General features: G+C 42.2%; 1 protein-coding gene and 1 long non-coding RNA gene across 2 annotated transcripts; one reads left to right on the top strand and one right to left on the bottom strand.

The window, feature by feature from the left end:
• Nucleotides 1-63,404: 63,404 nt before the first annotated feature.
• On the top strand, nucleotides 63,405-467,647 carry LOC142830287 (uncharacterized). The gene is made up of 3 exons (XR_012905437.2): nucleotides 63,405-63,462; nucleotides 230,296-230,678; nucleotides 467,166-467,647. It is a non-coding gene; the product is annotated as an uncharacterized LOC142830287 (long non-coding RNA).
• LOC149524037 (uncharacterized) lies at nucleotides 409,196-411,719 on the bottom strand. The gene has a single exon (XM_089779706.1). It carries the CDS (start codon nucleotides 410,765-410,767, stop codon nucleotides 409,442-409,444), a length of 1,326 nt encoding a protein of 441 aa, XP_089635832.1. The 5' UTR covers nucleotides 410,768-411,719; the 3' UTR covers nucleotides 409,196-409,441.
• Nucleotides 467,648-486,400: the final 18,753 nt, after the last annotated feature.

Raw genomic sequence — 486,400 nt, 5'->3', positions numbered from 1 at the left:
GTGCCAGGGATATGTCAAGGCCAGGGAGGAGTGCTCCCGTTCTGAGGCAGTCTCCCACTACTGCCCTTATTACTCTGAGCTGGCCCAGATCCTTGGTGGTGGGGAAGCACGCACACCGCTGTCTCCTCTAATCTGGCTTGGGGGACCCTGTGGTGGACGTGCCAGTGCAGGACATAGAACAGTCCAGGGAGTCTGGAGACGGGGAGATGGTGCCGGAGGGGGAGGACAGCAAGGAGATGGTGACCCTCACTCTGGAGCTGGTGACCCAGACCCCAGAGGCCTCCCAGGCATTATCTGATGCCAGAGATGAAGCAGCAGGTGAGTGCAATGAGGTTGTGTAACACACAGGGTGGGGGAGGTGGGTGCACAGTGGGTGATGCACAAGGGAAACCTATAATGCTCACCCTGGACATAATGCAGCTGGCTGTGCATGTGCCAACATGTCACACTCTACGCTGAACACATGGGGGTGCGCCATGTGGTGGCATAAACCATGTCTGGAGCACACCCAGGTGGGTTGTCAGTGCGAGGTCCCATTGGCACTTCGGGACCCCTGTGATGCTCAGGCTGATGCCCAGGTCACACATGGTATTACCTTCAGAGCATCTGAGCTCCCTGTCTGAAGGAGAGGGCATGCCCTTTTGGACAGCTGTTGCGCACACATGACTAATTGTGTCTTCCTCTTTTCCTCCGCAGCCGGACCAGCCGTGCAAGAGGGCTGCAGCACCCCAGCCCCACCTCCGTCCCAGGGGCATGGGAGCTGCAGACACAGATGTGTCTATGCAGACATCTTGAGGCAGCATGTGGCGGCCCTGAAGGAGCTCAACACCATCCTGCAAGAGGAAGGAGGCAGAGGCTCTGTGGCATGATGGGTTGATGGAGGAGCTTGTCCAGCAGCGCACGTCCCTGTGTGCCACTCTCAGGGAGGTCTGTGGCTTGCCTGCTCCTGTGCCTGGTCCTGCTCCTCCAGCACACCATGACCCTGCCCCACCAAACCCCCCTTCCACAGCACCATCCGCTTCCCCCCTTGTACCTCCCTCTCCCCCAGTCCTCCAGCACCCCTCTTCCCCAGGCCTCCCAGACCGAAGTGCACCTACCCTCTCTTGTCCAGCCAACGCTCAAATCGCTCCACCAAATCCCAAGGCCATGGTGGACCCTGAACGCGAGGCACCAGGAGCCTGCGGGCAGGCAAGCACGGTTCAACCTGATCCCCTTCCCCCCTCCAGGTGTTTAAGCACTCCAGTTAAACACAATGTTGGGTATTTAAGAAAATGTTTATTTTTGATGCAGAAAGTATACTTTGAGAAAAAACTATGTACAATAAACAAAAGATTTCATGTTTGCAATATTTCTACATTCTTTCAGTTATTGATATTTACTACAATAAAACAGAAGTTATTCTTTTCAGACAAAACCTGGTGTTTGTTATTTCTACAAACAAGGTCAGGGTGAGGATTCAGGAGGGAAGGTTGTATTGCCAAGCCCCCAGACAGGAGGCCCTCAGGAGAGTCAGTGGCCTCCATTAGAGAATCGCTCCCGTAGGGCCTCCCGGATGCGAACACCAGACTGGTGAGCATGGCAGATGGCAGCTCTCTGGGGCTGGTCAAAGTGCCTCTCTTGACCATCAGTACCTGTACCCTACCCTGGTAGGAAGGCCTCCCCTTTCCTCTCCACCAGGTTATGTAGAACGCAATACGCGGCCACCACCTCAGAGATGTTACATTCCCCCATTTCTAGTCATGTGAGCAAGCACCGGAATCTCCCTTTTAAACGTCCGAATGCATATTCCACCTGGTTGCGAGCCTGGTTAAGATGAGCATTAAACTGCATCTTGCTTGCATCCAGGTGTCCGGTGTAGGGCTTGCAGCCACGGCATTCGGGGTAGGTAGCATCAGCCACTGCACGCTGGCATGTGCACGTCCCCAACCGCAAAGTCATGATGTGGAAAAAATGTTCCTGCCTGCAGCCTCCAGTAGACATGAGTTCCTGAAGATGAGGGCATCATGTGCCCGCCCCCACCACCCAACACAAATGTCAGTAAATGACCACAATGGTTGACTGGGGCCTGGAGGACGGTTGAAAAGTAGCCCTTCCTGTTAATGAATTGGGCTGATCGATGGGGCAGTGCACGGATTGGGATGTGTGTGTCATTGAGCACTCCTCCACAATTCCAAGGGCAGCAAAGCTGGCCACGACGCTGTCCAGGTCTGTAGGATGGATGAGCCAGTTCAGCAGCTCGGAATTGATGGCCCTCACCACCTGCAGAAAGACAAATAGACCGACGACAAAATTTTAGAAGGGGTGCCTGATCTCTTGGGAGGGGAACCCACCACCCACCTTCCCCCTCAACACCTTGCGAATCCCCTCCTCAGAACTCTCCCCCCTCCGCCCTTCCCGGCAGCTCAGGGTGAGTGGAGGAGCTCCCTCCCACTCCCACTCCTTCCCCCACTCTGCCTTGCCCTTTCCTGACAGTCTTCTTTTTTTTACCCTACCCCGAACTGTGACACTCCCCCTACAATGACTTACCTCCATCAGGATGGACCCAACAGTAGACCTGCCCACTCCAAACTGGTGTCCCACAGAGCTGTTGCTGTTGGGGGTGGCCAGCTTCCAGAGGGCAGTAGCGACCCTCTTTTTCAGGGGTATGGTGGGCCACAGGTGAGTGTCCTGCCGTTGCAGAGCTGGGGCGAGCTAGGTACACAGCTCCTGGAAAGTGGCCTTCCTCATCCAGAAGTTGCAGAGCCACTGCTGGTGGTCCCACAGCTCCATAACGAGCCTATCCCACCAGTCGGAGCTGGTGTCAAGCCTCCAGAAATGCCTCTCCACAAAGAAGTTTGGAGGCAAAGGCAGTTGGGCTGCATGATGGGAGAACCTTTCATATATCTGGTCTGGGCCCAGATGGGGAAGTAGCCTCATAACTGTCACATGCAGATGCAGCAAAACTTGCAGTATGATGGCATAGGGCCATCCCCTGCCCAGGGTCAGCTCTGACTCCATGCCAAAAAACAGGGATCCAAATCAGGAAAACCTCCAAACAAAAAAACCTGCTGTGCTGTCCCAGGAAGCTGGGCACTCAAAACAAGCACTGCAATACCTTGCTTACTTCCTAGAGGGACAGCAAAGGCAGCTGCAGGAGCAGAGCAACGGGTGTTCCGGGGGGAGGGGGGGAGGTAGATGTGTCCCTTTAACCACGCATCTCTGCAAAGGGTAGGCAGCAGCACCCGGAAGGAAATGCTGCCCCCGTGTCTTGGCAGAAGCGGTTCTGGGTGGCTTTTTCTTTCGAAAGAGCATCCAGCAGTCAGGACGTTCTTTTTCGAAAAAGTGGATCGATTTTCCGATCCGCATAATATAATCTAGATGCTCTTTTTCGAAAAACACTTTTTCGAAGTCTAGTCGTACCCATGTGTATTGCTCAAACTAAAGTGAAATGCTTGGAACTGAAATATGTGGAGCTTCATCTAAATTACTCGGTCTATACACCTCAGTAGAGTAAACTTCCGATAATCTGGCACCTTTAGGGCCCAGGGGGTGCCAGATTATCAGATATGCCGGACTATCTGAAGGGGGGGGCTATGAAGGGTCTGGGGTGGAGTGGGAGGCCTGCACCTCTTGGTGCTGCGGTACCAACCCGGCAGCATCCCAGCTGCTCTGCCCCAGACTTCCCCAAGTCAGCCGCTGCTGAAACTGACCAGCGGCTGACTCCGGGAAGCCCGGGGGCAGAGCAGCTCCAATTGTCCGGCTGCCCGGAGCACTTCCAGGTTCCAAATGGTGCCAGACTGTTGGATGCCAGCTGTCACGTTACTGAATTTGAGGGAAGCAGCCAGATCACTGCTGCACCCATAGGTGGGGGTGTTGGCCCCAAAAATGGTATAAAAGGGGGCCATGTGGGGTGTTGAATAGAAACTTACTGTCTGCTAATCCTATGTACGCTAATCATGTGATTGTATAATGTCTGTGTGTGTGTAGTTGGGAATCTGTAATCTGTGTAGATACTGAATATTTCTCTGCATATTGTTGAGCATTGGGCAGAGCCCGGCCTATGGACATGCTAATTAGCGAGGCCCTGTGGGACAGTGGCACTCAATGGGCCAAGGACATACCTAAAGAATGAGGGCTGACACCTGAGGGCTGCCAGCAGGGAACACAGGGATAGGCCGCTGGCTAGATGACCTGCTGCAGCCAAGAAGAGACCAGGAAGGATGTGTAAAGAGGCCATGTGGTAGACTCCATCTTGGTACTCAGCTCAGCACTTCATCCCAGAGACAGCAATGCAGGGATTGCAGAGCCAGGAAGAACTGTGGACCCATCCTGGTCCTAGGATGCGCAACAAGGACTTTTAAACCAGCATCTGTAGCATTTCTGCTAGAGCCTGCATCGAGAACTGGGAGATTCGATGCATGTAATGTACTATCCTTTAACAACCTTACTCTCATGCTTTTCTTCATTGTAGTAATAAACCTTTAGATGTTAGATGCTAAAGGATTGGCTCAGCGTGATTTGTGGGTAAGATCCAGAGGGTAAATTGACCAGGGATCTGTGGCTGGTTTCTTGGAACCAGATAGAACTTGTTTGGGGTAGGTGGGATTGGGTTCGAAGACCCCCGACCGGTGTATGAGGCCCGGGGCCATCTGGGGCACGGATATTGCTGAGGTGTCGGAGTGGTTTTGTTTGTGAGGCTTCAGGCAGGCTGCTAAGTGCTCCGTGGGATTGGTTTGTGGCCTGTTTGGAGAGGTCACCAGTCTGGGGACTGTAAGGAGCCCCGAAGTTGAGCAATTTGCCCTGAGTGGATGCCCTCAGCTGTGCCCAGACCCGGCCCGGTCCGTCACACCCGCCCACTGGAGTTTTATTGTATTTGGTTTTATTCATTTCCACAGCTGATTGCTAATTTCAGTTCCTGTGGTGTATGCAGCAGACAGTGTTGCCTTTTTTCAATGTCATAGCTTACGTGCAAAGGTAGACTTCATAAAAAAAAAAAGTGAAGCTCAAGTTTTTCTGACAGTTTCTAGAAAAAAGTTGGATGTGTTTAATGTGACTCTCTAATATTTTGTTAATGTTTGAACACAAAAATTCAGGGAAGTCTTTCTAAAGAATTTGCAGCAGGAGGATTTTCTGCTGGAGACTCAAATTTATATAAGCCTATTTACACAGAAGACCACAAGAGGGAGATGTTTCATTTGATTTGTTTTTCCCCTAAAATGAAAAATAGAGGAAAGAGATGAACTTTCAGATATACCTTTCAATCACTTGAAAGAGAGAAGAGAACCTGCCGAATGAGACCATTCTTTCCAGAAAACGAGAGAAATATGAAAATTCATTTTTACAACTATTAGTAAAATATTTTGTGCAGCAACTAAGTTTAAACAGATCCTTGAAACAAAATAAAAAAATGTTAGTTGTGATTTTAAACATATTAAGATATTCTAGGTATAATGTCCATTCTCTCTTGATAAGAGCTACAATTTCTACATGCTTTGTTTGTTGGCTAATGACATCAAAGCCAAAAACATTCCACTTAGATTCAAAGGTTGACTTAGTGGCCTGACCATAGTACTTGGAGATGGAAGATTGAGTTCTATTCCTAGCTCTGGCATTAATTCAGAGTTTGTCCTGGGGATAGTGGCAAACAGAGAAGTTAAGTAAATCTATAAAATTATGGATTATACTTGTTTTATTTATATATATATATATATATATATATATATATAGTAAGTTAATGTTCTACAGCAGTTTGAAGAAGTGCCATATGAGTGACAAGTGTTCTAGAATTTGCACTTTTTAGTCGGTCTAGTCTTGTACTGTAGCCTTTAAGGCTTTATTTTACTGTATTTTGCAGACAAGAATGATAGATTTTCCCCTGCCCCCTGCTTTAGCCTGCAACCCATCCAGCCAATGGCAGCATAGCAGTGAGGATGAATATGCTGCCTGAATTGGTTTCAGGAAATAATGAACAGTTGCTTAAATTAATATTTATTACTGAACACATCTCTCCTCCAACTGAGAGAAGGAAGAGATTAACCAATGGTGTAATGTAGGGGTGACGAGCCTGTGGCTTGCAGGCCCTACATGGGCCACCAAAGCATTTCATAAAGCCTGTAGCTTGCTTCAGCACAGTAAACTAATGGCTGATTCATTAGTGTTTTGTTGTCATGTTTGTTCAATTTTGGCTTACACAAGACGGTAAATAGACAATATTGTCCATTGGTTGGTTCTATCAAAATTAGAGGTGGGGAACCTGGTGCACACAACATCTACTAGCCTGGGCCCCCCTAGGATCCGGCGTGAGAGGGGAATGTTGGGAGTTTTTCTGCTTCTCCATCAGGGGCCATGTCAGTGGGGGTTTGATTGGATTTTTTTGCTTCTCACTTGTGTGAGAAGCCCTGACTGATGTTTTTCTGTAGGCCAGAAGCCCCTGACCCAAAAATGGTTCCCCACCCCGATCTAAAAAATAAGTAACAAGCTAAATTTAAAATATAAATTGGTACAGGTAAATTTCTACATTTTCTAATAACATGTAATCTGCTCACACAAGGTTCTGTTTGGGTTTATGTGACCCTCCTTTTTAATAAGGCTCATTGCTCTAACAACACTCCAGTCATCTGAAGAAGTGGGCTATGCCCATGAAAGCTCATGATACAATCTACGTGTTTTGTTAGCATTTAAAGTGCTACCATACTATTCATTTTTTTTTAAGTTTATCTGTCTAATGTGTTCATCAACAAGTATCTTAGACACTGGCTAATACGTAGAGTAGTACAGAGTGAGTGAGTGTAAAATCTAAAATTACTTTTAAGGTAGAATATGTAATGCAAAACACACATTAAGTAACAGAACTCCATTTTGTGGTGATCTTCCCCACACTATCACTGACACAACTGACTTAAGAGTATGGCCTGCACTTCAATAGAAGACCCATGGCTGTCCTGAGTCAGATGATTCAGGTTCATGGGGCGCTGGGGTTGTAAAACTGCAGTGTAAATTCTTGGGCTGGAGCCCAGATGCCTGTGCGAACCCCAAATGTCTGCCCTTTTCTTTCTATCCCTGCTGACCCAAGCTCTGAGACTCTGTTCCACGAGTTTTTTATTGCAGTGTGTAGACATGCCTTCAGGATGAGTGAGTGAATGAAAGATGGACCCAGATGATTTGTATCTTTCCCTCTCCATTGTTATCTACCTATATCCTCTTGGGGACATTTAATTTGGTCCAGTGTTGTGTTAAAAAGCTCATGCCATATAACCAATAACTTGGGATTGATCCTCTTCAGGCTAACCCCAGGACGCAGCTCAATTCTGAATCTTCTTCTGTGCCTCCTCAGTCAGATGACCGAGGAAGCCAATGGGAAACCCTCATGGTCTAAAGGTTCCCCAGCAATATTTCAGGTCTCATTTATTGCTGGGAGTGGCCCTCTTAACCTACTTCTGTGTTGGATACCAGCCACAGACTGAAAGAGTGGGGAGTGACTATTTCTTCTTATTTGATAAGCAGCTTCTAAGAGTATCTTGCTGTCACATTCATTTGGAAGGAAGAGGAATACAGAAATCAATTTCAGAATCAAACTCAGATTAGCATTCTGTAGATATAAATTGGAAAAATACAGCTTTTAAATAAAGTTCTCAATTTTTGGCAGAAAGATCTGAAACAAGACTAAAGAATGAAACTAATGCTGTTCTTAAATTCATGCCTTCACTTGTTCATACTATCTTGTGATAATTGAATGTTTTGAATGTTTTTCTTTGTAAATGATGTGACAAGTTTTATCTTCGTATGCTTACAGTATTTTATATGCAAGTTACTACTTAAAGCATAAGAATAGTCTGGAAGTGATTATCCCACACTGATCTTCTCTGTGCAGTAGATAAACCTAATGTATCTTCTGATCTGTAACGAAAATATTTCTATGAATCCAGCACTGATTTTTACCTATGATTCACTAAATCATTTCCTGTAAAGACAACTATTAATGCCATGGTACAAGGCACTGGTGAGACTGGATTTATAATACTGTGCATGATTCTGGTTATTCATGTTCAGGAAAGAGAAATTTAAACATCAGCAGGTAGGTGCATAGAAGAACCTCTAAGAAAATCATGGGAGTGGCAGGCCTGTCTTATAGGAGGACACTAGAAGAGCTCGACTTAGTTAAAAAGAAGGCTGGGACAGGATAAAATTGTCTTATAGAGGTACATTGGTAGTAGACAAGGAAGGGTGAAGAGCTAAACTAAAGTCAATGCTAGCACAAGAACGAATTATATCAACTGGACCATGAACAAATACAGGCTGGAAATTAGGTTTCCAACCATTAGAGAGTTGAGGCTTCAGCACAGGTTTTCCAATAGGGGTTGTAGGAGCTTTGAAATGCTGTGGAGGCCAGCATCAGGCTCCTCCCAGGGCTTCAAAGTGGCAGCGCTGTGTGGAGCCCGGGGTCAGAGGGGAGTCATCAGCTGACCCCAGGCTCCAGGTGGCGCTTTCGCCTTTAAAGTGTAGCAACAGCCCTAAGGCTGTTGCTACACTTCAAAGACGGAGATGCCCTATCGACTAGTCGAATAATAGATTAATCAATTACCTGTAATTTAATATCCCTAATTCACTTAGCTTTTTGAAATTAAGCCAGTTCGGAAAGAAAAAGGTTGGAGTGATAAAAGGATGCAAACTTTCAGTCTGAAAACCAATTGCAACCAAAAGTCTGAATTTCCAGGCATTTTTTTTAAATGTAGTAATTTAAAAATGCTGGTTTTCTTCTCTACAGGATACAGATATTCGTAAAAAAATCATGTACTTGTTTGAGTAGTCCTCTGAATTAGAAGCAAGCTATACCTTTATTTATTTTTATTTCGGTTATTCGTGTGATCACATAATTTCAGAAATGACCAACAATTTCCATAAGTTCATAAATGATGATCCTCAAGTCAATAGGTGAAATTCATTTACTGAAGAGAAGTCATGTTTGACGCTGCAGCAATCAATAATAAGGTTAGTTGGTCCAAGTCTCCTAAGTAACTTGTCTCAGACCTTGATGACAAACTCCAAAAGTCAATGAAGTAACTGAATGTTCACTACAAACACTGCACAATAATCCGTAATTCTATTGTTTGTAAAAATTATTTCAGATAAACACTTGTGGGCAATTTGTGACACAGGTTGAGTGTGTGTCAAATTACTCATAGTTAAAACTGCTGTTGTTGCCAGTGGGTGATGTAAACAGTGTTTTAAATGCACATAGTGTTAACTCTAATGCCTAATTTCTAGAATGTATGACAGTTACACTACAATTTGCACTTTATGGGCAGTATGTCAGGTTTCTGTCTTAAACTGGATACGTTTGGTGAAAGGCACTGCACACATTTTCCTAGCTGCCTTATTCTGTTAGCAAACAAATGTTTCATATCTCTGCTGTCCTAATTTTGAGCTAGGCTTGAGCAGATAGTGCCAATTTGTAATGGCTGTGTATGTAGACTGTATCACTGGTTAGAGATGACCACTCAGTCTCTCATTCACTTGAGCCATAGTTCAACATGTTTCTGGAGCTAGGTTTTAGTCTTAGTCTTGAACTGGAATGACCCAGACTCATTTAATTCTACAGTTTTATGCTGTGCTCTAGCTTCCTCTTACGTTTTTCTCTAGATTTCTCGGTGTAGCTACCTCAATCTGAGAGCATAAGATTCTGCTTCAGCAACACATTTAACTTCCTTGAATATAGGGAATGGCTCATGTTTCTAAGAGGGCTGTTTTAATATATTCTCTGGGCAATGCTTTTTAATGCTTTACTAAAGAATGCCTGATTATTTTGGAAAATATTTTCTATTGTTCCTTAGTGCAAAGGCTGAACCACAGATTAAAGTAAGTGGCTAATCACTCAGGGCCTGAAATTGTCCATGGGTAAGGGTAATTTTTTGCATCGGCAGAAGCCAGCATTAGAGATAATCTTTAGTGTGGAGACTGGCATTAAAGGAGATGTTATTGTTGAATGATGTAATTCTGTTCCTGTCTTGCACTATGAATTAATTTAGCCAACAAGTCTTGGTGGGGGAAAATCAGTTGTAATGCCTGGCCCTGAAGGACATCCGATGGAAAAACTCACTATTTTTCTTTAATACAAGCAAGTCCTTCAACTTAATTCAGAAGTTTATAATAATGGAAGGAAATGTTAACTTATTAAACTGAAGCTTTGTTGCATTTTTTAGTATCTTTAAGGCACTTCTACTCTTTACTGAGCTAAACTGCAGTCTGCATCAATATTTAAACACACTGAGTCTAATACTCTGGTTATGCTGATCTCAGTTGGGAATTACTCCATTGAAGAAAATGGAATTACAATGGTAAAACCTCACTGTAAAGTCGGTCAGAATTTGGCCTGCCACTTCTAACAATATAACCCCAACTTTCTGTAGCTTGCAAATAAGTAATCCATAGAATTATGTAAAACAAAATAATTACTGTAAAACTGCAGTAAAATCAAGTGTGGTGTAAAACCTCTGCTTTTACGTGAGCTCTGACATGCCTTCTATTGCTCTCTGGTTAGAAAGATTGATGAAAGCACATCTGAAGTTAATTGCAAAGTCAAATTTTTAAAAAATAAAGTAAAAACCAAATTATATTTGTCAGCTTTTGAGATTTATTGCAAGCAAACTTTGTAGGGAGAACTACAAAGTGCATAAAACTACTTTTAGATGGCTTATTAGGTGATGAGCGGTCGTGGGCTTCCTCAGATAAAATTGTGGAAGAAAATTGGCATGACCTTATATACCAAAGGGATATAATCAAAAAAAGTGAACACACATAAAAAGGACAAATCAAATTTCAGAACGGGGCGGGGGGGGGGGAGGGGGAGGATGGAGATGGGGGGGAAGGTTAATGTCTGTGAGCTAATCATATTAGAGGTGATAATTGGGGAAGCTATCTGACTTGCCCTTTGTGAATCCATGCTGACTATTCCTAATCACTTTCCTCTCTTCCAAGTGCCTCAAAATGGATTCCTTAAGGATCCCTTCCGTGATTTTTCCAGGAACCAAGGTAAAACTGACCGGCCTATAGTTCCCTGGATTGTCCTTCTCTTTTTTGAAGATGGGCACTACATTTGCCTTTTTCCAGTCATCTGGGATCTCTCCCGATCTCCACGACTTTTTAAAGATAATGGTCAAAGGCTCCTCAATGACATTCATGCTTAAATTTGATCTTTTTTGTTGCCCTATTTCTGATCTTTTTCCAAAGCTGAGATCTTTTTTGAAATGATGAGAAACATCTGTGCACAGTATTAAAGATGTGAGTATACCTGTTTGTTTTTTTTGACTGCTGCTGCACACTGAGTGGATATTTTCAGAGAACGAACGACGACTCCAAGATCTTTCTTGAGTAGAAACAGCTAATTTAGTCCCCGTCATTTTATACGTATAGGCAGGGCTCGACAAACCGCTGTTTCTACTTGCCCAGGGTGAGTAGATTTCAGCCAGTCGCTCCATGCGCCCCATTCACCAGTGCTGCGTGCATGTGCAGTGCTGGTCTGGCACATGTGTGGTGCAGGGCTGGTGAGTAGCTCTCGCCACAGTCTGTCGAGCCCTGTGTATAGGTAAGAGTACGTTGTCCAATATGCATTACTTTGCATTTGTTAACATTAAAAGTCCCAGTTTTAGGTTCCACTGTGATTTACTATACTCACATTGAGCCCTGTAGGCACCTAAATTTCTGCTCCTGGGCAGGTATGCTCTGGTGATCTGCCTCCTGCCTATGCCCCAGACTGGACCAGGGGAAGGTACACATTTTCCTTGTCCCCACCTCTCCTCCCCCCCCCCCCACCCGCCCACCCCCCAAAATCACATCTCTGTGGCTGCCTCCCAGAATGGGTCTCATTTGAAATCTGGATGGAGGCAGTGGTGATAACTTTTTGCCCAGAGAGTTACCAAGGAGAGGTGACAAGAGGGTTGTAAGCTAAGCCCTACCCGGTTCATGGAGACAGGCGCCAAAATCCAGGCCACATGGAGGCACCAAGCTCTGCTTTGTAATCTTTGTGAACAGGAGTCTGTCTCACGGAGTCAGGTATCTTAGCCCCCCAGGCAGAAGTAGGCAAATACCTGTAGAGATGCAGGTAAATATAGTGGTAGCGGCCCCCGTGGGTTAATCCTGGTGAACTGCTGCCAGTTTATTGCCCATCCTACCCTAAGGCATTTCCTGTGAGAATAAGTTAAGTGCCTGCTTCTCTCCACACAAAGGAACTGTTGGTGGTCGTGCCACTGCCAACTTTATGCACGTTATCCCAGTGGTTAGAGTTCTCACCTGGGATGTGGGAGATGCAGATTCAATTCCATTCTCTGCTGAATTGAGGCTTTTGAAAAGGGATCTCCCACCGCTTAGGAGAGGGCTCTAACCACTGACCAACCTCCATGAACAGAAGTTGTTCAACTGTGGATACATACCGACAGTTATCAGGTCAGAAAAAAGAGTAAATGTAAAAATAACTGTATAGGACCTTAGTTAGTGCCCCCGCCTGGGAGGTGACAGAGCATCCGGTCCCCTCCTACTGCTACCACTCTTTCATTTATCCACAGTGGGACAGCGCCAACAGGAGAGATTAAGGGACCTTTCCCCTCCCCCCCCGGTATCATAATACGTCAGTCAGAGCACTGCCCTGAGAGGCAGGAGACCCCTGTTGAAAACTTTTCTTCCCATCAGGCATAGAGGGGAATCTAATTTGAGTCTCCCACATTACAGGAAAGCCCTGTACGCCCTGGGAGAAAAGTTACCAGCTGGTCAGAAGTGGCATGCCCTCTTCCTTCTCTAGCAGTTTTCTGAAAAGCAAGACAGGCATTTAAATTGTTCCCATAAGAATATACTTAGATGCCTGTGCTTCTGACACCAGGAAACAGGTCCCCCTATGTGGGTTGCTAAGTAGAGACAGATGCCACCCTGCAGCCTGGATTAAGGCACCTATCTCCATGAGACAAGCAGGAGGCTGACAGTTTTTTCTTTTGTGGCTCTAATTCTTGTGGGTTTATGAATGCAAAATGTATTGGAGATGCCAGGCTGAGTTGACATTGAGAGGTTAAATTAAATGTGGCACTTAAGAAAACTTGATTACAGCTGAAGTTACAGTAATTGACGTCATTGCTGAAAGATCACCACTAAGCCTTAAGTCCTCAGTTTAGACTTTGTGAAATCAATGGATTTTTTTAGGAAAAAAAAATCAAGTGACATCCACTTTTGTTTAAGCTGAAATGTCCCTTTGCAGGGATTGCATGTTGCAGCATTGTCGAGTGAGTGAGCAAGCCAAAAAATGATTTTGTGAGTAAATAATCAACAATGGTAGGGAAAAGTGCTGTGGATTTTAGTGTTAATTTAGTTTAATTTCAAGTGTTAATGATACAATGATTTTAAAAACTTGCTTTCATTGTAACAATAGCTTTCCTTTACAGGGCTAGAGGTTGGCCTTGCGATGACTGAGTATAATTATTTAAGCAATAAGGAACCACTGCCTGTGAATTGCTGGGGGATTAATATATGCCTCGGGTCATCTAATTAAAAGCACAGGTGCACAAAGTCTGATTGGCTTTCACCACTTAGAAGTATAATAATCCGTTAGTGATTCCACTGCCTCCTGTTTCTTGTTTTTAAATTCTATTTCAGAAGACCAATGAAAGGAAGGGCAGACCTCAGGCATTTGCTGGGCTTGTTGAGTAACTAACACCAGCTCATCAGAAAGTTCCTGACATTTTTAAAGCCATTTCTTTACTTGAGATGTGTCTACACTACTACTGCAGTTATATGAATAACATGACTGGAGATGGCATAGTGTAGGTTGAATTCCCATCATATCTGCATCAATGGGAGATACTTGCCCATCAATTTACCTAACTCTTCTCAGAGCCGCAGATGATGTCAGTCAACCAGAGAGTGCTCTGCTATTGATTTTAGCTGGTCTTCACTAGATCCACTATATCTACACCCACTGCATCGATTGCAGCAGCACTGATCTACCAGTGTCGACCAACCATTCAACATGAAAAATATCCCTCCAACCATATAATCAGCAATAAAATGAATAAAAACACATTTTGATTAGTGTTTTCACTTCCTGACAAACAAAAGGTAGAACAGAGTCTGCAAGATCTAGACTTCATTGGGCCTTTCACAGCAAAAATGGAAGAAGTGTTAGGCAGTTCTGACCAGAAAACTGGTTTCATTCTAATCTAGTAAGCATTCACCCTGGTTTCCGTAATGAAGGTGCGGCAGGTACAACTTAAAACAGAGCTGCTTCTTTGGGTAGTGTCCCCGTGGGTGCTTCACTGTGGGTGTCGGGCTCGTCCTGGCGCAGCAGATCAGAGATCTTTTAGCTGTTGTCTTCCGGACCACGCATGTGCGGCAGCCATCTTGCGGATTGTCGCGCTGTTTCTAGTCCCGCGGTCAGGCTCCCGCCAGTTCCTCCTAACCATCTTAGGGCGCAAACAGAGAAACAGCTCCCTCTCCTGTCGTTGCTCAAACTTGAGATGAGAGAGTAAATTTAGTTGTAAATAGTTATTCTGTCGTTATCTAGCTAGTGTTAATACGTTTACAAAATTTTTTTTTCATAGTACTTAGTCTTAGGTAGTTATATCATAATGCCTGGCTCTGCAGGCTTCAAGAAGTGTGCAGTATGCAAAGACTCCATGCCCACTTCAGGCGTGCATTCATCCTGCATAAAATGTCTCAGTGAGGGGCACATTCCACAGAAGTGCCTCCACTGTTCAAAGCTGACTGCCAGGGCATGTATAGACCACGAAATGTGTCTCAAAATATTACTTTTCAACAAGGCCCTCAGACCACAGTAAGACCCTTCCCCGGAGGTGCCTCACCACGATTCAGCCAAGATGGCTCACAAGAGGTAGCCTCCTTCCCTGTCTCGCTCTTTGCCTCCGAGAGTAAGTATGGGTGATGAGCCGAGCACCTCAGGATTGATGGTGACCCGTAGGTTGGAGAAAGAGAAGCACATGTGCAGCATGTCGGGACCTAGCCCAGCAGAATGTACAGCACATCGCCCAAAGTTGGCTTCAGCACCCACGGCACCATCTCCCTCAGTGCCGACTTGGTCAGCAACTGTAACCTCACCGCCGGATGTTTCGGCACCGAGAGCCTTGGCATTCATCACCATGGCACCGACTCTGCTATCGACACCAACTCCATCGCCGGTACTGACTTTGCGTCTGGTGCCAGACACCTTGCCACAGGCTCTGATTCAGACCACGGCACCAAGTGCCTTGATCGCTATTTGGGCGGCACTGACACACGTGAAACAGACCTCTTCTCAGATGTTATCATCTCCTAAATCAACACTATCTTCATCACCAGCACCGCAGGATACGGCACTAAGTAGAGTGAGGAAGATTAGTCCTGAGTGTGACGGACCGGGCCGTGTCTGGGCACAGCTGAGGGCGTCCGCTCAGGGCGAACTGCTCGAATCCGGGGCTACTTACAGCCCCCGACTGGTGACCTCTCCACACAGGCCACAAACCAGTCCCACAGAGCGCTTCAGCAACCTGCCTGAAGCCTCACGAGCAAAACCCCTCCGACACCCCAGCAATATCCGTGCCCCAGATGGCCCCGGGCCTCATACACAGGTGGGGGGTCCTAGCACCCAATCCCACCTACCCCAAACAAGTTCTGTCCGGTTCCAAGAAACCAGCCACAGATCCCTGGTCAATTTACCCTCTGGACCTTACCCACAAATCACGCTGGGCCAATCCTTTAGAATCTATATCTAAAGGTTTATTATTACAGGAAAGAAAAGCATGAGAGTAAGGTTATTAAAGAACTATACGTTACATGCACCAAATCTCCCAGTTCTCGATGCAGGCTCTAGCAGAGATGTTACAGCTGCTGGTTTAAAAGTTCTTATTGCACATCCTACGATCAGGATGGGTTCACAGGTCTTCCGGGCTCTTCAATCCCTGCAGTGCTGCCTCTGGGATGAAGTGCTGAGCTGAGAACAAAATGGCATCGACCACATGGCCTCTTTATACCCCCTTCCTGGCCTCTTCTGGTATGCAGCAGGTCACCTGGTCCTCAGCCTCTCTCTGCTGGCCGCTCTTAGGTGTCCGCCCTCATGCTTTAGGTGTGTCTTTGGGCCATCAAGTGCCATTGTTCCACAGGGCTTCACTACTCAGCCTGTCCATAGCAATGCTTAACCACATTCAGAGAAATATTCAGCTTCCACACAGATTACAGATCTACACTCACAGACATTATATACTCACATAAACAGTGTACACAGGATCAGAAAACAACAAGTTCCCATTCAATACCCCACATGGCTCCCTTTCATACCAATTTCTGGGGCCAACACCCCCACCTAGGGGTGCAGCAGCGATCTGGCTGCTTCCCTCCAATTCGGTAATGTGACACTGAGCCAGAAGCCTTCCCTCCTGAACCACCATCTCCACCAGTGCATTCACCTTGTGCAGTCCGTCATTCCTTTCCCTCAAGATATCGTGCACCCAGCATCTCACCTCATCAGGGACATCACTACTACTACTGCTATTATTCTCCATCACCTTCATAACCTTGATTATGCTCCAGGTCTCTGAGATCGCCTTCATATCATAGGACCTCTCACTACATGCACTATTACTCGTGTGACTACGTTTATTCACCTTACCATGACGACCGCTGGTGTAGACACTACCCTTCTATGGACTGCTCATTGAGCTCACCTGCCCACTCGAGCCATATCACTGTCACCAGCTCCTTCGTCTACTACACTAGCTAAGAATAGATCTGCCTCTCCACGGATAGACAGACCACCCACACCTTCTGGCAACCAACCAGTGATGATCAAGAGCATTCCTCCAGACACTGCCTATCCCTTGGATACAGAGGACTCTCACCACCAGTCACCTGCAGATGTGGCTTCATCTTCCCCAGACGATGCCATATTCCAGGGGGACACCTCACCAATGGATGACCTAAAGGACTTCCAAGAGCTTTTTAAAAGGGTCGCTGAGAGCCAAAAGGTCCAGTTGGGTGAGGTTCAGCACAAGCAACGCCACCTGCCGAGGAACCTGCACCCATCCCATTCCTCAAAAATTGCACTCCCACTAGATGAGGCGATATTGGAGATAGCCGACGGTATTTGCAAACTCCAGCCTCAGTTCCACGCACCAATAAGGAGGACAAAAAGTATTTTGTTCTGGCCAATGGTATGGCGTTCCTGTTTAACCACCTGCAACCGAACTCCCTTGTGCTGGATGCGGCCCAGCAAAGAGCCAACGCACCTCAATATAAGAACTCCGCCAGGGACAAGGATATTAAGAGGCTCAAGTTGTTTGGCAGAAAAGTTTATTCGTCTGCCACATTGTCACTCCATATGGTGAACTATTCGGCCTTGCTGGCAAGCCATGGTTTCGATAATTATGCCAAACTTGTCCCTCTCCTCGAACACCTCCCGGAGGCCAAACACCAAATACTAAAGGCGGCCATACAGGAAGGTTTCGCATCTTCCAGCTCGGTGCTCTACATTGTATTAGATGCAGCCGATATAGCAGCCCGGACCACAGCAACATCTGTAGTCATGCGGAGGGCATCATGGCTCCATATGGTGGCAGCTCCCAAGGAGCTTCAGAACAAAGTTGAGGATTTGCCATTCGATAGACAAAACTTATTTGAAGACAAGACAGACCAGGTTCTACATTCTGGAAAGGGTACCCGTACCACACTAAGGACATTAGGGATGTATGCGCCACCTTTCAGGGGGAGACGTTACACACCCTACCAAAGGCAGAGGCCACTCCCGTATGTGTCACCCCAGGGGAGATAATATGACCCTCAAAGAGGAAGACAACGTCCCCAGAGGCATAGTCCACAACCACCTAGACAAGCTCATCAACAGTCAAGCAAGCAGCAAATTTGATGGGAACATCGAGGGATTGCAAACCATTCAGTTGCTACCTACCTGCAATGTCACCAAAGTGCTTTTCCATTATCACTTGTGGCCCTTTCAAGACTGTTGGGCTGCAATAACATCAGACTGATGGGTCATGCAGCTCATAAAATCCGGCTACATGATCCCATTTCTGTACCTCCCCCCTCCATCCCTCCTCCTCCCTCCCTCTTCAGGGACCCATCTCATGAATCTCTTCTCACTCAAGAGGTATCCCACCTACTTGACATAGGAGTGATAGAGATGGTTCCGGAGGCATTTCAGGGCAGGGGTTTTTATTCCCATTATTTTCTGATAGAGTGGAGTAAATTTCAGGGGGGGTGGAGGTCCATACACGACCTTCGACGACCCAGTCATTACCTCTGCAAGCAGCGCTTCAAGATGGTGACATTAGCAATGATCATTCCGGCATTGAAACAGGATGACTGGTTTGCATCCCTCGATTTACAGGATGCCTACTTCCATATTGCCGTTCATCTGGCCCACAGGAGATTTCTCTGCTTCCTAGTAGGCAAGGCCCATTACCAATACAAAGTTCTTCCATTCGGACTATCCTCAGCGTCAACAGTTTTCTCCAAAATGCTCGCAGTAGTGGCGGCCTTTCATCGTCGCTTAGGAATCATCATTTTTCCGTACCTAGACGATTGCCTCCTCAGAGCACGTTCGTTCGAGGAAGCCTCATGAGCTGTCACCATCACGAGGCATTTGTTCGATGTATTGGGGCTCATAGTCAACATTCAAAAATTCTCTCTTATGCCACAGCAGTCCATAGCATTCATAAGAGCCTGCCTTGATTCCACCATGGCGCTCACCTATCTACCTGCTGCCAGGTTCCATACCATTCAAGATCTGGTACAAGTCATCACCATGAGCCCTAATGTAGCCGTCCTCACATGTCTCCAACTTTTAGGACACATGGCAGCAACGACATACATTGTGCCCAACGCAAGACTCCACCTCCTCTGCCTTCAGCACTGGGTGTCCAAAATATACGCCTCTGGCAGACAGGACATACACAGGATGGTAGTAGTCCCCATCATGGTCAAGCGATCCCTTACCTGGTGGACTGCGCCTCACAATATGATGACAGGTATGACTTTTCACAATCCGCAGCCCACCGTTCAGCTCACAACAGATGCCTCTCTGCTTGGATGGGGAGCACACACACAAGGCAGCCAAGTCCAAGGCCGCTGGTTCCCCAAGGAGTCCCTTCTCCATATAAACCAGTTGGAGCTACGAGCGGTCTCCAATGCCTGCAGACACTTCCTTCCCCACATCCGCAACCAGGTTGTGAGGATACTGATGGATAACATCACAACCGTTTATTATATAAACAGACAGGGAGGAGCTCGCTCTCATTCCCTTTGCATGGAGGCAGTCCGACTGGAATTTTTGTAACCAGCACAATGTGACTCTTGCAGCTGCTTACCTACCAGGGCAGGACAATACCATAGCAGATGCACTCAGCAGGTGATTCGCTCAACAACATGAATGGGAGATACCCACTCTCAAATAATACTGTGTGCACTTTGTGTTGTATTGTGTGGCAAATAAGTCGATTGATGGGTGACCCCACTTGTTGAAAATGGTACGCAGAACATGTGGGTGTATCGGCCTAGCATCCATAAGAGATGCCTTCCTCTATACCTGGGGCCACGAGCTAATGTATGTATTCCCTCCCATTCCGTTAATATCGAGGGTCCTGGAGAAGATGGTTATGGACAAGGCAATGGTGATTTTTATAGCATCATTGTGGCCCCGCCAGACGTGGTTTCCTTACCTGTATCGAATGTCTCCTCATCGTCCATTCCATCTTCCATATTGTCCAGATCTTCTCATACGGGATCACGGCCATATACTACACCAGCAACCACATCTCCTAGCTCTTACTGCGTGGTTCCTAGTTGGTTCAAGCAAACAGAGATGAGCTGCTCCCAGGAAGTTAAAAATGTTCTCTTGCACAGCAGAAAATCCTCCACACGCACTACTTACCTGCAGAAATGGCAGCGATTCCAACAGTGGTGCTCAACTCATAATCTAGTCTCTACCACTAGCCCATTGCAATCGATGCTGGACTCGTTCTTTCATCATTCAAAGTACACTTAGTGGCGATTATGGCCTTTCACCAGCCAATAGAAGGGTTCACCCCCTTTTCTCACCCAACTACAAAGAGATTCCGCAGGGGTCTTACCAATCTCTTTCCCGAACACAGGCAACCTCCGGACTCCTGGAACTTAGAATTAGTCCTAGATATGCTAATACGTCCATCATTCGAGCCCTTGGCTACATGTGACTTCAATATATGTGAGTTGGCTACATGTGACTTCTTCTCAAAATATGGGTAGGGACCCTCAAGTCAGTCCTGCCTCCCTTTTAATGGGGTTGCCAGGGCTAGCATTAGGCTTGCTAGGGCCCAGGGCCAAAGCCCAAGTCCCACTAATGGACCAGAGACCAAGGGCTTCAGCCCAGGTGAGAGGGCGCAGGCTTCAGTATCAACACAGGGTTACAGGCTTCTGTGCAGCAGGGCTCAGGCTTTGCCCCTCCTCCCTCCAGGGTCATGTGGCGATTTTTCTTGTCAGAAGAAGGTCACAGTGCCATGAGATTGGATGCGCCCTGTCTGAGAACATTAAGATCTAGCATCCCTAGCAGATGCCTGCAATATTCATGAAAAATAAAATGGTCTTTTTGAAAAATCTTGACTGTTCGTAATCAACAGAAAGGAGCAAATTGCTTGATGACTGCAGTAAGGATTCCTTTTCTGCATCAAACGCCGTACAGTACATGTGATGGGACACTGCTTCACTATGAATTCTGTCTCACTGGAACCCTGGTGAGACCGAGATCAGTAGTAATAGGAATGTTATACCACAGCACAAACTGTACTTGGCTAGAAAAAGCTACTTCAGAGCCTGGAACTATCTTGCCTTTCCTTTCCATTTAAATCCCTATGGGAAATTAATTTCTTGTGCAATGCCATCACTGCTCTCATACTGTACACTCACACAGCCATCTTCTGGGGATACCCGTGTGCTCCTAGCTGAGGTTCAGAAAGCATTGTCATTTGATTCTTTTACAGAGCTAAGCACAAGTGGTCAGAGTTTGATCTTGCGGATAATACTTCAGACTGTGACTTGGGTTCGGTTCCTGCTTTCCCTTCCTCTGTGACATTGGGGAGAAAAAGTTACTTAATCTGCCCCATGCCTTAGTCACCAGTCTGTTAAATAGCTATAATAATCCTTCCCTGCCTCCTAGCCTTTGAGAGGCTAAAATTCATTAACTACTAGGAGGTGCTCAGATATTATGGCGATGAAGACCATATAAGAGAGATCATCCGTGTGTGGGTGTAAAATAAGTAACAATAGTATTCTTCAACAACTGAAGAGTTAGGACATGTAATGTTTTTGGTCTCAAGAACTAATGAAAGTATTTAGAAAACACAAATGATAAATCTGTCCTGAAATAATGTTAGAGAGAGAAAGTGGGTGAGAGAATCTTTTACTGGATGATTTCTGTTAAAAAAAAAAAAGAGACAAAATTTAGAGATTACACAGAGATCTTCAGATGAAGTGGTGTCACCCCAGAAGAGAATTTTCAGTGCAGCTGTCTGTTCTATACCTGGTTATGTGTGAAAAGCAGTGATGTTATTGATCAAAGAGTCAGAAGCTAACAGTTTTTAGGCTTAACAGAGAAGTGATGAAAAAAGATATAGATTTAATCTTTTTTTCAAATATTTGGAGGCTGTAAAGGGGTATTATTTTATTCAGACATCTGGGAAAACCATTTAAAAGAAGTTATCAACTTAAAAAAGGTGTGTGGTAAAATGATATCTAAGATAATGTCTCAGGATGCAGACTTCTGCCATATTAATCTCAGACCCTGCTGATGAAAGACAGAATGGCATCAGTGCTTCCTAATACCCAGTTAGAGAGAGGTGAATGACTCCAAGGAATTCCTGTGTGTATTACAAGGAAACCGGATAGAAATAATTCTGTGTCAGGATACTATTGAATCAGTGCTTTTAATTTTTGTTGCCAATGGTTAATGGTTCATAGAGATGCTATGCAACAACCTTTTCAATCTACTGGATTTATCCGAGTATGTCAGCTAAACAGCATAAAAAGGAGCACCAAAAGATACAATTTATTCAGACTTTTAAAAAAGCCTTTAGAAAAGTCCCCCAGAAAAAGGCTAGTAATCAGTCATGAAGTGGCAGGCAAAAATGACTGTCCTGGATCAGATACTAAGAGACTGAAAATCTTGAGCTGGAACACATGTTCAGATTTTATCATAGCAAAGGTTATGGACCAAGATTCCATAGTGGAGGTAGGATTACAGGTTGTACCTCCCTTAACTGGGACTCGCTGGTCTGGCAACACCATGGGTGTTCCTGAACCACAGAGCCTAGGAAGAGGGAGCTCTGGTGGTGGGGCAGGAGCACAATAAGGGGCACTCAGCCAGGAGCTCAGAGTGTGGGTGTTGGGAGGGCATGGTGGGGAGTTCTGGTCCCAGTGGAGCTCCCTGACTCCATGAGTGCCATTTGGGGGGACTAGAGAGGCAGCAGCCCCCCTTGATTCTGTACGGTAGCAGGATACTGTCTCCTGCCTCCCTTCTCTAGCCAGGACAGAGTGAGAGGAACACAGGTAGTTTTCTTTGCTCCTCTCCAGTGTTCCCTGTAAGCTGTGTGGCTGTTTTCTGGGCCCAGCGTTTCAAGACTCCCGACCAGGCAGGAAACTCATCTGATGGGCGGCAGTGGGGGGTGGGGAGAGTGTCTGGCTAAGCAGGTTGCACGCTTGAACTGAGAAACTGGCAAGGTAAGCAGAGGGAGATATTTATAAGGCAGAAATAAGTGGTTGCGGGAGGAAGGAGGGAGTAATTGGCCTGGGGGGGGGGGGAGCCTCAGAGGGTAGGGGAAAGGAGTTTAGAAAGTCCCCTCTGTGCCAGGAGAGAGGGGCAGAAACAGAAACCTAGCACACTCAAGCCTCCTGAGATGGGAAGGGGGAGGTCAGGGGATGACTGCATGGGTTAGGTAAGAGGGGGTGGGTGCTGGCACTGGGCTGAGGTGGAAGTGGACAGTGCTGTGCTGTGTCCTGGAGTGAGGTGTGGGTGGGGTGGGGTGGAGAGTTCGTGCTTCTGTGTTCTGTAACTCCCAGCTAGGCTGCTGGCACCTGCAAGTCTGAGGAGGATTTTATCCCAGGGAGCAGATTGCACTGGGCAGGTGGTGGGGGTGAGGGAATGGGTGGGTGCTGGCATCTGTGCAGTATGGTGGAGGCGGGGTGGAGTTTGTCTGGGGTGTCCTAACTCACTCACTGCATCCAGATGGCGGTCCTCTCTGCTGGGGGGTGAGGATGGAGGGAAGAAGACTGCATGGGGGAGGTGCTAGGAGGACATTTGCATGATTACATTGCATAGGGTTGCCAGGTGTCCTGTTTTCAACCGGACAATCCGGTATTTGAGCTTTCTGTCCGGGAAATAAATTGAGAAAATACTGGACATATAAATGTCCGGTATTTTTGAATTAAGTAAATTTTATTATTATCACGAGTATCAGTACGTAGTTGCATACTGCCTGGCTGGTAGACATGTTCACACTGTGTGAGCGTGTCTACCAGCCAGGCAGTACGCAACTATGCAGTAGAGAGGAAGGGGCCAGGGCCGGGGCCAGAGCGGGATGGAATCCTCAGGGCTGGATTTGCCCATGCGCCCCGCCTGGACCGTGTGCGGGATGGGCAGTACCCCGGGATCTGCATGCACCTGGGCCAACCCTGCTCCCCGCTGGCCGGTTCCCCCCCAGCCAGTCCTGCTCCCCCCAAGCCCCTTGGGCCAGCCTTGCTTCCCACTGGCTGGTTCCTTCCCCCAATCTGCCCGGGCCAGCCCCCCGACCTGGACAGCCCCACTCCCCCCAACCTCCTATCGGCCGCTCCCCCTCCGCCCCATCTGAGATCAAGTGTGTCCGGTATTTTTTTGAAATCATCTGGCAACCCTAACATTGCAAATAAAGTTTACAGTAACATAGGTGTTAATGACTTAAGCCTTAAGGTAAGAAAGAAAAAGATTCTTTTAACAGAATTTTTGGGAGTGTTGCAGCCCTAGCCTAGTGGCAGCATGGGACCTTCCCTGGTCTGGCAAATCCCCTCATCCAGGACCAGTCAGGTCCTGAGGGTGCCAGACCAGTGAGGTCCAACCTGTACTTCTTAAATTCATTAGTGATCTTACCACTTCTGTCCAACAAGGAGGGTGGCAGTGAAGAGACCTAATTTATGGCTGACACACAATCATACATGCACAAGTCACAAATGGAATTCACTGTCAGAAGACATCAAGTCCAAGAGCTGAACAGGAGTGGAGACAGGATAAGCTATTTATATGGATAATGACCATCTGTGGATGGTCTCAAATAAGATAAAATATATCAGGAATATAAATGAAGGAATTGCTATACTGGATCAAACCCAAGCCATCTAATCCAGTATCCTGCCTCAAAGCACGGTGCAAGAAATCCTGCCGTGGGCAGATGTCAGATAATCTCTTTCCCCAGGCACACATTAATTGCCAGAAATTCACAGGCTGTGATTCTTTACTGCTTAAGTAATTACATTCAGTCATTCTAATTCAACCCTCTAGCCGTTTAAAGGAACCCTGTCATTTTAAAATGATTTTTAAAAATTTTCTTACTTTGTGCCATTAACACTTCATTATTAAAACTAAATTAACATTAAATGACAGCAACACTTTCCACCATTATTATAGTTTATCCGCTTTCAACATTTCAGATAGTTTGTCCTATAACACAGTGGCTTGGACAACATGGAGACATGAAGAACAGACTCTTCTGAGCTGCTGTGTCTCTTTCATTTCTCATTTTATATACACTTCATCTGTGCCCTATTGTTTGTCCTCTTTCTAAAGTATCCCAGTCTTTTCATATAAAAGGGTTTTTCTATGTCACTAATCATTCTCATTATCCATTACTATGATCTGCCACTAGTTCCACAATGTTATTTTAAGATGGTTGGCCCAGTACTAAAGGCTGCCCCATTAATTTATATATTGGCATTAATTTGTATTATTCTCCATTCCTTTTGCATTCTAACAGTTATTTGACAGCAATGGCATGTTATGTTCTATGTTCAGACATTCTATTGATGGTTGTGGTGTATGATCTCCTTCCACTAGCGCACTAAGAACATAAGAATGGCCAATACCGGGACAGACCAAAGATCCATCCAGACCAGTATCCTGTCTGCCAACAGTAGTCAATACCAGGTATCCCAGAGGGAGTGAACCAAACACGTAATGATCAAGGTATATCTCTCCTGCCATCCAACTCCACCCTCTGACAAGCAGAGTCTAGGGACACCATTCCTTACCCATCCTGGCTAATAGCCATTAATGCATTAAGCGAAGTAACAAACATCTTTCATGTGGCTTGCTCTTTCGCTGATTCTCGCTTGGGTGGGTGGGGAAATTGTGTATGCAATGCACTGTTTTTGTAGGGTTATTTTAATCTAACTTCATTTTTTAATATGTAGACATCTCTACATCTTTTCATTAGAAAAGGCATTAAGCCGAGGTCTTCATTGAAATCTAATAAAATATTTGTAAAGCAAATTTTAAACTAAGGGCCTGTTGACTAACACAGTAAATTCAGAAACTGACAGTGTATACTGGGAGTTGGCAAATCCATCTTCATCAAAAAATGAGGAACCCTGTTCATACAGGAATTTGCTGTACTGGACGAGCAGGTGACATTATTCAGCCTTCTGAAGTTCCTCTGTTCCCCTTAGGGAGCATTAGGGTAACTCCTAGTTCAATGGCACATGTGTATCTAGGAGAAAATAGGCTGCCTTTGTTTGCACCTATCCAGATATGAAATCATAGTTTCAGCTATTTTATATGAGTGAAATAAATATGTAATTAAACTGTAGCTATGTGATAAGAATCCAACAATTACTGTGGTGCTCATTAGTTTGTTTGGTGCTTCAAACTCTCCAGAAGAATGGCGCTACTCTACAAACTTCCTCTTTTACTTTCCAACACACTCACCTGCTCTCTAAAGTCTGTCTGAGCTTCCCTTGTTTTCGTTGCACTCCTGACTACAAGTCACCTTTTATGCCAGCCCTTATGTTGGGACAGGTTTCCAGATACTGTATATGAGGCTCCCTTACTTTCCTCTTTCAATCGCTGCTGAAAAGCCAATGGTTCTGGAGATCCTGCCAGAGTTAAAACACATAGGACCCTTTGGATTGTGAGTTGCCTGGGGCAAGTATTTTGCGGTTGGTATAGTACCTTTTGCCTGTTATCATATGCCAAATACCCTTTAATAATAACCTACACTACAAGTTTATTAGTATTATCTGTTTAAGAAGTTCCCTACTGGTTGCTTTACACTAATCTAATTTCCATGGGATTTCCCCCCAATGGTGGTTGGTGCTGTGTGGCAGTGCAAAGGAATAAAAATAATTTAATGTAAAGGCTGCTCCAGAAAATGTAGCAGTTTAAAATGACTACAGTATGACCTTAAAATGTTATCTTTCTTGAAAATGATATGTGTTACTGAATGACTCATCAGCACTCACAGGAGTACGATAGGTGTTCAAGAAAATAAGTTAACATAAGCACAGACATAAAAATGGCCAATGATACTTTTTATTTATTTATTTATTTATTTTCAGAATACCTGGAATGTATTGTCAGACTTTCCGTGGTGAGGTTTCTGTTTACACCCAGTACGTTTCAGAGCACTGATCTCAGTGGTAAGGAAAAACCAGGAAGAGAAAGTTTGAACTCCTTAGCGAAAGAGTAAATATCAATGACCTCAATTAAAAATTGATGAGTGATTAGGCCATATCAATTTTGGGTGCCCAATTTGACGTGCTTTAAAGGAGGCTGATTTTCTTAAAGCCTGCCATTTGAAAATCAAGCACTTTTGAAATGGCTCAAAGTGGGAAGCCAGATCTAAATATCCACCACTGAGAATGTAATGACCCAACATCTTGTTGATTAAACACATAAACCATAAGCTAAAACATGACAAAATCAGAACGCTGTGCTGTGGTGTCACATGGAAGGCGAAGCAGTCTCTAAGGATACATCTGCACAGCAGCGTTATTTCAGAATAACGTTAATTATTCCAAAATAACATAGTGTGCATCTATTTCAAAATAGCGGGCTTCTTACTCTGGCTTCTGTAAACCTTATTGTATGCAGGGAAAGGGAAGTCAAAGGAAGAGTGCTCTATTTCGAAATAAATGCTGTGCAGACCTGCCCAAATTTGAAATAAGCTATTTCGACTTAAGCTACGCCATTAGCATAGCTCAAGTTATGTAGCTTATTTTGAGTTTAGCCCTGCTGTGAAGACATACCCTAAGCTGGCTAGAATCTAGGGCTTTATACGTCAAAACCAACATCTTTAAATCCACTCTGAAATAAAAAGAGAAGCTAGTTCTGGTCACAGAATGTCAGTGCAAGGATGCAGTGGGCTTTTCTGTAAGAAGTGCCATTTAATAAAAGGAAGGTTACATGCTGTATGGGAGAAGAAGTGTATGTGAAACAATTGGTATCCACTTTAATCTACCAGGTTTCAGATCTGTCGGTCTTTAGGACTTCTTGCCCAAGCGATTAATTACAGTGTCCCCCAACAGTGTCTCGAGAGCAGAATTCTCTGTAAGTGCCCAAGGCCCATGCTTAGACCCACCAAAGATTTCATAAATTGGGGTCAGGCTCCTAACATCTTAGCAGATTCCCACTAAGCATGCTCAGAAAAGATTTTTCAGTCTATCTACAAGTGTTTTCTTATCATAAGAAAAGTGAAGGCACTAGTTAGTGAAAAACATGTGCCAGTCAAGTTTCCTGCTTCATACTCCAGTTGCTTGTGATGCAGCTGAATCTAAAGAGAAGTGTGATTGGAATTTAACATTGACAGGAGTTTGAGAGTTGGTTTTGTGGTTTGTTTTTTGTCTGGGTATTTTGGACTCATCATATTAACAAAGGAGAATGGCAATAATGGGAGTAATGAAATAAACATCTTAGAAATATTAAAGGCTACATGTTAAATTATGATGAAATCTGGAATATACTACAGCCAAAAAAACTGGCTTATGGCAGTTAAAATGAATCACAATTGAAATCAGGATGGTAAAAATAAACTAGAAAAAGACCATCATATGGCTTAACTGAGCATATGGGGAATTTCAGAGAATCCTACATGGCTGTCTGCATTTCATTCTGTGGTTTTCAGATCTGGAACATGAGCAATTTTCCAATTGGCCACTAGATGGTGATATCCTACCAGAAATTAAGTATCAGTTCACTGACTCTCCTCCCCAGACTAACACGGCTACATTTCTATCACTCTCCTAAAAACCATTTTCAACTCTGCAGCCACATCCTTTCCCTAACACAATTCATCTGAAAGGAAGATGCTAATAGAGAGAGCACAGATAGAAAATAACTCTCTCTCACATGCCTGGTGCCCTTTTTAAATCCTAAGTAACTGAGAGAAGACTTTAGTGGTGTTCTTTGATTTCTAGCCAACAAATAGGGATCTTCTGGTAGGTCTGTGAAATCTCACACAAGTAAGATGCAACATCTGAGAGAAACCTTGTGATGTTACCTAAGAGAACTTATGGTCAGGTCAAATCTCTGTTATGTGATTTTAATGCAGATGACCCACAAGGCATGGCTGAAGTTTTCCCACAAATCATTTACAGGAAAATGTTAAAAAAAAAAAATCCCAAACCACAACCCTCCCCCAACAACCCCCCGCCCACAAACAAAACAAACAGATTCTCTCATTAGAATTCCATTTCCACTCCTGCTTTGTTGCTGAGAGAGATCAGGTATTTCTAGTTCCTTTCCTGTTGTGTGTAGACTTTTATACCTTGCTCCTCATAGTCTCTGAGGGTCTTTCACTAGTGCATTAAGCAATGTGACTACACTTCTATTATGTAGTATTTGTTCTCTCATACTCTCAGCAGAGGAAGAACCATGTGAACCTAGCTCAGTTAGGGGCTGACCAGCAAAGAGGCAGGAGCTGGTTCTGCCATCTGCAAAACCTGAGCCAGAGCTATCTGCTGGGTCGGCCTCAGGAAGATGCAAGCCTCCAACCCCTCACTTTGCCACAAAGGGAGAGAACCAGAAGGAAACCTCCACCGAGGAGGGAGAAATTGGACTCTAACACCAGGACCTAACCACTAGGCCACCCTGCTGCCTGGGAGACCCGGCCACACTATGTATTTATATAAGAGAAGGCAAATCAAAGAACTGTAGCTTGTGCTTGGAACGGAAGATGGCAGGGATTGTGGTGGGTCTTGGTTCCCAAGGGAATTGATTCCACAGTCTTAGACCAATCTCCACAGAAAGTTCTGTCTCCCACACAGACAATCATTGTGTCAGAGGAGCATCGTTATCAAGCAAGTCTTCGTCCCTGCGTCTTAGACAATCTCTTAGGTCTTCTGGGCCCAGGACATGGAGCACTTTGAAGATTAGAATTAAAATCTTCCACTTGATTTGAGATTCTATGGGAAGCCAGCACAGAATGTGAATGGCAGGTTTGTTGTGTTCATGGCGTCCTGTGTTGTCAAGGAGAGGTGCTGCGACACTGAACTAGTTGGAGTTGGCTAAGTGTTGAAAGTTTAATCCCCAACTCTATTACATTGCTGTAATGCAGCCAAGGACTGAAGGCATGACTGAAGCCATGTCTTCCTTTGCCAGGATGGGACGGTGTTTCTAGCCAAGTGGAGATGGTAGGAAAGCATTGCTGGAAAACATGGGAGCTCGGTGTCAATGAGGTCTGAGGCATTCCCCTAGACAAGTGGTGTTTAAATATTTTAGGTTGTGAACCCATTAGGCTGTGAATCCTTTTCCAATTAATGTAGCCTACCACGTATTGCCATTTGAGATACAGTCATAATACACCTATGAACGCAGAACAGTACACGGACAAGAAAACTAAGCCTAGAATTGTCAATGTTGGGAATAAATGGGAGCTGGACTAAGAGAGATAGAAGCATTTCTTTTCATCAGCCAGGCTCCTTGTTTGTGTTGCTTGATTTTTTTTCTCTCCAGCTGGAATAGTTCCGAGTTGATCTGACACTGAGGGCCTCGTGCTGGCTCAAGATTGTGATGTGGGGGCAGCAAATGCTGCAAGGAAAGCATTAAATCAAAACTCAGAACTATATACATGCAAATGAAAATAATAATAGCAATAATAACGAGAACATGGTCACAGCAGGGCTTGTAATACCCTTTCTGCTTCTGTAGCACATCACAAAATTTGAGGGCAAGCAGCTTATCTTTCATGATGGTATCTCTGTCTAAGTCAAGGTTTCTCAATGTGGAGGTTCATTACCATGTTGTACTTTCCAGAGGGGTGTCTCGGAATGGGGGGGGAGGGGTAGAAACATTTTCTGTAAGTCATGGAGTGCTGCCCCAATAGCCTGCGACAGCTCCATGCTTAGGCAATAATATGCACTGGGAGTTAGTGCAGTGCCTGCAGTCCACGGACAGTCCCTCCCTACCCTCGGCAGCAGGATGCCTTTGCTAGAGGAAACAAATAGCAGAAAAGGGCTTTGGATTTGGACTCCAGTTCCCAGCAGGGGCTTCCAGTAGGTTCTAAGGCATGGTTGGGCAATCATTTTTTTGCCCGGGGCCACTTCGCACAGGAAGGGGTGGGGCATCGAGCCGAAGGGGCGGAGCATTAAGCAGAAGGGGCAGGGCCAAGGTATTTCCAGGTTCTCCACCCCCAGACAATGATTGGTCTGGGGGTGAGGGAGTGCCTTTTCCCTTAGCCCACATTCCCCCAAAGTACTTGTGTCTCTGGCATGGGAGGAGACTTCCCTTGCTCCCCCACCTCTAGGTCAATTAAGGCCTGGGAGCGGGGGAGCATGCGAAGCCTCCTCCACTCTCCTACCACCACCTGCGAGCAGCGCATGGGTCTTCAATGTGCCACGTGTTCCTGGCAGGGTGGGAGGAGGCTTTGCATGCTCCCCCACTCCCAGGCCAATTAGGGGGTGTGGGAGCAGCAGGGCCTCCGTGGGCTGGATCCACCTGCTTGGCGGGCTGGATCCTGCCCACGGAGGCCCTTTTGCCCACCTCTGTTCTAAGGGATCAAAGTAACATGAATTCCCCCCCCCCCCTTCTGCTACGTAACAAATTCCCCTACACCAGCTATTCTTCCTCCATCTTTGTCTTGAGTGCAGGTCTCCTGCCACTGGGGAATGCTGTGAGCAGAATGGCCTAGCAGGGCGGGCAATAGGCAAGCACAGGGCAAGGAGAGGTGGAAAAGCTCGATGAGGTCATCTAATAAAATGCTTTGTTCACCACGACAAGGTTTTTCTTGTGTCTCCCTTCACGAGAGCTCACGTCCCCCTAGGAGGATGCATAGTGCAGCTTGAATACCTCTGTCTAGACTGTGGACTGAATATACCAATGTGTGTGTATATTCAACCGAAGGAGGCTGCACCAAAGTTGCAAGTGCCGCAAAATACTTTCCTCTGCCCATCTGCACCACTTTCGTCTTGTCATGTTCAGCTTGCACCAGGCATTCTTTATCCATCCCGCCACTGAGCCCTCTTGGTGGAAGTGCCGTGGCTGTATGTGGTGAAGGAGTGTTGAGTGGTATTTTATCATCATCATGGGACATGGTATGTGACCTGCTCATCTGGAGGCTGCATATCGATACTGAGAAGGACCGGAGAGAGAGGATTGATCCTTGTGGGACTCCACAAGTGAGGGGACTCGGGTAGAGGTGTGGTATCTCATCACTCCTCACTGGACTCAGATCATTATAGCGTGTTACCTGTGACCCCAGCTATCTCTCTCGGAGGACACAACAGAATCTCAGAGTCAACAGTGTCGAATGTTGCTGAGAGGGCCAACAGGTTGAGAGTGGATGTCTGCCATCAATCCACAGACAGAAGGAAACCATTCCTCAGTGTCACTACTGAGGCTTCAGTTCCATATGCTGGCCCATGCAGCCTGCAGTATGGACTGCGGAGGGATGAATTGCAGCATGTGTCAAAGGGCCATGCGGAAACGCCCCAAGTAGACACTGTTGGTGCAATCTAAAAGGTGCCTCATTCATGTGAATTTGTTTCAGTAGCATCTGCATGGGGAAGTTACAGTGTAGCACTTTGTTGCACACTGTGGTCCACACCCATGCCGGCCATCTACGCTGCAGCACAACGTAGTCATAGTCCCAGACTGTGCTGCCTAGTGATGTGATCTAATCTGGGCTGCTAATAATTCATGAGTGGCTCCTCTTGTGTGTAATGGAGCAGGATGCCTGTACAGGTCAAGAACAGTAATCGAGGTATCTGTTACAGACGTACTGATGCTAATAGTTAATAAGGAAGGTTCCAGTAGATGGCACTTAAGAATATGGAGTGTAGTTCCTGGATTTGGAAAAATCAATAGAAAACCTCATGCACTGCAAATAGCTTCCTCTGGCAGCTCTTTACATCAGCTCCTAATAGAGCCGTTATGAAGTTGCCACAGCCAGAACAACATTCATTTTCCGCATTCAGGTTCTCCATTTCACACCCCATTCAAAAGAATGTTCTGTAATGGAGCCCGTTTAAATAAATACCTTACGATAAATCCTCCTCAAAGCCAGCCTATCGTGCCCCAATCCAACCATATTTAGAAATACCATGCAGCCCTTTTTGATGTTTAATAAAGAAACCACATCAGAGTATTTTTCAATGCACTGGAAGGTTAAGTACAGTGTGAGATGGACAGAAACAGCTGAATAAAAATATACTTTGAGAGCTTCAGTGCTCTCTGAATGGAATGTACTTGGGCTGGTTGTAGCAAAACATATGGATCAGACGGGCTGAAGTTGGGAAGGTCTTTACAGACCGCTCTGCACCTCTTAATACTGACATTGCCTATTTGCAGAGGCAACACAGAGTGAATTATTGGTCCAGCAGGGAAGTCACTGTGTCCATAATGGATCGAAAATCTCACATACACTAGAGGCTGCATTCACAATAATTTTGTTCACTTTTCCCCTTAAAAATTGAAAAAAATTAACATTTAAATGGAACTACTCTTATATGTATGCATACACCTTTAGGAGGACTCCTTAGGCTGCAAAAGTAGAGCTGTAAACCAAGACCCAAGCATTTTCCTATGCAGGGATCAGAAGAATAAGAGGAAAACGCTTCTCAGGAAAGCCAAGATATTGCTTATTCCCTGTATGATGCTGGTAAATTACATGTCAGCTCAGGTCAGAACCCCAAGCCAAATCACTTGTGTGTTAGGCCTTGTCCACACTGGCCTGTTTTGTCACTAAAAACTGCCTTATGGTGACAAAACAGTGAGAGAGTTTATACTGCAGTGCAATATTTGTTGGGAAAAAACACCCAGTTTTGGTGACAAAAACCGTCCCACCCCATGAGAGACTTTTGGTGAATTTTTATTGTCAACCATGAGTTAGTGTGGACCTTGCCTTTTGTTTTGTTGAAAGAACGGTCTTCTGCCAGCATCCCACAATGCCTGCCCTGATGGCTATGCTCCAAGGGCGCCATTTCAGGAGGGTTGGGGGGAAGCAGCCGTGCATTCCGGTATGCAACTTGCTTTTCATCCTGGTCCCTGGACTATCAGGGAGTGACGAGAAAGTGCTCGTATTCCATGCATGCCTCTCACACCTGGCTGGTGAGCTCCTTTCAGCAGCCAAGTGAGACATAGGCATGGAATGCGAGCACTTTCCCCTTACTCCCTGATAGTCCAGGGAACAGGATAAAAAGCAAGCCGCTTCCCAGAGCGCATGGCTGCTGCCCCCCCTCTCAAAATGGTGCCCTTGGTGTGCTCAGTGTTTTTGTGATCTCTGCTGCTCTGCAGGCATGCACCCCTCCCATTTCAAAGCTCCAGGAATTATCTGACAGCTGAGTGAGCTGCTCCATTTGGGGAACAATGAAGAATCATTAGCGTGCTTCTGTCTTTCCCTGTATTAGGAACACAGCATCAGGTAGACTTCTGCTGCAGGGGGAGGAGTGAAGAGACTGCTGTGCTGCTTTGATTCCTCAGCACGGAGAGCTCACAGAGCTATGAGGGAATTCCAAGAAGTGCAGGGATCAGCTCTGCCTTCCCACAACACTGCATTGTGGGCTGCTTACCCACATTGCTTTGCTCTATTTGTCAACAGGGTGCTATCAATGTGGCCATGAAATGTCGACAAAGGGAAGCAGAAAAACTAGTTGGACTGGTTTTCACTTTTATCAACTTTTGCATGTCAAAAATACTTTTATCGCCAAACCTTCCCAGTGTAGTCATAGCCTTAGTGTAGATCCAAGTGTTCAATGTGTACATGTGTATTCAGATGTTTAAACTTCATTCCGCTACTTTTCATGTTACTTGTATTGTTTTCACTTATTGGTTTGTGTAACAATGTAACAGCAAGCATTTACATTGTGCATACCTGGTAACCAAATAACCCATCGAAGAAATCTTGTGGAATGCTTGGAAATCTAGAATTTGCAGGGAGTGCTGATTGAAACTTAGCAAAACTTTGAGAAGATGCAGAGGGAGCACATAGCTCTCTCAGTCATTGTTGTGTGCAGTCAGCACATACCTCAATTCATGTGCTCCTGCTTTACATGCATGTCACACTAGTAATCCTGGGGGTGCGGTGGGGGAACTATGCAGATGGAAACCACCAGAATCTGGCAACCCTGTGTATGGGCAATGGTAAACAAAATATTTTGTGGGCTACACACACAATCCCAATGGGTCGCATGCAGCCCTCGGGCCATAGGTTGACCACCGCCAGTCTAAAGGGAATGTCTGTGACTCCAGGGTAAGTCTGGGATAGTTATCCAGGAGTTCACATTTGGTACTACCTTGGTGAAATCTAATGAGAGAACACACTCTCACCTTGGAGAGTTTACCCTGTTTTCTGACAGCCTTCCTTGAGGTAATCACTCATGGCTGTGAGTGGCTCCAGGCAGAGTGACACGAGACGAACAGTGCCTGTCTGACATGTTAGGAATATTGTTTGTTTTGTTTTTCCTCTCCGTTTTTAATTACAAGGTGGTTTAAACTGCTCTTTGATAATTTTACACAAATCATCCCAAAGGGATAAAACAATTTTTAACTCTTAAGAGGAGGTAGTGAATAAAAGGGTCTGCAATCTATCCCATCTGGGATCCTTGGTCAAAAAGTTCTCCAAGACAATCCTCACAGTCTCAAAGATGACAGGTCATTGTTGGGGCTGTTGGGGGAGAAAAATGGGTAATGCTTTAAGGATCCCACAATCTCAGGCACTGCAGCATGTGAGTAGCCAGGAGGAAGAGAAGGTATCCCCAGAACAGGTCGTCTGGCTGGTGGCATTCAGGTAAGTTATGGGCCCTACATACTTATGGGCAAATATATAAATTGTTCTTCCAATCTGTGCCTCTTCTCATGTCTAGATTTGCATCTTGTCTTTCTCCCTATGTGTCTGGGACAAATACATTCAGGCTGCTGAGGAGAACTGAATGTGAATGATGTAAGTACTTCTAAATAGGCCATTCAGTCTAACCTGTGCAAACCAAGACGTTAAAAAAGCTGCCTGTATGGTTTTCCTTGTTCTTTAAAAAGTCTCTTGATCTCCTGTCAACTCTTCAGTACCTAACCCCCATAGCATGTATTGTGTTTTTCTTCCCATTCCGAGGCAGTAAGATTATAAACGAAAGCGTCTGTATTTTATCAGTGGAATGGTCCTTGACACTTCATTTTGTGAATAAAGAGGAAAGAGAGTATAAAGAGACAACTAGAAAGATATATATATAAAAAAACTAAATTAAGTTTTTATATAGCACTTGGATTCATCTCAATAATAACTTTGAATTGCCTGTGAAATAGCATATCCACTTAAGTGAGCATATAAAATGTACTTGTTAAGTAGGTAAACAAAACAGACTTTTTAATATTGGTTTTTATAGTCATGTAAAAACTAAATTTTATATAAAGGCGACAGTGAAGTGAAAGGATATTTTGTTTGCTCATGACTGGATCTCAGAGCATGAAACTACATGCTGTCTATACCTGGCCTCCGATAACAGTGATTCTTTCTGATAACCATATACCCATCCATTTAAATTAAAGCACTAAATGTGCGATGGAAATGACCATTAAATGCCACTCTTTACATGATGAACATATTTTTTTCCCCAGCTTTGCTGTTTGTTTATATCATGCCTAGTCACCACTGGTGCTTTAGGTGCTATGTGACAAATAAAATCAGTTCAGCCACAAAGAGGATGCTTTAAAAAAAAGTGTGTGTGTGTGTGTGTGTTTGGGCCTCCTGCTCGCTATGCTCGCCAACCCCCTCTCATGAGGGGTAGGCAAGCCCAGCTCTCCCCACACCAGCCTAGGCCCCATCTCCCTTTCCCCACCCCCACTGAACAGCACCAGTCCAGGCTCCTTCTCCCCTCCTCCACCTGTCCTCCTGCCATGGCCTAACCCTAACACCTCCTCCCCACTCATTGTCGAGTCCTCGCCAGGCCTTGGCCCTCTCCTCTCAACCTCCTGGGGGGAAGAGGGCTGGGCAAGGCCACACATGGCTGGGCTCGACCCTCTTCCCCTGATCTCCGAGCATGGGGGAGGAGGGAGACCACATTGCTCATGGCCTCCCCGGCACAGGGAAGGATGGAGGGAGGGACCACTCTGTCATCCTGCAGGAAAAGTTTTTTTTATATGTATAGAAAGAGAAAAGTAAAAGAAAAGAAAACGAGGCATGAAACAGGCTTTGACTCCTTTTGATATATACAGATGCCTTGGCGCTTTTGGTAAGAATGGAGCTGCTAACTTTGATGCCAGGCGGGACTGCAATTTGAATCATTATAATCCACCTATTTGATGTCTCCTGCAGTTTGAGCTGGATTATTTTCTATTTTCCATTGCCTGTTCTGAATTGTTGTGTTCTATCCCAGAATGGTTGGATTTCAGTGATAGGGGAATTGATATACAGGTAGTCCCCCGACGTGAGTCAGATCCGCAGTTACGAACGGGGATTTTCTCGCCCCGGAGGACTCGAGCGGCGGGATGCCTGGTCCCGCCGCCCGCCTCCTCTGGGGCGAGAAAAGCTGCTCCCCGTCTCCCTGGTCTGCTGCGGGAGCCAGCAGACCAGGGAGACGGGGAACAAAGCGGCGCAGGACCCGGGGCCGGACCCACGGCCGCTTCCAGATCAGCTGGAAGCGCCGCGGGTCGGGCCAGATCCTGCGCCGCTTTGCTCAGCGTCTCCCTGGTCTGTAGACCAGGGAGACGCTGAGCAAAGCGGCGCAGGACCCGGCCCGACCCGCGGCGCTTCCAGCTGATCTGGAAGCGGCCGTGGGTCCGGCCCCAGGGTCCAGATCAGCTGGAAGCGCCGCGGGTCCGGCCCCGGGTCCTCCACCGCTTTGCTCAGCGTCTCCCTGGTCTGCAGACCAGGGAGATGCTGAGCAAAGCTGCGGAGGACCCGGGCCGGACCGCGGCGCTGATCTGGAAGCACCACGGTCCGGCCCGGGTCCTCCGCCGCTTTGCTCCGCATCTCCCTGGTCTGCTGGGGGGGACGCAGCTAGTGCCCCCCTCAACAGACCAGGGACATGTGGAGCAAAGCCCGGGGCCTGTGGGGCGCTGCCGGTTGGGGCTGGTGGGTGGGGCGCTGGCAGGTCGGGCGCTGCCGGTTGGTCCTGCAGCACCGCTCCTTGGCGCTACTGGACCAACCCCGCAGCACCCCAGCTGCTCAGTCCCAGGAGTCCTGATTCAGCCGCTGCTGATCAGTTTCAGCAGTGGCTGAATCAGGGCGCCTGGGGCAGAGCAGCTGGGGTGCTGCTGGGTTGGTCCAGTAGCGCCGAGGAGCGGCCGCGCTACTGGACCAATCCAGCAGCACCCAAGCTGCTCTACCCCAGGCGTCCCCAAGTTAGCCGCTGCTGAAACTGACCAGCGGCTGACTACAGGAAGCCCGAGGCAGAGTTGCTCTGCCCCACGCTTCCTGGAATCAGCTGCTGATCAGTTTCAGCAGCAGCTGACTTGGGGACGCCTGGGGTTCTTAAGTTGAATCTGTATGTAAGTCAGAACTGGTGTCCAGATTCAGTGGCTGAATCTGGACGCCAGTTCCGACTTACATACAGATTCAACTTAAGAACAAACCTACAGTCCCTATTTTGTACGTAACCCGGGGACTGCCTGTATCTCTGGGCCTGATTTTTCCACTGCCTTTCATCTAACATAATCATCTAGATTTGGGAAGGATGGATGTAAATTGTCACTTTTTACCCAGTTGTAAATGACTAAGCAAGGTGCAAACTGGTGGAGAATCAGTGTAGCTTATAAGTATCTAACTTATAAGACTGGAAAGCACTTTGGGATCATTAGGACAATGTGGTTCTTATATAATAATACATCTTCAGATGCTATTAGTAATCCTGTTTCATTATAGTAACTAATTTAAAGTTGACTATTAAATTATTGCTCTTGGAAAGATTCTTACAAAACATGATTGTTTTTATTATTTTACTTCACAATTTTACAATTTTTTTTTAGCAGTGGTGGTTTATTGGGAAGAATGTGCACATGTTCTAAACCTGGTCATTTGCTTCAGAAAAGTCAGTTTTTCTGCATCAAAACATGTTTTTCTTAAGTGTATTTTAGTGACATTCATCCGGAGTGCAACACAGTCCAGTCTCAACAGCATCTTTTACACTGTGTCTAAGAGGCCTGGGAGTATTGTACTATGAACAGCTTTGGGGAATATGTCCCAATAGAAGAAATAATTTCCATTAGCACTTCTATGTGTCATTATATTCACATTATAATGTTCTTAGCTATATTTCTCTGTGCTAGTTATAAATGAGAGATATTTTTAGACACTCATTGCTTCATTCTTAGTTATGTGCCTGTATGAGAGGCACTATTTGATAACATAGACCAATGCACCAAACATTCCAGAATTGTCACGGCTCTCTTCAATATGAGAGATGCCTTTGGATGTAGAGAGAACTGTTATGTACTTAAGTCACTAAGCCAGTAAATATATTAATTAATAGATGATCAAGGGTTGCCATATGACTCTTGCGCAAAGAACCTAATACTTTATGAATGCAGAGTCCTGAGAATGTTGGTTTTTATTCCTGTAAAATATCAGGCTTTGTCTACACAACACAGCTTTTAGCAGCATGGCGGTGTCACTAAAAGTCAGGCAGCAGAAACACTGTCTGCACTTTTGCCAACAAAAAACTTCTACTAGTGGTGTTTGCTTTGTTGTCAGGAGAGCACTCCTGCCCACAAAGCACTGTTTACACTAGCACTTGCTGCGGCAAAGCTTTTGTCATGCGTTTTTTTAAGTGCCTGAGAACGACAAAAGCTTTGTTGCTCAATTGCCAGTGCAGACAAAGCCTCAGCTGATATCTCTCGCAGTGAGCTACATCCTTACCTTTATAGGTCCACAGACTTTTATCTGCTATGCTAGATATGGATTGTAAACCATGCTTGTGTCTGTTATCTCATAGGTCATTTGAAGCAGCCATTTTGTGACATAGTTTTTAGGAAGACTCACACAGCTTTCTCTAAGGTTATGCCCTGGTCAAACTCCCTGCACACTTCAGGGTGCATGAGCGAAATTCACTCCAGGTCGAACTCTAGTAAGCCAGGGATGAATTCAGCTAGAGAGTTATTGCCAGTTTTAAAGAGAAGGAAAATGACAAAGGGTAACCATGTTAGTCTGTATCTGCAAAAACAGCCATCTGACAAAGTTTTTTGTACCCATGAAAGCTTATGCCCAAATAAATCTGTTGGTCTTTAAGATGCCCAGGATTCCTCATTGTTTTTATAAAAGATAGTGCAGCTCTTCTGACTAGATGAATACAGGCAGTCCCCGACTTACGCGGATCCGACCTATGTCGGATCCGCAGTTACGAACGGGGCTGCCCCAGAGTACTTGGACTGCGGGACCTCGCGGTCCTGCCGCCCGTGTACTCTGGGGCTTTCTCTCAGACCAGGAAGACGCAGAGCAAAGCTGCGGAGGGGCTCGGGCAGCGGGGCAGCCCCGCTGCCCGAGACCCCCCCCCGCGCGGCTTTGCAAAGCCACAGGGAAGATGGCAGCAGAGCAGTCCAGGCGCGCCTGGGCTGCCTCGCTGCCTGAGCCCCCCCCCCCCCGCGGCTTTGCAAAGCCGCGGGGGAGGGGCTCGGGCAGTGAGGCAGCCCAGGCGCGCCTGCACTGCTCCGCTGCCGGCTTCCCCGCGGCTTTGCAAAGGGGCGGGGGGACTCGGGCGCGCCTGGACTGCTCTGCTGCTGGCTTCCCCGCGGCTTTGCAAAGCGGCGGGGGAAGCCGGCAGCGGGACAGCCCAGATGCCCCGCGGCTGTCCCGCTGCCGGCGTCCTCAGAGGCTTTGCTCCCTGTCTCCCTGGTCTGCTGGTCTCCAGCAGACCAGGGAGACGGGGAGCAAAGCCGCGGAGGACCCAGGCGGCGGGACCGCGGTGCGTCTCGGTCCGCCGCCCGTGTCTTCCTGGTCTGCTGGGGTGGGGGGGTGCAGCTAGTACGCCCCCTCCCCAGCAGACTAGGCTTTTCTCCGGACGCCTGGGGCAGAGCAGCTGGGGTGCTGCCGGTTGGTCCCGCAGCGCCGCTCTGGGCGCTACTGGTCCAAACCAGCAGCACCCCAGCTGCTCTGCCCCAGGTGTCCTGATTTAGCCGCTGCTGAAACTGACCAGCGCTGACTACAGGAAGCCCGAGGCAGAGTTGCTCTGCCCCGGGCTTCCTGGAATCAGCTGCTGATCAGTTTCAGCAGCAGCTGACTTGGGGACGCTTGGGGTTCTTAAGTTGATTCTGTATGTAAGTCAGAACTGGCGGTCAGTTTCAGCAGCGGCTGAATCTGGACGCCAGTTCCGACTTAAACAGATTCAACTTAAGAACAAACCTACAGTCCCTATCTTGTACATAACCCGGGGACTGCCTGTACTACGGAAAGTTTCATAGAACAGTTATTAAAATTTGAAGTGACAATGTTGTATACGGCCTGGAATAATAATAATAGGCAAGCTTGCCTAATGCCTGAGCAAGGAGAGACATTATGAGCTTCTGAAACAAGAGTTCCTGCAGAGTGCATGTATGTCCACTTGGAAACATAAAACCCTCAGGCCATGTCTTCACTAGGCAGGAGATTGATGCTGGCATGATCCGTCTTCCAGAGTTCAATTTAGCGAGTCTAATTAAGGCTAACACTAGCTCTGCAGTTTCTGTGCCCTAGGTAAACCACCTCAACAAGAGGCATAGAGCTTGCTATGCAATGGCTACAGTGCTGGGGAGCCATTGTGGAACCCTTGGTGTACTACATCACTGTGACAGGCACCTGGTATCTGTCCCACAATGCTTGTCCTTGCCTCTCCGGTCATTGGTTTGAAATCTATTTCCCTCCCTCAGGTGACTAACCCTTAAACTGCCCTTTACATTCGTTAGGAATTTTGAAAGTCCTCGTCCTGTGTGTGGCGTGCTCTCAGCACATCTTTCCAGGTGACCATGAGATCCCCTGATTAGAGCCATGGACCTCATCAACATTTGGGGAATGGAGCCTGCCCAGCCCCAGCTGTGCTCCAGCTGTATGACTTACAGTACCTACGGGCAGATATCGAAGGGCATGACTGAGAGGGGCCATGACTGGGATGCCCTGTAGTGCAGGGCAGGACCAAAGTGAAGAAGCTGCGAAATGCCTACTACAAGGTGCAGGAGGCAAACTGCCACTCCAGTTGCTGTGCCCATGACTTGCCAGTTCTCCCAAGGGCTGGATGACATACTTGGAGGTGATACTTTGATGCCTAAAGGGCCATGCCAGAGTGGACAAAAGTCATGAGGAGGAAATCCTGGATGAAGGTGCTGAGGAGGAGGTTTCTTCCCCGTGGTGGCCCATGGTGGCAGGGACCATGCACCCTGCCCGTTGGCTTCTCCCTGGGGTGGGTGGATGGAGATATGCACCCTCCAGCTGGCTTGTCCCCAGGAGGCGGGTGGCAGGGGCACACACTTTTCTTGCCAGTTTGTCCTCCAGAGCTGGGCCAGAGATCGGGACCCAGAGCAGGGAGGCCAGTGGGGGCTTTCTCCCTCCTCCTCCCATGGTCTAGGGTTGAAGGGGAGGTGGAAAAGGCTTTCTCTCAACCCCGTCCCTTTCTCGGAGTAGGGGGCCAGTGAGGGTTTTCTCCCTGCCTCCTCCCCCCATCCCTCTCACGGGGTGAGGAAGTCAGCAAGGCTTTCTCCCTCCCTTCTCCTGGTTTGGCAGTGGCCAGCGGGGTCATTTCTCTCCCCACTTCTTCTTCCTGGTCTGGTGAGGGCCAGCTGGGGCCGATGGGGGCTTTCTCCTTCCTTCCTGCTCTGGCACTATTGCCAAGAGTGAGGGGGAGGGGCCTGGGACAGAGGGAAAACTTACTCTGTCCAGTCTCTAGTCATCTGCAGCCCCAATCCCAGCTGGCACCTCTCTTAGTGGCGTAGCTGTCTCCAGTGGTCACATCGGTTCAGCCCCCTCCATTTCCATGTTATGGAAAACAGTCCCAGGGTATGTCTACACTCCAAAGTTTTTTTTGGAAAAACAGACATTTTCCTGAAGAAACTTCAATTATGTCCACACTGCAATCACATTTTTTCAAAAGAACAGAGGGATTTTTCTGACATTGGTAAACTTCTTTCTACAAGGAAGAAGCCTTTTTCTGAAAGAGTTCTTTTGTAAAAAGGCTTGTGTGGACAGGGAAAAGGGAGTTCTTTCCCAAGAAGAGGAAAGAGGAAAAAGCACAGATCCATAGTAATCACAGCTTAAATGCGAGATAGCGTCCATTCAGTGTGGACGCTATCTTTCCAAAAGAGAAAAAAAAAAAAAAAGATCGTTTTTTCGATGTGCTTTTGCTGTGTAGATTCTCTCTTTCGGAAGAAGTTTTTTCAGAAGATTTCTTCCGGAAAAACTTCTGAAAGACACCTGCAATCTAGACATAGCCCCATTCCAAGCAGATCCTGTTTTCCTGGCACAATGAAACCTTCACCTTTCTATAAATTAGGAGATGAGGAAACTGCATACCAAATTTGGTCATCCTAGCTCAGGGGTGAGTGGAATTTAAATGGAAAATTATAATACATCAATATATTTACACCAGGCAAAATTTCTTTCAGACAGGGCAATCTTTGAAGATGTTTGGATGTTCATTTGTACTGAACTCGATTCTTTTCAGTAACTGCAAGGGCAGGAGAAGATGCTTTACCTTGACAAATTGGATTTAGTAGCCTTGAAGACACACAGGTCATGTACAACAGCTCTTTTAAAAGATGGGTTATCAATATGCCCATATCTGTAATTATTTAGGTATCTAACTTAAAATAAGTATCTAGTTCAGATGCCACTCCAATAGGAAGTAATACATCCCTGGAGGTTTTAAATAAATTACCCTGTAATCTGACAGGAGGTCATATACTTCAATTCCTGTAATAAAATGGGAATGGTGTGATGTGGGTGTGAAATGGGAAATGAAGAGGCGAACATAATCATTAAACAAGGAGGGGCTCTGATCAAATCCATTAATCAAGATGCTTGCAACAGCTAAGGATTTGATTAAAAGGCTATAACAGAATGAAAATGGAAGGAATGCTGCCTAGTACTTATCTGCTACCACATAGAAGAATAGAATAACCATGTGCAGTGCTTACCAGTTCTAAAAGTGAAAACTGTCTTAAGTGACCACATCAGGGACTAGCAAAAATTAACACCATAATAAAGGGGTTACTTGAAAGTCACGTATAATTATACTTGGAAGCTGTGTTTTAATTCAGTCATTTAACACAAGGTTGCCTGCTGAAGATGTTTTTTAGTGGAGGTTTTAATACCAATAATACTTGGCACTTCTAACAGTGATTTTTATCTGAGGGGATCAAAGCACTTTATACCCACCAAATAATTTCCTTACCCTGTGTGATAGGAAAGTTTTATTATCCCTATTTCGATAGTGGTTAAATGGAGGCACAGAGAAACTGAGGGTCTCTCTACGCTATGGTGATTATTGTAGAATAGCTAGGTCGGCGTAGCCCTGAGTGTAGAAAACCCCTGAGAAGGACGTTTTCTGTCAGTGTAGGAACACAAACGAAGTTAGCTTTGTTGATGGAAATCTTCTGTCAGGGTGTGTGGTCTTTCCTATCCCGACTGACCTAGTTATGCCAGGATAACTTTTCAGTGTAGGCTAGGACTGTGTCACATAAGGAGAGCTATATGGCAGTTTGGCTTGGAAATCAGGTGTCCTAATGATCAGACCAATGTTCTAACCATTAGGCAACTCTTCAGCCTTAGGCCATAGATCCTCTGGAGTTTACAGCAGCATAGCTGCACCAGTGCTGCTGGAATGCTGTGAGATAATGGAATGGAACTTTCCTATTGACTTAATTAATTCATCTCCAGGAGCAGCAGAAGGTATGACACTGGGAAAAGCTCTCCTGCTGATGTAGTGCTGCTGCTGTGCTGGCTCATAGGTCAGTGTAAGTTATGTTACTTGGAAGGGTTGGGCTTATTTATACCCCTCAGCAATATAAAGTTATCCTGACACAGGCTAAGAAGGAGACACATCCATCGGAAACAATCACAACAGTTTTGGTTATCTAGTGAAATAGTGGCTTATTGATGGCTATCTATGTTTTCTGTGAACTGTCTTTTGTAAGCAAATCACATGTAGTTCCGATGATCTGCACTGCAAACATACTTCAGATCTATTTTTCTTGAAATCTTCATGTCAATGCTGAAAAAAAATTAAATCTCTGCCAAGACCCAAATAATATAACCCCCCCCCCCACTTTTAAAATTATACCTAGAGATAGTCATCGAAAAATGTCATGAAAAATTTGAAAGATTTTTAAATTTTGTTGGAAATTTTTTAAAATGTTTATGGCTGTCCAAAAATATGTTCAAAACTAGTTTTTATTTTATTTCGCTGGAAAAAAATATTTTCTCTTATTTCAACCCCAATATTTATTCTACTGGATAAAGTAGAAAAGGGAATTGATAGAAGGTAAGAGAAATCTGACAATTTGAAAATGAACATTTTCATTTAAAAATATTCAAATTTTTCATTTTGATTAAAACTCAAAAACTGGAAGAAGAATGAAAATGTCTAGCAGAAAACACTATCACAAATAGTTTTTACAAATCGTTTACCAATTTATAAGTCATCTAGTGTCTTCTGGGACTTCAGGGGTATTTCTCTCTCTAATATTGGGGTATTTCTGGAGACCCTTGCATTTCACAGAATCACTATCCAGAGTTCTGTGTATTTGTGGGGGGTCTCCTGTCCTGGCCTGTGGGGGGCGGAGAGGGGAAGCAGGGTTCAGGAGCTATAGGGAACTCAACACAGCTCTGTGGGAAGTTTGGGAGCTATGGGGAGTCCACCATGGGGCTGAGAGCCATAGTTCCCAGTATTTATGAATTTCATCATTTGCGGTGGTACCGGGAACGCATCCACTGTGAATGGTAAGAGTTTCCTGTATAAGTATTATTGTGGAATAGTTTCGGAAAACTATTCCGCAAGCTAATTAATTTCACTGGCAAGAATTTTTTTATGATTATTTGGACTGAGCTGATTCCATCCACATTATGCTATTTTGAAAACTGTTTCCTCTTCACTTTTACTCTGCTTAATAGTCCTTCCCTTCCTTGCTGTTTGCAGTCTTCAAACACGTATAGATGACATAGTCTTCTTTGCCATCACCTCCTCTAGGCTCTAATCACTGTTGTAGTTCTCTTCAGAACTCCATTCAATATATCAACATCTTTCTGGTAATGAGGAGCCCAAGTACACTGCATGTTACTTCTCTGTCCTCACTGGTGTCCTCAACTCCTGAATTAACATCATCTATGAATTTCATTATGTCTGTTTACTTGGTTAGCTAGATCAATCATTAGTGAAAATAGTATGGACCTGAAAGAACCCTTCAGCACTCTACTAAAGACTTATTTAGTGTTGTGGCATTAAATAAAAGGCAGTAAATTACTCAGAGCCATCTAATCCTACATAGGAGTCAAAGTGTAAGAGTCTAGAAATTCAGAGGCTTTGTCAGTGGAAAGTTTCCTTCCCCTCATTGCTTCAAAGGTGTGGGGGCTTGGGAGGTGAGACGTTTAGCTCTCCGAATACACAGTTCTTGGAGGATCCATCAGAAGATACAGGCACCGGCCTCTGCATGGAGGCTCATTCTTTCTGTACTATCTTTCAACTTTCTCACAGCCCTGGGGGAGTGTAGCTCTGTTGGATTCATGCTCCTGTAATTTCCCTCATTTGCTACTGCACCCAGGAACTACCTCAAGGAGTGGATGTCGGAACATGGGGGTTTGACATGCAGAGTTGGCTCAAGTTTCTAGTGACTCACTCATCACTAAGTTAGGTGTGGAGTCAGGACATCACTGCAGTGAGTTGCTCTGCACCTGGCTCTGACTCATCACCACCCCCCATCACCACCCTCAAATCCCAGAGCAAATTACTGTGCATGTCATCAGTTTGAGAGAGCTGATCTAGGTTAGTGTATCCCATCTGGTGGGCTGCATTTCCCAGGGGAAAGTCCCAAAAATCAGTCGTGTGTGTGAGTGAAATGTTGAAAACAGTATTACAATCTGAGCAAAGAAAAAGCTTGCTCTTTTCAATTCCCTCACACCCACACAATCCTTTTTCTGTCACCCTCTGGAGCCGACATGCAAATACAGAGAGCCCTTCAAATCTGCAGTTATCTGCAGCTCATTTTTTGTGGCTATGGATGCGAATGTGGACACAGCTTTTGTATCCACGCACGGCTCTACAAATACATACCAGTGTAACACTGGAGTTTGACATGCTGATGCAATTTTTACTATTACCTTTATAGTAAAAGTAATGGGGCCATGAACATTTTTGAGGTTACAGAGGTTGCACACCTAAAAAGGCTGAGAAACACTGGTCTAAAAAGACAGTGTTCTGTGTGAGCTCGTTCCTGATGGTTTTGAAGTGCAGCAGCTTCAGTCCTATAATTTCATATAATGATCCTGTAAAGAAATTCTCCAGATAGATCATTTCTTTATATGCATCTTTCATCCAGGTAGCTATTCCCTGTTCTTTGCCCATTTTGAAAGGCTAATGGTTTGTTCCAACAAGAAGCAACAGAAACATCTGCAGAATCATTAATTTTCCCCCAAAGGAAAAGACTGAATCTGTCCTGCTGGAGAAAATGAAGGCCAGCATTAGATTAGAGCATTAAGATAAAATGGAGGACTGGCTGCTTATGTCCCGGTGTAGTAATTGATTTAATTTCACATGCAGAAACCTTGGAATGTAAAAATAAAAAAGAACCCAGCAAGTACAAATCATGAGGATGTGAGTAAAATGTAAAGACTTTTGATAAATAGGCTGCAGTGCCTCCCTGCGTCATGGAGAATTATACAAATCTATGAAGCTTTAGCACCCGCAAAGATGGAGCATAGGCTTCAGGGTTTCCTGTCCATCTTGAGATCAATAGTGACGGTCAGTAAAAATTACCTGCTAATAAAGAGCACAGAATTAGTTATTGCAATGCCACTCTGAAATGTGAATTCCAGAATAAAAAAAGCCCAGGCCAGCAGTTTGCAAACTTCTTGGTGTTGCATCTCACCTGACAATTTGTCATAACTATTTCAATCCAGTCACTGACTGCCCCTCCTCCAGTGAAAGATGCAGAAGGAGAAAGGGGAACGGTGGTTTGTTTTCTTTTTTTTTTTTGAATCTTTAGGGTGCACTGGGTTCATGTTTTCAAACTTTTCTTGCTATTGTAAAATGACCTTGACAAATTGGAGAATGGGTCTGAAATCAACGGGATGACATTCATATGCAAGTACCACAGCTAAGAAGGAAAAATCCAATGCACAATTACAAAGTGGGGAATTGCTGACATTATTGCTGAAAAGGGGATGTCATAAATGCAACGAGTCCAAAATGTGGTGCAGATGTGAAAAAAGGTGAATATCTTTCTGGGGCCTATAGGCAAGAATGTTGCATGTAAGACAAAAGAGGCTATCGCCGCTCGCTGTTATAGCACTGGTGAGGCCTAAACTAGACTACTGTATCCAGTTTGAGCAACACACTTTAGGAAGTATGTGGATACCCCGGAAAGTCCACAGAAAAGGAAGGGATAAAAGGTTTAGAAAACCTGAACTATGAGGAAAACTGGGCTTGTTTAATCTTGAGAAAAGACTGAGGGGCAGCTGATACCACATTTGAACAATGTTAAGTGCGTCTATAAAAAGGATGGGGATAAATTATCTCCACTAAAGGTAGATCAAGAAGTAATGGGTTTAATAATTTGAAGCCTTGCCTTATAGATAAGACTATGGTTTTTTTTAAACCTATAAGGTTAGTTAAACTGAAAAATGCTTTCAGGGGAAGTTGTGGAATCTCTATCACTGAAGGATTTTAAGAGCAGGTTGGACAAAACCTGCCAGGGATGGTTTGATTTTGATGGCCTCTCAAGATCCCTTCCAGCACTACATTTGTAGGAGTCTATGATTCTATAACCATGTGGGCTGGAAATATATTTTCACAGGATTGCTTCAATTCTGATGAGGTAACAGGAGTCCAGGAACTGAGGCTTTAAGAAAACTCCAATATGCCATAAATCATTGGTTTGCGACTGACCTGGGCAGTTTCCACCTCTGTCACAGATTTTTTGCATGACCTTTGGCAAATCAGTTAACCTCTCTGTCTCTCAGTATCCCACTTGTAGAAACAGTATTGTCAAACTTACTTTCTCAAACCCTTTATCTGTCTTCAGAGCAGGGACTTATTATATCTCATAAAATATCTAGCATGATGGGTTCACAACTCCAACTGAATTCCCTTGGTGAGAGCTGCATCTTGTTAGAGCTGCTTTTGGTGTTTCATCCCAGCATATTCTAGGAAGTTTCAACTCTTCTTAATGAATAGTTTATATATTTCTCCATTCTAGCCTTTATGTTGCCTTTTTTCATAGAAAGCAGTATAGATAAATAATAAGCATTTACATACCACACTAATAGAAATATGAAAACCACAGATTGGTAACTTGGCACAATGAGTTGAAATCCTGGTCCCACTGTTTTGTCATTGACTTCACCCAGTATCTTTTGTCATGGTGACTCTATTATGTTTTCCCTTTTAAAGTTTAAGTGAAAATGTAATAAACTTCAAGATAATGAACTCACAACTCTACCCAAAAACATGCACCCTGGGGGAAAAAAATAAAGCAAACATTCCAGTAAGGGAATCCAGAATCTATCACCTTGTGTTTGGGTCAACAAGGAGAATTGTTTTTGATTGTTCTTTAGTAATGTTTAACTCTAGTTCAAGATTATGTATAAAATCTATAGTCATGCAATTGATAATCTGTTGACCTCTCTGAAGTGATTTATTTGTTAGCATGCTAGATCAGAAGGAAGGCTCCTTGTACCCCAGGAAGTTCTACTGAGACATTGCTCTGGAAATAGAAATACACAGTTTTGGTTACAAGGACTTTGTTGCTGTGTAACTGAAATATGACCATGTATATAATTGGTATTGCCACTGTTAGACAATTGCAACACATTTTGTACAGTGTGTGTAATATAAGGTATCAATGGAAAAGTTATGATGTGCTAAGTATGATTATTTTGTTTCTATACATGTATCATGTTTGTATCGAAGTTATAAATACTGACTGGAGGGAGAGGAATACGGGCATGCTGTGTGCTTTCCTCTTGCCCCAAGTCTGCCACATTTTTCAGCAATTTGCTCTGAAACTGGCAGCCTCCGCTGGCACCCAATGAGGCACAGTGGTAACGACAACGAGTGTTTGTTTCTGATTCTGAGGCTTTTGAATGTCCATTTTATCCTTAAACAATTCAGGGTTTACAGAGTGATGGTCCTGTTTTCCGTCTTGTTTTGGAACTAGTGTTAGGCCTGTCATCGCTCTAAGGACAAAACTGCATTACTACATTAACTGCAGTTCATGTAGGTTCATCTAAGAACTGCTCCAGTTCAGATCCAAAAGAGGCTTAATGTGAATGAAACAAATGGTGCCAGGAGTTCTGTGTAGTTAATGGCCAAATTCACAAAAAAATGACCATGGCCATTGCCATCCATTAAGAGAGAGGCCCTGTCCATTGCCAACAGGATAAAGTATTGTCCTTTATGCTGCAAGCAAGATAAAATATTGTTGTGATTTATTGAAAAGTATCCTCATGAGCCTTATGCTCATTACTACTGCTGGGTGAACGACCACAATGAACAATTCATTGAGTTACTTCAGTCATTTTTCTTCTTGTACAAACTGTGTTTTTTATTAATTCATTCACTCCCTGAAACTTTTTGACAAAATTGTTTTGTGCACAAGAGTTTCACCTTGTATGTTTCGCACAAACTGTTTGCTCATTTTCCTTGGAGTAGCTGTTTTTTTTTGGTGGTTTGATATTTTAGCTGAATGATTGGCCATCGAACTGGCAAGGCGCTGTTTCTGTTCTCTAAATGGATGACTTACCCTTTGTAAACTGCTCCTGGCTAAAAGCAGTTTTGTTTTGGCATTCGATAAATCTCAGCTATGAAGCTCTATTTTCTGCCAATACCCGGACCTCTGCCTCCTCTTGCAAGGGACTCATATAAGAGCCTGGATCTGGCCATCCCTCCTTTTAGTAGCGGAACCTTTTAGTAGCTGTATCTTCAGACAGAGGAGTGAGTGGGCCCCTTCAGGCACAGTCCCTACAGAGGCATGGTGTGAAGTAGCAGCTAGGGCTCCAGGGTGGTTTCCATATGGGCTCTTCAGTTCTGGTTCCCAAACTTTTTACTAAGGCATTTCACCGCCTGCATTTTGTCTCTTTCTGAGACCCACCCAGGTCCAAGGTTGTATTAAGTGGGGGAGGAGAAATTTCAGGCCAACGTCCTTCCCCTCCTTGATGCAACAAGGAGGCACCACCTTGTAGTAGCACCCTCCACCCTGGAACTGCAACCTTAACCTCAGCCAGAAGGGGAGGGGAGGGGAGGACCTGGGGGTGAGAAGTTGGAGATTGAGCCTGCTCCACACTCATCCTGCAGATGGAGCTTCTGTCTTGTAGGACTAGAGCTGGTTCCCCTCAGGTATGGCCTGCCTCCCTCCCCCAAGCTAAAACATTGAGTGTGTATGTTGTATCTTCTTACAGCTCCACTGATGTCAGTGTTTTTTTAATAAATAAAAAATGACCCACCTCACTAGCAACTGAATGGAATTTCTATAATCATGCAAGCCAAGGTATGAAAAGAGATATATATGGTCAGTTCATTGTAACACACAGCAACCTCTTCCATGTGGCCAGAGCAACTCTACAGCACCCTGCTTTGATTTCCCCCTCTCTTAGTCCCCTAAGAATTGATTAACACCCTCCCAGCACTGCACTGTGACCCTGTGTTGCAATGTCACTGACTCACACTTGGCCTGCTTGCTCCTCTGTCTTGATGGAGGGAGCTAACTATGAGTGGCACTCCAACTCCAGGCAGGCGAGTGGGGCCTCATGGGATGGGAGAAGCCACTGTGGACTAAGGGGGTGGGAGTGGGGCAAGATCACCCTCCAACACACTGAGGCTATGTCTACACTATGGGTTTCTTTCAGGATACCTGGAAAAACTCTGCCGTGTCCAGGGAACGCGTCTGCTCTTCCACTTTTTTTTTTTTTTGCGGAAGAACAGACACGCTCTTTCAGAAGCCCTGTCTTCCTCCTACCATGAGGAAGAAGGACTCTTCCCAAAGAGGAGGCTTTTCCGAAATTTGGGCCAGTGTAGACAGGAAAAAGGCACACACACTGTGGGGCGCAATGTGTGTACCTTTTTCCATTACATCAGTGTAGTGTAGACCTAGCCTGATTCCTCCCTTCTACAACAGGCTCATGATCAACCTGGAACCTTTCCATGGTCCAAGAGATGTTCTACAGCCTACCATTTAGGAAAAACTGTCTTAGAGCACTGAGTTTACTAACTATGTAAATGAATAGGGCAGTTTAATCCCTCTCAAAGTCACTGCTTCTGGCTGTTTGCTCAAGAAAATCTCTCTCCATTGGTCACAGTGTTTCTAAGATTTTCTTCTCAGTCGCCAGGGTTACAAACATATTTTTTTAAAAGTGAAAGCTCAAATGCTGAAGGGAGCCAAGACTCTAGTCTCATGGCTGTACTCTATATATCTTACATCTGCCCTATGTTTTTCCTGGGGCTTGTTTTTGAATGCAACTGGCTTGCTCACAAGATCGGACATTTGCTAATATTATGTAGTAGATTGCTGTTCCTACACAATAGTCACATCTGGATATTAGCAACTGAAAATCACAAATCCAGTCCAAAGACTGAAAATGGTAACCATCTGATGTCTTTTTGGTTGCCCTATTTCTATGCCATGTCTACAGAGGTGCACCCTGAGCATATGTAAGGACTGCAAAATTTTCTGTACAACCTGCTTCTATCTGAAAATAACAGTAAAAACCCTAACAGTTAATCTGTGTAGCTCAGTATAAAAATAAATAAAATAAAAACATCTAGAGACATCTAGAAAGATAAAGGAAAAATCCATCATGTAATTTAATATTAAGTATTCTGTTTAGTTTTATTTTCTAATGAATGAGTAAAATGCTCAGGAAGGACTAGGGCCATATTTTGAAAAATGTTTGTGAGCCTAAAGTTGCTGATAGGCACCTATCTGTACCCCCTAAATACTTATAAAAATGTCACTAATTGAGAGATGAAGTGGGTGAGGTAATATATTTTATTGGACCAACTTCTGGCTTTCCCAAACCTTAAGGAGAGCTCTGTGTAAGTTCAAAATCTTCTCCTCCTTCTTCTCAACATAAGTTGGTCCAGTAAACATATTAGAAAGACAAGGAGAGTGCGATAATATCCTGGGACCAACATGGCCACAATTCTTCATACAAAAATGGAACTGACTAAGTAATAGAAATGTTAAATATCTTAAAATCAAGAAAGAAACAAATGGGAGAGTGCTCAGGCTTATTATAATAGCAACATGTTCACAGTCAACATATGTTGTTTTATTCTAAGTCAGTGGTTCTCAAACTTTTTGGCCCATAGACTACCCCACTCAAGGCAGACCTTTCCATTGACCACCAGCCTACCAATCATGATGACAAAATGGGTGCAGGAAGGGGTAGGGAAGTGGGGTCTGGCTGGGAGGTAGGGTGCAGGAGTGGGATTGGGCTGGGGGTCTGTCTGGGAAGTTGGTTACAGGAGTGAGCTAAGGATGGGGGATTTGGGAGGGAGGATGAAGGAGGCGGGTGGGGGTTTCAGCAGGAGGGAGGTGCATGAAGGAGATGGAGGTTGCTTACCTGGCTCTGTGCCCCCTGCCACTCCCAGACACTTCTCTCTGCTGCTCCTATTGGCAGTGATTCCAGCCAATGGGAAGTGTGGGGAAAGCCCCCAGGTGACCAGGTGAGTGTTCCTGTGCTGTTGTTTCTTCAGCTGGGGAAAGAGAGAGCGGGGGAATGTGGAACCACCTCCTTCCCCTGCAAATTTGATCCAGCCCATGAGGCTAACCCCCTTCAGTGGGAAGCAAGCCTCAAGCTTGCAGGGGGCAGGGCTGGATTGCCAGTGCAGGCTCCCCACTGCAGGTGGAGAGGGCGAGCCCTGAGCCTAAGGCTCACCTGAAAGATGGTTGCAGACCACTAGTGGTATGTGGAGCACACTTTGAGAACCACCATTTGTTGTCGGCAAGAGTAAGTCTCAGGTCCGACACTGGGTTCTCAAAGTACAAAGGATGCTACACAGGTATCTGTCAAACACAAGTAGTTTATTTCCTGACAGCTAACAGCTGTGCCCTATAACTGGAAGAACAATATAACAAAGAAGTGGAATAGCTTACGTTCCTTCCTGCAAGCCTGGAACCCTGAGGCACCGGTACCCAAAGCCCATTGGTGAGGTCCAAATTGCTGTGCGTTGGTGCAGCCTTAAATACAGTTCTCTTGCCTTGTTTTGCAGTTTGGAAATTTCTAGGGGTTACTCATTATGTGCTGATGTAGGGCTCAGCTGTTAGTTATCGATCTGGTTCTTATCTAGTTCTACTTGTTCTTTGGCCTTGTTTATGTGATCAGTATGTTAGGGTAAACAGAATTGTTTATGTGTTCTTGCCCTTTACCATTATCTTATACTTGTTCTTGCTATACTGGCAATAATGCTTATCTTAAATGGCGTATGTTCCCACAGACTTGCTTCTGCTCATCAGATATAGGGAAAAGGGAGGAAAGAATGCAGGCCTCACCACCCCTAAACTTGCACGTACAAAGTTCTTCCGCAATTAACCCCACACCATTCTAGGTTGATAGTTCATATTCATAAACATTCAATGCCTCGGAATGTTGTTTTGGAAACACCACATTTGCATGCGTTTCACATTCTATAACATAAAATACTGACACACATTTTAAAGCATGATGTTATTAAGTGGCTACAGGCAGATTCTGTGCTTTTTGGTCAGTCTGTATGAGCTCTTCTTTTCTGCTGTGACAGCTGTAGACATTGCAGCTTTGGTAGTAGACTTAAAACACACACACACACACACACACACACACACACACAAAACAGGAGGTAGTTATCTTTAGATCTCCTTTGTGTCTTAAGATAATTTCCAATGAATGTTTAAAAAGTTAACTGGAATATAATGAAAGTGAAAAAAAAATCAGTTTTACACCCTTGCAATTTAGAAAAATGCAGCAAATATTTTGCTTTGAGGACCGCTGAGTAACGTAGACAACATGGCTTGGATTTTAAACTCTAGCATTTTTTCTCTTAGATAAATGAATCTGATGAAGACTACAGCCAGCAGAATGATATGGTACTTTTGACACTTAAACCTTACCTGCAAAAGAAATAGATAAAAATGTTGAAATGTATGAAGAAAGTACAAAGTGAAATGTAATGGGCGAGATGATCATACGTTTGAGACAGGAAGATAATGTGAACCGAAGGGGCTGACAGAGATAACACCTGGCTGGGTGGTACAAAACAAACCTGCAGGAAAATTGTTTCTCTCAGAGAAAATAGTGGAATAATACTATGATTGTAGAGATGTAGGAGAATAAAACATGATGATAGATTAACTGATAAACTTAAGGGGAATATGTAGGCTAATGTAAAAAGGTTAGTGGGAAAGGGGCTGGGAGAAGATTTAAAGAGAGATTAGTGTTGGATTCAAGCAGTAAATACCCTGGGCTATCTTGTGGTGATGGAGAGATCACAGAGGGCAATTTGGATAATTGCTTCTAACTCAAGATTTCGGTCACCCAGTTCCATCTCTTCTGTTCAGATGCAACTGTTGGGAGTGTTAACTAGGAAGTATGGGCTGAATTGTTTGCAGTATGCTGATGGCTTCCCACTCTACCTTACCATTTCCTCCAACATAGAGCATGGATCTGAAGAAGCTAGTTGAGAATCAATCCACAGAACAAAGAATCTATGATAGTAGTTTGGAGGAAGTAACCACAGGAGATTATAAGGGGCATTTTGATTCACAGTTCCTATCCATGGTTTGTCATTGGTGGTCACAGATGGAGGGAGGGGGGAGAGAGAGGAGGTTATTAGATATTCAGGTTTTGTTACATGAACTGAATAGCTTTTTTGCTGTGTAAATTGCATATTTTGATTTTTTTTCCTTCTACCTCTTCTTTACAAGTTAGTCTGTTTTGGATCACACGTTATGGCTATTTCCAGCTGTGCAAACCTGCTATATAATTTGTTACAAAGAGAGGACTGTGCTGAGCAGGGGCCCATCACCTGTCTATAGGCCTGAGGCCCTGTTCCACAATATCTCAGTTGAGAACCTTCCCCAGTGCCATTTTGCACCGTACTTGTCTCATGGCAGCTGCTATTAGTTTCTCTCCACCTTCATTAATATTAAGCACATCCTCAAACATTTTTTACTTAGGCCACATCTCCAACTGCTGCTCTGGAGATTGATCTTCTGGCATTCAAATTAATTAGTTTAGTTAAGACCTGCTAAATCAAATACTGAGGGTGTCTCTGATCAGTGCCAGTGTACCTTGCAGTCTCAAGGAGTAAGGGAGGCTGTTCTTACTCTCACTTTCAGATCTAGTGTAGACCTGGCCTTAAATAAGAAGTTTGTTGGAACACATTATGAAGAGGTTGCTTATAGCTGGCACAAGTAAATCTATTATACATCAGTATTCCATTCAAATCCATTCTAACCTAACAAACATCAGTAAAGTTACCAATAAAGCATATTTGGAGAGTAATGTAAATATCTGAAAACAATCCCTTTTCCTTAAATAATTGCAGGGAGGATGCCAGTGAATAGAAACCATTCAACAAGTAAAATACATGAAAGACTCTATTTAAAAGAGCATATCTGTAAAACCATTTAAAAGTCCAACATGGCAATAAAACTAAATTACCTTTCAGTTCTTGCTGTTTCCCACTCTAGAAGGAGCACACTGCCATCAATGTTTCAGAAAAAATGAAATAGTTAAGCTTCTAAATAGATGTCTTCAATTCCCAGGCATTTACAGTGCGGCTTGTATCATGAGATAATGGTTCAACTTAGAAAAAGCCTTAAGGAAAGACCACTCAGCTGTTCACCCCATTGTTGAAATTTAAAGCACATGGTTCCTGGTAGTGATAAGATCATTAAGACCTTAACTGGCCAAGCTAAACAGTTCTGTAGCATTTTTAGTCCTCCCGCACCCCCAGCAATGTCATGTTTGATAGAAATGTCGTATTTCAGAAATGACAAACTTCAGAAATATGCTGGATGTGCTGTTTGTACTAAGATGTCTCTGCGTTGGCATTCACATACAAAATGTTGGCAACAGTACTTTAGGCAAAACTCAGGCACACGCACACATCTAAATTAGAACCCACTGTGGTGGAACAGTGCAATTTGGACCCTAGTCATCTGTGCTTGAATGCTGCCGCTTTTTAAATTGACAGGTCAGCTTTTCTGTGCCAGTGTTCTCTTTTGCCAAGTAGTCTGTTTCATCTATTCACTTTACAAAGCAGAGCTGTAGAAGCAACGGTTGAACAATACTGTAGGTTGAACTGTGCTTTCTAACTCCTTCCTACACTGTCTTAGATTGAAAATACAAAATGCAGTGGGGTCCTTCTAGGCTGAATCTGGACACTAAGGCCTGGTCTATACTAAGAGTTTAGGTCAAACTTAGCCGCATTAGGTCAGTTTTCTAAACAATGAGTCTACGTACCACCAAGCCCATTTCCTCAACTTTTAGGGTGGCTAATGTTGAATTTGGTACTCCTACTTTTTATGAGGAGTAATGTTAAATTTGACCTTGCATGGTCAACTTTAGGGTAGTGCAGATGCAGTGCTGGGAAAGTCAACATTCTTGGCCTGTGGGAGGTGTCCCACTGTGCCCCACTGTGACTTTTCTGGCTAGGACTTTCAACTCTGCTGCTCTCCAGGTGCACAGGAGAAGCACTGGGAAAATCTGAATTTCATTTCCTGTGTGGCCAGAAGGGTGAGCAGATCTCAGAGTAGGCTGGAAGCACACCTCAGCAGCACACCTGACCATGAATGCCCAGGGTCACAAATGAGCAGCAGCATGGAGTGTGCAGGTGATTCTGGACCTCATTGCTGTGTGAATGAAAATAATGCATGAAAATAATGGAACTCAGGCAGGCGAACCAGAAGATAAAGGAGGCAAATGGATATTCTGGGTCCTTGCCACAAACATGTTGCTTTTATGAGTAGCTGCATGGGATTGTAGGGGGTGACCTGACCAGTTTCCCAAGCCAGTTCATGGATTCCTTCTAAGACCCCCTTCTCAGGCAGCCTTGGACAGCAGCAGTGTAGAGGACGGTGTGGATGAGAGAGAGGAGAATGGTCAGCAGGTGAGCAGAGTGACCAATGTCACCAAAAGCCAGGACCTTTTTGTAACTTTGGAGACTTCCCTCTCCTCTCAGGATGTCTTGCTGCCAGGCTCTGTTGGTGGGGAGGGCACTTTCTGGAGAGTTCACATTTTTGATTATGCTACACGTAGGTTAAGGCAATTGGGTGTGATCTGTGGTGGCACTGTGCTTACACAGCAGGGGCTCCCCAGAACAGCTTGTTAACCTTTCTGGAGATGGAGTGGGAATCCTCCATCCATAGAGGAACTCTTTCATCCTCCTCACAAGGTTTCTGGGAAGGCCGGACTTATTCCATCCTCCATGGTAGGACGCCTTTCCATGCCACGCCAGCAGGAAGTGGTCTGGCACCATTGCAGCACAAAGCATTGCAGCATAAGGACCAGGTTTCTGGACACATTCTGTCAGCGTCCGCTCCTTATCATTCAATGTGATTCAGAGAAGACTGATAACACACCTGGCAATGTGGATGAAGCAGGAGAAGCTGTCATTGACGGCAGCAGCACACCTCCCTTTGCTCATCCCCAACAAAGTATTGTCTGAGACTCTGCCCTGCCACCACGCCCGATCCCCTCCTTCTCCTGCCCACAGGCCCTTCCATGTCTGTATGAAGCACTGCCCTACTGCCATTCCTGGACCCCTCTCCCTTCCTGCCTGCAGGCTCTTCAATGTGCACATGAGGTCCTGCTCTGCCACCATCATCATCCCATAGCTGCATAATTATGTGGTCCTGCCAGGTGGTGCTTATCTCAAGGCACCAGAATAGGCATTCCACTGTGTCAATAGGATCAAATGCTGCCAGCATCTGCTGATGGCTTATCGCAAGTGTTTTACAGAAGAGTATGTCCATGGCTTCCCGAGATTATTCCTTGTTCCAGTGGGCCCTGCATGCACTCTGGACGTATTGCAGCATAAGATGCAAAATGATTAATATGATTGCCATGCGTACCTTGCTGTGGTGTCTACGCAGAGAACCAGGGAGTCCCTTTAGCACTGCGTTATCTTTACCACATTCCTGCTGAGCTGAATGGAGCTATGCATTTGTTAAAAATTAAACACTTGCATATATCTTTGCAAGTCCAGAGCCCTATGTCTAGTAGCTTTATTGGATTTTGCTATATTAATTGCAAACAACTTGTCCTAATATGGCTCCATAACAGAGGGATCTTCAACAAGCTTTCAGCTACCCCTTGAATCAGTGCCACATTTGGGTTTTCTATTGTTTAAAATGTGTCCTTTTACAGGTGCCCCTGTTGGGAACAATAGAGAGCTAAATTCTATTGATGCACAATGAAAAATATTACAAACTTCAGAAGGCAGGAACATAATGACTGGACCTCTCCAACTGATGAGATGGCCTAGAAGTGGAGTAATTTGAATTGAAAATCAATTCCACTAAGCACCAGAAGGAGGCAGGCTCCTCATGTAGAAAAAAAAACATGAAAAAGCTTCAGAAGTTTCTAAACTGTCAAAAGTAAGTCTCATTGGTAGTGGAAAGAATATAAATGTTCAGGACTTTAGTGTAGGGTGATAAGGAAAAGGAATACATATTGCCTGTCAGCACTAATGTTACTAGGGCGTATGTCAAGTTCACTAAACGGCCTTACAGGGAAAATGACCTGAGATTCAGATGCTCTCCTGTGCTGTTTCCCAGAGTCAGCAGTTTGGGGGAACTACGCTTTATAGAGCATTAAAGTGATGGTCCTGGATCTCTCTGACTCCATTATCAAATAAAAGAGTAAAAATATTACAGAAGGGGGGACAAGAAGGAAATGATTTAAAATACATAAATGCTGCACAATATTTCAGGCCCTGCGGTCTAAAGCTACACACAGCTCCAAGGCATATTTACATAGCGGTGTGTGTATGTCTTTGGTTATGGGTAAGTACTTTACTGTCTCTGGGGGGGAAATCCTGCCCACCCTGGTACTCCATATGCCCCCTGGAAAACACAATCATTTGCTGTGAGTTGATACAGCCCTAAATATTAGGCTGATTCAATTTAGGATGGGGCCAGAGCAACCTGAGAATGAGGGGGTTGTGAACAGTTCCCTGCTGACTCTTCTTCTTGTGTAGCACTTGGTGCTGGAAAGCATTATTTTTTCCCTGGTGGTCTCCAAAGTGTCTCAGTCATTGCCATCTACAGCAGGCAGCCTCTCCTCAGAACTGAATATGTGTCTTGCTGGGTCTTTGGGGACTCATAACAATATATTTTATTTGATTTCTAACTTATGCACCCTATCTGCAGATATAACTAGCATTACAAATGTTCAGGATAGAATGGGCCTGGGCAGAATATGGCCCACTGGCTGGATTCATCCTGCTAAGCCACTAGATCTACTCTGCAGACAGTGCGGGGAATCTCAGGCAGGCTCCCTGCTTGCCTCGCCCCACCCACTCAGAAAAGCAGCTGCTGGGCCATCTTGCTTTAAAACTGTGAGCCCAGAGGGAAGGGGAAAAGGCTTCATGCACAGCTCCCGCCCCCATTACAATCTCATTGGCCGGTTTCTGGCCAGAAACTGGCTAATGGGAGCTGCTTGTTTGAATAACATGCAGCCACAAAGCACTATGCCCCTCTCCTCCAGGTCATAGTTACTCACATATGCACATGGGCCCTGCAGCCTGTGTGGGAGTGGGGCAGGCTGGCTGGCTGCCTGAGAAACGTGCTGGCTGCTGGTCAGGATTGAGTCAGGTAAGTCTTCTGGCTAGAGCCTGCCCCTGCCACATCAGTCCCTTTCCCAACCCTCTGCCCCCTTACTCCACATACCCAAACCCTCTGCCCCCCTCCTGTATGCATATATGCAAGAGCTATCAGTGGTTAGAAACCTGTAGCCCCTTATTTGTTCTCTTAGCTACTTCTCTGAATTTAAGTCTCTTGAAATCATCTACTACGTGTGCCTCAGGTCACAACTGCCTCCTTCACCCAAACTCCCTCCCAGATCGCACTCTCCCTCCTGCACTCCAATCCCTTACCTCAAGCTTCCTTCTGCACCCAACCTCCATCCCAGGCCCTGCAATTCCTCCATTAATATCATGTAAGAGTGTGACCCTAGACCACTTTCCAAAATCTTGGAGTGACCCTCCCCCCCCAGAAGGTCCAAGCCAGATGGCTCATTTCAGCCTCAAAGAAATAGTCCATAAAGGCGTATCTCTTGTACTAGGGAAATAACAGGCATTTATAGGATACTCCCAAAATATAAACAGATCATTCATTATGATCTCATCTTGCCTAATAGCCATTTACCCCTTAGAGAATCCACCCCTTTCTATAGTGAATATTAATTATCTAAATTATGATCATTGACAAAGGCCCCACTCAGGGTAAATGTGTCATTGTCCTGTATGGTTTTCATTTACCTTTCTCTTTAAATATATCATACCATGGTACATTTGCTGAATGTAGAATTAACCATCCTAGTCACTGGAGCTGTAGAAACTGCTGTTACAGATGTTTGCATGAAAGGTTTTTGACAGCAATGAGGGATATGCCAGGCAATATTGTAATACAGCAGAAAACAGTACATTTGACTGTCACTAACTATGCTATACTTACTCTTCATTTTCCATTGCTGTCAATTCTCCCTGAGAAGTGCTCAGAGAGGGTTTCAGTGAGACTGTAAATATCCACTACAGCTTGTATGTTTTTGTTCTGTTTAATTTTTAATTAAAAGAATGGGACATTTTGAAATTAAAGGCATTGTGAGAGTGATTACCTAGCTGTAGAAAAAGTCTGATTAAAAGCAATGACAGATATGGCAGCATTTGAGAAATCAAGATTTAAAACACTAGCCAGCTGACATGGGTTTAAGAATACATGCGAGCACTTCTTAGAGGAGATAAAATAGGATCAAAGAGATACAATCAGAGTTCAAATTGTTAAATATTAACATTAGGGGGGAAACAGCCTTGCATGCCTTTTGAGTTGTACAATATGCTTGTTTTGCATATAGAAAATGCATTCAAAATACAGATATGTAAGATTTAATGAACTATGGTATATATATCTACAGACATATTATGAATGGTTATAGTTGCAGCATGGAATCAGTAAATCAGCCTCCGGTGAAGGCAGATCTCCTGGTGGAGGAGAGAGAGGTGAAAAATGGATTTTTTGGTTCATAGGCAGTTTTTTAGAAAATAGAAAAAATCGTTTCAAATTGAACAGGCTCCAAAACATGTTTGTTTCAATCCCAAGTGAATGCTTTTTGGTTCTTTTTAAAGGGCTAAATTCACTATTCAAGCTGGAGGGAGAGAGCTAGTAGATTACTTTATTGGCTAGTGATTATGATATTCACTAGGGAGGTAGGTGACTCAATTTCAGATTCTGACTCTACTTGAGCTGGAAGAGGGTTATGAATCTGTCTCCTTCGTTGTGAGAGTGTGCCAAAGTCACTGGGCTGTGGGATAGTCTGAGGTGGTGCACTCTCATTCTTACCTGTTCCACTTTGTATATATACTCAAATAGTCATTGAGGCCAGGAGTTGAACTTGTTCTTTCTACATCCTAGGTGATTATCTTAATCACTAGGATATAGATGCTTCCTTGCTCTTTCTATGGCCCAATGTCTATTCATAGTCATAGTCATTCATAATAGCTATTCATTATTTTCCCTCTCTGTGAAGTGCCCCTATGAATGACAATGAATAATAGAGAAAATACCAAGTACTAAAAAGCTCTTTAATCTTGAGGAGAAAGTCATAATAAGAACCAGTGGCTAGAAGCTAAAGATAGATGAAAATTCGTGCCAGACTTCTTACATGAAGTTACCAGAGAGCATGATTAACTATTTGAATAAATTACAAAAGGAAGTGATAGATTCCCCCTCACTGAGAGCTAGGCTTTAGCTGAACACAAATTCTGTTTTAGTCAAACACAAGTTAATGGGTCTCATTTCAGGGCTAACTGTGTGATCATCATTACATGATGTAATGGTCACTTTTGACCTTAAACTATGAATCTGAACAGAACAACAAAAAGAAATCCAGAGTCCGCTGACTTTTAGAAATCCCAAATTTTAAATTAAAATGCCATGAGAGGTAAAGTAATATATTGTCATTTAGCATGTACATTACCGTAATACCTAGGAACCAAGACTATCACCCAGGCTCCACTGTGCTAGGTTCTGTACAAACATCCGATAAATGTTAATTCCTGTGTCAAAGATTTTTTTTTTCTGAGAAAAGTCACAATTCTTAACTGGTTGTTGAGGTAAATAAATAGACATGGATTGAATGAGGAAGGGAAATGGAATACAATTCAACCTATAAAGTTCCAGTAACAAAATCACATGCTGTTGCCATTACTCCTTAAAGCCCAGTTTTAGGTGTAAAAACTCTTCTACTAGAAATCCAACCTAAACTGAGGACAAATGATTCTTATAGTGCCTGTTGAGTAGCTTTACTTTGCTTCACTTACTCAGCCCTTTCCACAATCTTTTCACCCCATCTTTAAATGCATGTTTTTAAAATGTTGTCACCATTTTCCACTTTAGTTTTCTCTGACCACAAGTAAATAAATAGGGCTCCATCATGCAAACCAGAACAACCTGAAATTAAAATAAACATCAACCTAATAGTATCTGCCTGTATCCCTGCTTCTCAATGTTAAGCTGCAGTACTGCACCAGGTGGTGCTGTGTAAGGCTATAAATGACAGCAATCCCCTTCTCCTGATTGAAAGTGGAGTCTATTAGCAATGGTCTGGGGTTCACCTGGTCCTTGAGACAACTCAGTACAGACAGAGACACTCCGGCAAGGTAAGAGTAGAGATAAAGAAGAAACCAGATTTGTAGCTGAGCTTCCCTTGCTTATGTTGTTTTTTAATTAAATAAAGGAACTTTTTGTATTAACATTGTACTATTCTTTTCCCATTGGTAGCCTGCCCTGTGTGGCATCTTTCTCAGACAGCTAAGTGTTTTCTTTCTGGTTACTGGTCCATAAAGTATTTAGGCTCAATAGCCCTGAAAATCAAGTCCAAACCATTAGAAGTATCAGCTCAGGTGTTTTCAGAATGTAGGGGAAAACTGACAACCACCAATATGTATCAGTTGTGGCTATTGGAAAATGTTTATTTTTATGGCAAACACTGTATTTGTACTGGTCCAACAAAGATTTTTGCAATTCTGGTAGGCCTATTGGCATTAGGAAAAAAAACTTCCTAACTGTCAGGGTGGTTGAATATTGGAATAAATTGCCAAGAGAGCTTGTGGAATTTCGATCAGTGGAGATATTTAAGAGCAGGTTGGATAGACATCTATCAAGGAAGATCTAGATGGGGTGTGTGGGGGACTGGACTTGATGACCTCTCAAGGTCCTTTCTAGTTCTAGTATTCTATGATTAAATCTAGGACTGGAAAGCATGGTTATTCCTCTGCTTTATCTCTGGTCCAGTAAAGCACTTAGGCTGAGATTTCTTTTAAAGGCATTAGATATTGCTGAGCTTAGAATTGCAATACTTAACTGATTTAGGAGCCTAACTATCATTTTCAAAAGGGATTAAACTCACTGGTGAGTAACTAAAATAAGCAGCACACCATGTACAGAAAGATTTTTAGAGATGAGGGTGATTCTGCCTCTTTTCTGATCCCTGGCAAATCTCTGGGTATTATACTTTGGAAAAGCCTTTTTGTTCTGGAGCATTGATTCAATGAATAAACAGCTAAATTAAGCCAGAGAGAAAAATACACTGACGGGCACAGAAGCCAACAATGAACTCTCTGGAAAAGACTGCATTTTTTGGCTCAGTTGTCTTGTTGGATTAATATTCAAGAAGAATTTTCAGATTTTCTACAGCATGTTCGGGCCAGCTTTCAGGTACTACTGGATACTATGGTGCCCATGATCTGTGGCTTTATGGCTCTGTTGCTTGAGAATTCTTCCTTTTACATCAACTATAGTGGAGAGAGCTTCAGCTCATTAAAAAGAGCAGTCTTAAGAATATTTAAATATCCTTTTTTTAAGTGGGTGTGTTCAGTGTTCCTGGTAACATATTGTCACTGGAAAATACTGTGTTTTAGGTAAACAGCAATATGTTTGCTTTAATAAGCAACTGTGTTTAAATAATTTGTACTTGAATAGTGTCTTGTTTTTCAATGTAGTAATAACTTCTGCTTTTTATACAAAAGCTTCCCACACAACTCTGCTAGTCATGTGATTTCAATATTGACAGAAAATGTCTGATGTGGTTTTAACTAAGTAAATACACAGGAAGAGAGTCATGAAATGAATAAAAAACTGACCACTTGATTTTTAGAGCACTACAATGGGAACAAGCAATGCATTAATTTCAATGGGATTTGTCATTACATTTCGGTTTGTAGATCCGTATTTGATAACATGCTTTAGGGAAAGTCTGTGTTTAATAACATCTTGTATTTATCTTCCCTTTCCTCTGGATGCCCCTTGCAGACTACTGGTAGGGAAAGCTGTGCCTATCATGGCAGTACAACTGCCTCTGTAGTGAAACACAGCAGCTGTTGAGCAGTATACAGCAACAGCTGTGTGAGGCAATGGTTTAGAGAAGGAAATGGAAAAGAATCTCAACCAACTGAAATTAAGGGACCACTCGGGAAGAAGTAAATTAGTTGAACTGGAATTTGCTCTAGAAGAAAGGGTTAATGCTTCAGCTTGTAGTAATAAAATAATTTTAAAAGGCCAGAGAACGAATAATGGTAAGTGGTCAGGATTTATGCCTGACATTTCATGATTGCAGAAACAGCTTATTGAATAGCACAGTGCTACTTACCAATGAAATGGGATACTGAATTGGAGGAAAGACTGCCTTTTGCTGAAACACCAATACCTATGTATTCTTCAGAGGTCTGTTGGTCAAGAACTGATCTGGTTTGACCCTGCTCAGTTTGATACGTACATAATGTGTCATGACAGTAGATCTATGGGTTAACTTGGTATACTGTATTTTAAAGGCTGATGGCCTGATAATTCTTAGTAATGTTTCTCTAGTGGTGGCAAAGATATACACGCAGGAGAAATGAAATTGGCAAGTAATCCAGCTAACGGGATTTCTGTAATAAGACCTGCACAGTTTCTTGGTGTCAAGAAAGCAGGATTTTATCAGGCTGGAACAAATGCATTACACGCCGCCTTTTTACTCCATAAACCTTTTTCATCTGATAATTTCAAGTTGTTGTCTCTTACAATTTTTTGGGTTTTTTTTTTTTTGCTTTTTCTTCAAAACATCACCTGTGCTATATATAGCTCAGATATTTTACAAATTGTGCTGTGCAAGACAGCATGTGAATTTGTAGGGGAATTACTATGATTAAGGGATAAGAGGGGAAAAATGAGTTTACTAATAGCTTTAACAGAAGCTGAACTGAAATAAAGTCAGAATTGTAGGGCTAGAAGGGCACCTCAACACTACAGAGTTAAACTCAAAATAAGCTGCGCAACCTAAGCTAAGCATAGCTTATACTGAAATAGCTTATTTTGACTTTTGGTGTTGTCTACACAGCAGTTATTTCAAAATAGAGCGCTCTTCCCCGACTTCACACAATGAGGCTTACAGAAGTCAGAGTAAGAAACCCGTTATTTTGTATTAACGGGCTTGCAGTGTAGATGCATGCTACATTATTTCAGAATAAGTGATGTTGTTCTGAAATAATGCTGCTGTGTAGCTGAAGGGACCTCAAAAGGTCATCTAATCCAGTTCCCTACACTCATGGCAGGACTAAGTATTGTCTTATTTTGAAATAAGTGGAGCGTCCACACTACCAAGCTGGTTATTTCAAAATCTATACTCCTGCTTTCCTCTGGGAATAACACTTATTTCAAAATAGTTATTTTGAAATAGCGTTAGTGTGTGGATGATCCGGTGCTGCTATTTTGAAATAAATACTCCTCAGAGGAATTCAAAGTAATTTCCCCCCAGTGCTTCCTGGGGCTCTAAGTCAAGGTAGCACAACCACAATTTAAAGAGCTGGCCTCAGCCTAATTTCGAGTTTCCCCCATAGTGGGGATATGATATTTCAGCTTTGTTACTTCAGGAATTATTTCAAATTTAGTTATTTCAAAATAATTTCCTATTGTAGACATGCTCTACAAGGCTTACAAGTTTGAAACTGATTTTCTGTTAGCAACCTATGATTGAGCTGTCCATGTCAAAATTTCCTTTTCCTTTGTTTCCTCAAAACTAAGTACAGATAGTCTATGCAGCTGTGATCATAAAGGCTTTCTGCTGCAAGGTTTTTCTTTGCTAAAATGAAAGGGGTGTTTGTGCCATAAAATAACCTAGCAAAAACAAGGCTTGAGACAGAGACTCATTGATGTACTGTCAAAGACTGGTAACAAATGCAGCTGTAAACACTTTTATAACTTTATTTTGGATGAAAATTATGACCTGAGTAACTATTGTTTGATACCCTCTGTAACTGTACCTTGCTGATGAAGTAGCCAGCATTTAATTTGCAGGGTAAGTAGTTCTACTTACAATTAGCCATTTCATCTTGTAGCAGAAAAATGATACATTATTTATACCTGTTGGTAGTGCCTTTGTGAAGAATTTAAAAGGGGGAATATTTTAATATGGCAGAGCCAAAGTGAAGATTTATAGATGTTCATTGAAACAGTCAGGACCTTAAGAAACAAATGTGTGTATGTGAGAGAGGAGTCAAATGCGTGTGTACATTGTCAGCTATGCCTTTTGTATGGGGAAAAACTTACTGAGATTACTATGAAATCTACAGGTTTCAATCTATGCCCATCTACAGGTTTTTCAATATATGTGATAGGTGGTTGCATGGAACAACTGCTGTCACGAATGTTCTATCCTTTACTTTCTCCTCCTGGCATTTCTCAGCCTTGCAAGCAAAAACACACTGAGGTTTGACATATGATGTGATGTCTTTGCAGTCTGTTGTCAAGCAGATTTTCCCAATTCATGGGATTGGTGAATCCCCCCCTTTAAAAATATATCTCTCACACTTCTGGAGTCCCTAAGCTTAGTCATAGGTGGAGCTGAGTCAACTGAAGGAAAGGGGGTGGTTCTCCCCCATTCTTAATGAAAACTCAAAGAAAAATATTCCTGTGTGGTAGCTTGGAACTACTTCTGGTAAGGGCCAGATTGTAATCAGGATGTGCAGGTTGCAGATATTGACAAATTCAGTATCTGTACTGCTTTCTATAGCGCACACATAGAAAGCTGAGCTGTCCAGTGAGGTGTTTGGTCTCTCTGGGGTTAGAAACCAGATCTTAATGGCGCAGTAGCAGAGTAACCCCGAATTTACGTTTTTCTGACACACGCTGCTGGTTCTGATGTTGGGATCAGGGTGCTTGTAAAACAGGGAAAACATTTATTTCCTCTTTCAATTAGCTATGCGCCTTTTGAAAGCCTATTTAAAAAGGAAAGTTTAAAGCTTCACCCTTCTTTGCAGCTGGGCTCTTTAGTCTCCCAACTGATTTCTTCACTGAACAGATGCTGGCCAGTGCTATATGCAATGACATAATCGTTTTTGTTTTTTAAAGTCAGTTAGCCATCCTATCATTTTATTAGATTTGGTGATCACAGATAACTCCTATATCTTTAGCAAAGGCTTTTGCTGAGGGATCCGTGCTGTTTCCCATAATTCTCTGTGGCCAACAGAAACTGCAAGCAGCCATGCCTGCAGAAGTGCAAGTAAATAAAGCACCAGCAGCCCACCAGGGGCTAACCCTGGTGAACCACAACTGGCCTTTCGGCTGCTTATTGCGCACCCTGCTCTAACAGGTAAGCTGTTAATTTTCATGCATAATAGGACTTGTGAATGTTTTCAAGTGATAAGTTTGACAAGATCCCTCACTGATAGTAACTTTTCCAAGCAACCTGGAAGCCCTGCTTTACTGGAGAATCTCCTTGCTGTGCATTAGTTTCTGATGAGGAGCCATGCACTTCACATCAGTGCAATGAAAACATGAAGCAAATGAGAGCCTAATCCTTTCTGCTAGGCAGCAAAATCCTTTCTAGGCTTCTTGCTCTGTTATTCTTTTGCAAAGGATTACATGGGTTGCATGAGTAGCACAAGAAGATGAGGCAGTCTTACAAGTCAATACTGTATATAGGAGCTGATGTGGTTTAAAGTGAGATGGGAGGGAGGGGAGAAAAGGAGGGTGAAATGTAAAAGCACTTGGTCTTCTAATTGCCTTGGAACAGGAGAAAAATAGAAGTGTGTTCTTTATTGCCAGTGAAATCCATAGCAATAAGCCAGAAGTAACACTAATGTCTTTATTATAAACCACAGTCTTGCTTATCAGATAACTGCTTCATTTTGGTGAAAAATTATAATGCCGATTACCTTGTGTGTTGTGTAGGTGTTTCATTTAAAAAAAGCAGCAACAACTTGTTACAGTAGTTTTAATGGGTGAGTGGAAACTGAAGGAAAGTTTTATGCATGTCCCCAAGATTAATGCATCATTCAAAGGGGAATCCCAAGAAATCTTGATGAGGATCAGTTGCACAACAGCTACATTTTTTTTGCATTAATTTTACAGTTCTGTTAAGACCTTTTAAAATAAGGAAGAAGTAAGATGGGTGGTTTTTTGCCAAGGTTATATTCATACGAGGGTATGTACTTAATGTGTATTGGCCATGACAAATCCTACTTGCCCTCGTATAAGTTACTTTTGACAGAAGTATGTATTGATTATGTGAACTGTGGCTGCTAGAGTTTTGTACCAAGGCTGATACACTTGTGTGAGAATTTTTGTAGATTTGTGATTGGGTATCTACAGTATGCACAGTTCTATCTGCAACTCTCATGAAGACATTGGCCCAGATGCTCAGCTAATGTAAATAGGGGGAGCTTCACTGAACTCAGTAGTTAATTGAACTCTGTTGACATGTGTTGATGTCCTTACCTCAACATAAGGAGCCATTTGGATAACACAATTAAAAGTTATAAAGTTATCCTTCAATAACTAATCATATTGGATTTTTTTTGGTTCTTTCTCGTGCATATACAGTAAGCATTCCCCCTGTAGTGAAAGTGGATATGCACCAGATCTGAGATGCACCAGATCTGTAGACAGGGTGATGCTACTAGAACTCTTAAAGTTTTATTATTACATGCTTGTGGCATCAGTCACTTGAAAGATGAGGCCACTGTGAAAGCAGTTTTCAGAAATTCACACATTATCTTTTTTTTCATGGATAAGTGATTTGGCCACCCCCAATTTCTTCCATTTCCTTAGCACAAAGGTGAAAAGCAACTAACATGTAAAACTAAATATCAATGAAATTTGAGTAAAAAATGACCAAAGCAAAACACTGCCAAAGTTTGTTGTTTCTCATTTCCTCATTAAGCATTATTTGCAACTTTTATGGTTATCCATTGGTATGGGGCTATAACTGGAATTGTAGGGTGCTGAAATTGTGATACATGGAGGTTGAGAATAATTGCTCATTGTCCCCCTGCTGTTCCCAAAATGACTTGCCTAATGAAAAGTACTTTTCAAATTAATAATTTTTCCTAGCAAGTAGAGAGGAAACATTTTAATTAATTGGAGTCAGAGCATTATAATCCCAATTACAGAATTTGTAGTGTAAACAGGAATGGATACTAAAGGAAAGCAGTGCCAATCAGCTTTGTTATAATAAATGAAATGCATGTCTATCAAGAATGTGCCTATTACACATGACTGGAAAGTCTGTAAAAGTTGAAACATGCAATAAGGGTTTAATATAAGCTAATAAGATTTGTGTTAATGCTTCCTTCTGACCTCAGTTATGGCACGTTGACTGTGATATACCTAAGGGTTTGTGTACATTACCAAGTTTTGTCACCAAAAACGCCAAGAGCCAATATATTCAATGTGACTTTTGTCACAAAATATGCCCAGTTTCAGTGACAAACTTTCTCCACCATGAGAAACTTTTCTTTTTCTCTCCCTTCATTGTTGGCAAACATGTAGCATAAACACCATGTGGGTCTCTTTGCTTTCATTGCCCTCCAGGAAGTTTCCCATAAGCCCCATACAGCCACTCTAGTCAGCGCTAAGAACTCCGCTGCCCTGCAACCCCTCACCCTTGCAAATCCCAGGAATGTTAAATTCCATTTTCTGTTGGCTGTCTCAGCCAGCCATGGCCATCTAGGAAGATGCCATCAGGCCATTGCACACTATGGCAACAAACACTCTTCTGCTTGGACCACCGCAGGCTGTTAGTCCAGATCAGTGTGTCAGGTGAGGAGTCAGTGCAGGCCCAGCTGTGAGTCATCCATCGAAACTGGGACACACGTAGGCAAATTTCTCAGCGCTTCTGCGGGTGATGAGTGGGATATGCTGCAATGCAGAGTGGAGATAAAAGAGCTGAGGCAGGTGGACCATAAGGGGAAGGAGGCAAACTGTTGCTCTGGTGCTGCACCTAAGACCTGACATTTTTATAAGGAGCTGGCTGCTGTCCTTTGTAGTGACCCCATTTCCACTGCCAAGAGCCGTGTGGATACTTGGGAGGCAGCAGAAAGAGGGACCCACCCTGGTGTATGAAATAATAGATGAGTTGAGGGCGTGGGGTTCCAAGCAGGGTCACCCGGTGGGCCAGCCAGGCACTAGTCTCCATTCATGACGGATATAGCCAGCCACAGGGTGAGGGGTAAGTGACTGCTCCAACCTGAGTGGCCTTTATGGGCTGAAACCCCCCTGATATTCCTGCCACGACATTGCCTTTCTTCCCCCTTCCCTGCGTGCTTTCCGCTTGCTCCTCAGGGAGCATGGGGAAAGCATGCAGTGTGCCTACATCCCTCTCCCTCTTGGCTGGTGAGGGTGGGAGGCAGAGAAGTGAGTGAGCTTTCCTCTTGCTCCCTGACATTGATGGGCAAGAGGAAGAACAAGCAGCCACCTGGTACAAATTTGGTGGGGCGGTGGGAGGAAAGGGAGATTCATTCCCCCTGCCATTCCTAAAGGGTATCCTCCTCTACCCTGACTCCTGCAGCTCCTCCCACACTCCAATCTTGACTCCTGCACCTTTCTCTGCATCCCCAGCTCCCTGCTATGAACCCCTCCCCTCTGTGGGGTGTGTGTGAAACAATGGTACCTGCAAGAAATTTAAGTTGTGTTCATCCCTGCTCCAGACAGATGCTCTTGGAAAGTTTTCTTGAAGTACTTGTTAATCCTCTGCCACAACCAAGTTGTGTTCCTTTTCCCATTGTAGGACTCTGCCCTGGGCTATACTGTAATCAGTCATTCAGCAGCCAAAGCTGCACATAGTCGGGCTGCATAGGGAGCAGGATGAAACCAGCAAACATCCAGTAGATGAGCTTTGGTTTCCCTCTTTACCCTCAGTAGTGAGATGTCTGCTAGAATGATACCGTCCTATGGAGAAGTATAGGATTATTAGAATGATTTCTTTGCAAAGCTGCTCTACAAGTCTCAGCTGTGTTTTCTTTTGTCCATATGCACACCCTACCAATCCGCACACTCACCTTGCTTCTGGTGCTTGCACAAATGTCTGTACCTTTCCAGGATTGGGGAGGAAGAGATTGGATTGCTTGCAAAAGGGGCTTATAATCACGCTACAGAGTGAGCAGATCCAGGCTTGATCTCCCCTAAAGCACATACGGAGGGTGTCACCAGGTACTGTGGGTATGTGTCCCACAGTGCATTGCTCACACTGTTGATGAGGGATCATGTCCACATTGCTACCTTAACAGAGGGCGCAAGCATCAACATGCCTTGCCAACTTGTCTTTTGTCTCTCTCTGTGCTGATATTAGTTTTGACAATCATGTTGTAGTGCAGATTTATACTTCAGACAGAAGGCTGTAGCTTGGTGGTTGGAATAATTGGTTGCTGGGTGTTGAAGGAAATGGGTGGAGTTGTGAACAGTGATGGTTGTTTGCTTTCTAGATAAGGCGGGGGGCATGTGACAACACGGTTGTACGTAAAGCTGGCTCTGGTATTTTTAGTGTTCACACTGGTGAATTAACCAGATGGTGGTTTCTCCTAGTTGTAGTTAGAGTATGAAAGCTGCAGAATCACTCTGCAAAAGAGTGAGTGATTGTTTGGCTATTAACAAACTTCAGTCCAGTTTGGCTATTAAACTTTGAGCTCCATGAATTTAGCTGACTCAGCATGCCTAAAAATGAAGGGAACATGTGATGTGAGTGGACTAAAATAATTTTAAAATAGTGTTCATAAAGAAAAGAGTAGACCTTGTTGGATTCTTCAAGAACAGATCTACCACAGAAATGGATTCTTCAAGTGGCTTTTAAAATCTACCATTATGGAAAAAATATCATAGTGATTATAATTTAAATTCCTTTCCCAGACCTTCCTGTACTTATGCCTTGTGCAATGAGGTTTACAGGATTGGTCGGAAAAGGCTTTCCTTGTCGACCGATCCCCATCTAGACTGCCCCTTTTTGCTGGCAAATTGCCGCGTCGGCAAAAAGCGGTGGCCATTTTTATTCTAATGAAGTGCGGGATATTTAAATCCCTGCTTCATTAGCAATTTCAGTATGTCTAATTTACACCCTCTGGTGACAGAGGGATGTAGTCTAGACATACCCTGTTTGATATGGCACCTAGTAAATAAAGACTATTATTAACATGGCATTGAAATGAGTCAGATTTGGTCTCACAATAAAAACATCAGTTTTTTCAAATTGAATTTAGTTGAATATCACTTAGGTTTGTGTCTTGCTTTCAGAGCTTTAGAAGTTCAGTAATGTGTCAAATTTAATATATGGATAATTATTTGACCACTTTCTTCCAAAGAAACACACAAAGACATAGAATACATCCTCATTGATATTCCAATGGCCCTTACACTGAACAATTATCCAGCTTAACTCAGGAAAAAACATAATGGGCTCTGAAGACATGATGTTAATTACATCAGATACATATTTCTAGCACACTTTCAATTTCCAGATATTAAAATTCAGTCCTTTGTGAAAATGTTAAGTAATAGCGCATCTCTACAAAAAAAGGGCAAGAGCCTGCAAAATAGATGAATTTCAAATGGTAATGGACAGAAGTTGATTTAGATGTCACTCTAAAATTATTTGACTCATAATAATAAAAAACCTACTGGAGTAGGAATGAAGTCTTATTTTAATTTTTTAAATTTTAAGCTATACAACATGAACTTTGTTAGGTTGTATGAAATTCCATTTTTCTATTTTTTTCAGAAGTATTTTTTTAACTTGCATATAACAGGCCTCTTGGGGCGGAGGGGGAGAAAAGTCAGGCTCACCCCCATTTTAGCTTTCAAAGCATACTGTGCTAGTGTGACAAGAAACAAATGATGAAAACGATAAATTAGAATTGATGCATTACCTCTTGAGATGAAGGGGCTAGATTCATGTATCTAAAAGGGTGTCATAAGAAGGAAGGAGAAAAATTGTTCTCCTTAGCCGCCGAGGCTAGGACAAGAAGCAATAGGCTTAAACTGCAGAAGGGAGGTTTAGGTTGGACATTAGGAAAAACTTCCTAACTGTAACGGTAGTTAAACACTAGAATAAATTGCCTGGGGAGGTTGTAGAATCTCCATTACTGGAGCTATTTAAGAGCAGGTTAGATAGACATCTATCATGGATGGTCTAGACAGTACTGGGTCCTACCATAAGGGAAGGGGACTGGACTTGATGACCTCTCGAGGTCCCTTACAGTTCTAGTGTTCTATGATTGTGGCTGGCCCTTGTGGTGTGAATTTACAAATTTTCAAAATGTAAGAAGCACCCATAACTTTGGTACTTGCATTTGTGAGTCTCCTGTCTGATAGCACCTGAGAAGGGTGCAAACTGGCAAGTACAAGCTGAACCTTAAGAATGGACATGATCTCTCGGTTCTTGTTGGAACTCTCCGTGCAGAGTTCCATGACAGCACTGTTCCAGTGTAGGCTTTTGTTTTAATGTCACAGTTCAATCTAAATCAGTGGTGGACAGCCCATGGCCTGAGGACGGCATGCAGCTTGTTGGGGTTCTGTGTGGGGCCCTGTCATAATCATGAGGGTTAGCCAGCAGCCTGGGAACTAAGGGGTTAACCTTACCTAAGCCGGGTGGAGTGGCCAATAGGAACGTAGGTAAGAATTTCAAAAGAGGAATTTTTGTTTTTTTCCCCCTCCTTTGTCCTGGGCAGTTCCTCTCCAGCTACTGAGAGAGACAGACATGTCTCTCTCTCTCCCCCCAAGAAACCATTCTTCACTTTCTGTAAGTAGGGTAAAGTTTAGCTAAATCTGTAAGGTTTTATGGTTTGGGAAATGGGATCTGATGACCATGCACTTTTTAAAAAATGTTTTGACTTTCCTTTGTAACTAAATTCTAGGCCCATGGTGGAGTTTCTCCATGAGGATATTATTTTGTTACTTTCCCATCTAGTCATTATGCTTGCAACAGGAATATTGTGGTGATAATAAAAGTTAGAACATAAGAATGGCCGTACTGGGTCAGACCAAAGGTCCATCTAGCCCAGTATCCTGTCTGCTGACAGTGGCCAGCACCAGGTGCCCCAGAGAGGGTGGACCGAAGACAACGATCAAGAGATTTTGTCTCCTGCCATCCCTCTCCTGCCTCTGACAAACAGAGGCCAATGACACCATTTTATCCCCTGGCTAATAGCCTTTTATGGACCTAACCACCATGAAATTATCTAGCTTCTCTTTAAATTCTATTATAGTCCTAGCCTTCACAGCCTCCTCTGGCAAGGAGTTGCACAGGTTGACTACATGCTGTGTGAAGAACTTTTTTTTATTAGTTTTAAACCTGCTACCCTTTAACTTCATTTGGTGTCCTCTAGTTCTTCTATTTAGGGAACTAATAAATAACTTTTCTTTATCCGCCCTCTTCACAACAGTCATGATTTTATAAACCTCTATCATATCCCCCCTCAGTCTCCTCTTTTCTAAACTGAAAAGTCTCAGTCGCTTTAACCTGTCCTCATATGGGACCCGTTCCAAACCCCTAATCATTTTAGTTGCCCTTTTCTGAACCCTTTCCAAGGCCAAAATATCTTTTTTGAGGTGAGGAGACCACATCTGTACACAGTATTCAAGATGTGAGCGTACCATAGTTTTACACAGGGGCAGTAATATATTCTGTGTCTTATTTTCGATCCCTTTCTTAATAATTCCTAGCATCCTATTTGCCTTTTTTGACTGCCGCTGCACACTGTGTGGAAGTTTTCAGAGAACTGTCCACGATAACTCCAAGATCTTTCCTGATTTGTCATAGCCAAATTAGCCCCCATCATACTGTACATATAGTTGGGGTTCTTTCTCTTTTATTTTTATTAACCTGATATTGGTTAATTTTTGTGTCCTGGTTTGTAATTTAGGGGTGAGATTTCCCAAGTGGTCTCTCCCCTGATTTTTGTATCAATACTTGGGTGGTGGCAGTGGAGTTTTTTTATCCCCAAAATCTAGGTTAAGATTTTGGGGGGAAGTTTTAAACCAAAGCCTGGTAGATAAGGTTTTGGGGTACTTTTGCTGGCCCCCACTTCTGCATTTATCATGCCAGAGTGGGGAAGGAGCTATGACAGGTCCACAAGACATTTTGTTTAACATGACCAGAGTCTGCTGGTTCTCTTACAGTTTTTTTTTCCTATCAGAACTTTTGTAATACTGAAACGCATGTAAGGCAAAGGCACGTGAAGTGAGGTGCATGCACGCTGTACATAACATTGGCTGTGAGAGCGGTGCACTCCCTCTGTATCCAATCAAAGTGCTGCTATAGTTCATTTGGCACAGCCTGTAAATTTTAGACATGCAAGAGCAGTGAGCAATACTACCCTACCCCAGGAGTCTCTTGGTTACAACAGTCTTGAAGCCCGCTGGCATGAAGGAGGACCACTCATGCAGCCACTCACTAGCTTTGGTTGCCCTAAGCTTTTTTTATTTGCAGTGATTACAAATCTTGTTGTTGTTTACCAATGGCTATGTCTAGACTGCGATTTCCAAAAAAGTGGATGCATTCTTTCATGCATTGTATGAGGAAGGAGAGATGTGTTGAAAAGAGGAAGTTCTTCCAAAATTTGGCCTTGTGTAGACAGGCCAAATTTCGGAAAAGCCTCTTCTGACAGAAAAGGGAAAAAAGATACGCAAATTGCAGCTTACAATTTGCATATCATCTTTCCAACTTTTCTTTGCAGTCTTGACACAGCCATTTAATCTCTTTTAACATGTGGTTCTCCAAGAGTAAATCCAGGGTGACTTGACACTAATGTGTGTAAAACTTACTTTTTCATTAGAATTTTTTCCTCTCTCTCCTCCATCCCATGTGCTCCCTCTCCTGCAAAAATTCTTTCCCAGTTTGAGTGGGAATATTCAGGTGACTTTGAAATTGGGCAGTAAGAGATCTGTTATCCCAAACTGCAGCCCTTCTGGATTGAAGGCCTATGTATTACACTAACCATGGATGAAGCTTAAATTCTATAAAAGCAGCATGAAAAAACCTGAGTCACTCAGAACAGCTAAAGTCTCTAAAGAGTAATGCTTTTACAGCATTTCTAAGGAGCCTAAGCAGTGCTTAATTTGTGCTTAGCCCCTCTAATCTTTGCAATTCGTAGCCCCAGCACCTGTGAGCTTGCTACATCAGCTATTAATGTAAAAAAACAGTGTTTTAACTGCAGCACCTCTGTCATTATAAATTAAGCACTGAGCTTAAGGGAGTTAGAGACCCAGGTCCTCTTGAATCCACGTAGAAATTGGGTTTCTTTTCCCTGAGCTGCTGCTGAAATTCCCAGTGATGATGCTTATGTGTGTGTGATGGCAAGTAAGTAAAGATGAGTGAAACCACTGTTTTTTCCACCTCTCTCTAAAAACAAAACAAACAAAAACCCAATCCCAAAAACCTACTATGTAGTGCCAGATTATAGCCCAGCATTGAAGGCTAGGCTCATGGCATGGACAATGCATGGTCTTTAGTTTGCTGTGATATTGGGTCTGAGGGTATGTTCACACAGCAACTGGGTGGTGTAATTGTTAATTTTTGTAGAGAGATGCACACTAACTCTACTCAGTTGATTCCTTCAATGTAGAATGACACCTATATCCTCTGCTGAAATGTTCCTAATTAAATTGTCACTTCGAGTGTTCTTAGCAATGGAAAAGAGTATCAGGCCTGATTTTGTTGTTTACACCAATTTTTATTATGACTTTTGATTTACACCAGTGTTAAGTGAGAGGAGATTCAGGGCCACTGCATTTTAATATTGATTATGCAAACTAAATAAGAGTTAAGGTAGATAAGGAAAGGAAATGTTCTTTCAAGCAAAAACTGTATGAAATAGTGATCTCAAGACACAAATTACTACAGTTGTGAAATAGAATTATGAAGCTACTATCTCCAAATGCCAGTGATTTTATTCCCCTTTTACTCTATTACATGCTTTAGAACTTTTCCAGAAGTGTTTTTCTTCAGGGGTTTTTACATATTTTTTAGAATTTTATAGAAAACTATAACCCTATTATGGAACTGCATAGGAAGGCAAATTATGAGTCACCTACTCTCAACAGCAATTTCCATTTCATATCCATATGTTAAAATAATTTGCGGTAATACATTTTTCTGTATTTACAATTTTATTTATGTAGTGTGGTAATTTGCATTTTCAAGATGACAGGTCAGGAAATCTGATTGAATGACTTCTGTTTGAAACTTCAGATCCTTTACTGTAGAGATGTAAATTCTCTTAAATCCCTGCCTCTTTTCTGAGATGTAAAATTTAATATACAACTCCCATTAGTTTTGAGAAATACCATCTCCAGAATGCCTCATTCTTGTGCTGGACTTGGGAATAGGCTGTAGACCTTAAGAGGTTTTTTCAAATTAGCAGGTTACACTGTGACTGTAACTACATTGTACTTAAAAAGTCCACCTGAAATTCAGTTTTTTTTTCTGACCAAAATGGAAGACACTAAACTGTTAAAAATACCATTCTGCTGTTGAACAGCCAGTATGTTTCATCTTCCAGGGTGGCTGTGTTGCTGACATGGGTAAAATGATTCTTACATAAGGCATGTAGAGTGTAAAGTGGTGTAGGATGGTTTGGAGAAAAAATGCTTCTATAGAAGTGCAATATACTTGGCTGAAATCCCATTTATTCAGGCAAGCAAAGTGGGATTTGGCTCTGTCCTGACTGAATCTTCAGTTGGAAGAGCTGAAAGTTCTGGATCTAAAATAAATAAAGGAATTTCAGAAATAATACTGGCAAACATCTTAGCTAGAACATACAACACCACCTAAATGCCATACAGAATTTATTCTTCTTTCACTATGATATATATTGATCACTCTATGTATGGAATAGATCTTGTGTAAATCTGCAGTCTACAGAGTTTCATTTTCTCAGATACTTGCATACAAAAGATGGAAGGTTTTAGCATTTAAAAATGTAGTCTAGCTCTGCAAGGATGTTAAATGTTCAAGTAGTACCACATCTTACTGGTTTTCTTTTATTTTAATCTTATAGTATGACAAATGAATGCAGTAATTTCAGTTCAGTGAACTTTATATAGTGAATGAACATTTGAGATTAAAGTAAGTGGCTAATCACTCAGGGCCTGAAATTGTCCATGGGTAAGGGTAATTTTTTTGCATCGGCAGAAGCCAGCATTAGAGATAATCTTTAGTGTGGAGACGGGCATTAAAGGAGATGTTATTGTTGAATGATGTAATTCTGTTCCTGTCTTGCACTATGAATTAATTTAGCCAACAAGTCTTGGTGGGGGAAAATCAGTTGTAATACCTGGCCCTGAAGGACATCCGATGGAAAAACTCACTATTTTTCTTTAATACAAGCAAATCTCCACTCTTAGGCTATGTCTAGACTGCAAGCCTCTTTCGAAAGAGGCTTTTTCGAAAGTATCTTTCGAAAAAGCCTCTTTCGAAAGAGCGCGTCTAGACTACAATACACGGATCGGAAAATCGATCCGCTTTTTTGAAAAAGAGCATCCTGACTGCTGGACGCTCTTTCGAAATTAAAAGCCACCCGGAACCGCTTCTGCCAGGGCAGCATTTCCTTCCGGGTGCTGCTGCCTGCCCTTTGCAGAGACGCGTGGTTAAAGGGACGCCCCTGAACACCCGTTGCTCTGCTTCTGCAGCAGCCTTTGCTGTCCCTCTAGGAGGTAAGCAAGGCATTGCAGTGCTGGTTTGGAGTGCTCAGCTTCCTGGGACACCCCAGCAGGTTTTTTTTGTGTGGAGGTTTTTCTGTTTTAGACCCATTTTTTTTGGCATGGAGCCAGAGCTGCCCCTGGGCAGGCGATGGCCCCACGCCATCATACTGCAAGTGTTGCTGCATCTGCATGACACAGTCATGAGGCTACTTCCCCATCTGGACCCAGACCAGAGGTACGAAGGGATCGTCCGTCATGCAGCCGCACTGTCCTTGCCTCCAAACTTCTTTGTGGACTGGCGTTTTTGGAGGCTTGACACCAGCTCTGACTGGTGGGACTGGCTCGTTATGCAGGTCTGGGATGACCAAGAGTGGCTACGCAACTTCCGGATGCGAAAGACCACTTTCCAGGAGCTGTGTACCTGGCTCGCCCCTGCTCTGCAATGGCAAGACACCCACCTGCGGCCCGCTATCCTCCTGGAAAAGAGGGTCGCCATTGCCCTCTGGAAGCTGGCAACCCCCGACAGCTACCGCTCCATGGGACACCAATTTGGAGTGGGCAGGTTTACTGTTGGATACATCCTGATGCAGGTAAGTCATTGTCTGGGGACAATCACAGTTTGAGGTGGGGGGGAAGGGAGACTGTCAGGAAGGGCAAAGTGGAATGTGAGTGGGAGGGAGCTCCTCCACTCACCCTGAATAGTTGGGGGGGGGGGGGTTCTGAGGAGGGGATTCCCGGGGTGTTTGAGAGGGAAGGTGGGTGGTGGATTCTCCTCCTAAGAGATAAGGCACCCCTTCTAACATTTTGTTGTCTGTCTCGTTCTGCAGGTGGTGAGGGCCATCAATTCGGAGCTGCTCAACAGGCTCGTCTGTCTACCAGATCGGGACAGCGTCATGGCCGGCTTTGCTGCCCTTGGCTTCCCGAATTGTGGAGGAGCGCTCGATGGGACACACATCCCAATCCGTGCACCGCCCCATCGAGCAGCCCAATTCATTAACAGAAATGGCTACTCTTCTATGGTCCTCCAGGCCCTGGTTGACCATTGTGGTCAGTTTTCTGACATTTGTGTTGGGTGGTCAGGGCGGGCACATGATGCCCGCATCTTCAGGAACTCGTACCTCTACCGGAGGCTTCAGGCAGGAACATTTTTCCCGCATCACAACTTTGCAGTTGGGGATGTGCACATGCCAGTGTGCATAGTGGCTGATGCCGCCTAACCCCTGATGCCGTGGCTGATGAAGCCCTACACCGGCCACCTGGATGCGAGCAAGGAGCAGTTTAATGCTCACCTTAACCGGGCTCGCAACCAGGTGGAATGTGCGTTTGGACGTTTAAAAGGCAGATTCCGGTGCTTGCTCACACGCCTAGACATGGGGGAGAGCAACATCCCTGAGGTGGTGGCCGCGTGTTGCGTTCTCCATAACCTGGTGGAGAGGAAAGGGGAGGCCTTCCTACCAGGGTGGGGTACTGGTGCTGATGGTCAGGAGAGGCACTTTGCCCAGCCCCGGACAGCTGCCATCCGCCAGGCTCACTGGTCTGCTGTTTGCATACGGGAGGCCTTACGGGAGAAATTCTCAATTGGAGGCCACTGACTCTACTGAGGGGCTTCTGCCTGGGGACTGGGCCCTGGCCCAAAAGAAGCTTCCCTCCGCAACCCATCTCCTGACCCTGTTTGGAGAAATAATAAACACCAGGGTTTGTCTCAAAATAATAAGTTCTGTTTTATTTTTTTAAATATCACTCACTGGAAAATAGTATAACTGTTGCAAACATAAAAAAGCTTTTGTCCATTTTTGATGTAGAAAATATAGTTTCATGCCAAACTATGTACAATAAACATTTTGTTGAACACTTTCCTTGTCATTTAACTGGGGTGATGGGGGTGCTTGAAACCTGGAGGGGGGAAGGGGACTTGAAACCTGGAGGGGGGAAGGGGATCAGGTTGCACGGTGCTTGCCTGATCTCAGTCTCCTTCTTGGGCCTCGTGTTCGGGGTCCACCATGGCCACGGGATCGGGTGGTGCACCTGTCGGTTGGCTGGATAACAGCGGGTAGGTGCTCTTGGGACGGGGAGGCCTGGGGGAGAGGAGGGCCAGGGGGAGAGAGGGGCTGGGGAACTGGGGGGTTTGGGGGAGAGGGAGGTCCAAGGGGGGAAAGGGATGCTGTTGTGGAAGGGGGGTTTGGTGGGGCGGGGCCATGGGGTGCTGGAGGAGCAGGACCAGGCACAGGAGCAGGCAAGCCGCAGACCTCCCTGAGAGTGGCACACAGGGATGTGCGCTGCTGGACCAGCTCCTCCATCAGCCGGTCATGCCACCGATCCTCTGCCTCCGCCCTCTCTCGCAGGATGGTGTTGAGCTCCTGCACGGCCTCCACATGCTGCCTCAGGATGTCCGCATACACACGCCTGTGTCTGCGGCTCCCATGTCCCCGAGATGGAGATGGAGGTGGGGCTGGGGTGCTGTGGCCCTCTTGCACTGCTGGTCCAGCTGTGGAGGAAAAGAGGAAGACACAACCAGTCCTAAAAAACTGGACTCGGTAGCACTTAAAATACTAACAGGATGGTTTATTAGGGGATGAGCTTTCGTGGGCCAGACCCACTTCCTCAGATCAGAGTAACACGGCTACATTTCTATCAATCAGTCATGTGTGCAACAGCTGTCCAAAAGGGTATGCCCTCTAATTGAGACAGGGGAATCAGACATTCTGAAGGTAACACTGTGTGTGACCTGGACATCAGCCTGAGCATGACAGGTTTCCCTTGTGCATCACCCACTGTGAACCCACCTCCCCCCCCCTCCCCCGGGTGTTACACAACCTCACTGCACTCACCTGCTGCTTCATCTCTTGCGTCAGATGACACCTGGGAGGCCTCTGGGGTCTTGGTGACGGGCTCCAGGGTGAGGGTCGCTGTCTCCTCACTGTCCTCCTCTGGCACCATGTCCTCGTCTCCTGACTGCTCTGGGTCCTGCTCTGGCGCGTCCACCACAGGGTCCGCCAAGCCTGACTGCACGAGACGCCGTGGTGTGCGTGCTTCACCACCACCACCCAGGATCTGGTCCAGCTCACTATAGTAAGGGCAGGAGTGGAGGGCTGCCCCAGAACGGGAGCTATGCTCCCTGGCCTTCACATACCCTTGGCGCAGCTCCTTCACTTTGGAGCGCACCTGGTCCTGGGTGCGGGGGTAGTGTCCTTTCTGGGCCAGGGCCTCTGCCATGCGGCCATAAATGTCTACATTTTGCTGCCTGCTTTTTAGGGCTTGTAAGGCCTCCTCCTCTCCCCAGAGCTCGAGAAGGGTCTTGAGCTCTGGCCCAGACCATGACAGTGCCCGGCGTTTGGAGCCCCTGGTTGGGTCCCCAGAAGGCTCTCTAGAAGGGCCAGGAGGCTCTTGGGGCTGGGACATGCTGCACTTCACCAGCCGTGTGCTCTGGCTGCTTTGCTGCCACAAGTGGCTGTGAGGGTGCCTGTCCCTTTAAGAAATGGCTGCAGACAGGAACCAGAGACATGCAAGCCATGCCCCAGATTGTCCACCAGGGCTTCTTCCTGGAGGCCATTAGTTTCGAAAAAATGGCCTCCCCACGTCCACACTCACTTATTTTTGACGGATCTCCATTGAAAAAGGCGTTCTTCCTCGTGCAATGAGGTTTACCGCCGTCGAAAGAAAAGCCGCGTTCTTTCGATTTAATTTCGAAAGAACGCGGCTGCAGTCTAGACGCAGGTGAAGTTTTTTCGAAAAAAGGCTACTTTTTTCGAAAACCCCCTGAGTCTGGACACAGCCTTAGAGAGAGGTTAGTAGATGGCTTAAACTTGTCTTGATCTAAGTTTTATAGTAGTTGAACATAGACAATTTGCCGTAGGATGTTTTCTGTTACAACACTTTCTCTGATATATGACCACTCCACTTTGGCTCCTAGTTATTAAACATTCTCACTTTAAAGACTATCCTTATGTGCTCAAAAAAGTATTTCCTGGGGAGGATATTTGGAAGAGGGTAAATAGTAAGGTCATAATTTTAAAACAATGACCCCAGGCTAACAAAAAAGCGTACACATTAATTATATAAAAAGGGTGTTATAGTGAAGTTTTCTTTTTCTAAATCAGATGTCTTCAACAGAAATATGCAGGATAGGTCAGTATATTGTTGGTTTCTTCTTGTGTTACAACTTTTTGTTGCTTATGACAATTTTGGGAGTGGTGGACTCTGTTGGCCAACATGCTTCTAGTTCCCCATTACCATGTTAAGTTCTAAATGGCTGATGTTACCTGTGAAAAATAGAACAAATCATTAGCAAGGCAGATGCCCTTTAATTATACCAGTGCCATGGAGCATGGATTTACCAGAATGAAAACTGCTTCAGTATTTATTTTTTCATCTGTAGAAAATAGCAGAAACTTGGGTAGGTTTTCATTTAAATGGCAAACACTTTCAGCACTGCTGACCAAACATGCTCCAGAAACAATTAACGTTTGAGTATTTATCATACATAATAATGGTACTGAAGCAAATGAAAAGATGCTCAGCAGTTTTAAGCCAAACATTAATCGAATGAAAGGGTGAGGCATGAGAAGAATGAAATGTATTTCTAGCAGGGCTCTTAGAGTTGAGAAAAATTTGTACTGAGTCATTCTCTACCAAGCTACTTGGCACCTCTTTATTCTGGGTCAGGTTCTGTACCCTATAAAATCATCTTACCTTGATAGAAATCTATTTTCCTCTCTTATGTGCTGCCTCTCTGCCGAGTGATGTCAGATACCAGGGGCAGAGGGAGACCTTCTAGCTTGATTTTTTTTTTCCATTTGAAGACCAGAGAGGTAGAGTCTGGGTATATTTTTAATACAAATTTTGGTTGACACATACTAGTCCCTGATCAGAAGTAGTTACAAACAGTTACACAGGGAAAAGCCTCTTACATTCCTCAACCCAAATATCAGTGTCTAGTTCCCATGCAGTAACTCTGTGTTCCTAGAAATGGAACACTAGAAAGTGTTTGCAGGCTAGGAAGCCACCAAAAATTGTGTAATGATAAACTGTACACTAGATTCTGAGAGTTACTTTCCAGTTGAGTAACTGAACGATGAAAAATGGATCTGTGATCCATGTGGACCAATGCAGTACAACATGACTCTGCCTATGGAGGAAAATCTTTGCTGCTCAAATTGTCTTACAATGATATTCTATTGAGATAAGTATACTGGAACAAGTTTTTTTGCCATGTCATGCAGCCCTGCAAGTAAATAACTTGCACTTGCTAGCCAAGCTATTAGTTATTTTGCCATTCACTGTGCCATATTTGTGAGGAACAGAATTTTCACTGAGTCAACTGCAAAATAAAAGCAGAAACGGGGATGTTGAGTATGACCTTAGAACGGCACTGGTTTACACCAAACTTTGCAAAACTCTTCAAATGAGACTAGTAACCTGATGTTTCTCATTAAGTGGAACCTAGACTTTATACAAAAATACTTTAGTGCGGTGCTATGTTGAGATTTACTTCATTTAATATTTAAGTTAATGTGCATGTTACTCATGGGGTGTAACAAATATTTAGTATGCCAGACTCTCTTTGCACTACAGCTATTTATTTGGCTTCAGTAGGTTAAATGGGTCCTTAGTCTAAGAAGATTGAGAACCACTGTATAGACAGTATCTGTTACAGAACAAGTTGGCCCTTTAAGTTCAGGGCCTATTCTTGGCACTCCTGTTACTGTCTGTCTAGGGCTTTGTGGGGTTTTGCTGAAGGGGTGTGGATATGGTGGGCTGAAAACAAGACCTTTTGAGAAGGGGATGGGAGAATGAGGATATAAAAAAGTAGCCAATATCCTATTGTGTGTGAGAGAGAGTGAGCAATAACCTCTGTTAGGGCACTGTAATGACTGACACTTGAGCAAAAATGGTGGTGGGTCTCTCAGCAGAGATTGTACATAAATATGTGGAAGGACCTGGAAGAAGGTCTAGGACAGACTGTGAAAAAGCAGGCTGGGAAGCCGCTTAGGTGGGAGAGCGAAGTGAAAATGCGTGAAACTCAACAGACAACTGCTTTGCTAATTAAGTTCTCTGATCTAGACTCAGGTGGAGAAGAGGGACTTGGGATCCTCTGTGCCTCACTAATGTCAGTCTGGCGGTGGCATCCAGATGTGTTCCTGACAGGTCCTCTACTCTGCCAATGGTGATATATTTTTGGCTGTGTGCGTGCGTGAGCTCCCCAGTCTAATGTATTTACCATGCACAATAAGTCAACATGACAGACTCAGAGAGAGCTGCCAGGGACCACAAATCAGATAAGGATCAAAAGCACCTGAGTAGGTTTATTGCCAAGCGAGGTCCAATAATAGTTGTCTGCGAACAGACTCGCTGCACCACTATACATATGTGCTCTGTGACAATGGATGAACACACAAGTAAATGCTCTGGATTTTAACGTTAACCCTCGGTCAGCCGATGACCACCCTTTAGAGTTCACTTTTATGCACAGGTACAAACAAGTTACATATCAATCCTGATTGCCACCCTCTGTTAGCTAGTTACCATCCCTTACCTCCCAGCAGCGGGGTTTCCATTGCTATCCATCATGCTGCCAGTTTAGACCCAGTCTTGAACCTGGGTTGGTATGAATGTTGTTTGTGGGGAGGTGGTTGGTACCAAGGTGTTCTGTTATGACCCCTCTGCAATGTGTTTTATGGTCTGTGCCCGGAACCTTTTGGTGTTTTTTTATGCTTGGCCCTGCTTATGCTATTTCTCATTAGCCAAGACTCTTTCCTGCATTCAGTTGAGCCAAAGTCTTGCTTGCTAGACTTCAGACCACCTGATTTTATGTTACAGACACTCGTCTTACTACTGTGCTGATATCCATATGTAAAGATGGATCCGTTCCCTGGGTTACAAAAAGGCTTTGTAAACCTTGCAGCCAAAGAGTGCAGGGTTAATTGATCACCTAAGTTCCCACAGACTGAAGGGAGTGTTGTAGGGAGCTCTGCAATGGAATTGCTTGCAGGCTTTTTGCTCAAATTTCTGCTTCATTTGGACTTGCATCAGCCTTGCAGTGGGTGGAATCTGATCTGATGGAAGAACTCAATTACTTCCTCCACTGAGTGAAGAAAGTTAAGGCACTGCTGGAAGGAGAAACTAAGTCAGTAAATGCACCCAATGAGGAGAAGGAAAGACAAACTATGTTGTCATTGTGCCAACTGCTCTATCTTTGTGATGTGAGGTGATCTCAGAGTTGGTGGCTCATTTTCAGCTAGCAGCTCATCACTTATGTGAGGCTCTTGGGCTCTTTTGGGAATGGAATCTTTGCTAATTGCGGGTCTCCTACATGGGTCTGGGGTGCATTATTGATGACTTGTGCTAAGCCAGCCTAGTCATTAATTTTCTGATTAAGAATAATTCTTACAAAAGACTGTAAAGTGTGTATTACTCCAAACATAAATCTATTTCAGTGGCACTAAATTGAGTTAAAACTAGAGAAACAACTCAAATTAAGGTGTTGTGGTGTTAACAGGCTAGTTAGATAGATACGCCATAATTTTTGAACTGCCCGGAACAAATGTGTAACATTTATACTTACCAAAATGCCCATATTATCTAATGCTTAATCAGTAATTGTGTAAGAAATCATTGTGTGATTATCAGAGCATACAGAACAGCTTTACTGTTTCCATTAAGAAGTAACACTATGCTATAGCAGCTAACTATTTTCACAAAATCATTTGTATTGCGTATATATTCATCAGTTTTCACATAGATTATGCAATTATCACAATTTAATTTCAGTGGTTCATAAAAGGAAATCAGATATGACATTTGGCAATACAAACAGTGCATTTGACTTCACGTCTTAGCAGTGAATGTTCAAAGGCCTTGGGTTGGCAGGATTCTTATACCAGCTTTTGACAATTGCTACTCTTTCAGGTTCTCAAAATTCATGTTGTATCTATAGCACATAGAAGAGCAGTTTGTCACTTGTTGGGTCAGTTTCATGATGTGTCATGAATTACTAGGCAGACATAATGCAAAGTGTTTTGTGTCAGGTCTGGAAATGTATTGTCCATCAAATTTCTGGGCAGAAAAATACAAGAGAAAACAATAAAAGCCAAAAGACTGTTAATCTTTTAAAATTTTAAGATGTCTTCCAGAGAAGATGGGTCTTTTAAAATCAAGATTCAGAAATTGGGGGTGGGGGGTGGAAAGAGAGTGCCACTGAAGAATATTAAGAGTGTTTTGAGGACCAGCTAACAGCATAATATGGCTTTGTACTCCTTTTGAGTTCCCCATGTCAATGCATTATGGATTTATCTAGTAAATATGGCATATCTAAAGACCCAGTGGGACCTGAGGTTGCTTAGGAAAGGTCCTCTTAAGGTGGTGAAGCTTTACCATATGGAAAATCTTTGTAACTACTTGCAACAAAATCACGTTCAACACTCTGTGTTTCAGAAATTGGACTGAAACTCCAGTGAATCAATCTCATAGCAACCAAGCTAGCCTATCAGACAACAATAGAACGTCACTGATAGGAAATGCTCCAGTTAACATCTGTAAGAGAGGGCCAATATGCACAGGGTGTGCGATACCTCTGACCTTCACACAGTCCTTGTGGAGTATAACTTTTTGAGTGATGGGCCCCAGGACTCCATTTTATTAAAGTGACCCAGCTGTTGTGAGGTGGGGTCCCTGGCTTCCACACTTTTGGTTCTCACTCTGACTTCCTTTAGCTGGTCCAAGGACTTCATCTGTGGAGAGCAATGCAACCAGCACGTGGGTGCAGTGACACAGGGCAGCCTTTTCTACAAAAAACATTATTTATTAGTCATCTGAAATACAGTATTTGAGGATGCTGGATTAAAATGGTAAAACAAAGACTAAATGCACATCTCTCCTTGCTAAGTTAGGCGAGTCCTTCTTTACCTGTTAGGCAGACTGCAGGGTTACAGCAACTCCCCTGCTCTTGCCCAACTATTCCATGTGGAATTGCAAAGCCTATGAAAAGCGGGATACACATCTGTCTCTCAGTTCTTTCTCTCATCTCCCAGTAACGCTATTTTCCTCCCCCGAGTGGAGGGTTGTGAAGAGACTGATTTACCCACATAATCCAGAAAATTCCCTTGGCTAGCAATCTTTAAAATTTAATAGTTTTATTTTTGGATTTGGAGCTTCGTTCCACTCAGTCCCTTTGTATAGGGTGCCTATAGGAACGTTGAGTTGAAAAGGGACCTTGGTGGCTCTGGTCAGCACTGCTGAGCAGGCTGTTTAAAGTTTGGCTGGCGGTGCAGCAGGGCTAAGGCAGGCAGACTCCCTGGCTTCATGAAGCTCCTGGAAGTGGCCAGCATGTGCAGGCAGCCCTAGAGTCTCTTTGTGATTGTCCCCCCCCCCCCCCCCGCCCCGGGTGTTCTGCTGCTCCCATTGGCTAGAAACCACGGACAGTGGCAGCTGTGGGGGTGGGGCCTATGGGTGCCAAGAGCTCCCTGGCCACGCCTCCACCTAGTGGCTGGAGAGACATGCCTGTTGCTCCTGGAGCTGTCTAAAGTAAACACTGCCTTGAGCCTGCACAGAGCACAATCTCTTCTACCCCAACACCTCATTCCTGACTCTACCCTAAAGCAGTGTTTTTCAAAGTGGAGAAACTTGCTAACTGGCCGCTCCCATTTGTTTGTTTACTGGCTCGCCACAACCTGTGGCTCCCCTTGGCTGCAAACAGTGAAACGGAACCCATAGGAGACACAAGACTTCGTGGCTGCAGAGCCAGTAACTAAACAAATGGGAACAGCCAGTTAGCAGGTTTCTCAGTATGGATCCATGGACCACTTTGAGAAACACTGCCCTAGAGCTTCCACCCCTAGCCAGAGCCCTCACCCCTTCCTGCATACCAGCCCCGAGCCTTCTCCCATACCCGTACTCTCCTAGAATCTGCACCTCTCCTCCCATACCCTAGCTCCCTGCCACAGCCTGAAAATTGCACATCTCTGGCCTCACCCCTTCACCCACACCCTCAAATGGAGTCCTCACCCCAGTCCTCAGTCCAGAGCCTCCTCCCACATTCTGAACCTCTCATATCTGTCTATGCCTCAGACCCTGCGTGCTGAGCCAAACCCCTCAACTCCTACACCTCAACCCTCTGCCCCAGGCCAGTGACAATGAACAAGTAAGCAAGAGTCAGAGAAAGTGAGGGAGGAAGGGGAGATGCTATTGAGTGGGGGCAAGGCCTTAGAAGGGCTTGTGGCAAGGCTGGGGCCTTGGAAGGGGTGGGGCAAGCATGTTTTTTCTGCGCTCAAAGTTGGCAGCCTTACATTCATACTACCTGTTACAGACGGATCTACAGACAGATCTCAGTTTCTCAGTTGGTTCTGGTTGAAGCACAAGTAAGAGAGATGCTGAGAGTTCACTTTCAAGTAGGCTGATAATGTCATTGTTGCGTGTCAGGAAAAATTTTTTATATAAATATAGAGAGAAATATATAATTTGTCATTACAATTATTAAATTTCCCACATTCCTCATAGAGGGGAAAAACCTGTCTGTATCTGTAGGCTGGGGAAAGGAGCTTGTAAATAATCTGGCCACAAGATTTCTGGCCTGGCCACTGCCATCCCAGCCACTGGCTAGCCATAAATACAGGTAATTAGCTGGGAACTGCAGTCTCAGTTACAGAACATCCATGAATGAGAGTGCTGGCTATGGACCAATTATAAGGATAGCAGAAGAGTCAGAGAGAGAAACTCAAGAACCACTTCTTTTTCACAGGGTGGTAATTAATATTACTTTGCACAGCCATATAACCCATGTTCTTGATTAGCATGGAGGTAGTGTTGGTTCTTGATGGAGACTGGGGATTCCTGGGTTCTGTTCCTCATAATTTCACTAACCTCCTGAGTGGTGATGGTCAAGTTGCTTAACTTCCCTGTAACTACATTTCCAAGTTTGTAAAATGTCATAGTATTGCCCACCTCATGTGCTGGCGGGCTGTATAAATACTGAAGTGCATTGAGCTTGTTGTATGAAAGCTGCTGCATAAGTGGAATGTCCTATTACTCCAAAGTGTAGGTATTTGTGATGATAGTTTAAGACTAGAAAGCATTGTCTATAACATGCAAGTCACATAACTGTGTGTGCACATCCACACAATTTCTGAACACTCATTTAGAAATGGTAAGCTTGTGTACAACATTTCTGAATCTTCCAAATGACACTGTGGTGATAAACTTGAAAGTGAGCGAGCCTTGTTCAAAAGGGAGTCGGAAATGCATCATGTCAATACAGCATCACAGGAAACCAAAAGAAGGAAATAACACAGCAGTTCTGGAAAGCACAAACTGTTTATTTTCCTCCTTCAAGATCCCTACACCATGGTAAGATGGGAATCCATCACGTTTTGTGAAAGAAGCTGGCTGCATCATAATGGGAGCTCTGGGTACCATAGTGACATCCACCGCTTAAGTATGTTGGCAACGGTACATTACTGGTGCAATTTTCTTACTTTCACTGAAATGGACATCATGGCTGACTCTGCTGCTGAGACTTTCGTTTGCTGATTGTTTCTCCAAGGCAATTATTTTTCCTCCTTTCACTACTAATTAGAAGAAAATCCATTATCTTCACAAGTAACAAGTGGGCTTCCTTTGAGATAGAAGGAACTTCTGGAGGTTAGCAAATAGGATTGATTATAGCAATGACACATGGACGAAATCCTTGCTTTGAAATGTAGATGGCGGTACTGCCAAACTCTGTCTAATTCGAACAAAGGCCTTTTGAGAAATGTACAATATATCCCACAGAAACGACAACCTGCATTGTTAACACATCATACCAATCTCTTCTTTGAAAAGCATTGTGTTTGGAAAATTGTGTAGTATTTGTCTTTTTAATAAACAGAAATTTCATATTAAATTGTTACAGGCATATCAAAATCAAGTAACAAAAAGCAATTGTGTAGCTGGACTTTGCACTGGGCAGTATCGAATTTTAAATCTCCCAATTATCGTCCTTAGCAGTTCTTATGATTCTGTGAGTGAATGAAGATAACCAGTCTCTGACATTAGCTTTGAATATTTAAAGCTAAAGAGAGATTGTGTGTGTTCTGGGCATGCTATGAATGTAATTATAATATTTTACACTCCCACGGTACCTCTCATCTTGGAGGATCCCAAAGTGTTTAACAGTCAGCGTGAGATTCTGTGATCTGAGGCGCAGCACAGAATTTTCAGCTCTGGGAAAAGGGGATTAAGGTGGCTTTAAACTCCCCATTCACCCTCCTGATTCTGGACTGATGTGGTGGAGTGCAGTTTGAACACTCACACAGAGCTAAGTTATGGCAGCCTGGCCCCACCTATCTTTGGACAGCAGTGCCACCCAGAATCCCTGCTGTAGTGTGCTTTGGCTCTGCTCCTGTCATAGACTTCTTGCCCTCAGTTATGCATCTGGCACCCCTTCCTGCACCAAGGATTACAAGGAGGTTCTCAGTGGACAGCCTGTGACTGTTTCTACAATGCCTGTACTGGGGGAATTGAGACCTTTCATGCCTCTTGGATCTTTTTTTACCTGCCATACGAGTGCAAATGAAGCGCTAATTAGCATTTTCTCATGATCTTCTCCGGGATCATAAGGATCTTGTGCAAAATGGATATGTCCACACTGTATGTTTTTGCACAAAACCCTTGTGACGGCGCGTTGGGGGTCCCCCATCTCCTGCACCCCAAAATGGCACAAACAGACTGCACCAGCTGGTGGAATAGAGGAAGTTTATTGCCTCTCCAGGATACAGCACAGCACAGATGGAATCTGGTCACAGAGCTGGGCTAGGATGCCTCAGGCCCCCTTGAGATGGGGGACACTGGGCCCCTAAACTCCAGCCCCTTTCCCTAGGCTGTCTCCTCCATGCTCCCAGCCCGCAACTAAAACTCACTCTCTTCCAGCCCTGCCCCCCAGCCAGGGCAGCCTCCACCTTCCTTTGTTCCTCTCCATGGGGGGTAGCTGGTTCAACCAGTTTGGCATCACCTTTGCATAGTGAGGTTTTCCCTGCTGGGTCTTGCTCCAGACAGCAGAGGTCACCACAGCCCAGCAAGTACCCCCACTACGTCACAACCCTCTTGCACAAAAACGGATCGGATAGATTATGCAAATGAAGCACGAGAAAATGCCAATCAGCACTTCGTTTGCATTGCCTCCTCCGACAAAACACATAGTGTAGACATAGCCCAGCCTAGAGTAAGGTGCAAATCTATCTCATACATGTCGATCGTGTAACTCCTGGCACAATAACTGTCAATGGGCATGGAGGAAATATTGGAGGGCACAATAGCAGAGGTTGGAGGAAACATTGACAAATGACAGGGGCAAATCCTTCATCCTGGAATGCACTATTTTTTTTTCTCTGTGCTTGTAGGTAGATAGGACCTATAGCAAAAATAAACTACTAATAAAAAAAATTGAAGTTCATTTGAAGCTGAGAACCTGGATTTGACCCATGGTTTGCCTATTTATTACACCTGCCTCATGCCTTCAAGAGAACTTTGATAAATCTTGAAAGATCACTTTGGTAGAAATACTGTTGGGGATAGCTGAAATTTATTATAGAAGTATGTATTTTGACTCTGTTTATATCCGCTTCCCCAGTTCCCTTACATAAAGCCAGCTATGCCTCAAAGAATTTACTATTTAAACAGAGTAAATGGAATGCATCTCTTGATAGCATCTAACACATTATGGTATTGCCAGAAAACAAACAAATGTAATTTGGAAGGATTGTTAAAGTTTTGGGTCAGGGCGCGCGCGCATGTGTGTGTCTGTGTGTTTTAATACAAACCAGTTTGCTGATCCCTTCTAAAAGATTTCACCCTCATCTATTCTAAACTCCTTTTCATTGCTGCTTTCATTTTGTAGAAACTATGAAAGATGCTTTTTGGGAAAACTCTAAGTTCAAAGGGAAGGGGTGAACACTAGAGGGCATTTGCAATTAGAAAAGAAGGAACACACTATCTGGACAGCAGAGGAGGCCCTAGAGAAAGGGAATTCTTCTTCTGGACTCTAATGGTGAAATTTATCTGTATACCTGCATGCAGCCTATGCATCTCTTCAGCACTGTGTTGAAGTAATGTGAAGGAAAGTGCTGGAGAGGAGTCCCAATTACAATCTGTCTCTGAACTTAAGGAAGGAGGAGGATAATTTTCCTCCCTCAGAGGAAGCTGATTGGTTGTGTGGACACAGCTAGAAAATCCTTGCCAGAGATGGCTTTGTCCCAGGGGGCTTGTAGAACTACTACTAAAGAACAAATGTTTTGCCTGCAGAATGGAATAGAATGCATCTGTTGACAGAGATTTTCAAACTTTTTCCCCAAGAGAAAGTATCATTGACTTCCTTTAAGATGGTTGTCATCATGCCCCCACCATCTTTTTTCACATACGTGCTTATTTACTATCCATATCCTTAGCATATACTTTTTAGGAATGAAGCATAACCATTTCCAGCAAATATATTCGTAGTTTAATTCTGTTTGTCCAGTAGCGTAGCCTCCCTCCTTGGGTTATAGTTATGAAGAAGAGTTTTTGTGTACAAAAATCGATTCCCCAACTCCTCACCTCTCTCCAGATTGAGCACATTAAACCCTAATAATTGTGGTTTATCAGAGACCATTTCTCCATTCTTAAGGATATTTGAGGCCTTTTAAAGGGTCACTGCCCCAGGAAAAATTTGTACAACATAAAATGATCTGCAGAATGAATTTTTGTCTGGCTTTTGTAATAGTAGCTAGAACCTATATAATCTGTCTTTAAAAAAAAAAAGCTGAAATTTATGGAAATAAGAGAGTAATATACACACATATTGGTATAAATGTATCCACACTAAGGGCATGTCTACACTAGGGAATTATTTTGAAATAACTACATTCGAAATAACTCCTGAAATAAGAGAATCAAAATAGTGTGGTCACACTACAGGTAAGCCTCAGAATTAGTCTGAGGCAGGCTCCATTAATGTGGATACCCTACCTAGACTTAGAGCCCCAGGAAGAATAGGGGACTAATTACTTTGAATTAGTTGGGGGGAGAGGGATGTAGTTACTTTGAAATAGCAGCAGCGGTGCATGCACACTACTACTATTTCAAAATAAGTGTTGTTCCTCAAGGAAAGTAGGAGTTATTTTGAAATAACCAGCCCCTTATTGGACGCTCGCTTGTTATTTCAGAATAAGGGGAGTTATTTCAAAATAACTCCCTAGGGCTAAAGGACAGAAATGATTTTAAATGGTTCTATTTCTGAAGTGTGAAAGAGTTTTATGTAGCCAATCCCTGTGTTTAATGGAAAAACACTTCTGACTGAGCAGCAAAAGTCTAGGGGAGGAAAAAAATATATTTTGGAGAAATTGGAGTTTTAAAGATGTGTAAAAGAAACTGATAAAAGTTCTTTTCTCCTCATGGAGTCCAGGAAAGAGCGTTTAAACACTGATGAGCTCTGTTTGTATTTCTAAATTTCACAGAGCAAACAGATTGAAGATGATGGGGCTTGGCTTAACATGTCTTCAAGTCTGACTTGAGTCCCCCCTTGCAAAGTGCAAGAGCTCTGCAGTAGCATCGTCTTGATAACCCTTCACAGCAGATGGTTAAAATTTGTCTGTTCCTAGGGGAAAATATAAATTAGGTCCTTCAAGAAATCAAAGTAAATAGCAGCGACTCACATTTATGGATCTGATGGAAAACCTAGGAGGAAGTCCATCCCTTTGGCAAATACTGTAATGAAATGTCCAATTACTAGAGTTGGGTGAAGAATGCCAAACAAATTCTATAAAACATTCATCTACATTTTAAATGAAAGTGTTTTGTCCCTTTTTGCTTGACTTTGGAGTTTGTTTTCCATTACAAGTGCGAGAGTTGAGTTTTAATGCCAAAATGGTCTGAGGAACACATTTCCAAGTTGTAACAGATCATGACTGGGGTATAGGCAGTCTGACTTAGTGGTCAGAGCAGCGCTCAGGTCAGATCAGATACCAGGAGTCCAGGGGAAGCCAGAGGGAGGGTCAGTTTATCAGGAAATGGGGAGCAGGCATTGCAACAGAAGCAGTCCTAAGCAGGGAGACAACTTCCTGCTCCTATGCTGGGTTTGTAGAGAAGTCATGAACTAATCAGGATTCTGCAATCAGATTCCAGGGCTGGAGTCCTTTGCCCTGGTTTAGCTCATATTTTTGGGAATTGACAGTCCCTTGGTGGATGGCAGGTTAGAACCTACTAGCTTCTAAGATCCCCCGTTGATAAGCTCAAAATCTGCAGTTGACAATGTTGGCAGAAACTGATTTCATATTGACACATACCAGTGTCCACACTAAAGATCTAGTGTATTCATCCAAACCGGAGCAATCAGATGTAACATAATCTGACAGGAGGCTGCTAAGCAACACAATTCAAATTAGGCATATTTGTCACTACTCCAAAGAATACAAAACTTATGTTGGGAGAATAAATTTGAATAGCAAATGCATTAAAAAAGAAACTGAGATTTAATTTAGCTGATTGATATAAATTATTTGTTGCTCGCTAATGGTTTATGCTGCTATTCTTTCTCCATAATAGCAGTTACTAAAGTGCCACTGTAAAAGCCTTGTTGCTGTCAACTTATTGAATTAAGCTGTATTTCTGCAAATAGGCACCATAATATTACTTGATTCTAGTTGGTGGCTGCTCACACTCGTGCTTGGGAACCTTGATACTTAATATTTTATGACTGTCATCTCTTTTGGGGTCTATAAACATCAGTGGCGCTGAGTATCTGATGTCACATCCCATCACTCAGTTCAATAATACATGAATATCAAACTGTATAAAAATCCGCTTTGTGTGAGTGACAATTTGTTGGCCCCATAACAAAGCTGTTAACTTGGCTTATCTGTTCAAACACAGTTTTGTGATTTTTTTTTTTAACTGTCTGTGCTGCGGAATGTCTAGTTTCTGAAAATCTGTTTTGGCTGCTTTTTTTGAACTTGGTGAGTTTTGACAGAACTATGATGAATACAAGCTAGGCATTAGGGGTCAGGTGTTTAAAGGTATTTAGTTATATCAAGATGGAGACTATATCTACACTGCAGAGCTTTTCTGGAATACCTCTGGAATGCATCTGCTTTTCCAATAAAAATTTCAGAAAAGCAGACATCTTTTTGGCATCCCTGTAAACCTCATTCTGTGAGGAAGAAGGGATGTTCCAAAAGAGGTTTTTTTCCCCAACATTTGGCCCCATGTAGATGGGTCAAATGTCGGAAAAGCTTTTTTCAGAAGAAAAGCTGAAAAAGATATGCAGATTGCGGTTCACAATTTGCGTATCTTTTTCCGACTTTTCCCTGCAGTGCTTCAGTTAAACAGATTTTTCAAAAGCACCTAAACATGTCTCAGAAACCAATGAGAGTTGCACACTTAGGGCATATCTACACTAGGGAGTTATTTCAAAATAAGTTATAATTCCCACAATAACAATTTTAGAATAGCAATCTTCCTCTTCATAAGCAGTAGTTACTTCAAAACTATAAGTCCCCCATTTTGAAATAGTGGGCTTGGTAATGTAGACGCTCTGCTTATTATTTCGAAATAACTCCCTAGAGTAGACATGCCCTGAGGCACTTTTGAAAACCTCTCAAGTGCTTTATGAACATCTCTGATTTTCTGAGTTGTGGTAATAGACTGCTGGAGGAACATCCTTTTGTCTACATTCCTTAACTTAAGGAGAGGGTGGGATTTTTATCATTTTGTAAGGGGACTCAACTCATGTAACAATGAAAAGAATACAGGATGATAAATGACAGCACCATGTACCCTTTACTCCTGCAGTGAAACCTGCTGGTTATAGATTTAGGAAAAACAGTCTTTGTATCTGTGTCTTAATCCTTGTTGTGAAAATGATTCCATCCAATTAAACTCTGTGTTGACTTTATTATGTGATGGTGGATTATGCTCCATGCTCTACAATGTTAGAAAATAGGTGTGCTCAGAGTGTGATGATGCTTCCTTCAAATGAATGATGCCTGCAAAACTGCTTTCCCCTTGTGTGTCTAGACTGGCAAAAACTTGCCAGCTGTCTACACTGGCCACTTGAATTTGCGCAAGAGCACTGACTTTGTAATGTACAAAATCAGTGCTTCTTGAGCAAATACTTTCACACTCCCGCTCGGGGACAAAAAGCCCTCTTGCGCAAGAATACTTGCGCAAGAGGGCCAGTGTAGACAGGGAAGAACTGTTTTGCACAAAGAAGTCCCAATGGCTAAAATGGCGATCGGGGCTTTCTTGCACAAAAGCGCGTCTAGATTGGCACGGATGCTTTTGCACAAAATCTAGACGCGCTTTTGCGGAAATACTTTTAACGGAAAATCTTTTCCATTAAAAGTATTTCTGCAAAATCATGCCAGTCTAGATGCAGACCTTGTGTGTACTATTGTTGGGATCTCCGAAAGTTCTTGGCACAGTTGACCTAACTGCTGCTATTGGAGACGCTAGATATTTTATCAGTGATCGCAATGAGAGCAAAGTTTTTGCCAGGCATTTAATCTTTCTCTGTTTCAGTCCCTTATCTTTAAAATAAGCACAATAACGCTTTCTTCAACTCTCATTATCTTGTCTCTTTAGTGTGTGAACACTTCAAAATATCTACTGTCTCATACAGTATATTTGTACAGGGCTTTTTCCAATGGAACCTGGTTTTGTTGAGGCCTGAGGTGCTGCCATAATTTTAAAATGACTATTTTAATAAATTTAACGTATTTTATTTCTTCAGACTTCTATAATACAACTACCAAAACTCATCCTATAAATTGACAAAGGGATTGTTGATAAATGTATCAACTTCATCCCATCCCTTCCTCACCAGATGTGAACTAAGAAATGCTTGTGATTTCCCATTTAATCATTGGTAAAATGTTCCTGGTATTACGACAATTTGTTCTTCTGTAAAACTTTCCTGAAGTGGATATCCGTGGAGTTGCAGCAGGGATGAATTTTGCTACTTTCACCTTCCTCAGTAGGATAGGGAAATGGAATAGGACTGCTACAGAAATCAATTTGAAGTTACTTTTGAAGTTGGTTTTTAAAATCTGGTTTAATTTGAATCTGTGAAATTTGCTTTAAAGTCCTATACTATCTTGGTAAAACTGAAATACTTTATCGTAATTCTCTGCAATACTCAATGTGATTATGTTTCATAATCTTTTGCACACTCTTTTAGAATTACTTGCAATTCTGCTAATGGTGCGGCATATATGTTCCACATTTATTGGATTGGTATTTGGTATTGGAAGATAACTAGCTCTGAAATTATTCTTTTGAAGATATTTTTCTTTTTCTCCTTCCTTACTAATCAATACATGGGGTTCTGCTCAGATAAGAAAGGAAAAAAACTACAGAAGTTCAAAAGGAATAATTTGGATCCATGAAAGGAAGTAGACTTCATGCTTACAAATGCCATTGATGATGTTTGTGGTGGAATGATTATATATTGGCCTTAGAATCTGTGTCCTATGTAATGCAGGCAAACATTTATCAAACTGAGGCAAACATAAGCTATAACTAGTGCTGTGGATGGCCTTTTTTTGATATTTTTTTAAACATTACTATTACTTATGTAACCTCAAACATTTCTGTCAAGATGTTTTGAAAGTTGCAAATGTAAATTCTGTATGTCAAGGTGTACTGTTTGATATTGGGGCTGGCTGCTTTGAGGAGGTGTTTGGACTAAATGACCTCATGAATCTTCTTTCAACTCTTCTCTGAGTCTGTTGGCTGATGTGTTGTATCATTTGCCCTCTGCCAAGTAGAAGGCATACTTGATTAAACCATTGTCACCATTTTAACCTCTGTTGGCTATCCCAAAAACTATAGACAAGCATAATAACAAGCGCCAGTAGCTGATGGCTACTGGTGCTTGCAGTAAGCATCATGATGTAAGCACGTGTACTGAAGTCCTTAGGGTGCTTGTGTGTGACCAAGAATGGTACCTGGAGAAGCTATAAAAATGGAAAAGGTGATAATTAGGGGAGTTCTATCTTTATATCCCTTTGTTAGATCATTTACCAAAAAGTAACCCAGGCTGGGCTTTTCAGAAGAGTGTGAAGGAGGTAGGCACCCAACTCCAATTGGTTATTTTTTTTATATCCTGTATTTACCTTAGTCTGATGAAGGGTACTTTACATTAGATAGGAAAAACCTGAATTCTAAGACCAATGTGAAGGCAGGTACTCTAACTGAAATTCATGAGGAGTTGGATCTCTTTGAATATCTGAATTGGTTTTAGATTAGTGCCATTCATTTAGTAAAAAAAAAAGTAGATACTTTCATATCGAACTACATGATGTTGGTTAAACTAATACCACGAGCAATATTTAATCTTTGAAATGTTAAATGAAGGTGGTGAGGCATTACTTATTCATGGTTTTTTGTCTTCAAGATATGTTCAGTAACATCTCTCATTTTTGTGTTAATCTAATCACTTGCACCGCATTGTAAATCATGGTGTTCTTTCCTGTAAAGCTCCATAGCAGGCAAGGATGAACACTCTCTGCTAACTGTGCTAACAGATGCAGAAATTATGAAGTAGTTCTTCACATTTTGCATGGATTCTAATGAAATATGCCATCCTTCTTCCAGGTCATTAGTTTAAAAGATCCGTAAGTTAGGATAACAATGTTAGCTAAAAGAAGGCTGTATTAAGCAACTTGAAAATTGAATTTATTTTCAATTTTATGAAGACTGCTTCAAGAGTGACACAGAGGAAACGTTACCATGAATTCTGAACTTTCTGCTTCTGCTTTCATAGGGAAATCATAAGGCCTGAATATTTCATGGAAACAGACAAGCTAGCATTCATATTTTACCTTCATTTCCATTCCTCGCAAAGAACACACAACCCCTAGTTTGTTGTAAGCTAATGTCAAAGAAAGAGTCACTGAAATGATACAGTGACTAGTGTCATCTTTCATTTTACTGATGGAAGAAGTTAAAAAGCTAAGCAAATTGAAAGACTAAGTGTTTGCAGAAAGTCAAGTTGATCATCATTTTCATAATTAAAAAAAATATCAGGGAAGATTCTAGAGATAGAATCAGCCCTCCTTTATGCAGGCTTCTCCCTTTGTTTGGAGCACTGATGTTGAAATGCTCAACACAGGGGAAAGTTGCAGATCCAGTGCATTCCTTAGCAATCTCTGCCCATACGGCTTCTGTGGACCTCCTTCAATTGAAACTATACTGCTGTAGCAGAAAAGAGAGATTTTTGGTTTTTGTTCAATGTTGGGAGGAATGTGGCTTGGATGAACTCTCTCTACAGTACAAAAGGGCCTTGGTGACTTCAGCGAAGGATGTGTGTGTGTGTGTGAGAGAGTATAAGATGTACCAAATGTGCCTCTAAAACGGCAATATAACAAGACACACAATAGGCAGAACTCATGCCACAATATTGATAAATACTCATAAAATTAGTAATACATGGAATGTTTTTGTTACATTATAGGCCCTTAAAAGCATTGAATTTCAGAAGTTTTCATGTTTTGATAGTCCAAAACCACACTGGATTTGTTTGTTCCCTTTCATCACTATTGCTTTGTGTGACTCTTCATTGCTTGTGGAGTTCGCTGGTCTGATCTACATATACAAGGATGTAGTGGTGCAGCTGTATTATTGCAGCACATCTGTAGAAGATGTTCTATTCTGATGGAGGAGAGCTTTCCCCATGGTGTAATAAACCACCTCTGCATACGGTGGGGGAGCTCAACGCAATAGAGTAGAATGTGCTCTTAATAACACTAATATGAGAATTATTTGAATAGTATTTACAGGACTAATACAATGCAGTATTTTACAGTAACATTACTATCACTCATGCAACCTAAAACATTTTTGTCCTAAGCCTTTTGAATTAAGAGCTTTGAATAAGGTTGTGGAAGTTTTCATGTAATTTGGAAAGTAGTGAAAATGGGATTTTTCTTGGCCTCAGAATAAAGCAAAACTCTCTTCCTTTCATTGGGTGCAGCACCAGATTCTTCTTATCAGACACAGGATGCCTGATTCACCAGGAGAATGCATAATAAATTTCAAACAAATCCAATATGAGACTCAAGCTATTTTTAATATGTACATAGAATGTTCTGAAACTCTTCTGGTTCAGAATGGGTAGAATCCCTGAAGTCTCTTCTCAGTTTGCTTAGTTCAGAGTAGAAGTACCAATGTGAGGAAGAGGAAAGAGGAAAAAGACAAATGAAGGTGGCTTGAAAAAATGAAAAACTACAGTTCAAAATATAGCCATGATAATATTTGTTACAGACTTTATAGCTGGTGCCTATAATTCTGGAATAGTAGCGCTAGTGCTTGTAGCAAAGCGAGAGTTGTTCCTCAAAATAACCACCTTTTATTAGCCAACTTAATGATGTTTCTTAGTTTACATATTGCATTTTCTGGGGGAGGGCATGAACCTGTTCCACTACATGTACTAAAATGATTAGGTTAAATCCTCTCCTTTCAAAAACATTACTGCTTTGGAGTGGACACTTAGAGCAAAGGAACTATTCAAAGAAATATTTGACACTTGTTTTTTCCCCCCAAGTCAATGTCATCATATGTGTCCATTGCTTACTGATTCAGCTATTGTGTTGAAGTAGAGTTTGCTGATCTGCTATTAAATTACCTCCGAAAGATTTGCTGTCTGACTTTCCTCTTCAGGACTAGCCTGTACCTGTCAGGGATCTGGAGGTGGGGGTGGGAAGGCATTGGAAAATGCTGATAAATTTGCATGTGAAATTGCTTAAATTTAAACAATGGCAATTTCTAAAGGCAGGTGTAATGTGAACTTTAAAGACCTGATCTAGTAGAATATTCAAGTGAAGGACCAACTAACCATCTCTCAGGTAAACTTTGCATTGAAGGGATAAAAAAGCTGCTGGGGAGAGGTGAAAAACTTAATAGTTCATTTGTATACTTCATCCAGGCATGAAGGGCTGCAAATGACCTTTCTCTTGAACCCACACCAACTGACATTTTCTCATTATGGCTGCTGGTGGATTTAACCTTTCATTTCACAGACTTGTTCAGCTAGCTCCCAAGGCAACAAGGTGATTTTTCCCTGACCAAGGGTAGCTGGGTCATGAATGTCATGACTCTAATTCACATGGAAGAGAATGATCTAGCAAATAGAGGTGCAACAACTGGGTTTCTGTCTAATGCTAGTTGTATACTAAATTACCGTGATTTGAGGGAAATGCATTATTTTGTAATTGTTTCAAGAAGATATCAGTCCCTGTTGGAGTTCAACTGTTGTATTTGAGCAGCTATAGTACCATTGTAGAATTCCAACAGGACGAATATGTGCACATCTACATTAGCAGATGGTAGTTCTCCTTGTGGCCAGGGATATCAACAATTTCCATGTTATATTTTAGCCATAGAACTTGTGACCTCAGGTGAACATAATTTCTCCAAATTGGAGGTGTCCTATCCAATGACTGCGAAATGGAAGAAATGTAATGTAACTTTTTGTAAATTGTTAGACTGACCTTTATGATACAAATGTCAAATGCCCGCTTTTCTATAATCATCAATGCATAATTAACAAATGCACCTCATTTCAAGACTGTTACTGGAAAGGATACCTGAAGTGTTGAAAATCTGATTTCTAATGGAAAAGTAAAAGGTCAATGTTTGATTGTAGGAGATCTACTGTTCTGTATTCATTGGCTCATTGAAAAAATGTTCCAAATTTCAAGATTGTAGAAGAACATAGGACAAGTTGGCATTTTCCCCCTTGTGTTTATGCAGCGATGGGATGAAATACATCACAAGAAATGGACTCCAATCTCTTATCATGGCGTGGAAATGTTGAAATAAGTATGCGCTTCCGTCTTAACGCTTCCAACCCGAGTTTTGCCAAGTTATTGCACTCCTGTCTTTCACGACAGCCAGGAACATCAGTATATGTGGAGACTAGTTGTTTGCATGATATTCCCAGCTGAGAAAAGGAAATGGAAATGCTAGAAATCTTCTGAAAAGCTTGAGAGCAGAAGCCTTTCCTAGAACTTTTGAGTCTCAAGAAACTTGGATGATCTGGAGAAATGTGAACGTGCAAATTAATTCAGAGCTCTAGAGTCCTGCCCATTCTTGGTGCTAAGTGGAGAATACAGATGACAAATGGGTGCTTACTGCTGCAAATAGGTGGTTTAATGGCAGATCTCCACTTTAAATGTTGTAGTAGCCTGGCTGCACCATTGTATCACTATAGTGATAATGCTACTAGGAGGACAAGTGAGGTTCCCCCATCAGCATAGTTAATCTAGATCTATGAGAGATGGCAGGTATGCTGAGAGAAGACACTCTCCTGTTTGACATAGCACTGTCTAAACCAGGGATTAGGCTAGTATAACTGTAGTGCTCAAGAGTGTGGATTTTTTCCACCCAGAGTGACATAGTTACACTGATGTGAGTTTACAATCTAGACCAGGCCTGAATTTCAGATGTTGTTTATAGTTAATACAAGAGAATTGCAACAAAACATAGAAACGTAATATAGGGTTTTTTTATGTATTTTTGGTAATGCTGCTAGAATTGTCTGTGTTCTTTCATGAGTTTCTCAGTCTGTTCATGAAATAGAAATCATCAAGAATTGAAACAGCCTTGAAATGTTTTCTCTTCCATCAAGAAACGCATGTCCTTTCAAAGCTTAATTGAGCTGCACAAAGCTAATTAGCTGTCCGAAGACATGCCATTTAATTCACAACGCAGCATTAATTTGTTCTACAGAATGAGCTTATCTTCTGTATAAATGTCTTTGCTCTATGCCTTTCCGAGCAACTGCAATATATAAGAAAGACCGATAATGCTGTCACTTAAATGTTGCTTGTTTCCTCCTCTTGTGCATAAAATACTGAACTGCATGTCAGTTTTAACTAGAAAGTAAAGCTTAAGTTGTTACAAAGGAAAAAAAATCTGGTTTTATAGTTCTGTTGCATTTTTATTCTTCTGTATCTAGGAATAATGCTATCACTTGGGTGTGCAAAAGAAATAACATTTGAAGTTTTGAACTAGAATATCATTTGCAGCCTGTTAATGTATTGTGTAATTTTGATAGTATGTTCAGTAAATTGTTTCAAAGCTTTTCATGGATAGAAACTAATTTGCCTTGTGCTTTTTTTATTGTACAAATTTCAAGTATATTTGTAAAGCCATTCTAAGACCGGAGACTCTTTATAGCTAATGTGAAAGAAGCTTTATATTGATACTCTTTGAAGCATAAAGTATCATTTTCAGAAACTGCTTAATGAATTATCTTCCTCCCCTGTCTTTAGTAAGAAAGTAACGATTTTCTGAGAATATGTAATGAAAGTGTTTGTGAGGTATGAAGTCTCATGCCTAAATATTAAAACCTATAACACTACATGCTCTTTTTCTGAACTCATTGTTCTAGCCAATCTTTGTAAGGAATTCAGTTTTTCTCTTGATATATGAAAACTATTCATAATACACCATTGAAAGAAGGACAGATTCATTTGAAAGGATGTCTGGAGTCATCCTGCTGCTTCAGGGGGGAGCCGAGTTAGTCTGCTACAGGAAAAAAATAACAAATGGTCTGGTAGCACTTTATAGACTAACGAAACATGTAGATGGTATCATGAGCGGGCTGTGCCCATGAAAGCTCATGATGCCATCCACATGTTTCGTTAGTCTATAAAGTGCTACCAGACCATTTGTTGTTTTTTGGAGTCCTCCCATCTTTTACTTATCCTAAATTACATGTTAGAGGTTTTTCATTGTAAATTATCACCCCCTCAAAATTCTTAAGCTGAGCAAATTGAATCAGCCAGGTGGCCTCCCAAATGCACAGCTTGTAGGAAACATTGGTACCAGTACGAATGATGGGTGTGTACCAGCTGGTACTGAGCACTACCCTGAGCATGAAAGTCTGTTCAGTGAGCATCAGGGCTCCTTCTGGTCATCAAGGGAGGAGGCATTGAGCTAGTCTCTAGACTGAGTGCTGTGATCAAGTCCTCAGTTTGGCCTGGCCTTGGACTGTGCTGCTCTGCGTGGGTCATTCATTACTGCATATCTCTGCACTGGCTTCCTTGTGCCTCCTGTATCAAGGTGAGAGTTCTTGCTGGCAAGGTCTGCTTCTCTCTGACCTACTTCTCATCCTCCTTCCTCTCCTGTGCCCTCCCTTCCACCCATCCGTCTTCACCACTCCTTTGTATTGCTCTACCCATCGTCTTCATGCCACCCACTGAGCCTCCTTCTTTGATGCACATCTCATCTGCTTCCATCAGTGGAAAACAGGCTGATCTAGTTTCAACAGTTTCTGCCCTGTTGAACATTCTCTGACATTTTGGAATTGAATAGATGTGGTCTTCAAGTTACTGCTTTACAGGCAAACAGAATGTCGATAGCACATAGTTGTCTGCAAAAAAGTAAGTGGCTGGTACTGATGCAAAAATACTCCACTATAGTTAGCTTACTGATTTTGCTTCTTGAGCCATTGTGTGAAAAAAAAGTTCCCCAAAGCAACAAAAGAAGCAAAAATAAAGCAAGGAGGCCTGACTCTTTGTCCTTTTCATTATCTGCTTGTAACTGCGTACATCCTTATTTAATATAGCATCTCTTTCAAACTATAGTTTCAGAAAGGCTGGAAGGTAGCTTGGGAGAAGCATTTTTATGAGAAGCTCATTCATAAGGGCTGTGTCTAGACTGGCATGATTTTCGCTTTTGCGCAAAATCTTGCCACCTGTCTACACTGGCCGCGAGTATTTGCGCAAGAACACTGATGTTCTACTGTATGAAATCAGTGCTTCTTGCACAAATACTCTGACGCTCCCACTCAGGGATAAGTCCTCTTGCGCAAGTGTTCTTGCACAAGAGGTCAGTGTGGACAGGTAACATCAATTTCTTGTGCAAGAGAGCCCGATGGCTAAAATGGCCATCAGAGCTTTCTTGCGCATGAGCGTGTCTACGCTGGCACGGATGCTTTTGCGCAAAAGCAAATCTTTCTTGCACAAATACTTTTAACAGAAAAACTAGACGCAGCCTAGATATTAAATACCTCATATTTTGTAATATCTGTTGCGGTTAAACGAAACCCAGGATTCTTTATTGCTTTTAACAAGTACTTAAATTTCATGTTCAAAATTCTAGGAGGTTCTTTAAACTTGTAGCTGTCTATAGAGGTAAAATTGATGTGAAAGTTTTGAGGGGCAATTCCTTCCATCACTGTGCAACACTGTGCCCCATGAAACATACCTGCTAAGATGGCAGAGGACAGGTGGTACAACATAACGTGTTTGGTTTTTTAATTAAATCGAAGGCATTACTGCCTGAATCACTCATGGAATATCAGATCTGATGGTCTTCCTAAATTACTAGAGTTGTACAGACTCCTGTCTCAAGTTTGCTACCCAAGTCTGCTTGGCATGTTGAAAAAAAGCTTTGAATTAATTTGATTATTCTCATTGTATAAATTAGTATTCCAGATTAGACTAATGGACTGTCAGTCATTTATAAGGACTATGAACTCACGACTGAGGTAATAATGGGGAAGATACTTCTCACTTTTTAAACTTTAAACAAAAGGCATTTTTGTTCATTTTATTTCTAAAATCATAATGAATCTGGCAATAATTAATATTATTGATATTTAGAAAAGACAATTGGATTTCAGTATTTATAGGATACAGCATTATAAAATTATGGGCACGATAACCATTAGCATGGTGCACATTGGCAAGCCTTCACAGTCTCTCTGGAGTGCCAGTGTTTGGACTACTGCTAGGACTAGCTGGGTGCTGAACAGGAGCTCTCATGGATCTACACTGTGTTGCTTCAGTCTTTATTAAGATTTGTGCTCAGCCTACAATTGCAAAGTTTCTGCACTGTCCGTTTCACTAGTGATAGTGAACTGGTAAAAGAAAAGTGCTGGTTTGTGTACTCCCCTACTTTCACATGTATCTGAGAGCATTCACATTTGTCCATAAGAACGGTATCCTGAGAGCAGCTAACCAACAGTGCAGAACTCTCCATTTTGACGATAGGGCTTGTGTGTGCACGGGTGTGTGTGTCTGATTGTGAGGCATCTTGCCTCTCTGCACAACCCCCCTCCCCCCTCCAAACAATGCTAAGATCCAGTAGCTCAGCATTGCTGCACGCAGGGGATTGTTTTCTCCATAGAACACTCATTGTCACTTGGCCAGATAAGCGACCACTTGCCAAGAAAAGAAGGGTAGTTTCAAAGTTCTCGGAGTTTTACAGGGGGAGAGTGGATGTGTGTTTTACCTGATGCCAGAGCAGAAAAGGCTCTGGCTAGAGTGGCCACTCCACCCAAGGCACTGTGGGATATTCTGTGGAGGCTAAAAGCTGTAAAACAGCAAGAACATGTCTTCACTTGCACATCACCACAAAAGCATCACCGGTAACTGCTGTCCACCTCTTGTGGAGGTGGTTTTCTTTTTGTGGTGTGAAAAAACAGAATCTGGACACTGTATGTGAAGCAAGCAGGAGAGTTTATTACACACACAGTGCTGCATGGAGTGTCACTCGCTAAGCCCAGTGAACACTGCCAAACAATAGCTTACAACTAGGTATATAGGATGCTCAATGGGCAGATCAAAGTGATGGGAGGGGGGAAAGATCCCTGACCCCCTGGATAGATGCTAATAGTAAGGCAAGATAAGAGCAATAATATAAAGTTACATAGTGTTTCCAGTAAAACAAGTATTTAAACAAAGCAGACATCAATTATCAGTTAAGGGGTGATATGTCTGTCAGCTTCAAGAAGGTATCTCTGCAGGATGTGGTTCATCTGGGGATTAAAGCAGAGACATTAGGAGTACTTAACAATGGCACAGTTGTGCCTAGCAGCATTGAATGTGTCATGTCCTGTCTCCCACCCTGAGCTACGTGTATGTGTGGGAGGGAACCATCATGTACTGTACTGTGTTTGTGTGCCAGTCCAGACTCCAAATGTACAATAGGGGGTTCTTAACAGAATATCATAGCCTGCCTCAGAAATTTTCATCCTACAGGTGAAACTTCTCAGTTTCCCTGCAAGTCATTGACAAGTGTAGACATTCCCTTTGATTTTTTTGCACAAAAAAGGGACTTTTTCTACTTTAAATGGCAAGTATTGACATGCCCTCAGGGATTGAGCTACGTACAAACTGCTGTTTGGATCACCTGTTCTTGTCCATACCATGGAGGGAAGGGGAGAAGATACATAATGGCTTTCCTAGTCCTACAGAATGGATGGGGAAAGTCCAAGGGACTCACAGTTCTCTAGAGTTGGGGCCAAATAATTATTTCTGCAGCTCCCATGAGTTCCCAGGTGTGAGGATAGAGGATAAAGGAACTTTCAACCAGGACTGTGGGTGGAATTTTTCATCTATTGGCCCAAGCACTTATGGGAAAAAGGGACCCCTGTCTGATGTGCCTTGCTTGATGCAGCCAGTTTGCTGAGTCCTACTTTGTCCACCATCACTTGAATTACAGTGGATATGAATGCTGAAGTGTGGGGGAGAATAGATGGGGGAAAGGTGCATTTTACATAATCCTTTGTGAGGAGTTTTTGGATCAGCTTTAAAACCCATATAGTTTATTACTACTACTTTTTAAATGGCAAAAGGGATAATATGAGAACTTCAGAATTCAATATTTATGGAGCACTGATGTACGAATACAAAAATGTGATTATTCCTTAGAAAGTTTAAGAACATTCTGATAACTTAAGAGTGGTTAAATAATGCATTTAAGCTTCCTACCCTGTTCTCAACTATGGTGGAGCTCAGGGGCCATATACACCAGGAGGGAGAACTTGAAATACGCAGCATGATTTTAGTGAAAGATATTCCTTCTGGTGAGTGCCTTTTGTCTTTCAATAAACTTAGTGCTGATTAGTCATTGAAACGGGACATGTACATTTATCCCAGATTCATCCTTAGCCATACAATTTACAAAACTAAATAACAGTTGTTATCCTCAGGCTCATGAATACTCTAATAGCTCTTGCTGAGCACTTTGAAAACTTGATGCTAAAGTCTTTGTTCAGATTTTTAAGCTCTTTACAGCAATAACCTGCCTTTTCTGGTGTGTATGTAGAAAGTGATTAGCGCAATTGGGTTCTGCGCCTGAGGCCTGTAGGGGCTCTCAGAAACAAACACATTGGTTGGAAAATAAAAAGTGTCTTCAAGGCTGACTTAAAAATCAACATATGGCAACAGAATAGAAAAATGGAGCTTGGCCATAATCTGGTCTGGGCTAACCTAAAGGGAAATAAAATGGGTAATGATTCACTGGAGATGGCAAGGTGGTCAGTACTGTTCTCATAGACATGGCATACAAAGAATTAAAAATTAGTTTAGTTTTTGAGTCTTATAGAATTTTTTTCTCCATTCTTACAATTTGGAGAATTGGAAAGACTTAGAAGAAGGCCAGCTGAGAATATTGCAATGGTTTCTTTTTCTTCAGAGAAATGATGTGGAATATCTGTTTTATTACATCTAAATTAGGTCTATTTTTTGCTGCTATGTTGTGTTATCTACACAAATAACCTTACTGTGTACACTGACTTGTAGCAATCCTTCATTTTGTCACCAACTTTAATATATATTTTGCTTAGTTTTATCTATTATGCCCCTTGTTGGGTTAAAGAGAGCTTATTTTTTTATTAAATGGCAATAGTTATTGCTGATGGATGATAATATACAACTCTGCTACCAGTAAATAAGAAATAAACCTTTTGTTTTATAATGTTCTCAGAACTGATTACTGGTGTAAATGAAATAGAACAACTCATACATCCAGGAAAACTTATTGCATTATCAGGCAATACACCTGCCCAACTGATGAATAGGACTCAGTAGCACAGTTAATAAAAGGCTGAAGTTACTTGAAGTCGAAATATAGCAGAATAAAACAGCCCGAATGTGGTGCTCATGATTTTACCATCTTAAGAGGAAATTTTGAAGTTTTAGCAGTGATTTGAGGAAAACGTCTTCTGTTTTAAGACCACTAGGGTGTGGACATTTTGCTTTTCAGAGCCAACTTCCTTTTTGGTTTCTAAGTAAAGAGGATGAGTTTGAAAATGTGGTTTGATGGAGTGATGAAAGAGTTAATGTGGGATTGGGGCCTTTCCATTTACCTGACTGGTGGGCCAGCCCTAACTAAAGATAAAGCCCGGGTGCGTGATTGCAGAAGGCAGAAAGTCTGGAACGGAAGGCACTGCGGGGGAGGGGAGAGATTAAAGCGCTGCAGCTCTTCTCTGATAGTAAGGAGTGGAGAGTCTTGTTAGTCTCTGGAAAGGTCTTTCAAGGTGAGCAGAAGGAATGGCTGGGTATGATACCTCAAATAGAGTCTGGAGCAAATTCCTGTGGTGGACTCTGACACAAGGGTAGGTAAGAACCAGACCTCTGGGGAGAAGAACTGGGTGATCATCTTCATTACAAGAAGCTCAGAAAAAGTCTGAGAGAGGGCCAAGGTAGGAAATAGTCCAAGGAGACAACGGCACTGTGTCTCATATTGCAGACTGCTTTCATTAGGGTCCTTGGGCTGGAACTCCGTGTAGAGAGTGGGCCTGCATTTCCCTAATAATCACTACACATGAAACACCCTGACATACTGAGGCATAAGGACAATTAAGATTGTAGAGAGAGAAACACAGCACCCAGCACTGAGGGGTGAAGACACTTGGCGAGGTGATACAGTGTTAGCCATACCCCAAGTGATGATATCTGTCCCACTCCACTGAAAGGCCTGTACTCTCAGCCTCATCAGCTGTAGGAAATAGATTTCTCTTACCATGTTCCCTGAAAATCAGCATGTCTGGCTCTTACAGGTGAACATATCAAGGGACCATTACACACAAATCTTTGCCTAATCTCTATTTCTTTTATAGCTCAAGTTTCCTTGTGGTGGTGGTTTATTGATGGGTCAAATCTTGAGGACCCTGCTCAGTTTTCTCTTCTGTTACTTTCAGAGGACACTAAGTCACTTTAGACTTCCATACCATGGACACCTGGAGTATGGACTCTGGCAGGTGAAGGTAGAAGCAGCTCTGTGTTCTGCTGCTCCCCCTCATGCCCAGCTACACTCTCTGCCAGAGGCTTTTCCCCACTACACCTATAGTGGCAGGGGACAGTGTCTGGAAGTTGCAGGGGGATGCGGAGTGCCAGGAAAGTGCCCTATCCCGCCCCCATTTCCCTTACTCCTTCCCTGACCTGGCAAAATCTTTAATCTGGCAAACCTTTTCCCAGGGTTGCCAGATTAGAGAGATTCTGGTGTATTAGGTGCAGTGGGGAAATTAGGAAATGAAAGCTTTTGCTCATTATCAGTGTCATAGAGGTGAATGATACTCAAACCCACTGAGAAGGAGGTACAAAAAAATCCATAAAGGGACTGAAGAATACAGTCTAGCATTTAAATGCAGAGAGGAATCATCGTTGTGCAAAAGTTTGATGGGGAGCTGTGCTAGTCTATAACTGAAAAAAACTTAAATGATTAGTCCTGCAGAACCCTGGAGACTAACAAAAAATGTGGCTGGTATCGTGAGCTTTCATGAGTACCATCCACTTCTTCAGACTAATGGAGTTTAAGGGGTCCCGATTCTAAATAAATAGCAGAGAAAAGAAGGGTGGGAGGGAAAACAAAGGAGAAAAAAATGGGAAAAGAATAGTCAGTTGGAATGTCCATGCTAAATGAAGCTGATAGAGTAGGTTCTAAGTACTCTACCTGGGTTTTGGTTTTTTGGTATGTGGAATGTAGTGGGTAATCCACTTAAGGTCTCTGTTTAAACCTCTGTTGTAGATATCAAATTTGTAAATTAAATTAAGCTCTGCACCTTCCCTTTCAAGCAGGTTTTTGTGATTAGTTTGTGATATATGGTAACTTTAAGATCCATTAATGAGTGCCTGGGCAACTTAAAATGTTCCCCAACAGGTTTCTGTGTTACCTTTTTGAATATCTGATTTGTGTCCATTAATCATTTGTTGTAGAGACTGTCCAGTTTGGCCAACACACAAGGCAGAAGGGCATTGCTGGCACAGATTTCATTGGTGGATGGGCAGTTACATGAACCTCTGATGTGGTGGTTTATGTGGTTAGGTCCTGTAGTGATGTGGCTTGTGTAGATGTGTGGGCTGAGTTGGCACTGGGGCTGATTGCAGTGGTGGTTTCCTGGATGATTATGATGGAGGTGTGCTGCGTGGTTACTGGAAAGAATTTGTTTGAGGTTAGGGGTGGCCTTTCTCCGAAGGCCTGTGAGAGGGAGGGGTCATTTTCCAGGATAGGTTGTAGATGGCTGACAATGCATTGGAGGGGTTTAAGCTGGCGGCTGCAGGTATCCTGGTGTCCTGTTTGTAGGGCCTATCTTGAAGAAGCTGATGTCTGGGTACTCATCTAGTTCTGTCAATCTGTTTTTTTTTTTCCCACTTCTCTGGGTGGTCATTTCAGTTTTAGGAGTGCTCTGCAGAGATTCTGTAGGTGTTTGTCTCTGTCTGTGGGATTGGAGCAAATCCGGTTTTGTTTTAGGGCCTTGCTGTAAACAATTGGTTTTAAATGTGTCTTGGATGGAAGCTCGAGGCATGCAGGTGAGTTTAATGGTTGTCAGGTTTCTGGTACAAGATGGTGAAAATGGGGCCGTTGTGTAATTGTCCTGTGGTGTCAAGGAAGTAGTTGTCTTGTGTGGGCTGGTCTAGTGAAGGTTGATGGAGTTGTCTTGTGCAGTAAGAGTGAGGTTAAGAGGGTATGCAAACAGAAGGCAAGCATGCTGGTTCCCTGGGGGAGTGTAAATGGTGAGCACACTTTTCCTTTTGTCTAAGCCCAATTTATGCTCACAGCTGGGTCCCATAGGTATGATTTAGTTATTTAAACCTATAAAAATGAGCCTTTTGAGAACTCCAGGCTATGAACAAACAATTCATAATCATAGAATCATAGAATAATAGGACTGGAAGGGACCTCGAGAGGTCATTGAGTCCAGCCCCCCGCCCTCAAGGCAGGACCAATGGTAAATTCAAAATCAGATTGTCCCAATATCCATATGGTAGTCAAGGAAAGCCAAGATTAGTAGATGAGCTTTCTAACAAAGGCCACAAATGTGCATCATAGGTGCACTGGTGGGAGACAGCGGGAAGTATCAAAAGCTCAAGGCTGTAATTACAAACTAAACTGACCAAGTGAGCTTTATTTGAAGTGCCTACTTTAATAATGTTTATATTTAGAAGATGGGAAGCATTCTTTACTTAAGCAAAGGTATTGTTGTTTTTTCTGTCTCTAAAACATGGACTCAAATTGACTTAACTGAGCTTTGATCAGGCCCTTGTAGCTTGATCAGCATCTTTTATTTTGTAACAAACTTCAACATTCACTTCTCTCCTGGGCCCCCAATGAGGTAAGTGGGGCTTCAAATCTGTAAATGAGAGGAGAACTTAGCTCACAAAATACAAGCTAAGATGATTTTCAGTGTTGTGCTTGGTTCCAAGTATGATGATAGAACAGATGTTACATTTTTATATACAGTAATTCCTCCTTTAACACTATAGATATGTTTCAGAAAATGATTGTGTTACGTGAAAACGTGTTATGCGGGGTCAATTTTCCCATTGAAAATAATGGAAAAGGTGGGAATTGTGTTTCAAGCAGTGGTGTTTGTTGGGACCGGGACATAAAGTTGGGGGAGAAAGGGGACTGGGTTACAGAAGGAAGGGGAGGTGTTTGGTTCTGGGGAAGGGAAGGGAAAGGGAGGAGAGGGGGATTGGGTTGGCAGTATGCCCCTGTGACAGGTCTGCCGGGACCCACACTGCGTCCGGTGAGGGGGTGTCGCTGGGGAACAGCGTGGCCAGCAGCGAATCCTCCGCCACTTTGCAGGGAGGTAGGGGAAGCCCCGTGCAGCTGCCGGTGATGGGCCAGCTGGGAATACCCAGCCTCCGGTCTGCAAGCAGGGGCAGAGGAGAAGGGGCAAGGCATCAGGTGAGGGGGAGTCAGCGGGAAACGGCGTGGCGTGCAGCGAACCCTCCACCGCTTTGCAGGGAGGTGGGGGAAGCCCTGTGCAGCTGCCGGCAACGGGCTGGCTGAGGAAATCGTGTTATTCCAGGGACGGTCGTGTAATTCAAAAACCATTCCCTCAAAAAAAATCATGCTATTGTGAAAACGTGTTAAGTGGGCATGTGTTAAATGAGGAATTACTGTACATACACTGTCCTACTAGGGATGATAGGTCTTTTTGTGATGCAAGTTTTCACATTCTTAATTAAAATTCTCAGGTCTTGATCCTCCTAATAGTTCCAATTAGGTTTGAAGAGAGGGCTAAAATTACTATTTTTAGTGAGGAAAACTGTGAAAAGCATTTTTACCCTGCAAGGACATCTTCCTTGCTTGATCTCACAAAAGAGATATAGATGTGTGAGTTTATATGTTCAGTAAGAGTCTCTCTCTGACTCTCACAGACTTAATCACACACAAATGACTTTTAAACAGTTGTGAAGTCCTCAGGGCTTCCCTCCTCAGTTATCTCCATTTGCTTCTTTGGCATATAAAACTTTTTAAATAGATCGATTTTCCTGTTGGAAGCTTTACTTCCATTTTATTTCACTAGGATTTATATTACTGAATTCTCTCAGCTGTCATGAAAACAGGCTTTCTAATTACTTCAAAAATGACATTGTTTCAATGGAAAAATATGGATGGAAAGAAATTTTGTAAATTATATCTTCCGCAGAGTCAGTTGAGTGTCATGAGCCTGAACAACTAAAATGACTGGCTTGAAGAGTATTTAGCATGGCCAGGTGTGATGTAGACTCCCATCACAGAGGTTTTGCCAGGAGTATCTTGTTTCTCTTTGCAGTACCAAACCTATGCTGCTTTTTAAAAGTCCCATCATAATGACCTGTCCGCAAAACAATGCATATCTCTTTCCAGATGATGCTGGAGAAGGTGCTGTAAACACCACACTAGCATTTTAACTTGGCCCTTGTAGAGTAGAGATCAGATGACCTGGAGACCTCCCTGTGGATGAAGGTTTGGCAGAACTGTAAAAGTTGGATTTGGCCACATGTGACGGCTTGAAAGGCCTGCCAAGTTTTAGTGTTTTCTCCATTAAACAACTGCTCAAGGAGAGAGCCACCAATTCTCTAGTGGGAACTCTCAAAATCTTCCCACTGAAAAAGTTAAAAAAGGTAGTGAAGCAAATTAGAGACTATTGGGGAGCTAGTTCTTTCTATTTGCATGCAAAATTCCCATTGACATGAAGTGAGCCCTCTGTATGGGAAGACAAGTGCACAGAGCTAACTAAAATGCCAGTCTCACAGTAGCATTTTTATGGAAGCATTCACAGACAAGGTTACACATCTCTTCAACAATTTTCTCTCAGCTTAAATTGTGTATGGTTCAGTACACTGGAGAAGTGTCTGTCCTTTCAGCCTTACCATGAATAGTCAACTTTCCAATGGAAGCATGACCCTGTTGGCACTTTCCATCGGATTTCTAGGCCAGCAGAAAGAACTGAAGCAAGTGCACACCTCTCTCCAAAAGCCACGCATCCCTTAATCGAAAATGGACCACGTAAGTTCAATGTGTATCAGACGTATCCTGTTGGAAGTCTTCAGTCAAGCTCTGAAGTGCTGATGAGTTCATATATTCTTTGTAAAATAGCTGACATTTAGTTTTGGTGATCTAAGAGTTGGGGTCCTTTAAGTTTTCCTGTCTGTCATCTATCAAACAGCATCAATAAAGCAACAGGGCAAGCTGTCTGCTGACATTCCGTCTATAAAGCACTTCCCTTTAAAGCCCTTTTTAGTTGTTTCAAGAAAGACTGTCAACAACATGCAGTACAATGAAAACCATGAAGAAACATCCTCCAAAGAGAGGCTTTTAGATTCTGAGAGCCGGCTTCAAAGAAAACACCAACTTCTGATGCAGCTCAAGCAATCAAACAAAACAGTAGCACACAGTTCGAATTGGCTTTACAGTGTCATCTTCTTGATGAAACTAAAGCAGATGAGTTTACCACTACATTCATAAACAGGTTTATATAGTTTGCAGGGTTTTTTCCTTTTGATCAAAATAAAGCATCTTATAAAAGAGAAGCCTTCTCTAGGAGACAGCATATCCTGTCCCTTTTCAAATAAGCCTCTGTTTTGTACAATGTTGCATGCAATGACCTCTTCCCTTCAACTAGCATAACTGTGTGAAAACCTGAATAGTAGCTATGATGAAACGAACACATAAAGAGCAAATTAGAACTGAACTAATATGCATAAGAAATGTGATTTATATAAACAGGGCACTGAATTTTATAACTGGTAGCACATTGGTGCCAGAAAGGCCACAGACTTAACTTATTTAATCAGCTTAAGGAGATAAATATAGCTTTCAGAGGTCCCCGACTGGACTTATCCTTCTTAAATCTGTTTGCAGTGCTTGAATAAAACACTTAAGAGCAGCCCTGAAATAAGCAACTCACAAACAAGGAATTTTTATAGGATATGAAAACAGACTTCAGCTACAAGCTTCCAAGGTGACATAAGGTGAAGAAAAACCCACTTTTTTTTTTGTAAATTAGGAAATGCTGATAAAGAAAAGTTATTTATTAGTTCCCATAATAGAAGAACTAGAGGACACCAAATGAAATTAATGGGTAGCAGGTTTAAAACTAATAAAAGAAAGTTCTTCTTCACACAGCGTGTAGTCAACCTGTGGAACTCCTTGCCAGAGGAGGCTGTGAAGGCTAGGACTATAATAGAGTTTAAAGAGAAGCTAGATAATTTAATGGAGGTTAGGTCCATAAAAGGCTATTAGCCAGGGAATAAAATGGTGTCCTTGGCCTCTGTTTGACAGAGGCAGGAGAGGGATGGTAGGAGACAAATCGCTTGATCATTGTCTTCGGTCCACCCTCTCTGGGGCACCTGGTGCTGGCCACTGTCGGTAGACAGGATACTGGGCTAGATGGACCTTTGGTCTGACCCAGTATGGCCGTTCTTATGAAATGTATAGTACCTTGACAGAATCCTTTAAAACTGTGGGAGAAAAACAGCAGATTAAATGTTTCCAGGGAGTACTCCTAAAACAATTTTTAAAAAGTTTCTTTTTTTCTTAGTTCACTAGGCATTATCAAGCAAACTTTATTGCTATAGTTTTTATGTCCATAAGTCTGTTCAAGTAATAAAAATAAGTTATGTAGCCATTAGTTCCTAAGTACAGTAAGAGAGAGAACAAAAGTTCCCTCCTTTGTTTCCCATCCATCAGCTTCAGCTCTGCTGATGGGGCTGAGTGAAGTCCTTTCCACCATTTTGACTTATACTGGGTCCATGGCTTTGCTCATTTTTTAAATGTTTTTTGTTTTGTATCATTCTTCACCAAATCTCTCCAATGTACTCTGTCTTCCTCGATTTCTAGTTCTCTGCATGCTGGTATATATTCCCCTCAAGTTCACTTTTGCAATGAATATCTTTTGGTCAATGGCTTTCCTCATACTCCAGTATTTCTGGCTACAACAATATCTTCCCATCTAAAATAAAAATCAACACACATTAGACAATCAAAATATCTGTAGCAGATCTTGCAGAGTTTTCAGAATATAATTGTTGTCAGTCAATCCTTCTTTTTATGTCATCTTCACAATTCCCACCCTTTGACACCAGTCCTCCCTATGGTACTCTTATTCTATATCTTTCTCAGAGTTTGAGCTTCCATCTCTATTTTGTTGTCAAATTGCCATAATTTTTATCTTCATTCTAATTTTCAAGCCAAATGTTCTGCCCTTCCCACTCTTCTGAAGGTGGGAGATGTACCAGGTGAGTTTGCAGGACATAAAAAGGGTGATTTTTTTTTCTTACAATTAATCCTGACAACTTGATTCTGGAGGTGAGCTCTTCCTAAAAGACTAGCAACGCCAGATTAACTTTCATAATATCCTTAATTAATTATCAGTTTTAAATAAAGTTCTGTCTTTGGGGGGATAATATTTTTCACATTATTTGTATAACATTGGAAGTGTGCATATAATTTTACAGGTATTCAATAAGGGGGGAGAGGAGAACTTACTTCTATGAATTCATAATAAAATTGTACATAGAAAATAGCAAATGAGTACATTGGGGGAAGGAGAGTGTCAATGTAGTGAGAAAACAAGAATAGAAAAACGCAAACCTACAAATGGGCAAATAACAGTTTTTTTGGGGGGGGGTCAGTGACAATTTTGGGGGAAATAATATTGGGTGAAAATAATTTTGGGTGAAAGTGTTTTGGGTTGTGTGTGTCATCCCCCCACTGCAAAATGTTGAGTCCCATTGAAACCAAACATTTCAATTTCTGTCAAAGGAGAAGTAGACTTACAAAATGACAGGAGGGAGGAAGAGGTACCTGCCTCTCTCACAACTTTCAACCTATGCCCTAGTGGTTTGGACTGTGGCATAGCTAGGAGGGGCAGGGGGTGGGGGGAATACCCTAGCTACTGGACTATTCTGGTGTTGGCCTTTCTCAGTTTCTCTCTGAAGCTGTTCGACATTGTATACCTAGTCTAGCAGCACCTTAAAGGCTAACAAAACATGTATCATGAGCTTTCATGGGCACAACCCACTTCTTTAGATGACTGGAGTATTAAAGATTCAGTTCCAAATTAAATAGTTGGGGGGAGAGAGCCAATTAGAGTGTTCATGTTACATGAAGAGAAGGTGCAAATTGTTCTTAAGTACCCATTGTTTGGCTTTTTAAGTCATTAGGGTGTCGAAGGTAGTGTGCTAGCCAGGTAATGTCTTTATTCATACCTTTGTGATGGGTCCTAAGCCTGTAAATGAAGTTAACTTCCAAGGCTTCCCTGGGATATCTGACTTCTGGAATTGGCCTGAAACAACATGGTGACTTTGAGATGCATTAATGAGTTCCTAGGCTGGTTAAAGTGTTCTCCAACAGGTTTCTGTGTGTTGTGTTTTCAGATAACTGATTTGTATCTACTAATTCTTTCCCATAGAGACTGTCCAGTTGGGGCAATACACGTGGCAGAGGAGCATTGCCGGTGTTTTATGGCATAGATCATGTAAGTGGATGTGCAGTTAAATGAGCCCCTGATGTGGTGGCTGATGATGTTGGGTCCGGTGATGAAATCGTTTGTATAGATGTGTGTACAGAGTTGGCACCAGAGCTGATGGCAGGGGTAAGCTCCTAGATGATTATGATAGAGGTGTGCTGCATGGTTACTGGCAAGAACTTGTTCGAGGTTAGGGGATTGTCTCTAGGCAAAGATTGGCTTTTCCCCCAAGGCCTGTGAGAGTGAGGGTCATTTTCCAGGGTAGGTAGTCGATTGTTGATAACGGGTACTTAGAGTGCAAACTGTTCTTATCAGCTTCATGTAACATGAACACTGTAATGGACTTTTTTCCCCTTCCTTCTCTCCCCCCGCATCTCCTACTATTTATATTGGAACTGGACCTTTAATACTCCATTTATCTGAAGAAGTGGATAAAATCACAAAAGCTCATGATATCATCTACATGCTTTGTTAGCCTTTAAAGTGCTGCTAGACTATTCATTGTTTAAATTTTTCCAGTTACAGACGAACTCTGCTACCCTTCTGAAGTGTATACATAATTAGTCATTGGATCAGTAACTGGAGTTTTGGTCTCTGATACCCTAGGTGTGGGTATCCAGATTATAGAGTCCTCCTAAGTCTCTTTTCCTTATTCAATATCTTCATTCATAATAAGTTGCAGGCATGTGTTTAGGATGAGGATGCTCACCCGGAATGTAGGAGACCAAAGTTCCAATTCCTGCTCCAATGAGTATTTATACACAATGGAAGAACTGAACCTTTGCTTTGACTGAGACAGCCTCACAATAATAATATATGCTTCTCTGAATAGCAGGGCTCATAAAATAGGACTCAAAATGGAGTCACTCTCTTTATTTGTAATTGCCTGTGAAAGAGGCTTTCAGTAATGCTCTTCATTACTTAGAGCAGGGGTCTCAAACTCCAGGTCTGCAGGCCAGTGCCATCAGGAATGATAGCACAATGTGTCCTAAGACTCCTGGAGGCCTGTTTGTTGCTGGTCTCTAAGCCCTGCCCCTTCCTGCCATCACCCCACCGTTGCCCCTCCCATGACACTTTGTCCTCCAAGCACATGGCTTTAGGGATGTCTGTGAGAGGGCGAAGGGCTGGCAATGCATAGTGGCAACATTTGTGCCCCCTCACGTTCCCCATGAGGGTAGGATCCATGTGGAGTATGGGGAGCTGCAAACACTGCTGCCACATGTGCCAAGCCCTACTGGTGATCCTCAAAGGCATGTGATTGCGGGAGAGGGGTATGTGGTGCCATGGGAAGAAAAAGCAGGATTTGGGAGCCAGTAACAGACAGGGCTTCTCTGGCCTGCTGGGAGTCCTGTGCTGGATTCTGTAATTACTCCAACTGGGATAGACCTGCAGACTGGGAGTCTGAAACCCTGACTTATAGCTTGTACAAAATGCAGCAGTACACACCTGCTCATTGGACTGAATGCTGCTAATAGGACTCTTCTGGATTACTTACACTTGATGGCCATAACATATCTACAATATTAGCTGTTTGACATATTAGGAGAGGTAATGGGACTCCCCGTATGCATAAAAGAAAGCATGTGCTTAAATGCTTTGCTGAGCTAGGGCTCCTCAGTACTGAACAATGTTTTTAATATTAATATATATGAAAACACATTTTGTTGCAATGGCTCCTGGAGTGCAGAACTAGTTCTCTCTTTAGCAGCAAATTCAGCTCATCGTTCCAAACTTCTTCCCTCCCCCTCCCCCCTCTCCAACAAGCCTTAATTTTTTTTGTTTAGGAGGGTATTCGGTCTACTCACTATCAAGACTATTGTTTAAAAGCTTCAGAGGGGTAGCCAAGTTAGTCTGTAACTGGAAGAACTTAAAGAACAATGAACCGTCTGCAGTACCTTAAAGACTAACAAAACATGTAGATGGTATCATGAACTTTCCTGGGCACAACCCACTTCTTCAGATGAACACCATTGTTTGACGCTTCTCTCTTTTATAGTGATGTGACTTTGCTTGGCTCTTTTATATTTTCTCATTTGTATATTTCATGCTATTTTAAAATATGTGTAAAATATTCAAAAGCCTTTGGGAGCCTATGTATAGAAGGGCATCACTCTATAGCAAAAAACAAACAAAACCACTCTGTCAGTGACTTTAGAGCCTGAGTCAACTTGCTGTGGACTCATGGGGCTCCCATGGTGTCAACGTCCAGGCATGGGCTGGAGCCTGGGCTTGGAGACACCCTCCTTCTCCCCCCTTGCTGAGTTTCAGAGCACAGGGTTTCAATCCAAGCATGAAAGCTTACACTGCTTTTTTTTTTTTAAGTCCTCCCCCCCTCCCGTCCCCTCGCATGAGTGCTGTGAGAATGAGTAAATTGTCTCAAGTTCTCAGACACACTTCTGCAGGTCTCCTCCAACCCCCCTTTTTCATCTGGCATACCCAAAGCCATTTTGGAAAACAGGACTTAAACGCCTAATCCATTAAAGTGCTTTTGAAAATTGGATTCTATATTCTGTTGATAAGTCTGCTTACCTAACCATACTTTAACAGATCTGCAGGTGGCTGTCTTGTCACAGGCCAGCTCCACAAGCCAAATACATAGGGAAGGACTGAAGCACTTCATCCACAAATTCAATTCACATGCTAATGGACTCAATTGAGATATGGGCTGGCTAGGACACTACCTACTTCATAACCATTGAAAGTGCTAACAGCTCTGAGTGGTATCCTTTCCTTAGCATCTATCTATTTACTTTGATCTGCTTAGGCTTAAGTACCCATTCTCCAGATACTTAATGATGCTCTGTCTCACACCCCCTCTCCCTTTTTCCTTTTATTTTCTTTTTCTCTCCCCTCTCCTATGTATTTTGAGTTTTCATATCCCCTACTCATAACTCCGGTCATCTGAAGAAGTGGGCTGTGCCCACGAAAGCTCATGATACCATCTATGTGTTTTGTTAGTCTATAAAGTGCTACTAGACCATTTTTTTGGTAACAGACTAACTAGCTATCCCCTGAAGCTCCTGAAATATTCAGAGCATTGGAATTCCTTTTGGTTATATTAAAAGCAATTTTGTAGATACTAAATGTTTGAATGGTATTTGAAAAAGCTCTCTCTGAGAGAGTATTTTCAAATATCTAACTCTAGCTATAAAACCCTGTTCTTGTTTCCATATTAAATGCTTGAAAAACTTATTATGCTTTGGTGGAGCTTGGCATCTTATTTATAGTGTACAGTGGTAGCGGAAGATTCATGTGTAAATAAAGCAAGACAAGTGCTCTACAGAATATAAACAAAACAGAAAAATGTTCCCAGACAATGCATACTACTTGATATCTAGTTACACATACATTTGGATTTGCAAATGAAGAGCTAACTGACTAATAGTGAAGTAAGTGTAAAATAATGAATTCTGATAATGAATTCTTGCTTCTTCATATGCATTTGAGCAAGTGTATGTTATACAGATGTTCTCTATATTAAGCCGATTCTTTTGTACAACTTTGGTTGGAAAGATTGAAGTAAAAAAAACCAAACAGTTAAGGGCTTCTGAGGGAATTCTGCATATAAAAATTCTGTGTCAAAAATAAAAATTCTGTCCACTACATTGTAAAACTCTGCAAATGTTCTTTGTCAATAAACAAATATGGAGGCTGCAGCAGGGCAGTGGGGAGCAAAGGCCATTGGCTGCACAGAGGTGGGAGATCCCCCTGCAGACCCTGACCCCCTGCCCTGGTGAGGCTGCACCTGGCCTGTCTAGAAAACCCCCATAGAGCCCTGCCTCTCCACTCTAGGTACCCCAACATAGGGCAGGCAGGTTCAACCTGCTGGACTCCAGCTTAGGGGGGCTTAGTGTGAGGAGGATCCAAGTGAGGGGCAAAAAGGTTCTCTAAGAGGCTGGATGCACAGGACAGGTTCCAAATGCAGGGCCACTGGGACTCTGCAGGGGATCTTAGTGAATATGGTTGGGGCTCAGAGGGAAAGACAGAGCTTGGAGTGGTACTCTGAGTGTGTGGGGTTTGGCTGAGAGAGCAGGATTCTGTCAGGTGCAGTTGGTTGGGAGCCTGGGGCCACGGGCATGGGGCTTACCAATGTGGGGTTTGATGGGCCTACTTAACAGGGGAGCCCCAGCTTCTCTCAAGGGAGTGCTGGGTTTCATTGTACAGAGAACAAGGCATGCAGCACACACAAATGGAGAAAATAAGCACTAGAACTCAGGAGGTAGAATCCAGTTGTGGAGTCAGGAGGACCTTCCAGGAAACTTTACACTTATAGAAATGATGGGGGACAGTGGCATGTGATTCCATAAGCCCCCCCAACTGACCTTTTCTGTGGGGGGGTCAAAACACCCATTTGCTTCCCCAGCCCCACCTTCTGCAGTGATTTATCTCTCTGATGGCTGCTACAGGCACCAAAAATGAGGTACCTGCTTGGGAGGGGCACATGACTAGTCTTGTAGCTTCCTATTGCTTCCATGCCACTTTCTGTGGGGAAGCAAAGAAGACTGCAGTGGGACATGAGTTCTGTGCACATGCAGTGGTGCAGAATTCCACCAGGATTCTGAGATACTCTAGCTCAATCAGAAGTTGTGTTCGATGCCAAAATCACTTGGTGAAATTTGATAGTGGGTGTTGTGCAAGAGGTCAGGCGTGTGATCATAATGGGCCCCTCTGCTTGAAAAATATTTTATTCTATGAGGGTTTGTCTAGATGCCTTTGTCCCAAACCTTTGTGTAACATTGTTATTAATAATCCCATTTTACAGAAGAGGAAACTCACACACAAAGAAGTTAAGGAGCAAGAGGACTGTGGGAATTGTACACAGAATGTGTGAGTCCCAGTCCCATTTCCATCCATCTGGCTAATGTCCCTTTCTACCTCATGGGAATGGGGTGAATGTCAGTGAAATGTATTCTATCTTCTCCTCCATGGCTGATAGGATGATAACCACAGAGCAAGATGTGTTAAAGGGGGAAGAAAATACTGTAATAGGTAGGGATGTTAGTTGAAGAAATCTTTGTTTCATTATGTAGTATACAGGGCTTGACCCAGACATTCCGGCACCCCGGGCAGACAGTTTAATTGCACCCCGGGTTGGGGGAGGGTGCATGCGTGGCCGTGACCCCTCCCCTGCACCAGCGCGTGGGGGAGGGCGTATGCACGGTCCCACCCCCGTACTAGCACGTGGGGGAGAGCACGCGAAGCTGACGGAGACAGGACGCATGTGCCCGGTCCGGCCCAGCCCGGCTACTGCTGCTGGCGCACAGCCCAGGGTGGGCCGAGCCTGGCTGAGCAGGGCCCCACAGCCGCAGGAGGAAAGGCGCTGCTGGCCGGCGCTGCAGGAGTTAACACGGCCCCCGCCCCAGGCGGCCACTGCAGGGTGGCCGCTAGGAGTTGCTGCAGCCCGCGATCTGGGAGCCAAGTGTGTGGTGCCTAATGGCAGCTGCCCGGCTAGCCGATGCCTTAATCCGGCCCTGGTAGTATACGCATGCACGCACACACTTTGACATGCTTCATCAGGATTGCAATGTTCTTTCCTTTGGCTTGGGTTGGGGGAGTTGAAATGGTTTCTTACGGCCCATTTGCACTGGTCTCCAGTGGCACTCCTTAGGAAGCTCTGTTGAGTGAGACATGAATATTGCTCACTTGATCCAAGACATGCTAGTTTTCAGTTGCTAGCTACATTGCAAATCATGCTTATAGAGTTGTTCTGAAGCAGTCATGTCCCACTGGCTGTCTGGAACCAATCTCTGCTCTTCAGCTCTCAAAAACATAAATCCCAGAGGCCCATACAACCGAAGGGGGCAGGGGGAAGAACTAGTTTTGTGGAAAAGTCTTGGAGCATGCACACTGAACACTTCATATGCTGACATGAAGACAAGCACACGATGGTAGCCTGTGAGGCATTTGGAACCTGTGCATCCAGATCCTCCCTGTACCCAGCTTAACCCACGCAGAACCTTTTTGCCCCACGCCTGGACTCCTCTTCTGTCCCCACCCTCCCACACTTAGGAAGATTAAGCAGAGACATTGCAGAACCTTAGGGTATCTATCTTTCATGGCTGTACACATGCAGTATCTCCCCTATCAAGACAACTGTTCTTTGCAGTTCAGTGGCCCAATGCTGAACCCTTTCTGCTGCAGTGAGAGGCAGTGGAAGGCAGGCTGGAAGGCAGGCAGACAGGCAGGCAGCTCTCCACTGCTATATCCTTTCCCTGCTGTGTCACCCTGACAGAATTTTTCAGTCCTGTACATCACTACTGCAGTGTTGGTGTAGTCTCTAGCTCAGGGGTGGGCAATAATTTTCATGGAGGGGGGGAGCATGTAATGAATTTTGGTACATAGTCTTGGGCTGGCTCCATCCCCCCACACCCAAGGAAGGGGCTGGACCTAGGATGGAATGGGCAGTACAGGGATGAGTCTCCCTCTTCCCACCTGCCCCCGAGTTGTCTGGGACCAGAAGCTTTGAGTTAAAAACATAGCAAAGGGCTCCTGGCATCTGGCCCTGCCTCTACTATGTTACCTCTTGGTTGCATAGCCACAGCAATCCCAGGTGCCTGCCAGGCAATGTGATAGCAACAGGGCTGCGACCCCCATGCCTCTTACATTGTTGCTATTTAAAGGGCTTGCAGCTCCTGGCCCCACTGCTACCATGTTGCCTGGCAGCTTCCTGGGGTTGCTGCACCTATTTAAAGATTTCACAGCTCCTGTCCTTGCATAGCCAGGAGCCATTTAAATAGAATCCTGATGCTTAGCCACTGCCTGGCTGTTTGGTGGCACAAGCAGCAGGATATAAATAGAAAGTGGCCAGATGCAGTCAGAGGGCTGGATCAGACTGTTAGAGGTCCAGATCCAGCCCCAGGCCACATCTTGCCCAGCCCTGCTCTAGTTGCAGGTACCCTACACACAGTTGCCTGTGGTGTGTGGCTTAGACATATCCTGAGAGAACACAACGAATTCTCAGTCTTCTAGACCTGCTCAGATGTATCTCCAGCTTTAATATTGATAAAATTGTATCTGCATAGCCACCTCTTTAATGTTGATAGTAAATATATTTGAATACGACACATGTATACCCTGTCAGTTTGGAGTGAGGTGAATACACGTTCTGAAGCCAAGAGGTTAGGATATGCTAGTACAAAAGAAAACCACACTGACGTATTTTACCAGGAAAAATGTGATTGTTAGTATGTGAAAGATCTTAGTGGAATTCTTACCTTTTAATTGGGCTCCAACTGCGTATAACTCCTAAGGCTGGAGGCTTGAGAGAAAAACAGAATTCTTAGAGCTACTACACTATGAATCATTGTTTCCCAGAAACTTCATTGTACAACTTCATTGTCTCGTAGGTGTCAGTCCCCGTAATACACGAGGTTCGAAGGGATGCCGGAAAGGATGAGACCACAACTGGGGGTTTCAAAAAGCACAAACTGATTTTATTTTGATGGCGCCAGACAATCATCAGAACAAAAATTAAACAGATTGCCAGACAACACAAAACAATTCCCTGAGGCTTTTCTAAATCACAATAATTTCCAATAACTGCCCAGGGGTTAGGAACAGTTGAATTAACACTGGTATTATCCATAGGGCTGATTATTTACACAACTTTATACAAGGAAACAGTAAAAAACCTAAACCACAACTATTTATAAACTAACTTAGTAACTTTTTAGCCACTGTCACTTGGCAAGCAATAAGGACAACTAAAAAATCAATTAGGATAGGGATGATGGTGGTGTGTGTGTGTGGGGGGGTGTTATACCAGTTCTGGAGACAGCAGGAACACAAGTACCGGTCACACGCTCATAAACTGTCTCCACTCGGGTCGACCAACTCGGAGTACGCTCAGTAAGACTCAAGAGCTGGGGGTGCAAGGCGTCTGGGTGATCAGGCCAGGCGTTCACTCAATGCGAATCCCCAGTGAGAGAGGGGCTGCCTGCCTGTTTTATTGCCTGTGAACTTATCACCCCATAGGTTGGTTTTTGCTGCAGTGGGTGGAGTAGCAGGCCTGAGCACCAGTCAGCCCATTAGCTGATCTGTTACTGCAATGGGGGGAGTGAGCAGGGGAAGATTATTAATTTACATGCCCTTATATGGAAAACACTCCACCTCACAGACAGAGCCCCCTATACCAGCTTCAGAGGTATTACAAGCTATGGCTCCCTGCGACGGGCAGCCATTTCTGATGTTCTGCCTCTGACAGTAGGATTTTGGGTACATGTGTTTAGATGTTCTAAAAAAAGTGTAAACTGTCTAATGCACCTGTATTTACAGAAGATTGGGCCTTAGATTGTGATGGGGTTAGTGTAGCTTAGTTCCAGAATATCTGCAGAAGTGATGCCCGAGATTTTTTTCTTGCCCAACACCTTAAAAATATTACAATAAAATCTGAAATTTCTCAAAACTAGAAGCAAGTTCTCTATTAGTATAAGTCCTGAATCCAAATAGGCTTGTGAGGAAATGACTTTCAAGGGAAGCTTTGTTTGGAAGCCTTAAAGGGTATGTCTACACAGCAAAGTTATTTCGAAATAACAGCCATCTACACAGCCATTCCATTATTTCAAAATTAAATTGAAATAGTGGAAGGCTTATTTCAAAGTTGGTAAACTTCATTCCATGAGGAATAATGCCAATTTCAAAACTGCTATTTTGAAATAAGTGCTGTGTAGATACTTATTTTGAAATAGGGGGCCTCCAGCCTTCCGGGGTGATTTGGTGGCCACTCTGGCTCAAACAAGAACACTCCTCTCCCTCACCCCTCCCCAGAGCCCTTAAAGGGGTAGACTCTGGCCACAGTGCCTGTGCCAGCTCCAAGCCTGCCAGCCCAGAGCCAGCACTCACTGCCCCTGACCCAGTGGCCCCAAAACATGAGCCAGCAAGCCACTGGCAGCCAGTTCTCCATTGCTCCCCAGGAGCAGTCTGCCAGTTCCCAGGAGCCTGCCAGGGCCCGGAGAAGGCAGGCGCCTTCCTGGTCCAGGGTGAAGATCATGGACCTTATTCAGGTTTGGGGAAGGGATGCCCCCAACATCCATGATCTCTGCTCTAGATGGAGGAACGCGGCCATCTATGGCAGGATAGCTGCCAGCCTGGCCACCAAAGACCACATGTGAACCCAGGAGCAGGTTTGCATGAAAATCGAGTTGGTCTGGCGAGACCCCCCAACCCTGATCTCTGAGCTTCCCCCTCCCCTTCCTCCCCTTGCTTCCCCCTTCCAACTCCCTCCTCCCAGGTTTCTCCCTCCCCTCTCCCACCCTCTCTCTTCAGCTCTCCTGCCTCCATTCCCCAGTCTCATCAGAGTTTCATTCCTTCCGCCCCAGTTTTGTTAAATAAAGAGAATTTATGTTCATGAAAATACATGTATTTTATTTGACATCAGGAAGGGGGGTTAGGGAGGGGTCAGTGGAAAGACTTCAGGGAGGAATGAAGCACAAGCCCCCACGCAGACCAGGGAGGCTCTTAGTGCTCCTCAGGGTAGAAGCTGTCCTGCAGGGCCTCCTGGATACTGACAGCCCCACGATGGACCTCCCGGATGGCAGCCTGCAGAAAGTGCAGCTAGGCTCACAGCAACACATCCAAGAGAAGCACCAGAGTGCCCAGAGGCTGCTCAGGCTTCATGTTGCAGAGTGCTGTGGTGTCCCAAGTGAGGGCAACCAGAGCATGCAGAGACACAATGCTTTGCTGTCCCTCATCGAGGTAGGCAGTCAAGCAGGGAAAGCAGAGAACCGGCTGTCCAGGGGGGATCCCTTTAAGCACAGGCCTCGGGAAGCAGCCACACAAAGTAACTCCTGACCTGATGCCCTGCAGGACCTGGTTCCTGCCGGCCTTGAATGTGATTCAGCAACCACTCAGTGTAGACATGCTATTTCAAAGTAGCAAAAAACTATTTTGAAATGCATTTTGTGTGTAGATGCGTTATTTCGAAATAACTATTTCAAAATTAGATATTTCAAAATAACGCTGTAGAATAGACATACCCAAAGATAGCTGGGAAAAGCAATTGTGGAGATCTAAGGTCTTAATAATTTCTTGTGCTGGATCTTTGCACTGGGTCTTAATCATCCTTGCCCACTCCTTGCATTTCGAAATTTAAAAACTGTAATGGTATAGAAGGCCTGTGCTTCCTCCTAGTCAGCATCCACATGAAATTTTACATCTGAATGTTCTCTTTCAGCTGTTTTTTCCCAAATATTTTCACATCTTGTCCAAATATGTAATCCCTAGTAGGGTTGTCAAACAATTAAAAATGAATCACATGATTAATCACACTGTTAAAACAATAATCACACTGTTAAAACAATAATAGAAAACTTGAATTTTTTTTGGATGTCTTCTACATTTTCAAATATTTGTATTTCAATTACCACATAGCAGTGTGCACTTCATATTCCCACTTTATATTTATTTTTACAAATATTTATATTGGAAAAAACACAGGAAATAGCATTTTTCAATTCCTCAGACAAGTACTGAAATGTAATAACTTAGTCATAAAATGAACTTACAAAAGTAGAATTACATAGAAAAAACAGCATTCAAAAATAAAACAATGTAAAACTTAGAACCTAAAAGTCCACTCAGTCCTGTTTCTTATACAAGCAACTACTCAGGCAAATAAGTTTGTTCACATTTATGGGAGACAATGCTGCCCTCTTCTTGTGTACAATGTCAGCTGAAAGTGAGGACAGGCAGTTGCATGGTACTGTTGTAGCCCGAGTCCCAAGATATTTATTGGCCAGATGTAGTAACGATTCACATGTGCCTTTATGCCTCAATCATCATTCCAGATAACATGCATTTATGCAGCCGATGGGTTCTGCTCAATAACAATCCAAAGCAGTGCTATTGATGCATTTTCATCATTTGAGTCGGATGTCGTCAGCAGAAGGTTGATTTTTTTTCTCTCTCCTTTTTGTGGTTTGGGGTTTTGTAATTTCTTCATCAGAGTGTTGTGCTTTTGAGACTTCTGGAAGCATGCTCCACATTTTGTCCCTCTCAGATTTTGAAAGAAAAATGTCTGTGAGCTAATGGTATTAGAGGTGATAATTGGGGAAGCTATCTTTGTAATGGGTAAGATAGTTAGGGTCTTTGTTGAGACCAACGTGTAGAGTGTTGAATTTTAGCATGAATGACAGTTCAGAGGATTCCCTTTCAAGTGCAGATTTAAAAGGCTTCTGAAGCAGGATGCAGGTAATTAAGTTGTTGAGACAGTGTCCTTTCTGGTTGAAATGGCAAGAAACTGTTTTTTCTTTGTGATCCTGTCTAATGTCTGTTTTGTGGGCATTGATCCTTTGGCGAAGTGTCTGAGACATTTGTCCAATGTACAAAGCAGACGGACACTTTCGGCATGTGATAGCATAAATTATATTTCTGGATGCGCAGGAATCCTGATCTTGATCTTATAACTCACTTGGTTAGGTCCAATAATGGTATCAGCAGAGTGAATATGTGGACAAAGCTGGCAACGGGGTTTGTTGCAAGGGAAGGTACCAGGGTTGGTATTAGTGTGGTATGTCCTGTGGTTGTTGGTAAGAATCATCTTGAGGTTAGGTGGTTGTCTATAGGAGACTATGGGTCTGTCTCCCAGAGCCTCTTGGAGTTTAGTATCCTGTTCCAGTATAGGCTGTAGTTTATTGATAATGTGTTGGACAGGTTTAAGTTGGGGGCTGTTTTGTTTCACATTAGTACCTTCTTTGTATTTTGTCAAATCTACTAAGTCAATGTTCTTAAAATGAACCACATGGTGATAACATGAAATATATTTCAGAATGTGGGTAAAACAGCAGAGCACATACACTTCTGCTCCAAGGAGTTCAGACACAAATTTAAGTAATGCATTATTTTTTAATGAGCATCATCAGTATGTAAGCATGTCCTCTGGAATGATGGCCATATGATGAAGAGGCATACAAATGTCTTGTATATCTGGCATTAAATACCTTGCAAAGCTAGTTACAAAAGTGCCATGTGAACACCTGCTGTCACTTTCAGGTGACATTGTAATTAAGAAGCAGGCAGCATTATTTCCCATAAATATAAACAAACTTATTTCTCTCAGGTCACGTCTACGCAGCAGGGCTAAAGCAGTTGCGTAGCTAAAGTTGAAATAGCTTATTTCGGCTTTCGGTGCTGTCTACACAGCAGGAAGTCCAAGTTAGAGCACTCTTCCTCTGACTAAAATGAGGGTTACAGGAGTTGGAGTAAGAAGTCCTCCAAATCACTGTTATTTCAACATTATGTCAAAAGGACTGCTTGCTGTGTAGATGTGGACTTTGTTGTTTTTATTCCAAAATAATCCTGCTGTGTAGACATATCCTTAGTGATTGGCTGAACAAGAAGTAGGATTACGTGGACCTGCAGGGTCTAAAGTTTTACATTTGGTTGGGGTTTTTTTGAGTGCAGGTTTGTAGCAAATAAATCTGCATTTATAAGTTGCTCTTTCATGATAAGAAGATTGCACTTTAGTACTTGGATGAGGTGAACTGAAAAAATGTTTATCATTTCTACATGACAAATATTTGTAATAACAATGTAAAATGAGGACTGTACACTTTGTATTCTGTGTTGTAATTGAAATCAGTATATTTAAAAATGTAGAAAAACATTCAACATATTTTAATAGAATATCAATTGAAATTTAACAGTGTGATTAAAACTGATTAATCATAATTCAAATTTTTAAGTGATTAATTTTTTACTTAATCACAGGTGAATTGTGATTAAACAACCCTAATCCTTAGTAAAGAGGATTAAATTATTTTTGTAATCCTTTGAGTTTAATTTTTAAAAATATATTAATTGTTTGTAATTTTATAAGCACAAATCCCAGCCTGTGCAGTCAAATAATTCACTTCTGACCTTTTAAACAAGAGACTAATGCAGCTGGTAAAGCTATTGACAACTTAAGCCCCTTGTTGAGGGCTTGTCCACATTACTGATCCATGCAGACTATCAAGATATGATTTCTAAAGCACATTAACCTGTGTTGCTCATTAGTTGGTCTATATAGACTTTGCTGATGCAAACTAAAAGTTCCCCAATATGTTTTAATGTACTTTAATGTAGCAAACAGCAACAAGTTCACTTTAGAAATCATGTCTGCATTTTTTTGCTCCATGTAGACAAGCCCTGTGTATCATCAATTCTTTCCAGTGGAGGGAGGGAGGGAGAGAGAGAAATTTGTCTCTGGTTGAGTTCAGTCTCTATTTACATAGTTCTTTAAGGGGTTTAAATGGGACCATTTGCACCACTTTGGAACTGACTGACAGGATCCACCAGAAGATATGTGAAGTGCCCCCCAAAAAAGGTATCTTCCCCGCTGTAGTTGAACTGATCATGAGTGTAGGAGAATTATAGAAAAGTTAGCACAGACTGTTAGCTTTTCAGCACACTGACTGCTGTTGGAAGTTGTGATAACATATGTTTTCCTCCTACGCTTCCCTAGACCTGGGGGATGAGGGGACTGGGGTGTGGTACAGGGTCTGGAGAGCACCCTGTGTGGGTGGTAGGTCCACAGTGCCCTCGGTAGCTTTTCATTGTCCCCTCTTAGCAGGTGGTTTAAAAAAAAATCTCAACAGAGCATGGCAAACCTTGTGCCCATGTAATACTTTTCATTGACTGACAAATTATTAACACAACAATATTTTTCTTTAATGACAAGTATGATGATTTATAACCACCTTTACCAGGAACTCTTTCACCGGGACACCAGTTCTAATTTTTTGATAGTACCCCAGCATGCAGATGAAACAAATTGAAAGTGTTCATCCCTTTTGGTGGTTACAGGATTAATGCTTTTTTCCCCTCCTCAGATTATTTTGTGCCAGCCCTGGGAATGGAGTAGTAGATTATCTCTTTATCACTTGTTCAGGTTATGTCATAAAATGTGATTGCAGTTCTTAACTTCTGACTTTAACAGTGCTTCCAAAACAGTAAACAGGAGAAAGCGCTTGTTATCCTCAAATAACCTAAACCCCTGTTGGCCTCCTTCCAAAATAACCCACACAGATTTTCAACAGTGAGTTGGACTGAGAACATTATGACTTTGATGCCAGGTGACTCTTTGGAACTTTGTGCTGCTTTGCCATGCAAAGTGCCCTTACACCAAACTGAGCTAACTCCCACAGGACCTCTCCAGTATAGGAGGACCCTGTATTGGCACAGAAACCACATAACAGCTTCTACACTACTCACCAGCTGCTATTTCAGAGAATATATTTGAAGTTCCTTTAAAATCCTGCTCTTCTCTAGCTTCTGAAACAGGCCTTTTTGGGTACAGCTTGCTCCGATCTGTATCAGGAAGTCCAGCCTGATAAATTCATTTACTCTTCTTTTTCCGGTCCCTTTCACAAACCAGAGTTTAGGATCATCTGCATGGCTGTCTAAATATAGGATCTCAAGTGTGCATTCCTTTCCTCTTTTTAGAAGCAACTCAGAAATAAATGTGAAGTCCTTTATTTTTCCTCCATGCAGATACATGCACTCCGACTCTACGGTCCTTCTGCAGCAAGTCCGTGGAGGGAGATTTGAGGGAATCCCTTGTTTGTCTTGGAACTGAATCACTGATACATCATGGAAAATATTAAAACGCTTGGGAGCATTAATTCTTTAAAATGACCAGCAATTACTTGTCAGTGTCCTCTTACAGAGTCTTTGGTGTTGAAAGGCTAAGAGTGACCAAAAGACCAACAAGCAGCAATGCTAATAGTAAAATTGATCATATTTGCACAGGACTTAATTGGCTAATGTCAGACGGAGTGTCTGAAGTTCAGAAATGTTCCTTTGGTCTGCGAGCTGAGACTCCACACTGACAAAAGACCATGTATCAGGGCTGGCCTTACCATGAGGCGAACTGAGGCGGCCGCCTCAGGTGCCAGACCGGGGGGGAGGGGCGGGTTCCACTAGGACCCAGAGTGTAGAAAATTGTGTCTGCTGCTGGTGCATATGGATTATCTCTGCAGTACCATGAGAGGAGTAGAACAGGAAGAAGGCAGAATTGAGACCTTTCAAAGTTTTGGCCCAAGCGAGGGGGCATGGGGCCGTCATTTGAGCTCCTCGCCTCAGGTTCCAAAATGTTGTGGGCCGGCCCTTCCATGTATCAACTTAGAGATTTCTAGCAAAAAGAAGAAAGAGGAAAGGGGAATAGAACACAGAGCACTGTATTGAAATGAGAGAGGGGAGAGTCCACAGACAAATTATAATATTAATCACAAGACTTTGACTTAGAAACCTTGAAAAGGAGATGTTTGGGCTCAGATGAATGTCCTAATGCATATGCTGAGGCTAAAATCAAGCTTTTCATTGGTAATACTGCGCTAACCCAAGACACCTTGAAATATATATTGTCAGCTAGACACTTAGCCCTGGTCTACACTAGGGAGTTATTTCGAAATAATAAGCAAAGAGTCCACACGAACAAGCCTGTTGTTTCAAAATAACAGGTTGGTTATTTTGAAATCTGTACTCCTGCTTTCCTTGGGGAATAATACTTATTTTGAAATAGTTATTTCAAAATAGTATTAGTCTGGATGCTCCGCTGATGCTATTTCAAAATAATTACTTCCCAGAGAAATACTAAGTAATTATTCCCCAGTGCTTCCTGGGGCTCTAAGTTGAGGTAGCTCGTCCACAATAATAGAGCCTACCTATGACTACTTTTGAGGCTATTTCAATTTTGTTATTTCGTAATAATTTCCTAGTATAGACATGGCCTTTAGGATGGATTGCTCCTCTGTTTTAGCTGTCAAGATGAGAGCAATTGCTTATATTGCAGTACTTTTTTTTTTACTAGCTCCCAAAGTTAATTGTAAGCATACCTCTTTTATACAAATACACTAATTAACACTTACGTTTTAAGAACTGCTTTATGGAGACTGTAATTGAAGCATTCCAAACTTGAAAGGCAAATTATCCTTGCTATTACATTCTAGTTTGGAACGTCTGTAGTATTCATTGAGAATAAGGGTTTGGAGCTCTTTACAATCCTGAAAAGCGTACACTCAATGTATCATTTAGGCTTATAGAAAATTATTTCTTACATATATATTACAAAATAAAAATTTGATCAAATAAATAAAAAAATTCATTTTCTTCCCAGAATTTCTTTCTATTTCATGTTGATTTGTTATTGTAGAGTTGCTTCTGAGTGAATGGCTGTAGCCGCTGATTTTTTTTCTTAAAGAACACTGAAGCTGTTTGTTTTAAAAATTATGTGGGCACTATACTGCTCTTACAAAAACAAGTTGATAAAGCTTTATATCAAGAACTTTGATCACTTTCTTCTTAATTTTTTCTTGTATTTGTAACACCCAAATAGATACGTTAATTTCATACCATTAGCTTTCTGCAATCTACTCTTTAAGGCTAGTTAGCTACAACTTATTCCACTTACAGAGGTTCTTGCCACCTTCTGCACACAAGTGGGACTTGTGGTGGTCAGCAATTCTGAAAATCAAGCCAACTAGTTTTTAACTTTTTGATTTCTCCCTTTAGAGTTCTTACTTTCTTGCAAATTAGTATTTTAACAATGAATATTTTCAGCATAATCCCCATGTATCTTGCCTCAGATCCCTTTTCCATCCCGGGGGGTGGTTGGGGGAATTGGAGGCAGCTTCTAACTAATTTCTCTGCCTCTTCTCGGTAGCCTATTTCATTGGAGCAGAATAAATTAACATCACAGAACATAGGGAGCCTAGCAGTGGAATTTGGTCCTTTGTTTTCTGGCTCTCAATAGGTTTCCATTTCTCTGGCTCTCAATCAGTTTCCATTTCTCTCTTTCTCTCTGTTTGGTCCCTTCTTAATCATCCTCCTATTTAAACTCTTCCCCAACAGCTCAAGAATATGGAAGGGGAATCCTTGGGGAAATTTTTAATGCAGTATTTACAGTACAGTGAGTAATGCAGAACACCACTTTATTCCAATGGTGCAGTTAGACCTTTTCCTTGACTTCTGTAGCTCAATAAATTACTGTAAACTATTTAAGCTAAGGCTGTAGGAAGCATAAAGAGTTAAGAATGCAAAATTCAATTGTGTAAGTGCATGATTCGTCCTAGGAAAGTACGGTAAGAAGAGACTGAGAGGAAGAGGATATTTTAGTGTCTGTGCATATTCATCTCAAGGTTTAAATTAGTAAAAGCTGCACAAAAGCTGCACAATGTGCTAACACTTTGCTAGATATAAAGTGGTTCAGGGATATAGAAAATGTTTTGGGGAGCATGTGAGGAAGTGTCCTGTGTGTTAGTTTTTTCTTCTGAGAATGTCTGGAAGTGCTTAAAGGTTGAGTTGCTCCTCTTGCTATCCAAAGATGACCCATAGACATTATTTGTGAGAAACTGATAAATCTGAGCCAACCATAAATGGTTTTCAGAAATGTATGACCTAGGAACAGATTTTTAGGTGTCTAAAGATGCAGATAGGTACATCTTGTAGTAAGATGAAGACCTAAAACAAAAGCCCATGTAGCTCAGGCCTGGTTTGAGGCCTGAGGCCTTGGTAACAATGGACAAAACTTGGCTAACATAAAGCATAGAGAAACTGTGAGCAAGAGGCAGGCCCCCTGCTCACAGAACTTGGCACAAACAGGGCTGAGAGTATAAAACGCTAATTGGTAATGGGTCCAGGTGCAGAACAGTAATTGGTGCTTTCAACTTATGACCAGGATGTTCCAAAAGAATGGTACCACCAGCTTGTTAAAAAAGAACTTGGTACCCACATTCCCCACAGATAAACCCAGGTTCCGGAAAGGGTCTAAAATGACAGCATGATGGACAGAGATGATTTAATCAGACCATAAGATACAGGGTGATGGGTGATATCTAAGTAGTGTCGGAGGGTGGTAACCTGACATCGGAGGGTGGTAACCTCCTGATAATGTCAGGATTGATGTGTAACTCATTTGTACCTGTAAACAAAGAGGTGTCTTGGAGGGGCAGTCTTTGTCCAGTAGGGGGCAGTGGGGCCTTCTACTGACTGCACTAAGTCCATTGTTATGGTATACATTATGTGTAGTGGTTTGATAAACTCTACTGACTGCTATTTCTGTACTTTGCTTAACAATAAATCTGGCTGGGAGCCTTCAATCCTTCTGATCTGTAATCTTTGAGAGCTCTCTTGGGGTCTGCTGTGTCAACTAATTGTGCAGGTCAACATGGCACACATGACTGAGCGTGCACACACACAGCCTTCTGGTTGTCATCATTGACTAAGCAGAAGGACATCACACTGGTAAATCCTGACCTACTCTATTGGTGACCCTACTACACTTAGTGAGATTTTGAAAAGCTTGCCTTTATGCAGTTTTAGGCACCTGAAAACCTGGCCCTTAGAGTCTCTATCTGTCAAACAAACTATTGACATACATCGAAGGAATGCTAATGTAACCCACACACCTAGTGTGGTCACTGAGCAATGCAAGCGGTACTGAGACCACACCAACAGTTAAGATCAAGAGATTTCTACAGCATAGGCTTTTAGCTCAGAGGGTAGAAGCTCCTGTACTCAGCTCCAGAAGTCCCAGGTTCAAAATCTACCTTGTGGTGGTTACACTAAATTCTCTAGTCCTTGGAATAATGTGGCTGTGCAGAAAAAGGTTCAGGGATTTTATGTTCCTTGACTGACCACTGTTTCCTGCTTTGTCTTTGCATAGCAAAAGGTGAGCTTGCTTATTTGCCAGATTTATTATCTTACAGAGAAAAAGTTAACACTCAAACCAAACTTCTCCTTTTTTTGCTTTATCATTTAGGGTGTGTCTAGACTACAGAGTTTTGTTGACAAAAGTGGACTTTTGTTGACAAAACTATACTGCATCTACCCTACCACTGAGTTCTGTCGACATAACATCAACAGAACTCAGCAGTTTTGTCGACTCTGGTAAACCTCATTTTACGAGGCATAACGTCTTTGTCGACAGAATTCTGTTGACAGAAAGGGCAGTCTGGATACGGGGGTTTCTTTTGTCGACAGAAGGAGACCTCCAGGCAAGCCCCCTTCTGGACAGTCCTTCTTCAGGAAAAACCTCTTCTTGGTCCTGTCTGTAGCCATGTTTTAAAGGCACAGACATCCCTGGCAGGCATTGTGGCAGGAAGCTGGCCACAGTCAGAGCCTGTCAGCCCAGAGCTCTCCCAGTGTCACCTGCACGTGGCCATGTGTGCAGATCCAGTGCCACGAGGCCCCCAAGAACCTTTGAGGGAGCCAGCCCTGGTGTCCACAGGCGACAAAAGGAGAGCCCCAGCCTGGTCAGGGACAGAGGTCCTGACCCTGCTTGAACTGGGGGGAGGAGGAAGCAGTTCAGGCCCTGCACACCCGGCGCAGGAACGCCAGCATCTATGGCCACATGGCTCAGAGGCTGGCCGATAAAGGGCACCACCCCAGTACACTCCAACAGGTCCGGGTCAAAGTGAATGAACTTCGCCAGGGATACATGAAGGCCCGAGAGCAGAGCTCGGCTTCAGGTGCAGCCCCAGTGCACTGCAGCTACTATCAGGAACTGGACAGCATCCTGGGAGGCCAGGAACCTATGTCTGCACCATGCTTGTGCAGACAGGGTTGCACACAGCAGTGCAGCAGAGCCGGCAGGAGGTCCCCAGGGAAGATGTGGAGGAGGAGGAGGAGCAGACGGAGGACACCCTGATTCTGCAGCCTGTCCTAGAGACACAGGCACCCTCTGATGCAGGAGAAGGAACATCAAGTGAGTGCAGGCAGGGTCACAGACACAGCACAGGGGAGGTGGGAGAAGAGAGGATGCAGAGCAGTGTTCACATCTTGGTCCTCCCTCCTGGACAGCTTGCATCTCTCTGTGCATGTACAAGCAGGCGGGCAGATGGTGGGTATGTGGGTGGGGGGCATGGGAGACCCAAGGTGCAGCAGGTCCCTGTCCTACTGTGGCTGCACACTGATCTGGCCTGGGTGGCCACAGTGAAGGGCAGGAGGATCTAGGGGGTGGAGGTGGACATTGTCCTAGCCACAACGGGTCCCCTGTGCAGCCGAGGCGGCTGGCAAGGCCAGACGTGGCCTACCAATAACAACATTCCCATCCCTTGTTGTATGGACTTGTGTGTGAATTGCTAACACTGATCGGTTCTCCCTCTTCTTCTCCACAGCTGGACCTGCTGCTGCTGTCTGCCGAGCAACTCCTGTGCCACCACCCACCCGGTCCCACAGCACCCGCAGGCATTGGAGGACCTATAATGACCTCTTAAAGCAGCATGTGGAGGCCATGGAGAAAATGGAGTGCACCATGGCCAAAATGCAAGAGACCATGGCTGAAAGAGCGAGGGAGGAGGCTCGGTGGCATACTCGCCTGCTGCAGGACTTCCTCCCAGAGTGGAGCAGAATGTGTGCCACCTTCTGGGATTCCCTGGCTGTGCCAGGCCCTCTCCCCCTGGGGACTCCTCCTGCCCATCCAGCTCCAGCCCCCTCTGACCCCCCGTCCTCCCCCTCAGCCTCCTCTGACCCCCCTTCTTCTCCCTCAGCCCCTGCCATCCCCACCCCCCACTAGAGCAAAGTCATTGTCAGCCCCCACTCGAGCCCGAGGACGGCTGGGTCCATGGACCCTGGGTGGCAGAGCCTTGCGGCCCAGGCGAGGCCGCCATTGCCCTTAAGTTGTCTGCCCTCCCTCCCTCCCTGCCTCACTCCATGCTGGAAATCCCTCCTCCCTCCCTCCCTCCCTTCCTCCAGGTTGAAATCCCCCCTCCTACTACAGTTATAAACACAGGTTATTAGTTAAAAAAAGAACTTTATTTTTCACAGTTGTTGAACAATTCTATTTTGTATAACAGATCTAATTTCTTACATTACTCCTTGATAAACATATTTTTACTGTTTAACATGGTGTGCGCGCCTTAACTGTTCAGATGCAGGGATGGATTGTGGGAGGGAAAGTTTTGGGATGCGGGGGGAAGGCCCACAGACCCCATTGGGGATACCTTGGGGAGTCATAGGCCTCCAGCTGAGAAGCGCTCATGCAGAGCCTCCCGGATGCGAACCCCCGCCTGATGGGCTTGGAGCACGGCAGCTGTCCGAGGCTGCGCAAACCGCCTGCCCTCCACTTCAGCCATTGGCCCCCATCCTGGGAGGAAGGCCTCCCATTTGCTCTCTACCAGGTTGTGGAGGATGCAACATGCTGCCACCACCTCTTGGATATTGTGTTCCCCCATGTCAAGGCGAGTTAGCAGGCACCTAAACCTTCCCTTCAACCGGCCAAATGCGCATTCTACCTGTAAACGGGCGCGTGTCAGGTGTGCATTAAACACTTCCTTGCTTGGGGTCAGATGCCCTGTGTATCACTTCATAAGCCAGGGCATGAGGGGGTACGCCGCATCGGCCACAATGCAGACCGGCATCTCTGTCACCGATAGCAGAGGTTCGCTGGGGGAAGAAGGTTCCTGTCTGCAGCCTTTCGTACAGGTGTGAATTGCGGAAGATCCGAGCATCATGTGCCCGGCCCGACCACCCCACACACAGGTCCATAAATAGTCCACGGTGGTCCACCAGGGCCTGCAGCACAATGGAAAAGTACCCTTTCCTGTTGATATACCAGGCGGCTTGAGAGGGTGGTGCACGGATGGGAATGTGCGTGCCATCGAGCGCTCCTCTGCAGTTTGGGAATCCCAGCCCTGCAAAACCAGCCATGATCATGTCTAGGTCTCCGAGGCGGACAATCCGATTCAGCAGCTGTGAGTTGATGGCCCTCACCACCTGCAAAAATAGACACATACAAACAAACACAGATTATGAAGTCAGAGGGGTTGCCCAAGTCCTTTGGCGACCATCCGCCCCACCAAGAACCCAGCCCCCCCCCCCAGTGATTGCTCCCAGTAGTAATATGGTGTAAGACACAGGAGCCCTCCACCACCTCCCCTCCATTAACCCCCACCCACCCTTTTTCGGTTACAGTCCCCTTATGGACTGCCCTCCCCCCCGTCCCGAAGGGACTTACCTCCATCAACACAGCACCTACAGTAGATCTCCCCACACCAAACTGCTGTCCCACTGACCGGTAGCTATCAGGAGTGGCCAGCTTCCAGAGGGCAATAGCTACCCTCTTCTCCAGCGGGATGGCAGGGCTCAGGTGGGTGTCCTGTCATTGCAGGGTGGGAGCAAGCCAGTTGCAAAGCTCCAGGAAGATGGACTTCCGCATTCTGAAGTTTTGGAGCCAAGCCTGATCATCCCACTCCTCCATTACGAGCCGGTCCCACCAGTCCGTACTTGTTTCCATCCTCCAACATCACCTGTCTGGGAAAAAGTTCGGAGGCAGGAACAGTGCTGCTGCATCCTGAAGGAGGGGCTCCAATCTGGGCTCAGGTTCCGGACCAGGCATTAACAACATGATAGTCTCATGCAGTTGCAGCAGCATTTGAAGCACCGTGGAGTGGGGCCAGCGCCTGGCCAGGGGAAGCTCTCGCTCCATGGTAAAGAAAGGTTTGGAAAAAATCTTAAAAAAAAAAAAAAAAACCCACACTGCTGTGCTGTGCCAGGAAGCAGAGCACTCCAAACAGGCACTGCAGAACCCTCTAGGCAGCTGCAGCAGCAGAGCAATGGCTAGTCGGGGGGGTGGGAGGGGGGTGTCCCTTTTAGCATGCATCTCTGCAAAGTGCAGGCAGCAGCAACAGGAAGTACATGCTGCCCCTGTGACCTGGCAAAGCAGTTCCGGGTACTTTCTTCTGTCGACAGAGCGCCCTGCCGTCTGGACGCTCTCTGTTGACAAAGCAAATAGTTTTGTCTATGGCTTGAGGTAGTCTGGACGCACTTTGTCGACAATCTGTCGACAAAACTTCTGTCGACAAAACCCTGTAGTCTAGACGTACCCTTACAGCGGTTTTGTCCTTTCCAGTAACAATATCACAGAGAAGTTAAAGGTAAAAATCACCTTTTCATCTGCTCCTTGAAATTTGTCAGCTACAAAAGTAGGCCTTGGGTTTCGAAGTATATCTTTAAATTATTAATTGGTCTTGCAATAAATCTTACCAGCATTTGCACACATCTTCAGAAAAGGAGCCTTTGCATTGTAATATTCCTTAATAACAGTTGTTCTCAACTTAAAAACAAATAAAAACCTTTGGTGTACTGTTAAAACTTTCTACTTGCCTTTGGATGGCAACATTTTTGGGGATTATTTTTACAGACTTTCACAATCAGGAGTCACTTCACTGAAATCAGTTGAGTTAGAGCAGTATTTAATTGGTATAAGTGAGAGAAAATTCAGGTGCTTACAGTTCTTGATTTTTCCCATTGTTGTATATTTGTATATGTAATCATCATAGGTGCAGATATTTCTAATAGATTAATATTTTTGGACTGGCATGTTCATACCCCTGCGGTAATTTATCCTCTGCCAGCTGCTCTGAGGCCTGGCCTATACTAGACCAGACAGGTTGGTTTAAGGTAAGCAAAATACATAACTGGAGTCGGCTTACCTTAAACTGAGCTGTGATGGCATCCACATAGGAGGAGGAGGAGGAGGAGGAAGATGGGAGCACGTGCTGCCATTCCCTTATTCCTCGTGAATGAGGAGTACTGGGCGCCTGTGGGGCTGCCCTCAGTGCTTGATTTATGGGTCTACATTAGAATTGCAAAATCAAATGCTAGAAGATCGACCTCTGGAGAGTCGATCTCTTTAGTGGAGACATGCCCTGAGTGCCTGAAATGATGAACCTGTACTGCTAGACAGTGGTGCATAACTCTTCCTTATTCACTTTTCCCAGACCAGTTCTGATTTGATAGACCTCTATAATATCCCCCCTTGGCTCCTCTTTTCTCAGCGGAAAGTTTCACTCTTTTAAATCTCTCTTCATATGGGACCCATTCCAAACCCCTAATCATTGTTGTTGCCCTTTCCTGAACCTTTTACAATACCAATGTATCTTTTTTGAGATGAGGTGACCGCATCTGTACACAGTATTCAAGTTAAGGTTCACTTTACAGCACAAGAGAAGTTACATCTCAGCAGGTATTTGACATTCCTGTGTTCTTCACATTTAATCTGAAAACATATCACTTCTCTTTTGCTTGTGTTGCTTCATTCTCTCTCATTTTTATTTTATGAGTTATTTAATCTTGTAATTGTACCATTTAACATTGTAAAGTGCTTTGGGACACATCTTTAATGAAAGATGTTAAAGGTGGGGGGAAGGGGAGAGAGTTTTCTTCTTTAGTAAAAGTAACAATCTCCATCAATTGAATTTAGTGTTCTAGATAATCTCTTTGCTATTTTCAGCCTAGAATATTGAAAGTCACATGTGCTTCTACTCCGTTGGATACTAGGTTCATCACAGGCACTGGAAATTATGGGAGGCATTTGTAATTAATTGATCTGAGAAGAAATTCCATAGTGACAATAGATTTGAGGCCTCTCACAAAGGGGACAGATCCAGATCTCAGTAGTTCATGCTCAGTCCAGGTTGTCATGGCAACAGGAAGCTGTCAGAGAACCCACAATTCAGTAGGATACTGGAAACCTTTTGGCAGCTACCTTATCCGACTAGTAAAAACAAAGTACATTCTCCAAAGTGTCATAAGAACAGCCATACTGGATCAGACCAAAGGCCCATCCAGCCCAATATCCTGTCTGCTGACAGTGGCCAATGCTAGGTGTCCCAGAGGAGCGAATAGGTAATGATCAAGCCATCTGTCTTCTGCCATCCATCTCCAGCCTCTGACAAACAGAGGCTAGGGACACCATTCGTCATCCATCCTGTCTAATATGGACTTAACCTCCATGAATTTATCTAGTTCTCTTTTAAACCCTGTTATAGTTCTAGCCTTCACAACCTCCTCAGGCAAGCAGTTCCACAGGTTGACTACTGCTGTTCAAAGAAGAACTTCTTTTTATTTGTTTTAAACCTGCTGCCCATTAACTTCATTTGGTGGCCCCTCGTTCTTATATTATGGGAACAAGTAAATAACTTTTTCTTATTCACTTTCTCCATACCATTCATGATTTTATAGACCTCTATCGTATCCCCCCTTTGTCTCCTCTTTTCCAAGCTGAAAAGTCCTAGTCTCTTTAATCTCTCTTCATATAGGACCCTGTGACGCCCCCACGCCGCCCCGCGGCGTTTGCCCAGAGGGCTCGCTATGGTCCTTGAGTCTCGAGCTCCCTCGGCTAGTCTTTTCCGTGCTTTCGTCTTCGGTTTCCCCCCGCAACAACGCAGGAGGGGAAGGGGGGCCCGGGCCCGCCCACTCTCACGAGCCCCAGCCCAGGGCCCTAAGGGTTCTGGTCCAAGTGACCCGAACCCGGCTGACGGGGTTCGACCCCTTAACTCGCCAGCCCACCAGTCATCCCTGACTCTGCCCTGGGCTGCTTCCTTCCCCTCGTGCTCCCGAGCTCACCAGTTCGCCGCCGTCAGGGGTACCCGCGAGCCTGGGGGTAGTCCGCTGTCGCGGCGTAGCTTCCCTGTCCGGTGTGGGGCTGTGCGGCGGGGTGCGGAGCCGCGCTGCGCTGCTCTGCGCCGCTCTCCACGGCGCTGTCCTCCGCCCGCGGTCGGCGGCCCTCCCTCCCCTTGGGGCCGCGGTCCCATTTTAAAGTTGGCGCCGGGGGCGCGGCCCCGGCGTCCTGCGCCGCCCCCGCCCTCCGCGCCGGGGCGTCTGTCCGTTGCCAGGGCAACGGGGTCTAGGCTCCGGCGCGCCCGGATGACGTCCTCCGGTGCGTCGGAGGCCAACGCGTTCCTCGCCGCCGCCGAACACCGCGGGCAGCGGCGGGGGGCGCTCCGCCTCCCGCTGTACAGGGCGGCCGGTGCGGGGCTCTCCGCCGAGGGCGGGGCTGCCCCGTCACACACCTCCCCCTTTAACTGCCCTCCCTCTTCTTCCGAGTCTGCCTCGTACCTTCTCGAAAAGAAGTCCGCATTTTGATGCTGCGCGCCAGGTCGGTGGGCCACGTCAAAGGCGTATGGCTGGAGGGCCAGGTACCACCGCATCAGGCGCGGGTTCGCGTCCTTCATAGTTTGTATCCACCGGAGTGGGGCGTGGTCCGTGACCACCTTGAACCGTCCCCCTAAAAGATAGTATCTTAACATGTCTAAGGCCCACTTTACCGCAAGGGCCTCCTTCTCAATGGTCGAGTAGCGACGCTCCCGTGGGAAGAGCTTGCGACTGATGTACACCACCGGGTGTTCTTCCTCTCCTTCACCCTGCGAGAGGACCGCCCCGATCCCCGTCTCGGAGGCGTCTGTTAGGACCGTAAAGGGGAGGTTAAAGTCAGGTTGGGCCAATACGGGGTCGCGACTTAAACTTTCCTTTAACCTCTGAAAGGCTACCTCGCACTCGGTCGACCAGCCCACCTTCTGGGGCATCGCGGCCCGAGTTAAGTCCGTTAGCGGCGCTGCTATCGTTGCGAAGTTTGGGATAAAACGCCGATAGTATCCGGCTAACCCGAGAAACTGGCGCACCTGTTTCTTTGTTTTGGGTGGGGGGTAGCTCTTCAAGGCTTCAACCTTTTCTACCACGGGACGTATTTGACCCCTTCCCACTACATACCCCAGATAGACTACCTCCTTTTCCCCGAAGCGGCACTTTCGTGGGTTCGCCGTCAGGCCGGCTTCCCGCAGAGCCTGTAGCACGGCCCCTACGTGTTGGAGGTGTTCGCCCCATGTCTGGCTGTACACGACGATGTCGTCGATGTAGGCGGCCGCCCATCTTCCCTGTTCTCTCAGTACCCGGTCCATAAGGCGCTGAAACGTCGCGGCGGCGCCATGTAGCCCGAAGGGCATTCGTGTAAAATGGTAAAGCCCAAATGGGGTCGAGAAGGCCGTCTTCTCTCGGGAGGTCGGCGTCAGGGGAATCTGCCAGTATCCTCGGGTCAAATCCAAAGTGGACAGGTACCGGGCGCCTCCGAGCCGGTCTAGCAGTTCGTCGACCCGTGGCATGGGGTAGGCATCGAAGCGCGACTGCGCATTGACTTTACGGAAGTCGATGCAGAATCGTAGTGATCCGTCGGGCTTCGGGACGAGCACTATAGGGCTGCGCCATTCGCTGAAGGATTCCTCCACGACTCCCCACTGGAGCATCTTCTGCACCTCCCCTCGCACCGTCTCCCACATCCGCCGGGGCACGGGCCGTACTCGTTCACACACCGTCTTCCGGGGTTCCGTCTCTATGTGGTGGTGGATGAGGGTGGTTTGCCCCGGCTCGGCCGTCAGGACATCCCCGAAGGTCCGTAGCAGCTCCTCCAGGTCATTCCTCTGGGCCTCAGTTAGGTCGGTTCCTGTGGGGAAGGCCTGGGGCGGGGTTGCCCCGTCGAGGTCCCCGGGTCCTAACTCCGGGTCGGGGGGCACTGGGTTGATCCAGAAGGCCTCCCGTTGCTTCCAGGCTTTCAAGAGATTAATATGGTAAATGCGTGTGTCATTCTTCCTCCCTGACACTTTAACCTCATAATCGATGTCCCCTACACGCCTCAGGATCTCGAAGGGCCCTTGCCACTTGGCCAACAACTTCGAGCCGGGGGTCGGCAACAGCACCAGGACCCGTTGGCCCGGGTCGAACACCCGCAACTGAGCTCCCTGGTTATAGTACCGGGCTTGCTTGGCTTGGGCTTGCTCCAGGTTCTCTTTCGCGAACTCCCCTAGCCTGTGCAGCTTTTCCCGGAGGTTCAGGACATACTGTACCGACCCCTGCACTCGGGTCCCCTGTTCCTCCCAATTCTCCCGAATAATGTCTAGTATCCCCCGCGGGTGTCGGCCGAACAATAGTTCAAACGGGGAAAATCCTGTAGAGGATTGGGGCACCTCCCGTATCGCGAACAGAAGCGCTGGCAACAACGCGTCCCAATCCCGGGGCTCCTGCCCTACAAACTTCCTTAGCATCTCCTTTAGCGTTCGATTAAAACGTTCTACTAACCCGTCTGTTTGGGGGTGGTAGATGGCCGTTTTCAGCCGCTCGATCCGCAACAACTTACACAACTCGTTCATCAGTCTCGAGGTGAAGTTAGTCCCTTGGTCGGTTAGAATCTGCTCCGGCAGCCCCACTCGGGCAAAAATCTTCACGAGTTCCGCGGCAAGGGTGCTGGCGTGCACGTTTCTAAGCGGGATGGCCTCCGGATATCGTGTTGCATAGTCTAATAGCACCAAAATATACTGGTGCCCGGTTTTGGATTTATCCAGCGGGCCGACTATATCCATGGCGACCCTCGCGAAGGGCACTCCCACCACGGGCAACGGCACCAGGGGGGCTTTGGGTACCCCCTTCGGCCTAACCTTTTGGCACTCGGGGCAGGAGCCACAAAAGTCCTGTACTTCGCGGAAGATGCCCGGCCAATAGAACCGCCGAATGATACGCTGCACAGTCTTTTCTGCCCCCAGGTGCCCGGCCCAGGGGTTAGCGTGGGCTAGCTCCATGAGGCGTTGTCGGTACCTTTTTGGCACCAGCAACTGCTCGGCCCCTGAATCGCCCCCCTGCCCTCCGTCCACCCGGTACAACCGATCGTGTCGTACCTCAAAGTAGGGGCTGGTCGGCCTGTCGGCCTGGGGAGCGTCCTCGTCCTGCGGATCCCGGGCGGCACTCCATGCATGTCGGAGTGACGGATCTTCCCGCTGTTCCTGTATAAAGTCACCATCCACTAGCTCCAGTATTCGCGGTCCTTCTGTCTCGCCCTCTCGTGGGCTGGGGCGGGGGTCCCCAATCATACCCTCCTCTCTCTGGGGAGGCCCTCGTTCCCACCATGCGTTCAGGGCCCGGCGGAAACCCCGCCAATCCCGTCCTAGGAGCGCGGGGTACACTAGCCTAGGGGCGACCACCACGTAGCACCACTCTTGGCGGTCCCCATCCGATATCTGGGCCCACGCAGTAGCGTATTGGTGGGAATCGCCGTGTACGCACTGCACCCAGACCGGCGGGCCCCGTGGTCCTCCCTCCGGGAGTAGATCGGCTCTTATAATCGTCTGGCTGCAGCCAGAGTCCACAAGGGCTACCACCGTCTTACCCCCTATCCCTACGGTCCTTAATATCCTACCTTGCCCGTCGCTGGCCTCAGGTTCGGCCCCCGCCAAGGCCTGGGCGTAGGAGCAGTCCATATAGGGGCAGTCCCGGATGAAGTGCCCCTCTTGGCCACAGCGGAAGCAGGTCCCGCGGGCCGGAGGTGGGGTGCCCGGCCTCTGACGCCGGGGGGGTTCAGGCCGGGGTTGCGGTGCCTCCCGTGGCCCCTCCTCGCCCCGCGCTGGCCTCGCTGCGGCGGCCCATCTCCGCGGCCCGTCCCTCTCTGGGCTCCTTCTCCTTTGGACTCCTCGTCTGATGTCGAGACGCGGTGAGGGGGTGGCTTTCCGCCCGCGGTCGCGCCCGTCGGCCCGTTCGGCGGCCTCATAGTCTGTCATCAACTCCACGGCTTCCTGGAGGGTGGAGGGATGGTGTCTGCGGACCCATCGCTGTCCGCCGGCGGGGAGGATGTTGACGAATTGTTCCAGGACGACTTGTTCTGCCACCTGGGGCCCCGTGTGCTGCTCAGGCTCCAGCCAGCGCCATGCGGCCTCTCTTAGCTTCTGGGCCATGGCCCGGGGGCGAACCTCGGCGCTGTAGGGTTCACCCCGGAACTTCTGGCGGTGCGTCTCAGGCGTGATCCCCATTTGGTCGAGTATGGCCTCCTTCAATCGGTAGTAATGTAGGGCCTCGCGGTCACTTAAACCCCTATATGCTAACTGAGCCGGGCCCGTTAGGTATGGGGCCAGTATTGTAGCCCAGTGGGATTCTGGCCACCGGGCTACCGTCGCCACCCTCTCAAAGGTGGCGAGGTATGCCTCAGGATCGTCAGCCGGCCCCATCTTAGTTAGCCGTATGGGCAGGCGTACCACCTCCCCCTCTCCGGCTGGCCCCTCCTCTTCGGGGCACGCTGGACTCAGGGGGGTCACCATTGCCGGTGGATATCGTCTCATCCACTCTTCCTGTTGCGCCTTCATTTGCTCGGCTACCTCCCGGATCAGTTGTTTTTGCTGCTCTTGTTGCTGGGTGGTGAGCTGCTGGATTAAGGCTGACTGCTGCTGTTGGCTTTGCCTTTGGGTCTCCTTGACCCACTCCATGAATTGCGCCGGATCCATGGCGTGTCCCGGTGCAGTTCTCACTCCCCTTTTTCCGAAAAACACCACAAAACACCCCCCTGTTAGTGCTCCCTAAGCCTTCTCACACCCCCTTTCCCTTCCTGGGGGGGGGGCTGGGTTCGTGAGTAGGTGTTTTTTTTTTTTTTTTTTTTTTTTTTTTTTTTTTTTATAATCACCCCTTACATCCGGGGTAGGATCCCCACTATGCCCACATTCTCCACCATCTGTGACGCCCCCACGCCGCCCCGCGGCGTTTGCCCAGAGGGCTCGCTATGGTCCTTGAGTCTCGAGCTCCCTCGGCTAGTCTTTTCCGTGCTTTCGTCTTCGGTTTCCCCCCCGCAACAACGCAGGAGGGGAAGGGGGGCCCGGGCCCGCCCACTCTCACGAGCCCCAGCCCAGGGCCCTAAGGGTTCTGGTCCAAGTGACCCGAACCCGGCTGACGGGGTTCGACCCCTTAACTCGCCAGCCCACCAGTCATCCCTGACTCTGCCCTGGGCTGCTTCCTTCCCCTCGTGCTCCCGAGCTCACCAGTTCGCCGCCGTCAGGGGTACCCGCGAGCCTGGGGGTAGTCCGCTGTCGCGGCGTAGCTTCCCTGTCCGGTGTGGGGCTGTGCGGCGGGGTGCGGAGCCGCGCTGCGCTGCTCTGCGCCGCTCTCCACGGCGCTGTCCTCCGCCCGCGGTCGGCGGCCCTCCCTCCCCTTGGGGCCGCGGTCCCATTTTAAAGTTGGCGCCGGGGGCGCGGCCCCGGCGTCCTGCGCCGCCCCCGCCCTCCGCGCCGGGGCGTCTGTCCGTTGCCAGGGCAACGGGGTCTAGGCTCCGGCGCGCCCGGATGACGTCCTCCGGTGCGTCGGAGGCCAACGCGTTCCTCGCCGCCGCCGAACACCGCGGGCAGCGGCGGGGGGCGCTCCGCCTCCCGCTGTACAGGGCGGCCGGTGCGGGGCTCTCCGCCGAGGGCGGGGCTGCCCCGTCACAGACCCATTCCAAACCCCTAATCATTTTAGTTTCCCTTCTCTGAACTTGAGATACATTCCATGCCACTAACATGTGTTTGTGTAACTTTGTGTGTAATGGATGGTGAAAATGTTCAGCGTTTGGGGTTGCAGTTATAGATATGGGAATAGAGAGATGGTGTTGAGGGAGATCTGCAGAAATGCAGGAAAAAAGAAGAGAAGCAATAGGAAGGAAAGGACATGTGGAATGAGATGTAAAAGAGGAGAGACCAGAAACATTAAAGATTGAAGGGGGGGGGGGGGGAAGATCAAGTGAAAAATGCTGTAGGACAGGGGAGAGAAGAAATTGGGAATAAAAGTAGTGAAGAGAGGGTGGAAATAATATTTTATAGCGGTGCTATCAAAGGAGCCATAGACTAGTACATTATAAAAGTAAAATAAAACACAAAATCTACTTGACCACTGCTGGGTAAAAAGGATTACTGTGGCTGAGATTAGAAAACACTCTTTTAAATGGCCCCTCTGGGTTCCATCACTACCATACAAAAAGGATTTATTTGGCCTATGGAAGCAAATAAAAAAGGTGGCTATGTGGGATGTTATAACAGAGTTGGAGCTTCTAATGCTTTTTTCTACTGTGATGATTGTTAAATAGAGTGCTAGTATTTAAGTAATTTTAGAAATCAAATGAAAAGAGCTTTCATTCAATGGTGGAATTTGCAAAAGTGCCATTGCTTTTTTTTTTTTAAATAGAGGATTGAAAGGGACCTCAAGATGTTATGAAGTCCAGTCCTTGACCAGTGTTAAGACCATCTTTGACCAGTGTTTGTCTAACATGTTCTTAAAAATCACCAATGATGGAGATTCTATATCCTCCATAGGGAATTTATTCCAGTGGTTAAGCATTCTGACAGGAGTTTCCCAGCCTAAATTTGTCTTTATCAGAGGTTAAGGAGAATATTTTTTTCTCTCTCCTCCCTGTAACAATCTTGTAGGTACTTGAAAACAGTTATGTCCCCCTCTGTCTTCTCTTTTCCAGACTAAACAAACAAAATTATTTAATCTTCCCTCACAGATCAAATTTGTTTTCTAGACCTCTATTCATTTTTGTTGCTTTTCTCTGGATCTTCTTCCATTTGTCCACATCTTTCCTGAAATGTGGTGCCCAGAATACTCCCACTGAAGTCTCATCAAATGCACAGGAGCATGCAAGAACTACTTCTTGTTTCTTACTTATAACACTCAGCTAATAAATCTCAAAGTGTTTGATCTTTTTCTGTAAGTGTTACACTGTTGACTCCTATTGAACTCTTGGTCCACTATGACCCCCAGATCCTTTTCTGCTGTGCTGCTTCTGTAGCCCTTCTGCCGGGTAGGCCTGGCAGGAACCAGGGCTGGGTTCAATATCTTGGGGTCAATCTCACAAAGAACCGGCTCGAGCCCCCACCCAGTGATCTGGGAAATTCACGCACCCCTGGGCGCCTCTGAGAGGCAATGCTTCCCCACTCGCAAGCACTGAGTCTGAGTGTAGGAAAAGAACATTTAATGAAACAGAGGAAGAATTCATACGGCATTAGCTTGGGGAAAACACCACAAACAGAGTTCATAACCCAAACATGAGCCCCCACCCCGGCCAAGATTCGCCCGAAGTCCACCGACTCCCCAAAAGTCTCTGTCCCCACAAGTCTCTGTGCCACCCAGAGTCCCAAAGTTCACCCGCAGGGTTTCACCTCCCAACCTGGGTAGAAATGGGGATGGGGAGATAGATAGGGGGCACCTTATACGAAAACTCCGCTACGCTTCACCAGCTGTCTCGTCCCACACCTCTGGACGCTCCGCTGGGCACCTGTCGCCACTTCTCGCCTGCTGCCGCTCCACGCCACGCCACTGGTCACCGCTCCTCGCCTGCCACCGCTCCATGCCACGCCGCTAATGGCCGCTCCTCGCCTGCCGCCGCTCCACGCCACGCCACTGATGGCTGCTCTTCGCCTGCCGCCGCGCCACGCCACGCCGCTAGTCGCCGCTCCTCGCCTGCTGCCACTCTACTGGTTGCAGTAGGTCTGGCTCTCAGCCAAACCAGTGATTTCAGCTTAGTGATTTCAACTCTCAGCCAAACCAGTGATTTCAGCTCTCAAATGAATCCAGCTTTCACTGGACTAGCAAACAAAAAGACTCCTCAGGGAGTCTGCTTTAGGTCTGTCCTTAAAACAAAGGGGGAAAGGTGCAGGCTGGGCCAGTCTTATAGCTCACACCTGGTAGGTGTGAAGCAGGCTGACACAAGTCCTTTAACCCTTTCCCCCAGCTCTGTCCACTCAACTCTGGAAGGGGGGAGGCTTGTTCTTCCGAGACCTCTTACCATGATGGTGGTGTCTCTCCTGCAAGCACTGGTGGCATGTTTTACAGTTCCCACATTTAGGGGTAGCATGATTAGTGACCCCCACAACAGTCCCAAATTATATACAATTCTCCACATTCCATTCCAACACTGACCCTCCATCAGCCCTGGCTGAATGGGATTTACATAGCCACACCTTGGATTCTCTCCTGAGCAGTATTTACATGTCAACAGTTAACAGTTAATTACCTTGTAGAGCTAAACAACTGTAGTGGGCACACCCACCCCTCCTTTCAGCTGGCTGACAGCAAGCAGCAGTTCAGCCCCTGCTTACACTTCCTAGGCAGTCATTTCCCATTGGTTCCCCTTGGCTGCAAATGAAGAACCAGAGCCAAAGGGAACCATGAAGCTCTATGGCTGTGACTCTGGTAAATAAACACTCTAGAGTGGCCAGTTAGCAGGTTTCTCAAAGTTAGCAGGTTTCTCAAAGACCACTTTGGGAGACACTGTCTCAGAATCATGAACTCTACCATTTTATGATCTATTTCACCCAAGCTACATTCAGGTTTCAAATTCTCAACCAGTTCCTCCCTATTAATCAAAATCAAATCTAGAACAGCCTCAGCCCTAGTCATTGTCTCTGCCTTCTGAAATTAAAAATTGTCCCCAATACATTCCTAGAACTTTGTTAGATAATTTGTACCCTGCTGTGTTATTTTCTTGACAAATGTCTGGGTTAAGTTCGCCATCACCACCATCATATCCTGTACTTTGGATGATTTTGTTTAGTTGTTTAAAGAGAGCCTCATCTATCTGTTCTTCCTGGTTAGGTGGACTGTATGGATGAATAGCATGGGGTAGAAGTCACAGGATTGGCTGATACTTGATAATCTCTCTGTAATGCCTCGGATATGGACCCTCAGGAGGCAGCATACCCCTCAGGATGCCATGTCAGGGTGACAGATGGGTGCTTCCATCCCTTTCAGAAGAAAGTCTGTCTCCTCTTGGGAATTATGACTGCAGACCTCCCAGACTCAGGGGTACATGGCTTCTCTACCGTAGGAGGTGATTCCTCATTTCTTGCTGCTAGAGCAGCATAACCATTCCCCATCACCATGGTAAGTAGGTTGGGAGCAGGTGTGGAGCACTGCCTACCACCAGAAGTAAACAGCTGCCAATTCCTCCCCTTGTCAGAGCTATCTCTGTCCCCCTCCCCGAGCAGTCCACTCTACCTGGATAGCTTCCTCTGCCTTGTATGTCTTCATATGACTACTCTTGAGGAATTCCTCAGCCTAGCAACCACCTCCTGTAGCTCTCCCATCTGCTTTCTGGGATTGCACCAGGAGGCACTTTTCACAATGGATCCTTTCCCTTAGCCTGGATTTCTCCTAGTGGGAAATGCAGGTCACAGTCTCTGCAAACCCACACCAGGATCTGGGTAGAGGCATCCATGGTTAGGCTGTGATCAGCCATAGGTGGAGGAGATCAAGTACAGGTGATGTGGCCTTTTCTACCCATTGCAATTATCAGGGGCAATTGGTGAAGAAAGATGCAGGGGGACACTAGCCGAGGAGGGGGTGACTCGCCCTTGCACCACCCAGGGGAGGGTTGAACAACACTACCCCTCCACCTTGGGCCCCACCCCTGCCCTGCCTCTTCCCACCTAGCCTATGATCCGCCCCCACCTCTTCATTTCCTCACCTCTTGTCCAAGCCCTCTCCCCGAGCAATGCAGACTGGGAGACTAGCTGGGGTCTGGCATTGTGTGTGTGTATGGGGGTTGGGGGAGAAGTGGAGTGACATGACTCTGCACTCTGGCTACCAGCTGCATTGCTTCACTTCCTGCAAGTGATGAGCAGGCAGCCAAGGAGTAGAGCTGCATCACTCTGATTTCTCCCACGGCAGCTGGTGAGTGCAGATGGCTCTGACCCCTAGGGGTGTGTGTGCCAGACCACCCTTTCTCTGCAGTTTCCTTTTGCATTTCAGGTTTCACTATGTTCCAAAACACAAAGCAAAACTCAGTTAAAACTGCCAAATATCATCTAATTTTTGTCAAAAGCCTAACTTCTCTCGGGTTTCTTTTGAAAATGAAACCAGAATCATGTGGAAGATTCACCTATTTGACTTGCCTTTGGACTCTGTAACAAAACCCAAGATGGTTTTAGTTTGCTCTTTGCTATTTGTTATATTCAGCATGCATAAGAGTCAGCTTGGAAAGATCTTTGGCATGGTAGTGCCGAAGGAGTTAAGTTACTTAGAAATCACAAAGCTTGTCAGAATAATTAATGCTTCCAATAAACATGCTAATTAGTTAACATGGAGAAAAGTCTTCTTGGGTACATGTTGGACTTTTACATATTATCCTGAATGAAAACACCACCTTATCATATCCTTACCTTTGAACACTACCTCTACATCATTTCCTGAGTTTAGACACTTGTTATTGACTATTCAAAGAGCAGCAAAAAGACTTAATAAAATCTGACAGCAAGAAGCTTACCCTGCTTGCAAAGATTAAGTGTGCAGCACTGTGCATTTCAATTACCTAAAACTAACAGAATAAATATTTTACATTTTAGCTCCTTATTTGGCCAGTTGCTTAGAGGAAAAATATTTTTTATCTAGAAGTGTGTTCTGCTTTTAAAATGCTTGAAAATGAGTTTAATCTATTGGCTGCAATTTATAATAGCAAGTTTTTAACTAAGCAGAAATAATACATTTTATTAAATAGTCTTGTGAATTTTCTTCACAAATGGCCACTGTTAAAATTTTAGGTCTCTCAGGGATTTCACACACATATTTTAAAACTGCCAATTTTAAAATGTTTCTAATAACTTGTCACTAGTTTCATAAGTTTTCCAGATAGGCTTTTTCCTTGTTCAAGGTTGTTGTGTTTGTATGATCACTGCAACTGATTTGACTTAGTGTTGGTCTGGTTATCTGTTCTGTGTTATTTCAACTCATGGTGGTTCTCATGTAGAAAGCTGATTATTGACAACTACATGCACAAGGTCTGGTCTACATTAGACAAGGCAGGTTGGGTTAAGGTATGTCATCCAGCTACACAAAATGCATAGCTGGATTTGACTTATCTTAAGCCGAGTTGTGGTAGCATCTATACTGCAGGAGGTCAATGGGAACACATGCTCCTGTGGGCTTCCCTTACTCCTCGAGTAGTACCAGAAGCTTCCAGAAGGTGGATATTCTCTGTAGTATAGACATGCCCCCGTGATTTGAGACAGATCTCAGCTGAATACTGTCTCTCAGTAAATTACATCAAAATAATACTTTTTATATTCCATTTCTGTTATAAAAAGTGTAAAGAAACTACTGATTTACACATTATGTTGGGGAAGAGCATGCTAATTTCAACATTTGAACTGTATTTCCCCTGCAGGGAGGCATAGTTTATACTCTTCTTAATAAAGGTGGTAATGTGATCAGAATATGCCTGATAGAACATATGACTTGAAATTATGTATGAGGTAAAGAGTTATTTTAAGGATACTGAGCTTGATACTGCTGAATCTTCGGTTGACGCTAATGTGAGTTTTGTCTGAGAGAGGTTGTCATTTCAGCCTGAGCAAAATATTAGGTCCAAAATATTAGTTTGCTGCTTTATTTCCATTGGGAGGAAGAAATGGATGATTTGAGTCAGATATGTTCTGTGGCATAAAGTCCTGTCTCCCTCAACACCGTAAGAATAAACAGCCAGACGTTTCCAACCCTGCCTTTCCAGCAATTCCTGAGCCCACAGGAACTATGTTCCTCTGCTTCCTCTCAGGACATGCTCATGACTGCGAACTTTCTCCTTTTGCCTCTTGAGCACACAGCCTTGCACCTGCAGTCAATCCCTCAGTCTAGGCTTTTGAAGTCAATCCCAAGGAACCTTCTGTCCTGTCTGTACCACTTGGCTTTGCTACGTAGCCCGTTGCTTTGGATGTTGTTTCCAGCTGTAACTACATACATTGGCATTTAATTGCTCCTTCCAGTCATCCAGAAAGAAGAGTAATTAGCATATCCATCATCTTTAACCAGATCTGTGATTGTCAATAGTAGAAAGACCCGTGTGATAGCAGCCATTAATCATTTCCATTTCTATAACAGTGAGGATTGAAGGTTGAGGTTTAACACTAACTACAAAAAATGTCATGATTATGTCCTTTGAGGCTGAACTGTGTAGCTTAGGGTATGTCTACACTATACAGCCATTTTGCAAAAAGTCAGGCCGTGTAAACGCTGTTAGTTGGATTGATTGCTGACCCTCCACCCTTCCATTTGCTTTGTTGCCTGGAGTGCTGTCCTGCCCATACAGCACTGTTTATACTAGTACTTGTCATGGCAAAGCATTATTTGGTGGAGTGCAGGGAAAGGGATAAGCACCTGTGAATGACTAAAGCTTTATCACTCAATTGCTGCTGTAGAAAGAAGACTAGGGCTTTGAATTATTGTATAAGAGACAAAAGTTATTACATCATATGTGCACCCAGCAAAGCACTGATCTCTCCTCTCCCCCCTCCGCCCCCCCAAAGTTACAGGCACTGTCCTTGACCAGGTGGGAGTTGTGACCGAACTTCCTGCTAAGTCTACTGTATATATCGCGGTCAGCAGTCTTTCAGAAGTGGCGTGCCAAGATTTAACTTATTCACTTCTATTTATGGATCTCCATGCTGCGAGGGAGGAAGGGGTAGGGGCAAGCTGGGAATGGTGACCACATTTTCTGAACCAGCTACAGCTAGGGAGAATGGTTTAATTTAAATTATTAAACAGATTAAGCATTGTGACTTTCTCATGTTTATTTAAAATGAAGTTGATAAACTAAATATTTATGTCTAACTCAAAAGGTTTCAATGTTTTCTTTATTTCTGGCATGGGGGGGGGGACCCTTTATGGGGCTAGGAGCTAATCCCACTGTGGCTCTGCAGTTTTCCCTCTTATCAACTAGTCCAGAAATTCCATCGACGAGTGGATTAAACACAATTTAACATTCCTAGAGCAGTAAGGGGAGATGTTGCGAGGTCTGGGTGGGAGGTGGTCTGCAGAAGCAGTCTGGGAGTGAGATGTCTGGCCAGGTGGAGGGAGCAGGAGCAAGGGAGGATGCAGTGTGTGACCAGGAGGGAGGGTGCAGGAGTGGGGGGGAGGGAGGGGTGGGTGAAGGAACATGATTGAGGTGCGGGGTCTTGGCAGGGGGAGAGGAGTGAGGGGGATTGGGGCGTGGGGGTCTGGGCCTGAGGTGGGATGCTTACCTGGCTTCGCAGCCCCTTGCAGCAGGAAAGCTTCAGGATAGCATGCTGTCATTCCCACAGCAGGGTGGGGAAGGGGAGGGAGCTCAGCCTCCCCCTCCCCCATGCAGTGGGGAGCCCACACAGCCAGGAGGCTGCAGCACCAGCTCTGGCTTCCAATCAGAGGGCAGGGTGGGGGGGAAAAGGTGACAAAATCCCTGATCTTCCCCGCCATACTTGGCTCACAGCGGAGGGAGAGTGGCTCTTTCCACTGCTGCTCCCCCAGTGAAGTGTGGAGCGGTGGGGGGGGGGGGGGGGAGGGGGGAGAGAAAACAGCCTTGCCTTGCAGCACCCCACTGGGTTTTTCCTCTGATCCACCACCTGCTCCACCCCCCTTCCCCCAAGTCCAGTAGCGGCGACCATTGTAACAACAAGCGGTCACTTGAAGATGGAGGAGGAGGAGGAGACCAGGGCTGCGCACAGCAGAGGCAGTCCTGCGGAGGGAGGGGGACACATGATGGTGGGACAGTCACGGTGGGTGGCATGGGCTCACTGGAACTAGAAGAATGCTCCAGACTCTGGAAACCATGCACTATAGGAAACATTTAATACATTTAAAAGGCAGAGCCACAACAGGGTTAGCTTCCGGCCAGCAAAGCACAGTGGGCGCTGCCTGTGTTCTCTGTGTGAGTGGAGGGGAGAATGGAGGCCGTTGCTGTTGCACTGCACTAGTGTGAGGTGGAAGGGAAATGACAATGGACAGAGCTAGGGTGGGGGACTAGTGTGCCCTGCATGCTGGATCCAGCGGGGAAGCTCTGGGCTTTCTCTCCCCTCCTCCCCGCTTTCGTTATATATGTCACTGAGAATCATCTTGTGTGCCACTTATGGCATGTGTGCTGTAGGTTGCCGACCCCTGGTGTACATGTTGTGGAGCTGCATATTCCCACACTTGTTCTGCAACAGATACTGTATCATGTCCTTGGAAGGATAACTGTTCTGTCTGCACTCCATGGGAATTGAGGCCTGAGTTGGTAACTTGAGCAATGTTTAAGTTGACTGCTTGGGTGTAGGACAAGCTAATGTCAGGTTAACATGCACTAAAATTCATGAAAAACACTCATTTCATTAGCTGTGATCAACTGCAAGTTTTCATTCAGTTCCTTAGAAGACGCTTGCAACGAAAAGCGATTAGTATGATACCTAAATCTGAGAGGTACTGGCGCTTGCAACTCCCACTGAGATTGGCAAAGGTGGAAAGGAACTAGATTTTCACTTTTTTTATGGAAAGTCTCAGATTTTTTTTTTCTTTTCCAAAAAGGAATGCAAAAATTCCCACAATTTATTTTTTAGAATTTAGTTTTGGGTTGATCAACACATTTGCTCAGATTTTGATGTATTAAAATGTTAATGTTTAGTTTTATTTTATATTATACATTTATTGAGCTTACTGGAATACTTTTTTGCTCTGAAATGAAATGTTGTCAAAGTTGACATGTCTTTTTTTTCAACAGGAAAAACCTCGTTAGAGGATTTCTGACCATCTCTAGAAATTGAGACATTTAGCACCTCATGGATTTGGCCCTTAATTGCAAATAGTTTCATACTTTGCAGACTTCTGAATGTAGGCAAGGGTAAAAGATATCAGCTATATTTATATAGACGTGAAATAAAAGCATTAGTATTGTAACATAGGGTCTACAAGCCTTGTACATGTAAGATATTTAACGTAGCCAAACAGGATCGTAGTTTAAAGGAAGACTTGCCAGAGTAATACCCATTCATGGTGGTGCTGCTGTGGCTGTTGAAGTTCACGAGGCGTTGAGTGATGCTAGTCACAGGGTTAAACCCATTGCACTTGCTATGTGCTCTTACATTTCAGTGTTTGTGGAATTGTTTATCTGCTTAGTGGATCTGTTAATAAATGGACTTGTGATAAATTGCTCTTGTTTCTCGCGTGCTCCCCAATGTCTCACTCTAATAACATTGGTAATAATCTTCCTGGTACTGTGGCTGTTTAGGAGGCTGAACCCTTATTGACCACTTGTGGTCTGAGAAATTCAATCGATACACCCATCCATCAAATAAGCTATGGCAATACAAACTGTAGATTGTTTTTCAAAAAATATATTGGTACAAAGAAATTATTTCAACTCCTTTCTATTTAACAGTGAAATGAAATCAGTGTGGCCATTAATCAATGTGATTTTTCTATCCATGCTTCAAATGACTCTTCCTATTTCATTTTGATTTCCCACTTGTATTTTATGCATATTGTGTAAACACATCCTTCCACATTTGTTTCCCCAAAGCTTTTACTATGAAATTGCTTCTGCATATTGACCAATGGCAGGTTAGGCCTGAGGTGATAGTTTCAACCTCCAGACAGCTCTTTGTTTCATTACCTGTGCTCATGTACCGCCTTTCATATTGTAGCATCCCAAAACACCAGCTAAGACACTTAACCTGGGAGTCTTGCTGAAAGGCAGCTGCCACTGGAATGGCGCACAACAGCCATTCCTGCAAGCAGCAGTATACACAAAGTTTTAAAGGAGGGGAAACGAAGTACAACTTCTCCAACTGAGACTTGTGGAAGGGGTATTTTGGGCATTAGAATTTTTTTTACTGAGTTGGAATTTAATCAAAATAACTATACTAAGTGACCCCTTAACCAGAAGTGGTCAGAACCTCAGGTTCACCTCTCATTCAGGTGACACCAGGTGTACCTACACATTGTTGTCTTGTTAATAACAACACTACAGGTTGACTTGTCTCTCCTCAGGCTCCCTTGGGATCTGACTGGTGCAAGTCACAGAATTTGCTGAACCTCAGGAGGTCAATATTGTCTAGCAGGATTACCAACACTTTCACTGCTTACTGGGCTCTTACAAGACATTTTTAAGTTAGAGCTAAATACAGCACAGAACATTGACAGCAAAGACTGGTGGCTGTTAACAAACTTTATGGGAAACTTGGCTACACCCAAGTGATAAGTGGACATCAATTTGTAATTATATAATTATTAATATGCAGGTCAGCTTAATGTTTATTCTAAGGGTATTCTACTGTACAATCAACCCACTTCTTTTAGCACCTAGAAGCATCCCGAAGTCTCCTCCAAAGCATTAATTAGGTATGATCCTGTTTTGCCTGCAAGATTTCAGTCCATCACAGAAAATGAATCACTGTTTATCTGAAGGTATCAAAAGTGACTAGTCTAACAAACGATATAAAAATGGCAGATGTAACTTTATTTAAAAAATAGGAAAAATTCAAAGTCTCTTACAAAGTTTTTATTCAATTTTTATTGTGGCAAACCCAGTTGGCGTTTGCTTGAATAAGGCATCAGTGGGGATTGAGTGAGGCCCTCAGAAGTTTGCTTGGTGTGTTTACACTTTTGTGACAAATGTACACAAGTAATATTTCTGTAGCTAAGAAGAAAACTGAAACAAGAAAAGCTAAAATAAAGCTGTTGCATCATGTTCCACTTCTTAGAGTGAATTGAAAAGACCCTTGCTTTGAGTCACCTTTATATGTAGCTGTGGATGCTCAAGTTAGTAATAAACCATTTTAAAATAACATTCCATGTCTCCATATTGCTTTACTCATGAACAAGTGGATTGCTTCTAAAAGTCGTGATAAACGAATTGCACATAGGAATCTAGAAATTGTCTTAGTGGATCAGACCAGTGGCCTGTCAGGCCTCAAGCTTATTACATTACAGGTCACCAAATAGCCATTAACTATTGAAGTAGACCTGATGAATAAATCCATTCCCAATTTCCTGGCATATCAAGCCCTTTGCCAATATAAGATTTGAGTAATTTGCACAATGTGGGGGGATCGAATTCTGATTGTGCAAATAAATAACAGTAGCTATACTGAGAGTTGATCCATCCCATAGACACTATATTTATTCTTTCTCAGTTTTAAATAATTGAATCTTTTCAACAGTTCATCACTAATGGGAGCTTAATCCAAGCAAGGACCACAGGCTACAGTATTTACTATGTGCTCTTTTACAGCTATGGCCAGAGGAGATACTGAAAAAATTATGAAAAGCAATTTTGTTAGTGTGAAGCTTTCAATTTTGAGGATTTGCACTTGGACCTCGAATTACAAATGGGGCTATAACTCACTCAGAAGCCCCTTTAAAGTGGTATATGTGAAAAAGTAGAGTTAAAAAGTTTTATCAAGCTTGCCAGCAGACTCTGTTTCTATGTACCCCACTCCCAGTAGTCTCCTTTGAAATTAGGTCTGCTCAAAATCTGTGCCCATTTTTGTCGTAAGGATTTTGATGAGAAGGTAAAGAAATTTAATTAACCCCTCTATGGGTATGTCATTCTTCAATGGAAACAGTTTGTCACATGCAAATTTGTTAGGTGATGGTTGATATGGATTTCCCACTTGCTCCAAAGTAATTACTTCAGAACCTGCATAATAATCAATAGTTAGTAGTCTGCATCATGGAAAGGATGACAGAGGGATTCAGAATTGCCACATTTGACAGGGTTGCTTTCTCTTATCATATCTTTTTAATATCTCTGCTGAGATAGCAATGGTAATGGGGAATGAGGAGCTATATGGGCAGAATAACAATTGGCAGAGGGTTGACTAATACTCTGTAGTAACTAATAAAATGTTCTTGTTGCCAATAAAAAGAATGGGCAATAGAATATTGTGGAAGTGAGTTATAGCAGCTAGCATCTAACTCTGAAAATTACTTGTCATGGCAACAGGGAAGTATCAATGCTGAGACCACAGCCCTGGAGCAAATGGATTGTTTCAATTATCTAATTTGCCCAATGAATGAGACCTGTTTATAGGAAATCCATAGGTGGTTGGCAATGGCAAATGGTAATTGAGAGGGAGGTTAGTGCAGAGCTGGTGAATATGCAACTAGTTCCCAAAGGTGAAGCCAGAATGTTATTTCTTCAGTTTGGGGAGCAGGAGAAGTGTGAGGGGAGCTGGAGAAGAATAGACAAGACACCCCCATTTCTTGCTTTTAAATTTAGCCCTGGTATTTTATTTAATTTGTGGTAGCACCTAGACCTCTTGATCTGGGAGCAGGGCTCTAGTATGACACTGCATAAATGAAGACGATCATTCCTTCCATGGAGGACTCTCAGTGAAGGATTGTGACAAGATGCCACATTTGGAGAAATAGCTGGAAAAGTGGGGGAGGAGAGTCGAGATAGAAGTGGCACTCTCCCATTCTGAGCTTCACCTTGCAGAACTGGCACAAGCCTCTTGGTGTCACCCTTCCTGCCCCTGAATACTGCTATGCAGCCACAATTTGAAAACTCTGGTATAAATTATCTGGAAGCTGCCCATGTCTAGGTAGTTAGAATAGTCTACTTAAAAGGTGCCAACATCCAATTCCCGAGATATACACAAGCAGTGGTTCCCTTACGCACCCCTTGATGTCCGTGATTTATCAGCCTCACTTTCTTTCGTCCAGTGACTGATATAACAAGATGTCTGTGTTGTGAGAGACAGTACTATAATGACTATCCCTGTAAAGCATGCTAGGGTGCAATTTTGATGGGTGATGTCCCCAGATATGATTGACTATACCATGGTATATTGCAGTCGCACCTGCTCATGTCAGAGCATGCACATTCCCAGAGGGCTGTGGTGTGAGTCTGCCCCATTTGCATGGGGAAAGATGGAACTGCCATGGTCTCTGCAGCTGAGAATAGAGCAAAGCTTTTGACCCTGGTGCTGAGCACTAAGTGATTCATATTGTGGATGAGAGAGAGGCTCAAGAACATGAATCTTCTCCTCATTTACAAGTACTGGCTTTGTGTTGTGCAACTCGAACCATTGAGTCATACTCAGTGATTTCCTTTACCTTGGGTAGCTAGGTGGGCTGCTGCCCTGCACCTTTACTGCCTGAGCTGGCTGTCATTGTCAGGGCTCTCACGGGACCTGTCCGCCTCACACAGTGCTTATTGAAACAAAATACAGGACTATGTAGCACTTTAAAGACTAACAAGATGGTTTATTAGATGAGCTTTCGTGGGCCAGACCCACTTCCTCAGATCAAATAGTGGAAGAAAATAGTCACAACCATATATACCAAAGGATACAATTTAAAAAAAAGAACACCTATGAAAAGGACAAATCAAATTTCAGAATAGAAGGGGGGGGGAGGTAAATGTCTGTGAGCTAATGGTATTAGAGGTGATAATTGGGGAAGCTATCTTTGTAATGGGTAAGATAACTGAGGTCTTTGTTGAGACCCACGTGTAGAGTGTCGAATTTTAGCATGAATGACAGTTCAGAGGATTCCCTTTCAAGTGCAGATTTAAAAGGCTTCTGAAGCAGGATGCAGGTAATTAAGTTGTTGAGACAGTGTCCTTTCTGGTTGAAATGGCAAGAAACTGTTTTTTCTTTGTGATCCTGTCTAATATCTGTTTTGTGGGCAATGCCAGCTATACCAGACTAACATGGCTACATTTCTATCACAGTGCTTATTATGTGGGATGCAGCTATTGTAAGTAAGATTAATACATGCAGCATCCTACAAGCATTCTGTAAAGTCTAGACACTTTCCTACCATGTTAATACTATTTACTCTATACTAACACCTATATTAGCAAGACTGATTTCCAGTTTTGCATCTCTGTTATCAGTAAACCCTGGGCCAGGGCTGGGCAATAACACAGTGGAGGTTCACCAGGGTTAGCCCCTGGCAGGCCGCTGCATTTACCTGCACAGCTGCAGGTGATACACGGCTATTCCTGGCCAATGGAAGTGGTGGGAAGGCGTGTGGACTGGGACACCACTTCTCTCCGCTCCCAGTGGCTGGGAATGATGATCCACAGTCAACAGGAGCTGCAATCACTGGTACCTGCAGCTGTGCAGGTAAATAGATCAGTGGGGGCTCACCAGGAGCTAACCGCGACAGACCAGATCTGGCTGATGGGCTGGTATTTACCCACCCCTCGTCTGGCGCCTTAACATGAGCAGATACCTGGTCTGTCAGCCACAGTAGCAAACCACTGAGAGTTTGTGACAGGCTCGGTCAGAGAGATCCACTTGAGACTGTCATTTGATGTACTGAAATACCACTGAGCCTACCTACCTGCCCTTTGGAGTGCCCCACCACCCTGTCCTGCTGACCCAGATCCTCTCATTTCCTCCACTATTGGCACAGAGCTGGGGGTCACAACCCACAGCAAAGATCAGCTCAGTGGAAGGCTCAGTCAAATAGACTTGCCTCCGCATCCAGCTGCACCACTCCAATGGGAGCAAATCCCCCCAGATAGATTTATCTTACTCTGTCTAAAGTTTTATATAGAGCAAGCTCAGAAAATGCCCATCCCTTTATCTACGAAAGAAAGAAACATAGCGATTTGTCCCCATAACAATTATTAACACTGGCTTTATTAATAAAAATGATTTTATTAATTGGTCATAAGAAATATCAGTTCAATGTAGGACAAAGTACGACAGAGCAAATAAAGTAAGTTTAATCCACTAACAGGACTTGTTACAAATCATAGTTTCTCACCCTAGTCCTTACTTCAGGCCAGACTTGTCCTTTCGCTCTTGTCATTAGAGGCCATTTGTTTCCAGCTGTTTTGATGTGCCCTCTTGGAGTGGGGAGGCAGTTTCTACAGCCTGTTGAACACAATCACTGTTTACTTCCTTTGCCTTCATAGAATTTCCCTAGGGCAGGAAGTCTTTGTTCAGTTCCCCCCAGCCTCTGTAGAAAAGAACAAAATTTAAGACAAGAGTCCAGTAACAGGTGACCTGGTCACAAGGCTACATGAGTCCATAGCAGTATATCAGGTCTGCAGGAAGACAGTTCTCTGCCACTCAATTGTCTCTTGTGATTAGGCTATTAGCTCTGTGTCTGCTTGCTTCATTGTTGTTCCTGATGGGTTGGTAATAGCCTTTTCCCACCATGCACACATTGATATTAAATCTGCAGTCAATATTTCTAATTTCAGATACAGAAATGGTACATACACGCAAACAGAACATGCACATTCAATAGATTACCCGCATTCTAAGGTTTCTCTACAATGATTATTTCACAGAAAACATTTTCCATTTATGTATATTGTGGCAGGGTACAGTCCTGCCCCAGTTTGACCCTGGGGTCGAAACCTCCCCCCACAGGCCTTGAGGCCTAGTCCTTTATAAACAGGCCCTGAGGCCTCGTCTCTCACTGAATCCGCTCCTAGTCCAGGATCTGGGAGGAAGGGGTAGGGGGGTTCGGGCCCACCCTCTTCACCGGGCCCCAATGCAGGGCCCTATGAGAGATGGGAGGTTCCCACCACTGGCTCGGCGAGGGCTTTTCCTGATTCCCGCCCTGAGTTGCTTCCTACCCGAGCCCCCTAGCCGGTGGCAGTCCCACCTGTAGATGAGGGTCTGGTGGTCATAACGGTATTGGCCGGCCCAGCGTCGGGTGCAGCAGTGGCTGGAGCAGTGACAGTATCTGGGGGGGCTGCATGGTGCAGCCGGCATTGCGATCGAGCTTGGCCCGGGGATGGTAGAGACGTGGTCTGCTGGTCCAGTGTCTCTTGCTCTGGCTGCGGCAGCTGTGGTTCAGGTGATTGGGTAGTAGCTCCTTCTCCTCTGGAGGTCAGCCCTAACTGAGCTGCTCTGCAGGCTTTTATACCTGAGCTGCACTGGGAGCATGCCCAGTAGGGCTGTGGAGAAAGGGGCATATTCTACCCAATAGGCGTGCTCTGCTCCCCCTTGTTCAGTGCAGAGTTAGCAGACCCCGTCACACACATTCATAAACATGGGTAAGGCCCTATCATGGAGTTATCTCACTGAGAATATCCATTGAGAAGATCCCAGTGTCAGGCATGCTTTGTTGAATAGATGTGTTAGAGTGTGCTCACAAACTCTTGTACTTACAACTGTATCCAGGACCTACGACTAACATACTGTAAATGAGCATTGGACATTTTGAAGATGAGATGAATGCCATATTTTCTGCTCTGCTCTTTTTGTGTGTCATCTGTTTTCTTGGAAATTAGACATGTTTATAGAAAACACGGATGAGCCTTTTTGTGTTTTTTTTTTTTTTGCCATCACTATTTTTACTTGGTTTCATGTACTGAGCTCTCGTTGATATTTAAAAGAGCTTCACACAGGGATCAGAAATGAAACTAGATCGAGATTTCAGAGATGAAACCAGATTCAGACCGAAATGTTTAGATATGTTTTCTTTTGTTAATGAATTGATGGCAGAAAGAGATTAGAAATGCTATGGTAATTTATCTTTGCTGATCACTAAAACATGACATTAGAAGGCACATGGCATTTTCAGTGTCAATTTAATGTTCTGTGTATGACTTTGCTGGAATTTCAATATTTTTGAGCAGAAAACTGATTTTCTTTTAGACAGAAAATGTTGTTTGCTACAGAATGCAGAGGGTGCTTTGTGTCTGCCTAATGTCGATCATATTCTCCTTGAACCTTCTCATATTGTGAATTGCAAGTGTTTTTTTTTATCTTAGGGGAGAAATAATAAGATTTCTTCATTACAGGACGGACAAATGCTACATTCTTATTAAGCATAGTAAAGTTTCTTATCAGAACTTTCTGCTAAATTACACACAATCAGCCTTTCCTTCAGTGAATTGTAATTCTAATGACTCAATAAACATTTCTCTGTAAATCTCAAATGCAAAAAAAGGTTTAAATTTTTGCTTCTATTGCATTTAAAGGTAGAAAATGTCATCCAAATAATGATGGGCTTATATTTGTGTAGCTTTTACCTTAAAAATAAAGGTATTTGCTTAGAACAAACTTTGCAGTAACTTGTAACTACTATCAATACACTACACTGTTCATAGCCGTCAGAGGTGAAGGGAGTGGGAGAAGGTGGGGGAAAAGGAAGGGAAAGAGAAAACAAAGTGAAAAAGCAAAGCAAAAGGCACTGGCATTTAGGCAGATCGATTTACTGCAGCTATTACAGTACAGGCAGTCCCCGAGTTACGTGGAACCGACTTATGTCGGATCCGCAGTTACGAACGGTGTTTTTCTTGCCCCGGAGGATGGGAGAGGCGGGACGCCCAGATGCGCCGTGGTCCCACTGCCCGCGTCCTATGGGGCGAGAAAAGCTGCTCCACGTCTCCCTGGTCTGCTGGGGGGGGGCGCAGCTAGTGCACCCCTCCTCCCCCCCAGCAGACCAGGCTTTTCTCCGGACGCCTGTGGTAGAGCAGCTGAGGCGCTGCCGGTTGGTGCTCTGGGCTCTACTGGATCAACCCGGCAGCACCCCAGCTGCTCTGCCCCAGGCGTCCTGATTCAGCCGCTGCTGGTCAGTTTCAGCAGTGGCTGAATCAGGACGCCTGGGGCAGAGCAGCTTGGGTGCTGCTGGATTGGTCCAGTAGTGCCGAGGAGCGGTGCTACTGAAGCAACCCAGCAGCACCCCAGCTGCTCTGCCCCAGGCATCCCCAAGTCAGCCACTGTTGAAACTGACCAGCGCTCTGCCCCAGGCTTCCTGGAATAAGCTGCTGATCAGTTTCAGCAGCAGCTGACTTGGGGACGCCTGGGGTTCTTAAGTTGAATCTGTATGTAAGTCGGAACTGGCATCCAGATTCAGCCTGTTGAAACTGATCAGCGGCTAATTCCAGGAAGCCCGGGGCAAAGCAACTCTGCCTCGGGCTTCCTGTATTCAGCCGCTGGTCAGTTTCAGCAGCGACTGAATCTGGACGCCAGTTCCGACTTACATACAGATTCAACTTAAGAATAAACCTACAGTCCCTATCTTGTACGTAACCCGGAGATTGCCTGTATAAGGTGGGGTTGGGAGTTGTGCAGCCTGAAAACCCTCGTCAGGAGGGAGAGAGACACAAGTCTCCATCCAAGAGAGAGGTTCTGGAAACCTCAAGTGGATGCCCTTGAGGGACCTTGGAGAATAAATACAGTTGCAGTTACCTTGAAACGGTTACAATAGGCATATAGTTTTACACTGTACCATGAAAAATCATTAAATATCATGAGCAATCAGTACCATATAATATTCTGCATTTAACTTCATTTTAAGGCACTATTTTCATACTGTAAGTAAAAATTGAATATAGTAGCTATGTCTTCCTTCCTCTGGAAGGAAATCAATTTTTCCCCTTTCCTTCAATGGATTTCCTATGGATGGGAATCAATTCAATGTATTTTATTTGATTTGAGCTGGTGTTTGGAAAAGTGCAGGAGGGGAAGCAGTTGCACGTTCTATGCAGCTGTGTAATGAATGTGAATGTTTATGGATTGAAATTCTCATAATGAAATCTAGTGGGTAACCAAGAATGAGAACAAATGTTTCTTGAGATGGATCTGGCAATATTGTGTAAATGAGGTCTAAAAACCAATGGTTGAATCAAATGAGAGACCCATGTGACCTGTAGTAGAATTAATCTAGGGAGACTGCAAGACAATAAGTGATAGTTGCAGAGAATCTGACAGTTGACCAAACATCTAGTTAGGCTCTTGAGGATGCTCTTCCAGGAGTAAGGAATGACAATAAAAGAAAAATCAACCTGACTGACGCGAATCCAAGCGATCTTTATAAAAAAGGATGCTTTTGTCAGTGTGATGCTATTGCCTTGTTCATTCCATTTGAAAAGAATGGGTGACTGAACACAGGATGGTAACTCATTGCAGTTTATATTTTACCACAAGGGATTGTTTCAGAGTAAAGTGATCCAGTAGCTGTGAACCGAGTGTAACGCAAAATAAAAAGTTGGGAATAGCTTGATCAAAAACCCTGAAGAGCCCTGAAAGAAAGAGGTAGGAAATTAGATACTTGTAATGTAGCAATCTCCCTAATCTCAGTCAACAAAATCTAAGACCTAATTATGCCTGGGATAGGCTGAATAAGGATGGGCTATTGATGTGCTTTGCAACCTGAAACATTTAGCGTATCTACAATTTTACTTAGTTTACTTTAGAAGTACTTAGAAAAATCACCTTTAACATTTGTATTTTTACTTCATAGAATCATAGAACTGGAAGGGACCTTGAGAAGTCAAGTCCAGGCCTCTGCCCTCATGGCAGGACCAAGGACTGCCTAGATCATCCCTGACAAGTGTCTGTCTAACTTGCTCTTAAACATCTCCAGAGATGGAGATTCCACAACACCCTACACATTCCAGTGTTTATCCACCCTGACAGGAAGTTTTTCTTAATGTCCAACCTAAACCTTCCTTGCTGCAATACTTATTTGGGTATTGGTAAATTGCACTTGTAAATCTACATTCATAATGATTCAGTGAACATATGGATTGGGGAACAGATTTGGGCTGCTTAAATTCCTATTAATTTATGCTTTTTTCTGAACATCAAGCTTTGTCAGCCATACTGATATTTTTCCCAGTAGCAACTATTCAGGACACACACAGCAATTTGTTATTTTAAGTGTGGTGCTATGCTGCAAAGTAACTCCTGTTCCAGTGATATTCTAGGGGTTCAAACATATTGCCTTTCACTTACTTCATAGCAGATACTCAATTTACATGTAAAAAAGTTCTTCTTAACTGCTATCCTTTTTCTTTTGAAAGAGAATATTAAAATAGTCAGAATGAACTCTATGCAGAAGAAATGTGACTTTTGATCTGTTTCTTTAACTGAAATTGATAGCATGGATAGAAAACATCTTTTAAGTATATAAATTTCCACGGAGAAGAAGCGGAATTATGAACATCCCCAATGTACCACATAACCTTTGGATGCTGCAGGAAGAGCTTCACAATATTCCCTAGCAAACCATAGGGATTTCTGAAACATTCAAAGGCTTTATTTAAACAGTAACTACACAAGAGGAAAAATTGGCCCAAAGGGTTCCACTGAAAAGCTTTTAAACTATCTGGGATGAATATTCTACATGAAATATGCAAAATAATACATTTAAAAAAAGAGAAATATATATTAAACCACTAATTGTGCTATATGTAAGTATTTGATATTTGTGAATGTCAGGGATGATTATTTTTCTGATTGACCATACAAAATAATTACTCTAAAATTCATAAATTAGGGAATTAACTATTTTTTCTTAACATATTATTAATGACCTAGTTCAGATCATTGATTTTTTTTTTTTACATCCTATATGATTAGTTAATGTATTTGGAAAAGCCTTCAAAATCTATCACATTTGATAATTGACATTATGATTATTGATATCAAGTGACACATGATATGAACAACAATATTGTGATGTGTGAAGTTATGTGACACAATTAAGGTAATGAAAACATAGCCTAGTAATCTTTTTATTCCTTTTTTTATAAAAGCCATTCAATTACAATAATGGCCAGTTGTAAACTGATTTAAAAAAAAAAGTCTTTCATCTGGTTTTCTCCTGGGTATATTGTAATAGAACACCCACCTACTGTTTAATATTTTATGTCATTACTGGTGAAAAGTTTTCACTGGCAGCACTGTGTGAAACCTTTCTAACATTTTAATAAAAACAATATCTCGAATGCTCCATATTAACTTTTTTATTGTCCAATAATCTCATAATGTAGTTTTAAAATTCTAATTTTTAAAAAATGGGTGAAAAGCAGATTAAGCACTGTAGAACTGGGACTCAGATTAACCTACTGTAGGACAATGTGAATATGTTGGTCCTGACTATTTTTCTGCCTATACAGTATGCCTGTTTGATTTCTGAATAGAAGAGCCAACTAGTTGGTCATCTTATAGAATCTCACTATACAGGAATGGTGACATTTCATTTTGTAATTTGAGAGTGTCATTAGAATTAGAATTTATTAGTAGTTAAACAACAAGTATTTGCCTTGATGATATAATAATTTATATACTTTGGCCAAACTTCCTACCTACCTGTCATCATCTAAAGTCAATGAGACAGTCTTCTAAACATAGGTTGTGATGTACATGGGAAGGAGGTAAATATTCAAGTCTCCTAGAGATCTGTACTAGAACCAGTGTTGTTCAATATACTCATAAATGACTTGGATAAAAGGGAAAAGAGTGAGATGGCAAAGTTTGCATAAGATATAAAATTACTCAAAAATAGTTAAATCCAAAACAGACTGAAGAGTTACTAAAGAATCTTTACAAAACTGGGAACTGGAAATCAAAATGGCAGATGAGATTCATTGTTGATAGACATAAAGTAATGCACATTGGAAAGCATAAACCTAATCATACATACAAAATGATAATCTAAATTAGCTGTGACTACTCAAAGAGATCTTGGAATCCTTGTGGATAGTTCTTTGAAAACATTGGCTCAATGTGCAGTAGCATTAAAACAAAAAGAAACAGAAAACCTAATAATGTTTGGAACCATTAGCAAATAGATAGATAATAAGACAGAATATCACTGTATAAATTAATGGTACTCCCTAACTTTGAAAACATAATGTCGTTCTGGTCCCTTCTGCACATCTCAAAAAAAGATATATTACAACTGAAACAAATATAGAGAAGGGCAACAACCCTTGCAGGAGGAATAACAGGTAGTTCGATTTAGGGCTTTAATTCGAAATACCAGGTCCCTGCCGCGTGTAGACGCGGGCAGTTAGTCCGAACTTGTAAATTTCAAAAATGGTGACCGGCCAGGAAGATGCAAATCAAGCATGGGATATTTAAATCCTGGGCTTGATTTGCAACTTTGAATGCCTACATTAGTCTCCCTACTTCAAACTAGGGAGCTAGTGTAGACATATCCTGAGATATTTTAACTTGAGTTAGCTAACAAGGGCTAACTCACCGAACACACTTTTCTTGCAGTATAGATATACGTTAAGAGCAGAATAAAGGAAGCAGTACCCTTGTGTAATTTCTAGGAATTCTGATATTCACTGTCATTGACTTATTTGATGCTGTTCTCCATTGCAGTTTTCTTTTGAAGTAGGAAAACTCCATTAAGTGACCTACTTTGTACTTGGAGCAATTCCTGACATCAATTATTTATATTTGGGTAGCAAGTGAAAAAGCCCTAGTCCTAGTCAGTATGGAAGGCCCATTGTGCTACATCTTGCACATACATACAAGTAGATGAAGAGTTCTCTAAAGAGTTTACAATGTAAGACAAATTGCAACGAGGACTTGCCTAAAGTAAGAAAATGTATTTTTAAAAACATGTACAATACCATCTATGTTAGGTGCTGATATATTTTAAGCTGCTCATTATTAAAACATATCGCCTAGTTTGGCTGCTTTGTCACATAGTAAAATGGTGCATTTTTACATAATTCTGGAGATCTGTGAATTGCGAGGTATTGGAGAACACATACAAGTGTAAGTAAATGATCATTTTGTAATGTTTGTCTTTATGAAAATAAATAGGAAATCCCTTTCTTTCACGCATCTTTTTTCCCCCATAGCTTAACAAGGATTCCAGATTCTACAAAGAAAGGGATGTATAGGTGGGTAACAGTAATGAGAAGATACATTTAAATAGAGTAAATACAAGAGCAATTTGATAGACCCAAATCATTAGCCACAAATTTGCTTCATTCTACACACAAATTCAAATAGGCAGCCAAGTGGGTTAACATACTGCACAAGGAAGGAGCTTTTCTTCCTCACTCATCTGAAGAATACAGTCTTGGATGGGGTGGGGCATTCAGAGCCTGCCATGACCTCTCCTTTGATGCTTATCAGAAATATATTTCATTCTAGTGGCATGCACTGTGGATCAAAATGAAGTTCACTATGGCACAACACTGAGCCCAGGGATTGCTGGGCCAATTTTAAAAATGTAAAAGTAGGTCTGAGCATTTTCAAGAGTGGCTGATGGCTTTGAGTGCCTCATTTTTGGGCACTGAACCCTCAGTCTTTGAAAAATCAAATGCCTTTACGATGTCTCAAATTGAGTACCTAAAGACTGAGGCATCTAGAATCACTAAAAGTGTCACTTTTGAAAATATGGGCAAGCTAGTTAATCATTATTTTTCCAGTTATGGCACTGGTGGCACATTTTAATGCCACCTGGCACTTACTGACAATTCTAAATGCAACAAGGAAATGGCATTTTTAACTCTTTTCTGGAAGAGAAGAGATCAATTATAAATACCTACAAATTGATGGAAACCCATGCCCTATGAAACCTGTAATTGTCCTAAATCAGTAAAAATCTTATTAGCTCACAGAGTGGGGGAAAAAAACCCTCAAACAATGTGAAACTGCACAATATTTGCAATGTAGGAAAGCTCAAGCAATGCAAAAGGATGATCAGACATCTTTGAAAAGGAACCAAAAAAGGCTTGAACTTATTCCTCCAATGATGGTTGCCATTTTTCTGGGTATGTCCAGGGTGGAAGAGTTGAACAGCTTCTGACCCATGATGGAGATGGTCCTGGTTTCCATTCTGTCTCTGCTATTGTTGGACACTGGGTAGTTCCAGTGCTGTTGATCTCATTTGCTGGTCCTCATGTGGATAAATATTAGATGTATTTAAAAAATCTATGACAGAAAGAAACAATGGTCTTTAAGGAAAAATTGATGTAATGCAACCGTTGTACTGTATGCATGGGCGCGGGGGGCAATAACTGTAATCAGAGTAAAGGATAACTCCTCTTAGAGTACTATACAGATGGCAGTAATATTTTGCATAGTTAAAGACTCCAAAATCAGATTTGTTAATGGAATCTGTGTGGTTTGAACCTCTAGTTGGGAAGAAGATTTCTAGAGCCTTAAGACTGTATATGGGAATATTTTCAGTAGACCTGTCAACCTGAATATTAAGCATGATCCATTTTGCACTGAAGAGTACATGAGGTCTACTGAAAATCCAGTTGGAATTGGAAGCTCCAAAGAGGATGATATTGTGAACATGATGTGGAGAAGTTATACCTGAGCAACTGATATAAAAAAGGGCATCCAGTTCAAACAAGATTTAAAAAAAAAAAAAAAAATCTTAGCTCCTCAGAGCAAAGGAAATTAAACAAATGCTGATGTTAAAAAAAAAAAAAACCACCCTAACTAATGTCTAAACAATATCCCTTCCTCCCACAACCCAGCCATGGCCACTTTATAGTATCCCAGCAAACTGTGAGTATTGTGGTAATTTAAGTTTTCTTGAATGTGACTAGCAGTAGCAGATCGATGACACCTATTGAAGAGAGCAGTGAAAGATTTATAAGAGACTGATGTTGGACACAAGGAAGATTAATAATTAATTTTGTTATATGCATTGAGCCAAATTTAGCCCAGGTATAAATGGGCATAACTACAGTACGTTGAATTCACCAGAGTCGAAAGAATAGTGGTCACAGGACTACTCGTTTTTAAAATATATAGGCATACGTAAGTAACACATCACATTACACTCTAACATGTAAAATAACCTTATTATGGTTGTAAAGTCAAATATTCCAAAAAATTAGGAAATTCCAGAATTAACATCTCCTGTGCAAGTGAAATTCAGCCCTTTTGTATCTATGTGTTGTGAAACGTTTTGTTTTGATGTTAAAATGTTTCAAACAATTCTGAGTGTGAATTTTGTGTTTGAATTTTGATTCACCAAACAAATTTAAATGTCATTTTCAGTTTGGCCTGAAAATGTTTTTTTTTTTTTTTTTTTTTTTTCAAAACTGCCAGCAAATTGAACAATCCAGTACATGCCCAGATGTATATAGGGCATGGAATGGCTTGTGCTCAGTTGATGAGTAGCTATTCAGTATGTTCTTTTATCTTGATTTTTCTGTGTATATCTTTATCTTTATTTGTTACACACTATTCAAACCCTGTACTGAATAAAGAATTATTAATTTCCTCAAGAGCTCTTCTCTGGAACCCATCAGAGATTTTTGCTATCAATTTGTCTTCACAAAACTCTGATAGAAGGGGGTGGTACTTCCCCCTTTTACAGAGGGCAAGATAAGGTATGAAGAAAATATCAATAGTTTCCATTACATTTGGATGCAGAATTTAGATTCTTGCTAGGACTTGATTTTAAAGTATTTAGCATTATATAGAACCTTATGTCCTCAAGCACCACTCCCATTAAATTCAGTAGAAGTTTGGAATGAAAACTGGGCTTCAGTCAGTTACCCAGAAGGTAAGGAACACATTTAGTAATTTGCTTAGCATCACACAGGAACTTGGTGGAAGACACAATTCTCGGGTTGCCAAGAGTCTTGTATTTTACCCAAACACCCAGTCAAAAAGAGACCCTGGCAGCTCTGTTTAGCACCTCTGACCAGGCCATTAATTGTCCAGTTGGTGTAAGGCTAGTGGGCTCCCACCTGGCTATGCAATGCTCTCCAGAAATGGCAACATGTTTCTTGGCTCCTAGGTAGAGGGGAAACCAGGGGGCTCCATGCAAGATACCTTAATTCTGGCATTTCCTAATTTTACAGTGCTTGTCTGTATAATTTTAAAGTAATAATGGTTATAAAAATGTTGTTTACGGTAGTGTCATAATATTAACACAGCTGTAGTTCATCAGCAAGGTTGGAATATTTAGATTTCACCACACAGACGTCTACCACTTGAGCTCCTGGAGTAGTTCACAGTAATGATAGGTGGCCATCCTCTCTAGCAGCAGAGAAATGGAGAGGCTCACGATCTTGGTTGCATTCCATTCTCTAGAGGGGATATGCTCTAGTGTGGTGGGGTTTCCAACCTTTTCTCCATTTGTAGACTCTTAACAAATTCAAATGGAGGTATGCTCTCCTTTGGCAATCTTAGACAGTTCTACAGAGCACAGGTTAAAAACCACTTGGAAAAGGCTCTTCAACCCATTCCCTCCTGTAGTCTGCCACAGTCATAGTTCTGTACCTTCTGCACCCTTGGCTATTTGTCCAGCTTTAATCTCTTTAGAGTTCTTGCCCCAATCGCAATATTTTTCCCCAGACATTTCCAGTCTCCCCCACCTCTGCTCCATTTGTCCTCTCCTTGACCAGCTACTCCCAGTTCTGCTCTCCCCGCGCTGTGTCCATCTTCAATTCCTTAACCCAGTCTCTTCGCCCAGCAGGTCCAGTTCTCTTCTGATAGTCCGGTTCTCCCTGTACACCCTAGCTCCTAGTCAGATTTGTCTTTCTGTCCACATTCCCCATTTCCCCCCTTCCACTGGTTCTTACTCCAGTTTCCTTGACTAGCAAATCTGCCCCCACCGCCATAGCATCATTTTGACCTTTGGCTGCCAGCCTCCTTGTCCAGCCATCCCAACCTCCACCTTTTCCTGTTACTCCTAGTCCTAGCTTGACCTCTCTGCCAGCTTACATTCTGTTGGCTCAGCCAGTCTGTCTCCCTTGCCAAATCCCTGTTCCATCCTCACGTCAACCCTTAAGTACAGTTTCTCTACATCTCGGCTCACCTTTTTCCAACATATTGCACTGACTCTCGTCTCGTCTTTATTTAAATTAGATGGTTTCTTCATCCAAATTGTCTGGGTACCGGATTGGGCACTGATAGTGCAATAGAGACAGTTTCAATTCTCTCCGTTCCAGTGCCCCTCGCTAGTCCGGCACCCAGGGGACATGGCCAATGCCAAACCAGAGAATTTGCTTAAGTACAGGAGGTCATTATTGTAGCAAGAGGCTCTCTCTTTATTTTTATTTTGCTGAGGCCAATAAATGGAACAATGCTTGAAGCAATGTTTAATAATCATATATGACTGTAGTGAAACATCCTACATAAGCCTACGCCTGGCCAAGATTTAACGGCTCTCTTCATAACAAAGTGTTACTGTAGTTACCCATTTTGTCTGTATTCACAAGGAAGGAAGTAAATGAAGCATAAAAATATAAAATAATATGAAAAAGAAATAGATAATACAGGTGAATGTATAATTTACTCACCTAAAATGATGTCTGAATTCTGCTTCCAAAGTGATGTGACAATAACTGCTAACTCAAATTACAGCTGCAGTCTCTGTTGAAGGCTTATTTGCTGTATCGATATTGATGCACGCAGACCTGTTGACAAGATGAGGGGAAGGGGACAGTTGCCCCAGGCCCTTTAAATAGCTGCCAGACCACGTTGTGTGCTCCAGGTAGCACTAAGCGTTGTGGGGGAGGCCAGTGAGGCACTCCCGGTGGCACTGAGAGCTACTTGGGGGCCAGCATAGTACACTCCAGGGCTACATCTGGACTGCAAGCCTCTTTCGAAAGAGGCTTTTTCGAAAGATACTTTCGAAAAAGCTTCTTTCGAAAAAGAGCATTTAGACTGCAATCTCTTCTTTCCAAAAAGTGAGCCGCTTTTTAGAAAGAGAGCACCCAGGCAGTCTGGATGCTCTCTTTCAAAAAAGCCCTGTTTGCATTCAAGAATGCCTTTTTTCAAAAGAGCACTTTCGAAAAAAAGGCATTCTTCCTCATGAAATGAGGAGTACTGCCGTCGAAAGAAAAGCCGCGTTCTTTTGATTTACTTTCAAAATAACGCGGCTGTAGTCTAGATGCAGGTGAAGTTTTTTTTGAAAAAAGGCTATTTTTTTTAAAAAACCCCTGCGGTCTAGACACAGCCCAGGTGTCACACAGGACTGGCTGCCCTGGCCCTGCCCCTTCTGCCTGAGGCAGAAGTCAACCTCCCCTCCCCCACCTTGCTTAAAGGCCTGTGGAGTCTGTCAGGGCTCCTGGACTAAAGGCTGTAAATAAATTTCGCCAGACCGTGGGAAACTTGGTCCCACCCACAATAAGCAGACACTGGGCTAACTAAAATCATGCTGGACCACAGATGTTGCCAGACCAGAGTGTACAGGACTAGAGAAGTTCAATGTGTTCTGGGAAAATCCTTTGAGCCTCTATAACCTGGGATTTTTTCCCCTGCTAGACTCATTTTCAGAACCATTTTGGCTGAAATTTCCTTAAAAGTTGACCAAAAAAAATTTGACCGAGGTAGATATACAGCACAGAACACTTCATTCCAAATGGTTTGCAAATTATGAGTGAGTGAAATCTTACAATAGGGATTGTCGGACAACTTTATTAATAGGCAAGGCTATTAGCTCTGCCTATAATTGAGCTCTTGTCACCTAAAATCCCTTTGGCCTCCCAATCAGTGGTTTTTGCAGCATTTCCTACTTGTAAGTGCACACTAAAGTCAATGTGAGGACAAACTCAAACCTAGTGGTCATAGTAGATCTGGACATCTAATTTTGTTTGACCTCGGATTGCTTCTCATGGCTCTCTGGTGCTCATGTAACTACTAACTCATAGACTATAACCTGGAGTTCCCTGAATTTCCTTCATTCTGAAGTAGGGAGGCTTCTGTAGTTCTCGAGGCTTGTCACTGGCTCACACTGTATTCTTTTTCTGCATTCAGCTTGTGACTGATGATTATAACTTCATCCACACTAGTGGAAAATATATGGTTCAAGCATAGATAGATCTGAGTTCCTTCATGGATCAAAAGCATAATAGATGAAAACACAGTAAGTTTGATTTTTTTGAGTGATTCAAGATGTCAGACTCAAATTACCCATTTCTTCTTTTGAGTTAAAATACAAAGGATTGGTCAGGAACAGTCTAATTGGAAAAGAAAGCTACTTCACCCATGTCAGTGAAACTTAGCATTGTTTGCTTGCTCCCTAGAGAGGTGAATCTGACAGTTTGGGTTGCTTTTAGAGTATGCCCAGCAAACGTAAATTGCTCTGTAAGCGTGATCTGAAATTACGGCAGATCTGAAATTTTTAAGGAATATTCTTGAATATGGCATGATGATGTTCAAGTAAAAAGACATGAAGCACTTTAATATTATTCATTGCTGCCTAGCTGATTAAAAGTACAAGAAATTGTCAAACCTTAATACGCCAAATAATCATTTCTTGCAACAGAAAATTTATTATGCCATTAAATTTATTCCTAGCAGATTTTCCAAAGTGAAATCACTAACTGCTATAAAACTTTTATTGCATATTTAATTTATTTCTCCCTCCAGTCAGGAAATGTCAAAGCCTTATTTTGGCATTGCTAGTATCATTTCTTAAATGTACCAAAACATAATTTTATTTATTCATTGAAGCTGTGTGCCTTGGGGAATCCCCCATTCTCTGTCAGTCGTCAAAAGGGTGCTAGTACTAAACCTGTTTACCTGTTTTATGGTGTGTGTGTGTGTGTGTGGGGGGGGGGGGGGCAGGGGCTCCCAGGTTTTGCCCAAAAAGTTTAGAATAGCCACTAATTGTGTATTTGTATTTGATGCTCATCCAAGCTTTCAGCACCATAGTCATGCTTGGTTGAGGGCCTAGGAATCTTACCATTATAAACACATGCCTCCAGGGACTCCACAGGATAAAAATGTTCCCTAGGCTAAGAATCATTTTATAAGTCACTGTTTGGGCCAAGCTGGGATGAACATAAAGCATGGGGCCTGATTCTCTACTGCATCATCCTTAGTGTCATTTACACTTGTGCAAAGCTGGTGTTAAACACTTCCAGTGCAGACTGATGTGAACCTTACACAGATTTCAATGAATAGGCAAGGGGTAAAGAACTGAAGGATCAAGCCCAATATGGATGATTTTTATTTTTAAAACCATTGTTATGGAAGCACAGGTTGGATCTCCGTGGTTGGGCACCTTCAGGACCTGACTGGTCCCAGATGAGGGATTTTGCTTGACCAAGAGAGGTCATATCTGGCCTCCATGCTACCACCCCCCCGGCTTGGACTAGCTACTGGCCTTCCAGCTGGCTTTCCCCTACTGCTGCTAGCCACGCTGCGCTGCTGGTTCCCCCCCACTTCCCGAGTAGCCTGGCTCCTGGTCCTGGGAGGCAGCCTTGTTGGGGTGAGCTGGGTTCCTGGTCCTGCTGGGCAGCCCAGCTAACGCACACCAGGCTCCCAGTCCCACAGCCCCACTGCTGTGCGCCCGGCTATAGCCCCTCCAGGCAGCCCAGCTGCTGGGATCCCAGCTGTCAGCCCTTCACCAGGACTCTCTGGTCTTGGATGTTGTTGGGCAAGAGTGTTCTGGTTTACAGAGGTTCAACCTGTATAAAGGTGAAAGCTCAAAATTCCATTATCAAAGTACAGAGGGTTGACACATATTAGAAATGTATAATTAACAACACCTGTCAATAGAGAATCAGAGAAAAAACAAGATTTGCTGGTATGCATAATTTATGGATATCGTCTATATACTTAATGAAGAGTTACTATGTCTCAGTATACTTGGCATGTGTATTCTTTTGGCTACACCAAAGCTTCTCTATAGATAAAATATTCCAGGATTTAACAATCTACTTCTTGTCTAGGATAACATCGGGAGATTTCTAGTCTGAAGAAAATACCCCTCTAGCTACATGGAGTAGCTGATCCAAAAGAAGGTGTAAAAAAAATCAAAACTGCAGCCATTCTCACAGTCCAGAGAAGCTAGTCCTGTAGTCAGATTAATTAGTGTGCCAGAAGTGTTAGAGCAATGGATACTTACATTCCAGTGTGTTTGATTGAAGTGGTTACTGGTGCTTAGGCAAAATGCAAGTCTGGAATTCGGAGCCATCTGGTGTTGTCTAGGTGGTCGCCATGTTGCTGTCATGTCTTCTCTTTTTAGGGTTAGGTGCCCCTGCAGCTTGATTGCATTTGTACTCCTGGTCTGCTCCCTCGAGGGGCTCAGGCTAAGCCTGGCTTTGCCTCTTCCAAAATATATTCAGGTAGAGGTGTGTGTGTGTGTGTGTGTGTGTGTGTGTTTGCCTCTTCCAAAATATATTCAGGTAGAGGTGTGTGTGTGTGTGTGTGTGTGTTTGCCTCTTCCAAAATATATTCAGGTAGAGGTGTGTGTGTGTGTGTGTGTGTGTGTGTGTTTTAGTTCTACCCATAGCCAGCCACCTGTCTGCAGCTAATTCCCTGTACCTGCTCTGGAATCATATTTTTTTACTCAAACAGGAAAGGCTGGAAGATAGAAGTCAAGGTACATAACCATCTTAAACAGCTACTATAGTTAAACTTCAGCCTCTCAAGAAGAATGGCTTGGGATGGGTTTGAAATTTACTAACTCACTTAATCTCTGGCTCTTGACTTCAGTGCACTTTCTCCTGTATTCACATCAACTGCTGACTACTCTGGTTTTCCTGCAACTGATTGTCAACATTAGGTACCAAGGAGACAGAAGTATACTTTCATTATTTATATGTGAGACATAGAAAGCATAGCAAGAGGAAATGATAGGAAATAGGTTTTAAGAGGAAGATGCTTACAAAAGCATTGAGGAACTGCTAAAAGCATGTGGAACGCCATCTGTACAGCACTAGTTCTGTCAACAACCAATGTATTTACACAGTAGTCATAAGGAATTTATAAGTCCTCATAACGAACATGCTAGTGAAGTGCTAAAAGGTGACATGTCCTTTAAATTATCAGCTCCTTCAATCTGTAATGGACAAGGTATAGAACATTCTCTGCAAAGTGCAGGTTTATACTAATGTTTGAAATCAAAATTCACATTACACAGGTTTAAAGATGAGGCTTGGTACATCTGTTATTGCATTACAACATATCCAATCCTGATTCGTAATGCTGTGCTTCTCCTTCATAGTTCAGAATTATACCCACTTATCGTGTTTCTTGCCCTGAACCTGGGTTAGATTTCATAGATAACATTTTTAGAATGCTGCATAATTTGCCCTTTGTCTATGTCAGTCTAAAAGTGAAATTTAAGTGGCTCTTTAAGCAAGTAAATCACATCCATTCTGAAGAAAAATTGATCAAAGTTGCTGTTAGCACAAGGTATATGTGTAACTGATACACTTCTTGCTGTTGCATTTTAATGCGTTTTGAGTCAGCCAAGTATCAATGCACAGCCTGACTCATGCTTCGTAAAAAAAATCAAGAATGTATAGTAGTACAGCTGCATGTATTTGAAATACTCATGCTACTTTTCTAGCACATCAGAGTTCCATCTACAGAAAAGAGTGATTTTCATTCTCCTGAACAATGGGGGATGTGTTATAAATATGGGTCTGGATCCTGGGTCTGGGTGAAGTGCACCTTTTGGGGATGAGTTTGGATGCCCAGTGAATCTTTGCACTCCCTCAGTCTTTGTGTAACTGCACAATCACTTCCTAGCAAGCATTTTGATGCTACCAAATGTCCATTGTTAGTTTTAGATGTTTGTATTAATATTCATAGGTGCTGGAACTAGGGCTGCTGAGGTACTGCTGCACCACCTGGCTTGAAATGGGCTCTATCCTAGAAAGGTTTTATAGTTTGATTCAGTGACTCTCAGCATTCCCACTGTACAAATTGTTCCAGCACTTCTGTTAGTATATTACTGTTTGTTTATTGTTCCCGGGCTGGTCTATAGATTGTAAATGGGATGGGGCTGCAGTAACTCTAGATGTCTGCATGGCAATATTTGTCATGCACACCATACGTCTACATCTTTTATGTGTGCCAATGTGAATTTTCTCTGCAACTAAATTCTGAATAATATTCACTTTGCAAAAACCCAAAAAAAGTGTGAAGCTGAACTTCATGCCACTCATCTTTACCAGAAAAGTAAATAACAGTAAAGTTATTTGCAATGTAATGGAAAATTATTTCCAATTCATCCGCCACACACATTCTCCTCTGTTCACCATCAGCTCACTCGTTTGTAATATGTTACGTGAGAGTATTTGCAGCGAGCTCTTTTTTCTTATTTAATTGTCATTTGGTTTTTCATCTTCCATACTAATTTACAATTAGCAGTTTCACCAAGGAGTCTAAAACTCATGAGCACAAGTACCTTGGTGTGTTATGCATCTATGGGCATTGAAATGTGCATTTGCATTAATGTGAGTGCAATGACATAACACAATAGCAGCTATACAGATGTTATTTAGCTAGAGAGCACACACATTTAATTTCACCTGTCGCAAGAACCTGTTTGGTGAGAGGTAATATTTTAAAGTCTGAAATGTTGACAACGGTGCTATATTACCTGCAATAAAGAGTAATACAGTTTGATTAAAAGCCAGAGGCTAAATGACCAAGCTGAGCTAGTGAACAGGAGACTGCAAAATGGGGTAGATTGAGAGGGAGACTCCTTGCTGAATCAATAAGGTGTGAGTACTAGTTTTGGGGAGAGTGAGTGTATGTTCGTCTGTGTATTACTTTCACTGTCCGGTTATTTCAAGTAACAGGTTTAGTTAGGATTTGGGGACTTTTTGCACTTTTATTCCTTGGCTCCTCTTTAATTATCTTTGATCAGTCTTAATCAGCTTTGTGATCACCCTCTCCCTGTGTGATTAAAAAGTGGATATGGCTGACCTAACAGAGAAGGCCTTAAAAGCCAGAGGCTAAGTGCTCAGGTGAGCTGCAAACAGGGGACCACAAAGAAGGGAGTTTGAGAGGGAGTTTGTGGGAGAGAATCTTAATATAGGCACTATGGTAAGGAAGGGCCACATAGCCAGTGCCAACTGGGCTCCTGCTGCCTCCAATTGCACTTGTATCCAGAGAGGCAATCTGACCACGGATGCTTCTATCCAGATCCTGGTGTGGGTTTGCAGAGACTGTGGCCTCTTTTCCTACTCACAGAGCAGGCTGGGAGGGACCACCCACTGTGAAATGGAATCTGTTAATGGAAGCATGTGGGTGACCACAGGAGGAGGTGGCTAGTTTGAGGAGCAGGGAGGGTAGGAAAACAATAACAGAAAATGTGGAAATGGCAGAGGTGCTTATTGACTTTTTTTGTTTGAGATTTCAACAAGAAGCTTAGCAGCTATTGAGTGTCTAACATAGTGAATGAAACAAAAGGAAAAAATAAGTAGCACTTAAAAGACTAACACTATAGTTTATTAGGTGATGAGTGTTCGTGGGCCAGACACACTTCTTCAGATCATATTCTGAAAGAGAATTGGCATGACCATATATACCAAAGGAATACAATGAAGAAAGCGAACACATTATAAACAAATCAGATTTTAGAACAGAAGGTGGGGCGAGAGAGAGGGAAGGAGGAAATAGCTTATTGTAAGTCAATGAGAGGCTAATCTGGAGTTACTAGGACTATCAAAAGGTGGGGAAGCTGTCTTTGTAAAGTGTAAGGTAATTAACATCTTTATTAAGTCCCATTTGTAACTTGTCGAATTTAAGCATAAGAACATAAGAACAGCCTTACTGGGTCAGACCAAAGGTCCATCTAGTCCAGTATCCTGTCTACCGACAGTGACCAGCACCAGGTGCCCCAGAAAAGGTGGACCGAAGACAATGATCAAGTGATTTGTCTCCTGCCATCCTTCTCCAGCCTCTGACAGACAGACACCAAGGACACCATTTTATCCCCTGGCTAATAGCCTTTTATGGACCTAACCTCCATGAAATTATCTAGCTTCTCTTTAAACTCTATTATAGTCCTAGCCTTCACAGCCTCCTCTGGCAAGGAGTTCCACAGGCTGACTACACGCTGTGTGAAGAACTTTCTTTTATTAGTTTTAAACCTGCTACCCATTAATTTCATTTGGTGTCCTCTAGTTCTTCTATTTAGGGAACAAATAAATAACTTTTCTTTATCGGCCCTCTCCACACCACTCATGATTTTATAGACCTCTATCATATCCCCCCTCAGCCTCCTCTTTTCTAAACTGAAAAGTCCCAGTTGCTTTAACCTCTCCTCATATGGGACCCGTTCCAAACCCCTAATCATTTTAGTTGCCCTTTTCTCAACCCTTTCCAAGGCCAAAATATGTTTTTTTTTTTAGGTGAGGAGACCACATCTGTACACAGTATTCAAGATATGAGCGTACCATAGTTTTATACAGGGGCAGTAAGATATTCTGGGTCCTATTTTCTATCCCTTTCCTAATAATTCCTAGCATCCTATTTGCCTTTTTGACCGCCGCTGCACACTGCGTGGAAGTTTTCAGAGAACTGTCCACGATAACTCCAAGATCTCTTTCCTGATTTGCCATAGCCAAATTAGCCCCCATCATACTGTACGTATAGTTGGGGTTATTTCTTCTGATGTGCATTACTTTACACATATCCACATTTAAGCATGAATGAAAGTTCTGAAGTTTCTCTCTGTAATCTGGTGTTAAAGTCTCTTTGAAGTAAGACACATGTTGTCAGGTCTTTAAGGGAATGCCCAGGTAGATTGAAATGTAGACCAACAGGTTTTTCTTTGTGAAGTTGTAGGATGTCTGATTTGTGGGCATTGATTCTTTAACAAAGTGACTGAGCAGTCCTGTCCACTGAAAGTTAAAATGAAGCAGGGTCAGAGGCTATAACAGGGAAAGAACAATAGCAATTAGTTATACAAGTTAGATGTCTTCCAATCACCAAGGTCTGATGAAATACATCCTAGAGTACTCAAGGAGATGACTGAGGACATATCTGAGCCATTAGCAATCATATATGAAAAATCAAGAAAGATGGGAAAAATTCCAGAGGACTGTAAAAGGCTGAATACCGTGTCTGTCTATAGAAAAGGAAATAAGAAGAACCTGGGGAATTATAGGTCAGTCAGTGTAACTTTAGTACCTGGAAAGATAACGGAGCAAATAATTAAGCAATCAGTTTGCAAACACCTAGAAGATAATAAGGTAACAGTCAGCATAGATTTGTGAAGATTAATTGTGAAGATTCATGTGAAGTTTGAAATAAATGTATTTTTGCCACACTCTGACATGCTATCTGTTCATTTAGATAGGCATGTGTTTGTGCTAGCAGTTATTTTCCTATAACTCTTTCCATTTTAGACTGGTTCTGCACATGTGTGTATGAAAACTAAATAACATTCATATCTTCATGATTTATCTAATTTCTTGGAGCTGACCACAGATAAGCAAGAGATTTCTGAGTTTCATTTTTAATGTGTAGAAGTATGTGTTTGCTGAATGGCTCATGGCTTGTTTCATTTGATATTGGGCAGTGAACATGGTATGAGGCAAGATACCATAGGACTAATATAATCAATGAATAATATCAGAAATAGTATGACTGCTGAGGGTTTTCTCTAATATCCCATTGTTGGACATGACATAAAGGTTTACATAGAAATGTTATAAAGTGTGTAATTCTCATTTCCAGCATTAACTTTGATAGAAATTACAGCATTAACCAGACTAACAGAATCTTTGGGATCATTTTTTCATATACGTTCCTGTATAGTTGTGGGAAGAGTAATGATGCTTCTTAATGTTGCTGTTATGTCCATGGCAATTCTTTCTCCTTAGATCTTGGGTCTTGTTTTTGTAGATTCAAATTCAGAAAAAGTATGTAATGGGTTGGATTGCGGCGATCGCCTTGAAACTGTCATCTAATGGGCTGATCATACCACTGAGCCCACCAACCTATGTCTGGGGTATCCCACCACCTTGTCCTGCTGAGCAGAAGCTCTGGTCTCCCACAGCAAAGGCACAATGTTGGGTTTAACAGCTCCCACCCCCCACCTTCAGCAGAGTAACACAGAGACACCGGCTACGTCTAGACTACAAGCCTCTTTTGAAAAAGAGCATCTAGACTACAACCACTACTTTAGAAAAAGCAAGCTGCTTTTTTGAAAGAGAGCACCCAGCCAGTCTGGATGCTGTCTTTTGAAAAAGCACAGTTTGCATTACATAGCTCCTTTGTTCAAAAGAGCACTTTCGGGGAAAAAAGGCATTCTTCCTCGTAAAACGAGGTTTTCCGTGGTCGAAAAAACTGCCCCATTCTTTTGGTTTACTTTTGAAAGAATGCAGCAGCAGTCTGGATACAAGGGACGTTTTTTTGAAAAAAGGCCACTTTTTTCAGAATAACCCTGTAATTTAGATACACTCACTAGGAACAGCTCAGCTCTGCGAGGGCTCAGCTATAGGGACTTGACAGCATCCAGGAGAACAGCCTCAATGGAACCAAAACCCCAAATAAATGCATCTTACTCTCTATAAAAGTTTCACATAGAGGAACTAAAAAAGTTTGCTCCCTTTATCAGTGAAAGAGAGAGATGTACACCTGTTGTTCCCCCTTCCCCGCTAGGTAATAGTTGTTGACACTTGGTTTGAAAATAAACAGAAGTGTTTTTATTAAATATAAAAAGTAGGACTTGAGTGGTTGCAAGTGATGTGAGACCAATTCTCAAAGGGGAGTCATATTAGTCAGTATGGGTATGTCTATATTACAGTGTTATTTCGAATGATCTTATTTCAAAATAGCTTATTTCGAAATAACATATCTACACACAAAATGCATTTTGAAATAGCGCGTCCACACTGAGTGGACACTGAAATGCATTGAAGGCCGGCCGGAACCAGGTCCAGCAGGGCATCAGGTCAGGAGTTTATATGTGTGGCTGCTGCCTGAGGCTATCTGAGGATTGTGCTTAAAGGGATCCCCATCCCGGGCAGCCAGTTCTCAGCTTTCCCTGCTTGCTTGCCTACCTCGATGAGGGACATCAAAGCATTGTGTCTCCGAGTGCTCTGGTTGCCCTCACTTGGGACACCACAGCACTCTGCAACATGGAGCTGGAGCTGCCCCTAGACACTCTAGGGCTTCTCGTGAATGCGTTGATGCGAGCCTTGCTGCACTTTCTGCAGGCTGCCATCTGGGAGGTCCATTGGGGGGCTGTCAGTATCCAGGAGGCCCTGCAGGAGAGTTTCCACCCTGAGGAGCATTAAGAGCCTCCCTGGTCTGCCCCACTGGGGGCTTGTGCTTCATTCCTCCCCCACATTGTTCCACTTCCCCTCTCAGCCCTCCTTCCTGATGTCAAATAAAATACACGTATTTTCACGAACCCAAACTCTCTTTATTTAACAAAAATGGGGAAGGGGAGAATGAAACGGGTGAGACTGGAGAAAGGAGGTGGGAGAGAGGAGGAATGAGGGTGGGAGAACGGAGGGGGAAACCTGGGAGGAGGGAGCTGGAAGGGGGAAGAAGGGGGAGGGGGAAGCTCAGAGAACAGGGTTGGGGGTCTTTCTGGACCAACTTGATTTTCATGCAAACCTTTTCCTGAGTTCGCATGTGGCCTTTGGTGGCCAGGCTGGCAACTATCCTGCCATAGGTGGCCATGTTCCTTCGTCTAGTGTGGAGATCATGGACATTGGTGGCGTTCCCCACAAACCTAAGTAAGATCCACCCTGATCTCCACCCTGGACCAGGAAGGCGCCCACCTTCTCCAGGCCCTGGCAGGCTCCTGGGAGCTGGCAGACTGCTCCTGGGGAGCAGCGGAGGGCTGGTTGCCAGTGGTTTGCTGGCTCATGTTTTGGGGCCATTGGGTCAGGGGCAGTGACTGCTGGCTCTGGGCCAGCAGGCTTGAAGCTGGCACAGGCACTGTGGCCACAGTCAACCCCTTTAAGGGCTCTGGGGAGGGAGGGAAGAGAGAGGAGTGTTCTTGCTTGAGGCTGGAGTAGTCACCAGGGCACCCTGGGAAGGGCTGGAGGCCCCCTATTTCGAAATAAGTGTCTACACAGCACTTATTTCGAATTAGCTAATTCAAATTTGGCATTATTACTTATAGAATGAGGTTTACCAAATTTGAAATAAGTGCTCCACTATTTCAAATTTATTTTGAAATAGTGGAGCACTTATTTCGAATTTGGTAAACCTCATTCTATAAGGAATAACACCAAATTTGAAATAGCTATTTCGAAATAAGTGCTGTTTATTTATTTTGAAATTGAAATAGCAGTTTGGCTGTGTAGACGCTAGTAAAGTTAATTTGAAATAACGGCTGTTATTTCGAATTAACTTTGACGTGTAGAGATACCCTATCTGTAAACACAGTGAGGAGTCCTGTGGCATCTTAAAAGCTGCTTCCTGAGAGAGTGCAATCACTGCACTGTACCAGCCAGTGACCCAGGCAGGCAGCGAGGCTAGAACTAGAAGAAAGTCTCTGGCTGCACTTCTTCCCTTCCAGCTCTGTGGTCTGCCCTTTGCCACCATTTGGCGTTTTACTGAGGGGCATGTGACCATGTCTGCCCCTCCTATGCATCACCTCTGTATAGAGCTATGGGACTGTGACTTAGAAGACCCAAGCATTTTTGCTACCTCTGCCGGTGACTTATTGCACAACCTTGAACAAGTCAGTTCATCTCTCTATACCTCTTCAATAGCAATATTGTTGCTAGGAAGGAAGAACTATCCAGGCATTGATAAATTCAAATGAAGCTAAATGGGTTCCTGCCAACATCAAAATTAGAGTACAGGAGAAGAAAGTAAACGTGGAAACTTAATAGGCTCAAAAAGGTGCACTTGTTCCTGTTCATTGCAATCTAGGAATGCTCTTATCAAACCAATTTTGAAAGATTGCTAATCTGATTACTGTAGCTGAGAAGCTAACACAATAAACGAAGGTTTTAGAGTTGTGCAGTAATTAGAGAATTATCTCAGAAGGAAAAAAAGCAAATACAAGTTGATAGACTGTTTTTGTAAGCTTGGTATAAGAGCATTTAAAATGATGCAATTAAACAGAGCTTACAATAGAAGTGGCTATCATATTTGAGGAAAGATAAGCACTAAGAGGGACTTTTTTCACCATAGTACAGGTTTTCAAACATTTATTTCTGGAGAGGGAATAGTGCCTTGGGAGTGGGTATGTACACTTTCATATGGGATGTTAACCAAATGGCAGGGAGGGACATTTCCAGCAGAGGAACAAGTTGTTCCTATGTGTAAATCTTGAGACAAGGGCAAATCTCACTAACTTGCATAGCCATTGGATTATTGCTGTCTGCATGTCTCAAGCATGTGTCTGATTCAAAATGATGGATTTGAAAAGGAGTTGATGGTTTTATAAATCACCAGGATAGAAATGCTGCCTCAGGAATATGCTCTTGGAAGTATATAGCACAAGGATATGTAGTAATTTACTGAAATTCATCTCTGCATAGCATCATTTATACAAAAATGTCACAGACCATTTCATGGCCAGTTATTTTCAATATGCAAAAGACACTAAAATTCCAAGTGCAACGAAGGGACTGAGTGTTAGTGCATTGATTGAAAAGATCAAGAGCGATCTGTCAAAAGCAACCGGGAAAACAATTATTTGTGAGAACTAGAAAATGGGCAAACCTGAGCAAACTAAAAATCATACCCAATGTGCTGATTTAACCATACTCACATATCTGTGAATGTGTTGAATGAATGCACCCTGGTGATGTGTGTGTGTGTGTATATGTTACTGCATAAAGGCTCATTGTATGAGATACAGAATTATGCAAATAACTATTTTCTTTGGTTTACTTGCAATTCAGAAAAATTGTAAAAATAATTTGACACTGGTTGATCCCAAACCAATTTGTTTGAAAATGTCCATCAAATCACAAAGTTACAAAAAAGTTTCAATTTAAAATAATCTTTCAATGTAATCAAAGGAAATTTCAAAGCAAATAGTATCAAATAAAAGAATAAAAAATGTCCATTTTGAGTTTTTCAAACATTTTTACAGAGTTTCATAAAACCATAAAAGGTTAGGACCTCAATAGATAATCTAGGCTTGTCCCAAGCACTCAAGGCAAGACTGAACAATAACTAGACCATTCCCTAGAGGTATTTGTCTAAAACCTTCTTAAAAACTCCCAACAACCGAGATTCTATCCCTCAAAATCAACACAAATTCGCAAGACTTTTCTAATAGTCATACATCTTCATTTTTCACGGAACGTTTTTGGCTAAAATATTTCGCCCAGCTCCAACTAGGTATGGTACATAGAGTAGGCATACTACAAAATTATTTCTAGTTTTAGAGTTATTACAGATTCCAACAATATTCCCCATGTTAGATATTGATATCACTTTACCATATCTAAAATTGGAATAAGCTTGTAAGTCTGAGCAATGTACAAATAATAAGACAGTTGCTGGCTTGAAGAGGTAATAGCTTAAATGTTCACATTAATGATAGCCCAGTACTTCGCATGCTTTCCTTTATTTTGATTATTTCATTGCTTACATGAGAATGAGAGGAAATAACCTATGTGTGACAGATGTTGGTATATAGCTCTATATACCAACATCCCACATGAAGACGGATTACAAGCAATTAGAAACACTATCCCAGAGGACACTACTGCCAACCTGATAGCAGACCTATGTAACTTTGTTCTCACCCACAATTATTTCCGGTTTGAGAACAACTTATACCTCCAGATCAGCGGCACAGCCATGGGTACACGCATGGCCCCACAGTATGCTAACATCTTTATGGCTGACCTAGAACAACGTTTCCTCAACTCCCGTCCCCTTTCACCCCTCCTCTACCTACGGTACATCGATGACATCTTTATGATCTGGACACATGGCCAAGAAACACTGGAGATATTCCACAGAGATTTCAACAACCTACACCCCACCATCAACCTCAGCCTGGACCATTCTACACGAGAGATCCACTTCCTGGACACCACCGTACAAATCAACAATGGAAAATTAGACACCACTCTCTACAGAAAACCCACTGACTCATACAGTTACCTACATGCATCCAGCTCCCATCCAGAACACACCACACGATCCATCGTCTATAGCCAAGCCCTTCGATACAACCGCATCTGCTCTAACCCCACTGACAGAGACCAGAAGCTTCAGGATCTCTACCAAGCATTTATAAATCTCAACTACCCACCCAGAGAAACAAAAAAGCAAATTGAAAGAGCCAGACGAATACCTAGAAACCATCTACTTCAAGACAGACCCAAGAAAACCAACAATAGAACACCACTTGTCATCACCTACAACCCCCAACTTAAACCTGTCCAACACATTATCAAGAAACTACAGCCTATATTGGAACAGGATACCATACTCAAAGAGGCTCTGGGAGACAGACCCATAGTCTCCTATAGACAACCACCTAACCTCAAGATGATTCTTACCAACCACCACAGGACATACCACACTAATACCAACCCTGGTACCTTCCCTTGCAACAAACCCCGTTGCCAGCTTTGTCCACATATTCATTCTGCTGATACCATTATTGGACCTAACCAAGTGAGTTATAAGATCAAGAACACATATTCCTGCGCATCCAGAAATATAATCTACGCTATCATGTGCCGAAAGTGTCCGTCTGCTATGTACATTGGACAAACATCTCAGACACTTCGCCAAAGGATTAATGCCCACAAAACAGATATTAGACAAGATCACAAAGAGAAAACAGTTTCTTGCCACTTTAACCAGAAAGGACACTCTCTAAATGACTTAGCCACCTGCATTCTGCTACAAAGACCTTTTACATCTGCACTTGAAAGGGAATCCTCTGAACTGTCATTCATGTTAAAATTCGACACTTACGGACAAGGACTTAACAAGTCTTTGAACTTTCTCACCCATTATCAAGACAGTTTCCCCAATTATCACCTGTAATACCATTAACTCACAAACATCCCACTCTCCCTACCTTTAATATCAGCAAATATCAGCAATTCACAGACACTTACCTTCCTTCCTCCCCCTTCCCACCCCCCCGCATCCTCCTTCTGTTCTGCAATGTGATTTGTCCTTTTCATATTTGTTCATTTTTTTTAAATTGTATCCTTTGGTATATATGGTTGTGACTACTTTCTTCCACTATTTGATCTGAGGAAGTGGGTCTGGCCCACGAAAGCTCATCATCTAATAAACCATCTTGTTAGTCTTTAAAGTGCTACATTGTCCTGCATTTTGACAGATGTTAGTGATGTTGCTTAATGCATTAGTGGAAGATGCTCAGACACCACAGTGATGTCTATATAGGTATAAAAACCTATATAGTCTATATAGGTATAAAAAAACCTCTATAGACTAGAATATGACTGTGGCCCTGAACTCTGTTACAGTATTGAGAGATCATTTAGCGTGGGAGACAGAATCCAGATGGTACCTCACCAGCAATTCTTTATTGAATTATCTGGCTACTAGCTGGCAATTCTATATTGAGGTATCTGTCAACAAACACAGTAAAAGGAGTAAGAAATGTTTCCAAGAGTTGTCTGTCTTTCTGCAAGAGCTGAGTGAACAGCTTATAACAAAAAAGTTATTAAATGAGTTTCTGTTTGTGAAGTTTCCATAAATGGGCTATGAATTTTAACAAGCTTTTCATTATTTGAAATTTCTTAGAGTGTGTTACACAAACCAATGTTATCCTATGGCCTTGTCTCCTACTATGTCACCCTCCAAGTCTTCCATAATGATTCAGTCTTCATGCTGTATGACTGGTCAAAGTCACAAGATATTATTTTTGTTCCTGGGCTGGGCAATTACATTCCTTCCTTCCGAAAGCAAATATTTCAAATGTATTTCTCTTACAAGCTGCAAGCCTATTTTCCACAAACATTAACAAAAACAAAATGTTGCCAATGTGAACACTGCTATAGAGCATATATAAAAGGCAGGGGGGAAAAAAAGACTAAGTAAAATTCTGTGTGGAATGTTCCTGAATTTCCTGTTCATTTGTTTGCTTCACTATTGGCCTCCTCCTGCTCACTCTTCCCTGGTGGGTGCTGAGCAACTGCTGGCATCTTCTCTGTCAGTTTCCTCCTGACACCTTCTCTGCTTTCAACTTTCCACTCTTTCTTGTAATTGTTACATGGCTGAGCAAATTACAGTAGATTGTGTCAGGAAAAGAATCACCAAGTAGCACGGAAAAGTGCTTCTTCATTAACCAACCAAATAAAACTGTGTTGCAAATGTAGTTGTGACATCAGTCTGTCACTGATCTGAGATTCTGTCACACCCTCAGCCTCTCTTATTCCAAATGTCCTCTGCTTTTGTAACACCCAAGGAGACTATACTATCCTCTGAGATTTTGTAGCTCTTCAGTCCCATAATAAATGCTAGATGCAGCCTTCCATTTCAGTGGGTGCACTCCCCTTCTACCATCATATCTTACCATACACAGTAGGTCTCGCCGTGCCAGTACTGCAACACAGCCTGATACAGAGGGGAAGCTATATGTTGCAGTGAGGTCTCCCTCCCTCAACCTGCAGTGGCAGCTTTTATCCTTTGGGGTTGTATCCAGTGTCCTGTTCTGAGTATTGTGACGTAGCACATCAGATATCAGTGCTGGTCAGGGGCAGCCAAGCCAAATCGAAGTGGTGATACAAATCCATGCATCAGATTGCAGCTCCTAGAGTGAAGAGCTGGGTGCAATCCTAGAGATCAAGATTTGTTGGTTCAGGATTCTGAGGCTGCAATTGCACCCATGACGAGAGCCCTGCAAATCAGCCGATATCTGCTTCATATCGGCAAGCATCCACATCCAAGATGCATATATAGATGTAGATATCTAGGGTTTATTTTTGCAGATACAGATGTGGATGCGCATACAAATGTTGTGTCTAGAACAATGTTTCTCAAAGTGGTCCACAGTCCTACTCTGAGAAAGCTGCTAACTGGCTACTCTGGAATGTTTACTTACTGGCTCTGCATCCATAGAGCTTTGTGGCTCCCATTGGCTGCAGTTCAGCATTTGCAGCCAAGGGGAGCTGGAGGAAGCAGAAGCCTGGGTCATACCACTTCCCAGCTGCAAATGGTGAACTTATAGCCAGTGAGAGGCTGTAAACAAACTGGAGTGGCCCATTAGTGGCTTGCTCAGAGTGGGTCTGCGGACCACTTTGAGAAACACTGCTCTAGAACCATGCAAATTTGCAGATATCTGCATTATATCTGTGGATATTCACATCCATAGATGTGGGTTCTTACATCTGCAGATCATTTTTTGTGGCTGCAAGAGCCGATTTTATATCTAATCAAGGCTCTGGCCAGGATACCATAGTGCATAGCACAACCTCAAAGTCTGGTTTACAGGCCATCAGTAAAATAAATCAAGAATACATAGTTGATACCTTTCCTGCATCACAGCTTGAGTTAGACAAGGATCAGAAGAGTTGCTATAAATAAAAAAGCTAAAAGTCATGGTGATGATCAATTTCCTGGCTTGTCTTCAGAGAAAGCTTTAAAACTGATGTGTCATTGTGGTTTTGGCTTGTTTGAAGAAATCTGATTCACAAATGAAAAGGTTCTAAGTAATCAAAAATGATGTTGTGTTCAAGCACAGTAGTTTATTTTTGTCCTTTTAAATCACTTTTGACATTTTCATTAGTAAATCTGAATTTCTTCAGCCATACTAAGTACACTTTTCCCTACTGAAGCTTAACACTCTGTCAGTTTGGAAGTACAAAAATGGTCCTCTTTTCAGAGTTCAACAAAGCACCTTAATTTTTAGAAGTTTTTGTTGATACATATTGAACCTCTCAAGTCTGACATCCTCTGAATCAGAGAATTTTCCAGACCACAGAAGGTTAATATTGTCTAGCAGCATTGCCAAGACTTCCACTGTTTACAGGGCTGTTAGAGGACATTTCGGGGTAAATTAGAACTGAGAGCTAGGACCGGTGACTGTAAACAAACTTTATGGGATCCCAGGAAACTTGGCCATACCCATGATAAGTGGACATCCAACTAACTAAAATCATTCTGGAGATGAATGTTTCCAGACCAGAGAATTCTGGATTGGAGAGGTTCAACCTGTACTCTTATAGGAGTTGGAAGGATGATCATAGTGGATAAAGGAATGGACAGGAAGTGAAGAGACCTGGGTTCAGTTCCTGGCCTCAGTTCTCCAGCTGTAACATGTAGATGATGTTGCCTTACCTCACAGAGGGGTTGAGAAGTATGCAGATACTACAGTAATGAGGGTCTTATAAGTACCTAGATAAATAAACAAGTCCAACTATGCTCCTGAAAATAGAAATCACTTTTTATAGTCCCCCTCGATACCTCTAAATGTGTAAATAAACCTCAGAGCTCCAGCAGCAGATAAGGAAGTGCATCTAAGGTACTGAGAATTCTGTCCTCATCCTAGGCCACCAATTTCTCAGCAGTATCTGCAATTGGTATGTGAAGAGTTGGTACTGAAAGTCTTCAGCTATGGAAAAACCCAGTTTGGGGAGACCAGCTCATTTGTATTCCCACATCCGTTCTGGAAGCCTCCAGCCGTGAAGAAGATCTTTTTATTTCCCAAGCAACCACTACAAGGTGGTCTTCGAACTGTGAAGGCCAAGACTATAGCAAGGTTTAAAAAAGAAGAAGGTAAGTTTGTGGAAGATAGGTGCATCATGGCTCTTAGCCAGGATAAGCAGAAATGGTGTCCCTGGTCTCTGTTTATCAGAAGCTGGGAATGGATCACTTGATGATTACCTGTTCTCTTCCTTATTTCTGGCTTCTGTCAGAAGACAGGATATTGGGTTAGATGGACCTTTGGTTTGACTCGGTATGGCTGATCTTATACTATTATGCTCTTAAGCTCCTGCTTCTCACCTTACCAGATACTCCAGCCTGAGACTGGAGGATGATTTGCTAGCCACCACTGATACCAGCAGAGGCTGTAGAATAACGATATGCCACCACGACTGGTGCTACTTGGTACAAATATCACCTAGAGGGGCTCTCAGAGATACTGAGGAGAGGGAAGCATGGTGGGCCCACAGATAGCAAACAGGAACATATAATCTGCAACGGACAGATGGATTTGTGAGTAGAATCTAGGAAATTAATAAACATTCCTTCATGACAGGGAGAAGAGCATAGTTTCCAAAGGAGGGGAAAGGAGAGTACTTTGCCTAGGGAAAATCATGTCTCTGACAAAGAAGTGAAACCCCTTCTTGTTAAGGATTTTCTCAGTATATTACTGTATAATAGAGCTTGGACAGAGCAGTGACCATAGTATTCAAGGAGTTAAGAGGAAGATGATAAACTTCCAGGGAAAAAAGTGGAAAAGAAATGAGCATGGTAAACTGTCCTTTAAAAAGCCCCACAAACTTAAAGCCCATTTTAATTGATAAAATGTGTCAGTAAATGAAAATGCAGATCAGTCATTGATTTTTTTTCTCATTTTAATATATGATTTTAGTCAGATATGGTGAAAACTGTGAAGGGCAGTTTTAACCCTCTATTATGAAGCTTATGATGATGTGATAAATGCATCCTGCCACCACATTTTTTTTCTCCCTCATCATCCTAATCCCCAGAAATCAACTAAGCAAAAAGTATCTTATTTTAGCAGTGTGAGACATACAGTTATGAAAATCTCAGAAAATTAGCAAAGCACTAAGTTGTGTTTAACTGAAGGAAAATGCTGTGTAGATCTCCTACATATACCTTATCAAGAATGAAGTTCAGCTCATGAGTTTAGCTCAGTGGAACAGAAGAATGCAATGCCTATTTATTACAACAGTAGAGTGGTATTAAAATTATATATATTCATTTTGAACAGGTGAAGCTCACCCATTGCCCTCAGGAAGAATCCAAAAGCTACTCATGTTGATCAGACCAAATAAAATGGGGAAATAGGAGGATTTGATTTCTAAATTTATATTTCCAGCACATGCAGCCAAGTCGTGGCTGATCAGAATCTACACAATAAGTTCCCTACTCCTGGAAATTCAAATTCAAATGCATAACTATATGGAAGTAGATTACTTAGGTGGAAAAAATATCCCTACAGCTCCAAAAGCATTGATCACCAAAGGGAATTTTAAAAGCAGCTTTATTTAGTTTTGCATTTTAAAATTAAACCATATTGACATGGCAAGTATTTTTCATAAATTCAGGGCCACTGCCTCCAAAATGAATTCCAGTTGTGCATTAATCACAGACAAGGCCTTGTTATGTATCCATTTAGAAGATTATCATCTCTTCCAATGGGCTGAGTCATGTGCTTACTGAAGCTATATAAGGTATTTTTAATAAGCTTTGTTGAACAGATATTGTGGGAAGCCTGGTTTGCGGAATTTATGGCCATGGAGGCTAGTTTTTACAGATTGATAAGGGGCAATATATGAAATGTTCTGTGCCCCAAGCCTCAGAATTTGCCTTCTGCCAGATGCTGAAATATCCATTTCAAATATGCTCAAAATGCTATTAAGGGGAGTACTAGAAACCAGTGGGAGAGCTGGGATAAAAATGTTACAACTATAACTAGAGATTGGAAATATCCTCAAGCTCTACTCTGCATAACAGAATAAGTCACTTTCTGTATTTTGAGAATGTCTAGCAAGAAGAACATTGCTGTACTGGAAATTGGGTCTTTGAACAAAATAGTATGGCAAATATATTGCTTAGGATTGTGGAATCATAATACAGAGGTTTATTCTGCTTTCTTTTTCTCGTTTAATATATTATTTTTTCCTGCGGGATAACGGAGTGATGTCATCATGTCACTCTGCATCCTGATGCCTGCCTCCACACTCAGCCATGTCTTCCTCCTTCCTCCTCAGTGCTTGGGAGGGCGGGGGTGCCATGCAGCTGCCCCTCTCCTATCTCTGGTGCCCACTGGAGAGGGCTATGCTGGGGCTGCCACGCCGCACACCCGGCCTTCTCTGGTGGCCATGGGGAGAGAGTCGGGGCTGCCGCAGCTCAGCCATCTCCAGTGGCTGGGAGGGAGGGAGGGCTTGTGCGGCCTCAGCCTGGCGACTGGGATGGGTGAGGCAGAGAGCTGGGACTTCATGGCCTTGGTCTGGTGGCTGGCTGGGGGAAGGAGGAAAGCTGGGGTTGGCGTGGCCTTGGCCCAGCGGCTCGGTTATAGGGGGACTGCCTACCCACAAAGAGAGTGGGGTTGGCAAGTGTAGCAAGCAGAGGGTCACAGCCCTCTAGAGTGTGTGTGTGTGTGTTTGTGTGTGTGTGTGTGTGTGTGTATCTATATTATACAGAGAGAGAGACAAAGTATAGTATAGAGTATACACTAGCCTTTGGCCTCTGCATGTAGTAACAATAATCACCTACCATATATGTGTCTGAATAGACCATCCTTCTTGTACTGGAAATTTAGGTTAAATCCCAACAAGGAAAATAACAGAACACCACAGATTATCACCTACACCCTGCCCACCCCACTAAAATCCCTCCAGTGCATCCTTGTCAATCTACAACCTATCCTAGAAAATGATCACTCACTCTCACAGACCTTGGGAGGCTGGCCCATCCTTGCCTACAGACAGCCCTCCAACCTGAAGTAAATATTCATCAGCAGCCACACTCATCACATCATAGAAACACTAACACAGGAATCCAGTGGCCAACTCTGTCCACATATCTATACAAGCAACACCATCACAGAACTTAACCATGTAAGCCGCACTAACAAGGGCTCATCCACTTGCACATCTACTATCATGGTGTATGCCTTCACGTACCAGCAATGGCCCTCTTATATTTCCAAAACTGGACAGGCTTTGGGACCAAAGACAAATGGATACAAATCAGACATTAAGATAGGTAACACACAAAAGCCAGTAGGAGAACACTTTAACCTCCCTGGACACTCAGGGTAAGTATAGACTACATGTTTCTTTCAAAATAAGCTTTTTTGAAATAATCTAGATGGCCACCACTTTTTTTTTTTGAAAAAGTGATCCGCTTTTTTGAAAGAGAACACCCAGGCAACATGGATGCTCTCTTTCAAAAAAGACCTGTTTGCCTTGAAGAACGCCGTTTCTCGAAAGAGCTTTTTCGAAAAAAGGTGTTCTTTCTCATAAAATCAGGTGTACAGCTGTGGGGGAAAACGCTGCATTCTTTCAATTTAATTTTGAAAGAATGCAAGAGCAGTCTAGATGCAAGTGAATTTTTTTCAAAAAAAAGTCTACTTTTTTGGAAAAAACCCTGTAGTCTAGACATAGCCTCAAGAACAGAGTTAAAAGTAGCTACCCTTTTCCCCAAAAAAACTCTTCAAAACCAGACTACAAATTTAACACAATCAAATTAGGACTGAATAAGGATTTAAAAGGTTTCTCTCACTATAAATGCAATTTTCCCTCTCTAGGTATTCATACCTCCCCATCAACTGCTTGGAGTGAACCATATCCACCCTGAATTGATCTCATTAACACTGGTCCTACATTTGAAAGTAACTCTCTTCTTTTGGTGTGTCTGTCTGTCTGTTTGTCTCCTACCTCTGTGATTTCCATGCCTGCATCTGACAGTGGTTTTCACCCATGAAAGCTTATGCCTAAATAAATCTGTTAATCTTTAAGATGCCACAGAACTCCTCATTGTTTTTGTTAAATCTTTGTTAGTCTTAAAATATCAACCTAGAAGTGATTTTGATTCATTAATTTGCATTCAACCCCATTCTTCAAAGGACAGCAACAACAGTCTTCTACTTTAGCAGCCTATTATTGGAAACTAACAGATTTTAAGAGCTTGCAGTAAATCAGTATAGCAGAAATCAGATCTCATATGTTGGATTCATTTGGATGATTTTGAAGTATTTGTTTCTCTATTTCATGCGGCAGTTTCTTAATTCTGATGAATCAGGCCTAGCTGTTTTGGATGAAGATAGAAATAGACTTCTGATTAACATGCAAATCTTAAATACACAGAATCTGTAGGAGATATGAATTGTTTAATAATTGCTTCTGTTCTTAATTGGGTAATTTACCACTCAATATTGATTAGTAACTGCGGCTTATTCTTTCTGATGGTCAGCAAGTGCCATATTGGTAAATTGATGAACGAATTCATCTATGTTTCAGATTATACTAATGGAATTTTTACTCATCAATAAAACTGATGAACAATTTACAATTATTCAGGTTTTTAAAGTGCAAATTTCAGACATTTTGTACTTGGAATAAAATTTGACCCAATCCTGAAAGATATTTCTCACATGAAAAATGCTATTGATTTTAAAAAAAGCCAGCTTTTATATGTAACAGTTTTCACAAACCCCAAATTACTTGTCAAAAGGGTTCTATATATGTGAGTTATTATCATTGCTGTCTCTGTTTTTGTGCAACAGAAAGGCAAGATCGCTAATGACAATGGGCCGGTTTCTAAGCTCATTGATGACATTTCTTTCATTGCAGACAATGAACTTGTGTAGGTTTGAGAGCAAGGTTTTATTTTTTACCCTACCTATAAAGCTAGAAGGCTATAATTATTTATGCATTATCACAGTATAAAGCACCATGCATCAGTATGTAAGGTCCCTGCTCCTAGCAGTTTACATAGCTTCAATATCAGTTGAATGCTTGTATGAGTAAAGGCAGAAAGGTTTAGGCCCAATACTCTCTAAGGCTATGTATCCTGAAATACATATCCTGAAATAGCTATCCCGCATCTTAACAGCAAGCCTATTACTTCAGACTCGCTATTCTGACATCCCTGTAAACCTCATTCCACAAGAAGTAAGGGACACTTCGAAATAGCGGGTTATTTCAAAATTTGGTGCTGTGTATACAGCACCAAACTACAAAATAAGATATTTCGAGATAAGATCGAAATAAGATATACCATTTGCATACCTCAGATTGATACAAAACTGTTTAGGATAGTCAAGACAGAAGCAGACTGTGAGGGACTCCAAGAAGATATCACCAAACTGAGTGATTGGGCAACAAAATGGCAAATGAAATTTAATGTGGATAAGTGTAAAGTAATGCACATCGGGAAAAATAACTCCAACTATATGTACAGTATGATGGGGGCTAATTTGGCTACGACAAATCAGGAAAGAGATCTTGGAGTTATCGTGGACAGTTCTCTGAAAACTTCCACACAGTGTGCAGCGGCGGTCAAAAAGGCAAATAGGACGCTAGGAATTATTAGGAAAGGGATAGAAAATAAGACCCAGAATATCTTACTGCCCCTGTATAAAATTATGGTACGCCCATATCTTGAATACTGTGTACAGATGTGGTCTCCTCACCTCAAAAAAACCATATTTTGGCCTTGGAAAGGGTTGAGAAAAGGGCAACTAAAATGATTAGGGGTTTGGAACGGGTCCCATATGAGGAGAGGTTAAAGCGACTGGGACTTTTCAGTTTAGAAAAGAGGAGACTGAGGGGGGATATGATAGAGGTCTATAAAATCATGAGTGGCGTGGAGAGGGCCGATAAAGAAAAGTTATTTATTAGTTCCCTAAATAGAAGAACTAGAGGACACCAAATGAAATTAATGAGTAGCAGGTTTAAAACTAATAAAAGAAAGTTCTTCACACAGCTTGTAGTCAACCTGTGGAACTCCTTGCCAGATGAGGCTGTGAAGGCTAGGACTATAACAGAGTTTAAAGAGAAGCTAGATAATTTCATGGCGGTTAGGTCCATAAAAGGCTATTAGCCAGGGGATAAAATGGTGTCCTTGGCCTCTGTTTGTCAGAGGCTGGAGAGAGATGGCAGGAGACAAATCGCTTGATCATTGTCTTCGGTCCACCCTCTCTGGGGCACCTGGTGCTGGCCACTGTTGGTAGACAGGATACTGGGCTAGATGGACCTTTGGTCTGACCCAGTACGGCCGTTCTTATGTAGATTACGTCTCTTATTTTGAACTACAGTGTAGTGTTGATATAGCCTTAGAATATGTCGACACAACAGCATTATTTTGGAATAATGGACATTATTTTGCATGTCTACATCAAAGCCATTATTGCAAAGTAACGTTGAGATGGAGGACTTCTTACTCTGATTCCTGTAACCCTTGTTTCATGAGGAGTAAGGGAAGTCTAAGGAAGAGTGTTCTTCCTTCGACTTCCTGCTGTGTAGACCACACCAAAAGCTGTATTAAGCTACTTCAACTTCAGCTGCGCAATTGACATAGCTGAAGTTACGTATTGTTATTTGACTTTTCCCTGCAGTGCAGACATCCCCTAAATGGCTGACATGTACACTAGATTTTTCTGCATACCAGTTAGGATGCAGTAAGTCGGTAATCTGTCACTCTGCAGATCCTGTAGACACTCCGATTAAATCTGTATTACTCATTTAGTATAATAGAACTACAATGATTTAGAAATAATTGTTCCATAGGATCAAGGACACCCACTTTTCAAATAAAATCTCTTTTACCCTAGTACTTACGGAGCAAAAAGTGCCTGCATTGTCCGGAATCAAATTTACAATTTTGCTGGCATTCTCTCTTAAGTGTTGACCTATATCTGTTCATTAAACAAATCTACTGGAGACCAAATATGCCTATATAGATGAAAAAATTGCCAGCTTCTAACACATTGCACAACTCCAAAATTTTTCACATACCCACTGTTTCTTGGGTGTTTAAAACCTATATTAATTATTTAAATATGATTATTTGGTATTGGGGCAGGTATTGTCTCACTAGTCTTCAAGCATATTTGCCAGAAAATGAAAGAGACCCTCAAGTTTTCTTAAGAAAAACCCAACCAACCAAAAGACAACAAAAACAACAATCTTTGGCTTCCTAAGAGGTAATGCAATAATGGCATTTTTGTTAATATGAAAATAAAACAACATTCTAATGCTAATTAATATGTAAGCGCTTAAGTGATTTTTATTTTTAAGGAAAAAAATTGTTTGTGCGTCAGCAATCCAAACAATTGATCAGATTATGCAGACTTTAGTCAGGGAAAACTTCAGTCGACTCATTTAAGGAAAGTAAACTAGCAGTCCAAATGTGCTGACAGATTTCCCACTTAAATAAGAAGGGGGGAGGGGAAGTCTCATCTCTCCTATAAAATATCTCAAAAAAATTAAATTATAGATTCATAGCAAAAATGACACAGAAGATAAGAGCTGACTCAGAAGCTCTGCCTAAGTAGCTCCCAGAGATCTACAAAGCTCAAGGCTAGTCACATGATGGTGGTTTCTAGCTAAGAAGACACAGGCAGAAGAGAAGAACTGAAGGTGCAAAAAGAGACAAAAAATGGTTTTGTAAAAGAATTCCACTAAAAACAGCTAAAATACCTAAATATTTTCCTAATATTTTTTACCAGGTAACCAAACGCTCTAGTTAACATAGGGGTGTTAATAGGATACATGGTAATTAGTTAGCATAGTTGCAAATTGAAGAAAAGGAGGTCCATGAGATAGATCTACTACTATATTTCTACATTAAAAAGTCTGAGAATCTTTGCATTTTCAAATTCCTCAGTCAGCAGGAGTGTTCATGATAATTCCATTTATTGAAATACTTTACAACAGAGCTCATGACAGCTCAAAAGGGTGAAAAGAATTTCATGGTTTTCAACCATCCCCTAGTAAACGGTCTTAATCAGAGTAAACCAACACATTTGGCAAATCAAGAATAATGTTCTCAGACAAACCCATAAATAATATGTATTGCTATGGAGGGAGCTAGTGTGCATCTTAAATTATCCTGTGAACATTATTTAAACTCCTGTGCACTGATGGAACACAGTATTTTTACTCTTTGCTTATTGGTATCATGGATAGTATTTGAAGTATATGGCCCAAGAAAATGAGTGCTGGGTTGTGATGTGTGAATGTGAACAATACTGGCTCTTTGTTTTGAGTTTGAAAAATAAGACTAAAAACACAATCAGAGAGAGTGAAATTCCCAAGGAGAAAGAAAACTAGGATTTTTCTTTGTTGTTTAATGTGATCGGATACAAAAAGTTACTGGGTCCCTTTTTCTTAACAACAGCAGCAACCCAAACAAAACCCATCAGTGACTAGGACCATGTTTACACATACAGCACTGAATTTTGAAGTAGATAAAAAATAAAATGCTTGAAAATAAACATCAATATAATAAAAATTATTTAAAAAACAGGCAAATTCTGTGAAGCCTATTCATGAGAATGTTAGATTACCTTATGCTGCCATTCCCCTCTCTAACATAGGCCCTCTAGCCAGGCTGAATCTCTGAGGATATATCACTGAAGCTCAGCAAGACTAGGGTTGCCAGGTGTCTGGTTTTGAACTGGATAGTCCAATATTTGAGCTTTCTGTTCAGGAAACAAATTGAGAAAATATAAATGTCCAGTATTTTCTAAATAAGATGTAATATAGATTGTGATGTAATGTCAAGTGTGTCTGGTATTTTTGTTTAAACCATCTGGCAACCCTTGGTGCATTACAAGAGATGTAGTCCAATCAGGGCAACTGGGAACATATTGGAAGAACAGGGCACCCAAACAAAGTCCCAAGAAGCACTGTACCCACATTTCCAAACCAACAGTTTTTGTTTTTGTTTTTTTGCTGAAATGTCAAAAATTTTGCAAGGTGAAAAAATCCTTCCCCACTTTTTTTCCTGACTAGCTCTATTTTAATCATTGTTTCATTTTACTCTTCTATGTTCACCTGACCACCTTCTCCTCCTCTACTTTCTCTGTGCATACTTCCTGTTGCTTCATCCCATCTTCTTTACGTGTTTGTGTCTTGTTGGTGTCTGGCACCTCCAGTTACAACTGCCTTTATTAGAGGCAAAAGGTCAGGTTCCTCCTTGTTTAGTGGTGCTTTACTTGGGGAGCATATGAAGAACATGATCAGATTATGCACTGCACACTGTTACAAAGTACCCACTGTATAATGACTCAAATCGATGAATTCAGGATGTTTAGTACATTCCTCAAGAGAATGCACTTCCTGTGCTTCTGCAGTGACTCAGAGAGTAACTCTGAATTTGCTTTTAAATTTGGCGGGGGGGAGGGGGTGGCGGCGAGGAGAAAGGGGAAGGGGAGAGAGGATGAGGGGGAAGGGAACGTAAGGCCTGGGGGCCAGATGTGACCCCTGGATTGCCTGGATCCTGCCCCAAAGCTTATGGCTCCCCATTGCCCACCACGGGGCTAGAGCACACAAAATCTACTAGCCTGGGCCTCCCTAGGCTCTGGTGTGGAAGGGGAACATCAGTCAGGTTGGTTTTTTTGTTTTGTTTTGTTTTTTGGGGGGATTTTTTGCTTCTCACTCAGCCCTCCACTGCTTTTTTTTCTGTGGCTCAGAGCCCTCTGACCCCAAAGAAGGGTTCCCCACCCCTGCTTTGAATATTGTGTTTCCTCCAAGGAGTTTTGAGTAATTCACAAACTAATTCAAGCTTTCAGAATCTTTGTGCAGCTGACAATTGTTATATATCATAGCTAGAGTCCCACATAGATACAAAATTTGTATCCACATCCATATCCAAAAAAATGAGCCAAGGATACCCACAGATATAAAGCAGATATCCACAAATTTGCAGACATCTAAATACAAAATTTATATCTGCACCCACATTCATATCTACAAAAATAAGGCACAGATATCTCCACCCATATCCATGAATGCATATACCTGTGATATCTGAGGATTTGCAGAGCTCTTTTTATATCATTTTACAGAGAGGAAAACTGAGAGCAATTAAGGAATTAGTGTAAGTTAATGTGGTGAGTCAGTTGCAGAGGGAAGCGTAAATTAACATGATTATCTAAGATTAATTATGTGTGTTAATTAATATTTTTATAAGTCTGAAATTTTCCATATACTATGTACCTTGGAAAACAAGGCGTTGCTGATTTTGAGTGGCTATGAATTAGAAATGGGTATGATGCCAAACTTGGCTTTAGTGGAGGGATATTTTGGTATCTGAATTTGAATTTCATATGTGGTACTGATCCCAAACCCTTAATTGTCCAATGGTGAAAATACTTTACATGTTAGCCTAGAAATAAAACTATAACATTAACCAGTAAGTTCTGAGCCATGTGTGTGTGTGTGTGTGTGTGTGTGTGTGTGTGTGTGTGTGTGTGTGTGTGTGTGTGTGTGTGTGTGTGTGTGTGTGTGTGTGTGTGTGTGTGTGTGTGTGTGAGAGAGAGATATTTTCAAATGATATTGGTTTCTATAGTCTTGCTTAACAAGGTCAGAAGTTAGAATAGACACATTCCTACTAATACTATGATGCAGTAACTCATCACTGAACATTTCAAAAGCTCTGCACAAACCAAGTACTTGTGATAATTTTCTTAGGTTGTAGCCTGTAGCTCTCCCAGGGGAAAGCAGAATGATAAAAGGCCTATCTCAACTGGTAACTTTACAAACATTATTTTTTGGCCTTTTGAAATGTCAGGTTCTGACAGAACTTAATTACAATGCTATTAGTTGTGTGTAGAGTCATAAATACTGACTTGATACACTGCACATTATTCTAAGTGTGTTTACATGCCAATTACAAAGAATTTAGCCATCTCTGTAGGCATAAAATTGTAAACCTGGGAAAAAGAAAGAAATCAATTGTAAGTTTAATAAACTGTTAAGTGTGTACTATGAAATTTAAGTCTGCACATAAAGAGTTGTTTTTTTTAAATGCAGATAGGTGACATGGGGCATGAAACTAACTGATGAGTTACTGAGCTTTCATCTATTGATGAAGTTCTAGAACATTCCTATCTAAACAAAATAGAGATCTTTCTGACTGGATGTAGGAAAAAAAAGGCTTGTTGAGGTACCTTATATGATGAGACTGTATTTTTTCTTTTTTTACTTCTTTAGTACTCAGAATATTTGAACTGGGTATTTACCATATTTACATGTTAATTATATTTTATAATATTGCACCATTGTATCGTAGTGTAACTGACACATCCAATGAAACTGCTGTAGCAATGTTGTGCAAAAGCAGGGTTTTTTGTTTGTTTTTTTGGGAAGCACAGCTAATATGTCAAGACTCTAAGGAAAATGTTAATGATGTATTACCTCTTAGGGACTATAAAGTTTCCAATAAGCACACAGACACTGCAGAAAGGAATAATTAGGGCTGGTCAAAGTTTCCCATTGAAACAGTTTTTGATGGAAAATTGGGGTTTTGACTAAATGAAACTTTTTGTAGAAACTGTTAAGTTGCCATAAAAAAACTTCACGGTCTCATGCTCCCCTTCTCCTAGCTTGAATGGGTAGACTACATCTCCCAAGATGCATCATGGCTTTGGAACCCCCAAGATGCATTGTGGCAGCTCAGTCATAGTGCCTTGTGAAAATGTAGTCCAACAAGGGAGCAAATCCCATAAAGGAGAATAACAGTATGTGGCACTTGAATACGAAGTATTGCAACAGGATTTCCAAATCAAAACATTTTGGGTTTTTTTTTTAAATCAAAATTATTTTGGTTTGTATGTTTGCCAAAAACTTAAATTTTCTAGGGTGTGAGGAAGGATGTTGAACATTCTCTTCCCTACTCTAATGATTATTGGTAGGTTGTCTGGTGTTGGCAGGAAGTCTGTAATATCTTAAGCACAGCAACTTAGTCAGCTACTTTATTACTGATTATTTTTGTTTTTCCATATTAACCTGGTCTCTAGAGTGACTGCATTACAGAGGTTCACACTATCCCCTTTCTAGTCCACTCTTTTCTTACCTTTCATCCTAAAGGTCCCACTACCCAAGATTCAGATCCATAGTCAGTATCATTAAGGGCACTCAAATGAGGGGCTGTCCAATGTCTTGTGCTAGCAGATGCTGCAGACTCTGAGCGAACCTTAAGTCATTCCTTTATGAGCACAGAGGCCCCGTCCACTTGGGGCACACAGTCTTATTGCATTGAATTTGATCCATAGTGTATAGAGCACTCTGGCTCCCTCAACTTAAATTATTGCCCTTCTTAGTAGCCTTGGAAGGCTGCTGCTACTTTGCTCCTAAAAAGTCCTCATTGGGACAATCATCCCTAGTCACATGTCTGAATTGGAGAATCTCTGCCTTAATCTTTGTAGCTTCCTCCCTGGTTCTGTGCACATTAGTATGCAATAGGTGATACAGCTTCTTCCATGCTCAGCTCTCTGTTGATCACCAGCATTCTGGTTGTCTCCTTCTGTTGGCTCCTCAGAGAGTCTTTTGTTCTCTGCTAATTAGGCAGGAGAAAGGACGAGGTCTGAATTCCCCCTTTTGCTGGCCATTCACTCTGGTAGTTGTGGGAGGAAAATTTTGTTGGTCAGGAGATTCATTGTAATTCGTATTTCATTCAAGTTAAAATTCTAGTGTAATTAACTGTATAGAATTTGCAAATACTCAGTTTTTCTTTTTTTTAAAGGTAAAATGTTCTCACAGTGGGATGAGGATTCAATGGTTTCCTTATGAAATATTTGCCAAATTTTTTACATGTTTCACCCCCAGGATCGCTGCTTTTCAGCAGTAGGTGACAAACATGCTCCTTGTAAAGACCTTTGGGAGCTTTCTGAAAGAAAGATATTTCTGGAAGAATAATGAAAATAATCTGTCCACAAATATGTCATGCAGAGTAGTTGTAACCATGTTGGGCCCACGTGGGTGAGGTATATCTTTTATTGGACCAATCTCTGTTGGTGAGAGAGAATTTCTAGCCATAGAGAGCTCCTCTTCAGGTCTAGGAAAGCTCTGTGAGATGTGAAAGTTTGTCTCACCAGTGGAAGTTGGTCTACTAAAAAATATTACTTCATCCACCTTGTCTCTCTCAAATATTTGTTCATATTTTACTTCAGTCATTTATATTCCTCACTTTATTTTGGTTTACTTATTACAAGCATTCAGAGCACTTAGGCTTTACTAGCATGAATACTGGTAGGAAGTGAATCACAAAGATGCGTGGGAGAAACTGAATTTGACCTTTGTGCAAATAGGTATGTTTGCTGAAAGGGCTTATTCTCCTTCAACAAAGGAACGAACCATTGTTGGAGGTGTATATGTGGAGCACATCTGTGGGAATCTATCATCAGAGAAGCTGGCACATCCCTGGTAGTGAATCTGGCCCAGAATATCAAGGCAAATTTGACAGATATGAGAGAGTCATTCTTTCACTGGACTCAGATACCTGGTTTGTTAACTGTAGGAGAAAGAAAGACCCTGAAGCATGAGCCCGGTGAAAGGCCTGAGGCCTGAACCACAAGGAGCAAGAGTTATACTAGGAATAACAGGCAAACTCTGTCAAAAGCGGATGTCTGCCTGCAAGTCAGTATCTAGGACATGAACTTGGCACTAGAACTGCTAGCACTGCTAAAACACATGGACCATGTTAATACATTCCACCAGGACAGTACAAGGACACCCCAAACTAGCACACAATAAAATAGGGATACAGGGTAGGTCTTGGGAATAAAGAGCTGCCAAGTTATTAAAAATAAGATTCTGTCCAGCCAATCGAAGTTCCTTAGAACAAGTGATAGTCACTGAGTATTTTGCACATTCAAGGCTGAGCTATTGCTTTCTTGCTTCTTTGTGATGACTTAGACCCAATGGTCCAGATTTGTGTTTTATGCATCACTGTTCGTGTCAATGATTTACCCTAGCATTGGATTAGACCCTTTGGTTTGGAATTCAAAGCTGGTTTGAAGTTGTACCCATATGGAAAATGAGATTTTTAATGGAAGGAGTGTGACTTCCATTAAAATTTAAAACTAAACTAAAAAGTAATTGCATATGCTACAACATTTTGTAATTATGAGTAATTACAAGTGATTATGTAAATTTTGAAGTCTGAATGACTTTTAATATGCTAGAGGCTAAATCTTGATCTAGCTACTGCAGCAAGTGTAAGGAAACACATTGCTCGCTGTGTCCTTTGCACAAGGACTCTGCCTGACCTGGGCAAGATTCATAACGTCAGGTTAGGAAAACATGCTTTAGGACTCCTTTTATTCCTTGAACTGCGATGTGCTCACTAGCTTATTTGAGAGGCTGAATTCAGTCTTAAACAGCAAATCTCCTCTATTGCCCAGCATTTAGCTGGTCCCTCCTAGTCTTCTTTGGAAGTCTGTGGTGGGATCCACCTTCTGTTACTTGGAAAGGAGATGGTAAATGGCTTCTTTTCTCTTTCCTTCCCTCTTTAAACAAGATGTAGCCCTGGGTCTTTCAAACAAGCACATTGTTTTTCATAAATATTAACTGTGTTCTGTACATATTTGAGGATGTATTTTTCTATGTCTATCTTAAAAACATTCAGACTAACTTAGGCTGGAGGTGCATCCCTGCTGGTGGTACTATCCTTCAGTTCAGATTTTGTGGGTACTTCTGTTTAAACAGATTAGCTTGACTTTGTGTTTCCCCATCCCTCTATTAATTTAAATTCCTGAGTGAGCTAACGCATACCCACAACAACATTTGGTTTTGTGGTTGGCACCTGTGGGATTCTATTATCTTTGCTTTCAGTAGCTAGTTTGGCCAAGTGAGGTATATTCATGTGATGGAAAAAATAACTAATATGAAAAGGCAAGGAATATTCTTCAATTTAGCTTTCTTTATAAACACACACTGGTTATAATGTATGTATAATTAGATTGCCACGTTTGTTGTTCTTTGGGGCATATTGAGTGTTCTAAATAGGTGTTAGGCAAATTGAGCCAAAACAATATGCTATTGCATATTTATTTATTATGATGATGTTAAATCAGTGGGGCAGGAACATTTTTAAGAGTGGGGGTACTGACATCTTGCCTTATGCCTGCCCTCTGCCCCACCCAGCTGAGGCTGGGAGCAGAGCCCCGTGTGTGTGAGACAGCAGCCAGGACTCAAGGCGTGGGGCTGGCAGCAGAGCCCTGTCCCCCAGTGCATGAGGCTGAACCAGTGTGTCGTCCCCCCCGGTGTGCAGGGCCACCAGCAGATCCCTATGCATGGAGCAACAGCTGGAACTTCGGGGTGGAACTGGCAGCAGGGCCCCTGGAGTGTGTGCAGGGCTGCAGTTCGGTCCCTGGGACTGAGGCTGGCTACCTGGGAGTGCTGCAGCACCTCCACATTCCTCGTTTCTGTGCTTATGTGCCAAATCTCCTTAGAGCAATCACAACTGATTCCTTGGGGGAAAGATGAGGACATTGCTATCTGTACTGAATGTTCTGTTTGAATGTCAGTTCCTAGTTCTTTCACTGAGTTCAAACCTGCCTGTTTTTCTTACCACTCCTTTATTGTCGCTAACTAGGTACTGGCTTTCAAACACAGGGCTTAGTCTGTAAGCTCTTCAGGGTACAAAAATTGTCTGCTGATCACCTTTTACATCAGGTCAGGTCAAGGGCCCTAACTGCATAAAAGAAAGAATGAACTATGAATAGTGGTCCTGGTTCCGAACAAAAGCTGTTGCAAACTTGTAAATTGGAGAAACCCCTATCTGAGGACTAAGACTCACTTCTCTCAGAACCATTGCTGGAGTTGCCAGGGAGGTCATCTCCAGTATGCTTATTAGCACGTGTGGCAGTTTGATTTTTTTATATATTTTTTTCTGTAATTCTTTCATCTTCAGAATAAATGTGCTTGCTTAGAAAGAGCTACTTAGTAACTTGCAATTGTGGGATATGACAACTCTTTATATCCTCAGAAGAGAAAGCAAGATGCAGGTGCAGGCCTATTTAGGCAGTCTGGCTTGTCAGGGAGTTCCCAGTGTAAACAGGGAACTGTTCAGCTGAGGAAAAACCCCAGTCATGGATTAAACAGATGTGTATCTCCTCCCAGTTTGCTGCGGAGTTGGGAATCTAAAAATGGACCATGCTGGACCATGAAGGGAGAAAACAGGTTCAGGCACCCTGAACTGTGACAGTCAGTGCAGAACATTTCTAGTCTGTGCATTGAACTTTTCTAGTCTGGCACTAATCCAAACCAGAGAGTTTGTCAAACCACGGGAGGTCAATGTTGTCTAGCAGCATTACCAACACTTACTGGGCTCTTAGAAGACATTTAAGGGTAAATTAGAGCTGAATAACAGTACAGAACCCTGAGAGTCAGGACTGGTGGCCGTAAACAAACTTTATGAGACTGTGGGAAACTTGGCCACACCTATGATAAGTGGACATCCAGCTAACTAACATCATGCCAGACCACAGTGTTGCTGGACAGAAGAGTACTGAACTAGTGAGGTTAAACGTGAATAATAGAGGCTCGGATACCATTTAAGGCCACCAGGCACTACTGTATAAATAGTATTATTATTGATTTTATTACTTATCAATATTAACTTTTTCTACCAAGGAAACCTGACTGTCTCAATCCTTGTTTTCACTTTTGTGTGGCATCACTTTCACTTTCTTGGTTTGCTAGAGCCTGGATTTCGGACAAATTACAAGGCAAATCCGCTCGGTTTTTCCAGGATTTTTTATGAGGCAGTGTGGGAAGGGAGTGTTTACAAGTGTTTCAGGATGGGATGGAAGAGCAGACTTTTGTTTCAGTAGATGAGGATGTCTCTTTGGTCTAATAAATGGTATATTTTATAATAATGATGACAGCACCCTGAGTTCTGGCTTTGGATGCTTTATACATTTGAATAATAAATATATACATATGCTATTTCCCAGACATTTCTTTTTTCTGTTGCAGGCTGTTACATACCAAATCAATTTTCCTTGCTTCCTTTTCTTGCAAGTTCTCCCATTAAATTAAATACTCTGAGAGGAATAGCCATTAAACACTCATTCCTTATTAACTAAGTGGTTTAAAATGTAGGTCTTAGAAAACTACCCCAATTAATTGTGTAAAACTGGAAACAAAGTTAACAGTAAATGGAAGAGGATTACTTGGGGAAACACTTTACAATAAACTGGAAAGCTGTTTACCCCAGTGGTGCAGGAACACTTTTAGTAATTGGGGTGTTGAAAGTCTGCTCTTACTCCTGTCTGCTCTCCCCACAAAGCTGGAGTGGACTTGGGGCTAGGAGCAGAGCTGGCAACTGGAACCACAGCACAGGAGAGAGAGTGAGTTGCAGCCAGTAATACAGCCCTGGCTAAAACCTTGGGGTTTTATCACCCTTCCCCACCCCTCTAGGTTCCTGTGCCTGTGAAGGGTCAAAGTTTGTTATATCCAGCAGTTCTCATATTTGGGACTAATATATTAATTTAAGCTAAATTTCTTGTATAAGCAGTTGCCATACTTTGTTTAGCATGGCAGTTAATTATTTCACAGCCTTGTAAGTTGTTTCAAAGTCAGTTGCCATAGAATTAAGCTCAATAAAACCCACACCCATAACACGAATGCGATTTTGTTGCTGTCAGTGGACCTACTCCTGACTCCCTATAGTATAATTGAAGTCAGAGTCAGGTCTTCTGATGTTATGGTTGGGTAGGATTGAATCAAGTCATGACATTTCCTCTTGGTATTTTAAAAGTGACTAGTCCTGTGGCAACTTAGAGACTAACAAATATATAGTATCATGAGCTTTCATGGGGAAAACCCACTTCCTCAGATGAGCTTGAGTGGACAAGCTAGACAGAGAGTGGACAAGCTAGTCAGAGAGAGGAAATCTATCTCAGGTATACTATGGATTGGGGTTGACTGTACTGCCTCACGGACAAAGTTCAGGCTTTGACAGATTGCCTGCTACCATCAACCAAAAAGCAAATGAGATGTTGATGGCTGGAGTCAGAACAAGACAGCTTGTTACCTTGAAGATGCTCTGAAATGATGTTTATGGGGCCAGGTTAGTGGTAAATTAGATGATGGTAAATTTGTGTCAGGAATGGGGATGAATGATATACAAAAGCAGCTGGTAATGCCTGCTGGGCCAGGTTTTCAGCTGGTGTAAACTGGCTTAGTTCCAATGGCTAGTTTTTTTCAATTAAGCTATGCTGATTTGCCACCTCTGATTGGCACAGTTTCCAAAACTGAGGCCATACAAACATGAGCAGAAAATAAATTGTTTTTCCCTTTTTAGCTTCAGAATGTAGTTCAAAGCCATCAGTGTCAGGTCAGTCATTTCTGTGTTGTTAGAATGTTTTGCTTTCTACTTTGATGACAGTTAAGCAATGTGTGAACTCGAGTAAATCATTATTTCTGATGTTGTGGGCTTTGCATCCATTTCTTCATTTAAAAAAAATGTCCTCTAACAAAAACAATGAACAAAAATGAATCACAATGATACAATGTAACAAAAACCCTGTCCCATCTCAGCACTAAATTGTGTTGAATAATTCAGCAGAGACCTGAGTACCTTTGGGGGCCACGCATCATCACATGAGGAACAGGGAGGAGGGAAGAAAAAAACCACCCAGACTCTTCTCTTTTGACACTTCCATAAATAACAGCAACTCCAGCTAATGCTGCAGTTGCATACAGCAGTGTAATTTAAATATCTCGTAAAGGCAGCTGAAATGGAAACACATTTCCAAAGTGACTCTATTATACTTAAGAAGCGATGTCGTTAATTTTTCTTCCCTTCTGAGCCCAAAGAATGCCTGTTGACCAGGGATCCTAGGAACCATATGTTCTGATATGCACTCCAGATGCCTTAGGCTCAATGCAGACTTGTAGCAAATTCTCCTCCAATTCAATGCACAAAACAGAAGATCCCAGTATAGATTTTGAATACTTTAAATTTTGGAATAGTCAGATAAAAGTTGTTTCAAAACTTTTATTATCTGTCACTTCTTAAATTTTTTAATTACAAACACCTATGGGGTGTGGAGTGTTCTAAAATGCATTACTCTATAACAGGCCCTTCTCTGTGCCAGTGAACACATAACATCAGTAGGTCTAATAGTCCTATTTATCTCAAGTCTTCACCACAGCTTCCCGCATACCAGCCAGGCAATATAGAGAGAGTGTAAATTGCTTTGGGATCCTTTGGGATGAAAGGTGCTGGATAAATGCAAGTTACTATTTGTATTTACTTCAGAAATGCTGATTGCTGGGCCACGTTCTTATTTGTACAATGGGATTTGTGGATTTTAAAAGTAGAGTGATGGTATGTTTTTTGAGTTGGGGAAAGATATGTGCTAAGACTTTGATTTATGTTTTTCTATTCTACTTTTTGAAGGTAGGTAGGAGGGCTAGAAGTAGAGTAAGTACATTTAGTGAATGTGCTCACACAGTGTAATTTATCTTTGATACGGAAAAAACAGGTTTATAAACTCAGTTAAGCAGCCTCCACTGGCTCAGTTCTTTTTCATATACCTTGCTGCTGATTTACCATTACTGAATCATGTGCATTAATTGAGGTTGATGCATCAAGAAGCTATCTGGATATAGGCTTAGGGCTAGATTATGGTGGTTCCTAAAACAGCAACCAGTTGTACTGGACCTACAGACTAGGTCAAGTTTCAAAATTCATTGGTCATGAGCCTCTGGGGAAGTCATGAAAGGCATTGGGAATGGGAGGTCACAACACACAGAAAGTTTTATTAAAACTCTAAAGCCTGTCACATTACTGGATTTTAAAAGGAGCAGCCAGATCACTGCTGCACCCAAGAAGGGGGACGGTATTTGCCCCAAAGTGTATACAAAGGGGGCCATGTGACATGTCACATGAAAGCTTCTGTTCTACTGGTTCTGTATATGCTATTCATGTGCTATGCATGTTCTTGTATGATATCCGTATGTGGAGTTATAAACATGTATTCTGTAGGGATTCTGGAAAATTCTCTGTCTGAGGCAGAGCAATGGGCAAGGAATGCTCAGCCAATGACTATGCAAATTAGCAAGGAGACAATGAAGCTGTAGGTGCCAATACAAACCTCGGGAATGTGACTGATACCTGCAAACCAGCAAGGGCTGCCAGCATGGGACACAGGGATAGTCATTGGACCATGTGACCTTCTCTGGCCAGGAGGATGCCAGGAGAGGTATATAAGTGCCATGTGGCACCCTCCATCTTGTCTTCAGCTCAGCTCTTGATCCCAGAGGCAGCCTTGCAGGGAACCACAAGCTGGAAAGAACTGTGGACCCGTCCTGACATAGGATGTACACCAAAGACTTTTAAGCCAGCAGTTATAACATCTCTGCGATGAGCCTGTATCGAGACTTGGTGATTTGATGCATGTAATGTATTATCCTTTAACAACCTTACTCTCAAGCTTTTCTTTCTTTTAGTAATAAACCTTTAGATTGTAGATTCTAAAGGATTGGCTCAGTGTGGTCTTGTGGGTAAGATCCAGACTGTAAATTGATCGGGACCTGTGGCTGGTTTCTTGGGACCGGAAGAACCCGTTCGGGGTAGGTGAGATTGGGTTCTATAACCCCTCACCTGTGTGCTAGCCCCGGGGCTGACTGGGGCACAGGGAGAGCTGGGATGTCACAGGGGTTTTGCTCGTGAGGTTTCTGGCTGGCCAGACTGGCAGCTAAAGTCCTCGGTGCGACTGGTTTGTGGCCTATTTGGGAAGGGCCTCCAGTCAGGGGCAATAAGGAGCCCCAAGTTTGAGCAATTCGCCCTGAGCAGATGCCCTTAGCTGTGCCCAGACCTGGCCTGATCCGTCACACAGCCAAGGAAATAATCCCCACTGTAACTTTAGGGCAGCCAAAATCTTCAACGTTTGTAAGGTCATATGTCTCAGGTGGTAGCCACGTTATTCTGAGAGTCCTGGGTTTAAAAGACATACTGTCACCTGTTCCATGTTAGTCCTGGGTGAGTGTATCTGAGGTGTGATATGTAGCTGCTGGCAAGTGTTTGCTTCAGGTTGGGGGGGGGGGGTTGTTTATAGGCGAGGATGTATATTGGCCAAACTGGACAGTCTCTATGACAAAGGATAAATGGACACAAATCAGACATCAGAAATGGTAATGCACATACATCTGTACAGGAATATTTTAACCCCCCTGGGCATTCTGTAATGGATTTAAATTCTTCTACAAAGGAATTTCACCACCCAATTAGAGGCTGCTAACCTGGAGTTCATTTGCATATTTGACACTGTCTCTCTAGGCTTGAATAAAGATATTAACTGGATAACACACTACAAAGGCAATTTCTCATGACATTTGCATTTCACATCAATAACTATGAATGGGACACACATAGCCTGCTTAATTAACAAAGGTCCTACATTTGACGGGTAACTGCTTTTGCTGTTATATATATTTTAGAATCTGTCTTTCCACTACAATCATCTGATGAAGTGGGTTTTACCTACAAAAGCTCCTGATCCTATACCTTTGTTAGTCTCTAAAGTGCCACATGTCTACTCATTGTTTTGTAAGGTCACATGTACTATTTTGAATCGTAATTATGGGATATAGGTTTATCACTTATGCATTTTGTCCTGTTGCGTTTATAGTAAATGGAAGGGGCTGTGAATATTTTTTACTCTAAATTAGGATTTGCCAACCTGAAAAGAGTGAGAAACACTTATCTAGGAAAGGAACACAGGCCTTTCTGGGGGCAGAGCCAACCCTTGGCAGCCTCAGGGTCTTTCCCAGTAATGACTGAAAGCAGCATCAGCGACAGGGATGAAGGTCCAATTAGAACCCTCTTCCCTGAATCTTCACAGGTGTGGACAGTCAGTGACATGAGCAGGCTGCTTTTCACAAGTGTGAGTTTAAATACTTTTTCTGTTTCTCATTCTCTGTCTACCCCCAAACAGTTCTGACTTTCTCATTGTCCCTTTATCTTTGGCCTCATTCTCTCTGTACTCTATGCTCTTCTCCTCTCTGCTTCCTTCTTCACACTCTTTCCTTTTCTGAAGTAAGGGATAAAATGTCCAAAGTATTCAGTGTAGTCTTGTGCCTGGTAGATCCCCAGCTGCTGGAGTGGTCTTTTAGCAGTAACATAAGGTAGACCAGCCTTCAGGCTGCTCTAACTCACCACAGAATTGGGGATCTACAAACATTTATTAATGCCAGTTCTGTCCTCCTCCTGACATCTGCTAGCTTGGAGGATCTGAGCCAGAACCCCTTCAAGTAAATAGCTCACTGGATATCTCTAGTCCTCTTAATTAAAGTTGATGTTTTTTGCCAATATAAAAATAAACTAATAAACAAACTTTATGTGGGGGTAGGCAGGACAAAAGATGAGTTATTTATCTTCTGCTTTTTTAATGTGGCAATATTTTAAAGGCTTCTTTGATATTCTGATTGTATTTTATGAGCCTTTTACAAATGAGGAAATTAGCATTTTAGATGAAAAAAAGAAAAGAAAAAGAAGGGGAGATGGATTGGAAAGGTTATGTTTTCATTGTTGATGATGGCAACTTCTTATGATTCTCTTCCTAGACAATGTTGTGAGGTATCTCCTTATTTTGGGACTGCCTTTTCTTTAATGTCTGTGGAAAAACATGCCACACGATAGGTACTTTTAATAATTAGATTAAAACAAATACGAAGTATGAAGGATAAAGCTAAAGAAAGGCTCCTAAGAAAAGAGGCCTAAGTGTTTCCCCAAAGGACCAAGAGAAAAAGCTGCCCATGTAAGCCAATTATAAATTTAATTCAGAAAAAGTCTGGATGAATATGATACTAAAAACTGACCAGCTTGCAGAGTTGCATTCTCCTGAGCACCAAAAAGTAGAGCAGCCCTTCTTGTTCAGTAGTATTGGTAAGGGGTTGACCTTGACATTCCTTATAGATTGAGTATTAGTCTAGAAATGTTCTTTTGTTTGACCTTTAATGGCAAAAGCCACAGAATAGGTGGTCACATGCCCTTCTCCCCTATTTATTTTGGAACTGTACTTGTAATAAGCCATTCATCTGAAGAAGTGGGTTGTACCCACGAAAGCTCATGATACCATCTACATGTTTAGTCTTTAAAGTGTTTCTAGACTCCTTGTTTTTTAAAAAAAGCAACAAGGAGTCCTGTGGCACCTTATAGACTAACTGAAGTGTAGGAGCATAAACTTTCGTGGGCAAAGACGAAGTGGGTCTTTGCCCACGAAAGTTTATGCTCCTACACTTCAGTTAGTCTATAAGGTGCCACAGGACTCCTCGTCGCTTTTGCAGATTCAGACTAACACGGCTACCCCTCTGATACTTGTTTAAGTTTTTCCAGTTACAAACTAACTCAACTACCGCTCCAGAGCTTCTAAACCCAGAACTCTCATGGCTCAGGAGAAGAGGATCCATAATGGATGGATACAACTTTTTTCCACTCCTTTGAGTCAGTTGGTCATATTTTTATTCAAGCTGGAAGGTTTCTTTGTGCCTTCCTTGCCTGCTCTGAGATGTAACATAAAATACCTCCTCTACCACCCTTCTACCAAAATCCTTAAACCCTTAGAATACATGGACCCTTTCTGATTTACTTCTGTAACAGGGAGGGAGATCCTGGTATAGCCCAGTAGGTCAGCCTATCTTTACTATATTCACTGTTTTGCAGTATATTCTGCTTTATTTTATGCAGCAGTAATGCAGGGAACCTACAGGGTTGTATCTCATCAATAAACTAGGGAAATACAACCTAGATGAGGTGACTATAAGGTAGGTGCACAACTGGCTGGATAACTGCTCTCAGAGAGCAGTTATTAACTGTTCAGTCATGCCCGAAGGCCATAACAAGTGGGTCTCAGTAAGGATCTGTTTTGGGACTGGTTCTGTTCAATATCTTCATCAACAATGGAAATATTGGCATAGAGAGTATGCTTAAGTTTGCAGATGATACCAAGGTAGGAGGGATTGCAACTGCTATGGAAGATAGGGTCAAAATTCAAAATGATCTGGACAAACTGGAGAAATGGTCTGAGGCAAATAGGGTGAAGTTTAATAAGGACAAATGCAAAGTACTCCACTTGGGAAAGAACAACCAGTTTCACATATACAGAATGGGAAGCAACTGTCTAGGAAGAAGTACTGCAGAAAAGGATCTAGAAGTCATACTGAGCCACAAGCTAAATATGAGTTAACAGTGTGATGCTGTTGCAAAAAAAGCAAACATTATTCTGGAGTCATTAACAGGAATGTTGTGAGCAAGACATGAGACGTCAATCTTCCATTCTACTCTGTGCTTATTAGGCCTTAGTTGAACTATTGTGTCCAGTTCTGGGCACCACATTTCAAGAAAGCTGTAGAATAATTGGAGGTAGTCCAGAGAAGAGCAACAAAAATGATTAAAAATGTAGAGAACATGAGCTATGAGGGAAGGCTGAAAGAACTGGGCTTGTTTAGTTTAGAAAATAGAAGAATGATAGCTGTTTTCAGGTATCTAAAAAGGTGTTACAAGAGAAGGAAAAAAATTGTTCTCCTTGGCTTCTGATGATACAAGAAGCAATGGGCTTAAGTTGTAGCAAGGGACGTTTATGTTGGACATTAGAGAATACTTCTTAACCGTCAGGGTGGTTAAACATTGGAATAAATTGCCTAGGGAAGTTGTGGAATCTCTATCACTGGAGATATTTAAGAGTAGGTTGTATAGACATCTATCAGTGATGATCTGGATGAAGCTTGGTCCTGCTGTGAGTGCAGAGGTTTGGACTTGATGACCTCTCGGGGTCCTTTCCAGTTCTAGTACTCTGAGATTCTATGATAAATCATTGGCTTTGGCAGTTAACATGACACTTGAGGCCTATAAACTTTGGCATAGATAAACTTACTTAAGCCTATAAGTTTTGGGGAACTGGAAGTTGAATGTAAGGCAGAGTTTTGTCTATAACAACATCAGCCAAATCACAGAACATGATCTGATAATCATCACTGTTTGAAGGTTTTGGATGGAATATCCAACTGCAAAGATGCCATGGCAATGAATTGATGTATATGATAATGGGGTGAAATCATAAATATATAGGTTGGACCTCCCTGGTCTAGCACCCTTGGGATCTGACCCATCTTGAAGAAGGGAATTTGCTGGACCAACAGAGGTCCCTTGCCACTGGACTCCCAGGATATTGGCTCCCTCCCGGCTAGCTCCGCTTCAGCCCCACTGCTCCTGGGTTCCAGCCCTGACGCTATAGGGCTTGGGTTCCAGCATGCTGCTATCAGCCAGGCGGGGCTCTCCAAAGATAGAGCTCCCCAGTCACCATGGCCTCGCTTTTGTCCCTCCCAGCTGGGTCTTTCTAGAGATGGGGCTCCCCTGCTACCCTGCTGCTGTCCTGTGTGGCTAGGGCTCCTTGGGATGGGGCTCGCTGGTCCTGATGGTGGGGATTCCCACTGTGGGACTCCTAACCGGCTTGCACTCTTAGGCTATGTCTAGAATGGCATGATTTTCTGGAAATGCTTTTACCGGAAAAGTTTTCCGTTACAAGCATTTTCGGAAAACAGTGTCTAGATTGGCACGGAAGCTTTTCTGCAAAAGCACTTTTTGTGGAAAAGCATCCGTGCCAATCTAGACACGCTTTTCAGCAAAAAAGCCCCCATCGCCATTTTCACGATTGGGGCTTTTTTGCGGAAAACAAATCCAAGCTGTCTACACTGGCCCTTTTGCCCGAATGGGAGCAGCATAGTATTTCCGCAAAAAGCACTGATTTCTTACAGTAGGAAGTCAGTGCTTTTGTGGAAATTCAAGCGGCCAGTGTAGACAGCTGGCAAGTTTTTCTGGAAAAGTGGCTGATTTTCTGGAAAAACTGGCCAATCTAGACACAGCCCTAGGGAATGGTGCTCTCTTGTCTAGCAATGCCCTTAGGCCTGCCAGACCATGAATGTTGCTGGACCACAAAGTTCTGGATTTCGGAGGTTCAGTCTGTACTAACCTATAGAAAAAGGGCATCTCAACATTGGTAAAGGGAGGAAAGAGAAGTAAGGAAGAGGAGACAAACCCATTTTGTTTATACATTAGACGTGGTAAAGTCAGTGTAACATAGTATAAAAGTGGCATCTCGGGGCAGCAGGAGTAGAGACTCAGAATGACATGCACTGATGAAGATGAAGCTGATGGTAATGAGGAAAATAAGGGCTAACATTTCAAGTTGTCCTGCAAGGGATGGTGTGAATATGGCTGTTCAGATGTACTTTCTGTATTATCTCTATCTGCCTTGCTGAGTAACTTTAGTAACTGTATTAATAAATCATTCTGTAAATATAAAGATGTTTCGGTAGTGTGAGTGTAGCACTTGTGCACATCAGGGTTGTCAATGAGATAGAAATTTTAATATGAATCTGACTGGTCTTGATCTCAGGACAAGAACCTGTCAACCCTTGAAGTGATAACTGGGAATTGTTATTCATAATCTTTATATCAAACTGGGATCCTTTACTGGGATACAGAGCACTTCTGTGGAGTCATCCTGATGTAAAATGCCTCAACCTTTCAAAGAGATTCAGAGTAACTTTTGCTTAGCTATGGTATCTAGTGGCTCTTTTAAACTCAAAGCAAGATGTATGAGGCCTTGGGCTGTGTGTCTGGGATTGAGGGAACCAAGGTTCAAGAGAAGTTCTGTAGGTTAGCACCTATGCTTGGAGAGAAGCTAGATAAGATAGGTATGTGTGGCTTTTCCTTTTGAGAATTCCGTTTGCTTGCAACTTTGCAAACTTTTCTGGCTGCTTCTGACTAGACAGGGTCTGTTCATATTAAATATTCAATCATCAAAAGGAAAAACGCTTTTTTTTGCATGTTAAAAACTAATGAGATAGTGGATCTGATTCAGACAAAATATTCGGTCTCCTCTGGTCTTTCACTCAAAACTTGAGTTCCAGCTTGGTCCCAAGATAAAGAACTGCAGGACTTGAGAAGATTTTAGATCTGGATCCAATCCAAAATTCCAGTGCTCATGTCCACCTCCAGCAGGAGAGAATGTCGCTGGAAGGTTAGAGTTAGACAAGGCTATAAAATTCTTGCCATATAAGCATTCTATTTGGTTCTTATTGTTCCCTATGGTAATCAATGTTTTCATGCTTAAAGGAGCATAAATTGGTACTGAAAGGTACTTTTGCTGCTTTTGGTGCATCTCCAATACTTAGCAACAGTTTTTGAGCACTGTGTAATGAGAGCTTAAACATCTATCCTATTAAATGAGGTGAGACAGCTTCTTTACCGGTGTTTCGTGAGCTCTAGTGTGTGAGGCAAGATTTGATTCTATGGCTTTTCTGGTAGTAGTCTTGTTGATAATAGGAATAGTTGTGTGTCTGGAGTTAATGCGCAGAATTAAACTAGCAATTCCAATGCTTCACCTCTGGCTTGTGCTCCATTTTTATAATGAAAGAATTACCAATAAAAATTAACATATAAGAAATTCCTGATGTAAGAAAAAGAGAGGAAGGGTTGTGTCTTGTTAAGTTCCTAGGCTTGGGTTCAGATATTCTGAGTTCAGTCCTGACCTTGCCACGGTCTTCCAATGTGGCCTTGGACAAGTAACTTGTTCACTGTGTGCTTAACATCCCCATTTGTAAAATGGGAGTTATGATGCTTAATTTTTTGTCATCCCTTGTTTGAATTAAGGATGTTGAGACAGGTTATTGAATCACGTAGTCAATACAATTTGATTTGAGTAGTCAATAAGGGAAGGTGCTTTGTCCCATTCATGGCAGTCCAGGAACGACCCCGCTGGAGTTCTGCAGTTTAAATGTAGTAGAAACTGGGTGCACAGGTAGCTCGGCTCCTACTACATTTAAACTGCAGAGTGGCAGAGGGGATAGGTCCTGGATTGGTGTGAGCCGGGACAGAGCCAGGACCACTGCAGTTGGTTTTTATTTGCATTTTAAATGTCATAAGAGCAGGGCAGCTCTTATGACATTTAAAATGAAGAGACACAGTGGTCCTGGACCAGTGTGAGACCTGATTGAGCTGATAGGCTGCTGTTCATTGTGGCCAGGGCTGACTGTGAACAGGGGCAAGTCTCTGCTTGTGGCCAGACCGGCTGATGCAAATAAGGTGTGCTTCCCACAGGACCATATCCTGTTTTCCCCCTCCCTTGCTGCCTCTGTATCAAGAGAGAGGGGGAAAGCGGATAGTCAAGTAATTGACTCGACTACCCGATCAGTTTAGACTTATTGGGTAGTCGACTACTTGCTTACATCCCTAGTCTGAATTGTCTGAGTAGATTTGTAAACTCTCTGGATTTGATACTCCCTCTCACTACATTTCTGCATAGCACCCAGCACTGCAGTGCCCTTATCTTAGTTGAACCTCTCAGAACCACTGTATTACAAATATCTAATCAGAATGAGACATTTTGATGTTTTCTGGTACCAATGTTTCTCATGTACTAAGATGGGAAGTAAGATGAATAAAGTTTGTGTGGCAATATATATTGTTTTTATTGCCTATTCCCTGTCATAGTATTTGCAATACTCTGCAGTGCTGTTGGAAAGCAATAAAAAAGGGCAAAAAAAATGGATGCTCCCTCATCTTCCCCTGTGAAGGCTAGTACACAAATGCGTATGCAGGAGGTTGGGATAGATGGTGCAGTCACTTTTCACGTCTGCCATGATCAAAATGCATTTGGCTGTTCTTAAGGGGCCGGGTGAGTGTGGTACTGCTCAAATAGCTCATAAAGTCATCCCCTATATGCCTGTGAAGGTTTTTGCAGGGGATGTTTATCTTTGACTCACTCCAATCTAACATCCTCCTTTTCCTCTTATATCCTGCTCTTCTCTTCAAAAGCACCTGGCTTCTCATCAGTGTCATCTTCACCCATCTGTTTTTCAATGTTATTTCTGCCAACAAACTCTACTATCCAGTCGTAGATGCTATTGATCTTATTTTCATGATAGACTACAAGTTCACAGTTGTAAGATGAAACCCATCAGAGCAGACTCTTATTCAAACATCAGGGATTTTCCTGCTTCCTGGCCATAAATTAAGAAGGGATTTAGTTTTCTTTTCGCAGAAGCTTAAAGAAGTTTCTGGCATGTATCAGACCACGACAGCATGACACTCCTTTTCTGAAAAGTTGTACCAAAAAGCCCATCCAACTATTTTCTATTAAAATAGATATAAAATAGAGAGTGATAACAGTAGAGAAGATATTTAGCAGTTTGTATGTGTGGATATTGGCTTATCTGTAAAATAGGAAGACACCTTGAAATGTTTGAATATGTTCCTCTATCCGTTCAAAACAGCAGATAGCTCTTTTTACAGTTTGCTTGGGCCTCATAAAGAAAACCATTTTAAGCAGAAAACTGGATTCTCCTCTTCTTTATACAAGAATCTCAGCTGTAACTGATTCATATTGAGATGTTTTTAACTTATGTAAATGCAAATGTACGGTTTTTTGGGGGGGAGTTTTAAGTAGGGTTTTTTTTTAATTGAACTTACCACATATGTATACTAAATTAAATGTATTGGGATGATACATTCTGAGATAATATACTGCTCTTCAAGGTATAAAAAGAGTTCACCACATTAATGACTAATTTATTTAAAATATAAAAGTAGTGACAGCTGCAGGTTAACAAAAGTAGACTGTAGTCCTATATACCTCCACACTTGCAGAACATTACGTGATTTTCGATTTGTGGGCTTCTTTCAAGATATTCCTTATCTGATTGATTTCTTTTCTCAATTCCCAATTCCTATTCCTAATCTTTTGCACAGTCTCCTGGTTTTTCTTAGTTTAGCTTTGCACAAAATCCTGCTCAAATCTCAGCTTCTTTTGAATAAAATAGTAATCTAGATGGCAAATTCAAGAATAATACGAGTGCTGTGTTTTTGCTAGTGCCATGGATAGCCATCCACAAAACTATTATGTACTTAAGTAGAGAGGCCAGGAATTGGATTTCAATCCAGTGAGAGTCAGAACTAACTCCAACGTTGTCAGTGCCAGGATAAGTGAATTTAAAATCAGGTCTTAAGCCTGTGGGAAGGCAATAAAGAAAACTTCAGCATGTGTCTATGTTAACAAAAGAAAGCAAACAGCTACAGGAAAACAGTCTGGTTCCATTGGGGGTACCTAACTTGTGATATTGGTTTGCTTTTGTTGTTCTCATAGCACATCAGTTACACAAATTAAATTAGAAAATTGGATTTCTAAAATACAGTAAGTTTTCAGAATGAACATAAGGATTAGAAAGAAAGCAAGGAGAAAAATGCCTGGCAAGGGAACTATATCAGGCGGTACTAGCAGTAGGGTACCGAAGGCCTTGAATAGTTATTAGGAGCCTCGGGGAATACTGTCTCTAATAGCAGAAGTGGATGACTGCAATCACTTATTATGTTCCAGAGATGGGGTGGTCATAAGTGTTTTTACTACAGACCTTACAATAATACAAAGTTCAGTTCATATTCTGAACTGTCATGGGAATTTCTGAATAGTTTTAAATATTTAAGAAAGGTTCATTGAGCATACTCCGTGGTATAGTTACCACCTGTTCTATTGAAAAGTGTAATAGAGGCATCTGTCCATATATTTAATATTCTCACATTTATTTTGGTAAACTCTGTTATTTAATTGAAACCGGAGGGCAAAAAGATGCTAGAAAACCTCCTCATGGGGCATCATGGATACTTGCATTAGCAGTCAACAGCCCAGGGGCAGTGTTAAGAACTACATTTTGTTAATCAGCTGGTCAGTGAAGAGGATTACATACTACAAAGGATTAATGATTGCATAAAAGAAACTAAAGGACAGGAATGAATGACATTACCAGAGAAGTAAGCAACAGACCACTGCTCGAGGGAATTTCAGTCAGCACTTTGTGGAACCCCATTCTATTGATCTAAATTGTTTCTGAGATATTTTATAATAATAAATGGTGCACTTAGAGTCATTTCTATCCCTGATCATGCTTGGTAGGTTTATTCTTATAATTAGGTTAGTTCTAATAAGACTGGGAGGTTAATCAGCAAAATGTGTGTTCTAGAGAATAGATCAATTAAAATTTGTAGAAGTCCATCTGTGAACAATGCTGACAAATTATTGATCTCTTAAATGTTTGGCAGCTTTTTAACCTTTTTTTCCTTTGGTTGTTTAAGGAAGCATTTTATGAAACTCTTTAAAGTCATATTTTGGTGGATAGCACAGAGGTCACCTTTTGCATATCGTAAAATGGGGCATAAAAACTTGTGTAGTTCCTACTGGAGCTTATAAAAATCAATATATATTTTAGTTCCACTAAAAATCTCATTAGTTCATTCTGTTGACTTAAAGTAGCCAACACCTGACAAAATAGTAAATAAGTTTCTGATTCAAGAGAAAAAAGTGTATCATTGACTCCCAAGAGGTTCTTCCATTTCCCACAGGTCCCAATATGTGATAATCTTGCAACCAATCAGTTGATTTTTTTTGCATAATGAACATAAATAGTATGAATCATGATATAGATAAGTGTCGAGAGATTGTGTTAACCTGAAAATGACTTTTTCACGTACTATTATCTTGTGCCCCCAGCATCAGTTTAGAAGCCTACAAGTCAAATGACTTCTTCAGATGAATGGAGCAAGGGGAAAGTGGGTTGTGCCCACAAAAGCTCATGATACTATCTGCATTTTTTGTTAGTCTGTACAGTGCTGTAGAAACCATTCATTGTTTAAGTTTTACCAGTTGCAGACTAACATGGCTGCTCCTCTGAGACGTTTAATACAAGTCAAATGTTTATTTAAAAATAAGATTTTCTGTGATTGTTTTGGAACCAAATCCATTATGTTTCAGTCCTCCCTGGATGTGGTTGGGGGTAGTGCAAGAGCAGTACTGAGCTATTCGTACACTTGCTGAGCAAGCTGAAGGGAGTGCATTGTGCAGGCTAATTGTTAATAAGGATACAGCTCCCAGCATACACTACATAGTCTTGAACACCTGGCTTAGGGAGATATTGTTTTCTCAGGAACTTTGGGCATATTTCTGTCAGTGGCTACCCCAACACACATGCTCTTTCTCCCAAAGTAGTAATCTAAACCTCTCTGGAGCAGTCATGACTCTTGGAAAAAGGGGTAAGCACCAGAAGAAAAATAATTTACTCCCTGTCTAAAGCTCCTGCTTTACTCAGAGACCAGTTTAAGCTGTCCATAGAGTAGTTAGGCCCTCCGTGCGTAGAGGATAGAAAAATTCATATATAGATTGTACCCAGGTTGTTCCATCTTTCAGGGAATCTCAGGCAGTTTCTTCCAGAGGAAAGTCTCAGGGCCAAAGCTGAATGCCCAAAGGGAGGTGACTTAGAGGTGTGAATGCCGGAATTGCTAAGCATCTGCGCTCTCATGAGCTCTACAGCTGGCCCATGATGCTACCCTCAACTGCCCATTTTCTCCTATGTTGCCTCTTATACATGGGAGGAGCACCCATAAGCATCCACAAAGCCACTTGGTGGTTCTTCAAATCCCTGCTTAAAACTCTTCTTTGCTGTGATTTTTGGCAGGGCAGAGGACTTGACAAGGATTAGACTATTGGAGTGCAGAGACAATTGGCTGAACAATGTTGTCGTATTGTTTTCTTAGACTCCCTTTGCATCCATCTGTGCTGTCTTGTCTTAAGCTTAGATTGAGAGTTTTTTGGGGCATGGACTCTGCTTTTCTTCTGTCTGTTCAGTCTCTACCACAATGGGACCTAATCCATAAGTAAGGCTCCTATGAGGGGCTATGATAGTATAAATAAAGTTATGTCTCAGCATGCTTTGGGCTTATCATAAAACCTGGGGTGGGATCTTTAAGGAATGAGGAGGGGATATTTTCAGGATATGACCCAGTCTAATAACACAAGAAAAGTTCTTTGGGGAGGAGGGATTAGGAAATTTGAACTCAAGCGTCTTTTCTCCTGATGTGGAAGGACAGTAGCTTCTTGTTTCCCCTTTTCAGGCTTTACAGGCACAGCCATGGCCCAGGAAACTGGGAAGAGGGATATCTTATAGTGGCACAGAGTGTGCATGTGACACGATTTGGAATCTGTGGTATCTGTTATTGTTTGTATCAGTATTACAGCAAAGGGGAAACAGTAGAATCTAAGGAAACTGAGACCCACACACAAGAAGAGTGAAGCATGAAAAAATTAATCCCTGCAATAGCACTCAGAAGAACATAGTCTCAAAAAATTTATCTTATTTAATTGGGAGGGAGGGGGATTTTTAGTGTCCCATTAAGCAATGGACTTGCAATTAATCTGGTGTGCTTTCTCTGGTGTTCAGCTTTTTCAGAGAGAAAGGAGCCAAGATCATTGGCTGAGCTGTGTAGCTGTCACATTCTCCGTGCTGGCAAGGTGCAGTGGAAGTGAATCGAAGCAGTATTTTAGCTTGCTGTAGCACATCACCAGGAGTGTGCAGAGAACAATGAAGGAAATTAATACTCTGAAGCTAAGTAAGGTACCAAGTCTCTCAGACTAGAGTAAGAAACACTCCAGCAGCAGCAGCAGCAGCAGCAGCAGCAACAAAGTCGGATAGAGAGAAGAACTGATTGCAGGCCATCCATTCCAACTCCTTGTGGGATTGTGCACTATCCAGGGTGCTGAAACATGAACCAAACAGCAACTGTGTCCCATCAAGTCAAGTGTCAGTCATCTAAGCCAATCAAGGTAGGGGCAATGTTTGTTTCTTTTATTCTGCAAGTTTGTAGCATGTCCATTGTAATTCCATATTATTAACACACATTAATTTTGTATGCTGGGTTTGCAACCAAAAGAACATGTTTGTACTGGGTTTGGAAGGAAGGCTGAAACAAAGAAAAGGAAATGTGTATTGTAAGTTGCATAAGGATTTTCATGGTGAACATAATAGGGAGTGTAGTACTACAGGGCCATTTATCATTCATTGGTTTAATCTTAGTGTCTGAGAATCTTGGTATAATGCAGAAAGTTTCTCATACTTGGGGTTAGTTTGCAGAATAATCTGGTCAGTGGTGAAATAAACTGCTGAAGCTATTGAAAAGAGCAAAGCAGCACCATGAAATTACTGTGTAGTTGGCAACTGTATCTGATTTGCCATCTTTTTGAATTCTTTATCTAAAACACAAAAACTCATGTTGCAGCAGTGATATTGAACATTTGTTAATTAACTTATATGAAGATCCAAATCAAGTTTTTAGAGCCATAGAAAAGCCATAGAAATAGTTTGTCAAATCCATAAACATACATCTGTGAAACTTTGTCATGTAGTATCTGCTTAATTGAAAATATGTTGTTGTTGAAGCTATTTCTTGATTTTTTTGATTCTTCATTGCAAGTGGGGGTTGAACACTGCCGTGCAACAAACTAGAGGTGCAGTATAATATTAAGGTTTTATTAATGGCTGTATCATTCATCAACTAATTCCAATTGGCAAAGAACTAATAGTTTATTTCAATTGTTAAACTTACTTGGTTACTACTTTGAATCTTTTCATTGTGCATTGTTACTGCACAGGTGTATCTATTGTAGTTCTGGCACATGATAGACATTTCTTATAGTCCTGTGGAAAGAGCTGTTAGGAATAATCCACTAGATTCTCTGCAATCATCTTTCCTCTACTCTGAGAGAGACTTGTTTTTTATAGAATGGTAAAGTTTTCTGTTAATGTAAGACAACTTATCGGTTAAAGTTCTAGTCTCTGTAATGCAGTAAAAATGATTTCTATAAGTGATTTTTTTCCTGGAATAAAATAAGAAATATCCCTGTATTTTGACTATTTTCTTCAGTTCTGTTCTAATCTACCACAAGAGAAAATTTTACGAGAGTTATTTTGTTTCACAAATTGTGGAAATCTTCAAAAAGTACTATGCAATTCTTATTATTTCACATAATGCAAAACTGTCCAATATTAACCGGGGTGAAAACTAATTGAAGTGACATGTTAAAATCTAGTTCTTTACTTTGTTTAATGGAAAAAGTTGAAATTTATTTATTTTGAAAAGGAATGACTGAAAGACATATATTATTAGAAAATTGTTATAAGCTAGTTTTTCTATAGCTAATTGCTGGAAGTAAAAACCTTAACCTTTTTAGTAACTCAGAAAGGCAGGAATAACAGGTATACATCTTCTACGTCATTTTATCTGCAGGCTACAATTCACAGAGTACAGAGTTTAATGCAAACTGTGTGTATTTCAGGGAGGAGATGGGGATTGACCTGTGTTCTTAATGACTAGTCATGCAATTCATAATGGTATTTGTCAACCATAAATGACCAGTTTTTTTCATGCTCAAATGTTCAAGGTCACAAAAATGATGAATTGCAGTTGCCTTGGCCCACTTCAAAGAGTGCAAGTGTGTATAATATTAAATCACTTCAAATCATTTCATACTCTGCAGGTCTAGTACTGAGAATAAGGGAACAGAGTGTACCATGCGGTAATGGTGCTTGCACTGTAAAGTATTCCTACATTATATTTGATTTAACTGACACTTATTTTTTACTGACAGTAACACGTCCTAAATTCATTTGACTGGACTTTTTAAACACAACCAAAAATGTTGATACATGACTTAAAATCAACCCAAACAAGTCAATACTCTTCAAAAAGGAAGAAAATATGATTCAAAATCTCAGACATGCCTTTCTTTCTATAACAAACATAGCTACACCAATACCATAAGTAAAATCATATTTCATTTTTCTGCACATTTATTTAAAGTGTCAGGTGTAAGATGTGCTTTAGAAAAGCCAAGTCAATGGTAACTACATAGAAAGGGAAATGCAGTGTTGAAAAATTAGTAACAAACTTACTGTAGAATGCCCTGTAACTGCAAGCTATAAGTGAAATAAGTAGTTAGTAAGCAATAGAATTCACAGGGAATATTACTAATTATATTTTTACAAGTGGCATGGAAAATAAGTAGTTAGTAAGCAGTAGAATTCACAGGGAATATTACTAATTATATTTTTACAAGTGGCATGGAAAATATTGGTAGAAAAATGGTAAAATTTAAGAAGAACATGTAAAGGGATAACTTAACATCTCTTGTTTTGACTATATAATATAGTCTTTAGTTTTCTCTATTTGTGGTATTTATGCTTCTCTCTGACACACAGGCACTTTGCATAGTAATAGAAATGTAGCCTTGTTAGTCTGGTCTAGCTGAAACAAAAACAGGACTGTGTAGCACTTTAAAGACTAATAAACCATCTTGTTAGTCTTTAAAGTGCTACATAGTCTGTTTTTTGTTTCAGGCACTTTACATCTGTGCTCTCTCCTTGCTACATTTGATAGAATGGTATCCCCATATGTTTGCTCGGAGTAGGTATTTTTTTGTGCTGCTAGTGCAACCTGAAAGTCTGAATTCACTCACACAAATATACAGAATGACCCATTTGTCCACTAAACTGAATCTTAAACACTTTCTTTTATCCCTGATGTAATTCTTGCCTTGAGTATTAGTTGTAAAACTCCCATTGCATTCTACCCAGTGCAGCAGACTCTATGGCAAACAGTGACATGCTGAATTACTGTGGGTCTTCACATTTTAACCATTGATACGTTATATAGAGTCAAAATAAGCAATAAAAAGAACAAGGTAAAATAGTTTGAGAGCGAACAGAACACACAGGGATATGATCCTGCCTAGAGCAGGGGGCTGGACTTGATGACCTTCTGAGGTCTTTTCCAGCTCTATGATTCTATGAACAGCTTTTCTCCGAAAAGTTTGACGAAATAGCTGGGAGTTAGTGAGCTAAATACCGGGGCTACTGCAGCTGCAGGTGATCATGAGGAATAGTCAACTTGTGCTTATCTGATTTTTTTCATGCATCAATAAGCTTTTGTTGAATACAGATTCATGAGAGCAGAGTCCTTCTACATCTCTCTTGGGATGTCAATGTCCCTTTAAATGGGTGCAAATCCCAGCTGCACCCACTTTAGTATCCCATATACTGCCAGAGCAGTTTTAGTTTTGTGTATGTGGGAATCAGCTCTAGAACATCCACATGGTTTCAGTGACATATGGCCATGTTAACATATGAAATCCAATTTTGGCAGAAAGTAGAAAAGAACAAAGATATCAGAACCCTTCAGTTGACCTAGGATCAAATGCAAAATGTATTAATAAAAATATTTTATTACCTCAAATTTTTTTTATTGCTTTTCTGAAGTGATTGCAGATCTTACCACCACTCTAGAAGTATTATGAATAAAAATCTTTCTCTCTGAGACTCGTAACAAATATTTTAGGGTCTAGCATTGAATTCTGTCTTATTTCTGTATCATTACAAACTTGATTTGACTGCTCTCTAAGGTAATAATAAAGTTGGGTTTCTTTTTTTGCATTCAGGTTCCATTGTTGTAGTTGCATGACTGTATGTGTCACCCCTAAAAGAAAGATAAGTTTGAATGTCGCAGTGTCTTACCTGAAAGAAGCAGTTTGAAGGCCACATTTTTAAAGGGCCTTCTCTCAGTCCTCTAGAACTGGGTATTCAGTTTTTCCAACACAAAAAGTGGGATGTATACAGGAAAACTGCTTCTTCACATCAAAGCAAGGATCTGATCCTGCAGACTCTTAAATGCACAAATCTTCATTACTCAAGTGAGTAGTGACTTTGTTGATAAAGTTCATATGAGTAAAGATTGTTTGCTTTGGTAGTAGTTTGCAGATTTGAGATCTAGGTAGTTAGATGCTTAAATAAATAATTTGTGTTGTCAAGATTTTTTTTCACCTCACACATGCAAAAATAATTGCACCTGCCACTGTATAGGATGTTTAGAAAACTAATCTCCTATATTCCTTGTAAACAAATAATTGCATTGTTGAAAACATTATGCTTCAGTTGAAAGGCCAGGTTCCCAGCAGATAATCTGAATAATGGTTCCATTATGAATTGTCCTGGATAAAATGTAACAACAATCTCACACATCACTAATAGAAAATATGGCAAAAGACCACCTTAACTTTAGATCTTGCATGATCTAAAAATAAAAAAGGAGTCATATAAAATTGGAAAGTAGGACAAATTACAAAGAATGAATATAGGCAAACAACACAGGAATGCAGGGGCAAGATTAGAAAGGCAAAGGCACAAAATGAGCTTAAACTAGCTATGGGAATAAAGGGAAACAAGAAGACTTTTTATAAATACATTAGAAGCAAGAGGAAGACCAAGGACAGGGTAGGCCCACTGGTCAGTGAGGAGGGAGAAACAGTAACAGGAATCTTGGAAATGGCAGAGATGCTTAATGACTTCTTTGTTTCGGTCTTTACCAAGAAATCTGAAGGAATGCCTAATATAGTGAATGCTAGTGGGAAGGGGGTAGGTTTAGAAAATAAAATAAAAAAAGAACAAGTTAAAAATCACCTAGAAAAGTTAGATGCCTGCAAGTCACCAGGGCCTGATGAAATGCATCTTAGAATACTCAAAGAGCTGAGAGAGGAGGTATCTGAGCCTCTAGCTATCATCTTTGGAAAGGGCAAATATAGTGCCCATTTATAAAAAGGGAAATAAAAACAACCCAGTAAACTACAGACCAGTTAGTTTAACTTCTGTGCCAGGGAAGATAATGGAGCAAGTAATTAAGGAAATCATCTGTAAACACTTGGAAGGTGGCAAGGTGATAGGGAACAGCCAGCATGGAATTGTAAAGAATAAATCATGTCAAACCAATCGGATAGCTTTCTTTGATAGGATGAGTCTTGTGGATAAGGGAGAAGCGGTGGATGTGGTATACTTAGACTTTAGTAAGGCGTTTGATACGCTCTCACATGATATTCTTATCAATAAACTAGGCAAATACAACTTAGATGGGGCTACTATAAAGTGGGTGCATAACTGGCTGGATAACCGTACTCAGAGAGTAGTTATTAATGGTTCACAATCCTGCTGGAAAGGCATAATAAGTGAGGTTCCGCAGGGGTCTGTTTTGGGACCGGCTCTGTTCAATATCTTCATCAACGATTTAGATATTGGCATAGAAAGTATGCTTATTAAGTTTGCAGATGATATCAAGCTGGGAGGGGTTGCGACTGCTCTGGAGGATAGGGTCATAATTCAAAATTATCTGGACAAATTGGAGAAATGGTCTGAGGTAAACAGGATGAAGTTTAATAAAGACAAATGTAAAGTGCTCCACTTAGGAAGGAACAATCAGTTTCACACATACAAAATGGGAAGCGACTGTCTAGGAAGGAGTATGGCAGAAAGGGATCTAGAGGTTATAGTGGACCACAAGCTGAATATGAGTCAGTAGTGTGAGGCTGTTGCAAAAAAAAAAAAAAAAAAAAAAAAGCAAACATGATTCTGGGATGCATTAACAGGTGTGTTGTGAGCAAGACACGAGAAGTCATTCTTCCACTCTACTCTGCACTGGTTAGGCCTCAGTTGGAGGATTGTGTCCAGTTCTGGGCACCGCATTTCAGAAAGATGTGGAAAAATTGGAGAGAGTCCAGAGAAGAGCAACAAGAATGATTAAAGGCCTAGAGCAGTGGTCCCCAACGTAGTGTGGCTGCTGGGTGCCCGGGGGCAGAGCCACTCACGTGCTGCGCATCCAGGGGCGGGGCCACCCACGAGCCATGTGCCCGGGGTCGGCACTGCGCATGTGCCGCATGCCCAGGGGAGGGGTCACCATTGCATCTCGTGCCTGGAGCCGGCACCATGCATGTGCCACGCGCCGGGGGCGGGGCCAGCCCAGATGTTTCAGCGGGTGCACAGAAGTCCCCCGGCAGGCACCATGGCGCCCGCGGGCACTGCATTGGGGACCACTGGCCTATAGAATATGACCTATGAAGGAAGGCTGAAAGAATTGGGTTTGTTTAGTTTAGAAAAGAGAAGACTGAGGGGGGACATGATAGCAGTTTTCAGGTATCTAGAAGGGTGTCATAAGGAGGAGGGAGAAAACTTGTTCAACTTGGCCTCTGAGGATAGAACAATAAGCAATGGGCTTAAACTGCAGCAAGGGAGGTTTAGGTTGGACATTAGGAAAAAGTTCCTAACCGTCAGGGTAGTTAAACACTGGAATAAATTGCCCAGGGAGGTTGTGGAATCCCCATCTGTGGAGATATTTAAGAGTAGGTTAGATAAATGTCTATCAGGGATGGTCTAGACAGTATTTGGTCCTGCCATGGGGGCAGAGGACTGGACTCGATGACCTCTCGAGGTCCCTTCCAGTCCTAGTATTCTATAATTCTATGTTTTATTTTGTCCCAAAAGCAGTCTAATCTCATATCCGTGTTTTCATATCCTATATCAGTGTTTTCAACATCAGATAATTAGAGTATTTCCACACATTGAATTATAATGCTCACTTCCTGTTGCCCATTGAGACATTGTGCAGAGGTGATTGTGGAATGTGTGAGCTATGTTAATAATGTGAGATATGTCAAACATATGCTTTTTATGGCCACCAAGGAACAGAAGCTTAAAAGAAAGAAAAATGCATTATTTTTTACAGTTACCTGTCATTAATCCATGGACTGAAGCCTTGTAATATACCCACAAATAAATGATATATTTGATGCATCCCAAAACGCTTCCCATTTTGTATGTGTGAAACTGTTTGTTTATCTAATCCACCCGTATTTGGCTTGTCTATAAAAAGACAGTATGTACAAATATGGTAATTTAACCATGTCAGATTGAAGAAAGGTAATAAACAACAAGGAGGATTAGGAGTCTATAGGACAAAAGAGGTAAATGGCTAGGATATAATATGAATATTTTGGGTTTTATTTCTGAAATGCACTGTGGACTCCATTATCACCGCACCATCTGCAATTACATTTCTATCCAAAAGCTCATTTGTTTTTCACCAGTGTTTTTATTTGTATTTTATAAAACAAAAACATAAGCATACAGGGTGCCTTATATAACAATCAACTTCTGCCAGATGGATTTGCTAGATGAAAATGCTATGATTTTGACAACCACATGCAATTCTTCCATTTCTGTACTATCTTATGATTCCTCTGACAGTCCAGAGTTCTTCCTTTGAAAGAGTAGTGCCATCTGAAAGGTCTATACTACATGAGATATATGACTTAAGATACACAAATCCAGCATGAAAATAGTATAGCTGGAGTCAACGTACATTAAGCCGAATTTCTGGAGTGGTCCCTCTGTGGATGTCAAAGGGAAAAACACTCTCATTGACTACCCTTATTCCTTGCAACCCTATAGAGTATCAGAGCTGATGGGGGCACCTTCAGCATTCAATTTAGTTCTTACTAGACCCGCTAAATCTAAGTCCAGAAGATCAATCTCCATAGCATCGATCTCCAGGTAAGTATAGACAAGGCCTTAGTCTGAAGGTACATATTTACCTGTATGCTTGCAAAGAGCTAAAGGAAGGAAACCAATTTTAAATATAAATATTTTTTTCCTTCCAAACGGGTTAAAAGTAGCAACTCTGTAGTGTAGCTAACATCAAAATCAGTTATTTTGTGGTGATTCTGACTGATGTCAGGTGGAAGAGAAATATGTAGTTAAAATTGAATAAGAGCTTTTTAAGAAAGGAATAGGAGGAACTAGAAAAGAGTTGGACAAAAGATAGAAACTTCTACACATATTATTATTTTATACTGTAACATATGATGTGGTATCAGCACTTTATCTTCTTGGTTCTCCAATATCCTGATTGTATAACACTTTTCTGTAACACAGGTGGAATTATTCGCAAGTAACTCCTAATGCTGAAATGAAACCTTGAAAATTTAGGTTTGTGTCCTGTCACTCATAGCCAAGTGGCTACATGTGTTGCGGTGGATCAAATTTAATTAGAAATCTTAATATTGATCCATCAACTCAAGACTTTCCTTTTTTAATATAACCTTCTGTTTGTAAAAATATCTAAATCTCTTCGTGGGTGCATACAATGTGCTTGATATTTGCTAATGCATATTGTATATTTATCCATTTACAGATATACTCTATAACACATTTGCCATTCATAGTTTTAAATTAATGACCTTTTTGAGAGAGAAATTATTTAAAAGTATATATGAACAAATATATAGGAAAGCTATAATAATCTATACTTACTGTTAAGCTAGCAGTTTCCTGGATTGTATTCAAATAAAAATTTGCTTGGCAGAGAGAAATGGTCTTTGATGCTATGTAAAATATGTATCTACGCATGTTAGATAAGAATTTTCCCTTAAGAGTGCTAAACAGTGAGCTGTTTAATCTGTTCTTATTTTAAATCTTAAAATCATTGTGCTAAACCTATTTTATGAGAAAGTAGCACTCATTTTGTGCAGCACCAAAACCTGAAATTTAACATGGGTTGATTGACTTTGTGGTATGAAATTGTGAAGTTTATAAAAATGTTAAACTTCACAATCTCTCACAAGGGGAGGTAGAGTGATTCTCATTTGACAGAAAGCACTGGGTTTGCCATACAGACTTACATCTGTGCAACTATGAGCAGGGGTCTGGAACACTTGGTTGAAAAAAGACCCAGGGGGCTCCAGCCAGTACAGCTATAATCAAACCACTAAAAGTCTGGTTGGCCGCAATAGCCAACTCTGTGCAGTTTCTGGAAGCAGCCAGCATGTTTCTCTGGCTCTTAGGTTCCAAGGTGGCTGGAGGCTCCACATCGCACAGATACCATCCCAAACACCAACTCTACAGCTCCCATTGGATGCTAATGATCCAGGGCTTCAGGTGAATGAGAGAGTGAGAACAAATGTGAAGTTATGGGGGTGGGTAGTCTATCAGCATGGATGCTGACGTAACCAGCAGGGATAAGTGCAGAAGTGAGGAGTGGAATAGAAAGAACTGTCAGTCAAAATCAGAGAGGAAGCTAATGGGGTGGAACTGGGTGGATAGTAGATAATGGCAACATGATGTGGGAGAAAGGAGTCAGATGCAGAGCTCTTCAGAAGGGGAGAAAGATCAGGAAAAGGAGACGTGGGAGGGGCTGGCTGTATTAGGAAGCAGGAGAAAACAAGTCCACCAACCCCACCATAGTCTGATCCACATGGGCAGTGAGAGGAGGAGAGGCCTCAGGAAGAGAGGGCAGCTGCTGACAAGGGAATGCAGGTTTGTGAGAGCACCAGGAGCTGCAGGGAGAGCACAATGAAGAAGTTGTGAAGGGCTGTGATCTTTTTAGAGCTGGAGTGAGCGCCCCAGAGACAGCAAGGAGAGGTGTTAAGGAGGGGTGTGGCTATCTGGTTAGGAATGATGTGAAATGGGCAGAGAGGTGGTAGGGGTGGATATTGGGAAATGGATGGGGTGTAGAGGTGGGGAGGGCAAATTTTATCAGAGATTCAGTAATCATCTTTCCCTACCTGCTCCCTTGATGGCTTTGTTCAATTTGCATATGGATATGTCTTCATTGTCTCTGCCTGATGACCAGACTGGTTAGAAAATCAAAATACAGTCCTTTTTGGACTGGAAATGAGGATTTCCCAACTATCTCAAGTGCGTTGGTGGTTCTGTTTACTGCATAAGTAAACTGCAATTCCATTGCCAACCAGGCTTAATGGTCAGCCAGGCTTCATTTCTTTCAAGACTGGGCCAACCTGTTTCTACCTCATTCAGATACAGACCTGAAAACAAACTATCAGAGAACAGGAGGATCTAGGGAATACACTTGTAGCATATGCCTATAGCACAAGGAGGGAAATCCATGTGGAGAGAGAAAGCGGTGCAAGTAAAGGTGATGGGAACTGTAAAAGGGCCTAGGTCCTTACAATGTTTAACTGGATGCAACATCAATTAAGTCAATAGATCTGTGCCCATTTAGTTCCATCCTCCCTTATTTACAATGGCTACAAGGATATGTATACAGTAATCAAATACAGCTAGATCCCTCGATTCATGTGCCACGGTAAAATACTTAGAATTGATGATGATGATGATAGGGATTCTGTGTCACAATGGGTAATGTATTTGTCTTTGCCTGTGATAACGTTACTCTGACTATAAGCAATGACACTTGCCTCCGTTCAATGAAAATGATGGATGAAGACATTGGCAAGGTTAACTCATACACAAGCAATAACTGATGGATAGTTTTTTTCAGCCAAACTACAAGACCCATTTAGACAGTGAACATGAGTTTAGTGGCAAACTGATTCAATGATTGTGCCATGTTTTATTATTTTTTAAAAATTAATGCGTCGAAAACATAAAGCTAAGAAATAATTTCAATAGTCTTTGTTGAAGTTTTGCTATATATATAGTTGTGATTAGTACTGAAACTCAGCGGCAGTGTATGGGGAAATGGTTACTCATTTTCTTTAAACGGATCCATAGTTTTAAAGCATATTCTAAAATGTTTTAGTTGACGAAATTTGAAAAAAGTATTCTTTAAAAATAGTTTCTGGGAAGATATCTCATCCACCCCTCATGTATTCTCAGCAAAACCTGACACATTGATATATAGAAGTAGAGAGATACATAGCCATCCATAGGCAGCTCTGCTCTGAATTGTTGAAAATTCTGATGTTAGCACAATTTTGAACCAATCCAAAATGAAAGTTATTCTGTGATCAAGGATCTAAACTCTTGTTTACAGTTGCTAATCTTCAGAAGTGGTTGATCGCTGGCAGAGTGTGGGCAGCCTGATGGTATTATAGTCTAGGGTTCCATTTAAGTTTTTTCATTTTTCTATTACCTGAGAATTGTGGAATATCTATGCAATGATGTTTATTTTTAAATGTGTATAACTAAGGTAATTTTTTTGTAATGAACTTCAGAATCTTGTTGCATTTTTTAAAAAGCTGGGAGAGGGAAGGGAGACAAATATTTTTCTTCCTTGGAATCTTACCTGCCAATTTTATTTTTCACTCTCTCTCAGCTGTGATCTCTTGCTCAGTCACAGTGATTCTTTTCACCAACAGCTTTGGACAACCTTGATCAGTGCACCAGAAAAACACCCTTCATCCCATGCTGACACCACCACTAACCTGCACAGCTGCACCCTGCAGCACATGCTGCGTAAGCCCTTGTTCAGCTACATAGCATCCTGTTGAGGAGCACAGTTTTCTGGGTGTATACACTGCAGCAAACTGCAGATTCCAACTTGGCAGGCCAGCTTATTCATCATAAAGATTAGTCTGTTGCAGAGGCACATAAGAGCATACTCTGTCTTTCTTGTGCTCTCTAAAACATAAACTATTTTCGTGTCTGAAATGTGGATTTGACTGACTAGAAAAGGTGTAAGACACAATTCACAATAATCCTTCCTTCTCTTGAGATAATAAAGCTTCCCCTCCGCCCTCCCCTCATTATATATTTTGCAAGAGCTCCTCTTCTGAGACTTTGTGATGTCTTAACTAATTAAAACTGTTGCTGAGCAGGCTATACTGAATCCATGCACTGGAATCCAATCACCTCGCTGTTCCAAACAAGCAAACAAGGACCAATAAACAGAGCAGTGTGAAAATGTTCTGACCGAAAATACTATTTAGTCAATAGTGAAACTTTCCACAGGAATGTGGTGGTATGAACAAAATCTCATTTAGGGGAAAAAAAATATGACATCATTTTGAACTCTTATTTCATACTATAATAATTATACTGCAAAATACAATTTCAAAATTCCTTTTTCAGTGTTTTCATAAATGTGAAATAAAGCTAAAGTCTGCTTGAAATATTTTGATTTTATCAAAATGGAACATTTCAACTGATCAGCAATAAAAAAAATTTTGAAAAATTTGTTTGTGAGAAATTTAAAATGTTCTCATTTTGTTCTGATTTGGAATGAAAGCAAATTTAAAATGTTTGCATTTGTATGTGGAATGGAAATAGAGTTTTTATCAGCTACACTGACAACCCTGTCTAAAGTGAGAGCACATACAGAACAAAAATAGAAGCATACAGTTATAGAACAAAATGTTAATTCAGGAGGTATCCCCACATTGTATGGAAGATGGCCATCAGGCATCTGATCTATGGATGGACAGCACTTGGACCCTTTTATTTCTGATATATGAGGACAACAACAGCGAAACAAAAGAACACCTGTCAAATACTGATCCCTTTCATTTCTCTCCTGTTTACTGTGGAAAAAAAACCACTGTTTGCCAGAGTCATGGAAAGAGGGGATGCAAAAGAACCATCAAGCTGGAAATTGTTAACAAAGAAATAAAAACAAAACTTGATTGCTAAAGGGAAAAGGCTAAAGAAGTTGGGACACAGAAACAGTGTTGTTAGCATTGTGGGTGGAATCTGGTGAGCAGAGAGAGGATGTGGCAGTGGAATATTTTGCACAAAAGCTGCTAAAAGGTGACAGGATCATTTCAGAGACTAATTCCCATGGTGGAAAGGGCTGACTGCCTCCAGAAGGATTGTAAAAACCCTCCTCTTTTGCTGTCTGAATTTCATGATAAGGAAGATACTTTAATTGGCTTTTTAAAAGTCTATAGCACAGTTACCTTCACCTAAGCATGTATCTCTTTATATGTCATCATTGACTTCAGCATTCAAAGATGCAAACAAGCATTTCCTGAGGCTAAAATAGTACGCTCATAGGGAATTCACAGGACATGGGAATTTGCCTTAAATTTTGGGCTGAGATTTTCAAAGCTTCTTACAGGATTTGAATTTAATAGACATTGGACATTTAAATCTCTAGCAGAGCTCTGAAACTCAAAAACGACCTCTCTGAGATAACATATCCCCACAACCTTTATGAAGTGTTATAAACAAATACCATTGACAACTAGAAGCCTGTTCCTAATTTAAAATGCTGAAGAGTTATTCTCTTGTGCTAGGCTGGAGTTACTCTTCTGCATAACTAATGATGGAGGAATGAGAGGCTATCTTTAAATACTAGTGACTTGCAGGCTTTATTTAGCATTTAAAGCTATGGCTACTGCAGAATGAAGACAAATATCTATTCTTTTGCTTAATTTTTTCCCCCTGACTGTTTTCTAGATGAATGGCTGGTGAATAAACTTTTTTTTCTTTTGTAACATCAATTGTTTACGTAGGAGGATTTCTGAGTGCCCAATTAAGCAATTTATCTAAAAGAAAGCATGTTTTTCTGAAATGCTTACTTATGGAAAAGCTGAATCTTTCTGCCAGTCTAGGATTAGCATCAAAAGATTTGTTCTTCATAGTGTTGCAGCGATGACCTTTGAACATAAACATCATTTTAAAATAGCTTTTATAATTGCTAGTACTGACACAAGTGATAGCACTCTGCCTTTGACTTTCTGATTTGTATATCCAAGAAGCAGTACCATTTAATGGTTACAGCAAGGGGCTGGGAATCAGACCTGGGATTTGTTTTCCATAATGGCCTACTATAAATTACATAATTTAACATGCCTCAGTTTCCCCATCAGAATGATGGCATTACTATTTACCTGCCACGGTGAAGTACTTTGAGTTCCTTAGAGGAAAGTTGCTCTGTGTGTGGTGATTATTATTGCATATTCTGGTTGCCTCACTAGGAAAATGTATCCTGTGCTACCATGATAGTCTTGGTCAACCAGTTCTCTTTCTATGTATCCTGTTAACTAGAAAGGTAGCCCTAGTGAATAGGTGGTGGTGGTGGGGTATTGAAAAAAGGGATTGACAAACACAGAAATTCTGCCTGGCAGTGCTTCATGGTGCTGTCAAGAGAACAGGCCATGTGAAGGCTCCTTGTCTAAGTTGACACTGATTGCTTATGTGGCTGGACTTCACCTCACACGTCTCGTAAAATGACAGTGTCAGTTGAGCCGTGCTGAATTGATGGGTGTGCCTCAACTTTGAGGCAGCCTGTGTCCATCATATTCTAGGCCCGACCTTTCCAGCTCAAAAGTGCTTTCTCTAAGGGGCTGAGCTCTTACAACTTGCAGCCACATTGAAATCAAAGGGAATGGAGGGTGCTCAGTGCCTCATAAGTGCTGATTAGTGGCTTGTAGGATCAGGCCCCTGGTTTATTGATGATGCCAGATGGATTTCAGTTCACTCAAGAAATATGACAACTTGAAAGCATGCATAATTTGGACATCACTGAGATCAGTAACCGTGAGATCTCCAATCTCTATTGCAAGCCTTGGTTCAAAAATAGAACAAACCTCCACTAAGGACACTCCTCTCACTGATTTAGCTATTAAAAAGTTGTAATTTTCCAGAGCAAGGCTGAGTTGTCATTTGAGAGAGCCATAGTATAGCATATGTGCATGATGATTGTATGCATGCTGAGTATTAGCTCAAAATGAAATAGGTTCAGGAAGACAATCTTTTACAGCTTTTGCATTGTTGGCGCTTAGCATTGTAATCTGGCATCATGTGCCAAATTAGGAAATAAATAGTGGGCATTGAGTCTAGTCTCTCTCTGATGAAACTGCATTGACTTCAACCACATCTGGTCCTCTCCTTAGATAGTACCTGACGGCAAAAGGAGATGGAAGCCACTTTTCCACTCCTCTAAAAAGTACCCTACTAGTAATGGGGGAATTACCCCTATTTAGAACACTTACATGATAGAGGGCTGAGGTGCACCAAAGGCATTACAAGTTTAATGGGAACATAGAAATTCTTATAAAACTTTCATCCAAAATCTCTCTCTCTATCTCTTTCTCTGATTTGGGGATGAGCCAAAGCTGATGCTAGTTGATTTTTGTGCAGACAGATTTTCCTATTCCTGGTATGAATATATGTGGACAAGTTATGCAATTGCCATCTCTGCTTCCAAATGCTGAGAGGACCCACATCCCTAAAACTTCTGAGGTTTTCCAACCCTCATGTGTTACTCTTCTAAGGAAATCATGGCCCCAGAGTATGTGTGACTCTCCAAACCACTTTAACAAGATGCTGAATACTTGGTTTATCAAATCTGTATCTTAATCTTGTTCCCTTGTGAGGTCAAAAGGAAATTGCTGTGCCTGAACATTTGCCACATATAGAATTTTTGCTTTCTGATCCTTATAAAGTTCCTATTTTTTCCTCCTCATCCAAATCCATTAAAGTATTTTAGAAGCTCTGAAAAGACTGAGTAAAGGCTTTCTTGCTTTAATTGATACCCACATCAATAATTACTTAGATGACCATCAGAGCAGAGGGACAAGGCCAGAACCTTTGGATAAACTGGTGTTACCTTGGAGAAAGTCCTAACTTTTCTCCTTTTCATGTATCCACAGAGGTAAAAATAATCAATTAACCATATAGAAATAGAAGCCATTTTTTATTCATCTTAAACTTGTTCTGTGAAATTAGATATGCCTCTTCAATAGAACTTATTCCTTTCAGGTTCAGTAATTAATTATCAACACTTTGTAAGTCAGTTTTTCTAAAGATTTTTCTGATGGCTCTGGGGCAAATTCTGGCCCCAATGCCAACGATATAGCAGGCTCAAATTACAGTAGAAACGCCATGCCTCCATCAACTTCCCTTATTCTTTGCAAACTGAGGAGTACCGGCATCGATGGGGGCACCCTCAGCATTCGATTTAGCGGGTCTTAAACTCTGGAAGCTTGACCACCACAGCAGCTGTCATGAATGAGGCTATGTCTACACTAACTACCAGGTTATTTCTAAATAAGTTATTTTGAAATAACTCCCAAAATAGGTATTTTGAAATAAGCTTATTCCTCTTCACAAGTAGGAGTTATTTCAAAATAACAAACCCGTTATTTTGAAATAACAGGCTTGGTAGTGTGGATGCTCGCCTTTCTATTTCAAAATAAAGGGAGTTATTTCAAAATAACTCCCCAGTGTAGACATGCTCTGAATGAATGAAGCGGCATTTATGGTATTTCTCCAAAATACTGCTGTATCAGAAATACCTAGCTGCATTGGTTCTTTAGCACTAAATATGAATTGTGAGGGAGGAGGATTCCACCTTGACCACTAAACCTCCTGTGTAGTTCTTGTGGGCCAGTGCTACTTACTCACAGGGCCAGATTTATCCTTCTAGGAACTACTTCCCCAAATCTTCATTTGCTGCTTCATGGAATTCCCTTGCTGCAGTCAGATAAACAGCTGGGCAAGTAAAATACAATGTAGTATTCTTGAAGGCTGAAAACTATTAGCATATTACAACTGTTACTGCGGTTCTGTGGGAATGTTCTGGTAATCCTAGCAAATTGGGCCCAGATCTGTCATTCAGTTTATATGATAGGTTACATTGTTCTACTTAGATATTATAAAGTGAAAATCCCAGTCTGTTGTTAAAATGGGCAAATTTTCTTTTAATCGTAGAACAATTCAATGGACACCATTTAATGGTTTGCATGCTACACGTGTGCCAAGAAACCAAGGAGCTTTTCTGTCTGGCAATCTGACCTATTTAGCAGCAGAAGAGGGTGCTGTATTGTGGAGAGTAGTGTAATATGAGCTCATTCTACGCTATAATTTTTGGAGTTCCAGGATTTACTGCAGCCTACAACTAAAAAAGAGCACTGAGCCCAGTTGGCTAGGAATAAAGTAACACACTTGTATTATGAAAGATGGGAAAAGAAAAGGAGAAGAGTGGGGAAAAGTTTGAGCTAGTTACAGCAGAAGGAGAAAAAAAAATAAGTGAAGCATTCATGTATAATTCCTCAAAGTTTCCTCTGCAACATGATATGAGGCTTGTTTGCTGATACTCCCCCTCCCCCCCATAGTCTACCCCAGAATGATATAGGACCTGATTCTGCTCACATTGAAGCCAGCTAAATTTGTTCCTTTGACTTAAGAAGGATTGTGCCCACAAGAGAAACGTTTATCGCTTCAATTTTGCAGACGCTGGGGAAGAAAAGCAACTGATTTAAGTGTAAATCAGTAGGCCCAAGATTCCTCTGTATAAAGAAGTATTTCTACCATAATTTATGTATTCCTTGGTATAATGTTTAGAGCCAAGTGAATAAACAGAATGAATATTTTGGCCAATTAATTTCCATGATGACTCTTGTGTTAAGAATCAGCTCTGAAAGTTTAGCTTAGTCAGATGCTTTTTTCACATGGGCCTCTCTCTCTATCACTCAAACTATGCTCATGTTTGTTTCTTGTTTGGTTGTTTTTTTTTCTGTTGGTTGACCCATTATTGTAGACTTGATGTGTATGGATCTGAACTGCACAACATAAGACTACAGGGCTAGGTCTACACTGGCCCCTTTTCCGGAAGGGGCATGTTAATTTCAGCTATCGTAATAGGGAAATCCGCGGGGGATTTAAATATCCCCCGCGGCATTTAAATAAAAATGTCCGCCGCTTTTTTCCGGCTTTTAGAAAAGCCGGAAAAGAGCGTCTACACTGGCCCCGATCCTCCGGAAAAAGTGCCCTTTTCCAGAGGATCTTATTCCTACTTTGAATAAAAGCTGGAAAAAAGCGGCGGACATTTTTATTTAAATGCCGCGGGGGATATTTAAATCCCCCGCGGATTTCCCTATTACGATAGCTGAAATTAACATGCCCCTTCTGGAAAAGGGGCCAGTGTAGACGTAGCCCAGTTGTATTTACATTTCACATATTGAGGATCAGAATTCTGGATCAAATTTTCAGATGAATTAATCCACTCATGTGCATAGAGTTATGCCAGCAGAAAATCTGGTTCACTGTGACTAGTGAATTAACATTTTGTTATATTTAAAACTGCTTTTGAAGTTCAACCAACCTTGCTCCTTTCCCACAAAAAAGGTTTCTTGTTTTCTTGTTTGATTGCAAATTTATACAGAACAAACATTTCTCTAAACCTTGAGGTTTTAAAATCAGAATAGGACTAGATTCTGTCTGATCTAATCAAAACTCATAATTACTGCACAATTATCATGAACCTATTCTTTAAGTAGCAAAGACTCATGAAAATGTCTGTTTTATTCAGCATGAGACATCCTATAAGAGAAATGTGACGAGTCCTACGAAAATAAAACTGACATGGATGAAATGTCAGAGAAGAAAGGGAGTGGATTCAAATGAGAAAACAAAGATTGCATTTGACACTCAAGAATTTTGTGTTTCATTGTTAAGCTGTAAGATCTGAGAAGTACTTATACTCTTGTTTGAGAAATGCTATATTCATTGCTGAAAATCTGCCTTTCAAATCACTGAAAACAGTTCTTAAAAATGCTGCTGTGTTTAAAGGATTTTTTTATTGTACATTATATTTTAAAAAAAATTCAAGCTTCCTACCTACCCAGTACAGCTATTTTCTGGTTACTAATGCATCATGAGCATTACTTCCTGCTACTTCTTTTCTGTAGCAATGCTTTGAAGAAACAGCCAGTGTGCATTTAAAATCCTTCACGTTATTCTGTAATGCTAAGCATCTCAGATGCATAGTATCACAGTTTAGGTGAGCAATAAAATTAGCACAGATTTGGCTTCCATTTATAATGGAATTTGATGCTGGCATATCTGGAACTTGAGTGTTGTGTAAATTGGGATAGGCATGTTTTTAAAAAAATAAAATGTTGAGAATATACAGATACAGAATATTTGAAGTAGCATGTGATGTAGAATTGCTCCCTAGAATATTATTACTTAGATTGCATGTTTAACAAAATCTCCTAATGTTGAAGCAAAAGTAGTTAAATAGCTGGAATCCTGAATCAGGAAATACAGTTTAGATCAATAGAAATAAGAAAATACAGCAGCTTCTGAAACAGGAGTATAATAAACAAATTAATTTGGGTAATGTAGGTAGAAGATAGATACAATGTTCTAAAATTATTACTCAGTGACTGATAAAGGTTTTTTAATTAGTGCAAACAAGTCTTTAGAAGAAGCACATCTGAAAGATTGTGTGCAATTAAATATTAAAGAAGAAACCAACCTTAAATGTAAGACAAGAAAAAAAAATAGATGACAAGTTCTTATGTTTAAGTATTCTCTTAGCCATCTCTCTCATAAGATGACATTCTTAAACTATTACAGGCACTCCCAGTGGTATGTACTAATACATAACAGATGATAGTCCATTTAAGACAGATAGATAATGACTATTGCTGGCTTTTAAGAGTCTTAATCAAAGATATTGGTGTATACAGTAAACATGAAAAATGAATAATAGAAGTCACAAGGTCCAGCCTGTGCACATCATTAATGAATCCTGAAGCTACCTGAAGCCATATCCAAATGCATAGATTAAAGGCAAATTTGAATCCCTAGAGAAATGTCCAATATCATTGAACCTAATTCTGCAAAGGTTTTCTATACCAACAAGGTTCTGAGTATCATCCAATGACAGTTGTTAATAAGTACTATCACTAATGTCGTAAGGATTAACCGCACAGTTGCAACAAATCGTCCATTCAAGGACTAAGCATTATCTTGCACAAGGGATACTACATCTCCAGAGGTAAAGATGGAAAAATATATAGCTACACCTCAATGGGTACTTGTTTGGGCATCAGAAATCTGTCATGCCTGACAGTGGGTGAATAAGTTCTGTCACCAGCAGAGGTATCTGGAATTTTTCAGGAGTTGGCTAATATACCTGCTTATTTTAAAACACGACTGTTTGCTACACAGAAGGGAAAAAAGGTGGAAAAGAATTAAAGTCACTAGCAGCAGCAGCAGTGCTATTCACAGCGATATCATCTCCTTTGCACTAGACACAAGCAGTTTGGGGAGAGATTAAAAAACCAATACATCTCATGGGACTCGATGCTACTTTGTGCCAACTTTTTCCTTCCTATTGTATTTTTATCTCATCTCCAAAGGAGAACTAGCATGTAGCTCCCATGGCAATGAGCTGAGGTGATAAAATTTTCAAAACCAAAAGAAGTAAAACAACAAAAAACAAACAATCCCCCCCAAATAACTAATTCCCCCTCCTTTAGTGGCTCGCTGTCCCCTACACTCATTAACTCGAGCCAAGTGGTTGAGGTGTGTGAGGAGGGTTAGGTCTGTGGAATGGAGGTGCAGGCTCAAGGTGGAGCTGGGGATGAGGAGCTTGGGGTGCAGGAGAGGACTCTGGGACTGGGGGTTGGCAGGGCTGGGGCAGGGGTTTAGAGCGTGGTTTTACTTTGGTTGGCTTCCAGTCAAGGATGCAGCAAGGCTAAGGCAGATTCCCTGCCTGTCCTGGCATCACTCTGTGGCTGCCAGATCCAGTGTCTAGGCTACGGGTGGAGATAGGAGGCTCCACACATAAGTCTTGCCCCCAGGCACTGGCCCATCACCTCAATGGACCAATGGAAGTGTGGAGCCGGTAGCAGGGTGAGAGCAATGCATGGTGCCTCCTCATCCTCTGTCTTCTAGGAGTTGAACCTGTTGGCTGCTTCCTGGGCCCGGTACAGTGTCAGGGCAGGTAGAGACTAGCCTGCCTTCACCCTGCAGCTCTGTTGACTGAACTTTTAATGGCACAGTTGGCGGTGCTGACCGGAACCACCAGGGTCCCTTTTTGACCAGGCATTCTGGTTGAAAAGCAGATACCTAGGCACCTTAGCTGGAACATCTGCAAAGAGGGAATTTCCACTGCTCATGCTCAGTCTTCCCATAGCACAGCTTTATTTGGAGACATGCCTCTAGTACTTCTCCACTGAAGCCTGTTACCGAGCCCATTACTTCTGAGGTCATTTGTCAGTCTGGAATCAGAACTCATGGGAGGCAGCCAGAATTCCTTTTATGTGAGGATTTCACGGTGACCTCAATCCACAAAGGGGTTAGGCCAGGTCTGTACTAGACTTGGACGGTCAGCTTAAGGTACTCAGTTCCTGCTATATAAAAAACATCACTGGAATTGCATACCTTAAGCCAAGCATGGCATCGTGTTCACAATGCTCCCATCGGTTTCCTTACTCCTCACAACTTCAAGGAGTACCGGTGCCAACCAGGGGAATCCTCTATGTTCAATTTAGTGGATTTTTACTAGATCTGCTAAATCAAATACCAAAAGATCAATGTCTGGTACAGGAAATGGAGGCATGGCCTTAAGGCATTATACGATCTTCACCTCTGGCTGTTTTGTGTGCGTGTAGTTGTGGTTGTAGTTGTGCTACTTCATCTGGGTTCACAGGTGAGAGATGCCCAATTTGAGGATTCTGCTGAGGCTTTGGCATGAGATGGGCTGCTAGAATCTGATAGATTTTTAGGCATCATGGGGACTTAGTACAGCTTGGACCTCCCTGGTCTGGCACCCTTGGGACCTGACTGGTCCTGGATGAGGGATTTTTCTGGACCAGGGAAGGTCACTTCTGGCCCCCCTGCTGCCAACCCCACCCACTGCCCTGCTGCTTCACTGGGCTCCCCAGCTTCTCCCTTACTCCCTGCACTGAGCCATGCACTGACTCCTGGACCCCACAGCCCAGCTGAGCCACCCCCGCCTCACATTGCATAGATCTCCTGCCTCTCCCTCCCCCTGCAGTGAATCAGGACACTTTCCTGGAACATCTATGGTCCTTCCAGACCACGGATGTTGTCAGACCACAAAATTCCAGTGTATAGAAGTGCAACCTATAGCAGAAATTTAAGTGACATGGCACTTTAGGCATCTACAGAGTATGGTGGTAGCTGAGCTGTGATTTTTGAGGATCTCCCTGTTGCATAAATGTTGGACTTACCTAGTGGTAGGTTTTTTTTGGTGGATCCAGCCACAAGTGCTCAGCTGCATCGCAGATACTTAGCTTTCAACTGGTGTGTGTGTGTGTGTGTGTGTGTGTGTGTGTGTGTGTGTGTGTGTGTAAGAAGGCAGAGCAAGAGAAACTGATTCTACAAATGAGACAAACTGCAGAGAATGCCAATGATTTTTCTTAGCCTTTCTGACTGTTTTTTTGAGAACTTGATCCAACAATTTGAGGGAACAATCTGTTTCTATTCCTGACTTCTGTTGTTCCTGATAAAAAATATCTAAATCATCTAAGGCTTCAGAAGTGGTGTAGCAAAATGATGACACGGTGTGGGAATGCACAAGTTTTTATAAAAAGTCCAATTATTTCACAATTATTAAGCACTTTATTTCCCTAGCTACTTTCTGATATTCATGTTTTTCAAGAATTGTATTCCATAAGATAATGTTTAGCATTTGTGCTTATTGTATTGAGAAATTAATAAAAAACCTAGAAGTTGCACATTGAAAGTTCTATAATTTAATATGCCTAAACCATAACTCATTAATCTTTTCTGAACATAAATCCAAAAGTATTCTGTTTTCCAAGAACAATACTACAGAAAAGTTTTAAGAAATGTTTCCTGTTGCAAAAATGTTATCAATATGAAGATTATCTTTACATAGATAAGAAACATGTTGCTATTTTCATTACTATGCAAGGGAAAAAGCAGATATTAAAAAAAATCAAGAAATACAATGAAAATCTTTCCTGTCTAACCATATGTTATCGAGTTGTTGTCTTTCAATTAGAGATATTACAGAAATCTATCTGGCTAGGTCATTGCTGAAAGAGTCTGTGATACATGTCTTCACAGCTTTATATAAAGTGAAACAAAATACAGGACTATATAGCACTTTAAAGACTAACAAGATGGTTTATTAGATGATGAGCTTTCGTGGGCCAGACCCACTTCCTCAGATCAAATAGTGGAAGAAAATAGTCACAACCATATATACCAAAGGATACAATTAAAAAAATTTTGATTTGTCCTTTTCATATGGGTTCATTTTTTAAAATTGTATCCTTTGGTACATATGGTTGTGACTATTTTCTTCCACTATTTGATCTGAGGAAGTGGGTCTGGCCCACAAAAGCTCATCATCTAATAAACCATCTTGTTAGTCTTTAAAGTGCTACATAGTCCTGTATTTTGTTTCAGCTACACCAGACTAACACGGCTACATTTCTATCATTATATAAAGTGGTTACTTAAAGATTTTGCCCTCATTTGCCTACCCTACAGTCTAGATATGATCCAGGTTGGTAGATCAAAGGAAAGCGGGTGGAATTTGAATCTTATGATCTTATTAGGAAATTTGATAATACACAGAGCTTTCTTGAGGCTGAATCTAGGCTTATTACATATATCATGTCTCTGTAGAATACTGAATGATGTGGAGGAATCTATAGCATGTATATTGCATTAGTAACATACTGATGAAACAAAGATGGAATTAAATAGTAAGACTAGTGTAAGTGTTGAAATCTGCTGCAGAAGCTGTGCATAATTAATACATAACTTCCCGTCATTAGAGCAACATAGTTTTTGTTCTGCATATGTTCAAATTAAGCTTATGCTTTAAAAAGAAGTTCAAATATATCTGAATTTTACTCATTTCATACCATTAAGGCATACATCCTGAGCTGTCCTGTAGTTGTTTTGTACTCCATTACACACACAGAGAGAGAGAGAGAGAGATCAGAGATAGCTGGAGCCTGAGAACACTGTTCTTTGAGAGAGATCCTCTAATGGTGTAGATCAACATAGTGGTTTCTATGCTATCCTTTACTCTATGCTTAATATAGAGAGCATGATTTTTCTGGACTCATCCTGAATTCTTACTTTTGTATCTGTTAGTAGGGCTGTTAGTAGTTGGTGCAAATAAATGCAGCTTTCTGCCTCAACTGGCTCAAGAGGAGGAAAGGTGGTCTAGTATTTGGAGTTATCCAGGAACTCAGGAACCATGAGATTAATTCCCTACTGTGCTAGAGATCTGGTGTTACCTTAAGTAAGTGATTTATGTTTCTCTGTGCCTCAGTTCCCCATCTGCAAAATGGGAATAATCACATTTCTCTGCCTTACAAGGATATTGCGAGGATAAATATATTAAAGACTGTAACTTAGGTCATGGGGGCTATCTGAGTACCTAAGATAGATAAATAGAAAGATAAGTTCAGAATATACAAAGATGGCTTTAAGTCATGACAGTAACAGGATAGAAGAATGGCCTTCGTGCATCAGACTAATGGTCTATCAAGTCCAGTATCCTATCTGCTGACAGTGGCCAGTGCAAGAAGCTTTAGAGGGAAAGAACAGAAAAAGGCAATTACTCAGGGTACATCTAGACTACAAGCCTCTTTCGAAAGAGGTTTTTTCAAAAAAGCCTCTTTTGAAAGAGATCGTCTAGACAGCCATAACACTTTCAAAAAAGTGAGCCGCTTTTTCGAAAGAGAGCACCCATGCAATCTGGACGCTCTCTTTTGAAAAAGCCGTTTGCATTCAAGAACACCTTTTTTTGAAAGAGCTCTTTTGAAAAAAGATGTTCTTCCTCATGAAATTAGGTTTATCGCTGATGAAAAAACCGTTGCGTTCTTTCGATTTAATTAGACACAGGTAAAGTTTTATTGGGGGAAAAAAAGGCCACTTTTTTGAAAAAACTCTCTAGTCTAGACATACCCTCAGTGATCTATCCTGTCACCTAATCCCAGTTTCTGGGACTCAAAGTTTAGGGAAACTCAGAGCATGGGTTGCATCCCTAACCATCCTGGCTAACAGCCATTATGGACTAATCCTCCAGGAATGTATCTAATTCTTTTTTTTAAAATCCAGTTGTACTTTTGGCCTTCACAAGATCCCTTGGAAATCGACAAACTGACTGTATGTTGTGGGAAGTGCTTCTTTATGTTTGTATCACACCTGCTACCCATTAATTTCATTGAATGACTCCTGGTTTTTTCATTGTGTAAAGGACAAAGTAACACTTCGCTATTCACTTTCTCATGATTTCACAGACCACAATTATACGGTTATCTTTTTTTCCGTATACTTTTTAACTGCTTCTGTACATTTGAGCAGATGTTGTCAGAGAACTATCCATGATGATTACAAGATTTCTTTCTCCAGTGATAACAGCTAATTTAGATTGGAAAAAATAATCCCAAGTATACAGAAAAAAAGTTGCAATGTGCATTTCTTGGCATTTATCAAAATTGTATGTCAACTGCCATTATGTTGCCTAGTCACAAAGTTTTGTGAGACCCCCTTTGCAACTATTTGTAGTCAGCTTTGGACTTAACTATCTTAAGGAGTGTTGGTATCATTTGTAAACTTTGCCACTTTGTTCCAGATCATTTATAAATATGTTGAACAGAAACGCATGCCAATACAGATTTTGGGAAACTCTGCTATTTACTTCTTTCCACTGTGAAAAGTGACTCTTTATTACTATCTTTTGTTTCCTGACTTTCAACCAGTTACTCATCCATGAGACACATGCCCTCTTATTCCATGATTGCTTATCCAGTGCTTTCTGAGGGTATGTCTACACTACCCCGCTAGTTCGAACTAGCGGGGGTAATGTAGTCATCCGCAGTTGCAAATGAAGCCCGGGATTTGAATTTCCCGGGCTTCATTTGCATGAAGCTGGCCGGCGCCGTTTTTAAATGCTGTCTAGTTCGGACTCCGTGCCGCGCGGCTACACACGGCACGGACTAGCTAGTTTGGATTAGGCTTCTAATCCGAACTAGCTGTACACCTCTACACCTCGTAGAAGCCTAATCTGAACTAGCTAGTCCGTGCTGCGTGTAGCCGCGCGGCACGGAGTCTGAACTAGCCGGCATTTAAAAATGGCGCCGGCCGGCTTCATGCAAATGAAGACCAGGAAATTCAAATCCCGGGCTTCATTTGCAACTGTGGATGACTACATTACCCCCGTTAGTTCGAACTAGCGGGGTAGTGTAGACATACCCTGAAAGGCCAGATGCACACTATCAGCTCAATTACTTTTGATCACATACTTGCTGATACCTTGAAAGAATTTTGATATATTGGTGAAGCATGATTTCCCTTTAGAAAAGCCATGTTGAGACTTCCCCAACATATCATGTTCATCTATGTTGTGTCTGATAGTTCTTTCCAGCCTGTAATTGCCCAGGATCACCTCTGGAGTTTGTGTGTGTGTCTTTTTTTAAAATGGTGTTTCTTTAGCTATTCTCATATCTAAGATTGCACCCCAATCATTAAAAGCCCTGCACCAAGGTCCTGGGCTGAAAACCTAGGTATACTGTAAAACATGCGTGTGGGTTTTTTGCCTTTTCTTTTAAAAAAAGGCTTACTTCATGAAGACATCAACTTGTTGTGATATAATACAATGTCAGAAGAGCTCCCATCTTGTTTTTTTCAATTTTTATGCACATTCAAGTATATGAACTTAACTGTGGAAAGGATTTTACTGATGCATATCAAATAACCATGATTTAGTATTCTGATATTCTGACATTTTTTCTCAATGCACTCATTTTATCACTTACATGGCTTTATCTGCTTACAAATTTTGTTTTAGTTACTTTATTCAAGATTTCCAATCCAATATGCTTATCTATCAGCCATATAATATTGGAACTCTTGCTGTAATCATATGATGAATGCTCTCTTTAGTTGAAGCAACAGGGTGAAAACAATATAGCTATAATTGTGTGACACTGAACCTAACACCATTTATTGGCAGAACTGAAAATTGCAAGTGACTAGCTAAAACAGATGTTGATATTAGTGTCTTCTACAGGTGAGAATTATATAATGCAAACGCAGTTCCGTAGGCAAAATAAGTAAGTAGTAGTGTATTTATTTTAGGTGGAGATCATTATAAATAGTATTTCCTCTGTTGAGCTTTCAAATATGATTATAGCTTGGACTTTTGTCAGTATTCAGATATGTCATCATAACTGGAAAAATCTCTTAGTGAGGTATGCCAGTTTATTAACAAAATTAATTCAATCTGTCCAATGTTCTCTTGGACTGGATTAATTGTTAATTTTTCTGGATATTTAAAAAAATCCTATCTAGTATAGGTTGTAGAGTAGATCAATATTTCCATTAGGCTAAATGATCTCAAAAGACACAGAGGAGTTATTAGAGTTGATTTGGAGTTGTGGCTTTAAAATATTGCTGACATGTCAGGCTATTTGTTTTACCGATCTTTAAAATAAATCTCGTCAAAAATGAAAACTCCTCCCTGAGACTACTGGCTCATATGTTCTAGCATACTCTGACTGTTTCATGGCAATGTACTTGCCTCTTGTTTTTCATACCGTGTGGGATGATTACAACACAAATCAAAATGTCGGGTAGCCCAGAAATTTAAAAATATACTTAACCAATATGCATTGCTTCATCTTTAAATAGCATCTTTAAATAGGAGCTGCAGGATTTCATGGCAAGGGCTTACTCTCTGTGGATTGAAAAGCTTTTTATGTATTGGTTTTCTGGCTGTGATATGAAGCAGCATAACTAATATTCTTTTACAGCCAAAAAGTCAATATGTAGTGTGACTTCTCTTCTCTGATGGGGTATATGCCAAAACAGATGTCAGAAGTCTCTTATAGTCTATGTAAGCAAATGCTATGCCATTGTTTTCTGTACCACCCATGGTTCTGAAGAATTTAAAAGAAAAAAACCCATTTTTTTCTGAGCCTAGTAGTCTGAAAGCTCAAATGATCACACATTTTTCAGCATGGAGAAATTGTAAAGTGTGGGTTCTTTTTTGAGAGGTGGGGTGGGAAAGAGTTCAGAATATTTGGCCTAAAAGAAATTTCAGAATATATTAATGCTGGTTGGTACATCACATATATATTTAATTTTCAGTCTTCTGGGCTGATGTTAACTAAAAGCAGTTCTCCTTTAAGCACAGAAACATATTGGTTTGCATAGTAATGTACTACTATATTTATCTCCTTACAAGCCATGTATTAGTATACTAGAAGATTTTCCCAGCATTTCTCAGGTTCTTAATTCAAATAAGTTTGTTTTTCTTTATTTAAATATTTATTCTGGGGCAGGGCTGGGATGAGGGGTTTAGTATGCAGGCTGTCCTGGGGCGAGAGAACAACTCTAGCCCTCTCTCATGGGAGCAGCTTTGGGGGAGGTGAGAAGTGCCTGTTCATGGCAGCTGCAGTGGGCACAACTGAGGGAGGGATCCCAGTTAGTGGATAGACAGACAACATTTCTGATGTATATAGTCTTGTTCTTGGACTGAGCCGTCGATCGATGGATCTCATCTTCTATAACGCCGTCGATGAGCAACTAAACCAATCCTTGATTGGCAGACCTGATTATAGCTGTCATATAAAAAACCGCCAACTGCAGGCGTTGTATGTTCTTTCCGGATCCTACGCTTTTCCTGTAATGCCTGGATACGTTGACTCTCAAAGCAATTAAGAGCCTGTACAGTGGTTGACCTTCAGGACAATCTGTCCTGTGCTACAGTTTCCAGATCATTGAGAGATATGCTGCATGACTTCACGTTGGCCTTTAAGATGTATTTATAGTGCTACCGAGAAAGCGCTTTCCATGAGCAAGTTGGCCATAGAAGACAATCTTTGGTATCCATTTATCATCCATCCTCATAACATGACCAATCCAGCAAAACTGTTTGTTCATAAGCATTGCTTCCATGCCTGTGACACCACACACTTAAGAACCCCCATGTTAGGAATTTTGTCCCACCAATTCATGTGGGCAATCTTCCTCAGACAAGGCATATGGAACTGATTGAGCTTCAAAACATGGCGATGATATATTGTCTATGACTCAGAGCCACACAGCAGAATATTCTGGACAACTGCCTGATAAACCACTACATTGGTATGGAGTTTCATACCATGGCCACTCCATAGGTGTTTGGTTAATTTTCCAAAGGCACTTCTGGCTTTGGCTAATAATGCAGATACATCATGATTCATGTTTATGCTAGAAGACAGTACACTTCCCAGGTAGCAGAACTTGTCAACAGACTTAAGGACTATACCAGCAACAATGATCACTGGAATGCTGGGCTCTTTCCAAACAGGCTGAGGCATAACTTCTGTCGTCTTGAGGTTTCAAGAAAAAAGGGAAATCAGAGTTTCCCTTTTCCTAGGTACTGTTGGTCCAAAGCACCTTATTCCATATTATTTGGTGCAACCCCTCGAGATCCACTCCACAGAGGGTTTCCTCAATCCACGACCCTGAAGATATGCTTCAAAGCTGTAGTATCCCAGTGTGAGGACATATGTACTAGAGAGCTATCCATTCTCTACCTCTGCCCCACTACTGACCTTATTTGGATTATAGTTGTCCCAATCTCCACCTCTGGCCTCTTGCTGCCCCCAGGTCGTTCTGCAGCATAATTATCCCTCCTAACAGACCCTGCCCCCCCTTTCCATTTTAGAAAAAACAGAATTCTATTCACATCCCATTATCCTGACATAACCAAACCCTTACCTCGCTTTAAAGGTTTGCATACCAAATTTGGTGGTCCTCGTGGTTACCATTTAGGAGACGTTCTTGAACAAATGGACTCACAGATGGATGGACAGACAGATGAACATTTGTAAATATTTAGTAAGACTAACCCAAAGCCATTCAACACAACTTTTCACAAAACCACGTATTGGTAATGTGTGCAAGTTTGCATGTTTGTCCTTTGGGACAAGTTGAGAAGGTGGGTAACAACTTATGTAGCTCCCTATTTATTAACAGCATGATTGATGTTTGTTCATGAGTTGCTCTTTCAGATGTTAAATAACTGGTTCGTAGAACTAAAACCTCCCACTTGAGGTCAGATCTCCAACTACATTCTTCCAGCACAGGTCTAGAAGTGGCTAATTTAACATTCTCTGGAAATGGAAAAGTGTGTCATGACCATTGCAACTTGATTCAGAAGACCTCTGCTCCTGAGAGGGGACTGATATGGCCAGGAGACCAGGGAAAGAGGGAATACGTGGTGTGAGGGTGGAAGCAGTTCAGCCATGTGGACAGAGCAATTCACGCAGTTGAATAAAATTCCACTTGTTCAATTTACCTTGCATTCAGCATTACTCTTTGCTAAGGATGTATGGCTATGAGCTCTCTGACATGCGGCAACTGTCAGTGTGAGCCATAGAACTTGGCCTAGAGCCCTGGAATCTGCAGGCACAAACCTAGCCCAGTGATGGACTTACTGGAAAGAGGAGTTAGAGCTGTTCCCAGACCTATGCAGGAGGGCAACAACAGCAAGACAAAAGCACTTATTTTAACTTATTGGGAATGAAGCATCAGTGCCTCAAGCTTTACAGTGGTCCTAGGAAACCTGGAGACTTATTGCTTCTCAAAGCAAAAACAATACTATGGAGAGACCACAGGGCCATCCTTACCCATATGCAGGATTCAAAGTTGCATTGGGCACCAGTAGATCTTAGCATCCACCCACATACCTCTTCCTAGCCCCATTCTGTGGCTTTGTTTCCTCCTGAAGGGGATCTAGTTAACTTAAAAGTGAGAGAGCCTGCCAGACCTATTAGCAGAACACTGAACCTGTGAGAGAGCCAGTCAAGTGGCAATGAAGCATTTGCCATCCTCTGGTATATACTGTCAGTTTCTGAAGCTACTGTGTTAGTCTACAGGACTTCGGGCATGGGGCAGTAGTTTAATAGTACTGTGTAGGGCACCTTAAATTGTAAGGATGGCCCTGGGAGCTACACATGTTTGTCATTGTAGATTAATCTGAAGGGGAGCAGGCAGATTCATATGGAACTACTTTACTCACACGTGCTGGGTGCTACATGCAATTTTGAGTATTTGGGACGGGATAATCTCTGGCACATGGGATTACCACTTGCAGGAGAGACTGCTTTGGGAAGGTAAAACCACCTTAGACAGATGCTTAGACATGGTATGTTCAGCAGAACATCAAGAACAAAGGATGAAAGCTCTAGGAAGTGCAACACTCCTAAACGTACTTACAAAGAGACAGCTGCAGATGAAAATTGGTGGCTTTGGTTCAGTACTGGTCATAAGAGGCATTTGTTGCACTGTAATCACTTATGATCCCTGAAGTGATAATTCTGGGTAGGACATGGGGGAGGAGGAGGGAGAGAAGATGGGGAACATTTGGAGTGAGGTTGGAAACAACTCAGTCACATGGACAAATCACTTCATGGGATTATAAAGTTCCACTTGTTCAACTTTACCTGTATTCAGCATTCCTTTTTGCTAATGAAAAGTAATAGTTTGACAGTTTGTTCAAATAAATGCTTCCAATGCCAATATTATGATTATATGCAGAAAATGGGCATGAAAATAGCCCTTTTAATCCAAATTAGAAGTTTGTGATATGGCCACAAGTTTAACGGTTTAAGTATTTGAGCTGCCCCCAGTGGGACCTGAGAAGACTACAACAGTGAAGAGAGAGATGCTCTTTGGTATTGATATAATATGTCTTTTTGTGACACCTTATTGTTAAAATCCAAAATAATCTGACCTCAAAATTTCTGCTTAGCTGTAGATGCAAGAGCAATGTAAAATGCACTTCAAATGTTGTGTATTTGTAAAGAAAATCATGTAGAGGAAAAACTTGTTTAGAAAACAGGCTGTGTGCATGGCTTAGCCTTCTTTTCAAATTTGGGATCAGACTAATATGTGAGCCTTAACTTTTTAAAGAAGCACAGGAAAGTTACAGAATGTAGATGCTATATATTTTCAGGTATGCAGCCAAGGAGTGTATTGAGGCATTAGAATGAAATGAGAGATTGTTCTGAACTCCCTCAATTAAAAGCAGTGGAGGAAATATTGAGATGTATTTTAGGAAAAGCACATCACTGTTTCTTCTTTCTCCATCCGCTTTGTTACAGTTCATAGAATCAAATTGATACAAGTTGGCAGCTCTCAAGACTAACAGGTGATCAGTAGAAGGTTTACAAGATTTTCTAGATGAGTACAGAGTGATTTTTGTCAGACTGCTTTGAAGCCCTGAATATGCCAAATCCCATTAAAGTGAAAGACCAAGTTGCTTACCGAAAGGGGGAAAAAAAAAGCTTACTGAAAGCAGCTAGTCTCCAGTGCACAAAACATCTAGTTCCTATCTAAAACAAATATTCACAATACTGAGAATTGGTAGCACTCTTGAAAAGATTAAGGAACTAAAGGCTGGCAAACTTGTTGATTTGGCTTGAAAATAAGATTGCTGCCTTGTGGCACTGTCCACTCTTCTTTTGACCTCATAGCCAGAGGGCTCTGAAACCGGGTTTGTGGGTTTAAGAGCCTGAGTACAATTTGCAATTTCAATGTGCCTTCTACATGGGTACTTTGGGAGTGCTACTGTGAGTCTCGGCATGGGCTGTGCAGCCCTCTCCCAGACTCACTCCCAGTAACAGGATGGACATGCCCCGTGTGTTCAGTTTCTTAATCTTTTTTTTCTCATAAAAGTTTCTTCAGTCACGCAAAAACATGCTCTTAAACATATAGATTTATGTTTCAGGACAACTCAAGAAACTGTTTAGTAAAAAGCATCTGTATGGGCTGCATTTGCAACCCACTCACAAATACTTTGGTTCTGAAATATCTGTTTTATTCATGAGTACTGCACGTTATCAACACACACACAGTATAACATGATCCAGAGGCTATAAAAAAACCTCATAACATTCCTCCCTAACATTAGCTTACATGCAAATAATATGTTAACTTTCTGGGAAGAATTCCTTGGTGGAAACAGAATACAGATTACCCAAACAAGCATTCTGCCACAAAACCAAATAAACAATTCTACTATGTAACCCGCATTGTGCTTAATGGTAAGCTGTCATTAATGACTATATTTTTCCTATCTTTAATTACTGACACACTGCACTTAATTTGAATATGAAATTAGATTAAATCTCAGTGGAATTATATTAATTATTTTTTTTGAACATTGCATCTCAGAGAATGTTTCATAAAAAGACCAGAAATTTCATAGTCACTGATGGGTTTGAAGAAATTTGTGAGCTGTCTCGGTCAAGTCCTTAAACAATTTAGGAGCAAAAATTTGGGGATTTTAGACCTTTTCTTGTTACTATTTTGTTGCCTGTGGAAGGGAATGTTAAATGCCTTAGATTGCTATTATTTTGTAGTACACTAGTACAAAGAGGCCCTAGTCAAGAGCAAGACTTCATTTTGCTAAGCATTGTGTGCATAGACACAAACAGTAAAAGACATTCCCTGAATTAAGCAGTTTAAAATCTAAGTCGATGAAAGAGACAAAGGATGGGGGGTGGGGGGGCGGGAATGCTACACAAAAGGTGAAGTGACTTGCCCAAGGTCATTGAGCGGTTCAGTGGCAGGACCAGAAATAGAATCCTGGTTTTTCTGCCATCCAGCCTACTTCCTTATCCATTGGGTCATACTGTCTCTTAGCTCAGGTAAGTTAAGGAGGTGCTGAGTTAATATTTTGCACTTATTAATACGGGGACCCCATTTTGTTATGTGCTGTATAAAGACAAATCAACACATGGTCCTGCTCAAAGAGCCTACAATCTAAATGTAAAATGAGAGGCAACAGATAAGGGAGTACAAGGAAACAACTGGATAATATAGGTCAGTGTGACAGGTAGTATTCTCTGCGTACTCCTGGCTTAATTGTTGTCAAGGTTTTTTTTGTAGGCATCCCGGCAGAAGAGAATTTTAAGGAGGGATTTAATGGAGAACAATGAGAATACTTTGTGGATGTTCAAAATGTGCTGTGTAGGTATGGAAAACATCAAAAGTTGACAGCTTTAAACTGATAAACTAAAAAGGATGTTATTAAACTCAGAGTTGAATGACATCATATATGTCCACTAATGTGAAATAATCTCATTATCTTCCTTTTGTCTCTAAGAGCACAGTAGAGTCCACAGTAGTAGGAGTCAGTGAGTTAGTGACTAGTATAATGTTTCCTCTCATGTAAGAATTCTAAGTAGGGGGGAGCTTAAAAATTCAAAGATAAGGTTGCATGCATTTACCACACAAGCATAAAAGAGTACAATAAAGAATAGCAGATTTAACTAATTATTCATCCCATTCCATCACACCTAATACCTAGGACTGAGGCATTTGCTGGAGGACTTCAAGAAGGTGACTACTGTCTACTTTAAATACTGTAAACAAAGAATCATCAGCTGGTTAGACACCATTCCATAGATTTCACTGGCATGATTTCTGTGCCTGCTTCCCTCTGAATGTAAAGTGTGTTCAGAAGTTTTTGTCTAGATCTCTTCTAATCCCATGCCTGTCCTTACATTGATCTCTTTACTTACCTTTCACTCACCAGACTGGTTTCCCCTCACATGCAAATCTCTGCCCATTGCTCCTCCATCACAGCTGTACTCCTATGGGAAATTAAAGATGACTAACATGAAGTCACTCACTGTATATGTACTGTATATAGGCATATTGATTATTTCTAATGGCTGGCAATGTTCAATAACTAACACAGAAATGGAAAAATTAAATTGCCTTTATGGTACAATTGTGGATTTTGACTTATTTGCTTTTATTTTAACTTGTGTTGATATCTTGCTAGAATCCCCTGGAAAGAGAAATATAAATCTCTGTGTTCCTATATAAAACTAAATCAGATCTCTGCTCTATGTAAAATGTAAAGGTAGGTAGGATGGCAAGATAATTAGCTTCATTAGAAATAGTTTTCAAGTCACATTTAATAGACTCTGGTCCCAAATCATATTGCTAGGTGGCATTTGCTATGTATATCATTGAAGAATAAGACACACAAACAGAAGAATGTGTATAGAGTTGGCGAGTCTGCATAGTGCAGGAAAAAAGACATAATTTATGAAAATATAAGGCTTCAATTTAGAACTGAAAAAAGTGAAACAGGAGATAATTCTTAGCACACAACTAAAAATACCTAAAAGCTTTTGGCGAGACACATCAATATTTCACAATAGGTGATTGATCTCCATGGGACATAAAGCTCTTTCTGAATGACCATTCCTTGCAGGGGAACCCTGGCACCAGAAGACTGGAAAAAAATGTTTCTTTTCACTTGTATTGAATAACCCGTTTTTCTTGGGGGTATTACGAGGGAAGGGTAAATAGAAACTGGCTGACTTTTTAATTTCTCTCGTTCTTTTTGTTTCTTCTCTAGTTCTTTTGAGACATTAAACATCATAATTTCGGGTTTGAACCAGTCTCTGTTAGAGATCAGATATAGATCTAATGTGGCAGTGGGCAGCTTATCCTACATTTGGCTATGCAGTCCATACAACTTCTTCGGAGACATCTGGGGTTACCTGCTGTCAGAGACCGGATACTGGATTTTGATGGACCTCAAGTCAGATCAAATAAGACAATTTGCATTTTATGGAATGCCAAGAACTGAGCATAATTTTCTAGATGTGAGAATGCCCATCTATTCATATAACAGTATTTTAAAATTGTCTATATTATCTTCTATTTTTGACAGAAAATTGTGTTTGGGATTAAACAATTTTTGTGTATGAAACTGAATCTAGTCTAAAACTTGCATTCAAAAAACCAAATATTTAATTAGAAATATTCAAATATTTAGTTCAGTATTATCAATCAAAATGAAATATTTGTTTCCAAATTGAAATATTTCTTTCTATATTAGTTGGACAATAAACTGTGTTCCTCTGAGCTCCTGGACTTGTAATGTACATGTCCTCATTTGGTTCAGTGAGCTGGGCTCATCTCCCATGATGCATCACAACCATGTGACTGTCATGCTGCACCATCAGGGGACGTCAAAGAGGGAGACTGTGGTAAATCACTGTAAGGATCTGTGGAGTACAGCCTGGAGTGGTGCATATTACCACTGGAATACTCTGCAGAGACACATCCAGTAAGCAGTGTGGAGAATAGGTGCTTCAGGAAGTTAAGATCCAGAATGACAGTACTCTTCAGCCCTCTGATTGGCCATATGCCTCTATTTAACTCCAGGGATTATCCCAGGAAGTTGTCTGGGCAACCACATAGTCCTGCGGCTGCTATTATGCTGGACTTTGCCTTGTCTCCGGATCGCTGGTCTTTGACTCCAGCCTAACTACAATCCTCTCTTCTGTAACCTGGTACTGCCTCAGCGTATGTCTACACTACCACCCTAGTTCGAACTAGGGTGGTAATGTAGACAACCAGAGTTGCAAATGAAGCCTGGGATTTGAATTTCCCGGGCTTCATTTGCATCTCGCAGGACGCCGCCATTTTTAAATGTCCGCTAGTGCACATTGTCTGCTAGTGCACATTTTAAATATCCGCTGCTTTGCCCCAGGCTTCGGGATTCAGCCACTGCTGAAACTGACCAGTAGCGTCAGTTTCACCAGCAGGCTGAATCCCGTTGCCTGGGGCAGAGCAGCTGGGATGCTGCCGGGTTGGTCTTGTAGCGCCGCCCCTCGGCGCTGCAGGACCAACCCGGCAGGACCCCTGCTGCTCTGCCCTAGGGGTCCCCAAGTCAGCCGCTGCTGAAACAGATCAGCGGCTGATTCCAGGAAGCCCCGGGCAGAGCAGCTCTGCCCCGGGCTTCCTGGAATCAGCCGCTGATCTGTTTCAGCAGCGGCTGAATCGGGGACGCCTGGGGCAGAGCAGCTGGGGTCCTGCCGGGTTGGTCCCGCAACGCCATCCTTTGGCGCTGCGGGACCAACCTGGCAGCACTCCAGCTGCTCTGCCCCAGGCGTCCCCAAGAGCAGCTGGGGTGCTGCCAGGTTGGTCCCGCAGCCCTGAGGGGCAGCGCTATGGGACCAACCCAGCGGCACCCCAGCTGCTCTATTGCAGGCATCCCCGATTCAGCTGCTGCTGAAACTGACCAGCAGCGGCTGAATCAGGGACTCCTAGTGCAGAGCCTGACTATCTTAAGGGGGGGCTATGAGAGGTCTGGAGTGGCATCTCCTCCCATCGCACTCCAGACCCCTCATAGCACCCCCTTCTGATAGTCCGGCATATCTGATAATCCGGCATCCCCTGGGTCCTAAAGGTGCTGGATTATCGGAAGTTTACTGAACTCCACTTAGGAAGGAACAATCCATTTCACACATACAGAATGGGAAGTGACTGTCTATAGAAAAGGATCTAGGGGTCATAGTAGACTACAAGCTAAATGTGAATCAACAGTGTGACACTTGCAAAAAAAGCAAACATGATTCTGGGATGCATTAACAGGAGTGTTGTCAGCAAGACACAAGAAGTCATTCTTCTGCTCTACTCTGCACTGACTAGGCCTCAATTAAAGAATTGTGTCACGTTCTGGGCATCACATTTCAAGAAAGATGTGGAGAAATTGGAGAAGGTCCAGAAAAGAGCAACAAACATCTTGAAATGTCTAGACAACATTAGCTATGAGGGAAGGCTGAAGGAACTGAGCTTGTTTAGTTTGGAAAAGAGAAGACTGAAAGGGGACATGGTAGCAGTTTTCAGTTATCTAAAAAGGTGTCTCAGAGAGGAGGGAGAAAATTGTTCTTTTTGGCCTCTGATGATAGAATAAGCAGCAATGGGCTTAAACTGCAGAAAGGGAGGTTTAAGTTGGACATTAGGAAAAACTTCCTAAGGCTATGTCTACACTGTGGAGCTGTTACCAGAATGCTTCCGCTTTTTTGAAACAGTTTCCAAAAAAGCAAATGAATTATTTTGACATCCCTTTATTCCTCATGTAGATAAGACAAATATCGGAAAAGCCTCTTCCAAACAAAAAAAAAAAAGCGGAAAAAGATACGCAAATTGAGATTCACAATTTGGGAATCTTTTTCTGAAAAAACCCTGTAATCTAGACATAGCCTAACTGTCAGGGTCATTAAACACAGGAATAAATTGTCTAGGGTGGTTGTGGAATCTCCATCACTGGAGATATTTAAGAGCACATTAGACAGATATCTGTTAGGGATGATCTAGATGGTGCTTGGTCCTGCCATGAGGGCAGGGGACTGGACTTGATGATCTCTTGACATCCCTTCCAGTTCTTGTATTCTATGGTTCTGTGATTTAAGGCCCATTAATATTATATGGGGATTTTTTTTCAAAGGATGTGCGCTCTTATATTAAAAATGACACTAAGTATATGTGATATTTTGAGCGAGTATCTCATTTATAAAAGGAATATGATACCATATTTATCACAAAATAGGATGATATATTAAAGAGGGCCATGTAGCAGAAATGCAACTCTCTTATACAGGTGAGCACTCCCTAAAAACACTCAGAACATTAGATGAGACACTCAAAACATTCTGAATTATTTATTTCCATATGTTATTCTTTAAAAGCATTTTGAGATCACTCAAAAACTCTCCTGTCATCATAAAATAATTTCAGAAATAGGATGAGATAAAAGACCTAGGTGTAGGAGACATACCGGTGAACACAAGATAACTTAGCTTAGGTTTTAGATGGGTCAAAACTATTTTTCTTTGTTTCCTTAAACACTGTATTAGGATTGAGTTATTTTTTCTTTAGAAAAAGAGATTTTATTTTTGCCTTAAAATTGTTTTCTTCTATTTTGAATCATTGATCCATGCCCAAATTTCATCTGTCCTTCAGAACAGGGGATCATCTTCACAGATTCTAAATGCCAGAAGTGATAATCTAGTCTAATGTCCTTTGTAACACAGGTCAGAGAACTTCCTCCAAGTAACTCATAGACACGATACTCCAGTTGAGGCCTACTCAGCACATGTCAGAGCGGAAGAATTACTTCTTGTGTCTTGCTCACAACAGACTTGTTAATGCATCCCAGAATGTTGTGTATTTTTTTAAACTGTTGATTTATATTTAGCTTGTGGCTCACTATGAATCAGTGTTTCTTAAACATTTTAAGACCGGGGAACACCAAACAATATTTTTTTTATGAGGAACCCCAAGGATTTTTTGTTGAGAAGGAAAAAAAAAAGGTCAGGGAGCAAAAGGTTCAGGGGGAAAGTTATTGAGGGAAAAAAATGGTCGAGGGAAAGGTATTGGGAGGGGGCGGGGGGAAGGTTGCCTGCCCCTTTAAGGGTGGCCATTTTGAATTCTGTTGTTCTCCACGGCACATCTCCGACTGCCTCCTGGCACACCAGTATTCCATGGACCACAGTTTAAGAAACACTCTTATGACTCCTAGATCCCCCCCCTTTTTTTTGCAGTACTCCTCCTGAGGCAGTCAGTTCCCATTCTGTATGTGTGAAACTGATTGTTCCCTCTTAAGTGGAGTACTCTGCATTTGTTCTTATTGAATTTCATCCTATTTACCTCAGAACAATTCTCCAGTTTGTCTAAATCATTTTGAGTTCTAATCCTATCCTCATATATCTACATTACTATTAGACCCTGTAACTGTCCTATGCCAGCTGAGACTTGGGTTTGTGGGGCCCAGGCTCAGGGGCTGAATAATTGCAATGTAAATGTTAAGACTCATGCTAGAGCCTGTATCTAGGACTCTGCAAGGTGGGTGGGTCTCAGAGCTTGGGCTTCAGCCCTAGCCCAAATGTCTATTGCAATTAAACAGCCACTTAGTTTGAGGGCTGTAAAATCAAGACAGCAGGCACTGTAGACTTAGCCTTTGTGTACGGCGAATTAGTGAACTATATCCATCAGAGGGGATGGATTGCACCCTCAGCAAGTTTGCGGATGACACTAAGCTGGGAAAAGAGGTAGATACGCTTAAGGGCAGAGATAGGGTACAGAATGACTTAGACAAATTGGAGGATTGGGCCACAAGAAATCTGATGAGGTTCAACAAGGACAAGTGTAGAGTCCTGCACTTGGGATGGAAGAATCCCAGGCATAGTTACAAGCTGGGGACCAACCGGTTAAGTAGTAGTTCTGCAGAAAAGGACCTGGGGGTTACAGTGGATGAGAAGTTAGATATGAGTCAACAGTGTGCCCTTGTAGCCAAGAAGGCTAATGGCATATTAGGTTGCATTAAGAGGAGCATTGCCAGCAGATCCAGAGATGTCATCATTCCCCTTTATTCGGCTTTGGTGAGGCCGCATCTGGAGTACTGTGTCCAGTTCTGGGCCCCCCACTACAAAAAGGATGTGGACGCATTGGAGAGGGTCCAGCGGAGGGCAACCAAAATGATTAGGGGGCTGGAGCATATGACTTATGAGGAGAGGCTGAGGGACTTGGGTCTGTTTAGTCTGCAGAAGCGAAGAGTGAGGGGGGATTTGATAGCAGCCTTCAACTTCCTGAAGGGAGGTTCCAAAGAGGATAGAGAGAGGCTGTTCTCAGTAGTGACAGATGGCAGAACAAGGAGCCAGGGTCTCAAGTTGTGGTGGGAGAGGTCCAGGTTGGATATTAGGAAAAACTATTTCACTAGGAGGGTGGTGAAGCCCTGGAATGGGTTACCTAGGGAAGTAGTGGGGTCTCCATCCCTAGAGGTGTTTAAGTCTCGGCTTGACAAAGCCCTGGCCGGGTTGATTTAGTTGGAATTGGTCCTGCCTAGAGCAGGGGGCTGGACTTGATGACCTTCTGAGGTCTCTTCCAGTTCTATGATTCTATGATATACATCCACACCTTATTTTGCTGACCAAAGTCTCCATGCTGATCACTGGACCTACAACAGGGCCTACATGGGGTGGGGGACAAGGAAGGCAATTGCCTCCGGGCCAGTACTGGTGGCTATAAGCCCTGGGCTCTTTAAATTGCCACTGACATCTCTGAGGGCTGGCAGGGATGCCATGCTCTAGACAGCATGGACTGTTGGGTGCCCGCGGATCTACCCCTTCTGCCCAAGGGGCATCAAAACAGACAGTCTGGGTTGTATGGGGTTCATTCTGCAGCACTGTGTAGAGATTTTCTCCTCTTGGTCCTTTCCCAGGACTTTCCCCAAAGGAAGTGGCAGACCAGCCCACACGATGATTAAGCACCATTTTGAAGAACGGTGCATGGTCATTTTAACAGACTGGCCCATAGTGTAGCTTGTTGTGTAATATCATTTTAGGCATAACTATCCATTACAGGCAGGTTTAACATGTGCTTATGTATTTCTTTTCCTGAGTTTGTATTTAAAGTCTCTGTCACTGAGTTGTTTTTATAGACACTCTGTTCCTTTAATCTACTCTGTGTTGAAATTTTAATTTTTCTCTTTTCTCTTTTAGCAGTGATAAAGGGCATATAAGAAGATTTAGTACTGCCACATTTTTAGAGTTCTTCTCTTTGTCATTTAAACTAAAAAAGGGGAGACAAGTCGGCAGAAATTCTGGAAGAAAAAGTTAAGTGTAGACATTTATTGCTAAACAAGTATACAGCTCTACAATCCTGAGTTAATATATGTATTTTAAATAATGTTAATGGCAGAATAAAGCCTTACTGTAATTTCTGAGACTAGCTCTTCTGTATTGGAGAGAGAGCAAGCTCTCAAAACTATACTTTGTGTGGGATTTTCAAAATCATGTACAAGATTAAATCCCTTAGATTTACGAATTTGTCATTGTGAAAGTTAGTGGGATTTGTGCTCTTAAGTCATCTAGGCTCTTTTGAAAATCCTACACTTTTCATTTGGTTAAGTACCTGGGCATGAGCAATATACTTTCCAAGCATTCACTAAAATTTAGGCTTATAACAGCTGTTTGATGTAGACAGGTTATAGGTTCACCTAATAGATGAGAAGGCTGAAGTATGCTGGTTGAGATTTTCAAAACTGACTAGAGGATTTAGCAACACAAGTTTCAGTAATGGGAGATGTGTGACTGAATTCTCTAAAAAATTTTGAAAATCTCAACCATTGATAGCAAGGTACACATTCTGCTTTCTTTTATACCTGTGTACATTTGGAGTAACTCAAATGAACTTAATGGGTTATTGTTCATTTCTACTAGTGTCACTAAGAGCAAAATTTGATTTTAAGTGATTTGGCCAAAGTCACACACAAAATTTGGAGGTGAAACTAGAAAAAAGAATCTAGGTTTCTCGGGGTATGTCTATACTTGCACCCTCTATCGAGAGAGGGATGCAAATGCAGACATTCGAAATTGCAAATGCAGCCAGGATTTAACTGTCTCATGCTTCATTTGCATATTTGCGTTATAGTGCTATTTCAAAATAGCGCTATTTCGAAATAACAGACGCTGTTAAGATGTAGGTATTTCGAGAGAAAAACGTTCTCTTGAAATAACCCTTATTTCTCATACAATGAGGTTTACCAGTTATTTTCAGAGAAGGGGTTTCTCTTGAAATAACTGCTTCTTAACAGCGTGTGTTATTTTGAAATAGCACTATTTCGAAATAGCGCCATAATGGATATTTAAATCCCAGCTTCATTTGCTATTTTGAATGTCTGCATTTACAACCCTGTCTCGAAAGAGATTGCAAGTGTAGACATACCCTTGCATTCACAAGCAGCACCTTTAATGCAAGGTTTAATGCACCTTTAATCTTTCCTCCTCCTGCATACCAACTGCCTACTCTACAACATTTAAAAATATAACATTAGAAAATACCCCAACCTCACATGATTTTGGCAATGTACAGTAAGCAATACATAACTGTGGCAGTAAGTAATAAGCAACATACTTCATCTTGGAATAATCTTTTCAGTAATCTGACTTGACACAGTTAGTAATATAATTTGTCACAACCGTATCCTGTTTTTTCAGAGGCACTGAGAGTCTGAAGTTCGTGTGTAAGTCAGTAACATTTGTGGCTGCTCAGAACTAGAGGTGTTTGGGAATATTTCATGGAATGTTTTTGTCTGAAAAATCTGATTTGTGAAAAACTTCCTCAGAGCCACCCTGTCCATAGGATGGTTCAAGGTGGCTGCCTCAGGCCCCACACTTTGGGGGCCCCTGTGGAGCCCATCTCAACCATCCTATGGATTGGATGGTCATCCATGTTAGCCATGGGGACCAGGGAAGGAAAGAGATTGGTGTGGAGCGATATAAGGAGACATCAATTGTATAGCTTATTTTGAAATAGAGAACGTCTACACAGCACTTATTTCGAAATAGAGCACTCTTTCTCCAACTTTCCCTCCTCCTCATACAATGAGGGTTATAGGAGTCCTAGTAAGAAGTCCTCCAGCTTGACAGTATTTTGACACTATTTTGAAATAACTGCCTACTGTTTTGACATTTGTCAAAAATGTCAAAATGGGGACTACGTTATTTTGGAATAGTGCTAGTTATTTCAAAATAGGGTTGCAGTGTAGATGTATCCTTATTGTACAGACAAAGAATATCCAAAAACACTTCCACTTGTTAGATTATAACATGCAAAATTATAAAGCCCTACCATGACACCAAAAGAGAATTTCTATTTTCTGAGATACTGATGTTTAAGCAAAAATAATAATAAAAAAATTCCCAAGCTCTCCTACGATGTTAACTTGCCAATAGACTGTTACAAGGTTTCCTTTTCTTCTGTCTGGAGTGTTTTACCTATAGTTTAAATATTGTTGGTTTTCTTTAATGGAGATATTCAGAAGATGAAGCTCTCATACTTTGCTTCACTGAAAAATGTTATATCCAGCTTCCTTCTGAAGGAAACCAATTGAAAATATTACATTCAAAGTTATTCAAAGGTTATGTAAAACGGAGACAGAATTGGTTAGATGTTGCAAACCAATTTTAATCTAAAATAAAACTTATACAAATGAATAAAAGATAGCTTATTTCTACTTTGAAGACAAAGTACTTCACCCATCATGCAGTAGTGAACAGTAAAACCAGTTACTATGTTAGAAACCCACACATTTTACTCTTGAAATATGTGCATAACATGTTTTACACTGATTAGTAACCCAGCAACAGAACACTTACTTTATACATTAATAAATCACCATCCTCCTGATATGTTCAGTATGAATCAAGATGGCTTATTTTAAAAAATGAATATATTTCAGTGATAAAATATGCACCAGTTACAGGCATCTTTTATACGCCAGAATTTAGTCAAAAGTGGTTTTGTACTAAAAAATCCTGAATAAATACCAAGGATCTTTATACATCATTACCTTCTTCCTTGCATGCAGTTAATTCATACATCACTATGCTTGAAACAGAAATGGGATCAAATAAGCAAAGAAAAATGTGAAATCAACTCTGTTCTCACTTATTCCTGGTGAAAAGCAGAACTAATAACTCTTTTGAGATCAACGGAGATTTACACTAATGTGAAGCTGTACTACAGTGTGTGAACCGTTGTAAATAAGGTCAGAATTAGTATAATAAGAAACATGAAATTCCATATTGAAGGCATTGGACATTTTGCAAGTGCTATTAATGGGGCCAGGATTTCACCCATAATATTTAGCATAACATTTTGAACTCTCTTTGAAATGGAAGGATTTCTTCTTCTAAAATGAATAGTTCCACCCACTGGAGCACTTTTGAAAACCCGAGCCCTTTTGAAACTCTGCCCCAGAAATTACTATTTTAAAGTTGCTGTCTTTGACCTTATATGTATATATATCTAGCAGGTCTACCAAGCACCGCTCGGGCCCTTAACTCAATTTTTTTTTAAAATAAAAGGACAACAGACATGCTTTGTTGAAATGATTGCATTTTTCAAAAATAGTGTTATTTTTATGAAGATAATTCTTAATTCAGATTTCTTTAAAAAAAGATTATTAAAATTTGCCCACAAAATTTTTTAGTATATTTTTAAGGTGAGAATTCCATTAACCATATTATTTTTCTTCATCCTGATAAACTCTTATTATTTGTTGTGTTTTAACAAAAAAGGGGTTATCAATTTGGTTTCCAATAACAATGCCTTCTAGTTTGGAAACCTTAAGCATTGATTTAATTGCACCAAAACAGAGTGCTCCTCTAAATTTCTCTGTTTTATCTATTTTCGATAAGGCTTGTTATCAAAACCAAATGGTGTATTAAATTCCAGATAGGAAAAAAACAGTTTAACAAAAATATGTCATATTGAAGAGATGTTTGTTTAGTTGGACACAAGATAATGCTAATACAAGAATAATAGTAATCACAGCATGGTTACTTTCTGGTTTATTCTATTTTTATATTTCATTCTATATGAACATCCCAGTTCATTCTATTTTTCTTGCTCACCTTTTGTTCAATCTATTTCAACATTCACTCAGTCATGTACATTTTGAAGACTGTACTTACTGTGGCGATTCTGTCTCCTTTTGGTTTGATTATATGAGAAGCAATGGCGCATCCCATTTTCCTGGCACAATCAAACTCTTACGTTGCTTTAAGTTATGATAAGAGGAACCTGTACACTGAATTTGGTCGGCTCCCCTCTTACCATTTAGGAGGAGTTCTTGATCAGAGACAGACAGACAAACACTCAAAAATATATAGTATATAGCCGAGGCTGGGTGCTATGGAAAAATTATAGAAAGTAACCATGCTGTGATTACCATTATTCTTGTATTAGCAATATTTTGTGTCCAACTAGATAAACATCTCTTCAATATGACATATTTTGGTTAAATTGTTTTTTTCCTATCTAGAAGTTAATACATTTGGTTGAATCATTTGTGCAGTTGGAATGTATTTTTCTTATCACCAAGCAAAGGAGGTAAATTAGTACTTGAATGTAGAAGCCACCAAGTGAAAGAGAAAGTTCAGATCTCATTTATCTGTTGTCAGGTTCCAAATTTCTCTTCCCTCCCTTCAGTCTCCGTTCCTTCACATATCAGAGGGGTAGCCGCATTAGTCTGAATCTGCAAAAGCAATGAGAAGCCCTGTGGCACTTTATAGACTAACAGATTTATTGGAGCAGAATTTATTGGATCAGAATTGATTGGAACATCTGACGAAGTGGGTCCTTGCCCACGAAAGCATATGCTCCAATAAATGTACTTACTGTGGCAATTTTGTTCCTTCACAGTGTATGTGTAAGGGAAATAAGGGAAACTAGAAAACTAAAAAGAAATTATACTGGATAAAAACCTGTCCTCAGATATATGGCTTCAGTCGACTTAAAAAGGAGCTAGCCATGTACAGGAAAGGAAAGAATTTGGCCCATAATTTTGTTTGTTCATTTAATTCACATTATTAATTTGCTGGAATTTTTAAATGTTTTTATTAAACAAATCAACCACCCATCAAGCCCAAATTATTTATAAAACTACCAGCCTATTGTATAATATTTTAACACAGTTTTTAAGTTATATAAAATTACTTGCTTTTTCTTAAGATATGGAAAGTTGCAATGCGTGTGGAATCTTCCATTTTTTTCAAAAAGACAGTTTAAAAAGTGATTCAGCTCTCATTACACGGGTATAGAGTGGAGAAGATGAACTGACAATATAATATTGACTGGTATCTTATCTGGTTTCGGTTTGTGCTGTGGTTCAAGACTTGAATCAAGAGCGAGGATTAGGTATGGGCTCATATTCAGTTTTGAAAGTAGACTCCTCTGTTGTAGCAATATTTCAGCTCTCTTCTGGTTTGTGATTTGACTTCGAAGCAAAAACATACATAGGGGCAGATCAAAGGAATTTGTGTTCTCAGCCTCGTTGGGGATTTGAGGTTCTAGTTGTGGTTCATCTTTGCATAGCAGCTGTAGCTGCTTTCAAACTGGCAGTAATGGGCACCTCCTACTAAATATTTAATATAAGAAATCCTGCCACATTCAGTGCATTTTCTTAAAGTGTTTTCAAGGTTATGACAGATTCTCTGATCAGACCCACATGATTACAAAGAAATAAATAGACCTCTGACCTCTAATTATGGTTATATTATCCATTAGATTTCACCTGATGAACTCATTGCTATCTTGCAGCCCTTATAGTGATAGTGTGTAATCCTTCTTACATTAGGAGAGACAAATCCATCATGTCCCAGAATGACATGAGTGACTTTGCCTTGGGATAAATAACTGGAATTGCTGAAAGAAAACATTCTGTTTCACAAAAATGTTTGTGTTCTGATGCAAAACATAATTGAAACTGAAATATTTCTCACACATATATAGAAGGTGTTCCGAATAGGCAATAGTCTACTGCTCCAAGCACTTGCTGGAGATGTGTGAGGCCCAGGTTCAAGTCCCTGCTCTGCATCAGAGTGCCTTTGCCATGGGACTATTGAATCAGTCTTTCTCTTGTAAGACTTGTTTAAATGTTGTAGCAATGAAATATTGAGTGGCCCACAAAGTGAGGTTATCTCTCTCTGCAGAAACTTCTGAACATGAAGAACCTTTCTAATTACATTTCTGTCAAAGCAAATATGTTTATATGCAACATTTTAGTTTTGACAAAATGCCATATTTTCGTCAGAAAAAAGTTTTCAATACTTTTTGACCAGCTTTATAAATAATGCCCTATCTCAACATCTGATTATAAGTCTATTCTAGGGCTACTCAATTTTGGAAGACCCAGGAGCCACAATGATATCCACAGCACATGCAAAGGGCTACAACGTAAGTGTGGTTGCATATTTGTGCAAATATTTATGCAAATATATGCAAATAGCTTCTTTCACACAGACAAGCATGAATACAAAGATTAAGGCAAGACTACACAACATGCAGGCCCCATTTAAGTCAGTTCTGCTAATATTAATAAAATGCAATATTTATCCAATTTCCACTCATATGACTGCACTTTTAATGAGCAATGGGTATGTCTACACTACCACCCTAGTTCGAACTAGGGTGGTAATGCAGGCAACCGGAGTTGCAAATGAAGCCTGGGATTTGAATTTCCCGGGCTTCATTTGCATCTTGCCGGGTGCTGCCGTTTTTATATGTCCGCTAGTGCGGACTCCGTGCCGCGGGAGTGCTACACGCGGCACGGACTAGGTAGTTCGGACTAGGCTTCCTATTCCAAACTACCGTTTCATGAGGAGTAACGGTAGTTCGGAATAGGAAGCCTAGTCAGAACTACCTAGTCCGTGTCGCGTGTAGCCGCGCGGCACGGAGTCTGCACTAGCGGATATTTAAAAATGGCGGTGCCCGGCAAGATGCAAATCCCGGGCTTCATTTGCAATTCCGGTTGCCTACATTACCACCCTAGTTCGAACTAGGGTGGTAGTTTAGACATACCGAATGACAGTCCAAGAATTTACCTACTAAAAACATATCAACAGAAGACCATTATATTGACTACTTTTTTGTTTTGGCTTTACAATTTTAACAAATCAAACAAAAACTGCCAATACAATATTTACTGAAATATAAGGACAATCAATATGAAGTTAAAGGCACCGAGGGGAGAAATGGTATGGCTAGAAAAGGAACCCAGGAATCCTGCTTCCCAGAATCCCTTCTTTTCCCCTGCCCACCCCACCAAGCACCAGCTCCTACAGTCCTCACAGAGCAGAGACTGGAACCCCCAAATCTAACCAACAGACCCACTGCCCACCTACAGGAAAGGAAAGAAGCCAGAAGTTTTAATGCCCAGTTCCCTCTTCTAACCAAATGTACCCACTCCTCCCTGAGAGCCAGGCATCCTCCAGCCTTCCCGCTTCAACCCAATGCCTTTCCCCTCCCCTAGAGCTGGATACCCCCCAGCCCTCTACTCTAATCCAACGTCCCTCCTCTCCCCCAGAACTAGGCACCCCCAGCCTCTCCGCTCTATGCTCTTTCCCTCCCACAGAGTGGGGACGTAAATCTAGCAGGGTGAAGGGTAACACCCTGGGTTTCACCGGAGCCACATGCTTTTCCCTCCAGGTGCTGGGACCCATGCACAGAGCAGCTGAGAGTGGTCTGGGCATGTTTCCAAACATTCCGCTGAAGGCATGTGTCACCTTCCCCTCCCCGATCCCCTTTGCAGGGCAAAAAAATCCCAGACGATTTTTGCCTTTAAAAAAATCCCATCTGAATGGCTTTTTAACATGTAAAAACAAGGACATGCCGGGAAAAACTGGACGTATGGTAACCCTACCCAAGCCCCAGCGCAGAACTTTCTCATCCCGGTCTTGCTACCTGCTCTGATGCCTCCTTGCCACATCTCCAGCTGTCTAGCTCTGCCACTGCCTTGCTATGTGCCTTGCTTCCTGGCTCCCATGCTGCCTCTTGCTGCCCTGGCAGCTCCTGCGCATGTGCCAACATGGCCTGGCCCACTTTGGCACCGCGTGGCTCCACTTGTCGGGAGGCACTGCCACTATGGCCAACACGGCAGGCATGTTGGGTCGCCACCTCTTGCTGTCCCCCATCTGGCAGCTCCCGTGTACATGCTGACGTGACCTGGCTCAGTGCATCACTGCGTGGCTCAGCTGGAGCCCACAGTGATGAGACAAGTAGGTGGCCTGGGAAGTAGCTCAAGGTACTGTGGGACACATACAAATGGGCCACATATTGAGTAGCCTTTGTCTGTTCTGTTGCCAGAACCACCTTTATGCTCCTCCTCTCCTTCTAATCTACAAAAGCTATGAGAGGCTCTTAGCTGGTTAGACAAGTCATGCAGAGCAGAGATTGTCAATCTGTGTATTGCCTTCAGATCTCATGAACTCTTGATTTGCCTGAGGTCAGACATGTAACACTAGATTCAAGGCTGTCTCTTGTTATGAATGCCAGCAATCTGCAGATGAACGCAAGTCCTACTGAGTCTTCCAAAATTGCGGATAACCAGGAGAGGATTTGACTATAGTATTAGAAAATGTAGGACTATTTTAGGAAGAAAAATAATAATAGGGAATGTAAGTGGAGAGAATGAAATTCCCTGGGTCCAGATTGGGGTGATTGTTAGTTAAACTAATTGTCTCAAAATACGTCTTCACTAGGAAATTATTTTGGAATAACTTATTTTGAAATAACTCCCAGAATAATAATATTGAAACAGCATGTCCTCACTATGCGGAAGCCTCAAAATTAGTCTGAGGCAGGCTCCTTTAAGGCACTCCCTCAACATAGACCCCCAGAAAGCACTGGGAAGTATTTAGTTTTAATTACTCTGGGGAGTGTCAGGAGGTAGCTGAGATAAACTTAAAACTTACAGGATAAACTTAAAAAACAACAAATGGTCTGGTAGCACTTTATAGACTAAAAAAACATATAGATGGTATCATGAGCTTTTGTGGGCACAGCCCACTTCTTCAGATGATTGGAGTTTTGAGTTTAGGATGTGCAGACCCAAAATGAGGAGGGAAGGAAAAAAAGGAGGGGGGTGGGAAACAAGGAGCAGAGGGTATGAAAATATCAAAGGGAAAAACAAGTAGGCAGAACTGGCAATCTGTAAGCACCTGAAGATTGGATAGTTAAAAAGAAGCAGATAAGGATCAAAGAATAGCAATATATAGGAAGGGTACTAATGCAAGAATCTACACAGACAAAGAGCTGTTTAGTTATTACAAAATAATAGCAGTAGAGTGTCCCTGCTACTGCTATTTCAAAATAACTATTTTGGAATTAGTATTATTCTTCGTAAAATGCAGGAGTTATTATTTTGAAATAACCAGCCCATTATTTTGAAATAACAGGTGTGGTTGTGTGAATGCTCTGCTTGTTATTTCAGAATAAGGGGTGTTATTTTGAAATAACTCCCTAGTGTAGACCACGGTTCTGATAGGAGAAGAAAGGGGAATTGAGCTTATAGTGTGAGAAGTATAATATCTGAAGAAAGCTGAGGAGAGAGCCTCATAAAGCCAGATAAATTTCCAATAAGCAGTCATACTTTTGGGGTTCTTTGACCCAAACCAAGCTTGTGAACCTGAGTGAATTTCTCAGGACAAGATAGAATTCTCCATGGTTACAAGTGTTCTATAGTAAGAGTGTTTATACCATACAGTGTATTACAGAAGCTATTCTAGAGACTCAGAAATATTGAATTAGTCAGATGATATCAAAAGACATGTGTCTGTAATTAGTAGATTAAGTGACGTTAAGAGCCAGAGTAAAATATTGTAGCTTTAAATCAGATAGAGCCTTGTAAAAATGATGCATTCTGTGGCTCAGTCATCATATTTTTTTCTAATACCCTGACCTTTTTCACCATTGTATGGCATAAAGAGTTATGATTTTATATTAGGTGTGTTATTTTAAAAAGTAAGATAATATAGCAATAATATTTCTCCAGATGTATACTTATGTTGACAAGGAACAGTGGAGCAAAGAACACACAACTAATGGAGAATGAGATTATAATCTTTCTAAATGTCATTTCAGAACTTAATACAGTACATGTAACAATCATTTCACAGAAGCAAGGCATCTTCCCATACATGAAAAATAATTGAGCAGCAAAACCAAAGAAGTACCACAACTATTAATAGCCTGACAGACTTTCAGGGTGTGTCTAGACTACATGGCTCCGTCGACGGAGCCATGTAGATGAGTTTACTAGACATAGCAAAATGGCTGCCACGCTGTGCCGATCAGCTGATTGTTGGCACAGCGCAGTAGTCTAGACGGGGATCAGCCGACTCCCTGAATCCTTTGTCATCAGAGCCTGTAAGCCTCCTTTCACGAGGCATAAAGGAGCTGATAACAAAGGGTTCTGGGGTCGGCTGATCCCTATCTAGACTACCCTGCTGTGCTGACAATCAGCTGATCGGCACAGCGTGGCGGCCATTTTGATGTAAATGAAGCGGTAATTATTTAAATTGCCGCTTCATTTTGCTATGTCTAGTAAACTCATCAACATGGCTCCGTCGATGGAGCCATGTAGTCTAGACACACCCTCAGATAGACAAAAGTAAATGCCTATTTTTGATAGCATATTGAGTGACTTCTATTGCAGCAAAGATTCCTAATGCAAGCCATTTATCCACCATGGAGCTGCAGGGATGAGGTGTCCTAAATCTCCTACATATGATGACTGTATGTATTGCACTCTTGTTTAAGCTGAGGCGTGATAGTCACTAGTTACAGAATGTATTGACCGTAAGACCTGAATTGAGTCTCTTTGTAGTCTGTCAGTGAAGTTTGGTTGTGGAAATATGTAAGAGATGCTGTTGTACATGGTATCTTGTTCCCTGTATTGTCCCGTCTCTGGTCAAAAATTTGGGCTGATCGTGGTAGCAATACAGATCCTTAATATTCTTTTTGTTTTAAGTGGTGAGACCAGCAAGTACATTTTGGGAATCAGCAGGATGGGATTTGAGTATATTGTACTAGCTTTCCCTTAAATGATTTTTTCCTTTTCAATGAACATCTGTCAGACCATTAATAGTTGCGGTGCTCCTTCGGTTTTGCTGCCCAATCATTCTTCATGTATGTGAGTATGGATCTTGCTTCAGTGAAACAATTGTTACATATATTAGGTTCTGTGATGACACTTGGAAAATTTATAATCTCTTGCTCCATTAGTTGTTTGTGAAGCTTTTCTTACTTCTAACACCAGGCAGCATAGTTTGTTTAGTTATGAATGTTTTTTGCAATTCAATCCCTTGGAAGAAAAAATGTGCAAGAAAGACCATTTAACAGTCTTACCACTTATTCATCAACCTTTGAACACACATCAAAGCAGCTGTTCGAGAAGGGAGGGGGAGGAGGAATGGGAATAATGCATAACAAAAATAAAGTCCTTTGTAAGCGCAGTGATTTGGTTTCCATGGCAACAAGGAAATATGTTTGCCATTTGATTTTGTTTAGATTGAAAGCAGTCACTTTCTCCTGTTAAAAAAAGTTTTGCTATTTAATTACTAAATTATGGAAATTGTCCTAGCAGTCAGAGTGGCTAAAAATATTTTAATGCATTATAGCACATTTAGCTAGTAATGGCAAGCACTTTTTTTCCTATGGAAAACATGACTAAAGTGGTCTGCTACTAAAATTTACATAGAATATTTTAGTGTAAATAAAAATAAATTAAAAGCATCTTGATTTACATATACTATGTGATGGAAAGCGAAAAGGGCAGTCTCCATTAAAAGCTTCTAGAGTAATTTATACCTGGAAAGTTAGAGGACACCATGATGATTTTCATAAGGCTTCTGAAAAGGGTATGCTATAGTACAAATGAATATGACAGCTAAATATGAATACAATTAGCTTGAGACCTCTAAAAACTGGCATGTTAATTATGCCAATTTGTTCAGACTAACTTTTGAATTCATATCACATGCTGAGATATTAAGCAGGATTTTTAACCTTTTTCGTGCCCAGGGCTTCATCACAACAATAAAAACAAATATTGGGTATGGGTTGATATTTCAAAAGCAGATTGCAAGTGATATGAATGTAGGTTTTGTCTCATTGACAATATTTTTATCATCTTTCACCCATGGCGTTGAAAGGATTAAATTAAAAATCCTGACTAGTTTGTAGAAGCTATGGTGTCATAATTTATTTACACAATTCTGCCTTTGCTGCTGAGGTGGTCAGAACGATACGCAAGCAATTAAAACACGATCAAGAAAATTATTGAAAAGGTCAGAAAATACCAATGTATTGTTCTCTGTATGCACATAAAACAAAATATCAAATAAAGTATCAGTAAGAGTAGTGGTGGCCTTCTGATGTGATGTGCAGTATTTGAGAGGCTAGTGACATCATAATGCCAGGCCATATCTTCCCAATGATTTCTGTCCAATTCTACATTCGGGAGCAAATAGAGAAACTGCTGGGTCCAGGAAGACCTCCCAGTGGGGACAGAATTTGTCCTGAAGGCCTTCTGTACTCATGATGTCAGTGGCATTTCACAGTTGTGAGGGCAAAATTGAATTCAAAGTACATGTTCTGTCACTACTCTGGAACAGATACTTCCATGGGAGAATTATTCATTTGCTCCTGACTGAATCAGGCTCATTCAGAGTTGAACATGGCCCTTAGCTGAAATCCAGGCAAGTTAATCCAGTTAGGTGAGTGATCAGTACACTTCAGTTTTATTAAGATTGTCCATTAAAAATAGAATTTAAAGCTTGTAGCAGACCTTAAAGGCATGAAAAGAGATAGCGAATTTTCCAGTTCCCACAAAATGCCACTTTACATAGTTATGCCAATGTTCTTTCTAAGTGGACATTATGTTTAAATCTGCAGTGCATTACCAAAATGTGTTAAAGGAATGCTGTTGAGTAATTTTGTTTGCGAGATTGATCTGTTATGCTTATAAGAAGCACGTGGAATGTTTTAAGGGAAAAAGCAACATTTATTAAGAATATAATAGCAAAGCATATGCTTACGGTCACACATGCATATATATGTATATTGCTTTATTAATTGATGATATAGTTATTTAGGGTTTGGATTTTTTGGTGGCTAATTAAATTGATGGGTAAGGAGGAGTAGGGCTTACTTGGTTTGGACCAATGTTTTAAAATATTGGCAATATGTACTTTAAAAATAATGACAATGCAGCTTTTTAACAGCAGTTTTTTAATTGGGATTAGTAAATTTTGCATTGTTATGTTGTAGTTAATTGTAATTGGAGTGCTTGTTTTTTAATTTTTTATATTATAGCTATTTTGCAAGTCTGAAAGTTGGATGGTAAGGTACGTTGAAGCACATTATAATGCATAAAGCTACATTTTAGCTACATGGCTACAGACCCATCTTGGAAAAAACTTAGGCACCTAGGAACCTAGATCAATTTTGAAAATGGGACTTAGGCATTTAGCCTGCCACTGAAACAAACCAAAACAGAACAGAAAGCACTGCCTTCATGTGACACCATCGGTGATACTACCAGTTTGAGGGCTCTTGTAGTAATTAGGTGTGTTTCACCCATGTGTCTTATATGCAGGTACACAGGCTACCCACATCATTAAATATTTCCTTCTTCCCTAATAAAATACAAGGTACGGAAATGTAAAAGTACAGGAAGACAGGATTGCCAAGGGGTGGCTTTTGTTTTGTCAAGGAAGGTGTTTCCTTGATGGGAGTTTTGAAGTAGATATAGTGTAGGGCCTTATGCTGTGCAGATCCTGGCATATCTGGAGAGAACTTGCTGTGCTTCCTGCTAGTTGTGAAGAGGCCATGTGGTGGTGGGTGATTGTTCTTGTTGGAGGGATGTTATGGATGACATCCTCACCTGATGCAAATTGGAGGAGCTCCACTGAATTTGATGGAGCTGTGATGTTTTATACAGAAGGCAGCTATGGCTTATTCACAAGTGTAGCAATTGTAAGTTTATTTGCTTGCGATGGCCATTCCTGTCCTTTGTCTAATGCTGCTACTAGAGAAAAGATGAGACAACAGTGCAGATACTTGTCCATCACTGGCAACCCCAATAATTTATTGTTGTAGTCCAGATAAACCAGAATGTGTCCAGGAAATCTGATGATTGCAATGAACCAGGATTGTATCCCCAAGCTTCTTGAGTAAGGACTTACTGATCACTTGTCTGTAAGAAGGTGGCACTCTAATCTCTCACAAGGAAGCATTAAGAGTCACAGCCCATCAAAACACAGCGGCTTTTGCCATTTGCTTTTGCCACTTGCTTTTGCAAAAAGTAGGTGAGTTATCTTCAAGGCTCTAATGCAATCATTAAAGATTAAAAAAATCAACATTTAAACATGAAATAGGTATGGCACGCTATATCATTTTAGCATCTGTGGAGCAAAGTCATCAAGTGGGAGTTCTGTGTTTATCCCATGGGAAAATTGGACTTTATGGATTCAGTTCAATACCAGCAGTAAATTACCGCCTGAGTTGGCAGAGAGAGTCTGTTCAGCAAGTAAAAAGGGATTAAAGGCAGTATCCCTTTTCTCTACTCTTCTCCATTCTTATCTTTTCCACTTGCTTTGGAAGAAGCAAGCATTCAAGTAGCCCATGTAACTCTTACTGAGTTAGAACCAAAATTTTGATGGCTTGCATTAGGAAAAAAAAAATTTCTTCCCGCCGCTTGCTTCCTTTGTACAGATATATAGTCAGAATCAAAATTGTTAGCCAACATCCAGTTATGGCAGCAAAGCATCTTTGTTTTCTAAAAGTCATCTCCAATAAACATGGAAACCCTTCAGAAGGTTTCCAAGGTCATTTTTATTTACTGTACTTTTATTGCAACTCTTGCAATTATTAAATAATGATTGTCTGCTTTGAAATAGGCAGAATTGATTTTTTGTAAATTACTGATTGGATTGATTTTACACTTATGCTAGTAAGGGACAATTAAGTGTATAAATTGCTTTGGTCTCTCAGATTTTTCTTGATCTACTGTGATGAGCTAAGGCTTTAGGCACATTAATAGTGACAATTATAGAATCTAGAAATGGGAAAGACCTTTTATTTCATCTAGTTCATATCCTGCCGGGGCAGGATTGTTCTCTAATGTACTTGTATTAGTGTTTTTTTCCCTTGGTCTAATTTTAAATTTGCCAAAGGATGGGGCTTCCTCCACTTCACCCAAGAGAATTTTCCATGGCTTGATATATCTGACTGGGCCAAATTCAGCTATCGTGTAAAGACTTGAATGGGGTCACCTGTGCTTCTCTTGGGATCAAGGCTTTTTTCCTGACATTAAACCTAAACTAAATTTTATTTTTCTTAATTTCATCTGTACATAGTATAAAAATAGCCATACTGGATCAGATCAATGGTCCATCTAGCCCAGTATCCTGTCTTTGGACAGTGGCTAATGCCAGGTGCCTCCGAGGGAATGAACAGAACAGATAATCATTAAGTGATCTGTCCCCTGTCACCCATTCCCAGCTGCTGACAAACAGGGGCTAGGGATTCCTGTCCATGCTGGCTAATAAGCTTTCATGGACCTATTCTTCATGGATTTCTCTAGCCCTTTTTTGAATCTTGTTATAGTCTTGGACTTTCACAACATCCTTTGGCAGGAGTACTGCAGGTTGACAGTCTCTCTCTATTCCTATTACCATGAGAGAATCTGACAAATGAAGTATCAAACCTGGTTTGAAAGGATGGGACATACTTCAGTAAGAGTGAAGAAGCATTATTAAGGATCTTGAAGTTGAGGGCAGGAAGCTTGAACTAGATACAATGGAAAGGGGGAGACAAGAGGTGAACAGAGGTGAGATTCAGAGGCAGCAGAGACATGGTGGGAGATATCTGTATATGTTTATGAATATTATGTGGTGCTCAGTCTATTGGATTACTGTAATGTGGCTTGCCAAGAGGCAAAAAGAGGTATGATTCTCTTGCGGTTATTTCATATCTGCAGGAAATAAAAGTCATTGGCTTTAAATAACTCCAGTTCCCACTGCTTAACAAACAAACAAACAAACAGCCCAGTCCTTTGAAAATGTGCCTCTCTCCAAGTTGGGTGCATTATTGCCTTGACTTGGGGTAAGGCACCCCAGTGTGAGAACACAGAATTGCCTTGGCTTGGGGTAAGGAGGCCCCAGTGTGGAAACACAGGCAACAAAGGAGTTGGCCTGGTTTGAAAATGATATTCTCTTAGAAATTCATAGAATCATAGAATAATAGGACTGGAAGGGACCTCGAGAGGTCATCGAGTCCAGCCCCCCACCCTCAAGGCAGGACCAAGCTCTGTCTACACCATCCCTGACAGATGTCTATCTAACCTGTTCTTAAATATCTCCAGAGAGGGAGATTCCACCACCTCCCTTGGCAATTTATTCCAATATTTGACCACCCTGAAAGTTAGGAATTTTTTCCTAATGTCCAATCTAAACCTCCCCTGCTGCACTTTAAGCCCATTACTCCTTGTCCTGTCCTCAGAAACCAAGAGGAACAAATTTTCTCTTTCCTCCTTGTGACGCCCTTTTAGATATTTGAAAACCACTATCATGTCCCCCCTTAATCTTCTTTTTTCCAAACTAAACAAGCCCAGTTCATGAAGCCTGGCTTCATAGGTCATGTTCTCTAGACCTTTAATCATTCTTGTCGCTCTTCTCCGTACCCTTTCCAATTTCTCCACATCTTTCTTGAAATGTGGCGCCCAGAACTGGACACAGTACTCCAGCTGAGGCCTAACTAGTGCAGAGTAGAGCGGCAGAATGACTTCACGAGTTTTGCTTACAACACACCTGTTGATACAGGGTAGAAGGAAAGACTGGGTCTGTAAAACAGATTAGAACCCAGTTCTCTGAAGAGTAGGGGTTTAAGTCTGATCAATTTAGGTAAGACAATAAGTGTGAAGTTCCTTTTTGTTATTTTCTCTCTGATTATTGTGCTGTTATGGATGTTTTGAAGAAGCTGTTTGGTCTCATTGCATGTATCTACTGGGAGTTCTCCCTTTGACTCTTTCTTTTGTTCTTAAATTGTCCCAGTTACTATAGTAACCAAATGCCTCACATTTTGAATGTATTTATTCTGAAGGGAGGTCTCTAGTAGGGTTCAAACCCATTTGGACATATGCTCAGTAAATGTGGGTGCTGTGACCTGGTGAACCTGTAAAAAATGGGGTAACTTGTAGGATTCCTGTCAGAGATGGGCAGGTGTCTGGCATGTCCCATGAAAGAAGTCCCCATGGAGAGATTTGAGTGTAGGGTCAAAAGCACAGATAAACCTGCAAACTGTAGCACATACTCATTATGCCAAACAAGGATGATGATCTGTATTTCATATAGATTGGAGAGGGACAATGTAGGTGTCTTGGAGGAGGAAATGCCAGTAGATAATACTAATGACCTCTCTTTCTCTAGTGGCCTTCTTAGATCAACATTGTCTCTCTGTTCCTCTCTGTATTTCTGGGTATGTCTACACTACCAGCCTAGTTCGAACTAGGGTGGTAATGTAGTCAACCGGAGTTGCAAATGAAGCCTGGGATTTGAATTTCCTGGGCTTCATTTGCATGTTGCCGGGCGCTGCCATTTTTAAATGTCCGCTAGTTCGGACTCCGTGCCCCGCGGGAGTGCTACACGCGGCACGAACTAGGTAGTTCAGATTAGGCTTCCTATTCTGAACTACTGTTACTCCTCGTGGAATGAGGGTAGTGTAGACATACTCTCTCTGATAATTACCTGCTGTCCATTACTGCAATATTCAAGTACTTCAGAATCTTTAATGTATTTATCCTCACAACGTTTCTGTGTAGTAGGGAAGTGCTATTATCTCTCTTTTACAAATGGGTGATTGAGGCGCATGGAGATGAATGGCAGATTTTCAAAGACACTTATGGGCCTAAATGATGAAGATACATACCTAGTAGGATTTTCAAAAGCACCAAAGCAGGCTGGACATCTAACTCCCATTGATTTAAATGGGAGTTAACCTTCTAATTCATTTCAAAAGTACCTAATTATATCTTTAGGGGACTAAACATGTTTGAAAATATGGCCTCAGGTGATGTGCCCACGGCCTCACAAAACGGTTCAGAGTACTCATTTGTGAACCATCCTTCTGCTAATTCCTGAACCGGGTAAATGTTGCATGCTTTCACAAAACTTTTGGATTACTCTACAATTGAGATGCATTTTAACCTTTTGCCTTGCAGCACTGAAAAACAGTGGCCCATTGGTATCAACTTTCTTAGTAGTTCAGCATTGATGAAACATTTTGGGGAATCAAGTTGAGATTATATTAATCCTAGACCAGCTATTTACTGCATCATGTTCCATTTAGAATTGGTACATTAAATGTGGCTGGTGTATTCATTGTGTGGGTGACTGAGTAGGAACGAGATTATGCAACAATAATGCATAACTGCTTATTACTTTTCTCATCTCCATCACCCTAGTAGTGATGCTATTGTAGAAAATTGTATATATTCAGTTCTATAAATCAGAACTTCTGCACTAGCAAATCAAAAAATTAAAGTTCAGTTTTTGTTTTTCCATAGTTTTAAAATCCAGATTACTTAAAATAATATTAGTGATGTGTGGTGGATAATGAGCCTTTAATCAAAACCAGCTCAGGCCAGTAGTAACCGAAAAATTTATTGTCCAATGCTAATCAAAGGACTTATGATAGGCATTGATGCTCTTGTAACCTACTCCTAAAATACCACTCAATAGAGGGACCAAAGCTCATGAAGACTACACTGCTTCTTTCTATCCATTCAAAAAAAAAAAAATTGTCAGGGGCTTTGCATTGCCAAAGTTTATACATTACGGGTGCGTCTAGACTGGCAAGATTTTGTGCAAAAGTGGCTGCTTTTGCGCAAAAACTTGCCGCCTGTCTACACTGGCTGTGAGAATTTGTGCAAGAACACTGACTTTGTAATGTACAAAATCAGTGCTTCTTGTGCAAATACTTTCATGCTCCCGCTCAGGCATAAGCCCTCTTCCGCAAGAATATTTGCGCAAGAGGGCCAGTGTAGACAGGAACGTTAATTTCTTGTGCAAGAAAGCCTGATGGCTAAAATGGCCATTGGAGCTTTCTTGCGCAAGAGAGCGTCTACACTGGCACGGATGCTTTTGCGTAAAAGCAAATCTTTTTTTGCCGGTGTAGACGCTCTTTTGAGGAAATACTTTTAACAGAAAAACTTTTCCGTTAAAAGTATTTCCACAAAATCATGCCAGTCTAGACGCAGCCTACTTTTGTTTTGTGGATAGAGGACTTTGGTCTTTAGAACTGTACATCTGGCACTTCCATTGGGCCTTATTTCAGCAAGATGCTTAAGTATGTGCCTAATTTTAAAGCACAATGAAGTAAAAAAGAGTACAGGCAGTCCCTAGATTACGTATAAGATATGGACTGTAGGTTTGTTCTTAAGTTGAATCTGTATGTAAGACGGAACTGATGTCAGCCGCTGCTGAAACTGATCAGTTTCAACTGCGGCTGAATCTGGATGCCAGTTCTGACTTACATACAGATTAAACTTAAGAAACCCAGGCGCCCCCAAGTCAGCTGCTGCTGAAACTGATCAGCAGCTGATTCCAGGAAGCCTGGGGCAGAGCAACTCTGCCTCGGGCTTCCTGTAGTCAGCTGCTGGTCAGTTTCAGCAGCGGCTGACTTGGGGACGCCTGGGGCAGAGCAGCGGGGGTGCTGCTGGGTTGCTCCAGTAGCGCGGCTCCTGGCGCTACTGGAGCAACCCAGCAGCACCCCAGCTGCTCTGCCCCAGGCGTCCTGATTCAGCTGCTGCTGAAACTGACCAGGCGGCGACTTTGCGCGGGTGTCCCTGGTCTGCTAGGGGGGTCCAGTGGCTTTGTTGGACCCCCCCAGCAGACCAGAGGGACAGGAGCAAAGCCTCCCAGGTGGCGGGAGTCCCGCTGCCGGGGGGCTTTGCTCCGGGGCAAACGAGCAAAGCCGCCCAGGCAGCGGGACTCTCGCCGCCTGGGCGGCTTTGCTCGGGTGTCCCTGGTCTGCTGGGGGGGTCCAGTGGCTTTGCCGGACCCCCCCAGCAGACCAGGGAGACCTGGAGAAGCTTTTCTTGCCCCGGAGGACACAGGTGGTGACCCGCCGCCCGTGAGCTCCGGGGCGACAAAAGCCCTGTTCATAAGTGCGCATCCGACGTAAGTCGGATCCGTGTAAGTCGGGGACTGCCTGTACTCTCGTGCGTAAGGTTGGGCGTATGCTTAACAATTTTGCTGAACTGGGACCATAAAGACTAAATTTGCTCAGACATATTAATGTGGTTAATATCAGCTTCCTGCCAAAGGGAGCTTCCTCTAAGATCACTCAAGGCTTTATGTCTATAATATATTCCCTCTCATATTTTGTCCTCTTTGTCTCTCTTGTCTCTTTAACTAGCTTCCTAGCTGAACAACTTGAAATATTATCTAGTCTCCATGTAGAGTAAAACTCCAGTTGTCCAGCATCCAGTGGTCCGGCACTCTTGCTAATCTGGCACCACCTGGAACATGGAAGTACTCCGGGCAGCCGGACAATTGGAGCTGCTCTGCCCCAGGCTTCCCTGAGTCAGCCGCTGGTCAGTTTCAGCAGCGGCTGACTTGGCGACGCCAGTGGCAGAGCAGCTGGGGTGCTGCCGGGTTGGTCCCGCAGTGCCACCCTCCCCACCCCAGACCCCTCATAGTCCCCCCCTTCTGATAGTCTGGCATATTTGATAATCCAGCACCTCCTGGGTCCTAAAGGTGCCGGATTATCGGAGGTTTACTGTAGCATGGTTCATATATACGTTGGCTGTGTCTACACTGCACCCCTTTTCTAGAAAAGGGGTGCAGATTAGACACTTTGGAATTGCAAATCCACGGGGGATTTAAATATCGCCCGCGGCATTTGCATTTACATGGCTGTCGTTTTTTTCCAGCTTGGGGATAAGCCGGGGAAAAGCGCCAGTCTAGACACAATTCTCCGGAAAATAGGCCCTTTTCCGGAGGATTTCTTATTCTTGAAAGTAGGAATAAGAAATCCTCCAGAAAAGGGCTTATTTTCCGGAGAATCACGTCTAGACTGGCGCTTTTCTCCAGCTTATCCCCAAGCTGGAAAAAAGCGGCAGCCATGTAAATGCAAATGCCGTGGGGGATATTTAAATCCCCCGCGGATTTGCAATACCGACTCATCACATTAGCATCCCTTTTCCAGAAAGGGATGCCAATGTAGCCGTAGCCGTTGTGACTAGACTTTACTGCACTGAATGCCAGAAATGTTCTCATCTAATGGTCTCTCATGCCTCTCTTTGGGGCCCAGAAAGTAACTACAAGTGGTATCTCTGGGGCCATTAATAATGATTTGCCTGTAGCTCAAGTCAGGGGGTCCACCAGACTTTCTTGGTCCCTGGTCAAGATGGGGGGTAGGGAGGCTGCTCTATGCTCCCAAAAGGGACAAGGCCTTGGCAGAAAGGGCAGTGCCGGGGTAGCAAGCCATCAGCACCACCCAGAGCACCCTGCACCATGCTCTCCCTTCCCCAGGCAACCCTGGGAAGTGTCCAGAGAATGCTGTGTGGCATTAAGGCAGTGATTTAAAGCCCATGGGCCCTTTAGAAACACCGAGCTCTGGAGCAGTTGTCCCCTTTGTCTCTTCCCCTTCCCCCACCCTGTTGGTAAGCCTGGCTCAAGTGCTAGTACCTTGTGATTTGAAAGGAGAAAACCAGTTCTCTTCCTCTCATTGCATGCATGAGACTTGTGCATGGCACAAGGTGTTTTAATGTGTGGCAATGGCTCATTGATCTACCACAATGAACATACAGTGCCTGTAAAGCCTATTCATACAAGTGAGAGTTGCTAGCATGGAAACAGGGCAGTTACAGAGTTCTTGATGTGTAACAAGCACTTTTGTATGCAGATGTGGTATATTTCTAGTTGTTATATCCCCCAGTTCTGCATGTTTATATGGAAGGAAGGCATGGGGCTAACTAAGTGGACGTGTTAGTCCTGAAATGGACTGCAAGGTGCTAAAACAAGCACTGAATGAAAGAAGAAGCATTCTATTTTATCAGGCAATAATTTGATTTCCAAGTGAATAAAATAAGACTGAAGGCAAAGTAATTTATTGCAACAAGGCATCAGATTACTAACATTGAACTCAGAGCAGATTTTCTGTCACTAGAGGCATGGAGCATATCACGTTCGTGCAGCATGTAGCCTGGTGAGCCCCTACATTAACTGGGGCCTACAATGAAACACATTATTATTATTATTATATTTATTATTAAGACAACAAAAATTAAAAGCACCCCTTCTTACGGAAGAAGCTATTCATGTCCCACTCTCCATTTAATAGCTGATCATTTAGATTCTCCCTAATAATAATAATAATGACAATGTTTCCTTCGATTGTCTTACAGATGATTAGACCTATCCATGCTCACATGGGATGGCTGAGCAAAATGTTAAAAATTAAACTTTTTTTTTCTATTTTGCCTGCTGCTCCTTCAGACTGAGCTCACCTTACTTCATCCCCAAGTAACTTCAAAAATCCACCCACAGCGGATAAACTGGTGTATGGCAGGGTTTTAATATGAATGAGGAATTTAGTAAGCAGTTCAGTATATTAATTTTCTTTCCCAAAGCCTCCTGCTAGGACAAGTTTGAATATGTGTTCTTCTGGTACTTTTTTTCCAGACAGGCTCCCAAAAATAAGGTGAAGCAGTAAAGCAAGCAAATTTAATCTGTAAAATGTACTGTGCCTCCTGGTGGTTGTACAATGTAATTTACTTTTACTATCAACTGAAGACCAATAACATAGGCTTAGTTTACAGGTGAAATGCCCCCATGAACTACTGTATATTACACAGAGAAAGAGTGTAGTTTAGTATATGAAATCCAGGTTCTCCTCAGCACTGAAAATAGTCTAAAAAACTCAATACTTTGTAGCAAAACAACATAAAGACTTTGCCCTGGAGGTTTCATGTCTAATGTTTTATTAATAAATATATATATAGGTTGAACCTCTCTAATCTGGAATGCTCAGGACCTGATTGGCAGTCAAGAGAATATTTTGTACCACAGGAGGACAATATTGTCTAGCAGCATCCCAGTACTTTGACTGCTTACTGGGCTGTCAGAGGACTTTAGGGGTAAATTAGGCTATGTCTAGACTGCAGACTTCTTTCGAAAGACGCTCTTTCGAAAGCATCTTTCGAAAGAGCCTCTTTCGAAAGATCGCGTCTAGACTGCAGGCGGATCTTTCGAAAGAGCAATCCGCTTTTTCGAAAGAGAGCACCCAGCGAGTCTGGATGCTCTCTTTCGAGGAAGCCCTATTTACATTGAAGAACGCCTTCTTTCGAAAGAGGAACTTTCGAAAGAAGGCGTTCTTCCTCGTGAAACGAGATTTACCGCCATTGAAAGAAAAGCCGCGTTCTTTCGAAATTATTTCGAAAGAACGCGGCTTGAGTCTGGACGCAGGGGAAGTTTTTTCAGGAAAAGGCTACTTTTCCCGAAAAACCCCCTGAGTCTGGACACAGCCTTAGAGCTAAATAACAGCACAAAACACTGAGAACTAGGACTGGTGGCTGTAAACAAACTTTACGGGAACACTGGAAACTTAGCCACACCCATGAAAAGTGGACATCTGGAGAATGAAAATCATTCTGGACAATGAATGTTTCTGGATAAAAGAGTTCTGGATTAGAGAAGTTCAGCCTGTATAACATACATATATATCAGTTTTGAGAGTTTTAAAATTATGGGTTGTGCTGCTCAATGTGAAATAATTTAGTGATAAAATATTTTAAAGGGGTATACGCAAGTAAAGTGCCTTGACTCCCTACATTGCTAGAAGTGGGTATCGAGAGAGAGAGAGAGAGACAAAAACTTTCTACATAGGTCATATTTGATGAAGTAGTTGTAGCAGAAATCTGAAGTAGAGAGTTTTTTGTATGCAGAAGACATTAATGCGTAGAAATCTTACTTCAGGACACAGCAAATGGCTCCTCAGTTTCGCTGAGTGGTCTGTTTTCTGAGTGAATTTCATAACATTAGTGCCTTGTGTTTTTACCTCAATGTAATATTATTTATACCTCCTCTCTCTAGGACCCACTTCCATGCCTAACTAAGAAGAAAATTCCTCTTTCCTGTAACTTTTGACTAATGAATTGATACAGACTCTCCATACAAGAGGCAGTGGGTTCAGAATAGAGGATTGTATTAAATCTCAGGAAAAAAAACTTCCTAATTGTAAGAAGAGTAGGACAATGGAACAAACTGCCTAGGGAGATTGTGGAAGCTCCTTCACTGGAGCTATTTAAAAGGAGGCTGGATAGCCATCTGTCTTGGATGGTTTAGATCTGGTATGTCAAACTTATGGCCCTGAGGCCAGCTACGTCCTGAGAATTTTCTCAATCCAGTCTGGAAGTCCTTGTAGCCTGGGGTATATGTGCCCATATCCATTCCACAAGTTCCATCCCTACCCATCTTCGCCCTGACCTCCTCCATTAAATCCCTTCCTCTGAGAGACATGGCCTTGGGGATTATTGGTGGGGTCCTCATTTAGACACAACAGATCCTGTGTCTTGGTTGGGGTTATACTAGATCAGAGGTTCTCAAAGTGCATGATGTGTCCCTAGAAGAACACTGTGTGTGTGTGTGTGTGTGTGTGTGTGTGTGTGTGTGTGTGTGTGTGTGAGTGAGTGAGTGAGTGAGTGAGTGAGTGAGTGAGTGAGTGAGTGAGTGAGAGAGAGAGAGAGAGAGAGAGAGAGAGAGAGAGAGAGAGAGAGAGAGAGAGAAGCTTTAAGGGAAAATAATTACTGCACACATTCAGAGATGGACGTCTGGAGGGTACTGGCTGCTGGCTGGGGGACCAGCTCTGAAGGCAGCGCTGCACCAGCAGAAGAGGAAAAGGAAGGATGGCGATGCCATGCTCCTTGGAGGTATATGCTTCTACACACACCAAGAAGAATGTGTCTGATCAAGTACATTTGAGAAGCACCAGGACTAAATGCTCTTTATGGTTCATTCTAACACTATGGTTGTAGGAGTCTGTGACTTCTAAAGCTCAGGGAACAATGGGCATCTTAGTTGAGTCAGGAGGGTTTCCTCAGTGCTAGTTTATACTTTCCTTAGGTCTGTCTAGAGCTGTAAGTATATAATCTCTGCATAAACTTCCATTGATTTCACCTAAAACATTTCTAACCCAAGTAAAATCAGGCTAGAATACAATGGCCATCATTAAAAATACATAATTTGCCAAAAATCACCACCATATTTTAATATTGAGATGCTACAGTTATTTCTTGTTTGATATATTAGAGGAGTTCTGCATTGTAAGGACTTGAGCTGTGTCCCAAATTATGTTATAAAGCAGTCAGTACATGAAGCTGTTTTGTTATACCAATCCTACTTATTCCTGCACTCGGTTTTTCTGTTGTTAGTGAACAGCCTTGTTGCTTCCCAAGAGATGAGCTTTAGATTTAATTGTGGAATAAAAGGGCTTACATGCTCAAGCTGGACAACAACTGGGAGGCTCACGCTAAGCATTGATAGGTGTGCACAATATGCTGTCTTGGAAAGTACTTCAAGCTTGAAATTTCACTTTCTTATTGCAGTCTCTAAACATGCTTACTGTCTTTTTTTCTTCCATTCTGAAAAAGCGATCCTGTTCCACAAAAGATAATACTTTTCATTGTAATCCCCAAAGACTAAAACTCATTGTTACAGAGAAGACAGAAATTCTTTCAGTCAACTGCTACAGATCATGCCAAAGAACTGAAATTCTTTTCCACTCTGGTAACTTTAAATTTTCCCCATACCAATGCACATTTCTAGACTATATCCCACTATAGAAAAGGTCAAGACACACAATACAAATTAAAATTAGGTGAACCAAAAAAATCTTGCAAGCGCTTTCACTTATTAGTGAGGGGGGAGGAGGAGGAAGCTTCCTAATTTCATTAGTTTTTTTTAAATCTTCAAAGTGAAGAAAATAAATGAGGATAGAATGGAAAAGGAAAAATTCTTACGTATAAGATGGTCTCTCTTATTGATCTGCTTCTGCACTGGGATATAATGTTTTATAAAGATGGATCAACAATCACACATAAAAAAGATGTTGGAAATTGAGCTTCATAGCTATCCAGAAATTTTTATTTATTTGGGATAGGAAGGCATCACTTGCTGTAGAGTAAAAAAAGGTGGTGGAGAAAAACAAACTTGTCTGTCTCCACTGTCATTAATCCACAGATGAGGCCTTTGTGTAATTTCATACACATGAAATTACTGTTTGTGTTGTAGATATTTTTCTTTCAGCATTTTCCATTTCCACCTCAAAGCTTGATTAGTACATGTGCAAGTATGTGTTTCATGCCCCCTTTTCTGTTCCCAATCCATAGTGTATATGATTGGGAAATAGCCCCTTGCTGGAAAGCCTGCCTCTTTAGATTGGAAAACTATTCTTTAACTACAGCTTCTGTTCTTGATATTGGCCAAAATGTCAAGCATCCCATATTCATCAATGATGGTTCAGTGTCTACAAGGTTTTCTATATTGGGTTTTTTTTTTTACTTCTGTGCAGATTTTTCTCTGTGTCAATGGCCCCTGACCAAAAAAACATTGCCCACCCCCTGTTTAAAAGGCATGGAACTTGACCTGGCTGGATGGCTGAGACATGAATCCCCAGTGGAGACAGAAAATTCTGAGGAGAAGTAAACTGAGGCAGGGAGTACCTGCAGCACTACCACCACCCTTGGACAGAGAGGTGCTAAAAGGGAAGACAAGATCTTTTTTGCTTTTGAGGTGACACATGTTGTTACTGCCTCTTACAGTATGCACTGTAAGTTCTTTAGTTCATCAGAATCACTTACGAGTCCCTTATGAGTTTATTTGAAGAAGAACAGCAGCCAGGTAGCCATTTTTGTGGCTGGCATGGATCACTGGGTTTCTCAGGATGGCAACTAATGCAGACAACACAATGGTTGTCTTCAGGAAGAGGGTTTTTTTTTTTCAGATAGACTGGGCTTATGGATTAACTAGTTAGAGAAGCAACAGAAGCGGTAGCATGCTTCATTGACTTGACTTGATGATGGAGATACTGCAAAAGCTGCAGCAGCGAAGCCCAGAAGAGCAGCATCTGGCCAGTGTTCTTGTTACGTTTATGTTTGTGTTTTAGCTCAGTCACTGAGCTTTGTGTGAGACTCCGGATCAGCATTTTCCCCTCTTTTTTTTTTTTTTTTTGTTCTCTAGTTCATCAGTCTTGGATAAATTATGAAACAAAATACATTTCCAAGAAGAAGGGGGGTAACCTCCAAGAAGAAGGGGGAAACCTCACACTGTCTGATCTCAGTCTGATCACAAACTCATTAAACTACTAGGAAGGAGAAAAAAACACTTGAAAGCAATTTTATCACAATCTCCCTAAAAATAAAATAAAATGTCTTTCTGAAGCTATGTCTAGACTACAGAATTTTTTCCAGGATACTGGAGGGTAAAAACTTCCCTACATCCAGGAACATGTCTGCTCTTCTGACATTTTTTGTGGAAGAGCAGATGCGCTCTTTCAGAAGCCCTGTTTTCCTTGTGCCACAAGGAAGAAAGGCTCTTCCAAAAGAGGAGGATGTTCTGAAATTTGGCCCAGTGTAGAGAGGCCAAATTTTGGGAAAGACTCTTTCGACAAAACTTTTGAAAAAAGGTACATAAATTGTGGGGCACAATTTGCAAACTTTTTTTCTGATTAAAAAATGGTAGTATAGACAGAGCCTGAGTTTCTTCACTTTCTCCAACTGGTTCTTATAAGATCATATAACAAAACAAACCTCTCTGCCCCTTCCACAAAATAATTAAATATGTTCTGTTCAAGGTTCCCTATCTTTTCTCAAAATCAGTAAAATAATATCTTCCGTTGTTTGCAGTACGTGGATATTGGAGAGACAAGGCAAAATAATATCTTTTATAACACCAGATTCTGTTGGTGAAAGAGGCAAACTCTCGAGTTACACAGAACTCTTTCCACACCTACCTTGTGTTTCTATAATAAGAAGAATAATTAGTAAAAAAAGTTCCAATCACACTGAGGTATCACAATGTGTTCTATAACCTGCATCAGCATACAGTGTGTACAAATCTCTGTTCTTATCTGGGGTGGAAAACACCAGTTGTTTCATGTCGCCAACACTATTCAATATTTTTTTGGTCTTGGGATTGAAGAGTAACTTCTTCACTTTAAAATAGAAAGCAATTTTAGGAAATTGTAATCCAAAACCCCCAGGTAGGACAGGACTGCTCATTTCCAGTGTTGCGAGATATTTAAATGATTCTTTCCAACAGTCTGTACCCATTTTGCAGGCATAATTCAATTACTCATAGACTCATAGACTCATAGACTTTAAGGTCAGAAGGGACCATTATGATCATCTAGTCTGACCCCCTGCACAGTGCAGGCCACAGAATCTCGCCCACCCCTCTTAGAATAATCCTCTCACCTATGTCTCAGATATTGAAGCCTTCCAATACTTTGAAGGCCCCAACATGCAGAGAGTCCTTCAGCTGTGATCTGTGCCCAATGCTACAGAGGAAGGCGAAAAACCTCCAGGGCCTCTGCCAATCTACCCTGGAGGAAAATTCCTTCCTGACCCCAAATATGGCGATCAGCTAAACCCTGAGCATGTGGGCAAGACTCACCAGCCAGACACCCAGAAACTTCCCTATAGCAACTCCTATCATCCCTCCATTGACCTATTTCCAACTGGAAATGAATGGTCAATTAGTTACCAAGATCATGTTATTTCATCCAACCATCCCCTTATCATAGAATCAGAACTGGAAGAGAACTCAGAAGGTCGTCAAGTCCAGCCCTCCGCTCTAGGCAGGACCAATCCCATCTAAATCAACCCGGCCAGGGCTTTGTCAAGCCGAGACTTAAACACCTCTAGGGATGGAGACTCCACTACTTCCCTAGGTAACCCATTCCAATTACGAACATTACTTATTCCTCTAATTGCCAAATTGTGTTTTTGCACTAGCCATTTAGGTGTATAAATACTTCAGTTTGTGTGTATGATTAGTTTTGAGGTGCATCTTGCAGATGCAGATTCTACCTTCTGCATTTGATCCAACAGCCAGCACAATAACTGGAGTCTTTTAATTGACTTCAATGGATTTTGGATCAAACCCTCATTCAAGGAAGCTAGGTGGGCCTTACCCATTTAAAAAATGTACTTGTTAATAATTACCAGTGCTCAAAACCTTAATTTACATTTAATGTGAAAGGTAACATCTGCAGGAGCATTCTTAAGTAATATTTTGGATGTACTCCCATTGACATCCATGGCAAAATTTTTATTCTTGACTTCAGTGACAGGAACCTGAGGCCCAATATCTGTCATCTGTGAAAAGAGCCTAAAACTTTAGTTTCTTGGCTGAATTTTGCTTTGTCTTGCTCACTGTGCTTTTCTAATTCCAGACAATGTCTATTCATCATCTACCCCTGCTGGTTATATCTCTCCAGCTCTCAATCAGTGTTCTCATGCACACCCTTCACTGTGTCTCATCATCACATCCTTTTAATTTACCTTTGTAAATTTAACTTGCCTTCTCTCCTTCACATGGAGTATCTTTCATGTTATATTATTCTGCTGCTTAAATTGTTCTCAGGTTTGAATTATTTTACAGTCCTCATCTCATTTTCAAGATGACAACTTTTGTCATAGTTCACATTTCAGATGGTTCTTTTATTTCTCCTCACCATTGTGATATTACACAGTTTTTTTTCTGTCTAACTCAGTTATTTACTTTCTCCCTGTAGTTGACAAGGATGAATTTCAAATTCAGTCTTATGTATGAAAATTGTATCCTCATCTGGAGTTGAAATCTAGCCCCTTGGCATTATTGTTGTACTGTGTTCATGGGCAGGGAGTTGAAAATGATAGATTCCCGCTGACTGGAAGTCATAAAGTTGTACAGCTGAGTGCAAATGTATTTATGCACACATACTTCTTCTGACTGTGGTGGTCTACAGAATCTTTCTATCTTCAGTTTGTCATCTTATATGAGAAGAGGTAACTTATTTTCCTGTATAACACCATCATTCTGAGGTAGACGAGGTAAATGATGTCACACCTTTAATTAAAAGTCCCAGCTTTGAGAGGCAAGCGATTACACAATGTTTTCATCTTTTCTTAAAAAAAAAAATCTAGTCCTCCAGGTTGCATAGAAAAGCTTGAAAACATGAGCTCAGTGCACCCCAGAGGTCCACTAGCAATAGTTCAAAGGAAAGAATCCAAAACGTATTATGTGGTTTTAAAAAAATTCTACTATTTAGGCCAGACTCTTGACTTTTGAATGCTTGGAGTTAATCATATTGCAGCAAGACTATTGTCTCCAGGGATGATGGTACATTAGATTATCGGCACTGGTCCTCAATTTTTTGTATTATAGGGGACTTTCTGTCACACCACAGAGAGGGGAGTGAGTGTCCTTATGATTTAAGTCATGCTTAATCTTTGTTTCCTCAGTGTTGCCAGTTTGATTTCTTCAGTGAGTTTAGAGAGCAACATTCAGGTTTGCTATAAAGAACCAGGCTGTTGGGGTAGCGAGCCTGACAGCTGCAAAGAGCTTGTTCACTTCAGTTGGCAGACTGAGGCTGTCCCTGGCACACTAAAATATCCGTGTAAGCATCGGGCGAAATCCTTGCTTGTTGACAGCCACCAGATGGCCTCATACTGGTCCCTCCCGCCCCCGCTTTGTTGCTCCCCTATGGCCCTATCAGGAAAAAGCAGGTGGCAGACAGGAAACCTGAATCAAACATCCTAATAATCTTTCTTAAAAACGGCATATAAACAATAAAGCACAAGAAAATGAGGCCATGGCTGTAATCCAGGGGGGATTGCTAAAAACATGAAACCATGAACAAGCAGTAATGCTGAGAGTCTATTTTTAATGTATAATCCCCACACTATATCTGAAGCCCATTTATCACAGAAAGCATCCTTGATCCAGCGTCCTAGAAGCAAAACAACTATAAGGTGGAGAACTTAAGTCCATATGTAATTTTTAATTGTGTTTTAGTGTAGGTGACAGTGAAATTATGGCAGCAGTTCCTGTAGCCAGGAACTATTCACGTTTTCTCTCGTGTTTCTTCCTGAGCTCATCTAAACCCCTTTGGCTTAAATATCATGCTGGAAAAGTCTGACAACAACATGCTGTCTCAAGAGAATTCTGATATTAGCCAGCTGCAACCAGCTGGGAAATACTGCCCCAGAATGAATCTTATCTCGTAGCATCTCTCTTCTCTCTCTATTTATCTCAGCAATCTCTCTCCTTCCTGAATTTGGTAATTCCACTTCCAGTCATACCTCAGATCACAGAGTACAGTGGCATACAAAAATACGTAAATGAGTTTTTGTGCCTCAAAAGGGATTTAATTTCGAATTTTAGGCAGAGATTGTTCTCCCCTCCTCTCCTCCCCCCGAAAGAGGAGAGTTGACAGTGCCCTTGGTGCTAAGCAGAACAAAGTAAAGCAAAAAGCTCTGTTCTCAAGAAAAATGTACTCTAAAGACATGCCTCTGCAAGGATGTATATATGCAAATAGTCTCTTTGACTTCACTGGGACTACTCCTATGCATAAAAATTTGCAGGTCCCTATCCTCAAGTGTGCTGAGTGCCACCTGAAAGTTGAGCCTGATTTTAATCTTGTTGAATTAACTGGTGTTTTGACACCAAGAAAACAGGATTAAACAAACTTGTGTCCCACTGAAGTTAATGCCACCCAATAAGAGGACAGATCTGCTTTTATTGTGTTGCTTTTGGGAAAAAGTCCTGCATCATTGAATTGATTACGATAACTTCCTCTATGGGATTTTAACGTAACCAGATAGATCGGGATACAATTCACTGTTGATCTATTTAGGACAGAAATATTCTCCTGTGCATTTTTAGAAGAATTTGTATACAACTGTATTGGCTGTATCTCTATTAAGGGTAAACCTTAGCATTAATTGTGACATAACCAAACTGATCTAATTTGTGAATCAAAAGTAAATTTAAATCTATAAAGAGATGAAAATCAGTAATCCAATCACAGTAATCAAATCTGTTTAAGCAGTATTGAACAGGAAAGGGTTATTCTTTTATAGGTGTTTGTGAGCCATCCTGTAGAAATTAGTATTTTTTTCAATGTTATAGGCTTCTCTAGGATGATTTGAAAACCTAGGCTATGTTCTATTTTCAAAAGAGGATTCCCACGGAATTTGCATATCTTCTTCCGATCTCACTTTTGAAAGAGGATCTTTCGAAAGTCAAAGTAGTCTGGAGGGTTTTTTTTGGGGAAAAGAAAACCCTTTTTCCTTAAAAAAGGAAGTTTATGCAATTTTTTCTGAAAAAGGGTTTTTTCCCCCCCAAAAAGTGTCCAGACTACTTTCACTTTTGAAAGATCCTCTTTTGAAAGTGAGATCGGAAAAGGTATGCAAATTCTCATGCATATCCTCTTTCAGAAAAAAAAAAAGTAGTTTAGACATACCCCTATAGAAACGTAGTTTAGACGTACGCCTAGAGAAAGAACAGGCCTGCGGCTTGGGGAGGAGGAAGAAAGGGGCAACTACTCAGCAATTCAAAAGGACCAGGGGCTTCCCGCTTCAACTGCTGCTACTGTGACAATGGTACCAGCCAGAGCCCCAAACCCTTGAAATCATTGCCAGAGTGCTAGATGGTATGCTCCTGGAGGCACTTAGGACTGACAGAGGGGAGAAGCAAGGTCTGAGGAGCACTGAAGGCTGGCTGCCCAGCCATGCCCCTTCTGCCAGAGGTCTCACCCCTTCTGGGAATATGAAGTCTCCCCCATGCCCAGGAACCTGGCAATTCTGTCAGGTCCTCTGAGAGAGGATATCATTCTCAATTAAAATTGCAAAATTATGTAGAGTGTTGTAGCCATTTTGACCCCAGCATATCAGAGAGACAAGCTCAATATGAGGTATTATCTTTTATTAAACTCATTTCTGTTGGTGAAAGAGACAAGCTTATGAGAATTGTGAATAGCTCGAAAGCTTACCTTTTTCACTGTCAGAAGCTGGTCCAATAAAAGACATTCCCCAACCACCTTGACCCAAAAAGTATTTAGAATAATTCATTTAGAATATTATATTTCTTTAGAATCCTGTCACTGTTAAGTTCTATAGGATTTTCTCCTACATTCTCATTTCAAATGATATTTACTTGCATGTGAAAAATTGCTGTTAGTCATCTGGCAGTGTCCTTTCAGTTTATACTTTTCTAAAGGGTTATGCACTTTTGACTGTCCTCTTTAATTTTACTTCGAGGCAACAATGATATGTACTGAATTTATTTTGATCAAGTATTTGTTTAAACTTCAGTACGTAAAATCATGAGGGAATCTTAGAGCAGTTAATGAACCCTCAGTAGATACACACATTCGAAAGATGTTGTTTATGCACTTCATAAATCAGCACTGCTTTGTACATCTGAATGTAATCCAAACAGTGGAAATGAGGAATAACGATGACATGCATCTTTGCTACCTAATTTGATGCCATTTTATAGCCTGGAAAATGTAGTGAATTTCATAAAAATGACAAATGACACAACAATGTAATAAATAGCAATAGTTTATGAAATGTGAATTGGAGTTTAGATTCAGACAGAAATGCTTTTCAAGGAAATTGAGTGATGACTTAAATCTCCCCAACTCTCTATATAGAAAAGAATGATTTCCATATGTTTGTTCTTTATTATGGTCAATTACACAGAATGCACAATGTATTAAATATAAATATGTGAAATGTGCAAAATTGGTTTGGATTCATATAAAAATTATATGGTATAAAATTGATTACTGTACATTAATGCATGACCATTATATGATTTTTATCACATAGCAGGCCAGATTTTGGTCTGATTTACACCTCAAGAGTCCACTGAATATAGTCCACTGTATATTTTAAATATAATACATTTCCTGCCAGGTATAGGAAGTTTGTATATTGCATGTTCCATATTCTGCATATACTGGATGTGAATATTAATAATTCAAGTATATCCCTGTGTCTTTACCAGTTCATCCGTCTCCTACTGAAACAAATCCCTTCTTTTTAAAGTTAGCATATGATAATTATAATCTATATTACAATTATATTCTAATTAGTATACAGTATCATTTCTGATAGGATTATAATTAGTATATAGTAAGATTTTAATTAATATATAAAAAACAAAAAGAATACATGCAGGCAATGGCAGGAGGGGCATTTGACCAAGAAAGTATATATGGGAATAGTGCAAGCATGTTGGAACAAAATCAGCAAAGTCAACAAAATTAACGAGTTGCTGTGGGCAAGATGTTAGCCATTAAAAAAAAAAAAGGATTCTTCAAATGTGTCAGACAAAAAAGAAGTATTAAGCAGTGTGTGGCTTCAGTCCTCTACTGAATGGATAAGTTGAGCTGCTAACAGAAGAATGACAGAAAGGCAGAGTTGCTCAATGCTTAATTTGCTTCAATCATCTCACAAAAAATGTGACTTGATTACTCCTGACAGGGAAGGGATAAATAAAGGGAACAAAGATCAGTTGGACTGGATGCTTATATACCCAGATACTGAAAAAATTAGCTGAAGAAATCTTAGAACCACTGGCAATAATATTTACAAACTCATCAATGACAGGAAAGGTTCCAGAAGATTGGAGAAGGGCTGAGGAAATGCCCATCTTTTAAAAAGGGAAAAAGGAGGAGCTGGGGAACTATAAACCAATTGGTTTGATTTCAATGCCCTGAAAGCTACTAGAGCAATGTGTGAAATGTTCAGGAGAGGAAAACACTACACCTGGAAGGTCAATTTAAGGTATACACTTTCAGCTATGTGTTTTACATATCTGGAGTCCGCTTACTTTAAGCCAAACTTGGCTACATCTTCAGAGTCACCTTCTCTTACTCCTCATGACTGTGAGGAGTACTTGTGCCACCAACAGCAGTTGGTTTAGCAGGTATTCACTAGACTCACTAAATCAAATGCCAGAAGATCGATCTCTGGCACAGCAACTGAAGACGTGGCCTCAGTCTGAGAACATCTGGAGGATGAAGACGTAATCACTAACAGATAGCATGGATTTACCTTGAACAAATTATCCCAAATGGGCCTTGAGTTTCTTCTTTGAAAGGGTAACTGATTTAGTGGATGGGGGAATGTAGTGGGAATAATACACCTGGTATTCAGCAAGGTTTTTCACACAGTCTCACATAATATGGATAAGTAAGCTCTCAGATTGGAGGAGATCACAAGTGGGGCTTCACAGGGATCTCCTCTGGGTCCGGCGTTATCTTTATTAGTGACCTGGATGTGGGAGCAGAGAGCATACTGATCAAGTTTGTAGATGACACAAAGCTAGGTGTGGGGTTGCCAGTACTCTGGAAGGTAGAGCTAAAATTCAGAATGCTCTTGGTTAATTGGAAAACTGGAACTGGGAGAAGAACTAAATTAAATTAATCAAAGACAAATGTAAGGTGCTACAACTAGGGGAGAAAAACAAAATGCACAAATACAGAATGGTGGAAAACAGCAACAGCACTTCTTAGAAGGATTTGGGAGTTGTGCTGGATCACAACCTCATCATGAGTCAGCAATGAGATGCCATATCCAGGTCACTAATAAAAAAAAGCAAAGGCAATTTTAGGTTGCATTAATAGAGACATAGCATGCAAGTCACAGGAACTGATAATACCACGATACTTGGTGCTGGTTAGGCCTAACTGGAGTTAGGAGTACTGTGTCCAGTTTTGGTCAGCCATGTATAGAAATGAGGTAGACAAGCTGGAAAAGATCTAGAGGCAGGTGACAAACGTGATTAAAAGACTGGCCTGTAATTCATACGAGCAAAGGCTGAAGGAACGGTGTATGTTTAATTTGGAAAAGAAACAGTTAAGGAGGAATATAATAGTGTACTTGAAAGGCTGCCCTAAAACAGATAGATTAAAGTTATTCTCTTTTGCCACAGAAGGGAGGTGTTGAGTACAAGAGGTGTTGAGTTCAATTTAAGACATAAAAGATTTAGATGAAATCTCAAGAAAAAATTTCCTAACCATAAGAAGATCAGGAAAATGGAACCGACTGCCCAGGGAAGTTGTGGAAGCTTTTTCACTGAAGGTTTTCCAAAGGAGGTTTATAGCCATCTGTCTTGGATATAACATATCCTGCATCTTGGCAGAGTGCTACATGAGATGATCTTTGTGGCCACTCTTAACTCTATAGTTCTATGAATATTTGCATATCAAAAGTTCCATGAAACTCTTGAGACAAGTTAAGAAGCGAAGCATGCATGCTTCAAGTTGGAAAACAGAATGGTGTTCCTGTACTGGTTTTATCATTTAATACTTAGCAGTCGTCACCTCACTGCTTACCCCTTTCTCCAGATCATTTATGAAAAAGTTGAAAAGGACTGGTCCCAGGACTTACTCTTGGGGGAAACACCACTAGTTACCCCTCTCCATTCTGAAAATTTACCGTTTATTCCTACCCTTTGTTTCCTGTCTTTTAACCATTTCTCACTCCAAGAAAGGACCTTCCCTCTTATCCCATGGCAATGTAACTGCAAGCTCATTATGCCACTGCAATCCCTCTTCCTATTCATTTCCCACCAGAGGCCCTGCACTTTGGTGGGATGCATCAGCAGAAGACATTATAACTCAAGGCTGCAGAGATCCTGATGTCTTTCTACTACAGTAGAGAGATGTTTCGGGGATTCTGCAGTTCCCAAACAAACTATAACTGGGTAACACTGAAAAGATTAATTCAAGTACTGACTAATTTAGCAAAGACCACACCTTTTATTTTAGCCTTATCTTCACTTATGACATTGCTTAATTAGCCATAATGAGCTGGCTATCAAACCTACTATTGCTTCGCTGTGGTTCACCGTGTGTATGCCTTTACTCAGCGTTGTCCCAAAAGTGTGCAGGAAAAGGGCATGGCCTAGATGTCTGCAGCACACACTGATTCAGTGTGTATATTCCTACAGCTATCTTTACTTATAGATTTGTAACAGGCAACAATCTACAGGCTGCACCTCTCTAAAACGGGGCTTCCTGGTCTGCCAACAACAGTGATCCTGCTGAACCATGGATGTTCCCCAGGCCAGAGAGCTCTGGTGGTTGGGAGTTAGGCAGCAGGAGGGCTGGCACCTGGGAGCTCTGGAAGCCCAGTGAGGCTGGCAGGAACCTGGCAAGAGAGCAAGAGCCACAACAGTCCAGCAGAGGAGCCAAGGTTGGGACAGCGACAGCCTTGCAGGGGAGCTGGGGCCACAGCATCTCAACAGCTTGGCAGGGGGGTTGGGGCTGTGGTAACCCAACAGCCTGGCAAGGGATCAGAGATGAGGCAGTGGCATCTCAGCTGGGGAACTGGGGCCACCGCAACCTGGCAGCCCGGCAGCGGGGATGGGACTGCAGCAGCCAAGCAGCTAGTCAAGCCTAGGCCAGTTGCAGGGTGACCATCCTGGACTGGGGGGACCTGCCCTGGTTTGGCAAATTGCCTCATGTGGGTCCAGTCAAATCCCAAGAGTGCTGGACCAATGAGATCCAACTTATAGCCTTATTTCTGTATTAGAGCTGATCAAAATTTTTCTCATTAAAAACAGTTCTGTCGATAGATGGAAGGAAACTTTTTGGTGAAAAATCGCCAGCAATATTTTTGTTAGAAAATGTTACAGTTTTGTTAGAAAAAATATTTCTAAAGAATTATCAAATTTTTCTTATACAAAAAAAATTTGGCATTGGGTAACTGCAAATTTTTGAAAATGATTATGCAAAAATGCAGGAGGAATTAAAATCAGATAAAATATTGCAAAAAATGCAGAGAACGTGTACATTTCAAACCTTACTAAATGGAAACAGTTTTGCAATTTTTTCACAACATTGTTTTCCCTGTTTTGAGCAACTTTAGGTACAAATCCAGTTTTGTGCAAGAGGTGAACCCAAGTCTTCTGCTTTCTGGAGGTCAGGCATTGTAGATCATGTTGCTGATGTCCAGAACCCTTGATTAAGCAGATAAGTAGTTTATCTGTAACACTGTGCCTCCTGAATTTTGGCAAAGACTCTACCAGCCAGAGGTGTCAAAAGCAAAGGAAATTGAAGAATGACATTAATTTCCCCAATCAAGATGTGAAATCATTGTCTTCAAATAAAACATAAAGGAAATTAATCTAAATAGTCTAAGAGGAAAGCGTTTTCAATTACCACACTGCATGTGATCCCATCCTGAAAATGTGGAAGAGCTTGTAATGCATTGAGTATAAATGTTTATGTCTTGGATAAGGGACAATCAAACGTACATGAGACCTACTGATTTGTAATCATAATAAAAATACCATCCGCTAATACAGTTTATTTTTATTTGTTACATTGCTCAATTCCAGAATTGACAAAACAGATGGTCTTTTTGCTACACATGCAGCTGAATCTCTCTTGATGACAAAATCTTATTTCATTTTTTCAACGCAATCTTGAGAAGTGAAAAATTACATAAGTACATTACTTTTCATCATAGGCTGTTCCTGAACATATAATCGTTGGCAGACAGCTTTTCATATGCTAAACTAGTCTCTTAGGCCTGCATGACAGAGGGAATGAAGGGAAACATTAACAATAAACTAGCTGTGCTGCATCATCACAAAAAGCACTTGGCAACAACCCATAGCAGTGATTGGAGAGAGTTGAGAGAGAGAGAGGGAGTGAGAGCAGAGAGGTAAAAAGTCCTGTATGAAGTTTTCAGTATGTCTTTTATTTAAAGTCTCTCAGGATAGTTTCTCTGACGTCAAACAACTTGTAGAGCAACAGAAACAAACAAGCGCACAAATACACACTCTCTTTCTCCAGACTAGCCACTTACCACACTTGCAATTTCAGCAGAGCAGTGATTAGACATATGAGAATTCAACTTGGCCTTGAAGTTTGTTAAAGTCAGAGTCTCATACTAAAACAGAAATTGCTTTACCTCTCTCAACTCATGCAAGCTGGAGCTATTAAGATATTATTACCATAATGAAGTAGCACTTTGCATTGAAACGTACACAGCTGAGCCCAGTAAAAACACTTAAATATATTTCCAGTGTGCTGTGGGGAGATTATGTGGGTGGAGGACAGTAGGAGTGAAAAATAATTCAGGTGTAGCAAATGAGAAGGAAAAAGTAACCGAGAATCAAAGAAGGGTTTGGTGGGGAGAACAAGGATACTGTATAGGCTGTGTCTACAGTGGGCCACTTATTCCAGAAAAGCAGCCGCTTTTCTGGAATAACTTGCCAGCTGTCTACACTGGCTGCTTGCTTTTCTGGAAAAGCAATGACGATCTACTGTAAAATTGTCAGTGTTTTTCTGGAAAAACTATGCTGCTCCCATTCAGGAAAAAGTCCTTTTCCAGAAAAACTGTTCCGGAAAAGGGCCAGTGTAGACAGCACAGTAGTCTTTTCTGCAAAAAAGCCCCGATCGCGAAAATGACGATTGGGGCTTTTTTCCGGAAAAGCGCGTCTACATTGGCCATGGACACTTTTCCGGAAAAAGTGCTTTTCCGGAAAAGCATCCTGCCAATGTAGACATGCTTTTTCCGGAAATATTTATAATGGAAAACTGTTCCGTTTTAAGCATTTCCGGAAATGGGTGCCAGTGTAGACATAGCCTATTGGTATTGGATTTTTCATTTCACAGGAGATGTCACAGCAATTCCATTCTGAAATGAGGGGGGGAAATGGAAGTTTCCAACCAAAACTGATTTTTGGTTACACTAAAAGTTTAGTTTCACTAAAATCAAAATATTTCATTCCAATTCTGACTTGTATATTAGATGATAAAATAGGTTTTTTTTTTAAAGTAACAAAAAGTCTTTCTGAAATGGAAAAGAGAAACATTCAGGTCCTAAAATGTTGAAACCATTTTCCCCAGTTTTTCCCTTGAAACAATTTTTTGGGTCAAAATAAGCACATTAATGCAAAACATTTTTTTTGATTAATCAGGATTTTCCAATAGAAAAGCATTCCTGTGGAAAATTTCTGACCAGCTCTGGAAGGGACCTGCTGTGAGCAAGTATGGAGTAATGGTCGCCATTGGGAAGAGCCCTAATTTCACAGCCTGCGTTATTTGCTGGCTAGTGGCTTTTCAGGAAGAGATGAAGTAATTGATTCCCTCTCTAGTGCAAGGGGAAAGCATGGGAACAATTGCAACTCTGAATGAGTTTGTTTGCTCCTGAGACAGTGCAGCCTCATGCTGCTTCTTTCTTATAGCACATTGTAGGGTTACAACCATCTGTCCTAAAATAATACAGGTTGAACCTCTCTAGTCTGGCACTCACTGGTCCAGCAACATCTGTGGTTCAGCATGATTTTAGTTAGCTGGATGTATACTTATCAGGGTGTGGCCAAGTTTCCTACAGTCCCATGAAGTTTGTTTATAGCCATCAGTCCTGGCTCTCTGTGTTCTGTGCTGTTACTTAGCTCTAATTTACCGCACAATGTCTTATAAGAGCTGAATAAGCAGTGGAAGTGTTGGTAATGCTGCTAGACAATATTTGTTGACCTCCCGGGGTTTGAAAAATTCTCTGGTTCAGCACTGGGTAGGTCCTGAGGGTGCCAGACTAGAGAGGTTTAACGTGTAGGCTGAATCCACATCCCATACTCATGGTGAGTAGCATCTTATTCCTGTAATACTCTCTAATGGGCCTAATGATGAAATAAGGATGATAAAATCTAGTTCTAAATAGATATCCTAAAATATTTTCAGGATATATACTCAGGGCTAGATTTTATCATCCTTATTCCATCTGTAAAGTGTTGATGAGACTGTTCAGGTGAGTAACTGCTCAGCAATATGAATAATGATTTGACTTTAAATTGGTAGCTAACAATATTCATGGTATATATTATAAATTCTGTTAATGAAAAATAGATGTAACGGTGCTAAAACTAAAGACTGAAATACAATCACAAATAAAAGGGAAAGATTTGGCAAATTCATTTAAAGCTTTGCTCTGGAAATAGTGCTATAATATCTTTTTTAATTTCCAAAAGGGTCCATTTAATGTGCATTGTAATTAGTTATCCATGGAATAGCAGTTTTTACATTAATGCATTAACGTTAAAATATATTTTCTAATAATTTATTGAATACTTAGTGTGCAAATTGACTAAAAGTGCCTTAAGTCAAAAACTGATAATTTCTGAGCAGCTAAGCACATGCAATTAATTTTAAATTAAAAAAAAATCACCATTTTAATGTATTTGCATTAGTTGCACTTTATCCTTAAAGACCCAATCCAAACCCCTTGCAAAGAATGGAATGATTCCCACTGAGATCAATGTGTTCTGGATCAGGTTCTAATACTGTGACCATTAATACAGTTCTGGTGATTCACTTAGTTTTTGTAGCAGTCTCCATATCTGGCAACTGATGCATCAAATCCCCTACATTACCAGTTGTTGAATTACAACTAAGATAAGCCCAGCATGTCTCCTTCTGCAGAAAAAAGCCATGGAGGGAACTATTTTTTACTGGGAATTTTCCTGAGAAGAGAATGGAGTTTGTACATACGTCTGCCAAGCTCTGCTAAAAAGCTGCATCTCAGTAGCATGCTCTGAGAGGATGGCCCCCAGTAGCTTCCTGCTGATGTATTACTTTGCAGCAACATAGCTAGGGACCCCTGACCACTGGAGGAGATCCATAACAAAGAGTCAATACAGCCTGGGGTTACGTGATTTTTTTTAAAAGACGTTCTGCGGGTCACATCCAAAAGGAATTAAAGGGGACTTCTGCCCCACAGCCTGTGCTGGCTTCATCCCTGCTTCTGGTCCTTACTGCTTGCAGAGGGAGCTTCACGGCATTTACGGAGACGGGTGCATCTGCAGCACCCTCTAACTCCTCCTCCTAGATGGAAAAGTGAAGAGGGGAGGGTATGAATGTGGCCATTATTTTTAGAACTAGCCAGTCATAAGTCGGGATTTCTTCTCTCCTGAGCCTCCGGTCGCGCGCTCTCTCTCTCTCTCTCTCTCTCTTCCCCTCCTACTGCCTCCCCCCCTCAGCTCTCCTCCACCTCCTGTCTCTCTTTCTCTTCTCCTTCCCCTCCTGCCTCTCACTCGGGGGACCACGAAGCCCAGACGGCCCAGCTGAGTGGCGCAGAAGTCAGCCGAGCACCACGGCGGGAGGCAAAGGGGGGCAGAGCAGTGATGTTCACAGCCAGGGGGTGGGGCCTGGAGCCGCTGTCGTGTCTCACGTCACCGCCCTGCCCCCCTTTAGCTCCCACATGGTGCTCAGCAGATTTCTGTGCTGCTCAGCCGGACTGCTGCAGGGGAGCAAGCGGAGCAAGCGGCCGTTTGCGCTCCCCCGCGGTGGCCTGGCTGAGCAGTGCAGAAGTCAGCCGAGCGCCATGGTGGAAGGCAAAGGGGGGTGGAGTGGTGATGTACATGGACAGGCCCCACCCCAGCTGTGTACGTTACCACCCTGCTCCCCTACCCTTCCCGCCGTAGTACTCGGCTGACTTCTGCGCTGCTCAGCCGGGACGCCACGGGGGAGCAAGGGGTGCAAGGAGCCGTTCGGGCCCCGTACTCCCCATGCAACACGGGTCGCCCAGAGGGAACAGCCAGCATTTCACCAACAGCACCACCCAGAGGGAATAGTCAGCATTTCAGGCAACAGTGCCACCCAGAGGGAACAGCCAGCATTTCAGCGTTACAGACTCTCAGACATTGGGCTACTATATATATGATGAGTCCTTTCTTTTGTTCAGGGTAAAAACCAGGTGAGATATTGACATAAAGGGATATTAGCAGCAGTAACCCAGGCAATCACACCTGAACACCTTCACCTATCAATAACTCCTCAAGTAACCCTCCATAGGAAATAGTGTCAGTAATGCTGACTATTGTAAAGATTACACACAAACAATGCAAACCAGGAGAGAGTGAGTAAAGACACCAGTAAAACAACTGAAAAAGTGAAAAAAACAAACACAGTAGGTCAGAGGACAGTATCTTTGTGCATTAACATCACCTCACAGCAACTTCTGCGGAGATTATATGTAGAAATCATGGCATTCTACTTATGTAGGTTTTGGCATAGGATAGCCCCGTGGCCATACTTCCATTTGTGGATGAATTACCCAAGTCTCCTCTGCCTATTCTCCTATGGGGCCCTACATTGGGAACCACTTCTATGATACGTTGAGGATCTAGAATCTCTTTGTGTAGGTTTCACATTAGCCAAAGGGCATAACTTTTGCCATGTTAGTTCTTCACATGTCTGTCTTATTGGTTTCAGGATATGAACTCTTTTCATGTGACAGCGGTAAAGGATCAGTGAAAGTATTGCTTTCTTTTAGCACCCACCAGGGAGAATAATAACAATTCTCTCTTCAAACTATTTTGCGTGTCTTCTTTAATGTAGAGATACTGCCCAGTCCCTTCCAACCTGGTTTTGTACTAGAGATTTAAAGAAATTGTTCATATCTCCTCAGAGGCATATATTAGTAAATGGATAGCTAAACACAGTGTGAAAATAAGCTGGCAAGTCCAGTGTTCAGCAGTTTTAAATGCATTCAACTAAATAATTAAACTCTTAGTGCTTGTGTGTGTGTGTAAGAGAAAGATCCCTCTCCTTCTAGAGCTGGAGCAAGAGTATGCTGCTCCTGGCCAGCTATCTTTTTATATAGCCTGACTGGGCTCTGGCTGCCATAAGCCCTCTCCCAATTGGCTCCCAGCCTCAGCCCTCTCCCTGAGCTGTTTTAACCCTTTTTATTCCCATGTGGGGCAACAGCCACCCCCCACAGTGGTACTTGGTGGTTAGGCTTGTGCCATGGGACAAATGGGATTGGAGGGAAGGGGAAGGTAGAGGCAAGCCCACTGATGGGGCAATTGCACCAGGGCCTGACAATTTGAAAGGGCCCAGGGCTCAGCTGCTGCCTCTTTAAATCAACATCAGAGTGCTGCAGGGCACACTCCGGGTGGCTATGAGGGCTGACTTCACCAGCCCTGACCCTTTTGCCTGAGGCCCTGCTCTTTCTGGGAGTAAAGAGTTGTCCCCCACCTTGCTCAAGGGCCCGGTGAGGTTATCTACCCCCTGGGTAGAGGAGGCTTTCCCAATAGGCTAGTCACAATTCTACTTCCTCTGCATCCTGAGCACAAAGACAGGGCAAAGTTTGTGTTGACATTTAGTCCATTGGATCAACAGGCAGTGATTGATCCAGCTGGGATTGATTTATCATGTCTAGTATAGACACTGTAAATCAATCACAGAATACTGACCTGACAACTCCTGTACTCTGCCAGAATAAGAAGCCAGCCTGGGGACAAGTGGAAGCAAGGGAAGGACTTTGACCATGGCTATGTCTAGACTGCAGCACTTTTCTGGCATACCAGAGGTATCCCAGAAAAGCAATGCCGTGTCCAAGGAATGAATCTGCTTTTTCGGAAAAACTTTAAAAAAAGCAGACACACTCTTTCACCATCCCTGTAAACCTCATTTTACGAGGAAGAAGAATGTGTCAGAAGAGGACTTTTTCCCGAAATTTGGAGTCATGTAGATGCGCCAAATTTCCAAAAAGCCTCTTTTGACAGTAAAGCAGAAAAAGACACAATTTGCATATCGCAAATTGCGTTTTTTTTTCTGATTTATCATTGCAGTGTATACCTAGCCTAAGTGAGAGCAGAGCAAGGTTGGTGCCCAAGGAGAGCATGCTGCATCCTTTCAAATGATATAGTGGGGGTTCTCTGATCGCTGTTCCATAAATCACCTTGTTTGAGTAAGGCCCAGAGCTGCTGGGGTAGAACACCTCCATACTCTCTTGTTGCAAACTGTCTGAAGAACCACAAACTTGCCCTAGTTTATGCTAGCTAATTTGCTTGTAAGAAAGAGAAGAAAATAGTCAGGAAACTTGCATCTTATTGAAAAATGGCATCTTTGTTATGCATGGCTTGTACATCTGTTGCTTGTAATGGTAAATACTATTCAGAGACTAATTCCACACCTCCCTGGAGAAACAATATAAAAATCAGGGCAATGGAAATGTCTTTTAATATTCTTGGCTGGTTAAGTTATGTCAAACCAACCAGAAGTGACAATTCCAAGTAATTCATTTTTATGATCATGTAACGTTGAGAAGATGCTGAAGGTTACAGTCATTACTAGAGCAAGCCAGCATATGTAAATATTCTGTAAGTGGGGTCCATTTAAACAACTTTGCCTTTGACATGCAAGCTTTCTGATGCTAAAATATATTTTAGCACAATTGTTTACGAGAGTGGGAAAATGAAAAATCGTCCCTGTTACCTCCACTTAAGGGTCAGATAACATTTAATATTTTTAAATTGCCAGTAAATTTACAGTTGCTTGAATTGACAAGATATGAGATTAAAATAATCTCCTGTAATGACAGAAGGTAGTTTAACATTTATAGGGCCTCAATCATCCTGCCATTCAAGCAAAATGCATTTTACCCATTTTTTTAAACTTTCTGATGTGATGGAGCTTGGTTTGACTTATTAATTTTAGTTCTCTCTTCACAGGAGAGAGAGTGAGAGAGAGAATGATCATGATAAATTGATATATTAAAGTTTTGATTAATGGTTACTTTCTATTCAGTATAATTATCAGGTGATAGTTTAAATGAAAGATGCTGGGAAATGAAACTTTTCACTCTAGATAACCATCCACCCTGTCTGGCAAGAAAAATGGGTCTCTATTTTCAACATACTACAGTGAAGCCTTGCAATGGAGGGAGAACATACTGTTTGTGAATTTTGATGGATAAGATTGATTTGGAAAAGTGCCTGTCCGAATGAAGTTGAGAGAAATTCTGATGACTCATAAATAAAATAAAACTGTACACAAAAGCATAAAGAAACGCCAGTTCTTGAACACAGTTTTTTGGTTGCCTGGGCCTGACATAGGATTATCCATTAACAAAAAAGCACAAGCATATTTATTTTTAACTGCAAAAAATAAATAGGAAGAAAATGTGCTTAATCCATTAGCGTGTGGACAGGTTCTTACTGATTGCATTCCATTTCTTTCCCTGTTAAATAGTCTTGCAAGCAACTGCCCGTGAGGTTGTTGGTGAGCTTCATTACCACTGCAGACTAATTAAAAAGAGGCACATTTGGAAAAAAGATAGAAAACAGCTGCAAATGCTAGCAATTCTTCAGACTCAGACTTTAAGACCAGAAGGGATGATCACGATAATATAGACTGACCTCTAGTGTTTATCCCTCTGGTGTATTTATAGAGAGCAATCATATCTTCTCTCAATCTCCTTTTTCTTAGGCTAAACAAGTCAAGCTCTTGTAATATTCTCTCATAAGATTTTGCATTCCTTGGATCATCCTAGTTGCCCTTCTTTGCAATTGTTCCAGTTTGAAATGATCTTTCATAAGCATGAGTGACCAGGATTTCACACTATTCCAGTTGGGGTCTCATCAGTGCATTGTATAACGGTACTAACTCTTCTATCATTTTGGAAATATCTCATGGGTTATATCCACAACTGCATTAGCATTTTTTTCAGCTGCATCATATTGGCAATTTACAGTCATCTTGTGGTCAACCAATATACCTAGGATTTTCTCTTTCTCTGTTGCTTCCAATTGATACATCCCAAGCTTACAGCAAAACTTCTTGTAGTTAGTCTCTAAATGCATGAGCTTGCACTTTTTAATATTAAATTTCATTCCATTTCTATTACTTCAGTTTACTAAGTTATCTATTATCTTCTTGTATGATATTCTGGTCCTCTTCTATATTGACAATCCCTCCCAACTTTGTCATCCACTCATTTTATGAGTACACGCCTGCTTTTTATGCCAAGGTTAATAATAAAAAACTTAAATCTTAAATAATATTGGTTCCAAGACCAATGCCTGAGGAACTGAACTACAGGTTGAAACTCTCCTAACCAGGATTCTCTGGTCTGGCAACATCTATGGTCCGGGAGCAACATCCATGGTCTGGCACAGGGGTTGCAGAACAAGAGAGTCCCAACAGAGGGCCAGCAGCAAGGATCCTTGTGGGGCTGGCCGGGCAGTCGGCTGCCCACAGAGAGCTGACGTTGGGGCCACCCAGCGTGTGGCAAGAGGGCTGCCCACTGGGGTTGGGAGACCCGACGTATGGCTGCCCCCCTGGGATCTGTGATAGCTCAGTGGGGCAGGGAGGCTTGCATGACTGCCCTGTGGGTCCTGGAGTCCCAGCACAGTGCACGCAATTGGGTCCCAGACCCACAGTAGCAATGGCTGCCCAGCGGGGTTGGCAGGGCAGAGGGGCCAGCAGGAGGTGAGGAGTCTGCTGGGAGGCCAATGGGCTGGACCAGGGGTACCAGTGGCAGTGGTCCAGAAATGACCTCCCATAGTCTGGCAAAATCCCTCATCCAGGACCAGTCAGGTCCCGAGAGTGCCAGACCAGAGAGGACCAACCTGTAGTGACCTACTTACAGCTGATAGTATGACCTGCTACGGTATCCCTTTAACTAGTTCCATATCCACCTTTCATTTCTCATATTAACCCCCATCTTTTCCAGTTTAACTAATTTCCCATGTGGAGCTGTAAAATGTTTTTCCCAGTATATCTAGTGCATTGTCCAAAAAGACCCAGTTATCTTCTGAAAGAAGGAACTCAGGTTGGCACGATAAAGAATAATGCATATATGCACCTCCTCAGTGGATTCCTTTGTGTTCACTTGGTGGGGCTGGCAGAACTATGATGGAGTTTGAAACTGTTCCTGTCCATGGAATGGTTTGTGTCTCCAGCTGTAATGCCTCCCTTCCTGCCACTTCCTTGCTGTTGAGGGCTAGGGATCTCTGCCTCAGGCTCCTGCAGAGTGCCCACTATAAAAAATGGAGTGCTTTTGGGGTCACCAAACACAGTGGAACCTCAGAGTCACGAACTTTCGTGTTACAAACTGACCAGTCAGTCACATCCCTCATTTGGAACCAGAAGTACGCAATTAGGCAACAGCAAAGACAAAATATAGTAGAGCCCTGTGTTAAAAGTAAACTTGGGGCAGGGAGAGGCAGAGTTAAAAAAAAAAGATTGATAAGTTACAGGAAACGGTTTCTGTTCTTATTTCATTTTAATTATGATAGTTAAAAGCAGCTTTTTAGGGTAAAATTTCAAATCTGTATTAAGCCAGTGTTCAGTTGTAAACTTTTAAAAGAACAACCATAGTAGTTTGTTGAGAGTTATGAACATTTCAGAGTTGCAAATAACCTCCACTCCCAGCATGTTTGTAATTTTGAGTTTTGGCAGATTTTTTGTTGCCTTTCCTCTCTTTCTGGTATTCTGGCTGCAGTTCTTTCACTCTCAGATGGCATTGCTATTTATCTCCTTTTAGCCCCAGTGTCCCTATTCCCTGTATAAGATGACCATAGATATCTATAATTCCATGGCTGTTCCATAACTGCTTGCACAGTTTGTTCTTTGCACACAGCTGGAGGAGGTCCAAGAGTAGTTGTCTGCCTTCAGGAAGGAGCATATCCATAGTACTCTCTGTGTGTAGCCAGTCTGCTCAGGTACACATAACAAGAAGCACTGGTAGCAGAGGAGACGGCAGCCTTTGTCTCACTGAAGGACATGTGTTCAGTTTATTATAAGTAGAAATGGAAAAGCAGGAGGTATTTAGATTTAGTTTAGGTTTGAAATGAAATCAATATCTGTTTGATATTCAACAACTTCAAGAGTTGTTTTTGATAGATTTTTGACCCAAAAGGCAGATTTCTGTCATTGAATAGAAAAAATGCTAAAAGCTCCAAGAAATGTTCACCATCTTGTAATATAAACTTACAAAGAAGTCTGTGGTGTGACACATTGGCTGCAATGAACATCAAACCAGAAAATAGAGAGAAAAGGTGGGTGAAGTAATATCTTTTATTTAATGGATTTCTGTTTGTTAGAAAAAGGGCTTGGTGTAAGCTTAAAAGCTTGTCGCTTTCACCAAAGAAGTTGATCCAACAAAAGATACTACCTCACCCACTTTATTTTTCTAACATTGTGGTACCAACAGGGTTACAACACTATATACAAACCAGCAAATAGGCATTGTCGGGTTTTGTATCCATTTCAGATTAAAGATTCTGGTTACTAGTCCATGTCTAACAAAACCTGAGTTTATAAGGTCTACTGACTATTGTGCTGCACTGAAAACAACAGAAACAGTTGGACAGAGATCAGCTAAATTTATTTCTTCTAAATATGGTTTGAATGATTACAGAAGTTGTTTTGAAATATTTTAAGCACCGAAGATTATCTTTGTCTGGTTGGTGTCAATGCTTTTAAGAGCTGATGTTCGTTCTTTTGTACATTAAGAAACTTTATAAAGGGTACATAAAATACTCCATTTGTACAAAAAATGTTTCTTTTCAAATGCTATCTTACATGACTTGAGATATGGCAACTTCCAGTAGAATAAAAATCATTTTGGAAAACAGTATCCATGTATCAATTTGTATAGACGGAGATAAAAAGTTTTGCACTCAGTCCCATCACTTGAATTATGGGGACAGGATCTCTATTTCAAGAGTATCTTCTATAATATTATCTTATCATTATTCCATAGGTCTTCATTTTCAGCTTCCTCTGGGTATTATTTCAGTTTAAAAAATCACCATTTTTGTCTTTTCAATTTATCTCCTTGTCCTTTTAAAGCTTAGTTAGAGTAAAATCCAGTGGAATAAAAATCATTGTTGTCTCTTCAATTTTTCTTTTTGAGCTAGTTGTGGGAACATTCATATAAAAAAACTCATTTTTTGTCTTTCCAATTTATCTTCTTGTTCTTTTAAGGCCCATGTAGAGCAAAATCTAGAAGGAAAAATAAAACCTTTAGCTATCCAGGATTATATACTGCCTTCTTAAAGTAACAAATATTGTGTAGAGAACATATACAGGTAAGTGGAGGAAGATAGAAGTCTGGGTGACAAATGTTGATTTTTGATCTCTGGAAGAGGCTTCCCTCTCATAGTTTATAACTAGGAATATGAGCCTAATTCTACATCATTAATGCACTCATAAGTCCCACTGATTTAGTCAAGACAAGGAGCAATGAGCTTAAATTGCAGCAAAAAAGGTTTAGATTGGACATTAGGAAAAAACTTCCCAACTGTCAGAGTGGTTAAACACTGGAATAAATTACCTAGGGAGGTTGTAGAAGCTAGAGCAATAGACTTTTTAAGAACAGGTTATGTAGACATCTGTCAGGAATAGTTTAGATCAAGCCTGGGCAAAATACAGCCTGCGGACCATATCTGGCCTACCAAGCCACCAGATCCGGCCCACAGAAGCAGTTGGGAGCCTCAGACAGGCTCCCCTGCTCGCTCCACAGGCCCGCATGCTGCTCAGAAACGCGGCTGCAGGCGCTTTCTCTTTGAGTCCAGAGGGGAAGGGGGAAGATTCAGATGCTGCTCCCGTCCCCAGCACTAGCCCATTGGCCAGTTTCTGGGCAAACACTGGCCAATAGGAGCTTCCTGTTTGAAAGACAGGCAGCCCCAAAGCACAGCCCTCCTCACTCCCTCAAGCACATGGCCAAGCAGACAGAAACATGTTAACTCTGCAAGCCTTTAGCTCTGCAGGCTGGTTAATCTCCTGGAGAGAACCTGCCTCTGGCACCTCAGTTCCTCCCTTCCCCAACCCTCTGCCCCATAGTCCTGCCCCACTACTCCACATGCAACCATCCCCCTCCCAGATCTGGCACCCCAGTCTCTTGCCTGAGATCACAATCCCCCCTGCCCTAGGTAACATCCCAAAACCCTGCACCTCAGTTCCCTGCTCTAGGACACAACTCCCTCCTTTGCCCAAACTCCCTCCCAGACCCCATTCTCCCTCCTGCATCCCAATCCCTTACCCCAAGCTCTGTTCTGTACCCAGCCTCCACCTCATACCCTGCACTTCCTCCATTAATATCATGGAAGAGTGTGGCTCTCGACCACTTTCCAAAATCTTGGGAGTGGCCCTCCCATAAAAAAATATTGCCCACCCCTGATCTAGATGGTGCTTGGTCCTGCCATGATTGCAGGGGACTGGACTTGTTGAACTCTCAAGGACCCTTTCAGTTCTAGTGTTTTATGATTCCATGAAGTGAGAGATTTGGACATAAAAAGGATGTATGATCTAATGTGTGAGTTTTGAGGTGGCAAGCAATGTCGTATGACTCTACACTCTAGTGAAACAATGTTTCTTACATGATTAAAGATGAGAGTTCTGCTTTGAGTAAGAACTGACTTGCTGGTCAGTAAGCCATTCCTCGGGACGTGCACCTAATCTTTTGTGAGATTTAAAAATGTTTGACAGACTATTTTGGTGAGCTGCAGACTGGAAAAACCTGTATTGTTCTGCTGTGGGAATACTACTAATCCAGAGCAGGTAGGCTGACAGAAATTTTATGAGATACAATGATCCTGACATACGTGTATCCTGATTCCTTGATTCAAAAGGTTCAATTATCCTCCAAGATAGCATCCCACATATTTTGATTGTTCAACTCAAACATAAACCTACTTATGCATGCACCTGACAAAGTGGGTCTATGCTCCTACACTTCAGTTAGTCTATAAGGTGCCACAGGACTCCTCGCCGCATGAACCTACTTGAACCTTTTCCCCACCTCCAAAATTTTAATAAGTTTTATGGAGGGTCATTATCAAAATCCTTTGCAGTATTTGAATTGATATGCTGAGCTATCTAAAGACTATTCACAATAACCCAAAATGAGGAACTTAACTTAGAAGAATCCAGATGATAAAGAAAGAGATGGATTTGGAGGTGGAGAGAGAGGTTCTTATAAATTAGTAACAGAATTTTTAGCACATTAAAAATGTTTCCCTTTGACACCAATTGTTCACACTTAACCTATGTTAACTATTTACCTGCATGTTTGCATGGTCAGGGCCTATATCTTGCTCATTTTAATGGGAAGCTATTTCAGGCCATGTAAAGAAACAATAGTTTCTTTACACACTGTAATACAGTAAAATGCATGATTTCAAGATGATAAATAAGAAAATCACTGACAGCTGAATAATGATCAGCTCTTTAACAACAGCTCCATATTTACTGCTTTGTAAATATTATGAAGGATTGTCAAAGCTTTGGGGTGTATTACATCTGCAAAATATAGATCTAATTTCAGTTGTTTCAAGGTACTAGTTTTAAAATTGATGAAAGCATTAAGTTTTGAAGTGGAATGTTGATGCTAATGGAAACAAACGGCACCATTATTTCATAGTTTGAAATTCCAGTAAACTGAAACTTAACACGGAGGGTTATCTTATTAAAGGAGAAAAATTAAAGCAATCAGCTTGCAAAGCTTACACAACACAGATGCTAGATAATGTTTAAAAATGTGTCTTTAAAGCTAGACAATTGGAAAGTCAATAATAACAGGGATAACTCAGCTGGACATAAACAACCAATATTGGCGCACAAGCATATTTGGTTATACTTCTGCAATGTGCCATTGATGTAAGCTGAGCATACTCATTAAATGAGATCAACACAAGTTAGACGCTGTTGTAATAGTTATAATAAAATATGTAGAAATGTAAAAAGCTATTATTAAACAAAGGACTTAGTTTTGGAAACTGAAGTAATTTTGTGAAAATAAGACAAATACATGACTATTTACCTCCTTTGTAAAGCACTTCATGTATTGAAAATTGTTATATAGGAGTCAGCTTTAGTTGTTATTACTATAAAGATGAATTTAATTAAGACTTAATGTCAATAGGATCTCCAACCCCACATATTTTTGTAAAAAAGCTTGGTAGAAAGAAACATTTTCCTAACTTTAAATAAACTTTCTAGTTTCTTGTATAATTAACATTAACAATTCTGGAACTTTAATTCGAATGGAAATGCTGGTTGTCAGCAATGAAATACTTTCCCATTAATATTACTTTACACTTTACAGTAGTTGGATTAAGCAGTGGTTGTTACCATTTTGGTTATTTTCAAGACATATAGGCTGCATCTAGACTGGCAAGTTTTTCCGCAAAAGCAAGTGCTTTTGCGGAAAATCTTGCCAGCTGTCTACACTGGCCGCTTGAATTTCTGCAAGAACACTGACTTCCTACTGTCTGAAATCAGTGCTTCTTGTGGAAATGCTATGCTGCTCCCATTCGGGCAAAAGCCCTCTTGCGCAAATGCTTTTGCGCAAGAGGGCCAGTATAGACAACGCGGTATTGTTTTGCGCAAAAAAGCCCCGTTTGTGAAAATGCTATTGCAGAAAAGCGTCTGTGCCAATCTAGACACTCTTTTCCGCAAATGCTTTTAACGGAAAACTTTTCCGTTAAAAGCATTTGCGAAAAATCATGCCAGTCTAGACGTAGCCATACTGTACACTACAGATTGTACCTCCCTTAAGTGAGACTCCCTGGTCGGGCAATATCCGTGGTTCTCGGATGTTCCTGGACCACAGAGCCCAGGAAGAGGGAGGTCTGGTGGTAGGACTGGAGAGCTCTAAGGGGCACTGGTGACTCAGCTGGGAGCCAAGTGTGTGTGTGTGGGGGGGGGAGGGGGAGTTCTGGCCCCAGCTGAGCTCTCTGGCCCCAGTGGCTGGGGAGCTCTAGCCTGGCTGTAGCTGTGGACCTCTAGCCTGGCCAGGGAGATCTGACCCCAGTGACATCCAGGGAGCTCCATCCCCGTCCCTCTGCACTGGCCACAAAGCTCCGGCCTCAGCTGCAGAGCTAGGAAACTGCACAGCTCTGTCCCAGCTGCACAGCTCTGGCCATGGCACTATGTCCCCAGCAGTAACAGGGCCAGGGAGAGCCCCGGGGGGAGGAGCCTGAGGCAGCAGCAGGGGCCGACTGGAGTCTTAGCCTTTTGGCAGCACAACCACGAGAGGAGGGACCTTCCCTGGTCTGGCAAATCCCCTTGTTCGGGGCCAGTCAGGTCCCGAGGATGTCGGACCAGTGAGATCCAACTTGTAGCAAACAAGATAATGTATAGAAATATCCCTCCTTTTCATGTTCAGCAGATTTTAAGAAAATGGGACAACTAGTGAAGATGATGACCCAAACTGGTAGAGGTCAAAGAATTACAACTGGTCATATCTGGTAAAGTGAGCAGTAGTAACAGCACATTTGCTGCCTAAACATGCCTAAGAGGTCAAAGAATTACAACTGGTCATATCTGGTAAAGTGAGCAGTAGTAACAGCACATTTGCTGCCTAAACATGCCTAAGTTCTTTGTAGGCATTATAGAAGAGGTGAGTGTAAAGGAGCAACTCCCTCCCACAAAATGAATATATATATATATATATATATATATATATATATATATATATATATATATATATATATAATTTATCTTTTAGGATGCCTATCCTGGACAGGTATTTTTAGATCTATAGTGCCTTTGAGCTTCATTTCACATAAACCACTCTGTTTTAACATGGCAATTAAAGGTCCTACCTTCAGTAGAATTTTTGCTTAATAAAGGAGTACAAAAGGTGGGTTCATTTTGATACAGGATTATAGGTGTTGTATTTTATTGTATAGTTCTGTATCACATTTCCATGAGTCTGCTTATTACTGAAGTAACCATATATTGGATACACTTCTTAAAGAAGACATGCATTGACCAACTTTTCCCACTAGGGTGTACAAATAGTCTATGCAATTTCTAAATGATGGTGTAAGAATTATATTAATTCTGCATAAATCACAATGGCAACAAGCCAGCCCAAATTAATCAGTATTCTCTAAAACAAGCAAGCAGATGGAGAGAGATGGATTTCTGAAACGTGAATCTCATGAACAAAATCTAGAGAATGCTGGATTTTAGGACAAATTGGAACATATATATCAGTCTGTACAAACGATGGAAACCTGACAAGTTGTAAAAAGTTACCATGAATTACAAATCTCTAGAAAACGGCCCATCCATAGAACAAGATGAAAGGATTGAAAATCAGTATAAGTCTCACACAGGTCTCTTTTGAGATGGTCCCCTCCCAAATTTTGACTATGGTGCTTTATTAAATATGTCCATATAGGTCCTCACTGCTCCCTTTTTTTCCTTTGTTGTAAACTAATACTATGTAATATGAAATTTGGTCCAATGGGATAGATAAGTGATGCTGGTACATGTGAGCAAAACCCAAAGATTCCAGAGGTGATTAATAACTTGAGTGCCTCAGTTTACATCCTGAAAGGATCTAGTTTTTCCAAGGATAGATGCTCAGCGCTTTAAGAAATGTAAGCTCCTTTAACAACATCTCAAGCTGGGTGCCTGAAAATTGAAGCCGCCGAAGTCAGCAATCACTTTTGAAAATCTTGGCTACTAATTGCATCCCACTATATCATGGTGCTCATATATTATTGTGATGGGGGAAAGACTGTCAGCGTAGCATCTTGTAGTCTATGGAGAATTCTTCACTATGGGAGGGCAAACTGCATCTCCACAGCTGTCCTTTCCAGGGAGAGGGTAGCTTTATGTTTTCATGAGGCTCCATAGGACATTGGACCAACGTTTTTAACCACAAAATCACTTTTTCAATTTAAATGCAATGTAAGATCTACCTCAAACCCAAATACCCTTGCCCCACTTTCTTCTCATCCCTTCTGAGGCCCTGCCCCATCTCTACCCTTCTCACTCTATACCCCGTCCTCCCCCATCCTCAATCACTTTCACCAGGCTGGGGTGGGAGGTTAGGGTGTAGACTCTGGTCTTGGTACAATGAGTTTGGAGTGTGGGAGGGGCTCTGGGCTTACCCCAGGGTGGGTGATTCAGGTCCAGCAGAGGTTTCAAGTTGCAAGCTCTGGGAGTTTGAGTGCGGTGGGACTCACATCAGGGGCAGGAGGTTGGGTGCAGGAGGAAGTTCAGGGCTGGGACAGGGGTTCAGGAAGCAGGCTCTGGAGTGAGCACCATTTAACTGAGACAGCTTCCGGGTGGTGGAGCTGTGGGGTTATGGCAGGCTTACTCCTGCCCTGGCCTTGCACCACTCCTGAAAGCAGCTGGCATGTACAGCAATGGCTCCATGGTGCCATGTGCTGTTCCTCATCTACAGGCACTGAGCCCACAGCTTCTACTGGCCACGGTTCCCCATTACTGATCAATGGGAGCTGCAGGAGTGGTGTCTGCAGGCAAGGACAGCATGTGGGGACCCCGCTCTGCCTTTCTCAGGGGCTGCAGGGACAGGCCAGCCACTTCCAGGAGTAACGATTACCACAGGGATAATGACTCCAGCCCCGACAGGTTTGGCATTTTAGAACTCACTAATCAAAGATTTACATTTGAAGTGCAAGAGAGAAATGAAAATGATGAAATGCACAGACCAGCCAAAAACCTAACACTTTGCAATCAGTTAAAAGAAGTAACAACCACCACCCACGTGTGTGTTGGGTCAGGAGAGGAGAGTGCAGGACAATGTATGTTTGTGAGAATGACAGAGACACACAGTGTGTGAGAATGACAGAGATCTGATTGCCAAGCTTTCTCTATCCCTTTCTCCTGTGTGGAGATAGGGGAGAGGAGGGACACCCAGACATCAGCACCATAGTTCCCGTTAAGGTGTGGCCCTGCATGGCCGTGCACAAAAAGACCCCCCCTCCTCCTCTGGAGAACCTCCCAGCAACACTCACATGGTAGGCGATGGTCCAGCAGGAAGGACTGGCTGAGACGACGTGGTGAGGAAGCTGCTGGGGCAGGGAACCAGGACTGGTCACCTTGTGGGGGGTGACGGAAGAGACGCCTGCTCTGGTGTCACCGATTTCCATGTGGGAAGGAGGGCCTGGGCCTCTTCTGGTGGTTGGGGACGAGAATGGGACATGTCGCAGGGCAGGGGGAAGTGTCTGCTCCGGCGGCCAGGAATATTGTGTATTAATAAATTGGGTGCCACGGTGGCACACATCTAAAGCAGCACACATGGCCTCAGTATTCATGCACAAGCCAAAACTCCCTCCACTCCTGGTTGGAAAATCTTGGAGGGAACACTGATCAGCACCCGATCTTCTCCCTCCCTCACCCTGCACACAAGCAGGAGGCTCCTGGGGGCAGCTCCAAGGCAGAGGGCAGGAGCAGCATGACAGTGGGTGGAGGGGCAACTGAAGTGCTAGAGCTTGACAGCTCTCTGGCCAAACCAGTCAGGCTCACCTGTCGGAGTCTCCAAGATCTACCAGTAGATCCTGATTGTGTGTATTAATCGTGCATGGTTGCTGACCCCTGCCATAGGATGTCTGCAGGACAAAGCAGCTGCTGGAAAGTATTTAATCATTGCCTCTCTTTGCTATCCTGGCCAGTGCCATTCATTTCACTGGGTAACAAAGACTGTCTATACCTTGTACTGATGGACTTGCTACTGTGGGAGGCTGAAGGGAGGGGCTTCCCTCTCGATTTTTCATTCTAGATTAAGATAACTACTTCTAAAAATATCTTGAATTGAAACTTAAACATATCTCTTGTCAGGACATATTTTAGAGCAGGGCTTTTCAGACTCTGAGTCGCAGCTTGTAGGGGCAAGCCTCTAGCTGGCTGTGAGACACTTTGTTTACCTGATCATCTACAATTGCAATTCCCATTGGCTGTAGAGCACCTTTCCTCACCAATGGGAGCTGTGGGAAGCAGTACACACCGGGACACTGCTTCCTGCAACTCACATTGGTTGGGAACAGAGATCTGTGGTCAACGGAGCTGTGATCACCTGTACCTGTGCAGGTAAATATAGCGTCTCATGGCTCATTACTGGTTTTGCCTTGCAAGTGGTGACCCAGAGTTTGAAAGCCCCTGGTTTAGTGCATGTAAGTGTCACACTTGGTCATGTGCAAAATCTAGAGTGAAACTGTTGAGAGTAATAATACCTTGTGATAGGACGCCGGCTAAGAAACTGAGCCAGGCCTCTGTCATGCCAGCTCCAATCAGAAAAGGGAAAATGGAGCTTGCTGAGTAAGTCTTGGCATAACTTGCAAATAGAGAACGGCTGCCGGCCTTATTAGCCAGGGGCTAAATAAAGGCTGGCAGGAAGGAAGCTAGGAGAGAGGAAAGGAAGGAGTCAGGACGGGTTGTATAATTTTTGGTGATGCACAGAATGGATCCAAGTCTCCTTCCCTTGAGTACCTAAGGCTCTCGGGGGGAGTTTGGGTGCTGGGGGTGGACTCTGAGCTGAGGCAGAGGGCTGGGGTCCAGGAGGCGGTGCAGGCTCTGAGAGGGAGATAGAGGAGCAGGTGCTGGGAGGGAGTTTGGATGTGGGAGTGGGTTTGGGGCTGGGCAGGGATAAGGAGTTTAAGGTGCAGTGGGCAAGCTTCTTTTGGGTTGGGGCAGAGAGAAGGACTCATTCCTCAGCCCCCTCCCCACTGGCAGCAGTAAGCTCCTGGGGGACCCTACTACTCCCCTGCAGCATGACAACCACCAAGCCCTAGGCTGCTGCTCGGGAGGTCTAGCCAGGATAAGCTCCCCTACTCAGAATTGCCTGCCATGGCCTGGTGAACTTTTTGTTGGCCCAGATCCAAACATACTTGTGGGCTCCTATGGGAGCAATGGAGTATAGTGTGGGCAGTTTGGTCCTCCAAGCACGGGGCCCGCGGGAACAATGGGGCATGGCACAGTGGGGGCAACCCCACTCTGCCCAGTGCAAAATAACTGTTTGCGAACTGGCAGCCCTGTACTGCCCGTGTGCCCCTTCACCATGTGGGTTGGTGCATGCCAAGCCGTTCAGCCCCCTTGACCCAGCAACCCCCATACCTGCTATGCCTAGCACCCCACACCAATGCACAATGCCTTGAACTCCACAACCAGAGTTCCCTCTAATGTTTCCACCCATGTGCAGAATGAATGATGTGCACCGCTAGTAGAAATTCATGCTGCTGGCTCTGAATGCTTTGCCCATTAGCTAGGGGGCATTGAATCTCTCTTGGATGGCTGCCTAAGTGTTTAGCTAACAGGGACCACTCCCCCTGCCCAGCACGCCCCCTCCCCCAACCCCATCAAAATTGCCCTGTATCCCACACAAAGCCCCACTGTCCTGCACCCCAACATGCACAAATCTTCCCCATCCTCGCTGCCCGGTATCTTTCTCCACAGCCCCACCACACAGCACCTTACAAAGCCAACACAAAACAGGGGTCCCCCTCCAAGCACAGTGCCAGGAGCAGGAAAACTGAAACTCAGGAGTACATAGTGGTTCTGGCCCCCAGCGCCCCCACATATCCTTACTCACTGAGAACTGGTGGTGTCCACAACAGAGGAGGCATTTCCTTGCATGAGCTGGGGGGACAAGCAGCCTCCAGCTTCTGCAGAGTCCCAGGGAGAGGCAGGCCCCACCTCTGGGAGCCCAAAATGGATAGTTACTGGGCTGACCTGGAGCACCCACGGTGCAGGACTCCTCTCTGCTGCCAGCTTCACCAGTGGCTTCCTGCCAGTGATGCAGGCCTGAGCCTAGCTGAGAAGAAAGGGCACATCTTATTTTAATCGAGAACTCTTTGGCGGCAAAGCGAGGGTGATAAGGAAGGGTATGTCTACACTACAAAGTTAGTTCGAACTAACGGACGTTAGTTCGAACTAACTTTCATAGGCGCTACACTAGCGCTCCGTTAGTTCAAACTTAATTCGAACTAACGGAGCGCTAAGTTCGAACTAGGAAAACCTCATTTTACGAGGATTAAGCCTAGTTCGAACTAGCTAGTTCGAATTAAGGGGTGTGTAGCCCCTTAATTCGAACTAGTGGGAGGCTAGCCCTCCCCAGCTTTCCCTGGTGGCCATTCTGGCCAACACCAGGGAAACTCTTCTGCCCCCCTCCCGGACCCGGATCCCTTAAAGGGAAACGGGCTGGCTACGGTGCCCGTGCCAGGTGCAAGCCTGCCAGCACCCAGCCAGCAGACCCTGCACCTGGCACGGATCGAGCCACCCACCCGATGCCCGCCAGCCCTCCCCCTCTTCCCGGGACCAGGCTGGCGGCTCCCGGGAGCTTGCCCGGGACCGCAAGAGGCGGGCACCCGCCTGGGCTAGTGCAGACATCGTGGACCTTGTCCACGATCTCCGCACTAGGCACAGAAAAGTGGCCGTCTAGGGCAGGAGAGCTGCCAGCCTGGCCACCCAGGAGCAGGTGTGCAAGAGAATCAAGGGGGTCCAGTGAGACCCCCTGCCCTGAGCTTAGAATGGCCGTCCTGGGTCAGACCAAAGGTCCGTCTAGCCCAGTAGCCTGTCTGCCGACAGCGGCCAACCCTAGGGACCCTGGAGAGGATGGACCAATGACAGTGACCAAGCCATTTGTCTCATGCCATCCCTCTCCAGCCTTCCACAAACCTTGGGCAGAGACGCCACTCCTACCCCCTGGCTAATACCACTCCATGGACCCAGCCTCCATGACTTGATCTCACTTCTCTTTAAACTCTGTTCTAGTTCTAGCCTTCACAGCCTCCTGCAGCAAGGAGTTCCACAGGTTGACTCTTTGCTTTGTGAAGAACAACTTTCTGTTACTAGTTTGAAGCCTGCTACCCATTCCTTTCCTTTGGTGTCCTCTAGTCCTTCTTTATGGGAACTAATGAAGAACTTTTCTGTATGCACCCTCTCCACCCCACTCATGCTTTTAGAGACCTCTATCCTGGCCCCCCTCCGTCTCCTCTTTTCTAAGCTGAGAAGTCCCAGTCTCTTTAGCTTCTCTTCATATGGGACCTGTTCCCAACCTCTGATCATTTTAGTTGCCCTCCCCTCTCCTAGCCTCTCTCTTCCCCTCTCTCACCTCCTTTTCCCAGTCTCCCTCAGTTTTGTTCAATAAAGACAGATTCCATTTTGGAAGACACGTTATCTTTATTTTGTACATCAAGAAGAGGGGCTAGGGAAGGGTAAGTGGAAGGAGGTGAGGGAGGAATGGGGCATGAGCCCCCGATGGGGAGGACTGGGCTGGCTCTGCGGGCTTCTGGGGGTGGAAGCTCTCCTGCAGCCCTCCAATTGCCCCCTCTCCCCAGATGGCAGCCTGTGGCAAGTGCAGCCGGTCTGATGGCCGAGTGGTGTGATGTGCCCAGTGTGGGTAGTCCGGGCACTCCAAGCCAGGACTGCTTTGCAAGCGGGGCATCCCTGAGAACTGTCTGTCCGGGGTGGGGGTCGGGACCCTTTAAGCACAACCCTGGGCTAGCCTGAGACAGCATCTCCACGCTCTAAGTCCTCCTCTGATGCCCTGCCGGCACTGCTTCCAGCCATCCTTAAGCCCGGTTCAGGGTCCACTTAATGTGGACATGCTAGTTCGAATTAGCAAAATGCTAATTCGAACTAGTTTTTTAGTCTGGATGCGTTAGTTCGAATTAGCTTAGTTCGAATTAACTAATTCGAACTAAGTTAGTTCGAATTTACGTTGTAGTGTAGACATACCCATATTTATAAACAACACTTCCTTCATATTGTTTCATGAGAGAGGAAAGGAGAAGAATTTGATTCTACTTTTCATAGACAAAGTATAGAATGAGTCAATTAAACATGGTTGGAGGGGATTCAGGAAAGAAGTGAAATAGCCTTTAACTGTCAAATCCCAATGTTCAGGCTTCCTGCTATCTTATCTGGGAGACCTTAGGGGACATGTGGCTTGGGGAGTACAGAGATACTGATAAACTTAATATTTTATCTGAGTCCAAGAATCACTTTTCAGAGATGATTTTCTTTCATTAAACACATAGGCCTAGTAATTACAGACCTTATATAGCCATTAATTTGAAATAAAGAAAGCATGCAAGTTAAAATAAACCATTAGGCCTCTCAATACAAGCCCTGTGTAAATCACCCTGAAAAAAACCAAGGTTTTCGGATGATTAAAGCACATTTCTTGTGGCGTAGCTTTGATTAGCTTCACCCTCTGATATCAAATGCAGAGAAGGAGGAGAAAACCAACTGTCTTTCAGTCTGGATGTAGTTTTGTTTGCTTGTATTGACTACAGGATAGTAGAGACACAAGGTGGATCCTTGGAATATGTGCTCTCAACTTACAGTGAACCATCTGTTTTTTTTTTTTTTTTGTATTTCACACTTTGTTCCTTCCCCAAACCTGAAGAAGAGAACTGTGTGACTTAAAAGCTTGGTCCTTGTCTTTGAGTTTGGAGTCAAGCAGCCGCATGGTATGGAAACAGCTCAGAGAAATGTGGGAGAAAACTTTCTCCTGGCAATGAACACAAGGGATCTGTCCTTGATTGATTAAGATAAACTATTGATTGTGGGTGTCAGCTGGCTAGACTGTGCTACCTGATTTGGATTCACAGAAGCCATCTTGAATGTTTGAACTCCCTGCTGGAAGGCAAAACTCAAACACACAGATAAGAGTTTGCCAAGATTGCAAACTGGCACAAGTCTATACTGCCCTTCTCCCCATTACCCCAATTCATTGTGTACAGTACAGAATGCTTCTAGACTATGGCCTCTACTTGCTGATTATTTCAACCCATATGCTTCCTTTATTGTTAACTCCTTGTAGTCTGTCTCTTGATTTCACTATCTGGCAGATATTTTGGTTTGGCTCAGACTAAATCCATGTAAAATAGAAGGCTATTGTGGGGAAAGAAGCACTGCTAGATGAGGTACCATTCTGACGTGCAGTAGCTGTTACCAACTTCTGGTTTTCCTTTGTTCCTGCTGTACTTTTTTATGCCTTCATCACTTTTAGGAAGGGTAGTTCCAATTCTGTCTAAATTGTACTCTTGATCCAGGAGACTTGCCCTTGTAGTACTTGCAGATAGCCGCTGCTCATTTGCTTCCCAGTATCACTCTTAAGAACATAAGAATGGTCATACTGGGTCAGACCAAAGGTCCATCTAGCCCAGTATCCTGTCTTCTGACAGTGGGAAGAGAAGAGGGATTATGTGAGGATTACCTGTTGTGTTCCCTCCCTCTGGGGCATCTGGTATTGGCCACTGTTTCAGCTGGGTTGGGCTGAGGCAGGGACTTTTCTATTTGGGATGCATCAACTCTGGAACACTTTCCTCGATTACTGTATTTTCTGGCGTATAAGACTACTTTTTATACTAAAAAAATCCCCCAAAAATCGGGGGTCGTCTTATACGCCGGGTATAAACATACAGGCAGTCCCCGACTTGCAGGTACGAACGGGGCTTTTCTCGCCCCGGAGGACAGGGACTGCAGGACCTCGCGGTCCTGCCGCCCATGTACTCCGGGGCGAGAAAAGCTGCTCTGCGTCTCCCTGGTCTGCAGACCAGGAAGATGCGGAGCAAAGCCGCGGAGGGGCCCCAGCAGCGGGGCAGCCCAGGCGCGCCTGGGCTGCCCCACTGCCCGAGCCCCTTCGCGGCTTTGCAAAACCTCGGGGGAAGCCGGCAGCGGGACAGCCCAGACGCGCCACGGCTGTCCCGCTGCCGGTGTCCTCAGAGGCTTTGCTCCCGGTGTCCCTGGTCTGCTGGAGACGGTCCCCAGCAGACCAGGAGCACCGGGAGCAAAGCCGAAGCGTCGGTGGGGTGCCGCGCCTCTGAGGCTTTGACAGAGGCTTTGCCCGCCACCGCTTCGGCTATGCTCCCAGTGCCCCTGGTCTGCTGGGAACCGTCCCCAGCAGACCAGGGACATGGGGAGCAAAGCCGCAGCAGCGGCAGGGTCCCGTGCCTCTGAGGCTTTGCCAGAGCAAAGCCTCAGAGGTGTGGCACCCCGCTCCCACTGCGGCTTTGCTCCCCGTGTCCCTGGGCTGCTGGGGTCCCCCAGCAGATCAGGCTTTTGTTGTGGACCCTGGGGCAGAGCAGCTGGGGTGCTGCCAGTTGGCCTCTTAAGGGGGGGTAGTCTTATACGGCGAGTATAGGAGAAAAACTATGTTTTAACTAGAAAATTAGGGGGTCGTCTTATATGCCCAGTCGCCTTATACGCCGGAAAATACGGTACATCTACCAGAGTGTATCTGCAGGGACCTGATCCAAAGCCCAGTGACCTCAATGGACTTGTCCTCATGCCTAGTGTCTAGCTGCCTTCACAACTCAGTACTTTCTATTTGGGGCAATTAATTCTCGACCATTTTCTCCTTCCATTTTCAATAGCTCTTGGCTTTGTGTTAAGCTTTTGTTTACCCATCCTTCCTGAGTCATAATGGCCAGTCTTTTGGGTCATGCAGTGAACTCTTGGGCTGTGTCTACACTGGGCCACTTATTATAGAAAAGCAGGCGCTTTTCCGGAAGAACTTGCCAGCTGTCTACACTTGTAAAATCTAATGTAAAATCGTCATTGTTTTTCCGGAAAAGCTATGCTGCTCCCGTTCGGGCAAAAGTCCTTTTCCGGAAAAACTGTTCTGGAAAAGGGCCAGTGTAGACAGCCCAGTAGTCTTTTCCGCAAAAAAGCCCCGATCACGAAAATGACGATCGGGGCTTTTTTCCGGAAAAGCGCATCTACATTGGCCACGGACGCTTTTCCGGAAAAAGTGCTTTTCCAGAAAAGCATCCTGCCAATGTAGATGCGCTTTTTCCGGAAATACTTATAATGGAAAACTGTTCCGTTTTAAACATTTCCGGAAAAGGGTGCCAGTGTAGACGTAGCCTTGTTGTGGAAACTAGGCAGTGACATAGATGCCAGGCTAATGGCACTTAAAGAAATTACGAACATACATGTACCTAGAAGATTTACCCAGCATTGCTCAGGCCCTTAACTCAAATAGGTTTTGTTTTCCTTCATTTAAATCGTTGCTCTGGGGTGGGGCTGGAAATGAGGGAGTCAGTCTGTAGGCTGTCCCAGGAAGAGAAGACTCTCTCAGCTCTCTCTCATTGCAGCAGTTCAGGGCCAGGTGAGAAGCACGTCTCCATGGCTGTTGTAGCTCCAGTGGGCAGACAGGGGAGGGGTGGATGTTCCCTGGCTGGGTGACTGATAGACACACAAACAGACAAACCCTCTGAAATATATAGTAGATAGTTGTCCCTTTCTCCCTCCAGCTGCCCCAATGGGGTTATAACTCTCCAGGTCCCCATCCCTAGCCTCTTGCTGTCCCCCTATGGCACAGTACAAAGGTGTCAGCTACCAGTCCCCTCCCTTTCTGTTTCATGAGAACAAACGGCATTCCTGGCACAAACCTTGACCTTGCTTTAAGTTGGGGTAAGGGTAAGAGGAAGATGCCTGCCAAATATGGTGGTCCTAGCTCTTATCATTTAGGAGAAGTTCTTGAACAGAGAAACACAGACAGACACATTCCCAGGCAAGCCCACTCAGCTATATAGTAGATTTGAACTGCTGATACTTCAGTTTTGACTGAGTTTAAAATCTAATTACTTTGCCTCAAAAATTCCCAAACTCTTCCAGGACGGACTAATAATTAAGACAGGTAATGGGACCCGATCCCGTAGCCTCAGAAGTGATCTTTGCTTGATTTCAGTGGGCTTTGGATCAGAATCTTAGCAAAGAAGCTGGCCTAATTGTTAAATCTAAATCTGTCTCCTGTGTCATTATGCCTTAATAGCCAAGTTTAAAAATGAAAGCAAAGAGTAGGCAAAAATAAAAAAAGTTCCAATTAACTGAGCTACTTTCTTGCTGCTTGAGTTCTTGTGCAGCTTGGAAACAGTAGGGAACAGTAGCAATAATTCAATTTAATATGTGAAGCTATATCAGTGAAAAATAGCAAGATTAGTTTATACTGTCTTTTTGGGTTAAATGAAAAAATAATCTGAAATGACAGTGTCAACCAGCAAAAATCCATATTACTCATGGAACAGAAAAATCGGTCTCATTAATACTCCAATTATAGATGGATAACTCTTCAGCCCATTTCTAGTTCAGGTATAAAAATAAATTAATGTCTCTATTTTTAACTGCTTTGGTCTCCCTCTATTTGCGGATATGGTATAATCTGGGGGTTAGGGTACACAACAGGCTGTCAGGAGACCTCTGTTCTCTTGATAGCTCAACCACTGAACTACACTGTGATCTCAAGCAAATTATTTTATATCTCTTTATGTTTCCCTTTACCCTCTCACCTTTTCTTTATTGTGTCTATTTAGACTATAAATCTTTATGGCCAGGGCTATTACTTGGCCCTTGTGAAACGAGGACCCATGCTTGCTGGCCTCTAGCCACGGCTGTAATACATATAACTTATAATAATTTGTGAGACAAGAATGATGGACACTGAAGGCAAAATAGTCTGTCTGAAGCATGTTTATCAGTGGTACCTTTAAGTCACCAAGGTTTCACAACAGATGCAAATTCTTACAATTTATTTTGGGCCCAGGTCTGCCTAAATATTCTAACAATTGTGACTCAGGACCAGGGCCATACTAAATCAGTGCAACTGCCTGGCACTCCCTTTTCCCCGAAAGCAGCATAGGAGCCTTTTCCGCACACATGAAGCCTATGAAAGCAGAAGTAGCATCAAGGGGACCCCTCACCCCTTTCCTCTGGGGTAAGTCTACTTAAGTGGCTGAGCTGGGCTTCCTGCATTCTTCCCCTACCACATATACATCCCTTGCTACTGCAGTGTGTCAGTCCCCATAATACACGAGGTTCGAAGGGATGCCGGAAAGGATGAGACCACAACTGGGGGTTTCAAAAAGTACAAACTGATTTTATTTTGATGGCGCCAGACAATCATCAGAATAAAAATTAAACAGATTGCCAGACAACACAAAACAATTCCCTGAGGCTTTTCTAAATCACAATAATTCCCAATAACTGCCCAGGGGTTAGGAACAGTTGAATTAACACTGGTATTATCCATAGGGCTAACTATTTACACAACTTTATACAAGGAAACAGTAAAAAACCTAAACCACAACTATTTATAAACTAACTTAGTAACTTTTTAGCCACTGTCACTTGGCAAGCAATAAGGACAACTAAAAAATCAATTAGGATAGGGATGATGGCGGGGGAGGGGGGGGTATACCAGTTCTGGAGACAGCAGGAACACAAGTACCGGTCACACGCTCATAAACTGTCTCCACTCGGGTCGACCAACTCGGAGTACGCTCAGTAAGACTCAAGAGCGGGGGGTGCAAGGCGTCTGGGTGATCAGGCCAGGCGTTCACTCAATGCGAATCCCCAGTGAGAGAGGGGCTGCCTGCCTGTTTTATTGCCTGTGAACTTATCACCCCATAGGTTGGTTTTTGTTGCAGTGGGTGGAGTAGCAGGCCTGAGCACCAGTCAGCCCACTGGCTGATCTGTTACTGCAATGGGTGGAGCGAGCAGGGGAAGATTATTAATTTACATGCCCTTATATGGAGAACACTCCACCTCACAGACAGAGCCCCCTATACCAGCCTCAGAGGTATTACAGGCTATGGCTCCCTGCGACGGGCAGCCATTCCTGATGTTCTGTCTCGGACATGCCCCCGTGGCTGTCCGGAGCAAGCGGTAAGGGGGTTGCCTAAGGTGAGAGCGCACGTAAGGGTAATCAGCAAGAAGCCAATTGGGTAAATTGAGGTTCTGGTGAGCTGCTGTCTTCAGAAAGGGGAGAAAGGGAAAAGTAAGCAACAGTAACAGGGAAAGCGGAAACAACTCTGTGGATAAGAGCTTTTGCAACAGCAGTGCCCACTAAAAAGGCTAGTAACACAAGAGCACATACAATCAACCACTGCTTAATGGTGGATGCCCAAGTACTCAGTCCTCAAGAGGAAAGTTTTGTTTGCCACCAGTCCCTTTCTTCCCGCTGTTCGCGAATCCGAACTGCAAGTGAGGTCAGCTGTTGGGTGATGGCTGAAACGTTGTTCCACCCGGGCTTGAAACGCAAACGGTATTGGTCCTTAAACCTGGGGTCAAGGTCCTCGAGTGCCATACAAAAGTCCTTCTGCAATATAACCTGTATCATTAGACGATTCTTTTCGGCATAATGAGCTAGTACAGTAAGAGCCAAATCGACTTGTCGAAACCCTTCAGCGGTCAAATTAGTGAGGGCTTCGAGATTGCGGGACATTTGGTAACATATCCCCAAACGAAAGATTCAGTGGCAGACTTAAATTTTTTCCATCTTGATGGTTCTCGTCGGCTCCGGAAGTCAAACAGCCGGTGGGGGGCTCGAATGGGTTGGTACCTGAAAAACAAAAAGGGGACAAACAACGCCCTCAAGGCGGGCTAATTAAGATCGAAGAGAAAGCCAATTGTGATGGACTAACGTAGGTTGCTTCAACGCTATTTAATCCCTGTACAAAGACTATCTTTCCAGTGGGGGTGTGGGGCATATCGGGGGGGATGATGGATACCTGTGCCCCCGTGTCTAACAAAAAGGGGATAATTGTCTCGTTTTCGGTAGTCAGGTTTTGATAGGGTCGAGGGTCATTTAAATCGGGCCGAGTGACCGCTAGGCACTCGGCCTCTCCCCGTTTTTTGGCTGCGGGGGAATAGGGCGATCTTCCCACCCCAATTTCACAGCCAAGTCTTTCTGTTGATCACTATTCATTTTCCTAATAGCTTCCTTGGTGAGTCCCTTACCCAATAAAAATCCAAAAATCTTACGCTCGATGAACGAACGCTCGGGGTATTTGGGTTTGGGCGCCATTTTGGACCCTTTCACCAGAGTAGAGGGGGTTGCAAGTAGGGCGGCCTTTAGTGTTGCCCACTTCACCCTCTCTACAGCGTCGTATAGTCGGCCAATAGGTTGTCCTGTGTATCCCCTTAGCCACAGAAGAGCCCCTGTGTCTAGATTAGGGCTGTTGTCCACGGCTAGGGTAACAGCCGCATCTTCTATGGGAATCTGAGTGGGATCATCAACAAAACGAAATGGGTTTTGTGCTACCGTCTGAACGTTAGTTAAGTTGAGGGGGTGTGCGGTGGGATCCCAGAGCAGAATAGAACTCCCAGCGATTGCGTACATAAGGGTAGTGGAGTTATTCACACAATCAGGTGGCATCTGTACTGCGCGAAATCCCCCTTGTATTTGGAGGTGCGCGGCAGCTGCGGCCGTTACAGGCCAATGATTATTCGCTGCCAATACTCCCCCCATAAGGCCCCGCGACCAACTCCCGGTACGGGTTAACGTTAAGGCTTCCTCCCGGTCAACCCAGTCACTCCCCTGTTCCAAGGCTAATCTCCCTACCCAGATTATAGGAGGCTCATCTGGACGTCGGGCAGTATCTGTGATGAACTCCTTCATTTCCGCCTTGGTTCGGGGGCGGGTCTCAGTTACCTGAGAGGTATTCCCCTGACCATCCATTTTTAATCGGGTTACAGTCACAGGGAGGGCCTCCGGTACAATCAGGTCGGGAGCTGTGGGTATGGTTGAACTCAGGGTAGTCAAGCCAGGGTAAATGTTTGGTGGGTCATGAGAGCCTTGGTATGGGGGAGGAAGTTGTGTCTCTAAAGGAGGCGTCTTTGGCGCCTGAGGGGAAAACTCCGGTTCTCCCTCTGACTGTGAGTGCGCCACCCCACGTGCACAATTTGTAACGGCCCCATGGTAGACAGTAACTTTATCAAGGGCTGCTGCTAGGGTATTGCAGATGGCAGCCAGAACATCCTCTGATTTATAAGAATCGGGGCGTAGTTTTTTAACCTTTTTTATCCCATCTAACCTTTGGACCAATCCTATTAACAGGTGGTGTGCAGGTGATCCATGTGGGGCTCTTGGCTCGGGGGCCAAGATGGAGGGGGCTACCCCACAGAGTTTAATTACCCTGTTCACCTCTTTCCAGAGGCTAAGAGGGTTTGAATTAGGGGCTGTCTCACCCACTTGAGTGAGACACGGTTGAAGGCTATTATCGGCCGGGGTGGCCCTGAAGGTGGGATGGCAAGTTAGCAAGCAGCCCACATCGCTCAACCCCAAAGGAATGGTGTAGGTCCTACAATCATGGCCGTGTCCTATGACACAGACCCAGTCAAAAGTGTTAGGGGCCCCTTCGCGCTGTCGAGTACAGAGGAGGTGGTATTGCAAATGATTAAACTGATCCTCCTCAGAGCCTGGGGTCTCAGTTTTAGCCCAGGGGCAACTATCAGAGTTGTCATGGTCTCCGGGGTTCCGGCATCCTGTTCGTGACGCCATGTCAGTCCCCATAATACACGAGGTTCGAAGGGATGCCGGAAAGGATGAGACCACAACTGGGGGTTTCAAAAAGTACAAACTGATTTTATTTTGATGGCGCCAGACAATCATCAGAATAAAAATTAAACAGATTGCCAGACAACACAAAACAATTCCCTGAGGCTTTTCTAAATCACAATAATTCCCAATAACTGCCCAGGGGTTAGGAACAGTTGAATTAACACTGGTATTATCCATAGGGCTAACTATTTACACAACTTTATACAAGGAAACAGTAAAAAACCTAAACCACAACTATTTATAAACTAACTTAGTAACTTTTTAGCCACTGTCACTTGGCAAGCAATAAGGACAACTAAAAAATCAATTAGGATAGGGATGATGGCGGGGGAGGGGGGGGTATACCAGTTCTGGAGACAGCAGGAACACAAGTACCGGTCACACGCTCATAAACTGTCTCCACTCGGGTCGACCAACTCGGAGTACGCTCAGTAAGACTCAAGAGCGGGGGGTGCAAGGCGTCTGGGTGATCAGGCCAGGCGTTCACTCAATGCGAATCCCCAGTGAGAGAGGGGCTGCCTGCCTGTTTTATTGCCTGTGAACTTATCACCCCATAGGTTGGTTTTTGTTGCAGTGGGTGGAGTAGCAGGCCTGAGCACCAGTCAGCCCACTGGCTGATCTGTTACTGCAATGGGTGGAGCGAGCAGGGGAAGATTATTAATTTACATGCCCTTATATGGAGAACACTCCACCTCACAGACAGAGCCCCCTATACCAGCCTCAGAGGTATTACGGGCAGCCATTCCTGATGTTCTGTCTCGGACACAGTGTTGATGGAAACCTCTTGTAAAGTGGGTCTTGGTGTTTATGCCTCAGGCTATGTCTACATTGCGATCTTCTGGAAAAAGATACTCAAATTGCGAACCGCAAATTGCGTACCTTTTTCTGCTTTTTCTTTCAGAGGAGGCTTTTCCGACATTTGGCCCATCTACACAGGGCCAAATGTGGGGAAAAAAACTCCTAGTTTGGAAGAGCCCTTATTCCTCATAAAATGAAGAATACAGGGCTTCCAAAAGAACATTCCTGCTTTTTCAAAAACTGTTCCAAAAAAGTGGATGCGTTCCCTGGATGTGGCAGAGTTTTTCCAGGATACCTCCGCGTTCCTTGGAAATGGCAGAGTTTTTTCAGGATAGACGTAGCCTCAGTGAGTTGCCTAGGGAAGTTCACACCACTTAGATCTATTGTTTCAGGCTGTCTGCAAACTCAGACAAGTATTGCTGCTTCACTTACACAATTCATGTTTTCAGACTTTCCCTGGTAGCCATGCTTTATTTGAATGAAAGCAAAGATTACGATGTAATGACACCTCTCAAAGAGCTGGGTCCCTGTGCACAAACCTGTCGCCCCTGTGCTTCAATTCAGCCTTGACCAGCTCAACTCCATTCCAGTCTATGGAGTAATGTAAATTTACGACTAACCCCATGTTTCATAGCATAGAAATTGATTACAGACCATTAGCTTGCCGAGCCCCTGTGCATAGCCAACACATTTTTTTTATGATGATGAACAATTAGCTGCTGTGGTGTGAGTGTCTGGTGGGAGCCAGCCTGCAACCGAGCCGGTCTCCTGGCACTCTGGTGAGCTCAGCTGGCCCTGACAAAAGCTGCTGAGTGACAGCAACATCTGAGTCTGCAGGCTCATACTTAAGCTCAGTAGCAGTCCAGTGGCAACTCAACGTGTTCCTAGCCTAAAGCTAGAGCCCACAGAACCCCTGGGCATTATTGCAGGAGCAGAATAAAAATTCAAGAATCAATGCAGGTGCGGGTAGGTGGGTATGTGTAGCAGGACAGGAGCACGATTAAAAAGTAATCCTCCCACACCACAAACACCATAAACACCTCACGCAGCAGCCACTGGTCTCTGGCTACCCAGCTCTGAAGGCAGTGCTGCCGCTAGCAGCAGTGCAGCATAAAGGGTGGCAAAGGATTTCCTTGCCAGTGCCTGGGGATGGCAGCATGCGAGGGCTTCCTGATCTCTTTGTGTGAAGATGCAGGGGCTCTCTAGCCATTTGCATGGAGCATCTGAGATTTCGTTTGTGGGCAAGGAGGGATGCAAAGTTGCACGTCCACTTTTCAGCGTGCATGTGGACTCCCATCCCTTTGCATGGGTGATATGGGAGGGTTAAGGCATTCACGTCCCACTCATAGAGGTGGGTGCCAGTGGGAAGACATCTGCTGAGAGCATCACACACAGCCATTGCTGGGACCATTTTGGAGCCTTGCAGTGGGACGGGGATCCTGCCGCTGTGATAGCGGGACTGGGATGCAAACTCAAGACACTCTGTGGGAGCCAGTGAGATTAAGTATCGCAGGGTGGGACAGGAGTGGGGTTAAATAAAATAGTCCAGTACGAGGCTCTATCTGCACTTGGTCCTGTCTCTGCCTCCACTGTCTCTCTAGCCCTGCCTTAGCTCCTTCCGGACTGGCGACTCCCAAACTCAGACCCTCAGCTCCACCTTCTGAGTGACTCAAGCCAAGCCTTAAGCAAAAGCTTTGATTTCTGACTCATGGCTCAGACCCTCCACTGGGCCTTCTGACTGCGAATCCAGTTAACCTTAGCTTAGACTTTACTCTCTATCTGCCAGCAAGGGGTGGTTCACAGACTTGCTGGGCCCCCATGGCAAGGTCAGGTGAGGTGTGTCTTTGTGTATTGAATAGACAGGGCCTCAGGCAAAAGGGGAAAGGCTGGGGGCAGCCAACCCTCCGTACCACCTGGACCGTACCGTGCTCCCACTGCCACCCTCAGAGCTGCCCCCACGTGTGTCACGTGAGCGATTTAAAGGGTCCAGGGCTCTGGCAAACACTCCTGCTGCAGTAATGGGCTTTTTTGAATCACGAGGCCCTGGGACAGTTGCATCTCTTCGCCCTTCCCCTCACTGTCAGAGGCCTGTCTCCCAGGTATGACCCGTGACTTCACTCCTGGACCTGCTGCATCTGGACTCGGCTCTAATTGGTAGAGACTGGCCTCTTGCTCCAACCACTAGGCCAGGACACCCTTGACTAATCTGCTGATGGGGATAATAGTTCTTCCAAGGAAATTTGCATGACATTTATTAGCACTCAGAAAATGGATCAAAGATAATGTTTTTATGGTCAATTTCATTATGTGAGGAGTGAAGAATTCATCATTCTCATAATATTCAGTGTGAAAGGCAGCAACTGTGTCACAGCGCCCAGCCATCCCACTCTGCGTTAGGAAGTGCAGAATGATAGAACGCTGCAGTGAAAGTGTACAGGGAAATGAAGGTGGGAAAAAATGACAGGATGCAAAGTTAATCCCATTTTATATAAAAGATGACAGCTGCACAGTGCCCTTAAAAGGCATCAGTTTGTAAATTAATTTAGACCTGATTTTGTGTGACACTGGGTAATTCCCAAGAGATTATTTTTCCTCACAATTGAGGGTGAACTTTGCATAGGCTTGGGAAATTCTGTATTATTTGTATGACTATGGTGCATAGTCCGGGGGAGCCAACAATCTCTGAGGGTCCCAGGGCAAGATGTTTGGGGGACTACTGTGTGCTCCCAGAAGGGGCATGGCCTTTGGTGGAAGTGGTGGGGCTGAGGGCAGTCAGCCCTCAGGGCCTCCTGCACCATGGTGCCCTCTCAGCACTGCCTGGAGTGTTCCGCTTCTCCAGGTAGCTCAAGAGTTGCCAGAGTGCTGTGCAATGGCAGTGAAAGTGACCAGGCCCAGGGTTACTACCTCCTTTGCTCTCCCTCCTCTCATAGGCAGGCCTCATCAGATAGAATCGTCAGGGAAACCAAGCAGGAAAGGTAACAGAATGGCCCAGTTTAAGGAGCTTTTGAGCAAATGCTCAAACACAGTAGTAGGTTAATAGCTGAGAAGAGGCAATTCTGTGGACCCAACCTGGCTACATAACTATTTGGCCAAGGCTGAGAACCTGGGGAGCGAAAGACACTAATCAGATAAAAGATCTGCTACCTGGAAGGGCAGGAGGATGTTGTCAGCTGTAGCAGGCTGACGCAGACTGACAGAATTAGGGCCGGCAGCAAGCAAGCAATTTAGTCCCAAAAAGAATGGGGGTGGGAAGGGACAATAAGGTTACGTCATTTGTATCTGCAGCAGCCTTAAGGGAATGTCAAACATAAGTAAGGTAACTTGCATATGGGTCTCTTTGTTGTTTTAAATCCATTTTTCTGAGTGCTGTCAGTTGTTGGGCACACAAATCCTACTTTATTTTGAAGAACACAATGTTGTGTCACTGCATTTGGTTACTGGCCACAGGGCTCCTGAAGAGAAACTCTTATAGTTGCCAGACCCACTGGATGTGGTAGGTATCCTGGTGGGTCACCAAGAAGGAGTGGTAACCTCAACACCCAGCTGGAAAATTGATGGATCATGGAATCTCACCCTGAAGAGAAACGGGCTTGTCAGTTAAAACAGTTCATTAGGGATACTGGTAGAGGGTCTCAAAAGGGACAGATTGCTCAAGGGCTATGATACTTGGCACCAGGCAGGATTGGGCCCCTATGGAACAGAGCATGCATCTGGCAACCAACTATTTGTTTTGAAGCACGTATTTCCCCTATTACAGAGGACAGTTTTACATTACTCTGTAACTATTGTCCTTTTTTCAGACCTTGTTGAAAAATATGTGGGAATTGTAAGATTGAAACCAGGTCGAGGGGTTAACTTTTAATAACTACTGGCATTACCTGTCCCGCGGTGAAGGTAGACTTACATGTGGCCTCCTCCCTCTCCACTGTTCCTGGGGGTGGGGAGGCTTGGGCCACCTCCTTCCCACTGCTCTGGGGATGCTGGGGTGTGCATGCATGCGCTCTTCTCCTCCCCATGGTGGGGAAGAGAGGGGGGAAGGCATGTGGCCTCCTCCCTCCCCACTGCTCCCAGGGCTGGGGTGGCTTTGACCATGTGGCCTCTTCCTCAAGTGTATCTACCTCTCCCCCTAGCTTAGTGTCATCCGCAAACATGCTGAGGGTGCAATCCATCCCGTCATCCAGGTCATTAATAAAGTTATTGAACAAAACCGGTCCTAGAACCGAACCTTGGGGCACTCCGCTAGAAACCGACCGCCATCCTGACATCGAGCCGTTGATCACTACCCGCTGGGCCCAGCCTTCTAGCCATCTTTCTATCCATCTTACCGTCCTTTTATCCAATCCACAATCCCTTAACTTGCTGGAAAGAATATTGTGGGAGACCGTATCAAAAGCCTTGCTAAAGTCAAGGTATATCACATCCACTGACTTTCCCACGTCCAAAGAGCCAGTTACCTCATCATAGAAGCTAATCAGATTTATCAGGCACGACTTGCCCTTTGTGAATCCATGCTGACTATTCCTAATTACTTTCCTCTCTTCCAAGTGCCTCAAAATGGATTCCTTAAGGATCCCCTCCATGATTTTTTCCTGGAACCGAGTTCAGACTTACCGGCCTATAGTTCCCTGGATCGTCCTTCTTCCCTTTTTTGAAGATGGGCACTACATTTACCTTTTTCTAATCATCCAGGATTTCTCCCGATAGCCACGACTTTTAAAAAATAATGGCCAAAGACTCCTCAATGACATTTGCCAACTCCCTCAGTACCCTCGGATGCATTAAATCCAGATCCATGGATTTGTGTACGTTTAGCTTTTCTAAATAGTTCCTAACCTGTTCTTTACCCACCAAAGGCTGTCCATCTTCATCCCATCTTGCGTCACTTAGCGCATTAGTCTGGGAGCCCACCTTGTCCGTGAATATAGAGGCAAAGAAAGAATTGAGTACTTCAGTTTTCCCCACATCATCTGTCACTAGGTTACCTCCTTCATCCAGTAGGGGCCGCACACCCTCTCTGATCACCACCTTCTTGTTAACATGCCTGTGGAAACCTTTCTTGTTATTCTTCAAATCCTTAGCCAGTCGCAATTCCATTTGCGCTTTTGTCTTCCTGATAACCTCCCGGCATTCTCGAGTTATACATTTAAACCCCTCCCTGGTCATTTGTCCAAGTTTCCACTTTTTGTAAGCTTCCTTTTTGTGCTTAAGTTCACCAAAGATTTCCCCTGTAAGCCAATCCTGTCTCCTACCATGTTTGCCTCTCTTGCTACGCATCAGGATGGTTACTTTCTGTGCCTTCAATAAAGCTTCTTTAAAATACTGCCAGCTGTCCTGGACTCCTTTCCCCTTCATGTTAGCATCCCACGGGATTCTGCCCATCAGGTCTTTGAGGGAGTCAAAATCTGCTTTTCTGAAGTCCAAGGTGTGTATTTTACTACTCTTTTCTTCCTTCGGTCAGGTTCCTGAAATCTACCATCTCATGATCACTGCTTCCCAGGTTGTCACCCACCTCTACCTCCCCTATTAGTTCCTCCCTGTTTGTGAGCAGAAGGTCAAGCTGCTGGTTGAATGACTGCTTCTAGAACAGGCTTATGAAGTGTTCCATTTTCTTACCACCTCATACAGCCAGCCTTAGATTTTATCAAATAATTGAAAGTTGGAGCTTGCCTTAGCTTTTCAATGATGTCGTGAGCTACCCATGTCATTGAAATAGCTGAATCTAGGCCACTCCTTATTTTGACATGATGGAACCATTGGTCTTACCATGGGACTTCACATTATATTGGATAACTGCCGTCTGCTCATAGGAAATTCACAAATAAAGAGAGAAACTTCATCAAGTAAATTATTTAATCATGAATGCTCTAAATATTAACATTCTTAGAAGTGATTTATCTTTTAGGCTTCGACAATTTGACATTATTATTCAGTTGGAGTTGGTTCCAAATACAAATCTTGAATTATTTTAAAGTTTTGACTCTACATGATCCTTCACACTCACATGAGAAATAGATGAGAGATTTATGGAGAAAGAAGTAAGTGATAAGCTTGTTTGTCTGTGTCTGCATTTTCACAGAAAGGTGAAATATAGGACCTGTGATACCAGAATGATTTCTTTATTTCTTTGTAATCCACTCTTATGACTTCGGGTGGTTTTGGGGTTTCATAACGCATCATAAGAAATGAAACATAGGAAAGGCAATCTCAGCTAAATTTGAGGGAAGATCAAAGGCTCCAATGTTTCCCACAATGCTTTTTTCTAAAACCTAATTTAGATAAAAGTAGAAGGAACATCCCCTTGAGTGAAAAAGAAAAATGAAAAGTAGAATCATAATAAGACATGGATATAAGAGGAAAACAAACACCTCCCCATATACTATACATTTTAAATCAAATAATGCTTTTAGAAATGTAAGTTAACAGGGTAATAGTGCAAATCATTTAATGAGAATGTAAAAATAAGGCAAAATTCTTTGGAGTTCTGTTTGAAAATAAGAATTTTAAAAGGTTTGCCACTTTTTTGTTTTTATGTCTTATTGTATACATGTTTGATTGTGCTTATTCCATTTACTGTATTTTTTGATCATCTCTACACATCCATGACTTACATCATTGCCCATCTCAGTAAGAGAACTCTCACGTGTCTTTATAAAAAAAATGAATGTGGAATTTTTCTGAAATGGTGATATTCTTTGTATGTATACATGATAATAACTTGAGTCAAGAGGCTTTTTTAATGCATTTTTTCTTCAGCATTCCTCTGTGAAAAGGCCAACAATATGTTTGAGTTTAGAATAGCTTTTTTATAGTTACTCAAAGAATTTCCACATAAGCCCTTTTAGCTTTAAAGGTTATCTGCCAAATATACATTGTAATTATTTTTTCTTCACTTTAATTTTACACCTACAAGGCAGATTCTCAACGAGTGTAAATCAGCATAACTCAGTTGAAGTCAATATAGAACTATATGGATTTACACCATCTCAGGAGCTGCATAATTATCTTTAAGACTGAATCTTTCTGTGCTCCCAAAAGATTTTGTGTTAGAAAAATAACATCACCTCTTAGTTTAAAACTTTTTACATCTTCCTTATTAAAAATGATGTGCTTAATGTATGTAAGCTTTTCATGTGCTCATGCCATATTAAAATATTGGCATATATATTTCTTATCCTAGTAATGAAACAAAAATGCTTTTGCTCATATATGGATTACTTTCCAGACAACTGATCTAGTTTCATTTCTGAGAAGACAGATCAAAGCACCAGAGAGAATCATAGTGCATGAGAGCAGGGTCCACACAAACATTTAGTATGGGGTAGATTCACACATACCTGTGCAGACAAGTCCTGTATCCTTGTTAGTGAAAACATATTTATTTTGCTATGTTTCATGCTTATTATATAGCATTAGCTCTTACCCAAGAGAAGTGTCATAGTGGATGTGAAGGTTCTCTTCCTCCTTCAGAAAGTGTGTGTGTGGGCTTTAGGATACTGGATATATGAATGTATGTCTCTATCACAACTTTATTTCAGTTCTGTGTGTGTAAAATTTATGAGAAAAAAGACTGCTTCCTTATTAACTAAGGCTTTGATTCAGGATACTAACCTCGTCCTACAGAAAATGACCTTTCTCTATATGCCAGAGTCAGCCTAACAGAGGTTAGGATTTCAGAAGTACATCCTCTTGTAAGCAACTAGCTGTTGATTGGTGGGATGACAGTATCAGTGACAAATAGAAAAGGGAGCAAGAGATGAGGAGAGAGCATGATAGTGTGACACTAGATGTATCTCCTCTGCCTCCCATCCTGTCTGTACCTTTCTCTCTTGAATTATACATAGATTATAAGATGTTTGGGTAGGGTCCATCTGTTTGTGATTACGCTATGACTAGCACTAAAGGTTTGGATTTATGACTAGGTTCTCTCAGTACTACTACAAGAATAGTAAATAATAATGGTAATTAATAATAATTACCTATCCTTTTTAAATCCATAACTCATTTACATGCTGCAATCCAGTTGGCTACAATGAAATAAACAAGTAAATTAGCGAGGAGAAGAGCATGAGGACAAATACTTAGACATATGTCCTTGGTCACAGAATTAAAGGTGACTACTGCTGAATTATGGAGTAAGCATGGCTGAAGAGTTAGATGTGCTGATTCAGTTTTTTTCAGTCCTTTACCTGGCCATAACTGCATGCTGCAAGTAGTCTGTGTAATTAAGTTCAACATAATGCACTGTGGGATATATTTTTAGACAATTATGCAGATGCTTTCTGTATGGCTGCTGTTGACATTTATAGGAATTGTACCACTAAATCCCTGCATGCTGCTTTAAATATTAATCCCTGTTTATTCCATGCATAATGCTGGAAATAATTTAAATCTAACAAAGGATTATAGAAATTAATTCATTTGATATTACAAGGTCGTGTTCAGAGGTTAAACATGAAAGCAATTTTTGAATTAATGTTATTTTTAAATATAGTGTCTGTTTCTTGAGTTCTGACACATGCATGGCACTGTACAAGAAACAAGTTCTGCAGATCTTACGGTAGATAAGCATAGCGAAAATTAGAAATGCGGAAAAGAGAGCTAGTTTAGTTATCAGGGGAGATGAATTGTTTTTATTATCAATCACTATCCCTTACTATAATGGAAATAAGAGGAAGGATGGTCTGCTGGTTGGAGTACCAGTCTGAGGATGGGGACACATTGGATCAGTTCTCTGCTCCCTGAATTCACTTTCTGAGTAACTTTTGGCAAGTCTGTTTCTCTTTTTCAGGTCCCAATCTGTAAAATGGGGATAATACGGGTGTTATGAAAATGACGTGAACAATTGCCCATTTCCTCTCTGGTGAAGGTCTACAGGCAAGACAAAGTGTAAAGTTTAAACATTAACATTTGTAAAAGTGCCAAAAGTATCCTGCCCTGCAGAGTAATTCTCAAAGTTCAGCAGCAATGGACAGATCATATTGTCAGAGTGGGTGGTGATAGTCCAAAAGAAATTCTCTAGGGTAAGCTGAAACTCAGTGTGTGCAGGAAGAACCATCAATGTAAATGATGCACAAACTCAAGACCTGCCACATAAATATTGATAACACTGAAGGACAGATCTGAGTAGACAGCAACTATCAATAAAGGATGTAAATGCCTTGAGAAAGATAGAAGAAAGCAATGATTGAAAGAGGTCCATCATGCAAAGTGTTCAGTGGAAGTCTACATTCCTATGTAGCACTTGTTTGTGACCTTGCTTGTTGCAGATTGGACTATACAGTTACTAGAGAACTCATAAGGTGCAATAATGTTATAATGACAGACAGCATATGCATTTACATTTGTCAGGCACTCCAATATTATGGTCATGGGGCCATAAAAGCACATAAACTTCATGATGATGACAGAATATGGAGTCTGAGGTAGGTGAGTGTCACAGAAAGAGTCAGTTTTTTGGAGGGATTTGATTTATCTGTACTTAAATGCTAGATCCTTTGGCTATACCATAGGCATATACATTCCTGAAAACCTACTTTGCATCTGCAGAAAAGTCCTTTCAGACAACTAAAGATGATTTCTGGAATGCCACGCCTTCCTTTACAAAGAAAACATTGAGAGAAAAATATTAAAATGCAGAATGGAAACAAATCAAAAGTTAGATAGAGAAATGGTAAAAGATAACCAACAGGAAACATGTTATAAATGGCTTGAAAATAATATGAATGCACAGCTAGCATTGTCAGTAAGACTAGAAGAATGATGGACTTTGTTGTTCAGTGACTTGAACATTATTCATTAAATGCAACATCAGCGAATGCAGTAAGATAACGTGAATTGGGTCTCATGTTTGCTCAATGCAGTGAGTTTCTCCCTAACAAGGGCATTCTAATTGTTGGTGAACAACATTTGTATAGAAAGAACATAGAAATTGTACTATTGAGCAGCAGTCGAGAGCTTTACTGCTATAGCGGTCAGTTGCGGGAGAACTTTGTATGTGGTAGTTTAGGGCTGGTGAGGCCTGCATTCTTTCTCCCCTTTCCCCTACATCTGATGAGCCAGAAGCAAGTCTTTGGGAACATACACCATTTAAGATAAGCATTGTTGCCAGTATAGCAAGAACAAGTATAAGATAAGGGTAAAGGGTAAGAACGCATAAACAATTCTGTTTACCTAACATACTGATCACATAAACAGGGCCAAAGAACAAGAAGGTCCAGATCAGAACCAGATCGATAACTAACAGCTAAGCCCTACATCAGCACTAATGAGTAAGCCCTGGAAATTTCCAAACTGCCAAACAAGGCAGGAAAACTGTATTTAAGGCTGCCTCAGAGTCTAGCAAATTGGACCTCACCGATGGGCTTTGGGTACCGGTGCCTCGGAAGCTGAGACAATCTCCCACTTTGTCCGCAGCCTACCTGGGGTCCCAGGCTTGCAGGAAGGGACATAAGATATGCTGCTTCTTTGTTATGTTGTTCTTCCATTTATGGGGCACAGCTGTTAGCTGTCAGGAAATAAACTACTTGTGTTTGACAGATACCTGTGTGGCGTATTTTGTACTTTGGGAACCCAGTGTCGGACCTTAGACTTACTCTGGCTGGCTACAACTGAAATGTAGTTTTATATGTATCAGTCATTTTAATTATTCCAGAAAACCTGGAATGGAAAAACAGGTGCTTGCAGGAGTTAGTGCATCCTATGAGTCTTCTGAAACCCAGTGTTACAAAACAACACTCCTCAAGGAAGTGCTTGTTGTTTATTCATGATATTTATAATTCATAACACCACTGGGTGCTATGAGCTGAGGAAGATGCAAGCTCTCTTTATGGGAAGAAGTACACAAAAAAAATCAGGTGCAGAGCAAAAGATGGAACAGAGCGAATAACAGCAAGTGCAGGAAGGTATGTAGCTCTGGCACTGCCTCCAAATAGTATTTCTCTACCTCATTTGGTCTCTAGGATATCTGAAGAGACAGCTGCGGATAATGTCTCATAGCTCCCTTGTTTCCTCTCTCCGACATCAATATCTTGTAGACAGGGCTTAATTTCTCACCAAGTATTTCCCAGAACATTCTGGGACTCGGGCTTTCAGTCCTGCTGGATGCACAGGGTTTCCAGTGGGTCTGAAAATTTACTGGAGCTCTGCCCCACACAAATTTTAAGCTCTGCTTACAGAATTAAAGGCTTGCAGAATTCTGCACCCCAGGAGTGCTGAAAAGAGATGAATCTTTATTTTCTGTCCCCGGTTGCATCACATCAGAGTTGTCCAGGTTAATAGTCTTGGTGCATAGCTAGGGTCAGTGGATTCTGTTAGAGGTGTCAGTAGATGAGCTTATGCAGGGCACTTGAGGGAGGAGAGGGTAAAAAGGAGAGAATAGAAGAGCATGTTACAGGAACAGTCTATAAATGAAAGACATCTGCCTATGTATAAATTGTTGGCCGATGGATAACGTGCCATTAGATGACACTCATTTGGTTTATCCAGAGGGTTGTGAGGCCCTACTGGGGCAGAACCTGGCGGTGACACACTTTTGCCAGTAGAAGTTTCCTCCCCTACCAGAGGCATACTTGGCTGCACATTTGTGGCTAGATTATAGTTTTTTACCATCACAAAGGAGCATAATGCAGGAGAGAATCTGACCTCACCTCTTTAGGATGAATCAGATCAGTTTTACTACACACAACATAAACAGCGGTATCTTGGACCAGTTGTGTAAATATTATTTTTTCTATTAAAAATAATGGAAATTTACATTTTCCCTTTTGTTTTCTTCGAGGTTACAGCTACTTTTAAGTTGAATCAAATCTTTTACATACAGCAACCTAACCACTTGCTGTATGTTTTCACTACAGTAGAACATACTGAGAAACAAACACACACATGCGTTTCAGCTTTACTACACTGTCACAGTTATTGCCAACTGAACAGCATAGTGGGTTTATTTACGCATTACGAATTGGCTCAGATGAACACTTTGTCCTGATCTTATTAGTTTTTGGTCTTACTTGAAAGAACAGCTGTTCAAGTGTAGGTCTACTTTTGTATCAGCATCTCAGAGGAATATGTTCATTAATTCAGCAGTGGAAAGGCTTAATAAACTGGCAGTGATCAAAATCTAATTGAATTAGCTCAGTTAGGAAAAAAATACATCGAATGAGTTAAAACAAATCTCTCAACAATAGCATGGGAAAATTAAGCTTTCAGAATTCTGTCTTAAATTAGACATCAAGGAATATTTTTGCTATGATGCCTTTGTTAATTAAAACAATAGAATTAAATTTAACGAAATTGCATGAATTAGCTACCTATGAAAAGCTTCTGGCCATATGAAGATAAAGGGAGTCAACTGATAAAGATCTTTTGCATTTAGAATTACATCTATTAGTGTATTTGGTCTTTTTATTTCCAAATTAAATTCAGCCTTACCTATGTAGATTCTGTATTTGCTCCAGTTGTGCTAATGCTTAATCATTGTGTCTTAGTACAAACAGAAATTTATATTTCCATTTTTTTCCCATCAATGGTAGGATTCGGCTGATTTCTCATGTTTTTAATAATTTCCCTTTTAATATGGTTACAAAAAATAAAATGTACAGGACTTTATTTTGTGTTAAATTCTCTTAATAGTATTGTCTAATTAAGACACCCATTAAATTCATGTAATGCTAGTTTAATTGAAGGAAAAAATCTATTAAAGCACTATTTGTTTCCCCCCCAGCCCATAAAATGAACACTAGAAACATAAAATGGATGTCCTAATTAGATGTAGTTATCAGCAATATTACATGAATGAAAATCAGGTCTGATTTCTTGGTGAAATTATTGAGATGCATGATGAGCCAGACACGTTGGATATATATTAGCAAAACTTAGTATTTAAACAGCCTGAAAGCAAATGTAAGGAAAACATTTGTCCAGGTAAAGCTCCTCTATTTATCGCTTCTTAGATCAGGAATGTATTGATCAAGTATCGTAATTCCAGTTGTATCATGACACGTTGCTATTGGGTATTACCATTGTTTGCAACTGCGTACTTTATAGCTATTGAGAAGTACTGCATAGATTTTACAGTGACTCTGTAAAAAAAAAAACACTCACATACACAATCTAATAACATACACACAGAGAAGACTGTGTTTTCATTTGCTTTTAAAAATTAATAACTTTTTTGTTTGAATCCTGAGGAAATCTCTGGGGAATGAGTGATGCTCAGAATTATTGCATGGGCAGCAACAATTAAAACTTCCCTGTGCTGCTCTCTCTGGCTCCAATCCAGCAAAGCATTTACGTACAATCTTTAAGCAGAAAAGTAGTTCCTCTGAAGTCCCATTAAGCATATCGTTTAAGTGCTTGGCTGGATCAGGACCTCTCCTTACAGTTCTAAAGCATACAATATATGTAGGTGCTTGTAAAAGGCGGAGCCTTCAACCAAGTTCGTGCTCACCTTTATTCGTTCGTCAGTGCTACACCTGCGCCCTGAGCCCTCGTCCCGTGCTCAGTCACTATGCTTAAATGAGAGTCCTACCCCAGCAATTTGAGGCAGGTAGGGGGGCTCGGGCCCTCCTTCTTTTCGAGCCCCGACCCAAGGCCCTAAGGACTGGGGTCACGGACCCCGTCAGGTTGGTGGGGACAATTCCCACAACACACAAACCCACGGTCCACTCACCACCCTTGCCCTGGGTCACTTCCTACCGCCTCCAGTCTTCGCCTGTTTGGGCTTCTTCCCTCTGCCCGGCGTCACTGGGGTAGTCAGTCCTCCGGCTCGGGCTGCCTCCACTCCCAGCTCCTTGGTCCCCACTTCCGGGTGTGGTGGCGGTGTTTAAATGCACTGCTGCACCTGCACCACAGCCGCTGGGGTCAACGTGCCCTCCCAAGCTGACCCCACCCCGTCGTCCGACCGTGTGCCCTGCCGCAGCTCTGCTGCGGCCACTGAGCATGCCTTGCAAAGGTGCTGCGCCGCCGCTACTGGCTGTCCTGCCCAACACACCGGGGATGGCTCTGGGTAAGTGCGGGGCCCGCTGGGCGCCACATCACAGTGCAATTGACATATATAAGCTTCTCATACCTGTCCTTGTATCTCTTTTCTGACTTCACGTAACCAGCTCTGGTCTCTCTGCTGAAACTAGTCTGAAAGTGTGAATTATTGGTAATGATTTGGTGGCTTTGTAAAATGGATTCCTATAGATGGCATACAATAAAATATACCACTGTAGATTCAGGATCTGAGCCCAGTATACAACCTAAAATGTGCTCTTGTCCATTAAGGAGAAAGGTTGATTGATCGTGCTCCTTCTCTGACCTATCCTCACCCCATGCCCATGTCATGAAATGGGTTTGATTCCCCTGTATCAGAGCTCCAAATTCTGCCTCAGATATTCCCAGCAGAGCTGGGCCAGTTTTGAAGGACAGGGAGTGATTTGACTTTTTGACCGCAATGGTCTTGATAATGTTATATTAGCCAAGTAATTAAAGATCAGAGTAAAAATCTAGCTAGTAGTTCAAAGGGATTTGGGGAGGTACCCAGTAAACTCTCATAGATACAAATAAGGAGACATAAAAGATAGTGAATTGCTAATGCAAAAAGCCAAAATATATTCTCCAGCCTCTGTTACATTCCTCACAAATCACCTGTTTCTCAAGAACTTCTGGAGGAGGCCTGTGACTGGCTGGCAAGTTTGATGCTCCTGGCTGCAGTGTTGGAGACCCCATGGTTCAAAAGTTAGCACTATTGCCTGCTGAGATCTGAACTTTTGCTTCAAGACTTGAGTACTGTCATCTGGTCTTATTGGTGGCAGCTTTAAAGCTTGCCTTGGTACCAAGTTAAGGATACCAAAACCCACATTTCTGATTTAGAACTTCATATAAAAATGCCTTGGTACAGATCACAATGTAAGAACGAGAGTTGAATAGAATAGATGCAAATACAGATACCTTGATGACCCTCCCTTAGATAGCTATTATTATTAATCATGTTTTAATATGGTAGTACCTAGGGACCTGACTGAGAATGAAATCCATTCTGGGAGGCACTCCACATACAAAGACTGACACAGTCCCTGCCCTACAGCACATCTAATCTAAATAAATCTAATATTTGAGTCCTCAAGAATATGTTGTTGGAAATAGTGAATAACCTGTGGAGAACGCATTACTTCAGTGTCCACCTTTTATCTAGGAAGTAGGATGGATATTCTTATCAATGTATGAATGCTTTAAATTGATGTTCCTTTCTTTAAAATGCCTGGGGAATTAAACAAAGTACATTTAGCTAATGCTACTAAAAATCAGTGTATTCAAGACATTCCAAAGGTTTTTTTTAGCACTTTTTAACACTTTTCACTTCAGGGTCTTTTCTTCTCTCACCTCCAGGCTAAAATTTTCCTTATTCAGAGCCAATACTCCCCTTGTGACCTTTCCACATTATGAGTAGTGGGTTACTTTTTCCACGATGTGGGTAATTGGATGTAGGTAAGCCACACACCGACTAGATACAAAAAGTGAGAGCCACCTGAAAATGTTCACTTCCTCAAATATTTCACATGTATAAATAGATTTATAATCTGAGTGTATTCCCCCTCTGTTCTAATGAATGCGTAGTGGTAACTATATATATTTACTGCAAAGAAAAATAGTAGTGTTCTACTTTTCAATCCATGGAAAGCATGGTAGAACATTTGCATTAAGCTCCCTGACCACAACCAAAGTCTATTTAAAAGTTTATTAAAGTTCTTTAATAAGCTACCTTTTCAGCTTACAGATAAAAATATAATATTTTATGGTTCAAGTATAATAATTCAGTGAAATTAACCAAGTAAGTGATCAATGAAGCAAATGATTAAAAAGCAGGAGAATGCAAAATGAATATTAAAAGATAAAATTGCATTTTCTATTACTGTGTGTTTTGCAGGTCATAATGAAAGTCCAATGCACAAAAATTGAAAATTACCTTTTAAAATGTTGAAATGGAATGTTAGGGCACCTACACTTTTGCCAACTAATTCAGTTTATAGGCCTGTTTCCATCTTTCTGCAGTCTATTTGATAATTGCTAATAATTATACATTTATATTTGACTTCCATTGCAGCACACATGATGTTTGGCTAAATTAGTCCTCATATCTCTCATCAGATTTTATTTTTACATGACGTATAGTCAACAATGAAAATACATTATCTAGATCAGTGTTTCTGAAAGTGTTCAGGCCCCGCACTAAGTCGCTGCGCAAGGCCCAAACGGCCGCTTGCACTGCTTGCTCCCACGGGACGGCCCAGCTGAGTGGCGCAGAACTCAGCCAAGTACCATGGTGGGAGCTGAAGGGTGTGACAGAGGCGCCAAGTCCCACTCCTTGGTTGTGTACATCACTGCCCCGCCCCCCTTTGCCGCCCGCCGTGGTGCTCGGCTGACTTCTGCGCTGCTCAGCCGGGCCACTGCACGGGGCCCAAACAACCATTTGGGCTCCATGAGTGAGAGGTAGAAGGGGTAGGAGAAGCGAAAGAGAGAGAGAGGCAGGAGGAGGAGGAGGAGGAGAGAAAGAGAGTGACTGAGGCAGGAGGGGGAGGAGACTTAAATACAAATGAAAATTTTTAATTATTAATGCAGAATTTTGTTTAAGAATGACAATATAATTAAAATAAAAATGATTCAACTAAATTAAGTTTCTATCAAATTGACTCAATTCACATTTAATATGAAAATAGACTTCAATTTGCGCATATGATGCCTTTTTTCTATTTTTTTCTCCAAAGAGGGGCCCAGCAAAATTGTGCTGCCCTGGGCCCCGCAAAACTCTCATCCGCTCCTGCCCCAGTTTGTTTATTTACCAATTCCGCGGCACAGAGCCTTGCAGCTCCCATTGGCTCTGTTTCATCCTTTGCAGCCAACGGGAGCCGTGGGAAGTGGCAGGGGCAAGGCCACCCACACTCAATCATGCTAGAGAAGAAGCAGGAGGCTCAAGAGAGGACAGAGTAAACGGATCTCTTTATTGCAGATACTCGTTCCCCTCGAGCAATGATTTGGCATCTGTTATACTCCTTTATCCATTTTAGTATGTTCATTCACACCTGTGTCACTACTTACCCTAAATACTTATTTGGTAACATTAACTCCAGTACAATAAATATTAACAGACAGGTGGTGAACAAATTATTTTGTCTGCCCCTAATTACTGTTTACAGACTTTCTAATTAAATCAACACTTTTCTACACTACATACTTTCCAAGTCCTCATCGTTACAGAGATTCCAAAGGATGTGACCCTAAAAGTATTTTTACAGTGCAAGTAAGAATAAGTAAGAGACAAAACAATGAAGAGCAGCTGCATGCTCGCCTACCTTTCTAGGGGCGCATCTAGACTAGGATCTTTTTAAAAGGAAATATGCAAATTTGGCACTAATTTGCATATCGTCCAATCGCATTTTTGAAAGTGGGTCTTTCAAATGTGAAAGTAGTCTGGATGTGGATTTTTTGGGGGAAAAAACCCCTTTTTAAAATAAACGCTCTTGCTAAAAAAAAGGAGGTTTACGCTGTTCTTTGAAAAAGGGTTTTTTCCTGAAAAAAACTCGTCCAGACTACTTTCACTTTCAAAAGACCTACTTTTGAAAATGTGATTGGAAGAAGATATGCAAATTAGCACTGAATTTGCATATCTCCTTTCAAAAAAAGTCCCCTAGTCTAGACGTGCACCTAGATGTAAGAACGAAGGGAAAAGACATATTTATACATCAGAAAGGACAATACCTGCTTTGGCTGGACCCTTTATTTGTCTTTCCAGGCAACAAGAACAAAGGTGGAAACATGATCAAAGGACAATGCCTGCTCTGGCTGGACCACTGCCACTAATGTATAGCCATTCCAGACCCCTATTAATTCTCACATCCTTCTCGCCTCCCTCTCTGGCTCACTCACTCACTCACTCTCTCCAGTTTGGGGCAGGGAGTATGGCCTCAACAGAAGGTGAGGGCTCTGGCTGGGGTTGTGAGCTCTGGGCTGGGATGAGGGGCTTGTGGTGCAGGAGGGATCTCTGTGCTGAGGGGTTCTGGGTTGTAGCAGGAGTTTGGAATGTGGGTAAGGGTATGGGATGTTGGCTCTAAAAGGGCATTTGTGTGCAGGAAGGGACTTGTGGATGGGAGAGGGGTTTGGGCATGGGAGGAGGTGTAAGGTGTGAGCTCCAAGCACTATTTACCTCAGGTGACAACCAGAGTGGTTGACATGTCCCTCTGGCTCTTTGGTGTAGGGGCATTCAGTGGGTTCCACATGCTTATCCCCAACCTCACATCCCACCCTCATAGCTCCTATTAGCTACAGTTCCTGGCCAATTGGAGCTACAGAGCTCACACTCAGGGTGGGTTTTGTGCTGTGGATGGAGCAGTGCACAGAGCCTTTTAGCCACCCCTACACCTAGGAGCCGGAGGGACATGCCAGCTGCTTCCAGAAACCATATGGACCCAGCCACTGTGGCCAACTAAACTTTTAGTGGCCTGGTTAGCTGTTCTGACAGGAGTTGCCAACATCTCTTTTCAACTGGCCATTCTAGTCAAAAGCCAAAAATAATTCTGGCAACCCTAGCTTTATGGCCATCCAAATTCTAACTTCTTTTTTTGGTAGCAGCCTTAATCAATCCAGGACACACTAATTGCCCCACTGCCTGCTCCAGCTTCCCCAGAATTACCTGAGGAGGAAGCTAAAGAATTTGTGGACAGACTAGATGGTGACACACTCCCATCACCTCACATCTTTACTTTGCCTCCAGATGAAACGTTCATGCCAACTCCCCTCACATGGGGAGATGACTTCAAATCCTTCCAGGATTTGTCTAAAATAGCAGCTGAGTCGCTGGATATCTCACTAGCTGAGTTACCAGAGACTCAGCATAAGCTGACAGATATATTACAAGCTTCTCTGTCAGCCGAGATAGCATTATCTATTCATCCTGCTTTTATAGGCCCTGCAAAAACTGTATGGAAGGCAACAATCACAGCTCCTCCGTCTTGCAAGCGATACGACAAGAAGTACTATGTCCCTGCTAAAGAGCTGAGTTCTTGTTCGCTCTACTCATTGGGGGTAGATGCAGTTAATCTGAGGGGGAAGCAGCATCTAATCAAAATCACCCCCTTTGACAAAGACTGGAAATGCCTAGACTCCAGTTTTTCATAGCAAATTATTCAGCATTACTAGTCAAATGCACGCACATTTTTTTCTCAAATGTCATCTCTTATTGAGCACATTCCAGCTGACAAAAGAGCAATGTAAGTCTTATACAGCAATTGGTTCCTCATTATCAGAAGTGCCCTGAAGGCTTTTCTGGATTCTGCTGACACAGCAGCCTGTTCCATCACCACATCCATTGTTGTGTGGAGGGCTTCAAGGGTCCATCTCTTCAGCTTTCCCATGGGAGTTCAGATGACAGTAGAGGACTTACCTTTCAAGTGGCAAAAATTGTAGAGAGCATGGATGTCTCCCTATGCACTCTGAAGAACTCTCATGTGGCATTAAAGACACTTGAAATCTACATCCCAGCAAACAAAAAGAAACAGGAGAGATTCTAAAAACAATAGTTCTACCCTGCCCCACATGCCCATCCTCAATGATATTATGACCAATGCTTAAACTAGTGACAAATGAGATGCGTCAGATGCAACAGCAGTCACCTATGTCTCGGCCATCACTTCTAGACAATGTTGTGAAGTGTTGGTCAAATTCATGAGAGCCCCATGTTCTCCAATTCCAGAGCCATCTCAACTTTCCAGCCCATTTCCATCTCCTTACACCCTTTTACCCAGTCTGGAGAACCATGACCTCAGACAAGTGTGTTCTGGAAATTGTACAAAAGAGCTATTCCATTCCCTTTTGTTTCTATCCCACCTAAGCACCACCTTCCCCATCCTTCTTCAGGGACCCATCTCATGAGTATCTGTTACAGCAAGACATAAACTAACCAGCTCCTGCAATTAGGGATGATCATCTCAAAGAACCTCAATTAATGCACAAAGTGAGTCACCTTCTTATCTCTTTTACCATAGTATATGAGTGTCTTGAAAATTTTTAATGTACTTAACCTCCAATACCTGCGTGTAGACAGGCAACACAGTTTTACAGATGAGGATCTACACTACAGTGACTAAGTGACTTGCCCAAAATCACACAAGAAATCTGTGGCAGAGCTAGAAATTCAACCCAGGTCTCCTGAATCTCATGCTGATATCTTAACTACTGGACAATCCTTCATCTAATTTTGAAGAAAATAGTTTAGACCCTGTAAGGTGTCTGAGGATTTTGTTTAGCAATTTTAGCTTCCTGACAGAACATGCCCACAGTGAAATATGGCAGATACTAAAATAAATTCTACTATAAGAATTGTGGAGAAAAATAATCTGTAGTGAAGCAGTGTATATCTTGTCTGACGGGAAGTCGAAGATATGTTAAGAGACCTTCTTGTGAGCATTTTTGAGCAGAGAGGTGGCCTCTATCTAGTTCTTCTATTGGGAACATGTATCTACATCACACTCAACACTAATTAGCAACTTCATTTGTCTCACATACAAGCTTGTATCCTGGAGGTTATCCATCCTGGTTAGTTCTCCTGTACTTGTTTTTAGACAGGATACTATCTCTAAGCTGTTAATTTGGTGCCTTCCATCACATCAAGACTAAAGACAAAGGTATGCAGATGGTCTTGTAGGCTCTGTCAAATAATGAATTGGTGAGGTTTTGTCATCAATTAAAGATGATGATTGATACCCTCAGAACCTGCTTTCTGTTACCACTTTTTTTTTACTAGTTCTAGGGAGAATACTAGTAATGGTGACTTCAGGGACTTTACATAAAGACAGTGCATCTGGAGAGAGAGAAAGTGAAATACACCGTGGTAATATTTAGCATCATTCACTGTTTTGTATGCCTGTTTTATGTATTCTAAAAGAAGCAGTTGAACATAAGGAAAAGTTTCTATGCTATGAAGGTCTTAGAGTTTAAAAGGAACTGCGTCACAGCTAATGATTTATTTCCAGAACTAACTGCTTAGTTATTCATTTAGACAGATGTGTATCAAAACCATTTTGATTTTACAAGGAAGCCACTCAGAAAATATGGAGACAGGATTTTATATTTCTGCCAAAGATCTGCAACAGTACAATTTGATGCCTTCTAGATTACATAATGTAAGTAAAACACCTTTATTACTCCCAACCAAGAAATCAGGAAGGTGAAATGGTCAGCTGGAAACTGACCCATGATGGCTAATTGAACAACGGGTGTGGTAGCATTAACGGGGTCAGGATGAGACTAGAAACATAGTGGGTGCGTCTAGACTGGCAAGATTTTGCGCAAAAGAGGTCACTTTTGCGCAAAGACTTTCCAGCTGTCTACACTGGCCACTTGAATTTGCACAAGAACATTGATTTTGTAACGTACAAAATCGGTGCTTCTTGCGCAAATACTTTCACACTCCCGCTCAGGAAAAAGCCCTCTTGCGCAAGAATACTTGTGCAAGAGGGCCAGTGTAGACTGTGAAGAACTGTTTTGCGCAAAAAAACCCTGATGGCTAAAATGGTGATCGGGGCTTTCTTGCTCAAAATCGCATCTAGACTGCCCATGGATGCTTTTTGCGCAAAAGCATCCGTGCCAATCTAGACATGCTTTTGCGGAAATAATTTTAACAGAAAAACTTTTCAGTTAAAAGTATTTCTGCAAAATCATGCCAGTCTAGATGCAGCCAGTGTGTTCCTGACTTTTCAGAAAGCAGCCATGAATGTCAATAAATGTGTTCTTGTTTTTTAAATGTGACAACTGTAATGGTTACTTTTCGATTGTGTGGAATATTTTTATGTATAATGTATTCTATTTATTACTTAGTGTGGCAGTAACAAACTGATAAGTGTGTGTACTCGGTGTGTGTGTGTGTGTGTGTGTGTTGATCCTTTTCTGCTCTATGGTGGGGGAGATGAACCAGGGACCCACAATGGTAGGTAGGAGAGGGCACATCTGAAGTGGGCTGACCAAGTGGAAAATGGGAGAAGAGTGATGAGCAAAGAAAGCATTGGAGGAAGAGGGTAGCAAGAAAGAATGTGGAAGACAGGCTACAGTGGGAAGACTGTCAAGAAAAACTTGAAGAGATTGGGAATTCCATAACTTATGAACATGCCATGGATTGGAAAGGGTGTCACAGACTCATGGGCATCTGCAATCCTGTATTAATAGGAAAAAGTCAAGATGTACATTTAATGATGCTATTGAACTTATTTCTTAGTTAGGTTTTGTTTATGTATTTTAAATGGTTTATATCAGATAAATTGCCTTTTATTTCATTCACATGTGTAAATTAACTGTATGTAAATGCATGGTATGTGATCATTGAGTTATTTATGCATTACTTCAGTCTCAAGGATACCATAACCCTGTCCCCTTACATACTTCCCAGTGAACTGTAAAGCAGTTTACTAACTTTGTACGCTACTTTCAGAACTATTCCTATTTTCCTATTTTTCTTCAGCTCTCTGCCATCCTGTAAATTATTTATCTTAAATTCCATACATGCATTGTAAATTATTCCTTTCAAAGCTCTGTGTCTGGATCACTTTTAACAAAATGCACTTTCAAACACAAAATATATTTGATGCTTAGAGAGGAGGCAAACACATCTGGCCATAGTTAAGAAGAACGTTTCCTAGGACAAACCTAATAGAAAACTTTTATACAGTACTATGGACAACATCATAGGCAGATGCTTGTGCAAGGAGCCTTAAGCTATGGTTTATTGCAGAATAGGACATTACATTTTTTTAGGTGGGGAGGACTGAAAATACCAGTTAATATGCTTCATTACTAATACAGACAGTATTTTTCCTTTCTGTTTTCCCTAGCAATATTCTAATTCTCATTATATTATCCACTCTGAACTGCAATCCCAAGTAATTTATCTACTAGAAAATAGAAAGGCAAAAGATGATATCATTTAAGTAAATGACTATATTTTTAACCAGTCGGAAAATGAATGGTACAATCTCAAATATTACAATTAAGCAATAGAAAAATGTTTGAGTGTCTCTTTAGTTGGGTAACAGTTGGCTAGAAGATCAAAGATCAAGCAGAAAATACTTAAACTAATAATTACTAGATTTTCAAATACCCATAACTAGTTCACTGAAATTAGAAGTCAATGGGATTTAAAATGCAATATAGATGTTTCTTTTTAATTTCTGATAGCTTTGTTTAAAGAAATTGCAGACTAACACTCATCTGGCCTCTAAAAAGAATTTCTATTATTGGAAAAAGGTTCCTAAGGGAAGGTATTTAAAACTTTCAGAACTGGAAACATCTCACCCAATCTAAAAATAATTGCAGTAAATAAAAGGACCACCACTGCTTTGAGTTGGCTTGATAAATTTGAAGATCTTAGTCTTTCAAGTAAGAACTACAGCTAAAATGTTCAAACTTTGGGGGTGTCTTAAGTTGCCACCTAAATCCACATTTAACCACTGTTTTTGATAGTCTGATTTTTCTTTGAAGGGGTCTGACTCCTTCAACTCCCATTGAAACCACTTGAAATCATTGGGATAGAGCCCTGCCTGGATACAAAATTAGTATCCGCATACGCACCTGCATCTACAAAAATGATCTGCCAATATCCGTGGATTTGCAGGGCTCTGCATGGGGCTCAAAACTGCTGAAAAATCAAGCCACTCATTTTTAAATATGCATGCTGATACCTTTCTATGCAGCCAAATTCAAATGTGTTGCCTGTATTTTAGAACACCAGTTTTATATTCATTGATGGAGAATAGTGACTTTGGCATTAGTTGTTAAATGCTAGGTTGAAAATAAATAACTATATTTAAAGACTAAATGTAATACTTTTTCTTAGCTAATACTCTATCTTTGCAACTTCATTCTCAAAGTATTCAGTTTGCATGATTAAGTATGATTTTGTGGTTACCTTTTCATATTCCAACTTGGGGATCTCAATTGAATCTAATTATCTTTCAATTGAAAAGAAGATATTTCACAGACAGAAGCTGTAGATCAGGGCTCATTACTAAGGCAGCTCATTATTTTTAATGAGCAACTTCATTATCTGATTCTGCGGAGAACAAGACATAATTCTGTTGATGCAGGCAAGCTTGTTAAACTTCAATGGCCAGAATCATATAACTAACAGGCAGAATTTGGCAACAAAGATTAGTAGGGTTAAAGAAAGTATTTTGTAGGATTCTAGGGTGTTTACCTGGGTGATTTATAAGGGTCAAAGATTACAAAATAATTTTCTATTTGTTTTTCTCCCAAGTGAATTTAGTTAGACCATGATATGTGTACATTACTCTTCTAAGTGTTCTTCTTTAGAAAACAAATTGCAGGGAAAAGTCACAGTAATAAAACACAACCAATTCACTGGAAAGCTTTATACCAAAGGAAGTGGTAACAAAATCACTTTTCTGAAATTCCAGAGGCCTGTAAGGAGCATTACAAATATTTATAGTGTTTCCAAATGCCGCATTTTGCATTTGGATCTCTGAATTAGCTAACAGATGTGTGAAATCTCATGTAACCAAACAACACTCTGGGGACTGTGCAAATCACAAGCTATCGAACTACGTTAGTTGTTAATACAATATCAAACTCTGATCCTGCAAGTACATATGTGCTGCGTAGGAGGGAGCATAAGGTGGTTGTGCTGTACTGAAGGAGTGAGCAGAGGTTATGATATGACACTAACATAGGTAAATACTAGAGGTGTCTACTATGCTGCCTGGAAATTAGTCTCCAGCCCTTTGCAGGCCTGCTTCCTTGCTCCCCAGACTGCATGGTAAAAAAGGGGTGGAATTGGCAGAAACTAAGAATGCTCTGAGAAAGGTTCATTTAGTTTTGTGTTCTCTTCCATAGCTGTCCTCCTGTTACTAGATCAGAGAAGGCAGGTGTAGTAGGATGAAGGCCTAAAACATAAGCCCGTGCAGCACAGGTCTGGTCTGAGGCCTAGCTAGCAATGGACTAAACATGGCTAACAGAAAGTAAAGATAAACTGTGAGCAAGAGGCAGGCCCCAGATCACAGAACTTGGCATAAACTGGGCTAAGAGTGCAAAACACTAATTGGTAGTAGGCCCAGGTGCAGAACAATAAATGGTACTGGTCATAAGTAGAAAGCACATGATATCACTATCTCATTTAAAAAGACCTTGGTACCCACAGATACAGACTCAGATTCAGGAAAGGGTCTAAAATGACAGCATGATGGATAGAGATGATCTAATCAAACCACGAGGTACAGGGTGATGGGTCGTATCAAATTAGTATCAGAGGGTGGTAACTTGACAATGTCAGAGGGTGACGACCTGATATGTCAGCAGGGAGGTGTGATTTGTTGTATCTGTATATAAGGTGGTATCTTGGGGGAATAGTCTTTGGATGACCTAGGGGACGGTGGAAATTTCTCACTGATTGAGTCATTCCACTGCTACGGGGTACATATGTGTAGCGTTTCAGTAGTCTACAGACAACTATTACTGTACTTTGCTTGGCAATAAACCTGGCCTGGTACCTTGATCCTTATCTGGTTTGTGGTCTTTGGGGACTCTCTTGGGGTCTGCTGTGGAGACTGAGCGCACAAGTCGACAAGGCACACATCACTGAGCACACACACAAGCAGCCTTCTGGTTATCATCATCCATGGAACCAGAGACCTGTGAGGACAGGCAGTAAATCCTGACCGCCCTCCTGAATAACTACCGTATATTCCGGCGTACAAGACGACCTCTGATGTTAAAAAACATCCCCCCAAAATCGGGGGTCGTCTTGTACGCCGGATGCACCGCCGCCGGAGCCCCTCCGCGGCTTTGAAAGCCTCGGGGGAAGCCGGCGGGGGGGCATCCCAGGCGCGCATGGGCTGCCCTCCCCCCAGCCCCTCCGCGGCTTTGAAAGCCTCGGGGGAAGCCGGCGGGGGGGCATCCCAGGCGCGCATGGGCTGCCCCCCCGCCGGAGCCCCTCCGCGGCTTTGAAAGCCTCGGGGGAAGCCGGCGGCGGGGCATCCCAGGCGCGCATGGGCTGCCCTCCCCCCAGCCCCTCCGCGGCTTTGAAAGCCTCGGGGGAAGCCGGCGGGGGGGCATCCCAGGCGCGCATGGGCTGCCCCCCCGCCGGAGCCCCTCCGCGGCTTTGAAAGCCTCGGGGGAAGCCGGCGGCGGGGCATCCCAGGCGCGCATGGGCTGCCCCCCCGCCGGAGCCCCTCCGCGGCTTTGAAAGCCTCGGGGGAAGCCGGCGGCGGGGCATCCCAGGCGCGCATGGGCTGCCCCCCCGCCGGAGCCCCTCCGCGGCTTTGAAAGCCTCGGGGGAAGCCGGCGGCGGGGCATCCCAGGCGCGCATGGGCTGCCCCCCCGCGGGAGCCCCTCCGCGGCGGCGCGGAGGGGCTCCGGCGGGGGGGCAGCCCATGCGCGCCTGGGATGCCCCGCCGCCGGCTTCCCCCGAGGCTTTCAAAGCCGCGGAGGGGCTCCGGCGGGGGGGCAGCCCATGCGCGCCTGGGATGCCCCGCCGCCGGCTTCCCCCGAGGCTTTCAAAGCCGCGGAGGGGCTCCGGCGGGGGGGCAGCCCATGCGCGCCTGGGATGCCCCCCCGCCGGCTTCCCCCGAGGCTTTCAAAGCCTCGGAGGGGCTCCGGCGGCGGGGGGGGGGGGGGGGGGGCAGCCCAGGCGCTCCTGGCGGCTTTGCTCCCGGTGCCTCTGGTCTGCTGGGGACCATCTCCAGCAGACCAGGGACACCGGGAGCAAAGGAGGCGGAGGGGCGCTGGGGTATAAGATGAAACCCTATCTTTTAATTAAAAAGATAGGGGGTCGTCTTATACACCCAGTCGCCCTATACGCCGGAAAATACGGTACAGCTGGTGGCTATGAGCACTGTAAAATTCGGATTATAATAATTTCAGTGGTGGATGAGGCATAATTTAGCTATTTAGAGACAATGAAGGAAAGAGATATGCCTGCCCCACCCCCAGGAGCACTGGGGAGATCACGTGACTTCCACCACACTGCCAAGAGCACTGGGGAGGCTGTGTGGCTCCCTCCCCAGCTATATTCTCTGTCTCTACAACTGTGTCTGACAGAGACAGTCTGAGGCTTGCGTGAAGCACTGAATCTTGTGCTCCAGGGTGCATGGCAACTTTAACCTTCTTGCTGATTATCACTGCCTCATCTTGCTTTCTGTCTTCTGTTTGCTCCTGTGTTGTGAAGCATCAAACCCTTGTAGCTTTTTCTCCAGATTCTCCTTATTGTGACATCATTCAATTGTTACATTTTACAGATTTAGTGGATTCAGACTTAAAATGCACCCTTTGAAGGGTGGGGAGGGCTATTGCCACAGAAAAGGGGATGTGGCTCTGCAGCACCAACCTTTTTGGAGGTTGGAAGCATACAACAAAAATATCAGGTGCATAGCCTGCTCTCAGCCCTTGCATACACACTATGGGTCTGATTGTAGTATACGATTATTACCCTCATTGCAGTTAATGATCTCAATCCAAACACTGCCACGATAACCACCTCTAAAACCGACTGCCAAACTCTAAGAAGCACAGTAAAGATGAAATAAACTCAGCGGTACAATAAAATGCCTAGCAAACTATTGGCACTGAACAAACAGTAATAATCATATGTTTTGGGTGACAAGTAACAGGCAAGGAAACGCTATTTTCTGTTTCTCAGTAAGCTTAGCATACAATTGTATTGTGGCCTGGCAGGCATTCTTTCCCCCAATTCATCTAGAACAATGTTCTTCTATGATCAGAGGCAAATTGCTATATATTTTACTAGGGGGCTGTGCCCCCTATTCACTATGCTTGCCAATCCCCCTTCTGCCTCCCCAAAACACCAGAGAAGGGGGAGGCTGTGCCCCCCTGACCGAGCACCAGGAAGAGGGGAGGCCCTAGGGCTCTCACTCCCCCAAGCACTGGGGAGAGGGCAGGGAGGAGTCTGTGCAGCTCCCGGGAGTGGGGAGGCCATGCTGCTCCCACCCCTGGGAGGCCACGCACTCTCCCAGAGCACCAGAAGTGTGGGAGGCTGCGTGACTTCTGCCCCCTGCGCACCGGCTAAGGGGAAAGGGGAAGACTATGCGGCTCTGCCCACCCACCAGCACTAGTGGGAAACCACATGGGAAACCACTGGGAAACCACATGGCTTCAGCCCCTGGAGCATCGGGAAGGCCGCGTGCCTCCCTCCCTGCCCTCTGGAGCACCAGGGAGGCTGGAGAGGCCGCATGGCTCTTGCCTCACTCCCTGGAGCAGCGGTGAGGCCACATGGCTGCTGTCCAGCCTCCGGAGCACCACGGAGACTGTAGAGGCCATGTGGCTGCCACCCCAGAGCACTGGGGGGAGGGAGGATGCTGGGCAGCAGAGTGATATGCATGTGAAACTCTACAGCCTGATTCTGATTCCTTTTAAACCAATGCAAATCAAGAATACCTGAGGAGTGATATTATTGTAAAATCTGTGTTTGTGAATTTAGTCCGGTCAGTAATATTTTTACTGCTATCTGAAAATAACTAAAACAGGAAATGAAACCTTCCAAAGTAATCACTTCAAACCCCCGCCCCCAGGTAAACGTTATGACTGGTCTGTTTTGCTTTGTGCTAATGTGATAAATATAATATCACACACTAAAACTACATTAAAAATGTGAGGTTTGTATAATCTTAATTGGGTTACCTTGTGCATATGGATTCTGATAGTATTTTAATTACATGGCCACATACTATTTCTTCCAACTTTTCATTCAATCTGTTTATGTTCCTCCCCGGGGCTCTCATCTGGTATCAGTGTACTTCCCTTTCTCCTCATCACCCTCCTCATTTCAGTCTCTTTGCCCAGCTAGCTCAGTTAAAATTTGGCAAAGTTATAAGCCACTGAATACAGGCCTTTTAATGGTAATTATTGGACAGTAATAGTAATAATATTAGACAGTGGTACCAGCTATAAAAATGTTTAATGATTCACTTGGCTATCTGTCCAGTATCTTTCAGTTCACCGTTTGTATTTAGTTGACGAGGTCTGTTTTCTGCCAATGAGTTTTTTGGTTCATCTCATTCACAGAATCATGGAAGATTAACATTGAAAGAGACTTCATGAGGCTATCTAAGCCAACACTCTGCTTGAAGAAGGACCAACCCTAACTAAATCATTCCAGCCAGGGCTTAGTCAAGTTGGGCCTTATGAGCTAAAGATGGAGATTCTATCATCTCCCTAGGTAACCCATTCCAGTGCTTCACTGCCATTTCTAATATCCAATCTTGACCTCCCCCACTGCAACTTGAGACCATTGCTTCTCATTCTGTCATCTGCCACCACTGAGAACAGATTATCTCTATCCTCTTTTGAACTCCCTTTAAGGTAGTTGAAGGCTGCTATCAAATTCCCCCTCACTCTTCTCTTCCACAGACTAAATAAGCCCAAATCCCTCAGCCTCTCCTCATATGTTGTGACCCAGCTCCCTAATCATTTTCATTGCTCTCTGCTGGTATTCTCTCTGATTTATTCATATCCTTCCTTTAGTGGAGGACACAAAACTGAACATAGTATTCAAAATATGGCTTTACCAGTGCTGATTAGAGGGGGAAAATCACTTCCCTCTATCAGCTGGCAGTGTTCCTACTAATGCAGCCCAATATACCATTGGCCTTCTTGGAAACAAGGGGCACATGGTTGACTCATGTCCAGATTCTCATCAGCTATAATCTCCAAATCCTGTAATTTCCAAGCACAATTGATGCATAGCCAGTTGGTCCCCAGCCTGGAGCAGTGTATGGGGCTCTTCCGTTCTAAGTGTAGGACTCTGCACTTGTCCTTGTTGAACTTCATCAGCTTTTTTTTGGTCCAATTCTCTAATATGTCTAGGTCACTCTGGACCCTATTTCTACCTAGTTTAGTGTATTTGCGTCTCCACCTAGTTTAGTGTCATTCACAGAATTGCTGAGAGTGCTATCCACCCCATTATCCAGATCATTTAATGAAGATATGGAGCAAACTGGCCCCAGACTAATCCCTGGGGCACTCCACCTGTTACTGACTGCTAATTGGACATTGAGCCATTGCCCAATATACATTGAGCCCGAGAATCTAGCAGCTTTCTATCCACCTTATAGTCCATTCATCCAATCCATACTATTTTAACTTGCTGGCAAGAATATAATGGGAAACCTTAAAAGGTTTGCTAAAGTCAAGTTATATCACATCCACTGCTTTCTCCATATCCACAGAGCCAGTTACCTCAATATAGAAAGCAATCAACTTGGTCAGGCATTACTTGCCCTGAGTAAATCCATGTTGCTTGTTCCTGATCAACCTTCCTCTCTCCCAAGTGGTTTAAAATGGATTCCTTGAGCATCCCCTCCATGATTTTTCCTGGGTCTGACGTGAGTCTGACTGGTTTGTGGTTGCCCGGATTCTCCTTCTTCCATTTTTAAAAGATGGGCACTATATTTGTCTTTTTCCAGTTACCTGCAACCTTACTCCCTCTACTGCCACAAATTTTTAAAGATACCGGTCAATGGCTCTACAATCACATCAACCAATTCTCTCAGCTTCCTGGATGAATTGCATCTGGCCCATGGTCTTGTGCATGTCCAGATCTTGTAAATAGTCCTTAACCTGGTCTTTCTCTATTGAGGGCTGCTCTCCTCCTCCCTGTACTGTGCTGACCAGTGCAACAGTCTGGAACTGACCTCCTCTGTGAAGACCGAGGCAAAACAAAAAAAAAGCATTAAGTACTTCAGTTTTTTCTAAATCATCTGTCACTAGGTTGCCACCTAATTTCCCACACTTTCCTTGACCTTCTCCTTGTTACTAACTAAAATACATATAGAAACACTTCTTGTTAGCCTTCATATCCCTGGTTAGCTACAATTTCAATTGTGCTTTGACCTTCCTGATTAAACCTCTGCATGCTCAAGCAAAGATTTTTATGTCTTTCCCTGGCACCTGTTCAAGTTTCTGTTTCTTGTAAACTTCATTTTTTGTTTGAGCTCTCACACAATTTCTTTGTTAAGTCAAGTTAGTTGCTTACCATATTTGTTATTCTTTCTGCACATCAGGAAGGTATGTTCTGCACTTCCAATAAGGTTTCTTTAAAATACAGCCAGCTCTCCTGAACTCCTTTCTTCCTCTTATTAGACTCCCAGGTGATCCTGCCCATCAATTCTCTGAGGAAATCAGTCTGCTTTCCTCACCACCAGGGTCTTTATTCTGCCTGGCTGTGTCTACACTACAAGTTTTTGTGGCAGAAAATATGCTAATGAGGGATTCATTTTGATAAGTCGCAACATCATTAGCATATTTTCTGCCATTTCTTTTTGGCTAAGGGTTTTTGCGCAAAAAGAATCAGTGTGTTGGGGTTTTTTGTTTGTTTTTTGTGTTTTGGTTATTTTTTTGTTCAAAAATCCTGTTTTGTGCAAGATCCTTATGCCTGTCCAAGACAGGCATAAGGATCTTGTGCAAAACAGGGTTTTTGAGCCAAAAAAAAAAGTCTATACTCCTTCTTTTTGAGCAAAAAGAAAGGGCAGAAAAGATGATAATGATGTTGTGACTTATGCTAATGAGTCCCTCATTAGCATATTTTCTGCCTCAAAAACTTGTAATGTAGATGTAGCCCATGTCTTCTGTTTGTCAGGATCCTGAACTGGACTGTCTCATGGTCCCATTTCTACTTCCCCTACCAATTCTTCCCAGTTTGTGAACAGCAAGTTAGTTGGTTTCCTAAATACAAGTTTAGGACTATATAAAACACTAGACTATGTAAGGAATACTCTGAGTTTGTAAACATCTATTACTGCTTAAAAAGTCCTCTGCACATCAGGAAAGGATGTTCCTGCACCTTCAGTAAGGACCTTCTCTAGCCTTGAATATATTACCAGTATTCTTTCCCTCTGAACAAACATAGTGTAGTGCTTTCAGGACGAGAAGCAAGACTGAAATCCTGATACATTAATTAATTTATCAATATTCAAGAGAAGTATTTGTAAGGGTAAAGATGTTAACCCCAGGGTTCTAGCTAAAATTAATTCCCCATCATTGCATTCTGCTTGTCTAAATTCTCCCTACAGATTTCTCTTCACTTCTTGACTGTTTAATACAAAGCAAGACCACCTGTCAGATTCCAGCTAGAGCTGTATCTGGGGAATTGAGTTCAATAGAAGCAAGATCAATGGCCAAACTTCCACAGAACTGAGTGGGAATAGAATGAGGCCCTTGTGTTCTTTGAGATTTAGCTAGCCAGGGCGAGAGGGTTTTGCTCATGTGTAAAAGATTCCCACAATTTCTGGGCTCAGTGAGTCATGCTACCCCTGAAAATAAAACAACGGGAACTTGCTAAGATTAAATACCTTAGTTATGAAATCAAGGAAACTTCCCTCACTGTTCGCTGCTGAACCACACCCCAAGAGAGACCCTTCTGCTTATCTTCTAAAGTAGAGGAAGAGAGGAAGGAAGCAGACATAGTAGCATTCTATCTTCGCCTTTAAATTTGCAAAGTACTTTGGAACCCATTGTTTTTAATGGCAACTCAATCAGGCTCTAATTAAATGTAATATATGAGCTGTCTCAGTTTCCTAATTTAGTCTATGTGACTGGCACTAATATGGCAGATCACCAAAGCCATGTATTTGAGGCTTGCATACATGTCATTTTTTTGAAGAACCCCTACAGTAAATAATGACTCACCTTAGTAGAATTATAGGATGTTTTAACTATGATTAACCAGACAGCTGACTTAATGCTTTCTTAAGGCACAGCAATACTTTCTCTTTCCTTCAGCTTCAAATACAAACTCATACTTTTCCAAATGTTCCTTTGGGTCAGTACTAGACACTCCCTTTCCAGTCTTTTTTGTTTATCCATTGCTTTCATGTGATGTAACAGGTTATTTCTACAATATATAATTACTTCCCTAAACTTCATTCTTTGTCATGATTCCTGCCCTGTTGTATGCAGTGTGGTTTTTATTTTTGGCAGAAATGTTCATTGAAAACTTGAATTTTTTGGCGTTCTACTTAGCTGGGCAAAATCTATTATGGCATAAATTATGCAAAGAGTAAAGATGTCAGAAAAATCTGAAGATTAAAAAAATGATCCTACAATGCTCAACATTTGGGTTCAATAAACAAATATATAACAATAGTCTCCACAAACATTTTTGACATATTTATTCTGAATTATATGGAAGTTACAAAGTAGTTGGAGAAAAGTTTCAGCTTTTCAGAAGTGGTTCTGGCTATCTTAATCTATAACTATTATTAGGAGCAAACTACTGCATATCTGGAACATTGTTAACTGTTAATACCTGCTCTGAGATGCCCTTTCTTGAGTTGAACTTTATGCACTGAATTTGACATATTAAACATTATAACACATTCTGATACCTATGATGAGTTCTGTTTGTAATTAAATTAACTTATCAACTGTGCTACCATTACAACTCTCATTCTTAGTGTTGTGGGTTTTAATTCCACTTTGAAGTACATCTATAACAGGAATAGGCAACTTTATGGTGTTACAGGGACACAAAATCCACAAAAAGCCCTTTGGCAGACCATACTTTCTTTGTATAAGGATATGAATTGTATGACTAAGAAATGTTTGCTAAAATATATAATTAAACATGCAGTAACAGTGTAAAACTGAAATGTCCTTAAATATAAATCCTTATAACATAACTATAAAATAAACACAACACATCAAACATAAATCTTTCAGTAACTTTGTTTTCAATGTGCAGAAGAGCATAGGTTTAATAGATGGAAATAAAAAACAAAAAGTCTCTCTTAATGCTTTTTCTCTGCCACTTCCCATCATTACAGTATCTTGCTGGTCAATATGAAACTTGAGGGAGAGCTTTCCTGTGTGCTAAGCATGGCATGTCAAGTTTTACAGCATCCATCCTCAGTAAGATGGAAGACTGTTTAATCTGTCAGACAATTCCTTTCCTTTCACTTGAAATGATTCAGGTTAGAAGCTGCTTTCACAAATAGTTGCTCCCCAAAATAGAATGCAATTTAAGCAACCATTTTCTCAGCTCTGGGAAATGGGACACAGAAAGCAGTTTTCAAAACTGAGTGCCCCTTTCATTCTTCTGTGTAACAAAGAATGACCACCCTGCACTGAAAACAGAAGGACTGTTGTCCAGGCTTGAGGAGGAAGGCAGTGGTTGTGGGGGTGGGGTTGGGGTAGCAAGGGGGGAAAGGGACAAAGACAAGCTAATTTCTGGCATATTTTTGTGGCGGAAGTCCAGTGCAGGTACTCTATAGGGAAGGCATCCAGTGACAGATAAATGACCTCGTAAAGGGCTTAAAAAGGAGGTGCTGGTGAAGGAACAGAATGGTGTGGGCTTGGGGGCACCTATGGTTGTACCCCCTTTCTTATAGCCCACCTTACCTCTTCTATGGGAGGGTGTATAGTAAAGTTCAAGAAATAGATTTGCTGGAGGGACCTGAAAGAAAAAGGGGGGGGGGATCTGGTTAATCCCCCCCCCCCCACCCCCATTATGGTAAAGTCCTAGCAATAGAAGTGCTGGAAGGACTTAAGTGGAAAAAGGGGAGGAGCTAATGGAAGCCTCTTGGGTAGCTACAGAATAAACAGGGTAAACCTACATTGTACACTATGTACTGGGTAGTCCCAAATATCTAATAATATTGTTGTGGCCCAACTGAATTAATATCAAGTGTCTTTTGTTCTTCTTTTAGTATAGTTTGACAAAGGATCGACCTACAGTTTGCATAGTACTAGTTGCAGTTCAGAAGGCTGGACATTAACAACAGTAAAGTGTATTATTAAAAAGAGATCTAGTAAGATCTAAAACAAAAAGGTTCAAAAATCCTTAATGCATTTGTTAAAATTAAGCAGTAGCATTTCAGTGTCAGTCACATACTTGCTAAATTCTGACTTGTGCTCTTGTAGTGACAATGGAAGTGCAGCACATGTTGTAAAACGGGTACAATCTAAATGCAGCTGTGCACTTGCTTTTGGAAATCACCCATGTGAGGAACAAGGTCCGACACTGATTTGTTTATATCTTTGCAGAGTCAAATGATTCAGGGGTCTAGTTGTGTCAGTCAAAAATATGACATTGAAAAGCAAAACTGATTCTTCTAGTTTTCCCTGAAACTCTGTCTAATCAGAACTCAGGAGTTATACCAAAAGGCAACAATCTTTTTTGAAAATACAAAGAATCTCTCTAGGCATTTATCACAATTCAGCCATTACACTTGAGTGTTTAGTTCCAGATCACTATACTCTGCATCCACTTAATCAAGAACAGTCTCAGATTTGCAATAGCTCCGTGATCTGTTGCTACCTTGGATCAAGTTTGTAACTTTCATGTGCACACTCATAAAAAGATCCAAGATACATGATTGTCCACACAAAGACTCTTCAGTAATGCTTTGTAGTGTTAGACAATCCTTCCGCTCCACTGTGCTTCAATAAACCCACAACCCCAACCTTTGTTCCATGCACAGTCGCTGGTCCATTCAGATCAACAGGATTCAGATCAGGATTTTTCCAAATCTCCAAAATCTGAAACAGCTTTCAGAGCTATACCAAAAATAGTTTATGTAACGAAGTTAACTTCATAAATTCTTTCTGCATGTTAAAATTACTGTCAATTGTTTGTATATATACAAGTATCTGACCCAACATGTGACACATCTGTACATAAACAATCATGGATGATTTTCCTTGTTTTTTCTTGAACAGGTTCATGCCTTTCTGAAACTCTTCATAAAACTGTACATCAAGAAAGAGAGAGTGTTTTAATTATTTTGTTTGTTGCCATTTTGGCATCACTAAATACTTTTACAATTTGTTACACGTTTTATAGTGATAGAAATGTTTTACTGTTTTGTCATCACTCGGTGGCTTTTTTAGCCCACACCCATTTGAAATCAACAAAATATGATGCAAGAAACCTTCACGTTTATACTGTGGCAACTCTAATAGAACACCTCGGCTGCCTTAAAACTTTGCTGTTTAGATCAGCAACTGAGCATCACCAATATATTTCTTGTTCTTTGCTTTGTGACTGGGGTGTAATGACAGTTATATTCCTTTGTCACTACCATGATTTAGAAACATATGAGGCAATACGGCTTGCCTCCATTTTTCAGTTAAAAAACGTTATTCAGGCTTCCCCTATACATGGGACACTTAGATTACTCTACCTCTTTCTTTTATTCATGATAAAACTGTAAAGGAAGAAGACTAAGCCAGTGGCTTCTCCATATGTCACTCCTTTCTTTACTCTCAATGCAGAGGATATAGAGCTGACATTTCAGGATATTGAATTTTGTTGCATTCATCATACATGCAGTCCAAAGAAGTGCCCAACTATTCCCCCTAGTGATAGGTCTTCCACATTGAAACAAGCACTTAATATTGTCACAACAGACTAAATCATCTGTTAATAATTGATGGGCTTAATAAAATGATCTGGTGGGCCAGATGCAGTCCCAGGCTGCTGTTGCCAATTCTTGATCAATAGGGCCTCTTGGGAGGGTTCTTGAAAATGGATGAGAGAAGGCACAGAAGTGTGTGGAATGTAAATTCTCCCAGGCTTCTCTTTAAAAGGCCTCATGACAAACCTTCTGTGATATAGAGGAGGCAGGATAGAGAATAGAAGCCAGCTTGTGCTCCCTGTCCACAAATACCAGCACATAATTCTGTATGCAAACGAACATCCTGTGTGAACCACTAGAGATTGCATTAAGATGCAGTGCAACAGAACAAAAATAGAATTTAATTGAAATTTCACTGAAAGCTTTAGAACAGGACTGGTTCCTAGATACATTTTTGAACAGTGGAATACAAGTCATTGCTCCTTCCTGGACTCAGCCTTCTCTTCTTTTATCCCTCTCCCCACTACACCACATCTATTTTGCATTATCTCATTTGTTCTTTTTACAAATGGGCATTGTTGGTGCCGTTACAATTATTTATTTAGCAATAAAAAGTTAGTAATTCATTACACTAGGCATTTTGGACATACGTGAAAATGCAATCAAACTTGTTTTAGTAGGAACATGCCTCTCAATGTGATCCTAACATATCCTAATAGTTCAGCCCTGTAGTCTGAATAACTAAGGCTATGTCTAGACTACAAGCCTCGTTCGAAAGAGGCGCTTTCAAAAGATACTTTCGAAAGAGCCTCTTTCGAAAGAGAGTGTCTAGACTGCACGCGGAATTTCGAAAAAGCAAGCCGCTTTTTCGAAAGAAAGCACCCAGTGAGTCTGGATGCTCTCTTTCTAAAAAGCCTGTTTACTTTCAAGAACGCCTTCTTTCGAAAGAGCACTTTCGAAAGAAGGCGTTCTTCCTCGTGGAATTAGGTTTACCACCGTCGAAAGAAAAGCCGCATTCTTTCGATTTAATTTCGAAAGAACGCGGCTGCAGTCTAGACGCAGGTGAAGTTTTTTCGAAAAAAGGCTACTTTTTTCGAAAAAAAACCTGAGTCTGGACACAGCCTATCATAGTATTCATAGAAAATATGAATGTTTATAGTTTCTTTGTCTCAATTAAGCATGACACTGTTTATAAGTCCTATCAGTGCACCTGCTTTATCACTGACATACTAATTCTTTTTAACTTCATTCCACTTCATTTTGAGAGTAGGCTCAATCGAATATTTTGTTACTGATAATAAATGTTATTTATAAATAACATCTTATTGTTGGCAGTGTCTTGTATAAACAAAGAATTTTCTCACTTGTCTTTACTCTTTTACTGTTTGAGTTGTTTTTTCTGAAACATAAAGCTCTCAGCACAAATACTGACTTCTTTTATCTATATTAGCTGAGCCCTGCCTCATGGTTGCAGTGCAGTGGGCTAAGGGGAGGTGGCGAGGTGGGGTGGGCAAGCAGGCAGAATGGTGGGCAGGCATGGAGGAGGGCAGAGCACGGAAAGCCCTGGGGGACACTGGCTTGGAGGAGCCGAAGGCAGGACAGTTCGAAGCACAGCGGGTATGGTATTACCACCAGCCCCACCACTCACAGCATCTCCTGCTTCTCTTTGTCCCCGGGCCTGATGTGCCACTTGGAGAAGTCATTGTGCCGTGGCATCAGCTGCTTGATGGACTATGAGGTGCTGCCCCCTGCCATGCTTTGCTGTCCCCGCCACCCCCACCTGCTAAACAGGCTATCCCTGGGATGCAGGAGCAGTGCTGGGCCCCAGTGAGCTCAGGTCTGCATGGTACCTGGCCAGTTCCCCCCTGCACCTGCTGGTCACTTGTTGAGAAGGCTCCAAGCCCTGCCCCAAACCCCCGCTAATGGTGACCCAAGGGAGGAGCCCCAGTCGAGCTCATCACTTCTTACTTATTCTGGCATTTTCTAGAAACTTCTCAAATGTTCTCAGTGAGAGACAACGTGACGGACACTTCTGCTTTTAAATAGTAAAGATTACAGACAAAGGGTGTCTGAACTAGGAATGAGTCTAGTCTCAGTCTTACTGCAATATTTAGAAAAACTTTTGCCGGTACAGATGAGAAAAGGCTTGTCTTCTGATTTCTTACAAAGATTGCATCCGGGAGAAGGTAGAGGTATGCTAATTAAGTTCTCCTTGTTTTAAAGGAGCCTTTCATGCCTTTGAGCCATTTACAGCCCTTTGATTGGTGGTAATTTGTTTGAGAATGCTTGTCCAATTTAAAAATGAACCGTACTATATCCATGCACAGGGCCAGAACCCTCAATACCTGACTGGTACCAAACCAAGGAATCTGCCATCCAGGAGAGGTCAGTGCTGGTTCCTGTGCTGCCACTGGCTGCGGGGCTCTACTCTGACTGCAACAAAGAGGCTGGCATTGACCAAGTGGGGACTTGGAGGGCACTCGGGGGAAGAGGCAGCATGGTTGTGGATCCTCGTGGCCTGGGGTCAGTAGCACAGCCCCGCAGGCATGCACCAAGCCCCATGTCCACAAGACTGCACTTCAGGCCTTTGCCACTGGCTACGGGGCTGTACCCCTGTCCATGGGGCTCTGCAGCTGTCCTGCCTCTTTCCCTAAGTGCACCCAGTCCTGCTCCTCCCCTTCTCTCCCTGAGTTTGAGCACAGCAAATGAGCTTTTTGCTGTGCTCCAGAAGCTGTAGGAGGGTGGGGGAAGAGCTGCTGAGCATGGGGCCCAGCTTTTTTGTGTGAGTACTTCAGCCTGGGACCATCCACAGGGATGCAGGACCACAGATAATGCCAGGCTGTGGAAATTCAGACTATACTTATCGAACCTGAATATACAAATTGTGAGTCTTATTCAGCCCTTTTCCTGTCCACCTCTTGTTAGGCATCCATGTATCCCTTTGAAATTAATGGGATTTTTGGCTGAGTATAGAGAATCCTAAATAAGAGCATACAATAGAACTATCAGGAACTTGTACAAATCTTCATCAAAACAAACCTTTTTTGGTATGGTTACCTTAGACCACCATTTTTTAATCCTAAAATTAAATAGTGGATCACAGGGATGTTCCAACTGACCTGACATTCTTACAGATCTTGTTCTAGATAACCCATCAGAGCAGGTATGCAGAGAAGGAGGACCTTGTAGTATCCTTCTTGGTCCTAACCTGTCCATATGGGGCTCCTTCAATGTTCCTGATCTCCAGTGTCATTTAGAAGTCTCCTGTGACATGAGTTAATGTTCCTGAGCACAGTTAAGGGAGGGAAGAATGTATTTCCCAAACCATTGTGGGTGTGAAAAATTAAAGAAGGTGTATATATAAACTAAAGATTGTGGAGAGGATAATGTCTGAGCAACCTTTTCCATTTGGGCTGTGTATCTGAAAGTGCATTATTAAATGTGGCTCCAGAAAAATTAATTTCCCTAATAATATATGTGCCTTGAAACAAAACAAAAAAATTGTCAGGTAAGAGTTACTGCACTTTAACTCATTTGAAGACATGCCAGTCATGTTATAATTGGTTCTAATTAACACTCCCACAAGCTGTAACATTCTGTACCTTCACAAGAGTTACACTCACATAGGGGTGAGAGGTTTTTTTTCTTCTCTGCAAACTCAGTTAATAAAAATGGAAAATTTTCCAACCTGAGGCTGACAACCAAGAGCCCTATGAATCACAGACAAATAGTTCCATTCCAGTGCACACTGTCTTTTAGAAAGTAAGCTGTGATCTTTGTAGATTTGGGCTTTGTCTTCACTGGCAATTGAGCAACAAAACTTGTCAATCGCAAATGCTTAGCTCCTCTGCCCCACCTCCCAAGACAAAAGTTTTGCCATGGAAGTGTTGATTTAAATAGTGCATTCTTGGCAGAAGCACTCTCCTGTGCACAACACAAACCCCACTCATAAGGGGTGGGAAGTATTTTATTAGCAAAATTGCGGAAAATATGCTGCTTGACTATTAGCGAGATGGCTGTGTCACTAAAATAACACGTACCATTGAGTAATACTGAACCCCCTTTTAACTGGCCCTGTGTTATCCAGTGTATCTCATTTCATTAAAGGCACCGTGGGGCAGGAATGTGAATGCATAACCAGTTACACAGTAAACATCTCCTTAACAATTAACAGATACCTGGGAACAGCTTCCCACCCATGGCCCACTAGGGCAGAATGCTACTCTCATCCCACCGGGCCTCCACACAGGCTGGGAGATGAGCAACTGAAAGGGCCATTGAATGTAATCCATAAAACTTCTGTAGAGTTACTCTAATATATGTATGAAAGCAAAGTTTGACCAAATATCTTTGGTGATACCATGACTATTTAAAGGTTTAAAAATATTTTAAAGATATTTGTGTCTGAAATGGAAGATGTTAAATTTCCTGGTTCCAGTAGTATTATATTGGGATATAGAATAAAGTCAGCAAGAGGATAGAATTGATAGTGTGTGGATTCTGGGTGCAGAGTTCTCACCTTATAAAACTTTCCAACTTATCAATCCCCTCACCTGATTAAAAAATAGGAGCTAATTAAATAGAAATTGCTACTTTCCTTTGTGGACACCAACATGAACAGGAAAAGCAGGTAGAAGTAGTAAAACAAATATTTAAAGGGATCAATATTTGTGCATGCAAAACTCCTGTGGTTTCAGTGAGAGTTGTATGTAAAGGCTTCAAGGTTGGGCTGTTGGTGCTGGTCTGTGAGGAAAAAACCCCCATCAAAATCACCCACATTCTTACAAGTGTTTTTCAATCAGGGCCTGATCCAATTTCGGTTGAAGTCATTGGTAAGGCTCTCATTGATTTCACAGAGTGTTGGATCAAACCTTCAGATAAGAACAATTAGGTATCTGCTAATGTATGTTACTAATTTGTTGCCAATCAAACATTTGTTTTCTTCCTTGTGATGTAGTTCATTTGTCTAGAGTCAGAATGAGACATGTATTTTGCTAGACACTTTTGATTTGTATTAGCTAATAACTCCATCCAATTATGCATTTTATTAATCTGAAAGGGTGATTGTGCACAATTAGATTTTTAACCTGTCTAAATATTTGCTGCATGCATAATTATTAGTACTGGAACATGAAAAGTAAAAGTTTGTAACTAAATGCTTATCTTAAAATGAACAACAGATGCATGGCACTTTTGAATATCTAACCCATAATGCTAGTTATGCTAGTTGGTCTTTGTGGAGGAATATGTAACTAATTTGCACTGTATGTTTTCAGACTTAAGTGGATATTTTATTTAGATCACTAAAATTCAGGCGTTTAAAGCAATCTTGAGTTGAAATAAAAAGTAAGAGTATCGTAAGAGTATCTTATAATTTCGTATATCACTTTGTAGTTTATACATAATATTAATTTTCTGTGTGGCAGTTATGAGAATAATTCTTCCTTACATATGTATATCAAAGTATTTCAGTAAAATAGAGTAAGATCTGCTTAGCTGGTTTTTCAGAAATACATAAGTGGAATCGGAGTTTGTTCTCTTTTTAATCAAATAAATTGGTTCTTGTTGAATGACAACAGAATATTTTTAATTTGTTTTAAATGATCTTCAATGCTTTTTGTTATTGGACTAGCTTGTAAAGAAAAAAAAAGGCTGTGACTTGAATTTCAAATGTTTGGTTCACCATACAGTTGAATGAATATTTAAATGTGCAAAGTCCCGTTCTTGCACAAAAACTTGCGGCACGTCTACAATGCACGTGTATTCTTGCGCAAGTAAATTTACAGTAAAGCATTGTGCAAGAGTTATTCCTCTCCCCATGAAGAATAAGCCCTCTTGTGCAAGAAGGCAGTATGGATGGGCAACAGGGGTTTCTTACACAAGAAACCCCTATGGCTACAATGGCCAGCAGACCTTTCTTATGTAAGAGAGCGTCAACACTGCCATGGCTGCTCTTGCGCAAAAGAACTCTTGCACAAAACTGTTCTTGCGCAAGAAGTCTGCAGTGTAGACATAGCCCAAATTTTTAAAGATGTTGCTGTGCTCTACATTGTGATGCCTACCTGATTTAGGAATCTAAATCTCATATTCAAAAGGAATTTAGGCACTTAGGAGTATAAATTGCATTTACAGTCAAGGTTCTGAAGTTCCCCAAGAGCTTTTAAATTTTGCACTGAAACACTGTTTCAAAGTTCTGTATTTCTATTAACCCCTTGAAGGAAGCTCTAACAGAGTTCAGAATCTTGGCAGGGTTGTTTGATAACCTGGAAAATTGCTTAATTGGAGCAATAGATTTTCTCTTGGTTTTTTCCCATTTAAGCAGTTTCTACTGTATATTTTGGTAACCTCAATAATGTTAAACCAATTATCTAAATGCAGATACAGGCAGTCCCCGGGTTACATGGATCCGACTTACAGCGGATCCCTACATACAAACGGGGTGAGGCAACCCCGCACTAGCTTTTTCCCCCCAGCAGACCAGTGAGACGCGAAGCTAGCGCCGCCCCCCCAGCAGACCAGGGAGACGCGGAGCGGCTTTCTCAGCAGACACCTCAGCTTGAGAATAAAGGACTGAGGGAAGTGAGGTGTGGGAGAATAAAACTGAGCTCTGGAGAAATGTTTGGCTAGAGTTTCCCCTACAATATGTACCAGTTCCGACTTACATACAAATTCAACTTAAGAACAAACCTACAGTCCCTATCTTGTACGTAACCTGGGGACTGCCTGTACTATGGTATATTGGTAAATACTCTTTCTGGAGTTACAAAAAGCAACACATGTAAACTCTGCTCATGTTTCTTCTGAGAGCAATTGTTTCCCAATGAACATAAATTGTTTTCAGAATATGTTGATGATAAAATTTCTGTCTGTAGAGTTAAGGGGAGAGCCAAATATTTATATACATCTATTAAAATAAATCAAAACCAAGCCCTGCCTCCACAAACAATGGAGTCAGTGAACACAGAATCCTCAACTCCTTTATGGAATATTCATGCTCAGTAAATCCCCGTTTGTGTACCATCATTCTTTAAATAGAACTCAAGGGATATTGAGTAAATGCTGTGGCTGATATGAGAAGATTCAGGGAAAGAAATGTGCAAACAATGATGTACATTTTCCCTGAGAAGTAATTTATATCAATGCTAATAAGAATGCCATCTATTTTTAATCAGTAATATCTTGTAGAGCTAGGATAACTACAGGTTGACTACATTTAAGATTGTGTTTCCTGATGTTTTGCTACATAAAGAATAAAGAGGATTCATTTAAGATAGGTGTAGTGTCAAGCAGTTTATTTGCATGATAATTGTTCTGAATTTTTGTATTCTTACAGGCATCTTATGCCAGCTGCCAGTCTTTTAAGTAATTTCATGTATATAACCTCAGAGACAATGTTCGAAGTACGAACATGTAAAAGAATGTGTTAAAATGGATTGACAAGTCAAACAGTATAGAGACTGTTTAAAGATAGATTAAATTATTGGCAAGATGGGGCAGGAGGCTTGTAGTACTACTGTATCAAATGTCTTTTTCTGGCCTTATAATAACCATATTGATTCTGCACACCTGAAGTCAAGTCTCTGATTCTAGACTCTTTGCTGGCAGTGGGTAAAATTTTGTGGAAAAAGCTGAGATTTATTTAGATTTAGTAGAGACTGGTGTGTTAAGCAGCATCTGGCCATCTGGAGTAAAATGATTTGAAGCAATCCAGAGCCTTTCTGCAGATAGGAATGAGGATTGAATAGGAGTAAAGGCATCAGCTAGTCATGGAGATCCAGGAAGGGGGGAGGGAGGGAACAGTGAATTATCCTTGGACAAGAGTTCCATAACATAGCCTACAGTGTAGTGCAGCTGTAAATATTCTTTCTGTCAGCATCATGCTGCCGGGCTCTCCCTAATGACTGTGATCTTTGGAACCTCTTTCAAGGGACTAATTAGAAACTTTGGAGCAAGAAACACATAAATACAGCATGTTCCATCTGCTATAACTCACACTGACTTCTCATGTGTGATGTTATTTTTGTTACTAGAAGAGGGAGAATGTAGAAGAATCGGAATGCCCTGAGCCTGGTTTCCTACTACCCCATCTATTTTCTCTTAACCCATGGAATGCAAGCCTCATGGAAGCCCAGTAGAAGAGGTTTCACTGGGTGACGGGGAAGCATGTAGTTATGGTGGTTTTTCCAACATGTGGCCAAGAGGAGGTTTGTAGAGGATAATCTGGCCCTTTCAGGATGGTTTCTTCATTGAAATTAATCCACCCAGCAACGTTTTCCTCCAAAAGTACATACATTGCTCATAGTTCATGGAATGTTTGGGTTATCTGAGTCTTCATGTTTTTACCATGTTAGTAATCTCTCATGTTAAGAAGTACCTGGATTGCTGTGAGCTATGTTGGGGTATGTCTACACTACCCCGCTAGTTCGAACTAGCGGGGTAATGTATGCATACCGCACTTGCTAATGAAGCCCGGGATTTGAATTTCCCGGGCTTCATTAGCATAAGCGGGGAGCCGCCATTTTTAAATCCCCGCTGCTTCGAACCCCGTGTAGCGCGGCTACACGGGGCTCGAACTAGGTAGTTCGGACTAGGGTGCCTATTCCGAACTACCGGTACTCCTCGTTTCACGGGGTTCGAAGCAGCGGGGATTTAAAAATGGCGGCTCCCTGCTTATGCTAATGAAGCCCGGGAAATTCAAATCCCGGGCTTCATTAGCAAGTGCGGTATGCCTACATTACCCCGGTAGTTCGAACTAGCGGGGTAGTGTAGACATACCCTTGGTTATTGTCTTTGCAGAGTATGGTATGTTTCAAAAAGATAGCAGCATTATGTGCCACACTGCATGGAGTTATAGTATGTTCTGTCTGCTAAATGTTAGAAGACAGTGGTCCCGTGAAACTGAGGAAACTTGTGAATTCAAGAAAGATGCTCCATTTTTATCTCAGCATAAATCAGGTCAGAATTTCATATTATGTGCTACATAATTTAAGAATAATGTTTTCCATAAATATTAGTTAGGATTAGAATAATAGAGGTCCTATTTCACAAGAAGAGACTAAAAAGATTTTAGTTTGTTTATTCTGGTAGGTTGAGACAGTGTACGACTGCTCTCAACACAACAGGCAGGTAAATACTAGGGCAGAGCAAAGAGATGGATAGTGTAGACAGATGAACAAATGGGAATAAATTAGGCTAAATATTATAATATTTCTAACCATCAGAGGACCATCTTGCCAGTTAGGAGTATTTGAAGTAAAGGCCCAGATTCACAAGTGGATTTAGGTGCTTAAATATAACCAGCAGTGAAGTCATTAACAACAGCAAAAAGGATCTCTATATTTAGACTGTCATCTTTAGATTTCAGAAGGGATGATGGGGCAGTAGAGTATCTCTGAAGTTACCAGAGTTGTTCAATTTTAAATTGATAATACACCTATTAACTGATAATATTTCACCATTTGTTTTTATACGTGTCTTCAGGTTTAGCTGTATGCTTAACAAGGAATGACCCTTTGTTAAACTCAATGCCACCTGATGATCTATGTGGCATTTACACATTTCTTAGGAGCATTTGGCCCCTGATCCAGAAAATCAAATAAGAATGTGCAATTTTAAGTAGGGGAGTAGCTCCCTTGTCTTCAGCTGGACCACTTATTAGCTTTATTAGATTAGAACTAGTTGAGTAAATCTAGTGATACAACGAAGTCCATGAATGTCTGTGGATATATTGAATGCTAAGAAGAGGCTTGTAAAGTGGGACTTCTGGAATTTATGACAAGGAACATAAAGTTCCCCACATAGTTGCCTCTTCATTCAGAAACACCCCTGGTATCTCCAGTGACATTTCTGCTATTGATGTCCTTGTGAGCATTTTGCCATCTGGTGCCTGGCTGATGCTGTAATGGGAACACATGCTGCGCTGAAAAGTTTCTGTATATTACCCACTGAACTATGCCACTGTATTTTGGGTGATATATTACAGCTTGTCACTTGCCCCTTATAATTCTCAGTCAGTTCCCCCCCCCCCCCCCCACTTAACTAGCATAGTAGGTTTATGATATATAGTTGATTTGAATGCAGGTCCCCTCTCCACAATCTCTAATACCTCATCTGCCTTCAAGTGGTTTGTTGGTGGTGGCAGGTTTTTTTGCTTTGTTTTGTTTTTAAATTTTATCCTCATCATATATTATAGCTGTGCTTTTTTAGCATGGCTATTAATGGGTTTCTATCAATTTTTTCCATTGTAGACTTCAGCTTTTACAGTTTTATAACTTGAATGTGAAAATACTGTGTGGGATAAAATTAGATATGGATGATCTCAGCCTATGAGAATAAGTTTACTAAGTACAGAAACAAGCCAAACCAAAGAACTCTAGCTATGGTCTGGTTTTTCAAAATAAATAATGATCTTGGATCCATCAATTTCTGACTGTTCATATTGAAGACAATAGACAATTTCCAGATCATGAAGTTGCAGAAGTTTGCAGGACACTCATGATTCACTCGAAAAGGAAACAATACGATGCACACTCAAACCTATATGAGAGCTAATTTGGATCATAGCAGATATTTGTGTCTAAGAGCTTTGGTCGTTTTCTCTGATTTTGTGAGCATCTGAATAATTGCTACATTAATAATATGAAAGCTATTAAGAAGTATTGGAAAAAAATAATCAGGAAATTGAGGGGTGACCAGAAAACATGTATTGTATGGCATAGAAATGTTGCAAGCTCTGATGCCTTCCCTGTCGCTTGCTATGGGGAATGTCTGTTGGACTGGGATCAGATGTTCTTTTCCTCAAACATAAAACTGCAGACACTCAGTTAATGGATCTGGGATGGTGATCTGAGGTGGGGCTGGTGGAGCCCAGCTGTGGGGAGGGGTGTGTGTACACGTGTGCACAGATTTCCTGGGGAAGCACAAAAATTGCAAGACATGATATTTATAACTGCCTGAATGACTACTAACTCCTACCAAAAATATATATTTTCCTGTTTTAAAAAACTAGGAAATTCATTGGTGAAAACTCCAGAGTTAAAGTTGCTTGGTGGTAACTTGCAAAATGCTGAACTGAGCAAAACTCAAATTTCGAAAAGCCATGCAATGCACACTTAAGGTTGCCCATGCAACCTTAATTCTCCTCTCTTTCAGCAATGCTCCAATATACCCTAATGACATTCAGACCTGCTAATTATGTATGCCCCAAAGCACCCAGTATTTACTCCCTCCATGCCATTGTAATAATCATTGTACAAATTATGCCTTGGGAGTATAATTTGAAAGTTAATAGCTCACTAGTAAGTAATAGCATGGCAAAATATATGTAGCAATGGTATATGTAAAGCTGTGATATATATATCTAAAATGAGAGAAAGTATCATGAGTTTTCGTGGGTAAAACCCACTTCTCAGGTAAGTGTGTTATCTTAATTTACATGTAAGTAGTAAACAGGAGATTAAACAACCTGCATTGCAGCAAACATGTATGGGAGAAAAAGGATTGTGGAGCCTCATCACACCCAGATTCCTTGCCTCTTTCTTCCTGGTATGGACAAACTTTTATTTGGAGGGGAATTTACTCTGAGAGTCAACTTCCAAGGTTCACTGGACTAAAAAAAGAAAAGGGCAAAATATCACATTTCTTTCTCTTAAAAAGATAAAGGCACAAGCACCTTTCACCTCTGGGAGAGATTCTGACCAAGGAAAGGATCAGACATTATCTTGCTGGAACTGGAAGTGAGACAGGCCATCTTAAAGTCATGAACCAAAACTTGGTAAATTGCTTTAGAATTTTAGATGCATGTATTCACTTTTATTTTCTTGGACCATTTCTAACTTTACCGCTTATGTTAAAATCCTCTCACATTTTGTTAATAAACCTGTATTACTGTTAATTTACCAGTCCAGTGTGTGAAAACCACTGATGGGGAGCCTCCTGTTTGCTGACTCCACATAGTTAGGGTGAGCCGCTGGCACGTCGACAGATGCTTTGTTCGCCTGAGAATCCACGAGCACAGCCATTCATAGCTCCCTGTGGCCATGGTTCACCATCCCATGCCCGCACTGCTTCCTGCAGCTCCCATTGGCCAGAAACTGCAGCCACTGGGAGCTGTGAGAGGCCATGCCTATGAACACTCAGGTAAACAAAGCATCTTGTGGCCCACTAACCCTGAAGAACTGCATCTGGCCTACGGGCCGCAGGTTCCCCACCCTGGTGTAAACTGAACTGTTTGGTAACACCAATTAAAGTAACTATTGAATATTGACTCTTTACAGGGGCAATGAACTTTAATATAGGAATTATCCAGGAGAGGGCAGAACAGTGCAGAGCTGAATGTGTACCTAAAGAATTTTGTGCATCATTGCAATATGTAGTTGCACACACACTGCACATATAATTAGCAGGACACAGTGATTGTCCCAAAAGGCAATAGCAAGCTGGGATAAAATAGCAGCCTAAGAGTTTATTATCTGCATGCACTCTAGGATAGATAGTGTGGATTGTGTCAGTGTGGTTTGTGTCAGAGGTGGCTCTAAAGAATGGTGGAAGTAGTAATTAGCTATGCTTGGTATGTTTGTCTCTGGATTATTCTGGATTACTTTTTATTGGAAAAGATATAGCCAGCAATGAGGGAATGAATTGTAAAAGGAAATAAAGAGACTGTACTTTTCAGCAGCTGTGGAGTAGGTAGGTATGTGTGTTAACTATGTGCTGAAAGAGAACAAAGTGAAGGATGTATGGACAAACTGAATAGTTTTGCTTAACTCAGTGTTCTGCAAGGTGATGGTGTACCACCAAGCCATTTCAAGGCTCAGTAACACTACATCTACACCACAAGGTTTTTGCACAAAAACAGCTTTTTTTGTGCAAAAAACTGGACAGCATCCACACCTCAAATGAGTTCTTGCACAATTAAATGGGCAGTTGAACGGCAGAACAGAGGACTTTTTCTGCCGAAGGGAAACCACCTTTTCTGAGGCATAACTGCTTTTAGGACTACAGTTATTGTGCAAGAAGGCATGTGTGGATGCTCCAGAGGGGTTTCTTCTGCTTCTGTGAATGGCCATCAGAGCTTTCTTGTGCAAGAGAATCCATGCAGAATGGACGCTCTCTTGTACAAAAGCACATTACTTTTGAGATGAGCTTTGAGGTGTAGACGTACTCTTGTGCAAGAAGATTTTGTGCAAAAACTCTTGCACAAAAGGCTTCTTGCACAAGAAACATATAGTGTAGACATAGCCTAAGTGTAGTTTTTTGCACTCAAATTGTTATATCTTTATACAACACTGTGCACCCAATGAGGCACCAATGGCGATGAGGATTTTTGAGGCACCACTGAAATACAAACCATAAATAAAATAATATTTATTATAATAGTCATCCTCTAACTCCTAATTATGACTTTTTTGCAGCCAAATCAAATTTCCTTTCCAATCTAATTGGTCCCCACTGTCTTCTCTCTCTTCCAATATTACGAATAGTATCTGCAGGAGGTAAAAATGACAATGACAATCATTAAATCCCCAGGCTAAGTGGAATCAATGAATAACAGATGCAGTTAGCCTGATATGTCATTCCATGATATAGTGCGTTATGGGCTTGGCTTTTCTATGAAGCATCTGACATAGGCCGCTGTTTGAGACATGCTATTGGTCCTGAAGTACTATTGGAATGTTTTAGCATAACACTAGTAATGGATTGGGTTATCCTCACTCATGAAAATACTCAGAAAAATGGAAGTCTTTCCCTCATCCCTCTCTCTGCAGAAGGGACATAAGGGCTGACCCACAACTTGGAGGAGCACCTGAACACCACACCCTTAATCCCCGGTAGTCCAATGTACTGGGGACTTCTGGACTCAGTTGACCTCAGGATGCCTGAGAGGAAGGGTAGGCACAGAAATAAAAATAATAATAATAATAAAACATTCTGAGGACCCACTCTCTACCTTTCAACTGCGGGTGGTGGTATTATTTTATACAGTAGGTGGATGTGTTGTCCTTTCTGTTTAACCTATCTAGGACCAGTAGAGAACAAAAATATTTGTTTTTACTTCCTCTCCCTTCGTGCAGAGCTGTGGAGAGGTTTCCACAGGATCGCTGCGGAGGATCTACAGCAAACAGACTAATTCTTTCCACTTTTACAGTAACTTACATTTAACAATCTCAGGGTGCTGCACTCACTTGGATTAACTTAAGCCTTACAAGAAATTTCTTGAGTTGCCATAGAAAATCATTCAGGGAACCTTAAATTTCATTCTGCGAGTCTTGCTAGTAACTCAGAGTAAATTAAAAAGTGCTACCAAAACAATCAATAGTGTAGAAACTGTTGTTCATATTTATTTTTAATAAACCTCATATATTCTAAAAACAAGTACCAAAATCCCTTCCAAACCAAGAGCAGCAATGATTAGCTGTGCTGCATTTGTACCTTGACAGTAACATAGTGGGTGTTTTATTTGCTCTATTACATCTAACGAGAATTCCGTGTGGATTATAAAACAGCATGACCAATGAATCGGAATGTATTGATCAGGCCTCTCCACTGGTCAGTAATCATTTTGTTTTCTTAGTTTTTATACCTCAAAGAGTGGGAATGAAAAAATGGTTTAATTAGAATGTGACAAATGTGTCCCCTTCAATCAACATCTAGTAACGACGAAGATAAAGATCTTAAAAAAATGAGGTCCGATGGCTTGTCATAGGAAATGTGAAATGATGAATGATATCAGCAGTTGTTTCATAATCAGGCCCTGAAGATTAATATTAAGCTGTTTTGCTTAATTTAGTTTTTTATTTTTTTTTCATATTGAATTTGGATAAAATCTTTTTAAGCAATCTTGTACAGTTTTCAGGGTCTAGCCTTTTAAAAAAAAGACTTCTAATTAAACCATCTGTGTTTCATTTAAGCTAAATGATTAGAAACATCGAGTAATCTTTGAGTTAAGAAAGTTTTTCCTAAATTAATTAAAGTCTTTCTTCATATCAATAACCTTCATGAACAGTCACTATCTAATTTTACCCTTTTCATTTACAAGTCCCTGAGTAAATGGGACACCTAGAGTAATGTTTTAGCTAGTTTCCAAGCATCATCCTTTGGATAAGAGTTTTATAGTCAAGTCTTCCACTATCAAAGTCATTTTTGCCCCCAATAGAGCTTCAGTCATTATAGCACTCGAACAATTTGATGATTTCATTTCGCTTTATACCAAACAGTGTCTCCTTATATCCTAGCTCACGAGAAGTACCTTTTACTGCATATGATAATACAATGCATGACTTGTGAAAACCTGAAATTTCACTTTATATGGTTGTATGCCTCTGCAGTACATGCAATTCAAATTCAGTGCTTTTGCTTTAAAAAAACAGCATGTTTTAAAATGTGTTAGCTTGGAGCAGATAAAAAGGTCAAAGGTGAAATTCACTCTTCTGCCGGGGGCTTGATGTTAGGGGTTCATATGGCCTTTTGCAGCCCCTATGTAATGAAATGAATATCAATCCAAGAGAGAAGAGCTAGGAAATGAATTGTCTGGATTTTTGACATATAAAAATGTCTCAGTGAGAGAAATGGAGAATGGGGCTCCCATTCTACACAATAGGAGACAGAAACAACAATATAATAACCTCATTCAGCTTTTGTTGGAAAAGCATTAGCTTTTTGAGCTTTGGGTTCATCTTGTACAGTAACTCTGTTTTTTATATACAAAAACTCTTTTAAAATTGGATTGTGAATGATTACATAAAAAACAATAAAATCTGAAGTATATGATTGAAATGTGTTTTTCCTCTAGAATATAAACTGGCTGGTCACAACAGAATCTGACAGTGTACAGAGAGGTTCAGTAGGGGGCAGCCAGGGGTTAGTTTATGGTGTAGTCTTAAAGCCCAGTCCTGTAGCTCTTATTTTGAGGAGCATTCAGCCCACTAGCATGCCAGTGCGGCTACTCATGTAAGTAAGGGCTGTCAGATAAGGCAGAATGCAAGCTCTGGAGGCAATATAGTGGATAGCCACTGCCTTGTAATTAAGGTTACATTCAACCAAAAACATGCAAGCAGCTCTCTTTCTTCTAGAAAGCCACCCATTCAGCATTAATTCTGGATACTGAGAGCAACAAATTCTAATAAAGTGACATAAGGTGGAGCATTCCTGATCATTGATGGACTTGCACTAATTGAATGCAACCTGGGATTTAAACACACTAAAGACCGAATACGTTACCTAGCAACTGCTAAAAGATGATTAATTCCTTTATGGGAATCACCTCCACTACTGTAATGTACTAAGTGTATTGAAGCTGAATTTGCTAAATAAAACATTGGAAAAAAGTTTTTAGGGTCACACTGTGTCTTGAAGGTTCTATTTATAACAAGTTTATAAATGAGTAATAAGCAATTATTAGATGTTCTAATACACAATTAATCAACTATTGTGGAATCCAATTAATAGGTTGCTCATAATATCTTTTACTGAAGTTTTATAACCATTTACAATATTCCTTAGTCCTGCCTAAAACATCCATTAATCATCTATTAATTCCTTTATTAACTATTAAGACATGGTCCATTAATATCAAGTGTGATCATTTGTAGATTCATTTTTTAATTTTTTTCTTCCTTGTGGCATTGATTTTATGCTATAAATGTATGCTGGTTTACACCAGCTGAGGATCTGGCCTGTAATGTGGAATTATTTTACTACTGTACCTTGTACTGAAATCAAAGTTTCAGCCAGCCAGATTGTTCACTGAGAGGCAGTCAAACATATAGGAATTAGAGTGTGTAAAGGGTAGTAGCAAGTGAAGGGCCAGTATGCATTCTGAGTACTGTAATGTAAAATAAAGATGAGTTGACCTTTAATTACTGCTGCTGTAGTCTTTGTCTCCCATTGTGCTTAGAGATCAATATATTTGTCAGGATGTTTGTCGATATGTGATAATTTTTTACTTGTCCTAAGACAGCTGAGTTGTTTGGCCTTTTGCAGCCATAAAGTTGAATTTTTTTTCTCCACAATGTTGTTCTGTGGTTTCTCTGCTCTTGTTTCCCATGCCTGCTGTTCTTTCTGCTAATTGCTGTTACTTGCCTAACTAATTATGGTATAGTGGCTAGGGGGCTTTGGTATTGTATTAATGCAAATGATTATTACTGATGTTGTTAGTTTCCTACGATTTGTAGCAAATTTGATTACAGTATAGAAATCGCTTTCAAAAAGGTCTGAGGTAGAATAAATAGTCAATTTCCCTTTAAATGATGAAGATGGAAAAAATTACACTTATCATTACCAGTGAATGCCAACTATGCTAGCATTACCGTCCTATATTTATGCCTAAGTGCTTTTAGGGTTAAATCCATTATTGGCTTTAATGGACTCAGCTCCATTGAATTTAATGGAATTGCACTCATGTTTACCAGTACTGATTCCAGACACTTGGTTTTTATTTTACATTTCGTTTTTAGACTTTTTTGTCGTGTTGCATGTATGAAACTCCTTATTTTCAGTGAGCCAGATTCTTGAGACCCTTCCTCTCACTGGGAAGCATCTTACTCCAACAGTAGCCCACTGATTTCACTGGCTATCTTAATGAAAGCTTCAGGGGGTAGCCAAGTTAGTCTGTACAGGATAAACTTAAAAAACAACAAATGGTCTGGTAGCACTTTATAGACTAACAAAACATGTAGATGGTATATTATGAGCTTTCGTGGGCACAGCCCACTTCTTCAGATGATGTCATTCAACATGAGTAAGGCTATCAGAAGTATTTCTCCCAATGTCTTTACACCAAAGTAACTGTATTGATTTCAATGTTACAGCATCATCTGTAGGGTACCCCAGTGGATATATGTCTACACGGCAATAAATGACCCGCATCTGGCCCATTTGAGCTTGGGCTGGAGTTCTGAAATCCCCATCTCTATTGTCTGTACTGCCATTGTATAGCCTGGAAATCCACATCTCATGAGCTTGAGCCAACTGACCTGAGTTGTGCTGCTTGTCTTTTGCTGGAGCATATCCTGTGCAGTCTGGAAATAAAGACAGTATAATGTCACCAGTACTGATATCTCTGGAACTGTGCCCACAACTCTGTGTTGGACAAGTGAGCTTCTTCCTTGGAGTTTGAGGCTCAAATTCTGCTTGCTCCTGAACAGAAGTCAGCACTCCTCTTCTCCTCTATCACTGAAGTTCCAGTGCTGGTACTCACTGGAGGCTCAGAAACAGTCCAGTGATGGGAGCTTTTGGAGCAGTCATAGCTGGAGTCTTACTATATGCCCATGGTCCTACTGGAACTCAATGGGCATGCACCCAACTTTCAAGTCCTTTCCCTAGTTCCTGTGGCTTTCAGAACTCCCAGGGATACAATATAATGGGACACATGAGGATGTCCAGGAAGCTATCTTCAGTACTGAGCAAAACCCTCAAGATCCCTGCAGGATTTGGAACCTCCATCCACTGTGCTACTGAAGGATTACCTTCATCTCCTTTGGATTCTTTCTCTTAATCACCAGTTGAAATTGGAGTTCCCCAGCATTCCTCATCTCTCCAAGACAACTTCAGGGCTTACTAATACCTTGCACACAGAGTAGCTATCTCTTGATATTACTGTGGAGGTGGTCCAGAAATGTTCTCATGGATTGGTAGAGATTCTAGATTGGGCCTTCTAGAATGGCTTTACTTGTCAAAGCTACCATAGTACAACCTGCAAAATCCTTACGAAAAATGTGACCTTTTCTGTCTTCCCTGGATAAGAGAACCAAGAGAAGGTACCATGTTCTTTCTTAAGGATATGGACATTGATATATCTATCCACTCTTTGCCAGGTTCCTTAGTTGTTTCAGCAGTAAATGAAGATGCTTATCAGAGTTGAACTTCTATTTTCTTTGAAAGCTTGTTTTTGTAGTAGATGTTTTTGATAGAAAAAATTATTCTATCTCTGGCTAGCTATGATTTTTCTCTCTTGGGCAATATACTGAAGTTTTCAGACAAGTTGCTAGAGGAATTCTAGACACTATTAGACCTGGGAAACTTATTGGCTTATATCCTCTGCAAACTTTATTAGACAGGCAATACAGAAGTTTGATGAGATACTTTATAGACTTAAAAAAGGGTTTCAAACTCCCAGCTTATTGGCCATCTACGGGCTGGAGCATATTCACAATCCAGCCCAGCAAGCCTGGTGGCCCAGGAGGATCTTGTCCAAACCTGTCACCCAAACCCTGCCCCTTCCTGTCACCGCCTTGAGCAGAATGGATATGTGCAACACATGTCAAAGAACAACAGATACAGAAAAGGTTGTTAATCTTTTTTTCTCCATTATATGAAAACAAAGATTGATTGCAAACAGAAATGAAATCTTTAAGTATAATAACAATACAATTTGTTTAGAAATGCATAGCTACTTTGAATTAAAGCAATAGACTAGGACATATATTTCTCTACAGTTGAATATTGATTATGATTTTGGCTGGGTGAACTAACATTTTCTCAGATGAAATTACACTAGTGTAGTTCTAATTTCTGACATGTCAACAACAGTAACTTCACTTAGTGGTGTGCTTTTAGGGGTTCACAAGGGGTTTCATTGTGTGTCTTCTCATGTAAAATGTACACATGTTTCTTTTCCTAACAAAGGTTATTTCATACATCTTATTAACCAACTAGGCAAAGCATAGTTTCAGACTATATTTATATTATCCAGAGTTAAGGAGAACATCCTCAAGAAACTGGGCCCAGAATATTTTCCCCAACCCAATGGTGCATCACAATACATATACAGAGAGAACTGGTACAATTTTCAAAAGTTCCTAAGTAATTTAGGAATGTAAATTCTAAGTTCAGAGGAACTTAGGCCAGATTCATCAAGGTGTTTAGACAGAAACAGGATTTTATAAAAATGACTGAGTGAGGCACCTATTTCGCATTGAAAGTTAAAGCAATGAGGTGGTTAACATCCTTGGGGGTTAATAAATCCTATTAGGTGTTTTTCTATATCTCTGGGTACCTAAATATCTGCTAATCAGACCATCAGACTTATGTATGATTTAGCTTCCTTAGTCACTTAAGTGCTTTTGAAAATTTTACTTACTATATCTGTCCTTGAGTTTTTAGAGACTGGTTTGCCCTAAAATGTATCTGGAGTAATTCATTGTACATGATATTGGACTGCTGAGTTGCAGGGGAGGAGCTGTAGAAAATATAGGAGAGCATTGCTCTCCTGTTGCATTTTGCTGATAAATATAAAGCTTTGTGAGAGAACTTCACAGGATGATATAAACCCCGATAGGTTAAATTTATAAGTGGAGTGTCCGTGCTACCAAGCCTGTTGTTTTGAAATAAAAAGCCACTTATTTTGAAATCTGTACGCCTGCTAATAATGCTAATTTAAACATCGTTATTTCAAAATAGCAATAGTGTGGACACTCTGGTACTGCTAATTCGAAATAATTGGCCTCCAGCGGCCTCTCCCAGCGGCAGCTCTGAACACTCTGGCCACACCTGGCATCTCCATTGCTCCCCTCTTTCTGGGGAGCTTAAAAGTACTGGCAGCAGCAGAAGGGCTTGTCCCAGATGGCAAGCTGTGAAAGCCCTGTGCGACACAGCAGCAAACGAGGTAGCCATGAGCAATTGCAACGCTCCAGCCATCCACAATGGTGTCCACATTCCCCAGAGTAATGACCCTCCATTGCAACACTTGGTTGATGGTCTTCACTATTGGTGTGAGCATTGCTCCAACTGTGGATTTCCCCATGCCAAACTAGTTCCTGATTAAAGCAGTAGCTGTCTGGTATGGCAAGCTTCTACAGGGCAATGGCCACGTGCTTCTGCGTGGGGATGGCGGGTTGCATGCGGGTGTCCTGTCACCTGAGGACAGGAACAAGCCACTCGCAGAGCTTGAGGAAGGTGGCTTTCTGCACGTGAAAGTTCTGTAGCCATGGCTGGTTGCCCGATGATGCAGTCCCACCAGTTCGAGCTCATCTCTTGCTGCCAAAAGTGGCATTCTGTGGTTTCCAGGGGATTGAGGGGCTTGCACAGCAGCAGGAGCACCAGAACCTGGGTGGGCAGGGTCTGCAGTCCATGCTGAGGTTCATCCTGCAGGTCCTGGTTCTCATCCTGCTGGAGCAGCATGCTAGCAATCTAGAAGTACTGCACCATGAAGTGCACCACGAGGCCTGCCAGTATAGCACTGCAAGGAAAACCAGAGCTTGAGAATGCATGTGTCCCAAAAGGGAGGGGAGGCAGCGGAGGAGTGGCTCAGGAGATGAGGCCATAGAGAGGAGCCCCTGAAAGCGCAAGTCTCAGCTTGCCTGAGCAAGCAACCACAGAAAGTATTCTCCTGCTGGTGCCCTCCCCAAAGTGCTTCCGGGGACTCAGTTCGAGGCAGGTTCCAATCAGTATGGATGTGCTATTTCAAAATAATTTAACAAATTTTGTTGCTTCCCTGTAGTGGGGACATGCTATTTTGATTATGTTAAATCAGGAGTTATGTTGATTTTAGTAATTTTTTAAATAATTTCCTAGTATAGGCATGGCCTAAGAGACAGAGCAATGTCCTTCACCCTCCCTTTTTGTCCAACATCGGACACATGTGGGCCCACAAGAAAGAGTGTGTATTCCATGTTTAAGAAAGTCACATCTCTGTTCTTGTGTATATTCTGTCCAGACTCATGGAAGCATTTGTGGCTGAGTCAGAAATATCTCTGGGTACTTCTGCAGAGGTGGAGTCCTGATGCATTCCTTTATCGCTACAATTTTGGCTCTGGTGTAATATTAACAATGTAGTTTTTTCTATGGGTTATCCCGAATTGCTAAAATCTGTGTTAAACAATGCATGCAGTGATGAATTGCTATGTGATTCAGGTTTAGAGGATGTTTAAGGAACATTTCTATTTATCAACAACAGGGAAAATTGTGCAGTCACCTTTGCTTTTATTATAATTTTTATATAGTCAGTATATCTTGCTTGCGTAATAGGCCTGAGCCTCATTGCACATGATACACAAATTCCTGCCAAGATACTGCTGGTCTATCCCTCTCTCTGGGGTATTTCTAAGGTGCCTGTCATCTCGCTATCTAGCTTATAAACACTAGTACAAGCTCTACATTGACAGTGCTTGCAGGATTGGAGCTCATATTGATTTAAGCATTTTCAACAAGGAGGAAGTACATTATTTCTATAAAATCGTAGAAATAACATTTCTTGAAACAAAAAAAGCAATGGGCCAACATCTCCTGTGGAATTCATTAAGATTAGAATGACAGCAGCAAGCAGGTGTTTGAGTGGGTTTTAAGGTACATTGATCTTGAATTCATGTCTACAGCTACCTACAAACCACCCAGAGTTCTGCTGAAAGTTACTAGAGCAGAAGGACTCCAGTCCTTGTTGTCAGAAAGCTGATTGTCCTGATTGATACTCAGCTTCTGTATAAACCAAGAATAGAAAGATTTCAAATTTGTCTCTTTCTCCTTGTAATGTGACCGTGACTCTTCCTGCCTCTCAACTCTCACCTCTATGTTTGCCCTCTGGTCTGTCTCCGACTCTGATCTTCTGGTATATGACCGGGCCTGACTCTTAATTTAACTCTTAGGTAAGACTGCCCATGTCTTGGTCCTGACCCAGGAAGCCAATGGAATAACTTGAGCATGGGCCTGGTGGTATCATGGCAACCCAGCCACATTCTGTTTCAGCTGGAGCCTGTGCTGCATCAGATTCAGACAAAATCAGTTACTGTGTCAAAACTATTGTCCATGATCCGGGATTGATATTGCTCTCCCTGAATTAAGTGATAAATATTGCATTTTAATGAAAGCATCATTTTAAAGGGACTAGATTTAGGCCCAGTATTTATGGTCCCAGTTGACTCTAACATGTTTGCTGTGTAGCTTGCCTATTTCCTATTTTCCCCTGATTTCAGATATACTAAAACACTTGCCATTTCCCCTCTAGTCTCAATATGCTGAGTGCTTACAGAATCTATTTTTCTCATTTTCGTTAACTTTATTAACAAAGATGGCAGTAGGTTTGGAGCATGATTGAGAAGATAGATCCAGATTTTAGAGTACAAATCAGAGCCACTTAAAATAGCTTCAAGGTTATCCCAAGGTAGAGATCTTTCAGAACTTGCACAGCTGCACTCGGGCTAAAGTTAATTACTACAAATACTTCAAGGAATTACGCTGTTTATAAAACTGGAGAGAATGCAGCCATGAGAAGCCAGCTCCAGGAGTAACTGTGCAAAACCAGGCAAGAAAATTATTAGGAAGATTGACTTTCTGTTGTAATGCATCTTTATTAGAAAAATTGTTTTCAGTAATCTACAATGTATGGCACCTTCCCCATCAACCAAGCCGCTGCTTTTGAGATACATGTTCCAGTTCTATTATTACCTATTGATAGATCATGTGCTTTTTGTCTCATGCTTTTATTGTATTTAAACAATATATTTATATTCCTACGAAGTTTCATCCATCTTTGGGAGTTCCTGCCCTGCACTGCAGCTCTCCAAATAGGACAGAAAAAATTATAAAGGGCAAGAACAGTACCCAGTAAGTTCCTATGCTGTTGACTACATGAACACAGAGATTAGGAAATGAAGGCATGAACAGTGAAATGAATTGGATGCTTTTGGATACTGTTCCATCTTTGACTTCTCATGACATAAACAAACCACAAATACCAATTATAAGGGGTGGTGAAAGGATGTTCTCACTGCATGACGTAGATGGAAAGGGTCTAATTAAACTTGGAGGAGAGCCAGAGCTCTTAAGGCCCACTGACTGATAAAGCCTAGCTGAGAGAGGAACTGAGCTAGGCAAAAGGAAAAGAAATTGGTGGTTAAGACTGACTGAAGTTAGAAAGGCCTCGTGTCTTACTCTGAGCTTAGAAAGGGAAAGGAGGAACAAAGGAAGAGAATAGGAACCTAGACCTGAGGGAAGGGTGCACCCAAAGGAGGGTTGGGAACAGCAGTGGGGTCTGGGAGTGAATAGACCAGGGAGCGTGCTGAAGAAAGGATCCCTGTGCTGGAACGTGGAGTAATGTGTAGGCCTGAGTTTCACTACCAGCTACTGAGGGAAGTGGAATAGTGTGTACAGTGGAATGGATGATTTCCTGAGATAATCAGTTCAGTGGGACTTGGATACCCTTAAAGGGAAGGATTATAATGACCTGGTTGGAGGGCCATGCTATGAAGAAGTATCTTGAATGATGAAGAGTGGAGTAACCTGACAGAGGTCAGGTCTACACTAGAGGACAAAGTCATATTAAGATATGTAAAGCAGCTATGTGAATAGCGTAGCTGGAGTCGACATACCTTAGTTCGAATTTCTGTAGTTTCCCCGCTGCAGGAGATAGATGGGAGAAACTCTCCTGTTGACTTTCCTTACACTTTGCAACTCAGTGGAGTAGTGGAATCAAAGGGGGGGGCGTAATCAGAGGTTGAATTAGCAGGTCCTTACTTGATCCTCTGCATCATTGATCTCCTGATAATTGAGACAAGGTCTGAGGGAGGGGACGTCCAACTGATGGTGAGCTAATTCGCAAATGAAGTACAAGGATTTATCAGGCGAAGCAGTGAGATCCATTACAGGTGGAAACTATTGTTTACTACCGTACAGTCAATGGATGAAGAAAAGTTATTTGTTGTCATTTAAGCATTTAACTTGTAATATTAAGAATCTTATTACAAAAACACCAGGACTTTGAAAGCTGAATGGATAAATTGTAAAGCTTGACGAAATAGGAAGGAAACATTCAGAATTTAATCTAAGTAAGATGCCCATGTCACAGTATTTGAGCAAAATATATTTCATAAGCAGGGTTAGAATGTTATATGGCATTAGCCTGCTATCATATTTATTTTCTTCCTTCATTTAACAATTTAAATTTCATTTATATAGACTATATGAAGCACTGTATTTGGACCTTAATGTGGCCATAGTTGACTCTGAGGCTGTGTCCAGACTCAGGGGTTTTTTCGAAAAAAGTAGCCTTTTTTCGAAAAAAACTTCACCTGTGTCTAGACTGCAGCCGTGTTCTTTTGAAATTAAATCGAAAGAATGCGGCTTTTCTTTCGACGGCGGTAAACCTAATTTCACGAGGAAGAACGCCTTTTTTCGAAAGTGCTCTTTAGAAAAAAGGCGTTCTTGAATGCAAACGGGTTTTTCGAAAGAGAGCATCCAGACTGCTTGGGTGCTCTCTTTTGAAAAAGTGGCTTGCTTTTTCGAAAGTTCCGCTTGCAGTCTAGATGCTCTTTTTTGAAAGAGGCTTGCAGTCTAGACATAGCCTAAGATACTATCTTCCTTTTTATAAAACCTATTAAAGAAGGCTAATCAAGGCATTGTTTTATCACTGGGCTACGTGAGGTATTTACGAGTACAGATGATATCGCACGGGACTTGTGTATGCATATATTTATGGTAAATTAGAATGTTCTAAAACAAGAATTATAAAATCATACTCCTAGATCTCCAGGCAATGGGATTCCACAAAGTAATGTATTACTGGCTTAGACTTTCTGGAGGAGAAAAACTCAAATATTCAAAAGCTTCAGGAGGTAGCCTAGTTAGTCTCTACAGCAGTGGTTTCCAACCTTTTTAAGCCTAAGATCACTTTTTTAATTTAAGCGCAATCCAAGATCTACCTCATACCCAAATATCCTTGCCCCGCCTCCTTTGTACTCCTTCTTCGAGGCCCCACCCCTGCTCACTCCATCCTCCCTCCCTCCCCCATCTTCCCTCACTTTCACAGGCAGGAGCAGCAGGTTGGAGTTCAGGCTCTTGTCTTGGATTAAGGGATTTGGAGTGTGAGAGGGGCTCTGAGCTGAGCTTGGGGCAGGCAGTTGGGGTTCCAGAGAGGGATTCCAGTTGGGGTGCCAGAGAGAGATTGGTGTAGGTTCTGGCAGGAGGTTTGGGTTCAGGGGTGCTCAGGACAAGGGAAGGGGATTGGGGTATAGGAGGGGGGTTCATGATGTCAGGGACTCTAACCCAGACGGCTCGGTTCGTTGTCTGACCGCAAAGAGACAGGCAACACCAGCAAAGTCCAATCACAAGCTCTTTATTGAAGAGTGCACACAACAATAGAGAGCGGCCCGTCTCCAAAGAGAACCAGCCCCGATTTTAGTAACAGGTAGGCTTATAAAGACAGTTCCGTCGCGTCATAAGCTCTTCACCCAAGCCACTTACCCCCCTTTCTAGAAACTTTTAATATCTATGCCTATCTTAGCCAACTATACATTGTGGCCAAAAGCGCTTCATAATGCATCAGTAACTTTCTTATCAATCACAAAAGGCAGGTACCAGGAACAAGGAGACAAAAGAGTCGGGTACAAACAAAGGGCAAAAATAGGGAGGTAAGATTAGCGAAGAGGAACAAAAACAGGGAGTTACAGACCAGTTCCCAAAGCAAGCCATTCTACTTACAGTAGGTACAAATATATAATTTATCACTCATCTTACTTTATAACCTAAGCCAGCATGGAGGGTGCGCCTCTGTTTGAACCACATTTCTGCTTCTGGTCAAAAATACCCAGAGGCCTCCGTGATTAGCCTTTGCTAACTTTCCTTAGCATAACGTTGACCAGGCCTTGTTTTCCTGGTCCCAACAATCCCCCCTTTGTCCCTGGAGTTCCCTATGGGACTCCTGGGACACCCAGAATAATCGGTACCTACTTTTTAATGGTACACAATTTAGTACCAATCCAGCATCCACAGCGGATCATAACATACAGCACAAGTAACCCACAAATAATAACTACAGCACTACGAATCAAATTATGGAGCCAGCCCCCTATGTTTGGAAACCAGTTAAATAAGCTACTCCACCAGGAATCTCCTTTTTCTCCTCCATGATCCCTCGCCACTTGCACAAGGTGCTTTGCTCTGTCCCAGGTCGCGTTATAGACATCAGGAATGTACACACAACACTCTTGTCCTATCAAGGCACACGTTCCTCCCTGAGAGGCTAGCAGAATGTCCAGCGCTAAGCGATTCTGGAGAACCATTTGCCGGATTTTTTTCTGTTCAGTAGCCAAATCAGTTAACGCATCAGCAGTGGTATTTGCCATTATTTCCAGAATCCCTTGAAGCCTCATTATTCCCTCTCCTAACCTCCAGGTGGCTCCCCCACAAGCAAGGGGGAATCCTGCACAGGCCCCTGTCCAATCATTTAATGCTCGCCAAGTAAGAGGGCGAGATTCCTTAGCATCGGTCTCTGCATCTCGCATGTTTCTGATCTTTCCTATGGGGAGGTGAGACCGATATACTATTGGGGGCTCTAACCACGCTAGGTAGCAGGATCCAGTCCAGGAGTGGGGGAGTATCAGGTAGGCCTTATCTCCACACACCCAGTATACTCCAAATAAGGGAGTGTTCCATGGTGCCCAACTACGAGGAGCAACTGGTGCTAGGAGACTATCAGGAAAATAACAAGCACAAAGCAATCGGTGACCAGGTCCCTGATCACAGTGAGTGCAATTTAAGGGAGAGCAGTTATAAGAGTAATTTGCCTGAGTCGGGACACACAAGGAAGGGTCTATTGTCATCCATGTAGGGAGAAGTGAAATAGAGATTCCATTGAGGATCAGATATTTTGATTTCTTTCTTTCAACCTGATTCCCGTGACGGGAGATATTGTATTGTATTTCTATCCTTTTAAATTGGTACCCAATATGTGAGGTATTATAATAGATTTCACACTGACTTTCACCAACCCATAAAGTATTGACTGTAGGGGATCCCCGAAGGAGGCACCATTTACCGGGTCGTTGCCAGACCAACAGGTAGTTACCGGTATGGATTCCGGCATTTGCCCAAGTTATATTCTGAGTGCCTAAGGGATCTTTCCATGAAGGAGTCCAAGTCATATTTGCTGCGCTAAGGGCAATGGGAATCATGAGAAGGCCCTTTTGACTATCGGTTGGCATTAAGGAGCATACCCAGCAAGATAAGTTATATAATGCAGGCATGCGAGTTTTCATTTCATGAGCAAAACGTAGGAAGGTATTAGCCTCTGATACCCTTATATTCCATACCACCAAAAGAGCAAGGCAACAAATAAAAGACAAAGTAACACACAGAGGACCCCGTAAATATAACCATGCCATTTTTCAGCAAAGGGGCACCACCGATCTAAGTCCTTTTCAGCTGAAGCTTCAGGTCGCCCAAAGGGGTGGCAGTCCATTTGCCTTGGGAGCTAAAATCGTCTGCTTCTGGTTCACCCGTTTCGCGGTGGGGTGAACTAGCGCGGCTCCTTCGATGTCCGACGTCGTCTGCTTCTGAGGAACCCTTTACCTGGTCAGATTCCCTGGCGGTGCTCCTCTTGACCCTGGTATGATGAATCCAGGTGGGAAGTTCTTTAACCCGAATGGCAGTACGGCTTACCAGGAAAGTCTCAAAAGGACCAAACCACTGAGGCCGAAGCGGAGTCTTATACATTTTTACCCACACAGAATTACCTTTATCACTGGAGATCACAAGGTGTATTCTTCATAATGGGATGTAATGATTTAGAAGTTTCTTTGCCACTGTGATGGCATCAGTTTTCCTGCAGGGAATAAGCTTTTACCCATCCCCAAAACAAGCAAACAATCACCAGCACATATGCAAAAGATTGACATTTAGGCAGTTGAACAAAATCCATTTGTAAATTTAGAAATGGTCCCAAAGGCGGAGGTCTGGTTGCCAAAACTGTCTTTACAGGTCTACCCTTGTTGTGGGCTTGGCAGACAGGGCAAGCCAGACAATAATCCTTGGCTGCTTGGGAGAATTTGAGAGCAAACCAATTTTGTTTTACCTTTTGCCAACGTACAACAATTTATGGCGCACGGAGGCAAGGTGAGGTAGCAAGACCACTGGGGCAACAATGTGGCCATCAGAGCTGCACCAGTAGTGGTCTGGGTGCAAGGTGCACCCTGCCAGTCTCCACTCCTGCTTTTTCGACTCTGGGCTTGGTCTTGCAGGAGGGCCAGTTCTGAAAGAGATGGCAAAGGAGCTGGCAATCATAGGAGAGAAGGGAAAAAACAGCAGGTAGAGGAGCAGATTCCACTACGTTCCAGACAGTACAACCTGCAGAGCCTGTTACCAAAACTCCACTAAAATTATAGAAGCAAAAAACCATTTGTGTAAAGCACAAAGTTAAAATTATTTAAGGGACTTAAATTATTTTTTCATTAAAACAACCATGTTTGAAATACATATATCACAATTAGGACACACGACAACTTTGGATAGAACACAGAACACAAACTTATTGTGTTATGACACAGAACCATGGTTCTTCTTCACTTACTTTTTAGCAGACATAAACGCTTTTTGATTATCTGAAAGACAAAGAAAACACTTCTACCCACATTGGGGTGGTGCATTATATTTTAGAATACTTTTTCTTTACAGATTTTCTTTGTTAGTTTTGATCAGCCTGCTGTTACCCAATGGTATGCTTTTGTTTTGCACACCAGCTTCAGAGGGTTTAAGTAAATTACTTTATTGTTCAATTAAGTTAAATATGACATACCTCAGTTTTCCTTTTGTACTGCAGACCAGACTTTTTTTTTTAAATGTGTGAAGCTTCAAATGATTTACTGCTACAGAAACTCTTTCTTAGAACAAGGTGCTTGCTAGTTACTATTCCAGCAAGCAAAAAAAGTTTTGTTTTTTTTTCTTCTTGAAAAGAATCATATACAATGTTACAGGCTTACTTATGGGGGACAATGCCCCCCCCCTTTCCAGAACAGACAGGCAGTTTGCAGACACACACAACCTTGGATCTGAAAGCAAACCAGAAGTGCTATCAGCTCAGCCTTAAACGGAAACACCGTGAAGTTTCTGGGCTTGGATTTTTAAAACAGTAATTAGTTTCCTTGGAAGACAAATGCAACCGGCAGGTGTGCAGGTTTTACAAATTTACAATGTATAGATTTCATTCTTTTGTACCAATAACCAGTTAAGTTCCAGTAAAATTTCTTATTTCTTTTTAATAGATTTAAGAAAGTGTCTGTAGCCAAATGTTTAAACTTGATTGTTTCTTTGCCTAGATGATTAAAAGAGGCTACAAGAAACAAGGAATCATTTTAAAGCAGGGTTCCTTTTACATATTACAACAATTGCTTAATTTCATCCACTCTCCCACAGAGTCACTTCTCACCTTCACATACCCTTTAATCACTTGACATAGTTCTTCCAAAGAAAACGTTCCTCATTCCCAATGACGCTTTAATGTTTGCTCTACCTTCCTTATTCCTTTCACTACACCTATAGGGCTCCAAACTTCTTGCCTTCCCCTTTCACATGCTTTTCCCTTCTTATGGTCCATCCTGATTTCTGCTAAATGATGTCTTCCAATGACACAAGTCTGTTCAGTATTAATTTGGTAAGGAGTGTGGACTTTCCAATTAGCCCCCCACACCTCCTGATTCCTTTCAGTTATTTTTCGTGTTTCCTCTTTATCTGTGTATGCGGCATAAAAGGGAGAGGAGTGATGTTGTGCCGAATTCCCCCCCCTCAAGCTTGGTTGATACGGGTGTGCCAACAAAGAAATCCCTTTTTCCTACTTCTTGTGCATTATTTTTGGCACATAGGTGCTGCAGCTCTCACTGCAGGGCAGATTTTTTTTGCTTTTTCTAAGCTTCACTTTCATCCCTCAGGGCTTTAATTTTTCTCTTTTCCAATTTGTTAAATGCTTACAGGTCCTTGAACCATTATGCATATACATATAGTACGCAAGGGTGCCTTTCAGCAGTGTAGGGAAATGTTTAGACTAATCCCCACCTAAACTAACTCTACACACTCCAAAGAAAGAGTCTGCCGGGTCTAGAGTGTCAGACCTTAGCAGCTCATGAAATAAGGAGAGTTGTCACTTCCTCACATATCCGCTGAGTCTTGAGGTTCAGCTGACCCACTACCTTAGTCTTGAAATCAGGGTTTGGTCTGAAAGGACATTCCCTTTTCCAGTGTCCTGCCTTTTCACAATAGTGGCACTCATTACGACCAGGGTCACACTACCTTCACATCCTCATCCTCTTGCTATTTTACCCCTTCCTCTTCCAATAGGTCCTCCCTGGTTATTATGACTCCACCCGGGGCCCCCTCCTCTGCCTCCTGCTACAGCCACTGACAACAAGGATACTTGATCCCTCATATCCTTTTGTTTTTCTTTCCTTCTCTCTCTCTCCCTCCTTTCCTCTCTTCCATTATAAACCCGCGTCGCAATGCTAACTATTTCAGGTAGGGTTTTCCCTTGCATACCATCCGGATGTTCCCTAAACCTTTTTGCAATATCCTCTGCACACTGTGCCATAAAAACCATTTTTATCATCTCCCTTCCATGCTCTGTATCAGGATCTAAGCTACCATGCTTCCGGATCTCATTTGTTAATCGAGTACAAAAATCAGAAGGATGTTCATTGGGAAACTGAATACAAGCTGTTACTTTGCCCCAATTAGGGGTTACTTCCCCTGCCGCTTTTATTCCATGCAAAATAGCTTGTCTATAACGACTCAAATTTCCCCTTCCCCCATCATTATTAGGATCCCAAGTAGGTTCAGCACTGGGCAAGGTTCCCCATGCCTGATCTTGGTAATATGTTCTCGCCTTTTCCTTAACCTTCTGTCTCTCGTCTTCAGTGAGGAGAGTGTCTAGTAACTGATTCACATCAGCCCAGTTTGGTAAGTGGGTAGAGAAAATAGTACGGAAAGTTCTTTCCACCGCCTCCGGGTTATCCCGGAGGCGTGGCAGAGAGCACTGCCAATTTAGTAAATCAGCAGTTGAAAATGGGGCATGAGTATATACAAATGTAGCTTGCCCATTATTCTGGGGAATGGGATAAACTCGAAGCGGATACTGAGAGGACTCTCCAGCCCCCTCTGTTTTTCCCGAACCAGTCCCAGAGGAGGTCTCCCCCATTTTCCCATCCTCCTCTTGTAACCTGGGACTTTGTCTCCGTGGTATCCGCATCGGACGATACCAGTCTTCCTCCGACTGGGTCTCAGGGGCATAAGGTGGAGGGAGCTTGATAGGTCCCCCCATACTAACAGCCTGCAAGGCCACTTCCCTCTCTTTTGGGTTATAATTGTACCATACAAATAGATACGCCATTTGTCCGGGCCTAAGATTAACCAATATATCCCTAAGGGCATTCATTCTTTCTACGGAAAAGGTTCCGCAATCTGGCCAATCATTATCCGGGGACAAATGAGCGGTAAGGGAAGGCCACTGAATTTGGCATAAATCTTTCATCCTGGACTTAGCTAAACCGGTTGTTCCAGAGATACCCTTCCAATCTCTGAGTATCAGGGACAACGGGGCGTCCCCCGGGCATGAGCTGCCAGCCTGTCCCATTTCCCACGGTTAAGGGACTCTAACCCTCTAACCCGAGCGCTCACTTACCTGTCCAGGGACTCTAACCCCGAACACTCCAGGGACTCTAACCCCGAACACTCCAGGGACTCTAACCCCGAAGACCTGGATCCTACTCAACGGGTAGGTCGACGTTGCTGGATTTCTACGGGCTCTGGCTGGTTCACAGGACACGCCTTATCGCCGATGCAGGGATCAGTTCACCGGGCAAGGCTCCTCAAAACCGGAGGATGCGCGCTGCATTGCATCGGAGTCCAATCCTGCACCGGAGAGTCAGACGAGTCCCATCTGGGGTGCCAAATCTGTCAGGGACTCTAACCCAGACGGCTCGGTTCGTTGTCTGACCGCAAAGAGACAGGCAACACCAGCAAAGTCCAATCACAAGCTCTTTATTGAAGAGTGCACACAACAATAGAGAGCGGCCCGTCTCCAAAGAGAACCAGCCCCGATTTTAGTAACAGGTAGGCTTATAAAGACAGTTCCGTCGCGTCATAAGCTCTTCACCCAAGCCACTTACCCCCCTTTCTAGAAACTTTTAATATCTATGCCTATCTTAGCCAACTATACATTGTGGCCAAAAGCGCTTCATAATGCATCAGTAACTTTCTTATCAATCACAAAAGGCAGGTACCAGGAACAAGGAGACAAAAGAGTCGGGTACAAACAAAGGGCAAAAATAGGGAGGTAAGATTAGCGAAGAGGAACAAAAACAGGGAGTTACAGACCAGTTCCCAAAGCAAGCCATTCTACTTACAGTAGGTACAAATATATAATTTATCACTCATCTTACTTTATAACCTAAGCCAGCATGGAGGGTGCGCCTCTGTTTGAACCACATTTCTGCTTCTGGTCAAAAATACCCAGAGGCCTCCGTGATTAGCCTTTGCTAACTTTCCTTAGCATAACGTTGACCAGGCCTTGTTTTCCTGGTCCCAACAATGACTGGGGTACCTCAGATGGCTCCTGGGTGGTGGTGCAGTGGGGCTAAAGCTCACCCCTGCCCTGGCCCTGCACTACTCCCAAAAACAGCCAGTGAACTTCCTCCCATGGCCTGCTGTGCCCCCCACCCTGATCTGTGGAGATAGGATACAGGGTGGAAGAGGATGCACCTTGACATCATCACCCCTATTCTCCCTCCCCTGCCCTGTATAGCAAGCAGGAGGCTCCTGGGGGTGGGAGGAGGCAGCTCCAAGGCAAACAGCAGGAGACACGCAGTAGTAGGGGGAAGGGGCAGTTGAAGTGCCGGCACTTGATAGCCTCTTGGCCAAACCAGTCAGGATCACCTGTCAGAGGCTCCAAGATCTATCCCGATCTACTGGTTGGTGACCAATGCTGTACAGGATAAACTTAAAAAATCACTGTTTTAAAAGATCTTCAAGTGGTTGTCTTGTCACAAATCAATTCTAATAGCCAAATACACAGAGAGGCCTTGGAATTACAATTCATTTACAAATTCAGTTCTCACTCTGATAGCCTACTACTCAATCCTGATAATGGATGGCGGGGACATTATCAACCTAACTTTCAATGAAGGTGTCAACAGCTCTTTGTCTGTGTAGATTCTTGTCTTAATACCCTTCCTATCTATTTGCTATCCTTTGATCCTTATCTACTTCTTTTAACTATCCAATCTTTAGATGCTTACTGATCACCAGTTCTGTCTATTTGGTTTTCCCTTTGATGTTTTCCTGCCCTCTGCTCCTTATATCCTGCCCCCTTCTATTTTTCCTCCCCCCCCCCTTCTCCCCTATTTATTTTGGATCTGCACATTCTAAATACAAAACTCCGGTTCTGAAGAAGTGTGCCCATGAAAGCTCACGATACCATCTACATGTTTTTTTAGTCTATAAAGTGCTATCAGACCATTTCTTTTTTTTTAAGTTTATCAAAAAAAATAAAATTAAAAACAGGTGAAAACTAGTAATTTTTATTTTAAACTCCATTTGCTGTGCATTGGATCGCTTTCTTGGGCAACTTATAAATAAATTAAACAATTAGGAAAATCTGATTAACTCTTTTCACCAACAAAAATTCATTATTACTAATAATCACAACACTATGACATTTGGCGTGCCACCATATTTCCCTATATTTGTTTGGTAGGGTGCCCTTTATTCCATGTTATGGTAGCTATAGGCAAATTATGACTCCAGAAGATGTTTATTAGGGAGTTATACCCCTTCTTGCTCGAATACCTTGATTTTGTTGGAAGTTCACCATTTTTATTTTAATACTAAGAACAACAGTTTCTCAGGGTTGGCCAAATTTTATTTTCTCTCATAGTCAAACCATTGAATTGAAAGTAAGTTAGTAATAAAACACAGCTATTGTTCTTCATTGTACCCAACACAGAACCATAGCTCTAAATAGCAATTTGTACCCATCTCTGTGTTTCTGGATTATAAGGTTCAGATTCAGACCCTCTCATCCAATTTAGTTCCATCTGTTTTCCAATCCAAAACAGGCAGGAAGCTGTGAAACAACCCCTCTATCCCGCACAAGACTATCTGGCAGACAAATACTCTTTTTTTTGGTCACTATCAATATATTTCACCAGCACTTATAGCATAACACAACTCAATTGGGTGGCTAATTTAACATACTTCTCAATTCCTAGGGATGTTCACAATTTTTTTTTCAAACTAGAAAATAAAGTATTTGCTTTGCATTTCAATTATCAAGTTCAAATCAGATTGGACGCATATTTCAACATCAGTTTAAATAGATCTTTGCATGTGCTGCTATGGAAATGCTGTGTGTGTTGCTCCTCCATAGCCCTGGTTCTGTGCAGCCCTTAGATTTATTTATTAAAACACATGTGTGATGGGAAGAGCAAGACTCTGTGGGCAGAGGAAGTCCTGCCCCTCTTCCCAGAATGGGCATGTTCCAAGTGCTGGAGCAGTGGAGCAGGTCAGTTGGGGAGGGGGGATCTCCAGAGGGGAAGGAGCTGAGGCCGGAGCCCCTGAGCTGCCCCTGCAGCAGCAGCTGCCCCAGAAGCAGCAATCCCAGCAGCAGCCTCAGCCACCCCAGGAGCAGTGACCCCGGTAGGACCCGCTTCGGCCGCAGCTCCAGCCCTGACCAGGGAGGCCATCCACAAGGGCCAGACATGCTGAGTAACACCCCGAAAGCTGAGCAGCTCTGGGGATGGTAGGAAGTGGCCCAGGGTGGAGGATTGTCCTCCAGGAGCTCAGTGCACTTTGGCTGGAACCCACGCTGAAGTTTCCCATAGCTTCCCATGGCTTTTCTGTGCAATTCTTAACTTAGCTTTTTTTGTATATGTGAAACGTTAAGGCTAAGATGTCATTTCCATGACAGTGCTATGTAAGAGGCCTCAGTCATGTGAGTAAAAAATCTCAATCACCCAGTGTGTGATATTGGACTAAAGGCTTTAGATTTCCTTACCCTACATCTGCCTGCAGCACTTAGTGAAATGATTAATTTCTCATGAGTGATTCTGTCAGCATACTTGGATGTAATTATTACATTTCAAAGAGTCACACCCACACAGCATTCCACACTGTGAAAACAACAAATGTTTTCCTATATCTAAGAATATTTGAAATGCTGAGCCACATAGAGACTTCTTTCCTTTCTCATCATTCACGTTGTCCTTTCACAGACAGTAACGCAACTGGGCTTAGAATATAATATGACAAACAGCTACAGCAATATAAAAGGGCTCTTCAGAACTGTTGCTTTTATCATACTCTGTTCTTCAGGGTGTTTCTCTAGTCTAAATTTTTTACAAGGCTCAAATTCTCCTGTGCAATTATGGAACTTGTAATTCTCTTTGGAACTCTAAAATATTTAAAGTATTTTGTCCAAAACCAATTTTTATTATCTGCCAAAACTGCAAACTAACATGTCACAAAAAATATTCAGTGTCATTAAAATAGCTGTTTAATATGAATGCTGTTAAAAGGATACTGTAACAAGCTTTAATTAAAAAGAGTAATTAGTATTTAAGATGCATTGTGAATTACCTCTTAGATAGTATTTGGGATGATTTTTAATCGGCCCTACAAAGGAATTTTATTAGCTTTCATCTTTACAGAAACCAGGAATAATACTAAGTAATCGTATTTGTTCTGTGGATCTAAAATACGTAACCACGTTTGGTGTAATATACTGTTTTATCAGTGTATTTATTTTTACTATATAAATATGAACATTTGCCATTTTACAATGAATGCAACATACAAAGACACATGTTGTGATGGTCTTTTTTGCCCTCGGTAGTGTTGGCTTTGCTAAAAAATTGGCCACAAGAACTTACTATAGTCTGAAAAGACACTTGTATGGGGTTTGCCTTATTGGAATTCCCAGTTTATTTCCTTTGGCTCTTTTCAGTGATGGTCTTGGTGAACCTCATTTGCCTTAAGTTTCTTTGTGCCTTGTTGGTGTTGTATGGGAAAGTATAAGATTGCTTTACAGAGAGAGCAAAGAAACCGTTGCTCTCCTCCATCCTCTCCTGATACGGCTACCCTCATATGGGAAGAATGAAGGTGATTCCATTACAAAGAAAAAGAAGCTGTTGAGGTAGTTTTGAGTTTGAATAATGGGGGTTGAAAAACAAGCACCATTGACAAAATGGAGCAGAAGGAGGTGGGGCTAATGCCTTCCTTCACAATAGCACAGTAATGAGTGCATGCTTCTGCAATAGTCCTTGCTTTGGAACAGGGACTTCAGAGTAACCCAATTACTGGTCGTTCTGAAGTAAGCTGTTCTCTGCAGAAGCTAGTTCACTGTGTTTACAATCCTGGCATAGCTATTGGACCAGACAGAACAGGTGAGCAAGAGTGCAAGAATGATTCTGTAACCCAATGGTTAGGTATTCTCCTGGGACAGGGTTCACCAGGGTTCCACTCCTTGTTGCACTGATGGAATAGTTAATTATTGATACAAAATGGAGCAGCTTCAACAGGAAAGAAAGTGAGACAGAAAGCACCTCAAAATCCCTCATAATCTGGCATTCACATAGAATGCAGAAGACCTGGATTAAAGTCCTACATCCTAGATGAATGAGCTAATTACTGGCTTTCAAGTATGAAGGAGTCCCTGCCACTTCAGTCTTTTCTGACTCTAGCTGCCCTCTTTCTCCCCGCTCTATTCTGTGTCTCTAGCCCTTCATTTCCCTTTCATATTAAAATGATAAAAAAAATACCCAACATGAAACATTTTGTTTCTTTTTGCTCAGGCATTTTCAATTTCCCAAAATTCCCCTAAAAACCCTTTTGATCCAAACCAATTTTTGTTTATTTTTTGGAACTGCCAATGAAATGAAAAATCAATTGCACACCTCTAACTATAGTGGTGGGCTAAGCACATTTTGTGTAAACAGCCATTTAGCTGTGATTAAAGCATGCTTGAAAACTGTCTCATCATTCCTGTAGCTAAAACACATTATATAGGGAATTTTTTGAGGCATATGGAGAGAGCCTCCTCTCTCTCACAAGAGTCCCCTCTACCTCTTTTGTTTCAAGGGCCCATGGGAATCGTAAAACAGAGGCCCCTTTAGTAAGGGGACTACAGATATATTCTCATTGGAAAAGTTCAAAGAAGGGCAAAGAAAATGATTAGGTGATTGGAACAGGTCCCGTATGAAGAGAGACTAAAAAGACTTGGAGTTTTCAGCTTAGAAAAGGGGAGACTAAGGGGGGGGATATGACAGAGGTCTATAAAATCAGGACTGGTATAGAAAAAGTGAATAAGGAAAAATGATTTACTTATTTCCACAATATAAGAACTAGGGGTCACCAATGGAAATTAATAGGCAGCAGGTTTAAAACAAACAAAAGGAAATTTTTCTACAGTCAACCTGTGGTACGCCTTGCTAGAGGATGTGGTAAAGGCTAGAACTTTAACAGGGTTCAAAAAAGAGCTAGATAGATTCATGGAGGTTAAGTCCATCAATGGCTATTAGCCAGGATGGATAAGAATGGTATCCCTAACCTCTGTTTCTCTGGAGGTGGGTGACAGGGGAGGGATCATGTGAGGATTACCTGTTGTGTTTCCTCTCTCTGGGGCATCTGGTATTGGCCACTGTCAGCAGACAGGATACTGGGCTAGATGGACCTTTGGTCTGACCCAGTATGGCCGTTCTTATATCTGAACAAAATTTCAGACATTGAAAACTTTTCTAAAAGCTTCTGCCATACAACCTGGCTTCTTTTATATCTACTAAAGACTGATTGTACTTTTCAATCCTGCTTTCACGATATATTTTAATAAAATAGGAAACCTTATATATGTTGTTTTTGTTTTTATCTGGATGACATTATGTAAGTGCCCAAGGAATAATCTAACTTGCTACATTGTAAAGCTAGGGTGAAATTCATCCTTTGGGGGAAAAAAGGCCTAAGCAAGAACCTATGCAATATGAAAACCTGGGGAGGGGAGGGAGATGTAGCGGCAGGGGCGGATATAGGGCAGGGCGGATGGGGTGGCCGCCCCGGACCCCACGCTTCAGAAAGCCCTGCGCATGCGCCGTGGCGCCGCTGCGCATGCGCCGTGGCAAAGGGGGGGGGGCGCAGAATTATACTGCCCGGGGCCCCGCAAAACTGTCATCTGCCCCTGTGTAGAGGTGAACTTCACAGCCCCTGTTTGAGGAGTAGAGGCCTTTGGATTTCTAGAAGGGTCACAAAGGGAGAGCAGCATTTCCACAGAAATGTGAGGTTGCAGTTTACTTGTGGTTTGTAGGAGCAGATTCCACGCTCCAACTTCCTACCCTGCATATATCCAGTTTTCTTTGTTCAGAAAGATTTTTCAGCAACAGCACAGAAGGGGCATGGGAAGGTTGTACATAGATCCCTTATGGAAAAGTCCAATAGCATATACAAATGATGAAAACCATTGTATTATTGAAATGTAATAGGTTTCTATGAAATTTAGTCCTGTGCCAAATTTTAATCTGTTTCAGAATAGTCTTGTAGATTTCTTTAGAGGAACATAGTTCTCAATTACATCATTAATGGTTCACAAACCCTTTCCATAAGAAGACCACAACTTAAAGTAAAAAATAAAACTTTTTCTGAGTTTACAAAATTATGGATATTATGGCTAAAGAATAAAATGTCCTACAAACCCAACTACAGCACGTCACACCCATGCTGCTTTCTCAGGGGAAATCATTCAGACCTGCTGAAAGCTAATTTGGCTTACACTCTCATTTGAAAATACGTTTTAAGTAAAACAGCAAATTACCTTAATTATGTTTCATATTTAACAACGTGTTTTGATTTGCCCAGTAGAATGATGCTTTGCAATTGTTTGAAAGTCACACTAATTTGTATCTGCTTTAGGAAAAGTCAAGGACATCAAATTATTTGTAGTTTCCACAAGTAGAACTAGGTGATATATTTTTACTCAACAAATAATCTAACCCAATGACCACTACAAATACTGAGAAAAAGGTTATAAAGCATGAACCTTCACTATTTATTCTTCCTTCTCTGGCAATTTTGTGCATGTAGTTTTCCTTTGGTTTTATTAAAATACCTGAAATGCAAATAACAAAAATGCAGTCTGGGTCAAATGAAACATTTTATTCTACCTGACTAAAGATTTCTTCTGACTTCTTGATTCCCTGTAACTTTTGGGAAACTCCCTCTTTTTCACTCACAAAAAACTCTTTTTAATTGCCACTGAATCAAAATACCTATTTGCACTCTATTAGTACTTCAGTAAAAGCTTAAGTTTTTAATTACTCCTCAATTAAAATAACATTTTAAAATTACAAAACATTAAGCAAGCAGTCCATAGAATGCCATTCAAACATTATTTGAATGGGGGAGGGTTGGGAATCCAACTGCTTAATGATATTAGTCTTTTTTTAGATAGATAATGCTTATATGGATATATGAAAATGAAAGGCTAAGCCTATGAGTTCCCAATACAAAAGTAATTTAATGTGTTTGCCACTGAAATATTTCAGCAGCAGAAAATTGTGCATATTTTACTTTTTTACTTCTGCATTCATGAAGAAAACTTTGTGAACTATATTCTACAGCAGTAGATGAGTCAGAAATAAGTGCACAACTTTATGTAGAAAATACATAAACTGTAGTGGACAAACTTTTCCATGCCTTCAAAGGATGCTTCACTTTCCATGAAGAATAAATGGACCCCCTGCAGTATATTTTAAAAAAATATAGAAATCTACTATACTTTCCAGATTGATGAGTGTCTGTAAATGTCAATGTACAGAAATTACAACTGTTAGCATGTTATTCTTTGCCTCGGAGAAGTATAATATAGTCTCTTGCACTACAAAAAAGCAATCCAGGCAAATATTCTGCTACTTTTAGATGAGCTATCAGTAGCAGAAGAAATAATTAAAAAAAATCATATGAATCTTTATTAAAATGCTCTGATGTCATGATTCAGGACATTAAGTTTGTGTGTAATAAAAACTCTGTACGTAGGTTTCTTGAGGGCAGCAACAGTGCACACAGTATTCAGTTGCACATAATCTTAATTACTGTGGTTGATTGGCACCATACTGAATAAATGTAGTCAGACTGTATAATGGAGGCTGTTTTATTATTATTATTTTTATTTATTTATTTATTTATTTATTAATGGGCCTCCTGGGAAAAAAGTGTTTTTTTTTCATTATGGTTGTGCCTGTCTGCTTATCTGTATCTACCTACAGCCACTCTTCTTAGCTTAAAATGGTAAGCTTCCTGGATGGTGACAATCCTTTCCTTCCATTTTGGTGCAGCACCTAGCATAATGGGGTAGTGGTTTGGTACTCCTAGCAGCAACTCAAATACAAGTAGTAAATAATAATAGATTTCCACAGTTCTTGGGAAGCAAAATGTAGTATTTACTTGTGCTCCTGTCACTTGAGGCTAGCTTGGAACTTTGAGATGAACAGAAATTGAAAATTTCCCAGATTTCTACTGAAATTGGTGTATTTCATCCTCACATCTTCTCTCTCATGAGTCTGGCCAGTATCTTCTCTTTAACTTGAGTTATCTTCTGGGAAGACTCTCTTATCCCAGCCTCACCTCCAGATGTTGTTTGGCAACCTATCACCATTGAGAAGAGAATATACATTAATCATAACACTACTTGATACAACACCTTTTTCTATGCAAATCCCAGAGCTTCAGACCCAGCCCTTCTTCTTATGGGAGGCAGATTAATGGTCCACCTAACCTGGCATCCCTTCTTATAGTGCCAGATGCATCAGAGGAAATAAACAGAACTGGACAATTTTGAGCAATCCCCATCCCCTATTGTCTAGCCTTAACTACTGGTAGTCAGAGGTTTTGGGACACCTATAGCATGGGTTTGCTTACATGACCATCCTGGCTCATAAACATTGATGAACCTCTCCTCTATGAATGTACCTTAATTTTTTTTAACCTAATTATACTTTTGTCCTTCACTGCCTCTCCCTGCAATGAGTTCCACAGGTTGATTTTACAAAGTATTTCTTTTTGTTTGTTGTAAACTTACAGTTCTTGTGTATTGTGAATGGATAAATAGCATTTTATCTGTACCTTTGTGTTTTTATAGATGCCTTCTAGACTTTCTTTTCTAAAATGAACTGTCTTTGTAATCTCTTCTCCTATAGAAGTTGTTCCATATCCCTAATAATTTTTGTTGCTCTTCTCTGTCTTTTTAATTCTAATGTATCTTTTTGAGATCAGCAACTAGTATTGATTCATGGTATGGGCATGGCATGGATTTATACAGTGACAATATCTTTTTTGTCTTATTTATAATAGTTCCTAACATTGTTAGCTGTTTGGACTACTGTTGTATACCGAGTGGATGTTTTGAGAGAAGTATCCACAATGATATTGAGATCTTTCTTGGGTATCAACATCTAATTTAGATGCTATAATTTTGTATGTGATTGTTGTTATGCTTCCCAATGTGCAGTATTTTTTGACTTATCAACATTGAATTTCATGTATCTGTTTGTTGCCCAGTCATCCAGTTTTGTGAGATTCCCTTTGCATTCAGCTTTTGACTTAACTATCTTGAGTAATTCTGTATTGTCTAAAAATTGTGCCCCTCAATATTCACTCCTATTTCAAGATCAATATGTTGAATAGCACAGGTTTTGGTACAGATCCTTGGGGGACTCTGCTATTTACCTTCCTCCAAATCTGAAAACTGACCATTTAACCAGTTACTGATCTTTTAGAGGACCTTCCCAATTATCCCATGACTTCTTAGTTTGCTTAAGAGTCTTTGGTGAGGGACCTGTCAAAGGCTTTCTGACAGGTCAAGTACACCCTATATCAATTGCCACAAACTGAAAATTTTAATAGATTGGTTACCATGATTTTCCTTTACAAAAGCCGGATTGGTTCTTTCCCAACATACCATATTTATCTCTGTGTCTTTCTTTTCTTTACTATAGTTTTAACCACTTTGCCTGCTACTGAACTTAGTTTTGCTGGCCTATAATTGCCAGGAGAGCCTCTAGGGTGACTGGGTTTTTTTTAAAGCTGATGTCACATTAACTATCCTGCAGTGATCTTATATAGAATTTGATTTAAGCCATACATCATAGTTAGTAATTCTGCAATTTCCTATTTGTGTTCTGATGACTTTTTCAATAAATCACTTTGCTCCAAAACCTCCTCTGTTGACACCCGAGTCTGGGTCAGTTCTCCAAATTTGTCACTCAGAAAGAATGGCTCATGTCTGAGGGATTTTCCCACATTCTCTGTCATGAAGACCAATGCAAAGAATTCATGGAGATTCCCTGGATTGTATTGTCACTTTTTCTACAGCTGTGAACTTATTTGAGAAGTGTGCTTAGAACTCTCCTTGAATCCATCCTATTTTCTTTTTTAAAATGTTAAGATTATGTGTACCCTGTGACTCTGCTAAATATAGAAATGTTAAGGCTTATTTTTAACATCCTGTTTTAGTTAAGACTATCTTGTGAAAGAGCTATTGGGTAAAATTGTTCAGAGAAACAGTGGATGGCACTGTTGTTTTTCAGGTATAATGTGGTAAAGAATTCAAGTCTGATAGGACATTTAAAATAATGCATAAAATGTTCTTATGTCTCCTTCATACAGAGAAACAAAGCCTAAGACTATCAATTTCTGTGCAAAAGCTGGGGATACCAGATGGATTTAATTCTGAAGACTTTTCATTATCAACTGTATTCAGATGAAAATAATGAGGTTGAATTATGTTCTAAACCCCACAGTTTTGATCACACTTTTTATGCCTTTTAACTGTTAGTCTGATATGCAAATTTGTCATGAACAGAAAGACCAGCTAATGATGGAGTTAATGGCAGCAAAGTAAATTGTCCAAAGGCACTGGAATTACAGTGACATGGTATTCAAGACAGGGCTGTAACCATTTTTTGCCTTTTGACATCCAACAACAAGATCAGTAACACTGTGACACAGAATTGATATGTTTGAGAACACTTGGATGCCAATTATGGATGAGGTTTAGGAAGGAGACACAGCTTCTTAAATGTTGTCTCTCCATCCCATTTTGTGTATGTATCAATCATCTGCGTTTGAGTGGTGTTGCAAAATAATCATTACTCCCTCAATAACACTGTATCCTTTCTTACCTTTTTGGCAAGGTGCGTTAGGTTGCTTAAACACTTGGAGCTAAAGTGGGAGGTGTGGTCAGTATCTGCTTTAAGGCCCTAATCGGAAGTCAGAGAACATCCTTCCACTGATTCCAGGGGGATTTGGATCAAGCAGAAAAATTAGTTTGTTGGATTTGGAGAAAATATGATGCATGTATTCAGTGACATTGCTACACCTTCTTCCTAGAATTGTGAAACATGGGCATGGTTTTCTCTTCCTGAATGTATCAAAGCAAAATCCTAAATAGAAACTATAATGGGAAAAATTTCGAATAGAAAGCAAAGTTATATGGGCTCACGTCCTGTGTTAAGATACCATACACTAATTTGGGATGCCAATTCCCTTTGTGTAACTATAATTTTAAAGGGAGAACAAAGCAATTAAAGGGAAATATCACTCTCAAAGCTGAACTTGGGTTTCATTGTCACTAATCCTTTTTTTCTGAAAGCAAAAGAAAGACAGGACATTTACAAAAGTCCCATTCAGTTTTAAAATTATGACCTTATTAATGTTACAACATTTCTACAATCCACTGAATTTCTGAGCCCTTGAGAATTGTATAGATGTTTGATATCTGGGATAGCTGCGAAGTTATAAATCTCTATAGTCGTTTGTGAGAATAAAATGTCCTCTGTGATTTATGTGATTATAAAAGCCCATTTGAAATTATGAAAATCTGTTGGTTGACTAATTAACCAAAAAATAAACCTAATAGATGGGGGGAAAGGGAAAGTACTCTGGTGAATAATATGAAATTTAATTTATATAGGAGTAAATAACACTTGTAAAGCATTTTTCATACTGAAGGAAAAACAAGATATTAGGGTTAAAGTTATCACTCAAAGAGTTAATGCTTTATTAAGTACATAGGTTTGAATGAAGGAGGATTAGCATCAAGTCAGGCTAAGAAGAAATCCCATTAACAAGATCAAGTGCAACCTTTTCCTAATTAGATTGCCATATGATATTAAGAATGATTTCAAAGGAAGAGACTTGAGGATGACAGAATCTAAACTGGACACTCCTTTTCCATAATCCCACTAATGCAAATTGGTCCCACATACACACAAAGCTGTTCAATTTAGCAGGCAGCATATTCCTAGTAACCCTTTAATATTTAACCCAAGCAAATACAAAATATGACTTAGCTCAATCTCTTTTTCTAATATACAAGCAAGATGATTAAGACCCTGATCCTTCAGTCTAATTTATGCGGGTGTTCTGTGCTAACCCCTGATGAAGTCAGGGCGATTACACATGGGTGCAGGAGATGCTTCTACTCCCTCTCCCTCCTTCAGCACTGGCTTTGACATTTAGTTCTGAAGTTTGTAAGTCTAATGGGTGAATGTAATGTATATTGAAGTGCCCATATGCTATTGTTTACATAAATATTAACTAATGTATGATTTGTGCTGTAAATGAAAAATGTGTAGTGGTCTTGTGAAGATATACTATACTAGCTTATAAACACTGGAGTATACAGTGTACTGTAGAGGGAATAGAATACTTGGGAAAATATAGGGATTAATCATAATTAACATGCGAGGGGCTGGAAAATAGCTGTGGCTTACAAGTGATGAGTAAATGCGCAAGTGTTGGGAGAGTTTAGGATTCATAACTATCATGCAACATTGTAAGGCTGGGAAAAACTTGAGCCAAATGAGCTGGGGAATTTTTAAAATTGCTTGTGCATCAAAATCTCTCTCCATCCTTTCATCTGTGTTGTCTCTTATGATTATGTTTTGGGAAAGAACTTCTTTTAAAGAACGTAGCATGTTTTTGGTAATTCATAAATGTTGACTTAATGCTTGTCCCAATAGGTGAGTAGGTTGAATACCTATGACCATTCTGCGTGAGTATCCATTTTTATTCAGATATGTGCATGGACATGCTCAATCCAAGAACATCTTGCCTTCAGAAGATAGCATTTTGCAAATGAAATTCCACCATCAGCAGTGTGGTTTGCCACATCTAGTGATGGGATTTCTTGCATTTTTCCAATGTTTTACCTGCCTCAAACATTGCACATCACCCCTGAGTTTCCTCTGGCAAGTAGCAATAGGTATGGCATCACTTCATAAACAGGAACAGAATTGACTAACTTAAAAAATAGGTCAAAATTTGAGCTGTGTCTGCTATGTTTGGGTGTCCAATATGAGATACCTACGGCTTTCAGACTTTCACAGGTGGTGACCACTCAGTTTTTACTCATGTCAGTGGGAATTGCCATGACACCATACAATAGGTCATAGGTCTCTCAAGCTGGACACTCAAATTGATTAACTCCATATTTGTATCTACTTTTGAAAATTCTGACCATTTACTCTGTCTATACCAGTCTAAAATATTAACTCTGGGGAGAGCCTTCCTGGAGGCCACAAAACAGCTTACTCATTTCTGCCCTTTCAAATCACTGATCCAGTGCAAATCAAAACAAAACAAATTTGGAGCCCTGCCTGCTCCTCCAAAGACAGAAGACTTCATTTTCTGTAATTAACTGCATAAATGAAATGTTACAAGAAAAGAGATGTATGGATGGAAGAGACCTTGAAGTCATCATGTCTAGCTCCCTGCACTGAAGCACGGCAAATAAACCTGAACAGATGTTTGTCCATCCTGTTCTTAAAAAAACCTCTGACAGGTATTCCACAGTTTTCTGTAGCCTATTCCAGAGCTGAGCTATCTGTATAGTTAGATTTCCACCCCCCCTCCCCAATATCAAATATACATGTTCATGCTACAGATTAAGCTCATTACTACTTGTTGGTCCTTCAGTGGACATGGACCGTAATCAACTGATGTCCTCTTTATAGTTACCCTTAACACATTTGAAGACAATTAGGCTACGTCTACATTGGCCCCTTCTCCGGAAGAGGCATGTTAATTTCCAACTTCAGAATAGGGAAATCCACAGGGGATTTAAATATCCCCCGCGGGATTTAAATAAATATGGCCGCCGCTTTTTTTCCGGCTTGAAGTAGGACTAAGGGATCCTCTGGAAAAGGGCTTTATTCCAGAGGATCACGCCAGTCTAGATGCTTTTTTCTGGCTTTTCCCCAAGCCAGAAAAAAAGCGGCGGCCATGTTTATTTAAATCCTGCGGGGGATATTTAAATCCCCTGCGGATTTGCCTATTCTGAAGTTGGAAATTAACATGCCTCTTCCGGAGAAGGGGCCAATGTAGACGTAGCCTTATTGTGTCTCCCCACACTTCCCTTTTCTCAAGATGAAACATGCCTAGTTTTTTAACCCTTTATGAATGTCAAGTCACTGCATACAGCCCATGGGTGCAGCAGGAAATGCCTTAGATTTTCTTTCCACAGAACCTTGCCTATCAGTTCTCTGAATGTATCAGTAGCTGTCCAGAAACAAACTGGCCAATGGGATCTGCAAGATTGTGCTGAGGATAGGGGCAATGCGCAAATCTTCTCCCAGGCTCGGAATTGTTCATAAACTAGGGCCCCATAGCTGGCTTTTCTGAGCGATATGTGGGAGCAGAACAGATAGGGAGTCTGACGGAGTTTCCTGCTGCACCCATGGGCTGTATCCAGTGGCTTGGTGGGCTGAATCTGGCCCATGGCTGTATTTTGCCCTTCCCTGCTTTAGAATATTCTCTAAAGCTTCTGAGGGATGTGGACTTCTTGGCAGTTCTGTTCCACCATTCCCTTAGACTTTGTTTGGGGTCTGTACCATGGCAAAAACATTAAACCCAAACTTAAACCGGCTTAAGGAATCCAGCCATAATTTGAACAAAAGAAATCCATACCCATTTAATTTAGGTGACTGTCCTACTATTACAGGACAGATTCTGCAGCTACAAAGCAGTACTATTAACAATACCATAGGATAACTGACTGGTACATTCTGCTACAGTTCTCTGTGCCATATATATTCAGACGTTGGTTCTTGTTTTATTCATGGACTTAGTTTTATTGCTGCCTGCTTTCAAAGATAACTACAATTTGAAAAACTTGGCAGCAACAACTATTTTTTTGAGCTGTAAAACTAATAAAACACACAGAAAAGTTGTAACATGCACCACCCTGCTGACAGCAGAACAGACTAAATGACATAATAGATCTTTTGCAACTCTGACTTTAGGGGACCTGATTCTGCCTGCACTAGTGTAAGTCAAGAGCAGTTTTACTAAAATCCAAATGCATGGGGGTAATAGCTGTATGAGCAAGATTGACTTCTATCATGTTATGATTAAATGTGCTTGGCCAATATGTGAGTGTGTTCTAAGGGCTTAATCCTCTAAGGACTGAGCACTATACAGGTACTCCATGGTATACAAAAATCTGACCTATGAACATCTCTGCACATACACCTGCAGCCTCAGGGGAGTAGGCAAGATGCAAAGGTGTTGGTGAGCAGCACAAGCACTGGCCCAGGACTCCTGAGGAGCTGGGAGCAGCCATGCAGCCAGCATGTGGAGAGAAGCAGAATTTTGAAGGGGAAACTGCTGCTTCTCAACCAGCCACTGGCTACATGACCCCCCACCTCCATCCCTGCTCTTCCAGAGTCCTCCAGCCTGTGCATGCTCTGTTGCCACCTCTTGGAGAGTAGCAGCTGGGTGCAGCCTGTGGGGGTGGTGGCCAGGGGATGGAGCTGAGGGCTGCCAGAGCTGGTGCTGAGCCTCAGCAGGAGGGAGGCAGCCAAGGAATTGGGCTGGCCATGGGAGCCAGCACAGAGACTGTGAGATGGAGGTGGTGGCAGAGAAGGGATGCCCAGACATCCCCTTCAGAATCTCCACCTACCTCCTCCATTTCTAATTAAATCTGCCTTTCCTCAAACACCAGCATTCAAGGTAAAATAAAAAAAAATCTACTATTTTCATTGCAAATATAGAGTATTTCAGCTGCATTGTGGGTTAAATAGGCTTTTGTAGGCCACCCTGGCAGCCTAGCTACCATTTATAGCTTTGTTCCTATGGGAAAATGCATTCTGAGTTCCAAACAACCAACTTGCAAGCAAACTTTTTGAACACATGCTGTTCATAAATTGTGGACTTCCTGTAAATCTGATCAAGCAAACACGTAAGTGTGTACTTAATTGTAAACAGTTCCATTTAAGTCAATGGGACCAGTCACAGGTTTACAATGAAGCATGTGCTTAAGTGCTTCGTTGGATTAGATCAATGTGCTTTGCACTTTCCAGGTCTGAGTCGTAGGAGAGGAGTATGTAAGAAATCTTCCTCTAGTTGTGTGGCCTACATGAAAGCCAGGTAGAATTCTACTTCCTTAGCTCAAGAGAGGAGGTTTCCTCCCTAATGGAGTCCAAATGCATAAAAATGAGCAGATAGGAAACAGATCTTATCTCCACTCCCCTCTCTCTGCCCACAGATTTTCCACACATTGGGCAGAAAACTTCATCCTACCAAGGTAGATAATTAGTGTTCATGGGAGCTCCAATAGACTTGGTTCTGGATGCAGAGTATTTTCAGGGGCTGTCCCCGGGATGCTGTGCTCTGTCCTGCCCCTCTCTTTGACCTAGGCCTAACTATCTCAGTCTTAACCCACATTCATTTTTTACTTTTCTACTATTCATGATTATGGTTATATATGAACAGATCAGCATTCTTACCAAAGACTATATTAGAAGGAAAAATCAATACTTTTTTTTCCTCCAGAACCAAATCAATTGGTTTTTTTTCTACAACTAAATTTTCTTCAAAATGTTCCAGGAAATGCATCTCTTACAAATATGCTATCGAGGAAAAATAATCCTGTATCACCAAATATAAAACTGGGTATCCTGCAAATATATTCACATTTGGTGCTAAAATTTATGCTTTGGGAAAAAAATTCTGAAACAAGTGAGAAGGCTTTGGGTCTGATTTCTCAGGCCACGTCTTCAATTACCAGAGGATCAATGCTCTGGTGATCAATCTTGCAGGGATCCATTTAGCAGGTCTAGTAAAAACCCACCATATGGAATGCTAAAGGTGCTCCCATCAGTGCTATGCTCCTTGCAAGTTGATGGGAATGCTTCTCTAATTGACCTCCCATTGTGGATCACCCCAGAAAATTGATGCAAGATACGTCGACTCCAGCTATGCAATTTATATAGCTGGAGTTGCATATCTTGCATGGATTTTCTCCATCAGTGTAGAGCTGGCCTCACTCACTTCCACTAGGTTTCCACTACCTATGGAGGAATTACTTCCAACTTACAGTGGTGTAAGTGTGTGGAAAATTAAGCCTATCACCGTGTGTGTGTGTGTGGTCTTGTTGCTGCACTCTTCAAGCACGTAGAAAACCCTTTAGACTAGTTATAAAGCCTGATATTTCTCTCCCTAACATTGGAGTTAAACCAGCATTGACTTTCACTGAAATCAAAATTACACTGTGATAAATTGGCATTATGTAAATGGAGAGTCTGACCTATAGAATTTAAAACTTCATGTTAATAATAAAAGTAGCATATAATGTAAAAATACTCTAAACAGAGCAAATATTATATCTTTACAAAGGGAAATAAATGTTTGAAAAAAGACTAACATAGATACACATTGTTTTCTAGAGACTTAGTGAACACTTGCTACAAAATACATATACGATATACAGCTGAACATCAGGAGATGGCAGTAGTGCTTCCTGAGTGAGATGATATGGATGTTGGAGGGGAACCTTAGAAATAAAAATAAGCCATTTTGCATGTTTGACAAACCAGATATCATTCTAATTTATAAAGACTATAAACACTCATCCCACTTTAATTGTGAGCTTTATTGATTATTTGGTATGATTAGTAAATAATTTACAATTTTAATTCATGATCATTGAAAGCTGCATTGTATATCTATTGGTAATGTATTTAGCAGTGCTTTGAAAGGTTTTATTTTAATCACAACTGTCTAATTTCATCTTTGACCAAATTCCTTATCCAGTTCTCTGAAAAGCTGAAATCTAGGTTCACTTCAGTCTTTATGCTTCATGCTCCCACGTGAATGACTCTAACCTGATAAATGCACAAATCCACGGTATGATGCCATTTAAACTTTACCAAAATTGAGAGTATATAGGAAGAAAGTAATTTAAGTTGTCATTATTATTTTAGCTAAATCAAAGTTATATTTTCTTGAGCTCATTCTGTAAATTGTGAAAAGGAAAGCTTTGAAATGTCTGTGTTCAAAGTATCCAAGTCTGATCTTTGTCCTGTGAAGTATCTCAAGCTGAATTCAGACTGTATTTAGTGTCTTAGAAGATATTTTTTATGGAAGCATGACACCAGTTATACTCTAAATGCTTTGAAATAACTCAGCAGCATATTTTATCATGTTAAAGGAAGTTAAGTCCAAAAAAGTTCAGCTGTGTTTTATTAATGAACTGTGTAATTGCACAGAACATGTTGCTGTACGCTGTCATATAATGTGGTGCTAATGAATAAATGAAGATATTCTGGTTTTTATAATTATAAAAGACCAGTACTAAAATTCAGTGCCACCAAATGATGAAACAGTAGGCAGAAATAAAATATGTTGTTTTCCTTAATTACTAATTATTGTCCTAGACGTGTGGGAAGAAACAGAAAATGCAAAGGATGTGATTTAATTAGCTTGTCACTTGAACTTAATTCATCTAGGTTTGCTGGGAGCTCACCATCCTTCCCTTGTATGGAACTGGGTTTTTTAATCACTGTATAGTCATTCCCATCTACTTCAGGGGATACCTTCCCCTATGCCCACTTCCAATTCCAGTTTATCAGGAAACTGGACACTTAATGCAACAAGTACCTGCATTGGCCACTTGCTAAAAGGAAACAAAAGCAAACAATTTGGCTGCCTCCCTCTGGCCCTCACCCAGGTTTCCAGGTAGTTAACAATTCCCTTCTTCACAAAATGGCCAAAATTCCATCTTCTCTCTTATTGGAGAAGTGTACTCCATGTTCCCTGAATAAGTGAGGTACTGCCTATAGTATACCATGTTTGGTGGGTGATTACTGATCCTACCTGTTCACAGTGATTCATACATCTCATTTTGTCAACCCATGGATGACTGGTGGTTCTCTGCCATATCTTCCTCTTCAGAATACCATGTACTGTCACCTCCAGGAAAAGGTCCTGCCTTGCCCTAAATTTCTTTGTTCTAATGATCAACCTCCTTTATAAATGCCCAATAGTTTTCACACTGCTGTACAAAAATCATCTTTAGGTAACTGCTTCCTGATTGTCTCTCTTGCTACGAAGGAGCTCACCACTCCCGAACACAGACCTTTTTCAGTAACAAAATGCAGGACTAGGTAGCACTTTAAAGACTAACAAGATGGTTTATTAGATGATGAGCTTTCGTGGGCCAGACCCACTTCCTCAGATCAAATAGTGAAAGAAAATAGTCACAACCATATATACCAAAGGATACAATTAAAAAAATGAACACATATGAAAAGGACAAATCAAATTTCAGAACAGAAGGGAGATGCGGGGGTGTACATGGCCCAACAGTATGCTAATATCTTTATGGCTGACCTAGAACAACGTTTCCTCAACTCCCCTCCCCTTTTACCCCTTCTCTACTTACGCTACATCGATGACATCTTTATGATCTGGACGAATGGCCAAGAAACATTGGAGACGTTCCACAGAGATTTCAACAACCTACACCTCACCATCAACCTCAGACTGGACCATTCTACACAAGAGATCCATTTCTTGGACACCACAGTACAAATCAACACTGGAAAATTAGACACCACCCTCTACAGAAAACCCATTGACTCATACAGTTACCTACATGCTTCCAGTTCCCATCCAGCACACACCATACGATCCATCATCTATAGCCAAGCCCTTCGATACAACCGCATCTGTTCTAATCCCACTGACAGAGACCAGAAACTTCAGGATCTCTACCAAGCATTTATAAACCTCAACTACCCACCCAGAGAAATAAAAAAGCAAATTGAAAGAGCCAGACGAATACCTAGAAACCATCTACTTCAAGACAGACCCAAGAAAACCAACAATAGAACACCACTTGTCATCACCTACAGCCCCCAACTTAAACCGGTCCAACACATTATCAATAAACTACAGCCTATACTGGAACAGGATACTAAACTCCAAGAGTCTCTGGGAGACAGACCCATAGTCTCCTATAGACAACCACCTAACCTCAAGAAGATTCTTACCAAAAACCACAGGACATACCACACTAATACCAACCCTGGTACCTTCCCTTGCAACAAACCCCGTTGCCAGCTTTGTCCACATATTCACTCTGCTGATACCATTATTGGACCTAACTGAGTGAATTATAAGATCAAGAACACATATTCCTGTGCATCCAGAAATATAATTTATGCTATCATGTGCTGAAAGTGTCCGTCTGCTTTGTACATTGGACAAACGTCTGAGACACTTCACCAAAGGATCAATGCCCACAAAACAGATATTAGACAGAATCACAAAGAAAAAACAGTTTCTTGCCATTTCAACCAGAAAGGACACTGTCTCAACGACTTAATTACCTGCATCCTGCTTCAGAAGCCTTTCAAATCTGCACTTGAAAGGGAATCCTCTGAACTGTCATTCATGCAAAAATTCGACACTCTACGTGAGGGGCTCAACAAAGACTCTGGCTATCTTACCCATTACAAAATAGCTTCCCCAATAGCTTCACCTCTAATACCATTAGCTCACAGACATTTACCTCTCCTCCCCGCATCCCTCTTCTGTTCTGAAATTTGATTTGTCCCTTTCATATGTGTCCATTTTTTTAACTGTATCCTTTGGTATATATGGTTGTGACTATTTTCTTCCACTATTTGATCTGAGGAAGTGGGTCTGGCCCACGAAAGCTCATCATCTAATAAACCATCTTGTTAGTCTTTAAAGTGCTACATAGTCCTGTATTTTGTTTCAGCTACACCAGACTAACACGGCTACATTTCTATCACTTTTTCAGTAAGGTTGCGATTCTGACATTTAAAGAGCATTGTCCTTCTTCTTAACAGCACAAATTACAAGCCACCCAGTTTTTTACATGTATTCACCGCACTGCCAGTTAATTAATATTCTTTCCAAATAGTCAATACAAATATACCTTGCTTTCAGGGTGCACAAATCAGAACACTCTCAAATTACTCGGTTCCTTGTTTTACATGAGTGGTGGTGTTGCCTTTTCAAGCAAAGGCCAACAATGTATAGACAACAAACTTATAATTCTATTTCAGTGAAAATGTCTCTGCAGTAATTTGATTACTTCATGGACAGCTGCTACTAAGCTACCCATTAAATTAATCATAGAATCATAGAATACTAGGACTGGAAGGAACCTTGAGAGGTCATCGAGTCCAGTCCCCTGCCTTCATGGCAGGACCCAGTACTGTCTAGACCATCCCTGATAGATATTTATCTAACCTACTCTTAAATATCTCCAGAGATGGAGATTCCACAACCTCCCTAGGCAATTTATTCCAGTGTTTAACTGCCCATACTCCCAGAGCTCTGTAGTCACTCTTGATCCGCTGAGTATAACACCTCGCAGTATTATTAGTGCCCACATGGATGAGTAGCATGGGGTAGTAGTCAGAGGGCCAGATAATCATTGACAATGCCCCCGTAATGTCTCAGATATGGGCCCCCGTCAGGCAGTATACCTCCTGAGATGATGTCAGGGCAACAGATGGGCACCTGCGTCCCCAAAAGAAGAGAGTCTTCGACCACCACTACCCTATGTTTCCTCCTCACAGTGGTCGCAGCAGACCTCCCAGCCTTGGGGGTACAAGGCTTCTCCTCCTCTGCTGTAGGGGGTGATTCCTTATTTCATGTATCAAGAAGAGCATAATGGTTTCCTAGTACCATGGAGGGAGGGTTCAGATCAGGGATGGAGCAGTGCCTGCTGCCAGAAATAACCAGCTGCCAGTGTCCACCCTGAGCCATCTCCTCCTCCATCAGTGGTGTGTCAGCAGTCTTGTGTACTGGGACAGCTACCTCAGCTGTCTCCAGCTACCTCAGCTGTCTCCACATGAACACTGTCCAGGAATTGCTCATGGATTCAGATGCTCCTCAACTAGACACCTCCTCCTGTTGCTCTCTCCTGCTGCCTGAGAGATTCCACCAGGAGGCACCTTTCACATTGGATGGTCCCTCCAGCCTGGATATCAGTATGTGGGAATTGCAAGCCACAGTCCCTGCAAAACCATACCAGGATCTGGGTAGAGGCATCAATGCGCAGATGGTCTGTCTGACGACAGACTCAGGTGAAAGAGACAGAAGCAGTGCTGGCACAGGTGTTGCAGGTCTTCCTGACTATTGTAGCCCTCCCCCTGTCAAAATCCCTCTTAAACTCTCCTGTCTGCTAAACCATTAAGCTAGAATTTCAGGCAATCATTGTGATGGAGGAAGAAAATTTCTAGTGTGGTGCACTGTCCCATGTTGTGGTACTTAGACCACTTACAGAGCCATCTGGTTTTATAGCTCAAGCTGCAGAGGCTCATGCACTAAGTTACAAAGGGACCAGGTTCATTTCTGCCTATTGGTGTTACCCTAGCCCCATGTTGAGGCTCATGACTAGGACAAGTCCCATTTGGCTGCCCATTCAGCCAATGGATTCTGGTGCCTGAGAAAATCATGCCACACATTTATATCCTTCATTTGGAGTTCCCGTCATGGCAGAGGACCTGCTTCTAAAGAAATAATAGAATTAAACTGGCCCATCACTCCCATTGAGTGAACCAATAATCTGCCCTAGTGGAGTAACTGCTTTTTGACCTTGAGAGCCAAGGACAAAATGATCGTATCCTAGCACACCATCAGCACTGGGCCAGCAAGATATTATTTCATTGGCTACCACAATCAAACAACCTTTCCCTCTTATTCAGCCTTAATATACAGAATATCTGCTACAGATATATTAGATGTGGAAAAGTTTGGAGAATGAAGATTTGGCAGCAGCTGTGCCTTGAATCTGATTTGTTTGTGGCAGATTTTTTTTTAAATAGCAAGTTCTACATCCCTACATTCACAGTCATGTGTGGCTAAGTGACTGTCAGCCTTACAGGTCCTGCCTGCCTCCACTTGGAAGCAGTGTCAGATCTTACAGACTGTGAGGAATTTTCTAACTACTTCATAGGAAGGATTGATTAGGCTTGGAGTGCGTCAGCTGCCATGGTGGCAGCAGACCTTGTCTGAATACAACTGGTAAATGCATGTTTTTCTCATTGTGTTTCAGCCACTTTTGCCCATGAGGTTTTAGAGACATTAAGGAAACTCCAGCCTGCAATTAGGGACCTTGACCCTGGTGACTTGTTAAAACAAGTAGTGGGGATATAAAGTATCTATTGACAGTGGAAATTGTTAATGCCTTCCTGTGGGGAAAGTAGAGTTACAGCTTCCATCAAATAAGCAATTGTTCAACTCTTAGGGCTTGTCTCCACTACAGAGAAGATTTTTCGGGGTTTGAATTAGTGGGTCTAGTGAAGGCACTCTAATTTGAACTGAGAGGATGCTCTCTCAGGTGGGGTAGTCCTATGAGGAGTAAGGGAAGTCAACAGGAGACTGTGCTCCCATCAACTTCCCTCTGTGTGTACGGTGCCAAAATGCAATTAAGAACCTTCGACTCCAGCTATGTAATTAACATAGCTGGAATTGCGTATCTTAAGTAATACCAGGCCTTAAAGAACTATCATTTGATGCTAACAATCCCCTCACGTTGTGTGCTGTTTCCGATTTTCCACTTTTGGGGAAAGATTTATGGAGAAAGTGGTGGCAAGATGTACCCAAAAACTGCCTATTTCCTAGATCCCTTGCAGTCTAATGTCAGATTCATTTGTATTATGCTTAATCTGGTTTAACTGAAAGTTGATCTCCTAAAGATGATGGACAATACCAGGTGTTCTTGCTAATTAATTCATTAATTAACAGCCATTGATATTACTGAGCAAGATGTTCTGCTGAATGACAGGTTGCTGGCTGGGTAAATGCCTCTTTCCTTCTTTTCTGAGAAGTCAGTTATGGGCCATCTACCCTAAGGAGAATCTTTTGCAAGGTTCCACAGGCAGTATTTTATCAACCCAAAACTGTTTGTACATTAAGTACATTTGGGCTCAAACATATATGCACACATTTTTATCAGACCCAGCTACTATATTGTCTGTGCTTTCCCAGTGTATGAAAACCACTGAGCCTTGTATGAGAACAAGCTTTTAGAAGATAGGGAAAATGAAGGACTCTATAATGGAAGATGACAGGGTATGGGTGGGTTATGAGTGAAATCACAGAATAGAGAGTCACTTAGGAAGAAGATAAAACAGGAAGTGAGATTAGGGATGAGGAGAAAGAAGTACATGGAGAAAGGGAGAAAATCAAAAAAAGAGAAAAAATAAAATGGGGAAAGTGAGAAAACAGCAAGGAATATACAGAGAGAAATCTGAAATGGAAAGGTCAAGAGAGGGCACTCACTAATTCAGCTCTCAGATTAAACATAAACTTTTACCCTAAGTAAATGTTTCTCAGATTTCCTTTATTGTTGCTCCCTACCCTTCTGATTTCAGAACTGCTACGTCTCCGAAAGATCTGTGCTCTCATTCCTCAGTTTCCTCCCCATTTTCCCTCTCCCCCCCCGCCATGCCTCCTTCCATCTCTCCGTTAATCAGTGATCCTCACAGTAGGCATGGCACATGATGGATTTTTCTACAGAAGATGTAATGCTTAGCAGTGTAGTATTAGTATGTTCTTACACCAGTCCTTGGCTGGATCGGCATTGATTCTTTTAAAAACCAATACTGCTAGCAAGGGCAACACATGTTTTTAATAGGCACCACTTGGAGTAGCAGAGGACTCTTTTTATTAGTCAGGGCTTGCTCATTCGGTGTCAATGCCAACCACCTTTAGAGTGGTCATTTTTTACTGATCTGACCTGAATAGGAGACTTTTTTCTTTCCTTTGTGAAGATAAATACATTCTTTCTACAATTTGAAAAAGTAGCTTATTCAGAGACATAAAAGGACATTCTCTGGGCAACAACGAAAATGTTAAATTAGGCTTTGATGATAGAGCATTTCACTCCAGGTAGATTAGAAAATTGAATTGCAAATAGCTCATAAAATTTCCCTAGTTCTATTTCACATCTTAGTGTGATACATGCAAAATGGTAGGTGCATAGAATTCACATCCAGCCTAGATTGACTGCAATTTGGAAGTCTAACACTCATATTATTTTTCATACATGTGATGAGAAGGGATTTAAGGTCAAACAGAAATAGAAGTAGGAATTCAGTGTGAATGCTGGTACTTAGTTTGACTAAAACCTGTTTTAAATATATTGACTTGATTGGCAAATAACCATGATTTCCTTCCACTCTCCTCCCGCCCCCATCTTATTTTTGGTGGATAAACACTCTGGACTACAGGAGATAATTTGTTTTTACACCTCAGTGAAAAAGAACCAAGGCACAGCATTCGCAAGACCTGAATGGATACATGAATAATGAATGAGTCACAAACAATACTGTATAATATGTATAAGGATTTTTTTATCACATCTAAGATTAGAATGACATTATGAAGTCTAAATGGCAACACCGAACTGTGCATTGACATTTGGCATTGAAGTGGAATGCTTAAAGCTAAAATTTGAACTTTAGCCAATCCATCAAATGCACACATGAATGGACCGATACCAAGCTTCATTATGGGCTAAATTAACTGCTTTACATTCTGTCTCTCAATCGCAGTTAACGGAAAAGGAAAGTCTTTCTTTTTTTCTTTTTAATTCTGACTGAAAGAAAAAAATAGATGGAATATTAGTGACAAGAAGAAGTGGTTTGAATGGTAAATCTCCAAACTATATAAATGTGAATCACCTGTTATGATACACTTGATCTTATTTTTTAAATAGCAACCCATGTCTTTCATATGTTACTTTTGCTTTATTCGGCAGAAGATTTTGACCTAAGCATTTATTATCTCACACTGAGGTTTTTTTTAATCATATAAAATCAAGATGAATTTCTTAGTTTTAGCTAGGAATACAAAGCAAACTAAATTAAAAAATTCACATGAATTACTTAGGACTTGATCCTGTACCAATTGAAGTCAATGGGGGATTATCAGACACCTAAACAGAAATGTTCTATTTTCATTAATAAATAGTCTGGTCTAATGGATATTACATTTGGTAATTTTCCCTCATGTGGTGTTTTGCACGTGTGTATTTTATTTTATTTTGAATTTGGTTAGCACAGCCAATATATTTCAATTTAACTCAGTTTCTTCATATAAATAAGAGTTAATAAGATAGGAAGCATACATACACATTACAAATGCAATAGGAGTTTCAATAACAAAGCTAGGCTTCAGCATCCATAATAAAAGCAGATCTGATTAACATACATGAGTCTTGAATTCAGATCCTCACAATGGTGATAATGTGCTATATTTAATATTCTTTTTTGGATACAGCCTTTGAGATGTCAGTTAAAGTAATCTAAACATTCAGAGCATTAAAAGTTAATTCTTTTAATGAGATAAAACAAAGATATGGCAGCTAGAAAGAATTATTTCTTTGGGGTATACTGAGCTTATTCTGTCTCAAATCTCTTGAAAATGTTAATTGGCACCAAATAAAGAACAATGTCTGCATGTCTGAGTTCTTCCTTAGAGACTTAGATTTGGGACAAGTCATTTTGCACGTGAATGGAATATGTAAGTGCAAAGAGATTTAAATATCTGATTTTAATAGGTTTCATCCCACTGGGAGAGACACTTTTGATTATCTATGACCTATACCAATTATTGTGATTCTCCCTGTAGGCCAACCATAATTTTAATAACTAATCAAACTAAGCCTGAAGGTTCTGTAAAATGGCAAATATGTACTTGCACTTTTGCTAGTTGCAGAACTAGTACTTGCTACTTGACCTTCTTTCAATTTCTCAAACTTCTTTTAATTTTTTTCTTACTCTCAGCCCATTAAAATGTTTAACTTTTTAGCAAAGGATTTTTTTCAAAAGTAAAAGAAAAAAAATTAATTGGTAACTGCTATTCCTGTTTTGATGTTGGCTTCTGAACAAGTAATGGCATGCATTCTGGAACCAGCTTTATATTGTGTTAGTATTATTTTAACTTGGACTCCATTTAAATGAAATTAGCTGCATAGGTGCTGAGACTGAAAGCGTATAAGAATCAGTAGTGCGGGAGACATTTAATGATGTAAATTTAAGCTCCTTTTATGGCATTAGCACCACTGAAATCAGCATGTGGTTGATTGTACCAGCCTCACCTTACATGTTAGGTCAATGCCACATCTTCTCTATTATCATGTATACTAAGAACATTTTTCATTAACTGTAGGAGCCCAGGAAGTCCCCTGAAATCAGATCACAGAGGACATTTCTTCCTAGGTGACAGCCAGGCTGCCTTGCCTAGAGTATCCTGAAGGAACTGAAGTGGAAGACTCTTCTTGTAACCTTCAGAATGGTTTACTCACACCCCCCGAGGGCCATAAGTTATGCAGACATAAATGTAGTGTAGACATAGCATAATCTAAATCTGGAGTAACTGAGATCAGAATCTGGCTTTACGTCCCTCTCTAAAGTGTAATTGGGTTTTTTTCTATAAATGCCATTTTGTTACATCTTGACTGATTTCTAAGGTGGAGTTGAAATGTGCAACTCAGCTAGGATTGGGAAGGTCTGAGAAAATAAACTAGAAATTCATATACCGCAAACTGAACAATTCATTTGCACCTTATCAGTATCTGTAGTCTACTCACCATTTGTGTCTGTGGATCAAGGAGAACAGTAGCAGTAAAGGAGACTGATATCTAACTACAAATATTAGGGTTTTCTTTTTTCCATTGTGATATTGCCTCACCACTTTCGTATTTTCATATATTTCCACAAGGAGATTGGTTCTCACTCTACTGAGGTGGAGTCCATCCAGACTGTGCACTTGCTTTTCACCATAGAAGGTGGAGAAATATTCTGCAAAACTAAGCCTGGCTGTCTAGGAACTCGCAGCCTCTTTTATTCTCAGTAACATCTGTATTTGCCCCTCCAATCCAGGAATCCTTTAGCAAAGCCACCAATTTGCACTTCATGCACCAGAAGTCAACTCTGATTTCCAAGAAGATGATGTTGCACCTCTACTGTAGGCCCCCTAGTGCTCACCATCTTGAAATTGCATATAGAGCTGAACCTAGAAGAAAAAACCTTTCATGCTCCCTCTCCAAACTCCCATGAAAAGAGGGATCTAACAGTAGAGTTTCAGAGGATCTTGAGTTTGTGTTGGATATTTCCACTCCATACTTGGTCTCTTCCTATGACTGGACCTCTTTGGGCTGCCCAAATGACAGAAAGTGGCGGGAACCTGGCCATAGCTGCTAATTTGAGAATTCATCCCTCTACATTAATTCTCAACTCTTGTGTTTGTGCCTTAGGGATCACAGCCATCTCTTCTAAATTTAAGACAGACCCCTGGTTGCACCAGCTTAAGTTAAGGTTGAGGTTTGGGGTTGACTGAGAATCAGGGAGCTCTAACTAGCTTCCTGACAACCCCCCTACATCAAGCCAATCTTGGCACAAGAGACAATCTGGTCTGTAGTAACCTATTTTGCTGTAGGAACTTTTCCAAGTTTGTAAGCTCTTTATGTTGGCAGGATTTCATTCTATCTTTACTTCCTACTCTTGAACTTTTTCCAAGTTTCAGGCCTTTTCATCAGCTTAAAAATTGTGGTCCCCCTTTCTCCTCACTCTTCTCTAGCTTCTGTCTCTTCTATATGCTTTTCCTCCTGCTGTTAGCTCCTCCTTTCACTCTAGCTATCCCTGTACTTTGTGCTATTCTTCCTTTTGCTCATTAGCTTTCTTCTCCTGCTCCTATTTCTCATCAACTCTCTTTCTCATGGCAACACAAAACCCAGCACACTTTTATGGCTGCTTTATCACAATGATTTCTTGGCCATCTTTTAACCCTCTCTATGTTCCTATTTTTCTGCACTTCATCAAGTTGAAGTATGTCATAGTCCATTCTGCATGCTGTTATGAAGAATTACAACAAAGCTGGGCAGTCCTCTTGCAACACCTTTACTTCCAGAAATGCATGCTGACTGCATTCAGATAACACAAAGCCCCAATAGGTTTGATTCAATAAAAGTTCAAGCCCATAAAGTTTTACAGGTTTCCAATTTACTCACCCAAGCTCAAATACATAAAAGGTAACACTTCATCTCAAACCAAATGGATACACCTAGGAACCTAACATTTTTAAATACTAGTATGTGAGGCAGTAACTTTATGGGTACAATAGCTATATATTTTTGTTACTATAACACCAATCTTGAGATGCTGTGCTCCGTATCAGCCTTGGGATTTGGGTAAAGGCCATCTAGACAGCTTATTTTTCTTCTCCGCCATTCTTAACTGACACACCGGGAGGTTGGGGTGGGAAGTGGGGGAGAGAGAAAAGAGGCTTACAGAGCATCTTCAGGTGATTGTTTCCTCTGCTGCCAAAGTAGTATCTTCAGTTTGTTCTGGGGACTGCAACTAGCTGCTAATATTTGAGATTTATTAGTGAAGGACACTAGGAGCCCCTATCTCTAAGTAAACTGGGATCTGAGGAATTCTCTCTCTCTTATGAATACTCTCATCCTCTGGAAGTTTTCGTGTTTTTTCTGCTAACTTTTAGGCTCTCTCTCCACTTATTTACTGAGAGGACCTGTGCGTTCTATCATCCCATCTTACTGCTGTTACATTTCCAGCTGTTACTGCTCATTTACCTCAGTGTTAGAAGAAGGAGTAAGCCTACAGAAGTCTCAGGACAGGGAGCCTATGCCTTGCCCTCACATGTAAAATGTGTCTGCTATGCTGATGCAATAAAAGAACAGAACATAATTAATGTATATCATAATCGCTGACTTATTTAAAGATTGGTATTACCTTTTTTCCTTGTTTGCATTTCTTTATTTTGTTCTCTCCCTTTTATTCATGTCATTCCATTTCATTTGGAGCTTAATTATGTTTACAATTACATATATTTTAAAACACACACACAGTTTAGATCAGCAACAAACACTCCTTTTAATGATTTGTACAAGAGACCAACCTAAGATAAATGCTGATATCACACAATTTAGACTACAGTGATCTATGCCGCATCTTGCAAAATACCAATTCCTTGTTCCATAGCTTATTTCCAGACTCTTGCTCTCTCATTTGATTGTAGTTTGCATTCTCTTTAAAGTTCACTTTTCTGTTGCATCTCTCTTTCATTGAAAGGCAAAGTCAGCTTTTATCATCCCTCTTTTTCATATTCCCCATTCCTTCCTTGTCTATCTGTGCTCTCCAATTGGTATTTTCTGCTTTCACTGTGCCCTAAATTCTCTCTCCATATTTCTCCCTTCCTCTCCCCATCCCTTAACACTCAAGGTCCTCATCATTATCTCTCCCTCTTTTCTACTGCCTCTTGTTTTTCAGCTTTTCCACAGAGGCTCCCCTAGAAAAAGCCTCCCTTCCTGTCTCTTCCTCTAGAGTAGTAGCTCGTGTGAGGCAGTTCTCCCTTTCTTCCCAAGACCCTGAAGCTTAGTGAGCTCTTCCTTTGAGCTGGCTCCCCCATCTACCTAGGTAGCTCGGCAGACATATAGTCAGTGGTAGGTGTCATCAATCAGGTGGGGTTGTCCTGATGGGTTCCTGACAGGTCCTCTACTCCATCAACGATGATAAACTTTCAGCTGCATGTGTGCATGTGCTCTCCTGTCTAGCACATTAACCCTGCACAAATAGTCAACACAACAGACTCTGAGAGAGCCACCAGAGACCACAAATGTACTCACACATTAGCATATGTACTTCCTTGAGATACTGTAGGAACAGCTATATTCCCCTGCATTCTAGAAGGCTGTAATAGAGCATGCTAAGCCCTATAATAGAAGGTGTTACCAAACAGCATATTAGCAGATCTCAGTCTTTTTACAGCAGGTATAATAGATTCCTTGGTGGATTAGTTGGCCTACTGCTAAGTACATCTCCCACTGGGTGGGTCGTGCAGTTCTGGTCCTCTTATTTAGAGCAACAGTGAAGTGGGCAGGCCATTTGGGTCCCTCCCATAGAAGGGCAGTGGTAAGGGAAGGAAAGCCTACCCCCTGCAGCAGACTCCAACCCAGGTCCCTAGGGGTATGTCTACACTACCACCCTAGTTCGAACTAGGGTGGTTAATGTAGGCAACGGAAGTTGCAAATGAAGCCCGGGATTTGAATTTCCCGGGCTTCATTTGCATATTGCCGGGCGCCGCCATTTTTAAATGTCCGCTAGTTCGGACTCCGTGCCCGTGGCTACACACGGCACGAACTAGGTAGTTCGGATTAGGCTTCCTATTCCAAACTACCGTTACTCCTCATGGAATGAGGTGTACCAGTAGTTCGGAATAGGAAGCCTAATCCGAACTACCTAGTTCGTGCCGCGTGTAGCCACGGGCACGGAGTCTGAACTAGCGGACATTTAAAAATGGCGGCGCCCGGCAATATGCAAATGAAGCCCAGGAAATTCAAATCCCGGGCTTCATTTGCAACTTCCGTTGCCTACATTAACCACCCTAGTTCGAACTAGGGTGGTAGTGTAGACATACCCCTATAGGATGTTCAGTAGTGTTCGGCCTCCAAAGATTCCCTGTGTATGTCAACACTAGCCCCCTAGTTCGACCTAGGGTTGCTAATGTAGGCATTCAAACTTGCAAATGAAGCCCAGGAATTAAATATCCAGGCTTCATTTGCATGTTACCGGGCGGGCACCATTTTTAAATCCCCTTAGTTCGAACTGACGGCTCGCGGCTACACGCGGCAGTCAGAAGTTAATCCAAACTAAATCCTTAGTTCGGATTAACTATTACACCTCATTGCAGAAGGAGTAACAGTTAATCCGAACTAAGGACTTCGTTTGGATTAACTTCTGACTGCCGTGTGTAGCCGCGGGCAGTCAGTTCGAACTAAGTGGATTTAAAAATGGCGCCCGCCCGGGAACATGCAAATGAAGCCCAGGATATTTAAATCCCAGGCTTCATTTGCAAGTTCGAATGCCTACATTAGCCACCCTAGTTTGAACTAGGGGGCTAGTGAAGACATACCCCCTCTGTATTACCCTCTCTGAGCCACTGCCTACCTCTGCTTTCCTTTTCTTATCTTCCAGCCCAAGATATAGTGAACAGAAAAAGAAAAGGAAACCAAAGCATCAGCCCTAGCTAGGCTAAGTATATAGTCTTATTCTCTTGTTGAGGCTTCTCCAAAATCCTTATCAGGAATTTTCAAGGTAGATTTGTCTTCCTCCTTTTTCTGAGCTGGGTTTTACTTTTCCAACCCTTTCTCCAGATGGAACATGTTCTGCTGTTCCATCTGGAATCCACTGCTGTTCTTTAACCCCTTCTAGTCCAGGGTGAAGTTTATATACTCTGTCACATAGGGAATTCTGGGAAATATAGTTTTCCTTTTTGAGAGAGTGTGAGTCTTAAATCAGGTAGCCAAATACACGTCAAGTATCAAGTAACCAAATATGGGAAGGCCATTCAATATTGCCAGCCCACATGATTAAAAAATCTTAAGGTTTTTACCAACAAAATCATAAAATTAAAAAAAAATGTTGTGGTCATTTTATTTGCCTTCTGGTTTCTGAGCCTGAGAACTACACTCAGATCACATTTTCAAGCTTTGGTTTGCAGCCCTAAGAAACTTACTTTAAAAAAAAAAATAATAGCAGAGATTCTCATGTGGTCACAGGAATCCAAGAGCTGGGGCTCTAAGAAACATGGAGAATATTTCAAGTGTTGATGATACTGGATATCTAAGAAGCAGTCTGAACTCAGTAAAGCCAAGAGATTTGTGCAGGGATGGTTGTCCATGATGAGCCAGAGAAAAGTGCCCAGGGGAGCTGGGACACACTCATTTTGGAAAGGAGGGAGGGAAGATAGAGGATACTGTGATGGGACCTTTGTAATAAGGATAAAGGCAATTGAAAATTGATAAGCCTTGATCTAAAAGCCAAAAGAATTTGTTAAATCCAGACAAAGTGAAGATTTGTTTTACTTCTGCTAGCAACAAAAGGAAGGGAGTAGTGGGTGTTGAACATTAACACTATGTCTGACCATTAATAAGACATTATCTATCAATTGGGGACTCTGTGCAAGCAGCCAAAACCTAATATGCAAATAACTTCCCACACAATTAGGAGTAGTCTTAGAGATGCACCATGGAGTGTTGTACTAGTTAGTATGTTTGGCCTTCACCACTCAACTGATTTACTTATTTAGACTTCTGCATAGCTACAGCACTATAGAGTCCAGGAGCCAGATTCTGATGACGTCTTATGTTGAGTAGCCTCTTAACCCACACAAAATCCTGATGGTGGGACTTAGTATCAGAATCTGGTCATCAGTGTCTCTCTTGGGTACAGCAGTTTAGTTTCAGGGCAATAGGAGTGGGAGCTGAGCCTAAATCTGGCATTATCTACAGTACATGTTGGCAGTGATTCACATCAGTTCAACTGTGTCCACTTGTGCCCAGGGATTTCTTTGTGTCACTGCACAGAGGACCCTGAAAAACCCTATTAATTTTATATACGATAAGCTTACCACAGAAATTGTACTAATCCATTGTACTGCCCTATCCTTACTAGAGGGAACATCTTGATTTGCAATTAGAAACTTCACTATTTACAGGCAGTCCCCGGGTTACGTACAAGATAGGGACTGTAGGTTTGTTCTTAAGTTGAATCTGTATGTAAGTCGGAACTGGCATCCAGATTCAGCCGCTGCTGAAACTGACCAGCGGCTGACTACAGAAAGCCCAAGGCAGAGTTGCTCTGCCCTGGGCTTTCTGGAATCAGCCTCTGATCAGTTTCAACAGGCTGAATCTGGACGCCAGTTCCTACTTACATACAGATTCAACTTAAGAACCCCAGGCGTCCCAAAGTCAGCTGCTGCTGAAACTGATCAGCGGCTGATTCCAGGAAGCCCGGGGCAGAGCAACTCTGCCTCGGGCTTCCTGTAGTCAGCGCTGGTCAGTTTCAGCAGCGGCTGACTTGGGGACGCCTGGGGCAGAGCAGCTGGGGTGCTGCTGTGTTGCTCCAGTAGCGCTGCTCCTCGGCGCTACTGGACCAATCCACCAGCACCCCAGCTGCTCTGCCCCAGGCATCCTGATTCAGCCACTGCTGAAACTGACCAGCAGCGGCTGAATCAGGACGCCTGGGGAAAAGCAGCAGGGGTGCTGCCGGGTTGATCCAGTCGCGCTGCGGGACCAACCGGCAGCACCCCAGCTGCTCTACCACAGGCATCCAGAGAAAAGCCTGGACTGCTGGGGGGGGGGGGGTGGACTAGCTGTGCCCCCCCCCAGCAGACCAGGGAGACGCAGGCGGGGGACTGAGACGCACCGCGGTCCCGCCGCCCGGGTCCTCCGCGGCTTTGCTCCCCATCTCCCTGGTCTGTTGGTCTCCAGCAGACCAGGGAGACGGGGAGCAAAGCCTCAGAACACGACGGCAGCAGGACAGCCGCGGTGCGTCTGGGCTGTCCGCTGCCCGCGTGCTCCGCGGCTTTGCTCCCCATCTTCCTGGTCTGGGGAGACGTGGAGCAAAGCCGCGGAGCATGCGGGCAGCGGACAGCCCAGACGTGCCGCGGCTGTCCCGCTGCCGGCGTCCTCAGAGGCTTTGCTTCCCATCTCCCTGGTCTGCTGGTCTCCAGCAGACCAGGGAGACGGGCAGCAAACCCTGTTCGTAACTCGGGGACTGCCTGTATTTGAAATTATTTTTTATCTAAGATAATTGATGACCATTTAATACTTGCCTACTACATACCCCTTTTGAACAAAGGCACATTCTCTTAGTGGCTTATCAGAAGCTTTGCAAATATTTCAACAATGTCAATGTTTGGGTGTAATGGGTTATCGCTTGTACATGCTTTCTAGTATAAAGGTTTTTCAGTGTAGTTTCCAATAGCGATCACAGTGTTCAAATCCTAACCAGGCAGGCGAGTGTACTACTCCACCCTGAAATTTGCCCTGCATAATATTACCCACAGCATAGCTGAAGGCAAGAAATATGTTGATTACCTATGAAGACTATCCTTAATGTTTTATATGAGAGGTAAAGTTCTGCTGCTTATACAAGTTGCTTTGGTGAATGCTATATAAAAAGTGCTTTTTGTGAGTTAAACTGACTAATTTGTTTTCAGATGGTGTATCTACACTGCAGAGGTTTTTTGGAAAAATGGCTGTTTCCCAAAAAAACTTCACTTACGTCCACACTGCAATCATGTTCTTTTGAAAAAAATATTGAAAGAACCGAGGGGTTTTTCTGACATTGGTAAACCTCTTTCTACAATGAAGAAACCTTTTTGTGAAAGAGCTCTTTCGGAAAAAGGCATGTGTGGACGGGGAGGAGGGAGTTCTCTCGAAAGAAGAGGAAAAAGGAAAAAGCACAGGTGCCCTGGTGGCTACTCCATCCATAGTAATCACAGCTTAAATGCGAGACAACATCCATTCAGTGTGGACGCTATCTTTCAAAAAAGCAGATCGCTTTTTCAATGCGCTTTTGCTGTGAAGACACTGTCTTTCGGAAGAAGTTTCTTTGCAAGATCTCTTCCGGAAAAGCATCTTCCGAAAAAATCCTAGACATAGCGGCTGTGTCTAGACTGCATCCCTTTTCTGTAAAAGGGATGCAAATTAGACACATCGCAATTGCAAATGAAGCGGGGATTTAAATCCCCCCCCGCTTCATTTGCATGAACATGGTTGCTGCTTTTTTCTGGCTCGGGGCTTTGCCGGAAAAAAGCACCAGTCTAGACGGGGATCTTTCGGAAAATAAAGCCTTTTTCGAAAGATCCCTTATTCCTTTTTTTTATCCCTTATTAAAAAAAGGAATAAGGGATCTTTCCGGAAAGGCTTTATTTTCCAAAAGATCCCCATCTAGACTGGCACTTTTTTCCGGCAAAGCCCAGAGCCGGAAAAAAGCAGCAACCATGTTTATGCAAATGAATCGGGGGGGGGGGGGGAATTAAATCCCCGCTTCATTTGCAATTGCGATGTGTCTAATTTGCATCCCTTTTACGGAAAAGGGATGCAGTCTAGACACAGCCAGCCAGAATGAACATCATAACTTACGAATGATCCTTAACTTAATTTAAAGATTCATATTTCCATATGTCAGGGCTGTTCCCCAATTTGGCACTCCGAGTGCAGAAGATGGGCACCCGCAAGGGACCTTAAGTTCCTTGCCTTTATGTGGTTGCTAGGTGTTACAGAACAACTAAGAAAAGGACAGATCAAAACCACAAAGATTCACAGTTCTTCAGGTTGTAATTTAAATGGTGAGTGGGGGAGGAAAGGCATAGATTCACACAGAGAAGTTTAACCAAACTACCAAAATTTAAAAAAATACCCTGATTGTGTCTAAATACACATTTTCCTTGTACTCGCAATCCATGCTGATCCATATTTCAAGGCCCAGTTCACTCCCATGTCCAATTTTTCTTATAGACATGGTAATTCCAATTACTGCATCTGCTTCCTCCAACCCTTAACTTAATATTTTCCCACAAAGAAAGCAGGCAAGGTATCTAAACACAATTCAGATTTCAGCACTGTATCCCCATTGGTTCTTCTGGCCGCCTGCCAAAACCCTTGCTAGCTATCAGAGTTTAACTCCTTAGTCACTGGATGCTGGCCAGCACTCCTCCTATCCATCACACCATATTGTTTTCACTATCACATCTTACTTTTTTTTTCATTTCTGTGCTGTATCTCTTGGATTACTATTTTCCAAATATTTCAGATGCCTATTGTTTATTGTTGTCCTTAGCCAGCCAATGAATCTAATATACCTGAGCTGCCCAGGAGAGTGGACTGTACAAAACACAAATGAATTGTGTTGTGTGTGCTTTTAGGGGGTGATTCTGGGATTGGGAGTGTGTTGGGGTCACCCTGCAAGTAATAACCGAGGTTGGTGGAAGCCAGAGTGTGGTTGCTATTTACTGACAGATGCTGGGGTCAGAGTTTCTGAATTAGGACTGTGATTATACACAGATGCTCAGGGTATGACCTACAGTTTGGCACTTTGTTAGGAGCCCAGGTAGGGAGTTATGACAGCAAAACATTGTGAAGCATCGCAGGCTGCCGGTGACACAGCCCATCACTGGTCTGGGTTGCATCCTGCAATTCCATATGTACATACAGAGCCAGATTGTTCTGCTCTGGTCCAAAGGGGAGGTCTCAAGTGGTGGAGGGTGTTGGAGAGCAAGCATTACCCTACAGCAGCGATTCCTGTCCTCAGGAGCTTAGTTCATGAGCCTCTATCACTTGAGCTAAAAGCCAGTTGGCTCTCAGCTAAGGCTGTAGATGAAACTCCTTCTTTATCTGTGAAAGGTCTAAGTGCCACTACGTGGGACAGTGAACCATACTCAGTAGGTGTGTGGGTTACATTAGCCCAGTTGCTCTTCTAGGATGGGACAATGCCTGGACCCAATTCTGTAGCACAGAAGCCACCTCTGTGGGGTGAGTCCAGAATGGAGATTATCCTCCGGTTTCCCCCCTCTCTGATTCAAAAAGAGAGCAGAAGGTGCTGCTGCCGGTGATGGGTGAGTGCACTTGCTGAGTCAGGAGGTTACAGCCAGCCCCATAGGTTAATGCTATCCCTTCTTCCATAACTCAGGATTTTGTCCTTTTGGTTTTATTTCTCCGTAGTGGAATCAGTTGAGGTCAGAGATCAAAATATTCCCATTAGTTAACCTGTGGGCTGCCAAGAGACTACAACCAAGATTATAATATCAAGGAGATGCAACCAAAAATAAAATGCCGTCTAGGAGTTTGACTTTATTTTTTTCTGTTCTCATTAAGTTTGTGTTGCACGTTAATATGATTTTTGCATAGCTTTTCAGTTAAGTTTATAATTCTTCCAGATACAATATGTGGAAGAATTACATTTTTCTTGGTACGGTCTTGGCTATTGTGTTGAATCTTCTGACACTTTTGCGGCTTTCAAATATGCGCATAGATAGAAAATACAATGCAGTATAAATGCATTATTAATGCTCTATACAGTGCCTCTTTTTACCATGATGTATTTCCTGCTATACTGGCCCTTAAATCTATTGAAGACCTACATGTTTTCCTTTTTCTTAAGCTCTCCAGAGAAGTTATGTGAAGGATAAGGGTTGATTTATACACTGCATTAGTCAACCTATGAGACTGTTTATTATACAATAGCTAGTGTTCACCCAATTTGGGCATTAAATACCATTCCTTTAGCATGGGAAGTGCTATGCAAGTACTAATCACTACAACACTGTGTGGATATAAAATTGGCATCTGCATCCACAACCGAGTCTGCAAAAATGTTCTGTGGATATCTGCATCCATATTGGTGGATGTAAAGCAGATATCTGCAGATTTACAGGGTTTTAGACACAAATCTGTATCTACATCCATAGTCGCAAAAATGAGCCGTGGATATCTGAATTCACATCCACAAATACAGATACCCATGAATATAAAGTGGATTTGCAAAGCTCTACTAATTACCCCCTCAGCTGTGTGCCTGTGTATTGGCTGACTCCCAGTTGTGCAACCTTTTTTTATAATGAATCAAGACCTATGATTCTTCATTTTATAGGACCTCATTAATAAGAATTTGTACATTTAAAATCAACAAACTTATCTGAAGATATTAAAAACAATGAGTCATCCTCTGTCACCTTAGAGGTTAACAAAAATATATGTAGTATCATGAGCTTTTGTGGGCAAAACCCACTTCTTCAGATGAACTTGAAAAGACGTGCATTTTGCCCATGAGAGCTCATGATACTATATATATAATATACTATATAACTGCATATCCTCTTTCAGAACTTTGGCGTAGTCTAGACATAGCCTAAGGGTATGTCTAAACTACATCCTTCTTTCGAAAGAGGGATGTGAATTAGGCAGCTGGAAAGCGCAAATGAAGCAGGGCTTTAAATATCCCGTGCTTCATTTGCATAGTTGTGTCACAGCGGTCTTTCGAAAAAGGTGGGTTTTTTTTGAAAGAACTGCGTCTAGGCGGCAGTTTCACTTTTGAAATACCCTTTTTTGAAAGACTGCTGTGACACAACTATGCAAATGAAGCACAGGATATTTAAATCCCCGCTTCATTTGCACTTTCGATCTGCCTAATTTACATCCCTCTTTCGAAAGAGGGATGTAGTTTAGTCATACCCTAAAGATGCAACAGGACTACTTGTTTTTTTTAAGAGTTACAGACTAACACAGCCACCCCCTGAGACTTTTAAATATGCTAGTATCTGTGGATATGTAAGCAATCGAGTGTATATCCACTTTAAACTCAATTAGTGTTTAATGTAATATAAACATGGAACTGTGTCAATGTTGACTTGGATTTTCTGCTAAAGGACATTGGGCAGAACTAGTGTGTACAGTCAGAGTTCCATTGACTTCAGTGGAGCTATAAGAATTTATGCTATCTGAGGATCAGCACCAGAATGTTTGGAGACTATGATATAAGTCACGTAGCTGGATGAAAATGCAGTGAAAAACATCAATGCAAAAAGTTAGAGGAAGAGCTGGGAACTTCAGAAGGAACAGCCCAGTGATGTTTATAATAGCATATGGGTGTATGACATGGCACATTATACATAGCTTTCATAAATAAGTGATTGCACTGTATTTAAATTGCTATTGAGGAAAATTCACAGTATGTTTTTATCCTACAGTTGATCCTAGTGTTCATGATGTGACAGGCGTCCAATAGATGGTGTAAGGCAGGGCTACTCAACATGCAGCCCAAGGCCTGTTTGTTTGCAGCCCGCTGTGTGGCTTGGGTTTACCCAGGGCTCAACACACGGCCTGCAGGAGGGATTCTTTGAACATGGCCTCCACTGGGAACACAATCCCAGGAGGGGTGAGCATTGAAAGACGCAAGCGGACGGGTTGGCTGGAACAGACAGGTACAAGGTTTCGGCATTTCTAACCCCCAGGGAGAAGGTGCTGGGAATGCCAGGACATTGTGGGAAGTGCTGGCTGCTTTGCTTGTGGGCAGAGCCTGAGAGGTGCTGTTTGGCTCACACTGGCCATGTTTGGGTCCAGCGCCACGGCCAGGCAGCTCTGCTTCTGTCCTGCATGGAGCGACAAACTCCTGCAAGGGGACATCAGCCCTGCTGGGAATCCACTATAGGGATTCTGGGTACCTGTCTTGACAGTTTTTGTTTGATTTATAAAAATTGTGACGCCAAAACAAAACAGTAGTCAATATAATGGTCTTCTGTTGATATGTGTTTCAGTAGTTACATTCCTGGACTGCCATTGCTCATTAAAAGTACTGTCATATGGGTGGAAATCAGGTAAATATTGCATTTTATTAATATCAGCAGAACTGACTTAACTGGGGCCTGTGTGTTGTGTAGTCTTGCCTTAATCTTTGTATTCATGCCTGTCAGTATGAAAGAAGATATTTGCATATATATTTGCATGTATATGCAACCACACTTAAGCTGCAGCTCACGGCATGTGCTGTGAGCATCACTGTAGTCCCCAGAGTTTCCAAAGTTGAGTAGCCCTCGTGTAAGGGGTCATGACTGACATAATACCTCCTGCTGGCCGCTATGGAAATTAGCTTAGTACCCTATGCTGGCCACCCTTTGTTACCTGCCTCCTGTGAGTGTCTCCACCACTCGCCAGGACCCATGTCACTCCCAGACTGGTGTGCCCTTTCCTCAGGATATTGCTCCACAGCAGGACCCCACACTCTGGGGTTCTCCCCTCCCATGGAACCCCAACACCTATACCCATCTTGCTTCAGTGACTGACTACAAGTTGTCATCTAGCCCCCATATTGGAGCAAACTGAAGTCTGAAATGGCCACTCTTCATTGTCAAGGAGGTGTGGACCTGCTCCCTTCTAATCTATCTGCCTCCCTGCAGTCCTTGTACCCCTCAGGCCTAGCAAGTAAGGGCTCAGCCTGGGAGTTTGCCAGGACAGAGCTCCACAGCTCTGCTTGTCCTTCCTCAGTCCTGCTCTGTCTCAGGTATCCTCTCTAGCTTCCCAGAGAGCTAGGTCCTTCCTGCTTCACAACTGGAGCAAGACTGTGCTCCTTCTTTCCAGGAGCCTTTCATATAGGTCCTAGCAAAGCCCTGATTTGCTGTCTCTACTCTAATTGAGTCTCAGCCCCAGCCTTCACCTGGGCTGTTTTAACCTCTTATGGACCCATATGGGGCAACTAGCCCTTCGTAGATGACCAGCAATGCATATAGGCAAAAGTTTTGGATAACAGCAACATAAACTCTCACTATATAAACATGTACAGAAGCCAGTTGAAAATACGATTTTTGCTTGTATCTGCATATTTCCTAAGCCACTCTGTGCACAAAATGGTAGAAAAAACTACATTGTCAGGAATACTGCCCTTCATTCTCTGCAGGATTTTATAGACACTGTTGAGGCCCCCAAGGATAAATGTATTTTCTATTGTCCCCATTGTATACACCAGAAAATACCAAGCAGCATTTCATTGTGCTACTACATATTACAAAATTCAAAAAAAATCTCTATTCCTCAGCTACCTGTCATTATAGCCTTTAGCAATATGCCAATGGTTGCAATATAAAATGAAAATGTGTGATTGCAGGGGGAAAGTTTGTATATCAATTCAGATCTACTAAATTGCCCAGATATGAGAGGTATAATGTGCACTTTTGCCCAAATGCTTACAAAATATACTCTGATTATGGTCAGTAAATGCTATTCTGCAGAGCTAATTCATTTAGAGTATATTGGAAGAAAAGCAATAACAGAGGATTATTGAACTTCCATAAAAAGATGGACTCTCTATGAAATTTATGTTAACTGAATGAATGTTGGCAATTTTGAATATATCTGAAGATTGTCTCGTCAACTTGGATGATAATAACAATCTGAAATAAATGTGAGTATGTGTAATATGATGGGTGTTTGATTTATGCTACATGCAGAGATGTGCATCAGTCTCTTTCAGTAAGTGGATACTGGGCTCTCCTGGGATTTTCATGGCAGTGAAGGATATCTCGCATAGCTCATTGTTTTACTCATCAGGTTCTCTGTTGCTACTTTCAGATTCTCTTGCAAGAATTCTCTTAGGATAGTCCATCATCATAATAACAAATGAATAGATAAAGGAAGACAAAGACAAAGAAAATTTGTAGCTTCATCCTACTTCGCAAAACAATGGCCTAAAATTAAAATGCTGATTCACTAAGTTAAATAGAATTTGTTTGCAGGGAGAGTGCTTTTTTAATATACACCTGTGTGTATGTGAAAATAGAGTGTATATATAATGCGATTTTAACTTGATCCCTGAAAAGTGACATAAAAATAACAAAATATGTCCTCGAGAGGTCATCAGTCCAGTCCCCTGCCCTCACGGCGGGACCAAGCACCTACTAGATCATCCATGATAGACATCCATGATGGATGTCTGTCTAACCTGCTCTTGAATATCTCCAGTGAAGAAGATTCCACAACCTCCCTAGGCAATTTATTCCAGTGTTTAGCCACCCTGACAGGAAGTTTTTCCTGGTGTTCAACCTAAACCTCCCTTGCTGTAATTTAAACCCATTGCTTCTGGGTATCATCAGAGGCTAAAGAGAACAATTTTCCCCCCTCCTCCTTGTTACACTCTTTTAGGCTATGTCTACACTACAGCGCTAATTTGAACTAACTTAGTTGGAATTAGTTAATTCGAACTAAGATAATTCGAATTAGCGCCGCTAGACCTAAAAACTAGTTCGAATTAGCATTTTTCTAATTCGAACTAGCATGTCCACATTGAGTGGACCCTGAACAGAGGTTAAGGATGGCTGGAAGCAGTGCTGGCAGGGCATCAGAGTAGGACTTAGAGCGTGGAGCTGCTGTCTCAGGCTAGCGGAGGGCTGTGCTTAAAGGGACCCAACCCCCACCGCGGACAGACAGTTCTCAGGGGTGCCCCGCTTGCAAAGCAGTCCTGGCTTGGAGTGCCCTGAGTGCCCACACTCGGCACATCACAGCACTCGGCCATCAGCCCGGCTGCACTTGCCGCAGGCTGCCATCCGGGGAGAGGGGGCAATCGGGGGGCTGCAGGAGAACTTCCACCCCGAGCAGCCCGCAAAGCCAGCCTAGTCCTCCCCACTGGGGGCTCGTACCCCATTCCTCCCTCACCTCCTTCCATTTACCCCTCTCTAGCCCCCCTTCCTGATGTACAAAATAAAGGACACGTGTGTTCAAAAATAGAAACTCTCTTTATTGAACAAAACTGAGGGAGACTGGGAAAAGGAGGTGGGAGAGGGGAAGAGAGAGGCTGGGAGAGGGGAGGGCAACTAAAATGATCAGGGGTTTGGAACAGGACCCATATGAAGAGAGGCTAAAGAGACTGGAACTTTAAAGCTTAGAAAAGAGGAGACGGAGGGGGGATATGATAGAGGTCTCTAAAAGTATGAGTGGTGTGGAGAGGGTGCATAAAGAAAAGTTCTCCATTAGTTCCCATAATAGAAGGACTAGAGGACACCAAAGGAAAGGAATGGGTAGCAGGCTTCAATCTAGTAACAGAAAGTTATTCTTCACAAAGCAAATAGTCAACCTGTGGAACTCCTTGCTGCAGGAGGCTGTGAAGGCTAGAACTAGAACAGAGTTTAAAGAGAAGTTAGATCAATTCATGGAGGCTGGGTCCATGGAGTGCTATTAGCCAGGGGGTAGGAATGGTGTCCCTGCCCAAAGTTTGTGAAAGGCTGGAGAGGGATGGCACGAGACAAATGGCTTGGTCACTGTCTTTGGTCCATCCCATCCAGGATACCCAGGGTTGGCTGCTGTCGGCAGACAGGCTACTGGAGTAGATGGACCTTTGGTCTGACCCAGTACAGCCATTCTAAGCTCAGGGCTCAGGGTCGGGGGTCTCAGTGGACCACCTTGATTTTCATGCAAACCTGCTCCTGGGTGGCCAGGCTGTCAGCTCTCCTGCCCTAGATGGCCACTTTCCTGTGCCTAGTGCGGAGGTTGTGGACGAGGTCCACGATGTCTGCACTAGACCAGGCGGGTGCCCGCCTCTTGTGGTCCTGGGCAGGCTCCCGAGAGCCGCCAGCCTGGTCCCGGGAAGAGGCGGAGGGCTGGGGGGCATCGGGTGGCTGGCTCGAGCCGTGCCTGGTGCAGGGTCTGCTGGCTGGGTGCTGGCAGGCTTGCACCTGGCACGGGCACCATAGCCAGCCCGTGCCCCTTTAAGGGCTCCAGGGCCGGGAGGGGGGCATACGAGTTTCCCTGGTGGTGCCCAGAGTGGCCACCAAGGAAAGCTGGGGAGGGCTAGCCTCCCACTAGTTCGAATTAAGGAGCTACACAGCTCTTAATTTGAGCTAGTAAGTTCGAACTAGGCTTAATCCTCGTAAAATGAGGTTTACCTAGTTCGAACTAAGTGCTCCGCTAGTTCGAATTAAGTTCGAACTAGCGGAGCGCTAGTGTAGCGCCTATCAAAGTTAATTTGAACTAACTTTGTAGTGTAGACATATCCTTAGATACTTGAAAATTGCTATCATGTCCCCTGAAAGCAATTTCTTTCCTGAACTAAACAAGCCCAAATTTTTCATTCTTCCTTCATGGGTCATATTTCCTAGACTGTTAATAATTTTTGTTGCTCTTCTCTGGATCTTCTCCAATTTCTCCACATCTTTCTTGAAATGTGGTACCCAGAACTGGACACAATACTCTAATTGAGGCCTAATCAATGCAGAGTAGAGAGGCAGAATGACTTCTCGTATCTTGCTCACAACACTCCTGTTTATGCATCCCAGAATCATGTTTGCTTTTTTTGGAACAGTGTTTAACACTATGATTCCTTAATCCTGCAGTACTCCTTCCTAGACAGTCACTTCCCATTCTGTATGTGTGAAACTGATTGTTCCTTCCTAAGTGGAAATATTTTGCATGTGTCCATATTAACTTCCTCCTATTTACCTCAGACTATTTCTCCAGTTTTTCCAGATCATTTTGAATCATGATCCTATCCTCCAAAGCACTTGCAACTCCTCTATGCCAATCTAAATAGTTGATGAAGATATTGAACAGAACCTGCCCTCTGTGGAACCCCATTTATTATGTCCTTCCAGCCTGATTGTAAACTATAAATAACTACTCTCTGAGAATGGTTTTCTAGCCAGGTATACACCTACTTTCCAGTAGCCCCATCCCTAGTTTATTGATAAGACAGTCACGTGAGACTGTATCAAATGCTTTACTAACCTCTAGGTTTACCACACACCCTGCTTCTCCCTTATCCACAAGACTTATTATCTTATCAAAGTAAGTTATCAGATTGCCTTGACATAAACCCACATGCCCTGGCACAGTGGCATTAAATACTAACACCAACCCTTTGTTTGGGGTTCACATCTTTTCAGTATTGCATATGTGAACAATACTGTATGCGAATTTTCCCTAAATCTTACATTGGCTTGGTGAACTATTTATGCCTCCTACGAAACTGGGCAGCAAATTAAAACTTTTTTTTTCTTTTTCAAAGGGAATTAGATGTCTAAGAAATTTTGATGGTCAACTAGGCACCTGTATGCATATTCTGTCCATAGCATATTCTACCTTAAAGGATACACAGCCATTTTTTTTTCAATACCAGTAAACAAGCACAGTGGTGACTGGTTTGTAATGTGTCTATTCACATTGTGGGGGACTAGAAAACTCATCACCCTTTCTTTAGATTACATTACCTCTTGTACAGCTCATCTGCAATTGTGATCAATAAAATGGTTAATAATAAAAAGAAAATGAAGTGGGGGGGAAATCAGCTGACTTATTTACAATTCAAAAATATTTGTTTTCTGGAAGAAATCACTTAATGAGGGTGGAAAGTGAATAGAATGCATCAAGTAAAATCTGGTTTCACTGAAGTTTAATGCAGTAAATAATTGACTTCACTATATCTTATAAATGTAATATAGAGGCTTGCTGTACAGTATGTTTTCAGTTCAAAGAAACACTTAAGGATTTTTACTAAGATTTTATGGTCAGATGAATTTCAATATAGAATTTATATCTACCAACTATAGTAAGTTCAGTAGTCAAACTATTGCTTTTTTAACATGGAGGGTGTGTCTAGACTACAGGGTTTTTTCAACAAAAGTTGGCTTTTGTCGACAAAACTATACCTGCGTCTACTCTACCACGGTGCTCTGTTGACAGTAAGTCGACAGAAAGTGGCAGTTTTGTCAACAGCAGTAAACCTCATTTTATGAGGAATAATGCCTTTTTTTGAAAGTACTCTTTCGAAAAAAGGTGCTATTGCATGGAAACTGTGCTTTTTCGAAAGAGAGTGTCTAGACGTTCTCTTTAAAAAAAGTTGCTTGCTTATTCGACAATACTGATCATACTCTAGATGCTTTTTTTTGATAGAGGCTTTGTTGACAGTATCTGTTGACAGGGCCAATCTGGTCAAACTCTTCACACACTATTGGTGATGTATCACAGGGGATCTTACACTGTCACTGTCTTTGAACTGTATGTGTTCTCTGGATATGGAGAGAACATTAATCTCCACTGTCATCATTCACAAGTGGTAAATTCTCTTTCTGACTCGCACAGGGTATGTCTACACTACCCCGCTAGTTCGAACTAGCGGGGTAATGTAGGCATACCGCACTTGCAAATGAAGCCCGGGATTTGAATTTCCCGGGCTTCATTTGCATAAGCGGGGAGCCGCCATTTTTAAAACCCCGCTGGTTCGAACCCCGTGCAGCGCGACTACATGGGGCTTGAACTAGGTAGTTCGGACTAGGCTTCGTTCACGGAATAGGAAGCCTAGTCCGAACTACCTAGTTCGAGCCCCGTGTAGCTGCGCTGCACGGGGTTCGAACCAGCGGGGTTTTAAAAATGGTGGCTCCCCGCTTATGCAAATGAAGCCCGGGAAATTCAAATCCCGGGCTTCATTTGCAAATGCGGTATGCCTACATTACCCCGCTAGTTCGAACTAGCGGGGTAGTGTAGACATGCCCCCAAATATTAAAAATAAACAAAATGACATTTTCTTAGTAAGGGCATGATTCTGTCACTGAGGTCACATGAAAAAGGCACATATGTAATTAACAGGATAACTTGATATTTAGTCAGTAATTTAAATCAAATGAAGTTCTGTTTAGAAAAAAAAAAAAGCCAGAGAGTCTGTTTAGTTGTCTGTCAGGTTTGAATATCTAATAACCCTAGCACCAAAACTACTACTACCAGCAGAGCTGAGACATTCTTCTGAGGTTGATGAATTAAGAGTATGATGTGGTTTACTGCATGTGGTTTTAAAACAGTTGTCCTTCTTTTCTGCATTTTGTAAGAGATAGCTAAACCTAGTATCCGTGGTCAGAATTTCTCTTTTCCCCACTTCTGTTCAGTGTGCTAAGCTCCATTTGGATGTAACTCTAATGTCAAAGAAGTGGTTGTAATTTCATGATGCCCTTTGTATGATTTTTAGGCCTGATCTTCCTTCAGACTGAATAGTGCTCTGTGGCTGCTCAGTGACATTATATTTTACACATTTTAAAAAATGACTTACTATGTATTCAGTCTTCTTTTGTATGGCTGGTATAGAGCAGCAACTAAAATTTTACCTGAAGTTGATTGAGCCAAATTTATTGTAGTGATGGCTTCTTCACGTTTATAACGTGGGCAGCAGGTAGTGCTATGTTTGATGATCTGTCGTGGGGAACCACACTCGCATGGCATGTAAGTCACTGTTTCACTGTCTGAATGTTATTCATTCATTTCTGCTTTACAAATTAGGAACTCCATTTATTTATTGAAATGTGATAACAGACTGCTTATTATCCTTCAGATCTTTTGGGTCTCTGACATTCAAACTTAGTGAAAAAAGTGGGCATTGCTGCTTCCATTTGGGAATGGTTAACGATATGATTCTGGCTGCTCAAAAGTAGAATGGTTCGGTACTCATTAACAGGGACAGCAAGGAAGGTATAGGCAGCCTGAAAAATATAGAGACATATTTGGGGTTACTGGTGGGGACCTTATATGGTCCATTGGCAAGGTTTTGTTGTTCTAGGTGAAACCACAAACACCATCAGTCTGGAAACTGTATGGCTACATCTATATGCTTTTTGCACAAGAACAACTGTTCTTGGGGAAGTAAATTTTTGGTAAGGCATCGGAACAGAGGGCTTCTTGCACAAGAGTTATTCCTCTCTCCATGAGGAATAAGCCCTCTTGCGCAAGAGCTCTTGCACAAGAAGGCAGTATGGACAGGCAACAGTGGTTTCTTGTGCAAGAAACCCCTATGGCTAAAATGGCCATCAGAGTTTTCTTGCACAAGAGAGTGTCCACACTGCCATGCATGCTCTTGCGCAAACGCACTTGGCAGTGTGGATGCGCTCTTGCGTGAGACCTTTTGTGCAGAAACTCTTGCACAAAACCGTTCTTGCAGAAGAAGCCTGCAGTATAGATGAAGTCTCTATGTCAACAGTACTCTTAGGCTACCTCTACACTGCAGGCTTCTTCCGCAAGAACAATTTTGTGCAAGAGTTTCTGTGCAAAAATTCTTGCACAAGAGTGCATCCATACTTCCATGTGCTTTTGCGCAAGAGCATCCATGGCAGTGTGGACACTCTCTTGCACAAGAAAGCTCTGATGGCCATTTTAGCCAGAGGGGTTTCTTGCACAAGAAACTCCTGTTGCCCATCCACACTTCCTTCTTGCACAAGAAGCCCTCTTTTCTGACACTATACTGTAAATTTACTTGTGCAAGAATGCACATGCAGTGTAGACGCTCCTCAAGTTTTTGTGCAAGAACGGCCATCTAGACAAAGGTGAAGTTTTTTAGAAAAAAGGCCACTTTTTCAGAAAAACCCTGTAGTCTAGACATACCCTTAGAGTTACTGTATTTGGCCATATGTGTGGTATGCATTCCAATTGTAATTATATTTCACCCTAAGTTCTCCTCAGTGGTATCCCAGTATGATCTAGAAACATAAATTAGTGCACTTGGTATCAGTAGCCATTTCAGAACATTGTTACAATGTGACCCTTTAAAGGGGTTAGATGGCTGTTTTGTGTTTTAGTGTCCCTCATAAGTAAGAACTAGGACTCTGGTTTAATGAGCATAAAAGAAATCATCCAGATAGGATTATGGATTCTAAATGAATTCTTTGCTTTGGTATTCATGGCTGAGAATGTTAGGGAGCTTCCTAAACCTGAGTCATTCTTCCTAAAACCTGAGTCATCTGAGGAATTGTCCTAGATTGAGGTGTCATTAGAGGAGGTTTTGGAACAAATTGATTAACTTCACAGTAACAAATCCCTGGTACCAGATGGCATTCACCCAAGAGTTCTGAAAAAACTCAAATGTGAAATTAGGGAACTATTAATAGTGGTTTGTAACCTATCCTTTAAATCAGCTTCCATACCTAATGACTGGAAGATAGCTAACATGACGCCAATCTTTTAAGAGGGCTCTAGAGGCTTATCCGGGCAATTACAGACTGGTAAGTCTAATGTTAATACTGGCAAATTAATTGAAACTATGGTAAAGAATTAATTTGTCAGACATAATTTGTTGGGGAAAAGTCAACATAGTTTCTATAAAGGGAAATCATGCCTTAGTATTCTATCAGAGTTTATTGGGGGAGGGAGAGGGGAAAGAGAAGGTCAACAAATATGTGGACAAGGTGGATCCAGTGGATATAACATACTTAGTTTTCCAGAAAGCCTTTGACAAGATCCCTTACCAAAGGCTCTTAAGTAAAGTAAGTTGTCATGGAATAAGAGGAAAGATCCTCTCATGGATTGATAACTGGTTAAAAGACAGGAAACAAAGGGTAGGAATAAATGATAAGTTTTTAGAATGGAGAAAGATAACTAGTGATATCCCCCCAGGGTCTGTACTGGGACCAATCTTATTCAACCTATTTATAAATGATCTGAAGAAAGGGGTAAACAGTGAGGGGGAAAAATTTGCAGATGATACTACACTAACCAAGATACTTAAGACCAAAATCAGATTGTGAAGAACTTCAAAAAGATCTCACTAAACTAAGTGATTGGACAACAAAATGGCAAATGAAATTTAATGTTGGTAAATGTAAAGTAATGCACATTGGAAAAAATAATCCCAGCTATACATACAATATGTTGGGGACTAATTTAGCTATAACTACTCAAGAGAGAGACCTTGGAGTCTTTGTGGATAGTTCTCTGCAAACATCCACACAATTTGCTGCGGCAGTCAAAAAAAAAATAGAATGTTAGTATTATTAAAAAAAGGATAGAGAATAAGACAGAGAACATCTTATTTTGTTTTATAAAACCATGGTACCTCCCACATCTTGAATACTATGTACAGATGTGGTTGCCTCATCTCAAAAAAGATATGTTTGTATGGGAAAAGGTTCCGAAAAGGGCAACAAAAATGACCAGGGGTTTAGAACAGGTCACATATGAAGAGAGATTAAAAAGATTGGGGCTTTCCATCTTAGAAAAGAGGCGACTAAGGGGGGGGGGGAGAGATATGAAAGAGGTCTATAAAATCATGACTGGTGTTGAAAAAGTGACTAAGGAAAAGTTATTTACTTGTCCCTGTAACATAAGACCCAAATGTCACCAAATGAAATTAATAGGTGGCAGGTTTAAAACGAGCAAAAGGAAGTTTTTCTTCACACAGTGTACAGTCAGTCTATGAAACTCCTTACCAGAGGAGATTGTGAAAACCAGGACTTTAATGGGGTTCAAGAAAGAACTAGAAACATTCATGAGCGTTTGGTTCATCAACGGCTATGAGCCAGGATGTGTAGGAATGGTGTCTGTTGCCTCTGTCAGAGGCTGGGAATGAGTGATGGGAGAGGGATTGCTTGAAGATGCCCTGTTCTGTTCACTCCCTCTGGGTCATCTGGTATTGGTCACTGTTGGAAGACAGGATACTAGACTGAGATAGACCTTTGGTCTGACCCAGTATGGTCGTTCTTATGTTCATGGATGACCATAGATTGTGTAACTCACTGGCTCTGTAATGTGTAGACTGAGAGACCAGGATTAGGCTGCACAGTGTGAAACAGGACGTGTAAATGCTGGTTTAGATTAAGCAATAGTAGATCGTATTGCTGGCAATGCTACAAAAATCCGGAGGGCCAAAACAAGTAAGCAAGGACTTGTTATATAGAGGTGCAGAAAGATTTTGGCAGATGGCAGTCATAGCTCACAGTTATTTATTTATTTATGTATACATTTATTTATTTATTTAGCAGGTGTGTATGTGTGTGTTACAGTTACTGTTTATCTTCTGAAACGAGCATGTGATCTTAAAAAAAAAGTGGGCAAAATGGTAGCTCATTAAGAAGCTGGAATGAAAACTCTATAAACTTACAGCAACAGGCAAGCAGATTTTCCTAACTCTGCTCTGGGAGGAGAAAATTCCCCTGGCATTAAGCTGTATTTGAGGTCAGAAGGTGAAAAAACCAATACTCACTAGCCAATGCAAAACAGAAAATCAAATCAGTTTCATGCTAAACTTTCATGCTAAAACTTTTCATTGTAAAGTCAATGAAAATGAAGATCTAATTTGGACTTGCTTTGTGCATATTTCAAAAACTCATTTTTAAAGCAACAGGGACTTGATAAATTAAAAAGTTTAGGCTGTGGAGTCACTTCATTTATTATCTAGTTTTGCCACTGAGAAACTAGAAGGTAGGTTTAATTACTTGAATTATGCTAATTTCAAATCTTCCCCCCCAAAAAAATCAGAATCAATTTCTTCAACAGCCTCTGGAGAACTGGAAAGAAGAATTTTTTTATGCCAGTCTGACTAAAAGAAATTATTTAAATATTGATCAATGTTTTAGTCTGTTGATTATCATAATATTTTACTCTGTTGTTAGTGTACCTATGTATGAAATATTGAGTTGCATAACACACCCAGGGCATGTGTACACTAACCCCCTAGTTCGAACTAGGAAAGCTAATATAGGCATTCGAAGTTGCAAATGAAGCCCGGGATTTAAATATCCTGGGCTTCATTTGCATCTTTCCGTGCGCCGCCATTTTTAAATGTCCCTTAGTCCGAACTCCGTGCCCACAGCTACACGCGGCACGGAGAAGGTAGTTCAAATTAGGATCTCTAATTCAAACTACCGTTACTTCTCGTGGAACGAGGCTTTATTTGCAACTTCAAATGCCAACATTAGTCTCCCTAGTTCAAACTAGGGGGCCAGTGTAGACATACCCCCAGGGAGATAATGCAGTCAAGAATCATTAACTCATTTAGTTCGAACTAGAGTGGTAATGCAGGCAACCGGAGTTGCAAATGAAGCCCGGGATTTGAATTTCCCGGGCTTCATTTGTATCTCGCCGGGCGCCGCCATTTTTAAATGTCCGCTAGTGCGGACTCTGTGCCGCGCGGCTACACGTGGCACGGACTAGGTAGTTCAGACTAGGCTTCCTATTCTGAACTACCGTTACTCCTCGTTTCGGAATAGGAGTAAGCCTAGTCCGAACTACCTAGTCCGTGCCACGTGTAGCCGCGCGGCATGGAGTCCGCACTAGTGGACATTTAAAAATGGCGGCGCCCGGCGAGACGCAAATAAAGCCCGGGAAATTCAAATCCCGGACTTCATTTGCAACTCCAGTTGCCTACATTACCACCCTAGTTCGAACTAGGGTGGTAGTGTAGACATACCCTCATTTTGGTGCCATCAGGGGCAGATGGCCATTTTGCTGGGCCCAGGGCAGCACAATTTCGCAGGGCCTCCCTTTGCCATGTTGCATGCGTGGTGGCACCACGGCACATGCACGGAGCTTATTGAAGAGCGGGGCCCGGTGTGGCTGCCCTGCTCGCCCTGCCCTATATCCTCCCCCTGGGTGCCATATTCCATTGTCTGAGAAAGTTGCACAATAAATCACTTTAAAAAATAGGTGTATGCAATCTGTAAACACAGAAACGTGCAAGCACAAATGGGTAAAGATTATGCATGTAGAATTTGCAGCCATTTGCATCCAGGAATGCATATTTTGCAAGTTTGTTTTTGAAAATGTGGCCCTACCAGCAGCGTCAATTATTAATAACCAAGCAAAATTAAAAATAATATGATGTGCTCTGAATCAGAAAAGATTTGAATGTTGATGAAGGATGAAATTTATTCTGCTGTAAACTCTGATCTTCATATGTGTCCATCTGTTTGAATGATAAGGATCTATATCCACTTTGTTGTCAGAATCAGACTAAAAATGTTGCAAGATAAAGCTTCCTCCTAACATTTCTAAAATGTTCTAGATGTTGGCTTTTCTTGGCATATTTCAGTGCTTTTACTTTTAGCTTACATTACAATCTGCAGAAGGGCATGACATTTATTTAAAAAACAGAACCCCTTTCATTTATACAGTTTAAAATGTGGGCTCATTGAGATCTCTCTGTGCATGTGAATGTGTGTGTGAGAGAATGGACTAAACTAGGAAATACCAAATTTAATGGAACTTCACAATTTTTTTCTTATCTTAAAAGCATTAATAGTGCAAATTGTGTTCTTGGTTTAATTGCTGTAATCTCATTGACGGTTTTTGAGGATGCAAGGGTGAATTTGAGGTTGACCAATATTTTTCTTTCTTACCAGTACCCTGCAGAGCTATGTAGCTTAAAACGGAAATAGGGCTGTTTCAAATAGAAGAATCCATTAATTCCAAAGACAAACCAGTGAAAAGATTCCCAAACCAAGCATTTGGACTATTTAAAAATGAGTCAGGAGTTTTACAAATGCTTTGGCTTTTATAGTCATTAGGTGAATAAATCTACAGATTAGAAGAATTTATGCGGAAAAGTATTATATTGCACTTGTAAAATGACCCAAATTTGATAATGTAAAAAGTAACTGAACTTTATATATATAAAAAGCCTACACCAGATCATCAAATGGTGCGTTTTAGTGTAGCTTTTTTCAGTCATGTCATCATTGGCTTTTATCATATGGAAGTAGCAGATTTCAGTCACATCAGATTATTTGTTTATCCTAATGCAAGAAGATATAAGGATCATAATTCAGGATTTATTAGCAAAAATTTATGCAAGTGCTTTACATGATATGAGTGTTTTGTTGCAAGATAATTCAATAGGCGTGTTAGTTGGAATAAAGACATAATACCTGTCTTTTCCATCTTTCTTATTTTCCGTTTACCTGTTGCTACAACAATGATCAGTTTGGAAGGTATTATGACCTTGATCCATTTGTGTAGCTTCCATTGGCATCTCTGGAAATTACTTGTTGGGATCAAGGGTAATTGTATCTAAAGACGGCCCTATGCTTATTCTACATAAAAACAGACTTGTGTGTTTATAAAAAAGAAATAGAAAAATAGCAATGGAAAAGACCAAGTTCCACCATGCCTATTCTATAGTCACAAGAAATCAGTCAGGGGATACACTTCACAGCTCCAGCAGAAGGTGGGGGAAAAAACCCAAATAGTTCAATTCTGTGCATGTGAACAGAGAACTCTGTAGACATATTAAATCATGTTTATACTCGCAGTACTGTTAATAGGTACTTGTTCCCCCATCCCCAGAATTCCAGTAGTATAGACTCTGTCAATGCTTCCTGTAACTAATAATGGACCAGATCCTCAGTTGCTATAAACTTAGTTTCCGTGGAGCTGTGATGATTTACATCAGCTATAGTATGAACCAATAAATTTAGCTAGGGTGACACTGTGGGATACTTGGAAGGGTTAGAGCCACCCCTTATCTGCCACTGCTACCCAGCTCTGAAGGCTGAGCAAAGAAAGCAGCATCCGCTGGCTGGGCACCCCACTCTAGCCGTGAAGAAGTAAGCCCACTCAGGAGTCCGGGATTCCTGAGAGAAACCCCAGCCCATGTCCCCACCTATTAGGCACATTGTCCAGAGAACATCAAAAGTCCAGGGCGCCCCACAGCAGCCCTGTCTGGGTATGTCTACACTACCACCCCTAGTTCGAACTAGGGTGGTTAATGTAGGCAACCAAATTTGCAAATGAAGCCCGGGATTTGAATTTCCCGGGCTTCATTTGCATCTTGCTGGGAGCCGCCATTTTTAAATCCCCGCTAGTTCGGACTCCAAGCCCGCGGCTACACGTGGCACGGAGTAGGTAGTTCGGATTAGGCTTTCTATTCTGAACTACCGTTACTCCTCGTGGAACAGGGACATACTACTGACATCAGTGTGGACTGGTCAGAAATCCCAAACTTTCATGACGTGATCCAGTAAGTCAGTGCTTGTGTCTCTGGCACAGTGTGGGCTGGTCAGGAAAGGTGCATGATGTAAACCTACATTCCACATCCTAATGACCTAAAAAAACCCAAACAATGGGTACTTAAGAACAATTAATACCTTTTCTATCAGTTTCATGTATCATGGACATTCTAACTGACTATTTCTTTCCTCTTTCCCCCCTTTCTTTTCCTTCTCTTCTCCCATCCCCTATTTATTTAGAAACTGGACCTTTAATAACTCCATTCATCTGAAGAAGTGGGTTGTGCCCACAAAAGCTCATGATATCATCTACTACGTTTTGTTAGTCTCTAAGGTGCTGCTAGACTATTTGTTGTTTTTTAAGTTTTTCCAGTTATAGACTAACTCAGCTACTCCTCTGAAGCTTTTGAACAGGTCTGTTCAGAGAGCTACAAGGAGGGACTTTCTTTATTAAACAGTGGATTACAAATGGGATTGTTTTTACACCAAAAATGATCCTGAGGAACCCAGCTTAACCTTTGATCCCATGACTCATGTATACCAGCCATTCATCAATACTAATGAGCAGTTCAACTAGAGGCTGACCAGGTGCCATATGACATCTGAATGTTCCTTTGTTCATTTTGTAGGTCTCTGGAGTTGTTTACTTATGAGAATGGACCTCAGTGAGAAAAATATACCAATGGATAAAACTGCCTTCTGTGTCTTTCATAATATCTGTGGAGCAAAGAGGGAGCAGTTTTTGCCAAGGTGGAGATCAGAAGTGGAGCAGCTGTCAGCTGAACTGAAACAGCCAGATACAATGGTTATTAGACGAGTTCCACCCAGAACTATGTAGGTCATAAAGACTTTGAAAGAACATTTTAGCTGTGAGTTAGAGTAGTTGTGTGTTGCTGCAGTGTGCGCCACTTGGCTTTGCTCTTTTGTAGTTTGCTATGATTCTTACAGTGATTACTGTGTATGTAGGAATACAACATTGTCAATACACCTATTGTTACTGTCTGTGTAGGTTAGTTTGGGCTCTGCAGTAAAATTGGTGCACGTCAGACCTGCTCAGCACCAGTCAGAATATGTTGTGAACTAATAAAGATGAATTTTGAGCCCCCCAAAACATTTGTGTTTAGTAACATGGAAGAGGAAATTTAAAAAAATTAAAATAAGTTAAGGGAACAGAATTTAAGAAAGGGAAAGAACCATCATGTCAGTTTCTGCAACACTTACATCAACCATGGCTTTCAGAGGTTAGAGTATATGAAGCTGTGATTGTCCCTAATGTGCCCCATGGTGATATGGCAGGGGCAATGCAGTGATCACTGATGCCACATGGGATGACCCATGGTAGCCTGAAGGCCACAATGGTAGCTGCTGCTGATACAAGACACAGAGGTACCATTATCTGCATATTCATGACAGACATGGAAAGTTAGGATACTGAACTCTTGATCCCCAAAAGCTGTAAGCACTTCTCTTTGGGATTGATAGAACACTGTGCCAGAAACAGCAAAGCCTGTGGTGAATACGCCCACAGGAGAGTCAGCAGAGATTGGGGAAATGACGGGAGATATCTCAGAGGCATGAGTATATTTGCATAAAGAAATGACACTGAAGACTGACATAATTTTCCTCAGGCATGGTGATTTTAGCTGATACCTCTCTCCTGAGTTTAAAAGAGGCAAAGGAAGCATAATTGTTGGCATCTCGATGCTGTATGCTGCTAGACCATGTACTGCGCTGGGATCTGCTGAAGTAATTGCCGAGTGGTATGAGAAAGTGTCATGGTGGAAGAAATAAGGCCATCCTCCCCAGAAACCTTTTGCAGAGGATTAAAAAGTTACTCCATCAAAGTTTCATCTAAATCTCTCTGGAAGAATCATGGGACTCATAGACTTTAAGGTCAGAAGGGACCATTATGATCATCTAGTCTGACCCTCTGCACAGTACAGGCCACAGAATCTCACCCACCCCCTCCTAGAATAATCCTCTCACCTATATCTCAGATATTGAAGCCTTCAAATAGTTTGAAGACCCCAAGATGCAGAGAATCCTCCAGCTGTGATCTGTACCCCATGCTACAGAGGAAGGCAAAAAACCTCCAGGGCCTCTGCCAATCTACCCTGGAGGAAAATTCCTTCCCGACCCCAAATATGGCGATCAGCTAAACCCTGAGCATGTGGGCAAGACTCACCAGCCAGACACCCAGAAAGTTCTCTATAGTAACTCCTATCATCCCTCCATTGACCTATTTCCCACTGATAATGAATGGTCAATTATTTACCAAGATCATGTTATCTCATCAAACCATCCCCTTCATAAACCCATCTAGTTTAATCTTGAAACCAGATAGATCTTTTGCCCCCACTACTTCCCTTGGAAGGCCGTTCCAGAACTTCACTCCTTTAATGGTTAGAAACCTTCATCTAATCTCAAGTCTAAACTTCCTACTAGCCAGCTTATATCCATTTGTTCTTGTGTCCACATTGGTATTAAGCTTAAATAATTCCTCTCCCTCCCTGGTATTTATCCATCTAATATATTTAAAGAATGCAATCATGTCCCCCCTCAGCCTTCTTTTGGTTAAGGTAAACAAGCCAAGCTCCTTAAGTCTCCTTTCATAAGACAGGTTTTCCATTCCTCGGATCATCCTAGTGGCCCTTCTTTGTACCTGTTCCAGTTTGAATTCATCCTTCTTAAATATGGGAGACCAGAACTGCACACAGTATTCTAAATGGGATCTCACCAATGCCTTGTATAATGGCACTAACACCTCCTTATCTCTACTGGAAATACCTCGCCTAATACATCCCAAGACTGTATTAGCCTTTTTCACGGCCATGTCTCAATGGCGGCTCATAGTCATCCTATAATCAACCAGGACTCCAAGGTCCTTCTCCTCCTCTGTTAATTCCAACTGATGTGTCCCTAGCTTATAACTAAAATTCTTGTTATTAATCCCTAAATGCATAACCTTACACTTCTCACTATTAAATTTCATCCTATTGCTATCACTCCAATTTACAAGATCATCCAGATCTTCCTGTATGATATCCTGATCCTTTACTGAATTGGCAATAGCTCCCAACTTTGTGTCATCCGCAAATTTTATCAGGACACTTCCACTTTTGGTGCCAAGGTCAGCGATAAAAAGATTAAATAAAATTGGCCCCAAAACTGATCCCTGAGGAACTCCGCTTGTAACTTTCCTCCAGCCTGACAGTTCACCTTTCAATATAACCCGCTGTAGTCTCCCCTTTAACCAGTTGCTTATCCACCTCTCAACTTTCATATTAATCCTTGTCTTTACCAATTTAACCAATAATTCCCCATGTAGTACTGTATCAAATGCCTTACTAAAGTCGAGGTAGATTAGATCCACTGCATTTCCTTTATCTAAAAAATCTGTTACTTTCTCAAAAAAGGAGATCAGGTTGGTTTGGCACGATCTACCTTTTGTAAAACCATGTTGTAATTTGTCCCAATTGCCATTAGCCTCAATGTCTCTAACTACTTTCTCCTTCAAAATTTTTTCCAAGATCTTGCATACTACAGATGTCAAACTAACAGGTCTATAGTTATCCGGGTCGCTTTTTTTCCCTTTCTTAAAAATAGGAACTATATTAGCAATTCTCCAGTCAAATGGTACGACCCCTGAGTTTAGAGATTTATTAAAATTTTTTGCTAATGGACTTGCAATTTCATGTGCCAGTTCCTTTAATATTCTCGGATGAAGATTATCTGGGCCCCCCGATTTACTCCCATTAAGCTGTTCAAGTTTGGCTTTTACCTCGGATATGGTAATATCTACCTCCACATCGTTAGTCCCACTTGTTATGTTACCATAATCCCTAAGCTCTTCATTAGCCTCATTAAAGACTGAAGCAAAGTATTTGTTTAGATATTGGGCCATTCCTAGATTATCCTTAATCTCCACTCCATCCTTAGTAATTAGCGGGCCTACTTCTACTGGTGCACATAAATAACCCCTGACCCTACACTGTCAGAAGTGAAATGTAAGTGTAGACATATCCACAATTAGGTCAATGTAAACTGCCTGGAGTTAACCCAACCATTCCATGTAGACAAGGCCAAAGTATATTTCTTACATAGGGCCATATGTGCTGTTAGTATTATGGTTGGACCTCACTGGTCTAGCACCCTCGTGATCTGAGTGGTCCTGGATGAGGGAATTTGCTGGACTAGGGAAGGTCCACGGCCACTAGCCCCTCAAGTCTGTTGCCTCTCTCTGCCACCAGCTCTTTTGGCCGACTACTGGCTAGGCAACACAGCTGCCCTAGGCCCCCTGCCAACATGGCAGTACACAGCCTTGGCCCTGCTGCCATGTCACTGCACCAGCCATTCTGCTAGCTGGCACACAGCCCTAATTGGGCTGCCAACCAGCCGTGGCACCAGCAGGGTTTCTGTGGCTCCAGCTCCACTCCCATGGCTCCACTCCTGCAGTCCTAGATGTTCTTCCTATGCTGGCATGCCGCAGCCCGGCCTTACTGCCAATCAGGTTGCCGTGGCTCTGTTCCTACTGCTGGGCCAGCACGCGGCCCCACTTAGGATAACCATAGCACAACCTCACTGCCAGGCTGGCACACATGGGCTGCCCTGGCCCCGGTTGGGTTGCCGGACTGCTTCTGCCCTGCTACCACTGCCCCATTACTGCCACCAAGCTTCCAAGGCCCTGAACCTGCTGCTACCAGTCTCGCCCTACACTGGTCTCTCAGCAGCTGGCCCTCCTGCCCTGGGGCTCTCTTGTTCAGCAACATCTGTGGTCCTATTGGACCACAGATGTTGCTAGACAAAAGAGTCCCAGTTTAGAGAGGTGCAACTTGTAGTAATGCTGTTCTTATGTTTGTTTTTTAATGGACTATAGACTAGTTAAAAGGCTGTAATATGCAACATCTCATTCCTTCTCCCAAATTATCCTAATTCATTACCTTTTTGCTATGGTAGTTGGAGAGTTTTGAATGATTTTTTCCTCAATGGTTTTTATTTTCTTTACTGAAAAAGTAAAATTCTAATACAATAATTTGGAAATTACATTTTCTCATAACTCAGATTATCATATCCCCATCATCATAGTAAAATCATTGGTGTAACAAAAAGGGATTCTGTAATTTAAGATTAGTTTAAAATTGCTAGTGCCTATGAAAATGTTACTATTTCCGTTCTGTCACCCTTTAACCTTGTACACTAGGACTTCGCCATTGTGGACAGAGAGTTATAACCTTGGGAAAAGTTGTGAAATTCATTCCTCTCTTCTAAAATTCTACAGGGTAGAAAAGACAAATAACACTTTCTGTGCATAGGGAATGTATCGAAATCTTTCTGCCTATAGTTGTTGTCACGCCCGTCATCTCCTCCTTCTTGAGATTGTACCATTCAGAGATCCTGAAAGGAAAAAAAGATTTAGAGTTTTATCATAATGCAGGGTTCTTTTATAATTGTACCTGTATATGCCATAAAAGAAGGCTTAAGGGTAGGAAACACAGTGCTGTGTTGATAACAATATAATGAGATTATACAAGGTGTATGTTGTGATAGAGATGCAATTTCCCACAGTATCTTTAAAAGACCTTATGGTATTAAATCTGTGTAATCTGTGAGGAATGTGACAAATATTACAACCCTGTGCAGAATCTTTGGGGTCCATTGTTTCAAATAAATGGTTTATGTATGACTGAATTCTAATCTATGGGAAAGGGCTACCACAGCCCCTTCAGGAACTAAAAACAGTAGGTGGAGATTAAGGTAAATCAACCAGGTTATAATCCCCCATAGAGGTACTACATCCCAGAGTATGCTAATGCAAACTAGATTTTCCAGAGAGAACAACAGATAAAGACTTTTGAATAAATAGCCTGACTTTAAACTGATTTCTGATCCAACAATCAGAAATCTCTGCCAAAAAGTGTCCCTCAATCCTTAGGGGTGGTTTGGAAGGACTGACACCTGCCAGGGCTAAAGATGGAGTCAGGGGCTACCTCTGTAAAGCTTTTCAGCAACATTGTAGGTTCTTTTATTGTTTTGACTGTTTTCTCTGTAATGCATAGATGTGCTTGCTTATGAGGAACTCTGTGGTAACTTGTGACTCATAGGCTTAAAAGCCAGAAGGGGCCATCATTAGCATCTAATCCAGGGGTGGGCAAAAGGGCCTCTGTGGGCAGGATCTGGCCTGCCAAGTGGGTTGATCCCGCCTGCAGGGACCCTGCCCTTCCATGCCCCAGGTCAATTGGGGCCTGGGGGTGGCAGCGTGAGTGAAACTTCCTCCTGCCCTGCAAGGCACACGCTGTACTTCAAAGTGCTATGTGCGCCTCGCAGGGCAGGGGAGGATGTCACGTGCTCCTCCACCCCCAAGTTCTGATTGTCCTAGAGGTGGGGGGGGGGGGCAGAGCGCGCGCAGACTCCTTCTGCCTTGCAAGGAGCGCATAGCACTTTGAAATGCCACGTGCTCCTCGCAGGCCAGGGGTAGGGCAGGAGGAGGCTTTGGGTGCTCCCTCCACCCCAGGCCAATCAGGGCCAGGAGACGGGGGAACTGTGCGAAACTTCCTTCACCTTGCCCCAGCCCTGCGAGTGCCACGTGCTCCTCACAGGGTGTGAGGAGGCTTTGGGTGCTCCCCTGGCCCCCAGGCCCTGATTGGCCTGGGGGTGGAGGAAGCACCCAAGCCTCCTCCCACCCTGCAAGGAGCACGCAGCAGGGCGCAGTGGATGCCTAGTGGGAAGGGGAGGCAAAGGGGCTCCTCCATCCGTAGACCAATCATGATCTGTGTGTGGGGTAGCCCAGAAGCATCCTGGCCCTGGCCCTGCCCCTTTTTTTGGCCCTGCCCCCCAGCCAAAAATTATTGCCCAAACCTGATCTAGACCCACATGTCAGACCACAGAACCTTGCCCACCCACTCTTGTAATATTGAGTTACTGAAGTCCTCAACTCTTGGTTTAAAGAAGTCAGGTTACAGAGAATCCACCATTTACTTTACTTGCAACCTGGAAGTAACCCGTGCTTCAGGCAAGTGACAGTTACAGCTGTTCCCAAGTCTTCAAAGAGAAAACAAAGCTCAGATGCTGGTTCAGTCTGGCTTACTGATTATATCACTGTAAGCAGGGAGCTCTGCATCTTGGAAATAAAACCTCATGAGGAAGGAGACCCAGGCTGGCCAGCCGATTGTGGAGAAGGGGGGCAAAGTGAGCAGTTGCTCAAGGGCCTGGGGTTCCTGGTCACCACTACTGCTACCACTACTACTACTGCTACCAGGAGAGACAGAATCTAGAGCACCTGGCCCTTTAAATGACCACCGGAGTACTGCACTACATGCTCCAGGCAGCTCTGAGGCCTGCCTATTGGAGGAGTGGGGTGGCATGGCATTCTCTGGGCAGTGAAGTCCCTGTACTCCTTCCAGGAGTGTGGAGCCAGCTCCCTATCTCCAACCTTGCCCAGAGGCCTGGCAAGTCTGTCTGTGCCCCTGGAACTGGGTCTCTACCCAAGAGAGGTAATCTGGATTGTAGAGTGGGTTTTATTGAGGGACTGTTAAGGGGTAATACGTGATCAATTGCCTAGATCTACGACATATGTTAGTTTAAAGTAAATGAAAAACAATGAAAAACTTGACATTGCTAAAATGTGTGGCAAAATAAACTCTACTTGAGCACTTAGATATTGAATATGTGAGCAACTAAAACTGGTGTAAGCGTTTTCAAATTGAACAAATAATAAATAACATAGAAAATAAAATATAACTCCTAAATAGGGTTAAAACAAATCTTCATGTTTTAATGCCATAATTAGGTTATTTATTACCATGCATATATTAAGTCAATCCTACTCTAGATTGCTTTATTTCCTTTCACATTATTTTCAGTGGTCATTATTTTACACTACAATTAAATCACTTTCCATAGATTTTATGTATGTTCTTGAGTGAACTGGAGGCAGCCATTAAATTGCCAAGTGGCAGAGTACAGCACTGGGGAGGGAGGGAGGCTGAATAGATGTACTTAAGTGTCAGCCCTATGAAACACTAATGAGTCTCCTGAACTCCATGGTTGATAAAAGCAAATAGATAGCAATAAAAACATGTAAACCTGAGTAACGGTATCCTAGTTTTACAACTAAACTTTTTAGATTTAGGGTCAGCACCAATGCATGTTGAAGTCGATGAAAGTTGTTCCTTTGATTCTACTGGGCTCTGAATTGAGTCCTGATATGTACAGTGGAATAGAGCAGGTGCAAATCCATTATCATGTGATTAATGAAATCTCTCTTAAACATTGAGGGGGAGTGGACACAGCTATGTCTCTTTACAGGAAAAAGATGTAGGTCAGAGCCATTTCAGTCAAGCCATGTCTACACAAGAAAATTATTTTGAAATTACTAAATTTGATTTAAGAACTCCCAATGTAACAAATTCAAACTCGTCCTCACTACGGGGATGCATCAAAATTAGTCCAAAGCAGTTTCTGTTAATGTGGATGCACTACCTCAGATTCAGAGCCCCAGGAAGCACTTTGGGGAGCTGCAGGTGGCCTCCTGGAAACCAATAACTTCAAATTAGTGGTACTGGAGCATCCACACTAACGTTATTTCAGATTTACAAGTTCAGAATTAGCACTATTCCTTAGTAAGTGGAACTTGAGGGTAAGGCGTGCTTTTGGACTAAGGTCCTAGTGTAGACCAGCGTTCAAGTAATTATGGATTTATTATTTGTTAGTTTTGCTGACAAGTATCTTTTTTCTATCGTCTAGTACATTTGGGATCCTGTCTGATTTGGAACTTTAGATGCTACCAGAACAACCAAATTATTAATAAGCGATGTAGCTCAGAAAGCCAGTTTAGGATTCCACTGTCTGAAATAAAGGGCTGTTTTTTGAAGCCAGTGATAATTTAAAAGAACAAAAACCCTTAGAGGTAATAAAAATGGCAAACATTTTTCACAAAAGATATTTGCTATTCTTCATGGGGGGGAAATCACATTTCTGAAGCCTTTGATCAGATGAATAAACTAGCTGAAAAACAGCAAAAAATGAAAACAAAAAGTCAAAAATTCAAAACATTCCAGGCAGCTATAATAATTATTAATAGTGTCTTTCAACATATAGCTTATATGGACCAAATAATAGAATGTATAGGTGGAAAAGACTTATTAAATCATCTATCTATTCCATCCTACTGTCCATAGAATACTAAATTATATTTGCTAGTGCACTACCTGTTATGGTTCTAAACATGCCAAGTAGTGAGGTTTCCACCTTGTCCACTGAAGGAATAGTCAGTCGTATTTTAGTATGAATGTGTCTATTATAGAAGATAGAATTAACCTGTGTTCATTTTAGCATCCCTCCATTTTCGTTCTAGACTAGTCAGTTGCCTTCATTCTTGAAACCAAAACCTAATCTTGGGTTTTCCATATAATTCTGGAGCATACTTCTTGTATTGCTGTCTTGTCATGTTTTCCAGGACAGTCATTATCAAGCTGTCTCAGTACAGGTCTTGGATGAGAGATTTCCAATAAACATCCTGTAGGTTTTACAGGAAGAAAAGTTAATACTGAAGATGGCATTCTCTTCTCTGTCTGTACAGAACCAGTTCCTCCACTCTATTTCAAGTGGCAGAGATGTGAAAGTTAGGTCCTGACCACATATGATTATCAAAGATCCTAAAGGTATTAGCATTCTAACGATGGTATCCTGGGACAACTGGACAAATTCCAACCTCGGTAATTCTATTTTACAGTAATTAAATTATGCTAGCAGCTTCATTTGGAAGCAGTATTCTTTACTGCTGTTCTTATGCTGCTGTTCAGTTTTATGCAGTTACTATGTTTTACCTCAGAATTGGATGGGTTTCAGTGATGAATGAGCTGATCCCTGTTAAAGCACTTTAAGATGAAAGGTAATGTGAAGATAGGATTATTAGAAATTGGATATTTAAGTCTAGAAAAAAAATAAATTTCCCTACATTGTATGTTGCTCTGAATTATATACCCTAAATCAGAATCTACCTTTTTATGCTGTGGATTAACATAACTAAGCAAAATATATAATTGATATGAGTTTGCATCCATATAAATGACTGTCAGAAGTTTGATTAATTGTTACATGTCTACTCATAGGTTTTTCTGTGCATTGCAATATTTATATGTGACCTCCCTGCAGAATGTTAAACCTACAGTTTTTAAATTAGCTTCTTATTTCTACCATTATTTCTGAACCATTATTTGGCATCTTATTGCCATAATGAACTTGGGCTTGTAGGTCTCATTCTCATGCTCTCTAAGTAGCTGTGTAGGCAGGGCTTTGAATGTGTGGGCTGGAAGCTTAGGCTCCGAAGTCTAAGGAAGGGGAGAGGGGCTTCACAATACCAGCTTCAGTGGAACCATAACTGCAAAGCTGCGTCTACACAGCTCAGCTTTTTAAAGCACTAGCATGATTCCCAAGAGCCCCAGTCAGGTGACTCTGGGCTGGGAGACTCTAGGCTGCAGGCACATCCTCAGAGACAAAATTGTTTAGCAATAGAACTTACAATTATATTACGACTTATAATTTCATTGCTCAAGGCTTAACTAATTGTTAATAATCTGGAATTTTGCACCGACCTGTAATTATTTCTCGCTTTTCTCATCCTGTAACTTTGAGCAATGCAATATATTTGTAAGCATTGTTTCTTCCCATTTCTCTTCCTTTATTTCCCTTAAAGCCCTGTCTTTTTTCTTTTCTTTCTGTCCCTTTCCCTTTTGTTGCCTTCACAGTAGCAGGACCCACCTCCATGCCATTTGTAGAAAAAATTACAATGCTACCACATGCTTCCCTGGAGTCTTTTCTTTGTTAATGCCCGAAGTGTATTTCTATTCAGCTGTGCAAGGTCATACAGAACTGCTTCTTCTTTTACTGGTAAAATGCACCACAGTACTGTGTGCTACTCTTTGCCTAGTATATCTCTCAGGAAAAATGGCATTTAATATATGCACCACCATTCACAACTGACCAGCAATCATATCTGAAATAAGCAGCAAACTGTATGTTGTCAGTGTTAAAAAAGTGAAGAAAATAGCAATACCTTTGATTCAAAGACATTGCAGACATGGGTCTTTCCCTAGAGAAATCTCTCTCCAATTGTTTTAAAATAGATTGGAAAAGAACTGTAAAAAGAATTCCATTTGGAACAGTCTGTAATGAACATAATTTTCCCCTCTGTATTTTGCTACATGTCTGAGGAAAACAAAATATTTTCTATTGTAATTAAATTGTAAAATAGTATAGATTACATTAACAACTGGACTAACTCTTTCTACTATGGTGGCCACATCTATTTCACACCAAAGTTCAAACCAAAATGCTTTTCTTGAAATCATTATCATGTGAAAGCAAATAAATCTGTTAGTCTTCAAGGTGCCACAGGATTCTTCATTGTTTTTATGATAATTATATTATTTCAGTATCATATTAATTTGCTAAGTTCAAAGAATATTGATTAAAATCAAACAGAGAAACTTTACTCGACATGGCTCAGCTATGTTGGTCTGTAAGGGTATCTCTATACCACACTAAATCCCCTGATTTTGAAATAACAAGTGGAGAGTCCATACTGCCAACCCTATTATTTCAAAATTAAGGGATGGTTATTTTGAAATCTGCACTTCTGCTTTCCTGGGGGAATAAGCTTAATTCAAAATAGTTATTCTGGGGTTATTTCAAATTTAGTAATTTTGAAATAGTTTCTTAGTGTAGACATGCCCTTGGAGACTAACAAATATATTAAGTCATGAGCTTTCATAGGTAAAACCCACTTCATCAGATATGGTTCATTATACATTGAAAACCAAGGCAAAACAATTGACCATGCAACTTACATAATACTGGATATGAGCCATATCATTTCAACTAGGAAAAGCTTTTGCCAGCAAGAACATTTATAACTTTATTATGAGCCTAAAAACAATAGACCTGTGTGCATGAATTCTGTCAATTTGTTTCAATACCTGTTCTGAAGACAGTTTGTGTCAACATTGTAAGTACTGTAATCTATTTTCCAGACAATGCCTTTGGGAAGACAAAAAGCTTATTCTCCAGATCCCAAAAGAGAAACCCCTTGGATTTGCAGCGATGCTAACTTTCAGTGTTTAGGTGCCTGATGTACATTGGCTTCCATTCACATCAGTGGGTGTCAGCACAGGACCTAATAGTAAAATTTGGCCCTTTGTGATTGAAAAAAATAATCTAGCTATACACAAAACATTTATTTTCATATATTGAATATTGTTGTTACATCATGGGGATATCATATCTTAATATCACTGCTTTTCTGAGAGATTTCGGTAAAATAAAAACAAAGGGGATATTTTTCCTGAGATGGATGAATGGAAACATGAACCTGTTGTTTCAGTTGAAATCCTCCCAGGTAATTATATCCTTCTCTACTGCCTTGCACTAATGTATATTTAAATGCATTTCTATGGTTATGTGGGATCCATCTTTGAAATTTTGATATTAAATGAGCAAGAATGAATCTTTTTTAGAATAGGTATCTGATAAGAAATGTTGATTAATTACAACAGAAGTTTTGTTTTATTATAATTATTTATTTGTATTGTAGTAAAATGGGATCTTCAAAAGCTCTCACTATTGTCCTAATTGCACTCACACTGAAGCCAATACGAGTTTTACCATAGAACAGGTGGACCAAACATTATATTAAGCCTTGTACACACACGAGGAGACACCTTCCATGTCTGGAAGGATTTATAATCTAAATAGTCAAGGCATACCAATTGTGTATGTGTGTGTAGGAAACAGATGTACGAAGACCTGAAGTGATTTGTCTAAGATCACCTGTGTCCTAGACAGTGCCCTATCTATAGCTAATTCTGCCTGTATATGGCAATCTTTCAGATTGCTTAATGCTTGGTGATGCTTAAACCCTTTGTTGGATTATGAAACCCTTTTTTTTTCTGTTTCTCTTACCACCATATTTAGTTATTTTATTTTAGTTAAATATCTTACCACTTAGCAGATGGGGTTCTTATTGAGTTAACAGTTCTGAACTCTTGATCGAGTTTTTTTGGTTTTAAAGATTTTTACTTGAAACAGATTTATATAAATGAGTCCAAAGGAAGTAGTCATGGTTAATAATTTAAAATAGAAAAATATTTGATATTTTCTTTTTGTAGAGGAGAGGATTGTCAAAATAAAAGAATAATGGGAAAATCAGAGGATAAATTAATCCAATGTTAGCGAGTAAGGCTGTGATTTTTATAAAGGTCTCGCTATTGACCTAACTGTGCTCACTCTGAAGGCAATAGAAGCATTACTATAGATTGTAACAGGAGCTGAGTTATGCCAGTGCACTTTTCAGTGTTGTCAACTCTTATAATTTTATCATAGTTTCAGAATATTCGGTGTTTTTTACCTGAAAGCCCTGATTCCCGAAATCATGTTATTTAATGAGGATATCAGGTATGAAAATCTGATCTCAAAAGGGTTAAGCCAGTTTTGTGATGTCTTGAATTCTGATCCTTTCTTTATTTTTGAAATGCTTGGAATTAACAGTAGTGAGAATCCTACCTAATGATTTCATCATCAATTTCTTCTGTGTTGTGCTTCCTGGAGAAGGATGTTTTGTTTAATCAGGAGGTGGAAGAAAAATTGAAGAAGTTCCTCCCAGCTCTGCCATTATACTGACACATTAACCATGAAAGGAAGAAGTAGAGAGGGTGCTTTTGGACTAAAGATGGGCCTGAATCAAAGCCAGGGATCTGATCTGGGATTTTTGTTCGTGCACTCTCTATGCCAGAGGTTGCTGAAACATTTAGGAAGGATGTTCCCTGCTCCAAGGAGCTCACAGTCCAAAGACAGACACATAGGGGCTGTGTCTAGACTGGCCACTTTTTCCGGAAAAGCAGCTGCGTTTCCGGAAAAACTTGCCAGCTGTCCTCACTGGCCGCTTAAATTTCTGCAAAAGCACTGACGATCTCATGTAAGATTGTCAGTGCTTTTGCGGAAATACTATGCTGCTCCCCTTTGGGCAAAAGTCTTTTTCCAAAAACTTTTGCACAAAAGGGCTAGTGTAGACAGCAGAGATTTGTTTTCCACAAAAAAGCCCCGATCGTGAAAATGGTGATCGAGGCTTTTTTGCGGAAAAGCGCGTCTAGATTGGCCATGGACGCTTTTCTGCAAAAAGTGCTTTTGCAGAAAAGCGTCCTGCCAATCTAGATGTGCTTTTCTGGAAATGCTTTTAACGGAAATCTTTTCCATTAAAAGCATTTCTGGAAAATCATGCCAGTGTAGACGTAGCGAGGTAGTGGTGGGGCAAAGTAGACAGAATAACATTGGAGAATTTATATTCCATGTTATGCAAAAGTTTAACTGGATTCATTGTAGGCAGCCTGGCAAATAGAATGTAAATGTTGACAGTAAAAAGATCATACTACAGGTGCAAGGATGCATTAAAGAAGTCCCAACAGTGATTGTGACAGACACTGAGAGGGCAAAGGGGAAATTTTTAGGAAAGATTGGACCTGGTTTTCCATTCTTTTTCCAACTTTGGAACTGATTTTAACAGATTTCTGTATATATTTTATGAAGATTTATTTGGAAGGAATTTCTTCCATATATCACTAAAATGTTGTATATTGTCAAAGTAACTCAAGGTATGCCTACGCTGCATTCTTTTTTTGAGAGAGGAATGCAAATGCAGATGAAGGAAATTGCAAATGAAGCAGGGATTTGAATTTCCCATGCTTCATCTGCATAATCACGTCTGGCCGCTTTTTAGAAATATCTTATTTCAAGATAAAAAATGCTGTGTAGACATGGTTATTTTGAAAGAAACCCCTTCTTTCGAAACAACTGTTAAACCTCATCTTTTTTAGGAGTAAGGGTTATTTTGAAAGAAGGGGTTTCTTTCAAAATAACTGTGTCTATACAGCGTTTATTTTATCTCGAAATACAGTATTTCGAAAAAGCAGTCGGATGCAATTATGCAAATGAAGTGCGGGAAATTCAAATCACCACTTCATTTGCAATTTCATTTGGCTGCATTTGCATTTCTCTCTCAAAAGAGGAATTCAATGTAGACATACCCTCAGAGAGAGAGAGATCTGACAATATAGCTATAGTACAATAGACATGAAACGTGTATTTCCAGTTTATCTCACTAGTAATGTCATGTGAGATTAATGTACTTGGCAAACTGGGATTAAAGGAATATGGGCCAAAAGTTGATTTTAACACTTGATCCCTTACTCAGTGACCTTATCCATCACCCATGGATGGATCAAGGTGTCACTCATTCCCAGCTTCTGTCAAGCCATAGCTAGGGACACTATCCCTGCCTATCTTGGTTCATAGCCATTGATGGACCCAATCATCCATACATTTACCTAGTTCTTGTTTGGTCCCTGTTACAATTTTGGCCTTCCCAATATTCTCCCGCAAAGAGCTCCACAAATTGTACGAAAAAATAATTCTCTTTGTTTGTTTTAAACTTGCTGCTTATTAATTTCAGTTGGTGATCCTCAGTTCTTGTTATGGGAAGGAGTAAAAACCTACTTTCTTTACACCAATCATGATTTTATAGACTGTTGAATTCTTCCATAACTAACTGTTTTTCACACCAAAAAGTACTACTCTTATGAATCTTTCCTCTTATGAAAGCCCTTCCATATCCCTAATCATCATTATTGCCCTTTTATGAACCTTTTCCAATTCCAAAATATATTTTTGAAATGGGGCAACCACACCTGCATGCATCCTGTATCATGGCCCGGGACTGAATGGACATAGCTTCATTTGATGTCTTGTAATAGTGTATCTTAGAATCGTAGAGAAATTCTGGAAGGCAAGAATAATGCTACAATTTTGCCAATGTTCAAAAAAGCCAAAAAGAGTGGACCCACATAATGTGATACCAACCTTAGGCAAATGAATGGAAAAAGTAATACAGTATTCAATTGATAGATAATTAAATGATAGAAATATAACTAATGCCAGTCACCAGGGTTTTACATAAAATAGGACTTGTCAAACAAACTTGATCATTCTTTGAAATTACATTTGGCTGATAAATGTACACTATATAGTTAGTACTGCACAGCAGCTGATTAAAAATAGCATGATACAATATCACATTAGAGAATTAAATCCTGACTAACTGATAGATCTCAAAAGTAATTGTCAGTGGGGAATCAGAGCTGGAAGCTGAAGCCAAACAGATTCAGACTAGAAATTAGGTACAAGTTTTTAACATTAAGGTTGACCAACCATTGGATTGTGGAAACTAACAAGGGATTTGGTGAATTCTCTTCCTCTTGATGTCTTCAAATCAAGACTGGATGTATTTCTGGAAATTACGCTTTAGCCAAACACAAGTTATTAGCGCTATACTTTCACAACTGGGTGAAATTTAATGGCCTGTAAATACAGGAGGTCAGATTAGATGCGCTAATGGTCCTTTCTTGCCTTAAACTATGTGAATTGATTAAGCATTCTATAAGAGCATATAGAAAGGCTGATTTTTGTTGTTGTTTTGTTTTATTTTGTTTTTACTTTAAACAAGGGTTCTTTCTTGTCAAGGAGTACTTTCATTTTTGTAAGTAAACTCTCATTTATGCCACCATTCTAAAGGCTAAGTCATGGTACAATATTCAGTAGAGCTCATCCTCCAAACTGGCAGCTTGAAAGTTCGATTTGTGATGGAGGAGGAGCTAGCTTTGAAGTACATCTAAATGAGAACAAGAAATAAGAGTAATAAATCTCTGTAGCGGGGTAGGTGTATTTCTATAAATCCTGCTTGTGAGGAATTAGGATGTAAAATACATGGCTATCCATTTCACCTGCTGTGTCTCTGAAGACAAGAAAGTTAGCATGTTACACCATTACCTTATCAAAGACAGTATTTTTCATAGTTGCATGTTCGACTTTTTGTCTCAGAAACTTTCATGAACTATAAAGGCATGGACTCATAGTTAGTTGAAAGATGCACATTCTATACAATGTAATATTTGTTTACCATAGAAAATGTAATATAAAATCTACATTTTTGTTAGGAATGATATACCAGTTGGAAAAAAGCCACTTTGTAATTGATGTCCTTTATTATATTAAATTTTATAACCAGTCTCTGTGGAAACAGAAAGCAGTGTTTAATGTTGAGGAACAGTTGAACTTTGGGGATTTTTTCAGATAACTCTACATGGAATACATAGGACATAAATAAAACAACATGCCTTAGATGGTGAACAATTTACATGTTTTTTTAACTGAAGTAATAAAATATAGTTACATTTGCCATTTCCACTGAGATACTTTGCTTTTCTACAGCATAACTTTCTGAACAAGTTATCTTCTGGGGAAAAAAGGCTTTTCCTCTGTCACAACGTACATTAACCAATGCCTTGCTGCCCCTGCAATGCTCATGGAAGTTGTGTTCCACATTTCAGATTAGAGCTATTATACTCTTCTATGAAGACATGTGTGTGCTGTGATACCCCCACAAAATGACCTGGATAGTGATGGATAGTGATGGAGAGTCAGAGATAGCTGATATTCTTCATCTCTCTACTATATATTTGGGAGAATTTGTCTGTCTGGGTGTGTGGCTGTTTGTTCAATAACTCCTAAATAGTAAGAGCTAGGACCATCAAATTTGGTATACACCTTCCTCTTACCATAACTTAAAGCAACACAATGGTTTGGCTGTGCCAGGAAAATGGAATGTGCCTGGCATGGGATTGCTCCTCATAAATACAAACAGTAAAAGCAAACACCAGGCAGAGAAAAGTCCTGGGCATTCCACTCTCCAGGCACGCTTTAGGGAGGTGGGGGATCTTAATCTCTTTCCCCCCTAATTTGTATGGGAACCCCTTTGCTGGCTGTTTCCCTTTCTCAGGGAGTGAGGGAAAAGTGCATGGTTTGCAGCATTCCTGACTCTGGCAGGGATGTGCAGGGGACAGGTGAACCTGGACCTGCCCTAGCCAGGGGATGTGCACCCATCCCTCGACTATGCCCATTGGAGCTGCAATGACCATGGAGAGGTGCATCCACCTGTCCCCAAGCTGCTGTGGGGAGAGAGGGCTGGGGTAGTCCTCTCTCCCAGGGGCAGCCTGAATACTGAACCTCTCATCCCCAGCACCACTCCAGAGCAATAATTCAAATAAAAAAAAACAAAAATGATTTGCGTTGAAGACCTGAGTAACACTGGATAAATCTTCCAATAGTTTATAAAAGCCAAATATACATAATATTTGAAAAGATTTGGAAAGATAAGTTGTGAGACAAAAGGCCTGATCTAAAACCTATTGAAACCAGTGGGAATCTTTCCATTGGTTTCAATGTACTTTGTTGCTTTTTGTTTCTAAATATATCTGTAAATTCTCTTGGACAAGGGTTCATGTCATGTCTGTGTTTCTAAAGCACGTGTCATGATTATGAGGGTTAGCCAGCAGCCTGGAGATTAAAGGGGTTAACTACACCTAGCCAGGTAGAGTGACCAATAGGAATGTAGGTGGGACTTTTCAAACTGGGACAAAGGAATTTGGGTTTTTTTCCTTTCTTCCCTTTTGTCTCTCGGGGGAGAGTTCTCTGCAGCTACAGAGAGGGACAAGCATGTCTCTCTCTCGCCAAGACACCATTCTTCATTTTCTGTAAGTAGGGTAAAGTTTAGGTAGTTTCGTTAGGTTTTATTGTTTTAAGGATTGGGCATGGGATCTGAGATCTGGCACTGCTTAAAGATGTTTTGGCTTTTCTTTGTAACTAAGTTCTAGGCCCATGGAGTTTCTCCATGAGTATATTTTGTTACCCTCCTATCTAATCATTATGCTTGCAACAGGAATATTGTTGTAATAATAAAAGTTCTTTCTTTTCTTTTTATTAACCTGGCAGTGGTTAATGGTGTGCCCTGATTTTTGTTTTAGGGGTAAGATTTCCCAAATGATCTTTCCCCTGATTTCTTTATCAACATTTGGGTGGTGGCAGCGGAAGTTTTATTCCCAAGATCTAGGTTTTTAAGATCTTGGGGGGAAGTTTTATACCAAAGCCTGGTAGATAAGGCTTTGGGGTACACTTGCTGGCCCCCACTTCTGCATTTATCATGCCAGAGTGGGGAAGGAGCCATGACAGCACGGTCACAAGGCTTGTCTAGATCCCTGTGCCTGACTGTATTGACCCTTCCACCATCATCCTTCCCTCTGCCTCAGAGCTGTCTATGATAGAAGAGGTGGCTCCAGGGAATGTTTAAAGATGTAGAAAGAGCTTAATTAGCACTCTGTCTTGTTATGCCTGGTGGGCGGTTGTGTCTGGCAAGGGAAATTTATAAAGAAGGGAGCCCAAGGGCAATGAGGGAGAAAGATATATGGAAGCCATTATTTAGTTGATTCCTCTGTTTGTAGTACCGAAAGGAAAGGACGAGGGCCCTGAGACTCAGAAAGGTCCAAGGAGATAATGGGATGGGGGCTTCAACTTACATATCTGAAGACTTATAATTCTGATGAAGAGGTAGGTGTGTGATTGTGAAGATGGCCTGGCTTGCGGACTGGGTCATGATAAGAAAGAGACCAATGCATCCTGGAGCAATCATTGGTAGGAGATTCCAGAATATGTGCTGTGCTACAGCTTGGGTTAATTGCATTGGCTGGTAAGTCACCCTTTGTTCCCTCTGTCGCACTATGCAATGCAACACAAACATATACATATACCTATACATAAAAAATTCCTGCAGGATGACAGTGTGACATCATCACGTCATCTGCATCCTCATATTGCCACCACCAGCCTCCACCTCCTTCCTCAGCCGCTTGCTGTGGCCTGCCTGGGAGCCATCCCCTCCAAGCATGGGCTGATCCAGCTCCCTCTTCATGCCCTGAGGGGCTGCACC

Source organism: Pelodiscus sinensis, chromosome 7 (genome assembly GCF_052426305.1).
Source record: "Pelodiscus sinensis isolate ZL-2025 chromosome 7, ASM5242630v1, whole genome shotgun sequence".
NCBI lineage: Eukaryota > Metazoa > Chordata > Testudines > Trionychidae > Pelodiscus > Pelodiscus sinensis.
This window is presented reverse-complemented; position numbering and strand designations above follow the sequence as displayed.

What these genes read in the sequence shown, in the direction of transcription:
- LOC149524037 (XM_089779706.1), bottom strand. Translation starts at nt 410,767, where the DNA reads ATGGGACAGGCTGGCAGCTCATGCCCGGGGGACGCCCCGTTGTCCCTG.